Here is a 574,108-nt window from a genome sequence, read left to right on the forward strand (position 1 = left end):
AATACTAAGAAATGGGTTGCAGTTTGTTTTTGACTTTACCAGCCAAATTCCTTGATGGAACTGAGCTCCCAGTGCTGATGTGATGGTGTACACCTCAAAATGGCTGTTAATCAAAAAGGGGTTCAGTCTTTTTACACATCCTCCAAATAGCATTGGGAAGCACAGCGTCCAGGCCATGTGAGGCCAGCCCACTGCTCGAATCATCCCCAGAGACACTGAGCATCAGGAAGTGGACCAAATCTTGGCATTTATCCAATGACTGTTGAGTTTCAGGGCAAAGAAAAAAACCCATTTCCATGCAGTCTCATTGAAGCGAATGGATGCTTGCCTTCTTTGGGCAAATGCATTAATGTCAACTACGGTAGATATGGAATTGTATGTGCAAAAGTAGTCCCAGCTGCACTGGTAAACACAGTCCCCGAGGACCCAATCCAGATGGGTTTTCTAGCCTACCAGCTTTAAAACACTTAAACTTGGTAATTCAGATACAAGGGGAAACCATTGTTTACCTGTTGGGACACAAATCAGAGTTCCACAGTGATTGAAAGTGCTAAGATAATTGGCGATATCCAAGGAAATGAGAAAGAAGGTAATTGCAACTTATCAGTCTGAAGTGGGCTTGAAGACCATCTCCATAAGATCCCAGCTCCCTCCAGCTCCTCCAAGTCATTTAGAGACAAAGGGACTTCAATGTGATATTACTCTGCCTAGAAGTAGACCCCACTCAATTAAATAAAGGTACAGCGACTACAGCTATTCTGCAATGACTGCTGGCCATCCACAGATACTTCATTTAATTGATTTTTGTTGTCTCATCTGATTAACCCCTTTTGGGATCATGGGGAAGGTACACAATATGTGAAGACAATTCCACCCCTGGTTGAGCCACCAGTTCATTGCAGGACCCTATTTGAGCATATGTGGGTTCAGTACCTTGCTCACCTTGGCTGTGCTCTGAAGGTGTTCTGGGACCTTTCTCTACTTCCAGAACACCTTTCATGTTTTGTCTGCACTGGGGATATAAAATGAAAGGGAAAGGAAAAGCATCTTTATGGAAGTTATGTGAGCAGGTGTTAGCTGAAAGTTTCTCCCAATGTTCTATAGGCCTACATGCCCTCCACAAATGTGAAACTGAATGAATCACAGATGGCAGAGAAAGAAAGCGACACTCTGGCTAGTGCTATAAGATGACAATGACCTGTTGATGTCTGCGTGTGCTATTATAGAGGATAGGAAGAAAGGAGATGGACAGCAGAACCTTCTGATTCAGGTGAAGGATTAGATGGATCAAGCTGTAAAGTTGGATGATGATGTAAAGAAAGATGTGTAGAATGATCAATGAGAGCAGGAGCAGACAGATGAGCAGGTTTCTGAAGTACCACAGGCATCAGAGCCAACACAAGTAATAGGACAAGCATCACACCATTGAAAGCTAAAAAAGACAAAGCACAAACTGCAAGTGCAATTCTTCCAAAAATTATTGTTCTACAGATGTGTGTTGACCTTGGACACCAGCTAAAGCTAGGAGGACAGGAGGACAGTGACTGACTGATTTGACCATGGTAAGATGGTTGGAAACTACAACTAAAGAAACTGTCAAGAAGTGTGCACATGCCACTTGTGACTCATCTAAACTTGCTTTGTGTGTACAAGATCATAATGAATCCTTTCCAGCTTTCATTCAGCTGTTCTCATCCTACTGGGATGAAATCATGGATTCCGACATGGGACAGGATGATAAGTTAGCAGTGAGCATGTTCATGTCAAATGTTATTCCACAGATTGCTATTCTGTATCGGGTTGCTGGTTTAAACTGGTGTGGATATAAATAGAGTGATTTGGTAGGAAAAATGATGCAAATGTACAAAGAGGCTTGTTTCACTCCTGGAAAATCTGCAATCGTTAAACAAATGGTGCAGGTTGCATATCAGCCTTCAACATCCCATGCACAGACAAAATAAAAGCATCAGGCAAACCTAAGAAAGCGAAGCTGTCGTAGGTGCAGTCATTTTTGACACTGGGCACATTAGAATGCTCACTTACCAGCAAAATCAACTTTAGCAATCAGGCCACTCAACAGTCTGCAATGCTAGCATTGCCTCCATCCCCTCCACCTCACACACAGCCGTCCACCAGATTGGTTGCATTTCAGCCACAATGGGGAGGCCACAGAAGTGTTGAAACAGATTCAGAAACTAATTTGCAAGCTTCACCATTTCTCATTCACCCTCTGAAAATCCTCTAATACAGTTGAAGTTGATTGAATATTGTAATTTTGACTGATAGTGAGGCTATGTGTTCACACTACCGAAAGTGTGAAACACCCACCTCATGCGACTCCTGTGAGTTTGTTAGGGAGAGGTTTGTTGCATAAGTTGCATGCTAGCAGTCATTGTACTCCTGATATGGTGTTTCTCACCGTCCATAATTATAAAGCATTGCAGGCTGTCCAATACTTACAATAAGCTAATGATTTTCAGTTTTGCTGGACATTTCCAGGTTTTAATCTAGCTAGTTAGTTGACATGGATCAGCCTGTCACAGGGCTTTCTGGAGAGTCAGACGGTGTTTTATTCTTATAAGACACTGTGCTTTTGGTACTGGTGCATGGACTGTTGCTATGTTCGTTGTCACTTCTCCCGATCAGTAAACCTCATTTCAACACAAGTCATCTGTCTCCTGTGTGTCAGTTCCAAAACTTGCAGAATTTCCACAACAGGCAGGACAGTAGGAAGCGCAACCTCACTGTTGATGTTGATGCATAAAAAAAATGGGCACCATTGGACCATCACCCTACAGAGGCAATACATCCAGCCCATCATCATATGGCCTCAACACTTCTGGTCCATCACGTAACGTATGCCATGCAGCTGGCCCATCACCAAATGGCCTCAACGTCTCTGGTCCTTTACCCAGGGGAGGCCATGCAGCTGACTCACCAGCTAGTGGGGTCAATATGTTCTCAGGTCCTGTTCACATGGTTTCATGTGCTTGAACCAAAACCAAGTGTTATTGCTCCATGTACCTCAGCATTGCTGTCAGTCTGTCATTTTCTGTATCCCCGCTGGATTGCTTTATAGAATGTACCACATTTCGCATAGTGCATATCCGTAAACAAAGCTTTTGCATCATTCTGAACAGATCTCTGGGTGTAAATGGCGCTGTTGGTGTAGGTTTTTTAAATACATTTTTTTTTCAAACAAGGATTAATACACATACACCTGTCTTCTTATCAGCAAGGGTTTGAGTAGATGATGGCTGAATGTGTATTTTTGTTTTCAATTTATTTGTGTTTTTGTATCTTATTTACATTTCATATTTTTGTATTGTTTTACTAAAAATACAACAACTAAGTGGTGTTACCCAAATACTAGTGGTGTTACCCAAATAAAGTGTTACTTGTCGAGTATTGTTTTTAAATTTCCTTATAATAGCTGAAGATAGCTGATTAATATTTAAATTACATTCTCAGTTTGTTCTCATATCATTCTCATATATTGCTTCAGTAAGACATTTAAGAAAAATAATCAAGATGTGGACGAGACATTGGACACACAATTGTAATATCTCTTTTAGGACTCATACTTCTCATATTTACTACATAAACATCTCAGAATCATCTCATGGTATTCACTTTACTTTGCCTTCAAAATTACCAAGATATAATTGAGAACAGCATCATACAATTATGAGATCTCTTCTGTTTATCCCACTTCTCAAATATTGCTCAAATGATTTATGTTATTTCAGCCCCCTTTGCCTTAGTGATTCCTTGTCTCTTTTTAGCTTGCTCCTAATGTACCCTTAGGAGATGTAACTCAGAATCAAATGATCAGAGAATGATACGAATATGAGAAGCTCAAACTGATCTCAAGAGACAAGATTGAACAACAAAAGAGCAACACATTTTTCCTATGGGAAACTTCGACTTGGACCTGTTGAAATAACTTCACATTTACAGTTTAGGTACAGGAGAGGTCCTACCTGGCTGTTTAAGGGAGATTTTTAGATGAGAATTAGAATAGATTCAACAGATTGTTATTGCACGTGTGCAAGTACAGAGCAACACAATGCAGTTTAGCATCTGACCAGAAGTGCAAAAGGAGCAGCAAGTGCAGGTATTATAATAATGAGTAATAAATACATTATGTGCAGTTTGTAATGTTACGGTACTTTACAATGATTTACAAGTTGTCGCATGAACGTATTTTACAGATGGGTATGTACATTAAATGCCTTCGACTATAACTGCAGAGACTATTTACATAAAGCTACCGGTAGAAGAAATGTGCAAATGATATCGAGAAAGAGAGTCTACTGCATGAAAATGTAAAACAGGGATAGAAAAGGGCTGCAAATAGGAGATAGATGTGATAATATCATCATTAATGTCACAGTGAGGGTTGTTTTAAACCATCTTTGCTGGGGCCATTTCAGTATGATTACAAACAAAAAATTGCAACGATCATTAGGGAACAAACACACTGACTGAGGTGCACGATGACAAGAAAAGGCTTTTTTGCCGTCTTTCTGCATCTTTGCTCTAATATGCAAAATGATCATATCCACAGGGGAGCTCCAAACATCTTCACCCTTCCTCATCATCATCATCATCATCAGCCTACATCATGGGGAAAAACAGAAAGATGCATGCGGAAAGAACTTTTTCAATAATGTGGAAAACTCACATCAATACCTCTGAGTCACAAGGCTGCAGGAATATTGCTCTCTCTCAGTGTGAGGAGCGTGGTGTGAGCTGAGAGCGTTCTAATTTGAAATTTTTTCAACTTTTCTGGCGGTTTAAGCTGTTTTGTTGTTAGGTTTTGTCGGTATAGTTTAATTAATTGTTGGTGGTGTCTTGTGTCATTTTATTGGTTTAGTTGTTTGGTGTTTTGGCGTGTAACCAGCCAGCATTTGTCTGGTTGGTTGGCATCTGATGCCATGGTGGTTGGAGGTGGTAGTGGGGATCTCTCCCGGTTAACGCGGAGACATGGCGTTAAGGTGGGGGCCAGGTCTCTGTACACCGTGGAGGAGGTGGCCCTGGCTGTGGGGGAGGTTATCGGACATGGGTCCGTGAAGTCGGCTGCCCGAATGAACGGAGCCGTGGTGTTGTTCGTGAAGAAGGTGGAGCAGGTGAACCTGCTGGTGGGGGCCGGTATCAGTGACGGCAGGAGGTTCGATGCAGTGCTGCCTCTGACCCAGCCGGCCGCCTATGTTACCCTGTCGAACGTGCACCCGCTCATTACGAACGAGTTTCTGTGTCGGGAGTTGTCCAGTCATGGCAAGATTGTTTCTCCTATGAGAAAAGTCATGTCTGGATGTAAATCTCCCCTAGTAAAACATGTAGTGTCTCATCGCCGGCAGGTTTATATGATTCTCAATAACCGTGATGAGGATCTGAATGTGTGTTTTAAAGTCCGGGTGGACGATTTCGATTATGTTTTGTTCGCATATAAAGTGTTTTGGGTGTGGCGAAGCAGGACATTTGATTAAATGTGTCCAAACGCAGCCAAATCGGCTGCGTCGGGCTCGGGGGAACGGCCCGGGGCCGCTACTGCAGAGCCCTGCATGGTGGAGCCCCGTGCGGCGGAGCCTGGAGCTGCTGCTGAGCAACCAGTCGCCGGAGCCGAGGGTCCGGGGGTCGATGGGGTGACAGCCCCGGTGGGTACTGACAGCAGCACAGGTGAGGGTGAACAGGTGGGTGAGAAAGGTGAAGTCACTGTACAGGATGGTGAGACTGGTGTGTGTACATGAGGGAGAGACAGGAGGAGTGTGTGTGGAGGGAGGTGACACAGGTGGAGCGTGTGTACAGGGGGACAAGGCAGGTGAATTGAGTGTACAGGAGGGTGAGACAGGTGGAGCATGTGTACAGGGGGGTGAACAGATAGGTGAGACGGGTGGTGTGATTAAGCGGGGGGAAGCTGGGCTTCAGGTAGCTGAGGTGGGTGAAGAAGAGGAGCTGGGCTGTGGTGGAGCAGCTGGAGCTGTGGAGCTGATGGAGCAGGAAACTGGTTGGTCTCCAGCTCCATCGAGGCTCTGCCGCAGCAACAGGCCTGGTCCTGTGAAAGCTAAGAAGAGCAGACAGACAGGTAGACAAACAGGTGGAAAACTAGGAGAGCCAGACAACAGCGACAGCGAGGGCTGTGTGTCTGACGATGGTGACCTCCAACAAAGAAACCTGGATAGTCAAGAGGATAAATCTTATCCTCCCAAAATGTTTAAATTGTTTTTACAAGAAACAAAAAATATGAAGGGGATAAATGTTGAACACTCCTGACAAACAACAGTTTTATATTTCTAGACGCCACACAAAAAATAAGGCAGAGGGAGGTTTTACCCATCAAGAGGTTTTTAGAATACAGTGATCCCTCGTTTATCGCGGGAGTTGCGTTCCAAAAATAACACGCGAAAAGTGAAATCCGTGAAGTAGTCAGCTTTATTTTTTTTTATTATTTTACAATGCAATACTGAACTATAGAATGAAACCAAAAATCAAAACCTGTTTTAAAGCCCAAAATTTGTTTAAAACAATAATTTTAATCTAGTAATACAAGGTTGGAAACATTGTCACTGGCGTATTTCCCAGTCCCAGCTGCGCCTCTTCGTCCTGACTCCGCTCCGCTGGAGCGTCTGTTTCTACTGAAGGCGCAGGAGTCTTTCTCCGAGAGAAGAACATTGTTATGGGTAGTTGTTGGCGCTCTTTCTTTTTCTGAGCAAGAAGATTTTTATAAACGGATATGCCACCTTCGATTATATTTGAGAACTGCAATGAACGACTCGCAAAAAAAATCCGTGAAGCAGCGAAGCCGTGAAAGATGAAACGCGATATAGCGAGGGATCACTGTAAAGATGATCCTCAAAGTTAGGAGGGAACTCCTGTAAAGATGTTGGGAAATGCACCCTTTTTAGTTGTTTAGCTTCATCACTGTTTTATCACTCTCTGTTTTATCTCCCACTTTTATTGAGTAGTTTTAAGATTGGGAGCTTAAATATAAACGGAGGTAGAGAGGAGAAAAAAAGAGTTTTAGTGTATGAAACAATGATTTTAATGAAGATTAGTGTCATGTTTTGTAAAAATCAAAATGTCTCCTTTTTAGTCTTCATAAATGTTACAGCAATCCTCATGATATAACCAGCCTCCAAATCTGTACATACTGTCAAAAGCAGTGAGAATATAAACCCTCTTTACTTCCTTTCCATTAAGCAGACATTGTCATGATCTCAGATCCTTCTTTTTTCTTTTTCATCTTGTAGTTAATAACTCCCCCTGCAGCAATGCGGTTATTTCGCTTATAGCATATTTTAAATTTAGCTTATAAAGTTAAAAGAAGCAGTGTGAATACAGTTAAATGGCAGGAGAGTAAACACGCCGAACTGCAATGAATCATGCACTGTAGAATAGCACATGCTGGAAGATACATTTATTTCTTGAACATGAGAGGATTTTAGTATAGATGGATGACTTGATGCAGTTGCATTAGTAAGTCTGTTAGTAGGTAATGAAAAAGGGAGGGTCAGGTCAGTTTCCCCCAAAACTGAGCTCCGCAGCAGTGCATAATAGCAGTGGGTGGCAGATTTAGTGTTTAGCCACAGCCTTTTGTCTTCTGCTTACAAGCTTTGTGAGTGTAAAATAAGACAAGAAATAATGCCTGAGGGAGCTGTGTGTGATTAATATCTCTTGGGAGCCATGTTTGATGGTAAACTTTTACATTTTGCAGACGAAACAAAGTGTTTTTGTGCCACTGGCACCTTCACAGCTCATCACCAGCAAAATCATATTAAAAAAATAAAATAAAACAAACCTACATTGTGGTTCAGACGTTGACTTACTGGGAAATTATACACCATCTCCACTTTTGAAGAGGATAATTCATCCTGATGTCTGGAAAATGCACAATCTGAAAACGATTTGTCTTCATTAATCACAACTGCCCCTCTGATAACCTGCTACTGTGGCGTCAAAAAAAAAAAGCAGGCAGAAAGATGGCACCACACCAAATCTAGATTAATGACAAATATCGCGAGAAGTTCCATCAGTGGCGGCAGCATCCATCACCTTATAGTCAAGACTAATGACAGCTTAAGAAAACATATTAATAATGAAATTTATAATGATGGATGATGTCAGAGATGTAAGCTAATGGAACAAATGCCAGGATGTGGCTGGCCTTCGTTTAAACAGACACCAGGGTGGCTCCTAACTGACTCCCCCCCAGTTGCTGTGTTTATGTCATTTAAAGGTGCAGAAGTTAACCATCAAACAAGTCAACCTTCAAGTGTCCCAGTGCCACCTTACTGTTTCACTGGGTGCACGTTTGGAATGCAGTGGATGCAAAAACAACACTAATTAAAAGCTACTCTGCAGAGCATTCATCTTTAACACCGAGTGCAGTTATCTTTTAAACTGTGTGTAGATGTGAGACGTGTTCGATGCAGGTTTAGCTGTGATGAAACTGAGCAGTGAGACTGGTTTGGAAAGTCTAACATATAGTTGTATGGCTGCAAATGTCTTTAACCTGACTAACATGAGCACATTTATGAAGCAATGATGCCCGTAGCTGCATTAAAATCAGAAATGCTATCTTCCTTCTAGCGCTATGACCAATGTTCCCTCTAATTTTTCATGTGTCTGAGCAGACACACAAGCTCCCTGAGCACACCGAGGACTACTGTGAGCAACATCAGATGGGTACGCTGTGGCCACACACCAGTATCATGCTTGTTCAAAACCTTGGATCATAGCAAGTTACATGACTTATTAAAAGAATCAAATGACAGCAGCACATAAAATGAAAAAGACAAAAATCTTGTTGTTCATGAGATGTGTACTATGTTCTATGTGAGAGTCCTGCTTTAACCATAGGAAGAGTCACTCAGTTTCACCGCTTGTTCTTCTATTTGCACATACTCCGACAGCCATTCCATCTTAAAAGAACCGCATTTCTTTTTTACTTTGGCTTAATGAGTGGATGTGTCTCTGCCCGTTCATTTCGCCATGATAAGGGATTAGCATTCGCGTCTCTTAACTCTGCTGTACTGTTGTTACCTAGCTAACCTGCACGGCGAGTAAAGGCGGGGCACATACGCAAACACTGTGATTGGCTGCGTAGCGTAACTGTATCGTATTATTGGTTGGACACCTGTCGCTCATTGAGTTACGTTGCGAAATGGTACAGAAAACAATATTACTGGTCTAATTAACTAGATTATATCAGTTCTAAAATTAGATATTAATGAATACGTTTCTGTTGAATTTTATTTTGTGTGCTGCATAGATTTTCTTGTGCGCCGAGTATGTGCAAGCAGTGCACGATTTTGAGTCACACAAGAATCAGACTCTCATCACAGGCCCTCCTGCCTGCTGGATGTTTGCTGCTGGACTTTACACTTGGCTGGCTGTTTAAGGTCAAAGGTTGTGGTGCATGAAGACATACAGCAGCACATTTTTCATTTATTTAACCCATGAAACTGCTGCTGCACAGTCTTTAATCACACCTGGTAAATGTACAACTCATAAAGCTCGATTCTGTCTGTGCTGCATGATCACATGCGCGTTCTTCTCTGTTTGTATCTTTTTTCTGAACAGAGTGGTGGCTGATATGTGTTTCAGAGCATGTTCGGTTTAATTGCAAAGGGCAATTTGAAATTAAAAGCTAAAGCCTGCTCTGTTTCCAACCAAGTTCAACCTCCTGTTTCACCTAAATATGATTCATCCTTCAGTTTGTTTTTTATTTACCAATGAAGCATTTCCATCCATCTTTCGACTATGAGCGGAGCAACACAGACGGTGTTTATCTTTAGCAGCTGTAAATGAAGGTTTTACTGCCTTACCTGTGTTAAAAAATCTGAGAACACACAAGATCATTTACAAAAATAAAGTACGTTCATCTTCTTCCAAGAAAGCTGGCAAGCTTGGTAAGTTTGCCACTGAGCACATTTAGCTGATTACTGACCAACATTTGTAATCAATATAGCTGTTCAGATTCAACTGCACTTCTGACTGATAGTTCTGCACATCTGCCCAGCCAACATGTCCTTGTAAACACCCTGGGATTAGGCAGCAAGGTCAGTCGGCAGGCTCCTCAACGGCTTCTCACCTGTAGGTGACTCCACCTCACCATAAAAATATCTCCCTGAGACCTGCGAGGGACCCGGGCTGCAATCAGACAGTAAAGCATATTTGTTGAGCCTTTCCACAGCAGCCCAATCTGTGCCAAATAAGTGAAGGTAGATTTGAGTGGAGATCCAATTACTTGGACACCAGTGAAGGCCCAACATGCAAAAGCATGTTGCCTTTGTCACACATGCTGGGAGCATTAAAGGGGAGGCCTGAAGAATCCGTCTTTGCCCCTGTGGAACTGTTGCTTTTGAGCTGAACAGTCAGACTGGAAAGTCTCTTTTGCCTGTACTATGCCCTTTACCCCAAAAATGTGATTATATGCAAAGTACAGCTGCAATTTTAATTAACAGATTTTCCAAAAAACACATTACTTTCTTTATACACTGTAAAATCCAACTATTTGGGTTTACTTAAAAAATTGGAAAGTAATTGCCTTAAAAAATATAATTAAATACGATTAATAGTCTTAAAATGGCGCCGCACGAGTGGCAACCTGTAACAGCAGCTCCTGCCCACCTTTGAGCTTTTCTTTACTTTTGCTGTTTTTCTGTTCTTCCTACTTTTGTTTTTGTGTGTGTGTGTGTGTGTGTGTTTTATCTTCATCATGCACGCAAGATTTGTGGAGTTTGCACTGGTGGCTCTACTTGTTTTCACACTTTTTGTTACCGTGTCCGGAGACCTGTTGCGGAGCTGCGGCTCGCTTGTGTACAGCAGGGAACAGCTGTTCGCACTGCGGAACTCTGCGGTGCTGCCTGAGGAGCGACCCGATGTGCCCCCTGAGCTGAATAGGAGGAGACGGGGACGAGCTTGGGTCGAGCGCCGTGCCACGGGGTTATCGGCCCGTCCTGCCCTCCATCATCATGAGGAAGGTCAGATCTCTCCCCAACAAGATGGACGAGTTGGCGGCACTGACCTGGCATCAGTGGGAGTACCGGAAGTGCAGCCTGCTGCTGTTCACTGAGACCCGGCTAACCGTGCTAATTCTGGACACGGCCGCACAACTGGACGGATTTACTCTTCTGTGGGCGGACAGAAGCAAGGAGAGTGGTAAGAGGAAGGGAGGAGGTCTGGCAGTGTTGTGAACGATAGATGGTGTAACTCTGGGCACATCGCTGTCAAGGAGCGGCGCTGCAGTAAGGACATTGAATTGTTGGCTGTTAGCATGAGGCCTCACTACCTGCCAAGGGAGTTCACACACGCCTTCGCGGTGGTTGTGTACATCCCCCCATCTGCTAACACAGATGCAGCCTGTGATGTCCTGCTCTCAGCAGTGAGCAGGCTGCAAACACAACACCTTGACGCCCTCCTCCTCATCTCTGGAAATTTCAATCATGCCTCTCCATCATCTTCTCTGCACAAATTCACTCAGTATATCACTTGCTACACCAGGGACAATAAAACATTAGACCTGTTTTATGTCAACACCAAGGAGGCATACCACTCTTTCCCTCTTCCTTCCCTGGTTCTTGCCGACCACAACCTTGTACACCTCCAGCCTGTGTACAAACCTCTTGTGCAGAGGCAGCCTGCTGTCACCCGCACAGTGAAGAAATGGTCCGAAGAAGCCGAGGAGGCCCTGAAAGACTATTTCAACACAACTCTGTGGGATGTATTCAGCGATGCCCATGAATAGGACATTGACAATCTCACCCACTGAATCAATGATTATATTAACTTTTATGTGGAGAACACCGTACCCACCAGGACTGTATGGAGCTTCTCCAACAGCAAGCCCTGGATCACCCCAGATATAAAGGCTCTCCTCAAGGAGAAGAAGAGGGCTTTTGTGTCTGGAGACAATGAGGAGCTGAAGTCTGTGCAGAGGGAGCTGAGGACGAAGATCAGGCAGGAGAAAGACAGCTACAGCAGGAAGATGGAGAGCCAACTACAGCAGAACAACATCTGCAGGGTCTGGAAGGGACAGAAGACCATCTCGGGTTTCAAGGAGCAGAAGTCCCAGTCTGTGGGAGACCGGGGGTGGGCAAAACGACCCACCCCTCCCCGACCCCAGTCTCCTTGCCTGCAACCCCTATTACTGACTGTCCCAGTCCACTGCTCCTCCTGTCCCCCCTCCCCCTCTCTCATGACCTTCAGCTCACACCTGCCTGACACTTCACACTCTGGCCCGTGCACATCCACCCCCACCAACAACTCCCTGCTCCGGCCTGTCCCTCACAACACACCAGGTGAGGAAGGCCCTGAAGAAGAATAGGGCCAGGAAAGCAACGAGTCCGGATGGCATCAGCTCCAGGCTCCTGAAGTCCAGACCAGCTGTGTGGGATTTTCAGTCAAACTTTCAACCTGAGCCTGAAGCTGGGGTGAGTGCCAGGTCTATGGAGGACGTCCTGCATCGTCCCAGTGCCGAAGACACCACACCCCAAGGAGCTCAACAGCTACAGGCCGGTAGCTCTGAGGTCTCATCTGATGAAGATTCATCCTCGTCCATCTGTGCCCGCTGGTGAGCTCTGTTGGATCGCAGTACCTCTCGTGTGTCACTGCCAATCCGCGTGTTCTTTAAATGAAGACTTCAAGTAAACAAATGTCAATTTCAAAATGTATTTAGCAAACAGATGTATTTAGCAAACAGAATCAATTCAAGATACAAATATTACAGAGCTCTGGGCCAGTTCATAACCCTAGCAACAACAAAGTCAATTGTCAGGGCATGAAGTCTGACGACCTAACTATCCCTTGACCCAGTCTTATATAGAAAGATATATGTAAATTATTGATGCTAATTCAGTCCAATCCAGTCCTTCTTCTTGGATGACCCCATCTTCTTCTTCCAGCCTCCTTTGGTGTTGGTGTGGTCCTTCTTGTCCATTATCTTCTCCAGATGGCCAGGTCCGAAGTCATATTCCTGCCAAGGAACTTATCAACACCAGTAAACTACGTTGTCATGTTTTACGATGGGGATCTACCCTTTCCCGTCTGGCTGGCTCCAACTGTCTGACCAGTCTTCAGGTCAAGGAAGGGTCAACTGACTTGCTTATGTGTATTCCTACTAAAGAGTATATAGTATTCCTAACTTCTAAACTAACTGTAACATAAAACAAAACATATAGTATAACACATGCTAATAGGATAAAAGATGCTAACAAGATAAAATATTTCTCTTCAGTCCCCCTTTTGGCCTAGCCTAAACTAGGCCAATACTACCAAATTATTGTCAATTCCCTTAAATCTCTCCATCACTTACTCCCATCAAGGGAATGGTTTCCCTTCGAATTTGAGCCATCTGGTAAGGAGGAGGTTGCTTTCCTTCAATTGCAGTTACGATTATACGATTACATAGAGAACGAATACAAGGAATACAACAACAACCACACAAAATTAAGCCGGCAGTTGCAGAAATTAATGACATCAAAACAGATACAATGATCACTTTCCATTTACCAAACATTCTATCCATCCATTTCTCTAGTGGATTAGTTACACCAGAATGCTCCTTCATTTCGTCTGACAATGTCCGCAAACCTTCCAGTGCCCGGGTCACAGAACCATCTGGAGCTGTATTATTAGGAATGTATGTACAACATTGATCTCCAAACATAGCACAAACCCCTCCTTTTTCTGCTAAAAGCATATCAAGTGCCATTCTATTTTGCACAGTCATCAAAGAAGTGGCTGCAACCTGTTCTGACAAGCCAGCCACTGCATCTCTGGTGAGATTCGCCAATCGCTGCACATTATAATGAACATAATTGATTCTATCCACATTCTTATTTGGAGTTATAGGAAACAGTGCAGAGATTAAAGGTAAATTTTCAAATCCAGCTGATACCTGGTCCACTAATTTATATTCATCAGGGACTCCCCTTGGAATTCCAATTGAATCAATGTATGTTGGGGATCCCTGTGTGAGATCAAATGATGTTCCTCTCCTATGTCTAATTGGAGGTAGCACCTGCTCCCCCTTTGGACTTAATAAAGTGATAGGGAGTAGGAGAGACCAGAGTACATGTTATTCCCTGACCAATCGGGTGGGATTGCTGGCATCAGAGTGTGTGGATCACAGTGCCAAAACAAATCAGCTCGATGAACTGGAAAGTGTGAAGCGTTACTCCATGTAGTGACATTTACCATGTACTTACACCATGTTGAAGGCAAGTCACCTACCAACCTTCTTCCCATTCGTGACAAGCAGGTAAAATTGGATCTGACCGAAACAAATGTAGGAGGAGCTGTCTTATTCGAGACCACTGGAAAAAGAGCTGACAAAGTGGAACAATTAACAGGATTATCATACATGTGTAAACTTAACATACAATGAAATCCCTGAGGGTCTGCTTCTACAAGCAATGGGGCCGGGGCAGTATATAAAGTAGGTCTAGCAGCAGAGCAGGCAACACAATTTGTCATTTTTTGATCCTTTGCTGTAGCCTGGATCCATTCCAACCAGATATTTACATCCCCATAGCCTGTAGCGATCTTCACCACATCTTCCGCAGTAAATTTACTGAAATCCACTGCTACTACATTAGGATCGGCCACTGGAGTTGCCAAAGTTGGTACAGGGATTGAATTATTCCTAAAATTATTTGAATTATACCTTTAGGATCTTGACCTCCAACATGTACACCTAACACTATGAATAACCTATCATCACCTTTATTATTTATTATCTCCGAAAATAATGCAACTTTTAATAGAGAATAATAAAGGATTCAACCCCTTATGATTCTGCCCTGCTAAAAGTCCTCTAGTGAATGTAATTTTTTCCCAGTTTTCTTTTGACCAGCCATGTGGAGGAGAGGCACTCCAAGCCTGCCCTGTCCACCAGTTAACATAATCCCACCCTGGACACATTGCCCCAAAACGTGGCCCATAACCATTTTGGCAAATCTGATGGACATTTCTGTACATACATAAGTAAACATCCATGTTCCTCCAATTTCCAGGGTCTCTACAGCCACCTATAACCTCACATAAATCAAACTGAAATGTTGTATCACTCCCTTTGATGTAATCAAGAATCACCCCTGTGTAACCCAGACAGATGTCTCCCACATTGCCTTGAGATCCTCCCCACAACGCACACAAAAGTAGAACTGTAATCATTGTGCCGTCTCCTTTAGATGTTTCCGAATCTGTCCAAGCGTTCTCTGTGGATTATCTGCTGGGGTACACTGATTCCAGTGATACCAGGTGTCACCTTTGCCCTTCAGGCGGACAGCATGTGAGGTCCGCTCTACCACCTCAAAGGGACCAGTCCACCTAGGCTCCGACCACTTTCTCTTGATGACTCTCAGGAGGACCCACTCGGCTGTGTGTGGAATTCCTGGATCCTCACTGGATGTGGTTGCTGAAGTTGCCTGTTGGGAGAAAACTGAGAGAGTCGCTTTTAGTTGATCAAAATAAGGTTTATATTTCAGAAAAGGTGCTGGGCTAGCCAACGGATTTTCTGCTCCTGGTCCCGGAAAGGGAACACCCCGCTCGAGCTCAAAGGGGGTGAATCCTGTCCGGGAGCTAACAGAGCTTCTTACTGACATCAAGGCAATTGGAAGCGCCTGTGTCCATTTCATTCCACTGTGAGCACATATCTTGCCCAATTTTGCTCTTCAGTGTTTGATTCATTCTTTCTACCTTCCCTTGTGATTGTGGATGATAGACAGTGCCAAATGCATGTTTAAGGCCCAATGCTTTTTCTACTTCTTGTAAATCTTTATTTTTAAAATGAGTTCCATTATCAGACCTAATTCGTTTGGGGAAACCATGTGTTGGAATATATTGATTAATCAAAAATTTAATAACACTTTTTGCATCTTCTGCTTTTACGGGAACCGCCTCTGGGTAGCCAGTGTATGCATCCACTGCCACCAAGAGGTATCGGAACCCATTGACCCTGTCCATCATATCAGTGAAATCTATAATTTCTTTTGCCCTGCCATGGGGGCCACTGGAAACTTGCCCTCGTGTGGTCGAATTGTTGATTTCACATTAAAGTGTGTGCATATTGAACATTCTCTGATATAATTTTCTACACTGGCTGACAAAAATGGGCCACCAATGTGTTAGATACCGCATCATTTGTGGTTTCCCGCAGTGTGTCAGGCCGTGGGCCTCTTCCAGAACGGCATCTAACAGACCGGGCGGGAGAACAGGTCTGCCGTCTGGGCCCCGCCAAATTCCTTCAACTTTCACAGCCCCCCTTTCCTTCCAAACAGTTTTTTCATGTGGAGAAGCTTCTTCTTGATCACAACTAAGTCTTTCCCTATCGTATCTTGGAAGAATTTCATGAACTGTTTTCTCTGCCAACAACAAAAATTTAACTTGGTTTATAACCTGCAGCCTTCTTTGCTGCCTGATCTGCAGCCTCATTACCTCTTCCCTCCAGAGAGTTCTCTTTGCTGTGACCTTTGCACTTTACGACTGCGACCTCTGCTGGTTCCATAAGTGCCTGTGTCAGTTGCCTCATCTCTGCCTCATGTTTTATAGGAGATCCTGATGCTGTGTTAAAACCTGCCCGCAACCATTGACAAAGTTCTAAGTGAATTGCTCCCACGACATATGCTGAATCTGTATAGATGGTCACTCTTTTTCCCTTTGATATTTCTAATGCTCTAATAACTGCCTTCAATTCTGCAAGTTGTGCTGACTCTTTACCTGTTAGGTTTCCTGTTTCCACTTCCTCAAAGCCTTCTTCTGACTGTCTAACTATTGCATAGGCAGCTTTCAGACCCTCTTGTGGGTGTCTGAAACAACAGCCGTCTGTGAATAGTATTTCATCTGGATCCTTTAACGGCTCCGTCTTAAGATCTATTCTGATTTTTTCATCTTTCTTCACTTTCTCTTCACATCTGTGTGGTTCACCCTCTCCCATGCCATCTGCCATATTGATCCCTTCATGTGTGTATGTTATGTGTGGTGCCGTTAAAATCTTGTCCATCCTAGTCTGCCTAAGTGAGGTCATGGTGAATGCTGCTGACCAGTGATACCACACTATGTGTTGTAAGAACTGTCAGAGCATGACCCATCACTAAATGTGCTGTTTTTTGTAAAAGTTTTGCTACCCCTGCTACATGCCTTACACACGATGGCTGCCTGTTTTCAATGGGGTCCAGCATTATACTTGCATACATTAATACTTTCCTTTCACCCCCTTTTTTCTGAAAGAGAACACCATTTACTGTATGTTCTCCTTCAGAAACATCCAAAAAGAAAGGCTCTTTGTAATCTGGAACTGCCAAGTGTGCAGCTGTAGTGAGTGCCTGTTTAAGGGCAATGAATGCTTTCTCTCCCTCAGTTGTCCATGTCAACCGAGCTGTCAAATTACGCATTCCCTGTTCATTCACCATTGCACGTAGGGGCGTAGTCTTTTCTGAGTATGCAGGGATAAATGTCTACTAAAGGTGACTAGCAATGACAACATTATTTACCTCTTTGTCTCTGGCTTATGTTCAAGGATAGAGGATTTATGAGCTGGTGATACACCTGTACCCTGAGCAGAAACCACCCTACCTAAGAACGTCACAGAGCGACGACAACACTGAAGCTTCTTTCTAGAGACCTTAAATCCCTTTTCCCACAAATGCATAAGGAGTGCCTGTGTTGCCCACAAACAAGACTCAGCTGATGTAGCCGCCAATAAAATGTCATCAACATATTGAATCAAGACCACCCCTTCTGGTAGGGTGAGGTCCTTCAACAACTTCCGTAATGTCTGATTGAAAATACCAGGGGATAAAATGAATCCCTGTGGTAAACGTGTATATCGTAATTGTCTGCTGCTTTATACGTGAAAGAAAAGATGTCACGCATAGCGGAGTGAAGTGGGAGACAAAAAAATGCATTAGCCAGATCAATACATGTGAACCATTTATGGGAAGGAGACAAAGCTGATATTGCAGTATATGGGTTGGGAACTGGCACTGTGGGTGTTGTCACAATAGAATTAATACGTCTCAAATCATGAGCCATCCTATATTTCCCTTTTTCCTGCTTCTCAACTGGCAAAATCGGAGTATTCCATGCTGAAGTGGAATACTCAAGAACCCCAGAAATTAACAGCCCTTCTATTGTTTCCTGAATGCCTTCCTCAGCTGGTGGTCTGTGTTTATATTGACTCTGCCAGACAGGGTTGTAATCCGAGACACTGAATGTCACTGGCTCAACAGTAGAACACAACCCCACATCTGTCGGGCCAGAGGACCATAAAGTTTCTGGAAGTGCATTTAAAATTTGTGCACTGTCCGGATGATCAGTCTTTTCTCTCCCATGAAACCTCTGAATCTGTCGATGTTGTAAGATTACTGAGTTAGTAGTTGTATGCATTATCTTGTAACTCTTTTCTGAAGGAGAATATAACAGGCCAGGAATCTGAGTTGAGCTCCAATCTGTGACACTCATTAACCTTTTTATCATAGGACCAAGGTCCTTTGCCTGATGTTCAGCATGGATGGCAAGGGTAACGTGGGGACACGCTTCCTCACCCATCTCATACCACTCATTTTGTTCAGCAGTAAGGTCAACCTGCGCAGCCACACCCTCAGGCCCCACAAACAAACACGGTGATGTAATCATCCAGAAATTTCCTTGTAACTTTTCTCTAAACGCATCCTGATAGACCTCATTATTCTCACGGTCATAAAATAGAGTGACATGATAGGGATCAACTGGCGGGGCAAAGGGACTCAGCATCGACAGCCAGGGCCTCCAGCTCTGAAACAATGCCACAACCCCGACACCAGGTGAGGTCTCAGGCTCAAGTTCTCCCCAATAAATGTCCGCCCACACCCCTTGTTCTGGAAAGGGTGTCACACTCATCAGCATCTGTCCCTTCACACCTTGGTGTGGAATACAGCAATTCAATTTCATTCCATTAGGAAATTGCACCACCAGACCTTTGTCTCCACACAGAATAGCTGCTCCTGTCCTCACCAGGAGATCTCGTCCCAACAGGTTGATAGGGCAATGTGGTGAAATGACAAAGGGGTGCAACACAGTCTGTCCAGCAAAACGAGTCACTAATGGCACAGAAAATGGCAGTCTCTCCGGTCTCCCTGAGAACCCCACAAGCTCGACGGTGTCAGATGAAATCAGCTCCGGTGTTAAATTCCATGAGATAGTGGAATAGCGGGCTCCTGAGTCAACCAAGAAAGAATGTCCTCTTCCCTGCACCGTCATGCGGACGAGGGGTCTGCCAGTGCCTCGTCCGCGGGGCCCCTGGGCCCCATCACTGCCACTCATCGTAGTGCCAGTTTCCTGCTGGGAATTGGCCTTGTGGAGCAACCTCAGGATTTGGAGCACGATATTGAGGTCTTCCCCTTCCTCTGTTTCCTCTGTTAGACTGGGGGAAGAAAGGAGGGTTTGGGCCCCGAATGTTGGAACACCGCCTGGTACATCCGGATAGTTGCGATATGGACAGTTCCTTTGCCAATGACCATACCCTTTACAGGCGTGACACTGATCTCGGCCATAGTATCCACCCATCGAGCTGTATCCCTGCCCACCGCGTCTCCCACGCATGCCTCCCCTAGGACTCACCCAATGTGGGTTTATAGGTACAAAATCTTGCTGCGGACCTAACGGATCTGGCTGCACCTGCCGAGGAAACTGCTGAACCATCTGTTTCTCTTCCTTTCGTTTATCATTAAGCTTTTTCCGTGCCTCATCTAACTGCATTTTTAGGAGCTGTTCCTGGGCTGTCATCACCCCCTCTTTCTTTCCCTGTTCTTTAACTTTAAATGTGTTGATGTGGTGAGAGAGATGTCTCTCCCAGACTTCCGCTGTGCTGCCTGGAAGGTCAGGATTTCCTTCCATGGCTTCTTTCACTGACTGTGGAAGTCCTAAAATTATTGCCTGACGGAACAAAGTGATGTGTAGATTATCTGAGCCAGGATGGCACCCTGTGGCACACATCCATTCCTCTTTACACCTCGTAAGGAACCCATGTGCCGACTCACTTTCCTCCCACTTAAATCTTAAATTCTGCATTGCTCCTGGAGATACTGGAAATATCTGTCTCATAGCTTCACCAACCCTGGTTGCACAAGGGCCAAAACGTGCAGCATTAGGTCTGCCTTTAATGCCTGCTGCTACTTCAACTTTATCCAAATCCCAGAGAGACACTTGTCTCCCTAAAATTCCTCTAAAGTCTCCCACCGCCAGCTGCATGCTCTGTGTTAAACTGAAAAGGGTAGACATCCACTTGCCGCCTCCCTCTGCGGGTGGGGGCATCTTATCCACCAAACAATTAATGTCTGTGATAGCAAATGGAACATATACTGGTAGCTGTCCTCCTCTTTTCTGTATCAGAGGGGCCTGGAACTGCGGCCTTCCTAAAACAGGCCCCTTACTCCGCGTGTGTATTCCTATCTGACCCGCCTCCTCATTATTTATGGTCCCTGTCAACGGTTCACCTCTATAGTCACACTCACTCTCTTCCCATGATTCTAATTCATATGGTTCTGTCTGAGCTTCAACAGGCTCCTGAACCTCCAATTCACCAATAAATGTAGCCGGAATTTTGTAGGTATCTGTCTTATTCTCGCTCTCCTCTTTATCACTGCCATAAATCAATCTTGCCTTCTCCTCCCTGCGCTCAGCCCTGGCAAATCCTCCTGATGGATCAGCTCTTTTCACTTGTTTTGTTTGATTGCTAAATGTTTTAAAGACGTTTAACGCAGATTTTTGACTGTCCTGTTTTTAAATATAGTTTGTTGGGAGATTTTAGGGCGAACCACCTGGGCTTCTTCTCTAAATTCAATTTTTCCTAAGTTATCTTCAACCTCTTCCTGTCCCTGTTTGATCCTTCTAACCTGTCTCCGAAGTTCACCCACTGTCTCACATAAATCCTCTATTCTTCATCTCTATCCACGTCTAAGTGACCACTGTTAATAGTCAAGACTGGCAATTGATATGGGGGTGGGGAAGAGGTAGTAGGTAATGATGGGTAAAGAGTGGTGTTAAGTGTCAGTGTCTGGTTTGGATCTTCTAATGGAGGCTTCTCTTCATTGGGCACTCGTGTAACCCCCCTTGCTCTGCAATTGTGCACCGCTGCACATGTCACAGCCACAACATGTATCCTTCGGCGCTTATCTTCCAACTCCTTACCCTGTTTTTGCCACGATTTTCCTGCTATAAAACCTAATTTTGGATTATCAAGATGATCCTGTAATATAGTGTGAATTTCTGACTCCCACTTACACAGTGCTTCAGCTAAATTAACCTTCACCTCTGGAGGGGGAAGTATCTTCTGCTTCTGAGCTTCCTTCCACAACTTTTTTATTGCATCCAATTCTCTTTCCCTGTCCTGTTCTTTCATGCCACTCACCACCTGATCAAGAGTCCACTTCCACTGTTCTTCCACAGACCGAGGATAGGGAGAACATTCTCCCTGATCCCAACACGCTTTACCACATTCCAGTTCCATCTTTAACTATGCTCCCAAGTGAGATTGAATGTGAATGACTCCAACGGTCAACTCAATGCCTCAGTGAAACAAGCTTCTAGATCAAACGTCTTTGATCCGGTTCTCACTCTGGGGGTTAATTCCCAAGGACAAAGAGCCTTTTAATTCACGTTCACTCTGGCACTTTTCCAACCCACACAAAAACACAAATCTCGGGCGTCGGGAGTGTCCGTCCCGTCAACTGCGCTCCGAGTCCCAACCCAAATCTTTTTGATATACAGTGCACTGCATACAGCAATACAGCACTGTACTAGTTACGGTTTACTCTAACCGTACTTATTTACGGACTCGAACCGTAATTACTAACGGACTCGAACCGTTATTGCTAACGGACTCGAACCGTTTCTATTTACGGACTCGAACCGTAATTGCGAACGGACTCGAACCGTTTCTATTTACGGACTCGAACCGTAATTGCTAACGGACTCGAACCGTTATTACTGCAGTCATTTCAATATTTTCTATATTTGTATCTGGAATTTATAACTAGGACACTTCAATTGACAGTGACGACAATTTTTTGGAAATTGCCAATGTGCAGAACTTTTGATTAAACAGGTGTCTGCTTACCTTTTATTAGGGATCCCTTTGTCGTCAGTTGTCTTCCGAAGTGACCGTTGTTGAATTCTTTGCCTCAGATGACTTCTCTGTCTTCATCACGTCGGGGTCACCAAATTGTTGGATCGCAGTACCTCTCGTGTGTCACTGCCAATCCGCGTGTTCTTTAAATGAAGACTTCAAGTAAACAAATGTCAATTTCAAAATGTATTTAGCAAACAGATGTATTTAGCAAACAGATGTATTTAGCAAACAGAATCAATTCAAGATACAAATATTACAGAGCTCTGGGCCAGTTCATAACCCTAGCAACAACAAAGTCAATTGTCAGGGCATGAAGTCTGACGACCTAACTATCCCTTGACCCAGTCTTATATAGAAAGATATATGTAAATTATTGATGCTAATTCAGTCCAATCCAGTCCTTCTTCTTGGATGACCCCATCTTCTTCTTCCAGCCTCCTTTGGTGTTGGTGTGGTCCTTCTTGTCCATTATCTTCTCCAGATGGCCAGGTCCGAAGTCATATTCCTGCCAAGGAACTTATCAACACCAGTAAACTACGTTGTCATGTTTTACGATGGGGATCTACCCTTTCCCGTCTGGCTGGCTCCAACTGTCTGACCAGTCTTCAGGTCAAGGAAGGGTCAACTGACTTGCTTATGTGTATTCCTACTAAAGAGTATATAGTATTCCTAACTTCTAAACTAACTGTAACATAAAACAAAACATATAGTATAACACATGCTAATAGGATAAAAGATGCTAACAAGATAAAATATTTCTCTTCAGCTCCTTCATGGGCCTGCTGCAGTTCGCCTACCAGCCAAACATTGGGGTGGATGATGCCGTCATCTACGTCCTTCACACCTCCCTCACTCACCTGGAGAAGGCTGGAAGCACTGTAAGGATCATGTATTTTGATTTCTCCAGTGCATTCAACACCATCCAGCCCAGGCTGCTGGGGAACAAGCTGCAGGTAGCTGAGGTTGATCACTACCTCACAACGTGGATTTTGGACTACCTCACACAAAGACCACAGTTTGTGAGGGTGTAGTATCTGAAGCCTGTGGATCTGTTCTCTGCAGGCCTTGACCTCCGGCTCCTGATTTCTCTTCTAATGAAGATGTGTACCATGAGGTCTTCTTCCTACTTCCATTATTGGTAATAATTAGACTCTAGGTAATTTAGTTTGATATATTGTGTTATGAGGTCATCAAAGAAGAATGTGTTTACTTGACCGTATAAGAAGGGGTTATCGAAGTAAGCACTTCGGATATCTTCACCATCTGGACCACAAAGCCTCCCTCGGGCAAGCTGCAGCGTCCGATAGAGAGATTGTTCTCTCCAATAAACATCTCTTATAACCAAGTCAGTGTCTGGGAAGATTCCTTCCTCATCAACACCTCTCGACTCCCACAAGAAGAAATTTACCACAAGGGTGAAGGGCCCCGAGTCACATCGGATTTTCTGCAGCACCGGTGTCCCACGGGGGACAGTTCTGGCTTCTTTCCTGTTCATCCTCTTCACCGCGGACTTTTCATACAGTAGATCATCATGTCACCTCCAGAAGTTCTCTGATGACTCTGCTGCTGTCGGCCTCAACACTGATGGGACGATATGGAGTATAGAGGACATATTCAGGACTTTGTGGACTGGAGCCTGCAGAATAACCTCCAGATCAACGCCAGTAAAACCAATGAGCTGGTGGTGGCTTTCTGCAGGTGCAACAACCTCCCCGCCTGCACCAGTGAACATCCTGGAATTGGACATCAACATCGTGAAGTCCTACAAGTACCTGGGTGTTCACCTAAAAAATAACCTGGACTGGACACTCAACACAGACACCCTTGTCAAGAAGGAAGATAGCAGACTGTTCCTGCTCAGGAGGCTGAGGTCTTTTGGAATGCAGGGACCACTCCTGAGGACTTTTTATGACTCTGTGGTGGGATTCCCCTCCTTCTCCCTCTCCTCTCCTCTCCTCTCCTCTCCTCTCCTCTCCTCTCCTCTCCTCTCCTCTCCTTTCCTCTCCTCTCCTCTCCTCTCCCATCCTTCTCCCTCTCCTCTCCTCTCCTCTCCTCTCCTCTCCTCTCCTCTCCTCTCCTCTCTTCTCTGGGTGAGACGTGTGAGAGCGGAGGAGCGAGTGAGCGAGTGAAAAAACGTGCGAAAGCGCTTTTTTTCCTATTCTTTCTTGTGTGTGAGTGAATGCTGAATAATATAGTTTAATTTATTGTGGTGTTTGCGAGTTTATATTAGTTTATCGAGTGTTTGTGTGAGTGTGTGGGGCGGCCGACCGCGTGCGGCCGTCATGGCGGCCAACGCCGCTTTAACCGGCTTGAGTCGGAAGCACGGAGTCAAGGAGGGTGCGGGCTCCGTGCTTAATATGGAGGAGGTGGCGCTGGCTGTTGGCCAAAAAATTGGCCACAGCTCAATCAAATCCGCCGCCCGCATGAATATGGCGGTGGTGTTGTTCCTGGCCAAGGTGGAGCAGGTAAACATGTTAGTGGAGACAGGGATCACGGTGGGCGGACAGTTCGTCCAGGTAACTTCCGCTAACACAGCCGGCGGCACGGATTACCCTGTCCAATGTGCCGCTGTTCATTAGCGACGAGTTCCTGGTATGGGAACTGTCTCGGCATGGGAAAGTGGTGTCGCCCATCCGCAAAATGTTGTCAGGCTGGAAGTCACCGCTGCTGAGACACGTAGTGTCTCACCGCAGGCAGGTGCACATGATCCTCAACAATAGGGTGGAGGAGTTTAATTATCGTTTCATCGTTCGGGTAGATGATTTTGATTATACCCTTTTCGCAACCTCCTCCGCCCTCAAGTGCTTCAATTGTAATGAGGAGGGTCATCTCCAGGGCTTGTCCGAGCCGCGTGGCCTCGGACGCGCCGGCGGCGGAGCCCGCCGCTACTGCGCCCATGGTGCCCCCGCCCGTTCCAGCGGTGAGGTGTCGGTGGCTCAGTGCGGAGGGAAGCTCCGCTGCCCCGGACGGAGCGACAGCAGAGTCGCAGATGGAGGAGAAGCGGGACGAGTGTGTGCGTGAGTGAGGTGAGTGGAGTGGAGGGAGCGAGATTGTGGAGATGGTGGTAGAAATGAATGGTCAGAGTGGTGAATCAGGGGGGAAGGTGAATTTAACTGGGGAGGTGTGTGATCTGAGTGGTGTGATGAGTGAGGTGGTGTGTGATTCAAATGAACTGGGGGAAAATGGTGAGATGATGGGTGAAACAGTTGAACTGGGTGAGGCAGGAGAGACTGGAGACAGGATCCAAACGGGTGAGCAGGGTACAGTGGGTCAGGTGATGGGTGAACTCGATGGACCAGGGATAGCGGCTGGTGAACAGGGTGAAGGAGAAGTGAGCACAGGTGAGCAGGGCAAGGGAGCAGTGAGCACAGGTGAGCAGGGTGAGGGGGGAGTGAGCACAGGTGAGCAGGGTGAGGGAGGAGTGAGCACAGGGGAGCGTGGTGAGGAAGCAGTGAGCGCAGGTGAGGGCATGAGTGGTGCGTCCGAGTGGTGGCTTGTTCCTGCAAAGCAGCGGAACAAGCGGAAAAGCGCAATGAAGGACAAGGGGGGCAAGACCGGAAGGCTGGAGGATACAGCAGCAGACACAGAAACCAGCAACTGCGAGTCTATATCGGACGGCAGCGAACTGTCCGGCACAATGCCAGACGGGCAGGAAATTGACCTGTACCCCTCAAGCTTGTTTAAAAAGTTCCTTACCCAGACCAAGGGCATGAAAGGCCTTGATCTGGGAACATATTTTCCTGACAGGCTCTGTTTTATCCGATCAGCGAGCTTTTTAATTAAAAATAAGGCAATGTCAGGCCTCACCGACCCTGAAATTTACAGGCTCAGGAAGCACATGGGCAAAGCAAGAAAACAGCTAAATTGAAAAAAAAAAAAAACGCATTTTACCATGTTTCCTTGTGCTTATTTTTTACTGTCTTTGATTTTAATCTTTTCCCTCGGCATGAACACATTCAAAATGGGAACGTTGAATGTCAACGGAGCCAGGGATGCAAGAAAACGGGCACTAGTGTTTGACACAGCAAAAAGAAAACGCATTCATGTCATGTCCCTCCAGGAGACCCACAGCGACTGCGGCATAGAAGCGGACTGGGAGAAGGAGTGGGAAGGACAGGTGCTGCGGAGCCACAACACCACCCTCAGTAGTGGAGTAGGCCTCCTGTTTTCAAGGGGCTTCACTCCATCGTCCCTGGAGGTGGAGCATGTGGTGAGGGGACGGTGTCTGATGGTGAAAGCACGCCTCCAAAACCACTCCTTGGTTTTTATTAATATTTATGCTCCCACCAACGTTACAGAGAGGAAGAGCTTTTTAGAAAAAGTCGGCACTGTTTTAAATGGTTGTGTGGAAGATTTTTTATTCCTGGGTGGGGATTTTAATTGCACTGAGTCTTTTTTAGACCGCAACCATGCAGAGCCTCATCCAGCCTCGCAACATTGTCTGAGACAGCTGGCCTATTCTCATGGCCTGGTGGATGTGTGGAGGAGGATGCACGCAGACAACAGGCAATACACTTGGTCCCGCTTGAGTGAGGGTAGGATCTCCTTGGCCAGACTTGACCGATTTTATTGTTTTAAACATCATTTTAGTGTTTTTAGGAGCTGTAGCATGACGCCAGTCGGCTTTACAGACCACTCCTTGGTTTTAGGCGAAGTCGCCATGAAGAACATCTTGCCCAAGAGTGCATACTGGCATTTTAATTCCAGCTTAGCTCAAGATAACAGTTTTAGAGATGTTTTACGGCACTTCTGGTTGGGGTTTCGAGAGAGAAAATCCGATTTTACTTGCCTAAGACAGTGGTGGGACCGTGGAAAAGTAGAGATACAGCTCCTGTGCCAGCAGTATACTCTCAATGCCACACAGGACACACGCAGGTCGATCAAAGACCTGGAGATGGAGGTAGTGGAGCTAGAGGCGATTGGCAGCTCCACAGGAGACCGAGGGTGTATTGAAACCCAATCCAAAAAAATGGCCTTGGCCAGCCTGCTGGACAGTCAGGTACAGGGTGCACTGGTCAGGTCCCGGATTCAAGACCTCACTGAGATGGATGCTCCCTCTAGTTTCTTCTTTGGGCTGAGAGAAAAAGCGCGGACAGAACCTAATAATCCATTCACTGTTTTCGAGCACAGGGCAGGAACTTGTGGAGCCGGGCCAGATAAGGCAGCGGGCGGTGGAGTTCTTTTCCTCCCTGTACGAGAGTGAGTACCGCAGGGATGACGGCCTGTTCCATGAGTTCTGCGGGGACCTTCCTCGGGTCTCTAAGGAGGCAAACTCGCGGCTGGACAGGCCGTTGCAACTCGATGAGCTCCACGCTGCCCTGTTCGGCATGAAGGGAAGGAATTCTACAGGTGTCGATGGGCTCACAGTAGAGTTCTTTAAAGCCTTCTGGGACATTGTGGCCCATGACATGCTGGAGGTCTTTAATGAAAGCCTGGCCTCGGGTTGCCATTGTCCCCAGGAGAGCGGTGGTCACCCTCCTGCCAAAAAAGGGCCACCTGCAGGAGATCAAGAACTGGCGCCCTGTGTCTCTACTGTGTGTGGATTATAGGATTCTGTTCAAGACCTTGGCCTCCAGGCTCAGGAAAGCTATGGAGCAGGTCATCCACCGGGACCAGACTTACTGTGTGTCCGGAAGATCCATAGTAGATAATGTCCACCTAATTCGAGATGTTTTGGAAGTCTCTAGATCATTGGACGTCGACACTGGTCTCATTTTGCTAGACCAGGAAAAGGCTTTTGACTGGGTTGAACACGCGTTCCTTTGGAAGGTGATAGAGAGGTTCGGGTCCTGTACTGTGACATTGCGAGTATGCTGAAGTTCAATGGCAGTCGTGTGCTCCCTTCAGGGTGCATAGAGGCGTCCGGCAGGGCTGCGCCCTCTCCGGAATGCTCTACGCTCTCTCCCGAACCCCTTCTCTCTAGGATCCGTGCAAGCGTGGATGGCCTGTTTTTACTGTCCTTTCACAGAAAAATCGTTTTATCTGCTTACACAGATGACATAATAATAATGGTGTGCAGCCAGAGGGACGTAGATGTTTTATCTAATTTAACGGTTTTATTCAACCGCCTGTCTGCAGCCAGGGTCAACAAGAGTGAAGCCCTGGCCGTTGGCAGGTGGGAAAATGGTCTGCCGGTCCTTCCCAGGATCTTGCCTGGCGGAGGGACGGCCTAAAATACCTAGGTGTTTTTGTTGGAGATGAAGAAACCGAAAAAAAGGAATTGGCTGGACACATTAGCAAAAGTAGAGGGGAAAATTCAGAAGTGGAAATGGCTCCTCCCCTGCATGTCTTACAGAGGCAGGACTCTTGTCTTGAATAACCCGGTGAACTCTGTGCTTTGGCACCGGCTAAATTGCATGGAGCCCCCCTCGGGGTTGCTAGAACAACTTCAGGCATGAGTTCTGTCTTTCTTCTGGGATGGCATGCATTCGGTCCAGAAGTGGGTGTTGTACCTGCCTAGAGAGGAGGGAGGACAGGGCCTCATCCACCTGGCCAGCAGAACTGCCACTTTTAGAATCCAGTTTATACAAAGGTTTTTAACAGGGCCGGCAGACCTAATGTGGAGAGATGTGGCCAGATGTGTCTTCAGACAGGTGAGTAACTTGGGGCTGGATGACGCTCTGTTTTTTAACTGACTTCATATTTGCTAAATTAAATGGGCTATCAAATTTATTATTAAGGCATGGGCCCTTTTTAAAGTTGAAAAAAGAACTGGCTCTGACTCTCTGTATTGGCTGCTAAGGGAATCCATAGTGAATGGAGCCATGCTGGTCGTCTCCCCCGAAGCCGCGCCGAGGCTGAAGGCAGCACTGCACCAGACCCAGACCCTGTTGCTGCAGCACGTGGTAGCCATGGCAGGGCCAGACCTAACAGGCGCATAAGCAGTGGGTTCCCTCTTAGGCATCCGCTCTACCCAGGCAGCTGAGGGGGTGACTCAGCACGAGAGAGAAGCGTATCCTTGAGGACTACGGCCAGGGGACCGAACCCAACAGCGAGGACCCCTTCCCGGAGATCAGGCTGACTGCCCACCTCGGGAATCTAGACGGTCCTCTCCTCAGACCAGCAAAGACCTTCCCCCTGGTAGCAGTCGATAAGAAGACCCTATACAACGACTGTGAGAGGGTACTAAACAGGAGAGGACTGTCGAACAGGACCACCAGCATGTGGGCTGATCGACTGGGAGGGGATGGAGCCCGCCCCTGCTGGAGGGTCCTTTACAGCAGCCTGAAGAAGAGGACCGGGGACCTCCAGTGGAGGATCCTACATGGGGCTGTCACCCTGAACGCTCTCCTTTCCAGAATGAACACTGCTGTGTCGGACCAGTGCCTGTTTTGTTTCGGGCGAAAGACTTTGTTCCACGCGTACAGTGAGTGTGAGAGGCTCACTGTAATGGTTTTAATGAAACCTTTTCTATTAGAACTTTTATTTTTGGTGCAGGACACAACACAAAAGCCGCTCGCAACAAGGGGCAACTTGTGGGGGGTGTTTGCACACCCCTGGTTGGATAAATTGTATTGTATTGTTGATTTCTTAATATTTATTTATTTATCTATTTTTATTGTGGTTGTTGGTATCATTATTATAACTATTATTATTGTTGTTATTATTACTATTATTCTTAGGATTATTATTACTATTATTGTTGTTCTGTGGTTTTTCTAAACAGGGCGTTTTGTGGCCTTGTGTAAATTTGTGATTAAAGTATTTTTTGTAAAAATAAAAAAAAATCTCTTCTCTTCTACTCTACTCTACTCTACTCTACTCTACTCTACTCTACTCTACTCTACTCTCTGGTTTTGTGTACACATTACTGTTCGCCTAAGGCTTAATTACAAGGAATACTGTGCACCCCAAGATCTAATGAGGAAGATTTGTCACCATTTGGGAAACACCACATCAGGCCTTCCAGATGACTTTTTGATGAACATTCTGGGAAGAGATGTAATGATCCTCTTGAATTAATTCTTGGTAAATTTGTTTAATTAGAGGAGTATGCTTTGCTCTAATTATTGGCTGAGATGCACCATTGACTCTCACAGTGTGTTTATGTGCCTGTGTGTTTTTTCAGGGTCTGCAGTGAGGGGATTGTGTTTCAAAGTTCTGGGATGTCCTCCAAACTATCTCTGCTCTATTTCAAATTATCTGTCACACTTGACTTGGTTGAAGCTCCCACTAAAATCCCTCTAATGTGAGGCCCAACCTTTCTCCCTGCCTCTCTCTTTCCTTATTTCCCCTCTCTGCTGTCATGTGATTTAAAGTTGCCTTTAAGCACCAATACTTTCTTGTGATCACAGATTGTACTTTTTTGTAGTTTTTTTTTATGGGCATTGTGGGAGTTCAGCCTTGTGGAATGGATTCTAGAGCCTCAGCATGACTCTGTAACCTTCCACTTTTGAGAGAAATGTGCTGGCCAAGTCAAACTGACAGATCGTGTGTCTGGAATGTTCTTTAATGGGAATGACAACCATGAGGAAAGACAGGTGAATTTCCTGAGAAAGAGAGCACATAATGTTTTTCTGTTTAGTGCTTGACAGTTTGCCTTCCTCACATCCAAATCTAAAGGGCTTCACTGCGCACCTCCCAACATCTCCTATGGCAGGCAATTAAATTCCTTTATATTGTCGACGAAGCGATTAAAGGCTCAGGTGGAAAGGATGTGGACAAATCAACACGCTAAGTGAATTTATATCCGTCACTTCTCTGACCTCCATCTTTAAATGAAGGAGTGAACATTTTCTGTTTGGTTTAAACGGAACCTCACCTGACTCAGTTGGCCAGGAGTTTATTTATTTATAATGGACACTGCACATAATGTTTACTAAAGTGCTACAGTCTCTCCCAAATTTCTGAAAGATTTATGTACCCTCAAGGATGTCATTATTGCTGAGTTCTCCTTTGATGTTGTTTCTCCTTAGCCCCATTTTATTGCACACGGCCAATATGCTGAGAGATTATAAAGACTGTGGGTGGCCCCGACTGTATGGGACTGGGCTGAGTTCCCGCTTCAAGCAAAACTTCCCTGGTGCAGACAAAACTATTTGTAGTAGAGGACAGTGCCAGGACACCTTTAGAGGTTTAGAATCGCATCCTCTGCTCTGAGGTTTTTCCAACAAGACTGTCATGTTAAAAAGTCCAGTAAACAGGCACAGAGATGATAAAGTGGAGAGGTACAATGAGGTGAGGAGAGGAGAGGAGAGGAGAGGAGAGGAGAGGAGAGGAGAGGAGAGGAGAGGAGACAAAGATATGAACCAGCAGGGTGACAGAAGCATGTTAGGTGATCATGTTTCTGTTCCCCCGTAGCTTCGGCCTATAGCGGCTAACTAAGATGTTAACCTAATAATTAGATGACCATTATTATTATAGACGAAAAATTATCAGGATGTCCAAACAACTCTTTAACTCCAGCTGATCAAAAATGCTGCAGCTAAAGTTCTAACAGGTATTGACAAAAGAGATCACATGACTCCTGAACTGGCATCTTTTAATTAGCTGAACAATAAATCTAGAATAAATTTTAAAATTCTTCTTCAGACCTAGAAGGTCCTCAGATGCCTAGCTCCATCCTACCTGGAGGAGCTAGTGAAACCTTATCATCCCAATAGACCGCCCCGCTCTCAGAAGCTGGTCTTGTGGTCCCCAGAGTCTCTAAAAATAGAATGGGAGGCTGAGCATTTAGCTATCAGAGCCCCCTGCTGTGCAACCAGCTCTCTGTCCAGGTATGGGACGCTGATTCCATCTCTACTTTTAATATTAGACTTTGAAAAAGCTTATGGTACGGTAATTCTGTAGTTCCAGTTATTATTCTAGACAAATTAATTAACGTATTTAGAGGGTCGTCTAATTATTATATTAACATCTTACATGTTGCTATAAGCTGAGGCTGCGGGAGTCCAGAAACATGATCAGCTGACAGGCTTCTGTCACCCTGCTGACCTCTGACGACGCTGACCCACTCAACCCTTACACTGACAGCTTGTTATAATTAATGTACTTGCGTAATCTCTGCCTTTTCTCTCTTCTATCTGTCCTCCCCCTTCTCCTTCCTCTCTACCCAGCCGGCCATCAGCAGTTGGGTCCCCCTACATGAGCCTGGTCCTGCTCCAGGTTTCTTCCTGTTAAAGGGAAGTTTTTCAAATCAAATCAAATTAAATCAAAATCAATCTTTATTTATATAGCGTCTTATACAATCAAAATTGTTTCAAGGCGCTTGAAGACATGCAACAGTGGCAAGGAAAAACTCCCCTTTAACAGGAAGAAACCTTGAGCAGGACCAGGCTCATGTAGGGGGACCCTCCTGCTGATGGCCGGCTGGGTAAAGAGAGAGGAGAGCTTGATGAAGAGGAGGAGGAAAGGAGAGGAAAGGAAAGGAGAGGAGAGGAGAGGAGAGGAGAGGAGAGGAAACCATGACCCAGTGGGGTGACAGAGGCCTCTCAGGTGATCATGTTTCTGGACCCCGGCAGCCTTGGCCTATAGCAGCACAGATAAGATGTTAACCTAATGATTAGATGACCCCCTGAGTATGATAATTTGTCTATCTATGATAGTAACTGGAACTACAGAATTAGTGACGATACGTTTTTTCAAAGAGGAAGGTTTTTAGTCGAATCTTAAAAGTGGAGATGGAGTCAGCCTCCCGTACCTGGACAGGGAGCTGGTTGCATGGCAGGGGGGCCTGGTAGCTAAATGCTCGGCCCCCCATTCTACTCCTAGAAACTCTGGGAACCACAAGTAGACCAGCATTCTGAGAGCGGAGTGGTCTATTGGGCTGATAAGGTATCACTACTTCCTCCAGGTAGGATGGAGCTAGGCCTCTGAGGACCTTGTAGGTCAAAAGAAGGGTTTTAAAATTATTCTAAATTTAACAGGCAGCCAATGAAGAGACGCCATTACAGGAATTATGTGATCTCTTTTGTCAATACCTGTCAGAACTCTGGCTGCAGCATTTTGGATCAGCTGGAGGCTTCTTAAAGAGTTGTTTGGACACCCTGATAATAAAGAATTACAATAGTCAAACCAGAATCTTCTCAGGGCAGACTGAAAGTCTTCCTCCATAGCCTCACCGAACTCTTCCCATGCCCGAGTTTTTGCCTCTGCGACTGTCGCGGCCGCAACCCGCTTAGCCAACCTGTACCGGTCAGCTGCTTCCGGAGACCCACAGACCAGCCATGACCTGTAGGCCTCTTTCTTTAGCTTGACAGCTCCTCTCACCTCTGGTGTCCACCATCGGGTATGGGGATTACCGCCATGACCAGCACCAGCGGCCTTGCAGCCACAGCTCGCGACAGCCACCTCGACAATGGCGGAGTGGAACATGGCCCACTCAGACTCAAAGTCCCCTACCGCCCTCGGAACATGATCAAAGCTCTGTCGAAGGTGGGAGTTCAAGACCAGCCTGACGGGTTCCTCCACCAAGCGTTCCCAACAGACCCTCACTTAGCGTTTGGGCCTGCCAGGTCCGCGCGGTGGCTCCCCCCCCCCACCTGATCCAACTCACCACCAGGTAATGATCAGTTGACAGCTCTGGACCTCTCTTCACCTGAGTGTCCAAAACATATGGCCGCAGATCAGCTGACATGTCTAAAAAGTCAATCATTGACCTGCGGCCCAGGCTGTCATGGTGCCAAGAGCACCGATGAACAGGTGCTCGCCATTGGGCCCCAGCCCCAGGCCTGGCTCCAGGGTGGAGCCCCGGTAACCCTCCGGGCCGGGTATGCGGCTTCCCTTTTAGGTGTTCCATGATGTGTCTTGAACCATTCTTTGTCTGACCCTTCACCTAGGACCAATCTGCCTTGGGAGACCCTACCAGGGGCAAACTGCCCACGGATCACCTCTTTACCCTTGCTGGGGTGCTTGAGGGGAGTTGGCCCAACCAGTCCACATGTGCTTTGTGGACATGGAAAAGGCTTATGACTGGGTCCCCGGGAGCATCTTGTGGGGGGTACTCCAGGAGTATGGGGTGGAAGGTCCCTTGATAAGGGCCGTCCAGTCCCTGTACCAAAGGAGCAGGAGTTTGGTCCGGATAGCCAGTTGTAAGTCGGACTCGTTCCCAGTGAGGGTTGGACTCCGCCAGGGCTGCCCTTTGTCACCGGTTCTGTTCATAACTTCTATGGACAGAATTTCTAGATGCAGCCGGTTAGTTGAGGGTGTCGAGTTTGGTGGGTGGAAGATCTCGTCACTGCTTTTTGCGAATGACATAGTTCTTCTGACGCCATCGAACAGGGACCTCCAACAAATGCTGGGACAGTTCGTGACCGAGTGTGAAGCGGCAGGGATGCGGATCAGCACCTCCAAGTCAGAGTCCATGGTCCTCGCTCAGAAAAAGGTAGAGTGCCTTCTCCGGGTTGGGGAGGAGGTCCTGCCCCAGGTGGAGGAGTTCAAGTATCTCGGTATCTTGTTCACGAGTGAGGGTAGGATGTAACGGGAGATCGACAGGCGGATCGGCGTTAGCAGTCATGCGGGCGCTTAACCGATCCATCGTGGTGAAGAAGGAGCTGAGCCGGAACCTCCCTTTAGAGGTGTTCCGGACATGTCCCACCGGGAGGCGGCCTCGTGGCCGGCCCAGGACTAGGTAGAGAGATTACATCTCTCGACTGGCTTGGGAGCGGCTGGGGGTTCCCCTGGAAGAGCTGATGGAAGTGGCCGGGGAGAGGGCTGTCTGGGCATCCCTCCTGAAGCTGCTGCCCCCGCGACCCGGATCCGGATAAGCGGCAGAAAACAAAACGAATAGTCTAGCCTGGAAGTAACAAATGCATGGACTAACTTTTCAGCATCATGCCACGCCAGTAGCTTCCTGATCTTTGTGATGTTTCTCAAGTAAAAAAAGGCATTTCTAGAGACTGTTTTAATGTGTGAGTTGAAGGAAAGGTTTTGGTCAAAAGTTACTCCTAGATTCCTCACAGAGAGACTAGATGTTAATGAGATACCATCTAGAGTGATCATGTGATCTAATCTATCCCTGAGAGGTTCAGGGCCAAACACCGTGACCTCAGTTTTTCCTGAGATAAGGAGTAAATTTGAAGACATCCAGGACTTTATGTCTTTAAGACAGGTCTGAAGCTTCACTAACTTCTCTGTCTCCCCTGGTTTCATGGATAAATAAAGCTGAGTGTCATCAGCATAACAATGAAAATGTATCCCATGCTGCCGAATAATGTTCCCTAAGGGAAGCATGTACAAGGTGAAGAGGATTGGTCCAAGTACAGAACCTTGAGGAACTCCGTGGCTAACCCTACTGCATGAGGAGGGAACACCATGGACATGAGCAAACTGGTATCTATCAGATAAATATGATCTAAACCAGTCTATTGCTGTCCCTTTAATCCCAACCACATGTTCCAGTCTCTGTAACAGGATGCTGTGATCAACTGTATCAAAAGCAGCACTGAGGTCCAGCAGAACCAGCATAGAGACCAGTCCATGATCTGAAGCTATGAGAAGATCATTAGTAACTTTAAGAAGTGCTGTTTCTGTGCTGTGATGAGCTCTAAAACCTGATTGAAACATCTCAAACAGGCTGTTCCTCTGCAGGTGCTCCAGTAACTGAGTCACCACCACCTTCTCAAGAACTTTAGCGATAAAAGAAGGATTGGATATTGGCCTATAATTTGCTAATACATCAATTCCTTGCCACTGTTGGTTATTTGGGATCAGGCCCTGGGATTTTGTAAAGCACCTAGAGATATTTTTGATTGTTACAGATACTATATAAATACAGATTGATTGATTGAGTGATTGATTGATTGATGGATTGATTGCTTGATCAAATCAAAAGACTGGAAGGAGGTAATGGATGCAGTTCATGTGGTCTCTGCTGGCCCAGATCCATGCCCAAAGTCAAAAGAAAGTACTTTAATATAAAAACAGAGGCTGAAAAATTTGTCCACACAGAAAAAAATATATGTGCTGCAGGAGGAGCCTCACTGTCCACATTGTAAAATACAGACAAACACAAAACGGGAAACATTAAGGAGAGTGCTTTGTTAGGAATCATCCCTGATGGAGACAGAGACCCCAGATGGTGAGGTAATAAAAGCTGTGTCACAATAGTTTACATTCTGAAAAATCACAGACACCTTCGTGATCAATTCATTGTAGGTCGTACAGTCCCAAAGAAGTTGAGCAATTTTCTCTCCAGAATGAAGTAGAAATGTCAAACCAGCAATATGCATAAGTGCATAAGTCATATGTGTCAAACTCAAGGCCCGCGGGCCACATCCGGCCCGGGGTACAATTGTATCCGGCCCGCGAGATCATTCTATATACAGTGGGACCTCTACTTACGAACGTCTCTACATGCGAAAGTTTCAGGTTACGAAACTTCTCAACGGGAAAATATTTCCTCTTGTTACGAAAGAAATTTCAGGATACGAAAGGCAAAAATACGCTACCGCTGCTACTCGCAGCTCGCGGTGTTTAGCAAACGCAAACATGTTTGTAGCTGCTCTGCCATTGGCTATCGCCTAGCATCTTCCTTTAATCCCATTGGCTAGGAGGGACGTCAATATGTACAAGTTTGTGTGTATCCCAATGTCTTCGTCGTCGCGCTGATAAAAATCAAACTACAAATCCCATAATGCAGCGCTTCAGCTTCCTGTTCAGACGCAAGGCTTCCTGCTAACATCCCCACATCAATCAAGTTAGCTAAGTGTCTGTTGCTGTCATACAGTCTATGGTTGCTGTAGGCTACACTAGCCCCTCACACTGGCCAAGAGAAAAGTTGATTCTGAAAACAGCCTTTCAAAACTGATGGGAGGCTGAGTATATGTTTACTGACATTGCCGGTAAAGCCGTGTGTCTTCTTTGTGGGGCTACTGTGGCCGTAATTAAGGAATATAATGTAAAACGGCACTACGAGATAAAACATCAGGATAAGATGAAAAACCTGAATGCAGAGCAAAGGCTACAGAAAGTAGAAGAGTTAAAGAAAAATATGACGTTCCAGCAAACGTTTTTCACCAGAGCAAAATCCCAAAGTGAAGCTGCTGTGAAAGCAAGTTTCATTGTGGCAGAGGAGATCACCAAATCAGGCCGGCCATTTACCGAGGGAGAGTTTCTGAAAAGCAAGGTGTGCGACATCTTGTGTCCAGACAAAAAGCAGATGTTGTCAAATGTAAGCTTGAGCAGAAATACGGTTGCTGATAGGGTTTGTGAGATGGCCACTGATTTGAGAACATAGTTGAGTGAAAGAAGCAAAGCCTTTGTTGCATACTCTCTTGCTGTGGATGAAAGCACAGACATAATGGACACTGCACAGCTGGCGATCTTCCTCCAATTTGCACGTTACAGAGGAACTATTAGACATTAAATCGCACGGAACAACGACGGGAAAAGACATTTTTGAAAATATGTGTCAAAGTATAACCAACATGAAACTGCCCTGGGACAAACTTGTTAGACTTACAACAGATGGAGCACCTGCAATGTGTGATGAAAAAAGTGGACTTGTGGGAAGGATGCGAGTAAAGATGCAGGAGGAGAACTGTGCTGGTGAGTTAACCGCATATCACTGCATCATTGTGTGGTAAAGTCCTAAAAATGGAGCGTGTGATGAGCACTGTAACGCAGACCGTAAACTTTATCCGAGCCAAGGGATTAAATCACCGCCAATTTCAATCTTTTCTGCGCGAAATGTATGAGCTCAGCAAGGAAATCTGTCAATTCATGGACAGTAAGGGAAAAGACTCCACAGTTTTGCGGGACGAAAAGTGGAAATGTGAATTGGCGTTTCTTGCTGACATAACAGCTCATCTCAATGTCTTAAACCTGCAGCTCCAGGGACGTGACCGCATGGTCACTGACATGTATGATGCGGTGAAGGCTTTTCAAGTAAAGCTGTCATTATGGGAGACACAAATGCGCCAGTGCAACTTGCCTCACTTTCCCTGTTGCCAAGTAATGTTGAACCAAGTTGGCACAACGATGTTCCCAAATGCACACTTTGCTGACAAACTAAGCACACTGCGCACTGAGTTCACACAGCGCTTTGGTGACTTTGAAGCACAAAAAAATAATTTTGAGCTGCTTCGCAACCCATTTGTCGTTGATGTGGAAACTGCACCTGTACAGATGCAGATGTAGCTGATTGAGCTGCAGTGTAATGGACACTAAAGGCAAATATGACACTGCAGGGCCCGCACAATTTTTTCGCTCCATTCCTGAAGCAATGCCCCAGCTCCGTCTCAATGTGGCTTGAACCTTGTGCATGTTTGGAAGATATTTTTGATAGGAGATATTTTTATGGAGAGTGAAGTAATTTAAGTTATTTTAAGTTTAACTTTATTTGTTCTGGAATAATATTCCTGTAATTTTTTATTTATATTTATGTTCAAAAAAACGTTTAATTTTAGTGTATTCAATAAAAGTTTATTCTGTTCGGCCCGTGACCTGTAGTTTGGTTTGAGTTTTGGCCCCCTGTGTAATTAAGTTTGACACCCCTGGCATAAGTGATATAGCCTAATCTAAATCCGTGATAGCTGTCAGAATGTAGAGCTATCTAACATTTTTAAAAAGCGATACGGATAACAGCCCAACCCCAGTTTTGTATGCAGAATTCACAACCATCAACCTAATCTGGATGTTAAACCTATTACCAGTTAATTTAAGTAATTAAATGCCTTATATTTTCTAATCATTTGCCATGTTTAGGATATGCCTATATCAGGTTTTTCAAAGGCATCTGCTTATTATTTATACAACAGAGTGTAATATGAATTAAAATTGTAATTTATAACAGTTACAAGCATTATTTACATGAGATGGTACATTTACACACAAAGCATGTGTAGATTTTGTAAGTAGCAACAAACAGATCTGAGCTACTAAAATGTTGATGAATGCCAGATTCACGTCAATTTACATCTACAAATAGTTTACACACATTCGCTCTGCTCACGTTCCATGAATGAGAGCCAATCTGTGCGCACAGAAATGCGTAGTACAAAAAAGTTTGTACTACACATGCCAGACCAGTAGGTGCCAGAAATTGGACGGACCTGCATATACGCAGGAGCACTTTTGTCCTTGGAACATTAGGGAAGCACATGATCACGACAGTGAATAATTGCACAACTGAAGAAGCCTTGCATTGTTCAAAATGGTGAAGAACACAAGCAGGTTCCCCAGATTGGATTGTTATGATTCTTCTGAATGGTCTTCTTCTACACCTGCGTATGGTCATATAGAGTCTGCCCGTATCGTTTTCATTTGATTTTGTTTGGTGTTCCCATGTAAAGGAAACATAATTTGCATTTTCACCTGAAAATGTCATGTAAACGGGGCCTTTTATCAACATTCATATCACTTGTGACCTTTGGGCAACATCTGATATGAATTTGTTGATGTTTTAAAGTGATGTAAGCTAAATATATATGTAAGATGCTATAATGAGGTTCAGTAAATTAGATCCTGTTCCAAGCTGAATGGTTCATTTGCCAGATTAGTTGTGTTTTCACAGTAGGCATTATTTAGCAGCTGTACATAATCTGAAACTTGTAGTAATGTGGATATTTACTGATAATCCACAATTTTCTAATTGTAAAATATTCCAATTGAGGTGGAGACCTTTCTCATAGGCCAAGTAATCTGACCACCAGTGATTAAATTCCAATTTAGGATGTAAATGATCCAAAGACAATTCAATGTGTGAGCTGTCCCACAGAGCAACTGATCTCTCTAAGCAAATATCTCTAATTTGTCCCTTTTTTCATGTTTGTATTGGTGTTCTTGGTGGCTTTTACACAAAGGAAGCAATCAGATGGTGTCTATATGTTTTGGTCCATACCTTTAACCCCAACCATGAATATAAACATAATCCATTTAAAACTTTCTAATGGGTCAGACCTTTCGTTGCGGGTTCAAGAACTGAAGTCACTCGGTTCTCTCTCTGTAAGATTAAGATTAAGATGGACTTTATTCATCCCCGTGGGGAAATTGAGTTATAGTAGCAGCGTATGCAGAGTAAAGAGACAGAAAAAAAATAAATACAGATAAGATTAGAATGTTATAAGCATATATACATACAGCATATATTATAAGCATATATATAATATATACATAATATAATATATACATATTATAAGCATTATAAGCATATATACATAAATATAGAATAAATTAGAAATAAAATTACAGCATAAACATTACACAATTATTGTTGAGTTGGTTTGAGTGAATTATAGAGTTTAATGGCGGACGGCAGGAATGACTTCCTGTACCGTTCCTTAGAGCAGCGAGGCTGCAGGAGTCTGTTGCTGAAGCTGCTCCTCAGTTTGTCCACTGTGTTATGGAGGGGGTGGGAGGGACTGTCCATGATTGTCCGCAGTTTCTGTAGATTAAATGTGTGTCAATATACATATAGTAATCATGCATATAATTAAAATAAATACAGTAATCATTCCTTTACACAATTAAAATTACACTACAATGGCCCCTAGCTTTTCTGCATAGCCGACAAGTGGGGGTGAGGACATGAAGCAGACAGACAGCGATGATACTGCCAAAACCTGATCCCACAGAGAAACGCCAGCTCACGCAGCTGCAACCAGACAAAGCTGCTGGTCAGGGTTAGAAAAGAAATGTCATCACCCTAATTGTGGCTGTGGATTTGAACAATGGCCAGAGCATCTGATTCAATCCTATGTAATGTAAATAGGAGAGGAAACAAAGGTAAAATTGAGGGCTGACAGTATTTAAACTAAGGATTCAGAATATTTGCTCATATTTATGAATCCGTGCAGGGTTCTTGTGCTCCCTCATTGTTGGTAAAATATTAACTGAAATGAGCAGGAATATGAGGAACTGATGTTCTAAAGGATAAAAGCAGGATGCTTTGTTCTTGAACTGCAGAGCCATTCTTTTCTTAATGTGGTTGAAGCTGTCATCTCAGTCCCTGGCGTCCTCCCTTTCCAAGACATGTTGGAGAGCATCTGTCACAGAGGTCTCTGTTCGTTAGCTTGTCTGTCAGTTTCAGCACAGCAGCTCACTTGTCATTCCTGTCACCATATTCAATTTAGCTATTTTCTTCAGAGACCCCTGACTTTTTTCTACATGCCAATATTGATTTTGACAACCAGGGTGGGTTTTTATTTTATAATGTCGTAGCCTGGCTCAAATTTAGATTTAAATTAATGTCTTTGTGAATGTGTGCGACAAAATTGAGTTGAAGAGGATGAGGCATTTAATTTCAATGTGAGAAAAATATTCGGATGAGTCTGAAGCATAAAAGCAAATTCGGCAAAGTCGTGCAATTCCAGATCAGCTGAGCCATCACATGCCCTTCTCTCCTGATTAGGGTGGGATATTTAAATCCCCCCACTTACCTGACCATTTCTGATGCCCTCCTGTTGCACTGTTTTGACATTGAAGTTCAATCCCAGCTCATTCATTGCATTGCTGAAAAGCACATCTTCTTGGAGAGCTCAGTGTCATGGCCTGTATGTTGGTACCTTTTCTTTGTGTTTTGTTTTCCTGGTTTGGGCATGGTGGATTCACCTGGGTACCATTCGCTGGTGACCGTCACACCTGCAGCTGGTTACCAATCAATACTCTTCAAAAGCTTCTCCCAATCACCAGCATCTGATTGTTTTGTTGGCTTTGTGGTAAACGTGGGTCAATGGTATCTTCTCGTATTCCGTCCCTTTCATTTAACTTTCCCCATTTTTCTCACATCTCTTCCTAGGCCACAATAAGCCCCTTATTCAGAGGAATGATTCACGATGTGGTGCAGTTATCTGAGTTAATTAAAGTCTTGTGTTAACACTGTAAGCTGTTGTTTGTCTGCTTACGGGTCCTGTCTGAATTGCATCCTAAAACTCTGTCTATATATATAAGTCAAGTACCATGTTTAGGCAGTGTAGGATTGTTATTTTTCATGTTTGTTTGTAATTCTGCAGCAATGTTTCTCTACAGTTGTAAAAATGCACTCATCTGAAAAAACTATTAGTTCAGCATCACTCAGTTGTAACAGATGCTAAATAAATAAAGATAACTTGACCTGTATCAGTGCTATATTTCCTCTTCACAGTAAATTATTTCTGGTTGATTGAAAGGCTTTCTCTTGGCCATAGCAGCCAAAGTGCTGTGGCAATGTGAGCTGCATTTACATAAAATACCGTAAATTCTGGACTATATAGCTTACCCGAATGTAAGCTGCACCACCCAAAATTCATATAATTTAGGAAATACACATATAAGTTGCACCTGGCTATGAGCTGCAGGTGGCCACTTTGAAAGATGAGATATTTATGGCTCACAGAAAGATTATTATTTTAAATATTTAATTATTAAACAGGACAGTAACACAACAGTAAAATGATACAACCATACAAACTTTTTCCAGAGTCCCAGAGACTAGTGTCTCTCGGAGAGACACTGGGCCATCAGTAAACAAAGGTGAGTAATCATTGTTACAGAGAAAACTGTCACCAAGATTGTTCCTGTCACCCATTTTATTCCTAAACCTTGTGACAGCACAGACCGGTATCACCTTTGGAGTAGCCAAAATCTTACCTCCAGCTAGATTGTTTCTCATTCATAATGCCACGCCTCGCATCTCGCAGGATGCACCCCAAGGTACCTCAACCAAACACAGGTCAGACTAAAAATGGTCTCTAAAGATGGTCATGCCCGCAGATTTCGCGTTCTTTACTAAACTAGTGTCAATTATCATCAATCCTTTATTTAACCAGGTAAAAAAAACTCAGTGAGATTAATATTAATATATTTTACAAAGGGCGACCTGGCAATCAGCCTTATTAGGATCAGACAAGGCATTCATTTTCATCCTCACAGACCACTGCTGATGCATTTCCACAGCATACCAGGAAACGCCTCCAGGAAATCTATTAAAGGGGCGATCTGAATTTTGACTTCAGAGTCAACTGGTCACCACTTTATGGAGGCAGTCTTTAAAATCCTCCATTAGAATTAACAGCTTCAGCTCACTAAATTCATATTCACTGCTGAACCAATGGAACCAATGGAATGGAGTTTTTCATGAACAAATCCAATGAAATTCTGGCCACCCTTGCTTTCCTCAACCACTGAAACTTTGCAAACTCTGGAAATGGTTCATATGCCCGAAGCACTGCCACCATGACTTTATAAATATTCCTGCTGTCATCCACATAAAGCAAGTCGCACACCTGCTGTGCTTTTTGGACCGACACGGTCCACACATCTCTAGGCCACTTAAGAGTCAATGTGACCCCCTCAAACAGGATGACGTATTTATTGTTGTCGAATCCTTACTCAAGTCCTCTGAAGTGTACTCAGGCAGGCGCACCAACAAAAGTTCACCACCAGACTTCGAAGTATCTTTTACCCTTGCAAGGGGGAGCCGCCCTCCGATCAGACAAGTACTCTGCCGCGTTGACCCGGGGACTCTCACTCTCCCCCAGCTTTGTCTCTTTTTATTGAAACACAGACGTGGTTACACAGCAGGGGGCGTATCTTAGTTACATAGATTGCATAAGCTACACTTCTCACACAAGCGGGGGTGAGTTCATGCTCGCTGAGTCACATTGCTCATGGCTTGACTACACATTTTTACAACGGTACCATATCACACATGTCCAAGGCCATGTGGATGCCGAGGCTTCTTTGACGACCTTGGAGCAGTTCCCAGCATATTCAGAGGTGCCCAGGCATGATTAGCCTAACCTAAGCAGATATTACACGTTCTTGTTTTGTCTTCCTTCTTACTAAACATGCTTACACATAGACCCGTTCCCACGATCCACTTTCCCACTTTTAATCCTTCCCGTATTACCGACGAAACTACTCTCTTCTACTTTCATTAGAATGGAAATAACATAATAATGCAATTTGCGATATTTCACACCATTATTCAAACCTTCTTCATCAAAAGGAAACAAACAATAACAGTAACTAAGCTTTATTTCCAGTTCCTAACAGATTCAACCACAGACTGAAGCCCATGCTCGGGAGGACTCTGCACTCCAGGCAAGATCCCTTGACCAACCAGTGTTCAATCCTGCAAGAACACACTTTTCTTAACCTGTTTGCAGACATCTAAACCACAGTACTCCGCAATAAAATTATCCCTGGTGCTTCTCTGGAGCACCTCCAAAGAGACTCCAAATTCCTGGAGTTTAAACTTCATCCCAATCACACAGCAAGCACTGCCCCCGCAAAAAAGGCACATCACATCTAAACAACACTCCCAAGGATCAATCATGAGTGAATGAGTCTGTTTGAGTTACGTACATTGAGTAGGTACTAGTGAAAAAGGCTCTTGCACCCAACCCTGGACCCAAACCAACACACAGAGAAGCAATATATTCAACACAAACCTACCCAGCAAACTGTTCAAAAAGATGTTGCGCCTGGGTGTTACGTTCTGGGTTTGAACAGGACCCGAAAGCAGGCAAGAACACAGTGATGAAAAGTCCAAAACTAGGTTTTATTCAACAAACACAAAACGGCAGTCCTCCTGGACTGCAGGGAAGAACAAGTTCAAACCTCTGGGGCGCACAGAGAGCTCCAGCGCGGAGCCAACACAGGAGTCGAGTTCTGCACGTTTCACGAGTCCAGCAGGATGACATGGACACCTTGAACGAGCAGGGAAACGCACCATAGACAAGATCCCAAATACACCAAAATATACCAAAAACACCAAAGTTACCAAAATACTCCGACACTGGTAGGCAGGAGTTTAGTCCATAAATAGGTGGCTAGATTGCTGATAGACTGCAGGTGTGTCAGCCTATGGCAGGACCATGGCTCCACCACGCCCCCTGCAGGAAAAAACAACCCGGAAACCTGGACCCCAACATTACCTCCCCCTCAACGGGCACCTCCTGGCGCCCTACCAGGCTTATCCGAGTGGGGGCAGCAGAAGTCACGGGGAAGGTCGCTGTCCAGGACGAAATGGCGGTTGCTGGGCCGCTGGGACTGTCTCCTCAACTTGCCAGGATACGGCCCCCAGGAGAACTGCAGCGGCTCTCCTCCCATGGCAGAGCGCATCATCGACCCCGGGCACCTGGACTGTTCCACCTGGCCACACCACATGGGGGGAACGCCCCACCTCCTTAGCTCTCCTGGCAGAGTCCGAACCACCAGTTGTGGGGGTGAGTTGGCGAAGGCAGTTGGCCCAACAGGCCACGCTCCAACTCACTCTCCTAGTCGACCAATCGATCTGAGGATTGTGGCGAGCCAGCCAAGAAGACCCAAGAACCCCTGGGGTAGAGGATGCCGGGATGAAGAGCAAGCGGATCTGCTCCCAATGGCTCCCGGAGACAATGAGGGTGAGGGGTTGGGTCTGATGCATCATCGTTGCCAGGACTTCCCCGTTGAGACCAAAGACGGGTCTTGGCTCGAGTCTTGATAGGGATGCAGGCTTGCATGGCCAAGTCCTGACTGATGAAGCTGCGCCGGAGTCCACCAAGAATGGCGCAGAGACAGATTCCTGGCCCCAGAGGAGCGTGCATTGCAGAGTTAAGCGGGGCGGCACAGAACAGGAAGAGGAAGTGCTCGCCAACACTCCCATGTATGTCGACGAGCCTAGCTCCCTTGGCCGGGAATCGGTGAGGAAGTGGCCAGCCTGTCCGCAATAAAGGCAGACCTTCGCCGACCGCCGGTACTTCCGCTCCACTTAGGAGAGTTGGGTTTGTCCCACCTGCATAGGTTCGCCAGCGACCTCTGCCTGAGTTGGAGTATGGACCGGAGTTGACGATTCAACAGGACCTCCACTTCACCCGGACGCGCTCCCCGAACTCCTCATTGGGCAGTCCCTGTCCCTCTGCCAGCGTCTCTCCCGCAGATGGTTGTCCAGCCGGATCGCCGTCAGATCTCTGGACTCCTCCCGGGTGGCTAACTCATCCTTAAGTGCCTCTGCGAGTCCTTGGGTGAACACCCCCCGGAGGGCCGCGTCGTTCCAGCCGCTCCTGGCCGTGAGAATGCGGAACCGGATGGAATAGTCCGCTAGACTTCTCAGCTGATGACAGTTTTATTGACCTGGACATGGCCAAGCAAGCCAACATCCCTGTGGAGGCCCTATCTGAGCCAAAGATCATCCTGGGCTTAGATGGCAAGGTTCTAGCTGAGTTAACCCACCGTACAACAACTCTGACCTGCGTGACTTCAGGTAATCACAAGAGACTATTCAATTATTTTTTTATCCATTTGTCTTTCTCCCTGGGAGTCCTGGCCACCCCCTGGCTAACTACAAACCGCAGTTTGACTCGTTGGTCAGGAGGCTCCCTAGCTGGAGTGTAAACTGTCATTCAAACTGTCTTCGCGCAGCTTGCTCCTCCTCTGAGCAGTTCGGGGGCCACCACCTGAGGCCCTGGACCTCTCAACGGAGCATAACATAGAATTTCTGTGTTCATCTTAATTATAAACCTTGTATCCAGACAGGGAGCTGGTTCCAAAGAAACGGGGCCTGAGAGCTGAAGGCTCTGCAGCTCTCTTACTTTTGAAAACTTAAGGAACTACAAGTAAAGCTGCATTTTGAGAGCACAGCCCTCTGGTTGGATGATAAGGAGTTAGAGGTTCACTTAAATAAGATGTGCAAAACTTGCAAACTTGGACGAGGTGGTGAGGGACAGGATGGTGTTGAAACTGCGGACAATCCCTCCCACCCCTTCCATAACACAGTGGACAAACTGAGAAGCAGCTTCAGCAGCAGACTCCTGCAGCCTTGCTGCTCTAAGGAACGGTACAGGAAGTCATTCCTGCCGTCTGCCATCAAACTGTATAACTCATCCTAACCCAGCCAATAACAATAATTGTCTAATGTTTATGTTTTAATTTTATTTCTATATGTATGTATATATGCTTAAAATGCTTAAATATGTATATATACTATATATATATATATATATATATTATATATATATATATATATATATATATATATATATATGCTGTATATATGCTTATAATGTTCTAATCTTATCTGTATTTATTTATTCTGTTTCTATACTTTGAATAGGTTGCTACTACAATTCAATTTCCTCACGGGGATGAATAAAGTACATCTTAATCTTAATCTTAAAACCATGAACAACTATATATGTTGAACAATTTTAGTGTTCATACGCAGGCCATAAAAGCAGATCTTGAAACATGCTTAATGGGGGTGTTGATTGAATAAAACACCAAGGTTCCTTCCGGCGGGAATGGGAGTCAGGCTACATCACTAAAAAATATGTTCCACGGGTGCTTTGGGCCTAATTTGATAACATCAGCTTTATAGTAATATATAAAAATTCAACTTTAGGGAATTTCTGGACATGCATGTTAAGCTAGCTGAAGCCAGAAACTGGACCCAAAACGCAGACATGGATATACTGGATTATTCAATGATTTTAATTCATAAAAGGGTGCTGGTGCCTGGAAATAGAGACAGGCAGTGCACAGGCAAGCACTTCCAGTAATCTGGAAAGTCCAAATTAAAACAAGACAAATGTGAGGCAGATAAAACTCACAAAAGCAGGCGAGCAAAACTTCATCATTCATTCATTCTGAATCACTCTGGTAATCAGAGGCAAAATGAGCCACTCTTTTAATTCTGTAGATCCAATCACCTAATATGAGGAACAGGTAAGAAGATGGTGCCTTGGTAGGAAGTCAGTCAGCCCAAACCTCCTGGGAATCAGGGAAAGATCACAAAACACAGGCAAGAAAAACAAAATGAAGTGTATCATAACAGGCAGGCCACTATATCTTTGAGGCCCGGCTGGAGTTTCAAGAGGTGATGGGTGTGGTCTTGTTCCATTGATAGATATAATTGTGTGTCATCAGCATAATGATGGAAGTTTATTCATTTGGTGACATTGACATTTTTTATTTCTTTTGGGCTCTCTGTACGTAAACATTTTTTTAAAAGTCTGAGCCAATGCATATGTTGTCCTCAGTGGTCCCTGATCAGAGACAGAAAACAGATCTGAATCTTGCAGTCACAGATTTTAGCAATAGCCTCATCTGTGAGACACATGTCATTTTTTAAAAGTGAATTTAGTTTCTTCAAAGTATAGTTCCGTCCCAGCTCGTGCACATTTTGCATCTCTTCAACAACTGTCTGTATCATAGAAGCAGGAAGAAGGAGCTGCCCCTGTAATTTAAGGTAAAATAAACATAAATTCCTGAGAAATGTCTGACTTAATTCCTGGGACAAGTCACCATTATTATTTAGTGCATCATTTGAACTCCGAGGAACCTCTTCACAATCACTAATACCAGGTAACTGAGAAGCACTCTCCCTGTGCGCATCACTGCGAACTAGACGCTGAACATGCTCTGTGTTTTCTGGACATGTGAGCAGTAAAGGACGGCTTCACAGTAAATTTATTACTGCAACCTCCGCCCCTCTGCAATATGTGATTTTAAGTGGACAATAAGTTCCTTGACTGTGTGATATTGGGATCCACACATCGAATTACCACACTTAAAATTTGTAAGAACGGCCCCTGCAGTAACAGGGTGACGGGACGTTATGAGCATGATAGTAGTGACCTTTGAACGCTGCATAAGTAGAAACTGTCCGCTTGCAGTCGGCGTCAACACATTTAAAAAATGGGCGCGGCTCATTCCTGTGGATTTTACAGTGCAGCACATAAACCCTCAAACTCTGTAATGTTTTGCTGCAAAATTGACATGTTAACATTTTCGCCAGGGATTGCTTAAAACAAGTTTTAAACAAGCGAAAATTTTCAATAACGTACTTGCAACGAATTACTTTCGCGCTAGCTAATGCTAACATGAAGCTAATGCGCTAGCTCCAAACAGCGACCAACAAGGTGGCAAAAACTGACTGACTAAAAACTGGGGGAAATAGTTATAGCGTACCATAGAGAAAATTAGAATTACAATGCTTACCTGATCTGTAAATCTTGCCTGCACAGGTCAACTTGACTGCTGCTGGTGCTCATCTGTACCGGGCTTCAGATGGCGGTCAACGGGGAATCGCATGCACGCAGTTGATTGGTCTTCCGTGATCCAATTAAAGAACAGAAGTAAAGTGTTGGGCAGCGCGTGGACTTGAAATGATCTCACCACCTTTTAATGTTTTCTGATGCTGAATCTGGTTAACTATTCAATACTATATCAATCTACACACTTTATAATGATATTACAACCAATTAAATACTAAATTAACTAGGATATGTTGAGCTAATATACAGGTGGATTCCAGACCTTCAGTTCATGGACAATGGTGACAATGGTTATTGATGATTTTGAAATGGCCCTGTGGACAATTAGGATCATCAGAGAATGTGATATGATCAGACTAGCTTCCCTATTTTTGGTAGACATTCTGGCCACATAAAGATGCCAAATAAGTTTAGAAATATTTTTATACTGTCTTTTGTCTTGCTTTTTAAAGGTTTTAAAATACATTGCATATTGCATAATTTTTACCTCAGCAATGCATTTAAAGGCATTTAAAGGCTTTGCACCCTTTTTATTAATGGAAATTTCTATGGATTAAAATATCTCTCAATTTTTTTTAACAAAGACTTTATTTGAACACTAAAATGAAATTATTTCAACTGTATCACAATGTTTTTTTTATGCTACGTCATACATATGTATAAACATCAAGAATATATGATTATTTCAACAAATTGTGAATGTTAAATTAACAGTTTTAAATAGTTTGGAGCTTTACTAAATAATAAGATAAAATATACACTTTTTGATTGTTTTTCTATTTACGGATAATTTCTGTCGTGATTTTACAGAAAATTGTTGTTTATTTCACAGACTTTTTTTTACAGTGTAGGGCAGATTTCACCTCATTTCTCTCAGCTACAGGTGGAAAATCAGACTCGTAAAAGAAGCAATTTCACAAAGGAATTTTTTCAACCTTGGAGAGAGGACGATAGCCTTAAACCTACCTTCATTTTTTTAAATAATGAAAATTAAATCATACTTGCGTCCACATCTTTGCCTAATATTGCATGTGTAACAAGTTGCCAGTTATGACACATAATACACATTTTTTTAAGTCTGACCCAGAAAAAAATAAATGTTCTGAAAATGTACTCTTCAAGTCTAGAATAAATGCCAGCAGAAATCAAAAGAAGAGTGTGTCCTGGTTTCACTGACTGCAGTTCCCCATCATGCCACAGTATTGACCCCACTCAGCTCAGCCAAAAAGGAGGAGAATGAAAAAAACAACAGCAGCGTTTTCATGACAGCTCTTCCAAGTATTTCAAAGGAATCAGAAATTTCACTTCATTTCAATTCAGTGACCTTTTTGCCAGAGTGGCTTTGAAAGCCATTCATTAGGTTACAGTGAGCAGCAAGCCTATAGCCCCCTTTGTATCAGAGGGATTTTTGCAGTTTCTATAACAGAGGGTCCTTATGACCATTTTAAGTATAGTTGAGGATTTTTATAGTTTCTCTGTCAGTAAATTCTATTACTCGTTTAGCTCCTACCTCAGAGCAGGGTCCTCTTCCTTAGCATCGGAACACTTAGCAACAACTCTTAAGTCACACCCATTATATTCTGCTGGGGCCTTTGTCCCTTTTTTGATGTTAAATAATCAAGCCTGATTTTTAAACACTACCGTTCAAATTCTGTTGGTAGTTTATATTAGCTGATTTAAGCATTTGGCAAATATTGGCTGGTATTCTCTCCAAAAACGCAGTGTTAAATTTATTCACTAAGGAGGTGATTGATCCTTCATGTCTATGAAGAAGAAATCCAGAGCTTCACAAACTACAGGTTTGACGATTGATTGATTGATTGATTGATTGATTGATTGATTGATTGATTGATTGATTGATTGATTGATTGATTGATGTACTTTATTGATCCCTTTAGGGGGGTGTCCATCAGGGAAATTAGCATCTCCAAAAAAACGTACAGCACTGTACAAAATTACCTACCACCATTACACACCATTAAACCTATTAGAGATAATAAAAATAGAATAAAATAAGAAATAAAATAGAATAAATTAAAAATAGAATATAAGTATAAAATATAAAACTATAAAAATGTAAATAAATGAATAGATGGATGAATGAATGAACGAGTGGAAGATGCCGACTGTTCTGGCTTGTCAAAGACTATTTCTAAGACAATATTTCAAATTAATAAAGCAAACAGACGTTATTTGATTTCATGATTTGTACGGTATTTATTATACATGCATGAGTCAAATGATGGTCCGTATTTCAGTTTGAGGTAGTATACTTTGCAATAAAAAGGTTTTAAATTGATATTCATTGATATTGTAACTGTTTAGTTTATTAATCATTTATTAATTATAGATTTTAGGTTTTATCATTTGTATTTGGTTTCTTTTTATTGCATGGTGTTATTGGCTGTATTTTGTGTTGTAAGTTGTAAGGTATTGTTAATTTTATTAATTTTTTGAATGAATCTAAGATTTTATGACCAGATTTGTTTTGTATTATAGATATTTCAAAGATATAGTAGTTAAAATGTTTTGATTATGGCTTCTAGGTAAGGATTGATGTTGGTTCCATCTGCCCTTGTTTTGGTGGGGAGCGATAAGAAAAAATTTGGGAAGCGTAACCCATCACCTTATCATGGTGGAGGAGTTTGCGTGCCCTAATGAGCCTGGGAGCTATGCTGTCCGGGGAAGTTTGCCCCTGGTAGGGTCTCCCAAGGCAAATTGGTCCTAGGTGAAGGGTCAGACAAAGAACGGTTCACAAGACCCATCATTGAACATCGAAAAGGGAAGCCATGTACCCGGCCCGGAGGGTTACCGGGGCCCCACCCTGGAGCCGAGCCTGGGGCTGGGGCAAGATGGCGAGCACCTGGTGGTCGGGCCTACGTCCATGGGGCCCGGCCAGGCCCAGCCCAAACCAACTATGTGGACACTCCCATCTCCAGTGAACCCACCACCCGCAGGAGGAGCATGAAGGGTCCGGTGCAGTGTGGATTGGGTGGCGGACCAAGGCGGGGGCCTTGGTGGTCCGATCCTCGGTTATGGAAATTGGCTTTTGGAACATGGAATGTCACCTTTCTGGTGGGGAAAGAGCTGGAGCTTGTGGGGGAGGTTGAGCGCTACCGACTAGATATGGTTGGCCTCACCTCCACATATAGCGTCGGCTCAGGAAACCAAGTCCTTGGGGGGGGTTGGACACTCTTCTATGCTGGAGTTGCTCAGGGTGAGAGACGTAGAGCGGGGGTGGTCTTTTTGCTTGCCCCCAGACTCTCTAGTTCGACGTTGGGGTTCTCGCGTTCGAGTGAAAGGAATGCTTCCCTGCGCCGTCAGGGAACAGGTTCTGACGGTTGTTTGTGCGTATGAACCAAACAATAGTTCAGAGTACCCGCCCTTTTTGGAGGATCTAGGACGGACGCTGGACAGTGTCCCAGCTGGGGACTCCATCATGCTGCTGGGAGACTTCAACACTCACGTGGGCAACGACAGTGTGACCTGGAGAGTCGTGATTGGTCGTGATCAGAACCAGAGTGGTGTTCAGTTATTGGACTTCTGTGCTAGTCGCAGTTTGGCCATAACTAACACTATGTTCAAACATAAGGTTGTTCATCTGTGCTCTAGGCACGATGACGGCCTGGGCCGTAGGTCAATGATTGACTTTTTAGTCGTGTCAGCTGATCTGCGGCCATATCTTTTGGACACTCGGGTGAAGAGAGGAGCAGAGCTGTCAACTGATCATTACCTGGTGGTGAGTTGGATCAGGTGGGAGGGGAGCCACCGCGCGGACCTGGCAGGCCCAAACGCTTAGTCAGGATCTGTTGGGAACGCTTGGTGGCGGAACCCGTCAGGCTGGTCTTCAACTCCCACCTCTGACAGAGCTTTGATCGGGTTCCGAGGGCAGTAGGGGACATTGATTCGGAATGGGCCATGTTCCGCTCCGCCATTGTCGAGGCGGCTGTCGCGAGCTGTGGCTGCAAGGCCGCTGGTGCTGGTCATTGCAGTAATCCCCGTACCCGATGGTGGACACCAGAGGTGAGGGGAGCCGTCAGGCTGAAGAAAGAGGCCTACAGGTCATGGCTGGTCTGTGGGTCTCCGGAAGCAGCTGATCGGTACAGGTTGGCTAAGGGGGTTGCGGCCGTGACAGTCGCGGAGGCAAAAACTCGGGCATGGGAGGAATTCGGTAAGGCTATGGAGGAAGACTTTCGGTCTGCTCCGAGAAGATTCTGGCAAACTGTCCAGTGCCTTAGGGGCGGCAGGTGGCAACTCGCCCACACCGTGTTAGGTGTGCGTGGGGAGCTGCTGACGTCTCCTGGCGCAATTATCTGGCGGTGGAAGGAATACTTCCAGGAGCTCCTCAATCCTACCAACACGTATCCTCAAGGTGGAACAGAGTCGGTTGACCGGGAGGTGGACCATCCAATTTCCGGAGCGGAAGTTGCCGAGGTAGTGAAACAGCTGCCTGGCAGTGGAGCTCCGGGAGTGGATGAGATCCGCCCGGGGTATCTTAAGGCTCTGGATGTTGTAGGGCTGTCCTGGTTGACACGCCTCTGCAACATTGCGTGGACATTGGGGGCAGTGCCCTTGGACTGGCAGACCGGGGTGGTGGTCCTTATTTTTAAGAGTGGGGACCAGAGGGTGTGTTCCAACTATAGGGGGATCACACTCCTCAGCCTCCCTGGGAAAGTCTATGCCAGGGTGCTGGAAAAGAGGATTAGACTGATAGTTGAACCTCTTATCGAGGAGGAACAATGCGGGTTTCGCCCCGGTTGTGGAACCACGTATCACCTCTTTACCCTTGCTGGGGTGCTTGAGGGGAGTTGGGAGTTTTCCCAACCAGTCCACATGTGCTTTGTGGACTTGGAAAAGGCTTATGACTGGGTCCCCAGGAGCATTCTGTGGGGGGTGCTCCGGGAGTATGGGGCGGAAGGTCCCTTGATAAGGGCCATCCAGTCCCTGTACCAAAGGAGCAGGAGTTTGGTCCGGATAGCCGGTTGTAAGTCGGACTCCTTCCCAGTGAGGGTTGGACTCCGCCAGGGCTGCCCTTTGTCACCGGTTCTGTTCATAACTTTTATGGACAGAATTTCTAGGCGCAGCCGGGGAGAGGAGGGTGGCAAGTTTGGTGGGCGGAAGATCTCGTTGCTGCTTTTTGCGGATGATGTGGTTCTTCTGGCACCATCGAACAGGGACCTCCAACAAATGCTGGGACGGTTTGCGACCAAGTGTGAAGCGGCAGGGATGCGGATCAGCACCTCCAAGTCAGAGTCCATGGTCCTCGCTCGGAAAAAAGTAGAGTGCCTTCTCTACTTCATGCTCCTCCTGCGGGTGGTGGGTTCACTGGAGATGGGAGTGTCCACATAGTTGGTTTGGGCTGGGCCTGGCCGGGCCCCATGGACACAATTTTCACTTGATTATATATTATCTGACCTTTTCCCGCCACTGAGGGGGAAAAAAGAGATATTAGGGATTTTATTTTCCACAATGGAAGGTGATTACTGCGGACCATCCACTGACTATGATCCATTAAGCATCATCAAGTGGTACATGAACGCTCAGAATGGCTGGATGACATGAAGCAACACTGCCCCCCTCTGGACAAATGTAAGCAGAGCACAGAAACATTGTCCTCTTCTATTGTAGATAGATGAGTAAGGGCGAATCTCATATAATTGTAATTATTAAATATATTTATATTATATGTGATCTGTGCATTAAATACTAAAGCTTTTCAGGAAAAGACAAACGCAATACCTAAATTCAAAGATCTCAACATCGGTATAAAAAGGCAACATTTGTGATGGAACTAATGCGACAATCCTCCACAGCATAGCGTGAGTACACTTCTCAGGTCAGGGGGCACCCCCATTCCACATACAGAGAGAAACTTTAGAAAGTTAAAATGGTAGAAGCCTGAACTTTTCTTGGTGTCACAACTCTGAGAAGTTGCTAGTGAAGAAAGTCCCACAAAGACTTACCTTAGCTAAAGAAGGCTAAGCTCCCTCAGGAATCTTTTCTTGGATTAATATTGACTCAATCCTGAGTAATTGTTCCACTGTCTGGAACACCAGCTGAACTTTGAGAAGAAAGACCGTAATTGGGTGTTACAGACACCACAGCACATTGTTGGCACATGGTTACGCTAGTAAAACTCAAAAACAACAGAATGAGAAATAGCTTCTTCCCCAGAGCAGTTGCAGTTATTTCTCCTCCACTCACAGAGTAATAACCAAGTCACTTTCTGCAGATATTTTACTTTTGTTTTTGTTCTTATTATCACAGAAGTCATGTCAATCAAAGTTGTATGATACATGTTTGTATCATTACAATGAAGCATATTCTATAGTAATGCTTCAGATCCATGGCCTGAGGGATGTTGGAACTGTGAAGGTTAGCACACAGTAGCCTGTCAGTGAAAAGCCTGTTCTTGCTCACACTATTCATCTAAACTCAAGGTTTTCTTAAGGATTGTGGAAGCATTGACAGCCAGGATAAACTGAGAGAACCCCTTACCACTAACAATGGTTGCATTGTTAGCCATTTAAAAGAAACATTTTACTTTTGCATTTCACTCTCAGTAAAGTGTTCAATTGTGTGATTTTTTTTTTAACTGTAAGTGTAAAAAAGTGTAAAAAAAACTTATTCGGAGCTGATAGCAAACAAAAAATTGAAGAGTTATGACTATGGCTGGACTGGATAAAATAAGTAGTTACACGTGTAGTCAGGAGGGGGCGCGAGAAGTCCGCACATGGCTCACCAAGCGCAGAAAAATCAGGTTCATTCAGCTTTTTCACTTTGTGTGTGTGTGTGTGTGTGTATGTGTGTGTGTGTGTGTGTGTGTGTGTGTGTGTGTGTGTAGATATATATTATTTGGGGTTTTTTGTTTTAAATTTTAATGTAGCCATTTTGAGGAAGACCTTGAGTTTTTTTGTTTGTTTTTTAAAAAAAATATATGTTTTCTCCGTCTATTTACCATATTGAGTAATATTTTTACTCTCATGTTTTCCTGCCGAGATACGACTCGACACAAAGTCTTTCCAGATCTGATTTTAAGACTCGTCAGTTTTGACTCAGATGCTGCTTTACTGTTTTAAATCCTTTTGGAGTCAGATCAGAAGGCGGAGCTTTACTGAGCTTTGTAAGAGAACCTGTTGATCCTCCTACGTAAAATCTGCGGAAAGTCCCGCTGTTGGGCAACATGTAGATGGCTAAAAAGGGCGGAGTCAATGACAGGACGACCCCCTAAATGATGAATTCATTTGCCTGTTTGTCCTGGGGTCATGAAAGCTGCTGCTGCTGTGTTAGAAAACAGAGCTGCAGAGCCGCATTCCTCCGTCAGCACGCTGTGGAAACAGGGCGTGCACACCATTGTGAAATCTGGGAGGGGGGGGACGTGTCCCGCTCTGTCACTCATTAATGGCGGAAAGCTTCCAAAGTCGAAGCTAGCAGAGGATACACAAGTAACATAGGATTACATCATCCCCACCTTCTCACACGTTTCACTTCCCATGACGTATTTTACTACCTACACTTTGACAACTAGTCAGTTAAAGATCTTTTGTATACACGTGAGACCACAACTGTAAGACTATGTACATACTGATTTTAGGAATGAATCATATGTTAAAACTAAGGTGGAATACAAAGTTATTGATCTAAACAGCCATGCAGCATTCCTGCATTTGCATGATCCACAGCTTGTAGCTGGACTGGGGGGAGTCAATTTACTGATTGCATGCAGGTGGTGGCTATGGGCTTATTCCAGTATGTTGTTCTTCCTCAAGAAAGCAAATTTCCATCACATGGAGGTCTGACGTTTGAGGTCTATTTGGTGCAGAAGACCACTAGTTAACTTCTACTAATTAATAATTCACCCTGTCTGTGTCTGTGAGTGCCTGCACTGTAGCTGGGATGGGCAACCCCTGAAGTTATAACTGGACTGCCCCTCCACATATTGGAGCAATCACTTGCTATGTTTAGGAATTGTGAGGGCCTGAAATGATAAGAATAAAGACCAATCAAAGCAGCTATTACCTGCACATTAAATGAATCCTTATCCTACAGTCAAATTAAATTGAACCTAAAATTATTAACAACACAGACATCTGGGGAATTTTGTGTGAAACAAAGCACATTAGCCATTCACCTGAAGGTAAAAGCAGCACAACTGGGAATTTTAGGGAGACACTAACTGAGCTGAAGTGGCTCATTAATTCCTGAACTACACTCTTCTCAGAAATAAGGATCCAGCGATCAGGGAGTCTATTGTTAAGCAGATTAGCCATTACAGGAATCTGCTAACCTGACATTAGTTGAGGGTGACCTCTTTTTATCTAATCCAGACTCTCATTTTATATTTATCAGCAACATGCTCCACTCAGATATCAGTGTCACTGCCAGTATTATTTTATTACTGCGAGAACATCAATCACATCAGCTTCTGGTGGATGAAAGGACATAGCTCTCATACGGGTGGGAGGAGCAATCGGAGCTGCACCCTGTAGCCAGTTGCAGACCTGAGTGTGTTTGTGGAGGAGCCAGTCTGTTTAAACTCAGTGATTCCTCCTGACTAATGCAGAGGGTTGGGTGTAGATGAGCAGTTGGCTTTGTATCAGTTATCTCTCCTTTTTCTGGTTCTTTTCTGCACTTGCGAATGTGTGTTCTTTTTACCCACATCACTTGACTGGGTAGGTGCATCCCAGCAACATGGGCAGATTTTTCTATTGGTCACGTGATCCACATCCTGGTAGCAGCAAACATAACGGTGTCATAAAGATGTGTCCCTTTTTGAACACAATATTTTTCAAGTAGAGGACAATTCTGTCTTTATCCAGTTATTACTCACACATTGATTCGATCAGTAATTTTCTACTACACACACACTTTTGCTGCTGCCACACACTAGTTTTTTGTATTAATTTATTATTATTATTATTACTATTATTATTATTATGCTGAATTTCTGCATTTGCAGTCATTAATATTTCCAATTAGACTAGACTAGTAGAAGGAACCAGGCTTGTGTTCACCTGTTGTCAAGGTGAATCACCTTATCTGTGATCATTAATAAAGCTGTTCTGAAATTCAAAAGACTGTTGAGGGTTAGGATCTGGCTTTAAGGATGCAGGTAAATTAGGTAGACGTCAGGGAGTTAGTTAGGATAATTGATAGAAGGGGAAAGAGTTTGATAAAGTATTGTTTCTGTAAAAGAACCTACAAAAATAGAAAACTGATGATATGTGTGTGTATTTGTGTCGTCAGTAATCATGAAAGTGAAATGATGCAGCTTCACCTAAAAAAGAAAAGAATAGCAGGGCAGGTTTGTTTTGTTGCTCAAGTTCTTAGGAAGAAGAGAGAGGGCTGGAAGTCTGGAGGTGTGGCTGCTTCAATGTGGAATTCCCCTGAACTCACCTGAGTCCGTCCCTCAACCGCCTGCAGCTATAAAGCAGCAGGTGCATCTTTAGCCCAGAGTGAAAGTAAAACAAAACGCTGCCACCCGCCTGGACCGTCATAGGTTTCTCGGATGATATATATAAACATATACTTATTTTTGGTCATTGTTTTTTGATCCGTTCAGGTGAATTGAGCTGTTGGGCTCTAGATTAGTCCTTCGGATTGAGTTTATTTTAGGTGACTAGTGGTAAGGCTGCATTTGGTATCATCCTTGGTTTCCATCATGTCGTCACTGTCCCTCAGCAGCGTTTTAACTGGAGCCAACTTTGCCATGTATCAGTCGACGGTCTCTGATGTTCCACAGCAGCCAGCCAGCATCAACACCATGAACACCAACAACACAGCCTATATCTCCAATCTGAGTGGTGAGCTTTTTTAAACTTTTGGTTCAGTCTGTGTATATGTGTGTGTATTCTGACAGATGCATCACAATCAGGCCAAGCATATGCATTTTATTTGCATTTGACATTTGAGTGAGGTCATTTTGTTTCACTTCACACAACTGTTTGGGTGAAGGGGTCAGGGTTCAGTATGCAGTCGGTGCGTTTCTAAGACACCAGACACTTGTTCACCATTCTGATCACGCCCTTTTTTGTGTGCCATTTCAAATCAGGTCTAATCTCACAGTAAACATTGTCTCTTTGGAGACTCCAGCCAAAGCAACAATTAGCAAGTGCTCTGAACTTTGTTTTTGGCCTCATTCAGTCACTGGATGGATTGATCATTAACCAGGAAGATAATATTTAATCATGCCGAAACCTGCACCGTCTTTTTTTGGTCTTACCTTAGAAACAAGATGGTGTAATGATGTAGGTGGCTACATCACCTTGGACGAAAAGTGTTGCAAACTGTCTCTGGGGTCACCACGAGGAAATTAATTAACATGTATGATGGTCTGTGTCGTGCCATCTCCACAGGTCAGTCTTACAGACAAATTGAGCCACAATACTGGACGGTGGACAACGTTCTGGAATGGATCAGTGACCATGTGGAGAGCAACAAGTTCGATGCACACAGCCTGAGCCTGGCACTCTGCTCCATGGATGGTTACTCTCTCTGCCAGATGACCCAGGACCAGATGATCGAGGCGTTTGGCTCACAACTTGGGCCCCACCTCTACCACAGTCTGCAGGAACACAAGACCAATTATGGTAAACGATCACCAAATTTTATGACTTTTTTTTTGGTGAAAAAAATGAATCAGGATTTTTATTGCCATTATATAAAAGCACAACAGTACTGTTCACAATACAATACAATGGGGAAAAAAGCAATCTGACAATGTTAATGGCCTAACCTTCTGTTCAGCACAAATCAATCATTTTTTTAACTCTCAGGTCAATAATGTGAGTCAACCTCACTTTTCTCATCTCAGCCTTAGCAGATCTGCAGAGTTTCCCGGGGTCAGAACTGAATGAGACATGCCAGATCTTGGACAACTTGCTCGACAATTTTCCACTATTGAGCACGATTATAATTCGTCCTGGTAAGTATTTACCACATGCTAACGTTAAACACAGAACACACAAATGTCTAAAACAGGAGCAAATCAAACCGATACATTCTGTTTCACCGCTAACAGATGAAGGGGAACCTGGAGTGCGAGACCCCTTGTGCGGGAATGAAAATGATCTGGGTGGTTTTGCACTGGGATCCGTGATGGCTCAGGAAGATCTTGAATACCTGTCTGATGTTCAGTCTGACAGCGATTTCAGCTCCTCGTCCAACAGTCAGTATTCCTACCAAATGTTTTCATTTGGGCTCCTCAGCCTCCCTCACCATGTTTCTGGGTGTCCTGTGCACAGGTGGAGCATTTTTCCAAAGTCCTGGCTCTCCTGATTCCGTCAGTGGCGAATCAGACCCAGAGTTTTGCTACCCCCTGATTTCAAGTGGGTAGGCAGGACATGCATCCTCAATTTCTTGAGGAGACTTAACACCTGACAGTTAACTGTGGTCTTGCCAGAGTCCTTCATCAAGACCGAGAAAGCGGAGTCTCGACTGAAGCGTCCCCGGGGTCGTCCCCCTAAGCTAAGTGGCGAGCACAGCAGCACCGTCTATGCTGGGTCCAAGAAAAGTAAACATGGTGAGATCATATTCAAAAATGTTTTTACAGAGGATTTCTGTACATTTAGCTGACCATGCTCTGCGTGTGCTGGCAGCACCTCGTGGCACTCACCTATGGGAGTTCATCAGAGATATCTTGATCAACCCTGAGAAGAACCAAGGTCTCATGAAGTGGGAGGACCGCCACGAAGGGGTCTTCAAGTTCCTCAAGTCCGAGGCCGTGGCCCAGATGTGGGGCCAGAAGAAAAAGAACAGCACTATGACATATGAAAAACTCAGCCGTGCTATGAGGTGATTATATGATGTGTCCGACCAAAAATTTATTATCTGCACAAACAGTCCCTGAATAATAACCGTGTTACATTAAAGACCTGTAGAAAAATTTTAAAATCAATAAAAGTCGTATTCACAAAGGCATTTCTTCCCAATTCAGGTATTACTACAAGAGGGAGATCCTGGAGCGTGTCGACGGCCGCAGGCTCGTTTACAAATTTGGGAAAAACTCAAGTGGCTGGAAGATCGAGGAGATTGGCATGTGAGCTATGGGATGCCCAGTGGGAGCAGAACCCTAAAATCATTATTGGTGATTTCATTCAGCACCAGGCGGAGCCTACCCTCCCCTCCCACCAGATGGGTGGAATAATGAGTCTAACTTCCTTTTTGAAGGAAGGTGTTGCAGAAAATGTAAGCCAGTGTTTTTGGCTCTAGTAGGTTTTATGAACCAATAATATTTTATTCCCTGTTTAACTTTGTACATTCACTAAAAGAGGAATTTTGGAAGTGTTTCCAAAAAGCTACTGACATTCACTCTGGTTCTTATTAGCTTGGGTTCCTAAGAACACTCACATACTCATCTTTCCGTAGACATACAGAAAAAATGCACTGAAATATAGGATTGTGTTTTTGTTATGCTTACATGGTAAAATTTTGTAGAGTTGTTAAATGAACTGTTAAAGGATGATAAAGAATGGAGAGAGGTAATTGTTGGAGACGCCTCGGTCTAATGCAGTAATAATGCACTACGTGTCTACTGGTATCACTTATTATAAAGTGTATTTATACAATGTATGTGTCAACATTGTGCCTGTAAATATTAAGCTGTCATGTAAAAAAAGCAGAAATTAGTTGCACGTTACTGGTGTGATTGTGTTCAAATCAATCTCCTGTTATTTCTATTGGTTTTTGTATAAATACAGATTTCACATCAAGACGTTTGCTGGTTGAATTGAGTTTCATCTTTACAGCCTGCTTATTGATGACTTGTTAAAAAGCATTTACTGGTATTCAGATATACAGGAGGCAGCTGTTAGCAAGCACGTGGAATGCGTCTATCCTTTGATGGGCTGACTGACAGTTGGGAAGCAGAAGCCCCCCCCCACACACACTGGTTAAAAGAACAAACCTAACTAACCTCATTAGCAGGGAGAAGTGGTTATATGAAGGAGGCATGCAAGGAAGTTCTGGGGGCCTTTCTTTCTGGACTGGGGGACTTCTGTGATACATCTGCCCTTTGCTTGAAAGTGGTAATTTGCTGGAAAATGGGGAAAGTGTTACAAAACTTGCCTGCGTTATAGGATCTTTTTCTGATTCATATCTTGCTGCTTCAAACAGCGCCAATCTAATAGTGCCACGACTCCTTGTATCCAAACCTTGATTGCACGACATTTACTAGCCACAGCTTTTATCAACAAAAATAGGACATGATGGATCTGCCTGTTCAGAAATATCAGAGGAATGTTGACAGAACAGCTTTTGACCTGCTTGTCTTCACTTGAAAGAAGCACAAAGAAAATGAAAGCCACATTCTCCTACTGATCCTCATGGCGGTCTCGCGGAAACGCTCAACAAAACCTGTCGAAGGCAGTATGACGCAATTTCATGATGGCGGGAAAACCTTTAGCAAAAGGTTAGCAAAAGCTAACAACTGAATTTAAAGTGTCAAAGTGTAGTTTAAAGTGCCAAAGTGTAGTTTAAAGTGTAGTTCTCTCTCTCTCTCGCTCTAGTGAACAATATTTTGGCTGAACTTTAAATGTCAAAACATTCTTCTCCACAGCGAGAAAAATGCAGGAATCTTTTTTAGCATCCCAGGGAGCTGTGGGATTCTTCAGCCTTTTGAAAAAAAAAAGAAGTTTTTAATTGAAAAACAAAAAACAAAAATGGGTTAATTCTAAGGACAATCCCTTAATAAAAAACAACATAACACTTGGGAGTTCTAGTCTACTCTGCATTTTCATGACACCATTTCATATAGGGCTGTTTCTTTACTCCCACAAGTCTCCAAGATACTTGAAAATCCTTTTACAGCCAGAATGGATGCTTTCATGGAAAAACATAACATGCTTACACATTTGCAATATGGATTCTGAACGGACGGATCAGCGTCTCTGAGCTGACTGAGCAGTTCTGCTGCAGAATTTGCAGCAGATTCTTTTCATAATCACAGCAAAAATAAACAGCATTCTGAGAGCGGAGCGGTCTATTGGGCTGGTAAGGTGTCACTAGCTCCTCCAGGTAGGATGGAGCTAGGCCTCTGAGGACCTTGTAGGTCAAAAGAAGGGTTTTAAAAATTATTCTAAATTTAACATGCAGCCAATGAAGAGATGCCAGTACAGGAGTAATGTGATCTCTTTTGTCAATACCTGTCAGAACTCTAGCTGTGGCATTTTGGATCACCTGGAGGCTTCTTAAAAAGATGTTTGGACACCCTGATCATAAAGAATTACAATAGTCCAGCCAGCCCCGTCCTGGAAGTAACAAATGCATGGACTAACTTTTCAGCATCATGCCGCGTCAGTAGTTTCCTGATCTTTGTGATGTTTCTCAGGTGAAAAAAGGCACTTCTAGAGACTAATTTAATGTGTGAGTTGAAGGAGAGATTTTGGTCAAAAGTTACTCAAAGATTCCTCACAGAGAGACTAGATGCTAATGAGATACCATCTAGAGTGAGCATGTGATCTAATCTCTCCCTGAGAGGTTCAGGACCAAACACCATGACCTCAGTTTTTCCTGAGTTAAGGAGGAGGAAATCTGAAGACATCCAGGACTTTATGTCTTTAAGACAGGTCTGGAGCTTCACTAACTTCTCTGTCTCCTCTGGTTTCATACATGCTTATCACTTAAGCACCATGTACAGCAGCCAGCCAGACTCATAAACAATACATTACTCCTCATGGACCTGCACTATTTCTTACCACTCACTATTTATGTATATACTGTATATAAGTCTTATTTTATTTTATTTATCTTATTCTAGTGTGGTGTTGATGTCTAGTGTTATGTTGAATGTCGCAGCGACACACCATGACAAATTCCTAGTTTGTGTAATACTGTGTATTACATGAACAATGGCAATAAACCTTCTTCTGATTCTGAATAAAGCTGAGTGTCATCAGCATAACAATGAAAATGTATTCCATGCTGCCGAATAATGTTTCCTAAGGGAAGCATGTATAAGGTGAAAAGGATTGGTCCAAGTACAGAACCTTGTGGAACTCCATGGCTAACCCTACTGTATGAGGAGGGAACACCATGGACATGAGCAAACTGGTATCTATCAGATAAATACGATCTAAACCAGTCTAGTGCTGTCCCTTTAATCCCAATCACCTGTTCCAGTCTATGTAACAGGATGCTGTGATCAACTGTATCAAAAGCAGCACTGAGGTCCAGCAGAACCAGCATAGAGACCAGTCCATGATCTGAAGTGCTGTTTCTGTGCTGTGGTGAGCTCTAAAGCCTGACTGAAACATCTCAAACAGGCTGTTCCTCTGCAGGTGCTCCAGTAACTGAGTCACCACCACCTTCTCAAGAATTTTAGAGATAAAAGGAACGTTGGATATCGGCCTGTAATTTGCTAACACATCAGGATCCAGTGATGGTTTTTAAGCAACAGCTTAATCATTGCCACCTTGTAGGGCCGGGGTACATAACCTGTCACTAAAGAACAATTGATCTGGTCCAGGATAGAACTGCCTATCATTGGTAAAACATCCTTCAACAGGTGTGTTGGGATGGGATCTAAAAGACACGTGGTGGACTTGGATTTCTGAATGAGCGAAGACGCCTCATAAAAATCTATAGGGGTGAAGGAGTTTAAGGGCTCATTGGAGACCCTGTATGTTCCCACGGTCAGCACATCTGGTGATGGTCCACTTGTTGGGATGGCCTGGTTAGCTTTTTCTCTGATAGCTAGAACTTTATCACTGAAGAAGCTCATGAAGTCTTCAACACTAATGGAAGAAGGGATACGTGGATCTAAAACACTGTGATTCTTGTTTAATTTGGCAGTGAGGTTGCTGCATCTTCTGCAATAGAGTCAGCCTCTGCAGAGCTAAAATTATGATTAAAAATGATTGATCCCTGGAGAAGCACATAGTGGTCCTGGGATTAGAACAGGGATCGCTTAGCTACAGCATTATCTTAAAGACATCTGCTATAGTAAGACTTTGTTCTGAGCATAGTAAAATCCTTAATCATAAATGTGATCAAAGTGATCATAGAATGATCTGACAGGAGTGGATTCTGAGGGAACACTGACACGTTCTACCTCAACACCGTAAGTCAGAACTAGATCTAAAGTGTGGTTGAAGCTCTGAGTTGGTTGGTTTATCTGTTGAAGGAAACCAACCAACTCAAGTAATGAAATGAAGCCATTTCTAGAGCTGTTATTAATAACGTCTACATATATATTAAAGTCTCCAATAATAATGACTCTGTCTGTTCTAAGGACCAAGTCAAATAAGAAGTCAGAGAACTCAGACAGGAACTCTGAATGTGGCCCAGCAGGGGGCCAATATACAACTACAAACAAAAGTGGCTTTTTTGCCTTCTGGTTCAGATGGGTGAAGCCAAGAGTCAGGCTTTAAGCAAGGCCGGATACAGAGATGACACAAACATACTATACATACATGCTATAAAGTCAGGCAAGTTGAATTGTATGGATTTTATGTACAGAGAACTCAAAACAGCACTAATAATGGACAAAGCATTAAATAATCTACTGCTAAAACATGTGTGAATGTTTTTAGAAAGGCGAGGGTTGTTTTCATCTAATGGGGAACATAAATTTTCTAAATCCAAACGTCTGAACAATAATGAAAAAACGCTGCAGCTGTGGGGTGACTTTATGGACTGATCTCGACATGGAGCTAAAACAAAGTACAAACGAAAATCTGTTTCAAATAGCAATTGATAACTGAGTATATAAAAAAAGGAAGCAGGTTAAAGATGGGGGATGTCAATAAACAAATCATTAAAATTACCATTTGATTAGTGTCTGCTCCATAGTTTTATATACGGGGGATATAAATAAAAGAGAGAAACACTTAAAATCATATGTGTTTTAAAATGCTCCCCACTTTAGAGATCCCTACACATAGATGGACATGTATAGCTGCATACTATGTAGAGGTTAGTGCTCGGCTGAAGTGCGTAGCATCTGTGTGTTGAATGTCTGGTGTTTAACTGTAAAAATAACTTTCTGGTTGGCACTCCTGCTTCTAAAACGGTTGACTTGGTTTCTGCTTCTTTGTCTGGTCGACAACAGGTCTGGCCTGTTAAAGATGACATGACAAAAATTCACCAGAGTGCGTGTTTTGTCACCAAGAATGCATCACAACTGTCAAAGCACAGCAGGATCTACTTGGAACTGTGGAATTCAATTACCTGTATGTCTTGTGGCAACGCATGTGGCATCTTCAAGGAATTGCACATCTCTGCACATCTATGATCTCGATGAAAGTCTAAAATTTTATAATTTAACCAGGCCTCATTTTGTTCAAATCACAAACATGAAGAAACTGACTCTATGTAGCTTAGAAAGGTACACATAAGAGTCAACAATTCTCTGGTATCATATTAACAAAATCAAAATGACTGATACCAAACTGCTGATATGCTGGTAAATAGCGTGCCACGGTGCCAGGAGTTTACGGTCAATGAATAACAGCCTCGATAAAATATTGTCGCAAACACCAGCCACGTGTGGGCCCTCGGCACCTGAGAATGACCTCAATAATAACACTACTTTCTATCATTTCTTTAGTTAGCTTGTGCACTTGAAGATTAGGCCAGGACTGAGCTCCAAATAGGCCACATCAGGTTTGCCACATCTACATACATACAGAATAGCATTCATTATATAACAATCATAATGGGCTGTGATTGGTGGTAGGTGGCCATATCTTAGACTAGTTCGAATTGAGCAGCTTGTGATCTTTACTGGGTCAATTAATTTGTTGCTAAAAGATATAAAACATGTTGTAGATAACGGAACAATAAGGTTTCAAAAGAAACATGTGCTGGGAAAAGGTGTTGAAATGTTGCTGTTAAAGCTCCAACATGGAAATATATTCATACAATATTATTATATTAATGTAACGTTGTGGACCATTACAAATAATTTGTAAAAATATTTTTTTCCTGCTTTCAAGTTAATAGGTTAGTAATCATTAGAGTTCATTAATCACACACTCACTCACCAACACACACACACACACACACACAGTGTGATTCTTCCCTCCTCGTTCGACTGGGTCAAAATACCTGTTGAACAGGTAGGGTTGGACCCAGGCCAGAATGTGTTGGTAGCACGTAGCTTACTGGAAGCCTCATGATCTGTGCCAGGAAAAAAATGAGGTGGGTGTCGAGGCGGCCGCAATGATCTCATTGCATTGTCACTGGATAAACACACAGTCATTACTAGATCCTTCACCTGTTACTGATTAAACACTTTCCTTTTAGCTGTTGGACGATCAAAACACAACACTCAAGCTCCAACTGTTTGTTTGGGACTTATGGGTGCGAGAGATGTGCTCTACATTTGCAGCATACTGTCAGTCTCAGGGGAAAGAAGGGCCCATTTTGAGGTTCTTGGCTGGATGGAAAGGTTAACCTTTTAAGGAATCAATTCAGTGACACAAAGTTAAAGATATTGTTAACAATAATCTGTGACATTGTGACGTCCATGTCAGAAAAACAAAAAATAACAAATAATGAAGGAAGCAGAAGAGTCAAAAGTGAATTTCATTAAAATGCCATGATTTCATTTAGTGGTTGCCATGGTAACCTAGGAGTGGCTGTTCTCCTGATGCCCTGTGTCTTTTCCTCCCGTATTCCTCCCAAATGCAGACTATAAATGGCCCCTTGGTGGGAATGGTGTGAGCCCAATGATTGGCTCCAGTCGTCCTACCTGTCCTCCAGTTTACCTTTCTACATGCTAGTGGACATCTGGGTCAGGATTTGTCCCAAATACTGCATACATGTGCAGAATATCTGGGACAGATCCTGTCTGACAGGTCTGGGTGTGTTAGTCTGAAGCTTGAAACTTTTACTTCTTTAACATCTAGTTGAGCCAACATGTTCAATTATTTCAGACTAATGCAGTTGTTTGTTTTTAGGTGTCATGTACACAATAAAAGAACATAGATTTGTATGAAATCTTAAAGACAATTAAGGCATGGGCAGTACACCATCATTCATAATTGGCTTGTCAACAGTATAGATACTATACTTAATTTATATATATATAAATTAAGTGTGTGTGTGTGTGTGTGTGTGTGTATATATATATATATATATATATATATATATATATTATATATATATATATATATATATATATATATATATATATATATATATATATATATATATTACTGAACTACTGTCCATGGGAACCAGGGCTCCCTGATGTCAAATTGGCTACTGGAACAAGGCGTTCATGGAGCAGGGCAGAGAACATGGTACTGATGGAGTGTTACTACGGGAGTAACCCCAGCGAGAGACGGTACATGCAGAGGATGTGGGAGAAATGGGTACTTTGAAACCCCACATCCTCACTGACTAAGAAGCAGCTCTTAGCTCAGTGTTCGAATATCCACAATAGGAAGCTGCTATCACAGCTAGAGATTGACAAGGCACGGCGGTGTGCCTCACCCACGGTACAAATATGCAATGGCAAGGGGGAGCCATGATGCCAGGTCAGTGTGGGGGTGATTTCATCATCACCCCCCAATCATATCGAGATTGGGTACACAGCCCCAATGACGGACGGAAGAGACCAATCAGCTGATGTATGCAGCGGCAACAGTTATCCTACAGATGCTTGCATGAATAGCCAGGAGCAAATGGCCCCATGGAGGAGAAGGCTAGAGGCAAAAATCATGGCAACATGGAGAGAAACAGCCTCCTAACAGAGCTGAGTAGAGGCGTGAATCTTAGGGCTGAGACGGAACAATACTGGAAAAGTATCTGGGAGAAAGAGGCAATGCACAACACTACTGCCCAATGGCTGCAAGACCTACAAGTTGAGCACAGCCAACTCCCAGAACAAGACCCAGTAGTCATCACCTTAGCAGACATCCAAACAAGAGTGTCCAAAATTAAGAGCTGGACAGCACTAGGGCCCGATAAGATCCACGCCTACTGGCTTAAGAAGCTGACTGCACTCCATGAACGCCTAGCAGCACAGATGAACCAGCTGCTAACATCAGGGGACCACCCAGAGTGGCTAACCCAAGGCCGGACAGTCCTCATAATGAAGGACCCCCAGAAGGCCACAATACCGCCAACTACTGGCCCATAACCTGCCTCAGCACCACATGGAAGCTCCTATCAGTCATCATAGCGGCTATGATCAGCAGGCACATGGATCAATACATGAGCAGAGCACAGAAAGGCATAGGGAACAACACCAGAGGTGCCAAACACCAGCTACTGGTCGACAGGGCAATCACCCAGGACTGTAGGACGCGACACACCAACCTGTGAACTGCCTGGATTGATTACAAGAAAGCCTATGACTCAATGTCGCACACATGGATACCGGAGTGCCTGAAGCTGTATAACATCAACAGGACACTAAGAGAGTTCATCCAGAACTCCATGAAGCTGTGGAACACGACTCTGGAGGCCAACTCAAAGCCAATTGTGCGGGTGAGCATCAGATGTGGCATATATCAAGGAGATGCCCTGTCCCCCCTGCTGGTCTGCATAGGCCTTAATCCCCTTAGCCAGATCATCACTGCGGTAAGGTATTGCGTCACTTCCTGTCTTCTCAATCATTCGTTGGTTGCACTGTGCATGGTGTGTTATATTCACTTTACTTAAAATTGAACACTTGGTGTGTTGTATTCACTTTACTTAAAATTGAACACTTGGTGTGTTGTATTCACTTTACTTAAAATTGAACACTTGGTGTGTTGTATTCACTTTACTTAAAATTGAACACTTGGGACATTCTAGTCACCTGATAACAGTGAGAAATCACCCATATTAAACAAATAGCTCTGCCGATTATCATCGTTAGCATGGCCTCACCATCTGTTTCACCTGGTGTCTTTGTCTGTTCTGTAAAATGTTTAGTTACTCCTCTGCCTCCTTGAGTGAAGAGACTAGGTGCAGAAAGTGTAGTTTATTTACGGCTATGGAGGCGAGACTTGAGACGCAGTTCCGCAGCTTGGAGTTAGCTGGAGCTGCGTCAGGTAGCCAGGAGAAGCTAGCTGCTGTGGAGCCGCTAGGTGCAGCAACCTCACTGAGAATCACACTTGTTTCTGTTGCCCCCTGAAAAAGAAAATAGTAAATCAGAGGTGTGCCCCCCTGGTATAATTCACACGCAGAAAGCGTTCAGACTCGAAAGGAAGTGGCATTCTTGTAAAATAGACAGCTATCATGTAGCCGGGAAAGACTGTCTATTAGTTTACAAGAAGGCCCTCCGTAAGGCTAGAACAGCTTATTTCTCTTCTTTAAGTGAGGAAAATAAGAACAAACCCAGGTTTCCTTTCAACACTGTGGCCAAATTAACCAAGAGTCACAGTGTTTTATATCCACATATCCCTTTTTCCATTAGGGTTAGGGTTAATTCAGAAATCCAAGTCCACCACGTGTCTTTTAGATCCCATCTCAACACACCTGTGGAAGGATGTTTTACCATTGATAGGCAGCTCTATCCTGGACCAGATCAATTGTTCTTTAGTGACCGGTTATGCACCCTGGTCCTACAAGGTGGCAGTGATTAAGCTGTTGCTTAAAAAACCATCACTGGATCCTGATGTGTTAGCAAATTACAGGCCGATATCCAACGTTCCTTTTATCTCTAAAATTCTTGAGAAGGTGGTGGTGACTCAGTTACTGGAGCACTTGCAGAGAAACAGCCTGTTTGAGATGTTTCAGTCAGACTTTAGAGCTCATTACAGTACATAAACAGCACTTCTTAAAGTTACTAATGATCTTATAGCTTCAGATCATGGACTGGTCTCTATGCTGGTTCTGCTGGACCTCAGTGCTGCTTTTGATACAGTTGATCACAGCATCCTGTTACATGGACTGGAACATGTGATTGGGATTAAAGGGACAGCACTAGACTGGTTTAGATCATATTTATCTGATAGATACCAGTTTGCTTATGTCCATGGTGTACCCTCTTCATACAGTAGGGTTAGCCATGGAGTTCCACAAGGTTCTGTACTTGGACCAATCCTTTTCACCTTGTACATGCTTTCCTTAGGGAACATTATTCGGCAGCATGGGATAAATTTTCATTGCTATGCTGATGACACCCAGCTTTATTTATCCATGAAACCAGAGGAGACAGAGAAGTTAGTGAAACTTCAGACTTGTCTTAAAGACATAAAGTCCTGGATGTCTTCAAATGTCCTCCTCTTTAACTCAGGAAAAAATGAGGTCATGGTGTTTGGTCCTGAACCTCTCAGGGATAGATTAGATCACATGATCACTCTAGATGGTATCTCATTAGCATCTAGTCTCTCTGTGAGGAATCTTTGAGTAACTTTTGATCAAAATCTCTCCTTCAACTCACACATTAAATTCGCCTCTAGAAGTGCCTTTTTTCACCCGAGAAACATCGTAAAGATCAGGAAACTACTGAAGCGGCATGATGCTGAAAAGTTAGTCCATGCATTTGTTACTTCCAGGCTGGACTATTGTAATTCTTTATTATCAGGGCGTCCAAACAACTCTTTAAGAAGCCTCCAGCTGATCCAAAATGCTGCAGCCAGAGTTCTGACAGGTATTGACAAAAGAGATCACATAACTCCTGTACTGGCGTCTCTTCATTGGCTGCATGTTAAATTTAGAATAATTTTTAAAACCCTTCTTTCGACCTACAAGGTCCTCAGAGGCCTAGCTCCATCCTACCTGGAGGAGCTAGTGACACCTTACCAGCCCAATAGACTGGACCGCTCTCAGAATGCTGGTCTACTTGTGGTTCCCAGAGTCTCTAGGAGTAGAATGGGGGGCCGAGCATTTAGCTACCAGGCCCCCCTGCTATGGAACCTGCTCCCTGTCCAGGTACGGGAGGCTGACTCCATCTCTACTTTTAAGATCAAACCTACCTCTTTGAAAAAGCTTATTGTTACTCACTCTGTAGTTCCAGTTACTGTCATAGACAGACAAATTATCATACTTAGGGGGTCGTCTAATCATTAGGTTAACATCTTAGCTATGCTGCTATAGGCCAAGGCTGCCAGGGTCCAGAAACATGATCGCCTTACAGGCCTCTGTCACCCCACTGTGTCATGGTTTCCTCTCCTCTCCTCTCCTCTCCTCTCCTCTCCTCTCCTCATCAAGTAGACTAGGTATGCTGATTCTTGTGTAGTTTTTCTGCTTCTTTCTCCCCCCCCCTTCTGTATTAATTTACCAGTATCGCCGCCTTCGGAGCTGTGTGATGTCCTCCGACCCCGCTGACCCACTTGACCGGCGACTTGCATAAATAGTGTATTTTTGTATGTGTTTCTGTGCTCTGTGCCTCTCCTCTCCTCTCCTCTTCTCTCCATTCTATCCTCTACCTGTCCTTCCCCGTCTCCTCTCTCTCTACCCAGCCCTCCATCAGCAGGACGGTCCCCCTACATGAGCCTGGTCCTGCTCAAGGTTTCTTCCTGTTAAAGCGTAGTTTTTCCTTGCCACTGTTGCTTGTTGGGGGTTAGGTCCTGGGATTCTGGAAAGCGCCTTGAAACAATTTTGATTGTATAAGATGCTATATAAATAATGATAATGATAATAATGATTGATTTGATCACCAAGAGTGACTACAACCGTCAGCCACCTCCTCTACAGCAAAGACATCGGGATGTCATTCGGACTAGATAAATGTGGGCGGATGATATCTAGAATGGTAAAGGTGATCGCAACGGATCTGGATGAACTACCTGAAGGGAACATCACAAATGTGCAGGACAGCTACAAGTACCTAGGGATCCCGCAGGCAAATGGTAACCATGAGGAGACAGCTAGGAGGTCAGCCACAGCCAAATACCTGCAGAGGTTAAGACAGGTCCTGAAAAGTCAGCTGAATGGTAAGCATAAGATCCAGACCATAAGCATCTACGACCTGCAAGTAATCAGATAGCCTGCTGGCAGAATACCCTGGCCACTGGAAGAGATACAAGCCACTGACATCAAGACAAGGAAGCTCCTCACCATGCATGGAAGGTTTCACCCTAAGTCCAGTGTCCCGAGGCTATACACAAAGTGAAAGGAAGGGGGCCGAGGACTAGTAAGTGTCCGAACTATGTACTGTCCAGGAGGAAACAACAAGCCTCCGAGAGTACAGCAAGAAGATGGCCCCCACTGACCCACTGCTGAGTTAATGCCTCAGGCAACAAAAGCCCACCAAGGAGGAGGAACCTGAGGGGCTATCATGGAAGGACAAGCCCATGCATGGAATGTAACACCGACAAATTGAGGAAGTGGCTGATATCAAGAAAACATACCAGTGGCTGACAAAGGCCGGACTGAAAGCTCTACTCATGGCTGCACAAGAACAGGCCCTGAGCACCAGAGCAATAGAGGCCAGGGTCTACCATCCCAGACAAGACCCCAGGTGGAGACTGTGTGGAGATGCCCCTGAGACAGTCCAGCACATCACAGCAGGGTGCAAGATGCTAGCAGGCAAGGCATACATGGAGCGGCATAACCAGGTGGCTGGCATAGTGTACAGGAACATCTGCACTGAGTATGGACTGGAGGTCCCAGGGTCCAGGTGGGAGACACCCCCGAAAGTGCTGGAGAACAAGCAGGCCAAGATCCTGTGGGACTTCCAGATCCAGACTGACAAGATGGTGGTAGCCAACCAGCCTTACATAGTGGTAGTGGATAAACACCAGAAGACAGTGGTGGTGATAGATGTAGCAATCCCAAGTGATAGCAACCTCAGGAAGAAGGAACACGAGAAGCTGGAGAAGTACCAAGGGCTGAAGGAGGAGATAGAGAGAATGTGGGGCATGACACTAGGGGCAATAACACCTAACCTGAGTAGATGGCTCCAACAGGTACCAGGAACCACATCAGAGATCTGTGTCCAGAAGAGCGCAGTCCTATGAACAGCTAAGATCCTGCGCAGAACCTTCAGACTCCCAGGCCTCTGGTAGACAACCCGAGTCTGAAGGAAGGAGGCACCGCCCAGATATATATATGTCCAAGGTCGAATTCCTACCCAACGCTTTGTATCTAATAGTTGATCTGGCTTGCTGTGGCACCTTTAGGCCTTAATGCTTCGAGCTGGAAATGGTTCAGTCACACTAAAACTCCCAAAAATGACTTGATGTCTGCTGAGTTTGTTGTTCTCAAACTTCCCAACGAGAGGACCAAAATGCTGCTGTGAGGCATCCATTCTGATATATATATATATATTCTGATATATATATATATATCAGAATGGTATATATTCTGATATATATATATATATATCAGAATGGTATATATATATATATATATATATATATATATATATATATCAGAATGGTATATATTCTGATATATATATATATATATCAGAATGGTGTATATATATATATATATATATATATATATTATATATATATATATATATATATATAATATATATATATATATCAGAATGGATGCCTCACAGCAGCATTTTGGTCCTCTCGTTGGGAAGTTTGAGAACAACAAACTCAGCAGACATCAAGTCATTTTTGGGAGTTTTAGTGTGACTGAACCATTTCCAGCTTGAAGCATTAAGGCCTAAAGGTACCACAGCAAGCCAGATCAACTATTAGATACAAAGCGTTGGGTAGGAATTCGACCTTGGACAGACTGACTGACTGGGCTTTTAACTATACTGGCTATAGGAAGCTACAACGATATCTGTCCCAGGTTATAAATGGTTCCTGGATCTTCCTTTTGCCCTCGCCTTCAGTGCCTTTGACAAGATCTATTTATATGATGGTATTTCAGTTGGATCCGTTGAACGACCTCTGTGTTGAACCAGTCATCAACACTCCTCGCAGCAGCCCCCAGGCCAAAAGTGCTGAGTTTCATGTAGGGACTTATCTCAGGATTATTTTCTGTTTGTCCAAAAGCCACCAGTTAATGTGGAACACAGAACTTAACTAACAAAACCTCACAATTTTGAAAAAAAAAAAATACATTTTTACTACTAGTTTTAACTAAATATCATAATTGTAAAAGGCAAAAGCAAATCTTTGACACAGATTCTCTTTGTGGCGTACTGAGAAAACCAAACATAACCATCATCAAAGTGACAGAGAAATAAACGTCCTATGGGGTATATTTCTGTAGTTTCTTTTCATACGTCTGTCAGAGTTTTGCATGAAAATTAACAATTATTGTACCGTATCTTCACGACCATAAGGCGCACTGTATAAAAGGCACAGTTTCAGTTATGGGTGCTATATCTGTATTTAACACGTACATAAGGTGCACCGTATTATTAACATAATAACATACAGTAAAAAATGACAACGGTATTAAAACAGTGACTATCGACACATTTATTGAACAAAATATTCATTCTTCCGCCACAAAACCATCAGTTTTCATCTTCTGTATCTGAATTAAACAGCTGCGCTATTTCAGTGTCCAACATCCCAAATTCCTCTTCTTCATCATCTGAATCAGACTCACCGACCAGTTCCACAAGTTCTTACAATACATAAAGACGGTATCATAGCCCATGCATCTACAATCCACCCGCATATGGTGGCATAACTTGCCCGCTTCATAGTCTTTGTGAAGGAGTGTTCGCCTTCCATCATCCAGCGCTCTGTCCGTTTCCGTGGCAGCCGAGAACCACGGTGAACGACGACTTCTCGTGCCCTGTTGTGCGTATCGCCACCGTGCTGGTCCCTTTTTTCTCCACTTTGTGGGTCAAAGGGATGTCAAAAGTCAGAGGGATCTCATCCATGTTGGTGATGTGTCTGAGCGCGGTTATCTTGTCACAGCAGTAGGTGCGGAAGATGGCCGCCCTCTCCTGGTAATCCGTGGGCAGCCGCTGCGCAACAGTTGTCCTTGCGCGTATGGAGAGATGCCGCCTCCTAATAAAGCGAAAACACCAAGACAGACCTCCTTGGACGTGCCCAATGTCCATTTCTTCAGCAATCACTTTGGCCTTTTGTCGAATGGTGACAGTAGAGACGCCCCTTCCAGTTGTTCAATGTTCCACAACCAACTGTTCCACTTGGTCTTCCAACTCGGGCCTACCTTGCTTTGTTCCCGCGGAAACTCAGCTTCGTCTTCCTCACTTGGCACAGTTCACTTTCTAGTTTTCATGGACCCCACTATACTATGCAATATGTACTGTAATTTCTGGACTATAAGCCGCTACTTTTTTTCTAAACTTTAAACAATGCGGCTTATTCTATCATGGACTCATTTACATTTAAATGTCTTGCAGCTGCTCGATTGCCATTTTCAGCTGCATATTCGATGGCCTGCAGTTTAAAGTAAGCCTCATACGCGGGTCGCTTGTTGCATTTTAGGGGGTCCTTACTGAATCGATGGGCGGAGCGTTTACCCTAGTGCACCCACCAAAAGCACACAGCAGATTTTGGAACTTAGTCCACACACAAGTCGCACCATATTATAAGCCACACCGTCGATTTTTGAGAAAATCTCAGTGTTTTAGGTGTGCCTTATAGTCGTGAAAATAAAGTAGATGACAAAAGAATAGAACTTATATGTTCCCTTTTGTTTGGCCCAGATTGAAATCATTTAAGCTGAACTGGCCTGTGTTAGGAATTTTCTCACAAGCTGATGACCCTTGTGTAGGGACAAAGTGGAACCGTAACAAACCCAAACGAGGACAGGCATGTTGTTTGACCAAGCATGATCATTTCTGTCAAATAAAATAGACACATGCACAGAAATAAAGGGTGGTATAAATCATTGACAAGCTTTTACTGCAGTCTAGGGCACAAACACCAGTTGTGGGTGCGGCGCTTCCTGGGTTGATGGCAAACTGGTGTGAGACAACGACTAGAGACCAACTGGAAAAAAAAGACGGGATTGAAGTAATGATTAAATCTCTGGAAGTAGCATCAGGTGACATCAGAATTCATTAAACTGGCTTCAATAAGGCAAGCCAGCAATTCGAGATTCAGTCAATACATCCAAAATAAATTGATCTATAACTGCTAAAGAGACACTGGCATTCCTGTGCTAAAGATTACTCACAGTTGCTTTTCTTGTAACATTCCATATGTAGTGAGTCGATGTTGCTCCCAAACGAAGAAAAGAAGATTCTCCGTCTGGAGGCCGGAGAAGAGTTGGACAAAGCAGCTAACTGGCGGACAGATGGGGATGTGGGAAGGAAAGGAGGTGGGGTAGTGACTGGAGTGTTCAGAGACGTATGTTTCCATTAGTTCATGAAGAGCTTAGAGCTCACCAGAGCATGTTTGACTCATTGAAATTATAACTGGTGAGAAATGTTTCAAAAAGGTGGTCAAGAATGATGTCACACAGTTACGATTAACCTGTGAAACCACTCACAAGCCGTGACCTTGTTTGAAGGCTTCCAAGTTAAATGCATCAAGTGCTCATAAAACATTCAGCTCGTTTAGAGAGAAGACAATAAAATACAGCAGTAAAGAGTTCTGGGAAGATAGTGTAGATTATAGCTGAGGAGTGTCTCTTGACGGTCATCTACTCCGTCATTCCCAGTACAACGAGGCCTTCATAACTGGAAATCTGCTAGAGGCTTAAAAGGTAGGCGTGACTATACCGGGCATCGAGGTCTGAAGGAGTATTTCACGATTTCATGGGAAATGGAGTTGAAACCCAGAACCATGTAATGTCACAGGACCTCTACAAATTCACAAGCATAAACAAGCTGGTAAAGCTTATGCTGTTACTATGTTATTGATATGTTATTATTATTATGTAAGCTACTAAGTGAACCAGAGCAGAAATTGATGTGAGAAATAAGAAATCTTAAATTACATCATAGTTGGGGAAAAACGAGGAAGACATTTGACTGCCGCAGGCCAGACCTAGCAGTCATACACCAACATTTCCCTCCCGGTTTTCCCTCTTTGTTGGTTGTATTATTTAACAAGCTCAGCACTGTCTCCTTTGTGTAAAGAAGCAGATAATTGTCGAAACAGCATTTATGCCTTGTATTGTTATTGTTGGCACAGTTTGAGCTCTTCAGAAGTGGTCTCATCTTTCCTCTCATTGGTTCCCAATAGTGCTTTTTGAGGGGTGGATGTGGGGTCAGCTTACCAGAATAACACAGTTTGGGAAGAGAAGGGTCCATGAAATCTGAGAGAAACCAGTATTGTTACTGGCCAGGGTGTTAAAACCCAGATTTGGGCTTGTCAAAGCACTCTGGGCTATGGTTTCAGCTTTGTGTCAGTACCGAAATAGCATTTACTCCTCTTGGCCAAATTAGCTGTTCCCAAAATTAAGAACTGATTGCAAGAATATAATTTTGCTGTTGATGGGTAGAGTTACCAATGTAACCTAATGAACCTTCATCAGAAGAGTTAAAAAAATTAAACAGCTAAACAATCTAGCTTTATGAACGCAGCTAGGAGAGGTTTTAAAAGGTCTACAAAGTCAAACCTGAGCATGAAAATGTGTACGAAGTGTAATATTGCTCATATATACAGTAACTTTTGCTTGGGGTGTATGGGACAATGACAGTAACCCTGAAAGTGATAAAGTAGTTAAGATGATGAGTTCTGTTTTCCCATTATGCCCCACCCTCTTGATTTTGGTCCAAGCTGATTAAAAATATGAATTTATCACTGTACAACTGTGATTAGAGCTATATGGGTCACACCAGATGACCCAGTACGTCAAACCAACTTGCTAGGCAAGGTAGCCTAGGGTTGTTTGTGGTTGTCCAAGAGGAATGACGTTAAATATCCTCTGCCTCCCTCTGCTGGCATTAATGGCATCTATGTTGACAAAGGCTGTGCTTCTCCTGATCACTGATATAAAGAACTAGGCTAGAACTAGAACTAGACTGTGCAGTTGGAATCTGGAGCCGCAACAAACCTTAGTTCCTGACTTTCACCTTAGACAGAGACTTTAAAACAGCACAAACATGTTTCCTTCAGTGTAAATGCCATATTTGGACCAACATTATTTTGGCTAGATATGAAGTTCATGACACCGGCAGGGGGTGGGATATCACTGTCTTGGATTATTATTGGGCTTGTTATTATTACACTTCTTTTTATCTACCAACAGGTGAAGCTAGCAGATTGTCTGTGACAGAAATCTGTTCTGTATTTTTTTTTAAAAAACAGGCAAATGGAACAAAAAGGTATATAGTTTATTACTATGATGAAAGAGGCAATGGGAGGCAGACAGCAAAGACAGATAAACTCCAAAAAATGATAAAAGCAAGACTTTTAACTTTTAACTGCTTCTCTTTACATCTCTAAAATATGACTTTTGGTAGCTCAGCTCTCCTGCATCTGGGACGTCTTCCATGCTCTTGTTGAACCTTCTCCGACAATACTCCACATTCCATACAAAAATGCTGATCAAACATAAAGTGTACCTTTGCTTCTCCAACATGAAATGTGCTTTTTCTCAGTCCTGCCTGAATAGAGAGAAGAAGAAAATGTAAGTATTTTCCAAGCAATATCATAATAACAGTGATATGTTCAGCCTTTCATCTCCTCCTACATTATCTCCTCCACTTTAGCAGTTAGATTATTGTCACTTTTCATTTATTGATGCTCACAGCATGACAATGCTGGCCTTACAACCTCAATAAGTTCACTGAGGGACATTTTATTGTCTATCTAATATAACATGAATCAAATATTAAGGACTCAAGGAAAAGTCCTTCCAAGGGTTTTCACAATACATGAGAGTCCAGTGATGCTATACTGACTTTTCCCATGAACACTTACTGCAGTCACTGTAGAATGTCAGCCAACCTCTCGTGGTAGTACTCATAGTTTTCTTTGCAATCTGCCCAGAGGTTCAGTGGCTGATCCTCATTCTCTACAAAAGTGTCCCAGGTGTAAGAGAAGTCCAGAGGCTTCATCACTCTGATCTTGCAGCCAGCAATGTGTAGAGCTTTCAGTCCAGCCTGGATCTCTGCTTCCTCCCACTCAAATAAACGAGCAGCAAAGATGCTCAACTTAATGTTTCTCCTGGCCTTTAATGCTTCAGCCATCTTTGCTGCACAAGCACAGCAAGGACTGGAAGACATATACCTGATAGGAAAGACAAAACCATGATTTTTACCATGACTTTTCTTCTAATTTCTGTTAAAAATTCATTCTAATACAGCGCCCATAACGTTTTTGTACCAGGGATTGACAAATTGGAAGTAGGGGTGAGGTGTTCTGATAACTAAAATTTGCTTTGGAGCCATACTCAATTTTATTTTTTTCAAAATCTTTTTACAGGCTTGTCTTTAGGTGCAGTGTGATTTGTTACAATGTGGTGAAGCAGTTTTGAGATGTTTTCGGCTTCCTAAGGTAGCAGGAGACTAGCAGACTAGTTATGCTTATTCTTGTGTAGTTTTTCAGCCCCCCTGTATTCATTTACAGGGGGGCAGAATCTCCTCTCCTCTCCTCTCCTCCTTTTAGCTCATAATAAGGTTTATTACCAGTCCATCCAAATGATTTTCCATTTAGCGTCACAAGTGTTTTAATTGTTTTTAGACATGGAGAGAAGGTTTTTGATACATCAAAAGCACACACGAGCACATCTCACCACCCTTCTATCTTTGTGGGGATGACCCCTAACCTTACCCTACCCTTAAAAACATAATACATTTCCCAGCTCCTCACCCTAGCCTCATCTATTCCATCTACCCCCTCAAGCCCGACACTAACCTAAACCAAAGTCTGACCTCAACCTTATAGCTATGTCTTAACCCTCAAAAAAATCCTTTGAAATTGTTGGACACAGAAAAATATACCCACTTTGCAATCAAGGCCCCACTATGCTATGCAATATGTACTGTAATTTCTGGACTATAAGCCGCTACTTTTTTTCTAAACTTTAAACAATGCGGCTTATTCTATGGTGCGGCTTATTTATGTTTTTTTCGTGGCACACTATCACAACTATTGTGAATCAGTCATTTTTACTAACCCTCATCAACATGGAAAATACTAGAAGAAAAGCATATGATGCGGCTTTTAAGTTAAAAGCGATCACTCTGGCGGTAGAAGAAGGAAATCGAGCTGCCGCGCGTAATCTTGGCATACATTACGGTAATCAATGGCAAGAAGGTGGAGACGCCCGCCTGAAGAACTGATCCAAAGCAAAAAGACGACAAAAGTTTTTAGACATAAACGTAGCAGGTGGCCCGAGCTTGAAAACGTTCTGGAAGACTGGGTCAACACACAGAGTGCAGGCGGCCGCGGTGTTTCCGCTGTACAAATCAGACGGAAGGCAAAAGCAATCGCTACCGCAATGAAAATAGAAGATTTTAGAGGTGGGCCATTGGGGAGTTTTAGATTGTTCATTGTTTGAGTAAAAAAGCATAAACAACGTAATTTGTGTGTAGCTGATACAAACATATATTTCAAGGTAGCTGCATTACAGACACCGTTAAGGAAAAAAATCATTTACCGGTACAATATATTTATGTTGCTAAGAGGATTAAATGAAAAGAAAAGTTAAAAAATCCTGACGTGATGAAAATTGGATTTAAGGTCTCTGTATAAACATACAAGTAAAAAGAATGGCTGTTGCTTCTTACCTGTCTGTTTGTCACTCGTCAGAGACTCGCCTCTTACGGTAATAAAAACATCTACTGGTACTGAATGTTTTTAAACTAATTTTTCATATTACTACGTGGGATACCTGTGGCTTAAAATCCGGTGCGGCTTGTATAAGTACAAAATTAATTTTCTTTCTAAAATTAGATTATGCGGCTTTTAATCAGGTGCACTCTGTAGTCCAGAAATGACGGTAGTAAAGGTGTGTGTGTGTGTGTGTGTGTGTGTGTGTGTGTGTGTTGAGTTTCAAGACAGCTTTATCAATGGATCACAGATCCATTGGAAATATTAATGACTGCATATGCAAAAAGACAACCTTGTGCGTTTATGTGTGTGTGTGAGATTTGAGATTGCTGGAGAGTCTAAATCAATGTTTCCACTGCATCCACATCCAAGGTTTTTGTTCATGTACATCCTTTTAATTTAGCTTTTGAACTGTAAACGTTAATATTAGCAAGTAAAGGGAATAAACTTGGCATTAAGTCGTGCTTGTCTGTTCTGGGTTAATGTGAAAAGATAGCGACAAGATTTTGTGCACTAGGGAGGACTGGCATCAACTTTTAACTGTTAGATGAAGAAAGCAGTTCTAAATTTATGAAGATGAATTTATATGATAAATATAAAACACAGAGACTATAAACATACCTGTGTGTTTTTGTTTTGACAATTAATAATGTGACACATTTAAAATTGCCTAATGATTTGTATATTCTTCAGGGAACATTGGAGCGGTTTAAACTTCCACCTACATCACAAGATGTTTACATTTTCACTACAAACAGTGGTCTTATTTTACTAGAACTAGTTACTAGGAAACTGCAGACTGACACAAACGAGCAGAGGATGCTGGCATCTGATACTTGTATTTATACTGGTGGAACATCTTGGTAAAGCCCCTTTCAAACTGGCCAATTCATCCATTTAAACCCATTTTGTTTCATATCGCCTATGCACCCCATCGTCTGCTGCAGAAAAACCCAGGTCTTCTCCCAATTGGAACAGCCCCAAATTCTAGTTTTAAACGGGTGAACCTGAGTGTAAGTGACGTGTATCACCCACTAATTTTTACATGAAGAGGGTATGAGAGGGGTATGTACCAGGTCACTGTGTACTTGAGGGCGGGGTCGTAATGTGGCAGACACTGTGTGAAGAAGGCCTCCTCAGCATGTGAACCAGTATGCTCATCCTCTAAATATCCCCTCTGTAGCCCCTCATCGGCTTTCCCCGTGTCCACCAGGTAGCAAAGAAAGGTCTTGTTCCGTCCCGAAGAGTATTCTACATTCTTGAACTGAAACTGAAAGACCAGCGGGTCAATCCGGTCCCTGTAAGGAAAGCAAAGAAATAAAGTAACAAAGTCTGTTTTTATAAACTAAGAAGTGTTCAAGTCAAAGAAAGAAACATTTGCAAAATTATTAATATTGTTACTCAGACGAAAGGCTGAGAAAAACTGTCCAATCCTTTATCATTATTTGATGACTAGAAAAGGGTCATCTAATGATGATATTTCATAAATGCTTTCAGATTGTTTATAGAAGGAATCATTTTTATTCCTTCCTTGTGTCAGTGAAAACACTCCAAGCAAACACTTCTTTGTCTCAATTTCTAGCTGAATGGTTAAAATATTGCATTAATCTGTGTGCAAAGATGACATCATCTGACACCTAGCTATGTGCTAAGAACCAGATTTGAAATTGAGGTTAACCTCTCTTGTTCACCTCTAAGAGCCCAGGGCCAATATTTATAAAGAATCCTAATTAAAAAGTAAAAAGTAATTCACCACCACAGTTTACGGGAGTCTGTGGTTAAAGCTAATGTTATTATCACTTCATTAAAATGGAAAACTCGAACTTGAACTTTGAAATGCTGCCTCTTTATTTGGAATTATTAGCAGCACCATCAATACTGTGATGTTTTACTTTAACTTCAATAATTGCACAGGGAGCCAGCAAGTGGTCAAGCTCCTCCTGGCCTGGATAGCTACTCCCACCCAACATTAGGTGAGTCAGCAGTTGAGGTAGTTCTGACTGAACATCTGTGATGTGGAGTGTCTTAACCTCTGGGTTGTCATTCCCATTGCTAAAGTCAAGCATATTTGCATATAGAAAGAATAGTAGCATAATTTAGAAAGCAGGTGAAAGAGACATACCCCGTGATTATTTCAAAAGGAGGTAGTTCCATTGGCTCAACTTGAAAATCTCCATTTCGACCATTCTGACCAGCGTCATTGGGGGCAACTGCTTCAGCTGCTGAGGCATCTGCTTCATCATTATTTCCCCCATTTTTGACCTCCTTTTTTATTTCAGTTGGCTCATTGTTCTTCTTCTCTTTTCTCCTCATCACTGGGCGACCTTTGTCAGCCATGGTTCATAAGCTAATTCTGAGACGAACTCTATGGACCCGAGGTGACTGAACAGAAGGCAAACTGAAATAGAGAGAAAGAGATAGCATGTGTGCGTTGTGTGTGTGTGTGTGTTTTAAGGTGGGGTGGGGTGGGGGGGGGGGGGGGGGGGGGTCTAACTGGAGACCAGCCAATCACTTTACAGAAACATGAGAGGCAGACGAAACATTTTGTACAGGTTAATTCTTAATTCAAAGGCAAATTTATAGACATTTCCAGTGATTCAGGCATGACACAGAAAAATTGAAGACACTGTAATTTCCACTGGTTTCAGTCTAAAAATACCAGTAATAGCCTTTAAAGGCTTACGTAAATTCAAACTGTGGTAGACACACGCTGGCAGCTGCAAAAGGTCTATTAAAAGAACCTGGGGGAGGGGGACACTCAGCCCCCACTTATGCGCATTTTCACCGAGTAAAACATTATCATGCATTACAGTCAGGGTTGAAGTGTGTGAATCCTCCAAAGAGATGTTTAATTTATGCATTAATACAACCTGAAACACAATTACCTGCACTAAGGAAGTGTATGTATATATGCATATGTATATACAGTATATATATGTGTGTGTGTGTGTGTGTGTGTGTGTGTGTGTGTGTGAGACAGCAACATTGACAACAAGTCAGATGAAAAAAGTCTATGGAGATTCTCCCAGCCCATGTGAGGAACTGCTATGTCTAAGTTTGGAGACATGCATGAAAGGTGGGACAAACTGGGACTAGCACTGTCATGGACTTTGACTTGGTCGGAACTCTGTGCATGGAAACTCATCAACATCTGGCACAGGTGTCACAATATTTGAATCATGACAGTGACACAACAGCATCCAAATGATAATAGCAGTGATGTTGAATGGATGCTGTGTTGGGAGCATTATATTCAAGTTTAACTTGAATACTCACAAAGTGTCTAATCACACTCTAGTCCCTCTGTGCCAACACAAAACAGGTATCTGAAACACACATCACACTGTGTGAGTTATCATGAATCACGATATAAAGAGGCTGCCAATATACAGTTTAATTTGAACACTGATGAAGAAATGAAAGTTGAGCATTGACTTACAAATACAAACCAGCGAGGATCTGTGACATTTTACTCAATGTTTGGAGTTTCTTCAGCAGGTTGCTTTTATCTGCAACTCTGTGTATAATCAAGTCACTGTCAAGGGACATGGGGGTGTATTTCTCTCATGAGAGTGAATGCTTAGGTGTTCTTGAGACTGTCTGTACCTTATTCAAACTTTTGATGTGTTTGAGACCAGAGAAACTCACAGGCTACCTGTGTCACAAGTAAGCAGAAAAGCATATCCTGAGCCAACCGCCTTACTTGCCTGCGGCTTGTTTGGGTTGATTGGATCTGTAGCTTTAAAAAATTTGTTTCTCATCTTGTTTCTAGATCCTCTGTGGAAATGCTTGGCTTACCTTTCTTGAGAACTTTGAGACTGAACTTTTTCTAGTCTGCCTTCCTTATGAGTGTAGTACCTGAAGCCTGTGCATCCATTCTGTGCAGGCCTTTACGTCTGTAAGGCCGCAATGTGTTTAGCAGCCAGCCTAGTGCCATATTAGGAGATGCTCCACATGTGTCCTGTGTCTTCTGCCTTTTTGCAAGATTGCAAGAGAAGGCTTGTTATGGCTAAGAGAAGCTGCTAAGAGATGACGTTGGAGCCCGTGGGCTCCTGGTTGTTCTCCATATGAGGATGTGTAGCATGAAGCCTTTCTACTACTCCCATTTTTGGTACTAACTGAATGCTATACCATTGGGTTTGCTATACTGTGTATCATGAGGTCATCAGGAAAGAATGTGTTTACTTAACTGTATAAGAAGAAGCTATCGATGTAAACACCTCAGAGTTCTTCACCAACAGGACCGCGAAACCTCCCTCGGGCATGCTGCAGCGTCCGATTGATACCTGACTGTTCTCTCCAATAAACATCTATGATAACCAAGTCGGTGTCTGCGAAGATTCCTTCCTCATCAACACATCTCGGCTACCACCAGAAGAAAATTCACAACATGAGTTTTTTTTTTAGAAACCTGCCCTGCCTTCCTTTTTGCAGCTCCCAGTTCACTGCTGCTCAGCTTTATTTGCCTGCACATTGCCCACCTAGTTCAGCTTTAGCTTTTTGTAACTTTAAAAAAAAAAAAAAAAAATTAAGCCTTTTATGGTTGGGTTTGTCTCTCGGCATTTTGCGCCATGTTTCTGGCTTCACCTGGTGAAACAGGACAATTTTTTTTGTTTGTGAAAAAATGGGGGGCTGTTTTTAACATAGCTTCACTTTTCTTCATATAGGAGTCAGTCATAACCTCTCAATGGTAGCTTCTTTGTGGTGGTCTGCCATCCTCACATGGGCCTTGGACAAGACTGCTTGGTTTCTTATCTTCTTGAAGCTGACAAACATGTCACCCTAATTCTCTGACAAGACACTTGAGTCAAAATCCATCCATTTTCTTGAGTGATGCATCCTGCTCCTTGTTGACCCCAAAGGTGGTAAGACTGCTTCAGAAGCAAACAATGTGGCAGCACCCAGCAGGGATGTAGACATAGCTTTGTGATTGTCAAACCTTTTCTTTGTTTAGTCTGACAATGGTGCAAGATCTTAATCAAATACATAAGTCAGTGGGTAACATATTGCGTCACTTCCTGTCTTCTCAATAGAGTTTGTTGGTGCACTGTGCATGGTGTGTGTTGGATTCACTTTATTTAAAATTGAATACTCGGGAAATTCTAGTTACTCTACCAACAATGAGAAATAATTCATATTAAAAAAAAATGCAGGACTCCGCCGATTGGACCGATCATTAGCACTAGCATGGCCTCACCATCTGTTTCACCCGGTGTTTCACTCTGTGTCTGTTCAGTGGGTGAAATGTTTAGTTACTCCTCTGCCTCCTTTAGTGAAGGGAATAGGTGCAAAAAGTGTAGTTTAGTAATGGCTCTGGAGGCGAGACTTAGCGAGTTTGAGACGCAGTTCTGCAGGTTGGAGTTGTCTGGAGTTGCGTCAGGTAGCCATGAGAAGGTAGCTGCTGCAGAGCTGCCTAGCGTAGCTGCAGCTAGCCATCCCCCGGCAGCAGCCAAGCAGCTGTTTAGCCAGGGCGGCTAGGTGACGGTTCGCAGGAAGCGTAGCCCAAACCAAAGGCCCATGGTGCACCACCAACCACTTCCCGTGGCTGACCGTTATTCCCCACTCGGCAACACACCCGCTGAGAAACCGACTCTGGTAATTGGCAACTCTGTTCTGCACTACGTGAAGCCAACTCCAACGACCACAGTTAGGTGCATTCCGGGGGGCCAGAGCGGACGATATAGAAACCAATCTAAAGCTGCTGGCGAGAAGTAAATGTAAATTCAGTAACGTTATTATTCACGTCGGAGCAAATACCACCCGGCTCACCCGGTCAACAAAATTAACAGAGTCAGTGTTTAGTCACATGTCATTGCTGGCTGTCACAGTGGTAACGTGAAAACCAGGTGTCCTTTGCAGACAATTGGAACAGTTTTTGGGGAAAACCTGGTCTGATTACAAGAGACGTGTCCATCCCACCCAGGTGCCTCTCTCATTTCTAGTAACTTGGGCAATTTTATTAGACCCAAAGTGACCTGACAAACCAGGGTCCAGACCAGGATGCAGAGTTGTAGTCTTACACACATCTCTGCTGCTTCCATAGAACCCTCATCCACCAACAATAATATATTTAACGCTATAGAGGTAGTCTCTGTTCCACGGTTAAAAGTTCACCAAGCACAGAGCAAGAGAGCGGTCAATCACCATAATCATATAAAATTAATACCAAAGCATAAATTGGAGAAACTAACATCACAATTAAATGTGGACTATTAAATATTAGACTCTTTTGTGTAAATCCCTGTTTGTGCACGACCTGATAGTGGATCATCACATTGATTTATTTTGTCTTACTGAGACCTGGTTTAAGGTGGAGGATTATGTTGGCTTAAACGAATCTACTCGTCCTACCCAAAATGTGATGCAAGATGTCTGTGTAGATTCTCAAACATCCAGGTCATTGTATCCAAGGTAGTTTTACCCAGTCCAGTTGACATAGAAAACTACCTTGGATACTCCTCCTACTAGTGATGGGACGAGCGAGACTGGTGCGTCAGCACTGTGCCGAGAGCTCAAGAGTGAAACCCCGTATCGGTGCGTGTATTGCTTTAAGAAAGAATCACGTGACCGATACAGGAATTGTATCGTTTGGATGTGCCGCGTCAAAGTGTGTTTATAAGGAAACAAACTGTATCAACATGTCGTGGGTTTGTTGGATGGAGTTTTGCAGTTGTGTGATTATGGATTGTTCTAAGAAGTTTTCCCCAGTGTGGAATAATTTTGATCTTGTGACTCCAAACAAGGGAAATCTTTTTTCTCCTTTCAGCATTGTTTACTGTTATATACAATTTTTAACGGTGGCGCATTGCACTCACTTTATCAGTTTATCAAGTGAATGACCTGTGATACATATGATAGTCAGTTAAAGAGCCTTACAGTTGCTTTATTCATTGTATAGGGTGTCTATTTTTTTAACAAGTGAATGCAATGCAATGCGCCACCTTAGTTTTATTCTGTTCTGGTAAGAGGTTTGAATTGTTTGTAACTTTTTATGTTATTGTAGGTGAAGTGTCGGCTCTGCTCCACAGAGCTATCTTACATCAATAAGAGCACTTCATCAATGCTGATGCATTATAGAGCTCGGCATGGCAATGAAGAATTTGCAGATACTCCTGAGAGAACCAGAAAACATATCCACATCTGCATCAACTTGCACTTAAAACTCTCTGCTCACCACTGTCATCTGTATCGTGTGAAAGAGTATTTTCTAAGGCTGGGGAGCTGGTGTTTAAGAGGAGAAATTGCCTTGGAGCAAAGACACTCCAAAAACTTTTGTTCCTCAATACAAATTCATAAACTAATCACTTTTTTGTATTATTTCATATGATTTAACAGTTAAGTTAACAAAGAATGTGTGTACATAAGTAAAAAATTGTAACTCTGAATTGTAACTCAAATTTGCTATATTTTACATAGTACCAACTCAGTTTAGCAAACAAGGAATTCCTTTACCTGCAATCATTTTATAACTACTGCAGGGGTCACTATCGGGTGACCAACACAGTATCAATACAGTGCCGACACAGTTTGTGTAGTGTGTCAATACACTCCTTGAGGTATCATCGTCCCATCACTACCTCCTACCCATCTTTATTATCATATTCCTTGTGATACTGGTCGAGGAGCGGAGGAGTGGCAGCAATCGAGGAGTGGCAGCAATCTATCACTTCAAGTTACTAATTAATCCTAGACCAAAGCATGGTTCCAGTTCATTTGAATGCCTTGGCATCACCCATGTGAACCGGAAGGCAGAAAAGCCACTTTTTTTTGTAGTTGTGTATCAGCCCCCTGCCGGGCCACATTCAGTGTTCCTGTGTGAGTTCTCTGACTTCTTATCTGACTTGGTCCTTAGAACGGACAAAGTCATTATCACTGGAGACTTTAACATCCATGTAAATGTTGTAAATGACAGCTTTAGAAATGGCTTCATTTCATTACTTGAGTCAGTTGGTTTCCTTCAACAGATAAATCAACCAACTCAGCGCTTCAACCACACCCTTGATCTAGTTCTGACTTATGGTGTTGAGATAGAACATGTGTCAGTGTTCCCTCAGTACCCACTCCTGTCAGATCATCTTTGATCACTTTCACATTTATGATTAAGGATTCTTCTATGCTCAGAACACAGCCTTACTATAGCAGATGTCTTTCAGATGATGCTGTAGCTAAATTTAAGGAAGAGATCCCTGTGCTAATCCCAGGACCACTGTGTGCTTCTCCGGGGATCAATCATTATAATCTTAGCCCTGCAGAGGCTGATTCTGTTGCTGAAGGTGCAGCTGCTTCACTGAGAATCACGCTTGATTCTGTTTCCCCCCTGAAAAAGAAAATAGTAAATCAGAGGTGTGCCCCCTGATATAATTCACACACTAGGACCCTCAAGCAGAAAGACGAGAGAGGAAGTGGTATTCTTGTAAAATAGTTACCTACCATTTAGCGTGGAAAGACCATCTGGCAGTTTACAAAAAGGCCCTCTGTAAGGCTAGAACAGCTCATTTTTCTTCTTTAATTGAGGAAAACAAGAATAATCCCAGATTTCTTTTTAGCACTGCGGCTAAATTAACCAAGAATCACAGTGTTTAGATCCCTTCTTCTTTTGGACATCTTCACTGCTTGGTATATCAGGCACCTCTTCTGTTAATTCTGGGTGTTTAATCCTGCATATACATACACACTATCATAAGCAACTGCTTATTGTTGTTTTGTTCATGGCAACATTAGTTGTAATAAAATTCTCTTTTTTTGGACTTAAGTAAGTCAGGTCAATTGGGAGGCATTGATGATTGGCAAGTGGGCTTTTTGCCTCATTTTAAATTTCTGTTGGTTCTGTATACAGTTGGTGTACGTATATTGTTGCTGTTCGGGATCCTTACGCATTGGTGTGCCGCTAATCGATGGGCGGAGCGTTTACCATAGTGCACCTACCAAAGGCACACAGCAGATTTTGGAACTCAGTCTACACACAAGGCGCACCATATTATAAGGCGCACCGTCGATTTTTGAGAAAATCTCAGTGTTTTAGGTGTGCCTTTAGGTGCGCCTTATAGTTGTGAAAATACGGTACATAAATTTCCTTGGGATCTAGTTACTCACTTCAGTCATTGGTGTACTTGTTTGTAGACTCAAACTGTTTGTTTTTTTAAAACATTGTCTTCCTGGATCAATTTAAATATCCAGTTCATCATTGCTACCTATATAAGTGAACATAAGGTGAAGACCGCAGGCAGGTCCTGTTGGGTTGGCGCTACATATCATGGGTTGATTGGGAAGGTGCTGTTAGGTGTCAATGGGGAGAATGCAATGTGTCACTAAGGGTTCATCTGCTGGTGGGGAAATGGTTACGACATGAAGAAAACTACTCATACAGGCGTGTAACGAGTTTCCAAAGCTGTTGAATGGAAAGCCAGGAAGACCACATGTAATGAAGTGTGTTATTTGAGTAAAGAACCACAATCCTACAGAGCACCTAAGTGATTGGTGGAGCCTCTCATAAGCAAGATCCAAACCATTTTTGAACTGGTGTTAAAAGAACTGTGTGGCAATGAGCAACCCTGTTTTTCTTGTTCCCACAAGAGATGAAACTATATGGCTCTGTAATGACCAATGCATTGTGAGGATCTCCTGGTAAGCAGTCGATGGGTACCACAATGCCAATAAGGCTGCAGCGCGGGCTGTCTTGGAGGCAAACCCCAAATTCTAGGAGTTCGGGGGAAGCCATGGAGAATGGCTGTTGGTCAGCCTCAAAAAAAGTCTGGCAAACCAGCGCCATAGGAAGGGAAAACAGTACTCTGCCATCACTGTTTACAGTGTAAGTGGGGACCTTCTGACCTCAACTGGCGATATTGTAGGATGGTGAAAGGAATATTTTGAGGAGCTCCTCAATCCCATTGGCACACCTTCTACTGAGGAACCAGAGGCTGGGGACTCTAAGGTGGACTCTGCCATCACCCAGGCCAAAGTGACCGAGGTAGTTAGCAAGCTGCTCAGGGGCAAGGCATCAGGGGTAGATGACGCCCTGAGTACCTCAAGTCTCTGGAAGTTGTAGGGCTGTGCTGGCTGACACACGTCTGCAACATCACGTGGCAGTCGGTAACAGTGCTGCTGGAGTGGCAGACCAGAGTGGTGGTACCTCTTTTTAAGGGGGACTGGAGTCCGTGGCCCTCTGGCTAAGGGCCGTTCTGTCTCTTTACCACCGGAGCAGAAGCTTGGTTCGCATTGCCGGAAGTAAGTCAGACCTGTTTCAGGTGCATGTTGGACGTTGGCAGGGCTGCCCTTTGTCACCAGTTCTGTTCATATTCTTTATTAACAGAATTGCTAGTTGTAGCCAGGGGCCAGAAGAAGTCTGGTTTGAGAACCCCAGGTTTTCTTTGCTGCTCTTTGCAGATGATGTCTGGTTGGCTTCATCAAACTAGGGCCTCCAGTATTTACTGGGTTGGTTTTCAGCTGAGTGCAAAGCAGCTGGGATGAGAATTAGCACCTCCAAATCCAAGACCATGGTTCTTGAACAGAAAAGGGTGGTTTACATTCTCACATAACCTCACCCTGTTTCACAAAGCCTGCTTTGTGACCTAAATGATTCTTCAGAGATTCTCAGTCACGATAGAAGAGTCAGGACACACCCCTGTGACTGGTGGCTAATTCAGTGGATGCTATCATCACTTTGTGGACAGCTACTGTGGTGTGACATCAGGTTGGTAGGACAATGAATGAGTTCTCTTTAATTAGCTAAAGGCTGCAGACTGAGCCATGCTAAGACAGCATGTAGCAGCTGTTTCATGAGATATTTGAACTTTAGCACTACACTGATATGAGCCACTTGACTCTCATTGTCAGCTTAGAAGGAGTGGTTAACCATTTACAGTTAAAGCTAGGGAATTCACAAAAGAGAGGTCTGAATGTTTGTCAGGGCATTCATGAGTCTGAGCATACTGTTGACCAATAAAATCTTGTGTGGTCGTAAAACAAGTGAATGATACAGCATCTGACTGCTACGGCCAGAAGCATTTAACCATCATAAAGATGGCTTTGATATGTACTGACTCTGTAACTGGAGAAAACTTCCTGACTGCACAAAGGTCCACATAGTAAATAAAATAAGTATAGAAATAGAATACCGTATTTTCACGACCATAAGGCGCACTGTATTAAAAGGCGCAGTCTCAGTCTTCCGCCACAAAACCATCAAAGTTTTCATCTTCTGTATGTGAATTAAACAGCTGCACTATTTCAATGTCCAACATCCCGAATTCCTCTTCTTAATCATCTGAATCGGACTCACCGACCTGTTCCGGTTCAGCGTTGATTTTGTGAAAGCTCTTCCAATACATGAACACGGTATCATAGCCCATGCGTCTACAATCCACCCGCATATGGTGGCATAACTTGCCCGCCACTGCCTCATAGTCTTTGTGAAGGAGTGTTCACCTTCCCTCATCCAGCGCTCTGTCCGTTTCCGTGGCAGCCGAGAACCACGGTTAACGAAGACTTCTCGTGCCCCGTTGTGCGTATCGCCACTGTGCTGGTACCTCTTTCTCCACTTTGTGGGTCAAAGGGATGTTAAAAGTCAGAGGGATGTTATCCGTGTTGGTGAAGTGGCTGGGCGTGGTTATCTTGTCGCGGCAGTAGGTGCGGAAGATGGCCACCCTCGCGGTAATCCGCGGGCAGCCGCTACGCAACAGTTCTCCTTGCGCGTATGGAGAGATGCCGCCTCCTCATGAAGCAAAAACACTAAGATTGCTTGATTGCCATTTTCAGCCGCATATTCGATGACCAGCAGTTTAAAGTAAGCCTCATTCATACGCGTCTCGCTTGACCGGCACCATTTTAGGGGATCATTACGCGTAGGTGTGCCGCTAATCGATTAGCGGAGCGTTTACCGTAGTGCACCCACCAAAGGCGCACAGCAGATTTTGGAACTCAGTCCACACACAAGGCGCACCATATTATAAGGCGAAGTTCACCTGAACTCACCAGAGGCAGAGAAAACAGCCAAGATAGGTGAACGACCCGACCAACGACCCTGCTAACGACTCTCAGGTGACCACCCAGAACATTAGCATGCAGATGGTCCACAGGGGCTATATATTTTCAAGCTCTCTCTCCAGCGATTTCAGAACTGAAGAAGCCTTCTGGATAGAAGGCGAAACGTCTTCAAGAGAAGAAACCCAGTCCAGTTGACATAGAAAACTACCTTGGATACAAAGACCTGGATGATTGAGAATCTACACAGACATCTTTCCCACTAATGCAGACTGGGGAGGGTGGGGACCTGTTTTTACTGAAATCCACCACCATCTCCTTCGTCTTGGTCACGTTAAGCTGCAGAAGGTTCTCCCTCCTCCACCTCACAAAAAAGGTCCCTGTATTCATCCTCTTGTCCATTCTCCACACATCCGACTATGACTGTGTCATCTGAGTACCTCCGGAGGTGACATGTCTCAGAGTGGTACTGGAAGTCAGCTGTGTAGGTGGTGAACAGAAAGGGGGACAGCACAGTTCCTTGGGGAGCCCCTGTGTTGCTCATCAGGGGGTCAGACACACAGCTCCGCAGTCTCACAAACTGTGGTCGACCTGTCAGGTAGTCCTCGATCCAAGAAACAAGGGGAGCATCCATCTGCATGTTCTCCAACTTAGCCCTCAGCAGTCTTGCCTGGATGGTGATGAAGGCAAAAGAGAAGTCAAAGAACATGACCCGCACTGTGGTGCTTAGTCTGTCCAAGGAGGAGTAAGCCCTCTGTAGCAAGTATATCACTGTGTCATCAACCCCCACCTTGGGTTGATAGGCAAACTGCAGAGGGTCTTGAAAGGGGCTCACCAGAGTGCTGAGGTGTGTCAGCACCAGCCGCTCCATGACCTTCATAATGTGGGAGGTCAGTGCTATTGGCCTGTAATCACTCGGTGCCACAGGATGGGTCTTCTTCGGCACCGGGACCAGGCAGGATGTCTTCCAAAGCACTGGGATCCTCTGAAGATGAAGGCTCTGGTTGAACAAGTGCTGCAGTATTCCACACAGCTGCCTGGAGCAGTTCTTCAGCACTCGTGGGCTGATGCTGTCCGGTCCGGCAGCGTTTCTCTGGTTGAGCCTCTCCAGCTCTCTCCTCACCTGGCTAGACGTGAAGGATAGTCCTGTCGGGGGGATGGGTGACATGTTGGAATCTATGTAGGGTGTCAGCAGGGGGGAGGGGGAAGAAGTTGGCAGAGTTGTTAGGGGCTCTGGGAGGTGTGAAGGGGACCCATTGTTATCCAGAGGAATATTGGGAGACCTGGGGGAGGGGGAGCTAGAATCAAACCTGTTGAAAAACTGGTTCAACTCATTAGCTTGGTCCACGTTCCCATCGGCTGAGCATATTCCTTTCTTCTGGAAGCCAGTGATTGTCCTCATCCCACTCCAAACATCCCTGGTCTGGTTCCTCTCCAGTCTATCCTCCAGCTTCTTCCTATAGGCGTCCTTGCTCTCCTTCAGACTGTGTTTCAGTTCCTTCTGTACTCTCCTGAGCTCAGCCGGGTCTTCAGCAGTGAAGGCCCTCTTCTTTTTGTTCAAAAGGGCCTTCAGGTCACTTGTCACCCATGGTTTGTTGTTTGGGTAACGGTGTACCTTCTTGGTGGGGACGGAGTTCTCAGTGCAGAACTTGATGTAGTCAGAAATACAGTCTGTCAGTCCATCCAGGTCCTCACCATGTGGTTCACAGAGAGCAGACCAGTTGGTGGTCTCCAGGGCATCCCGCAGACAGTCCATGGCACCATCTGGCCATTTGCTAACAGTCCTCATAGTGACCGATTGCTGCTGACTCACAGGTGTGTATGACGGGGAGAGCAGCACGAGATTATGGTCAGACTTGCCTAGTGGAGGGAGTGCAGTGGAGGTGTATGCATTGGTGACATTAGCATACAGTAAATCCAAAGTCTTACTGTCTCTCGTGCTGCACTGGACATACTGATGGAACGTAGGGATAGTGGAGGAGAGTGAGGCATGATCGAAGTCACCTGTGATGAGGATAAAGGCTCCGGGATGTTTAGTCTGCAGGTCAGCCGTGACAGTGTGAATAACGTCACAGGCCGTGTTCGCTTTACCGATCGGAGGAATATAAACAGTGATGGTGATGACATTTGTAAACTCCCATGGTAAATAGTATGGGCGAAGTCCGATAGCAATAAGTTCCACATCGGGGCTGCACACGCGCTCCTTGACGTGAATATGCTCCGGGTTGCACCACCTGTTGCTAATGAACACAGCAAGTCCCCCTCCTTTCTTCTTACTGGCCGCGGTGGTGTCTCGGTCCGCTCGCTTAGTGCTGAAGCCAGCGATCGTCACATTAGAGTCCGGTATCAGTCCTTGGAGCCATGTCTCCGTGAAACACATGATACTGGCCTCTCTGTACTCCCGCTGTGTCCGTGTGAGCGCCTCCAGCTTGTCCATCTTATTTGCCAGGGACCTGACATTCCCCGTGATGACCGCGGGGACGCAGGGTTTAAAACGTCACTTCTTCATCCTCTGTTTAACTCCAGCCTTACTCCCTCGTCGTTTCCTCCTCAGCTCCTTCAGGATTTGGGGCTTCTCTCCGACCATGAAGGATGGTGGTCTTAGAGCCATCAGCTGGTCTCGCGTGTAAACAATACCGGTCCGCTTCTTGGCACAGCTGATGGGGGCCGCGAATAACCCAAGCGCCGCAAAAGAGAGAAAAAAGTATTCGAGCCTCCAGAACATGTCTGAATACTCCAGTTGTAAAAGGAAAGAAAGTAAATACCAAATAGCAAGTATAGCAAACAGTAAAACAAATCAGTAGATTAGTGTGGTCAACAATCATTAACTAGGTGTCTTTTTATACCTGTGTGAGAAGGAAGCTTCAGATCAGAAGAGCAAAGCAGTGGTTGACTCAAACATGTCGGCACCAGTGATAAATGAGGGAACCATGATGGTGGTCACCAGAGTCCAGCCAGTGACTATGCCTGCTATTGCGGTGGGCAACCACGCCTTCATCAAGGGCTATCCACTGGCTCTTGGGGTGAGTCATATAGATCAAATGGAATCTTCTGTGTTGTCTGGGGCTACAGAATTTCACTGTAGCCTGTTCTGCAGAGATTTACATCTGAGTAATTTGTTTCTGAATTCACTCCACAGGCCACACAGATCATGATTGGAGTGGTCATACTGTTGTCTGGCATTGTCATGGTGGTGTCTCCAGCTACAATTGGAGTTTATAGTGGTATATTTGTCTGGGGAGCCTTGTTGGTGAGTTAGAATCACACCCAACATGTGCAATGTGACCATATGTAAAATAAAGATATTAAGCAGGAGGAAGGAAAGGAAAAGTCTGGTACTTCTACCTGTATCAACCCACAGAGCAACACAAATTACTTTTGTCTCGTTACACCGTATTTTGATTTTTAAAAGTCACCAGGACAGTGTGCTCGAGAATTGTTTTTTCATGTCCCAAAACAATAGACACTGGATTTTTGAATTGTGATCACGGAAAGGGACATTTTTAAATCATATTCAGATGGCAGTTTAAAATTGATATATCAGTACAGCGTTGAAAAAAAATCTAAAGTGAAAAACTGAATCAGATCCCCTAAGAATCTAAAGAAATTGAAAGATCAAAAATCAAGACAAAAATCCGCATTTAGCTGGTACAATCAAACTATAAACCAGTGCCTATAAATTCAACATGAAGAGCGGGGAAAACAAATGAAACAATCACTCTATGAAATGGGAGCTCACGCTACTAAATTGTTAGCAAGGAAAAATAAGGAAAAACATATTTTGACTCCATTTAAAGGGAAAAAGACCCTCAGACAGGAAAGCATGCAATAATGTAGAAAATTGACAGCGTTCCAAACCAATTTTTTTTAAAAACCTACACTTGACCAAAACAAAAGTAGACTATTTAAAATTTCCTAGACTGTGACTTTTGGAAAACACCAAAATGAAACTTGACAGCGCTAAACAGATAGGATTTTTCTGTACAGTCACTTAATCACTCAATCTTTATTTATATAGCATCTATTACAATCAAAATTGTCTGTAGGTGCTTTACAGAATCCTAGAGCCTTACCCCAACAGGTGATAATGTCAAGGAAAAACTCCCCTTTAACAGGTAGAAACCTTGAACATGACCAGGTTAATGTAGGGGGACCCCCCTGCTGATGGCCGGCTGGGTAGAGAGGGAGGAGAAGGGGGAGGATAGGTAGAGGATAGAATAGGTAGGAGAGGAGAGGAGAGGACAGTACATTAATTACAACAAACTGGTCTTAAAGTTGAGTGGGTCAGTGGATTAGAGGTCAGCAGGTCAGCGTACAGTATGAAGACGACAATACCTGTAGATGGATACAGAGAATTATGCAGTTTGGCATGTACAGATCTTTATAACTGGTCAACTTTATCACTAAATTTTAATGCAAATATTGTCATTATTTAAATGTGCAACCTACCAGGGCTGTTTATATATGTCACTACTTATTATTATCCAACTTAGTTAATTTAGACATTGGAACTATTAAATTCAAGAGATGGAGAGGCTATAGAATACAGACGAAAATGAAAAATATACTTTATTTGTCTTTACACTAGATTGTGTGACAAAACTCCAAGGCCACATGCAGGGCTTTGAGGGTGGGGGAAAAACAGTTAACTACTAAGATTGGGATATGATTTAAATATTGCAGGGTGGGGTTTTTTCTGTCAAAAAAATCATCAGTTTCAACTTACCTTATGTAAAAAAATATTTATAACCCAGTTTAGAAACACCTATTTAAGTTTCCTTCCTTTTAACATATTCATATGTTATGTCTTGAAGCCTGGCAACAATGTTTATAGTGCAGTTGGTTTGTTAATTAAGATTGAATAAGATATAAGTGACTCTAATTCAAACCTTTTCCTGAAGGTGTCCCTCCTCTACTCATTTTAACAAATCTATATCAGATGACTTTCTGGGCTTAAGACAGCTTGATATCCCACAATGCCCTTTACCTCTGGCAGCAAGACCAGCAGCACACAAGTTTGTACTCTCAATGTCCAAGAGCATATCTGCCTGCTGAGGACTGAGAAATGGCACCAGTGCACAAAGACGCAGATGATTGGCCACTGCTATATGACAAAGACCTTTGGCCTTGAAGCATTTGGGTGGTGCCTGCAAAAGATCCACACTCACTTTATTACAAGTAGATTATAGCTAATAAAAGGTCATACGGTTATAAATGTGAAGGTTTCTTTATTCTCAGGCACGACTGACTAAAACTGCATCACTTGATTGGCTGTGATATTTGTTTAAAGTTCTCCTTCTCTGTGGCAGTACATTGTAGCAGGATCTCTGACAGTGGCTGCAGGGAAGTATGATAGCAGATGTCTGGTAAGTATGTTATTGTCACTTTTCTACATTGTTGTGAGGGACCCTGGGGTCTGATGATTTTTGTCTCCATGTTCTCAGGTAAATGGTGCTCTGGCAGTCAGCATTGTGACCACGGTCATATCGCTGACTGCAGCTATACTTCATGGTTTGGATACTGCTGGGATCTTGATTTATTGCTCCAACTACTCCATGTGCTATCAATACATGGTTTGTTATTTTAGTTGACTCAAACCACAATGCCTATGAATTCACATCTTCCCAGCTCATCTGTACTGGGGAACTGATTCCTTTCTCAGGAAAAGAATGTTTAAATAATATAAAAAATATTATAACATTCTGAAAATAAATGATGTGTATCTGAATTTTAAGTATGACCTTTTTTTTTTTTTTTTTTACAATTTTTGGAATCTGTTTTTGCAACATGATGCTGCCTAATATTAATAGAACAAATTGTATTTAAAGATCAACACAGTGATTTGAGAACTGTTTATCTTTTTCCACAAGACTCTGAGCCAAGGCTTTTCAGGAATACTGGCAGTGTTTAATCTCCTGATGGTGGCTGTGTCGATCACCGTCGCAGGGTTTGCCTGCAATGCCACTTGTTCCTGCTGCAACCCTCCGGTGAGTGATCAGTAAATCAAGGCATTTGGATGTGTGGAAGGTAAATGCTGCTTTATAGCAGCTAACCTGCAGAGGGTGTAGGTGCTTTGTTTAGGTGATATTTGGTCAGGTTTGTTTTTGTGTCTTGTTTTCCAACAGGTCCTGACTGAAATGGTCATTGCAGAGGCACCAAAATCCACCGATCCCCCACCCACATATTCATAGCAGCCAGCAGTGACCTGGATGTGTCCTTCCTCCAGAAGCAGCTCACAGCACAAAGAACACAACAACTGGATTTCCTGAACTGATATTAGCTGTAGATTTAAAAGCATGAGACCTGATTTTTAGATTGAAAATGAAGACCCTTTGAATGAAAAAATTTGATCATTGAAATCATGAAAGTATCTGGACTTCACTTTTTCCCCAATAGTGATTTAAATGTGGGATTTCATTAATATCACTAACCATTAAAAGAGAAGCGAACCACATTGAAAGTCTTATGGTCTGTATTTCCTGCAAGATGAGAGGCTACAGACACTATTGGGTATGTTACACTATCAACAGTAGCAAACAAGGCCTGTGCATTATTTTTCTGGTGTTGGAGAAGAAACACTTTGCATTTTTCATTTCAAAAGTAAATATGCAAAATCTCTTTCTATTCATCCCATGAACTTTCCAACATTGTCTTTTGTTTATTCAGACCAGTGTTGCATTTCTTCATGGGGATTTAGCCTTGGCCAAATTTGAAATTGTAGAAGTCAAGTCTTAACCAGGTTATTAACTGACTGAAGGAAAATAAGGTGCCGAGTAGAAAGTCTGACTAAGCATTCATGTGCACGGTGTTTGCACTCTCAATATGAGATGTTTCCCTCTCCCCTCCCCTCCCCTCCCTCTCCTTCTCCTCTCCTCTCCTCTCCTTTCCTCTCCCCCTCCTTCTCCTCTCCTCTCCTCTCCTCTCCTCTCCTCTCCTCTCCTCTCTCTTTACTAATCTGTAGTTCCAGTTATTATCATAGACAGACAAATTATCATACTTAGGGGGTCGTCTAATCATTAGGTTAACATCTTAGCTATGCTGCTATAGGCCAAGGCTGCCGGGGTCCAGAAACATGATCACCTGACAGGCCTCTGTCACCCCACTGGGTCATGGTTTCCTCTCCTCTCCTCTCCTCTCCTCTCCTCTCCTCTCCTCTCCTCTCCTCTACCTCCCCGTCCCTCTACCTCTCCTCTACCCCTCTCCTGTCCTCTCCTCTCCTCTCCTACCTATTCTATCCTCTACCTGTCCTCCCCCTTATCCTCTCTCTCTACCCAGCCGGCCATCAGCAGGAGGGTCCCCCTACATGAGCCTGGTCCTGCTCAAGGTTTCTTCCTGTTAAAGGGGAGTTTTTCCTTGCCACTGTTGCTTGTCTGGGGTTAGGCCCTGGGATTCTGGAAAGCGCCTTGAAACAATTTTGATTGTATAAGACGCTATATAAATAAAGATTGATTTGATTTGATTTGATGTTAGCGGAAGGCGGAATAATAGTGTCTCTACAAACAAACACAGAGAGGCAACACACACACCAAGACCCCCCTACACCAACCGTATCATCACACCAGGTACACAGGGCCCTGAGGAAGATCAACCCCTGCAAAGCAGCTGGACCAGACAACATGCTTCGGTGGGCTCTCAGAGCATGTGCCAACAAGCTGGCTGATGTTCTCACCTCCATCTTCAACCTTTCCCTTAGTCTGAGAATTGTTCCACTCTACTTCAAGACCACAACCATCATCCCCCTCCCAAAGAAGAGTCCACCCACCTGCATGAATGACTACAGGCCAGTAGCACTCACTCCAATCATTATGAAGTGGTTGTAGACAGTGGTGCTGACCCACATTCAGAGTGGCATACAGGACACCCTGGACCCCCTGCCGTATGCCTACCAGCCCAACAGGTCCACCTCAGATGCCATCTCTGCTGCCCTCCACTATTCCCCACTCCACCTGGAAAATAAAGACTCTTACATCAGGATACTCTTTATCGACTATAGCTTCACCTTTAACACGGTCATCCCTCACAAACTCACCCACAAACTGTCCATACTTGATCTGCACCCTACCCTCTGGGACTGGCTCCTGGACTTTCTGACTGGTAGGTCCCAGTCTGGCAGAATTGGAAATAGGACTTCAGCCAGCATCACTATAAGCATTGGCACCCTCTGGGATGTGTCCTCAGCCCCATCCTCTACACACCCTGTTCAGCCACAACCATGTCACCTCCCACAAGGACAACATCATCCTAAAGTTCGCAGACGACTCCGCAGTGGTAGGACGCATCAATGACAGGGACGGCGGCCTACAGAAGGGAGGTGGCCAGTCTGGTGTCATGGTGTGAGGACAACAAACTCACCCTCAACACAGATAAGATAAAGGAGATGATAGTGGACTTGAGGAAGGAGATGAGACTTCATTGGCCAGTGTTTATCCAGGAGCTTGAAGTGGGTGAGGAGCTTCAATTACCTGGGCGTCCACATCAGTGAGGACCTTAACTGGACGTGTAACACCACACAGCTGGTCAAAAGGGATCAACAGTGGCTTTACTTCATAAAGTACCCTAAACACGTGACTTCAGCGATTCGTATTCCGGTTCCGGTAACATATTGCGTCACTTCCTGTCTTCTCGATCGTTCGTTGGTTGCACTGTGCATAGTGTGTTGTATTCACTTTACTTAAAATTGAACACTTGGTGTGTTGTATTCATTTTACTTAAAATTGAACACTTGGGACATTCTAGTCACCTGATAACAGTGCAAAACAACCCATATTAAACAAATACAGGGCTCCGCCGACTATTAGCATTAGTATGGCCTCACCGTCTGTTTCACCCGGTGTCTTTGTCTGTTCAGCGTGTGAAATGTTTAGTTACTCCTTTGCGTCCTTTAGTGAAGGGAATAGGTGCAGAAAGTGTAGTTTATTTACGGCTATGGAGGCGAGACTTAGCAAGCTTGAGACGCGGTTCCACAGCTTGTAGTTAGCTGGAGTTGCGTCAGGTAGCCAGGGGAAGCTAGCTGCTGCAGAGCTGCCTAGCGTAGCTAGAGCTAGCGGTCGCCCGGCAGCAGCCGACTAGCCAGGGCGGCTGGGTGACGGTTCGTAGGAAGCGTAGCCCAAACCAAAGGCCCACGGTGCATCACCAACCGCTTCCCGTGGCTAACGGCTTTTCCCCACTCAGCGACACACCCGTTGAGAAACCGACCCTGGTAATTGCCGACTCTGATTTGCACTACGTGAAGCCGACTCCAGCGACCATAGTTAAGTGCATTCCGGGGGCCAGAGCGGGCGACATAGAAGCCAATTTCAAGCTGCTGGTGAGACGTAAACGTAAATTTGGTAAAGTATTTATTCACGTCGGAGCAAACGACACCCGGCTCCGTCAGTCGGAGGTCACTAAAATTAACATAGAGTCAGTGTGCAGCTACGCAAAAACGATGTCGGACTCCGTAGCATTCTCTGGTCCACTCCCCAATCTGGCCAGCGATGAAATGTTTAGCCGCATGTCATCACTTCGTCGCTGGTTGTCACGGTGGTGCCCCGAAAACCAGGTGGCCTTTATAGACAATTGGACAATTTGCACTTTTTGGGGAAAACCTGGTCTGATTAGGAGGGATGGTGTCCATCCCAAACGGGACTATAGGCCGATATCCAACCTTCCTTTTATCTCTAAAATTCTAGAGAAGGTTGTGGTGACTCAGTTACTGGAGCACCTGCAGAGAAACAGCCGTTTTTGAGTTGTTTCAGTCAGGCTTTAGAGCTCTTCACAGCGCATAAACAGCACTTCTTAAAGTTACTAATGATCTTCTCATAGCTTCAGATCATGGACTGGTCTCTATGCTGGTTCTGCTGGACCTCAGTGCTGCTTTTGATACAGTTGATCACAGCATCCTGTTGCAGAGACTTGAACATGTGATTGGCATTAAAAGGACAGCACTAGACTGGTTTAGATCATATTTATCTGATAGATACCAGTTTGCTCATGTCCATGGTGTTCCCTCTTCATACAGTAGGGTTAGCCATGGAGTCCCACAAGGTTCTGTACTTGGACCAATCCTTTTCACCTTGTACATGCTTCCCTTAGGTAACATTATTCGGCAGCATGGGATACATTTTCATTGTTATGCTAATGACACTCAGTTTTATCTATCCATGAAACCAGAGGAGACAGAGAAGTTAGTGAAAGTGCCTTGAAACAATTCTGATTGTAAAAGACCTACACAAATCAAGATTGATTGATTGATTGAGACTTAGGAAGTTTGGTATGTTGCAGTTTGGCATGTCCTCAGAGACTGCAGTAGAGCTGCCTCCATCTTTAAGGACCCCACCCCCATCACAGACTGTTTACACTTCTGTCTTCAGGTCGGAGGTATGGAAGTGTGAAATGCAGGACCTCCAGGCTGAAGAACTCCCTTTATCCAACTGCTATCAGACTCCTGAACAGTTGACAGGACTTACAACCGTGGACTACCTTACACAATAGATTTGCACACATTCCTTGGTTGCTCATTTGCACATACCCACACTGCATTTGCACATTACTATTATTTGTATATACAGTATGTATATACTATCTCTTTATTCCTGCACAGTTTGTACTTTGTTTTATTGTATTTCAATTGCTGTAACCAAAGTACTTCTGTACCATTTCTTTTTGCACTATTTTTTGTACTATTTTTTGTACTACTTTTTTAATGTTTGTTCTGGCATTCCTTGTGGGCAGCAATGTAAGAATTTTGCTGTACAAGGAACTTGTTTCTTCTGTATATACGACCATAAACACTTTGAATCTTGAAACAGGAGATGTTCTATCCGTTCTATAAATGTTAATGTCGGATCATTCCTCGTCAATCACACCCTGCCACTAACAACTGGGCTGATAATGCTTTAAATACACTAAATTATGCATTATTAGACGTATGGTCTTTTAATAATGCTAAAAAGACATTTATTTTATTACCAAGCATAGCTTCACATAATGTTTTAACTGAAACTTGGTAAAGTTTACTTCTCCCTCTTTGTGCTTAATATGAGCTCCATTCTAAGAAAACATGGTAAAGCCTTTCACTGCTATGCTGACGACAACCAGATATATCTGCTGCTAAAGAAAAAGGATGGCTTCTCTATCAAGCCAATTCTTTTAGGTTTAGATGACATTAATGCCTGGATAGCCCTACATTTCTTGGCTGCCTATGCATTCAGAGTTCCTTTTTAGATTATTTTATTTGCTTTTATATGCTGAAAAGGTCGCTCCCCACCCCACGTATCTTAGCTGCTTCATCAGTACTCTCCTGCCTGGTGCCTCAGGTCAGCTGATCAGCTGCTCCTATAGGTACCAAAATCCAAGTGGGAGTTCAGAGGGGAGAGAACCTTCTCTGCTACTAAATTAAGGAATATTGTTGGTGATTTTAACATCCATTCTGTTGACCACAAGGACAGAGGCATTAATGAACTGTGTTGTGTCTGAGATAGCTATGTACTGACTACGCATATGGAGTCCATACAACAAGGGACAGATGCTGAACTTCATCATCCCTACCTGTCAAAATATTTCTAAGGTTGTGATGCTTTTATGTACTCCGTCTGATTCTTGTGATATCTTTGAGAGTGTAAACACCGTGCACATGAACGCTCCAGTGAATACTTCGTCAGACTTTCTACTCGGCACCTTATTTTCTTTCGGTCAGTTAATAACCTGGTTAAGACTTGACTTCTACAACTTCAAATTTTATCAAGGCTAAATCCCAATGAAGAAATGCAACACTGGTCTGAATAAACAAAAGACAATGTTGAAAAACTTCATTATGAGATGAATAGAAAGAGATTGTGCATATTTACTTTAGAACTGAAAAATGCAAAGCGGTTGTTCTCCAACACCAGACATAACAATAATGCACAGGCCTTGATTGCTACTGTTGATAGTGTAACAAACCCACAGCCTCCCATCTTCAATCCACCAGAAACAGCACTGAATTAGCATCCATCTTACCTAACATAAATAATAATATTAGTCAGTTCTTCCATATTAGGTAACGGCATGTGTTGTCCTTGTTCACCTAAATAATATGACTACATTTGATCTTCTTAACTACAAAACCTTGAAGGACAGAATTTTTCCCAACTCTTCTAACTCCATATGCTCAGATCTCCTAAAAAATTTCATTTTCTTATGTCAGACATTTTTCTCCGACCCTGAAATCAGCATTTCTCCAGCTACTCTGAAAACAATTTAGCCAGGGCAGTGTCAAACCTCCTGTTTTAAGCATGGCTATTCAAAAGCTTTGTTTTTCAACAACTTCAATTCAATTCAATTAAATCTTTATTTATATGGCACTTTTCATACGCTAGGTAGCACAAAGTGCCTCACAAAGGATAAAAACAGCAAAGAGAACAAGAGAATCAAGAAAAGGACACACACACACACATGAATACAACACACTTACACACACACCCACACACATAAACAAGCTGAGGCAAGCTGAGACATGGCTGGGCACCGAGACCTGAGGCGAAGGAGACGCCACCTTTGGAGGCCCACCAGGCCGAGGGAGGTCACGGTCCGTGACCACAGGTGGTACCGCCACAAAGACCACCCCGACCCGGACAGACCGGAGGCTCCACACCAAAGCACAGAGCCCCCTAACCACCCAGGCCAGAGTCGACAATTGGACAGCACCCCCAGCGGTAGACCGGAAACATCTCCCAGCCTGGCAGGCCCCCATGAGGAAACACCATGAGGAGACACTGGAGCTAAAAACTGAAGGACTGAAACAGTAAATGGGATAAAAGGTATAAAAGCTAAAAACTGAGGAACTAAGAATTGAAGGAGTAAAACAGTACTAAGACTAAAACAGACTAAAACAGTAAATGGGATAAAAGGTGTAAAGACTAAAAACTGAGAATAAGAACTGAGGGAGTAAAACAGTACTAAGACTAAAACAGACTAAAACAGTAAATGGGATAAAAGGTGTAAAGACTAAAAACTGAGAAACTAAGAACTGAGGGAGTAAAACAGTAAAAGTATCAAGTAAAATAAGGATAAGACATAAAAAGTATGAGGACATAAAAGAATTTAAAAATAATCAGAAAATCAGTTAAAGGCCTGATTAAAAAGGTGTGTCTTGAGCCTCTTTTTAAAAATCTCAACAGTCTCTGCGGCCCTGAGGTTCTCCGGCAGGCTGTTCCACAGTCGGGGACCATAATAACTGACGGCCACTTCCCCGTGCGTTTTAGAGCTTACATGTGGAATGGTTAAAAGGCCGGTGCCCGAGGACCTCAGAGTCCGCGAGGGTTGATAGAATAAAAGCATGTCTGATAAATAAGTCGGGCCAAGACCATTAAGACATTTAAAAACTAATAAAAGAACCTTAAAATCGATCCTGAAACGCACGGGTAGCCAATGCAGTGATTCTAAAACCGGTGTGATGTGCTCCCGCCCTCTGGTCCTCGTCAGCACCCGTGCAGCTGAGTTTTGTAATAATTGTAGGTTAGTGACACTCTTTTTTGGAAGACCAGAGAGCAGGGCATTACAATAATCTAAACGACAAGAGATAAAAGCGTGCATCAGCACCTCCGTGCTGGCCTGAGAGAGAAACGGGCGGACTCTGGCTATATTTGTTCAGGTGGTAAAAACCTACCTTTGTTATGTTTTTGATGTGTGGAATAAAACTAAGCTCAGAGTCAAAGATCACACCCAGATTTTTTACAAATTGAGATGGCTTAAAATCCTTTAACTTTGGTACAGGTTTCTCTCTCTGACCTTCAGGACCAATGACTAAGACTTCTGTTTTGTCCTGGTTGGAAGTTGTAGGAAGTTTTCTGCCATCCATGACTGGATATCTAGAATACAGTTAAAAAGGGTATCAACTGGCCCTGTGTCATCAGGAGCCACGGCGATGTACAGTTACGTATCGTCAGCATAGCTGTGGAAGCTGATGCCGTGACTCCTGATGACGTCCCCAAGAGGAAGCATGTAAAGATTATTAAAAGGGTTGGACCTAAAATTGACCCTTGGGGAACCCCACATTTTGTCTCGTGGATTCTCGAGGAGCATGTATCCATACTTACAAAGAAGCTTCGATCAGTAAGGTAGGAGGTGAACCAGTTAAGAACAGTACCAGAGAGGCGCGACCAGGTTCTTTAGTCTATTCAATAAAATATGGTGGTCTACTGTATCAAAGGCGCCGGTCAGATCCAGAAGAACCAACACCGTGAGCTTTTTGTTATCTAGGTTACACCTGATGTCATTTAAAATCTTTAAAAGGGCTGTCTCTGTACTGTGGTTCATCCTAAAACCAGACTGATGCCTCTCTAAAATGTCGTTTGAGTTTAAAAAATCATTCACTTGGTTAAAAACAAGTTTTCCTAAAATTTTACTTAAAAATGGTAAGTTGGATACTGGCCAATAGTTATTTAAAACGCTGTGGTCTAGATTGCTCTTCTTCAGAAGGGGCTTCACCACCGCCGTTTTAAAGGAGGTGGGGAAGACACCCGTCTGAAGAGAGCAATTCACCATATATAAAAGATGTTCCTCAAAGAATCCATAAAATGTTTTGAAAAACGGTGTGGGAATTGGATCTAAAAGGCAGGTTGTGGGCCTTACTGGGGAGAAAACTCGACCAAGTGTCCTCGCATCAACCAGGACAAAACTCTCCAGTGTCTCCTCAGGTGAAAGCAATGATCCAGGAGTGTTGGTGATTAAAATTTGCTGTGATAAAAGACTGGATCTAATATAATCGATTTTACTCCTGAAGTGGTCTGCAAAGGCCTCGCAGAGGGTGTCAGTCGTTGTTGTGGGACACCTGTTGAAATTACCATTGGTTAAAAGCTCAATTGTGTGGAATAGAAATTTGGGGTTGTTTTTATTGTCAGAGATTAGTTTTTTGAAATGAGAGGTTCTTGCTTGCTTGATTGTGTTATTGTAGGTTTTGAGGTGTTGATAAAATATTTCTTTATGAATGGTCAGCTTGGATTTCCTCAACCTCTTCTCAGCACTCCTGCAGGTTCTTTTCAGTTTTCTAATTTCTTCATTTCTCCACGGTGGTGCAGGTTTTGTTATTACAGTTTTTGTGACAAGTGGAGCCACAGAGTCCAGCGTTGACTTCATTTATTGTTAAAAGTGTCAACAATAAAATCACATGGTGCTGGTAAAATTTCTGCAGGAGTGCTCTGTAAAATCTGGATAAAATTTGCAGCCACTTCAGGAGTATGGTAGCGTCTCCTCACCGTTCTCACAGGGGCCCTCCGCTGGTTAAAACTGGTGATGTTAAAAAACACACAAAAGTGGTCAGACACGGCCAGATCCACAACAGAGGACCCACCCATGGACAGGCCATAGGTTATGACCAGGTCCAGGGTGCGCCCTCTGCTGTGGGTCAGCTGCGTGACATGTTGTTTAAAATCCAAACTGTGAAGGAGGTTTAAGAATTCTCTGGACACTGGGTCCGAGGCGTTGTTGAGGTGTAGATTAAAATCACCAGTTATTAAAATCCTATTGTATTTAGCGTAAATGATTGATAAAAATTCCGAGAATTGACTGATAAAAGAGGTGGAGTATTGGGGTGGTCTATAAACTGTTATGCTTAAAATAGGAGGGCTGCTAAAAACAAACGCATGATGCTCAAATGATGGAAACGTATTAAAAGAGACTCGCGTGAAGACATTTGGGTCCTTGTTATTGAGGCGGTTCCACCTCTTTTCCTGCCCCCCCTTGTAGAAAATAAAAAGTTAAAATCTGGGGGGCAAGCCTCTGTGAGAACAGCAGGTGCATCAGTGCCAAGCCATGTCTCAGTAAGGAGACATGGCTTGGCATCGAGGTTTCTGTCTAAAATTAAGTTGTTTATTATAAAAGATTTGTTTAAAAGAGAACGCACGTTCAGCACGGCCATCTTTATGTCTGCGCCGGACGTGCGCTCATCCAGTCTTTTTATAGGAACAATAAAAGCACTGTCACGTCTGGAAGCAGTCCTGGGTTTCTGTCCGTATGAAATGATGGGGTCAATGGAGTGAATGATCTGTGATGTTGATGGCAGACATGGGAGTAGTGGTGGAGAGGCATGTATGGTGCAGCGTGCGGGGGGTGAACGTATATGTGAGTGCGAGTGGGGGGCAGAGTGTTGGTGTGCATGTGTTTTAACCAATAGTCAGGAAGTGGATGTTGTGCAGGAACGGACAGTCAAGTCAGTGTTCAAAGATAGAAGCCGGGACCCCTCATGGTTTGGGTGAAGGCCGTCCCGTTTAAAAAGATGGGGTCTATTTAAAAAGGCAGCAAAATTGTCAACGAAGGGGATACTGTTGCCCAAGCAGTACCCCTTCAGCCACAGGTGCAGCTGGCGAAGGCGGCTGGTGATGACGTCACCGTAGCGAGGTGGGGGAAGCGGGCCGGAGATAATTAGCCGCTTCCCCGTGTCCAGCAGACGGTCCACCAGGGAGATGAAGTCCTGCTTCAGAACCTCCGACTGCTGAAATTTGAGGTCATTGATGCCGGGTTCCAGAACTAGCGTGGAGGCCGAGGGGTGCTGTGCACTCAGCTGCAGGGCCGAGGATGTAACCTCCGCAACACGGGCACCGGGGTGACAGAAGGTCCGGCCATCGTGCTCCGCCACATGCCTGACCATTGAGGTCCCGACCACCAGCACCGAGTGGCCGCCTCTGATCGTCTGGAGGTGCGGCGGTGGTGGCGGCAAGGAGCCTGGGGATGATGGCGCCGGGTCGTGGCTGCTCCTGACCAGGATGGTAGTGGAGGGCCATGTCGAGCGAACTTTTATTGTTAATTTTATTTTTCACATACTTAAGTCCTGAATGATTTAGGGCCAACATACTGTACATTTTTTATCTTTAGCTACCTTAAGAAGTATCCAGATCTCTCAAATTACATGGGACAGGTCTGCTCTCTGTAACCAGAGTCAGATTTAACCATGGAGGAATTAATCACATGTAGATGCTGGAACTTGCATCATCTAAAATGCTGAAAACTTCTCTTTGGTGATGCTTTTTGTTAAAACAATCAAGGCTTTTGAGTAATATCTTCCACTGCACTGCAACACTTACTCTTTTAATCTGTTTTTCTGTGTCTTCATAAACTCATCTGATTGTTATTATTGACATGACTGGACTTTGACTTTATATTAAACTATATTTTTGTTTTTCTTTTCTTTGTGCATTTTAAAATCTTGATGTAATTTTGTGTTCTGTTAAGATAAGTCGTCTTTTACTCATGACCACTGGTAAAAAGTCAGAGAGCAAATCTGATTGAGGCTTCATCTCAAAGACCACTTATGTAGATTATGCTGCCATCTTGTGTCTAAGCAGCACCCAAACTGCGGCCTGAGATAACAACAGTGTTGAGAGAAGATATCAAACAAATATAGTAATAACCAGGGTGCAGTATGTCAAAAACCCAAGTGGGTTAACAGGCCTAACTTATATTCTTTTTTAAATTAACAATAGGCCATATTAAATTTTGATTAATTAAACATTTATCTTTAATGCAAACTAAGAAGACACTTTAATGCAAACTAAGAAGAATTTTCTTGCCATTTAGCAAATCATGCTAAATGGCACCATGTGCTGCGAGAGCTGCAGCGTCACCACTGTCAGAGTTCTCTTAATGGGAGTTCTCCTGAGTTGCTCATTTCCATGCATGTACTATTGTTACTTATATAACGTATCGTAGTGCCCTTGTGTGGTGGGGCGAAAGTTGGTGGTTTAATTACAGCTCGTGGAATGTGGTTGTGACAGTGTGTTTATTCATTTATTATATGGTGACCGTTGTGCTTTATTACGGTGACTAAAATGTTGGTGTCTGGAGTAAAAGGGTGGGTACCAGGAGAAACCTTTTGGTCTGTGCTGCAGTTTGTAAGAGTTGCCATTATTCATGTTCTTACACACACGACCCATGAATTTGAATGATTTTATGTGCATGGAAACGTTTCTAAATTTTAAGATTGCTGAGTGATAGTTGGTGTCAGGTGAAGGTTACCACTTTCGTCATCATCTGCATGTCATTTAATTGATTTTTAAGTCATTGATGGGATAATCCCCCAGGTTGAAATTCAGTCGGCAGAGGTAGGGATGCACCCAGCAAAGCTCCCGAATGTTAAAGTCTACCTGTTGCCACACAAATTAGTTTTGCTCTCCTTTAGTGTTTAATAAATTAGATTTCTAGACAAGAGGAAGAAACAAGCTGCACTTGTTTCTGTGCTGGAGGTCACTTTAGTTCCTGCAGTGCAGAAATAAATGCTAGCTGTTATAAAAAGCACACACCTCAGTTTGACACTGGTTTCTTACTGTTGGCTGAATAAAAAAGGGGGGTAAGAAACTCTACAAGGAAATAAAAACAAAAAACTTTTTGTGTTCAAACAATGCAATGTTAATAGAGTACAATCACAACACTAGTGGAGTGGGCAGATTCAGTTAGCACCAGCTAAAGAAATAAAGAGGCTGCTATGAGTAGTTAATACCTCACTGGACTGGTCTAATTTGGAAATCAGTCCAAAACGGATGCATATATATATATATATATCCATACAGGTTTCTAAAAAGCCCCTGTGCCACCCATCGTGTCTATATGGTTAACAAGGTGGGATCCTTGTAGCAGACAGGGTGGGCATTCCTGCAGCAGTTCTCATCTCTCCAAATAAAGTTGGAACTCTTCAGGGTCATGATGACACACTGAGCATTGTTAACTGTGCCAGGCTCACCCTCTGCCCAGTTGGTTTCAGTCACTGGTTCATTGCTCAGCCAGTACCACTGTCCACTGCAAGCGCTCCTACGCATCCCTATCCACAGGTCCATCAGGCCTGCCTGTTTGCCCAGGATGATTTTGTTGTAGACCTGGGTCATGTGTCCTCTCCTGGAAAAGCTTACCAGCTCCAGTTGCTGATTTTGGCAGTACTGAAGAGACTCTCGCCATCCCCCTGCCACTGCTCCAATTCTGATCACCTCTGGGACCAAAAGACAGCCCCTGATGTCTGACCAGGGCAAACAGAGAAACTGAAGTGACTGTCACTGCATTAATTATTTGGTTTTTTTTATAAACAAAGAAAGGTTTAAGTCATACCTGCACTTTTGCTAATGATAGCTGCTGGGTTGCCAAACATTAGGCCATCTTTTATTCCCAAGGAATAGACAGCCATTTTGGAGGAAGAGTGCCAGATTACACTTTTGTTCGATTGCAGGTCAATGTGGACTGAAACATAATCATTCCCGTCCAGTTGCTGCCAGTTTAAACTCTCCAAAGACTGATATCCCAGATGAACCCCAGCTGTCAGGTTCCTGTGGACAACAATCACGGCAACATTTCTTGCGTTTGGAACGGAGGTGACGATGGAACAGGCACCATGATCTGTCTCTGGTATCAGAGGGATAAGTAAGCCCGGACGGTAGAGGATGGCTGATCCTGTTGCCTCCAGGAGTGGTGAGATTTGACTGGCCGATTTCACTTGCCTAGATTCTCTTTGTGACAGGAGGACGTATGCTCCATTTTCAACACCCTTTGTGAGAAAAGGAGGAATGTAGAACTTTTTTGTTTCTTCTTTGGTTGGGTACAGAGCTGTGTACAACTGTGCACACGTACAATTGCGCAGGTGGGCACATGCATGTCCAAAGAGGACAGCAATGGGCATTTTGGCACTCACAGCCCTAAAGGCTTCCTCTGGCTTTAACCAGATACTAGCAACCTGGTGTGGCAGAAGGAAGATGTTTTTAGAGGCAACACCTGTGAGGGTGACCATGTTGTTTTGTTCGGTGTTGATGATAACAAGACGGAAAGGGTTGTTTTCAGTTACAAATGTGGTGATCTGGTCTACAGGGTGACTGGTTCCATTGATGATGGGTACTGGTGGGATGAGATAGTCTGTCCCCAGTTTGTCAGTGGGTGTAACCAGAGAAGTCTGAATACTATGGTGTTTGTGGTGGACTTCACGGACAGTGATGAGCTTGTTGCTGCTAATCTGGAGGGAACTGTTGGAGATTTCTGATCTTGAGAGCTCCAGATGGGCTTCAACATCAAATGTTTGAGTTTCTCCAGCACTCAGAATCAGTGTGTCTTTGTGATGTTCATATCCCTTAATGACAACTTCAGTTTCATGAAACAAAGCTGTAATTATGATCATGTTTTTTGGCAAAGCTGGATAAAAATTAGCAATATTTTCCGGAAAAGCCACAATAAATTTCAGACCGGTGACACCATCTGTGGATTCTGTGAAAGGAAACAGGAAAGATCAGTCTGACATGCTAATGGATCGAGGTTAAAGGTACCAGGTTCCAGCTCAGTTAATTGTGGCAACAGAAAGACCAAGGCTAAGAGCTAAAACCAACTGCTAACGAGTTCCTGCTCAGTTCTACAAGTTCAATGATATAATGTAGATAAACTTCTAACACAGAATATTGTGGTATCAAACTAAGACCAAGGTAATGCTAAAATGCTAGAAGAAAGGCTAACAGATTAAGGCTAAAGCTAAAATTTCCCTTTTTTTTTAAATTTGTTTTTAAATCAGGCTTACAGGCTAACAACTTTGAAAACATTTGTTCTTTCCATAACAAAACAAGACCAGAGCTGGGCAACAAGCTGAATCTCAGAATAATCCAAATCCGCTATTTTCATTATTGTGATAATAATATGAGGCTGAAGATGAGAGCTAATAGACCTCAGGTTTTAAAGTTAATAAACTAATAACTAGCAACAGTTCCAGTTATCATGATCATCAAGACTGAGGCTGAAACTATAGACAAAACTAAACTGTCTTCTGTTAAATCTGGAGGGTAGAACAGGATAACATGCAAACAAACTGGGACTAATGCTATAGCACATTAATACAATTTACTACACTACAGCATATGAAAGAGAATAGACCCTAAAAGTGAAAGGTTTGACCTTGTATGCCAGAGCTGAGTGTCGCCTCAACCAGTAGAATGGGCAGCAACACAGGAAACATGGTGAAAACAAGGAACCAGTGATGAATCTGAAACCTGAATCTGAAAGGTTAGAGAAAGATATTTAAAATAAAATGTATTTCAACTAATGTTAGAATTATGTCTTGGACTGCACTTTAAGAAAACACCTCATACCTCTTAACTCCAGCAAATCTGAATTAAATATACTTTCTAAATTTAGTATTATAGCAGCCAAAGTTGTGGTCATGATGCCTCCTGATGCTTGTTTGCTATTGTCCTTATTCTGAAATCATTATAGGGATTCTTCAAATAAATTATGCTTTGTCTTACCTTTCAGGTGATGTGTGACTCTTTGTTCCTCATGAATCACCTGATTTCTTCCTCTCTTCTCTACATGCTGGAACAAAATTTGTAATTCAAACAACAAAGTGATGTGGACGTTTGCATGAGATTTACATGGTTGAGGCCCAAAACCTCACTCCACATTGGTGAAAGTCTTGACTTTGGATTGACGGTGGGTCGCTGTGGCCACAACATCTGACAGAAGACATAGCATAGCAACAGAACAAACATAAAGAACTAAAAACAAACAAACGGAAGTAATGACTTATACCATGACAATTAATGACTGGAGAAAATAATTAACAGAGTAAATACAAGGTAAATATATATATATATATAGGTGTTTTCTTAAAGTGCAGTCCAAGACATAATTCTAACATTAGTTGAAATACATTTTATTTTAAATATCTTTCTCTAACCTTTCAGATTCAGGTTTCAGATTCATCACTGGTTCCTTGTTTTCACCATGTTTCCTGTGTTGCTGCCCATTCTACTATATATATATATATAATATATATATATATATATATATATATAATATATATATATATATATATACACACACCTTGTTTAAGACAGACATATAATATATATTATATATACATAATATACTGTATATTATTATTATATTATACATATATAGGGGTGAAGCTTTTGATTCCCTTGTGATGCTCAGGTTTTCCTTGTCTCTGATATTTGTTATTATTACTGTGAAAAACTTTAAAAGTGACTCATACTGTTTGAAAATATGCACACTTGAATGAATTTTTTTTAAAGGATTATGTCTTTACAAAAACATGATTTTTGGTCATCAGCTTTGTATTACCATGGTGGTAGGGTCTCAGTTGAGAGATGTGTGTTGTCTTGCATTCGCACCTGTCACCTATAGAGCACACTTTCAATGTTTTTCATGATGAGCAGATAACATGCAGCATAATATGAATCGGATTGAGAAAATGATTTAAAACCTAATTTTCATTCTATTAAATTTGCCAAGTTGCCCGACTTGTTGCCGCCCCTCCTGCAGGTTGTCAGAATTCAGGTTGTCTAGGGATTGGCGTATTTGACTGTTGAATATGATTCAGTCTCATTGCGGTCATGTAAAATTAAACAATCTAAGTTGTTTAGAGGATGAAAATAGTCACCTTTAATTCCCTGACAGTTATCTTCAATAGACAATAGGAACTTCCAGTATCCACGATTAATCCTTCAATGTCTGTCTTAAACTCCTTAAACAGAGAATCCTCCATTTAATTTTTTTAAAATAATTTTTACGAACTTAGTTCCATGCAAAATGACAGGAATGGAGTCCAGCTTCTGTTTCTGTCGATTTCTTGAATTACCAGTGGTGTTGCTCTTTGTCTACTGTTAAGGCCCGATTTTAAAATAATAAAAGTAATCGGTGACACCTGCCTTGTATTCCCCACCCCAGAAGCCCCAATCCTTACAATTTGATTTGTTATCCTCATATTCCCCACCCCAACAAACACTAACCTGCTCACTTTTATTTCATTTTAATCCTTACAAGCCAGTGTGCAGAGTTTTGTACCAAAAGTAACTTACCCCGGATCTACGCTGCGGCCCAGTATCTTGCAGCGGGCAATTAAGTTTCGAAAGTGGGTGGAGAGTCGCAACTGTTCGCGTTGTGAGAAGCATTTGGACTCCAGCACACATCCAGGGAAGGTGACTCTGGAGACTAGAGTAGGGAATCATTGATGGGGCCTTCTTCAACCAGTTATATCAACTGGTGTCTGTATGCATTATCACAAAAAGTCATTTTGCTTGATGTTACACTGTCTTTTTGTTTATCCTTGAGGTAGTTCTAATGAGCAGCACCCGGTCATTTTACAGCTCACGCATTCATTGTATTGATCTGAACAACAGAACAAGGGTCCTAACAGCTGCACTACACCTCGTGTGTCTCAGTTGTTCACTGGTAATGGTGTGATTTGACTTAAGGTCTCACTGCAGTCCCAGAATCCGACTGTGTTCGGATTCTGCAGAAGAAAGACCCATAAGCATGCAACACAGTAAAGCTAGAAAATTTCATGATTTTATCAAATCATAAAATACATTGATCAACTGGCAAAAGCAAGGTGTAGCAGAAAAGGGAAATCTCTACAAACTCTGCAGCTCAATGTGACCAAGACGAAGGAGATGGTGGTGGATTTCAGAAAAAGCAAGTCCCCTCCCTCCCCAGTCTGCATTAGTGGGAAGGATGTGGAAATAGTCTCATCTTACGGGTTCCTGGGTGTTCAGCTGGACAATAAACTGGAGTGGTCCACAAACACCGATGCTGTCTACAAGAAGGCCATGAACAGACTCTATTTCCTCAGGAGACTCAGGTCCTTCAGAGTTTGCAGCAGGATGCTCCACATGTTCTACCAGTCTGTCATGGCTAGCACCATCTTCTTTGCTGCAGTGTGCTGGGGAGCAGGCATTAAAGCTAAGGATGCCAACAGACTTAACAAACTCATTAAAAAGGCAGGGTCTGTTGTTGGCTGTAAACTTGCAAACTTAAGACGAGGTGGTGAGGGACAGGATGGTGTTGAAACTACGGACAATCATGGACAATCCCTCCCACCCCCTCCATAACACAGTGGACAAACTGAGAAGCAGCTTCAGCAGCAGACTCCTGCAGCCTCGCTGCTCTAAGGAACGGTACAGGAAGTCATTCCTGCTGTCTGCCATCAAACTGTATAACTCATCCTAACCCAGCCAATAACAATAATTGTGTAATGTTTATGTTGTAATTTTATTTCTATTTCATTCTATATTTATGTATATACGCTTATAATGCTTACAATATGTATATATTATATTATGTGTATATGCTGTATGCATGCTGTATATATGCTTATAACATTCTAATGTTATCTGTATTTATTTATTCTGTTTCTATACTGTGTATAGGTTGCTACTACAATTCAATTTCCCCACAGGGATAAATAAAGTACATCTTAATCTTAATCTTAATCTTAAAAGGAATTGCCACAATTCCCTTGGGCGGTTTTTGAAAGATGCTCAGAACATTCTCGCTGCCTGATGAACAGGATTGCAACTGGCGAGGCATTTTAGACCGCATGCAGAAACCTGAAGAGCACCTCCTCACTTTTTTGGCTCATATGCTCTGTGGATGCACAGGTGCTTCACTCGCAGTAGAAAAGTAGACCAGATAGTGAAACTTAATGCTTCAAATGTTCTTTGCTTGGTTTCATATCCCACACCTGCTCAAACTGCTCTGCAGTCCTTCAGAGATCCCATCTGCCTATCTCGGCAGCAGGAAGTGGCTGGAATGAGGCGTTCTAGTAGGGAGCAGAAAAATTACTGTGGGATAAGGAGTTTTTGCAGAAGCAACCATCCCTTTCTACACCCTTTCTCAGTCTCTTGTGCTCCAAGGCTCATCTTAACTTTAAAGAGCCAGAATTAGATGCTACATTAGAAACAGGTGCAACACTGTCAGTTGACAAAAAACTTGGTTTCAAACTTGGTTTCTGATCATTCACAAAAAGAATTCTAGGCTAAAACTCTGTGATTCTGGTGTTTCTGGTGACTTTGTTGGTTTCGGAAGATTTTGGTGATTTTGTGGCTCCAAGCTGGAGCTCTTTGTGCGCACCCAAAGTAAAAACTGTTGCTTCCCGGCAGTCAAGGAGGACTGCCCTTTTTGTGTTTGTTAAATAAAACCCATTTTGGACCTTTCATCACTGTGTCTTGCCTGCGTTCGGGTCCTGTACAACCATGTATCGTAAGAGACCAGGCTCATATAGGGGAACCCTACTGCTGATGGCCGGCTGGGTAGAGACAGAGGAGATGGGGGGGGGGGGGGGGGGGGGGGGGTAGAGGAGAGAATAGGTAGAATATAGAAATACATTATATTAATAAAATAAGCTGCCGGTAGAGTCGGGTTGGGTGGGTCAGCGAAGTCGGAGGTCAGTAGGTCAGTCAAGAAAAAAAAAATTGAGAAACAGATGCAACAGATGTTGGATGACAGCATCATTGCACCAGTTTGAGGTTCTTGGGCTGCCCTTCTGGTCATTGTAACCGGGACTGATTGTGATTAACAATTTTTTGTGGATTTCCTTGGTCTGAATCAAGTTAGGGTGAAGGGTTTTTTTGCACTGTGGCTTGATTGAATTCAAATTCCTTCCTTTTCTTCTATGCAATGCACCAATCCACATTTCAGAGGGTTATGAACTTAGTCCTAGCTGGTCTAATCTGCAAGTCCGGTACATTTTACCTTGACAACATTGTTGTAGCCTTGCCCACTTTTGAGCAACATCTCATAGAACTGGAGGAAGTTCTTGCCAGGTTAAAGTCAGCAAGCCTCTCCTTGAAGCTCAACAATTGTCAGTTCTGGATTGCCCAATTGACCTTCCTTGGCTAGAGTCACCCTTTGCATCTAGCGCCCAGAGTTAGATAAAGTGAAGACGGTGGTGGAATTCATGTTCTCCTCTGTGAAGCAAGCATGCTAGTTTCTTGGACTGAGGGGTTATTAGCATTCCATTGTGTATGACATTTTGTGCCATTTTTGCCCTTACAGAGAAAGGTGCCCCATTCAAATGGAACAACAGGCATGGAAGGCAAGGCAAGACTTTGTAACCACAGCACCTGTCCTAAGTTTCCTGTACATTTTACAGCCCTTCTTCATCCATACTGATGCATGTGATGTGGGCCTTTGAGCTGCACTGCAATGGGATGATTTAGGTAGGGATTTTGCTGTGGTGTTTGGAGAAGGCATATTCAAATCCAGAAAAGGGGTATTTGCTGTTATATGATTTTGGAGCATTTCAGGGCTTATTTTGAGGGCATTCATGCAACTAACTACAGTAGCCAAGTCTCTTCATCTTCAGGACTTTGATTTCGGTGTGGTCCATAGGCCAGGTGAATGTGCCTGATTCACTGTCTCATAATCCTCTTACAAATACAGACTCTCTTTCCTGACTACACAGTGATAGGAGACCTGGATCTCTGCATACTGTTCCCAGGTATACTGGCAGAACACACCCAGGTACAACCGTAAGATGCAGTGCTGGACAGGGAGCATACCTCCTCACGGTATTTTGTGCATGTTTGTCTCTACTTTCACCACCTGAAAATAAAGTATGGTCTGAATCCATGAAAACAGTCAAATCTTTATGCCACCAGTGCTATGCATGGACGTTGGCTCAAATATCATGATAAACATCCCACAGCTGGACACTTCGGCGTTGCAAACATCTTTGGCACTTACTTCTCTGGCAGAGTATGGTCTTGGATGTCCATAAGAATCAGAGTCAGGATATGAAAGTGGCAATCATCAAGGTTACATGTCATTTCTGGACAGAAATCACCGTGGCTAACAACCGTAGTGATGTTTTCCACAGTGATGCAAGCTTGTGTTGAGCAGTCCAGCAGGAGGAGTAGTAGAAACCATTTTATGTCCTCTTTGGCTCCTCCCTCTCACCAGGGGCCAGCCGGCATCACGTTAGAACAATTAGTTTGGGCCAAAACTATTAACATTTTATATCTCAATGCTAAGTTCTTGTTCATATGAATAGAGTCGATACATAGCAACCTACACATATTAATCCTTAGGGGAAAGTGATTTCATCCACTGCAGTGTCCACCACCCCCTGATATCTTGGTTAGTCCATAGGGTATGTTAGGGAGTCTTCATCATCCGTCTCCAGTCGCGGGGATCAGTACATTCCAATTCACAACTAGTGATCGGCCAGGGAGAATGATACAGCAGCAACAATTGTAGAATACATGGAATGTGGCACATTTTGATGTATTCAGAAGTGTGATAGATTATGTTCCTGAGTATAATCCAACATCAATTCCATAGCATTGTTGTGAGTGTTACCAACGTGTTCCATTTTTTAAAAATTTTGAGTCAGGGATCTGCAAAGATGTTGAGTCTTCAGATCGTCTTTCTCCAAGTGATAATGATGACCACCATTTGCCTCTGAGTGTCTCTATTTTATTTGAAACAGAGCGAGAGTCCTGGAAATTTGCTACAGATTTAGAACAATCAGGGTTGGCCTCCTACTGTGGAGTAGTGAAACACCACAGATCTGGAGTGTCAGAGATAGGAAAGGTCAGTGTTATTACCACTTTCCGAGAAAAGGTTTGTGTCACCTTCACATCTTTGGGATCATAAGTACTCCATATCGAATTACCATCAGAATTCACAGTCAGGGTATGAAATTTGGTATGGACCTTTCCACCTAAAAGAAAGAGAACCCTTAATAATAATCACCATACTAAAATGGATAAATTGACTTCTCCAATGGTTATGGGAGCCCGTCAGAAATCTGGAAGTGAAATCTTCACAAATTCTTGGTCAGTAATCATATACCGTATTTTCCGCACTATAAAACGCACTGGATTATAAAGAGCACTGTCAATAAATGGTCTATTTTCTAACTTTTTTCATATAAAGTGCACAAGGACTATAAGGCACATTAAACAAAACAAAAATAGCCAGATAAATTCATCAAACTTTATTAAACACATTTATATTGTTCACACATGAGCATATACACAATAACTCTTAGTTAGTTATTGTTTAGTTATAATACGTAAAGTATCCAGCTTTTCTTTGTAAGTTTTTGGTAGTTGCTGCGAGACGGTAGTTTGCGTGTGGATGGAGAGATTACGTCTTTTCATAAAACAAAAGCACCAGGAAACACCATTTCAAACATTGATAGCACAGGACATTCATGTAGCAATACTCTATACTTTGCATGTATCCCTAAGAGAGACGAGACGAGTGTATCCTTTCTATTGCTTTAATCACACACACGAGTACTCAGCAAGCACATAAAACATACCGCCAAAAGGGGAATGGGCGTTACCCTAAATGTGTCCGCAGTAGTTACCAACATCAGCACATTAGTTCCACTTATTGGTTCCTACCAATATTCCTAAATCTCCCCCTTTTAGTGAGTTACCCACATTTCTTTTAACATCAACAACCGTTATTTTCTTTCACTGTACATACAAACACAAATATTTCTGTATAACTTTAACTCAGGAATGTACAGTATGCAATAATCAATTAGCTTAGCAAATGAATTAATTTTAAACTCATTTCTTTTAAAGTCAAACAATAAACTTCAAGGCACTTTCCTATCTCAGGGTCAGGTTAGACTGCCTGAGTCCCCAAAGCTGCGCAGGGGTTATTCTGCCCTGTGTGACCACAGCTTTCTATGTAAGACAGGTTTTTATTATAATTCCATTCTCACTGGTCTTCTAATCATGCACCCTGATCTAGTAGCAGTAGGAGTCTCTGGAATGACCCTGATGTGGGATCGATTTCTCCGAAGACTTCCTGAGCCCAACTCGATGTTGTAGGACCTTGGTGTCTGGGCTGGACCTGGACCCAGGTTACCCGGTGTTCTTCACCCAGACTCTGTCCTGGTCGGAGCTCCTGTCTCTGCTGTGCGCAGTGTCTTATGTTGAAACAGGATGCTTGCTTCTCCTTCATTTCCTGATCCTTCTCTCTGAAAGCTTGTAGATCAGGCTACCTTGGCTCCAAGTTCTCCTGACTGATGGGCAGGGGTGTTCTGATGTTTTGACCCATCAGGAGCTGTGCAGGAGATGCGCCTTGCGCCAAGGGTGTGGCCCTGTAAGCCATGAGGGCCTTATGTGGATCCTCTCCCTTCCTCAGGAGAGATTTGACTGTTCCCACAGCCCTTTCAGCGGTTCCGGGAAGGTATGCTCCTCCTTGGCACATATTGCACAGTTTCCCACTTTCTGCTTTATCTGCTTTTACAGCCCAGTCCACCATACGGACCGTTGTGCTCTGGCAATACACTTTGTGATGCCCTGATGACCTTCATGAACTTTTTCCAGCATCTCCACTTGCATAGAGACAGGGATGACGAGTCGGTCACCTTTCATTAGCAGTCCATCAGCAAGTAGCAGGTCCTGTTGATACTGCCAGTACAGCTGAAGCTCTGGTGGGAGAGCCTTCCTTTGGTCAGGCCATCCAGTTTGCACCAGGTTCTTCAGTCTGTTGCAGACACTGTCTATATCCTGTGCGGTTCTGATCTGAGCCAGCCTCCTGTTAGATCCATTATATTAAAGTTATCTCTTATTTGCTTTTACATTGTTATATTCTTTATTCTTGTTATATTGTTTCTTATTATTTGTTAATGCTTAATGTTCATCATGCTTGATATGTCAACTCAAACTTCTCTGGTCAAGGGCGACAGAAATGCAGCTGCTGTGGGGAAGTGACATTGACTGGAGATAGAGCTGCAGGGCATGACACAGGAGATGTTCTTTTAATCTGTCTGATATGGAAGAATGTGCTGTGTGAGAGCTAAGCTAATCAAATCAGTGAAGACCTACGTATAATCTCACCATTATGATTTACAGTCTTTTGCTTTGTTTGGGACCTGCTATCTTGTGTTTTCCCCCTCCCTTAGACACATTTGAATTCTGTAACTAGGGACCTCTTAATTTCAATAAAAGAAGGATGGCGGGAAGTGTGCGTCAGAACGTGTTGGAGATCTGTAACTGAGCACATCTCTCAGTTCTCCTTGCAAGTAAAATTCAAAACTGTTGTCTTTGCCTCATTTGTTTTTCTCATGTTTCAGGTCGTTTGAACCTAACATTTTGGTCCTTCGAGCCGGATTCCAACACACCTGAAGGGTCCAGTGGGTGAGGCTGAACCTCAGGAAAGACCGTGGCCACGGCAGGCCGCCTCAAAGCGACCTAAGATACCCTTTCCGGGACCGGGTTTCAGCTCCCTGCTTGGACCCTGATGGTTGACGGAATTCCAGGAGGAAAGACAACGGTGGTGAGCATGTCTTGAATTCAAAAGTGTGTGTGTGATGATTGTCGGGGACTTAATGTAAAATTGCGATAAACACTAAGGCAGTGTTTTGGGAGAGAGGAACCCAAAAATCCTCCGCAATGAGAAACAAACCCTGTGAATACTAGTCAATGGCAGGTAAACAAGAGTACTAAGGGAAGTACTAAGGCTGGGCGAGGAAGTCCTGGCCACATGTAAAAGAAATTAAGTCACGACCTATCATCCAAAAGAGTGATTGTGAATGTGAAAGGATTGTTAAATACCAAATTCAATCATACCAAAGCAGTGAGACAGTAAGTGATAAGGCCCTTGTGGATGCAGAGGCAAGACTCTCCACTCGAAAGAGTTGAAGTGAGAAGTACCACAACGGTTGATTAATTATCACCCCACTGAGATCAACATCCCAGTTTTAGGTCACCCTATGTGCAAGACTGGACCAAATTCTTAATAATAATAAAAACAAACAAAAAAAAAGGGTAAATTAGGATAAGGTTAACTCGTAAAATAAAAATAATAAAAATAATCATAATAAAAAGCAGATAGAAAAGTAGAGCTAAAGGTTACAACCTAATCCTTCAAAAATGGGGACAAGTAACCGCAAACTAAGGCCCAGATGTGAATTGTGGTGTAAGGATTGGAAATTCATCGACGAACAAAATCCAAAGAAACTCACTAATCTAGATAAGTGGATAACTGATTATAGATTCAAAGGACAGCTAAACTCACAACAAATTGTTGCCTCAGACGTGAGACCTGGTTAAACTTAGCCATTAATTAAGTAGGTTACAACTTAGCCATAATTAAGTTAAGAAAAGGAAGTTGTGTTTGTGTGTGAATGGAGGACTAAGCCATTGAAAGAGTGAATAGGAGAACTCTGCAAGTCCTGTGTTTCATTATTTTGCTCATAAGAAAACGAAGTACTGGTGATCAGAGGACAAAGGATGGGTTTCATCCCTTAAAACTAACACCGCTGTGCAGATAGTGCACAGTAGAAGGCTGTGTTAGTGTCCTCCCTGTGCCAGAGAACTTTTCTGTGAGACCACATAGTACAAAATGCCGCTATTCAAGAAAAAGGATGTCGAACTTGAGGGGGATGAAAAGTTTGTGGAAGGAGATGCAGAAGGTTCGGGGAAAATAAGTCAGGAAAGGTGGAGAAGAAAGTTGAATTTTTCAGGCAAACTCTGCAAAATTGAGAAAGTAAGTTGAGAGGCATATAGATGGAACAAAGTAAGTTGAGAGACATAGCCATAGGAAAGACATAGGAAAGGCACATAACAGATGACGGAGAACCACATGACTGCCAAGAATTAGCTCAACAAACTGCAAAAAGTAGAAGTGATTTAAAAGATCAACCTTTAAAAACTGGAGCATTTTTGTTTGTAGACGGCTCATCAAAGAAAAATGAGCAACCTTAAAAGAAGAATCTATGTATGACGGGCAGGAAAACCTATCCTACCAAAAAATCTGTGTAAATGGGCTGCTATATTGAGCCATGGTGTAACACGTCTCAACGCGAGGGATGGTAGGACAGATACAGCAGCATTATACAACCTATGGATTTAATTCCTATTCAAAAAATTTTTGTAGAACATGTCTGACATGTGCAAGACATAATTCACAGGGAAATCTGACACCAAGGAGAGGGAAATTTCCTCCTCCCCAATATCCATTCCAAACTATACATATGGACTTCATAGATTTAAATAAAATTGAAGAAAAAATTACTGTCTAGTCATAATAGATGCATTTTCAAAATGGATAGAACTATTTCCAACAAAAAACTCAGATGCGCTAACAGTTGCACTCTGCAAAGATATCATACCCAGATATGGTATCCCAGAAAAAAAATACTGTGATAATGGTACTTATTTTGTAAATCAAGTTGTTAAAAAGATCAGTGTCATGTTTCATTTTGACTTAAAACACCATTGCTCCTATCATCCTCAGAGTGCAGGCTTAGCTGAAAGAACTAATGGCACTATTAAAAACAGACTGAAGAAATGCATGGAAGAGACGGGGAGACCGTGGACACAATGTGTTGATTTGGCTAAGATCTATATAAACATTACAAGCACCGCAGGCCTTACTCCTTATGAGATCTTATTTGGAAGACCGTACAGGCTTCCTCAGTTCACAAACTACTGGGAGACAAATGATAAGTCTAATCTAGCTGATTACATGAGAAAAATGTTAGAAAAACAAAAGCAAGGTCGTGAAACTGAGACGCCCTCTGTCTCCCAACAGAAAATCCAACCGGTGGAGCCAGGCGATTGGGTCCTAGTAAGAAGTGTAAAAAAGAAACACTGGTATTCACCTAAGTGGGAAGGACCTTACCAAGTTCTTTTGTCTACACCTACTGCTGCTAAAATAGTTGAAAGATCAACCTGGGTACACCTCACTCATTGCAAGAAGGTCATTTCTGTTGAAAACTCCGACCGGGAAGGTGATGCAAAGTCTGATAATAGGGTGGACTTAGACGAATAGAGTCTGGGTAGACCCGAACGTCAGTGAAGTTTTCAGAGCCGCCGACTCACTTAGGGAGGCTACTTCAACAGGTTATGGTCCATAAATAGTGTACCGATTTCATAAACTTCACAAGGACAGCAGTGGGTAAAATAAACAAAAGATAATTAAAAAAAAAATAAAAAAATACAGAAGATTGGCTAAAGCTGTAGTATGCTAGCCTCGGTGCTAATTGTAATCATAGTGTTCCTGATAAACATAATAGCTATGCAAAGTCTCCAACTCAGTTGAAACCAAATAAGTTCAAATGACTCCCAAGTGGCTACAGAGTGCAATTAAATGTTTGGGAGTGTCTATTTTCTTCATATGCATGTTTTTATTTGTATGGTACCTCTGGAAACCCCCAGGTCTAAGATTGAACGTTACCAAAATACGTCATGACAAGCGAAGTGTAAATAACGACCTAAAGGACCAATGTGACTGCAGCAGCTTTCCTTCGATAGCACCACAGGTGTGTCTGCCATCAAATGCAAACACAACCGTGACAATTACTTTCACCAGCCTTAGCAGACCTAGCATCCTGGGTAGAAACAACGCTGCAGCATGGAAAGGTTATCCTTGGCCTGTAACTACCAGCAGGTCAGCTCTTATGCTGTATTTGACCTGTAAGCTTTTCATTCACCTGAAGTTCACCAGCTCCATTATTTCAGCTTCACTTCTTTAACACCTTTTTAAATTGCTTGTTCATTCTGAAAGTAGTTTTGATACAATTTTCAATGCAAAACGAAAAACTGTTCTTACTGGAAAATGATATATATTTTTATTTGTTGGAAAGTTCATTTGTTGCACCCTGCTGCTCATGCATGCATTATAAGGTTCTGAAGTTGTGTCTCTGTTATTTATTTATTTTATTTCTGGTAGTGGTGTGGGGATGAGAGACTGTTTGATACATTGCCTATGAGAGCTACAGGACTATGTGCTTAGTAACACTTCTTATGCTAATTTGTTTGTTCCCTACGTCGGCTGATCAATTAGTCACTCACACGCATAGATTTATGCCTGAACAGTGACGTCGTAATAAAAGATCTGCATGGCAATCTGAAAATGTTCCTGCGTATATTGACGCCATCGGTGTGCCAAGCAGTGTTCCAGATGAGTATAAATTAGTGGATCAAGCAGCTGCTGGTTTTGAATCTTCTATTTGTTGGTGGTGTACAATAAATAAGAACGTAGACAGAATCAGCTACATCCATTACAATGTTCAACGTTTAGGAAATTGGACTCAGAGCGGTTTTGAGGCTGTTCATAGCCAACTGTCGGCTACTTCCCTTATGGCATTCCAGAACAGGATCGCAGTGGATATGTTGTTAGCTGAGAAAGGTGGTGTGTGCGCTGTGTTCGGAGATCAATGTTGCACCTTCATTCCTAACAACACTGCGTTGGATGGTAGTCTCACACTGGCCATAGAAGGCCTTCGCACCCTGAACAGCAAAATGAAAGAGCACTCAGGAGCAAAGACCGCGATGTGGGACGAATGGATAAATGTGTTTGGGAAGTATAAGATACTGGTTACATCTATCCTGATTTCTGTAGCTGTTTTTGCTGCAATCCATACCTTGTGTGGATGTTGTTGTATTCCCTGCCTGCGTTCTCTTATTAACTGCCTTATCACCACAGCTATCACTCCCATGGAAAACCGTATGGCCGAGTTGTATCCCTTAATCAGCAGACAAGAACTGGATTTGACTATAGACTCTGAAGAATATGAGTGAATTGAACTAACTTTCTTCTGAGTGTAAATGTATTTGTGTTCATAAACATGACTTTGAAAATCTACTGGTAGAAATTGTTAAATGACTATGAGAATTTGAATAAAGTACATCTTGAATCTTGAAGCAAATAGGTGATAAACAGGAGGGAAATGTTAGATCCATTATATTAAAGTTATCTCTTATTTGCTTTTACCTTGTTATATTCTTGATTCTTGTTATATTGTTTCTCATTACTTAATGTTTCTTATTATTTGTTACTCCCCTTTAACAGGAAGAAAGCTTGAGCAGGACCAGGCTCGTGTAGGGGGACCCTCCTGCTGATGGCCGGCTGGGTAAAGAGAGAGGAGAAGGGGGAGGACAGGTAGAGGATAGGTAGGAGAGGAGAGGAGAGGGGTAGAGGAGAGGAGAAGTAGAGTGAAGGGGAGGTAGAGGAGGCACAGAGCACAGAAACACACACACAAAATATGATGTACAATCACTTCAGCGGGGCCGGAGGTCATTATGCAGCTCCGAGGGCGGCAATACCTGTAAATAAATAGAGGGGGGGTGGGGAGAAGCAGAAAAACTACACAAGAATCAGCATAACTAGTCTGCTTGATGAGGAGAGGAAAGGAGAGGAGCGGAGAGGAAACCATGACCCAGTGGGCATGTTGGTCTGGGCATGTCGGTGATGGCTTTAATCTTGCTTGGGTCTGGTTCCAGGCCCTGAGCACTGACAATGTGGCCTAAGAACTTGACACGGTCCACAGCAAATTCGCACTTGTCCTCATTGAGTGTCAGTCCTTCTTGTTGAAATCTCTCCAACACTTTGCTCAGCCTGTGGTCATTTTGCTCACGCGATGTCCCAAAAACAAGGAGGTCATCTGCATGACACACAGTACCCTCCAGTCCTGTCAGCATTTGTGATAGCCTCTTCTGAAAGTGTTCGGGTGCTGACGAAATCCCGAAAGGTTGTGAAAACAGTACATCCCGAACGGTGTGATGAACGTTGTCAGGGGGACTGATTCTGGGTGCAGTGGCACCTGCCAGAAGCCAGCTGTGGTGTCGAGTTTTGAAAACAGAGTCGCTCCTGACAGCTTGGCGAGGGTTTCGTCGACTGCAAGCAGGATGAGTCTTTTACGACGGACATAGTCATTCAGATGGTTCAGATCCACACAGATTCTGATTGTTCCATTGGGCTTTAGTACCACAGCAATCCCTGCGCACCACTCTGTCGGCTCATCGATGGGCGCTATCACTCCCAGGGTCACCATTCTCTGGAGCTCCTCTTTGACCTTGCCTAATAAGGGAATGGGTACACGCCGCGGCAGCGACAATGCATAGGGCTTGGCATCCTTTGACAATTTAATTTTGTACATGCCCCGCAGGCATCCTAGGCCTGTGAAAACTTTGGGGTACAGCCTTTTAATGTCAATCCGTTCCTCAATGCTGTCAACGCTGTAGGCCAGCTGCCGTGCTTCTATTGCTGGCAGACCAAGTAGCGGGGTGGCTAACTTTTGGATAACAAACACTGGCTGTTCAGTTGTCTGCTGTTTGTATTTTATAGTGCCATTGAACTAACCTTTCACTTGTAGAGCGTTGTCGCCTGGTCCCAGCAGTCTTTTTGTTGCAGTGGTGAGTGGCCCATGCTGCTTCTTCGAGTAGACTTTAGCTGGAATGGCTGTCACATCTGCTCCTGTGTCCAGCTTAAAGGTGTTTTGTTGGCCATTCAATATCAACGTCTTCTGCCATGTCTTTGACTGACCACCCGCCGACACACTTCCCAAGAAAACAGTCTCTACCTAATCTTCCTGGATTTCATGCACACTGCTTGGCTTTGTTTTGCAGAGGGCTGCATAGTGGCCTTTCTTGTGGCATTTACGGCATTCTGCATCCCTTGCAGCACAATTGGTCAGGGAATGTGTCGGTGTTTTGCCACAACGTCCACAGCCTCTTTGCTCTTTTTCATGGTCCCTTGAACCCATGCCTTGGGCACCTTTTGTGTGCTTTTGAAACTTTTTCTTGTATTTCATCATGTCAACATTAGCTTCTTTGTGGTCTGGACCACCTGTGCCACGCACAATGGGCTGTTGTTTCTTTATCTCCTCATGCTGTCTTATTTTCAGGACAGCTTTGGCCAGTGTTAATTCACTGTCCATCTGCAGGCTCTCTGACAGGCTCTGGTGTCTTATGTCTACCACCAACCTGTCTCTGATCATTTCTTCCTGCATTGCACCATAATTGCAGTGTTTGTTTCTGCAGAAATGAACAATTCGGCCGATTCACCTGGTTCTTGGCTCCTTTTGTTAAATCTGCACCGTTCATAAATCACATTGTGCTTGCAAATGAAGTATTTATCAAAAGCCTCTTTTACTGGCTTTTATTTCTTTTTATCTTCATCACTTAAGCCCAGTGTGCGCAGACAATCATCAGCTTTATCACCCATGGTATAAACTAATGAATTGACTTGATAGGCTTCACCTTTTTGATCCAGTCCAGCAGCAGGAGTCAGGTCCTGCGTGTTCTCTAGACCAGCAGGGTGGCCTGGAGACCTTGAATGAGCAGGGAGAAGCATATCAATGAGTTGTGAACAATGAATGATGAGGAAACAAGAGTCAGCTCTACCATGGGGAAACACCAAAACTCTCCAACATTGGTAGATAGGCACTCTGTCCATAAATAGGTGGCCTGATGAAGCTTGCAAACAGGTGCGCCTGCCTGCAGTGCCAGCTGTTGCCAATATCGGCTCCTCCATGCCCCCTGCAGGAAGAAACACATAGATCCACACAAACACACGACCCAGAACCCTGGACATCCAACAGCTGCTCTCCGTTCAATAACTGTTTAATTTTGCCTTATACCTGTGGCCATCTCGGGATGTTCTTTCGGAAACGCTGGGTGGTCTTCTTTACTTGGAGCAGATCATTGTCTTGCTTCCTCCAATTCTGTACCTTTTGATTAATGTTGAATTCCCTTGCAGCTGCTCTATTCCCATGTTCTACCACGTGACTGATAGGCTTGAGTTTGAAGCAATAAGCTTTTTCAAAGAGGTAGGTTTTAAGTCTGATCTTAAAAGTGGCGATGGAGTCAGCCTCCCGTACCTGGACAGGGAGCTGGTTCCATAGCAGGGGCGCCTGGTAGCTAAATGCTCGCCCCCCCATTCTACTCCTAGAAACTCTGGGAACCACAAGTAGACAAGCATTCTGAGAGCGGAGCGGTCTATTGGGCTGATAAGGTATCACTAGCTCCTCCAGGTAGGATGGAGCTAGGCCTCTGAGGACCTTGTAGGTCAAAAGAAGGGTTTTAAAAATTATTCTAAATTTAACGGGCAGCCAATGAAGCGACGCCATTACAGGAGTTATGTGATCTCTTTTGTCAATACCTGTCAGAACTCTGGCTGCAGCATTTTGGATCAAGTCACAGTCATGACTGTCGTCCATTTCAGGAATAGAGAGCAAGGTGGCTGGATTCAAATGTTTCAAATGCTTCATATTCTGACCTACGAGCAGCCGGCATGTGTTGTGTAGGAGCAACATTTAAAATGAGAGCTTTGATGAACAATAATGGACGATACTGTGACCCATGTTTCTATGCCAACAGGGCCAGAAGCAAAACCTTCTTTCTTAGTCCTATAAATATGGAAGAGCAATTTGGAGTCCAGCAGGCCTAAAGCTGGTGCTGAGTTTAAAGTGCTCTTTAAATACACAAAGGCCTTCGGCATTTCATCTGTCCATTGCATTGTGGGAGAACCATCCTGCAGCATATCTACTCTCAAAACACAGTCCATAGCAGCATAGTCACAGATCTATTGATGACAATAATTAGTCATGCCTAAGAAAGTCATGCCTAATTTCAGTTAAATTGGCAAAACACACCCGTCGGGACCAACAACCAAATAATTTTCACAGGCCAAATTGATTTGTCTTTACCAGGACAAAGACTTCAAATAATTGTACTCAGCAGAGGAGTCCATGGCAGCAAGATAATAGCACTCCAGTAGAGATCTCAGGGCAGACATCAAGGATGCACAAGGAGGTGATATCGTAGCAATATTTTGAAAATTTACCATGGCAAAGATTTCAGCTAGATTAAAACCTGAAAATGTCCAGCAAAACCACAAATCACAGCTTCTTGTAAATATTGGACAGCCTGCAATGCTTTATTATTCGGGACTGTGAGAAACACCCCATCAGGAGTACAATGACAGCTAGCATGCAGCTTATGCAACAAATCTCTCCCTAACAAACTCGCAGGAGTCCTTTCAGAAATGAGGAATGCATGTTGAACATCTGACCCTGCACCTGAAACAAAACTTTGCTGTGATAATGGCTCCACTACGGGGACACCCACAGTACCGGTAGTAAGTGCGTGAGGTGTGTGTTTCACACTTTCAGTAGAGTGAAGGGCCAATTGTGTGTCTAGGCACACACACACAATGGTTTTGCCATACTGCTGTTTCGATTACATTATCATTATCAAAACATTCAGCTGAAAACATGAGAAATAGAAATTTTAGTTTAAATGAGAAATGAATTATCTCACATCTCATTTATTCTACCCTGTTTGTAATTTAAATGTGCAAATGTGATACAGTTAGATGGCTGTTGAATAATGTACCAGCAGCATGCTTACAGCATCAATTTTATCATGGAAAAAAAAATGTCAGTTCAATCATTTACCCACTTTACTTTAAATGCAAACCCCGAAATATGATGTATAATTTAAGCTCTATTACCAGAAACCTCTCTCACTAATGAACTTCTATCAATATTCCTTTCATCAATCCCTTTAATTTATTCCTTGCTCTCTGATGTTTTGCTGTGTCTTATCCCCTCATAACTTTCCACAAATCCCTCCAGAGAGCCACTTTATTCTCTTGCTTTCCAATACTTAGTCCCTTAGCTCCCTTAGTCCACTTCTAAACAAATTCTTCTAAACTTTATATATTGACCTAACTTTGCCCATTATACCATTGCTTCATATATTTATTTCTATGGAGACTAGCAAAAGTTGCTGCGTCTGTTCCAGACTATCAGTCCCATGGATATTATCATTTGAATAAGAGGCTACCTTTCTAATAGCATGCTTTGAACAATGTTGCAATGTGGCTGATCTCCTTCTTTGATTTGAAGCAGGTTGTTTAAAAGCCCTGCCTGGATTGTTGTCCCTTGTTTGTCTCTGTTTTGTCTTGTCCCCTCACTCACTGTCTTTTCCCACAGGAGGACGTTGACGATTACTGCACCTGCAGCTTGTTTTATATCAGCTTGTGCTTGTGTGCTCAGACCTACCTGTGTGATGCTTCCACTGCCAGATGGTTGCATCTGCTGATCAGTGGATCCTGAGAGCTGGCTTTGTGTTTTCTGTGCTGTTTTGCTTTTGTTTCTTTGTAAGAGCACAATTCTTGTTTATTAAACCTCCTGAATCACCTTTAACTGAGGTTTCTGTGATCTGCTAGTGTTCTGAATCTGCCACCTGGACATTTTAAAAGTTAAAAATATTCTTCCATTTAATTCTTGCAATATTTATTTTTGTCATAATCGCAGTACTGCAAAGTATAAACATAAAACATTATTACTCTCATTACTGCCCAGCCAGGCTGATGAATTACAAGCCTGGTTTGTTCTGGTATGCCAACATTAATAATATAACAGAGCAGATGGAGTGATTGACAGACATTACACTGGGGCATGGACTTTAGGTATCACCCTGGTGGGCTGTGGTGGTACTGCAGGTGGGCAGGGAGAGGTCATTTAAAATTAAAATAAACAAAAAACGTCAAATTTCAAGTGAACCTTGCTGTAGTTGCAGTTACTATCCTAGACAGGCAAATTATTATACTTAGGGGGTCGTCTAATAATTAGGTTAACATCTTAGGCTGCCTTGGTCCAGAAACATGATCACCTGACAGGCCTCTGTCACCCCACTGGGTCATGGCTTCCTCTCCTCTCCTCTCCTCTCCTCTCCTCTCCTCTCCTAGTAAATCATTGATGATGTTGTTTCTTGTATAGTTTTTCTGCCCCCCTCGTATCCATCAACAGGTCGAGCCGTCTTTATAGCTGTAGGCTGGCCTGATGACCTCCGACCCTGCTGACCCACTCTACTTTTATACCAGCAGCTTGTACTATTAATGTATCTCTATAATCTCTGCCTATTCTCTCCTCTACCTGTCCTCCCCCTTCTCCTCTCTCTCTACCCAGACAAAGCAGGAGGGTCCCCCTACATGAGCCTGGTCCTGCTCAAGGTTTCTTGAAGCTTTGTACATGTGTTGAGATTCTCCCAAGAGACATGGTTGTGTGTCTTTGTAGGTGTGTGTTGAATTATGGAAGAGAATGAGACTAAATAATATATTTTTTACTTAAAAAGAATAAAGGTAAATGCTTAGGTTAATTTTAGAGTAATGTTGATTTATGACTCCCCCTAAATGATGCATGCACAGTCAAAATATAAAATAAATGAATTTTATTTCACTTAATATTTAATATACAAATAAACCCTGGAGATGCAGGAGAAGCAATGGGTTGAGTGATCTAAAATGTGCTTTGCTCTGTTTGCAGTAACTCCATTTTATTTTCTAAATGTGCAAGGAACATTGATTAATTTTTCTACAGGGCTCAAAGAGTGAGAGAAAGAGAGATTGCACGGATACGAAATAAGTATAAATGTATAGCGTTCATGCTGGTGGTGCCTTTAGGATCAAAAAAGTAGATAGTTAAAAAGTGGCATTTTGTTGATGTATTTACCGCAGTGCTGTGGAGGCCACACCTGTCCTCATCACACCCAGCCGACAAGCTTAAATTGGACCTGTTTTAATATTAAACATATATCAATATTTTCAATTTGTGTGTATGTGCTTCACTTCGATTATTACGGAATCATCTGTTTGTAAAACAGACTTTCACCAAACTATACATTTGTATAGTTATTGTATTGTGTGTGTGTGTGTGTGTGTGTGTGTGTCAAAGAGAAAGAGAGAGAGACTTTTATTTAACTTTTAACACCACTTTTTACAATAATAAATAGAATAAAACATATATTAAAAAATCACTCCATCATCGTATGAGGTAGTTTGAGCTGTCTCTGCTCTGTCAGTGAACGTAGGACACCTTCATGTCCCTACAGTCGGTAATGTATTGCGTCACTTCCTGTCTTCTCAATCGTTCGTTGGTTGCTCTGTGCACGGTGTGTTGTATTCAATTTAATTAAAATTGAACACTTGGGACATTCTAGTCACCTGATAACAGTGAGAAATAACCCATATTAAACAAATACAGGGCTCCGCCGATTATCAGCGTTAGCATGGCCTCACCATCTGTTTCACCCGGTGTCTTTGTCTGTTCAGCTTGTGAAATGTTTAGTTACTCCTCTGCCTCCTTTAGTGAAGGGAATAGGTGCAGAAAGTGTAGTTTATTTACGGCTATGGAGGCGAGACTTAGTCAGCTTGAGACGTGGTTCCACAGCTTGGAGTTAGCTGGAGTTGCGTCAGGTTGCCAGGAGAAGCTAGCTGCTGCAGAGCCGCCTAGCATAGCTACAGCTAGCAGTCCCCCTCAGTGTCTATTAGTTTACAAAAAGGCTAGAACAGCTTATTTTTCTTCTTTAATTGAGGAAAATAAGAACAACCCCAGGTTTCTTTTCAACACTGTGGCCAAATTAACCAAGAGTCAAAGTGTTTTAGATCCCCGTATCCTTATTCCATTAGTGGTGAAGACTTCATGAACTTCTTCTAGCTATCATAGAAAAAGCTAACCAGGCCATCCCAACAACTGGACCATCACCAGATGTGCTTACTGTGGGAACATACAGGTTCTCCAATGAGCCTTTAAACTCATTTAGCCCTATATATTTTTCTGAGGCGTCATTGTTAATTCAGAAATCCAAGTCCACCACGTGTCTTTTAGACCCCATCCCAACACACCTGTTGAAGGATGTTTTACCATTGATAGACAGCTCTATATTGGACCAGATCAATTGTTCTTTAGTGACAGGTTATGTAGCCCGGTCCTACAAGGTGGCAGTGATTAAGCCGTTGCTTAAAAAAACATCACTGGTTCCTGATTTCTTAGCAAATTATCGGCCGATATCCAACCTTCCTTTTATCTCTAAAATTCTTGAGAAGGTGGTGGTGACTCAGTTACTGGAGCACCTGCAGAGAAACAGCCTGTTTGAGATGTTTCAGTCAGGCTTTAGAGCTCATCAAAGCACAGAAACAGCACTTTTTAAAGTTACTAATGATCTTCTCATAGCTTCAGATCATGGACTGGTCTCTATGCTGGTTCTGCTGGACCTCAGTGCTGCTTTTGATACAGTTGATCACAGCATCCTTTTACAGAGACTGGAACATGTGATTGGGATTAAAGGGACAGCACTAGACTGGTTTAGATCATATTTATCTGATAGATACCAGTTTGCTCATGTCCATGGTGTTCCCTCCTCATACAGTAGGGTTAGCCATGGAGTTCCTCAAGGTTCTGTACTTGGACCAATCCTCTTCACCTTGTACATGCTTCCCTTAGGAAACATTATTCGGCAGCAGGGGATACATTTTCATTGTTATGCTGATGACACTCAGCTTTATTATTACTATTGAACTAAGACATATATTGTTATGATTCCAGTGGCTAACGGTATGTTTTTATGGTCAAGGAATCTAAATATGTAGTCAAAGTATATGTGGGACTAATATTTATGGTGGAAATCACAATATGCCAGGAATTGTTGCGCTTGGCGGAGGTCTGCGCTCTCCGAGTGCTTTCTAGTTATTATTAATGTCTTTATCTTTCTTTCTTTTCATTTATTTTCTTGATTATCTTGTTGTATTGCAGTTTTTGTGAGTAGAGGCCTCGAACAGGCCCTTACGGGTCTCTTGCCTCAACTCTGCACCTCTTTTTTTATTGTTTTGTATGATCATGTAAACATATTTTACTTGTTTGTCATTTTATTCTATTTTTTTGGTGTGCTAAATAAATAATTCAAACTCAAATGCAGCAATCATGAGACTTAGTAACACAGTGGTTATAGACTTTTTTTTCGTCTTTTTTTTGCATCCCTAGGTATGTGTTCATCATAGTATGGCCCTCGGAGGACTTTATAAAAATTGAAATGGCCCTCAAGGCCCTGGGTTCTAGTCATAAATAAACTGGTGTCATCTATGCTGTGGCATCACCTGGCATATGTGGACCTCCCCCCAAACCTGTTGTCCAGGATACAGGTGGCCATGGTTGATTTTTTTCTAGGACCGTCTGCATTGGATATCAATGTCCTTTTTCTTCCGAGGGAGGAAGGAGGGCTTGGCTTGGTCCACCTGGGGAACAGAGAAGCAATGTTCAGGCTCCAGTTTGTCCAAAGGCTGCTGTGTGGTCCATTGGATCTGGTCTGGAGAACTGTGGCTCAAGCTGTGTTGAAGTGATGTAGTGGAATGGGGTTGGCAGCACACATGTTTCTAATGGACCTAAGAGGGGTCAGAATGGATTAACTCCCAGGGTTTTAACATAGACTATTTAAGGTATGGAGGTTGTTTACACAGGGAAGACAGGCCACCTGCAACTCCGTTTTCTGGCTTCTGGAGGAGCCGGTGATCTATGGGACCTGTTTCAGGTGTGAGACAGGACCACAGCTGGCCCAGAAAATGTGTGAGGCTGGTGTCATCACACTGGGGCAGTTGATGAACGTGTGTGGCCCCCGGTTGGACAATGCAGCAGCACTGGCTCGGCACGCAGGTGTGAGATCAGGCGAGGGTCCTGAACCAGCTGCTCGGTGGGTGGAGACATCTACTGACAGCCAGTGAGCTGGAGCTGATAAATGAGTTCTGCAAAGAACGGAAACCAGCCAATGATGACGACCCTTTTCCGGACATGAGGCTAACACCTGTGTTGGGGAATGTTCCTGACTTGCAGTTGCTCTTGAATAACATGCAACTCTACTTAAGCTCCTTGACAGGAAGGCTTATGTACAACACACTAGTCAAGGTTCTGAACCAACGCAGCCTGATGGGCCGGGTTGACACCACATGGAGAACGCAACTGGCCCTCACAGAGACTCAGAGGCCAAAGTGGAGGTCCCTGTACAAGCCACTTCTGACCCGGGGGGGCTTCACCGGGCCATTGCAGTCAACAGGTTCTTATCAAACATCAACCCAAACATCAGTGCTGAGTGTCCATTCTGTGACCACAGATAGACGGTGTTCCACTGTTTCTCCGAGTGTGGTCGCCTCTCTGTGCTGTTCTTGCTTAGAGGTCAGGCAAAACTGGCCGCCTACGTTAGCAAGAGGAACAAAATAGGTGGATCTCTGGACTGCAATCTTCAGACCATGTTCTCTAGGATGGTCAAAGCTCAAATAAAAATGGACTTTAATTTTTACCGAGCAACGAACAATATTGAGGAGTTTAAGAGCACATGGTGCCTCAAAGATGAACTATGTCTGGTGGAGGACGAGGAGCTGGTCTTTGGAGGTCTCCTCAACTGAATGTTGTTTTATTTTTGTTTGGATCATGTTTTTGTTTTTGTAAAAATGCCAAATTGAATTCAGTTTTTGAAAAATCAAATCTCTCTCTCTTTCTCTCTCCTTGTGTGTATGAACTGACTTACATGGCACATTATTATTATGTCAGATGAAGAAGACTGATTAAGGCAGCTGAACTTCTGTTACTAAAGAAATCATAATAATAATAAAACCCATCTCTTTTAACCGGAACATCTTTTTGAAGACATTGAAGCACACTACTTCTTTCAGTCTGACGCTGCTGCAGTTTTGTAGGCTTACAACAGCCTCATGGCATCTAGTCCTTCAATGAATGAATTTATTTAAGTGTATCCAAAGTGAAATATGTTTTAGCAATCAAGTCTGAGAGACAAATGGACAGTCTGACAAGAACAATTCATTCCAACAAATTGGGCAGTCTGCTGGAAACCCTTTTACATGATGAAAAGGAGCAAAACTTCTGAAAGTTTTCTGAAAGTCTTTATTCAAACCATCAACACATAAAAAATAATTAGTCTTCAGCACATGAGCAGCATCCTCATCACCACTTTGAGTTTCTCAAAATAAAATTTCTATTTCTGAAATCAAGCTCCTCAATATCTGCGTGACTTGCTAAACAAAAACTGCAAAATTTTTCGACAATAAAAGGTTCTTGGCATCCCGCAAGTGAGCAGCCCCCATATTATCTGCAGGCATGCGCCAAACAGTACCTTTGACATAAAGCAAAAGACTTTGTACAGATAAACCTGTGATCTGCTCAAGATCTTTATTCAGAATCTTCAAAACATTACTATAACCATGCTGTTCTTACCGAGGCAACAGCTACACAGTCATTTTCTTCCAAAACATTCTGAATGATTTCTCTAATGTTTTTATGAGAATATTCTACAAGGTCAAGTAACTCATCGATTGTTTCCTGTATTGCTGAATTTGAAACATGCAAAATGGTTTGAATGTGGAGCAATAAAAATCTCAACTCATTTGCAATCGCGTCATCTCTTTTAAGAGGTTTGGCTTCAAGCATTAATTCGTTTGAGGGTGATTCCTATCAGTATTATTTATAGCATTGTTCTCACATCCATTCTTGATTAATTGATTAAATTCAACCTTGTAAAGCCTGCACCAGACACACAAGCTGTGTCTTGTCTTTTGATTGTAGGGGGAAGATTTAAAAGAAATCAGGCATGAAAAGTTTGGTGCAACTGTGGGATGTGCTCCGATAATTTCCGCACAGCACACCACAAAATTCATGATTCTCTCTGACCACCGATCGAGAGTTGAATCCTCAGTCAGAATCCAACAAAATGCATAAGCTAACAAAATGAAGAAGGATAGCAACAACCGAGAAACTCAACACGAAATATGGAAGAGGACATGCCAAGAGAGGGACTTATCGTTGTCTGGGGACTGTTCTTGAAATAAAATTAAAAACTACTGTCAAAATCCTGGAGGCAGTGCAATTACGCATGTTTTCATTCACGCCTGCTTCCTGATCGGCTACATACTCCTCCACGTCACAATTCATGGAATCCTGACTTGGGAGGTGTTGATTCTCCCCCACACACATGAAGATGGTGTATATTTAACAAATTTAATGTCTATGCTTGTAAGGTCCGACTGCGTTCAGAACAAATTCACTATTGACACACCCTAGACCACAGGATAATCTTCTAGGACAATCGTATAAGATATAAGATAATCACGTTCTTGCTATCCTTGGACGGGAGGGTGAGAAATTGGACAAAAACAGTCCTATTATATTTACGTGTGTGAAAAAAAAAACAACTCTTAAGGTGGAGTCCAGGCACAGTGGAGTTAACATAGGAGCCAGAATTAGCTTACTAGCATTAAAGAGGATGGGTTTTTTTTTAAATAAGAAAAGTTAATAATGCATCAAATAAACTGTAAAAGACTCAGCACACGCAGTTTCAATGTAGCAACAACTGGAGGCAACCTCTGTTCGCTCTGTGCTCTCCCATGCAAGGTTAAATTCAGCTTAAAACAAAACAAATGTTTCTGGGTCAACTCTCCTTGAGCACATCAGACAGACGTGTTGCTTATGCAGCATCCCTTTAATGACATCAGAAAATGGACTCTGCAGGCACACTTTACAGCTTAAAGCGGTCTTTTTAAAAGCTTAGATTAAGCTCCTTTGTGACAGTGAGAGACAACAGTACATTATAATAGGGCGGGGGTACAATTATGCCCCCTATTCAGCTGATAGCTAGACAATTGCCACTCACTCAACAGATTAAACCATCATAAGGCTTTTGATTCAGTGTAAACATAGCTAAATAGAAGTTTTACTTTCCTCTCTGATATAATCCCACTTATTTTCTCCCTGCTGTTTGCATAATGACTGAGTACCCTTCTATTCTCTAAATGCTATAATGTATGTTAATGGATCAATCTGTGTTTCTATCCAGAGCATATAGCTAAGCTAAAATCACTGAGGGGATTGTAGCTGTAAATGTCACCTCCTCCCCAAGCAGGATTCTTCAAAGAAAAAAAAACGGCGCTATTGTTTTACGCAACACTGTGCTGAAAAAGCTGGAATACAAACAGAGGAAATTCAGGATGGAAGAGACGAGTCATCATGTTTGTAAGATGCTTATTGTTTGTTGAACAGAGACAAAGCATTCTGTCTGCACTTTGAGCACGGATTAACCACATGGAGTCTTCCTCCATGGTCTTCAGTTGCAGTTCATCGTTGAATTCTGTAGACCCAAGATACAGGACTTACACTTCAGACATAATACAATTTTAAACACTGCAAAATTTTAATGACACTGAAAACACAGTTGTATTGATTACAATACAAAATATTCATGACAGAAGGCAATGAAAATCCAGGCACAACAAAATTTCTACAGGAAATGAAACCGAGTGACCCGACAAACAGAAAATAACAATCATATAGTTCCACATATAGACCAGAGATTTACTTGAGAACTTTAGAAGTCATCATCCTTTTCCTACAGCTTTGATAAAGGGTTATATCAGAGGGATATTACTGTAACATATGACACATTATGTCATTACAGGACCGACCTGTCCAATGTTTTAATTTCTGACATAATTCTGAAGTCAAAAAGCAGACTGCTTTGTAGACACATGAAAGACAATCTATTAACAGGGATCAGATTTAAGATGGGAATTGAATGCATTGCACCAGTGATTGCTTGCTTTTACAAACAGGCTCAGCTCATTTAACTTCAGAATATTTTTCTTATGAAACCCTTGATTTTTACAAATGCAAGGAATGCACTCATTAACTGAGCATTTGGCTTCAACCTAGCAAGTGGATAAGTGCTCAAAATAAAATGGAAAGGAATTAGAGAGGACCAAATGCTCCACATATACTCGACTGAACTTTATTGAAGTTCCATCCATCTATCCATCCATCCATCCATCCTCTACCGCTTATCCGGGGTCGGGTCACAGGGGCAGCAGCCCAGAAGAGAAGCACAGACTTCCCTCTCCCCAGCTACTTCTTCCAGCTCGTCCAGGGGGATCCCCAGGCGTTCCCAGACTAGTCGAGAGACATAGTCTCTCTAATGTGTCCTGGGTCCCGGGGCCTCCTACCGGAGGGACATGCCCTGAAGACCTCACCAGGGAGGTGTCCAGGGGGCATCCTAACTAGATGCCCAAGCCACCTCATCTGGTTCATCTCAACGCGGAGGAGCAGCGGCTCGACTCCGAGCTCCTCCCAGATGGCAGAGCTTCCCACCCTTTCTCTAAGGGAGAGCCCAGCCACCGTACAGAGGAAGCTCATTTCGGCCGCTTGTACCCGTGATCTTGTTCTTTTGGTCATGACCCAAAGGTCATGACCATAGGTGAGGGTAGGAACGAAGATCGACCGGTAAATTGAGAGCTTCGTCTTTTGGCTCAGCTCTCTTTTCATCACTATGGACCACCTGTCGATCTCCTGCTCCATTCTTCCCTCACTCGTGAACAAGACCCCGAGGTACTTGAACTCCTCCACTTGGGGCAGGATCTCCTCCTTGACCCGGAGAAGGCACTCCACCTTTTTCCGGTTGAGAACCATGGCCTCAGATTTGGAGGTGTTGATTTTCATCCCAGCTGCTTCACACGCGGTGGCGAACCGATCCAGTGATCATTGGAGGTCACGGGCCGATGACGCCAAGAAGACCACATCATCTGCAAAGAGCAGAGACCCGACCCTGAGGTCACTAAACCGGACCCCTCAACACCATGAAATTCTGTCCATAAAAGTCACGAACAGAATCAATGACAAAGGGCAGCCCTGGCGGAGACCAACCCTCAACGAAAATGAGTTCGACTTACTGCTAGCAATGCGGACCAAACTCTGGCACCGATCGTACAGGGAGTGGATGGCCCGTATCAGGGGGCCCGACACCCCATACTCTCGGAGGATCCCCCACGGGACCTCCCGAGGGACATGGTCAAATGCCTTCTCCAAGTCCACAATACACATGTGGACTGGTTGGGCAAACTCCCATGCACCCTTGAAGACCCTGCTGAGGATGTAGAGCTGGTCCTCCGTTCCATGTCCAGGACGAAAACCACATTGCTCCTCCTGAATCCGAGGTTCGACTATCCGGCGGAGCCTCCTCTCCAGTACCCCTGAATAGACCTTACCAGGGAGGCTGAGGAGTGTGATCCCCCTATAGGTGGAACACACCCTCTGGTCCCCTTTCTTAAAAAGAGGGACTACCACCCCAGTCTGCCATTCCAGCGGCACCACCCCCGATGTCCACGCGATGTTGCAGAGTTGAGTCAACCATGACAGCCCTACAACATCCAGAGCCTTAAGGAATTGTGGGCAGATCTCATCCACCCCGGGGCCTTGCCACCGAGGAGTTTTTTGACTACCTCGGCAACTTCAGCCCCGGAGATATGAGAGCCTGTCCCCAGGTCCCCAGGCCCTGCTTCCTCACTGGAAGACGCGTTGGTGGGATTGAGGAGGTCTTCGAAGTATTTCTTCCACCGATCCACAACATCCCGATCTGAGGTCAGCAGCACATCATCGCCACTATACACAGTGTTGACAGTGCACTGCATCTCCTTCCTCAGACGCCGGATGGTGGTTCAGAACATATTCGAAGCTGTCCGGAAGTCATTCTCCATAGCCTCACCGAACTCTTCCCATGCCCGGGTCTTTGCCTCGGCAAATGCCGTAGCTGCACTCCATTTGGCCTGCCGGTACCTATCTGTTGCCTCAGGAGTCCCACAGGCCAGTAAGGCCCGATACGACTCCGTCTTCAGCCTGACGGCATCCCTTCCCCGGGACATGGTCAAAGCTCTCCCAGAGGTGTGAGTTGAAGCTTCTTCTGACAGGAGACTCTGCCAGGAGTTCCCAGCAGACCCTCACAATACATTTGGGTCTGCCAGGTCTGTCCGACATCCCCACTATCGGAGCCAACTCACCACCAGGTGGTGATCAGTTGACAGCTCTGCCCCTCTCTGTCCGGAACATGTGGCTGCAAATCCGATGACACAATCACAAAGTCGATCATCGATCTGCAGCCTAAGGTGTCCTGGTGCAAAGTGCACATGTGAACGCCTTTATGCCTGAACAAGGTGTTCGCTATGGACAATCTGAGAGAAGCACAGAAGTCCAACAACTAAACACCACTCGGGCTCAGATCAGAGAGCCATTCTTCCCAATCACACCTCTCCAGGTCTCACTGTCGCTGCCAACATGATCAATGAAGTCACCCAGGAGGATGAGGGAGCCACCAGAGGGAGCACTCTCCAGCACTCCCACTAAGGACTCCAAAAAGGGTGGATACACTGACCTGCTGTTTGGACCATAGGCCCAAACAACCGTCAGGATTGGTCCCCCCACCCAAAGGCGAAGTGAGGCTACCCTCTCATTCACTGGGGTAAACTCCAATATACAAGCACTGAGCTGGGGAGCAACAAGAATTGTCACCCCTGCCTGTCGCCTCTCACCATCGGCAACTCCAGAGTGGTAGAGAGTCCAACCCCTCTCGAGAAGACTGGTTCCAGAGCCCTTGCTGTGCATCGAGGCAAGGCCGACTATATTTAGTCGGAACTTCTCAACCCCGTGCACCAGCTCGGGCTCCTTTCCCACCAGAGAGGTGACATTCCATGTCCCCTAGAGCCAGTTTATCCGGATCAGACCGCCAAGGTCCCTGCCTTCGGCCGCTAACCAACACACAATGCACCCGACTCCCTTGGCCCCTCCTGCAGGTGGTGAGCCCACAGGAAGGGGTCCTATGTTACCCTTTTCGGGATGTGCCCGGCCGGACTCCATGGGCAGAGGTCTGGCAACCAGGCGCTCACCAACGTGCCCCACCCCCAGGCCTGGCTCCAGGAGGGGGCCCGGTGACCCGTATCCGTGCAATGGAAACTTAGGACCAATGTTTTTAACCTCGTCATAAGGGGATCTTGGGCTACGCTTTGTCTGGTCCCTCACCTAGGACCAAGTTATTAATTAATCCGAGACCAAAATATGGCTCCAGTTCATTTGAAAGCCTGACTCTTGGCATCGCCCATCTGAACTGGAAGGCAGAAAAGCCACTTCTGTTTGTAGTTGTATATCGGCCCCCTGCTGGGCCACATTCAGAGTTCCTGTCTGAGTTCTCTGATTTTTTTATCTGACTTGGTCCTGAGAACAGACAAAGTCATTATCATTGGAGACTTTAATATCCATGTAGACGTTGTAAATGACAGCTTTAGAAATGGCTTCATCTCATTACTTGAGTCAGTTGGTTTCCTCCAGCAGATTAACCAACCAACTCATAACTTCAACCACACCCTAGATTTAGTTCTGACTTATGGTGTTGAGGTAGAACATGTGTCAATGTTCCCTCAGAACCCACTCCTGTCAGACCATTCTTTGATCACTTTATGATTTATGATTAAGGATTCTTCTATCCTCAGAACAAAGTCTTACTATAGCAGATGTCGTTCAGATAATGCTGTAGCTAAGTTTAAGGAAGTGATCCCTGTGCTAATCCCAGGACCGCCGTGTGTTTCCCCAGGGGTAAATCATTATAATCTTAGCCCTGCTGAGGTTGACTCTATTGCGGAAGGTGCAGCAACCTCACTGAGAATCACGCTTGATTCTGTTGCCCCCCTGAAAAAGAAAATAGTAAATCAGAGGAGGTGTGCCCCCTGGTATAATTCACATATCAGGACCCTCAAGCAGAAAGTGCGAAGACTGGAAAGGAAGTGGCATTCTTGTAAAATAGACAGCTATCATGTAGCCTGGAAAGACTGTCTATTAGTTTATAAAAAGGCCCTCCGTAAGGCTAGAACAGCTTATTTTTCTTCTTTAATTGAGGAAAATAAGAGCAACCCCAGGTTTCTTTTCAGCACTGCGGCCAAATTAACTAAGAGTCACAGTGTTTTAGATCCGCGTATCCTTTCTTCCCTTAGTGGTGAAGACTTCATGAGCTTCTTCACTGATAACTGATAGCTATCAGAGAGAAAGCTAAATATGCACATGCAGCCAGAGTTCTGACAGGTACCTACCTCTTTGAAAAAGCTTATTGTTGTTAATTCTGTAGTTCCAGCTACTATCATAGATAGAAAAATTATCATACTTAGGGGGTCGTCTAATCGTTAGGTCACATCTTAGCTATGCTGTTATAGGCCAAGGCTGCCGGGGTCCGGAAACATGATCACCTGACAGGCCTCTGTCACCCAACTGGGTCATGGTTTCCCCTCCTCTCCTTTCCTCCTCCTCATCAAGCAGACTAGTTATGATGATTCCTGTGTAGTTTTTCTGCTTCTCCCCCCTCCCCTCTCTATTTATTTACAGGTATCGGCGCCTTCGGAGCTGCATGATGACATCCAGCCCCGCTGACCCATTGTATAGTGTATTTTTGTGTGTGTTTCTGTGCTCTGTGCCTCTCCGCTCCTCTCCTTCTCCTTCTCCTCCCCTCTCCCTCTCTTCTCCTCTTCCCCCTCCATCTCCTTCTCCTCTCCTTCTCCTCTGCTCTCCTCTCCTCTCTCTTTACCCAGCCGGCCATCAGCAGGAGGGTCCCCCTACATGAGCCTGGTCCTGCTCAAGGTTTCTTCCTGTTAAAGGGGAGTTTTTCCTTGCCACTGTTGCTTGTCTGGGGTTAGGCCCTGGGTTTCTGGAAAGCGCCTTGAAACAATTTTGATTGAATAAGACACTATATAAATAAAGATTGATTTGATTTGATTTAATTTGATTTGCCATGGTTGGCTCTACCAGGGGCATAAAGCCCCAGACAACGGAGGTCCTAGGATCAGTGGGACACGCAAACCCCTCCACCACGATAACGTGGTAGTCCAGGAGGGTTTCTGCCTGGTAGGATGCAAATCCCGGCTTGAATTCAACCCTCAAGGAATGGATTTGACCTCCTCTGATGGGCAAGTCCAATCCATGAAGGTTTTGCATCCTACCAGGGAGAAACCGCTTTCACCAAGGTAAATGGAACCCCAGGTGAAAGTATTTACCTGTAGGACAGAAAGTCTGGCTTGAATCCAGCCCTTGAGAACTGGATTTCCCCACCCCTGATCAACAGGTATTGCTGCCTTCATAAGCTTTATGCTGAACTACTGAAGTCCGACCCCGCTGACCCACCCAACCCGACTCTACCGGCAGCTTATTTTAATTAATATAATGTATTTCTATGTTTTACCTATTCTCTCCTCTATCTGTCCTCCCCTTCTCCTCTCTCTATGCTGCTATCAGCAGCAGGATGCCCCATATGAGCCTGGTCCTGCTCAACGTTTCTTCCTGTTAAAGGGGAGTTTTTCCTTGCCACTGTTGCTTGTTGTGGGTCAGGCCCTGGTATTCTGTAAAGCACCTAGAAACAACTCTGATTGTAACAGACGCTATATAAATAAAGATTGATTGATTGATTGATTGATTGATTGATTGATTGATTGATTGATTGATTGATTGATCGATCTCCATTGTTGATATGGTCCAAGCTAAGCATGTGTTTACTTTTTTAGAAATATTCCAAGTTTTGCCTTTGTTCTTGTCCAAATGTCCTGGTCACAGCTGCTGTTTAGGTGCTTGTACTTGGCTCAAATGGTATTCCTGCATCAGTCCTGGTCAACCACTGGGTCAACTAATGTTGCTGAGATTTCATTTGACAAATTGGGTCCTCTCCTTCCCAGAGCAAGTATTCAAGCATCAGGTCTTCCTCTTCCTCAACCTCTTTCTCTTTGGATTCCTCCTCTTATTGTCACTCTTCCTCGTCTTGTCATGACGTTGTGCTGACAGTGGTGCTATCTGCTCCTTGGGCAGAACATTGTCATGGCTGCGTAACACTTGTTTTTTCCGTTTATACAGTCAAATAAAAACTGTAAATGGCGTTGATATCATTTATAATCTCAAGGTTCAATAATGAGCTAAAATTGCTGAAACAGTCAGGATGTTTTTTTTTATTTTTCATTATTTTTCTGTCAGCCGTTTGTCTTCATTCTAAAATTAAATTCAAATACAAACAAAGTGTGTGTGTCTGTGTGTGTATGATTTATTTACTGTGTAATCAGGTTTGGCAGAGAGGTCTCAGCTCAAGCTTAGCGACAAGGTGTATTTATGGTGTGTGCATTTCTCAAAAGAGTATTTATAGCTCTGGTCCAATCTGCATTCAATCCAGCTGTTGAGACGAGATAGTAGTTTCAAACACAACCACACACCCACACACACGTACAGACTGGAACACATAAATGTAAAAAAAAAAAAGCACAGCATGCTACATCAGAATGAAATTTCTTTAGAGTATAGTGTATATAAATACTGTGTATTTAAACAAACTGTGTGCAGTTTTGGTGCAATTTTGCCTAATCAAAGCTTCTGGCCCACAGGCTCCTTACAAGTCAAGCTCCATCCTGTCTGGAGAACCTGATAGTATCCCAGTACATTATGAACCACCCGACTCTCAGAGTAAAGGTTTACTGCCGGTGTGCCCATGTGTACATTTCGATTTGTCCTCGGATGTGATGCTCACGCGCATCCTGATCGGGATCGGGATTTCAGGTAACGTATTGCGTCATTCCAGTATCCTCAATCGTTCGTTGGTTGCACTGTGCACGGTGTGTTGTATTCACTTTACTTAAAATTGAACACTTGGGACATTCTAGTCACCTGATAACAACAGTGAGAAATAACCCATTTTAAACAAATACAGGGCTCCGCCGCCGATTATTAGAATTAGCATGGCCTCACCATCTGTTTCACCCGGTGTCTTCGTATGTTCAGCGTGTGAAATGTTTAGTTACTCCTCTACCTCCTTTAGTAAAGGGAATAGGTGCAGAAAGTGTAGTTCATTAATGGCTCTGGAGGCGAGAATTAGTGAGCTTGAGACGCGGTTCCGCAGCTTGGAGTTAGCTGGAGTTGCGTCAGGTAGCCAGGAGAACTATCGGCCTCTATCCAACTTACCATTTTTAAGTAAAATTTTAGAAAAACTTGTTTTTAACCAAGTGAATGATTTTTTAAACTCAAACGACATTTTAGAGAGGCATCAGTCTGGTTTTAGGATGAACCACAGTACAGAGACAGTCCTTTTAAAGATTTTAAATGACATCAGGTGTAACCTAGATAACAAAAGCTCACGGTGTTGGTTCTTCTGGATCTGACCGCCGCCTTTGATACAGTAGACCACCATATTTTATTGAATAGACTGAAGAACCTGGTCGGCCTCTCTGGTACTGTTCTTACCTGGTTCACCTCCTACCTTACTGATCGAAGCTTCTTTGTAAGTATGGATACATGCTCCTCGAGAATCCATGAGACAAAATGTGGGGTTCCCCAAGGGTCAATCTTAGGTCCAACCCTTTTTAATCTTTACATGCTTCCTCTTGGGGACGTCATCAGGAGCCACGGCATCAGCTTCCACAGCTATGCTGACGATACGCAGCTGTACATCGCCGTGGCTCCTGATGACACAGGGCCAGTTGATGCCCTTTTTAACTGTATTCTAGGTATCCAGTCATGGATGGCAGAAAACTTCCTACAGCTCAACCAGGACAAAACAGAGGTCTTAGTCATTGGTCCTGAAGGTCAGAGAGAGAAACTTTTACCAAAATTAAAGGATTTCAAACCATCTCAATCTGTAAAAAATCTGGGTGTGATCTTTGACTCTGAGCTTAGTTTTATCCCACACATCAAAAACATAACAAAGGTAGGTTTTTACCACCTGAAGAATATAGCCAGAGTCCGCCCGTTTCTCTCTCAGGCCAGCACGGAGGTGCTGATGCACGCTTTTATCTCTTGTCGTCTAGATTATTGTAATGCCCTGCTCTCTGGTCTTCCCAAAAAGACCATCTCTGACCTACAATTATTACAAAACTCAGCTGCACAGGTGCTGACAAGGACCAGAGGGCGGGAGCACATCACACCGGTTTTAGAATCACTGCATTGGCTACCCGTGCGTTTCAGAATCGATTTTAAGGTTCTTTTATTAGTTTTTAAATGTCTTAATGGTCTTGGCCCGACTTATTTATCCGACCTGCTTTTATTCTATCAACCCTCGCGGACTCTGAGGTCCTCCGGCACCGGCCTTTTAACCATTCCACAAGTAAGCTCTAAAACGCACGGGGAAGCGGCCTTCAGTTATTATGGTCACCGATTGTGGAACAGCCTGCCGGAGAACCTCAGGGCCGCAGAGACTGTTGAGATTTTAAAAAAGAGGCTCAGGACACACCTTTTTAATCAGGCCTTTAATTGATATTTTGATTATTTTTTAATTTCTTTTATGTTCTCATGATTTTTTATGTCTTATCCTTATTTTACTTGATACTTTTACTGTTTTACTCCCTCAGTTCTTAGTTTCTCAGTTTTTAGCTTTTACACCTTTTATCCCATTTACTGTTTTAGTCCTTCAGTTTTTAGCTCCAGTGTTTCCTCATGGTGTTTCCTCATGGGGGCCTGCCAGGCTGGGAGATGTTTCCGGTCTACCGCTGGGGGTGCTGTCCCGTTGTGGACTCTGGCCTGGGTGGTTAGGGGGCTCTGTGCCTTGGTGTGGAGCCTCGGGTCTGTCCGGGTCAGGGTGGTCTTTGTGGCGGTACCACCTGTGGTCACGGACTGTGACCTCCCTCGGCCTGGTGGGCCTCCAAAGGTAGCGTCTCCTTCCCCTTAGGTCTCTATGCCCAGCCATGTCTCAGCTTGTCTCAGCTTGTTTGGGTGTGTGCGTGTTTGAGTGTGTGTATGCATGTGTGTGTGTGTATCTGTGTATGTGTCTTTTTTCTGGATTCTCTTGTTTCTCTTTGTTGTTTTTCTCCTTTGTGAGGCACTTTGTGCTACCCAGTGTATGAAAAGTGCCATATAAATAAAGATTGAATTGAATTGAATTGAATTGATGACACTCAGCTTTATTTATCCATGAAACCAGAGGAGACAGAGACGTTAGTGAAGCTCCAGACCTGTCTTAAAGACATAAAGTCTTGGATGTCTTCAAATTTCCTCCTCCTTAACCCAGGAAAAACTGACGTCACGGTGTTTGGTCCTGAACCTCTTAGGGATAGATTAGATCACATGATCACTCTAGATGGTATCTCATTAACATCTAGTCTCTCTGTGAGGAATCTAGGAGTAACTTTTGACCAACTCACAAATTAAATTAGTCTCTAGAAGTGCCTTTTTTCACCTGAGGAACATCACAAAAATTAGGAAGCTACTGACGCGGCATGATGCTGAAAAGTTAATTCATGCTTTTGTTACTTCCAGGCTGGACTATTGTAATTCTTTATTATCAGGGTGTCCAAACAACTCTTTAAGAAGCCTCCAGCTGATCCAAAATGCTGCAGCCAGAGTTCGGGGATTCTGGAAAGCGCCTTGAAACAATTTTGATTGTATAAGACGCTATATAAATAAAGATTGATTTGATTTGATTTGATTTGTGGGGTCGGCCTCAGTTCCTCCTCTGCCGTACCGCAGGAGAAGACTCCTCTCTCTCACAGAGGGCCTCCTCCTCCACAGCTACAGACACCTTTCCACAAGCCTCAACGATTGTAGTTCCAGTACAGTGCTCAGGATCCAGGCGTCAGCGAACGGTACCAGTCCATGGATCGATTGGTACCGGGCCGCACAAGAAATAATTAAATATTTTCATTTTATGTATTAGTGGAGTCTGAACGATCTTTTATTTTGAAAAACCTTTTGAGAAATGACAGGATTCTCTCGGTTACATCTTACGCATCAAAATTGAACCCACAGGTGAGCAAAATGAGTAAGAAACAGACGTCTTTGAAAAATTTCGTTGCGAAAAAGAAAAGGCCAAATGAAGAGATGGGAGAAGAGCCCACTTACAAGAAAAATAAAGCTTTTAACAGACCATATCAGTAGTTCTACTTTAAATATCGATTTATCCCGGTAGGTGATTCCCGCATACCAAGCCTGCTCTGCGTAATTTGCGGCGACTGGCTGGCTAATGAGGCAATGAAGCCTTGTGAAGCGGGATTTTCTGCAGTGACAGCAACTAAAACAAAACAATGGAGTAGACCGGGCGTAAGCAACACACTTCAGGTGTCATTGTCTCCCATCACTCCCAGATGGGACCATCTTGTTGCAGAGAAACAAGCTCAGGGTTCCCATTGATTTGTCGTTATGGTGCATTAAAATTTTCATGAAAATGAAATGTTGTGGACAAACGCATCCAACAGGCCAACCCCCCCTGGCCACAGTAAAATTGTCAAGCGCTGACCGGTCCACGGTGATAAAAAGGTTGGGGGCCACTGCTGTGAGGTACCTCTGCAAAAACTGTTGGCTGAAAGTGGCTGTTCTATTGGCCAGGGGGATGAGGCACTGCCCCCCCACCCCGTCATCTCTGAATGAAAACAGATTTGACTGTGGCACCCAGTGGTAGCTGTCCCAGAAAAAGTTAACCAGTTTTGCCTCGATCTGGCACAGCAGGCTTGATGATGGCTCCAAACAGTGCCACAGCAGCGTGGCTACCAGGTTGTTGACAACCAGCCTGCTTCCTCTATAGGACATTTCTGAATGCAGGCCTCTCCATTTCCTTAATTTTTCCTCAACCTTTTCAATAAAATTCTCCCAGTTCTTCCTAACCTTGCAGGTTAGACCTTGAAGAAGAACAGGGAGACCCTGATGCCACTCACTGCTAGTCAGGGCCTCACTCTTCCCCCAGTTCAACCTCGCAGCAGACAAAACATAAAATTTCTTAGTAATTTAAAATTGTATCAACATCTGTTTGGTCTTTTATTTAAAAAAAAAGCCACATCATCGGCATAGGCAGATAGAAAGACATTACTGTTCAAACCAGGTAAAAACAGGCCTTGAACACTCAAACATAATTCACTGAGGATAGGTTCCAGGGAGAGCACATAGAGCATCCCAGACAGAGCACAGCCCTGATGAACACCTCTATAGACTCTAAAAGGAGCACACAAGCTGCCATTAACCTTCAGCACACTCTCAATGTCACTGTACAGCACCTTGATCTCAGCTATCAGACCAGTGCTGAACCCAAACCTCTCCATAGTTTTCCACAGGGATCTGTGTTCAGCACGATCAAAAGCTGTTAGATCCATTATATTAAAGTTATCTCTTATTTGCTTTTACCTTGTTATATTCTTTATTCTTGTTATATTGTTTCTCATTACTTAATGTTTCTTATTATTTGTTAATACTTAATGTTCATGATGCTTGATGTGTGAACTCGAACTTCTCTGGTCAAGGGCGACAGAAATGCAGCTGCTGTGGGGAAGTGACATTGACTGGAGATAGAGCTGCAGGGCATGACCCAGGAGGTGTTCTTTTAATCTGTCTGATATGGAAGAATGTGCTGTTTGCGAGCTAAGCTAATCAAATCAGTGAAGACCTACGTATAATCTCACCATTATGATTTACAGTCTTTTGCTTTGTTTGGGACCTGCTATCTTGTGTTTTCCCCCTCCCTTTAGGCACATTTGAATTCTGTGTAACTAGGGACCTCCTAATTTCAATAAAAGAAGGATGGCGGAAGTTGTGCGTCAGAACGTGTTGGAGATCTGTAACTGAGCACATCTCTCCGTTCTCCTTGCAAGTAAAATTCAAAACTGTTGTCTTTGCCTCATTTGTTTTTGTTAATCTAAAGATAGAAGACTGACACACATCCCCGATAAACTGGAGACCTCCAAAACATCTCGAATGAGGCAGACATTGGCACACAGTACATCTGGTCCTGATGGGGAGATGTAAAATCACCACCCGAGAAGAAATAATCAATGGACCCACAACCCTGAAGTTTGTTGCTGAGTGTTTCTAGGGCCTTGATTAAAAGACACCTCCCCTGAACAACATGATCAACAGTAAAAGATGTTGGGTTAAAACACCTAGAGAAGAGGATCCCCACCCCTGCACTGAGGGCCGTGCTGTGGCTTAAAAAAACCTCTCCTCCTGTCTCCTCTGCTAATCAGCCTCATTAAGATCATCACTGTTAGTTTCCTGTAAAAACATAATATTGATATTTTTTAAATCCTTCTCAGGAAAATAATGCTCAATATTTACACCCATAATGTCCTTTGTTTCTTGTAAAAAGGTTTTAAACATTTTTGGACAGGAAAATTTGTCCTCCTGACTGCTTTGGTTCATCTGGTGAAGGCCACCGTCATCAGACACACAGCCCTCAGGGTCGCTGTTGTCGGATCCCTCAGGTCTTCTTCCCGTCTGTCTGCTTGTCGGCTCTTTTTAGCCTTGACAGGACCAGGCTTGTTGCTGCTGCGGAGCCTCGGTGGAGCTGGAGACCAACCAGCCTCCTGCTCCATCAGCTCCACAGCTTCACCTGCTCCACAACAGCCCCAGCTCCTCTTCCACAACCACCGTACCAATGTGTCTGACCAAAGATAATGGAAGTGTGTGTGACCTTCTGGAGATACCAAATAACCTTTTTAAAAGTTCTTCTGGGGGGGCATTAATAACCTTGTTGGTGGCAGAAGTCACCATATCATGATAAACCCTCTTCCCTTGTGGATAATGACATATTCAGAGAGTGCAAATTAAATGGGCCAATTTTCAAACTCATTACCAACTAAAGAGAATTTTGTTTGCCTTTTTTTGCATATGTTCCTGTTTTCTGTTAGAATTAGTTTCGAAGTTTGGAATGGTATAATCATTAGCAAGTGTAATAAAGATAAGCAGTCAGTTGATCCTTCCTTGACATGATTGTTGTTTAGATAGTTGTAATCAGGGAGGCAGTCAGGCTGAAAGTGTTAAACAAACATCGTAAAACTGGACAGCATAGTGGTGTTAATAAGTTTATCTGCAGGAAGAATGTGAACTTTGACAACTTTGACCTGGCTATCTGGGAAACAACAGAGAACAAGGATTGTGCCGGCATCCAATGGAACTGGAAGAAGAAGACGAGGTCAACCAATCAGAAGACATCCGGAGCTCTGTAATATTTGTATCTTGAATTGGTTCTATTTGCTATCTTGAATTGATTCCTGAGGTCATGGTGTTTGGTCCTGAAACTCTCAGGGATAGATTGGATCACATGATCACTCTAGATGGTATCTCATTAACATCTAGTCTCTCTGTGAGGAATCTTGATCAAAATCTCTCCTTCAACTCCCACATTAAAATAGTCTCTAGAAGTGCCTTTTTTCACCTGAGGAACATCACAAGGATTAGGAACCTACTGAAGCGGCATGATGCTGAAAAGTTAATTCATGCTTTTGTTACTTTCAGGCTGGACTATTGTAATTCTTTATTATCAGGGTATCCAAACAACTCTTTAAGAAGCCTCCAGTTGATCCAAAATGCTGCAGCCAGAGTTCTGACAGGTATTGACATAAGAGATCACATAACTCCCGTACTGGCGTCTCTTCATTGGCTGCCCATTAAATTTAGAATAATTTTTTAAAACCTCTCCTCTCCTTTACCTGTCCTCCCCCTTTCTCCTCTCTCTCTACCCAGCTGGCCATCAGCAGGAGGGTCCCCCTACATGAGCCTGGTCCTGCTCAAGGTTTCTTCCTGTTAAAGGGGAGTTTTTCCTTGCCACTGTTGTTTGTTTGGGGTCAGGCCCTGGGATTCTGTAAAGCGCCTAGAAACAATTTTGATTGTAAAAGATGCTATATAAATAAAGATTGATTTGATTTGATTCTATTTGCTATCTTGAACTGGTTCTATTTGCTAAATACATTTTGAAGTTGGCATTTTTCTTCTTGAAGTCTTCATTCAGAGAACACGCGGATCAGCAGTGACACACGTGAGAGTATTGCGATCCAACACAACTCAACACTAAAAGAGCCCAGAAAAAGAAGGAAACAAATTAGAGACAGCGAGAGAGACAGAAGGTGGCTAAAACTGTCTGCCTGCTTGTATGTTTTGACACAGTAAGCTTTTATGCAGGCATGTCTGCATTTGCAGGTATCTACACTGATGCTGTGTGTGCTGTTTGTGTATGCATTTGTGCCCATAGGCACACTTTCTTCAGACATCACATGCTGCCTGTGTCTGCACCTAATGTATGCTTTGAACATGGTGTTTTTATGGGTGAGTGCAATTCAGCTCAGCCCAAAGTCAAGCTGACAGACAGCTTCCCTCTGAGGAGCCCTTTAGTGTTTCTGATTGATCATCATAATGCCAAGGTACAGGCCCTGTCCTTGGTGCCTATGCTAATCCAACACTCTTGCATATTTATGAGCTCCTTGGGAATCAGCTAAATAAAGGATGAGGCCATTGGCGTGGAGCATTCCTCATGACTATGATTGATTAGATACAGCAAGGTTGTGTGTTTTCTCCAGATGCAGGAGTCACAAAATGGTCCGGTTCCCTTTGGATAGTGGCCCATTGTCCTGTAATGAATGTAATGCTTCCCCAAAAATCAGATCACATAAGAACAATTGTACCAAATGAAACTGGATTGTTGTCCTCAGTTCAAATTTTATATTCCCACTCCTGAACAACATCTTAGGTATGTTCTTGTAACCACTCAGTCAGTTCTCTCCATGTTTTACATGTTGCGTCTGTTAATTTAGTTTTATGAATTTCATGTTCCCTGTAGGGGCAAAAACATAATGCAGGTAAAGCAGAAGCAAGTCCTGACAACTACGATGGTTTGTCTGAGGAGCAGGAGTTTTCTGGATACAAGTGTCCATAAAGGGCACTTTTCCTAATTACTCTGCTGAGTTAATTTAATATGCTAAAGATTATGACTTACAGAGTGGAATGATGACACATTACAGTTCAAGTTTGACACTCTAGAGTGGGAAACAACATGTGGCTGATGTCCCTAATAGACACCATCAAATCCCTTGATTCCATTTTATTATCAGTAAACTCGCCACAGAGACTCCCTAGCTTTATTTTGCTTTTTAATCTGCAAAATGTACTTCTGTGTCATGAAACGATCACCTCAAAAGCCATCTGGCATTGCCTTTAAAAGGCAATTGGACAGCTCAGGCAATTGGACAGCCCAATTTAGTTGGTGGGTTAACCTGTAGGCAGATGTAGGCAGAACAAGACTGTTGGGCTCCTAATATATCTGTTATACACAAGAACAGTTTAATTTTCACAGAAATGTTTTATTGTGTTGAATTTAATTACTGAGCGTGTGTCTTCACTCTATTGAAAATATATCATAATTAAATGCCTTTAAAAGAAATGAGAGTGGATTCAATATTTTGGTCCCTTTATTCCATGTAACAACATGTTAAACAATTAAACAGATAAACAGATAAATTGGCGACTGAATCACACTTCTAATTCACAGCTTTGACACAAAAGGAACAATAATCAGCAAAATAACATTTATACCAAATAAATATACAAAAATATACAAAAAAGCAAAACAAAAACGACCATATATATATATATAAATATATATATATATAATCCAGATGAACATCCATGAAGCAAGCCAAGAACATTAACTTGTTTTAAAAATAGTCATAAAGATATCTGAGGCATAGTCTGTGTTTTTATTATATGTTATCGAAACATCTTTGTCTCAATAGGTCCAATTGTTGTGGTCTGGCCGCGAGCAATACTCCTGGCCACAGATCCACCATCATCCTGTTAAAATACACCATATCTTTGTAGTCCCACAGGCAAATTAAAAAAATAGCTTTATTTGTATATTATTTGCATTAGTGTTTAGATGAAGCCTTTTATTATTTTTAATCTCCATCTGATCACCCAAACCCCACATGTTCATAAGTAATGCATCAATATTAGCTCACAGTCTCTTGACTCAAATAAAAAAAGAACATAATTGTTTGAATTAAAAACCTGATTTAAAGGGACAGCAGGGAGTTTACATCCAATAGTCTGATTAAAAGCAGGAACGCTGTGGGTGAGATGCTTCACTGTAATGACCCTCTGTGCAGCACATTTTCCTGTGAGGGGTCCAGGTTTGTCAAACCTGGTCTTTCACCTGGTTTTTCTCCTGGTGGCTAAAGGCAAAGCTAATCTGAGTCTGTCATTCTGCATGAAATTTGATAAAGGTGCGATCCAACTGAAAAGACTCCCCTGCTACAGTATGTTGAAGTCCACCACAGGATCTGACTCGGGCTCAAGCATTATCTTTCTGAAACTGCATAGAACACTGATTTAAGCTACTCTTTGCTCCACCCATGCCAGACCATGGAGCTGGCAGTTCTGAGGGTCAACACTTGATTCTGTTTCTTCATTCAGCTTCAAATCAAAGCGGATGGCTTAACCATATGAATGATTTAATCAACGCTGACATCATAGATTTAATCCATTAACCTCTCTGGAACAAATTGCTTTATAGTTACCAGTTACATTTACCAAAATACATTGATTTGTCTATTACAAAAATAATGTCTAAATGGACATTTTTACATACAGACAACTTGGCGTCTGTTGTAAATGATAAAGAGCAGAATGCCTGTATACTCTGGTGATAGCTGAAATATTTCTGGTGGTTCGTGGTTGTTGTTTGTTTTCATATTTACACTCATTGTGGATGCACACTGAAAGCTTTACACAAGAAGGACTTGACATAAGTCAACTGATCACTGCGTCACCAGACCCCACTGTACACACAAAAGCAAGCTTTTTACTTTTATCTATGATTACGCTTTAAAATGACACAGTCGAGAAGCATCTGCTGTAAAGAAATGCAGTAGGTTCTGATAGGAAAGATAAAGCTCAAATCAGCTTATCTCAAAGGCATTGTCACTTGAGATCTGATAGGAAAGATAAAGCTCAAATCAGCTTATCTCAAAGGCATTGTCACTTGATGCTGCTCTGACCTGCCTGCTTATCTGCTGCTGCACCTCACTTTAAACACAAAGGCTACACACGTGAAGGCATTGGATCTGCTTTCTGCCTGCTTCATAATGTCTTACCTCTGCTTCTCCGGAGTGGTAGAAAATTTTTTTTAAAAACTTTGAATTGTATAATCTCCCCTACTGAGTACAGAACACAGCAGTGCCTAGAATGTGCTGTGAGTCAATATTTTTCTTTTACCAGTAGCAGCACTTTGTGAATAACATTAGCAACACCAATTATTTGGTGTTCCTCCAATATGGTAAATGTAATAATTACCCCCTTTCACATAGCTGCACTCAACAGGCCAAGGCTATCTCTAAATGGCTGCTTTGTGACTGTAGATTGATGTTTTGAAATATTCCAGTTGTGGGCCATTCACAAGAGGTGTTCACCTCCACTCATTACTTTTTTACTGCTTTTGCTATCACAGAACCACTCCCCCAAGTTACATTTCTAGGATGGTGAGAGAGACCTCAAATGTCCTAACCTGTAACAACTGTTTTAAAAGGTAGAAGCTAAGTTTTAGAAAAAAAATTTCTGGGGCCAGTCTTTGATTGGAGGTCACCGTGGAAATGCAGAGAGCTCTCCCAACAGAGCCATGAGGAATGCCTTACTTAAAGTTAAGTAAAATAAAGTTAAGTACGTATCTACCTGAATTACAACCACATATGAGAGTGAAGTCTAAAACTCTCAGTTAAGTGTGAAAGGTCCCTTCAGCATGCCCAGATTATATCCAGATTTCAGAGGGAGACAACATTCAAGGCAGAAAGCATATCCAGAAAGGTCACGGAACAATAGTCACATCATAGTCACAGAAGACCAAACAGAGATACAGCAGGAAAAAAGTGCCACAGTTCGAAACATTATCTTTTTTCTTTGTATTAGCAGGTAAAGTTCTCAGTCATTGAAACGGTGTTTTCTGTGTGTGTGTGTGTGTGTGTGTGTGTGTGTGTGTGTGTGTGTGGTGTGTGTGTGTGTGTGTGTGTGTGTGTGTGTGTGTGTGTGTGCGTGTGTGAAAAGTAAAATATGGTAGGCATGACCTCTGAGAACCAAGCGCACAGACTGCTGCAGCACATACAGGCACTAACAGAATCACTTAGCATATTGCGTCACAACTAACGGCGGCCCAACAACAGGGTTTAACTGCTCAGAAGGAATTGAGCTCCTCCAAAGCCACCTCATAGCAGAACTTGTACTGCTCCTGTGGAAGAAGAAGAGGAAGCAAAAGTAAGAAGGCAAACATCATTCCTTTACTGACATGATGAACCCCTCAAACTCTTGATATAATCTCTGTGTCTGATCTAGCAACACAGATAGGTTACATCTGTGCACTGTTTGTTCACCATCGCTGTCCTGTCAGGACATTTGGAGATGATTTTTCTTTTTCATTATGACAGTGATTATTTTATGTACTGCTCCCACTCCAATTAAATTACAGTAGTAGCATGATAACATTCTTAAAGTTGACGTTGATGTTGGCGCTCTGACCAAAGCATCCCTGTTTTACATCTATCCGTTTACAAAACTTGACAAAGATGAGCCTACAGGCTGTGCTTGAGTCTCACCACTGTCTCCACCATATTAGTCTTGTTATTTCTGAGGGTTTTGACGGTGTGGAAAACATCAATGATGTTCTGCTGCTTTATCATCTCACTGATGCTGCAGATGGCACAGAAAGTCCCAGAACGCCCTCCGCCGGTCCTGTGAAGAGAACAGTGCATCAACACATCACACAACATCAGAAAAATGGCAGGAGGAGAAGAAGCAAAGCTCTTCCAAATAAAAGTTGCTGGTTATGATTTTATTGTGTATATTTAATTTTGAGGTTGTGCTCAGTGATGGGTAGGGATTTTAATACTAACAGCGTCATCATGACGCCCACTTATCAGATTAGTATTAGTGTGGAAATTGCATCCAGATCGATTTTCTTTGTTGCACCATGGGTTTAAATAACCTGCAAGATGAAAGCATCCATTCAGATTACTTCATTTGTCTAGTTCTAGGAATGTTCCATCCATCCATCCTCTACCGCTTATCCGGGGTCGGGTTGCGGGGACAGCAGCTTAAGAAGAGAAGCCCAGACTTCCCTCTCCCCTGCTACCTCTTCCAGCTCATCCGGAGGGATCCCCAGGCGTTCCCAGGCCAGTCGAGAGACATAGTCTCTCCAAAGTGTCTTCCCGGGGGTCTCCTACCGGAGGGACATGCCCTGAACACCTCACCAGGTAGGCGTCCAGGGGGCATCCTAACTCGATGCCCAAGCCACCTCATCTGGCTCCTCTCAATGCGGAGGAGCAGCGGCTCTACTCCGAGCTCCTCCCGGATGGCAGAGCTTCTCACCCTATCTCTAAGGGAGAGCCCAGCCACCCTACGGAGGAAGCTCATTTCGGCTGCTTGTACCCGTGATCTTGTTCTTTCGGTCATTACCCAAAGCTCATGACCATAGGTGAGGGTAGGAACGAAGATCGACCGGTAAATCGAGAGCTTCGTTTTTTGGCTCAGCTCTCTCTTCACCACTACGGACTGGTGCAGACTCCGCATTACTGCGGACGCCGCACCGATCCGCCTGTTGACCTCCTGCTCCATTCTTCCCTCACTCGTGAACAAGACCCCGAAGTACTTGAACTCCTCCACTTGGGGCAGGATCTCATTCTTGACCCGGAGAAGGCACTCCACCTTTTTCCGGTTGATAACCATGGCCTCGGATTTGGAGGTGCTGATTTTCATCCCAGCCGCTTCACACGCGGCGGCGAACCGATCCAGTGATCATTGGAGATCACGGGCCGATGACGCCAACAGGACCACATCATATGCAAAAAGCAGAGACGCGATCCTGAGGTCACCAAACCGGATCCCCCTTAACACCATGACTGCACCGAGAAATTCTGTCCATAAAAATTATGAACAGAATCGGTGACAAAGGGCAGCCCTGGCGGAGACCAACCCTCACTGGAAACGAGTTCGACTTACTGCCAGCAATGCGGACCAAACTCTGACACCGATCGTACAGGGAGCGGACGGCCCGTTTACACACGTAATCATATATGCTGTTGTATGTTGTTAGACCTCCAAAATGACAACTCTGGGCTCTCCTGTCAACTGAAATAATTTCAGTTAAAAGGATTTTTCATTCTTAACACTGATGCGTGTGTGTGATTGTACTGAACCTCCACATTAACAACAAAAACGAATTCTAGAGTGAATTTACTGAATAATTTAATTTAATTTAGAGTTATTGCATATATTCTAAAGATCTGTTGCTCTTGAATTTCCTCTGGAAGGTATCTACAGTGCATATTGGGCTAATTCTGGGGTGAACTTAAGCCATCATTATCAGTATCGAGGAGGAAAATAGAAGACAAAAGAAACTAAAGTCATATTTCCAGCATCATTTGTGAAATCCAACACATGTGAAATCAATACCTAGAGATGATTAATGACTACAGTGGTCTTCCTCAGAGGGTTTTCTAAGTGTAGTCACATTGACAAAAGCAAAAAAAGGTTTTAGAGGAATTTACTGTATGTTAAATGCTTTTACTCACAAAGTCAAGCTGGACCAGAATTATTTATTATTGTATCAAGAATTATTTGTGTTTCTTTTTAACACACGTAGGTTTTTTGAAAACTGACAAAGAAAATAGAAAGAAATCAATGCCAAATTAGACTATTGTGTGTGTCTGAGATTGTGTTTGTGTGTGTGTGTGTGTGTGTGTGTCTGAGATTGTGTTTGTGTGTGTGTGTGTGTGTGTGTTTGTGTCTGAAGAAGATACTTGATGTTCTTGTCTTTCAATGGTTTGATATTAAAAACAATCAATGGAATCAAAGAGAAATTGTTTTCTTGAATAAAATCACATATTTCTGTATAAAATGAAAGTGTTCAACCAAATAACATAATCCTACAGGAATGATATTTGACTTTGGCCTTAAAAGTCAGGTGTAGGCAATTCTAGGACGATGTCTAACTTGAACTTGTTGTGGTCCAGGATCCCGGGTTGTTTGGTTTTTCCTGCAGGGGGCAGGGTGGAGCCATGCGCCTGCCACAGGCTGACGCACCTGCAGTCATTCAGCAATCTAGCCGCCTATTTAAGGACTAAACTCCTGCCTAATAGTGTCGGAGTATTTTGTGTATTTGGCGTTTTTGGTGACTTTGGATTTGGAATATTTTGGTGATTTTGGTCTTTTGTCTTTGGTGTTCCCCTGCCTGTTTGAGGTCTTCATGCCATCCGGCTGGACTTCTGAAACGAGCAGAATCTGACTCTTGTGTTGGCTCCGCGCTGGAGCTCTCTGTGTGCACCAGAGGTTTGAACTTGTGCTTCCCTGCAGTCCAGGGGGACTGCCGTTTTTGTGTTGGTTAAATAAAACCTATTCGTGGACTTTTCATCACTGCGTTCTTGCCTGCTTTTTGGTCCTGTTAAAACCCAGAAATAAGCTGGGGGATGTTTGGGTGAATGTAATCATTTATCCAAAACAACATGTTACAATCTTCTCTAATCATGTTCAAGGTTTAAATAAGATGCCTATTAAAACACATCATGGATACAAATTAAGCTGTCATGTGATTCTTTCAAACAAACTGCAGTGTTTGTGTGCATGCTAGTGTTCAACTCACAGGCAGTGGACCACAGTCCTCCCATCTCCCCCATCATACTGCTTCTGCCACTTAGCCAACCTCTGCACCAGCTGGAGGATGGAGCGCTTGGACAGAGGCGTGTCTCTCTGGGCTGGCCAGCCAATGAAATGAAAGTGCTTCACCACACGGTAACCATCCTGAGGCTGAGACACAGGTGGAATTATTCTGGACTGTATAAGAACTCAGTTATTATCAGTTGTTCCTGTTGTAATTCTAAAGTGAAGGATGCAGTATAATCTGCCTTGTTACACCAAAGCCTGCTGCTCAGACTTTTGTCTTCTTATCTCCAAATAAGGTCTCTGCTTCAACTGGACTTAGTCTAGTCAGTGTCCTGGCCCCCTATATGCGAGACGGGCAAGTAATAACAATCTTCAGACCTTGCTAAGTTCAGCAAGCTGGAAAACATGCTGATTAACATGTGAACTGGCAGAGAAACGTCTCCAGCCATTGGTCCTCAGAAAGGCTGCCACACTGATACTGAGTTACTCATAATTTCCTTTTCTAACTTGCATTTTTTTCTCCCCCTTGGATCACATTAATGTCCCCTATCTAAATACTGCCTTCTATCTGGTGCTCCATCTCCTTCGATGGAGCTCTGAGTGGTTTCCAGTACAGATTCAGCGGGGTTGCAGCTATGACGATGATATGGACCATTTCACGGTACACTGCTGATGTTTTTGAGAGACAACCTAGATGAGGTGGTGAGGGGTTCACTCAGCACTATATGAGCCAGCGGATGAGAGTAGGCATACCGTCATGGATGGGTGAGAAAATAAGATGAGGAGGAGGAACAAGAAGAGGCTTGAAGGAGGAAAGGAGTGATTTGAAAAGAAATCACAAATGGAAAAGGTGTGAAAATCAAAGCATTTGATACCATTTGCCCTTTGACTTCAGTCAGATAGTAAATGGGCGTTTCTGCTTTTCAGCCAATTACACGCGAGAGTGAGAGTGTTGACCTAACACATTGCATGTTTGAATCAAGTACATTTATACACCAAAATGGAGCTTTGGGAGCTATTTGGTGCTCCGTGTCCCTAAACTAGTGCAATAATAGCACTAGGAGCTAAAACTTGAGTCGTAACAGTTAGCTGTCACAGTTACTCCTGACATTTATGGCATTCTTATCTGGTCTTGATGCTTTTTATGTGATGATTTTCTTCTTAAATTAATTAGTAAAACATCTACCCTCAAGAGAAAGGTCCAAAAAGTTGGTCATTACCCGTGCCATGTTGCAGATCCTGAAGATTCGGTTGATGATGTTCTCGTCAATGTCTGCTGATATTAAATCCACCTGAATGGGTCCATAACGGCAGGAACTCTTCTCAGGCCAGTACTGCATACATAACTACAAATAAAGGAGAGTAGGAGACAGAAGTGGGCCTGATTTGCAAAAGAATGCTAATCACAAAAAACACCATTTCAGTAATGGACAAAAACTATAAGAAACAGCACATGGAGGAAAATGGGGAGAAAAGATGTGAGTGCATGTTTGCACTTACCTGCTTCGCATCTATCTCATTGAGCATCACTATGGATGAGCAGTTGTAATCGAACACCAGCCTCCAGAAGTCACCCATGGTGTTTGGCAATGGATGCTGGGTAACAATGAAGGCCGCAGGCTGTTTGTGGCTCTGGGTGTAGACAGAATCATAAATAAATAACCATGTTTGCACAAAATATAAAGAGCAAAGGTAAAAAAGAGTTTTTTTCTGAAAATCTCTGGAAACTGGCCTGTTCACTTCCAAATGCACCTACATCCATTAATGCAGCATTGATGTAATTAGAGCGATCACCATCCACAGATATCAGGAAAGGTAGGCATCGGTCTGCTGGCAGACCATCCAAGCTACGATTCTTGTCATGGTTCCTGGGCAACAACCCTACACTGCAGTCCTCTGGAAGGACTCTAGGGGTCACGATGTTCAGAGTCTGATAGGAAAGAAAATATATTGTCCTTTATTGGGACTGATCCAACGGAATTTTGCGCGTACATGAGTGCATTCTGGGATAATGCACACAGAGAAAATGTTGGCTTTAAACTTTCTTTCATGGTTTCAGTCTCCAATGTATCAACCTAATCCCAGATAATACCCAGGAAACGGATAAAACAAAAAGCATTAGGAGTATGCAGACATCTGTGTGTGCATGTGTGTGTGTGTGTGTGTGTGTGTGTGTGTGTTTGCGTGCGTGCGTGTGTGTGCTTACCTGGAATTCATCTTTAATTTGGCTGGAGTTGGTTTGAGGGTCCAGTCTGCTGATGTCGTAGTAAATGGCTCTGAACTCACACACTGGAATGGCTGTATTCCCACACAGACATGCCTCCAAGATAGCATCATGAACAAACACATACTGTTCCTGGAACAGTAGCACAAACTATTGGTTAGCATTGTTGACAGAAGAGCAACAATCAGTTTTTCAGTTCTGTCTGCTTTTACACTGGCTTTTTTGCTAGCTTACGCAGCTGATAGAGCTGAATGGAGGCATAGCCGCACTAATTATAAGTTTCTCATTTGGACAAGGATTCTTTTGATGATTTGTCCTCTCCATAAAAACAAAGTAGCAGTGATTTTGGCCAGCATTTTAATCTTAAAGCCACTCAACTCAACTCAACTCAACTCATAGTGCTCAACCCAACAAGGCTTGTGCATCTGGAGCTATAGATCTGGTGTGTGTATGTCTGTAACATTTAAATGCATATTTAAATCTGCCCCTTGGTGTAATGATTACCGTATTTTCACGACTATAAGGCGCACCTAAAACACTGAGATTTTCTCAAAAATCGATGATGCGCCTTATAATATGGTGCGCCTTGTGTGTGGACTGTTCCAAAATCTGCTGTGTGCCTTTGGTAGGTGCACTACGGTAAACGCTCCGCCAATCGATTAGCGGCACACCTACGCGTAAGGACCCCCTAAAATGGCGCCGGTCAAGCGAGACGCATATGAGGCTACAGGCCATCGAATATGCGGCTGAAAATGGCAATCGAGCAATCTTAGTGTTTTCGCTTTATGAGGCGGCGGCATCTCTCCATACGCGCGAGGACAACTGTTGCGCAGCGGCTGCCAGCGGGTTACCAGGAGAGGATGGCCATCTTCTGCATCTACTGCTGCGACAAGATAACCGCGCCCAGCCACATCACCAACATGGATGAGATCCCTCTGACTTTTGACATCCCTTTGACCCACACAGTGGAGAAAAAGGGACCAGCACGGTGGTGATACGCACAACGGGGTACGAGAAGTCGTCGTTCACCGTGGTTCTCGGCTGCCACGGAAACGGACAGAGCGCTGGATGACGGAAGGCGAACACTCCTTCACAAAGACTATGAGGCAGCGGCGGGCAAGTTATGCCACCATATGCGGGTGGATTGTAGACGCATGGGCTATGATACCGTCTTCATGTATTGGAAGAGCTTTCACAAAATCACCGCTGAACCACAACCGGTCGGTGAGTCCGATTCAGATAATGAAGAAGAGGAATTCGGGATGTTGGACATTGAAATAGCGCAGCTGTTTAATTCAGATACAGAAGATGAAAACTTTGATGGTTTTGTGGCGGAAGAATGAATATTTTGTTCAATAAATGTGTCGAAACTCACTGTTTTACTTCCGTTGTCATTTTTTACTGTATGTTTCAGCATGCGCCTAATAATACGGCGCGCCTTATGTATGTTTCAAATACAGAAATAGCACCCATAACTGAGACTGCGCCTTTTAATATAGTGCGTCTTATGGTCGTGAAAATACGGTAGTAAGACCGGGACACTGTAGTGTAGCCCCACCACGCTGAACCAGGCAATGGGCCACAAGCAGCACAGAGCGACAGAGAGAATTACCCCTGCTGGGCAGAAGCGACGTAAGGGCCAACCAGTCTGTGGAAAACCACAATCCCATCCCCTTGGCAGAACAGGAAAGGACCACTGAAGTGACTGCTATCCTTTCAGCAAATATTTAAGGTATCAGGTATATCAATATGCTCATTTCTTTTCTTTTTTTTAACTATTTACAACTCAAACATTTTATCTCATCAAAAAATGCTAATATTAGAGTCTCCTTTGCTAATATGACCAATCAGGCTAAATGGTACTTTGATGTCTCATGAAAATGAATCATCTAAAGACAGATTGGAAGTATTAGAAGCGGATATTGGAGAGGATATACTTGAGGAAATCTGGGACGTGACTAGCAAAATGCAAAACTTACAAACTTGAAATAGCTCCAGTATAAGTGGTTAATGGGAAGTGATACCACCGCAGGGAAATCAAATCCATCCTAATATTCCAGATTTTTGGTGTAAGTATTTAGAAGTAAAAGGAACACTGTTCCATTGTGATGGGAATGCTCATTTTGGCAAACTGTGAATGGGTAAAAATGTGGAATATTGTGGATTTTAATTTGATTTTGGGCTCCAAGCTAGAAGATTGTTTGTTCTTTTCAGGAAAAATATACAATTGCCCTCAGCAAAGTTATGGCTGAAGGAAACTGCAGCATAGTTTTGGAAAGACCTACATTAGTTGTTAAAAGGAAAATTTAGTTCTAACTAATTTGAAGATCATCAATCTACTGTTTTATCAGTTACTTACTTCAGTTACTACTTTAGTTACTATTTCTAGGGTTTTTTTGCTACTGCTTTGGTCAATGTTATTTCATATTTAAATATGTTTTCTACATGTAAAAAACATTCTGAAAGGCTAAACTTTGCTCAGTATGTCGACTCTAATGTAGCTGTATGCTGAGAACATGTAAGTGCAGATGCAAACGCAATAAAGGCTGATTGACACGTGAACAACTTCTCTTTTGAAAGGCAGCAAATGAATAAAAAGCAAATGAAACCGCTGTTTTCCATGTTCATTAAATAGCAACATTGGAGCCTCAGCTGCAATTTAAAAAAAAAAAATATTTCTTTCCACAATTTTTTTCTTTTGTCTCATTCAGTCTCTGAATTGCAAGTTTTTGTGATGTGCTCACTACTTGTTGAATATTCGATACTGCCCTTGGAGCTGGGGGAGACTTCCAGCGCTACATTTTTGTAGGGCTGGAAAGACATTACCTTTTTAATCGAACACATGTAAAAGCATCCCCCCTTCCCACATGCACATACACACACACACACGCACACACATACACACACCCACACACAGACAGACACGCACACACACACACACCTTTCATCTCTGCCTTTTAAAAGATTAATTGCTTTGTGTTGTAAAGGGAAGGATTATAGTGGCATCAGGCAGCTCTGACACTGACACAAATTGCTGCCGCATATATTCAAAAGCCTCACTTTCAACTCCACACGTGCCCATTCTTGCATGTGATACGTGCTATTAATCCAGTGACGGAGCTTGCAAACACTGTAATCATTAGTGTGTCTGACTTTCCTCGAAGAGGTACTTCTAAAAGTCAGTTTTCATTATTTCCACTGAAGTTCTTTTAATTGGCAAGATTTTCTTCAGAATAACCAAAGGTACTCAGAGGAAGGCCTTACATAGAAACAAATAAATCAGAAGAGGGACCAACCTCCGTCTGGACCATGTTGACGCGTTGAGACCTCAGCTCTCTGATGCAGTTGAAAATATCCACCACTCCTTCGTTCTCCGCCATGTCCAGGAGAAAGTCAACTGCAATGAAGCAGCCTGTCCTTCCAGCACCAGCACTGCATGGAGAAGAAAGTGCAAGCCAGGTATGATCTGTCACATCAAACATCAAACACATGCATATTTTCCCTTTTAAGTGCAGAGTGGAATTTTGTGCTTGTCTGGGTGATTGTGGATCACTCCCTTCACCTCTCCCTGCAGACGGCTGCAGACTTTCTTTTCTTGGATCGGTAAAATGAAAAACATGGCCTTCTATTCCATTTGACTGCACTGTAGACTGCATGTATCTGTCCTCCATTTGAAAAAGGCGGATACTGTCAAAGCCATTCGTTAAGACAACACATCTAAGTAAATGTGTGGCTGGGCATACTTTTAAAATCAAAGAGGAAACGTAAAGGCAATGAGTCCACGAACTGACCAATTCCAGATGAAAGCTTTTTACAAATTATGGAGACCGAAGCAGGACTCTTGATTTGGTGCGATTTGAGCTTCTCTTCCATGCTTGCAGCAAACAATAGAGCCCATTTTAGCCATTCTTCACTATCAGCAGCAACAGACCTGTTTGTAAGTCACTGTGCTACAACTTATCAAACTCATGTGTGGAATGAGTCCCCTTTTAGTGGGCATGGTTATTGCTTCTTACAAAACCCTTCCTTTGAAACATCGTAAGGATTGGCATAACGTCCCTTGCTGCTTTGTCTTCTTTGCAGATGTCCTACATCTTGTGCATTTGTATGCTGTTGCCGAGCCCGTCTGACTGAAATTAGTGTGATGCTGGTATCCCTCCCCCATTGTTCTTTCTTTTCTCTGTGCCTCTATTTTTATTTGGACTCTCACTGAGATGCAGTATTTCCTGACCTCTTACCTTTCAGCTAAATCCAATTCAAAATCACAACTCAAAATCATGCCTTAGCCTGTTGAAGCAGTGAGGACCTGACAAAGTTCAAACCTCACATTCCAAAAAGATCCTCACTCAGGATGAGAACACACACACTTGGGGGCACATGCACAGATGCATAGATTAAATGAGCACAAGAGAAAAGGTAGTAGACAGGGGGAGAAGAGATTAGGTGTGACAGAAGTGGTCATCACTGGGGAAAGATCAAAGGAGGTACAGAAGGGAGGATGAAACATGGATGGAAGGAGCAGAGAAAGGAATCTTTCACTTTGCAAGGCTTATGACAGTTCCCAAAGGAGGGCTGGGGAATAGAGTGTGGAGAGACGGACTGATAGAAAGGAGAAAGAAAAAAGGAGGGGGTGTCTCAGCACATTACCTGTAAACCTTTGTGATTAATGTTGAGAACAGCATCTTGCTGCAAATGTGTGTGTGTGTGTGTGTGTGTGTGTTCGTTTGAAAATAAGATGACCCAGGCTGCTCTCGAGTGAATGTGTGCCCTTAAAATTGAAAGTGACTGCTACAACATCTGGATACATTTACTGTGGCTGTGTGTTGACATTGTTGGAGCAACAGCAACTCATATGGTGCATTCAAGAGGTTCATGAACTATCAACTATAAAAATGTTCAAATGACAAAAGAAACCTTACAAGAACACACAATAATGACCTGGTCCTGCAAGGGCTGGGGCCCTTTGTGAACACCTGCCTTCAACATCTTTGGAACAGGTTTGGCTCCAGGATCATGACCCAGACAAACTGAATAAAACACCATAACTGATGGGCTCAATGGAACAAAATCTAATAACATACTGTGGTGGTCACCATGGTGATCTTACAGCTCTTGCTAATCTGAAGAATTTGACTGTCTGTCTGTCTGTCCGTCCGTCCGTCCGTCCATCCGCCCGTCCCACTCACTCACTCACTCACTCACTCACTCACTCACTCACTCACTCACTCACTCACTCACTCACTCACTCACTCACTCACTCACTCACTCACTCACTGATGTGTCTGATCCTCTTTTCTTACCTGCAGTGGGCTACTATCGGTCCAGTACCAGGAGGGTTAAGGAACTTGACCTGGCGGATAAATCCAAGCAGTCCGGTGGCGTAGCAGGGAACGCCATGGTCAGGCCAGCTGGTGAAATGAAACTGACGGACTTCACGGATGTCATGATAGCCCTTCTGGAAAACACACAAAGTGGATGATGACAAAGCACAGATGTCAATTTTGTTGCAACACTTTCAGGAAAGAGTGACAGGATGACATATCACAGCTGAACAGACCCATTTACAGCTGGAAAGGCTGTGGAGCCTCCTGGACCACAGACACAAAAGAAATTTAGCTTGTCGATGTCAAGGAGGCACTTTAGAGTATCTGACATGGGGGGAAGGGGGGGATCTGGGCTGCAGACCTACTTTTACAAATGTCATCTTGGCCGTTTAGCAAACGAATAAGAGGGGGAAATGCTGTGATGTGGTTCTTACTTAAGCAACAGTTGTCTCTTCCCTTCAAAACAAAATTAAATTAAAAATCAAAAATTACACATAACATTTCAGTGTCAGACAAAACTTTCAGCTTAGTTTTTTTCTATCTCAGATTATTATTCACCTATTTATTCAGATGACAATACACATCCATATGAATATGAAGAAATCTATGAAACAATGCAAGAGTATGAACAAAGCTATTTTCATCATGTGATTTCACATAGGATATAGGATTGTTTGATGCGTCTTCTACACTGTCCTAGATGGTTTTTGGAAAAAAAATCTGTAGTCTATATAACCCCTTGTTCACTTTTTTGCTCTAAAACGCTCTTCCTATGAACATTTATTCCATTATACCTCTACAATCTTAACAAGAGCATTTGATTCCATATGAGAAGACCTGACATTGCAGCTTCTGATCAGATTTCTGCATAAAGACTTTGGATTCTTCAGGAATATTCTTTACCTGATGAATCAGATGATGGGTCAGAACAAACATCTTTTACATGCACATTTAAATCAAAAGGCTCCTAGAGCTGTTGATAATGCAGGGAGGGAGGAGGCCACACCGAGGGGAATGCTGTTGCTGCACACCCCAGCATGTCCAGGGGTCTAAAAGTCTCCTTACAGCTGTAATAGTAACTTTCCTTAGCAACTTTCAAATTTCAGATTCCTAGTTTTCCTGTCGTTTTCATGCTGAATCCACTCATTTTTTGAATCCCACTCTGCCACCTTCTCCACAACAGTGCTGTTAATCTTCCTGGACGTGACATTAATAACCCTTTACATTAAGATCTTGTTCTCATTTATTCACTGCAATTAAAGCTCTTTAGCTGTGGTGCAGAATCAGCACGGGCAGTCCTCTCTCTCGTCTTTGTCTTGCTTTGCCTTTGTTACACATACATTCAGACATAATCTTCTGTAGTTTAAAGATATCTCAGTTTATCGTGTGTGTGTGTGTGTGGGTGTGTGTGTGGGTTTGTGCGCGTTAATGCTGTCTGCCAAAAGACCAACATTTCAAAATCAGCTTACAATACATGCATCTACTTGTGCATCCATCCATTCATGCGAGCATGCACACACGCACGCACACACACACACACACACACACACACACACACACACACACGCACACACACACACGCGCACAAAGGTGGTATGAATTAATGACTTGCTAAACAAGCTGACAGCTAGGACTTGAAGGCATGTCTTTATAAGCTGCTTTTGCACGAGGGAAGGAGATATGAAATGGCAGGGGGAGGGGGGCATGTCTGGCTAAATCCAGAGGGGGGAAAAAATGCAGACAGCTGCGGCAAAGTACAATTTTTCATGATTTGTGAAAAACAATCATCAGTTACAATTCTACTCTCACATCTCATCCTTGGTGTCCTGTTAATGCTAACTGTTGCTGTTGATGCTAACATTCCATGCATTTCTGACAGTTCTTTTCTCAGATATTCTACAATCCGCTACCAGGTTTAATACCACATGATTTGAGCTTCTGAGTGAGTTTGGATTATTACGGGGAATTATGGGGAAACGCAAGCAAGTGCAGAGTGCTAAAGGAACAGTGAACCATCTTTGTCTGACACTCATATGCCAAGAGAGAAAAGCAGGTTATCAATATATCGCAATAGTTGGTTGAGCTCACTCCACATAAAGTGCTAAAATAATATCAGAATATGTAAAATATAAAAACCTGCTTCCTGCTATAACTGATGAAATGATCTGAGGTTGATGCTCATGTTTTTTACCTTTTGCACAGTGAATGTTCGAATGACAAATTCAGCCAGCGGTTCAGTTTCTGTCAGGGTCACCTTGATGTCACCGTATATTTCAGTTTCATCGGGCCAGTAACGCACACACTTTACCTGAAAAATAACATTGGATCAAAATACAAGATATGATAAAAGGGTACAAAATAAAATGGTTAAACTACATATCTGTTGTAATAATTGAAAAAGGCTGGGACCAATTTAATGTAGTTGCCAGAGTTGTTGCGGAGTGTCATATAAAATATGGAAATTTCACAGGAGAAATGTGGTTCAGAAGAATGCCACGTGTTAATCACATAAGCTGTGTGTTTGACACTCTTCAGGAGCTAACATTCTGCAATAAGAGGTGGGATGACGTGCAGAATGTGTGCACGCAGCAATCAGATTAAAACCTTCATGGAGGTCAAAGCCATCAAACTGAGAGTGATTGAACCCTTCCTGTATATTACTGTAACTTCTGTTGTGCCAGATTGTCTCTGGAATATCAATGATGATCTCACATTTGCTCTGATTGTAGCTTTACTATATAACAACAGTATAAATACTGTATCTAATCCATTAATGTTTAATACACAAATATGATTTCACAATGTCTCATTCAACCCACATACAAACATTTAATCATCTCTGTGATCAACCTACCCTGCCCACCTCAACAAGATTGGTAACCATGACGATAGAAGATGTGTTTTCTTGCCAGACCATCCTCCAGAAATCCCTCACTGTCTCTTGCATGGGCCCTGAGGCACACACACAGTTTAAATGTTTTCCCACACAAGCGTGGACAGTATGTACAGCACACAATGCACAGAAATACACATAAGGTACACAAGAGAACACACACACTGCAAAAAATCAAACCCACCAGCAGCTTGGGGAGTATAAGGTAATTGGATCTTAGATTTGTCAGGAGTTTTTTCACCGATTGAGATTTAGGAGGTTGTGGTAATAGTCTCTCAGCCGAAGAGTACAACATTTACACACACATACACACACAACCATCTGCAACGTGGGGACACAATCATCTCGGGCTTTAATTACCTTGGGTGGCAATGTAATGTCTGGGTTGGCTGTATCCCTGTGAGAAAGAAAATGGTGAAACTTGAAATAATCCTCACTGTGTTACTTTTCTATGTCCCCTCACACATTTGTCCCTCACTAGAGCCAAAGAGCAACACTTTAGCTCCCTCTTTTACATTTCTTGCTCTTTTATTTAAATTCACTTGGTCACACTGCTTTTATGTCTACCCATTCTTCCTTTGTCAAACCTCAACGATCGTCACATCTTCTCACAGCTTTTTGAAACATATGTTCTTTCAGCTGCTGAAGGGCGTTTTTAGCACCTTCCCTTCAATTAACTTTTCCTCTCTTATGTTTTGTACCTTCAATCTCAAAACTGAATCCTCTTTCTGTTCTGCGTCCTTTCTAACCACCCTCCCCCCGCATTCCTCCCATCCACTCAATACTTGAGCCCCCATTTCCCTTTTTGGCCCGTTCTTCCTTTTTATTTCACTCACTTTACTTGGAAATGGAATTCAAGCTTGCTTTTCAGATAAACTATCAATAAATAATTGAAACCATTTGAATCATCTGCACATGATAAATGAAAGGTGAAACCAGTAATTGTCCTTCTGTTGTTTGATGCAGCTTTTCTCATTACCAACATACTTTTATATATTTATATATTCATATATTTAATATATTTTGTATATTCTCAAAAAATAAATGGCTGGATGAATGGATGGATGATGGATGATGGATGGATGGATGGATGGATGGATGGATGGATGGATGGATGGATGGATGGATGGAAATGAGAAGATGTGAATAAGAAGAAAAGAGTGTGTGTGTGTGTGTGTGTGTGTGTGTGTGTGTGTGTGTGTGTGTGACTCACATTAATGTAATTAGCGTTGATGTAGTCGGAGTGGAGATTTCCATCCAGCAGCTGGAGTCGGACCCGAGAGTGATCATCTGTGGGATCAGAAAGCACAAATGTAACAAGCCTAAAGTTATATTTATCCACAGTTTGAAGCAGCTACCTGGACCTTGGAACCAAGCAGGCCCAGAGTTGCTGACAGTGATCACACATTTTTCTACCATCTAGTTCCACACATCAGCGGATCGTATTCCCTCTCACATTTCCCTCTCCCACTTTCCCCGTCCCATTTCTGTTGGGGTCCAGGGTTCCGGGTCGCTTGTTGCCTGTTTCTTCCTGCAGGGGGCGTGGAGGAGCCAATGATTATCCACAGCTGGCGCTGCAGGCGGACCCACGTGCCGGCAATTTCCATCAGCCTTCCATTTAAGGATCGAGCGCCTGCCATCTTCGGAGAGTTTATGTACTACTTATGGTAACCTTGACTCTTGCTGCTTGGACGTGCCACCTCTACAGGTCAGGACTCAGCAGTACACCTACAACTAAAGGAAAGCGGGCACTCCTTTGAGGACAATCAAATGAAGATTGCTGGTTTGAGAGGGGTGTCTAAGAAGCCATCCACATTAAATTGGAAAATCCATTCTTAAACACAGGTGGTGGACTTAGGCACTTCATATCATCCACATACAATGCAGTCCTCCACGCTTTCCATCAACAATCCAAAGGTTCACACCAATTTACGAGACCTAGTGACTCACCACCATGTGACCCTGCAGAAATTGGGGAGACACACAAACCGAAACTAGATGAAAGACCCTACCAACGACTCTCAAATGACCACCCAGATCATTAGCATGCTAATGGTCCACTAGGGCTATATTTTCAAGCTATTCCCTTAGTGAGTTTAGATCTGAAAAAGCCTTTTGGAGAGAAGGTGAAACATATTCAAGAAAATACCTAGTTGTAGTACAGTTGATACAGAGATCCAATTTGGATAACTCATCTGCCTGTTGATGTTAACCTAATGATTAGACGACCCCCCAAGTATGATAATTTGTAACAATAAGCTTTTTCAAAAAGGTAGGTTTTAAGTCTAATCTTAAAAGTAAAGATGGAGTCAGCCTCCCGTACCTGGACAGGGAGCTGGTTCCATAGCAGGGGGGCCTGTTAGCTAAATGCTCAGCCCCCCATTCTACTCCTAGAGACTCTGAGAACCACAAGTAGACCAGCATTCTGAGAGTGGAGCGGTCTATTGGGCTGGTATGGTGTCACTAGCTCCTCCAGGTAGGATGGAGCTAGGCCTCTGAGGACCTTGTAGGTCAGAAAAAAGGTTTTAAAAAATATTCTAAATTTAACGGGCAGCCAATGAAGAGACACCACTACAGGAGGTATATGATCTCTTTTGTCAATACCTGTCAGAATTCTGGCTGCAGCATTTTGGATCAACTGGAGGCTTCTTAAAGAGTTGTTTGAACACCCTGATAATAAAGAATTACAATAGTCCAGCCTGGAGGTAACAAATGCATGGACTAACTTTTCAGCATCATGCCGCGTCAGTAGTTTCCTGATCTTTGTGATGTTCCTCAAATGAAAAAAGGCACTTCTAGCGACTGTTTTAATGTGTGAGTTGAAGGAGAGATTTTGGTCAAAAGTTACTCCTAGATTCCTCACAGAGAGACTAGATGTTAATGAGATACCATCTAGAGTGATCATGTGATCTAATCTATCCCTAAGAGGTTCAGGACCAAACACCGTGACCTCAGTTTTTCCTGAGTTAAGTGAGGAGGAAATTTGACATCCAGGACTTTATATCTTTAGGACAGGTTTGAAGCTTCACTAACTTCTCTGTCTCCTCTGGTTTCATGGATGAATAAAGCTGAGTGTCATCAGCATAACAATGAAAATTTATCCCATGCTGCCGAATAATGTCCCTTTAATCCCAATCACATGTTCCAGTCTCTGTAACAAGATGCTGTGATCAACTGTATCAAAAGCAGCACTGAGGTCCAGCAGAACCAGCATAGAGACCAGTCCATGATCTGAAGATATGAGAAGATCATTAGTAACTTTAAGAAGTGCTGTTTCTGTGCTGTGATGAGCTCTAAAGCCTGACTGAAACATCTCAAATAGGCTGTTTCTCTACAGGTGCTCCAGTAACTGAGTCACCACCACCTTCTCAAGAATTTTAGAGATAAAAGGAAACTTGGATATCGGCCTATAATTTGCTAACACATCAGGATCCAGTGATGTTTTTTTTAAGCAACGGCTTAATCACTGCCACCTTGTAGGACCGGGGTACATATCCTGTCACTAAAGAACAATTGACCTGGTTCAGGATAGAGCTGCCTATCAGTGGTAAAACATCATTCAACAAGTGTGTTGAGATGGGATCTAAGAGACACGTGGTGGTCTTGGATTTCTGAATTAGCATCACTACATTGTAGCAGTGAACAAAGTGACAACACCTCCCTGTTGCTCTACTCTACTGAGCAATAATGAAGCTGTGGTTCAGCGGTTGGCAGAAAGCTTCTGGGTTGGATTCCAGGCTTTGACCTTGCTATTGTGGTTTTTCAATGGCTTCCAGAGATGGATGGATGGATGGATGGATGGATGGATGGATGGATGGATGGATGGATGGATGGATGGATGGATGGATGGATGGATGGATGGATGGATGGGATGGGTATGAAATTTCTCACAATCTGCAGCTTCAGCAGGATTTTGTCACCAATCACAGAAAAACAAACACAACAGGGGGATCTTAGGTGCGCTCTTATTTTTCTCTTCTCCTGTTTTTCTACATTTTCCTTATTTTCTGCTGATTCTGTTAATGGTCTCTGCTGACTTCTTCCCAGTCCCGTTCCTCCCTCATTGAAGCTTAACCCATGCTGTCTTGGTTGCTTTAGACATCAGTAATTACACAAGTAAACACCCAGTATCAGACTCTCACATCACTCGAGCTGGTGGAAGGATGGGAGGGGGCTGGTTCTTTTCTGTACAAGAAAACTTCTATCTGGGTGAAGATCTGACCATATGTGGACACTGGGTTCAAAAATGAAAATAATACTCCAAAGTCTATTCAACAGAAAACAACAAACATTGAAGAAAAATAGCCCCACAATATATTGTGTAAAGTAAATAAAAATTTACACTATCAATATATTTTATGACCTTCACATGCAAGCATATTGGGGATAAGGTACCACTTGTAGTATGAGTAAAGTTTTGTTCACATCTTTAATCTGCTTTAGTAAAACTACTAAAACAGTGATGAAAGTTGTTGGCTTATTAAATAAATAAAATCATTATCTGTTGATTTTTATATCACTTGGTATCATGTGGTGAGTAAAAGCACTGAAAATATCAGTATAGAAAGACGAGCAGAAGAGGATAAAAGATCGATCAAGCATAATCTCACATTGATGAGCAGGACCACTTGTAGTGCACTGTCAATTAATTTAGCTTACCCATCAATGATAGTTGACGTTGCAAATATGAAGCTCTTTAGTTGGTGTGGCTGTAATCATACCCGGATAGAGCAAAATCCCTGAACTAGCATAGTTGTTTATCCAGAGCGACTGAAACATAGTTCCAGGCTGTTGTATATGTAACAACCACTGAGCTCCCTGATGTCATCCAGCAAGGTCCTCAAAAACTGTTGTGTCCAAGGGCAAAGGGTCACAAAGCCCTTACTCTTTAATGAACTGCACTCCTTCATCCAAGCTGTGTCTCTTTGCCCTCTACTCTCCTGTCATCCATTTCCAAACTTCTCCTCTTTCCTGCTTGGTTCAGCTTTAGTTTTCTTTTCTGCTGTTTTTAAAATGCAGTTTATATTTGGCCTCTGATTTTCACTCAATTTCCTCCCTAAATCTAACCAGACAATAAGAAGCAGCAAAAAGGATCCTTAAGAGATATGGGATCCAGGTGAACTAATAACACAACACAGAAAAGAAAATTGGAGGATTCCAAACTCTGAATGACTCCTATTACAATAAGTAGCAGCAGCAGTAGCTTTAGAGGTGCAAGTTCAAAGCAGCCTCATTCCTGAGGCAGAGTCCTCATGGGCTCATAGCTCCAATATACTGCAATTTATGGAATTATGAAGCCAGCATGTAATGGGCCTTGAATCATAAGAAAGATTGACTTTAGATGGACTAAAGTTAATCATATGTTATTGTTCTCAAAAGAACAGTGATTTCCTTCCACACCAAGCAGGTCTTTGGATCATATTCAAGACAGAGTCTAATCATGCACGGTGTTTGTAAAGTAGCCCCATCTCCGAAAACATAATGTAGGCACCTTTTCCACATCATTAATCACTGGGACGATTTTAGCCCCGGTTCTTGGATCAGGGTTGGTACACGGTTGTTGTGTTTTGTGTTTGAACTGCAGGAAAAACCTGAAAAGGTTCTCATATCAGGCTGATGGAGTTTTGCGGAGTGGTAAAAGCTCATACAAGGATCTCAGAAGATCTCAAGATTCTTCAGCCATTCCTGAGTTTGTTGTGTTGTTTGAGGGGGACTTTAAATATTTAATGAGACAAGTTGAATGGACAGGACAGGATTTACAAACTAAAATACAAGGCAGGAACCTAAAGGCAAGGTACAAAGGACAGGGACACAGTAGGTTGCCAGGACCCTGAGAGGACAGGGGACAGAATTGCACATTTGAGGTCAGAACTGTGGTTTCACGAAGCATTTGGCAAGAACAGGCCCAGGGATGAAGGTGGGAACCTTTAGTGAAAGCAGAGGGGGCTGATCCCATTTTATGTGCACACATAGAAGATTGGACCACAATGTTCAGGGGTCCCTGACTTTCAAGGTCATGGCAGCACAGGAGGATATGATCCCTTCCTGTTGTTCAGTTGTTGGTCTTGATAGATGATGCTGCAAACATGGCAGGTAGCTACAGGCCATACACTCCCGTAACAGCCACACTTGTCAATTGAAATTGTTCTTTCTTAAAGAGAAACAAATTGACAATAAAGAGAAAAACACTAAGAAATTATTTTCTACTCAGCAGGAAGAGAAACCACACAACATAAAGTGTGCGTTAAAAGCTGCTGTTGGGTGTGCACATCATCACATTAGGGTGGTGTTTCAGAGGAAAGAAAGAAAAAAAAAACCTCATACATAAATTGCTGAACAAGATGTTTCACGCTTCTACCCATCCTCCCTCTCATCTCTCCTCTGAAGGCACTAAGCAGGGATTGTGTCTGTCACAGATATACTTAATCAGTTAACTCCCAGTGGAGCTCATCTCATTTCAGCGTCAGTGCAGCTCAGGGCATCAGGGAATTTAATAGCATGTGTGATTGAGTGCATGAATATAAGTGTGTTAAAGTGCCTTTCTTCACTTTTCCGCATGCTTATGGCCTCTGAAGTAGTTCTATTTACTCCACTATTGCCTTTTTGAAACTTGCAACCAGTTTGCACAGTAAACGTGTAAAATAAAAGGCTTTAGTTCTCTGGTAACGTATTGCGTCACTTCCTGTCTTCTCAATCGTTCATTGGTTGCACTGTGCACGGTGTGTTGTATTCACTTTACTTAAAATTGAACACTTGGTGTGTTGTATTCACTTTACTTAAAATTGAACACTTGGTGTGTTGTATTCACTTTACTTACTTTACTTTCACCCGGTGTCTTTGTCTGTTCAGCGTGTGAAATGTTTAGTTACTCCTCTGCCTCCTTTAGTGGCGGGAATAGGTGCAGAAAGTGTAGTTTATTTACCACTATGGAGGCGAGACTTAGTGAGCTTGAGACTCGGTTCCGCAGCTTGGAGTTAGCTGGAGTTGCGTCAGGTAGCCAGGAGAAGCTAGCTGCTGCAGAGCCGCCTAGCGTAGCTACAGCTAGTGGTCCCCGTCAGCAGCCGAGCAGCCGGCTAGCCAGAGCGGCTGGGTGACGGTTCGCAGGAAGCGTAGCCCAAACCAAAGGCCCACGGTGCACCACCACCCACTTCCCGTGGCTAATCGTTTTTCCCCACTCGGCGACACACCCGCTGAGAAACCAACCCTGGTAACTGGCGAATTTGTTTTGCGCTACGTCAAGCCGACTTCAGCGACCATAGTTAAGTGCATTCCGGGGGCCAGAGCGGGCGACATAGAAGCGAATCTAAAGCTCCTGGTGAAAAGTTAATGTAAATTTGGTAAAGTTATTATTCACGTCGGCGCAAACGACACCCGGTTTCGCCAGTCGGAGGTCACCAAAATTAACATAGTCGCATGTCGTCGCTTCGACGTTGGCTGTCACGGTGGTGCCCCGAAAACCAGGTGGCCTTTGTAGACAATTGGAGCACTTTTTGGGGAAAACCTGGTCTGATCAGGAGAGACGGTGTCCATCCCACACGGGATGGTGCCTCTCTCATTTCTAGTAACTTGGCTAATTTTATTAGACCCAAAGTGACCTGACAATCCAGGGTCCAGACCAGGATGCAGAGTTGTAGTCTTACACACCTCTCTGCTGCTTCCATAGAACCCTCATCCACCAACAATAACATATTTAACACTATAGAGGTAGTCTCTGTTCCACGATTAAAGGTTCACCAAGCACAGAGTAGGGGAGCGGTCAATCACCATAATCTTATTATAATTAATACCAAAGCACAAGTTGGAGAAACTAAAATCACAATTAAGTGTGGACTATCAAATATTAGATCTTTTTTGTGTAAATCCCTGCACGACCTGGTAGCGGATCATCACATTGATTTATTTTGTCTTACTGAGACCTGGCTTCAGGAGGAGTATGTTAGCTCAAATTAATCTACTCCTCCTACCCATCTTAATTATCATATTCCTTGTGTTACTGGTCGAGGAGGGGGAGTGGCAGCAGTCTATCACTGCAAGTTATTAACCCTCATATTATGTTAATTTGACCCGTTTAAGATTTTGTGTTGTCCAAAGTGCTGGCTATCTTTTTTTTTCTTCATGAAATTTGGTGACTTTTCCTCATTTAGGGTCATGAACAGGTGTGCAAAATCTGGACACGTTGGTGTGTCTTGGAATGTCTGTGCACTTTTTAGTTACGTTGATGATGTTGCGGGTCAATTTGACCCGGGCATGTTAATAGGGGAGTATGTAATGTAATGTAATGAGTACAATGCACAAAGATGCATCTCTAGAGAAGACAAGAAGCCACAAATGATCCTGGATTATAATGCCACTAAAGGAGGGGTGGACAATCTGGTCAAAGTAACAGCAACATACAGCTGCCAGCGCAAGACTGCCCATTGGCCTTTGTTGATTTTTTTTGCCACATTTTGGACACATCTGCTTATAATGCCTATGTCCTGTAGACTGAAATCAACCAGCAATGGAATTCCAACAAATTATACAGACTTTGGCTTTTCCTGGAAGAACTCGTAATATGAGGGTTAATTAATCCTAGACCAAAACATGGCACCAGTTCATTTGAAAGCTTGACTCTTGGCATCACCCATCTGAAATGTAAGACAGAAAAGCCACTTTTATTTGTAGTTGTATATCGGCCCCCTGCTGGGCCACATTCAGAATTCCTTTCTGAGTTCTCTGACTTCTTATCTGACTTGGTCCTTAGAACAAATAAAGTCATTATTATTGGAGACTTTAATATCCATGTAGACGTTGTAAATGACAGCTTTAGAAATGGCTTCATTTCATTACTTGAGTCAGTTGGTTTCCTCCAGCAGATAAACCAACTCATAGCTTCAACCACACCCTAGATCTAGTTCTGACTTATGGTGTTGAGGTAGAACATGTGTCACTGTTCCCTTTAGAACTCACTCCTGTCAGATCATTCTTTGATCACTTTCACATTTATTATTAAGGATTCTTCTATCCTCAGAAAACAGTCTTACTATAGCAGATGTTGTTCAGATAATGCTGTAGCTAAGTTTAAGGAAGCAATCCCTGCATTGATCCCAGAACCACTGTGTGTTTCCCCAGGGATCAATCATTATAATCTTAGCCCTGCTGAGGTTGACTCTATTGCTGAAGGTGCAGCAACCTCACTGAGAATCACGCTTGATTCTGTTGCCCCCCTGAAAAAGAAAATAGTAAATCAGAGGAGGTGTGCCCCCTCATATAATTCACATATCAGGACCCTCAAGCAGAAAGCGCACAGACTAGAAAGGAAGTGGCATTCTTGTAAAATAGACAGGTATCATGTAGCCTGGAAAGACTGTCTATTAGTTTACAAAAAGGCCCTCTGTAGGGCTAGAACAGCTTATTTTTCTTCTTTAAGTGAGGAAAATAAGAACAACCCCAGGTTTCCTTTCAGCACTGTGGCCAAATTAACCAAGAGTCACAGTGTTTTAGATCCACGTATCCCTTCTTCCCTTAGTGGTGAAGACTTCATGAGCTTCTTCACTGTTCTAGCTATCAGAGAAAAAGCTAACCAGGCCATCCCAACAACTGGACCATCACCAGATGTGCTGACTGTGGGAACATACAGGTTCTCCAAAGAGCTCTTAAACTCTTTCGGCCCTATATATTTTTCTGTGGCGTCATCGCTAATTCAGAAATCCAAGACCACCATGTGTCTTTTAGATCCCATCCCAACACACCTGTTGAAGGATGTTTTACCAGTGATAGGCAGTTCTATCCTGGACCAGATCAATTGTTCTTTCGTGACCGGTTATGTACCCCCGTCCTACAAGGTGACAGTGATTAAGCCGTTGCTTAAAAAACCATCACTGCATCTTGATGTGTTAGCAAATTATAGGCCGATATCCAACGTTCCTTTTATCTCTAAAATTCGTGAGAAGCTGGTGGTGACTCAGTTACTGGAGCACCTGCAGAGAAACAGCCTATTTGAGATGTTTTGGTCAGGCTTTAGAGCTCACCACAGCACAGAAACAGCACTTCTTAAAGTTACTAATGATCTTCTCATAGCTTCAGATCATGGACTGGTCTCTATGTTGGTTCTGCTGGACCTCAGTGCTGCTTTTGATACAGTTGATCACAGCACCCTGTTACAGAGACTGGAACATGTGCTTGGGATTAAAGGGATAGCACTAGACTGGTTTAGATCATATCTATCTGATAGATATCAGTTTGCTCATGTCCATGGTGTTCCCTCCTCATACAGTAGGGTTAGCCATGGAGTTCCACAAGGTTCTGTACTTGGACCAATCCTTTTCACATTGTACATGCTTCCCTTAGGGAACATTATTCGGCAGCATGGGATACATTTTCATTGTTATGCTGATGACACTCAGCTTTATTTATCCATGAAACCAGAGGAGACAGAGAAGTTAGTGAAGCTTCAAACCCGTCTTAAAGATATAAAGTCCTGGATGTCAAATTTCCTCCTCCTTAACTCAGGAAAAACTGAGGTCACGGTGTTTGGTCCTGAACCTCTTAGGGATAGATTAGATCACATGATCACTCTGGATGGTATCTCATTAACATCTAGTCTCTCTGTGAGGAATCTAGGAGTAACTTTTGACCAAAATCTCTCCTTCAACTCACACATTAAAACAGTCTCTAGAAGTGCCTTTTTTCATTTGAGGAACATCACAAAGATCAGGAAACTACTGACGCGGCATGATGCTGAAAAGTTAGTCCATGCATTTGTTACTTTCAGGCTGGACTATTGTAATTCTTTATTATCAGGGTGTCCAAACAACTCTTTAAGAAGCCACCAGCTGATCCAAAATGCTGCAGCCAGAATTCTGACAGGTATTGACAAAAGAGATCACATAACTCCTGTACTGGCGTCTCTTCATTGGCTGCCCGTTAAATTTAGAATAATTTTTAAAACCTTTCTTTTGATCTACAAGGTCCTCAGAGGCCTAGCTCCATCCTACCTGGAGGAGCTAGTGACACCTTACCAGCCCAATTGACCGCTCCGCTCTCAGAATGCTGGTCTACTTGTGGTTCTCAGAGTCTCTAGGAGTAGAATGAGGGGCCAAGCATTTAGCTACCAGGCCCCCCTGCTATGGAACCACATCCCTGTCCAGGTACGGGAGGCTGACTCCATCTCTACTTTTAAGATCAGACTTAAAACCTACCTCTTTGAAAAAGCTTATTGCTACTAATTCTGCAGTTCCAGTTACTATCATACACAGACAAATTATCATACTTAGGGGGTCGTCAAATCGTTAGGTTAACATCTTAGCTATGCTGTTATAGGCCGGGGCTGCCGGGGTCCAGAAACATGATCACCTGACAGGCCTCTGTCACCCCACTGGGTCATGGTTTCTCCTCTCCTCTCCTCTCATTTCCTCCTCCTCATCAAGCAGACTAGTTATGCTGATTCTTGTGTAGTTTTTCTGCCTCCCCCCCATTTATTTACAGGTATCGCCGCCTTCGGAGCTGCATGATGACCTCCGGCTCCGCTGACCCGTTGTATAGTGTATTTTTGTGTGTGTTTCTGTGCTCTATGCCTCTCCTCTCCTCTCTTCTCTTCTCTTCTCCTTCTCCTTCTCCCTCTCCCTCTCCCTCTCCCTCTCCTCTCCTCTCTCTTTACCCAGCCAGCCATCAGCACGAGGGTCCCCCTACATGAGCCTGGTCCTGCTCAAGGTTTCTTCCTGTTAAACGGGAGTTTTTCCTTGCCACTGTTGCTTGTCTGGGGTTAGGCCCTGGGATTCTGGAAAGTGCCTTGAAACAATTTTGATTGTATAAGACGCTATGTAAATAAAGATTGATTTGATTTGATCTGCTTTTTTCGGGCTGCACCAGTTCAAATGAGCCACATGATGAAAAATGAAACACTCCGTAATCTCAAGTGTCAAATAGAAAAACCTGCATGCAGCAGTTGGCCAACATAAATGGCCGCTGACTACCGAGTGATGGACAGATGACGCCGGAGCTTTGAGTATAGCAGAAACACGGGGGATCAACCTCAATTTATGAAACACACAAAAATGGCTGCTGAAGAGTTTGAGGCCATGCACAGAATGCAATGGGTGCTAAAAATGAGTCTGATATTGTCTGATACTGTAGAGGGGATTGGAACTGCCTGGAGAGCAGAGACTTCCACAAAGACAGAGGAGAAATGAGTATATGTTGGGGGTGGTGGCGGGTTCTGATTGTGAAAATTGACATTCAGACTGATGTGAGGCTGTGTCATGCACAGAATGCAATGGGTGCTAAAAATGAGTCTGATATTGTCTGATACTGTAGAGGGGATTGGAACTGCCTGGAGAGCAGAGACTTCCACAAAGACAGAGGAGAAATGAGTATATGTTGGGGGTGGTGGCGGGTTCTGATTGTGAAAATTGACATTCAGACTGATGTGAGGCTGTGTCACAATATATTATATCGTTTCCAAAAGGGTAATGAATTGAAGAACGCAGCTTTTACATTTTAGCTTGACGATAGTGGTTGCTGTGTTTGAACCAATTTGTCTCTACTCACTGTTTCCTACTTCCAAAATTAGCTTGATTGAGTGAACTGGTTTTAATTGGACTGTTAATAGTGGAGGAGAATGGGATCTCTCCATGTATTGTAAAACAAGCCTGTGATTCAATAGAGATCTCGTTACCAACAGCAATTACAACCTTTTAGGTCAGCTTTTCAGGTTTGGTCTGTTTTTTGGCTCTCCTGTTGAAGATGTGGGCAGATGAAATACACTCCCTCCCAAATTGTCTGACAATGTGACACCCACTCCTTTCATTAGTGTCCTATTTCTGAAAGGAGGAACATACACTCTTCGGTCTAATTTGCCTGGGAGCAGAGGGTTCAGAAGCCAGGCACAGAAAGAAACATTAGCTTTACATCAGTGGTGGTATGATAGCACAGAGGGACTCATTAGCTATATGAGAAATGAATTAGAGGAGCTGAGTTTGGCTTGTTCCTGAGTATGACTGCTCCTAGTTAACGAGCAGAAATCTTGAATTAAACTGACACAACAGAAGCTGCTTTGTTAACGGGGGAGAAGTCCACATCTCGACTTGAACAGTCTCTTCACAGCTCAAACTGGATCATTACGGGGAAAAAGGAAGAAAAAAGGCCAAGCGGCAGGTGTCTTTGAAACATCACATTGTAGCCGAACCTCTGGTTCTGGTGAAAAAACAGTGTTGTGGTTTCCATTCAGGAGCTTTCAAAACTGCTTTTCAAGAAACAAGACAGACAGGTTCTGTTTCCAAGCAATTTCGTCATGATTTCTGTTATCTTGCTTATGTTTGACAGGCAATGTTATTACAGTATTAGTAATGGCCAACATGAGAAGCACGCACCATCATTACCAGCTCTTCCATATCAATACCGTACTCAACCCGCTTCTTCAGCCAACACAAAAACTAGCCTCACATTCATATGCTAAGCGCCTCCATGAAGGAGGTGATGAGACAGTCAGTGGTTTTTGCTTCTACTCTAGATCATAGTTTACCAACTAAAGAACCCGGACTTAGAGTCACCACTGACTCTTTGTTGGACACGTGAGCAGAGCAGACGGTTGTCTGCATAAAAGTTCGGCCCTGCCTGGAATAATTCCACAAGCCCCACAATAAACACGTAAAGAGGCAAACATGTAATCACGTAATGGAAAAGCCCCAGGAAAGGCTGACCCAGGCCACACGGAAAGTTATCTAACATCTATAGCATAATCATCCCATAACTCTAAAGGCTCCATCTATGCCAAGACCATACTCACAAGCAATGATGTTGCCACAACGATTCTTGCTTTGGTTTGCGTCCTTTTTGGCTGTTTCCCAGGGTGCAGTCGGTCCCTCTGCCAGGGCCTGAACACACACAAATATTTCCATGTTAAAATGTGAAAGCAGCAAAATATGCAGGGACATTTGGGCCAATGGCCACAGCTGCTACACATGGACACTTTAAAACTGTACCAAAAATATTCATGAGGACCAGGATGGTCAGCAGCCCTACAAAGTACACTTAAAACAGATGTAAAAAAAAAATCTTTCTCCCACATAGTTGAATGTCTCCTTCCAAGTCATTCCTCTTTTTCTTCTAGTGAGATGTCTGTGAGTAGAAGATGAAGAGTGAGAGATTGTGCAAAAGTGCTTTTTTGTATTTGTTCTATCCTTTTGTGTGTGAATTTTGTTGAATGTAGTTGTTTATTAGATTATTATTAGATTTGTTTTTTTTCAGTTTTTCATGTTTGTTTAGAGTGTGCAAGTGAGTCTGCAGTTGCTTCAACCTCAACGGCATCTGGAGTCATCACACAGCTGACTCATGTTCCAACCTCAGCCGCTGCACAGCGCGAGCCTCATGGCTCATTTCCGACCGTTACTCTGGTGAGGCGGGCAGGTGCAGTAGTTTGTTGTTACAGTGCTCCTTAATTTTTTACCTTTAACATACCAGAGTGATAAATTCAAGATTGCTACCCCTCAGAAGTGCTCAGAAGTGTGTCCAACCGCCCGGCCCAGAGCACTAAGGCAGCATCGAAGCTTCTTTCTCTGCACCAGGGGGTTAGTACGTGGCTGATTAATCTATCCATTTCTGAATCCTTGCAGCCAACAATGGTTGAAATGACACCATCCTCCAGGGGGGTTTATATCCAGGGGCTGGCAGAGGAACCAAAATATGAGTTGGCAGCTCGAGAGGAGATGCCAGATTTGGAGACTTTAATCAACCTCTCCATCCGTTTGGACAATCACCTCAGGGAGAGACAGATAAAGAGGGTCAGGTTACGTCATGTGGTTTCTCCAATGGTCTCTGCCAGGTTGAGTGGTGCTGCGGCTGAACCACCACCACAAAGGCATGTCCCTCCTTCTGAACCAGACTCCCCCATTCGGAATGTGGTTTCTCCAATGGTCTCTGCCACGTTGAGTGGCGCTGCAGCTGAACCACCAACACTAAGCCATGTCCCTCCTCCTGAACCAGACTCCCCCGTTCGGAAAGGCAGAGATTGATGACCACCAAGGTCTGCCTGTGCTACAGTCAACCAGGCCATTTCATTGCTGCATGTCCAGCTTGGCCAAAAGGACCAAGCTGGTCCAAGCTCGCCAAGAGTGTTGGCGAGTGGAGCATATTCTTGTTTCTCTTCGGTCCGTTTCATGCTGCCAGGTATGCTTCTTTGGTCTCATGACACCATTTATTTGTCTTTCCATGTCGATTGCAGTGCAGATGACAGTTTCATCAACCAGGATTTAATCACGCAGGCCAGCATTCCCATTGAGGTTGTGTCCGAGCCCTAGACTATCCTCAGTTTAAACGGGGAAATCCTGGCCAAAACAACTCATTGAACTGCACCTTTAACCCTCGTCGTCTAGGGTAACCAGTACCCATGACCCCTCCTCGATGCGGCGTTTGGTCCTCTCCACAAGGCTCAGATCTTTCCTAAGCTTGACCTTCACAATGCTTACCATCTGGTTCGGATACGTCAAGTATTTTGAAGTGTATTTAGAAAACTAACAAAACTAGGCATAAACTATTTTTGGACAGTCAGGTGGGTGTTTTCTCTAGGATGCTATTGCATTCACATGTGTATACAGTTGCATAAGCTGTGACGCAGCTGCCCAACTTTGCATTCCACTACAGGAGAGTCTTAATTAAAGCCCTCTGATATGTAGCTGATATTCAATTAAGTATCTTAATACACACATCTCATATCAATTAAGGCACTTCATTTTTGCCCCTGAAGCGATACTAGATAAAAGTATTGAAACATTTACCTGCTGCTTAATTTTGTAGGTCAATATTAAATTATTAAATTTCAGCTTTTTAAGTTAACTGTTGCATCCATCCCATTTTTAGCTACGGTGGTTGACATTAAAAATTAGAAAGAGAAGTTAGAGAACAAAGTTCTCACATTGATTTTACCTCATATTCTTCTTTGAATCCATAGCCCTGACCACATTTCATCTGGGTGATGTGTTGAAGCAGATCGGCAACTCGAATGGCTGGCTGAAACTGGCCTGCCTGGAACTGACCTGAAGGAAGCAAAGGTATCAAAACAAAGGCAATGATGTGAAGAGGGTGTGTGAGGATAGGTTGAGAAATACAGCAGAGAGGTGCTGGCTTGCAGAAAAGCGGTACATGGTCAAGCTGAAATTGATATGACGTACGTGGCTGCCACTTTACAAATTTAGAAATTCTTTTATAAACTCAACCCCCAAGTACCTTGATAGACCTGCTGTTAACATAATAGCAATGCTATTCTTTTTTTTTTACACCCTTCCTGTAATCAGAACTAACTAACTATAATTTAGTACCTACTGTTACTGATTGACCTGGCAGAGAAAGCACATGTGGTAAACACAGGTAAGAATATAGGACCCAGTTCAAAAAAGTCAGCCAGCCTTTGACCATATTAGCTCCAGTTAGATACATTAGTTCGAAAACATACCACTCTGGTAGGAGACTTCCACGGACTCACATTCTCCATAAGGGAAACTCTGCAGGCTGAGAGAGGACTGGGCAAGTGATGGCTGGCTGCTGTCTGTTAATGGACACAGAGAGAGAAACATTTTTGACTTTTAACACCACTTTTATTTACAATAATAAATAGAATAAACCAAATAGAATAAAACATATATTAAACAATCACACCATCATTGTATGAGGTAGTTGGAGAGTTTGAGCTGTCTCTGCTCTGTCACCGAACACAGGACACCTTCATGTCCCCACAGCTGCGGAAAGACTTCCAGGTTCGTGGTGGCCTTGTAGAAGCAGAACTACAGCCTCAGTCTGACTCTAATGTTCTGCCTCCACATAACCACCACATCGCATGTGTCCCCATCCCGGATCCTGTCCCTGCACGTCAGGTAAATTGCCAGTTTAGCCTCTGTGATTTAAAAGGTTAAGACCTGACACTTGGTGCCTTCAGTTTTTTTTTTTAATAGGCAGTCCCGCCAATAAAAACCCAAGCAGAAAAAGCGACGCTAAAATGGTTAAAAACCTCAGTTAAAACACTAAAAACCCCTGCGAGTCTGCTGCACTCTGTAAAAACATGAAAAACCATCTTGGACAGACCACAGAATGGACATTATTTGGAGACAATAGGGTTTAAAATATAGATAAAAGCATTGGTGGCAATGGCACCATGTAGGATCCTCTACTGCAGGTCTACAGTCCTTTTTTTGGTGGGGGGTTTGCACAGGGTCCTCCGCTGTGGACTCTGTCCCCCCAACCTGTCCGTCCAAACACAGGCAGCTCTGTTGAGTAGCCTCAGTCCATTAATTGTCTTTACAATATTCAAATAAAAAGTTTGTTTGTCTGCTCCATGGAGGCCCAGTTGGCTCTTGTAGTAGACGTTCAGGAGAGGGCCGCTGCACTCCTCACACCCAGGGCTCAGCTGGAGGTCAGGGAAGGTGTCCGTGGGGTCGGGTTCGGCTCCTCCTCTGCCACACCGCAAGAGAAGACTCCTCTCTCTCACAGAGAGCCTCCTCCTCCACAGCTCTAGACTCCTCTCCACCAGCCTCAGCGATCGTAGTCCCAGCACAGTGCTTAGGGTCCAGGCGTCAGCCAGCGCCAGCCTGGCTGCCTCCATCAGCTGCTTTAGTGTGACAGTCCTGGAGCCACATAGCACCCCCAGGAATAGTGCTGCTGCAGACATCCAGTCTGCCACCATACACCAGGGGCCCTCCCAACAGCAGAGAGTTGGACTTCTTCCATTTAAAAAGAGCACAGGATTTAAAAAAACACTCTGATAGAATATTGGCAACCCCCTTAAATTTAAACTTTTGACATCAGTTAAAACAGAGCAGCATCCAGTCCCAAGTTGCTCACTTAACCTCTGAGTCTGAGTAAGCAGCTGGCCACATCCCTCCACACTAAGTCAGGAGGTCCTGTCAGGTACCTCTGAACAAACTGTAGCCTGAAGGTGGCTGTTCTACTAGCCAGGTAGATGAGGCCTTAGTCTCTGGATAAAAACAGGACTGACTGTGGCACCCAGTGGTAGCCGCCCCAGAAGAAGTTAACCAGTTTAGCCTGGATCTGGGACAGCAGGCCTAGTGGTGGCTCTAAACAGGCCAAACGGTGCCACAGTGGTGAGGCTACAAGGTTGTTTAAAACTAAAACTCTTCCTCTAAATGACATCTCGGAGTATCCAAGGTAGTTTTCTCTGTCAACTGGACTGGGTTTCTTCTCTTGAAGACGTTTCGCCTTCTATCCAGAAGGCTTCTTCAGTTCTGAAATCGCTTGGGAGAGAGCTTGAAAATATATAGCCCCTGTGGACCATTTGCATGCTAATGATCCGGGTGGTCACCTGAGAGTCGTTAGCAGGGTCGTTGGTCGGGTCGTTCACCTAGTTTCTGTTGAGGTGTCTCCCCTTTGTCTGCTGGGTCACATGGTGATGAGTCACTGGGTCTCCTGGAATGGTGTGAATGTTTGTTTTGCTGTTGGAAGGAGTGGAGGACTGCATTGTATGTGGGTGATAGGAAGTGCCTCAGGCCACCACCTCTGTTCAAGGATGGTTTCTCCAATTTAACATGGATAGCTTCCTTAACCCCCCTTTCAAACCAGCGGTCTTCTCTGGCCAGTATCCTTACTTGGCTGTCCTCGAAGGAGTGCCCACTCTCCTTTAAGTGTAAGTGGACTGCTGAATCCTGACCCGAAGAGGTGGCACGTCTGTGTTGTGCCATTCTTCTGTGGAGAGGTTGTTTGGTTTCCCCAATGTACAGTTCCTTGCATTCCTCCTGGCACTGTACAGCATAGACAACATTACTTTGTTTGGGTCTTGGTGTCTTGTCCTTTGGGTGTACTAACCTCTGTCTGAGAGTGTTGCTGGGTTTGAAATGAACCGGTATGTCGTGTTTCTGGAGGATCCTCCTAAACTTCTCCGAGACTCCAGACAGGTAGGGGATGGAAACGCTGCGACGTTTGTTTCTCTCTCCTCCTCTCCTTTGCTGAGGTCTCGCTTTCTTGAGGTCCTGGTGAAGGCCCAGTCTGGGTAGCCACATGTTTTGAGAGCTGTCTTAATGTGGTCCTGTTCCTTCTTTCTGCCTTGGGATGTGGTGGGTATTTCTCTGGCCCGGTGTTGGAGGGTTCTGATCACTCCCAACTTGTGTTCCAGTGGATGGTGAGAGTCAAACTGGAGGTACTGGTCAGTATGTGTAGGTTTTCTGTAGACTTCGATGGTGAGATTTCTGTCCTCAGTGATCTTGACCGCGCAGTCCAGAAAGGCCAGACTGTTTCCTTTTACATCTTCCCGGGTGAATTTTACATGTTCGTCTGTTTTGTTGAGGTGATCGGAGAAAGCTTCCAATTCTTGTGTTTGAATTTTGACCCAGGTGTCATCAACATACCTGAACCAGTGGCTTGGCGCAGTTCCTGTGAAGGATGTCAGGGCCTGGGATTCCACCTTCTCCATGTATAGGTTGGCAACTATAGGGGATACTGGTGAGCCCATGGCACAGCCATGTTTCTGCCTGTAGAAGCCTTCTCTGTACTGGAAATAAGTGGTGTTCAAACACAGGTCCAGCATGGTGCAGATTTGGGCCGGTGTTAAGGTGGTTCTTTCTGTAAGGTTCTTGTCCAATTTAAGGTGCTTGTGGATGGTGTCTATGGCGCTGGCGGTGGGGATGCACGTGAAGAGTGACGTGACATCATAAGATACCATAGTCTCTTCTGGAAGTAGTGTGAGTCCAACGACTTTTTGAGCAAAGTCTTGGGAGTTTTTGATGTGGTGTGGGGTCTTGCCAACCATGGGAGACAAGATGGAGGCCAAGTATTTGGAAATGTTGTAGGTTACAGAATTGATACTGCTTACTATGGGTCTGAGAGGGGTCCCTGGTTTGTGGATCTTGGGCAATCCATAAATGCAAGGGATGGTTTCTCCTGGATATAGACGGTAGTATTGTGGTCTGTCAATGGCTTTATCCTTTTCCAGCTTCTGTAGTAAGTCTACCACCTTCTTCTTGTATGAGCTGGTGGGGTCCCGCTTGAGTTTCTCATATGTGGCGGTATCTGTCAGGAGACTGAGTATCTTGGTGTCATAGTCAGTGGTATTAAGTACGACCGTGCACCTACCTTTGTCAGCTGGTAAGATGGTGATGTTCTTGTCCTTGGCTAAGGATGCAATGGCCCTTCTTTCCTCATTCGTGATATTGGAGGTGGGAGGTTTTGCACTCGCAAGAGCGGCTGTTACCTTGAGTCTGATCTGTTCTGCTTCTGCTTCCGGGAGTTTGTTGTTTCTGATGGCAGTCTCAGTGGCTGTGATGAGTTCGACAGTCGGTACCTCTTCAGGGGTGACTGAAAAATTCAAACCTTTGGACAGCACTTCCTCCTCGGTTTGTGTGAGCTCCCTGTCTGATAGGTTTTTTACCCATTTCTCCCGTTGTGAGTCAGACAGGGATGTGTCATGGTTGGAGAAAGGGTTGGTTCCGCTGGGGTTGTGTTTTGCCAGTAGGGTGGTGAATTTTCGGATCTGACGTTCCTTGGTCCTGGTGTGTTGGTTGTACTGAGTCCTGGAAACGAGTTTGGCTATTTCTTCCATTACTTCAGAAGGGAGCAGTAGGTGTAGTTCCTCCCTTCTTTCGTCTAACTTAGCTTCCAGGGTGTTTATGGTAAAGTGGATTTGTCTGATCCTTTCATTGAGTAAGCGTTTTTCCGTCATGTGAAGAATTACCTGGGCTCTGTGTCCTTTTACTGTTGATCTGATGCGTAGACAGGTGGGAGTCATCTTCTGCTGTCGACATCTGAGGTTGTAGCGGAGGTGGTTCTTAAAGTCCGCTAACTTCTTGGCTGTTTTCTCATGTTAATGTTGTCTATGCTGTACAGTGCCAGGAGGAATGCAAGGAACTGTACATTGGGGAAACCAAACAACCTCTCCACAGAAGAATGGCACAACACAGACGTGCCACCTCTTCGGGTCAGGATTCAGCAGTCCACTTACACTTAAAGGAGAGTGGGCACTCCTTCGAGGACAGCCAAGTAAGGATACTGGCCAGAGAAGACCGCTGGTTTGAAAGGGGGGTTAAGGAAGCTATCCATGTTAAATTGGAGAAACCATCCTTGAACAGAGGTGGTGGCCTGAGGCACTTCCTATCACCCACATACAATGCAGTCCTCCACTCCTTCCAACAGCAAAACAAACATTCACACCATTCCAGGAGACCCAGTGACTCATCACCATGTGACCCAGCAGACAAAGGGGAGACACCTCAACAGAAACTAGGTGAACGACCCGACCAACGACCCTGCTAACGACTCTCAGGTGACCACCCGGATCATTAGCATGCAAATGGTCCACAGGGGCTATATATTTTCAAGCTCTCTCCCAAGCGATTTCAGAACTGAAGAAGCCTCTGGATAGAAGGCGAAACGTCTTCAAGAGAAGAAACCCAGTCCAGTTGACAGAGAAAACTACCTTGGATACAATGACCTGGATGACTGAGAATTTACACAGACGACATCTCGGAGTGCACCCACCCCCATTTCTTTAATTTTTCTTCAACCTTTTCAACAACATTCTCCCAGTTCTTTTTTTTTACCATGCATTCAATTCCCAGGTACACTCCAAGATATTTAGGCCGTCCCTCCTCCAGGTCAGACCTTGAGGGAGAACGGGGAGGCCATGATGGCCTTCACTGATGACCAGGGCTTTGCTCTTTCCCCAGTTCACCCTCACAGACGACATATCGCAGAACTTGTTAGTGACATTTAAAACGACATGAATGTCTGCTTGGTCTTTAATAAAAATAACCACATCATCAGCATAGGCAGATAAAACCACATTACTGTTAAAACCCAGTAAAAACAGACCTTGAACACAAGAGCATAGTTTGTGGAGGAGGGGTTCCAGGGAGAGCACGTAGAGCATCACAGACAGAGCACAGCCTTGTCGGACACCTCTACACCTACACCTTCCTGTGTAGTTTTTCTGCTTCTCCCCCGCCCCCTCTCTATTCATTTACAGGTATCGCTGCCTTCAGAGCTGCATGATGACCTCCGGCCCTGCTGACCCGTTGCATAGTGTATTTTTGTGTGTGTTTCTGTGCTCTGTGCTCTGTGCTCTGTGCTCTGTGCTCTGTGCCTCTCCTCCCTCCTCCTCTCCTCCCTCTCCTCTCCTCTCCTCTCCTCTCCTCTCTCTCCTCTCCTCTCCTCTCTCTTTACCCAGCTGGCTATCTGCAGGAGGGCCCCCCTACATGAGCCTGGTCCTGCTCAAGGTTTCTTCTTCTGTTAAAGGGGAGTTTTTCCTTGCCACTGTTGCTTGTCTGGGGTTAGGCCCTGGGATTCTGGAAAGCGCCTTGAAACAATTTTGATTGTATAAGACGCTATATATAAATAAAGATTGATTTGATTTGATTTGATTTGCACACTCTAAAAGGAGCACACAGGCTGCCATTGACCTTCAGGACACTCTCAATGTTACTGTACAGTACCTGGATCTTGGCTCTCAGACCAGCACTGAACCCAAACCTCTCCATGGTTCTCCACAGGAAGTTGTGTTCAACACGGTCAAAAGCCTTTTCTTGATCTAAAGAAAGTAGACCAACACTCACCCCCCATGACCTGGAGACCTCCAAAACATTCCTAATGAGGCAGACGTTGTCTACCATGGACCTGCCAGGTACACAGTACGTCTGGTCCTGATGGATGACCTGCTCCATAGCCTCCCTCAGCCAGATGGCCAAGGCCTTGGAGAGGATCTTGTAGTCCGTGCAGAGGAGGGACACAGGGCGCCAGTTCTTTATGTCCTGCAGGTTCCCTTTCTTCGGCAGGAGGGTGATGACGGCCCTCCTGCAGGACAGTGGTAAGGAACCGGTGGTGAGACTCTCATTGAAGAATTCCAGGACATCTTGAGCGAGGATGTCCCAGAAAGCCTTGTAAAATTCCACCGAGAGACCGTCGAAGCCCGGGGCCTTTTAGCCCTGCATTGACTGCAGGGCCACGTGCAGTTCTTGTGCCGTCAACGGGTGCTCCATTCGGTGGTTGGTTTCCTTGGAGACCCTGGGAAGTCTTTGACTAAAAGCACTAAAACCATTAAAGCAGTCTTTGTCATCTTAAAAATCAGTCTTGTTAAAGAAGCATAAAACTCCACTGCTCTCCTCCTGATCTGCCCCGGGTCGGCCAGCTCCTGCCCCGTGTCCTACAGCAAGGAGTGGATCAGCTTCCTCTTCCCAGACTTCCACTCAAGGCCAAAGAAGAAACTGGAGGGTGCATCCATCTCCGAGATGTTCTGGATTCTGGACCGGACCAGGGCACCCTGTGCTCTGGCACAGGTCAGGTTCGCTAAAGCGATCTTTTTGGTCTTGAGGATTCCAACAGATCCTCCATTTCCTGTGGAGTCGTTCAAACGTTCGAGCTCCACAATCTCAGTCTCCACATCCCTGATAGATCTGGTGACATGACGAGTAACATTGAGAGTGTGCTGCTGACACAAAATTCTGATCTGTGTCTTTCCGTAGTCCCACCACTGTTTTAGGCAGCTAGACTCACCCTTCCTCTGCCTAAAACCAGCCCAAAAGTAACTAAGAGCATCTTTAAAACTCACATCAGAGGCTAAAATTGAATTAAAATGCCAGTAGGCGCTTCTTGGTAAAATGTTGTTAATAAAAACAGCACATAAAACCAAAGCATGATCAGTAAAACCCACCGGCACAATATTATATAACTTAAACACAATAATATTGTGTTTAAAACAGTAAATGCGATCTAAATGAGCTAAAGACACCCTCTCTTCTCTAATGTGGGATTACGTATACTGTCTGCAGCCTGCGGGAGACCTTCTCCACACGTCCACCAGACCATGGGAGTAGACCAGCTGCCTCAGGACCTGCTGCGAGGACGGATGCGGCTCAGCGTGGTTCCGGTCTAAGACCTCATCCTCAGTGCAGTAAAAATCACCACCCAAGAATAAATAATCGATAGAACCACACCCCCCGGAGTTTGTTGTTGAGTGTCTCTAAAAAGATCTTCCTCTCTGCACTGCTGTTGGGAGCATACACATTAATAAAAGCAGCACTGTACTGGTCAAACTGGGCCGTGATTAAAAGACACCTCCCCTGAACAACATGTTCAACAGTAAAAGATGTTGGGTTAAAACTCTTGGAGAAGAGGATCCCCACCCAGCACTGAAGGCCGTGGCTTAAAAACACCCTTCCCTCCCATCTCCTGCACCAATCAGCCTCATCTAAAACATCACTGTGAGTTTCTTGTAAAAACATCACACTAATCTTCTTTAAAATCATTGTTTCATACACTAAAACTCTTTTTTTCTCCTCTCTGCCTCTGTTTATATTTAAGCTCCCAATCTAAAACTACTCATTAAAAGTGGGAGAAAAACAGAGTGATAAAACAGTGATGAAGGTAAACAACTAAAAAAGGTGCATTTCCCAACATCTTTACAGGAGTTCCCTCCTAACTTTGAGGATCAGCTTTTTTAATCTAAAAACTTCTTGATCGGTAAAACCTGCCTCTGCCTTATTTTTTGTGTGGCGTAAATATAAAACTGTTGTTTGTCAGGAAAGTAGTGTTCAACATGTATCCCCTTCATATTTTTTGTTTCTTGTAAAAACATTTAAACATTTTGGGAGGATAAGATTTATCCTCTTGACTATCCAGGTTTCTTTGTTGGAGGTCACCATCGTCAGACACACAGCCCTCGCTGTCGCTGTTGTCTGGCTCTCCTAGTTTTCCACCTGTTTGTCTACCTGTCTGTCTGCTCTTCTTAGCTTTCACAGGACCAGGCCTGTTGCTGCGGCGGAGCCTCAATGGAGCTGGAGACCAACCAGCTTCCTGCTCCATCAGCTCCACAGCTTCAGCTGCTCCACAACAGCCCAGCTCCTCTTCCTCACCCACCTCACCTACCTGAAGCCCAGCTTCCCCTTGCTCAATCACACCACCCGTCTCACCTATCTGTTCACCCCCCTGTACACACGCACCACCTGTCTCACCCTCCTGTACACTCAATTCACCTGCCTTGTCCCCCTGTACACACACTCCACCTGTGTCACCTCCCTCCACACACTCCTCCTGTCTCTCCCTCCTGTACACACACCAGTCTCACCATCCTGTACACTGACTTCACCTTTCTCACCCACCTGTTCACCCTCTCCTGTGCTCCCGTCAGTACCCACCGGGGCCTTCGCCCCATCGACCCCCGGGCCCTCGGCTCCGGCGACTGGTCGCTCAGCAGCAGCCCCAGGCTCTGCCGTGCGGGGCTCCGCAGCAGCGGCCCCAGACCACCCCCGAGCCGATTTGGCTGCGTTTGGACACATTTTAATCAAATGTCCTGCTTCGCCACACCCAAAACGCTTCAAATGCTCCGATGAGACGAACAGAACATAATCGAAATTGTCCACCCGGACTTTAAAACACACATTCAGATCCTCATCACGGTTATTGAGAATCATATAAACCTGCCGGCGATGAGACACTACGTGTTTTAGTCGGGGAGATTTACATCCAGACATGACTTTTCTCATAGGAGAAACAATCTTGCCATGACTGGACAACTCCCGACACAGAAACTCGTTCGTAATAAATGGGGGCACATTGGACAGGATAACCTTGGTGGCCAGCTGGCTCAGAGGCAGCACCACCTCAAACCTCCCGCCGACACTGATACCGGCCTTAGCTTAACAGCTTAAACAGCTCGAAAATTCTCAAACGAGAACGCTCTCAGCTCGCACCACGCTCCTCACAGAGAGAGAGAGACAGACGGTGATTCCTGAGGTCGATCAACATGTACAAAGACTCAACCATCAGTCAACGTGTTGTACAACCATCAGCCCCCTGGCCTCACTAGAGGGCCTAGAGAAACTCTGATCCCTCCGTTCCGTAGAGTACAGCATCAGTAATAAGTATGTGGAAGCCACTCTCGCTTATTAGCTAGTTTTCCACTCATGCTGCATTAGCAGGCCACTGTAATGACATCCTAACAAGTGGGTTATCTGCTGCTACATCACCACTGGATTGTTGTGTAAAAGGGTTCCACACACCAACGCGGTTCCGACTTCAGATCCAGTTTTCATGTTTTCTGCCTGTGTTATTAAAATAAAAATGAATGCAGCAATGCGGTTTACAGTTCGGACATTAGCATGAAGCTGGGACACAAAAAAGTAAAAGGAAATTACAAGTTGTACAAGTATGACATTCTATCACCAACAACCACCAAAAAAGAAAATAAAAGGGCTTTTAATTCACAATCTGAACTTTTTTTTTTGTTCATCAAATTCCACATCAACTTCTGATCCATACAAATCTCTGTTTGGTGAGTATAAACCTGTATGACTCATTCTTCTCTGGATGAAGGTAATGGATGCTGATCAGATGGGGACTCATTAGCCGAAAGTTTCGTCCACATAAACCACTCCAAACATTTCTTCCCTAATGGAATGACAGATGAGTCAAACAGATGAGAGGAGAGTAAAAACCAGCCACTGTTAAAAAAAAGTAAATCACAGAGAAAGATGCTGACTTGATGTTACCTGGGCAGCAAAAAAGCTCTTCTCATCCATATATTAACACCTTTGTAATATTAATTGTGGAAAGTCAGAAATTAGTAGCACTGCTGTTACAATAACATCAAGATGTCTGCTGTTGCCCTGCTGTGCCACTGTGAAACAATTTGCAACCAAACTGAAATAATTTCCCAACAACAACACCCCCCTCACTAATGTTCTAAGCACCAGCCAGGTGCAGCTAAATGGGTCTCTCACTACCCACTTTCCTCAGATTTTCACATTCACAGCTCATTTTATATTCAACCCAAAAAGCAGCAAATACCAAGTCTCTTTTTACCCTTTACTTAACAGAAAACACAACTACTCAACACGCAAGAGCAAGTTGAGGTACAGGGAGAACACAGAAATGCCCCTGTGTGGTACTTCCAACCCTCAACCTTGCCTGCAGACAAGTTTAATTGTGACTGTGATTCCCAGCGCATGTTTTTTGTTTTTTTAAACTTGTTTGATGTTGCGACTTCAGTTTAGAAAAAAAAAAATTATGTGGGGGTTAAGTTGAAACCATCATATTTGAATGTGCTTATCGCATCATGGCTGGGATTTTCTGGTTTTGGAGGGGTGCTGGGTCTGTGAATCTAGTCTTTCCTTCAAGAGGAACCAGCTGAACACCAAGTGCTCTCTACAGTGCCACCAGTTTTCTACAAGCCAGTATTTGTTACGATACGTGGTGGTAGAGGACCCGAACGCAGGCCAGGACAGTGGTGGAGAGGTCAAAGGCTTTATTTACAGGGAAGGGGAGCACACATTAACAGAAACAGTCCTCCTGGACTGCCGGCGATTAGGAGGCAGCGTCTGCCCCTCACAGGTCCATCGGCGAGTCCCCACACCAGACGCAGTCCCCCTGGACTGCTGGAAACTCGGAACACCGGTGAGTCCTCAACACGCAGCAGTCCCCCTGGACCGGCGAGGACTTGGGAGTCCGGCGCGACACGCTCACCACACGAACATGTCCCGAGACTCTGAGGGCAGAGGCAGTCCTCCTACACTGCAAGGGGGGCGGGAGCGGTCCTCCAGGAGACACGGAACAGGAACAGGAGTGGCCCTCCAGGAAAACCGGAAACTCAGGGACAGGAGCGGCCCTCCAGGGCAACAGGAACACAGGAACAGGAGCAGTCCTCCAGGGAAACCAGAAGCACGGGAATAGGAGCGACCCTCCAGGAAACTCAGAGCACCAACATATGACAGGGGAAGCGACCAAACAGCTTCACCACAAACAGACACCCTACCAACACCAAGGAACCCAAACAAGCACCCACACTAGACGAACAAACGCACTCCCCACACGAAGAGACACATTCAGGAAAGTGAACAGACACCCCAGCACTGACAGGCAGGCACAACCTGCTTAAATAGGCAGCAAGATGTAAATTGCCTACAGGTGCGCCCGCCTGCAGTGCCAGCTGCACCCAATTGTGCCCAACACCACACCCTGCAGGCCAAAGACAGACACAAACCAGAAAGCCCAACAAGTATTACTCCTATAAATTAAAACCTCACACACTCATAGCTGTGCACATGTAACTGAGTGATTATAGTCCATGTCTTTTTGTCCTCCCTTTTTTCCTTCCCTCCCTGACCTGTGTAATAATGCATTGTTATTTACCTGTGGTGCGCATGAAGCTCAAAGGTTCATAAAAACAATTTGCGGGCCTTCTAAATAAATGGAGTGTCTGCAACCAACTCTGTTATTTAAATACTCATTGTACTGTGACCTCTAGCATTCCTCTGTACTTCTATCATCCTTCTCAAGAAGAAATGCAAAGTATTCTCCTGTTGTTCAGTATGTTAATATGGGATCACAGTAATAGCATGCAAAAGTTTATACATTTGTTCTAATTTGCCACATGAGACAGAAAAGAATTCAGGTTGTTTTTCAGTTGGTGGAGGAAAACCCACGCAGTTCAATGTCTCACGTACCTGAGTGGTGAGTGAAATACATATATTGTATCGTGCAATTTAGAAAACAGATTAATATGCTCCAAATATCCAAACTTCCAATGGACTTTACAGAATTCCAGTGGACAATTACTGAAAAAACATGCTCAAAGGTTCTCTTGCTGTGCATTTCCCAGCCGCTTTATGCCAGAAGAAAGTGACTTCCATTAGCCATAATGACCTCAAATTTGGTCCACTCTCAAGCCGTCCTTTTTGAATGCTAGTGAATAAAAAGGAATTGTTCTCTATTCTCAGAAAGAGCCTGAGCAACATGCAGTCTCACTTCTGTGCATCAAACTTTTCACTTAATAAGAAAGGTTGTTTGAATGGCACTTGACACTGCTGGAGGCAAGTTGACAGCTTGTAATCGCAAGTAATTTCTTTCCCTAAGTCCATTTACAAAATGGTGTGCAACTTGGTGCAGTGTTCAAACCAACATATCTTCACTCAACAGACAAGTTCACCTTAACTCTTCAAACATCCACGGGAATCTTGTTGTCAGCTCAGCCTTGTTGCTCTCTGGGACCACCTTTGCATGTGTACAGGAGGAATCTTGTCTTCCTATCCCCATCAACCACAAAAAGCCCCCGATCAATATAGGTAGCACATCTTCAGAATTCTTTACAGAAAGCTTCAACGACAGCAGTGGCCGAGATATTGATTTTTAGAGGAAAATGTGATTACACATTAATGGCACGCTAAACTGCAGTGGCTTTCTATCTGCTGGATTTCCATGGTATCAGGGTAAACTGTGGATGTGTGTATGTCTTCTGTGCACCTTGCTGGCGTGCAGACTGTGCATATATTTATTGTGTATGTGGACACTGACTGTACTTTATGGGTACACCAGGATGGTGTGAGAAGGCAGAGAATCACATCATCATGGCTGAACAAAAAGAGAGAACTGCTTCCAGAATGATTTTGCACTCCTGTGAAGACCAACATAATTATAATCGTAGCCCAACAGCTATGACGAAGTGTTCATCAGTAAAGGTAAAAAGAATGCAATAAATAAACTGGAACCCCTCAATAAACCTCTGAAATTGTGAGGATCAGTCAAGATGGACTCACACACACACACACACACACAAACACACACAGCACGCACGCACACACGCACACACACAAACAAACACCTATACAAATTAGTGCATGCCCAGCTAAGCCCTGCTCTGTACTGTATAGTGGATTTAGCAAAGCTCCGTCTCTCCACTTTGATCCGTCAATCTGAAATGCTTTTTTCACTTTCATCTTAACAACTTCTGCTTTTCACCCTGCTTTCTCTCTCCAGGCTGTTAAAACAGTCTTTATGCCTTTTCAAAACCTAAAGGGGACTAAAAATGATCCAAATGTTTAAAAAGGAAACCCTTCCCAACCGAATATGAGCTGTCCTTGAAGGCCACCTCCAGTATCACAGGGATAAAACAGCAGATGCTTCAGATGCTCTTGCACTGATGAATGCAACTGTGTTCATCATGTTTTGAAAGCTTGTCATGTGTTGAGGTGACAGACAGGCCAGTTGGTGTCTTTATTTCATGACATCTACATATTTGAATTAGATTGTCTTTACAGAGGTATATGGCATAGCTATTATCAAGCTTTTCTGCACTAAAAAACAAATGAAGGGGACATTTAAAGTGGCAGGCGGATGATTACAGTATGAGCCCTGTCGGCTCCATATACTGGAACATTGTTTGAAAATAGAGAAAAGGCATCAGATTTCAATATAGCTGGTCTTAAAGAGCTTTCTTTCTTTCTTTTGGTTCCGGACGCGACACAACCGACCCCATGGCCCGTTCCGGCGGCGAGGTGCTGGTGGTGCGGTGCAGAGGGGGCCCCCGCTGTTCCGGACGGAGCGCAAATGGAGTCACAGGCAGAGGTAAAACGTAGTGAGTGTGTGCGTGAACCTGAGGTGAGTGGAGAGAGGGAGAATGTGGAGATGGTGACTGGCGAGAGTATCGTGGTGGGGAAGGTAATGGATTCAACTGGGGTGGCGATTGAAGTGTTGTGTGGGTTGGGTGAACTGGGTAAGAATGGTGAGGTGATGGGTGAAACAAGTGAACTGGGTGAGGCAGGAGAGAAGGGAGACATGGCTCAAACAGGGGAACAGTGTGCAGCGGGAGGTGAAGTGGGGCAGGTGACAGGTGAGCGTGGGGTGCTGGGGATAGTGGCTGGCGAGCTGGGTGAGGGAGGAATGAGCACAGGTGAGCAGGGTGAATTGAATGGTGGCCTGCTCCTGCAAAGCGGCGCAGAAAACAGAAAAATATCAGGAAGGACAGTGAAGAAAAAAAAGCTGGACGGCTGGATGATGCAGCTGCTGCCACAGACACCAGTGACCAGGAGTACAGGTCTGATGGCAGTGAACTGTCAAACACGGTTGCGGACAGTGAGAGGGATGACTTGTACCCCCCAAGTACGATCAGACTAAAGGCATGAGGGGCCCTGATTTGGGGATTTACTTCCCCGACAAGCTCCTGTTCATCCAATCAGCCAGCCATTGGATAAAACACAGAGCTGCATCGGACCTGACTGACCCTGAGATCTTCCGGCTGAAGAAGCACATGGGCAAAGCCAGGAAACAACTCAGAGAACTGTCCAACAGGAGCACCAGCTCATAGGCCGACCGGCTGGGAAGGGATGGAGCCCCATCCTGCTGTAGCCTGTGTGACGACCCACCACCGTTTCCCTCTGTAGGATGGACCTCTGTGTGCCAGACCAGTGCCCGTTTCTGTTTCCCGGCAAGAGACTATAGTTTTCGTGTCCTTTTTTTGAATGTTGGAAAAAGCGTTTTCTACTCATTTGCACATTGAACAACTCCTTGTGGAGTAACTGTTTTTTGTTTATTAGGGGGGGGGCTGTGTTTTCAACAGGGTGTGTCATTTGTAAATACAGTATTTGTGTAAAAATCAAAAATCTTTCTTTCTTTCTGCTGGTGATGGAAGGAGTGCGAGCGGGAGAGAGAGCGAGTGAGATACTGTGCAAAAAGGCGTTTCCTATTTCTGTCCCTTTCTGGGTGAGTGTGAATGTTTGTGAATATAGTTTGATTTATTGTGTGTTTCGTAGTTTAATTTTGTTTAACGAGTGCATGTGTGAGTTTGTGGGGCGGCCAACCGCGTGCGGCCGTCATGGTGGCGAACACCAACTTAAGCGGGTTGAGCCGGAGACACGGGGTGAAGGTGGGAGCGGGCTCCATGCTCAGTGTGGAGGAGGTGGCTCTGGCTGTGGGCCAGGAAATCGGGCACAGCTCGAATAAATTCGCCGCCCACATGAACAGGGCAGTAGTACTGTTCATGGAAAAAGTGGAGCAGGCGAACAGGTTGGTGGAGACGGGGATCACCGTGGGGGGGCAGTTCGTCCAGGTGACTCCGCTGACGCAACCGGAGGCGCGGATTACTTTGTCCAACGTGCCGCTGTTCGTCAGCGATGAGTTCCTGGTGAGAGAACTGTCCCGACCTGGAAAACAGTGTCGCCCATCAGGAAGTTGTTGTCGGGTTGTCGGTCGCCATTGTTGAGACACGTAATGTCTCATCGGAGACAAGTGCATATGATTTTAAACAACAGGGCAGAGGAGTCTAATTATCGGTTTGTCGTCCGTGTGGGCAACTTTAATTACGTTTTATTTGCTACCTCCTCTGCCCTTAAATGTTTTAACTGTGGGGAAGAAGGACATTTGGCCAGGGCTTGTCCGAGCCGCCCGGTCCTTGACGCGGTGGCGGCAGAACCTCCGGCCCCACGGCCCGTTCCGGCGGCGAGGCGTCGGTGGTGTGGTGCGGAGGGGGCCCCCGCTTTTCCGGATGGTGCGGAGATGCAGTCGAAGGCGGAGGGAAAACGGAGTGAGTGTGTGTGTGAGACTGAGGTGAGTGGAGCGAGAGAAAATGTGGAGATGGTGGTGGAGGTGACTGGTGAGAGTGGTGAGGCGGGGAAGGAAATGGATCCAACTGGGGTGGCATTTGAAGTGTTGGGCAGGCTGGGTGAGACTGGGGATGGAATGAGTGAAATAAGTGAACTGGGTGAGGCAGGAGAGATGGGAGACATGGGTCAAACCGGTGAACAGGGTGTAGCTGTAGGTGACGTGGGGCAGGAGACAGGTGAGCTTGGGGCGCCAGGGGAAATGGTTGGCGAGCTTGGTGAGGGAGGAATGACCACAGGTGAGCAGGGTGAGGTGAGTGTTAGCACAGGTGAGCTGGGTGAGGGAGGTGCAGGTACAAGTGAGGGCAGCGGGGGGGGGGTGTCTGAATGGCGGCCTGTTCCCGCAAAGCGGCGCAGAAAGCGGAAAAATGTAATGAACGACGGTGGTGACAGAAAAGCTGGACAGCTGGAGGATGCAGCCGCTGCCACAGATACCAGCGACCAAGAGTACACGTCCGATGCCAGTGAGCTGTGAAAAACGGTGGCGGACAGTGAGAGGGATGACTTCTACCCCCCGAGCATGATCAAGAACTTTCTCACGAAGACCAAAGGCATGAGGGGCCCTGATTTGGGGATTTACTTCCCCGACAAGCTCCTGTTCATCCAGTCAGCTGGCCATTGGATCAAACACAGAGCGGCGTCGGACCTGACTGACCCTGAGATCTTCCGGCTGAGGAAGCACATGGGCAAAGCCAGGAAACAACTGAGAGAACTGTCCAACAGGAGCACCAGCTTGTAGGCCGACCGGCTGGGAAGGGATGGAGCTCCCCCCCGCTTCAGCCTGTGTGACAGGCCACCATCGTTTTTCCCTCTGTAGGATGAATCCTACTATGTCAGACCAGTGCCCATTTCTGTTCCGGGCGAGAGACAATGTTTTTTGTGTGTGTTTGAATGTTGTAACGGGCACTTTTGGCTTAATTGGACAGTAGACAACTCCTTGTGGAGTAACAGTTTTTTGTTGATTCTATTTGTTGTCAACACTGGTTTTTTAACAGGGTGTGAATTTGTGTAAATAAAGTGTTTGTGTAAAAATAAAAAATAAATCTTTCTTTCCCACATGTTATTATCAACTCCAGGTTCCTGCACAATTCCCGCTCTAATCAAATCTAGAAAAATGCTCCTCGCTATTCGTATTGTGCATATAAGCTTTCATGGATGGATGACAGGATCAGAAAGTTACAGAAAGCATTAAGGGATGGAAACAATCTGTTGGAGAAATGAGACACAGACTGTAGTAGACAATACAGTGTTGTGAATGTCCCTCTACAGTAACAATGAAAGTCTTTTTCAACCTATCTGAGAAATCAGATGGCTCGAAAAGATGGAAACATCATTGTGGGAAAATGTTTGACAGTAAATTTGTGCTACCGCACAGATTAATGAATCGTACCATTGCTTTCTGCTTTATCAAGCTTTGATGTGTATTGAAAAACAACAGAGGAAGAAAGTTGTACAGCCAAAGTGGAAACCATTATACCAGTTTTTTAATGGGAGGTGACATTAATGGAAGAAATGCTGATAGTGGGCTCAGTGCCTCAGCAACGGTGGTTTTGAGAAATGTTTTTACAGAAATCAGTGATGCTTGTGTCATAAAATGTAATGTCAGAAAGAGTCCTTTCATGTTAAAGAGATAAATTGAAATGTGAGACACTGGCAGCAGTAACAGAGGATTGAATTCAATATGAATGACGGCAGGAGGGAAGGGGTGGCGTAGCGGGTAGAAGCGCGTCTGTAATGGAGACCAGGTTATCCAGTCTGAATATGTGTGTTGAAACACTGGCAAGAAGAATATGGAATCTCCTCCAACCGGTCCATAGTTTAGATCAGGGGTCGGCAACCCAAAATGTTGGAAGAGCCATATTGGACCAAAAAAACAAGAAACAAATCTGTTTGGAGCCGCAAAAAATTTAAAGCCTTATATAGGGCTTATAATGAAGGCAACACATGCTGTAAGTGTCTATATTAGCTGTATTAGCCTACTTTCCAAATGATAAGTAGGCTACAAATACATAATAAGCATTCTTGATGAAATGTTTCTTTTCTCTGCAGCACATCCTGGGGAGAATGACGCACCATGTGACCACTCTGCTGTACGATGGTGCTTTAAGTTCCATTATAATGAGATGTTGAAATTAAATATTTATTGTACACATTTTTACAGCGTTGGAAAACTTTAAGAATGTTTGTCACGTTTTTCCTCCTACAGAAATTATATTAAAACAATTTCCACTTACATAATTTTGAAAAAGCTCCAGGGAGCCACTAGGGCAGAGCTAAAGAGCCGCATGCGGCTCTAGAGCCGTGGGTTGGCAAACCCTGGTTTAGATACATAAGGAGAAAAGGACCGAAATTTTGAGTAGTGCTGGTACCTACCAAGAGATGTGGGGGCTGGAATCAGTTCGTTGGACATAGTTCAGCCAAAAGGAAGACAAGAGCAACATATAAATGTCATAGCAAAAACATTAAACAAAACTGTAACTACACAACTCGGTTTGGTGGGTGTTATTGGTTACAAAGTAGATTATGTGTACTCATATTCAAGAATGTCTGATATGAACAAATAAGAAATTATCTTCAAGGGTACAACATCCAAAAGTCGGCAGCTTTTATCCCCAATCAGTCAGCACCAAAAGCCCCTTTAGAGTCATGTTGTGTGTACAGATCGGTGAAAGCATGCATACCTGAATAGTAGGAATTCACTAAGGATTTGCTCTTCAGCATTTTGCTTCCCTGCACAGAGAAAGAGTTGTGGGAGGATGAGGCTAATTATGGGACGGAAGGTAGAAGATTGGAGAATCATTTGAACAAAAAATCCACAAAGAGAGAAAATAAAGGAACAAGTGGAAAAGAAGAAGAGGGGGAGACAAGTAAAGGTGTGAGAAAGGAAAAGTGAAAAAAAAGAAATGGTCAAGGGAAACAGGAGGTCAGGCAGAAAAGAGGGGAAGGTGAGGAGAGGAAAGAAGTAGTTAACTGCAATTCATCTGTCTTTTGAAGTTTTTTTTTAATCAAACATATTTGAGTCTAACACTAAGAGTGATGTGTACCCCCTCGCTACATATTTCAAACACGTATTTGCTCCTGTCCTAATGTGAGGGAGCAGGAGCAAGCTCATGTGTCACCATGTCCTTCTTGTAGTACCACTGGTTTTGTATATTTGCGAGGATGCTAAGATGTTCTGAATGTTAAAAATCATGAATTTATATGCACATTTGTTGCATTTTTCCAGGTCTTTTGTCATGAAATTCTGGTTCCAGGGTAATCTCATAACCTGATGTAGTGCCCCCAGTTAACTGTAGAGGACATTTAGTGCTGGTCTCCTCCTGAATTTTGCAATCACATGAGGAGTTAAAATAGCAGTTGTACCTCTGCTGTTTTCCCCTGAAGTTGTAAACCTGCTTGTCAACAGCTTTTTTAGGATGCCCCCTGTAAAGCTCAATGATACAGTCATCTTGTTAACCTGAATGAATCTCTTAACCTGGTCAGGAATGTCGAAAGTTGGCACCATCTCTACAGACTGAACAAGCACCAACAAGCAAGTTGCTTTTATGTTATACATGTTACATGCTTAAAAAGAATATCCTGATTCTGCTCCTACAAAAACGTGTCCTATCACTTCTATGCAGATGAAATCCAACTATATTTTTTTCTTTGATGAATCTGAATTTGGGATGCTCTCAGATCTCCTAAAATACATGTTTGCTGTTGGACAATGGGCAAAAAACAGTCACTTTCAATTAAAATAAAAAGCTATAGACATTGATTTTGCTGATAGTCAGATTCATCTAATCATGCAGCACTTTATTTGGTAATCCCTGTCTCTGCAGCACCACTCAAGATTTAACTTTCCAAAACTTTCTGTTGGTGCCTCAAAGCCTATATAAACCAGAGGTGATCGATCTTTTCTAGCCATCCATAGAATAGTTTTTTATCATATTTTTTTTTTCTAATTGTGGTCCATATGATTTACAATATATGTTAGTAGGCCCTATTCTATTACTTGCACCTTGTAAATTTTAACCTGGATAAGTGCTACAAACCATAAATAAAGTTTACTTATTTACTTGAATATTGGTCAATCTCTGATTATTTGCAAACCAAATTTTTTGTCACACTCGAGTACAAAAGCATACCAATTTTCACTTCTGATTGTGTCTCTTTCCTTGCCGTTCCCCAATACCTCAAAAATAGAACATATCCCCCTCTCCTTATTGATGATATCCCTCTCATCTCATGTGCACTAATACTTTATGCTAACATGGTGCAAAAAGACTTTATTACAGTAAGCTGTGTGACTTAAAAAATTTGCTTTGACAGCAACTGTGCACTGCAAAGGTAACTGGTGACAGGGTGAGAATGCAATAATATGAAAGGGCATTTGCTCTACTACATTGTGTCAGCATTTTTCCAAGTCCAATTATGTCTGTGTGCATGTTTGTTAGGTTTGTTTTTGATTCTTAATATAATAGGAGATACTGCAGTTGTGAAAGCCACTTAGAAAGAAGCATGGTGAGCACATTTTGGTGCAGCAGTTTAGTTAAAGACACAAAAAAGAGTTATGCAACTAAATTACATTCAACATCCATATAAAATACAAAAACTAGCTTCCGTTTGAAGCAAGAACTCTGTGAGATGATCTCTTACTGAATCCACCGAGGTCCTGACCAGAGATGGAGAAGGGGTCATCCTTGTGAAGGATAACGACATTGACGGTGCTTGTATTGGCTGCGGTCACAGGTGCCATCTCTATCTGCTGGGTGGAGCTGCTGGCAGTCTCCTTCTGCTTCTTTGCCAACTTCCTGTGGCAGGACCGTTATGAACAGACAAGAAACAACAGGCTTGTGAATAACATATAAGAATCAATAAATGAGCAGATGGAGGAAGGAGAAAGAAAATGTAATGATGATCACAGGTCAAAAGAAGTGGTGCACAAACAAAGTGATATGTGTTGCCTTTATATCTACAATTTGACCTGTTACAATTTTTTTTTTTAAATGCTTTATTACTAACCTAATGATAATTTCGCTCATGTATACTTTAAACTTATAAAGGTTTCACAGCTCATGACTCCCACCTCTTACATTTTTCTACATGTCAACTAAACACATTTTGTGAGAGTCTGCTGTCAAAAAGCTACTTCCCAGAAGATAATGTCCACATCAACAGTCTTTGTGTCCTGGTCTGTCCTGCAGACTTCACAGCAGTGACATGAGACACTTAAGAATGTATCACTGTATCCACAGTCACAGCTCAATTAGGATAGATAAGATCTCCAGAGTCCACCGCGCTTACATCTAAACCTCATTCTTCTGATGGAAAGGAGAATGTCTCAGAGTCATCATTTATGATTATTAAAACATAAAACTATGATTTAGGTGTAGACCAGTTATATTACACAATGTGAAAGACTGACTCTATGTTTTACACTGACCGATTAGGTCACACATACAACAGATATTGTCAAGACCACCCACTTGATTTTGCATCTTGTAAACCAAAAGGGAAGGAAAATAAGAATATGTGGAAAGAAAAGAACATTAAGATGACTCATCAGATTGTTCATAAAATCAAATAAGAAATTTTGTCTAAATCTGCAAAATTGCTTCTTTGGCTTCAGGTTAAAAAAAGATCAGACTGACTGCACCTTATGAGTCCTCGAAGCTTATTTTACGAATGCAACGCTTCATACATCACAGCAGTTCACCACATACAGGTTGAAAGGGGATGATGATGAGACCCCTGTCTCTTGCCCCATCCTAGACAGGTAGAAGTCAACTGACAGTCTACCCAGAAGAACAGTGGTGGTGGTCGCTGCACATTGATACAAAATCAAAACAACCTAGCTGGTGAGTGCCCGTATACCCTGACCATCACACCCCATATCAAGGACCTGACCAGGTCTGCTGTGGGAGTGGATACAGGTGTCTTTTGTGTGTGTGCGTGCGTGTATGTGTGTGTGTGTGTGTGTGTGTAAGGGAGTCCTCTACCTATACCATCCATCACACAATGTGGGTAGGAAGTAGCACATGACAGTGCTTTAACAATGGGTCATTGTTTACACCAAAGGGATGGGGGTCTGTGGGTGCTCAAGTTTTTCAGGTGGGTAGCTGCACCTTTTCTCAGGCTTTTGAGAACTCTTGGAATGCCTGGTCCTGGCGGCTCTACTGATATCCCTTTCTCTGTCCTGGACGTCTTCTTGTTGTCCTTGGATTGGGAGTTCATGAGTTCTGTCAATCTATGTAATTGGTGATAGATCAAGGATGCTGGGATTCTTGCTACTCATTACATACCTCTGAGCCATTTTATTTAGGTATTTGCTTAATTGTCCTCATCATGTGCATTTTGTGGTCGACTAGAATATTTCCTCCATGAGCACCCTTAGTGTTTGAAGGTTTGGGTCAGAGGGTCAGGGTCCGTGTTAGCTGACAGACATCCATTATCTACTGAGGTCTGTCAGCCAGAAGGTGGCACTAAAAACATAAACAGCAGAGTGTCCCAGCTTTCTCAACAGCTACATGCTGTGAAAGCAGGTTATTAATATAGTTCAGCAACAGATTTGTCCACATGAGTCATAAGTCACAAAATTCACTCTTGCTTGTTTTGTTTTTTTAATGGCAGAACAGAAAACAAAATGGGCAATAACTTCTGTTCCCAGAAGGAGAGGAACGAGGTACACCGCATTGTATGGGATCACGTCCTTTCGTGGTCTGCTGAAGAAACCTCTATTCACGCCTTTTAAGGCAAATGACCCGTGGTGACGTATGTGAGGTCCGCCCACACATATAAATTCCCATTGCCCCGGTCATTTTTCAGTTTGATAGCCGCTCTTCACCGAGCCCAGCTGCACAGTGGGGCAACCTAGTGTTGTACCTCGTTCCTCTCCTTCAGGGAACAGAAGTTATAGCCATAACATTTCATTACCTTTCAGTCAATTCACTTGGTACAACACATTTGTATGGGACATGTATACACGCCCCACAGAGCAGCTAGCAAACAAGAGTCAAAACCTCAACACGCTAGTGTATTGTAGACCCAGCAGAGAGGACAGAGTAAGCCACCAAAGGGGTTGTCACGTCCAAAGATAAAATCGTACAAAAGTGTGCGGTGATGACCAACTGGCTGCAGAGCAGATGTCTCAAAGATACTCCTTTAAACAAAGCCCATGAGGTTGCCATGCCTCTGGTTGAATGAGCTCTTACACCCGGAGATAAAGGAAGACCCTTGCTGTTGTACGCCAGGGAGATAGCCACCACAATCCAGCGGGAAAGCCTCTGTTTAGACAGTGCTTTGCCCTTAGCCGGAATAGCATAACAAACAAACAATTGGTCACATAAATGCACACCTTGGGTGCAGTCCATATATGTGCGTAATGTACGTACAGGGCATAAGGAGTGCAACCTCCTCTACTCCTCAGAATCAAACAGAGGAGGAGGAGAGAAACTCAAAAGTTCAAACGCCATGGAATTATTGAGATAACTTTAGGTATATAAGCTGCATTGGGACGCAGTGTAACCTTAGAACCATCCGGAGTGAACTGGTACATGAGGGGTGAAGGGACAAACCATGAAGATCGCCCACTCGCTTAGCTGAAGTCAGAGCAAGAAGAAGTGCAATCTTAAGAGAAAGAAACTTCATATCAACAGACTCAACAGGCTCAAAAGGGGAACCACAAAGAGCCTCTAGCGCCAACGGCAAATCCCATGTGGGAACGCTGGGCTTAACTACACGTCTTAACCTGCGGACTCCCTTTAAGAATCACATGGTCAAAGGGTGAACACCTGGCGTGACCCCATTAAACCCGATATGAAAGGCAGAAATTGCTGCCAAATAGACCTTAATTGTAGAGTGAGTGAGACAGGTTCAAGAGGGGAAGAAAACGAGTCCCTCCCTGTCTGTTTATGTAAGAAACCACTGTCGTATCGTCTGTCCTGATCAGAACATGATAGCCTGGAATGGAAATGTTTCAGATACAAAAAGGTTCACATGTATCATTATGTATCTAAACAGCTCCAAATAGTTGATGTGGAGCCTGCATTTTGCCGCAGTCCACAACCCTCTCACTGCTGCTCCATCGCACAGTGCCCCCACCCTGTCAGGGACGCATCTGTGGATACCACTTTGTGAAAAGACACCCTCCCTACGGGAGATCCTAGGCATAACAGCCCGGGTTCCTTCCACGGGAGGAGAGTTGTCATGCAAGACAGCGTTATCGCCAGTTTCAGTTGGAGGTGACGCGGTACACAAAGCTAGTGAGATAGCATCCAGCGTTGAAACACTCGCATCTTTAACAGTCCAAGTGGTACCACTCCGATCATTGACGCCACCATGCCTGTCGGCTGTAAAACCGTTCAGAAACGTAGTCTGCGTCCCAACTGAAATTGAGAGCAGTGAAATACCGCCACCCTGTGCTCCGACAGACGTGCCCGACCTGAGAGGGAACATATTTCCAACCCGAGGAAGGAAAACTGTTTACTGGGGATCATTGAACTTTTTTAAGAATTACTGAAAACCCCAGTGCTCGGATGTGCGTCAGCTGCGCAGCTGCCCGCTCCTCGGAGCTCGCAACTAAAGCCCAATGGTCTAGATAGGCTAATATGCGAACACCCATTTAACGAAGCGTAGCCAACACTGCCTTGACACATTTGGTCAAGGTGCGGGGAGCAAGCAACAGACTGAATGGCAGAACCAAGTATTCGTAGGCTGTGCCTTCGAACGCGAACCTCAGAAAATGCCTGTGATCTGGGTGTGTCGCTACGTAAAAGTAGGCATCTGTGAGATTGATCATTGTGAAAAAATCTCCTGGGCTTATAGCATTCAGCAGTTGTCTTATTGTTAACATCTTGAATCTGTAAGTGCATAGGAATCTGTTTAGCACTCGAAGATCAAGAATAGGACGGAGACCTCCGCCTTTCTTCGGAACAACGAAAGAGCTTTTGTACCAGCCTCTGTTCGTGCCCGAAATGGGAACATCTCATGTTGCTCCTTTGTTCAACAAGTTGTTTATTTGTTCCCTCAATACTGTTGCCACCTTGTACCCCACAACTGTATATACAGCACTTTGGAAATATGGGGGCCAAACTTTGAACTGTAAATGGTAGCCTGTGGCAACAGTCCTCTCTACCCAAGGTGAGACTGCGCATGCACACCACTGAGGGAGTTGAACGGCCAGCCGACTGACCTGCAGTTCTGTGGACGAGGGACTGTTGCCTCTGGTGGGAAGTGGCATTACCAGTCCACCCCTATGTTCATATTTTTTTGGGAAAATAATTGGACCTTATCATCTAAAATTCCTGGGGCAGTATGTAGGGGTTGGGCTTTGCTTTTTTTTCATCTACTTCTCCTGTGTACTTTGAAGCATTTTAACATTTTCTAATCAATTATTCAGAATCATTGATAACGTAGGAGATTCTGGCTTTGAGGCTGATAGAATAGGTACTGTTTGAGATGTTCAAGTGTAATCAAAAAGAAGCTTGTGTGTTTACCTTTCATATTTGGCAAAGATAAATGTTATATCTAATCACATAAATATTATTACATAAACATTAACGCTGCTGTACTGGATATTGTTAAAAAGGTTCGTTAATGGTAAACCTAAAGGATCAGCCGGATAGAGTGGTTTGCAGATAAACTGATTTGAATGGGAGAGAGAAGCTGCATGATGCCTATATTTTGTTAGTTTTTAGCTGCAGAAAGGCCATGCAGATGATAATATCAATTCCTAACCTGTGAAGTGAATATCTGATGATGCTAGATGCTAAGGGACAAACAGAAATCTGTGCATTGAATACTTTTTTCCAGTTGGTGCTACAATATTTTTATCATTTGAATTTGAGAATTAACTCTACCATTTGGGGTATTTTCCCCTTTCCATTGATGCACAAAAGGGGGAGTTTGCATTTGTTTGGTTTTGCCACATCTGAAATACAGCAGTGAGTTAGAAGAGCAGCACACCTTCAATGTCATTTCTGGACAGTTCAAACAGCCTCAAGGTGGGGTTTGAAATTTTATATGTTGGCAACTGAAAAATTGCCAGTTGCTTTGAAGGATGCTCGAGATTATGTTGTGAAGAATTTATCTACAGGCATTATTAGTTTTGCTTGGGCAGCAAGGTTCATGTTTGTGCACAGACTTTTGCATTTGGCAGTGAGTGCACCTGCATATTTATGATGCCTAGATACAGCTCTACTGTAACTCTGTATGATAAGAGCTAGTTAATAGCAAGGAAATGGCATCTTGCTGGAATAAAACAGTGAATTGTTCTATTATAATTTACTTTTGAATTGAAGCCTGCAAACTGTGCAGAATCCACCAATGTAAAAATTGTAGATAAATGCTGCGATTAAACCCATCCTTGCCCTGAGTAGGTGATGAGCCCGCGAGGAGGGCTTTAGAGAGTCCTTCAGTAGTAATTTTCTGCCCATCTAACAGCCAGTGTGTGTCACTGAAGACAGATGTCAGAAGAAGGACAGCTCCTGGGTGGTTGCCTGAGTAACTGCCACACTCACAGCAGCACTATAAGGAGTTGGGGTACAAAGCTGCATGAATATCCATCCAAAGAAGATAGCAGATAGCTGTTCTACTCTCACCACTTTTACCATGTGGTATGAATATTTAGTTGGCTGCTAAAATAGACATGTGTACTGTATATAAATATAATAATACAATATTGGTATGGTCAAGATGTCTTCAGGACTTCTGGAACATTTTCAGAAAAAAGTACAATTAGAGATGAAAAACTGATACAAGATACAAGTCAAAAAAGACAAACTTAGACAAACTAAGGGTGGGCTGAAAAAGGAGTCGTTTCTTAAATGAAATCTCTACTTACAGGTAATAAGAGTAGGAATAAGCATGTCTTCTGAAGCATGGTGAAGTGAAGCCAAGGATGACAGAGCAAAACCCAGAAGAAGGACAAACACATTGGATTAGTTGATGATCGGAATGAAAAACTGGATTTGACTCTTTGACATTCTCAACCCAGAGGAGCCTTTTTTTCTTTGTTTATTTGTCTTATCCAGAGAAATCCTTTCATATGCAACATATGCACTGCACAGGTCAGACTGTATTTCTCTCTGATACATTTGTGATGTGGTCAGCAGCTGCTGTCAGAAATGAGAGCTAATTAAATAAATCTAGTCCCCGTCCACCATGAACGTCTTGATTTGGCTTGCACATCCTCACATGAGAGTCACCCATAAATAGGACAAACTAGAAACTTTGGGAAACTTTCCACTCTGGAGCCCGTTTCTGTATGGCCACAGTTCAAAGGGGTTCTAGTGCAAAGAGAAATAAAGCTTTACGTTTTTGCCCCAAAATATTGGTGCGCAAACAGGGCCTGAGAGAGGGGACCAGCCCCATCTATGCTGCATCGCATCATTTAAAGTGGAAACAGATAAATTTTCCTGCTAGTTTTCCAGCTTTTTCATAATTTAAAATGTAGCTAAGGGCCTTGTTCCTTCACTGAACACAACTGCAGCACTTTGAGCCTGATGAGCTAAAATGGTAGAGCAAGTGAACAATTAACTTGCAGACATATTAAACATGTTTTACAGAGTTAAATGGTCTAAAAAGATTTTGAATATCAATAAATAGGACATGATTAAACTAATCTGAAGAATTTAGTCATCATAAAATCTGGAGCACATCTGAAGCCTCCATCACCAAGAAGGTAAATGGTAGAAATAGGGGATGAGAAGTGACACAATAGTGCAAAAAAATGGATGGACTGTACAAATTAATGAGTTTACAAAGCTGGACTTTGTAGATTCACACAAGAGTTCTCTTCACTCACTCACACACACACACACACACACACACACACACACACACACATACACACACACACGCACACACACACACATTCAGAATTAATATTCCTGACTGATTTTATCAGGCATAATTCTCAATATGCTGAACTTAATAACAGCATAGCCTTTAAAGAGGGTTAGGTGTGTGTGTGTGTGTGTGTGTGTGTGTGTGTGTGTGTGTGTGTGTGTGTGTTTGTGCGTGCTTGAGTGAAATAGTTGTAAAACCACAGTGACCAACAAGCTCCATTAACTTTTACTTAATAAAATCAGCTGGAGCTGATGTGTGCCACAATGATTAATAATTCATGTAGACTTTATTCCTTTATACGTGCCCTGTCTTAGTATTTACTGTCTGAACAATTGTGCCAGGGGAAGCACCCTTTCTGCTGGGGCACAACGACTGTTATTATTTCAAACTATAATTGAGGATGAACTTTACTGTAAAAGTGATTACATCCTGCTCAGACATGATCAATGCCTAACCAAGAGCCCAGCTGGACATTAGCTTCACAACAACAGGCTCCAAGGATATGGTTCGCTGGAAGCTGACTGCAAATCACTGTGCATGTAATTCCAGATTTGATGTGCTGATCAAGCACAAACCCTCATATCTGCCCTGACATAAAAAAATAAAATAAAAATCTTGGTGGCTTGTGTGTGAAGAGCAACCAACAGACCTGCTTCAGAGGAGTCTTTTTCCTGTTCTATCCTCTTCATTTCTGTGCTGCTACTAAATTCTGGCTAAAGCTGTGGAAAACCAGCCAGTGTGTATTAACCCTTAGTAAACCCCCAATTCATACCTCAAACCTATAAAATGAAATGATAAAGCCCATGAAAATGTGTGTAAATAGGTGCATCTGCAATGAGCTGGCTGACGACATCATCACGGTGATACTGAATGAGGTGACACCATCACTCTTCCATGAATCAACGCTGCTCTTGATACCTCTCTAATGCCTGGCTGTTGAGACAACTGGGGCAGTTAGGGGTCAGAGGTTTTCAACGTAGTCAGACCCAAGGCCATCTACAAAAGCTGCTTGGCATCTGACAGGTGGGCAGCTTTATTCCACAGTGCAGTTCAGCCCTGCTTTCCAGTTCAAGTAGCTGGCACAGCATTATCCCAACCAGCAGGCGCCATGGACGCCTCATCTCCATGTGTGAGCACTTGGGCATAAACCACTCTGGCAGCACTTCCGTCAAACCCTGAATTAGGATGACACAGAGCTCATGACTCAACAATGCGTTACGTTTTTGTGTGTGTGTTTTGTATTTGCTACATATTGAGTACCAACATTTTCATTTTACCAGGAAAATGAGAACATTTTGGGGAAGTGAGGACAATATGGCTGGTTCTCACAAATTGAAAGGACTGTTGGAGGGTTAAGACTTTGGTTTAAGGCCAGAGTTAGAATTGGGTTCAGGTCAGAATTGGGAGTTGGGCGATGTATTATGTCTATGAAAGTCCTCACAGATGTAGAACAAGGATGTGTATGTTTTAGAGTATATATTTGATATATTTTAATGTAATATGGGAATGTGGGATACTTGTGTCCCAGTCCCATGGGTCAGGGTCATTGCATCCCTGGTCACATTTGGAGGAGGAAGATAAAGTAGCAGTGCTTCTTTGGGGCCAAAAACTGTCTATTAAGGTCACATCTAAGATGATCTGATGTGACCAGACCATCTTAACCTGGTGAGGAAAGAAAAAATCAGGACTGTGTCAGGAAAGAGACATGTTTGTAAGAGCTGCAGACATCTTTCAATATTCCTGCAGAACATTGGGATTAAATGAACCATGTTATGATTAAAATAGTAAAAATAAACATATGACTCAGGCAAGCTGATGTTTAGGAATATAAGGAAAAACATAGTTTAACACAAATGAACATGGATTTGTGTCAGTTTTCTTTTTAAACTCTCAAATTGCATTGATTGTATGATAGTTGAGCTTGTGAATGTATTCGTGCAGAGCTTTAGTTTACATATTTTATCAGTCCATCTTATGTCTACATGTTGTCACCCCCCCCCCCCCCCCCCATGTGCTTATAGTGTGTCTCCCTTTGTCCTGTGCCAGTATGTCAAGTCTTTTGTCCTGATCGCCAGCCTGTACTTCATATTCACGAGGATCTAGTCCTTAAAAATCTGCGTTTACCGTGCAATTGTTTAGAAACTTTCATAGCCTTGGTTTTTCTAGTTCCTCATAAGAGTGTTTTCTGTTGGCTTTGCCCCTTTTCTAGATTTCTTTTAGTTTAGTCGTATTTTTGTTTCATCCCTGAAGATCTCAGTTCTTTACTTGACTAATTTAACCTTTTCCGAAAGCATTTGTTGGTGACTTTCAGCGAATTCTAGTTTTTTCAAATGTCATTGGTTATGTTCCGCTGACAACTCTTTGATTTCTCCCATGTTGGAATTTCAATGGACAGTGGGTGAACAAGCAAATGAAAGAATAAGACAGTCCCAACTTCTCTCATGAATCAGCTGTAATGAAAATCACATTTGGAATAACACTGTTGAATCATTCACTTTTCACATTTGTAGTGACTCCAGTGAGCACAGCTGATGTGTAACCACAGACGTAGACAGATGATGGAAGAGAATGGTCCAATGTACCTGGCATATGCTTCAGGATCAGACTCAAATATGGTTTGTCATTTCTTCAGGGTTTAGGTCTAAGCAATAAATGAATGCACTTCTTAAATGAGCTCTTAAACAGCTGAGTACGGTATCTTTAAGAGTCATAAATGTGGCAGTTATTCCATTTATTAGCCACATTCTGCACCATTAAAGGTGCAGCAGCCCAGGCAGGACCCTGCCAAAATAAAAAGGTTTCTTTCCAAATTTGGTGGCTTTATGGTCCTTTTCAGGTGCAGCTTTTATTCTGAGATGTGTTTGAGAGCCAGGAAATGTGAGGTGAGAAGCACAGTGAAGAAGAGTGAATGTGTTGATGTCTAGAAGTAAACATACAATACCCCAGTGTCACTGTTCTCCACGCGTGAATCTCTCTATCGGAGCAAGAGCAAGGCAGGTACAGGACGGGACAGGAAGGGGTGGAGTCAAAGACAGGAAACAGGAACACAGAAAGAAAGATTAAAGGCTGTGAAATTCCAGCCAGAGAGGTTGAATTAGAGAACTATTTTTATCTCTTCATTCAACCACTCAATGCTGTAACCTTGACTGGAGATGCAGAACATGCAGGAGGAGCAGTGGAAGGCTGAAGATGTGTATCAGCCACATGAAGCTCAGACCTCAGACCTGCAGGGTTTTAAACTGTTTTTTTTTTTTTTGGGGGGGGGTGGGTGTCTTTGTTTTGCATCAAGGCTGACGATTCATTTGGGTGACACACATCAAACACCGGTGATGCCAGCTATGTCTTCACCACTTTTATGAGAACTGTTTCAAACCATGTAGGAAAGACTGCTTTTGGGATTTCTGTTAACCAGACATGCAAATTCTAGCAAAACAATAATACCTTCCAACACTTATAAAGGATAAAATCAAGAAAACACACATGTTAAAGAACAGAAGTACCATGTTTTGAGCGACTGAAACACGTTAATTCCTTCTCTGACTTTCTTCTGCCTTAAAAGTTTCAACAGGACCCTGCCCACCCTCTTCTCACTGGTCCAACAAGGGAAACCAGTTGATACACTTCAAATCATTCTATACCAAACCAAGCTTTACTGCCAGCACAATAAAGACTGCAATTTGACCATATCACTCAGTCATTTAAATGACTGTCTGGATTTCATAGACAGGAAGGTTTAATGTCCACCCATGAAAGAAAGATGAGGAGCCGTCCTCTCATAAAATGTTTGAATCCCAAAAGCTTGAGGTACTATTTGATAAACAAAACAACAACAAAAAAACAATAATTCCCCAACTGTAATGTCTAAGACCAACTGCTAAAATTAATAACAGGGTTTTAGGCAGAACATTCTACCACCATTGGATGGCGGGCGAGTCAATACAGAAATTACTGTCTCTCTGTCTCTCTCCCTCACACACACACACAAACAGTTATTAAGGAAGCTTTGTGAACATTAATTATTCATTTATTATACATTCAACCATTTAATGAAATGTTTTAGAGCCCTCAGGGCTCGCTGACTTGAAAAACACTGAATTCCCATTAAGACTCCCACCATGTCCATCATTCTTCCATTTTACAATATCAGAAACCTCATCTGGCTCTGGATTATTGTCCATCTGAACTTCAGTGGGACAGAAGTGTGTGCTCACATCATGAATTTTCTTATAGAATAATTGATGTTGTCTGAAAGACCTGTGAGGCCCTTTTGATATGAGCACACTGGTTCTGCCACCGATAACTGGTCTGAATATAGAAAATGAATAATAGATGTTCCACTTTGGCAAACCTCCCGCAGTCTGCGTTCCATCAGGCTCTTCTCTTCTCTACTTTTTGATCAGTGTACTCTTTCCAACCCATTTCTGCTAAAGTCAGCTCCACAGTTTAGTTTTAGAGGCTAGTTTTCTTCCACATCAGGTGCACAGCACCACTTCCCTGTATTTGATCCACTGCTTGGTAAAATTAATGAAAAACATTTGAGCATGACTTTTCTTTTCTTTTTTTCCCCAGATGTTTGCTATTTTTTGCTCCTACATCATATGTGGTGGTTTACATTGTATTTGCCCTTCTAATCAATATTATGCCCTGATAGATTAGATAGCATATAATTAGCATATCAATTTGACCCACAGGCCAGGGCAGCTTTCTTTGAATTTTCATCATATTTAACCTTCACTGTGCATCTCCTGCTATTTTTTTTTTTAATTTTTCCTTACCATCAGCACCATCAAACTTTTATCATTGGAATTTATGTTGAATACCAATAGCAATTTAGAATTCTTTTTTTTTCATTTTCCACTCTTATATACTAGCTTAACTGTATCACCTATAGCAGCAAAAACAGTAAGATAAAATTAAAAAAGAGAAGCTAGTTTTCAGAGTCAAGGGAGGACGGACTGAAAGGAAAAGGTTTTAATAAAAGAAAATGTAAACCCAAAAGCATTTAGAAGAAAATAGTGGAGGGGCAGGGGAAGAAAGAAAAGAAACACAGGTGATGAAGGCTGCTCAGTGCACAAATCTTGTGCCTGTCTGAAAGAGAAATGGTCCAGTTCTTATTTCCAAATTTCCAAATCTAAAGTCTGACCAGACGCTTTATTGTTTTTAGGGCAAAAACGGATATAAATTATGCCCAGAATTCATTCATGAATGCAATATTTAATATCTGATGCTATGAAATGACATTTGTGGCTTTCACACTTAGCTTTAAATAGGCTTCTGTTTAAGATTAAATTGAACAGACACATTTAATTCTCAATTTCTTTGGTTTGCTCCCATGGAACTTTGCTCAGGCTTCAGTCATTCAGAGCAAATGTGGTTGGTGGACGTCTAACCTCTATTCATTTAGCATCTAATATGAAAATGATCAGGGCACCCTACCAAAGAGAGGAAAAGGCATAAATCATTATTAATATAATAGCAATAACAAGACAAATCTGGAAATGGAAACATTCACTGAAGAATTGTTATAGCTCCTCTCAAAAAGAAGAAATAACTGCCATCTTTATCTGGGGACGACAGCAACTGCAGAGCTCAAGGTGAAGAGTGAAATTGTTTCTGCAGGAGGGTTGAATAAAATAAAAAAGTGCCATTTGAGTGGTTCAGGTTCAATGGTTAAAAGTCTGCCTTTGACTCAATTTGATTGAGGATTTCTATTCTGTTCTGAAACCTGATCAGGTGCTTATTAGGTCTGTGAAGCTAACACGTTAATGATACACTTTATAAAATCACTGATTCTGCCCGCATTTGTTCAGTCAGAATAACTGGTGACAGTAGCTACACTGCATGTCAGGCCCGACACATACTTGCGCTTGAAGGTGAAGATGATGCCCAGGAGGATGATGACGAACAGCAGAATCCCAATGATCACTCCCACCATTTTCATCTTTCTGTTACCCTGCTTGTCTAGCTCCATGTCGCCTGAATCCTGGATCGATGCTGCTGCACAAATCCACACACACACACACACACACACACACACACACACACACACACACACACACACACACACAGATTCAAAGACATAAATAGGCACATAGGAGGTGGCTGATCAAGAAACACACAACAACACGTCCCCATGTTTGTTCCGGTCTGTAATAAAAACCACAGACATGTGTGAGAACAAGCGTTAACCACAAATAATACCAGCGGTCAGTTCAGAGGTAATTTTTTCTAGAAATTATCACACTTCCTCTCATCTAAACTGTTTATGTCCAATTTCTCCCTGTCTTTGTATGAATACAATTCATTTTAATGGCTTACTTGTTTACTTTCTATTTATTTCCTCAAAGTTTTTATTGCGTTTTTTTTTCGGGTCTTTACTTGTACGATGTCCTATACATAAATGTTATTATTAGGATTGTTATCGTTATGTTGAAAGTTTCTGGCACAGCATGGCTGTATGTGTGTGTGCGTTTATGTGTGTGTTGTGGTGCATCTTAGGATAGAATTTTTGACCTGTTTTTGATATTGAAATGGTCTTTTGTTTGTTTGTCTGTTTGGTTTGATGACTTTTAAAAATGAGCTCTTTTTCCTTTATTCCGAGGTGTGTGAAAATCAGCTGTCTATCTGCCAAGTTTGATTTACAGCAGGTGAGTCCAGATGTTGTTTTAATGATGAGTAAACTGGAATTGCAGCCAAATGTTCCGATCATTTGAATACTGTCTGATATTTGACAGTTTTGCTCACACCAGGAAGTCATCCTGTAACAAAAGCACATTTTTTTCCTCAGGATTAAAGGTACCGCTGACGTGCTAAAAATGAACATGTAGACTATAAACATATAGATAGTTATAGATCCACCTGAGGAATGCTGGGCCCTTCAGCGAAGGGTCCAGATCATCAGCAGACAGGCTGTCTGCTGCACGTCTGCTACCATGACCCATAGAGACCAGCAATGTGACTAAAATTGAGGAATACTGTTGATTGGAAATGGACAGAAATTGTGACCAATTGTGAACCACAATTGTGGTTTTAAAAAAGAGTCAATTTTCTGTAAAAGTATTGTTTCCACTTTTATTGTTTATTGTTAGTCTGAATATGTGATGTAAAAGCAGCACTTTGTGTGAATTCTACAGTGGGTCTCAAGTGGGACCACTGGCACGGGCTCTTAAATGAATGGGTTTTTCCTGCGACATTTAGTTGGGATTAACTATGAAACATGGATCAAAGAGAAATAACATGGCTTTCAGAGGGCCCAGCTCTGAGAGCGATGGAGTCACCAGCTAATGTGGGAGTCTGCAAGAATCCCAAAACAGTCTTACATTCTGATTTCAACCCTTTCATTAATTTTTATGCATGTAAACAATGTTAGGGGGGGAAATCCCGGCAAAAGCAGATATATTAAACTGTAATCTCATCTAAATTGAGATAAAATTGATTTTGTGGATGCAGAGCTGCAGCATATACTGTATTAAGCGCTCTGTGTGTGTATGTGTGTGCGTATCAAGGGGGGGCAGGTATTGTTTATCAGCAGCGGAGTGGTGCATCCTCTGGAGGATTAATGTTAGCATGGTTAGGTAAGTTTAACAGGATTATTAACAGGAGCTACTGTACGCTGCTAGAGCACTGCACACGGAGGGGGTGGGGGGTGGGGGGGCATGTCTGAGGTGGTGCTGTTTGTTCCACTGAAAGACACCACTAAAATAACAAGCACGTTAAAGGTTACGATCATGAAATGTGTTGTCAATGTGTTGAGACCCTCAAAAAAGCCTCCAAACTAAGTTTCAATGCAACGACCAAATTTTGGTGGAGTCAGCTGTTCTCCATTGGCGCTTTTACATCTTTTGGTTTAGAAGTGTGACCTTGTACACATCTAGCTGAAGGCAGGAAACTCACCAGCAGAGTTCATTTAAAAATTGGCCAGGTTGAGAGAATTGCTGGTAGCAGCAGTTCCCATGATTTTGTGCGCACACACACATATACACACACACACACACACACAAACACACACACACACACACACAAACACTCACACGCATGGCTACCATTTGTGTAAAGGTCAGCAGCACTCTGAGTTTTTAAGCCTTCCAGATGCATCATCATTTGTAATTGTAGAAAAATGTTGCTTTGATCCAGCATCTTCACATCCGATTCTACGTGCAGCCTCTGACCAGCTTTTTGCTGGCTGGCATATCGATAAATGAACATTTGAAGCAATCGCGATCATGCCGACACCAGGGATGACCAGATGCCTTCCTTGGCCTTGGCCCCAGTGAAATTTAGAAATTTTCCAGGATTTTACTCATCTCGAGCCACAAACACACTTATTTCAATTTTGCATTTCTCTGTGTTGTGCAATAAGCTCTCCCCACCCCCCTACTCCAAGATTAGTTGACTATTATGGATAAAAGCCATTAAAAAATAATCGTTAGTTACCTGACAGCCTTTTCCTCTACTTCAACACATGGCACAACAACCAAGTTAAAGGCATCAAAGAAGGGAATATGTTTCTGATAGGGTAACACTTGCAGGGGCACAAATGAATGTGTGTTAGAACCAGCTGCTTGGCAGCACGCGCAGGAGGATAGACAAGAAATAAGGCCTTGAAATGCTATCAATATAAAAGAAGGTAGACCTAGATTAAATGTACTCAACATGGTACACTGTCCACAGACGTCTTAAAAACATGCTTCTGGATGGAAGGACACTTCCCATTACTGCACTGTCTGTGTGTTCAGCTTGTCTAATATTAAAGCACACTACTGGATAGAGTTTCTAAATGAAGAGGCTCAGATTGAAACATATTGGGAGTAGGTTTGCTTTGGCCTCTCAGTCAATTACAATGATGTTCTACCTTTTTTCTGCTGTTTTTTGAAACAGTATTTTCTGTTTTATCCTTTTAAAGTATCAAAGACAAATATGTTGGACTCAGCTTTACTTTAAATCTGGGCAGTAGTTCAACTCTGTACCCGTATCTTCATGCAGCTGACCCAACTGTTGTCCAGCAGCTGACAAGAGGCACAGCCACTAAATTGCTAGAATTGATGGCCTGTTGTCATTTTGATATATGATTTGTGATCTGGATATATATTTGGCAGATTCAAAGATGATGCTGTGCTGATATGTGTCTGTATTTGTGTTGATTTTGATATTAGTGGTGGAAGATGATTTTAAAGAAGCTCGATTCTAAATAAACCGTTGCATGAAAAAAAAAAAAAAAGGCCAACACAGACAGGCTTAAATAGCCAGCAACACTCAAAGCAGAGCAGACATGCAAACAAGACAGCCATGGGAAGAGAGGAAAAACGGGACAGAGAGAGCGAGTAAAGAGTTTTAGGGAGGGGGATAACTCAAATAACAGGGCTCTGTTGTGTTTATGATCATTCAGTAATGGAAGAATAGAACATAGAAAACAAAATAGTTGGCCTAGAAAGCAATAATCACCTTCGCTTGGGATGACTAGAATGTAGGGTGTTGTTTTTTGTCCCCTACCTATTACCACTAAGGTCAAGGGCCGCACGTCCCCACCGAAAGCATGAGAGAGGGAAGAGAGAAACAAAAAAAACAAAAGGGAAAAGAAAGAAAAAATGTCTAAGGAATGGAGACATTTTTTGTATTCATTCAGTCTTTCCTGCTCCTCAAAGGCACACCTTTGCTATTGGTGATCAAACAACAAAATGTGGACTGGGACGTTTCAGGTTAGGGTTAACTCCAGGAAAAGAGAGAACAGGTGTGTTGAAGGTGTGCGTGGGGCAGCGCTGTTGATGAACTGCAGAGGTTTGAGGGATGTGAAGTTAAAAGGAGCGGGAGGTGGAGGAGACCACGCATGAAGCTATGGATAGAGGGGAAGGATGGACTCTGACACAGCAACAGCTTCCTCTTTCTGGGTTTTCACAAACCCTTTTTACATGTTTCAGAACACAGTCACCACCGATTGATGTGTTATTTCATCGTCCGCTGGAGACTTTGGTTCCCAGTCACTCCACAGGAGGGATGGCAACAGTGAGGAAGACCGCTGCCTGCTGCTTTAATGCATCCAGAACCGGAGCCTCTTCTGGGAGTTCAGAGAGAGACTCAACAGCAACACAAGCTGTTTTTGAAAAGTTGCCAATGTGAGACCCACTGGAACGGACAAAAGTACTGTAGAACTGGTACTTTTAAAAGGAAGGAATGAAGGCTCATGTTGAGAATGTGCCGAGCACCATAAATTCTGACCAGCTTTAAGTCTGTTGTGGGACTGTTAAGAAACATCTGACTTAGATCTGTCACTTAAATCATCCTTATTTATTTAGCGGAATCCCAGGACCTGACCCCTAATCTTCCTTAGCAGGCATATACCTTTAGTAGGAACAGGTGGAAGGAGGCACAAGAACAGAGAAATTGTACGTAACAATTTAAACTGATCAGAGCTCTTTCACTGTGTCTTATTTCTTTTAAAAAAATTGAAAAAAATGTAGGTGTTCAGTGGAAATAAAGAGGATTAAGCACTCCAAAACCACGGAAGGTATTTTCCGAGTTTTTTTTGTTATCTTGCCAATTCTGTTTGAAAGCTAACCTCAGACCCTATTAAAGCTTTTTTTTTATCCATGCATTTTGGCATATTAAAGACAAGTGCGAATAATAAACACGTCTCTACCCAAGCACGAGACCACTACACAGCCTATGTTCGGCAGGGAAATCAGGGCAAAAGTAAACAATTACAAGTGACGTGCGGCTCATAAGACGGATTGCACACGCGTCAGAAGAATCCATCCGTTGTGTTTGATGAAGATGGTCAGACTGAAATGGCACCGATATTTGACTTTACGTGCTGATGTGAGACGGATGTGCCATGGGAAATGAAAGAAGGGGAAAATGCACGAGACTAAACACAAAAAAGTAAACAAAGGCAATAAAATCATGCAGGAAAAGAAGGTGGTGATGTGGGGTTAGCTACACTAATACAGTATGTGTGAGTGCCTGTGCAATAATGTGCATTTGAGGTGTTAGCTGAATGGTGATCATACCTTTATTAGCCATCCGGACACAGTTGATTGTGGTTTCCTGCGAAAAGAGAAGGACATAGTTCAGCTAAACTGTGGAAAAGTTACAGACGCAACAATGAGGGCTTAAAACACATTCAAGTACCGTAACATCGGGTGATATTTAACGTGAAGGAAGGTGAAGGAATGTGGTCTGGTTGGAGCACGCTCTTTGATGTTAAGGTTATTGGTCCAAACCCTGAAACCTTCAGAGTAAAGAGCAAGTCTCCTTCAGCAAAACACTGAACCCTAAAATGCACCTTTATAAAGGGTCCATTTGCTAGTTGGTGGTTCTGTGACTCCATCAATATAAAGCAAATTTGTTGACATTTATTAGAGATTCTAAAATGAGCTTAGATATTGATGCTAACATGTTGCTGGACAATGCTAAGGTGCTTTCTTTAGCCCCAACCACTCATTTTTTCCTGTATCGAACTAAAAACAATTCATAAAGATGTCTGATCCATAAAGCCGCCCCGTTTGAATGAGTCAAATCATTGATTGTTGCAACTGTTTCCCACAACATTGCCTTTCCAACCAGTTACCTTATATTCATGAAGTTCTAGCTGTGCTGTGCACAATGTGGAGCTGAGGCCGGGTAAGTAGGACAAAGCGTTGTAATAAATTATATGGAATTGTTCATGTACCAATGATCTTGCCCAACATCTCTAGTTGTGAAAAATGACCAAATTAGAGTTTTTAACACAAAGAGCAAGAATTTACTATTAAAATAAGCAGATTACAGTGCACGTATAACAAGAAAAATATTATAATAATGATGAACATAATACATAGCCCTGCAAATTCTGGTAAAGGGGCAGGTTTATTCCACCGAGGTTGGAAATAATTTTAGTTAGGCTGACTGTGATTTAATAAGACCGGTGTCTTAAATGTCTTATTTATATGGATATACTGCATCTATTTTGGATGTCCTGTTTAAATTTCTGAGTTAAGTCTGTATTTTTGCACAAGAAAATAATGTTTCAGCCCAACTGGACCACAATTATCCCAGATTATATGAACTTTTGTAAATGCAGAATACAAAATAAAAAGTGACTAAGTCTGTCAGTTCAGGTTTAAGAAGATTCTTAGTCTGTGCCATAAATCTTCATTTTCGTATCACTACATTTTGACACGGTGTTTCCCTTTAGACTTGTCACCTCCATCATGCCTAATTTATTAGATCTTCTTTTATGTCTCTTTCACTCCATATATACTTGTATTAGCCCTCGCTCCTCGTTCCTCATCCCAAGGTCCCAAATCACTCGTGCACTCTGTTCACACAAGCTGCCTGGGGCACCTTCTTCTTCTCTGTGTGAGCTCTCCTCTTATTGGATATGTGTGCAGGTGAATCTCAGTGTGTTGCAGAGCACTTTTAACATGAAGAGCATTGACAAACTGGTACATGCACAAACTGCTGCTATAGCCAGAAAAAAGTCTTTAGATTGTTTTAAAAGCCTTTTTTAAAAAGCCACTTTTAGAAATTGACTGTAAACAGCCAGGTGCGGAGGCGTCACATGATGCTTCCAGGGTCAGAAACAACTGTTTGGGGTCACTGCAGAGGTAAAGTGATTTTGTTGTACCACAGAAGGATCAACAGACACATGAGCCAGATGTCGGAATTGAGTTCCCATGTTGTTATGTCCCATGTCAGGTCCTTCATGTACTCTACCGACGTGTCACACGCGTGTCCACGGTTTGAAGTGTTCTGTCTTCCTGTCTCATCATCAGCTTCTGCAAAAGTGATGTTGCTGTAACTTCTAATGTTAATAAAAGTAACATGCATCAAAGTTTATGTTGATTGAGTCTCAATCTTATTTTGGATAACTTGTATATGTTCATTTGAGCACCTCTGGGTGATCCGTTAGCGTTTTAGGATGATGAAGAGCAGCAGACTCTGTTAACAACATCAAACTCAGACCTGCTGTACAGAGACGGGAACATGGTGAAAAAGAAGAGACAAAAAGGAAAAGGTGCATCCTGACTTGAACTATAAAAAACAGAACTAGGACATAAATATGGTGGAATAAATACAGATGAACAAGGATGTCAACAGACTGCCAACTAACAAGGACTAAAAAAAAACAAACAAGAGAAGCAAAAGTATCAAACAAATGATAAAAAGGCTAAAACGAGCAGTGGACGAAGATATCTGATGGTTAATGGGAACATATCGTATTTTCACGACTATAAGGCGCACCTAAAACACTGAGATTTTCTCAAAAATCGATGGTGCGCCTTATAATATGGTGCGCCTTGTGAGTGGACTGAGTTCCAAAATCTGCTGTGTGCCTTTGGTGGGTGCACTACGGTAAACGCTCCGCCCATCAATTAGCGGCACACCTACGTGTAAGGACCCCCTAAAATGGCACCGGTCAAGCAACACGCGTATGAGGCTTACTTTAAAATACAGGCCATCAAATATGCGGCTGAAAATGGCAATCGAGCAGCTGCAAGACATTTTAATGTAAATTAGTCCATAGTCAGAGAGTGGAGAAAAGAAGAAAGTGAACTGCGGTGAGGAAGACGAAGCTGAGTTTCCGCGGGAACAAAGCAAGGTGGCCCAAGCTGGAAGACCGAGTGGAACAGTTGGTTGTGGAACAGTTGGATGTGGAACAGCGAACAACTGGAAGGGGCGTCTCTACTGTCACCATTCGAAAAAAGGCCAAAGCGATTGCTGAAGAAATGGACATTGAGCACTTCCAAGGAGGTTCGTCTTGGTGTTTTTGCTTTATGAGGAGGTGGCATCTCTACATACGCGCAAGGACAACTGTTGCGCAGCAGCTGCCCACGGATTACCAGGAGAGGGTGGCCATCTTCCGCACCTACTGACAAGATAACCGCGCCCAGCCACATCACCAAAATGGATGAGATCCTTCTGACTTTTGACATCCCTTTGACCCACACAGTGGACAAAAAAGGGATCAGCACGGTGGCGATACGCACAACGGGGCAAGAGAAGTCGTCGTTCACCGTGGTTCTTGGCTGCCACAGAAACGGACAGAAATTGCCACCAATGGTGATTTTCAAGAGAAAGACGTTGCCAAAAGAAGTGTTTCCTGCTGGAGTTGTGGTCAAGGCAAATCAAAAGGGCTGGATGGACGAAGAAAAATGAAAGAGCGGCTGAGGGAAGTGTATGTTAGGAGGCCGGGTGGCTTGTTTCACACTTCACCATCCCTGCTTCTATGTGATTCCATGCACGCCCACCTCACAGACAGCGTCAAACAAAACAGTAAGCAGGTGAATTCAGAGCTCGCCATCATCCTGGGAGGACTTACAAAGGAACTCCAGCCGCTGGACATTGGTGTGAACCGGGCTTTTAAAGTCAAGTTCCGTGCTGTGTGGGAGTGCTGGATGACGGAAGGCGAACACTCCTTCACAAAGACTATGAGGCAGCGGCGGGCAAGTTGTGCCACCATATGCGGGTGGATTGTAGACGCATGGGCTATGATACTGTCTTCATGTATTGTAAGATTTAAGAGCTTTAAAAGCCGGCATCAACGCTGAAGCGGAACCGGTCGGTGAGTCTGATTCAGATGATGAAGAAGAGGAATTTGGGATGTTGGACATTAAAATAGCGCAGCTGTTTAATTCAGATACAGAAGATGAAAATTTTGATGGTTTCGTGGCGGAAGAATGAATATTTTGTTCAATAAATGTGTCGAAACTCACTGTTTTACTTCCGTTGTCATTTTTTACTGTATGTTTTAGCATGCGCCTAAAAATACGGTGCACCTTATGTATGTGTTAAAATAAAAGTCCTCAGAGCATCACAAAGTTTATTGCAGTGTTTTGAAGCTAAAGCATTTATGTAAAAGTTCCTCATGCTTTTGCTTTGCTGATTTTCTGTGCATTTCACCGAATTTCTGTGAAGTTCTGCGCTTTCAATGTGAAAAAGTATCAACACTCTCGCTCATCAAAATTGCTGCTTCAAATCATAGTTGATTTGGCTTCTTCATAATAGCTGAGAGGTAAAACTTAGCATTCGCACAAGAAAGAAAAACAAGTTTGTCTGTTGCTTGATCAACTTCTACCATTCAAGGGAGTGAGGGACCAAAGCTGCCTGACGGGTTGAGCTCGACTCAAACAGGGAGGAAAGGCTGTTGAATAAGAGGAGGTGACCACACTAACAAAATAACTCTCCTTAATAATTTAAAGTAATTCTGCTGCTAGAAATTAATTGCTACCCTTTGCTGAGTGTCTTCAGTCTCAGTGTAACTTCACAAACATTATCAACCCATTGGTCCACTTAACTCCATTAATAGAATAAAGTTTCACTTCCTGTCCTCTTTGTGCTACTCTTTTCTGGAACTGTTAGAAACTTATTTCTCAGTATATTTCATCAGGATACCGGAACCCATGTTCGATCACAATGGCCGCACCCCTGCACAGAGTCCCGCTGGTCTCTTCGTCTGATCACCTGACTTACAAGCTGCCAATAAACATCCAAGAAAGAAAGAAAGAAAGAAGAAAGAAAGAAAGAAAGAAAGAAAGAAAAAGAAAGAAAGAAAGAAAGAAAGGAAGGAAGGAAGAAGGAAGGAAGGAATGAATGAATGAATAAATAAATAAATCCCAACCAAACATCAAAATGATTGGATTAACTTGATGCAATCAATTCAAGAATTCTTTGGGGTTTGCAAATAAAGCACAGACAAATAAAGGTGAAAGCACAGGTGTATTCACGCATTAAGATGCACACACCATCACCATCTCAGGCACAGCAGCTGTCTGTGTGGACGCACCATGGGAAATCTGCCTTTTAAAGGGGCACATGACACCGTAGCACCAGCCAACCTTCTCGGCCCCAACGGTAGCCACGATAGTGTAGTTCGGCCAGTGGGAAATTACAAACAACCCTCATGGGGGTTGAGAGGATGATGGAAATTGCAAAGGCAAGTCATGAATGAGTTTTGAGAGGAGCTAGGGAGGGTGAAGCAGACGGACAGACAGAAGACGTAAAAAGCATCAATGAGTAAAGAGTCACAATACTCTGTTCCCTTTAACCGGACCTTCACTTCCCCTGTCTCATGACAATGAGGGCAAAAACATGTAGACTTAAAAAAAAAACACCGCTTTCAAAGATCTTAAAAATATTTTGCTTTTCACAGGGAAGGTTCAGACTGTTCCATACCTGTAGAGCAAATTGTTATTTTAAACAGTTGAAATGTCACGTTATGACCTTTAGTAAGCATTCTTACTTTAGTAAGCAGAGCTAAAACATTTATAGTGTCAATACGCACCCCATTGGTTCTGCTCGTAGCCTGGAGGTAGATACTATAGCTCTTAACGGGTGACAGCGGAGAGTTCCAGAAACCACCGTAGCTTTTGTTGTCACCCACTGTGAATGGCTGCACAATGGAGAGGCTGGATGGGAGCAGCTCTGCAGCGATGTAATATTGGGAGTCCAAGACCGAGGCATTGCGGAAGCTAACAGGGATTGAGAAACACTCTGGGGATTTCAAGGCATCACGGCGACTCCTTGTGCGATTTTCCTTTACAATGAGCTGGTAGGATCTACAAAGACAAAATTTGGTATAAATGCTGCTAGGAAATTTTGTGCTTTGCTAAGGCCTCAAGGCCAGGTGTTCCTTCTGGCCTTGAGAAAAATCTATTTTTATTTTCCTAAAATGTCACATTTTATTTCAAAAGAATGAAGGTCAGTGTGTGGGTCCCCGTGCAGTACCCCTCCTTAGTCCCAAATAGAGACAGACTTATTATGAATCCAACTTATAACATACCTGATCGGGGCGCCATATGGCTGGGCCGGCTTCAGCAGGATGGTGATGGTTGTGTCTGTTTCATTCAGGGCAGTTTCAGACTTATACTCTGGCATTATCGGGGCTGAATGTGAAGCAGAGGATTGTTTCTTAAACACAAATCATCAACATATAGAATGATAAAGTTTTCAATTTGGCCAACCCTATTTTTTTAGAAAGGAGACAAATGATGTATGTCTGGATTGGCCAAGAAACGTCATTACATTTACAATGTTCATTTCCCATCTGTCGTCTCCTGATAGTGGAGGTGCAGCAGTTGGTGCCTCTCTGTATCAACCATCAACACTTCCTTCTGGCATTTATGCAATTAACACATCCATCCTGTCCTCCTGTGTCCATCCATCTATCTGTCTACATCACTTCCTTCAAACTTCCTCATCCTTCACAGCCTGAATGGGATACCAAAAATGGGAGATGGCGTGGCATTTGGAGAGAAGTATCTATTATAAATGTTAGAACAGTGTTGTTTTCCATATGGGGGGTCAAGTTTGTGAAGATCAGAGGGATGATGGAGGAGAGGGTGAAAGGTCAACCTTAAATTACTGCTGGAGTTGACAGATGGGGGAAGACTACGGTAATAACACAGCGAAGAGACATTAGAGCGCCGTGTTCTGTAGCTCAGTCTGTAACCACTCACCGAGAGCCAGACGGATCATCGGGCAGAAGGTTACAGCTGGTACAGCTTATTGTTATTATGCTATCTTAATTCTACTGTGGAAATGCGACTGTCCTACACATCCTACCTGCAGTCAGCAGTAATCTCCTCCAGTAGTAACGCACACATTGCATGTATTCTAAGTTCTGCTCAGTTGTTTGTGCAATGCCAGAAGCAGGTCTACATATACAAGTTGCAAATAAATCATGAATACACAGATGTGGACTAAGAACAAATGATGGCAAAGGCCACAGAAACGAAGGTTTCTGGAAGCTGGAGAGAAGAAAAACGCAGCTGTAGTGGGGAAAGAAATTCATGCAAAGAAGGAACAAGTGAGCTTTGGCATCGATGCTTTGAACAAAGATGTCCCCCTTGACACAAAATTACTGGAATAAAATAGAAATCCATGGAGGAAGAAAGGCACAAATTAATGGCACTACATGGCTCTCTCTCTCTCTCTCTCATGGCTCTTGAAAGATGATTGATGTCTTTTTGCAGTGCTGCTTCCATTTACTGTGGATCAGGCTGAGTGGTATCAATGGGGGTTTCAGATGGAAAAAGATGCCAGAACCATATGGAAACCATATGTTATTCACACAGAGAGCAAAAGATGAAAAAATGCAAAAGCAATTTGGTGCAAATTATGTGGTTGCTGTAATTTTGATAGTAAAACATTCTGAACTTTTGATTGACATATAAAATAATGGAAAAACACATAAGTAGCAACGAGATCAGCTCAGAACATTTGAAATCCGTTACCTGCAATCTTGGTGATGATGGTTGTGCTCACAGGAGGGCCAAAGCCCTTAATGGTGGAGGCTTTGATGGTGAAAATGTAGGTGGTTCCAGGATAGAGACCATGGAACACATGACTGGTCTCATTACTCAGCTTGAAGATGCGCCCCCTCTGGTTGGTCACATCAGCGCTGGGGTCTGAAGAGCTCAGGGCATTGTAGGTAATCTGCAACAGTATCAGTAAGAGATTGATGGAACCTCATGCATTTTCTCAAATACAACTGCTGCTTTAAACTTTCTTAATTTTCTAACATTGATATTGTTTTATCTTCAAAATGCTGATATCTGAGCGACAGGTTGAAATTTAGGAAAATGAGTTCGGTTACAGCCTGTTTCCTGTTTCATCCCAAATGAACGTGTGCGAATCTCAGCATGCTGCGTGCAGCGTAGTGTTGTGTCGTCCCGACGACATCAAGGTTTTATCATATGAACACAGAGTGTCTGTGAGTCAGAAGAACATCCGGAGCAGCGAACGGAGCAGAGGTGATGAAGAGATCTAGGAGGAGCTGACAGAAGATGACCATTCATATTTTTGGAGTGCACATTAAAATTAATGTGTTTCTGTGAACATTTTGAAATCACTCTGATCCAAGTTCACCAAACATTACAATAAACACTGTGAACAGCCATTAGTGGTGGCTGACCTGCCTATTTATCTCTTCACCTCCATTGTTGTTAAAGCTGCTTCAATAAGTGCTTTGTTAAAAGCTCCCTCAATTGCTGTAGCTACAGGCAAGATTCCACTATGTGCAGCTGTCAATGACTGGACACATGAGCGGTCGCACAACACAACAGAGCTGACTGTTAGTTAATAAAAGCACTTTAAAATGATTCGATCCCCAAGCAGATTCAAGCCCTTTAGCTGAGTCGGGGTCTTTAAGTGCATTGACTTTAGTCCCAAAGTGATGGGGGCAACAGTGAACTAAGGCAAAGATCTAAACAGTCAGTCAGGCTGAAAGAGTGATGTGTAAATGTGTGTTTATGTGAAGAAAGGTTGGACAGCACAAAGGAAAACACAAGACACGAACAGGAGTCTTAACAAAAGTCTAAACACACCATTCTGGTTCCTGAAAGGTGCAAATCTGAACTAGCGGAGCCAGAACGGGGCCAAAATCTGCTGCGGTGAGGACTGCGGCATGTGCTAATGGGACACCTGTTCTCCACACTGAACAGCCTGTCTCTATAAATGTGATTGGAACTGGCATTTACATCCATCCTGTTTAATATATGTGACTGGAGACCCTAGCCCAGACCCTGCAGCCCCTGTCTCCTCAACACCACACAGCAACAGCAGCCATCCATTACAGCTTTCCAACTCAAATCCCATTTGGCAGTTTGAAGCACCGAGGACATGAGGAAATTGGACATCTCAAACAGATTGAATGTCTCAAGCAGATTGTATAAATGCTTGGGACAATATGGACACACAGAGAAATGGATAAACCATGTAAAGAGCAAGAGAGACTGAGAAAAGCCCAGATCCTGGAGCACAACAGTTGGTCAGGAATAGCCTGACTCAAACTAAGATTAGGAATAAGGACAAGTGTATGTTCTACATGACTGGCTGGTGCCAGGGATGATGTTGGGAATGACGAACTTTTATCTTCCAGTGTGACCATGAATGGTGATGAGCAAGAGATTGGGCCTTTCTCAGGCCAAACAAGAGGATGTCTCTGCACCTCTGGAGACATTCAGATCATCATAAGGTACATGACAGATGTGTATAGGTGTGTATAGTTTATCTCACCATTGTGAACCTCTCAGCATGGGTTATTTTGGATGGGTGCCACTTCAACCTGATATAATAATATTTCTACAGTTGGGACCTGGACCTGTGGGTCAGCAATGGAGGCTCACCATGCATAATCAAATTGACCACATTCTCTTTCTTGTCTTGACGACAATGGGAAGCACTGGAACCCTAAATGTCCCCCAATCCCCCAGGTGTGAAAACCAGATCAACAGTTGCCACTGGTGGACTTTGGGAGGTGACTCTGAGGTCATCAAGTCAAAGGCTCTGCTCAGCCTTTATCCTCTCTTGTTGCTCAGCTCTTGCCTCTCCTACCTCCTCCACTCTCTTCACTGCTCCTAAGGACCCCCAGTTGCTACCTCCAATTCCTTCACACCTCACTAGTAACTTTGGTTGTAGTAATGTAGTATGTAAATTTATAGTTAGAGTGCTAGATTAACAAACTGGTGTATTTAATGAGACCAATTTAACACATCTATCTTTTCCCTTCTCAGAAGGGTGATACCCCGAGGTGGTCTAATATGCTTAGATTCAATTACTTGACAATAAATCATTATCTTTGATCATTGTTAATCATTTATGACAGCCAAATCCAAATATAATAGCTTTAGCAGGCAAACACCAAAGGTGGTGCCTGTGTATGAGCCTGCCACAACCCTACAATAGTTTGATGAGCTGCCAATTTTGATCAGAGTTTTACAGTAAATGCTCGCTCTTCTTCACTGACAAATTCCAAAGAGTCTAAATATAGGTAGCATTAGACAAATATTGTGTGAGTATCAAACAACACTTGGATGAAAAACTAATATCTTTGCATATTTTCTTTCTATCAAAACAGTTCTAACTTGAAATTAAGCCCTTGTGAGCTGATGCATGCAGGCTTTGTGTAATTAAGGTGAAATGTGGCCTATTTTTGTTGAACAAAGGAGCAAATTTGTATCCTTAAGATCAGCTCCTGTGCTTCTTTTTAACTACTCTCTAATTGCCAACATCCGTGTGGGTTCAAGAATGACTCCCAGCGACCAGCAAGGAGGACACCTAGCAAACAGAGAGGACCTGTAGTCTGATGAGGCAGTCACGAAGGAACTGACAAGAATGATAGTTCTGTGCTCTACTTCTGTTCTCAGATCAGTAACTCAGAAAGTCAGATTTCCTCCTGCAGACCAACCCAGGCCCATTACTTTCACTCAAGACTCCACATCAGGAGAGTACATGAGGGCATGTGTGCCCCGGTAGCCTGTCAGGAGGTTTTAGCTTGGTGACAGTATGAAGGGGCTATAGTGGAGAACAGGTGGTGCTAAAAGACTGGGGTCAGATGATGACTTAGCACAGGCAATTGGTATTCTAATGCAGCATTTTAAGCAGTTGATGAGACCAAAAGTGAGATCCAGTGGGCTGCGTAGGTCGGTGACCTTCAGAAGAGTTTCTGCTCCTTGGCTTAAAGATCCGAATCTGTTTTTCCCCTCTCACCTAAGTCCTTTCCTCCCTTTTCCTCCCCTGTCATTTATCTTTTGCATCAATCGAATTCAGATGACGTGGACAGAGGGCATCATCCCTTTAGATCTTACCCAGATGTTCCCTTTGATCCTGTTATTATCTGCAATTATAGTAATGGGTGCAAAAGATGAAGAGTTCCTACTAATTCATGCAACCACGCATTATAATGAACACTGTTCCTCTGCAGAGACTCATTTCTTCTGCTTTTGTACACACTTCTCCTCTAACAGTCCATTGTCCCTCTTCTCTCACTCTTCTCCACCGACTCTGGGTCTCATCCCCACATCTCCTTCTATCCTCCTTCATATTCTCAGATGTGGATTTCATCCATTCTACTTGCTCAAAACTGAAGCCAAGCGAGCAGGGCAGAGCACAAGAGCCCCTTCAGATGTTGCAGATGATAGCTTTATTCCTATCAATAGCTGCAATTATTGTAATTATCTCTAATAGCTGGGTATTGTCCAGTGATGCTGATCTATTTACCAGATAATGCCACTGCCTCCTTCATCCACGGAGGGCGGGACGCTCAGACTCACAGTAATGAAGGACACAGAAAACAAAGAGACAGCGACGATGGTCGAATGTGAGGAGGTTCCCTGAGCTCTGGTTTGAGGTTTAATGGAGATGTCAAACAGGCTGGTGTACAGATAAAGAAGGGAGGCTGGAGAGCAAGACCGGGGTTTGTAAAACAAAATTGAGGAGAGTTTATAAAGTGAAGGAGCCCAGTAATGATGCAGTTTGGAGAAATGTCCTCCCTCTGGACAACGATGAGACAAGGCACTGGGAAGACACACATGCACTAATGGCTCAGCTGGGAAAATGTGAGCTAACTCAGCGATGCAGTCACGAAAGATGTGGAAAAAAGATTAATCCTGTCAATAATTCACAAGAAATATTGAATGTAAGCCCACTCATAAATCTTGTTGAGAACTGTCAGGACACAGGTCTCTGTTCCTCTTTCTCTCTCCTTTTTCCCCTTTCCAGAGGAATTTTCAGCTCATCTGTTATTCCAGCACAGATAGTTAACGCTAGATTACCAAGATTTGAGACAAATATGATGTGACTGTAGTCCTCTAAGCTTCTAGACACTCATTTTTTCCTCCTGTCATCTTCCACCATCAGTACTTTGAGTGCTATTAGTGCTAACTTTATATCTTCCCCCAGAGATTCTGTGATATCCTCTTCTGATTTCTAGTGTGGCAGATTCTATTGGACACACTGTTCTCATCTATTTTCTCATCAATCTATGATTATTATTATTATTACGAACATTTTTATATGGGGATTTTGGAGTAGTCTCCTGATGTCGCAACACTGTCCAGGAATCCTCAACTGCATCACATTACAATGCTGCCCAGGAGCTTGTTAAGAACCTTGACTAACCTCATACTTTGTTATGATCCCATTGGGCTCAGTTGGAGCTTCCCACTGCATGATGATGTTGTCTTCGGACACAGTTTTCATCAGAGACTCCTTTGGAATTGAAGATGGCACTGCAGGGACACAAACCAGCCAAAGAGTCCAATAGAATGGCTGAACACTTTTCAAACAAATTCATTTAAAAACACAGTACTTTCCCTGGTCTGAGAAGACTTTTTTCCTCAGCGAAAGGAAAGAAAATCTTGATATAAATTCTGATTTAAAGACTCAAGGTGGTTACAATACTTGATTACTGATGAAGGCCACCTCAAAAAGAAGTCCATTGTGTGACAAAATAAATGATAAAAGGGATACGCATGAAACCTTTGTGTTTGTTACACGACCGGAAAGTGAAAACTGGACATATGTGTGAGAAGTGACTCGTGCTCTAGTGCTATTCTGCAAAAAATGTCAAGGAGACATCCCATAATAGACAGCTGTGCCTGAACACTCCTTTTTACATTAAATCCAGACAGGACATTTCTGTGTCTAGAAGAGACAGACATTCACTATGTCATGTTCATGAAGGCAGAAAAAAGAGGTGCGCACGCACACACACACACACACACACACACACACACACACCTCCTGGTTTTTTTCTGTTAACATGTAAATAATTTCGCACCTCTTAGTGTGTGAAACTGTCAACACGAATTTGTCCATCTACAACTAGGACAGTGTGTATGTGTGTGTGTGTATTAGACATCATTTTGCAAAAGAAACTTCTGAAGCCAAAAGAAGAATGACGGAACGAGAGAGAGACTTGTTTTCATCCTGTTTTTTTTTTCTGTTTGTTATTAGTCATGGTGAGGTGTTGATTAAGGTCCAAGCCTGTGAAGCATATCAAATTACCCTAACAAAGAAATTCAATTTGATGCTTTCGGTTTGATTCAGCACCTTATCGCTCATTGTGTGTGTTGGCGTGCTCATGTTTTATGATGCAGGTCTACCTGGAGATTGGAGTGATTCACAGTGTGTGTGTGTGTGTGTGTGTGTGTGTGTGTGTGTGTGTGTGTGTGTGTGTGTGTGTGTGTGTGTGTGTGAAGACAATGGCGGGCTAGTTTGATTGAAACACCTCAAAACTAAGGTGATTATCCTGCCCCATGCTGCTGCATAATATCAGCACCTCTCCATGGTGCTCTCCTCTCTTCTTGTCTCTTAAATCTGGTGACATCCTCCATCACTGCTTCTAAGAGATCTGTATTCGTGCCTCGCTCTTATTAATAAAGCCTCAACTCTTCTGCCATCTTCTATTATTATTATCATAATGAGCCACCGGAGTGCTTGTTTAAATGGTGACTTTTATTCTCTATAACTAGTAAAAACAAATGAAAGAGATGCTTTGCACCATTTCCACTTTTAAAAAAAAACAACTGATACTAGAGTTCAGGCAATAGTTTACTGCTTCTGCTTTTCTGTCACTTGAGCCTCATTGTAAAAATCCCAACACCGTTGTTTAGGACTGTAAGAGGCTGACGCAATACAAACAGCTCCATGTTGGGGAGAAGCTGTTGTTTTGATTGCGTAATATTACCAACAGGCAGTGATTGGAACCATGGCCGGTTAGGATTAGGGTGAACACCTCTGTGTTAAGCAGGGTGAACTATCTGAGTGATCCACAGCCTGGACTGTGACATTTGTATTGGGCCACCTGAATTTGCTCTTGCAGTTATAGTTTACAACTGACACAACAGAGAAAAGCTGTCTTCCAGCAGTGCAACTGTGTTACTATTGACACACACTAGTGTGTGTTTACACCATTTATACTCAAGGTAGATATAATTTCTTAACTTGTTTTACAAGTTAGAAGGTTTGGTTGTCAGTAATGAAAATCATGCCTGTGAATGCCTATGATGCTTGTAAGACTCAAGGCTGCTTCTTCAAATTGACCTTTGACACATGACCATAGGGTTATGGGTATACTGTACATACAATTTTATATTTTACACATTTTTTTTCTCTTTTTTTAAGGAGACAGACAGACAGACAGACAGACAGACAGACAGACAGACAGACAGACACAGACAGACAGACAGACAGACAGACAGACAGACAGACAGGCAGACAGACAGGCAGGAAGGCAGGCAGGCAGGCAGGCAGGCAGGCAGGCAGGCAGGCAGGCAGGCTTCAATATAGATTTTATTATCATAACGAGAAAAATCTATGCATGTGTGGGTGTTTTATTTGCTCAAGACCCTGCAAACTATTACCATACAAACATGAATTAGCCTCATGATAACAAAGGCTGCTACATTTTGTAATTGCTGAATTACCACCAGGAGATTGTTAAATAAGAAACAATTAACAACAGGGGGCTTTAACCTCTTTGCAAAGTGCTCCATTCTCACCTGTCTTCTTTGGCTCAAAACAATGAAGACAGCCTGTACTGTATTTGATGTGTGGTGTTCTACTGAAGGATGGGATTTTACACTTCCATGTGATGTTGCCCAGAAGCTAAATTCAGACAATATTAGCTATGAGATCTGGACAAGAACAGCAAGCCCTGAGGAAGGTGGGATGTAGAAGCGAATGCTGGGATCATTAAAAAGGTGTTTTTATTTTGCTTATGGTGTGCTGCTCTAATGGATTCAAGCTAACCACAGACAAGATGTTGAAAGGATTGTAAACCCTCAAAGGATTATTATTATTACTGGTGTGGGCAATTCCGCTCTAAATGAGTACATCACGGTTCCCTCTGGACAGGAATTATGAGTGTGAAACGGAGTCTTGAACTCATTGCAGCTTTTGTGCAGGCATTTATCTGATACAGAAGAATGGCTTCAGGCTGTTCACAGTCTCATTGATTTGGGATATTCCATATGACTTTTTATCGAACCTAGTTTTGGGTGCCAGGTCTAAAACTTACTTTTGGTTCTGGGTTGATGTCTCTGGCAACACTGCTGATGGCGTGTGAGTCCTAACCTGGGAGACTATTGATTGTTGTGTTGCCAGACGCACAACAAAAAGGAGACAAAGAATACGCTTCTGCGTGTGCATAGCTTAGGGGAGTGGGGGAGGGGAGTAGGTGGGAGGGGAAACCTCAAATCTGTTTGACCCCTTGCTGGGAGGAAGGGCAAAACAGGCCCATGGTCAAATTTAAAACGATTTGTGTGATTTGTGCCCGATTTAATAAGGACATGTTTTAATAAGTACATGTCTCCATAGTTGATAGATTTTTAAGACCGTTCTCAATAGCCAGAAATAAACAGGAATTGAGGTTAACCAACGTATCTATGGAGGAGTTAAGCTAATGGAGGTTTCTCCACTTACCATCTGAATCCATCTGTTTAACTATCTCCTCACTCTGTTTGCTGCCCTCAGTGTTGGCCAAGATTAGCCTCAGCCAGACAGTGACAAATGGTCTCAGCCCCCTCAGAGTGTAATGTGATGATGTGCGGATCACCTCCTCTGTACCAAATTCCATTTGGTTGTACATGTACTTGTATTGAAGCTGAAAAACCCAAGACAACAGAAAGATTTTGGTTTGTTAGATAACCAACCCTGAGCTCAAAAACTTAATGATGCCTGACCATGATGGAGCTAAGAAAGATTGCTCAACCTGAGCAAAAGTTCCTGACACAAGCATGTAGAATTGTTTGACCCATAAAGAACTTCGAACCTTACGTACCGTCAGATTGTATGCGTGGCATCGCGTCACAGCGTACCCAAATGTTTCCCATTGTATAGTCAGTTGCCTTGCTCTGACATCCACCACATTGACATTTTGGGGGCCTTGAACAGGGTCTGACAGAGTGATACATGGAGTGAGTGACAGAAAGAGTGAGTGACAGAATGAAAGGAGCATTTTGGAGAGGAGCTAGCATAAAACTATGAAAAAAGATTGGTGAGAAAAACTAACAGTAAATTTTAAATTGCTAAGAGTCAGGAAGTACTTGAGGAGTATGTTTTCACAGAAAATTATAGATTTTTTTTTATCCTTGAGAGACAATTATAAAAACTAACAAATCTGCCAGTAAGGAGGAAAAAGACAAATAATCATGGATAGTTAGTCGCTCTAAAAGTTGAAATATGTTTCGTAACCTAAAATCATTTATTTATTTTTCTGTCTTACAGAACAAAAAAAAAAACCCTATTAAAGCTGACTTGGTCATTTAGACAAAAACCCTGAATTTCCTTTATTGTACACATTTCATGCTGATCTCACATCTTTGGAATCCAAGGACGTTGTCTGTTAATTACTGCAACAATGACTGTAACAACCAGCAGAGAAGCAGAACAGCTATGCAGAGCTGAGAATCTGCAGCACTTCCTGTATTGATCCACAAACATTTGGAGTTGTTAAAACCCCAAGAATACCGTATTTTCACAACTATAACACTAAAACACTGAGATTTTCTCAAAAATCGACGGTTATAATATAATATGGTGCGCCTTGTGTGTGGAGTTCCAAAATCTGCTGTGCGCACCGTAGTGGTGGGTGCACTACGGTAAACGCTCCGCTAATCGATTAGCAGCACACCTACACGTAAGGATCCCCTAAAATGGCGCCGGTCAAGCGAGACGCATATGAATGAGGCTTACTTTAAACTGCAGGCCATCGAATATGCGGCTGAAAATGGCAATCGAGCAATCTTAGTGTTTTCGCTTTATGAGGAGGCGGCATCTCTCCATACGCACGAGGACAACTGTTGCATAGCGGCTGCCCGCGGATTACCAGGAGAGGGCGGCCATCTTCCGCACCTACTGCCGCAACAAGGGCTGCTGCCCAGCCACATCTCCAACATGGATGAGATCCCTCTGACTTTTAACATCCCTTTGACCCACAAAGTGGAGAAAAAGGGACCAGCATGGTGGCGATACGCACAACGAGGCACGAGAAGTCGTCGTTCACCGTGGTTCTCGGCTGCCACGGAAACGGACAGAGCACTGGATGATGGAAGGCGAACACTCCTTCACAAAGACTATGAGGCAGCGGCGGGCAAGTTATGCCACCATATGCGGGTGGATTGTAGAGGGCTATGATACCGTCTTCATGCATAGGAAGAGCTTTCACAAAATCAACGCTGAAGCAGAATCGGTCAGTGAGTCCGATTCAGATGATTAAGAAGAGGAATTCGGGATGTTGGACATTGAAATAGTGCAGCTGTTTCATTCAGATACAGAAGATGAAAACTTTGATGGTTTTGTGGCGGAAGAATGAATATTTTGTTCAATAAATGTGTCGAAACTCATTGTTTTACTTCCGTTGTCATTTTTTACTGTATGTTTCAGCATGCGCCTAATAATACGGTGCGCCTTATGTATGTTTTAAATACAGAAATAGCACCCATAACTGAGACTGCACCTTTTAATACAGTGTGCCTTATGGTCGTGAAAATACGGTATATGCTTAATGACCAAAATCACACACACACACACATGCCTGAGCCATATATTGGCTTCTCATGTATATATGTAACCATAAGCAACGAAAGTAAGGAGAGGGTCGTTGATTACCGGTAATGGAAGAGACCCCTTTCACCTAAACTACAAACTGGAGCGGACCACCAACAGTGAGGCTATTTTTGAGAAGGCTTACAACAGGCTGTACTTTCTGAGGAAGGTGAGGTTGTTCAGAGTGTGTAGTAAACTGTTTCACCAGTCAGTTTCACCACAATGAAATTATGGGAATGAGCAGTTAGAGACTTGTGAGAAATGAAGTGTTCCAAGATTTATTTTGCCCAAACAAGCCTCTTAATGTAAATCTAAGATCAGCCTAATAAGATGTCAGATAAAAGACAACAGAGCTAAGCCTCCTTAAAGACCATCTGAGACAGTGGATTATGTGAATTAGCTTCCCTATAATGTGTGTATGTGAACAACATGAGCATGGACGGAGAGGGGATGCCTGTATTTGCGGCTGTGGTGGCAGACTTTGGCCTCCCTGCGGTGCCCTGTGGTTTAACGAGTCTGTGTTTCTGCTAAAGAGACCAAAGCTATCTTAATCCACCATTCAGGCATGAGATCATGGCAGACTGGCATTTGGTAGCCTGGGAAGCTGTCTGTGTGTGTGTATATGTGTGTGTGTGTGTGTGTGTGTGTGTGTGTGTGTGTGTGTGTGTGTGTGTGTGTGTGTGGGGGGGGGGGGGGGTATAACTGCTGTAAAAACTAATCCTCAGGTCAGCATGATGAGGAGTATGCTTTCACACAGCTGCCAGGAAAATGGACATTACGGCCAACCTAAATGGACGTTCAAAAAAGACATACTTGACCAAAAAATCACTGTCAAGTAGAAACAGTACAAACATTCTAGTGAGAACTACTCCAGCAGATGTCTCATGCTGAATAAAAAAAACAAAGAGAACAAATGTGATAAAAACCTGCAATTAGCTGCACTTAGAAAGATCAAATTATGTTCCTACTGTGAACACACTGTAATTCCTGAATCTTTCATCACTGAGCCTCACACAGGCAATTAAATTATTATTTTCCCCCAAGAACATCAGTAAAACAGGCTCCGCTCTCTGCCCTTCTTATTCTCAGTAAGATTCAATCCTGTTAGCACCATCAGCTTTAAGCTCATGGAACTGTGCTTCCATAAAAGCAGCAAAGCACCAACCACAAAAAACAACAAGTCCCTCATGTCAGACTTTAATATCCCAAGCACCCGATTAATCAATCAATCAATCTTTATTTATATAGCGTCTTATAAAATCAAAATTGTTTTAAGGCGCTTTCCAGAATCCCAGGGCCTGACCCCAGACAAGCAACAGTGGCAAGGAAAAACTCCCCTTTAACAGGAAGAAACCTTGAGCAGGACCAGGCTCATGTAGGGGGACCCGGCTGATGGCCGGCTGGGTAAAGAGAGAGGAGAGGAGAGGAGAGGAGAGGAGAGGAGAGGAGAGGAGAGGAGAGGAGAGGAGAGGAGAGGAGAGGAGAGGAGAGGAGAGGAGAGGAGAGGAGAGGAGAGGAGAGGAGGAGAGGAGAGGAGAAGGAGAAGGAGAAGGAGAAGGAGAAGGAGAAGGAGAAGGAGAAGGAGAAGGAGAGGAGAGTGTTAAATTAAGTCATGGCTATTGTTTTATTCACCAGTTACTTAGGTTACCAGCGGATACTATGAAACTCAAGTAACAAAAGGACAAAATGAGAAGACAACTTATCAGAGGAATCAATAGAGGGAACGACGGATTAGAGCGCCAAACCCTGAAGTGGAGAATGCTAGTTTTTTGGCACTGGCATCTCTCCTGGACATATGTCTGTGACCTTTCTCAGTCATCCAGGTCATGGTTGTTCTGGTAGTTGAATCATAGCAACTGGACTGTGAGTTTCCTGAAGACGTTTCACCTCTCATCTAAAATGCTTCATCAGTTCTAGCTGACGAGGAGTTCCAGATACTGTGCCAATGAATGTCGATGAATGTCACAAAGTGCAATAATATCAATAACTGCTGCGGAAACTGAAAAATTCCCTTCATTCACAGTATATAGATGAAATGCAGCCTCGTTGAAGGTATGTATGAGTGCTGACCAGGACTGTAGAGGAATCGTTTGTCTTGCCTACAGCCACTGCTGAACTCTGAATATTTCATGCTTATGTTATTGACTCCATCATCAGGTGGCTTCAATAAAATGCTTCCATCAGCAGATGCTCACCCAGATATATCAGCACTTTGCTGAAACAAAGGCACATACAATTTGTAGCTTAGATTGCAGATTCTGAATTTATGCAGTCTTTTCAAAGGTGTGAACAATAAATAACCACTTTGCAAAAGCAAACACAATTTGAATGAATACAAAGAGCCGAGAAGCCAGCGAAGCAGCAGTAACACCAAATTATGCCTCCGTCTGACCCAATCCTGGCTTCTCCGAGTCCTGACTTTCCTCTGTTCTCTCTAGTTATTTAATTTCATGTTTCTTTTTCTGATAATAAGGACCTCAACAGATACACATACACACAGTTCTCATAAGTTAGGACAAAAACAAAGAGCAACAAAGTCATTGAAGTCTCTTGGCTAATAATCTTGAAACACACATGGACGCGCGCACACACACACACTCACACACACACACACACACTTGTGTGTTAGGGTTAAATGTTATGGGATGCTATATGTCGGCTTGTCCTCACAGTAATAGAAGAGCAAATGTGTGTTTTTGCTCAGCATCACAATGATTTGAGAGAAACACACACAGCAGAGCGCTGACTTTGGCCAGATTATGGGCAGGTTGTGTTCCATCAATATTCATTTGCCTGCACTTCTGTGTATTATCACGCAGATACACATACTCACAGATACACACACATTCAATACAGGAATTGTCTGCATTTCTTTCAGTATCATCTGCAAGAAACAGGGTGGAGGTCCAGAGGAAGTAGTGCAAACCCTATAAAACTGAGAGAGGATTCCTGTTACTATTCCATTTAAATTTTATTGTATTTGGATACATCTGTACGTTCAATTACGTAGGGTTTTCTGTTTTGTTTTGTTTTAATTTGATTTTGCACCTGTGTTTTCTGAATTATGGATCAGGAATCAACACTAGAAAGTGATGATATGTCAACCACTGTTCTTGACTTCCTGAAGGGAAGGCTTGGTATTCCACTGTGTTCTCATTCCCAGCTTAATGAGTCAGGGGCTCTGAAAATTGAACTTGGAATACAAATCTGTCCAAGAGGAGGATCCGTCAGTCAGTCAGTTTCACCTGCGAATGGCAGAAACAAGGCAATAGCTGCAAATAGCCCCGTTTCTGGCCCCCATCAGGAATGAAGCTGATGTTATCGGTGCTTTGTAGTCCTGACCAGAAAGTAGCAGAGCACGACGGGAGACGCTGCAGTATTTCTGTCTACCTGACATGGACCATCCACGAGCTCAATGATAACCTCATTCCAGTCATGAGGAACTAGATCCCCCAGGGGCCAGTCATCAAGAGGGGTCAAATGCTGACTGTACATGACTTCTGACTCAAACACACACACACACACACACACACACACACACACACACACAAACACACGCACACACACACAAATGTAGGAGTCGCAATTTTTTGCAAACAATACCATACACATTCAGCCCATCACTTCCGGTGTGTGTTTGTGAGTGTGTATGTGTGAGTGTAGGCCGGAGAGGGAACCATTGTTTGTGTTGAGATTATTTATGTAATTTGGGACAAAGTCTTATTAAAATCACATCAGTTGGAGAAACAAAATGGGTGAAGGAGATTCTTCTCCAAACTTTCACCGGTGGTTTGACAGTGCACTCACAATAGCACCATTTCCACCATGCCATGCCAAGAATGCCAAGAACCCGTCCTCACGCTCACACCAGGGTTCATACATATTGACTATGATCCCACAAGTTACATAAGATAACATTGTACTGGGCACGGTATGGTTTGCTCGTGTGAGTGTGCCCTAATTTAGGCTGGAATATGCAGACTTCTGAGAGAGAGCTGAGAGAACAATTCCATTGTTTTTCCGTCTTCAGTGTAACGTCTGCCTGACCATTAAATGCGACAATAACAGCAAGATCTACCATTTTCACATATTAGACAGCTTTTATTGACGTCAATAGGATGTGCTTTCATGACAACAGGACTTTCTATATGTCTTTGTTTTAAAGCCTAAAATGTAGAGTGTGCTTACCTTGGGTAGTTTGAATGAAAATGTTAGAATCAACTTAGCTGTGTCAAATTTACACTGACAGCTTGTGGCTCCAGATTAAACTCTCTCTAATTCAAAATAGTTGTGAATTGATGAGTTTATCACCTCTGCATTAGCACTACACAGATTTGAACAGTTAAGAAATGCACGGGCAGTTGGACCGTGGACTTGTCAGTGCCACATTCGTGGGATGGCAGAGAACAGATGGATGTACTGCAACATGTTCCTGCCAACCAGCCTCAGATGAAGATAAGGTGCCACCAGTGTGCAGTTTACACTAAAATGAGCTTTGAGTTGAGCCGAACTGGCAGCAGTTGCGATGGACGTTCAAACAGTGACATGAGAAGATAATGAAGAACTTTTCAATTTCAGTTGACCTGCTCCTCTAATGCTGACAATCACATCTGGCCCTCCCTCATCATCCTTTCCGTCTCCTGTATCTGGAGCTGTTGCTTTGCCTTCCTGTTTGTGTTTCATCTGTGACTTCCTCACACCTCTCTTACACCGTCTCCTGAGACACACAGTACTTCATTACTCACTCACCTGCTGCCACAAAAGACACCCATCAAGCCTCCACTGCTCTCAATAGTCTTGCCTGGTTTTCACAACACAAGAGAATTGGGTTGGATTATGAAGGTGTGAGTTTCAATGCAGAACCTGTGAATGTAATCAACAGAATTGTGACATTTGATGGTGAATTTGGGGTATTTACTGTCATTTATTTTGGTGGGTTGTGGTTCATCGCTGGCTTTCTTTCTAGTACTTCCTGGTCTCTCCAGCTGAACATTATTCAACCTGAGGAGTGTCTACAGTAAGTGTTAGCATTCATCCTGTAGCTTCAGCAAGTCACCAGTCAATAACTCCTGTGATCAACATTCCTTCTCTCAATTTTCTGCCTCTCATTTGCATTTTCCTTAACAGCTAGTAAAAAGCACTCGGACCTACAGTAGACCAAGCTGCTCATTTCCCCACATATTGTAACTTATCCCCATAGTATTTTATATACTTAGGTAGTTGCAATACAAGGATACATAACATAGAAGGTTGGTTTATGTTCCAGAATCTGTAAAATCACCAACGTTTAATGAGCTCTTCCTTTGATCATTGTCGAATTCTTTGAAAATTTCATTAAAAGCCCTCCATAACTTCTCTAAGTTATTTTGCTAACAAACAAACACCTTACATGACCTCATTTGTGCAGGTAATAAATCAGGGAACAAAAAAAGCAAATTTAAACACATTGCGAAACAGTCTTTGATTCACTCCTCTGCGTAGTGATCTGTGGACATCACAGATCTGACGCCATCGACTGAATTGGACAAAACACCCTCAAAACCATTTGACAACATAAAGTCCTCTCATTTGTTACATGTTTTAGCATTGTTTTGATGATGAGAAACTGTGACAGATGACCTGATCCCTCTTAACTGAAGTGTACAGAAACGTGGAGTCAAACATCTCAATTGGAACAAGGCTGGCAGCTTTAAAGATCTTACAATTTTGTTAGGAGACTTTTTAAATAATGTTTAAGTAACTGACTGGTTGCTGTTTTAAAAGTTGAAGATTAAAAATTTCAATTATCTACATTTTCACATTTGCAAAAAGTGTTACCATTGTTACCATTGGAAGAATTTATGAAATAACTGTTCCTCCACATTTATGTCATAATTGTGTCAAAATTTGTGAATCAAATTTTCCAAAACCATTTGATCTATTACTGACACTTCTGATCCATCATGGTCGTCTTCATCTCTTTTCATTCCATCATCACCCTTCTCTTCCTCTCTATCCTCCTATTTCGTCCATTCAGCCCACTGAAAAAAACAAACCTGTTACGCTAGAAACAATGCAAAACTGCCCCCAAGAGCACCAATTAAAGCAGCACCAGGACCACGTGCACAGACACCAAGTGCACTTGGCAACCCCTCTAGAACAGCTACAGCCCTGGTTAACAGAGACATTGAGTCATTTTTGTGGAATTGTGTGCATATGGAATCCATCTGAACATGAGACATCTTTGTGTGTCTAAAGGTTCTCCCTTTTGTCCAATAACCCCAATTACTGGTGTCAGTAGAACGGAAGAAGTAGACGCAGTCTGGATGTAGCTAGGGGTCATAGGGGTCAATTAAAGACCCAACTCTCTCAGCCATCTGGTTAGGCCGCCCTTTTGGTGAAGGCTGTGACTATCATCCAGCGTTGTGTGTGTTTTTCTTTGAGAATTTTCTTTGGTCTTACAAAATATGTGTGACCTTTATCTTAATGGATTCTGTTGGCTTAATAACAAAGGTGCGTTCTTGTCTGTAAGGGCGTGTGTGTGTGTGTGTGTGTGTGTGTGTGTGTGTGTGTGTGTGTGTGTGTGTGTGTGTGTGTGTGTGTTTGTTTGTATGCTAGCATTTTTTTTAAGATGTACACATTTCTGCTCCCACACTGCGCAACCGAGGAAGGCAGAATGTGTTTTCTGCAGGAAACCAATGATAATGGTTTAACAAATAAACATTAGGAGGCAGCTCTGATGTGAAAACTGGTCAAAACCTGATGGCAGTCGGAGGATGTTGCACTGAAGAGGATGATTGGGCCATGGAGAGAGTCAGGTGGGCATAAAAGCCTTGAGAAGCAAAGAGTGATTAAATGAACACAGAGGCTGGTTGAGCAGAGCGGGGGTGCGTGATGAAACCAATCACGTATCAAGGCCGTGTCCTTGCTCTGTCCCCAGCAAATGGAGAATTCATCTTCTCACACCCGCTGATCATGATCCAGGCACTCATTGCAAAAAGGGGCACTTTCTGGAACTCACAGTTGGATTCTCTGGAACTGCTGGTTATGATGAAAAGCTGTGAGTTTAAGAGATGACAGCTAAGGTGGTTCAGAGATCATTAACCAACCATCTTCACATGAACACGGGGGCATCTTTCTCCATCTGCACACCATTTGACTGAAGTCCAAGAGTAAAATTTTAAATGCAGCAGGTTCCTGGAGGCCTGAGGGTTGCATCCAGAAGCTAACATGAACAGAGGGGTGAAGAGAGGAGGTGTGGAGACAAACACACAACAACAGTGCCAACAGTAGCCAGCAGCCTTTTGAGCATCTGTCATACCTGCCTGCTGCCATCAAATCAAACACACACACACACACACGCACACACACACACAGAGGGAGAGAGAGAGAGACCCAGAATGTATAAAGGATGTGACAGTTCTAAACAGCAACATTCACCGGGAAACACATGCTCCACCACACACAAACACACACACTCACACACACACACACTGTCCTTCACCTATGGCCCACTGCACTTCCCATCAGTCACTGTCTCTTCACTGTTGTCCCACTTTTGTCATGCTACTACATTATCTTCATCCACTTATTTTGACTTTCAAAGTAGACCCTTGAATAACGCTCTCTGTTTTAAATCATTATTAACAATGAGTTACAATTAACATGCTGACCATCATTTCAAGTTGTATTTTGTTGAGTCTGCTCTGGAGCAAATTGAAATATGGAAAATTAGACAAAAATTAATTGAGTAGATGTGCTCTCACACATCTGGGCCACTTTCTGAATCTTTGGCTCCAGCTCCCCGTGACCCCAAACGGGATAACACGGTCAAGAAAACAAATGATAACATTGACAACTTCTTTATATACATTACATTTAATTACATGAAAGGAAAAAGTGTCAAAATGGACAAAAACACATACATGAATCAAGATAGATATATCAGACATTAGAAAAAGAGAAGCACATGAAAAAGGAGAGAGCAAGAAAAAGGAATGAAAAAGGAGAGAAATTAGGGAAAAAAACAAGATGAGTAACAAAGACCACTGACACAATGAGGAGAAACTCAGGAAGAAAGTCAAAAACTTAAAATAATGGGAAGAATCAAATGCCCGAACACAGAACAGAGACAAAACACCCCCCCACCCAGCCACCTGTCTTTATATCCCTCTGATCCTCACTATGAGCGGTGATTGCCCCCTCCTGACCTGTTCCATCGTGTCAAGCTGCTCTCACACATCTGGGCCACTTTCTGAATCTTTGATCTGAGCTTATCTCTCAAGAAGTAGTAATGGGAGACTTTTTATCCTTTTTAATGTCTCTAGTCCCGTTGGTCTTTAGGTCTTAGACCACTAACTCTGAGAGGACCACGCATATTAAATATGTTGACATTTCAGGTCACATGAAAATCTGAATTTATGAGAATTTACAAATGTATGGTTCAAGTAAGGCACAAAATCAATCAGGGCAAATAAATATTTAAATAAAACCAATGAAAGGAAGAGAAAAAGCAAACTTACCTGCACATTTGGTCCTGGTGATCAGTGGTGGCCCCGGTGGTCCTTTTCCTCCCTCGCCAGGCCTGGACAGGATGACTTTGATCTCATACTCCACATCTGGGTCCAGGTGCCACAGTTTATAGGTGGGAGAGTCCACCGCAAAGGTCTCACACCAGTTCCCTGAAGTGGTGCGGTATGCCACCTCTTTAGAGATTATAGGCCCATCACCAATGATGCTGTTGGCGTTGGGTTTAATCCAGAGGTATGTGGCTCCCACGTTGAGCAGCTCAGGTGGTGCAATTGGGGAGGGTGGAGCTGTGAATGAGAAAGGTGGCAGATGGAAAACACTTATTTTATGCTTTGGGGTATAACAGAACAGGAATGGGCTTGAATACTTTTGCTAGTGTTATTTAACTTTTAGTTGCAGCAGTAGTAGAAGTAGCCTTTCAGCTTTCAGTTTATTTATACTGTGTACCAGCGATCTAACAAGTACTTTGACTTTGTCTTCAAATTCATTAAATAAGCTACTGGTTTCTTAATCAAGGACAAGATGGAGATGGAGATCGTGATAAGGTTTCTTTGCTTTATTCGCATGTCAGCAGTAGGTGCAGAACCTATAAGTGGGAGAAAGACATTTGACATGGTCTTGAGGACCCACAGGTCTCCTGTATAGAGGAGATGTGGACAGTTCCTTCAGTTCCTCATTGACAAGGTCACCATCACTAGGGCTCTAATTACGGCTCCTGTCCATGAACCCTCAGTGCTAGCCCCTTTGTTCTGTTGTCCTTGACAGTTTTGACCCTGTAAGATTTGAATCTTCATGAATCTTACTCTGCTCCTTCCCAGGCCTGACTGCTGTAACTTGTTCTTCTGCCTTAGCAGATCTTCTCTCACTGGTCTCCAAACGGTCCAAAATGCAACTGCGAGTTTTTAACTGGTGCAAGCAAACGGGAACACATTCCCCCATCTTAAGATTCCCTTTCAATTATTTTTATTCACTGATAAGTCTCGTGCCACCTCCTGAGCTTCCTGGCCCTCCAGTCTCCACCGCCTGGCTTAAACACACCTGTTCTCTCTATCTTTTGATACCTACAGCTCTGTTTTTCCAGTGGTTTATTGGGTTTTTTACTTTGTTTGATCATGACTGAATTGGACACTGGGGATGCAGGGGTTAGCAATAAGGGTCCTGGGGCTTTTACGGGTTCTCCCCATGGTTCTTCCAATGCCCAGGGTTTTCTCTCTGGGTATTCTGGCTTCCTCCCACAGTCCAAATAAATCCATTTAGGGGAGAAGTGAACTTCCCTTGACAATGCACAGTAACCCCAAGAAATGGTACTTAAAGCAGAATAAGGTTTATATTTCTGAGTGTAAATCCCTGTTTTATTCCTGAAGTTTGCTTTTTCAATCATACCCTATATTTTGCTAGCTCAGAGTAATGGTTGCTCTTCTGCTGTCTGCAAAGTTCTGATTTTAGTCAGCCAGTTTTGTACTTTTCTAACTGCTTCATCAGAATGCATCTGAAAAGTACCACTCTATCACCCAGTACAGTGGCCTACAGGCTCTTATTACATCTTTGCTAACAATTATCAAATGACAGAAAATCAGTTCTTCATTAACTTAATTTAACTAATAGCTTCTATTGCTACACCACAGGAAGAGGCAGCACTAGCATTCAGCCATTACCACCCTCCAACTCTTTCTGTCCATCATCCTTTCATGCCTCTTTCTGCAGCTTCATGAACAGTTCCACAGACCACTGATTTATCCTTCTCAGCGCTGAATAACGGAATCATTCCAGATGAAATCCTTCATTGATTATATTGTCTTATTTATTGGTCTTGTAAATAGAGTGTTGCCGGTTCAAGTCCCGGGACTGAGCAAGGTGCAGTAAGGTTTGGCCCACGGGATGGGCTGAGGAAGGAAGTCAAAATCCCTATTACCAATTGTCCATGCAAACAGTTGGAACTTGTCAAGCCACTGTTTGAAGTAGTTTTGACTTCAGTAAATGGGACAGGGCTGTCTGTTAACAGTGTCTCACCTTTCACCATAACAACACGCTCTGATTTTCAAGTGTTTTCTCAATTTCTTAGATCGTGACATGTGACCAGATCAGACCTGCCCGACTACTCGTGTACACGCGCTACGTGCTCGCTTGGTCGTTGCTGCTGACACCAAAATGGTGGTGTCATCCTAAAGTTGAAGGAAATGTAGAAATTGGAAAAAAGAGGAACCTTCATGCATTAGTTAGATTTCTCATCTGAAATTCTTTCTGAAGCATCCACTTTTTCTTGGTGTCTCTCTTTGCTTCTCCCTCAAAGACCCCCCCCCCCCCCACACACACACACACACACACACACACACACACACACACATCTATCGATCTACTGTATCTATCGATCTATCTTCTAAAATGTCTTTTTTCCAATTTTTTAAAATGTCTTGGTTCTGATGTTCACCTGCAGAACATCTTGTCCTCTCTACATCTTCTATTTCAGTGACCTTCTGCCATTCTTCACCTTCACTCCTCCTCTACCTCTTCAACACATTCATGCATTACTTATTTGTCTGTTCAGAAATTCCCTATGAAGTGCCAATGTACTCTTTGAGATGTGCGGAATGCTGTGGCCATGGAATACACACACACACACACACACACACACACACACACACACACACACATACACACACACACGCCCTTACAGACAAGAACGCACCTTTGTTATTAAGCCAACAGAATCCATTAAGATAAAGGTCACACATAACATTTCTAATATAACTTTATTTATGATGCCCTCAGACATTTTACACAGATTTTTCTACATTTTTTCATAATTTTCCTTCATCTGAATTGTACATCATTTTTATTTCTTGAATAGTTCAGAGTAGCATTCAAATCCAGCTAAAAGTGGCATCATTTAGCGAAGAATGTGCTCAAATGACCCAGTTCTCTTTGTGTCTCCACCGTGTGTTGATCGAGTTGAGTTTTCCATAGAAACATGGTGCTTAATAGCAGAAGAACTCTGTATAATTTAGTGGCCTATAAGGTCCAATCTCATGGCACTTGTGGTGGTTCTCTGGCAGTCTGGCCCTCCAAGCAGCCCCTGACTGACACAGATGTAAGGTGGTCCCGAGGAAATTTTGTGTGAATTACAATGTTGTACTGGTGATGCACTGGCAGAAGTTCAAGAGCTCCTGAAATCCTCCTCCTCAGTGGTTTCTCCTGTAAGGAACAAATATCGTTGTTCCGGAATGTGTTAATTTTTTTCTCTGTATTCCAGTCTGGTAATATTATCGTATGTAGTTTATTTCACTGCATCATTTTTGCAGCTTCTGGTGGAACCAATTATGATATGAATATATTCTGTGTGTGGGTTTCACACTTGTTTCTTCGCTAAATTAATGTTTGGATTTTCTTCTGGAACATAAAGTTTAGCTGTTTTTTTCTCCTAATCAGGGAACTGAAGATTCTGTAATTGGACTTTTCATTTCAAAACATTTCAAAATCTCTATGGACACACTGACACATCAGTACCCGTACACATCAGTACTCACCAGTACCAACACTTATGTACTGTGGTGGCAAAGCACAATCTACAGTCAGCTTCATGACCACGCAGGGGACTAGAGACTATGCAAAAGATGATGTTTTCCTTGGAAGCTCTTTCTCAGAAACACACACACACACATCCATACACATGCACACTGTCCTCAAGGCACCGCCTGACTTGCTTTGGCTACGCCCTGCTGAGTCTTATCTTTGACAGACAGGAACACACACAGACCCAATACGCATCTGCAACACACACTCAAAATACAGCATTCATTTACCCCCCGTACCCCCCACCCCCAGGTTATGGTTGAGACTCTGCTGCCCCAGGGCTGCGACTGCATCTGTTCGACAAGAGCCACGCAAATGAGAAAAACTAATCACCAGAGAGCACCTCTGTGTGTGTGTGTGTGTGTGTGTGTGTGTGTGTGTGTGTGTGTGTGTGTGTGTGTGTGTGTGTGTGTGTGTGTGTGTGTGTGTGAGACATACATATGCGTGTGCACACACTGCAACTACAAACACATACGTATGCACAAATTATAAATGTTTACAGATTATCCTAATATGAAGCAGGAGGGCAAGGAAGGAAGGGAGGATGTTGCAGATGGGTAAAATAAAGGTCAGTAAAGCATATAAAGATCACGGTGACTGCACAAGGTGATTCGGGGATGTGCATGTGTGTTGGCTTGGAGTATTCCTCTGGTACAGGCTTGGGTTGCCAGCACCTGAGCTCAACATCTCCATGCACACACACACAAACACTCACACAATTTTCCACCACGATTCCTTCCAGTAGCAGATGGTAATGCATGTTTTAATCCCTGAACTACAGACAGACAGACAGACAGACAGACGGACAGACGGACGGACGGACGGACGGACGGACAGACGGACAGAGACAGATTCGGCATCTTTTGCTCATTTACCTTTAACACTCAGGTTGGCATAGCTGGACACCCCTGACCCACCATTTGAGCGGACAACACAGCGGTACTGGCTGGTGCCATGTTTTGAAGTGTCACCAACGTTAACCATGGAAGAAAAACGGCGGTGGTTCACCACTCTGGTCATCATCAGTGCCGTGTCTTTCCCATTGCACTGCTGCAGGATTTAAGAATAATACAAACTTTTTAAAGCATAACTATGTAAACTGCTGCAGGAGCGCCCCCAATAAACAAGGCATTTTTTGAATTTCCAGCCTATGGGGTGCGATTAGTGAAACAATTCATGCCAAAAATAACTACAACATTTCACAGTTAGGTTTAAATGATTTTCAAAGAAGTCAGTTTTTAGGATATTTACAACAAAAATTGTCATCATAGAAAGATATTAAATACTTGATTGTAAATACAAAATGTTAGATGTAAATGTTAAATTTAAAAGTTAGCTCAAGGTTAGCTTATTATCAAAGACACAGGAGATTTAAACTTAAACGCCAGATTTATTTATTTGTCTGCTGTTACTGTTTTATTACTGTGAAGAAATGCAACAATCCTCGACATTTGCTCAGCAAAGAACTTACCACAGGTCTGGTCAGACTAGTACTGTACTACATGTGGTACTCACATGCAGTACTCCCATGCAGTACTCAATGGCAAACTACTGAGAACTGGGTGCTAACCTGTAACCACAGTTTATCATGCTGAGACCATTTCCCTGCAGCTATGCACTCAAACGAAGCATTCTGGCCCACGTTAACCTCCACATTTTGCAGACGCAGGAAGTGAGGCGTTTCACCTACAAGATAAAAGGTGATCAGACACGATGTTATTATTTCTCTCAAATACTCTGAAATCCAGCGTCAGGATTCAATTAAATTGCTTTGAAGATTGTGACGTTAACTTTAAAAAGGAATCTTCATTGAGTCTCAGTGTACTTGAATCCCCATTGGAGTCAGAGGTATAGGACTATTCCGACCCAAAGTGGACTTTTCAGATATACAAAAGTATTCCCTGTCAAAGGCCAGCAAGCAAACCGGCAGTGACTCGGACATCCAGATTTTGGCTGACTTTGGCCGGGCAACAAAAGCAGCCACACTAATCCAATTGTGACTATCTCCGGGGAAAGAAGGTAAACAGAGTCAGCATCAATCATTTATCAATGATAGTTTCACCTGATACAAAACGGCCGGTAATTCCAAAGGCTAAGCATTTCAAAAAACTGGAAGTTGAGCATTTTGGAACTTTCTATAAGTTTTTTGCTCTATGTTATCTCATTTATAAGTGTCACAGAAGATGACAGCAGAGGGTTACCTAAAAGCAATTGTGTTCTACGTTTGATTGTTTTAGGGTAGCAAAAGGTCCCTCTGGGGAGGATTTTGTATCACCATGAACTAGTTGAAAGGCTCCCTGACCGCAACATCTCTGTGAATACAGACTTAGAACATAAATAAAAGATCCAAGGTCAATGTAGCAGAGCGCTACAGGAAGCAGTGTGATAAAAGAGAGTTTCCAAGTGATGAAGGTCTGGGAGAGGAACTTACGGCAGGGATGGGGCACAACTCGGATTTCGGAGATAGCGATGAAACCTGGGTGACCTTTAATTGAAACTGCTTCAAATGTTATCTGCAAGTAAGAAAAATGAAGATCAGTAAAGATATTTCTTTATATTTATGGAATAGTGTTGTGGGGAATGACCACTAAAGGCCAGCAGCTTCACCCCTCCATCCTCCCTTCATTTCTGTACAGAAACTGCTCCTCCATTCATTTCTCCTTCTTTCTCATGTTTCTCTGCTTCTATCTTCTGATTACCTCCATCAGCATCTCTGACTTAATTTTGCTGATTGGCTTTGTGCTCCTCTCCTCTCCTCTCCTCTCCTCTCCTCTCCTCTCCTCTCCTCTCCTCTCCTCTCCTCTCCTCTCCCAGAGTCACTCCTCCATTTCTTTTATCTGGCACAGGCACAGATGCTGAGTGGCAGGCGGTCAGCTGGGCCGTCAAGCCCCAGTGAACTTCTAAGCCACACATAGATAGTAATGTGCAAACACACACACACACACACGCTCAAAATACACACACAGTGCTTGTGAAGCCTCTCAACACAACAATCCAGGATTTAGAATGAATCGAAAGTTATCACCTACTCACTCACTCGCTGACTCACTCACATTACGTGTTTATGATTAGCTCAAGTCTTTCTAGGAATTTTGGATGGAGGTTAAATGAACATTTTGTTTAGCTTTGCTGTGCAAATCTGTCTCTGTCTGCACCCTCTTTGAAAGAGGGATGGGGGGGAAGGGTGTTACCTGATAAGAGTTAGGCCAGAATATTGAAATTGCAAGCTCGCCCTTGACCCAGCCTTCAGTAACAGTTCCAGATATGTTCCACACCGGGTTACCACGAGAGCCTCCATCCACCTGCAGGCAGTGAAAACACACAAACACGCACATTTGTAAAGTTTCAGTACTGGTAAAATTATCATTCCCTGTTGAGGATTTCTGAAGATGTCCATCTCATCTGTAATAGTAACACCACGGACCTTCTCCCTCAACTCCTAACCTCCTCTGACATCATCCTGTCTTTCTCAGGTGTCACGCACATCTACCGAACACATACCTGTACGTAGACATTGAGGGTTCCAGGGCTGGTGCCATCATGGCTGGACAGAGAATACAAGAAGTTGATGCAGTGTGTGTCGTTCTCCTTCATGGTGGGCATGTAGAGGTGTGCCATCTGGCCAGATGCCCGTCCAGAGGCGTTGACCAACATGAAGGAACCTATGACCAACAAAAAAGAAGAAACAAATCAGGTTATAATGTGACCTGTGCAAATGACATCACAACAGCAAGCAGAGATAATGTCACCAGGCTTTTGCCTAAATATTCTATAGTCATGAGTGACAGGAAGGTCCTTTTATTGTTATTCAGCAGTGCACCAATGCCAGCTTTATTATTATTATTTTTATTTTTATTATTATTATTATTTGACTGTCTGTCTTTCATCATAAGACCTGATTTAATTTTGATGTTTGTTGTTATTATAAGTCATCATAAAATGGCTCAAACTAATGGCCAGCAGTGAAGATGGCTGATACAGTAAAAACGCCAAACTTAAAGGCACTGAAGCCATAATTCTGTGCCATAATGTATCCAGACCCTCAGGGTAATGAACGGTAAGATAAAACACATTTTCTCTGTCGACTGGCGGTTTAAGTGTGTTTTATTCTAGTCTTTATGGCAGAGGATGGAGCTTTTATGAGCCGACTGGCTCCATTTGGCTGTCTTCCATTAGCTTGGCTGAAATTTAGGAGTGTCAAACCCCATGTGGAGACAGTGGAAGGAGACGCAGTGAGTCAGACGGCCATCACATTGAATTTGTGTGTGTGTGTGTGTGTGTGTGTGTGTGTGTGTGTGTGTGTGTGTGTGTGTGTGTTGTGTGTGTGTGTGTGTGTGTGTTGCATTTCTACATATGAGAGCTGAAAATGTGGATCTGTTTCTCATCAGTATCACGTCACCAGAGTCAATATTTGAGTAACACGTCTGTAGGAACCGTCTGAAAACAGAGATGCGCTTGTGTTTGCGCTGAGATGCGCAGCCTGTTAGCTTGATGCTAACATTTACTTGGTTATGTCTCTTCTCTCTCCTGTAAAGCATCTTGGTCTTGTGGAGTTGAGGCCTGACAGAGTGACCTTTGAACTCACGGGACTGCACAGAGACATCAAATGTGTAATTTCTTCAAATCCTTGTGTGTTACCAGGTGATTGGTTTTTGATTGTAAAAAAAAAAACACTATAAATCAACGGTCCAGTTTTCCAGAGTGCTGCTTTTGGGTCCTAATTGCACCTGTCACAGTACAATCTGGCCAAACATGGACCCAGCACACTTGTCACCACCTCAGTCTCATTTAAGGATAAGGGCTCAAGCTGCCCCGGACCACGCGGATCCACCCAACCTTCCATGTCTCTAGCATCAAGCCGGTTCGTGAAAGTCCATTGATGCCTGCGTCTCAGCCGCCACCACCTCCACGGATTATTGATGGGGGTCCTGCCTTCATGGTTCGCCGCCTGCTGCGCTCCCGCCGCCGTGGAAGGGGTCTTCCCTTCCTTAGGCCTTATCCCTTACCACAGGGATAACTGGCTTGTGGCGGCCAAGCTCGTAGACTGGATGGGATACGGCCCAGAGGAGAGGTCATGGGTCCCGGCCCATCACATCCTGGATGCGCAGCTCATCCGCGAGTTCCATCGCTGTCACCCTGACCAGCCCTCCAGGATTCCCAATGCAGGTGGGGGTGCCAATTTAGAGACTCTGTCCTCCCTGTCATCCGAGGCATCCAGCGACGGGGACGACAAGGAAGCTGAGACGGAGATCTCAGAAGAATTTTGGTCCTAACCTCTCCGCGTGGCCCCGACTTCGCTGCTGCTCACCCCCAATCTGCTCAGCTACATCGTCGGCCTCATCTCCTGTAAGCCCCGTTCTGTCACTCCTGCCCACTGTAAACGGGACTGTACGGTTCCGAGGATTCACGTCCTTCCCCCTCGGTTCCGCACTCCGACTCGGCTCGACCCAATCCCCGAGCCTGAAACCCACAGACTTTGCGTGGGCCCTGGGCCTGAAGAACAGACTGTTTCCTGTGCTTCCTTGTCTGCCTGAGTTCCTGTTTGCCCGTGTGCTAATAAAGGTCATTACCGGTCCAGTTTTCCAGAGTGCTGCTTTTGGGTCCTAATTGCACCCGTCACATAAAGATTATTTCATTTGATTTTCAATGTGAGAGGATTTTTAGATTTTGAATTGGCAGTGCATTGACTGTTGAAGATAAAGATATTAAGAACAGCTAAACACAGACACACACACACACTTTGTTACACAGAATCACAGATTTCCATCCTGCGAGTCTGCCTGTAACACAACAATACTGAACTGACATCTGTCTTCTGTCTCACACACAAACACAAATCAAGCTAACTGGGCCAGTACGGGGTGTTCCAGCACATTCTGCCACCTGAGCTCTTTCCCCATAATCTACTGGGTGAATTACCATAAACATTCTTCAGCCTGGGTTCCACTATCAGATGATCTATTATTACGGCTCAGTTTTCACAACTGAGGACTGGATGTCAGAGCTTCCTCCTGGTGCGTGGAGGTAACACAGGGACGCACACTCCCCTCTACAGGGTGTGCTGATGCCTGTAGCCATGGGGTCAACAACCATAGCTAATATACACCATTGCCTTCATCTTGTTTTACATCAGCAATTTATAAACTCCAGCCTTATCTGGTAGAATGATTCAGACTTTTTAAACACAGCTTAAAAATACAATCAAATGGTGAGAGATAGATATTTAATACAGATATTTAGATACTGATCCCAACTGTGAGTTAACTTGGATGCTACTCTCACTAGTATGATACTGGTATTAGTATGTAAAACTATATAAACTGTCAAAAGACAAGTAAATATCGACAAGTAAGCATCGTGCATGAATGAGCACATGCAGGGTGTGCTGTCTGTAAAAATATATAAAGTTCCTGCTATTTTAATGCTATTTTTTCTAATATTCTATTCAATTTTTTTTATTTGGCTAGACAGGAAACAGCAAACAATGTGAAAGTAGATCACCTAAATTGCTCTTGATTTAATTTTTTGTGTCAAATAACAGTGTTGGGGCGAGATGTTCACAGAGTGTGATGAGCTCAAATGGCTTCCTGGGGTTTCAACTCAAAGCAGGCAAGTGTTCAGTCTTGCAGCTCTCAAATCCTTCTTTCATGCTCCTTATCAGTTATTTGGTGTCTGGCTTGTTTTTAGATTAAGGCCACAGTGGAGCCTTGGACAGAAAGCTCTTTTGTACCAGTTAACATCACAGAACCCGGGGTAAATGTCTAGTTTTGATGCAAAATCCACAGATATAATTGTCTTCTGATGTCTTTGCATCTTAATGTAGGCTGGGAAAATCTGTCACAGCTCCAGAAGCCCCAGAAGCTCCTATTGTAATTCACTCTGTTGTTGCTTCTCCATCAATCAATTGTGGATCAATGAATCTTACTCGTCAACTCTAGACATGTAAATCCATCTGTTAGAGCTGACCAATGGAAACTGTAAAGCCCCAAAAGCCCTTGTGCTGTAGGTCATAGAGGGGTTGACCTATAGATCGAAGATAGAGCATGTGACTGCTGACCTTAGAGACAGTGTGTGTGTGTGTTTGGTGTGTGGTGGGGGGGTCCTCTCGGTGAAGCGCCACACAACTCTACACCTCAGATAACCTGATCATCTTGGTGAAAATATGTTGGCAGGAAGTGCCTGGGTTTTTTTTTTTTTTTTAAACATCTTTTTATCTAAATCTATTTATATTTTCCAAAAAAAACATCTTTAAACATAGGTGGTGAGCTAAGGCACTTCCTATCACCCACATACAATGCAGTTCTCCACTCCTTCCAACAACAAACCAAACGTCTTCAAAAGAGAAGAAAAAACAGTCCAGTTGACACAGAAAACTACCTTGGATAGCTATGACCTGGATTATTGAGAATCTACACAGACAGGGCTAATGGCATTTTTCCAACTTTAAGCATTTAGTCGTTCCACGCAGGATTTTTATAAATCCAGGCACAGCTTTGGATAATTCTTTAAGGTCTTTTTAATGGAACAGAAAACACTGTGTTTCCATTTACCATGTTTTATAATCACAACTCCAATTTGTACATTTTCAAGGGAACCAGAAATGTATCTGCCATTCTGAGTGGAAATAAGTGTCATCTGCTGATGTGTCGATCAGGAAAAATAGATTCCTCTTAACACAGATTTTCTAAAAACAAATGATCCCACATTAGGAACAGAAGTCCTTAACAGCAAAGGTGTGTGTCAGTCATCAAATAACCTTATACCATTATTATCAAAGGCCATAACGATCTGTCAAAGATTCCCAAAGGAAATTCAAAACACACTTAACCAAATATGTTATTGATAATAAAGATTCTAGTTAGTTTTTTTTAGAAGCATTCATAATCCAGAGCTAGTGACACAAACTAGTATGTTTTCTTTCAACGTACAACCAACATTTGTGTACAGCCATTGTGGCTGGTGGACATAAAAACCATGGTAGCACCGAGATCTCAACCTGAAATAAGCAGAACTTTACCAGCAGCGCCAGTCGGAGCTCATGTACTGCTTTACTTTCCCCATTTTCTGAAGAGGGAAAGGATCACTGAAATGTCATTTATCGCTGCCTGGACTTTCTGTTCCCTCATCCAAAATTAAATAACTGACCTATTTTGCCACATAATAGTCAGTAGAGTCAGGTTTTGTGTCACTTTTGTCCTCCTCAATCAGTACTGACTGATTGAGAAGGACAAAAGATTCAACAACTGTGTAAAACAGTCACAAAAGACAGCCATACTGCTGCCTTTTCATGGACAAACATTACACTAAACATGTGTTTTCCCCATGTTCCTCTTCCTCGGTGTCTCTTTCTGAGATTCATTCATTGTGTGTATAAAATGTATATACACTCTGAGTTCATACTGTAAAAACCATCTATTTATTGCCTCTTTGTCAGTCTATTATTACAGCTTTGTGCCAATTGTCATTTCTCCAAGACAAGCTTCCTTCCCCAAATATCAAATGCAATCAAGTCCCTAACAAATGCTTTTGACTCACCAGCAGCCAAAGAAATAGGGTCTTTAACCCCTGTACCTATCAGCAGCCACTCTATGTAGATGCACACATGATTAATGTGACCTGGCTGCGATACACTAATTCACAAGTCTTCTACTTATGGGAGTTTTTAGTGGGGTACAACAGTGTGTATATGCGTGTTTAACGTGTCGCACAAGTAAATGGTGAGTGGTTCTCTAGTGATTTATTTTCAGGCTCTCTAGATAGAGCTGACAGGACTACATTCTGAGGAAAACTCAGGCCTCCAAGGAAAAGCGCAGGAAAGCCAACTTGAGATGTTCACTGTTGTTTCAAATCTACTTAATTGTCAAGCCAACAAGGATTTGAAATGAATGTTGCTAGAAATTGAGAATCAAATTTAGGACACAGATGCCACAGTTGCCCCAGGACCAATGAACATCTGAGAGAAGAAGGTCCACTAAAGGCCTTTCTTTCTCTTTGATTCCTGGCCTCTCGGTCCGTACAAATGTCAGTGAGGTATGCCATACTGAACAGTGGCAGAAGTGAAAATGGTTCTCAGAGAGCACTGAACAAATAAACTGATGGACAATTTGTTCTTGTCACACTGCATCAGATCTACAGCTGCCAAGCCAGTCGATAAGTTGTCATTGATGAGCGGACATGACAGCTATTGCCCCTGACACCCACAATAGATAAATGAACTGACACGAGATGAGCCGTATGTACAGTACGGAGAGAGAGGGACAGACTGCTGTGGCTCCAGCCTGTTCAACCACATCTGATCATCAGAACAAGGGCTTTATGGGGTGGGGGAGGCTGACCCATCACCCCACAACCTCACCTCGAGAGATACCCTTTCATTAAATGACTATTAAAATAATTGAGATAATATAGGGGTAAAAACTCATAGTATCTCTCAAGTGTGAGACAGATGCTAAAGAGCAGTTAAATATTTTGTAAAATCTCATTTGTATCAGTAAACTGGAGGCAGGGATCACCCCTGAATCAAATCAAAACAAATCAATCTTTATTTATATAGCGTCTTATACAATCAAAATTGTTTCAAGGCGCTTTCCAGAATCCCAGGGCCTAACCCCAGACAAGCAACAGTGGCAAGGAAAAACTCCCCTTTAACAGGAAGAAACCTTGAGCAGGACCAGGCTCATGTAGGGGGACCCTCCTGCTGATGGCTGGCTGGGTAAAGAGAGAGGAGAGGAGAGGAGAGGAGAGGAGAGGAGAGGAGAGGAGAGGAGAGGAGAGGAGGAGGAAAGGAAAGGAGAGGGAGAGGGAGAGGGAGAGGGAGGAGAGGATGAGTCGCCAGTTCACTGCAGGGCCCTATATGAGCATTTGTGGATTCGGTACCTTGCTCGAGGGTACCTGGGTAGTGTTCTGAAGGTGTTTTGGCACCTCCCACTACTACCAGAACACCTTTCATGTTTTTTCTGTTGTGGGGCTCGAACCAAGAACCCAAAAATATAATATATTAGGTCAAATGAACTTTACCTTTGGCGTGTTGACTGATATGTCCACTCTGCCCAGGTAATGTGGAGATTGCTGTTCTACAAAATGACTTAATTACTGCTTAACATTCAATTACTAGCCAAAGGATTACCAACTCTGTTACCAACTCTGGTCCTACTGTGGAAGATGATATTATCCCTGGTGGAGGTATAACTGCTATAACTGTTGTATATAGTAACCGGTACCGGGAGGAGGTGAAGGACCAAAAGAACCAATTAAGTCAGCTTTTTACATCCAGAGGTGTGCAGATGTGAACTGTAGGTATTTATCTGCCTTAATAACCAGGTCCATTCAGTCACTTAATGACCTAAAATAAATGAAACTTGTTTAGGAGATATATGGAAATATCTGTCTTACCAGTTGGCATAGCAGGGTCCATGGTGGGTGTTCTCCAGGAGTACACTTGTTCCCAGGTAAACCCAGTAGTTCCGAGAGAAACACTGTATCCACAGTTGAAAAATGACTCCTCAAATGTACAACCACCTGGCAACATCAAGAGAGACATATTGAGGCATATATTTACACCACGCAGATCCCCCTCCCCCCACTGAGTTAGCACTTAGTGTCACCTCTTGCTTGAAGACAAATTTAGGTGGTCCAATGACCACTGAATAAGTGTTTGTTGGATTAGTGAAGACGTAAATGTCGTGTAGATGTTGTGAATGCTTATGCATTATGTGTAATAGTGTTTCAGTTTCATCTGGGAAAGACAGAGACCATCATTAGCAAACTTTAACTGCAAAGATAGGCGACAGAAGCAAGAAAAGCAGTAAAAACTGTTATTGTTAACCAAATGGTAAAATTAGTGTGAACCTACTATATATAATCTCTAAGAAAGAAAGAAAGAAGAAAGACAGAAAGAAAGAAAGAAAGAAAGAAAGAAAGAAAGAAAGAAAGAAAGAAAGAAAGAAAGAAAGGATGGAAACTGTATGTCAACATGATTAAGTAACAGTCTTATCGGCATTTCATGGCACGCTGAGACATATTTTCCACCACATTAGCCTTCTGCTCTAGCCTCAAGCACACACACACACACACACAAACACAGACACACGTCTCTAATTAGACATATGCTTTGACGTACAACCGTTTGAATTTGTTTTGAAGCATTTCCAATGGGGGTACATCATATCTTTATTCATGAAATCACTTAATGCTTGAATTTTTCCTGGCTTTTTTTGTTGGCTGCCGTCTCCTCCAGGCGCATAAGTCACTTTAGGCCTTATCATAGTTAAAGGACTGCATCTGTGTCTCATCCTTTCAATTTTCTCTCCATCCGGTCTATGGATTCCAGTGGAATGAAAGCCTGAACTCGACCCGAGTGATGTTAGTAACACTGCTGTTTCACACCTGGCACAATCTTTGCTTATTCAACATGGCAGCATTTCTACTGTTGCTGACTCAGTGTAACCATGTAGAAAAGGTCTCGGGGTGAGTACAAATGGTGCTTTACTTGCTACTAGGGTGCTGAAAAGAGACAAAAATTGTATCTCATTTTCAGAGTATGAGCCTGATTCTATTGGATATTTATTGTAAAATTCTGGAGCTCTTCAGCGTTTAGCTGAGCAAACAGGTCTGTCACATTTTTTATTGTGCTACTTACAATCAAATCAAATTGAGAAGCAGTAATTAGAATGTCCATACACAAATTTGAATAATTTGTGCTGAATTAGAGTTAATTTCATTCATTCATTCATTCATTCATTCATTCAAAGACCCTCAAAATCAGTAAAATTCCTAAAATGGAAATAATCTGTTGAGCTCTTGTATGTCTTCAGTGTCTTCATCACTACCGACATGATACATTCTTTACTACCATCTAGTCCACCACCAACTTACACTGCTACGCTTCAATAATTGATCATCAATCATTTTCAGTTTTTATTTATCTAATAGTAACTCCGTTTGACACTCACTCAGTAAGTTCGGCTCCGAAAGATGATGTTACACCCATCTTTCCTTGACAGTGTGTCCCTCAATTTATTTGCTATGCAGATGATAACTTCCTGTTTCCTTTGTGACTTCCTCATAGAGCATAAAAAACGTTTCCAGAAACCAGTTCTAAAATAGTAATTCTACAGTGAACCCTGGTCCTCTCTTTGATTTTCAACTTCAAAGCTCTGTGTACCCCAACACCTTCCTTCGTTCAGACCTCTTCAAATCTATGCTTTCCTTTAAGCAAGATTCACTTCAAATACAAAACCTTTGTAGTCCACATGGGTTTAGTGAGATAGAGAGAGTGAGAGAGAGCTATTGCTGTGTTCGGCTTAAAAACAACATAAAGCCCTGGGTCAAATCTGGGATGAAGTAAACTACTTTTTACATGCTAATACAGCTATTATAAATGAATGAGTTTGGAGACAATTAATCTTTATTGCCAACATGATATTCAGGGATTTCATTAGAAATGAATGGACAGATCTCATTATGTGAGGATTAGACTGTAAACCTGAGAGGAGGCTGTGGGGAACTGATCATCAATATTCAATATTGAAATTTGCACTTTTTTAGATGAGTACCAGAAAATGGAGTGCGTGTGTGCATGTGTGCGTGTGTCTGGTGTGTTCCATGTGTGTTTTGGACACAAACACACAAACAGAATGACAGCGCACATGTTCTGGCACATGTACAAGCAGCCTGAGAGTGGAAATCTATTCATCATACATGCATGTGTAAGGACAACACTGATAAATCAGAATTTTTTATCTTGTTTAATTAATATCCCTCTACTCAGGATCATGAAATATTGATTACTAGATTCAGTTGAAGAAGCAGCTTGTAAAAACAACCTGCAGGATATTTTTTGGAAGTTTGATCGCCAGCTAAATATGACCACTAGTCATCTGTCAATCATTACACAAAACTTAACACTGTGGAAGGAACCCAGTGGATCCCCAGCAGAAGCACCTGTTTCAACCAATGAAAAAGAACAAAAGAAAATGATGACCAGGATGACCAGGAACGGTACAGAACATTTCCAGACAGCTACTTAACAGACTGCCAATTATCTGAGGTGAATGGTTTAATTTGTGCTGGTACACGGATAAAACCAGGAAGATTTTCAACAGAAAAAAACTTCATAACAGCCACAATGATTATTCTTCAAAATATTTCTAATGGGCCATTTAATTTCTCACAAAAACTCTGAGACCATTTTTTTTATTATTGCTTTCTTTAAGTCAGTACTGTCACAATTTCTTCTGTCAGCTAACATGACATGATTTGGGATTTTCTGTACATTCTGTACATGGTGTACATACATTGGGTGACTCTTGCACCACCTTAAAGAGCTGCTCTTTCCTCTCATTTGTCACCTTCTTCTGCTTTCACCAAAGTAAGTAGCAACCCAAGATAAAGAGCTGACAAGTATTGAATAATAATAATAATTAATTAATTAATAATAATTGAGTATTGAGTTTTCAGATCTGTTAACATCCTTCTTTGTTCTCTGATCAGATCACTTTAATCGACACTTGTGCGTGTGTGAGTGTTTTATTTGGTAGCGCAACAGAATGAAGGCTTCTGATTATCTGAACAGGCACCAAGAGGGTTATTGATTGTTGGTGTGTTCAGAAATGTTTCATCCATTACATGAAGGACCAAACGAGGAGGGATAACAGTCCTTCTCTAACCCCATCGACATCCACACAACCCAACACACAAGCACATCCTCCAGTGCTGACACTTAGTTCAGCAGAAGCTCCTCTTTCTCATGTTAAGATCCCTCAAGGCTCCAAAGGCAGCCATTAGAGTCCCTCATGTCAGTCAAAGCTAACACACTGTGACAGGCCCTACAGAGTCACAAACCAGAGGGAGGCATCCTGAGGCAAATGGCAAAATCTTAAGAGACTGTTTACTGCTCACTTAGATAAGATCTGGTCACACCGAGCGTGTGTTCAACAATCCTTGGGCAGGGAAACCGAGGACGCATTGCTAAGTTGATATGCAGAGGTGAACAGTTCCCATGTTGGTGCTGGGAAGTGACCAAGCATGGCACATACACATTTTTGTTGCAGTTTTCATTTGGCCTCTTCTGTCTGAACAGGGGTGCTCTCCAGCACCACCTGGGCAAACAGTTGTTTTCTCATGTAGACAAATAAATGCTATTTTCCACCAGAGGACTCCATTCCATCTTTACTCTGCTCGCTCAGTGATTCACCCTTATTAACTCTAAATGGCTCACGACCGTGTCAGTACTGTCCCAGTGTTTTCCATTGACCCTGAAATGAAGGAAAACTGGTTCAGACTCAGTGTTCGTATCAAACATCATGCAGGAATGACTCTTGTGCTGTGTCTGTGTGTGAATGCATGCGTTTCTGTCTAAGCTGAGCTTAGTTAAGTCAGGCTACGTCTAATGTCATCTGAGATATCAAGTTTTTAAACATTCCAATTGACTCATTTAAAAGCATATGTCATCATCCGCGCTCGCATCCATGCACACACACACACCCTGAAGCCCACAAATTCACTGGCTGCAAACTAAAGGACATTATTGCCACCCCAATAAACTCAGATAACAAGAGGAAAGCCAATAGAGACCATTATAGTAGCACACAGATGGGGCCAACGTCGCAGACGTGCACATGTATTTATACCACATATGAAGCTGTGGAGCCTTCAAACCACTGAAACATAATCTAAAAAGCAAAAGTCGTTTCCTTGAGGAAGCAGGGTGTGATGCAGCTACAGGGATGGAGTCCCGAGGACCAGACGGTAGAGGTTGATAAAAAATCTACTGACACTTGAAACGTTGACATTTCTCACGGTGTCCCTGCCTACAACCCACGGTGAAATAAGGGAGGACTATAAGACTTCTAACAGTTCTGCTCCAGGTCAGCCGACATGATTACCTGCAAGTGTATTTTAATGTCTCACATGATGCACGAAGACAAGACTAGACTCTAACACATCTGAGCCTGACCTTTGATCTGGATGGTTCCTACCCTTCTTTGCTTGTGATGGACATTCATGGCCCCAGCTGGTACAAATGTAATGTGATATCCTTTCACACCTTCTGCCATGTATGACAGGATCTTTGTGCACGTCAGAGGTATCTGCACCGCACACCCCAGGCCTAAAATGGAAAACAGCCCTGAACTCCAGCGTTCACCCCCCACCTTGACTCTCCCGCAGCTTTTCTCCATCCATCCATCCATTCTCTACCGCTTATCCGGGTCGGGTCGCGGGGGTAGCAGCCTAAGGAGAGAAGCCCAGACTTCCCTCTCCCCAGCCACCTCCTCCAGCTCATCCGGAGGGATCCCCAGGCGTTCCCAGGCCAGTCGAGAGACATAGTCTCTCCAACGTGTCCTGGGTCTCCCCGGGGGTCTCCTACCGGAGGGACATGCCCTGAACACCTCACCAGGGAGGCGTCCAGGGGGCATCCTGACTAGATGCCCAAGCCACCCCATCTGGCTCCTCTCAACGCGGAGGAGCAGCGACTCTACTCCGAGCTCCTCCCGGATGGCAGAGCTTCTCACCCTATCTCTAAGGGAGAGCCCAGCCACCCTACGGAGGAAGCTCATTTCAGCCGCTTGTACCCGTGATCTTGTTCTTTCGGTCATGACCCAAAGCTCATGACCATAGGTGAGGGTAGGAACGAAGATCGACCGGTAAATTAAAAGCTTCGCCTTTCGGGTCAGCTCTCTCTTCACCACAACGGACCGGTGCAGAGTCCGCATTACTGTGGACGCCACACCGATCCGCCTGTCGATCTCCCGCTCCATTCTTCCCCCACTCGTGAACAAGACCCCGAGGTACTTAAACTCCTCCACTTGGGGCAGGATCTCCTCCTTTACCCGGAGAAGGCACTCCACCTTTTTCCGGTCGAGAACCATGGCCTCGGATTTGGAGGTGCTGATTCTCATCCCAGCCGCTTCACAGGCGGCGGCGAACCGATCCAGTGATAGTTGGAGGTCACGGGCCGATGGAGCCAACAGGACCACATCGTCCGCAAAAAGCAGAGACGCGATCCTGAGGTCACCAAACCAGATCCCCTCAACACCATGACTGCACCTAGAAATTCTGTCCATAAAAATTATGAACAGAATCGGTGACAAAGGGCAGCCCTGGCGGAGGCCAACCCTCACCGGAAACGAGTTCGACTTACTGCCAGCAATTCGGACCAAACTCTGGCACCGATCGTACAGGGAGCGGACAGCCCGTATCAGCGGGCCCGACACCCCATACTCTCGGAGGACCCCCCACAGGACCCCCCGAGGGACACGGTCGAATGCCTTCTCCAAGTCCACAAAACACATGTGGACTGGTTGGGCAAACTCCCATGCACCCTCGAAGACCCTGCTGAGGGTGTAGAGCTGGTCCACTGTTCCACGCCCAGGACGAAAACCACATTGCTCCTCCTGAATCCGAGGTTCGACTATCCGGCGGACCCTCCTCTCCAGTACCCCTGAATAGACCTTACCAGGGAGGCTGAGGAGTGTGATCCCCCTATAGTTGGAACACACCCTCCGGTCCCCCTTCTTAAAAAGAGGGACTACCACCCCGGTCTGCCAATCCAGCGGCACTGCCCCCGATGTCCACGCGATGTTGCAGAGTCGAGTCAACCACGACAGCCCTACAACATCCAGAGCCTTAAGGGACTCTGGGCGGATCTCATCCACCCCCGGGGCCTTGCCACCGAGGAGTTTTTTAACTACCTCGGCAACTTCAGCCCCGGAGATACAAGAGCCCATCTCCAGGTCCCCAGGCCCTACTTCCTCACTGGAAGGCGTGTTGGTGGGATTGAGGAGGTCCTCGAAGTATTCCTTCCACCGATCCACAACATCCCGAGTTGAGGTCAGCAGCACACCATCACCACTATACACAGTGTTGACAGTGCACTGCTTTCCCCTCCTCAGACGCCGGATGGTGGTCCAGAACCTTTTCGAGGCCGTCCGAAAGTCGTTCTCCATGGCCTCACCGAACTCTTCCCATGCCCGAGTTTTTGCCTCGGCAACCGCCGTAGCTGCACTCCGCTTGGCACGCCGGTACCCATCTGCTGCCTCAGGAGTCCCACAGGCCAGTAAGGCCCGATACGACTCCTTCTTCAGCTTGACGGCATCCCTCACCGCTGGTGTCCACCAGCGGGTTCGGGCATTGCCGCCACGACAGGCACCAACCACCTTGCGGCCACAGCACCGGTCAGCTGCCTCAACAATGGAGGCACGGAACACGGTCCACTCGGACTCAATGTCCCCCGCCTCCCCCGGGACATGGTCAAAGCTCTCCCGGAGGCGTGAGTTGAAGCTTCTTCTGACAGGGGACTCTGCCAGGCGTTCCCAGCAGACCCTCACAACACGTTTGGGCCTGCCAGGTCTGTCCGGCATCCTTCCCCACCATCGGAGCCAACTCACCACCAGGTGGTGATCAGTTGACAGCTCCGCCCCTCTCTTCACCCGAGTGTCCAGTACATGCGGCCGCAAATCCGATGACACAACCACAAAGTCGATCATCGATCTGCGGCCTAAGGCGTCCTGGTGCCAAGTGCACATGTGGACGCCTTTATGTCTGAACAAGGTGTTCGTTATGGACAATCTGAGACGAGCACAGAAGTCCAATAACAAAACACCACTCGGGTTCAGATCAGGGGGGCCGTTCTTCCCAATCACACCTCTCCAGGTCACACTGTCATTGCCAACGTGAGCATTGAAGTCACCCAGGAGGACGAGGGAGCCCCCAGAAGGGGCACTCTCCAGCACTCCCTCTAAGGACTCCAAAAAGGGTGGATACGCTGAACTGCTGTTTGGACCATAGGCACAAACAACAGTCAGGATCCGTCCCCCCACCCGAAGGCGAAGGGAGGCTACCCTCTCATCCACCGGGGTAAACTCCAATACACAGGCACTGAGCTGGGGAGCAACCAGAATTGCCACCCCTGCCCGTCGCCTCTCGCCATCGGCAACTCCAGAGTGGTAGAGAGTCCAACCCCTCTCAAGAAGACTGGTTCCAGAGCCCTTGCCGTGCGTCGAGGTGAGGCCAACTATATCTAGTCGGAACTTCTCAACCTCGCGCACCAACTCAGGCTCCTTTCCCACCAGAGAGGTGACATTCCATGTCCCTAGAGCCAGTTTGTGCAGCCGGGAATCAGACCGCCAAGGTCCCTGCCTCCGGCTGCTACCCAAAACACAATGCACCCGACCCCCTTGGCCCCTCCTGCAGGTGGTGAGCCCACGGGAAGGGGGTTCCATGTTGCCTCTTCGGGCTGCGCCCGGCCGGACTCCATGGGCAGAGGTCCGGCCACCAGGCGCTCGCCAACGTGCCCCACCCCCAGGCCTGGCTCCAGGAGGGGGCCCCGGTGACCCGCATCCGGGCAAGGGAAACTTGGCACCAATGTTGTTCAGCATCATTAGGGGGTCCTGGGCTACGCTTTGTCTGGCAGCTTTTCTGTTTCGGCCAACTTCGAGGAAACTAAAGCTGTCCCGTTCAGATTTACATCACTTGATCACATTGGAAACCCGTCAGCATGGACTCCAAACCCATGTGGGGGGGAAGGGACAGAACACAATAAGTGTTCCTCTACCTAAACCCAAAAATGATTGGGTCAGACATCAAAATGACAACAAAGACGGGTGCACTAGCCATTAGCACACAGACATGGCTTCACCTGATTGTGCAGCAAAGATGAAAAACAAAACAGGTCTTGCATCTTGTATGTCGGGTTACTGTGTCTGGCCTTGACTCTTGTTTGAACTCTACCACAGTCTGAGCCCAGTGTACAACTCTGCTTGTTTACTGGGACCAGCTGACAGCAGGCTCAGGAGCCCATCCTGGTCTAATCCTATTTTCAAATCGAAACACTCTGGGTCTGCTTTCTGTGCAGCGAGATGCAGCAAAGCCTGACAACCAGGTGAGCCCTATCTTTTTCATCTATCATGGAACTGAAAACAAGTCATTCACAAATTAAGATTGTTTTGGGAACTACAGCACCATCTCAGCAATGGTGGAGAACCACTGAATCCTAAACACGGTAGTGGCACACCTTTGTCATGGATAACACAGGAAGAAATGCTGACGATGTTGCTTTTAGGTTAAATGCTAATGATCAATAGCTGGTAGGCTCGTTATTTTTTTTAACCAGGGGTGGCCAAGGTGGGCTGAGGGGAGGACCACAGTCTCCATTCATGAGGCACCCTTAAAGACATAGCTTTAGTTGGCAGTTAAGATTAAGATTAATGATGCCTTTTTAATGAGTCTGTTGGCATCCTTTGCTTTAATGCCTGCTCCCCAGCACACTACAGCAAAGAAGATGGTGCTAGCCATGACAGACTGATAGAACATGTGGAGCATCCTGCTGCAAACACTGAAGGACCTGAGTCTCCTGAGGAAATAGAGTCTGCTCATGGCATTCTTGTAAACAGCATCGGTCTTTGTGGACCACTCCAGTTTATTGTCCAGCTGAACACCCAGGAACCTGTAAGATGGGACTATTTCCACATCTTTCCCACTAATGCAGACTGGGGAGGGAGGGGACTTGCTTTTACTGAAATCCACCACCATCTCCTTCGTCTTGGTCACGTTAAGCTGCAGAAGGTTCTCCCTCCTCCACCGAACAAAACTCTCCACAAGGTCCCTGTATTCATCCTCTTGTCCACTCTCCACACATCCGACTATGACTGTGTCATCCGAGTACCTCCGGAGGTGACATGTCTCAGAGTGGTACTGGAAGTCAGCTGTGTAGGTGGTGACAGAAAGGGGGAGAGCACAGTTCCTTGGGGAGCTCCTGTGTTGCTCATCAGGGGGTCAGACACACAGCTCCGCAGTCTCACAAACTGTGGTCGACCTGTCAGGTAGTCCTCGATCCAAGAAACAAGGGGAGCATCCATCTGCATGTTCTCCAACTTAGCCCTCAGCAGTCTTGCCTGGATGGTGATGAAGGCAAAAGAGAAGTCAAAGAACATGACCCGCACTGTGGTGCTTAGTCTGTCCAAGGAGGAGTAAGCCCTCTGTAGCAAGTATATCACTGCGTCATCAACCCCCACCTTGGGTTGATAGGCAAACTGCAGAGGGTCTTGAAAGGGGCTCATCAGAGTGCTGAGGTGTGTCAGCACCAGCCGCTCCATGACCTTCATAATGTGGGAGGTCAGTGCTATTGGCCTGTAGTCACTCAGTGCCACAGGATGGGTCTTCTTCGGCACCGGGACAAGGCAGGATGTCTTCCAAAGCACTGGGATCCTCTGAAGATGAAGGCTCTGGTTGAACAGGTGCTGCAGTATTCCACACAGCTGCCTGGAGCAGTTCTTCAGCACTTGTGGGCTGATGCCGTCCAGTCCGGCAGCCTTTCTCTGGTTGAGCCTCTCCAGCTCTCTCCTCACCTGGCTAGATGTGAAGGATAGTCCTGTCGGGGGGATGGGTGACCTGTTGGAATCTATGTAGGGTGTCAGCAGGGGGGAGGGGGAAGAAGTTGGCAGAGGTGTTCAGGGCTCTGGGAGGTGTGAAGGGGACCCATTGTGATCCAGAGGAATATTGGGACAGCTGGGGGAGGGGGAGCTAGAATCAAACCTGTTAAAAAACTGGTTCAACTCATTAGCTTGGTCCACGTTCCCATCGGCTGAGCGTATTCCTTTCTTCTGGAAGCCAGTGATTGTCCTCATCCCACTCCAAACATCCCTGGTCTGGTTCCTCTCCAGTCTCTCCTCCAGCTTCTTCCTATAGGCGTCCTTGCTCTCCTTCAGACTGCGTTTCAGTTCCCTTTGTACTCTCCTGAGCTCAGCCGGGTCCCCAGCAGTGAAGGCCCCCTTCTTCTTGTTCAAAAGGGCCTTCAGGTCACTTGTCACCCATGGTTTGTTGTTTGGGTAACAGCATACCTTCGTGGTGGGGAGGCTCCGGGATGTTTAGTCTGCAGGTCAGCCGTGACAGAGTGAATAACATCACAGGCCGTGTTCGCTTTACCGGTCGGAGGAATATAAACAGTGATGGCGATGACATTTGTAAACTCTCGTGGCAAATAGTATGGACGGAGTCCGATAGCAGTAAGTTCCACGTCGGGACTGCACACACGATCCTTGACGTGAATATGCTCCGGGTTGCACCACCTGTTGCTAATGAACACGGCAAGTCCCCATTCTTTCTTCTTACCGGCCGCGGTGGTGTCTCGGTCCGCTCGCACAGTGCTGAAGCCAGCGATCGTCACATTAGAGTCTGGCATCAGTCCATGGAGCCGTGTCTCCGTGAAACACATGATACTGGCCTCTCTGTACTCCCGCTGTGTCCGTGTGAGCGCCTCCAGCTCGTCCATCTTATTTGCCAGGGACCTGACATTCCCCGTTATGACCGCGGGGACGCAGGGTTTAAAACATCACCTCTTCATCCTCTGTTTAACTCCAGCCTTAGTCCCTCATTGTTTCCTCCTCAGCTCCTTCGGGATTTGGGGCTTCTCTCCGACCACGAAGGATGGTGGTCTTAGAGCCATCAGCTGTTCTCGGCTAATCTCCAGGTGGTGGACACTGTGGAGTGATCAGCCCGCGCTCATACCCACACTGACAGTGGTTATTTATTCACTGCTCTTCATTTTTAAGCATGCATCCAAAAAAGTATTCTGGAGGCAGACTGACCTTTCCTCATTTGCAAGAGCGATGCTGAAATGAAGCAAGTGTGAGGCAACTTTTGAACTGTGATGATGCCTCCTTCTGCATCTCCATTTAAATGATTTCAGCAGCTCTGCATGTCCAGACTGAGGTTAAGACCAGAGAATATTGTAGTCAGAACACAACAACAATCAATTTGTAGGTTTTTGGGAAGCTTACACTGAACACGCTGCTTTTACATGATTCTGAGCAGAATCGGGAAAAAATGAGAGAAAAAAAACGCGTGTGCTCTGCGTCAATGTGCACATGTTTTATGGTTGAGAAAATTGTCCTTGTGACACCAGAGTTACACCGAGCTGTCGTCTCCACCGCTGCCCTCCTGCTGAGAGGCCACTTCACGGTTGCACCAGAAGGATCCATGTGCCTCACTTTTCTGTTGTTTTCTTTTCTTTTCATTCTGTTGGGCACCCACCTACATTCCTTCATTTGGATGTCAGCTCTTGTTTTTGTGTTATTGTTGTTTGTACTACCTGAGGTCAGACTGTTGGAACCAGTTTAGGAACCAGGTATCACCCCAACTGAACAAGGACGGGGATGCCCAGAGGCTCCCTCCCCACCCCCCGTGTTGCTCCTTCTCTCTTTCTCTGTCTATCTCCCTCCCTCTCTCTTGCTTCCTCTGTCTCTCTCCCCCCCCCCCCCCCCCCCCCCCCCCCCCCCCCCGCCTCTCTCTCTATCTCTGGTACAGGTGTGTACTTCTTCCAAACATGTACCTCTCAGCCACTTGATGTCTGGTTGGATTCTGTGCAGAACATACCTGTAGCTATAAAAATTGTTAAAACAGTCATTTTAAGAGTGTTCGCGTGTGTTTCACTATGTGATTCCCACTGAAGCTGCAGAGAGTTTCTCTGTTTTTGTGAAGGGGCAGCAAAATGATTGACAACTAGACTGGACCTGGTCAGTCTAGTGGAACGGTGCATCAGCACAGCACGGTCCAACAGCCACAGGCGAACACACACACACAGATGCACACGCAAAAGCACAGTCACACACAAAAGCACACAGTCACACACAGGAAATCACAGGCTGAAACACATGAGCAGAGAGGTTTCCAGACCACACAAACACTAGTGGGACCTCTTCTCACCTCAGCTTGTCACATTTCTAGGGGCCAACAAACACACACACACACACACACACACACAGACACACAGAGAGACACAGACACACACGCACACACACACAGCTAAAATGAACTCTTGACAATTACATCCAACCACTCCCCCACTCTGTCACAAAGCCAGCTACATTATTACTAATGCTTCTCTCTCTCTCTCTCTCTCTCTCTCTCTTACACACACACACACACACACTAACATACATGGAGCTAAGAGTGTCTGTTTCTCTCGCATCATCTAGAGGTATATCCTGCAGGTACTGCAGCATCAAACACAGAACTGAGATGCAGACAGTGACCTTCTATAATCAGACATCAGGTTTTAAATCAGTGGGTAATTAAACAGCCTGTTACACCTCACAGCCTTGTTTAACGCTCTCAGTATTTTGTGAGTAATCTACTGGTGTTAAACCTTTACACACACATTGGTGGTAGCTCAGTCTGTTGGAGGCTGCGCTGAGAAGTGGAGGGTTCTCAGTTTGAGCCAAACAAAACATGGAAGGTGTTCTGGTAGTAGGGGAAGGTGTTAGAACACCTTCAGAGCACTGCCGAGGTACCCTTGAGCAAGGTACCAAACCTACAAATGCAAATTCTGAAAGGTTCTGTACCCCCCGTGATCCTGAAAGGGGTAAAGCGGTAAAAGTATATGGTACACACAGAGAAGAGGGGCTTCTCCATTTCATTCTTTTACATTTCGGTTTCTCTCATAAGATGCGTTAATATATATGCAAAAAAATGGTTATAAAACTGGATGTTTCTCTCTCAGATTTTTTAAACTCTTTTTTAAACTCAGGACGCAGAGCAATGACGAGGCCCTTAAACTGAACGTACCTATGTTGAAAAATGGCAAAATGGAGACGGGGAGAGTCAGAGGCTGATCAATACCTTAGCTCTGGTTTATCACTCTCAAATTAAAGGAGCTCAACCTCTGTTCCACAGTCACAAACACAAATGAGCAGCAAGGTGAAGAATTATAAATCTGTCTTCCACAAGTGACAATAGACTGGATGAGATCTTCTTAATGAAATTTGGCTAAAATGGAACGAGTCGTTTTAAAATGGTCTTTTCGGGCGAAAAACCAAATCCAATGGAACCTGCCTCAGCAGTTCCTTTTGATGTATTTCAGACTGCTGTCAATGTAATGCTGTAAATATTCACTCATGCGAGGTGTTTTGAGTGGTGCACCTGTCTGCACAGTTAACCACCAAGATCATTTAAATTCTTAATCTTAATTTATTACAGGTTCATTAAAGAACTATTTCAGGTAATATTATAAAGTGGCTCCTTCCTTGAACAAAGAGGAAGGAGCAGTTTTGCAGTTATGCCTGCAGGAACTCTCATGCACAGATGCACATGTTCAGAGTGAGAGGTGGGGTCTGCACTTTTGGGATGTGGGGCCTGATCAGAGAGGAGTCGGCTCATTTGATCAAACCTCCTGATTAACATAGACACTGCAATACAACCAAGGATGCATCTACATAACACAAAAAGACACACAGCTGGCCCACGGCTGTCTCTGTCCTCAGAGAGCCATGCATGACAGTGGCATCAACAAAGCCAACCAATTAACCAGCACTTACATCTCTTTAGTGAGGACAAAATGTGTTGTGTGTGTGTGTGTATGGGTGTGTGTTTATGTGTCTGTGTCTGAAGGTTAATGGAGCCTCAAGAGGGATATGATAAGAGCTGTCTCCTTGCACAAACGGTAAAATTAAAGGAATTCATTTTTTTAATTTATTTTTGCTGTTTCTCTTTTTCTTCCTTGAAATGGCAACTGTTACCATTTAAGGGTCCTATTACCGAACTCATTTTGAATGCTAAGTGAGTGGAGCTATCATCACATGCAGAAAGCAGGAGCTGATATTTATGCCAGAGATAAACTTCTATCAGTGCACGTAGATGGCGAATCCCAGACCTGATCAACTTGAATATATTATATCTATATTCTCATCGCAGCTGGTTGGGACGCAGCATCTTTGTGTCAAAGGACCAAGAGAAATCATAGAGCTGAGCTCTGCTCAGGCGTAAAGAACACAATATGCCACGGGGCCCTGATTGTGTCCAGACCATGGGAACTATGGCGACCATGCAGGTGGAGTGCAATGTAGTTAACATCTTTACAGTTCTGATTAGCAGAGACAGGAGGACCAGTTGCATCGGACGGGATGCCGAAAATATTCCTTCTCTAGGGTGTTGCACCCTTTTTTGGGTCCAACTTTGGCAGGAGTTTGTGCTGAGTCCCAAGGGACAGCAAGAGGGATGACGGCAAAGGTACGCAAGCACAGTACCAGCTGCCATTTCTACCACTCTTGTCTTGCTTCACCCACTCCCTGTGAGCTTGTGCACGTCATGTCGTCAAGCACGATACACCGCAGAAAACACACCATGTTTTTCTTCCTAGACTACAGATGTGGAGAGGCTGCTACTCTTGGGTCATGGGCCAAGTGACACAAGGCCTGCGGCTCTTTAGGTGCTGTTCTGGGCTCTTTGGTGTCCTCGTTGAAGCATTACTTATGTCCTCTCCTGAAAAGCTTCAGCATGTTCCAACCCTCTCCTGAATTTTGTTACATGCCTGCTCTTTCTTTCTTCTGGGATGGCAGCGAACTGCGGCTCAAGAATTTGACCATTTGAGTCCTTTGCTCCTTTAAAAATTGATGGCCGTGTTAACTAATACCAAAATCAGTTTGATGAGGTGTCAATGACCATCCCCAGTTGTCAACTTAAAAGCCATTTGCTGGTTCTTAAACTTGCTCCTCTGTGCGGATGAAACTGTGTAAAATCAGCTGCATATTTTCATGAAGAAATTAATATGTATGAGGGAAACAGACTTAGGATGCCTTATCTCGCCACCCCCCACCCCCCTCGCAGCCCCATAATATCCTACGTTTCAGCTTGCCCCCCCACCACCATCAACACAATCCCTTCACACCTTCTCCCAGTTACGCTTCTCATGTGTCACTTCTGGCCTTTATCCTCTTTGCCAAACATTCTCTTCTGTCTCTCACCTTTTCTGTTGCCTCCTCTTCATCGTCATCATCCTATCCTGTTTTCCACTCAGTTGTCTTCCTTTTACCCTCAGATGGACCAAACAACAACACACATTTTCCACTACTTTTCTCACATATTCTTCTTGTTTCTTATCTTTTATCAGTGGGTGGCCTGACTCTTAATTGAAATGGTAATGACTGGCTGAGTGTAAGCAGGCTGATATCAGCATCTTCTGCTTTGATTGGCACACTTTCATTTTGAAACAAGGTACTTCTCCCCCAGACCAACCAAAATGTCTCTCACTGTATACATCTTGCGAGTGAGCCTTCCCACAGAGGCACACGTAAATAGAATTTAGCCACTCTGAGAATAAAGTGAAGGATTCTCATATATCATCTAATATCTTCTATACCTCTTCTCTCAGCTAAACTTCATAACTCTCTTTATTACCTTCATCCCTCCACCCACAATGATTTGTCGCATTCCCTCTATTCTTCCTCTGCCTCCCCCCACCCCCAATTTTACCCGCTCCTCTTATGCTGCTGATGCGGCCGACTGACCGTCTTCTTGCCAAACATCTTCCATTAAATATTCATAATTACTTTGAAACCCGGCTAATCTACATTTAGACCTTACGTACTAATTGTCCCTTTTTAATTTGAGGACGGGAAACTTGAATGCACTTTCTGGAAAGAGGAGTGTTCTACTACTTATGCATGTATGTATGCATGCATGTATGTATGTATGTATGTATGTATGTATGTATGTATGTATGTATGTATGTATGTATGTATGTATGTATGTATGTATGTATGTATGTATGTATGTATGTGTGTGTGTGTATGTGTGTGTATGTGTGTGTGTACGTGTGTGGGGGGGTGGGGGAGTGCGTGCAGGCGTGCGTGCATGTGTGTGTATGTATTGTCTGTCATTCTATTGATGATGGTAAAAGATTTCATTGTGCTGTATTAAGTTAATCTTCTAGAATGCAGGAGGATCCACTTTTTTAAGGTTGGGGATGCATTTATCAGTTTATATGTCATAACATTTGCACTTTACTGCATTTTTAATCTTATTTGTGGTTAATGTACAGTCACTAGATAAGGCTGCTGTTGCCATAAATAGATGTTTTGCATCTTGTCTTTCAATCCGATGTGCATTTAAAGCCTCAGTTTCTTCTCGGTTCGGCTAACAAAAATCCCCTCGGCGGACACTCCTGTCAGTCTCAAAACAGATTCTACCACTGCCGACCTGTTGTTTAACTCCTGTGGGTAAATAAAATTGTTGTGCTTTCAGGCAATAACTTTGAGAACTCACAGGCGCTTCCATAAAACTAGCCCTAACATCTGGATCAAAGCCTGGAGACAGGCTAATGACAGCTAACATGTGTCCCCAATTTCTGCCAAACTGTCTCCTCTGAGTTTAATATTTCATCTGTCATTCAGACCTTCAAGAAAAGAAGACACATTCATTTGCATGTGCATGAGTTCCGCATGGTCTTCATTCATAAAGATCATGACACATTGATCTGAATGTCTTTGTCCCTTGACTTATATGAGGAGTGTGCATAAAACATCAGACACTGATGGAACACCCCAATACAGGCCAATAGAACAAACACACACCCAGAATGGACAGAACACCAAACAGAATAGATCCTGAAATATTCCTCCCTCTTCTCTCTCTTTCTCTTCCTCTCTCTCGCTTAATCTGGACTCATTTCTTTTTCCTGGCCTCTACCTATTTACACTGTGTAGGTGATTCTGCAAATAGATATATGTTGTTGATCTGGTTCACTGACTGAAACGTTTAATATATTTAAAATAGTCTTTTCCTTTTTCTGGGGGAAAAAAACGTCTTCCTGATGCTTTTACAGCTAAATGTATATTAAAACAACCTTCATGGGTATGTTTTTAACCAAGCAGATTAGAGTTAATGTTATTGGAGTCATTCATTTTACAGTTTCCACGTAGCTCTGGTTTACTTTGTTGTGCTGGTGTCAGGAGGAGCTGATGGACAGACGCGGCGTGTCTTTATCGCCCTCTAACGGTCAGTGGGCAAATTTGCAGCCGCGCACATACGCGACTCTTGCTCTGACTTGCAGCAGACTGCTGTAAAGGATTAAAAAACAACAGAAAACCTCCAACTCTGGCATTTGAAAAGTATTTGAAAAGTAAATGAATTCTGTTTCACTCTGATTAAATATGGTCTTTTCCGATTAGTGGGGTCTGTTTTTAATACCCGACTTTTAAACTATTCTCTCGCATTCGTTTATCGGACCTCTGCGATCGCTCACAACTCTTTTTAAATCCTCTGCTCTGCTGCAGCATTATCACCGAGGGAAGGAGCAGAGCGACGGAGAGAAGACCCCGTGTTTGCAGCCAATATTCCCTTCAAAGTAGCTCTTTTTGCTGCCTTAACAGGTCATGAATACCAAGCAGAAGGTGTTGAAGGAGCTGCGGACGCAACCACGACGGGCTGCCGCTGCCGGCTGCTGAGAGCCCCGTTTGACCTGATCCTGTCTTTATTATTCCATGGGATGTCCGTGATGCGGTGTTCCAGGCGTATTCATGCCAACGGGGTAGTTACACTATGGGTTTTATCTAACGCTTCAAGGTTTTGGAGGGGGTTTTTTTGGGGAGGGGAGGGGGGGCGGGGGGGGTTGCTACAAATGTCCAAAACATCCAAATTATCGCGCTTGTGTTGGGACTTCTATTTGGAACTTTTTGATTGATTGAAATGGAAATAGTACAAAATCGCGAGCTCTTGGTCGCGTATCAAGTGCGACATGTGCGGACTCATAACCACTTTACAGAGACAATCCCGCGGGCCGTCAGAAGATCCCGTAACGCCAGGTTCACACTGGACGCGAAAGCGCCTCAAAGCACGGCGCCACGAAAATCGCGCAGGAGCCGGAGTCCTCTCGTTCACACCAGACGCGAGTTTCTCCGCGCGGGTCGACAGGAGATCCGCTCCTCAGCTGCTGTCCACTGTTTTTGTGGTCTGTAGATATTGAGCTGAAACACTAAAAGCTTAAATAAATGTTTTTCTAATCTTCATTTTTATTATTTATTTCATTTATCTTCCAGTTTCCCAGTGCAGTCTCTCATTGGTTTGTGGCTCTGTTTGCATACTGACTACTATATAAACGCACACAAAATAATTAATCGTGTTGTTGATCTAGGACCTAGATCAACAACGCGATTCTAAGTGTTTCCTTTTGAAAATTATTTGTTTATTATTAAAATTAATCATTTTTTATTTTGAAAATTTCCAGGATTCGTTCTGTTCTTTTCTTTTTTTTTTACTTCCTGCCAGGCGACTCGATCGCTTGCGGCTCGCGCACAATATAGTCCAAAGATATCGCAACACAGCGCGCGCCGATCGTAGCCAATCGTAGCTTCGCGTTTGGCTTGAACGACAAATCTGATAACAAGCTCCGAAACGAAAATCGCACCGCTTTGCAGCATAGGCGTTGCTGCCGCGTCCGGTGTGGAATTAATTCGTTATTCGGTTCTGGTAGAAGAATCTCGTCGGTGGTCTGATTTATTAGAGAATTTATGTGAGTTCAGGTGCGCATCTGAAAAGCAAACGGAGGAATATGACCAATTGCAGAAATATCTGGGGAGGAATATATAATAAAGAGAAACCTTTCCCTTTGCGACATTTACTATGTTGTGCGCATTAATCAACTACCGCGCAGAAGGTGACAAGACGCCCTGGTACGATCGTGTCTGGTTCACACCCAATTGTATCCTGAGTGGAAACATCACACAAGTCACTTGTTAACCCGCAGCATCACGAATTAAATTACAAGTAGATGTCCAAAAGTCCAAATTTCCAATGTGCAAAATATGAGCGCTACATCGAACGGCAACTTATTGCGATACTATCACCTTTATTCGGTAAAGGGATTTTATTCAAACGTGACGAAAAATGCCTCCTCGTAATTATAAAAAAAAAGTTTTCATATTCCTACGCACGCACACAGCTGAGCAAGAGAATAAAATGTATCTAAAATTTAACGTGAACTAAACTGAGAGAAAAGGTTAGAGGAGGTCTAGAAATATTTAAAGTTTATCTCTAAACACATTTAGCCTATCTGGAGATATTAACACTTTAACTTGAAATACATGAGCAAAAGTAAGAAAGATCAAAGACTTTACCTGGGTACGACTGCCCGTCAATACGTCCCAAAAGTATAAAGTAGATGACAGCTGCAGGCAGAGCGACAGAATAGCTCCTTTTCTCCATGTTCGCTCCTCTTTGAATTCTTTGGTTGTCTTGATGGTTATTTCACATAGTCCCGACTGGTTCTGAACTGGTTTTAAACTTAGCTTTGCCACAGCAACAGGAACCGCAGTGATACAATCTTCGCATTGGCAAGAAACACAAGAACACTCAAGTTTTAAACAAATGAACACCAGCTCTCTCCTCCTCTCTTCTTTCATCTCCTCCCCTTTCCTCCAAGGTCCGAAAAGAGCGTGCCTGTACGCGCGCTCGCGTTCGTACAGTGTGTATGTGAGAGGGAGGGGTGTACGTGGACGGTCTCTGAAGTGGATTGGAAGAGAATGTGATGCAGTGCGTCCTTTACTGAAGTAAATTAGCAGTGCCATTGGGCCCGCAACTTCCGGTGGGGAGGTTTCAAAATACAGATTTTTCTTGGAATAACGGAGAAAATCTGCCAAATAGAAAAAGAAATGGTTCTGCATCGGTGCTTCAATAACCCAACACAGTTTATAAAAAGGGCAGGGTTATATTCAGTGTTTATTCTTGGAAAAAAAACAGATCTCTGATCTTTCAACTTGAGATATTCGACAGAAAAATCTATTATGTTATATAACAAGTCTATTATGTTATATAACGCACCATCATTCCTTTGGTTATTTTAACAAACCCAATTAAATGGACAAGTTTATAGTTACAGCATGACAGCTGTTTTCCTTCAGCATGTATATTTTCTTCCGCCATGTGTCCAATAACCCTTCGTGTGTGATGGAGCTTGACGCCTGTGCAACTTTGGGGTTTCTCCCGGGTCCTAAAGCAGGATATCTCCGCAATGATTCACTCTTCCCTTTTTCTTTTTCCTCTCTACCGCATCTCGCCTCCTCTGGTGTTGTTCTTGTTTTCGTGGATGTGATTTATTCGCCGTTGTCCCTCCGTCTGTGAAGATCTGACTGACCTCCTGAAATATCAAGCTCAACCTAATGGGTTTGGGCTCCAATCCATTTCTATGGACATTTTAAAGATCTCTTTTTAGGTCATCTCAGCCAAGATGGATGAGTCAACACCTAATCGCGGGGTCAACATTAAAATTATTTATCAGTAGAACAGTTTCATTTGATGGTTTTGCCAATAAAATCTGAGACATATTGATAAAAGGACTGAGGAAAGCATACGACATTTCGTTTGATCTGTATTCAGAGGACAAAACTTCCATTCAGGAAAACAATTTCAGATGTAGGGGAAGACTTAGTTAATGCAAGAACACAACAATCTGTCCCGTAGGGGGGGAAATCGCATCAAAGAGTTAGAGTCAGGTGGAGGGCAGGACACAGCACGCAGGTAAAGAAATTACCTCCAAAAACAACAAATAACGGAAGAATTTTCATGCTGCCATTGTTTTGCTTCCGAGTGGATCATTTTTGTTTTTGTTTTTTTGCGAGCGTTACTTCATTTGAATGTTTTAAAGAATACTGTTTTTGCTTCACAGCAATGCAGGAAATGCTGTCTATGTGCATGTGGGCATTTGTTCTGAATGTCTGTTCAACAAACATGAGAAAACATGATAACTCAGCACAGCAGCTGGACAAAAAAGCAGTAACACTGCAGTGCTGTAAGTGACAAACTTGAATCTTCCCCTCCACAAACCTTCTGTCTTTTTTTCAAATCTTTGACCTTCACTCAACCCGGCTAGCCATCTGGTATGCTTTCTGGGCATCAGAGTAGTTCCGGTGTCATTATGCAGCCATTACTTATTCACCTGCAGGACTTTGGTGTATGAGAAGAAGCTGGTCCATTAGAACTTTTGAGATCTCAAGTGTAACTACTCCATCAGAAACAGTAATTTTCTTCCCACTTGGAGTTTTCTTGTTATACAGTCATCAACCTTAACATGGTGCAATTACAGGCCCAGGCAAGTCAAGAAATAATTATTCATCATCTAGTTCATTTGTTCTGGCCACTGCATGGTCAATTAAATAGCTCCAATACGTTTCTTGCCCATTTTTACATCCCCATAATAGAGACATAATAGATGTTATTCACTTCACCTGTCAGTAGTCATCATGTTGAGCCCATTAATAGAATAATGGAAACTAACTTGCATATGTTCTTTTACTGGCAAAGGAAGTAAAAGAAAAAAGTTGCCCGCACCAAATGTCCTCACTTTGGTAGTAAAACGCAGAGTGAGGACATTTGGTCAGCGCAACTTCAAAAGGCTGTTTGAGAGTCAAGATCGAGTTTAAAGGTTTAGGTTAGTCAGGGTCAGGAGGTAGATGGGATGGTCAGTGTTGAGTAGAGAGCTAGGAAATGTACTTGTCTTCCCAAAGATGGAAGTAAAGGATGTTCCAGCATGATTGTGAGGATCTGGATATGAATTTTGCTGCAACATGAGGACATTTTGGCTAGTCCCCAAGAATCCAAGGCGATGTTTGTGGTATGCTTGTAAATAATGACTATGCCAACGCTGCCTTCTGCTGCAAGATATTTTTGTATATATTTATACTCTCCTACAGAGATGGAAAATGAAAAAAAACAGAGAAGAATTGAAAGTCTGAAAATGACGTCTGCTGATTTGAAGTCATTACAGTATGGAGTTGCTCCCATAAAGCCTCTATTTACCAGCTGGATAATTCCGCAGGAAACAGTCATCCATTTCAGTGTGTTGCTTATGGTTACGTATATACATGAGAAGCCAATATGTGGCTCAGGCGTGTGTGTGTGTGTGTGTGTGTGTGTGTGTGTGTGTGTGTGTGTGTGTGTGTGTGTGTTGTACGTATGTGGACTTGCAAATGGGTTTCACAAAAATCTGAGACAGAGTTTTTTCTATGAGTGACAGGGATTTGCAACTGTTGCCTCTGCAGGAGAGCTGACATCCATCTACACACGGTGTAATAGATGGTTTGCTTCTCCATTTGGCAAATATAAAGAATACAAATACTATAGCTTGTGCTTACCTCTCGACATCTAACGCCCTTTGTGCAAAGAGCCTGATCCATTTAAGTTTTGCTCTCTATTTGCATTGAAAAGGCACCAAAGTGATGTGCACAAAGCAATGAACCAGCGTCGACTGAGACCACGAGAAGGCAAGACAAGGCCAAGAAGAAAAATGAAGGACATACTGATGCATTTATAGCTAAGAAGAGGAAGGATGTGGGAGAGAAGGCTGCTGAAATTGTTAAAGCTTAGATTTAAGAAAATGAAATCGAAGCAATATGAGCTGGTGGGATGGCGCCTAAATAATTGGCTCATAAGTCCGTTAAAGCTGCTAGTCTGACCTGCTTTTAGGTGAGTTCTCTTCCAACAACCTCATAAGTGTGGCCACAAGCCCCACAGTGAGTAAGTATTTTGTGGTGAGGTAGATTTAGTTATATTATGTCCAATTTCCTCACTTTCGAAGGTTTAATCCAACATCAACTCTGGTCAAAGTCACTGGATAATACCTAAATGGAATTGTTGAAGAAATGCTTTTCACTCTAGAAAATGTTTGCAGTAAGATGCTGGGGTCGAGCCGCTGTTGTGCAGAAGGATTTGAACTATCCACTAATACAGGCAAATGAAGCCATCAGTAGTTGCTGCTTGGCCTCACTGAGAACTGGACAGAGATAATATCTGCATCATCTGCATGGCCGTGAAATGTAGGACCTAAAATGGAACCCTGTGTTACAACAGAAATAAGAACAGGCCACTCGGATCTATTAACGTTCCAGTCAAACATAAAGGTTTGTGTGCTATCGACCTGGTGAAGCCCATCACTGCTCCGTGATTACTTTCAAACTGTTTTCAGTGTTTGCCCTTCAGTTTATTAATGAAATTGAGCTCAACAGAAATTTGAAGCGTGGTTCCTCCTTTTTCTTTAGCTTCCTTTGCGTAAGCTGCTTCAGACCTTCAACCCAACCAGAGTACTTTAGGGCAGCTCTGAATTGCCAGAATCCTTTGGAACTTCAGCCACAGGTTGTTTCCTTGGAACCACATTGAAGAAAATAAGGTGATCTGAATTAATCTGAGTTGAAAAAAGATATAATTAAACCAGTACAATGACAGACAGACAAATGTCAGGAGCCAAAATAGTGGAGTAAAAACAGTACATGAAAGGCAAGAAATGAACAAATAAAGCCCAGAGGATGTAATAAAGAAAGATGACAGGTATGGAGAGGAGCAGCTGGATGCTTAGATAGAGCGAAAATAGGATTTTATCAAAGTGAGCTTGACATACAAAATCAGATTTGCTGAAGGGAGGGAGAAACTGGAACCACCTGCATAGTATGAAATGAGGGTGGGAGCAAAAGTCTAATGTGTGAGCAGGATGTGGAAACAGCATTATGAGCGACACTGTGGTAAATCAGAGGGTGGCATGATCAGATGACCTTCAGGTGACCTCCAGTGAAACACAAAGGTCAACCATATTTAGATTCACAACTGCAATTTCTGTATAAAAATTGAGGAAGCTTGAGGCAGTGAAGCTGGTTATTATAATCCTCAAAATAATAATCAGATCAACATCCATAACACATGCACGCATACAGACACTGTCCTATCTGTCCTGTCTTTAAACTACCAGACATCCAGAAGTGTGTTGTAAAATATGAAGAAATATATCAGTACTGCAGCTGATTTTTTATGTGCACGTGGGTGCTCGTGCATGCTTGTGTGAGTGTGTGTTTGTGTGTGTATGTGTCTGTGTGTGGATGACTGTGTTTGTGTGTGTGTGTGTGTGTGTGTGTGTGTGTGTGTGTGTGTGTGTGTGTGTCTGTTTGTGAGACAGTCGCATTGAGGAGCTCACAGCAGCAGGTGGTAAATAATAAAACACTTCTCTGTGCTTGCAGATGTTTTAATATTATTTTCATTTGGATTCATCCATAAAAGCTGCACCAAGTGTTTCGTAAATGTCTTCAGGCTGAAGATGTCACACACTCAACAATCTATGTAATATAATATATCCACATAAGGACCAAAACCAAATCTGTGATTGCAGCAGGGTTGAGTAAATGTGGCATACTTCCAACATTGACCTGTGTGCTGTACTCAGAACTGACGAAATGTTCCAGTGGAGAAGATAAAGTCACGTATGGGTGGGACCTAAAACCGGATGTGTAGACGCTGATCAACTCTGGGCAGTATTCTGGTCCTTCCCCTTGTCCATATTTAAATATCTGACTATCAAGAAATGATTTATTCTCTTTTTCACTCCAGTCGTTTTTTGAGGTTGATAACAACAAAAATAATGTTACATTTGCTTCTGCTACTGCCTCCTTTTTGGGCAACTGACTCTCCTGTGCACGTGTGTGCCTGTGTCTGCCTTCCTTCAATGGCAGTCGAAGGTTGTGCTGCAGACAGATATGTTGTTAGAGGTGAGAACGCTGACATTTCAGCAGGACTGGGCCATTTTCTGACTCTGTTTTTTTTTCGCTGAGATTTATTGGGAGCCAGATATAGCTACTGTGCTGTTGCGAGTCACTGGACATAGGACATAGATGAAAACATAGATGAAAACATCTACATATTTTACCTTCACCAAGATGGGAATTCAAATAAAGAGGTCAAAGGGTGCATTAGCACATACAGGAAGAAAAATTAACTTACCTAATGTCTTGTAAGTGAAAGACTCCCTACAGCAGGGGTCACCAACACAGTGCCCGTGGGCACCAAGTCGCCCGCAATGATCACATGAGTCGCCCGCAAGCCTGTTCTAAAAATAGCAAAACTCGCAAGTGAGGTGTGTCTAAGAAAAAAAATTCTACCGTTATTTTTTTAAAATCACACCTGCATTTACATAGATTTTAAAATGACAATGTCTTAAAAATAAAAAAAATATATAAACAAAATGAAGGTGAACTCTGACCTAGTTCAAAGGTCAGTATTGTGCGCATGAAAGAACCTTTGCGCTTGTGGAGAATAAACTAGCGGGCAGTGAAGATGGTGAGTGGAGTGCAATTTTCTACCCCAAAAACATGGCAAAAAGAAGACAGTCAATTGATCATTTTCAAAGTGAATGGGAGGAAGAGTAATTTTTTACTACTGTGAAAGGAAGGTGTGTATGTTGCATCTGTGGGGCGACTGTGATGACGGCGAAGCAGCACAATGTGGAGCGACACTTCACTACGCATCATGAAAGCTACAATGCTAACTACCCACCGGGAAGCATTCTACAGTCAGAGAAGGCCCGTGAGCTAAAATGTGTTTTTATAAAATGTAACAGATTTTGAGCAGAATTGCAGTAGATTTGTTCAGTTAAGATTTATTCAATATGAAAGTTAATTTTTTTTAAATGTTGCATAACTTTTTAAAACATGGTTCAACATAGTTTATGAATTGTTAAAATGGTTTAGTTACTTTCAACCCTTTCAACTTACTGGTTGAAAGGGTCTGGTGAAAACTCGACATTTTCTTTTCTGATCAAATGTAGAAGTGATCATCTGAACAATTGCTGAGATTAATAATAATAAAGTGTTGAATATTGATCTTTTCTGTTACCCACTCTAAGTTATTGATACACACACTCACACACACACACAATTTGTTATTTTAGAGGAGTGTGTCAAGCGGTAGCCCTTCACACGACGTACCCATGACGTAGCTCTTGGTTTCAAAAAGGTTGGTGACCTCTGCCCTACAGAAATAAAGTCATGATTTTAAAGGACTCTTGAAAATGTTATTGTCTGCTAGTTTTCAAAGATAAATTTGAATCTCTTTTACAGTTCCCCAGAAGAAATACACCTAAAGACAAGGTCATAATGACACGAGGACAGTAGAGGAAGGACTTTCCAAATATTTATGACAAAGATTCCCAAACAGGCAATGACTAGGCATCAGGAAAGCGAGGGCATGTTTGGATTCCAGAAAATGTAAAACCTTTACATATTTTTAGATATTGTAGGTGGTTTAGAGGCTGCGTGCCCTTATATATGCACATGCAATGCTCTTTGGAATTATCCATTTCTGTGTAGGACCTGTTTAGGTGGACCCCTGAGGAGTTAGTGGCAGGTGAAAGGGTAGAGCAGTAGGACTCAGGAAGCCGTGTCAGGTGTAATAAGTGGAAGAAGACCTGCAGCTACAGTATGGTTGTGTTCATTTCAGGCCCCCACTGGCTTCTTTGAAGTTTTTTCTTTTTCATTAATAGAAGAATTAGATCATTTTATCCAATAAAAGAGGTGTTTTGGGGAGTTGACCAAACACAAATTTGGGAGGATGGCTGGATAGATGGCTGGATGGATGGCTGGCTGGATGGATGGATGGATGGATGGATGGATGGATGGATGGATGGATGGATGGATGGTGAATGGATGGATGGGCGGATAGATGGATGGATAAATGGATGGATGGATAAATGGATGGATGGATGGATGGATGGATGGATGGATGGATGGATGGATGGATGGATGGATGGATGGATGGATGGGCGGATGGATGGATGGATGGATGGATGGATGGATGGATGGATGGATGGATGGATGGATAAATGGATGGATAAATGGATGGATAAATGGATGGATAAATGGATGGATGATCATTCAAAGTGGTTATGCAGATTCTAGGGTGCGAAGATCACACTTCACCTTCTCAATATCACCGGGGGTTATACTATTTTGCACCTCAATTAAAGATGGTGAAAAAGGAAAAGGGAAGGGAATGATGAAAACATGGATCATCAGCCTTGCATGGGAAAGCATGTCTCATCCGTCCAAAAACAATTGCTGTGTCATCACCAGCGAATCTATGCCACCACAAACAGCTTCACCGGGTGTTGCACGATCGTTGTGCCCCTGGCAGAGATCATGCTCACTCTATAGCAGAGGTGGGTTTTAGATGACGGCTTCTCACAGTTGCTCAGAGGTGTCTCAGACATCAGGCAGCTTCTAATTTGGGGGAGTTTTGCATCGAAATAATGGCTTTCTGAATGCTAGCAGGGCAAACGTCAGGAGTCAGGCACTTAAAAACCTGGTCTCTATGACAACTGATGTGTGGTCTCGTCCATGGAAATGTCAACTTCTTTGTTCAGAGAGCTCACAGTGGGGATTGACTCCGAGATGTGAAAAGACAGTTTTATTCTTGCAGGTGCAAGAATGTTGAAATACAGACTGTTCTGCATGTGGAGAACCTTCATGGAACTGTTCGACTGTTTGTGGAGGAAAGAGGTCCATGTGATTTCCAGGCACCCCTATAAAAATGGACACAAAAATGGTTCTGCAAACTTTATAAATCCATCCATCTTCCGCCATTTATCAGGGGTCAGGTTGCGGGGGCAGCAGCCTAAGCAGAGAGGCCCAAACTTCCCTCTCCCCAGCTACTTCCTTCCAGCTCATCCGGGGGAATCCCCAGGCTTTCCCAGACCAGTCAAGAGACATAGTCTCTCCAACGTGTCCTGGGTCTTCCTGGGGGCCTCCTACCGGAGCAATATCCTGACTAGATACCCAAGCCACCTCATCTGGCTCCTCTCAACGCGGAGGAGCAGCGGCTCTACTCTGAGCTCCTCCCGGATGAGCTTCTCACCCTATCTCTAAGGGAGGGCCCAGCCACCCTACGGAGGAAGCTTATTTCAACCGCTTGTACCCGGTCATTACCCAAAGCTCATGACCATAGGTGAGAGTAGGAAAGAAGATCGACCAGTAAATCAAGAGCTTTGCCTTTTGGCTCAGCTCTCTCTTCACCACAACGGACCAGTGCAGTCCGCAATACTGCTGATCCGCCTGTCGATCACCTGCTCCATTCTTCCGTCACTCATGAATAAGACCCCAAGGTACTTGAACTCCTCCACTTGGGGCAGGATCTCCTCCTTGACCCGGAGATGGCACTCCACCTTTTTCCGACTGAGAACCATGGCCTCGGATTTGGAGGTACTGATTCTCATCCCAGCCGCTTCACACTCGGTGGCGAACCGATCCAGCGATAGTTGGAGGTCACGGGCTGATGACGCCAACAGGACCACATCATCTGCAAAGAGCAGAGACCCGATCCTGAGGTCACCAAACCTGACCCCCACAACACCATGACTGCGCCTAGAAATTCTGTCCATAAAAGTTATGAACAGAGTTGATGACAAAGGGAAGCCCTGGCAGAGACCAACAACATTGCTCCTCCTGAATCCGAGGTTCGACTATCCGGCCAACCCTCCTCTCCTCTCTGTATAGACCTTACCAGGGAGGGTGTGATCCCCCTATAGTTGGAACACACCCTCCTGACCCCCTTCTTAAAAAGGGGGACTACCACCCCGGTCTGCCAATCCAGCAGCAACGCCCCCAATGTCCACGCGATGTTGCAGAGTCGTGTCAACCACGACAGCCCTACAACATCCAGACCCGTAAATGTTTCCCAAATCTGAGATACCTAAGGGCCACCACTTGGGGCAGCAACATGTCTCTGGCACCACAGGCAAGCTTTAATATTGTAGTTGAGGAACATGGCCTCAGCAGTCCCCATCTCCACCAGTGCAAACTGGTGTTTCTGCAGCCCGAATTTAGCTGACATCAACGTTCTCGAGCATTTACTCAGTCTAGAGGAGTAAACTGGTGTTCACACCAGCCGCTGAAGGATTCACCAAAGCCAGACCAGATGGAAACCATGGTATTGCAGTGGGTGCGAGGAGGACGAGGAGGAGGCTGCAGACCTGAACCAGGCTGTCTTCCCTTAATTCAAATGCACAGAGAAACCGATCTCACTGTAAATTTGATCTCTACCCACCCCGACACACACCAGGGGTGGTGGTATAGCAGTAAGAGCAGCTTAAATAACTGTTTCAAGCAGAACCAGACAGAAGTTCTGGCCTCCTTCAGCCTGTGAATTCCTTTGACTGGTTGATGAGTTTCTGCTGGAACCTTTGTGCTGACAAAATGTTCACATCTTGATAAAACACACCATTCTGCACTTGTCTGATATGGTTATTGATGAATGAATTTGAGATGTGACTGGATCATCTGACCCTGATGAAGTGATAAAGGACCTGGTTCGTTAAAGGACCTCATAATGTCAGATGACAGATGATGCAAAATAGTTCTAGCTCAAATTTCTTTTAGTGAAAAGAAGAAACCTGAAGGAGAGCCACCCATGAAGGATCCATCTCCCTGGGATGGACAGACCTGCATCTTCATATGTCCTCATATGGAGATTTGGCCCACCCATTCTTCAGGCCTTGATGGACCGTATCCAGGAGGAATAAATAAGTATAATTCTGTTCAGTATCACTCGAAAACAGCTGATAGTGTGTTTGTATCTTTTCTGTTGACTTTAAACTGCTACTTCTGAAAAACATCTCTAGTTTTCTAGGAGCTGAAAGGCTCATGGGGGGGATCTGCACTGACCTGGTGAACTTCTGTCCAAGTCAGAAAGCGTCATTGTGGAGGATGTTCTGGCTGCTGAGGAGAGGCCAGCCGGCTTAGTTGAATGTGTCTTCCACTCTTTTAGGAGCTGAAAAGCCATCAAATGTGAGCCCAACTAAAAGATTTGGATTATTGTCAACAGGTCTTCAGTGTGGTTTTAAAGGATGTGTTTGTGTCCACTGCTGATGTATTTTAGTGTCATGGGAGGTGAATCCTTTTAGTTACCACTGACAGCCCTCACAGGGCAGAAGACTTAAGGCATTGGTGTCAGGAGTTAGAGCAAAAGAGGATCAGAGGGTGTCTAAACCTGTTAACCACAGAGGTATGAGTGCCAACACTTCACATAAGCTATTATGGCAGTGAGGCGTTGTGAAGCTAGCAGGTCAGATAGAAGAATGATGTGCCAGGATGATGTCTCCATCAGCACCTTCATCATCTTTGCAGCAATTTTTTAAAAAGCAGTTGAGTTGAATAAAAAAGAATAGATAAAAGGTGGACCAAGGGGAAGAAAACAGAATGAAGATGGAAAGCACAAGAAAGAGAAGAAGAGGAGAAATTATTACAGACTAAACAGGTGAAAGAGAAGAGGAGGCCGACCTGAAGGAGGACGCTGTTCAAACACCATGTCTGAGTGACTTTGATGGCTTTTACTCTTATCAGCTGCTCACTAAGACCTCTTCAATACTGCAGATAATGAAATAGAGGGTGACAGGCAGACAGACAGACAAACAGAAGGACGGGCGGACAGACAGGCAGGCAGGCAGGCAGACAGACAGACAGACAGAGGAGATGAACTCTGAGAAGCAGGCAGTCTTTTGACTGGATAATCCTCTCTTCCAATAGTAATCTCTCCCTTCTTTCTCTCTTTGTCTCTCTCTCAACACACATGCACACACGTGTGTGCCAAATTCACCTCAATGACAAGCTTTTAAAGAATTAGGCTAAAACCAATGGGTCATTGCACTAAAGAGGCTAGAGTTCTACCAACATATTTCAGAGCCACAGGTGGCGATGACAATGGTGATGATGATTAAGATGACGATGGTGATGATGAATATGATGAATGTGGTGATGATGGTGACGTGTTGATGATGGGAATGATGGTGATGATGATGAACGTGGTAATGATGGTGATGGTGGTGATGATTGTGATGATGGTGACGATGTTGGTGATGATGGTGGTGATGATGAAGATGGTGGTGATGATGGTGACAATAGTGACAATGGTGATGATGGTGACAATGGTGATCATGACAACGATAGTGATTATGATGATGGTGACAATGGTGATGATGATGGTAACAATGGTGATGATGTTGGTCATGATGATGAACGTAGGATGATGGTGACGATGGTGATGATGATGGTGACAATGGTGATGATGAGGGTGACGATGGTGATGGTGACGATAATGATGATAATGAACAGGGTGATGATGAAGATGATGATGAACGTGGCGATGATGGTGATGATGGTGATGATGATGATGAAAGTAGTGATGATGGTGATGATGATGGTGACAATGGTGATGATGGTGACGATGGTGATGATGATGGTGACAATGGTGATGATGAGGGTGACGATGGTAATGGTGATGATGGTGATGATAATGAACAGGGTGATGATGGTGATGATGAAGATGATGGTGACAATGATAATGAAGGTAGTGATGATGGTGACGATGGTGATGATAGTGACAATGGTGATGATGATGGTGATGATGGTAACAGGGGGGGGTGACAGTTTTGAAGATGGTGATGATGGTGATGACGAAGGTGACGATAGTGAGGAGGGTGACAATGTGACAATGGTGACAAAGGTAATGATGGAGACGATGATGTGATGATGGTGACAATGGTGATGATGATGATGATGACGATAGTGAGGATGGTGACGATGGTAACGATGGAGGTGATGATGGTGATGGTGCTGATGATGGAGAAGATGATCGATGGTGATGATGGTGATGATGATGAACGTGGTGATGATAGTGATTATGGTGATGGTGGTGATGGTGGGAAAATTTTCCTAATCTGAATTAACATTAGGCCACTTAAAGGCTTTTCTTTCTTACAGTTTTGTGTTGTTATTTGTTGTCCTGTGCAGATGACCGCTGTAGATGTAATTATAGTCCAGACCGTTAGATAAGGACGAGGCCTGTGGGTCACTGGTGTTCGCTCCTGTGTCTCCTGACTGCCGCTACATCACAGGAGGAGCAGTTAAAAGGCCTAGTGCCACATCTGATTAGGTGACTGAAGAGTCAGTGAGAGTGTTTATGTGTTCAGAAGGTCAGCAGAGCATCAAGCTTTTTGCACTTTACTCCTTCATTCTCAGGTCCCCAGAGTCATTATGATCACACACACACACACACACACACACACACACACACACAAGCACACAGTCACACACAGCTGCCACATCCATGGGTAAGCAGATAAAGGTATATTGGTTTATCCTGTTTGAAGCAGGTCATGTGCTAAGCTCTCTCTGTCATTCCTGCACTCTCTCTCGCTCTCTCTCTTTCATATACACACACGCAGACATACGCACACACGCTAGCCCAGGCTGGAGTCATGCCTGTGACCACTGGGATGGATCCAGTACTGCCTGACCACCACTGAATCACTGGTGAAGCTGGTTTAATCTGTTGTAAAGGTGGGTCCTGCAACTACCTCACAATAGGCAGCCAGAAATTATCAGGCATTCATCACAGAACGAGTTACAGAAAGCTTTTCTGTGGGCTTCTTAAATGCTTCAGCACTCTTATTCTAACATTTAAAGGTGTTGTAATGTATTTTTTCCTCAGCTTAATGTACCGGTATATGATTTATCTTTCAGTTTCAGTGTTTAGTTTGAAAGTATGTAATTTATGTATCTATCTATGTCAGTAGGATGCACAAACATAAGAAGAAGAAGCGCTTCTTCTTATGTTTGTGGAAAATCCAGAGGCAGAAGACAGTAAGATAGTGGAAAGTCCCCGAGGCTGAGGGCTTGAGGCAGTATACAGGGCCCCGGCACTGAAGGGCGCTAGAGAGTCTGACACCTGATCTATCTCTTTAAAAAAAACAGTGAAGCATCCCAGACACCAATAGAATTGGAACTAGGGAAAGAAAAGACATAGATAAGGAACACATCACAACTCTTGACACCAATGGAAAAGGTGTATGATTAAATTATGCCAAAGCAATTCACAAATAAAAACAATTAAGTAAATGTTTCACGAGTAAAAGAGGCGTGAGGCAGGGGAGGCCTGGCCCTGCCTCCTCTGACTGCACATCACTGGCACAGAGCTGCTATAAAATATTCTTCCAAAATAATACCTGAGAGGGGAGAGTGTTGCTGCTGGGAACATGGAGAGAAGCATTGTGTATGAGCAGACTTGTTATTTTTCTAATAAACATTTAGTCGCTATTTTGATTTAAAGGCCAAGTGTGTGTGTGTGTGTGTGTGTGTGGTGTGTGTGTGTGTGTGTGTGTGTGTGTGCGTGTGTGTGTGCGTGCGTGTGTGCGTGTGTGTGTGAGAGAGAGCGAAATAAAAAGAGAGAGAGAGATAGAGAGAGAATGAAAGGGTCACTGTCCAAGTCTGCTGCAGCCGCCTCACAGGCTGTTTTAGTATCGTCTGCCACCAGAGGACGCTTTGGACAAATAAGGAGACGGATTTAGGTTTGATGTTTAAAAGTACGTTGGGAGTAATTTATAGCAAGAATAACAATCTATTTTCACATATCTTGTTTTATTCTGCATGTATTCTTTTATCTATTTTTAATTCTTCATGTACATTGTAGATTGCAAATAATCCAATTCTGAGTTTTTAAGTTTAATTTAAGTCTATTTAAGTTTTTTAAATATTCTGACAAAATTTGAGGGGATTAGAGACCTACCAGCAAAGACCATCCAAACCACGAGGGTGTAATTAAAGAATCAGAAGTCTTCAGCCACATGTGCATAACGGGAAACTATCACCATATTTGTGAGTAGATTTTAGCTTCCCTTCTCTCACACGCAACAGCTCCCCTTCTGCCAAAAACTACTTTAAATGGTGGTAATAAAAGAGGTGGGGGTGTAAACAAGAGTACACACACAGAATGAAATCACAGACATTTTGCTCTTTACTTTCCTGTAGCTGTGACATCACACCACTGAGGCGGTGGCCTGTGGAATTTCCATCACGATGGCTGCGTAATGCCCAAGGTGGCACACACACACACATGGCACACACACACACACACACACACCATGAATGCATGAAGCTATTTATGCAGAATGGCAGTGGGCTGCTGGAGCGACACGTTCTGCTTTACTTGTTGAACTGATGTAAAGACATGATGATTGCGTGGTTGATTGCTTTTATCCAGATCTTGTATGGTATAGTGCTCTTTATGTTAGCTTTCTGTGAGAACTGGACCTGAATGCAAACAGGAGGCAGCCAATTAGGTTTAAAATGAGATTTTTACTGAAGAAAAAATATCTTGAACACAAAAAATCCTGTACTGCCCATAAAAGGAGGGAAGCGTGATGCCCATTAAGCTCAGGAAAAAATCAGATGCTGATGAAGGGGAGCCAGGACTATAAAAAGCCAGTTGATGAGGTACCACCGCTGTAGTGGCTCAACCATGCCCCCCGGAGAGAGAGCAGAACAGGAACAGGGAAATAATCACAATCACAAATGAACTCTGAATTAAACACCCAGGTCCATTATACTTTAATCATTTCAATAACTCTCTGCCCATCTTTTTCTCCATTTTTTACATTTCTCCATTTTTGCAACTTACATTTCTTTTTCTTATTAGTCTGTTCATGAGGAGATCATTAGATGGCTAATCTGAGAGATAAACAGTGATGTTATTAGAATTTTGCTCAATACCTTATACCTTATGCAAATGTTAAAACACGCTCTGAAAAGTATTAGTTCATCGAGACAGAAGAACAAGGATGCTGAGGCTGGAGGCAAAAGAGGAAGGGCAAAAAGGAGACTTACAGATGCAGTGAAAGAATGCTTGAAGGTACAAAAGAAGATGATGCTGAGGATGGGGCAGATTAATTGATTTGATTCAATCCCTGAAGGGGTCCATCAGTGGCTTCAGCTCCCACCCAACCCCAGTTACGCATGGCGTCCCTCAGGCTACTGTACTTAATCCCCTTCTCTTTACCATTTACACACTCCCACTCTGAATTTACAGTTACGCTGATCATACCCAGCAATATCCTTGCACTGCTCACCACCCTGCTCCCTTCCAAAGTCCACCATGTCCAGCAACTTTCTCAAAGTTGTCGGATCCTCAGCCGGGCCATCCTGCCCTCCGGGTCTATGCGCATTTGTTAATTGGTCAGGACAGATCAGACTGGGCAAGATAGTTTCAGCATAGCAACACATAAACTTTACTGGTAAGACAAGTTATGAAGCTTCAGAGTCTGTTCAATCGTGTCCCCTGAAAGACTGACTAAGGCTGGGCAGTGTCAATCTTTTATACAGTTCATATGTCATTTGTTGTTCATCCTTCCTCAGGTGATTTCCTTTGTCTCAGCAGAACATGATATGGCCTATTTTTAATCCACCATGTCTTACCAGACTTATTCAATTCACACATGATACCTGTTCCTGTTTCGACTTAACACAATCAACAGTGATATGGATTTTATGTACATAAGGGGAACTTGTCGTCTTGGTCGTCTGTTGAACTTGCTGACATTGTAACATTAGCTTGGAACGAGTAGAGTTAGTAGTGATTAGTGTTAATAGTGATTTGGTGCCACCCAATACTGCTACAAAAAGCTCGAAAGGAAAAATACCCCTCGAGTCTACGAGAGTGGGGGTGGAAGATGACTTGTTGGCGGACCACACGGTAACGAACCTTGCAACGGAAATGACAACGAATCAAAAGCTTAGCATGGCAGGTAAAGGAGCAATGGCAATGGCAGGATGCACGCTACAGAGTTGCATCTGCGGCTGGAAAAAGATAACATCAGAGAAGGGCTTCAAGATCCACCAGGGTAGGAAAAAGTGCCTGAGAGAGCTAAGTGAGGGGCCTCGCATTGACCACTACTTCCTCAGAGGTAGGGCAAATCAGTCGATTGAAGCCCAGTGGCAGGATAATTACCACAGTCCACAGGGTATCAGAACCCCAGACGAAGCTCAACCAGGCATGGATCCACCCATGGACGTGAGCACAGAGCCCATCCAGCCACAGCCAGCAGTAGAGAGGAAGCTAGAGGGACGAAAACCTCAAATTTTGTGGCCTAAATCCTGCCAAAAAGAGGAGTGGGAAACCATTAACATAGACCTTGTGCACCTCCTGGAAGGCCTTAAAGGAGGCGTGGAGAAGAAGCTCGACAAGATTGGGAAATCATCTACAGCTATGGGGCAGAGAGATTTGGGGTGAAAAGCGGGAACCTTAAGTTGCAGAAGGAACCAGCTCATCTCAAGTCCAGGAGGCAGCGAGAGATTGAAAGGGTTGTGAAGGAAAGAAGATGTCTGAGAAAACAGTGGAAGAAGGCCGCCGAAGCAGAGAGGAAAGGACTTGAGGCACTACAAGGCGACCTCAAGCAACGTCTGGCAACACTGAGAAGAGCTGAGTGCTTGAGAAAGCAACACAAGAAGAAGGAGGACTTCCTTCTACAGAGTTTGTGAAAGCCCTCTTTGTCAAGGAGAAATTTGGGATCCTCAAAGCACCCATAAGGGAACTAGAGGAGCACCTACTCAGACAATCAAAGGCATGTACCAGCCTGAATTCCGGATGACATGCCACCCATCCAACCAGTTGAGCACCAGATGGAAACAAGGCCTCCGACATGGAGTGAAACTGAGGGCACAGTAAAGCGGGCGAGTGCAGCATCAGCCCCTGGGCCCAATGGCGTCCCTTATAGGCTTTATAAGAACACGCCAGATGTCTTAAGGCACCTCTGGAATCTGATGAGAATGGCATGGGAAAAAGGGATAATACCAAAGGCATGGAGAAGGGCAGGAGGGATCCTGATTCCCAAAGAGAAGAATTCTTCAACCATCGATCAATTTCACCAGATCAATCTTCTGAATGTGGAAGGAAAGATATTCTTCAGTGTTGTGGCTCAGAGGCTTTCAGCTTTTTTGCAGCAGAACGACTTTGTCGACACCTCTGTGCAGAAAGCAGGCATAAGTGGATTCTCAGGCTGTCTGGAACACACAAATATCATCTGGCATCAGATACAGATGGCGAGGAAGGAAATGAAAGACCTGCATGTGTCCTGCATGCCTTCACTTTCTTCCAAGACCCAGTCATGGAATCACAAGGCTCGTCAAAGCCTACTTCCAGGACCTTCAGTTTTGTGTGACAACACAAGCTAGCATGACTGCTTGGCAGCATCTCGAGGTTGGCATTATGGCGGGCTGCACCATTTCCCCACTAGCATTTACCATGGCAATGGAGCTCATCATTCGAGCATCTCGTTGGGTGGTTGGAGGGGAATGGTTGAAGAATGGATTGTGTCTTCCTCCAATTAGGGCGTACATGGATGACAACAATAACAACAACAAGGGCATGCACCAAACGCCTACTGGAGAAACTCCAGAAAAACATTCAATGGGCACGGATGGAGATTAAACTAAGCAAATCTGCTAATGAGAGGTTCCACATTAACAACGAGCCAGTACCAACAATTTTGGAGAAGCCTCTTAAAAGTCTTGGCCACTGGTACAGTGCAGAGCTCAAAGACTCAAAGCAGGTGGAGCAACTCAAGCAGGACACCATCAGTGGCCTCAGGCAGATCAACAGTACTGCTCTCCCTGAAAAACTGAAACTGTGGTGCTTTCAGTTTGGGCTGCTACCTCGGCTTATATGGCCAATTTCCATCTATGAGGTCACTTTATCTCATGCCAACCGGCTGGAGAGACTGGTGAATGCGCAGGTGAGGAAGTGGCTCGGACTACCAAGATGTCTTAGCAGCATAGGCTTGTACGGCAATGGAGTCCTCTCCCTCCCAGTCTCGAGCCTGGTGGAGGAGTATAAATGTGCCAAAGCAAGACTGGAAATGACTCTTACTGAATCCTGGGATCCCTTTGTCAGAGGTGCTGCTCCAACCCTAGCAACGGGAAGGAAATGGAAGCCATCGGCAGCGGTTGCAGAGGCAAAAACCAGCCTGAGGCACCGGGATATAGTAGGGCATGTCCAGCATGGCAGGAACGGCCTTGGCATGGAAGCAACAACACCTACATGGCAAAAAGCTACCCCAGCCGAACGGCGGAACATGGTAGTGGAGGAGGTGCGCCATCAGGAGGAAGCAGCTAGGTGCGCCAAAGCGGTCTCTCAAGCGCAGCAAGGCTGCTGGATGAAGTGGGAGGGTGTTGAGAGGAGGAGAATTACATAGAGCGAGTTGTGGAGCATGGAGTCTAGCAGGCTTAGTTTCACCATTAGAGCCGTGTACGATGTCCTTCCCTCTCCAACCAACTTACACCTCTGGTATGGAGAAGAACCAGCCTGTCCACAGTGTGCAGCGCCTGCAAGCCTCAAGCACATCTTGGTGGGTTGTAAGATCAGCCTGACTGAAGGAAGGTACACCTGGTGCCACAATCAAGTATTGAAGTGCTTGGTGGCTGAACTTGAGAAGAGGAGGGTAAAGATCAATTCCATGCCTCCAAATTCCCAACCTGTTGCCCCATGGAAAATGTCCTTCGTTCGGGGAGGGGAGAAATGAGGGAGTAAGCCAGCTCCTCCGGAGGCTGCCGCACTCACCGTTGCCCGAGACTGGGTAATGCGGGTGGACCTCAGCCAGAGGCTTATTTTTCCATCTGAAGTCGCAGTTACCAACTTGCGCCCAGACCTGGTCCTATGGTCCAAATCCTGTCGGCGCGTTTTCATCGTGGAGCTCACCGTCCCATGGGAGGAGGCAATCGGTGAGGCATACGAACGGAAGAGGCTACATTATGCGAACCTAGCAGCTGAAGCAGAGGGGCGGGGCTGGAGTGTAAAAGTGTGGCCTGTGGAGGTAGGCTGCAGAGGCTTTGTTTCCAGAACCACCACAAAGCTCCTGAAGGAAATGGGCATCAGAGGGCAGGCCCAACGGAGGGCAGTAAAAGAGCTCGCTGCCACAGCAGAGCAAAGCAGTCACTGGCTGTGGTTGAAACGGAGGGACATATTGTGGGCGGCCAAGTGATCATGTGGTGCCATTGTGCAACACATACACCCAGGTTTGATCAGCCTGTGGTGGGCCAACCTTGGTGGAGGATGTCTTGTGTTTAAATGGCTGAAACACCTAATGATGCCAAGGCACACAACTGATGATGTGTCAAGCTGGTGACACCACAGGATCTTGAGTGCCAATCCCGCTCCATCCAAGTCTTCTTCACTTGCCATGAATAGATCGGGACTCTAACACCTAGTCCTATAGAGAAGTACATCTTGTCATATGCTAAGCTCCTTGAACAATCAATCACATGGTTCTCATTCTGATAATCACACACATTTCAAATATTTCCACAAAGTCAACAACAAAATGATAGATCTCTTGATTGTGGCCCAGCAAGCTTGGATGCCACCCTATCTGATGACTCACACATCAAATCTGTTGTCCGATCTGCCTTCTTTCACCTTGGAAATATATCCAGACTCTGGCCTTCACTGTCTTCACTGGAGATGGCCTGTTGATTGGTTGTCTGATAGCTTCCTGGAGTCATGCTATGCTAAAGAAGACACTCAGTATTCACCTGTCAGTAGTTATAATGTTGGGCCTGATGGCTGTGAAGCTTTTAGAAGGACCAATTCATTTAAAACAGGGCAGGGATCATAGTATGAAGTATATTCCTCAAGAGTCTAGGCTCTAGAAGAATATGCCACAATAACATCTGTAAATGAGAAAATGAAACATAGTCACTGTTCCAAAGGCATTTATTAGTTTTTTTTTCTTTGTTTTCTTTGCAGGGGAAACAAGCCCACAAGTATATTATTTGGAAAAAGGTACAACAGAGTGTAAATTGAGTGTGGGGTATTTTAAATTAATTAAAATCTAAACTTAAAATTGTTTTCATCAAATTATTTCAGAATTATATAAAAAAGCAGCGCAAGAATAAATAATTATTACAATACAAACAGTTGTCATAAAAGAGTTTTGTTAAGCTCATTAAAAAATGGCGTGAACTGGTTTTTCTTTCTAGAATTACCCATGTTAACAGGTTTCCACTCAAATATATAAAATTATATTATAGATAATATTAAATATGCTTTGTTAGCCTCTCTCATTGTCCATTTTTCCGAGTTTACATCAACTTGACCCTCTGATCCAGGAGGTCCAGCTGCTGGGACACCTCAGCAGGAAGATCATCGTTCACCTCCATGATGAAGTACTTTCTCACCTCCTCCACCTCCCTTTCCCAGAACTTTTTATCTAAGGAGAACAGCTGATTCAGGTTCACATCATGGAGGCCCTGAAGATTAAGAGAGTCCTTGGAGGGCAGGTAGCCAACAGCGGAGAGCGTGGCTTCAGCCTCGCCATTGACCCGACGGAATATCCAGTCCAAAACACGAATGTTCTCGCCAAATCCAGGCCAGAGGAATCCACCAGTAGAACTCTTACGGAACCAGTTGACATGAAAGATTTTGGGAAGCTTGGCACTGGGATGATCAGCCAAGCTCAGCCAGTGTGAGAGGTACTGGCCAAAGTTGTAGCCAAAGAAAGGACGCATGGCAAAGGGGTCATGCATGATCACCTTGGCTAAAGGAAAAAAGAGAAGAGAAGAAGTGGGTTTATTTGTTACATAGACTTACAAAAAAAAAGTAAATTGCATCAAAGATAAGATTACACTTAATTGAAGCTGATTATTTGGTTTTCGGCTTAAAAGACTGGTACCATGTTGGACCAAGGCTGGACACTGACCTTTGTGTTCAGCTGCTGCTGTTGCTTCTGACCTCATGGCTGCTCCAACAAACACTCCGTGCTGCCAACTGAAGGCCTCATATATGAGAGGAACACCTGAAATAAGGTAGACGCATTAGTCAGATTTCAATTTTCACACTCTTCTGTTTTCTCTTGTGCAAGCAGAGCACCAACTGCATCGCTTCACTGTGCTGATGGCTTCTAGATTACCTTCAGGTCTGCGCCCTCCAAAGATGATGGCCTCAATGGGGACTCCTTCGGGGGATTCCCACAGAGGGTCAATTATGGGACACTGATTAGCTGGACTGCAAAAGCGTGAGTTGGGGTGAGCACAGGTTTCACCTGATGAATAAGAAGAGAGGATAGTTAATCATTTCAAATATTATTCCCCCTGATTGATCACCTGTGCTGATTAATCAAAAGCTGTACCATGTTGTGCGCTCCATGGCTCGTTCTTCCAGGAGGTTATGGTCACGTCCTCCGGTAGTTGCTGATCCATGCCTTCCCAGTATACACCACCATCACTAGTCTCAGCAACATTAGTGAAAAGTGTATTTTTTAACACTGTCTCCATTGCGTTTGGGTTGGTTTTTGCTGAAGTGCCTGGTGCTACCCCAAAAAAGCCATTCTCAGGGTTGATGGCACGTAGATTTCCTGGAATGACAGAGGAGGGAGACATTAGCAATGAAGAATTTTGTGGTTGTACGACTAATGAGTGAGCCTCCCACCTTGTTTGTCAAACTTCATCCAGGCTATATCGTCACCCACACACTCAACCTTCCAGCCCGGCAGTGAGGGACAGAGCATTGCCAGGTTTGTCTTTCCACAGGCACTGGGGAAGGCGGCCACCATGTATTTCTTCTCACCAGCAGGATTAGTGATTCCCAGAATCTAAGACGCATTTGAATCGTGAAGGCCATGGCTTTATGAGTGGATGCTTTAAGGCCCTTAATACCTTAAGATACTAAACTGTTTAAGTACATTCTATGTTCGATTGTGCATGCAAGGCTTTGTCCCGATAACTGTGTATTTTTTCTCTATTATGCTCACCAGCATGTGCTCTGCCAGCCAACCCTCTTGTTTGGCCATGTGTGAGGCGATGCGCAGAGCAAAGCACTTCTTCCCAAGAAGTGAGTTTCCACCGTACCCACTTCCAAATGACATGATCTCCTTCTGATCAGGGATGTGAGCAATGAGGGTCTGCTCGGGGTTACAGGGCCAGTTGTTCACCAAGGGCTCTGAAAGAGACCACAGTAATCCTCAAACTATGGATTCTGAATATAGGCGGAACTGTCAACAACGACCAAATCATGTTATTGACGCACTTTTTAGAGGTAGAGGACATCCAACAGAGTGCAGACAGCGAACAAAGTCACCCGTGCCCAGAGCGGACAGCACTGCCACCCCCATCCGGGTCATTATCCTCATACTGGCCACCACATAAGGAGAGTCAGTCAACTCCACTCCGATCTTGGAGAGGGGGGATCCTACAGGACCCATGCTGAAGGGAATCACATACATGGTCCGACCTGGGGGATGATAACCATGTCTTGAAATTATTATCAAAGAATGTTTTCAGAGACTGAGTAGTTTCTAATGTAGGAAAATAAAGTCCAAAACACACTCCTTCCCTCTCACCTATCATGCAGCCAGGAAAGCGCTGAGTCTTGGCTTTGGCAAACTCTTCTGGGGACATCCAGCGCCCCAGGTTTCCGATTCCCTCGTCAGAACATAGAGGCACCGCGCTACGCTGTTCCTGGGTCACAATCACAGTCTTACTCTCTACCCGGGCAACATCCCGAGGGTCGGTCCTGGCCAACCAGCTGTAGGTTGTGAGGAATGAACAGAAATCTTTGTGAAGAACAGGCTGGAGGGAAACACTTGTAGTTAGACTTGTTGAATGTCACCTGTTGCTACCTGAATAGCAGCTTTTGCTAAGTGCTTACTGGCATTATTTTAACCACCTCCTGCTAACCCAGCAACAACAGCATGAGCCGCTCTGCACATATACTTACACCCCTGCATTATTCCTAAATACTTGATTACTTGAATGTGTCTGGAATATGACATACATTTATCCCCTCATGTTTCGTGTCTGTTTGAGTTTAACACACCAATTGTCATATTTTGGGAGCTTTTTGATCATCCCCTGCTCCTCCAGCTGGCTCAGGATGGCCCGGTTCTCTTCGTCAGTGCCGTCACAGATATGAAGGGAGTCTGGCTGACACAAGGCGATACTGGACTCTACAAACTTCCTCACAGCAGGACTGAGGGACTGAAGGTCACCTTGCAGTAGCCGAGGGCTGCTTCGGTTCTGGGATTTAAGTTGAGGAGGCATTGTGGGTGGGTCTGTGAAGACAGAAAGAGACAGGGAAAACATGTAATAAACATTAGGAATAGGAAAGGTAGGTCAAGTTTCATCAATACCCCTCAGAAAAGGGCTACAATGAAGACGATGGTGAAATGGGAGACGTAAATATGATAGCGTAAATGTAGAAATACAAGACATGATGAAAGTCCAAGAAGCTGCTCATGTCCTTGAGAATGTTTTAATTTTCTTCATTGAAGTCCTGCAATGGTAATGTGCTGAGTCGATGAATGCCCAAACGCCCTCTCTGTTTCCTCAGATCAGAACAGAACCGTCTGTTGTCAGTCTTTATCTCAGTGCCTTATCTATGTGTGGTGTGCAAGCAGCTTACCTTCAGTGGCTGACTGGAGTGTAGTGAGCTTTCAGGGTCTCCTCGGCTGTCTGTTCTCAAGAAAGCTTCGTCTCTTGAGATGTCTGCAGAAACCAAGAATGCTGCTCTTTTTATACGTTAGGGTGAACAAGAAGAGGATACACAAAGAGAGGGGGAGGAGATGGCGGGGGGTCTGATTGGAGATGTGGTGAAGGCATGTCCTCAGAGATATTTGCATGAACCTGTCATTTCTGCACCTGTGACACACACAATGACGTCAACCGGTTTGTCTTTAACCAGCGTTGAGATAAAACATCATCTTCAGATAAACCAGTTTGAGCTGCCTGAACTTGTCAGGCCGGACAGGGAACTCCTCGCTCAGCCCTGTGATGTCACAGCGCTAACGAATCATAGAATGAGAGTGGGTTGGGAAACACTTTGTTTGTCTTCTTTTTGGGCTCAAACAACATTGATTCCATCCCCCCCATCTTAGATTACAAAACTTGACAGTATCTCAAGCTGACGTCTGACCATAAATGTTAATCATTTTTCAAAGATAAATGCTGTCAAGTGGGTCTGTGACGTAAACTGGCCCGTTTTCATTGGCCGACTGACAGAGGCTCGAACTATCGGTTGGACAAAGGTCAGCCGGAGGGTGTGTGTGTGTGCATGTCTACATCCATGGTCAAAGGTTTTGAGAATGACACAATTTTCAGTTCACAAACTTTGTTAGTTTGGTGTTTTCCCATCTTTTTTGTCGTTTCATCAAATGTTACGTGCTGGCGTAAAATTGCAGGCATTTCAAAAGCGTCAAAGGCTTTTTTGGAGGTGATACAGAGTCAATGTTTGTCATGAATTACCTGTTTAATTGGCCAGATTCTGAAGCTCATACTGACCAGCTGCCTGGATTGACCACCAGTTCTTGGCAGGGGTTAAAGTCTGGGGACGTTCCTGGCCACTGAGCCAAGATTCTGAAGTTCCAGTCACCTCTTGGAGCTACTGAGGTATCACATTGACTATGATTAACTATCCTCTATTTGGTTGGTTCATAGACTGTTGTTCATAGAAGACTTATAGTTCCATACTTTATTACTGGCTGTTTTCTGAAACAGATCTTTGAACAAGCCCCCTCCCTCAACTGTGAAGCACAAGTAATCTGAGGATGCTTTCTACCGATGAGGATCGATGGCGGCACCCACCTTCTCTTCTCCAGATGAAATGAGTTTTTCTATCTCCATAAAGGTGTCTAATCCCTGAATGTTCTATCAAAAGATCAGTCGATCCCTGATGTTTTTTCTAGGTAGAGGAGGCTTATTTGCACTCCTTTAAAAGTTCTCCCCTCATACCTGCTGCCATTCCTGAGAAAGATCCAGATCCTGAATCACCTTCTGGAGATGGACCTGGCACTTGCTGTTCGTTCTTGAATGCATGAATCCTTCCTCACAATGGTTGACCTACCTTGGAATTGCTGAAGATGTGACAGAGGGTTGACTCAGGTGCACTATTTGGAGCAGTGCGTAAATGTTTGTGAACTATGAGAGGCTGACTGAGATGAAGTGTTGAAAACCTTTTAAATTTTATTTTGAAAGAAAAAAGGAAAGGAGAAGGATGGTAAAAACACCGGCCCAGCTAATCTTCCACAATGGTGTTGCTAAGTCCATGAGTGGGTCAACATACATACAACAGACATAAGCAGAGAGCATCGAGGACCCTGAGAGGCAGAAACCATGGAAACCTGACACACGTACACCAACAAGAATGATTTCAGAAGCTTTAAATCTCAGTCTTTATTAAAACACTCGGGTTTGTGACCGAAAAGCAGCTGCGATCAACAGAAATGAGGCTATTCAACTGACTAGACTGCAGAGGTGCTCAATACGTCAATCAAGATCTACCAGTCGATGGCCAAAGTACTATCATCCTTCTGGTCAGCCTATCATCCATCCGGTCATTGATTGATATACAGGACAGCCAGTCAGGTGACATCTGATTTTCTTTTGCACTTAGGTCACTGTGCATGTGCAAACTACGACTCTAAGTGCAAGCTAGTCAGTTTGATATCACCAATTTTTTGCTTTTGTTTTTTGTTCTCTTAAACTTAAGATAGGGTATAGATTAGATTAGAATCAACTTTATTGTTATTGCACATGTACAGGTACAGAGCAACAAAATGGAGTCTAGCATCTAACCAGAAGTACAAAAGGAGCAAAGCAAGTGCATCTATAATAAGTAATGAATGCATTATGTGCAATTTGTAATGTTACAATACTTTACAATGATTTACAGGTTGTTGTATAAATGTATTATACAGATGGGTATGTACTGTACATTACATGCCTTAGACTACAAGTGCAGGGACTATTTACATAAAGTAGGAACATACAGATGATAAGTTAAACTAAAGTGTATAAATGTGCATGTGCATATCTATTTTTCTGAGGCGTCTTCGCTACTTCAGAAATCCAAGTCCAGCACGTGTCTTTTAGATCCCATTCCAACAAACACACCTGTTGAAGGATGCGTTACCAATTGCTTTATCGGCAGCTCTATTCTTCACCAGATCAATTGTTCTTAGACAGGTTATGTACCCTGATTCTACAAGGTGGCAGTGATTAAACCGTTCCTTAAAAAAACATCACTGGATCCTGATGTGTTCACAAATTATAGGCCTCTATCCAGCCTTCCTTTTATCTCTAAAAATCTTGAGAAGGTGGTGGTGACTTAGTTACTGGAGCACCTGCAGAGAAACAGCCTTTTGATTGTAACAGATGCTCTATCTATCTATCTATCTATCTATCTATCTATCTATCTATCTATCTATCTATCTATCTATCTATCATCTATCTATCTATCTATCTATCTATCTATCTATCTATCTATCTATCTGTGTGTATGTGTGTGTGTGTGTGTGTGTGTGTGTGTGTGTGTGTGTGTGTGTGTGGTGTGTGTGTGTGTGTGTGCTGGCATAATACCCTGGCCAATGGAAGAGATTCAAGCCACTGACATCAAGACAAGGAAGCTCCTCACCATGAATGGAGGGTTTCACCCTAAGTCCAGTGTCCTGAGGCTGTACACGAAGCAAAAGGAAGGGGGCCGAGGACTAGTAAGTGTTCAAACTACTGTCGGGGAGGAAACAACAAGCCTCCATACATCAAGAAGATGGCCCCCACTGACCAACTGCTGAGTGATTGCCTCAGGCAACAAAAGCCCACCAAGGAGGTGGAGCCTGAGGGGCTATCATGGAAGGATAAGCCTGGTATGGTATGTACCACCAAACAATTGAGGAAGTGGCTGATATTGAGAAAACCTACTAGTGGCTGGAAATGGCCGGACTGAAAGACAGCACAGAGGCTCTACTCATGGCTGCACAAGAACAGGCCCTGAGCACCAGAGCAATAGAGGCCAGGGTCTACCATCCCAGACAAGACCCCAGGTGGAGACTGTGTGGAGATGCCCCTGAGACAGTCCAGCATATCACGGCAGGGTGCAAGATGTTAGCAGGCAAGGCATACATGGAGCGGCATAACCAGGTGGCTGGCATAGTGTACAGGAACATCTGCACTGAGTATGGACTGGAGGTCCCAGGGTCCAGGTGGGAGACACCCCCGAAAGTGCTGGAGAACAAGCAGGTCACGATCCTGTGGGACTTCCAGATCCAGACTGACAAGATGGTGGTAGCCAACCAGCCTGACAGAGTGGTGGTGGATAAACACCAGAAGACAGTGGTAGTGATAGATGTAGCAATCCCGAGTGATAGCAACATCAGGAAGAAGGAACACGAGAAGCTGGAGAAGTACCAAGGGCTGAGGGAGGAGCTAGAGAAAATGTGGGGCATGAAGGCAACAGTGGTCCCAGTAGTGACTGGGACACTAGGGGCAGTAACACCCAAGCTGAGTAGATGGCTCCAACAGATACCAGGAACCACATCAGAGATCTCCGTCCAGAAGAGCGCATCCTAGGAACAGCTAAGGTCCTGCGCAGAACCCTCAGACTCCCAGGCCTCTGGTAGAGGACCCGAGTCTGAAAGAAGGAGGCACCAGGGTGAGGAAGACATTTTTTTAATGTATACATACATACATACATACATACATACATACATACTACATACATACATAATACATACATACATACATACATACATACATACATACATACATACATGCTAAACATAGGCTCGCAGCCCTGGCTACCTGACTAAAGAGGTACACAAGAGAAGCAGAGGTGATTCAGATTCAGATTCAGATTCAGATTCAGATTCAGATTCCTTTATTTGTCCCACATGGGGAAATTTACAGCGCAACTGCAGCAAAAGCAGTTAAGAATAGAAAATATATAAAAAGGATTTTATATGTATATATATAGAGTAATCCAAGAAAAAATAATAATCACCCTTTTGTATACCTGTAAAAAGGGTGTATACTATATATATATATATATATATATAATATATATATACCTCTCCTTCGCACAGCGAGGGTGGAGCAGCCACTCACTGAAGGAGCTGCCCAGTGCTGTCAGGGTGTCCTGTACGGGGTGGGATGTGTTGCCCAACATGGATGACAGCTTAGCCATCAACCTCCCGTTTCCCACCACCTCCACTGAGTCCAGGGGACATCCCAGGACAGAGCTGGCCCTCATTACCAGTCTGTCCATCCCCCCGATCCCTGTCCGTGATGCTGCTGGACCAGTAGACTATCCCATAAAAGATGGCTGATCCCACCACAATCATAGAAAGTCCTCAGGAGTGGTCCCTGCACTCCAAAAGACCTCAGCCTCCTGAGCAGGAACAGTCTGCTATGTTCCTTCTTGACAAGGGCGTCTGTGTTGAGTGTCCAGTCCAGGTTATTGTTTAGGAGAACACTTAGGTACTTATAGGACTACACAACATCGACATCCATTCCCAGGATGTTCACTGGTGGCAGGCGGGGGGGGGGGGGTTGTTACGCCTGCGGAGATCCACCACCAGCTCCTTGGTTTTATTGGCGTTGATCTGGAGGTTGTTCCGCAGGCTCCAGTCCACAAAGTCCTGAATAAGTCCTCTGTACTCCATCTCATCCCCATCAGTGATGAGGAGGACAGCAGCGAAGTCATCAGAGAACTTCTGGAGGTGGCATGATGACAAACTGTATGAAAAATCTGCGGTGAAGAGGGTGAACAGGAAAGGAAAGGAAAGGAGAATAAACAAGGTGTTCTCCACCAATCCAGCTAAGGTCTACTCTACGTGGTGATTATGATGCAGCTGACATCATTGAACACGGTGGCGTCTTCGAATTCGATTATGTCAGCTGCATCGTTGATGATGGGTCAGGTAAAAAAAAAAAGTAAACATATTTCTTATTTCTATGCAGAGTGCCCAATGGAATTATTACTTTATATCTCTATATAAAGAAATAGTTAGTGTCGGTGTCTTTCACTCCGCGACGCGTTCAACAGTGACACTGATATAGGTCCGTCGGGACTCATACTGAAGCCTCGGAGCTTCCTGAATATTTATGATCCACTGAAATTCGACGGATAGCTGCAAACACTAGTTAGCCAAGCACTAACACACACACACACACACACATACACACACACACACACAGCAAAATCATCTTCAGTGGATGTGGACTAGCTTCAGTATTGGTCCGCTTCCACTGAAAATGATTATGCTACTTTGCCACATAATTTCTTGGATTTTAATCAGCAAAGGTGAGTGTGCGCGCGCGTGTTAGCATTTTGCTAAATAGTGTTTGCAGCTGTAAATTGAATTTCAGGGGGGCATAAATATACAGGAAACAATGAGCTTGTAGATCAGCTATTTTGAATTGGAAAACTAAATTATTGTTAGCTTTTTAAAATTGGAATCCTAAAAAGTAAAATGTTATTTCTAATGCATTTATATGTTGTGTTAACATTATCAATTTTCATTTCTAATACCTAGAATCTAATACATTAAAATTGTAATAATAGTCATTAATATAGACTGAAGAAATTAAGTGGGTCATGACACGTTTGCATGTGTGGAATTGTAACCCCATGAAATTAATAATGATAATATAATTATTGTGATATTAACCATTAAATTCATTAGATGAATTTGAGCAGATAGGCTATTTTTCTTTGCAGAATTGTTAGAATACCTGAAAGAAATGCCATAATTCTCAGTGGAAATTGTAAGAATAACTATGAGAAATGCAATTCCTATAGCAATGGTATGGTACTGAGTCTGCTGTTTTTTTAAAAATCATGAAGATGCATGGGGTTCTGCAAATGACAAGGTTTGAGTACTACTGATACAAAAATATGCTATCTTACGACGTTTTTTTAGAAAACTGTTTTATAAGACATTGGACATGAGCTTCTGCTGGTCTAAATAGATGGAAAACCTTTTCACAACCCAGTCTAACTAAATTATTTCTCCACAGAGAGCCATCTTTAAACACATTGAGACCTCGGATTCAGTCAATCTGCCGCCTGCCAGTCTGTGCTTAGGGAACGGCTATCTCCAGGTATGCTTAGTAGAATGTACATTTTTACCATTTAAGGTCCTTACACCCCGGGAGCGTTTTATTCAGACGTTAATATATATATATTTTTCAATACAAGCGTCCACATCATCAACGTTTACTTGTCCTGTAAAATTGCGGCAATTACTTTTTCGTTTCACGGTCAATTTTGCTGCCGCTGCTCTGCTGGGAGCGCGCTGCTGCTGCAGAGACCCACCTTTGCGCACGGCAGTGGCTTTTTCGGCACCGTCAATTAGTGGGTTTTAGTCGCATAATGACGTTGCGCCCAGACGTTGCGCAGTTACAGAGCGGTCACCGAAAATTACTTTTTTTCCCCAGGGAAATTACTCACCCTTTGTTGGTTTTCCATAAGAACACGCGTGACAGTGTGCCATTAAACTGACCTGGTAAGAGTTAAAATCTTACAAAATATTGAATATTTTATATTTCAAATCAGGTCTGTAGTGGATTAAGAGATCTATATAAAAAAAAAGCAGGGGAAAATTTAGAAAATAATTTTATTTTGAAATAATTTTAGAGCAGTTTAATTTCAAATGGCCATTGTTGGCCGTGAACGGCTTAGTAGAATCTGAATCTGTCCACAGCTAATTTTTTTTCACTGAAATCTTAAAAATATAAAATATATCAAAATAAAAACCATGCTACAAAAAAAGAAAAAAAAAACACGACAAATAGATCAATACAACAAAGGTTATTGGCAAAGGAAATCTGGCCAGTTTGGCCAAAAATGGCACGAATGATACCAGAATGTAAGAAATTACTTTGGTTTAAGTGAATAGGTGTTACTGAATAGGTGTTTGGTCGGCCCGCCTACGTTTTTTTCTTATATTCCTATTTCTGATGATGTACTGATGTATTACCTTACAATTCTGAAAATGCGTTCAATCCTAAAATCATGTTTACTGCTGCAACATGTCTTATGCTGTAAAATTACAGATTTGCAAGCTCACATCGACGTCTCACTCAATACATGCTGCTAACTTGCAGATCTGCTATTTGTCTACAGAAAACATCAGTTTTCATTATTTTGGGGGGAAGAAAGGAAAAAGTGGTTCAGCGTTGCTGCAGGAACAAGGTGGAGCCAGGTTCTGTGAGCAGTGCTGAACCCCTATGATTGATAATCATATCTATAGAAAATTCTATCCGATTCGAGCTGAGAAGTGCTGATGATGCTGTTTTGACAGTTTGTTCAGTTTCTAATTTTATTTTATTTTTCCCCTTCTCAGGTATTGACAGATATTTAGTTATCACACTGGAGGAAAAAAGGACAGACAACTTGCTGCTACTTTTACATTTTTGTTTCTTTTTACCAAGTCAATAATGTCATTATATCTGTCTTGTTTCCCTTCCTGACAAATTGCCTATCTAGGAAAAGTTGGTGGGTTTGATCTCAAGAATGCCACAAATCGAGTGTTGGAAACAGACACACACACACACACACACACACACACACACACAGGGGAACACAAGCAATAGACAAGGTGGACGAAAGGAGCGCTAACTAGGTAGAAGTGAGGGGTAACCTTAAAAAATGATTACTTCAGGCAGTATATGTTGGCTGTGTGTGATGCACGCATGCACACTCACATCACACAGCAACAATAGTTTCATGCATTTAGTCACTGACTGACAAAGACAGACATAAATACACACATACATACAATTAATTTATTTTTATTTTCATTTCCGGTTCAATTCAGTGAGAAAGTTTGTTGTTGTTTTAGCTATGAAATATGTACTTACCCATGACTCCTTGATTGAAGTAACTTTAATCAATCTTTCAATCTTTATTTATATAGCGTCTTATACAATCAAAATTGTTTCAAGGCGCTTTCCAGAATCCCAGGGCCTGACCCCAGACAAGCAACAGCGGCAAGGAAAAACTCCCCTTTAACAGGAAGAAACCTTGAGCAGGACCAGGCTCATGTAGGGGGACCCTCCTGCTGATGGCCGGCTGGGTAGAGAGAGAGAGAGGGAGAGAGAGAGGGGGGGGGGGAGAGGAGAGTAGAGGGAGACCAGTAGTCGAGCATTCGACTATTTTCTTGTCTCTGTAACAGTTTTTATGGTCTGTTTAATTCGCAAAATGTTGTTACAGGAGATAATGGTGGAGATGGGAACATATTAATTCATGTGTGTGAACTGTTCAATCTGTGTAGATCCATTTACCACCGTTTGACCTCAATGTTCTATTTTAAAGTTTGACATGAACACAGGGGAGCTTGGAATTGAATCAGTTGTTTGATTCATTTGCTGAAAAGATTATGAATAAATGTATTTATTTGAATCCCATGGCTTCCTTTTTTTCTCTTTGTTTTACAATTCAGTTTTCAGTTTTGTGTTGACTATATATATACAGTATATCTCAATACAGCAATATATACACACACACACACACACATATGTATATATATATTTTTTTTTTTTTAAATCTCTTCCTTGCCCTCCTGGGCGCTGCCTCCTTCCTTATATATATACACCGGTACACACACCTCTAAAGGGAGGCGTCGGGACATGCCCCACCGGGACACACACACACACACACACATACTATATATACTGTGTATTCATTAGATGATATATATATCTCAAAGTGGGCCGTTATACAAGCCCTAATTGGGCCCCAACAAGGCCAGTGCTGGCTTGCATGCAGGGTTTTCTGTTCAGACTCATTACGACTCTGAACTCCTTTTCATTCTCATCACAGGTTGTCTCGCACCCGAGCTGGATAAAACTGAAAATTCGTTAGGAGTTGCCTTACGCAGGAGCTCCAACCAGTGACACAGATGGCTCACAAATGCCAGTTTGCGCATCTATTCTACAGATTTACGATTGATTTGGGGTTTTTTTTAACTTTCGATCGGACGAGTTATGAGTACATAAATATAGTACAAATATTATTGTACAGATGCTGAAAATATAGTTTTGTTTGCAGCTGAAGTTTCTGTTTACCTCAATTAAGAACAAAATGTATAAAAAGACGAGACCTGCCTCAAAAGTACCCATTTCATAGTGATGCATATACATGTACTTCATATGCATTATTTCCATGTATACAAGTATTTCTGCTTACCTAATTTTTACTGTCAAATAAAATAGCTGTTAATATTTGTTGGCAGGTTAACCATTGGAAGGTTTGTGGTCATCAGACACTTGTCAATTATTTGTTTAAAGAATTATTTCCAAAGAATGTTGAAGGTCACCTTTTATTGCACGATAAAAGACCACATGTATCATGTTTGATGTTTGGAGTATTGAGATCTGTCCACAGGTGGAGAGGATTCAAACCCTCACTTTCAGACCCGTCAGTATAATCTTTTTCTTCGCTGCTGGAACTTCTTGATGAACGACTTACGCATTTGCCATTTTCAGTCTGTTTTCTAATTCTCTTGTCAAGACGAACAGTCACTTTTAAGAACCAGCAACATCTGTGGACGGCTGGAGGTTCCATCGTGCCCTGAATGGACAAATGTGACCTTCTGAAAACAGCAATTCACAACCTTACCTCGTTTTTCTGCTCTTGGGTTTAAGCGTGCTACATGAAGAGCTACAGGATGCCTATTATAAAGTGGTCAGGTATGTAGTTGCGCATAAACACTGTGCTCCTGCAGGGTAATAGGTTCCCCTATAGTCCAAACCCTATCATCATGGTCCCTTTAACTATTCTAGGCTCACTGATTAGCAACATGCATGTGAGAGGCTATGGAGCACGGCTACAAAAGCAAGAACATTTCAGCAAAAGGATTTTATGTATTTCATTGAGAGGTCAAGTCCAACGATCGTCATGAGACAACAAAGAACTATACAATAAATACATTATTGTGAGATTAACAACATTGATAAAATGAGGGAACACTGTTAAATGGGGGCGTGACAGGAACAAACCATCCATGTACATTTCCTTAAACACAAATGCAGAAAACAACAAACAACAAACAGTCAGCTTCCAAAATACCGAAGAAGCAACCCCCCCCCCCCCCCCCGATTCCGGCCAACACCATAGCTCTGGGCAACGGACACCATCGGAAGGCCTCGGCAAACTCGTCAAAAAATGTGCTGACCTCTGGGAAGAATAATGAACATGACCCTCCTGCAGCCTTCAGATCAGTCGGTTTCAGGTTGCTTCAGCCTTCTGAGAAAGTTTTGGAGCATTCAACACCCACAAACGATCAGGATTTAACTAAAAGGTTTCACTGCCTTATTGAAAAGATTAGACAGAAATTCCTTAATTTCTAATGACAAAAATCCACGAGCTTTGATCCAAAAACTTTTTGGAGTTCAACTTGGTCAGCAAGTTGCAGGATCTGTTATGGAAAGTCTAAAAGAAATGATTGCAGGCCGTTTTACCAAACTTTTTCCCGATTGTGTATTTTGAAAGCTGCAGGAGGCTCGTTACCATGGTGATGACAGCTAACCAAGGTTGACTTAATTGATCCTTTCCCTTTAATGATGCCATCGTCTGAGTAGGCGTGGCGATGACATGTGCAAATGAAGCTGAAACTATGACAACTTCAGAGGCACTGGTGAGAAAACAGCTTTTCTTCACTCGTCACTTGTGCTTTACAGGATGTCTGTCGGGTAGTTTCCTTTCCAATTAATAGTGTTTTTAACTGCTGTGGATTTGCACAGTTGGCTTTGGGATGTGAAAGCACAGCAGTGTGTTATGGACTCGTACAAGCAACCCAACACAAACACAGCAACATATCTCTATGTGGAGATGCAACAGAACAGCCATACAAAAAAAGACAGGAGCTAAATAAGGCATTTCCTTGATAATGCACAATGAAATGATGCGAGAACAAAGCGATATTTGGTGAGAGTTTGGCAAAGCAAAATAAAAGCCTAATAAATTACACATGGCCACCAACTTGTGACAAGGCAAGGAGTGTTCCCCAACAAGTCATGTGACCAGTAAGTAAAAACGTGACAGAACAGGCTTTCAGAACATGCACACACACCCACACACCCACACAGATCCCCTCCCACTACCACACATTCTCACACTCTTTAACACACACACACACCGTTAACATTCACAAAAAGACGCTGTGCAAAAATAATGTCGCTGCATTAAACTGACCTGGTAAGAGTTAAAATCTTACAAAATATTGAATATTTTATATTTCAAATCAGGTCTGTAGTGGATTAAGAGATCTATATAAAAAAAAAAAGCAGGGGAAAATTTAGAAAATAATTTTTATTTTGAAATAATTTTAGAGCAGTTTAATTTCAAATGGCCATTGTTGGCCGTGAACGGCTTAGTAGAATCTGAATCTGTCCACAGCTAATTTTTTTTCACTGAAATCTTAAAAATATAAAATATATCAAAATAAAAACCATGCTACAAAAAAAGAAAAAAAAACACGACAAATAGATCAATACAACAAAGGTTATTGGCAAAGGAAATCTGGCCAGTTTGGCCAAAAATGGCACAAATGATACCAGAATGTAAGAAATTACTTTGGTTTAAGTGAATAGGTGTTACTGAATAGGTGTTTGGTCGGCCCGCCTACGTTTTTTTCTTATATTCCTATTTCTGATGATGTACTGATGTATTACCTTACAATTCTGAAAATGCGTTCAATCCTAAAATCATGTTTACTGCTGCAACATGTCTTATGCTGTAAAATTACAGATTTGCAAGCTCACATCGACGTCTCACTCAATACATGCTGCTAACTTGCAGATCTGCTATTTGTCTACAGAAAACATCAGTTTTCATTATTTTGGGGGGAAGAAAGGTTCAGTGGTTCAGCGTTGCTGCAGGAACAAGGTGGAGCCAGGTTCTGTGAGCAGTGCTGAACCCCTATGATTGATAATCATATCTATAGAAAATTCTATCCGATTCCATCTGAGAAGTGCTGATGATGCTGTTTTGACAGTTTGTTCAGTTTCTAATTTTATTTTATTTTTCCCCTTCTCAGGTATTGACAGATATTTAGTTATCACACTGGAGGAAAAAAGGACAGACAACTTGCTGCTACTTTTACATTTTTGTTTCTTTTTACCAAGTCAATAATGTCATTATATCTGTTTTGTTTCCCTTCCTGACAAATTGCCTATCTAGGAAAAGTTGGTGGGTTTGATCTCAAGAATGCCACAAATCGAGTGTTGGAAACAGACACACACACACACACACACACACACACACACACACACACACACACAGGGGAACACAAGCAATAGACAAGGTGGACAAAAGGAGCGCTAACTAGGTAGAAGTGAGGGGTAACCTTAAAAAATGATTACTTCAGGCAGTATATGTTGGCTGTGTGTGATGCACGCATGCACACTCACATCACACAGCAACAATAGTTTCATGCATTTAGTCACTGACTGACAAAGACAGACATAAATACACACATACATACAATTAATTTATTTTTATTTTCATTTCCGGTTCAATTCAGTGAGAAAGTTTGTTGTTGTTTTAGCTATGAAATATGTACTTACCCATGACTCCTTGATTGAAGTAACTTTAATCAATCTTTCAATCTTTATTTATATAGCGTCTTATACAATCAAAATTGTTTCAAGGCGCTTTCCAGAATCCCAGGGCCTGACCCCAGACAAGCAACAGTGGCAAGGAAAAACTCCCCTTTAACAGGAAGAAACCTTGAGCAGGACCAGGCTCATGTAGGGGGACCTCCTGCTGATGGCCGGCTGGGTAGAGAGGAGAGGAGAGGAAAGGAAAAGGAGGAGAGGAAGAGGAGAGGGAGAAGGAGGGGGAGAAGGAGGGGGAAGAGGAGAGGAAGAGGAGAGGAGAGGAGAGGAGAGGAGAGGAGAGGAGAAGAGGAGAGGAGAGGGAGGAGAGGAGAGAGGAGAGGAGAGGGAGACCAGTAGTCGAGCATTCTACTCTATTTTCTTGTCTCTGTAACAGTTTTTATGGTCTGTTTAATTCGCAAAATGTTGTTGTTACAGGAGATAATGGTGGAGATGGGAACATATTAATTCATGTGTGTGAAATGTTCAATCTGTGTAGATCCATTTACCACCGTTTGACCTCAATGTTCTATTTTAAAGTTTGACATGAACACAGGGGAGCTTGGAATTGAATCAGTTTGATTCATTTGCTGAGAAGATTATGAATAAATGTATTTATTTGAATCCCATGGCTTCCTTTTTTTTTCTTTTTGTTTTACAATTCAGTTTTCAGTTTTGTGTTGACTATATATATATATCTCAATACAGCAATATACACACACACACAATATATATATATATATATATATATATATTTTAAACAAAACATCTCTTCCTTGCCCTCCTGGGCGCTGCCTTCTTCCTTATATATATACACACCGGTACACACACCTCTAAAGGGAGGCGTCTGGACGTGTCCCACCGGGACACACACACACACACACACACACACACACACACACACACATATATATATATATATATATATATATATACTGTGTATTCATTAGATGATATATATATATCAAAGTGGGCCCTTATACAAGCCCTAATTGGGCCCCAACAAGGCCAGTGCTGGCTTGCATGCAGGGTTTTCTGTTCAGACTCATTACGACTCATTCTCATCACAGGTTGTCTCGCACCCGAGCTGGATAAAACGGAAAATTCGTTAGGAGTTGCCTTACGCAGGAGCTCCAACCAGTGACACAGATGGCTCACAAATGCCAGAGTTTGTGCATCTATTCTACAGATTTACAATTGATTTGGTTTTTTTTTTTACTTTTGATCGGACGAGTTATGAGTACATATATATAGTACAAATATTATTGTACAGATGCTGAAAATATAGTTTTGTTTGCAGCTGAAGTTTCTGTTTACCTCAATTAAGAAACAAATGCATAAAAAGATGAGACCTGCCTCAAAAGTACCCATTTCATAGTGATGCATATACATGTACTTCATATGCATTATTTCCATGTATACAAGTATTTCCGCTTACCTAATTTTTACCGTCAAATAAAATAGCTGTTAATATTTGTTGGCAGGTTAACCACTGGAAGGTTTGTGGTCATCAGACACTTGTCAATTATTTGTTTAAAGAATTATTTCCAAAGAATGTTGAAGGTCACCTTTTATTGCACGATAAAAGACCACATGTATCATGTTTGATGTTTGGAGTATTGAGATCTGTCCACAGGTGGAGAGGATTCAAACCCTCACTTTCAGACCCGTCAGTATAATCTTTTTCTTCGCTGCTGGAACTTCTTGATGAACGGCTTACGCATTTGCCATTTTCAGTCTGTTTTCTAATTCTCTTGTCAAGACGAACAGTCACTTTTAAGAACCAGCAACATCTGTGGACGGCTGGAGGTTCCATCGTGCCCTGAATGGACAAATGTGACCTTCTGAAAACAGCAATTCACAACCTTACCTCGTTTTTCTGCTCTTGGGTTTAAGCGTGCTACATGAAGAGCTACAGGATGCCTATTATAAAGTGGTCAGGTATGTAGTTGCGCATAAACACTGTGCTCCTGCAGGGTAATAGGTTCCCCTATAGTCCAAACCCTATCATCATGGTCCCTTTAACTATTCTAGGCTCACTGATTAGCAACATGCATGTGAGAGGCTATGGAGCACGGCTACAAAAGCAAGAACATTTCAGCAAAAGGAGTTTTTATGTATTTCATTGAGAGGTCAAGTCCAACGATCGTCATGAGACAACAAAGAACTATACAATAAATACATTATTGTGAGATTAACAACATTGATAAAATGAGGGAACACTGTTAAATGGGGGCGTGACAGGAACAAACCATCCATGTACATTTCCTTAAACACAAATGCAGAAAACAACAAACAACAAACAGTCAGCTTCCAAAATACCGAAGAAGCAACCCCCCCCCCCCCCCGATTCCGGCCAACACCATAGCTCTGGGCAACGGACACCATCGGAAGGCCTCTGCAAACTCGTCAAAAAATGTGCTGACCTCTGGGAAGAATAATGAACATGACCCTCCTGCAGCCTTCAGATCAGTCGGTTTCAGGTTGCTTCAGCCTTCTGAGAAAGTTTTGGAGCATTCAACACCCACAAACGATCAGGATTTAACTAAAAGGTTTCACTGCCTTATTGAAAAGATTAGACAGAAATTCCTTAATTTCTAATGACAAAAATCCACGAGCTTTGATCCAAAAACTTTTTGGAGTTCAACTTGGTCAGCAAGTTGCAGGATCTGTTATGGAAAGTCTAAAAGAAATGATTGCAGGCCGTTTTACCAAACTTTTTCCCGATTGTGTATTTTGAAAGCTGCAGGAGGCTCGTTACCAAGGTGATGACAGCTAACCAAGGTTGACTTAATTGATCCTTTCCCTTTAATGATGCCATCGTCTGAGTAGGCGTGGCGATGACATGTGCAAATGAAGCTGAAACTATGACAACTTCAGAGGCACTGGTGAGAAAACAGCTTTTCTTCACTCGTCACTTGTGCTTTACAGGATGTCTGTCGGGTAGTTTCCTTTCCAATTAATAGTGTTTTTAACTGCTGTGGATTTGCACAGTTGGCTTTGGGATGTGAAAGCACAGCAGTGTGTTATGGACTCGTACAAGCAACCCAACACAAACACAGCAACATATCTCTATGTGGAGATGCAACAGAACAGCCATACAAAAAAAGACAGGAGCTAAATAAGGCATTTCCTTGATAATGCACAATGAAATGATGCGAGAACAAAGCGATATTTGGTGAGAGTTTGGCAAAGCAAAATAAAAGCCTAATAAATTACACATGGCCACCAACTTGTGACAAGGCAAGGAGTGTTCCCCAACAAGTCATGTGACCAGTAAGTAAAAACGTGACAGAACAGGCTTTCAGAACATGCACACACACCCACACACCCACACAGATCCCCTCCCACTACCACACATGCTCACGCTCTTTAACACACACACACACACACACACCGTTAACATTCACAAAAAGACGCTGTGCAAAAATAATGTCCTCTTAGGTGAAAACAACACTGAAGTCCGTCGTAATCAACAGAACGTTTGACGCCATGCCGCAGGTACGGAACGTGTTCTGGACAAAGTGAATGGTACCAGCAACTCGCATTGTTTAACAGTACAAGCAGCTCAGAGCAACAGGAAAATCTCAATATAAACGTCTTATTTTCTCAAATATTACTCTTTCATGAAGTTTTGAAGATAAAGTGAGAAAATGAAGAGCAATCAGGATGCAGACTGTGCCCCACGCTCTTCCCAACGGGTCCCTCCTCTCCTCTTATCTGTTTTGTCAAAAACTAGACAGGGGGACAACAGCATCATAATTCGGTACCATTTAGCCTTAACCACTGATTCACTTTAGTTTATTTTTATTTTTTGAAATTTAGGACACTTTAAAACGGCGCCTTGGAACAAAGCTCGTTTCTCCTACAGTATCATACCGCCCCCTGGTGGCTTGACACAGCTCTTCACCGGGAGGTTCACTAAAAAAAATAAGACGGGCATAAAATAAGCAATAAATAATCTCCTGATTGTTCACTGCCGTCAATTAAATCGAGCCAAGTTGCTTTCATTTGGAAAATTCTTTCTTCTAAGCAAAAGTCTCTCGCTTTAAGGTGATTTGGGAATGTTGGTGGAGAGTACAGGTTTTTCAACATTGCACAGGAATATTCCAACAGTGGGTGTCGGGCAAAGTAAAGAGTAAAAACAGAACTTTCTGACAGTAAAATAAGACCCACTGAATGTAAAACTGCTTCTTTATGGCACCAAACCGGCTCCTGCAGCCATCCTTTGTCTTCCCTCGTACACACCAAAATTGCAACCACGAACCTTCCAGCAGATTGTCTTGATGGCCGAGTTTGGATCACTGTGGCTGCTATGACTTCTCTGACTGGGCTCATTCTTGATGTAGAAGAATGGGGATGAAATACACAGATGATCATTGTTCACACTATCTTTGTACAAGCGCAGGTGGAGGGTCAGGAGGTCTTATAAACATAACAAATGTAAATATAAGTATTATTAGTTAGATTCATAATAAAAGTCTTTACGTGGAGATTGGCAGACAGACACGGCACAAACTTTACACTGTTGCTTTGTCCGCAGACAGACCAATGGAGAAACCACAGAAAAAAACAAGTCTGTACACAAGTCTCTTCTTCTACGCATTCTCTCCTGTTTCGCGTCTTTGCTCCTCAGAGTCCTGATTTCCGTCCTCGGCTGCCTCCGCACGTCTCATGTCCTCTGACTGTGTTGTGGTTTCCTCCACATGGTGATTGGAGTCAGGTTCCTGGAGCTCAGCAGGCCTGTCCTCTCTGTCCACCTGTCCATCTTTGTGCTCCTCGGGCAGAGATGCGGAGGCAGAGGGGGCGGAGGGTGATGAGGGGTCAGAGTGGGAGGTAGCGCTAGCATTAACTGTACTTTCTCTCTCTTCAACCGTCACTATCGTAGTCTTCGCCCTCTCCTCTTCTCTCCCTCTCTTCCTCCTCCGTTTAGGGCTGCTTTGGGGGCCGTCTACAGCACCGGGAGGCACAGCGGGAAGCGCCATTATGCCACCATGAGGTAAAAACATATGCGGGTACAGCAGACCGTGCGACATGCCTGGGATCAGAAAGGGGTTAAAAGTAATGTGGCTGCCAGCGCCAGCTCCGATTGCTGCGCCCACATGCGCCCTGCTGGTGGAGGTAATGATGGCGGCCGCCTCAGCCCCTCCCGACCTGTTTTCCGCTGGCCTCCTCTCATCCTGGCTGCTTAATTTCTCGCCTCCGTCGTTGCCTGAAGACACCGTGCTCTCCACAGCTGTTGTGGAGGACGGGCTGGCCGCCTCGGGCGTTGATGCCGTGGTGGTGGTGGTGGTGACCTTATCGGCAGGTAGTGAAGAAGAAGAAGAAGAGGAGGAGGTGGGGAGTGAAGAGGACGGGGGTGGAGTATGTGCCATCATCGCACCAACGCTGAACATGGCATGTTGAGGAATGGCCGCTCCGTGGGGGTGCGGGATGCTCTGCAGCATCATCGGTAGGATGTTCAGGCCGTTCTTCGCACCGTCTGCAGCTGTTGCCACCCCTCCTGCCTGAACTGCAGCAGTAAAACTGTGTGGGAATCCAGCTGCCATAATGCCCGAGATTGGAATTCCGGGAATACTGCTGCGGAGATTCTGCATGGTCACCATGGAGTCCATGCTGCCCATTAACCCTCCGTTCATAAAGAGCGGCGAGGCGAGACCAGAGGGGGCCGAATCAGAGACGGACAGCAGAGGTTTGGGCATTTCACTACGAGGCCGGCGCCCACGCCGCCGGGCACCTAGGTCTCTGTTGACCGGTTCCGTCAGTATACGAGAGAACTTGGTCTCAGGTAGGAAGCCCTACAGCAGGGGGAGAAACAAAGGGGACATTGTGGGAAAAAAAGAGACAGAAAGAGGGAAACCTTCATGAATGACTCTACTCACAGAGTGTTTCACGACATCGCACCAGTCTGGAGCTACGTAGTACTCCGAGTTGGCATCCAACCACCTTGAAAGCTCCTTGATGGCGGGGGCTATAGCGCCACCAAGCTAAGAGGCAGAATAAAGCACGAGTGTAAACTTGTTTAATACTTTGACTTGAGAATAACCTTCATTAGTAGAACAGAGAAATTCAAACATTCCTGAGTTAAACGTGCTCATGCTGTGCATCATTACTGGACATTAAAGGGGATATTGTGTGTATTTACTCGGCGCCCTGTGCCTCTGTGTATGACAGGAACCCTCTCCTCTCCTGTCAGGGTGTTGACGTCCAGCTTGGTGGGATCTTTGCAGCGATGCCTCCTCTGCTTCGGACGCTCCACAAAGCCCTGTAGCAGTCCTGCTCCAGACTGGAAAGAGAGGAAAAAAACTACTGAATGAGGGAGAAACATTTACGAAAGTGGCGTGAAGATGAGATCCCCATACAACAAGTTGAGATGAATCGAAGGATGAAGACATACGTGAGTAAAGGTGGGCAGGTCCATGCTGTAGCCCGGGTTCTGCCTCAGCCACTCCATCAGACCTTTACTGGCCGCTTCTCTGTCGATGGCCACAATCTCTGGTTGAGGAGAGGTCTGGGTGGGGGTGGGTGTAGAAGTGGAGGATGGTGTGGGAGGACCGGCAGGGTGCTCTGAAGGAGGGGGGGTGGGTGAAGACGTGGAGGAGGACACGGAGGAGTGGCTCATTCCCTCCACACGGCCCTACAGACAGACAGAGAGGAACAGTCCATTTAGAAATCTTTAAAATATTTGTTTAATAATTTCATTTAAAATATTCATGATGAACTAAACTGAAATATTAACCATATTGGAAAGGTTTCCACTTTTATCAACCTACTTTTTTAGAACTGAAGTGCCGATTTTTAACATTTATAGGGGCGTTTCCTGTAATACAATGCAGCTGGGAGCAGTTTGCTGGTAACCTGCTAGTTTAAATGACTGGGTGACAACAAGGGATCAACGGCGGTAGGTAAAACCGATATAATTGACTGTAAAATTTCATATTTTGTCAGAACAGTCAAGGTTCGTGTAGTTAATGAAACTATTATCAGTAACTCTCCATCAGGACTCTCCATTTTTGCCCATTTCATATAATGAATGATGGAATCCTTTCCAATGTAGGTAAGTGCAGATTTATGTCAAAATGATTGGAATTATTTGAGCTGTAGGTTCAGCTCTAGGTTCCCGTCGCTGTACCCACCTTAGTGTCTGGGACGTGCAGTCCTCTCTTGGCAAACTCAGAGTAGAGTGCTTCCACATTTCTTCTCCTGCCTCTCCTCCTCCTCAGCGCATCATCTCCCCTCAGGTTTCCGTTAATTATTTGCCCCGTTACAGGATGGATGAGACCTGCCTGCAGGATCCCGGCCATGTCTATTCCCAGGCAGCCTGCTAGTGGGGCTGTGATGGGCGGCGGCGGCAGCTTCTGACTGCCGCCATCACTGGCACCGTGGTGACCGACGCCCGGTGCGACTGCAGCTTCCCCGGTCCCGATGCCGCTAGTGGTGCTAATGTCACCACTTGGTTTTGTCAGATCAATGGCAGATTCTTGCCAACCATTCATCATCATGGCTCCTGCCGGATGAGAGGCCGAGGCCTCCGCTAGGTTACTGCCACTGGCAGTCGTGGTGGGAAGGCACGACGACGCAGCTTTCCCTGCTAACACCTTGGCAGCAGCTGCAGCAGCAGCAGCCGCCTCATAGTCAAAAGCCCGTCGGCCTCCAGGTTGTTTGAGGTCAGAGAGATAAGGAGGAGCCACAAGCCTCTCCTGTAAAAAAGGCAGGGAGGTAAGGCGCCAGGCGCCGCGCCCGCATGCCCCGCCCCTCTGCATGTACTGTCAGGACAGGGTGGGTGAGGGGTAGACAGGAACGGGAGAGAAATGACGTCTTTATTTAACATATAAATGGACAGAGACAGAAGACAGTGGCTGCTATCGATCAGACCTGGGTAACAGCATCGGCAGCAGACCTTAACAGGACAAACTCATGCACAGCTTCAGGGAGAAGCTTTTGGACTTTTCCTGCTACATCAAACCACAAACTGGAACACATCAGAATGTGGAACATTTTGAGAACTAATAAAAACAACCAAGTGCTAGTGGCACTATTCAATAGATTCCACATTACAGGAAGTATGTACAGGAGATGATGCTTCACCTTCCCGAGTCTGATATCAGCATGTTTCTACTGAATTTACACAAGACAAAGACAAAGATCTCCTACAAAAAGCAATGACATGAATTTAAGGTGTCCAGTACAAGGTTCTGATCTGATTATCATTTCCAACTGTTCCACATCACTAACATAAGAGATATATTTCTGGTGTAGAGAAGCCTCCACACGTAAGGTTTGGTTTAGATGTCAGGATAAAGGACAAACTAAGAATTTAATAAACTCAAGGCGTTCTGATTCTCCCAAACGGGACAGATGTAGTTTTCTTCTCTTTCACTATTGCACAGATGTTTTTAACATATGAAAGTTCAACAAGAAATTTGAAATTGGCAAACTGGACACCAAGTATCATAAACCAGGCTGTGAGGTAGTGGAGATAAATATGGACAGAAACATTCATATGTGAAGAAACAAAGCTATTTTTAGTTGATCTCTGATGTGTTCTTACCTTTGGCAACCTTGTGAGGGGCGGAGGGATGGAGAATCCCAATCCAGCATTGGCCTGCTGAACCCTGGCCTGGCCTGGAATGGAGCCGGAGGCTGGTGTGGACAGGAAGGAGGCTCGCTGGTGCTGGTGTTGGGCTAAACTGTTGGCCAAGCAGGAGCTGGTGGTCAGGGAACCAGCGGAGTCATACTGTTCGCTTGATGAAGGCCACTTCCCCTTCAGAACTGCATGACAGATACTGTCAAGGCGGTTGATGATGACCCGGTCCTACAGGGAGATGAAAAGGATATCTATGTCTCTTTTGACTCGATGGACTTTAGTTTCTTGTATTTTCTTCACAAACCAACATCAGAATACATTCAATTAAAGGCCTTCCATTATCAAACACTGAGCAATGGGTTACTAATGAAACATCATCGATACTAAGCCCTCTGCGTCCCTCAAAAAGCCACAGAGTGTTGAACATGTATGGCGTGTCAATAGGTTCTCTAATATGGGAATGACACAGCACCTTAGGCCACTCAGAAAATGAGTAAAGGGTTTTCTCCTGTAGCAGCTGAGCGATGGTGGGCTCCTTGGCGTCGTGGTGGCAGTCCGCAAACCTGCTCGCATAACCTTTAATGACAAGCAAAGTCGAGGACAAATACGGGTTCATTAGCACAATAATGAAAACTAGCATTATGTCGGCATTGAGTCGTTTAAAGCGCGATGAGGTAACGGTAACATCAGTGTGTAAGTGCTGCATCTCTTTGGTGATGGATGAACATGACTTTAACGTTTATGGCGGCACTTTATCAGACATTAGTGTGGTAGTTACTGTCACGGACTACGAAAAGGGACCGATGTCAGCTCCCGAGAAAAGAAATCAGAAGGACCAAAAAACGCCCGTGTCGGCCTCTACACCGATCATGAAAACCAAAGAAAATTTCTATTTTCTCACTTTAAATTGTCTGATATTGAAGGCAAAAATAAAGACATTTATCACCAAGTAATCACAAACTGGTCTTTTTTCACAGGATAACACTGTGTTATGTGCACCAGGAGTTCTTTCCCTTTTCCAAGTTTCCCTTTCTCAAACACAGCAGTGGACATAGGTTAAAAACAGCCAAAATATTTGTATCAAACTGTTCCAACAATCTCTCTCTCAGAAGCTGACTTGCATACAGAGGATGTGCTGTGATACGGTGGACCTGAAATCCTGTTGTTACCTGGTGTACACAGCTTCTTCACTTGACCTTTGACCGCCAAACTTGCTGCAGTGTCCACCAGCCCATCAGTCTGCTCCAGTTTTGGGGTCAGGACTGTGCTGTCGGCCTCCAACAGCTCTTGCTTTATCTTACCTTTGATCCCAGGTAAGGTCAGTTCTAGAGGCTCTGCTTTTGATTTGCATTTTTCTTCAGAGCTGTCAGGGTAGGTTGTGAAGTCGAGGGCTTCCGGTTGTGTCTCAGTCTTAAGCTTGGTGCCACCTGAAAAGGCCGAGTAGACTTCAGGTTTACAGTCTAAACCCTCTGGCTTCACTGAAACGCTGACAAATTCAGATTTGCTCTCCAGTGTTTCAGGTTTGATAGGATAGTCTAACTGCTCGTCTTTGGTGATCAGGTCCTCCGTCTTCACAGCAGACAGGAAGTTCCCCTGTTTGATGTCAGAGCTGTCAGGATAAATATCCTCAATAGACTTCCTCTCTGTCTCCTCTGTCTTGACAGGCAACTGCAATTGCTGTGGTTTATTCCCACAATTGCCGTCTGATGACAGAAAGACATTAGGATGTGAGGATTTTGCGTTTGGAGGGGAAACGGGGTTTATTTCAGTTTCATCTTGTGGAAGATCGTCATCTTTGCTGTTATGACCATGTAACAAAGTTCCGATCTTACATTTGATGATGCCTGCTGGTAAATTCTCATCCTCACCCACGCTCTCAAAGGTCTCTTGGCCTACAGACTCTTCCGTTTTGACCCCTTTGTTTATTTTGGTAGTGCCCTCCTCAGATAATGATGTGATCGGAGGGGTCATGGCAGGGCTGGAGCGTTGTGTGTATCCAGAATAAATGCTCTCCAGCTCCATCACAGCGGCTCTGGCATCCAAGTGTTGCACAGTTTTTTCATCAGTCATTTCATCGCAGGACTGAACCAATGAAACATCCATGATAGGTTCATGATCCATCTGCCTCTCTGTTATCGCCTCCACTTGCTCCGAAAGACACACCGGAGCAGCATTTAGGTTATTCCCTGGATTTCCTGTTGCTCCCACAATGTCTCCTGTTGTCTTCTCCATCTGTGTCTCTTCCTCCATCGTTTGATAGAAAATCAAACCATCTACTTGCTCCCCAGATTCCTGAATGGATTCTGGACACACAAGGCTTTCCCCCCGTTCCAGCTTCCCAAAGTAAGGCTCCACATCTTGAGATAACTCATCTTTATGCTCTGCTTGGCCAAAGCTCCCCTGAAGATTTGGACAAAGTTGAGGCGAGAGCTCCATCCTTTTGTCCCGGCCTACCAGGCTTGCCTCAGCCTCAAGCTGGTCTACCTGTGGCAAGTCCATGGGTCTGGTCAGAACTCCCACACTCTGGTCTGGATCTGTGGCAACAGACCATTGACATGTTTAATCCCAGAAGGTTGTTAAAACAGCAATATGCAATAAATCAATTTAGATATACAATGTTATATTAGAAGGTTTTGGCAAGTGATGCATTCATTAATATGCAATAACAGACCTCCACTGAGTTACAAACAACAGCAGACATAGTCAGTGTGGCGGTTAGTGGCGCATTAGTAAAACATGCTAATATTCTCAGCCATAAAAATCAACCAATTACTATTTGGTCATAAACAGAGACCAACCCTCCGACAAAAAATAAAAATTAGGAGCGTTACTTAAATAGGACAAAGCAAAAAAGAACAAAAATTATAATACTCTAACGCTACAATGCATTTTTTGAAACACAGCTGAACTGGAATGAGTGTCACTTTAAGAGGCTCTCCTCAGAAAATGTAGTGAAAACGTGGACATACAGCTGAGATCACAACAACATACTGTATAAGTAAGAGTTAGGATGTTGTCAGTAAATATTCTAATGTCAAAAATGGATTTGCAAATCAGGAAAAGTTTCCTCCGAAAGTTACAGTTGTGTTGTTCTACATCTATGGCCGGGCTGTAACCAATGTTAGTGCTCAGGCACCAAGACCCTTGTAGGACCCATCAGGGCCAAATTTGCTAACAGCAATGAAAATTTTTGCAGATTTATTCTTCCTGAACAAATTTCTGTAGGCACATTTTCTCAAAGCCTGTTATACATATCAGGAAAAACACATATGCATATGGTAATACCTTGGTCTATACAAGAGTTCTGCACCTCCACACCTGTGTGTATTCGCTCCGTCTGCTCCGTGCTGGTCCTGGACAAGTCTTCTGTTGCTCCGTCCTGTCCATCGAACTCAAAGGTGGCGCTTCCGTCCTGTCCTTCACTCACAGGATTGGTCAGACTGTCAGTGACATCAGAATGACTCAACCTATCCTGAGCTTCGTGGGCAGTGATGTCAGACAGAGGAAGAGGGGGAGGGGGGACATAAGGTGGTGGGGAGCTTGCTGATAGATCAGTTTGGTCTGTGCTGGGCTCCTCACTGACGCTAATGTCCTGGATACATAAAAATCAGATCATACAAAAATGATGCCATCATATTCACATCAAGGCGTTGCTTGAAAAATGTGCTTTGTGTGTACTAAGGATTCTAGATTGGCTGCAGTCTTGTGTAGGAAATGTTTGTTCTGTAACTGGTGTTCTGGTTTTAAGGGCCAATTGCGTCATAGTAAACGTCTAGAACTACGCCAAAAAAAAAAAAAAAAAATCGATTTCAAACCCGCATTGTCGCAAGGATTCCAAGCTTATATGCTGACGTGTAGCAAAAGGTATAATGTGTATTCGTCTACTAAGATGCTTATTTCAAAAATGTTACATGAACATAACAAACCTTGAAAAGCATGTAACTTGAGGACAGTGGCTCAACAGAATCTCCTGCAGAAGGATGGGAAGCGGGGGATGAGGGCGGGAGGCCTAGACATTCCTCCAGTGTCCCACCCTCCTCCTCCCCTCTGTGTCGGCCTTGGGCCTCCTCGCTATCCTCTTCTAGGAAGTCAGTCTCCAAAGTGGAAGGTCCCAGGATCGGATCGGATTCATTGAACATGTGGTGAGCTGGGCTTGAGTGGTCCGTTCCATCCCAGGAAGCCTGTGTGGAAAAAAAAAGTACCTGGATGAATGGAGAATCTCTTTTTAAAGGTGAAGTTAAGAAATGTCACAACACACACCAAAACTAGTCATTGCTGCTACTTGTGAATTAAGGGAGGACAAAGACATTCATCGAGTCTGCACAGTCCTTAATAAAGCATCACATATAGAACCAGATAGCTGCACCCAAAGTAAATGTAAGGCCATACAAACAAAACAGCACAAGTGTCTTGCAGTGCCAGAAACATAAATTCAGCTTTATTTTACCATTACCTGAGACAAATACAGATTTTGTGTGCACCTGTAACTGATCTAGCTCCACCGATGGTGCCATCAGGCCAGTCTCCTCGGAGAAGCCCTGTTCACCAACAAGAACATCACTCCTCAGTTTTGAATCGAGGTCTGTTCCTCCTACACCGTAGGAGTTGAGCATGCTTTGGCCTCCTGCAGCAGAATTGAAAGGGAAACCATTGAGGGTGTCTTTAGAAGCCTTCCCACTGTGTAAAGCATCTGCAGACATGGCATCATGGTGCAGAGAACCCAGCTCTATGGTCTCATCCAGGGCAGGACAGTCAAGAAAATCTGCCTGTGACCCAGGAACTATTCCCAGACCTGGTGAGGCAGAGCTGTGGGCATCCAGTGGCGTAGGCTGGAGATGAGAGGAGGTAGAAGATGATGAAGGGGAGGGAACTGACAAGGCCATCGGCTGATGCTGCTGGTGATGGGCACTCTGGTGAGGATATTCGGGGGGGTGAGGGGAATGGCGCATGAGACCCGGTTCATAAAGACAGCAGTGTGGCAGCTGTGGATGCACCGAGGATGAGGAGGAGGCAAAGGGCGAGGATGAGATGCTGGGATGACGGTGGTTCTGAGGATGAAAGTGAGAGTGATGCCCTCGGATATAGGCTCTGTGACTCTCCAGAAAGCCCAGCTGAGGGTCATTTAGGATGTAGAAGTCGGTACGGCTCAGGCCGTGGCGAGCCGCCCCGATGAGGAGGTCACGGTCATGTTTGCCACATTCCCACCACGGTGGGAGGTAGGGGGAGGGGCGGCAAAGCTGGAGGCGTGTCGAGATCATTGGATGATGGAGAACCTGAGGAGGAGCACGTTTTAGACGGAAATAATGTCAGTATATGAAACTGAGAACATCATAAAAAAGTAAAATATCAGCTGACTGCACATGCACACACCCACTGACACATCAATCCACACCCCTTTCTACACACCTGCTCTCTGATCTTGCGGAGCAGCTCGATGCGGTATAAGGTCCGTGCGGCTCGCTCTTCTGTCAGAGGCTCAACAAAGACGGCGTGATCGACCGCTGTAACAACAGGAACAGTCAAACTGGTAAGAAGGTAGTAGAGGGAAAAAGGATGTGTGGCAGGGGAGAAGGTGAGATAACATAGATGACTTCCATCACCAGAATGCCAAGTTTTGGAGTTTGAAAGGCAGAAGAGCATCAACATGACTGTGGGAGGATTCAACAACCTGATGTCAGACAGCAAAATGTGCTGCTGCCAAGAATTTCTGATAGGAAAGTTTAGCGGAATCTCTAATATTTGATCATTTAAAAAAAAAAAAAAGTCAAACTAGCATTTTTACCTTCATCCTTCCTTGGAGGCAGTTTGCAGGCCGTCCTACACATGTTGACAAAGGAGTTGAAATATCTCTCCAAACTCTCGTCCGTCTTTCTCTCCAGTCGGGCCAGTACTCTGAACTGGGACCAGTCAAATGCTTTCACGTCAGTGTCATACACGACCCCAAAGGACGAAACGGTGCGATAAAAGTCAGCCTGCTCTCGACGAGTCCACCTTAAACATGACGGAAAACAACAGATTTATTGTTTTGAATGAAACTGCATGGAATATCACCTGTGTTTATTGCAGCCACAACATGAGTCAAACAATTGTTCACAGCAAAAATAAAACAAATATAACTGACAGGCAATAACAGGGACAGAACACTATCAAAAACCCACAAAACAATAATAGTAAGTCCACGATATATTTAAAATAGGAAACTCGAATAAAGACGCAGCAGGTGGTAATAAGCATAAATGCAGGCAGCATCAGACTTGCAAACCCAAGGCCACTCGCACAATTACTTAACTGCCTTCCTGTTACTACCTTCCCAGTGGGGCCAGGAGACATCAAAGTGAAAACAAATGCAAACTAAAGTGCTTTAGACATCAAACAGGGAAACAAAAGCTCCTGCAAGAGTTTTAATTTAGGTACGCAACTTAACTTGACCCTAAGAAATAAATGACGTATGTGTGTAGTGATTCCATAACATGAGCTGTGACCATAATGCAGCTCTATAAAAGCTGGAGAAGTCCAGCCATCTGTAACCAAACTTTTCTTCAGTCAACATCTCTGTCACCTTGTCCTTGTTTTTAGATTGTTCATTGTTTGAGTAAAAAAGCATAAACAACGTAATTCGTGTGTAGCTGATACAAATGTATATTTCAAGGTAGCTGCATTACAGACACCGTTAGGGGAAAAAGCATTTACCGGTACAATAAATTTATGTTGCTAAGCAGATTAAATTAAAAGAAAAGTTAAAAAATCCTGACATGATCAAATTTGGATTTAAGGTCTCTGTATAAACATACAAGTGAAAAGAGTGGCTGTTGTTTCTTACCTGTCTGTCACTCGTCAGTGACTCGTCTCTTACGGTAATAAAAACATATACTGGTACTGAATGTTTTAGATCAAATTTTTCATATTACTACGTGGGATACCTGCGGCTTAAAATCCGGTGCAGCTTGTATAAGTACAAAATTGATTTTCTTTCTAAAATTAGATAATGCGGCTTTTAATCAAGTGCGCTCTATAATCCTGAAATTACGGTAATAGTAACTAATACCCTGGCTATACATATTGTGGTGCCGACAAGATCATTACATCCCTAGTCTATGACAATACCCGTACAATATGATGCAATGACGCTGTCGTTTACTCTTTGCACATGAAATAATTCATCACCTTCTTTGCCACTCCAGAAACAGTGGGTCAGAGTCTGTGTTCACCACAGAGCAGCGCTTCAGCTGGTCATTGAACTGCCATGCCAGCGGCCCACCAGCCTGGCTCTGCGTGGCTCCTGCTCCTCCGAGACCGAAGCCAACGAGGCCATCGTGAAGCAGGAAGTCGTGTCTGATCAGTGGCTCGCGCCGTAGCGCAAACCGTTGGTAGGCCGTGATCAAGCGCCGTAAGCGGGCCGTCAGGGCTGGGCCAGTAGGCCAGAGCGGCCGAGCCTGGATGACATGCAGAGCTGCCACTCCAGTTCCACTTCCTGTTGTTGTCGTGGTGACTAATGTTTCATCCTGAGAGCTTGCGTCACCTGACATCTGGGTGTCTGTGTGGAACAGCCACAATGTGTCTCAGTACGATAAAACCCAGATATAGTCATAGCTGTCCGGACTAATGAGACTTTACATGGTGACAGTGCAGCATGTCTCACCTGAACATGTACTGTCTGGTTTGACTGCTCCCTCTGTGCCACTACAGGTGTCCTCTCCCTGAATATTCACACAAGAAGACCCCGACTAACAAAAAAGCATTGAAACACAGTGAAAATAAACAAGTCAATCTATTTATCAGAGAGAAATATTCTCTTAAACTAGAATTTCATGCCTCTAGAGAACTGCTTACCTTGTTGCTTTCATCTTTATCTTCCCCTCCATCAGCTTTATTTTGGGTTTCATCCTCTATTTTGGATGCACTAAAAACAAAATTCAGCAGTTTTAAAGAATAAACAATGTTTTGATGAAATGAAATCCTACATTACTGTACACAGCGTCAGACCAGGGGGAGAGTTTGAATTATCCCTGCTGAGACTTAGCTGAAACATACATAATGTATCTCAAGTTAAAAACATGGTCCACTACGCGCAATTCACAAAAACGCCTTATTCTATACGCCCTCCAAGAAAATGGCTGAATATAGACTTCACTGCACTGGGCTGCACATATAGGCTGTTTACGTCAAACAAAATGAGAAGCTTCTCCATGAAACACCGGCATGAGCGTGTTAGCCTGCGGACACCGCTGGATTACTAATGCGAGTGCAGCACTCAGAGTGGTGCATCCACATTTGAATCTCGAGCAGGTGTATGAGTGAGATCATGTTCACTACAGCAGAAACGTCAGTGGTGATGAGCTTTGTTTTCCCACGGCGTCCACACCTGCTGATATGTTACTACCGAGACTCCCAGCGATGTGATGTTTGAGGGCAAAGTGATGTTTGAAGGGTAAAGAGGAAGCATGGAAGCTAATTAACTGATATGGGCAGATGTTTTATTGATTAATATTCATTTACTCACTGGCATGAATCATTTACTTACAACCAGGAGCTCTTTTAAATGTGGCTTGTGTCGCTAATCACCGAACAGCTAACAGCTTCAACAGATATTATGATCGTGTATATGGGAATTTTCTTTATACCATTAACAGCTGTATTTTCAAATATTGTTACTTTTAACTAGCTCCAGTATGGCTAGAGGGGCACACAATCACCATCCATCTGTAACAACTCTCTCTGCCTCCTCTAGTCCATAATAATGAGCATCTTAAATGACACAGCTACACCTCTCTGCAGATTTCTTCTGTAGTCTGGAGCACCTGTGGAGTTCCTCTGCATTCTGTCTGCAAGACCGCCTAGCAGATAGACAGACTATAATCTACAGAGAGGGTCCGCCTGCTGGAAAGCATGAACTGCAGTGTTTGGAGCCTTGGGTGGATGTAGTGCATTAACCTCCACTGAAGGGGATAAACCAGTGCGTGTTTGTGCGTAGTGGGTACCTTTCTACCATGTCTGGGATGCCCTCTCTTCCTCCTCCTCCGCCTCCCTGATCAGCAGACAATGCTGTCACATCTGGCCTCCCCACTTTCTCCAGGAAACACAGGTCTGGGTCCGCACGCATGGCATTGTAACGCTCATAACCTGATCAAACATGCACAGTAATAAACAAACAATGTATTAAAGAAGGTGCCTGCCACATTAAATGGCATTCTTACATCCCAGGTGCTGCTGGAGTGTGCTGTGCCAATCCCAATTCAGCCTTTTAGAGTGTGAGGCAAACATAGCAGAGAAGATGTAAATATATTATATATTATAAGGATTCTGATCCGTAGTTAGAGAATAAAAAGACATCACAAAAAAATTGTTGCCAGCATCAAATGAACTGTACCAGAAGCAGGCAAACAAGAACACAAAGCCTCACCGTGCTTGTGAACTCCTATAAGGAGAGATTTGTCAGCTTCTGCATCCCACCATGGAGCCGGAACCTCTATGTAGTCGATGTCAGGTAGCGATACCTCAAGTTTACTATCAAGGACAAAACAACATGAAAATAAGTCATCAGCCTAATCAAAATTCCTTTTTGTGACAACTTATCACATTGGTTGTTCTATACCTGGCCGATATTCCCTCCAGGCCTTCACTGGTGGCGTCACCTAAAACTTCCACCTTTAAGTAGTACAACATCCTCACCCTCAGCAGCACCCTGTGGAGAGGATAGAGAGCAGGTAAGGGATTGTGTTGTGGTGGGTTCTAGTTAGATATCTCTGAAATGTACATCTGAAGTATTAGTCTTTGGCATTTCTATGTTCATCCGTTTCCCTCATCTGTCATTTACACCCTCCCCACCTGCTCAGACCAACACTTCTGCTGAAGCTGCTTCAGTTTCTTTAAGACATTAAGTTTAGTTCTTTTAGTGGGAAGTTGTTGAGAATTAAAATAGAATGTGATGAGCATTAACTTGTCATTGATGAGGCAGAACCAGACCAGTAAGTTTAATGCAGCCCACTGAGAATCAGAAACTCACTCATCATCATCTGTGACAGAGAGAACAGAGAAAACATGGCCGGCTCTAGTATTACACGGCCAAACACGCCTTTGTACCGTACCACACCAGAAGGAAAAGCTGAACAGTCGATCACACCTGGTCGAATCAAAGTCTTACTCATGTTTGACTGTCGCAGCGAGCACTAGTTCCCATGACATAGTCAGGGCCCGCAGGTCATCGTCTACGTTTCTGGGGTTTCCCTACCAAAATGTTTTCACTCCAGTTTTAACAGAACTTCCTATAGGGCTCACACAAGTTCACACTTTTTTACACAATTACAATCTAGGAATAATGATGAGTCAACTAACTTGTTGCAGTGTTGTTTGAGATGTTTCTTGTAACTCTCATCATGCAGCACCACCTCTGGATTACAGTGAACCATCCAATCAGCATTTTTGGCCTCGGGAACATTGAGTTGGTTTTTTAGCTTCTTCCCTTTTCGTCCACGAGGGACTGGAACTGATAAACCTGTTACAAACAAATACTGCGTTAGACTTAAATCTTTCATTGGTAATCGGCACACAAACAGGATGAAGACGTTAATGCTGCTTTAGTGTATAAAAAGGATTATATCAATCCATCAGCTGCTTCTATCATGAAACAGCCTATTTTTGGGAACGAAAAAAAAGTGATTAGTTTAAAGTTGTGGCTCAACAGCACTGATGTTCATATTATTTCATGTTAATTGTATTATGATTAAATGCTATATCTCATTAGCCCTTTGGATCACACGAACTAGTAAATCTAACCAGAGTGATTGAGCAGCGTCTGGTCCTGGCCTTCTTTGGTGGGTGAAATCAAATCCCAGATGAAGCTCTTGATCTTGTCGTCACCTTTATAATGTCTCAAACAGTAAACCAGCAGAGCTCTGCAGACAAAAAAAATCATTTCTAGACGTTCAGAGTCCCAAAAACCCATGTTATCTCGTGTTATTTTCCTACTAAACTTAACACTGGATAGTTCACACAGAAACAAATGGCATAGATTTAGAAACTATTTACATACCTGCAAATCACCTCCATGTCTCTCTCAGCCAGGTGCCACTTAAATCGACCATGGTTTAAAATGTCCTTCCATCGACCCCACCTGGATCGGTGCCATAGAAGCACAAAAAAAGGATTACAAAGTTACAAAAACAAGGCAAACAATGAAGCAGAGTAAATATTCAGTGTGAAAGTGTTATTTTGCTAAGAAAATTCCCATCAAATACCCAAAGATAAGCAAGTTCTTTTCCACTCTGAAGCACTCGGCACGGAGGTACCGCCGGCTGCGTTCGCCCAGGCGACGCGTCCGACACGGTTTTTCCTCCGAGTCGCTGTCCAACTCCGAGAACTCCATCAGTTCATCGTCTTCAAAGGAGTTGTAATGACGGGTCTGCTTCCTGACCCGCGGGGTGTCGATCACCAAAGACTCCTGCAGAACCAAAAAGGAAATAGGGATCGATTAGATCACATGATCACTCTAGATGGTATCTCATTAACATCTAGTCTCTCTGTGAGGAATCTAGGAGTAACTTTTTATCAAAATCTCTCCTTCAACTCACACATTAAAACAGTCTCTAGAAGTGCCTTTTTTTCACTTGAGGAACATCTCAAAGATCAGGAAGCTACTGACGCGACATGATGCTGAAAAGTTAGTCCATGCATTTGTTACTTCCAGGCTGGACTATTGTAATTCTTTATTTTCAGGGTGTTCAAACAACTCTTTAAGAGGCCTCCAGCTGATCCAAAATGCTGCAGCCAGAGTTCTGACAGGTATTGACAAAAGAGATCACATAAATCCTGTAATGGTGTCGCTTCATTGGCTGCCCGTTAAATTTAGAATAATTTTTAAAACCCTTCTTTTGACCTACAAGGTCCTCAGAGGCCTAGCTCCATCCTACCTGGAGGACCTAGTGATACCTTATCAGCCCAATAGACCGCTCCGCTCTCAGAATGCTGGTCTACGTGTGGTTCCCAGAGTCTCTAGGAGTAGAATGGGGGGCCGAGCATTTAGCTACCAGGCCCCCCTGCTATGGAACCAGCTCCCTGTCCAGGTAGGGGAGGCTGACTCCATCGCTACTTTTAAGATCAGACTTAAAACCTACCTCTTTGAAAAAGCTTATTGTTACTAATTCTGTAGTTCCAGTTACTATCATAGACAGACAAATTATCATACTTAGGGGGTCGTCTAATCGTTAGGTTAACATCTTAGCTATGCTGTTATAGGCCAAGGCTGCCGGGGTCCGGAAACATGATCACCTGACAGGCCTCTGTCACCCCACAGGGTCCTCCCCTCCCCTCCCCTCCTCTCCTCTCGCTATATAAATAAAGATTGATTTGAAATGAAACTGGATGACTGACACAAGTAAGCAGGAGTCAGCATCAGAGCGCAGGACCAGCTCTTCATCACAAACTTGATAGCAACACTCCAAAAATGGAATGGATGTAAAACACCAGTTAGTTTAAGCTAGTGCTCACCAAGAGAAACACCAGCAGATCCATCTGAGAGCTGCCTGAAACCATTGCGAGCTGAATTTTAGCTCCAAGTTTCTCACTGTTCTCCAGCCTTAGAAACTCTTTTACTTTTATATAGATGCTCTATAGCTCATGATCTCTTCCTGTCATTTAAAGATCTGCTGTTGGCCCAATCTCTCTTTATCTTCTCAGATTTGGAAAACACACAAGTGTGGTAAACTGGAGGGCTGGACCACATCATCACACCTGAAACACAAATAAACTGACCAAGTTCATTTGTTGGTCCAATCTCTCTTTACCTTCTCAGATTTGGAGTCGATCTCCACTTCAGCAATTTTTGCCCATTTCTGCCAGAAGTTGGGGTCATCTAGAGAAATGTCTGTTCTGTTTCCAGATGAAATGAAACTGGCCTAAAAAAAGAAAGCAAAAAAAAAACCCACAGTTTAAAAGCAAAGTCTCTCAGGAAGAGATGTACCGGTACCCAGATACAGCTTGGTGAGATGAACCTGTCTGAAAAAATATATATATATATCTGGATCTCGGATCCTTTGAAGAGAAGATTAAGTTGTACATAAAGATGGAAGAGAAGATAATTGGCAGAACAGTCACAACCTTTGCTCTATATCATACAACATGTAGGAAGCCTTAAGTTTCAATTAAGTTTGGGTAATCCCAAACCTTAGCAAATGTTGATCCTTTCCCTTCGGACTGGATTGTGATAGTCTGAGTCCTTCTCTGTAGGATCTGATCGATGTCTTCTTCGCAGAACTTGGAGCCCTCATCTTCTTCATCCATTAAGGCTCCGTATGCTCCTTTTTTCAATAAATCCTCCACTTCCAGCTTTGAAAGCTGCTGCACCTGCACCGATTAACAACAAATCAGCTCCTAATCTAGATTCAGCAGGCTAGCAATGAAAGAACCTTTATCATATTAAATAAATCTCTAATACGAAGTGATGGTTCACCCCATTGAGGCTTCCTTTTCGGTTGATGTCCTGGAGGACAGCCTTATCCAGTCCCAGCTTAAGACTGGCCTTATCGAACATTTCCCTCTCGTAGGAATTCCTGGTGATAAGCCTGTAGACTTTCACTGCTTTGCTCTGACCGATGCGATGGCAGCGTGCTTGGGCCTAAGCGGAAGCCCCAAAAAAGGTAGTGAAACAACACCAGCGGGAGTCGTAGCAATAATACCAGTGGTGAATACTTGTGATTCATTCTTCACCTACATTTTGTATGACTGTAAATTCTTAAACAAATGATAGATTGGTATTCATAGAGTTTAACTGTCACACTGTGACAATTACCTCCTCCCGTAATGTTTGTGCATTGTAATTTGCAAAGCTGCTTTTGGCTCCCTGCCTACCTGCAGATCGTTCTGGGGGTTCCAGTCGGAATCAAAGATTATGCACGTGTCTGCGGCTGTCAGGTTAATTCCTAAACCTCCAGCTCTGGTGCAGAGAAGGAAAACAAAGCGATCCGAATCTGGTTTGCAAAACCGGTCTATAGCTGCCTGACGCTGGTTCCCACGCACACGACCGTCTATGCGCTCGTAGGAATACCTGAAAAAATTTTAGAAAGATGCCGATTTCAGCAAAAAGACACCTATTTGCTTCATACCGTCCTTGCCCACCCCCCACTCCATACCGTCTCTGTATAAGGTAATCCTCCAGGATGTCCAGGCAGCGTACCATCTGAGAGAAGACCAGGACTTTGTGTCCACCAGCCAGCAGCTTTGGGAGCAGCTTATCGATGAGCACCAGTTTACCAGCTGCCTGGATCATGGCCTGTAACTGGAAGTCTACAGCATCTGGACTGTAGCTCTTCCTGAAGCTTTCCAAAATCTTCTCCTCAGCACCTGGTCCACAGAAAATTAAAATGCATTTCACAAAAATTCTGTTGGTTTGTTATTAGGTTCTTAAAATATACAATATAGTAAATAGCGCTGACCTGGTCAGGTCTGTTCGGATTAGTGACGTTGTACTTGTTTGTTCATTAAAGTCTAATAAAGTATCAGTCTCTTTTGTCATCATTTACACGTACTATAGAACAGTTAGTTGTTGAATAACGTAGGTTGAGTTGAATGTCTCTAGATTTAAATAAAAACCCAGAATATTTGCTTTATAAGGATACTTCAGACCATCTACACTCTGCAATTGATGGGTTTGTGTGTGTGTGTGTCCTCCTACCTGTGATTAGGTAAGGGTGGTTGCAGCACTTGCGGAGCTCCATCATGGTGTTGATGAGGTTGGGCATGTTGTGCTGGTTTGCTCCTTTGGACAGGAAAGAGAAGTTCTTCTCTAAGATGGCTCGGTAGTATTTCTTCTGAATGTTCGTCAGTTCAACCTGAAATAACAGCATGAAGAGTCAACTCGACAACCAGAAGTTCCAGTTTGCTTGCACCCCTCAAATTAAAAGAAAACAATTGCAAATATTCAACTAGTTAAGTTGTCCAGGTTATTCTTGTTGATTTATTGATGGTGTATCCCAAATATCACACACACACCTACAGACACAAACACACACATCATCACCACAGTTATTCAATTTATTTCATACACGTGCACAGCTCTACCTCAATGATTGTCTCTTGTTTAGGTGCCAGGTTCTTCTCTACATCATCTTTCAATCTCCTCAACATCATGGGTTTCAGAATGGCCTGAAGCTTCTTTACCTGTTGGAAAGAACAAAGAAAAAACTGAAAGATCTTTATCATCATCCCCCATGAGGGAACAGCTGAAGCTTCTGCAGCAGAAACACCAAAGGCTCACCACAGCCCCAGCTCCAGTGGTGTTTGTGTTCAGATAAGCATCAAAAAGTTTCCAACGATCTGTTTATTTAACTTTCCAAATTTCCGTGCTGCTACCGCAGTATTAGCATATGTGTCTCCTCCACTTTGCCCAAACAGCCACATAAATACAGTCTGTGTCGGCTAAGTTGCCCCAACAAGAAGAAGTATCGTTTGCAGTCAACAAAAATATCAAAAGTTAAGGATCTTAGCTCCAAAGTGCTCCCAGGAGATGAACGTAGACACACTTGTAGGAAGCTTTGCAGTATGAAACAAACCTGTTCATCTGTTTTGAGATCTCCAAATTCTTCCAGGAAGGTGGTTTCGGATTGAAACTGCAGAGGCTCCAGGAAATTTAACAAGCTGAACAACTCCTCCACCGAGTTCTGTAGAGGAGTTCCTGTCAGTAAAACCTTGTGTTCCTGTTGAAAGCATAATGGAAAACACAGCCATCACCACCCAGAACACATTGGCTGTAATGCACTGGGGGGGTCACTTCATAACCCATAAGTAACTAAAACAAAGAAAGGATAAAATCTCAGTAACAAATATTTAGGGTGTTCCACTAGATGTTTGTTTTCAATACCTTAAATTGCACACACTCCATCAGACAGAAGTGTTAACATCAACATTCACAAAAACACACAACCTTGATAAACTGGACAACATCATAACGCCCGAACCACAAATAAACTGACCAAGTTCATGAGTTTCAGCCCCTCCAGAAGCTTGCAGTTCTTGTTTTTCAAGCGATGGGCTTCGTCAATCACCACACATCGCCAGTGGAGCTTCCTCAACTCTGGGCAGTCGGCCATTATCATCTCAAATGTGGTGATCAGCCCATGAAACTTCAGCACGCTGGGGATCGTGTTTCCCTGCGGACGAGCGTAAGAACAACACGCATGAAAACTCGTAGAGTTGAGGTTTCAGGATGGAGCCAGAAGCTTGTGTTTCAGCACACCTTCTCCAACAGACCCTAAACACGAGGTGACAACCAGGAAGTGATAAAACATGCAGCAGTATGACTAACTAACAGAAGAGCGACTGGAAGTTACCTGCGCGTCTCTGTAAAACATCTCGTACTGAAGGATCATCTGCCTGCTGATCTGAGAGCCGTGATACACGATGACATTCATGTGTGTCCATGTACGAAACTCCCTCTCCCAGTTGGTGATGGTAGACAAAGGGGCGATGATGAGGAAGGGCCCGCGGATGCTCATGTTGAAAATCTCAAACAGAAAAGTGATTGACTGAATGGTCTTTCCCAACCCCATCTCATCTGCCAGTATGCAGTTTTTTCTAGGAAGAAAATGAAGACAATGTGTCAGAACGTGTCAGAGGGGAAGTGGACTATGCATGTTTGCCATCAAGAGGAAAAAGAAGGAAGTTTAACCCGATGCTCTGAAGGTCGTATCTGGAATAATAATGCAGTGTGACCGTGAGCCATCATTGAGGATCCCTTCTCATGCTTGCTGGCATACTAGAATTATTTAATCCTGTACATGGAATCACTTTCCCTGACATTACTGAGGGAAGATTAAAGAAATACTACAGAAGCATCCTGAATCAAATCAAATACAGTCACCATTCCTTAAATTTCATTTCAATAAATCTTGTGTATGTATTTAACAAGAAGTTTCCATCCCATAATTTTCCAAGTGGGTAAAACACTGACACAGTTGGGGTTTCTTAATAATGTCTAAAGTGCTTAACTTGGATGGAATGTAGCAGGTAATCTTTTAGAAGCCTCATCTCTAGTCCACTACTCCAGACAGAGATGTGGTCACAGAGTCAAAGTCTTCGCAGGTTAAGCCTGATGGAAAAAACTACCTTTATAGCTGTAGCTTCAATGACTTCTTTCAATATACAGTGGGACCTCTACTTAGGAACGTCTTTACATCCACAATTTTCAGGTTACGAAGCGTCTCAACGGGAAAATATTTCCTCTTGTTACGAATGAAATTTCAGGATACGAAGGTCAAAAATACGCTACCGCCGCTACTCGCAGCTCGCGGAGTTTAGCGAACGCAAACATGCTTGTAGTTGCTCTGCCATTGGCTATTGCCTAGCATCTTCCTGTCATCCCATTGGCTAGGAGGGACATCAATCTGTACAAGTTTGCGTGTATCCCAGCGTCGTCTTCGTTTAACTTTTATTTATTGTGGATGTTTGTATGTTTGTCCATTAGATGGCGTTGTTACAACAAGTGTTAACGTTTGTTGCTAGTAATGACGGCTAATGTAAGATTAGCCTGTAATAAAGTTCATTTTGTTCCTGGAGAAGCCTTACATTGAATTCCTACATTTATTGTGCGGTAATCTAATTGTAACATGTATTTGTTACATGTTTTGATGCATTTTTACAATTTATAAAAAAAATTATGTCCAAATTTTTGGGGTCTTGGAACAGATTAGGGCATTTACATGGAAAACGCATCTCTACTTACGTAATTTTCAGGTTACGAAACAACTTCTGGAATGAATTAAATTCGTAAGTAGAGGTCCCACTGTACATCATTTTACCCTCCTAAAACACAGGCCAACATGTAGCTTCCTTCCCTTCCTCCCCTCCTTCCCATTTTTACACAAGTGTGAAGTTGGCACCTGATGGACTTGCATAGTCATGGTGCTCCTTTTACCAGGGTCTGAAATCTACCCCTGAATTCAGCGCCATCGCTCAAAGAGGATGGAGCTTGTCCATAATCGGCATTCATGTAGACCATGCAAATAATAGTACAAAATATTATTTAGTCTATTTACCTGTTGTACCAGTTGAACAATAACCAGTTCATCCCCTCCAGCTGGTATTCTCTCAACTCGTTGCCATTGCGATAATCTCTGGAACGCTCCAACTTCTGCCATTTTTCTGAAGGAGGACGATCCTGCAGAACACATTTCCACATCAGCAAAAATGAGCAAATAAACTGTTAACAACAACCCTTCAACCATTGAACGCCCCTCAAGTAAGACGACTTTATATTGGATCTAATCATCACTACACATTGTACCCAAAAATGGAACCAAATTTAAAAATGGCTATTTTTGCAATCCTACTCACCACATGTCTGAGGTCTGCTGGCAGCTTCTGGACCTCCTCAAACTCTCTGATCTTCTCTGGGTCTAAATCTTCTTGCAGCTCCCACGTTGCCTCCTCGTATGAGAGACTGCACCACTTGACAAGGTAATGGGTCACCTCCTACAACAAAACCATACACGCTGCATCAGCGCTCCACCACAATACAGACCATCAGTCAAAGCTGTGAAGTCAAAGGGTTTTGGTTACCCACCTCTCTAGTTTCAGTATCTGTAGTTACAGCCACATCAAGCACTCTGTCTACTTCAACGTAGTCCGGGTTAAATAAATCCTCATCGGGCTGAAAATATGATGGAAAGTTAATTAACATCATTCCAGTAATTGCCAAAGAAATGCTTATAAAACACGATGAAAGGAATGAAAGCAACTCTGCTTTCATACGCATAACATCGATAATACAGGTGTGGCTTATATAGTCACATCAAGAGAAGCCCGTGAAGTTCTGCAGAGTGAAGTGCTTTCACCTCTGCTACAGGACTGGTTACCTCAGTAAACAGGTGTTTCATCTGCGCCTGTTTGGTCCTGAAGCGTTTAATCTTCTGGTGGATTCTAGGATCTTTCTCTAGCTCTTTCAGTGTGGCCCACTTGCAGTGTAAGTAGGAACTACGTTAATACAGAACATAAGAATTAGCAATGCAAATTACCGTTTAGCCGTTACTGTTTAGCCGGCATGACAGTGAGGTCAATATGCAGGGTGTACAAGCAAGACATAAAACCATCAAATAAAAAAGAAAAATAGTTTCTCTTCCAGTTACAATTGTTTTGTTTTTTACAGGATAATTTGCACAATATGAAATCCCATTTTTGGGTTTATTAGAGGTGAAGGTCTGACTTCCACCTGCTTTTGTAACAGACAGCAATAGTGAAGAGCTGTGTTTGCAGGATGCTATTTTTCTGGTTTAACTAGCATTTGCATGGGGTTCCACGTTAGCTCAACCCCGGGATTCCCCCAGATGCGTGTGCGTTCCAGAACGGCTGAGATGCATATCCACTCTGTCCTCTGCTGTCAGTATGCAGCATGGTGCTGCTCCTGCAGACAGCTGAAAACAAGGTCTGGCACTGGTAAAAGAATTTGCATACGATCGTGCGATGTTACCACTTGGTAGTAAATAAGAGGGGCAACAAATAAGAAGTAATTCAGATCCTCACACAGAGGATGTGCATTGTTATGCTGCGGTTTGGCCTCAGTCATAAGTTTCTCTTCATCCATCGTGCCAACTGGGTGCCAAATGGTTCTGACCTATGGACCTTTGGTTCCCACAGTGGAAACTGATCCAGCCTCACCATGGGACTTTTAGAAAATTTAGAAAAATTTACTGAAGCTTTTCATTTTCTCTTCGCACTCGAGCGGAGGAATCAGAATGCCAGAGGTGGGACGGAGTTGGAACACAACAGAGCTGCTGATCTAATAGGAACTGTATCGGCTACGCTGCCGTTTCAGAGCGTCGACCCAACGCACACGCGTCTGGTGGATTATAGGGGTGAGAAGAAGCTGCAGCATTAAGAATCTCAACAATAACAATAATCATCTTACAAATTCCTGTACTTGACATAAAACTCCTCAACCTGCTCCTCTTGGTCCTCTGATGACAAAGCCTGGAGAGAGAAAATGAAACCAGCAAAAAATCTTGTACTATAGTGTCACAATACTGCTCTTAGAGGTGTTTTGACTTTCAGATCATTAAGTAAAAAAGCGAGGTTGGTGTTGCACCTATGTGTTGATGCTTCCTGTATTTGAATCACCATTATATCAAACTGTGTATGAAACGTGCGCGGGTCAGACTTCTACGCCTCACAGATATGTTCACAAGTAGGCCAAGTCTGTGTTTCTATTTACCTCTTTATTCATTGTTCTCACAGATATAATTTTTTCAATGATGTTGGCCTCATCTTCAGGTGGCTCCTAAAGGAGAGAAACACACAAAGTTTTGTCATCAAAGTTCAAAACCTGTGTAAAACAACTCAGACTCAGAGTGCTAGTGTTGAGGTATGTACAGGGTCTCACCTCTGCCTGCCATGCTAACGCAGTAGTGTTGAGCGCTGCGATGCGACCAGCGCCAAGAACGGCAATTGTTTCTCCATCGTCATCCACCACTTTCAAATCCAAATCCTCATTATACTTCCTCCTCTTAACCTGACGCCCTGAACGCCGTTTCTAAGAAAAAGCAGAATGAAGGTAATGAGAAGAAGAGAAAACCAAGTAAAGTGGATTCCGGGAAGTCCAGTTGAGTTGTCCTGAGCCAATTTTCTCTCCGACCTGGATAATTGAGAACGGTCATCGACGATTGCGGGTTTTCTTTCAATTCACTATCTGATGCTTTGGGTTCTTTCAACATCTGGGACTTTCAGTGTGTCCGGTCTTAAGACCTTCAGAGCATCAAAAAACATCTGTCAGGTTTACCAGTGTGTTACAAAAGTAATCAAACACACAGCTAAGTGGCTCCCGTGTTTATGTCCATGTCTGCAGATGTCAAAGGGAGACGCTAAACCAATAAAAGCAAAGCCAGCAATAACGACAAGGGCCAACATTTTCACCCTGTGTAACTCAGCCTTTGGGATCAGATGATCTTTACTCATTGTGGTGAAACAGATGAGTTTTCCTTTACTTTTTTCTCTTTCATGTCCTAATGCTGGCTAAACACTGTGCATCTATAATTGCCTCTGTATTTAGATGTTCTGAATGTGCATCGGAATATTTCTTCTTCCTGATATTTGCTGGTTTATGGGAGTTTTTTTTAGGTAAATTCCCTTCCTGTTAATAAGAAGCGAGTTAGATTTTCTGTATGGTTGATGGGTCGAAATCTGATCAGTAATAAAAACTGGTGCCGGCACCGATCCAGCCATACTCACTGAATTATCCAGGCTGTCCTGGCTGTACTGTCCACCCATGCTGAGGGCTGATGCTGAGGTAGTGTCGTCACTCTCTCCTCCTTCCTGGACAGACATCTCCTGGCTTCTCCTTTTCCCCTTCTTCTTCCTCTTCTTCTCTGTAGCTGCTGTGCTGGGATCTCTGTTGGGAGGGTATCATGGCTAAGGATTAGCATCAGTTCCGAGCAGGAGCAGTCCTACAGTGACCCAGAGACCGGGAGTGCTGCTGCTGATGTATCGATCTATCTAAATCTATGTATGTAAATATCCGATGACTGCACGCTGTACCTTCTGCACCAATTGAGATGCTTCGTTAGCAACTATAGCACCCACTTAACCCTTTGTTTACCCCCATCTACAGTAATCCCAGGAGAATTCGATGCCTGATGATATCAGTCTTCATCTGCAACAATTATGAGGAAAATGCTGGTCAATCAGAAAAACGTACTTAGGTTTCCGGCCCCTCTGTTTTGGTCCCGACAGTCCCGGTTTCTTGCTGTTGGACTGGCCCCTGTTGCCACCAGCCTGCCCTGCTGCAGTAGAGGGCAGCTCGAGGGTACGAGGAGTAGCTGCTGGAAGATAAGAAAACACAAAAGTCTACTGATGGCGAGAGAGGAAGGACGCCTTTTGAACTGCTCCCAGGAAGTCAACGCATCAATCGTAGAAAGCGCAACAGGAATTAATATACTGACACAAAGAGTTGATCCATTAATCTTCGGATTTGAGGAAACCTTTTAGTACATTTGCTATCATAACTGGGATAACTGCTTACACCTTTTTTTATTTTAATGTGAGAAAAGTCTCATTTACTTTTTTTTTTTGTTTTTTTTAGCTTTTTTGTAAGTCCAGAGATTCACATCCACACCTGCATACACGAATTCAATAGACAAAAGCTTAATCAGAATATTTCTCTCTGGTTTAGTCATTTGTTAGATTGAAGAAGAGAAGAACAAGACAGGTGTCAGGCTGTGCCAGGCCCGCCTTGGGGTGCTCCCGAGTATTTATTGACTAAAGAAGGAAGGAGAGAGAAGATCTTAATCATCTCTATGCCAATGAAACGTCTCATCCTGAAACAAACTAGTTTATCTGAAAGGAATAGCGACTGATTCACTGACAGACTGCTGAGATTGATGCACAGTTAAGTGCAGCTTGCCTTAACAGCCCAAAATCACCATTTTACACACATTTTACTCCATTGAACTCTACCTTCATTGGTGGACACAGATGGAAGGACTTTGACTTTCGGTTTTCTTCCTCTTTTGCCGGGTACTTTAACAGGCACCTGGGCTGGCTGTGGAGCCACAGCAGCACCTGCCCCTCTTCCCCCGGGCACATTCTTTAACTGCATTTCATTCCCTTTCCTGCCTTCCTGGCCCCGCGATCGAGGCTCCCTTCGTCCCTTGCCTTCATTGGGCTCCTTGCTCCTTCTCAACGTAACCACTAGTGCCTCCCTCTCCTCCTTTCTTTTCTTTGGTTTGCTGCTGACCCTTCCCTCACTCTCGCCTTCTTCTCTACCCCATTCTCTTTTGTCCTTTTTCTTTCGTTTCTTCTTCACCCTGCCTCCTCTGTCATCCTCTTCATTTGGCTGCAGAGCTCCGCCAGGCTGCTTAGTGGCATGGGCCGCTGCGATTGTGTAGTGATTTGACGTTGCTGTGCTGCCCACGGGGGTAAGGAGGTGGAGCTGGTCGTTGGGGCCAACCACCAGGTGTCCCCGAGGGATTGTTGGAACCGTTGTTTGAGCATTGCTATTTTGTTCGGAGGCAGAAGACGAGGCTTTTGCTGTGGAGGCTGGAGGTGGCATGTGCTTCAGGAGACCAGTGAACATCTGACAAAGAAAAGAAAAAAAAAATCACAATCCAATCATATCAAATGGATTATTATCATTCCATTCTCTTGTAGGTTGCTCAAGAAAAATGCATGAATAGATGCAGTGGTTAAATTATTCTTTCACCTTTGTGGGGGGGGCATCAAAGAGACCTGTCTTGATCTACCAAGGAGTGTTTGAAATCATAGATTATTCCTTGCATGATAAACACAGATTGGGAAATACTACATAATCAAACATTCACAATTTCAATGGCATAGGTTAAAATCAGCTGTCATGCAGACTGTGACATGGACCCAAAGGTCTAAATGAGGTAAGCTTTTCCAAAAACCCAGGCCATTCACATACTAGGATAGTCCAGCAGTTGGACTGGGAGTGGAACGCAGGAAAAAGTCTGCACCTTCATTTGGTTGTGTTCATCTTCACAACACACCTTTGAAGCCAAACCAGCACATGATTCCATTAGCTGCTCATTTCAGTCAGTATCAATCAAAAGAGCAACCAGAGAAACTGTCTGAAGGGCATATTTTCTCATATGTTCAGAGAAGCAGATGAGAAGCTAGCTGAAGGGATGGTTTATCATTATTAACCATCTCACATCTTTAGGTAAAAAGGATCGTTACAACAGGACAAGAGCAAAGCTTGACATGGCAACATAAAGCCTATAGTACGTATGTTAGAGAAACATCAAAGCATTTTCCTTAAATATAAAGTTCTTGGGCACTTTTGACCCATAAAAAGTGGGTCATCACAAGTACAAAACCGGAGAGCACAAGCTGAGCAGGGTTGTGTGTATTTAGAAGAGCTGACTGACACACCGTGGGTTCACGGACGAGACAGAATAGCGAGATCAGGAGGGCGGAACAATCCCGAGAATACAAATGTTCACATTCTAGAGTGAGAATTCAGGTTTCATCCACAGGAATCCCTTTACAGATGGCTTCAGCACCGCTGGGTGGCTGGAGAAACAGCTCCGCCCACCTTCCACAGCATCGAAAAGGCCCTTGGGTCAGAGGTGAACTCTAAACAGAAGGCAGTTCCCTTTTACAACTAATGGGAGTCACAATACAAACCTGCTGCTTGTTCTTCTTGTTTATTTTCATCTTCTATCACATAACTGCATCTGTTGATACAGAAAGACATGATTTGTTTTACTCTGACAAACATATTTGAAGCAAATGTTAATAGACATATACTGAATATGCATTTTCACAAATAACAGAAAATCACAGGGCATTAAATGTTATGCCGCTTTTTTTTTTTTTTAACATTACAAAGAAATTTTGAAGGCCACATAGAGACTCCATCCTCAACTGCCTTGTGTGCACCGCCACCCCTTGGGTGAACCAAACCTGTATGCTTTTTATTGGTTGGGAAACTGGAGCATGCGGAGGAAGCCACACAGAGACAGGGAAGAACCCCTGGAGATTGGCCACGAAACCCACCAAATATTGGCATTGGTGGAGAAATATGAAGAAGAAAAAGCCATTTTTAAGGGTTCTTACCAGCTTGGCAAAAAACTTTTGATGGATTGGGCAGGTTCCGACCCCTGTAACTCAACAAAGGCCTGATGCAGCTGAGTATCAAACCCACAACAATAGCGCTAACCAGTGTTTCGCCTACAGTGGCACTGACCCGCAAGCTACCACGGCAAGGTTCGGGACTTTACTAGCAGTTATCACTATTGGCATTTAAGGATAGCACCATGCTTACTGAAGTATACATTTCTAATGTATAAATTTATCCGACAATGGTTATCTTTCTGGCCATAAGTCATGATGTCAATGACGCCTGAAGACGGTAAATAAATCAACCCACGAATCAACTTATGCCCTGGTTATGCAGGGAGAGGTCACTGGAACTAAAACCATTTAGCTGGCAGTTTCTGCAGCCACAGGCTCCTAATGGTGGCTGCCACACAGATGAGCAGACAACAACTGTCACCAAAGAAACAGTACAGGTGGGTTCAGCATGGCAGCTTGCGTGTGGAGTGGAAATCCGAATTGGAAATCTTTGCTGTTGCTTAACAGCAGCGGATTTGTAATAAACAAACTGTAAACAGGCGAAAGACTGAGAATCATTGCAACGGTGGTTCTAGAAAGCCTTTAAAGTAACCAATTTACTCATGTGGCGACATTCAAAGCTGAACTATTTTCAAATCTCTCGATTGTAAAAAATGATATATTTAATTGCCGAGCACATCGTTATTTCAACTGTTCCGAAATACTTAGCAACGATAAACTTTTTACACCTGCAGTACAAAGCGTAGTTACTGAAGCATTATATTATTGTCTGTTTTATTCAAATGTTTATCTTTAGCGTGTTATGGCACAGACAGGTTTGTAAAATGTCGATTTAGCAGAAAAATCGCAATTAAAAGAAATATATATATATATCAGAGAAGCATGCTCTAAAGATCCAGCATTATACTGGCCTGACTCTAATTTCGGACATTAGCGTCTTTAAACTGTAGCATTGGTCTGTCTGCTAACCCGCTGCTGAGGCATTCGTGGGATTTTCGCTGTGCAGGTTAACAAGCATTGAAATAACCACCTTAACTTCCTGTCTGGAATTTAATGAAATATGGTAGTTTTTGAATGCGTGGTTGTATGATCTTGAACCCACCTGCTGCAGCTTGCTAGCTTGGATGATGCATCATTCACAGAAACATATCTATTAAATTCATTGGCCTTATTCTTATATGAAAGCCTTCAAATGTAGGACAACTGAAGCTGGAAATGTTTAAGCCCATAAAGCAAGTTTTCTTCAGTCAGTCAGCCAGTCAAATAGCTAGAAAGGAGCAACTATCAGAACACTGGGACCACAGACAGCCTTTAGTCCATGTGCCACAAGGACAGCGCAGGACAGAGCTAAATTCACGAAAAGAAGAGCAAGTATTAGGTTTATCTGGGTATCAATAGAAAAAACTGGACAGAATTTAGTGGTTTTCTGGAAATTATAAATGATCCGATATTTCAAGTGCATAACTAAATGTGGGTATCCCGGCCAAAAGTCTCTGCGTGTCACAGCAGGGTGCAAATTAAAGGATAATACCAAAGTGGTCATCACTGAACCACCACAATGTCCCTCTACACTTTCTCAGTTGAGGCACAAAATACTAAACAGCTTACAACCAGTAAGTTAGCCCATTGTTTCAAGAAGTGCTGAACATAAACAGCGGGTTTGCCCCATTCGTGATGAAAAAGAGATGATGGAATGGAACTTTGGGAAAATGAAACGAGCATTCACTAAAGCACATGTTTCTCACGAGGAATAGCCTAGCTTTTCTGATCACTTTGAAGGCTAGAGGATATCTGGCTGATCGTTTAGCCCTTCAAGGAGTTCTTCGTTGTCATATCCAACAGAGCAGCTTCTTCACTGCAAGCTGAAGATCAGATAACGTGACTCAAGTCACTGTGCTCCATAAAAATCACAAATAATTTCCCAACTACACATAGCACCAAGGTAAATCGTGTATGTGTGTTTGTGTGTATCATGTGCAGACAGAAATAAAGACCATTTTAAAAGGGGCATCATTTGGTTCAACAATTGAGTACGATAAACGGAGTCTCTATGTATCTATTCCAAGAGTTTGTGTAAAACAATAGGAGGATGGTGGTGGTGTGCTAGCTTGAGTCCAGGGCTAGAGAGGAACACAAAAGCTAAAATTGTTACCACAATAGGATTAAATGTACAACAAAATATAGACCATCCTACCTAAAACAGCAAGCTACATTTGAAAACACAGTATCCCTTCCAGAAGAAAACACAACCACTCCCCAAACACTCCTGTGGCTCCGTAGTCCACGCAGTTTTAATACTTGGGTCAACATGTACTTTTTTGTCACTCTAACAAACAGCATAAAAGCCCTTGCAAACATCCCCCATCACCGTTTGTCTTGCCTTTACTCCATATAATTCTTCCACACACATACCACCGAACACTATAGTCATCATTACATCTCCCGCCTGTGTAGAAGAAGGTGATCTAACGCTCCTGATTTGAGTCACAGGAAGAGACAAAGGATGAATTGTGCATGGACAGGGTTGAATGAGGGTGCTATAATCTGAACAAATCAGAAAAGATGGTCAGAAATATCAAACAAACACACTCGTGAGTTCCACATAAAGCCACAGAAACCTAATGTATAAAACAGCAGTATTAACATCAGCATATGGACAACTGCAGCATACATTTGCACAACTGCTGAAGGCTCATTTGACATTACTGAAGGGGTGCTGTGCTTCAGACCTCAAGGCTACGGTTCTGAAACGGCAAGAAAAATATAGATAAATCTATGAACATGTTAAATGTAGAAGTTATTTTTGGAAATGGTGGCCCATGCAGCTGCAACTGATTTAAATGTTACATTTAAATTAAAGATCGGCATTCATTTAGCTGTCTGGATTCCACATTTATTCATCTACTGATCAGGAACAACCAAATAATCAAAATCTGGAATTTTTGCAGAAATATCAGAGTTTTAAGCCCGGACAAGAAAGTAAAGTGCACACCTCTGAACAAACATTTTACCAAATTTAGCACAAGAACGTGCTTGCTGCATCTGCTGTCCGGGGCATTGATGTGATTTTTCCTTCAGGATAAACTTACATTAAATATATACAACAGAATTCTGCTGTACAGTTAAATTATTGTTAAAGTGATGAGACTGCAGAGTGTATTGCTAAAACCTGACGTTCCTCTATTTCAGTCCACTAAACCTCATAATTATTGAACAATATAAAAAACAAGCATGACTAATACCTTTAATCTGCGTCAACTCTGGAGGAGGAGAAGCAAAACCGAGACATTTAGGTTTACTGGTAGGCTGGATTTAGCCCAGTTAGCTCTGAAATGTAATCAGTGTTCATGTCTGTAATGAGACAGGTTCTCTGCTTTTTCACAGAAAAGTGAGGCGATCTGTTAAGACCTGACCCGTCTGAAGATGCTCAGTTTAAATGAGCTGATCTGAGTAAGATCTGGGTTTTGACTCTAAAGGCGACTCTCATTGACTGATCAGCTTTGGGGGAGAAAAAGGCGGCAAAAAGAGAAAGAAGGCACCAAACGGGCGGGTCGATGTCCATCGCACTGTCACAGCCGAATCAGTGCAGGTGAGAACAGGCTGGTTTTCATGTCCAAACCAACGAAGGACCACTCGTTGTGTGACCAACGTGCAACGCAATGAGTCCGTCTGGTTCTGGGTTTGAACAGATTTACAGCAGAACTACAATCACCACTTTCAACAATCGCACTCCTCAATGCTACAATAACGCTCATCGACTGAAGAAAGGGGCTGCTACGTTTTTGGAAAACTCTTCGCAGGTGTGGGTGGATGTCCCGAGTGCCCTGCGCTGGACCAACCGTCTGTCCAGGCTGTCTTGCTCACCTGGCAAAAGGCTGCAGCGTCCCCGGACCCTGATTTAGAAAAGGCAGCAATTAACTAGCCCGTGGCTAAATGAGGACATATTTCAGGCCTCACAAAGGTAGAACAACAAATAGAGAGAGATCAGTGCAAATGTGTCAAAATAAAGGCCGGTATAGGACATTGTAAGATCAAAATTACACTCTAAGAAATATAGACATTTCCTAATTTGGCCACATTATAACTCACACCTGATAACTCCCTTTAACATTATTATAAGAACATCTACATTGCAAATAGTTTTGTCTTTTTATACTATATGCTAAAAAGAAACAAACCTGCTTAACTTAAAGTTGGCAGAAGTGATCTGACATTGTAGCTTTGGTGGCTGTTGACACATTTTATTGTGTTTGACCTTGAAAGTTTGGAATGTTTTCGGCATCCCTCCTCTTTGCCTCCGACAACCGTCGTCGTGAGTCCCCTGAGGCTGCACTGAGTGATGGAGACAGATATCCAGTTGTCCACAGGACTCTCACCTGGAGGCCCTGTGGAGTCCCGGCAAAGTCTGCGTGCAGAAAGGCCCGGACGGCTCCGCTAACCACTCTGCCACCCTGTTATTCCCATACATTACTTTAAAATGTATGCATAAGGGCAGTGATCACACACAGTGATCAACCCAAGCAAAGGAATAGCATCCAGGGGTGAAACAGCGAGGGCACAAGCAAAGTCCAAACTGAAAACAGGTTCCAAACGGCAGGATGGAACCAGGCCGGACCCAGCGAGACACGAGCATCAAATCAATCAAGCAGCAGGTGTAACAGGCTGACGGGACCGGCCTGACATAATCTGCGTTGACGGAAAATGCAGAAATCCAACATTTAACTGCTGTCGGCAAAAAGAGGCTCAAACCATTATTTGGTTCAGATGGAAAACTGACTTCTCAGAAAGTTCAGTGAGCTATGGAAACATATATCCCGGTCCTTGTACATGTTTAGGGAGTTGGCTCTCTTAGGGAAAATGTCATGTTGCTGTTGTATTTAATCAACGTCCCGTCATTTAACGGTCCTGAAATATCACAACTGACATATATCAGGTCCTATACACAAGGACCAAGGACACCTTCACTTCCTGTTGAACACCTGCAGGATGACAATGTCATCACGTGAAGCCAATAGTGCAGTTCTGGTCATTTAGGCCCGATCAGAGGACAGTAGGCCTCCCACTGGAGGCAAAGGCAGACAACTTTTGTCCAGCATAGCTGAATTAACAAATTCACAATGCAATTCTAAAGTCAGGAGGTCAAGACACGATGAGACTCGATAACACGAAGACAATGATCGGACTGGTGAATTAGGAAAGGTAGGCTGGATGGCTGGCTAATATGAAACAAATGCTGATATAAACACTATTCTTTAATTCAGTGTGGATAAATGCTGCAGACAGAAGGACAAAAAGAATGAATTACTGTTTTCCTCATGTCCTTTCCCACTGTCCAGCTACTCTACTCTGTCAGAAGGATTATTTGCTTTTTCCATTCAGTCCAGCAGGTGTTGTCACTCTGCCCCCTCCTATTCGGTGGCCTTGTTCCAACTGTGAAGGAAAGATAAAGACAAGCAAATTCCCAAGTATGAACATCAAGTTCTCATATCGGATTTTAACCACCTTACAGGTCCTTTGAAAAGCGACTTAAACCTTTTTTTCGGTGCATCAGCATGACTCACGACAATAAAACAGCCCATGAGGATGGCGACAGAGCATAAAGTAATTATAGCTACTTTCATCAGCAGCACTAAAGACCACATGTTGCTGTATCTTAGACGTGCACATCAACCCTGGCCATAGTGACACAGATGGCTCCATCAATCCCATACTACATCTATGTTCTTACTAAGGCCAGCACACACATGGACAGACACATGTGTCATTGAAATATATACATATCTAAATAAATACAATAAATCAGATTCTGAATGGAACAGACTGCAAATTAGATGTGAATTTAAAGTTATCATCACCTTTCCAATATAGCCCTCAGATCAATTGCAAATAGAGGGTTTGAGCTTGAAACAAACCCTCAGCTCAGTGTATCCAAACCCAGCAGCCCCGCTGCCACATCAACCAGGAGAATCCTTCATTTTACAGATGCTAGCAACCCCTAACAAACATTCTTGAAGACAAAACGCTTTAAATTGTGATACTCAGTTTCACAGCTGTGCTCCGTTCAGTCCCTACCTTAAGATAGGGGCTCACTGTTAGCACCACCCGAGACCAGCACACCTGGGCAGGTGTGGGCAGCTTTATCACTCCGAGAACTTGTAATTCCTCACGTTTCCACACACACGCCGAACGCCTGTCTGCAAATGTGTCAAGGTGCTAACAAGCTAGAGGCTGATCCAAGCCCACTTTAAAAGGAGGCTAGCAAATGCCCAAGCTAACAGGCTAGCCTCAATCTTCCAGCGGCTGCTGCCACAAGTTGGGTGGTGGTGGGGGGTAGTTGAGGGGGAAAAAATAGTTCCCGGTGAGGAGAAAGACAGCCAAGGAAAGACAGGATACAACAGGAACCGCAAACATACCGAGTCCGAGAACCGCTGTGTCCTACTTTAGATTCCAGCCTCCGCTGCCGAGCTAGCTTGGCTAGCTTCGTAATGTCACTGCATCGCTGGTGTAAATACACAGTAAGAGCCTTACACGTGTGGACAACCTCGATAACTCCTTTACGGGGACATCTGTCCATAGAAAAGCCTCCCCGGCCAACGATTCAACGGCTCCTGGCACATGTTGTCAGCACCGACCCGTGTCCCGGGTTAGCCCGGCAGGGGGAAAAAAACAACAAAGAAACACGAGCCCGTTTCTATTTCCAAGGACACAAAATCGCCATGACAGTTTAGAAAAATGCATAAAAATTAGCAGGCAGGGGCGGGGGGGGGGGGGGAGTCGAGGGATGGGGAGGTGAGTGGAGGACAGGCCGGGGGAGCAAAGGATGAAAAGATCAGAGCAGTGAAACTCCGACTAATATACTTGTAATCCACCTGGAGCCAGCAGCCCAGGGAGTTTATTCAGTCTGGAGGCTGGAGTTGTTTGTTCTTCCAGACCGGAGACCTTCCAGTCAGACGCGCGCACACACACCTTCCCCCCCCCGCGCCCCCCGTCTCCACGTCTGCCTATTTAACAACAAAGAGACGCCACGTCCAAAACTTAGCCGCCGCTTCTTACCTAAAATCCCCACCGCGGCAGCTCGAACACCAGCAGCCTGTTATTTAGTGGAAGTTTAACGGCGGCGGCGGCGGCGGTGTGGCTGCGGCAGCCACCCTAACATTACCATCTGCGCTCAGCGGCAGCGCAACGTTTCGCATTCTTCCATTGGTCGCGGCCGAGCGCATCTGGCCCCACGCGCGATCCCATTGGCCCCGCAGCTGTCAAGCAAGCCACTCTCTCCCGGGTTTGTTTGAGAGCTATCGCGGCACTCCGAGGCAACACCATTGTGCATTGTGTGCGTTTTCTGCCCGTCTGACGTTTCGCGCTGCCGCGACCCTCATGTGCGACGCCTGCTGTTTGTCGTCCGCGGTTACCGTGGTCGTGCCGTTTGTCCTTACCGCACACTTGCCTGGAAATCCTGCCCACACCGGGAGACGCTTCCCACGGCTCAGCCCGGCTAGTTGCTGTTGTCATTGAGGAAAGGGAAAAAACAAGAGGGGAGCGTTCCTTTCGTAACGCCCCCGATGCAACAAAACGACGAGGTTTTACATTTCACCTCTAATGGCTGCATCCACCAATCATGTCGCTTTTTAGTCTTTCACCGTCGCAGAGTTTGAGGGGCGGAAGGGGAAAAAAACACGCATTCCACGTCTTTTGCAGATCGGGTTGCGTTTCCCGGATGTTCGGTTTCATAAAGAGTTCCTTTTGGGGGTTTATAAATCACGCAACCCCACTTTCTTCAAACTCGGACAATATAATGGAGCCATACGTTATATAATGCTATACAAATAATGGTTTAAACGTACACCATCGCTCTGCAACATTAACAAAAGGAGCAAATAAAAGTATCATGGATTAAAACCACTGTATGATCAAATATTTGGTTGCAGAAAATGTGATTAATTAAACCGACATTGCTTGAACACATACTTGAAAAGATCCACCTCGTTAAAATTTCTACAAATGTGACATTAAACCAGAGTAGCAAAGACTAAAAGGTTCCGATGCCGGATGGTTCTGCTCAGCCTTTTTTTTTTTATTTCACAAGTTTTAATTAAGTTACTCCAAGTACAATAAGAAAGAGAAGATTAAACACAACCTAAACTGTTCTACTTATAATTGATAAACTGCATCTTCTTCTAACAGACATCTGAAAATAGAATGGGTTTTTAATTGCTCCGTTGACCTGTGATGTGATCTGTGGCATAAGGCAAACTCAAGACAAGACAAATGGGGACAGGACTGGGGTAGACGGAGACCACACAAATTCCCAGGTAGGAACACACACACTTACACACACAAAGGATGTCAGCCTGAAATGAAACTTGTTAGTTTTCAAAATAAAGACATAGTGAAAAACAGACCTCACCTGTAAAGAGGAAAGGAAAAGTTAAATACTTGGATGCTACAAAAATGATAAGGAGCACAAGGACAAGACCTCAAGGTGCAGACAGCAGACATAAGACTAAGTTCAAAAAAGGTTTACTAAGAAGAAACGCAAACAAAACGAGAGGGACTGACGTGATTACGCAGTGAGGAACTTTGAGGGAAGCGATGACTTCAGGGAGAGAGAAAAAAGCATATTAGTCAGGATAGAAACAAAGTTTGTTGGTCATATAAATGCTCTGGTTACCACTGGCAAAGAAGAAACGGTCTGACGCTGGTGAGCTCATGTCAGCCGCTTAAAAAGCCTCCCAAGAAGGCTGAGCAGCCACAGGAAGTTGGGAGGAGGAGAGAAGAGGAAAGGAGAGGGCATCATCTGCGTAATCACAGACAACTAGGGGATGGTCAAGGCTGCAAGATTGTGAAAATGTAAACCCCCCTCCCTAGCCGGCTTCTCAGCCTGCACAGCAGGGGCTCAATGACTATAGAGCTGACCTGAAATAGGGCATCCCTGGCTTATTCCTCGATGTACAGGGATGGGCCGGCTCAGCCCTGCCCCCATATTAACTAAACACTGCACACCCTGGTACAACAAAGTAACCCATGAATAAAACCCTTCGCCAAAATCAATAGCCCTCAAAATAAATAAGAGTGGTCCACCCTGTCAAAAGCCATCTCTTGATCCAGTGAAAGAATCCTTATATTCACATTAAAATATTTACATGCTTCAATTATGTCTCTTATTAAGAAAATATTGTCCCTCATTGACCTCTATGGCACACAGTACATATGGTCAATGCCTACAATGTTCTCCAGAACTCCCTTCAGTCTGTTGGACAGGGCTCTGTCTGATAGATGATGGAGGATGCGGCTCCTCACCTGTCCTGTCCAGAGTGAAGTCAGTGGCGCAGTTAAAATCTCCACCTACAACAAAGAGATCCTGTGAGTAATTTTCCATAACCCTTTCAAGTGAAGTAAATTAAAGCACCCTCTCGTTACCCTGATTGTGAGGATAAATATTAACATTTAATGATGTTCTAAAAAGGATGCTACACCTGTGCTAATGTTGGTGCCATGGCTGAGGAGGCGAGGGCCATCTTATCTGCAGCAGATGTGTGTGTCTCCTGCAGAAACAGCGCATCCATCTTTTTCTGTGCTGCCACCTCAGAGATCAATGCTCCCTTCCGTCCATCCCTCCCACCATTGACGTTTAATGTCCCTTTGGCGATGTTCTGCATAGAGGTGTTAAATAGAAAGATGAAACAGAGAGGAGGATCAGCAGGAACAGAGATGAAGAATCCACCATGTGCATGATCAGATCAGCATTCTCGTAGCAACAGTAATGTAGAGAGACAGGTAGATTCAGCAGCAGCAGGCATAACTGACCTATTTCATTTCATAAAACATTGCTCAAAATTTTAAAAGCCCCCCAACAAAGTGCATTTAGTTCAATAAGGTACACGTCTTTTAGTGTCCAAATATGGGACAATTGATTTTTCAGCTCAGGAAGTTAGAGCTGGACCCGAAAGCAGGCAACAACAACTTCTTTATTAATATAATGTATTTCTCTATGTATTCTTTATGATCTATGTCTATTCTCTCCTCTACCTCACCTCTCCTCTCCTCTCCTTTCCTCCCCTCTTCTCTCCTCTCCTACCTATTCTATCCTCTACCTGTCCTCCCCCCTTCTCCGCTCTCTCTACCCAGCCGGCCATCAGCAGGAGGGTCCCCCTACATGAACCTGGTCCTGGTCGCTCCCTGGTCGCTGCTTTCTGCTGCAAAATATTTATGTATATATTTATACACTCTCCTACAGAGAGATGGAAAATTAAAAAAACAGAAAATCTGAAAATGACGTCTGCTGATTTGAAGTCATTACAGTATGGAGTTGCTCCCATAAAGCCTCTATTTACCAGCTGGATAATTCTGCAGGAAACAGTCATCCATTGTCATAGGGTTAGGGTTAGGGTTAGGGTTAGGGTGTCATTATGCAGCCATTACTTATTCACCTGCAGGACTGGTGTATGAGAAGAAGCCGGTCCATTAGAACTTTTGAGATCTCAAGTGTAACTACTCCATCAGAAACAGTGATTTTCTTCCCACTTGGAGTTTTCTTGTTATACAGTCATCAACCCTAACGTGGTACAATTACAGGCCCAGGCATGTCAAGAAATAATTATTCATCATCTAGTTCCTTCAATTGGCTCTTAAAATAAGGTGCATATAAGTTAAATGGCCACATTAGAGTTCTTTCTGTGAACCATTTTTGATCATTTGTTCTGGCCACTACATGGCTGTTCTGACCAAGTCAATTAAATAGCTTCTTGCCCATTTTTACATCCCCATAATAGAGACATAATAGATGTTATTCACTTCACCTGTCAGTAGTCATCATGTTGAGCCCATTAATAGAATAATGGAAACTAACTTGCATATGTTCTTTTACTGGCAAAGGAAGTAAAAGAAAAAAGTTGCCCGCACCAAATGTCCTCACTTTGGTAGTAAAACGCAGAGTGAGGACATTTGGTCAGCGCTTCAAAAGGCTATTTGAGAGTCAAGATCGAGTTTAAAGGTTTAGGTTAGTCAGGGTCAGGAGGTAGATGGGATGGTCAGTGTTGAGTAGAGAGCTAGGAAATGTACTTGTCTTCCCAAAGATGGAAGTAAAGGATGTTCCAGCATGATTGTGAGGATCTGGATATGAATTTTGCTGCAACATGAGGACATTTTGGCTAGTCCCCAAGAATCCAAGGCGATGTTTGTGGTATGCTTGTAAATAATGACTATGCCAACGCTGCCTTCTGCTGCAAGATATTTTTGTATATATTTATACTCTCCTACAGAGAGATGGAAAATGAAAAAAACAGAGAAGAATTGAAAGTCTGAAAATGACGTCTGCTGATTTGAAGTCATTACAGTATGGAGTTGCTCCCATAAAGCCTCTATTTACCAGCTGGATAATTCTGCAGGAAACAGTCATCCATTTCAGTGTGTGTGTGTGTTTGTTTGTGTGTCAATCAATCAATCAAAATTGTTTCTAGGCTCTTTACAGAATCCCAGGGCCTAACCCCAAACAAGCAAGGAAAAAGCTCATGACCATAGGGTAGGAACGAAGATCGACCGGTAAATTGAGAGCTTCGCCTTTTGGCTCAGCTCTATCTTGACCACTACAGACCAGTGCAGAGTCCGCATTACTGCGGACGCCGCACCGATCCACCTGTCGATCTCCTGCTCCATTCTTCCCTCACTCGTGAACAAGACCCCGAGGTACTTGAACTTGACACCAAAGTCCTGCAGGTGAATCAGTAAATCAAATCAAATCAATCTTTATTTATATAGCGTCTTTTACAATCAAAATTGTTTCAAGGCGCTTTCCAGAATCCCAGGGCCTAACCCCAGACAAGCAACAGTGGCAAGGAAAAACTCCCCTTTAACAGGAAGAAACCTTGAGCAGGACCAGGCTCATGTAGGGGGACCCTCCTGCTGATGGCCGGCTGGGTAAAGAGAGAGGAGGAGAGGAGAGGAGAGAGGAGAGGAGAGGAGAGGAGAGGAGAGGAGAGGAGAGGAGAGGAGAGGAGAGGAGAGGAGAGGAGAGGAGAGGAGAGGAGAGGAGAGGAGGGGAGGAGAGGAAACCATGACCCAGTGGGGTGACAGAGGCCTATCAGGTGATCATGTTTCCGGACCCCGGCAGCCTTGGCCTATAACAGCATAGCTAAGATGTGACCTAACGATTAGACGACCCCCTAAGTATGATAATTTGTCTGTCTATGGTAGTAACTGGAACTACAGAATTAGTAACAATAAGCTTTTTCAAAGAGGTAGGTTTTAAGTCTGATCTTAAAAGCAGCGATGGAGTCAGCCTCCCGTACCTGGACAGGGAGCTGGTTCTATAGCAGGGTAGCTAAATGCTCGGCCCCCCATTCTACTCCTAGAAACTCTGGGAACCACAAGTAGACCAGCATTCTGAGAACGGAGCGGTCTATTGGGCTGGTAAGTAATAGCTGCATAATGACACCGGAACTACTCTGATGCCCAGAAAGCATACCAAATGGCTAGCCGGGAAGGACAAAGATTCGAAAAAAGACAGAAGGTTTGTGGAGGGGAAGATTCAAGTTTGTCACTTACAGCACTGCAGTGTTACTGCTTTTTTGTCCAGCTGCTGTGCTGAGTTATCATGTTTTCTCATGTTTGTTGAACAGACATTCAGAACAAATGCCCACATGAACACAGACAGCATTTCCTGCATTGCTGTGAAGCAAAAACAGTATTCTTTAAAACATTCAAATAAAGTAACGCTCTAAAAAAAAAACAAAAAAAAAACGATCCACTCGGAAGCAAAACAATGGCAGCATGAAAATTCTTCCGTTATTTGTTGTTTTTGGAGGTAATTTCTTTACCTGCGTGCTGTGTCCTGTCCTCCACCTGACTCTAACTCTTTGATGCGATTTCCCCCCCTACGGGACAGATTGTTGTGTTCTTGCTTTAACTAAGTCTTCCCCTACATCTGAAATTGTTTTCCTGAATGGAAGTTTTGTCCTCTGAATACAGATCAAACGAAATGTCGTATGCTTTCCTCAGTCCTTTTATCAATATGTCTCAGATTTTATTGGCAAAACCATCAAATGCAACTGTTCTACTGATAAATAATTTTAATGTTAAGCCCGCGATTAGGTGTTGACTCATCCATCTTGGCTGAGATTACCTAAAAAGAGATCTTTAAAATGTCCATAGAAATGGATTGGAGCCCAAACCCATTAGGTTGAGCTTGATATTTCAGGAGGTCAGTCAGATCTTCACAGACGGAGGGACAACAGCGAATAAATCACATCCACGAAAACAAGAACAACACCAGAGGAGGCGAGATGCGGTAGAGAGGAAAAAGAAAAAGGGAAGAGTGAATCATTGCGGAGATATCCTGCTTTAGGACCCGGGAGAAACCCCAAAGTTGCACAGGCGTCAAGCTCCATCACACACGAAGGGTTATTGGACACATGGCGGAAGAAAATATACATGCTGAAGGAAAACAGCTGTCATGCTGTAACTATAAACTTGTCCATTTAATTGGGTTTGTTAAAATAACCAAAGGAATGATGGTGCGTTATATAACATAATAGACTTGTTATATAACATAATAGATTTTTCTGTCGAATATCTCAAGTTGAAAGATCAGAGATCTGTTTTTTTTCCAAGAATAAATACTGAATATAACCCTGCCCTTTTTATAAACTGTGTTGGGTTATTGAAGCACCGATGCAGAACCATTTCTTTTTCTATTTGGCAGATTTTCTCCGTTATTCCAAGAAAAATCTGTATTTTGAAACCTCCCCACCGGAAGTTGCGGGCCCAATGGCACTGCTAATTTACTTCAGTAAAGGACGCACTGCATCACATTCTCTTCCAATCCACTTCAGAGACCGTCCACGTACACCCCTCCCTCTCACATACACACTGTACGAACGCGAGCGCGCGTACAGACACGCTCTTTTCGGACCTTGGAGGAAAGGGGAGGAGATGAAAGAAGAGAGGAGGAGAGAGCTGGTGTTTATTTGTTTAAAACTTGAGTGTTCTTGTGTTTCTTGCCAATGCGAAGATTGTATCACTGCTGTTCCTGTCGCAAAGCTAAGTCTAAAACCAGTCTGTTCTGAAGTCCTAAGGGACTGCAGGGAAAGCACTCCTCCAGCCTTCTGGGGCGCACAGAGAGCTCCAATGCGTAGCAAACACGAGAGTCTGGTCCTACGCGCTCTTCCCTCCAGCAGGGCGGCATGGAGACCTTGAACAGGCAGGGAGAAGCGTTAATACGAGTACAAGCATACACGAACAAACAGGAGTCAGGTCTACCATAGAAGCAAGATAACTCTCCGAAGCTGGCAGACAGGTGCTCCTTCCTTAAATACGAGGCTGATGGAGATTTCCGGCAGGTGCGTCCGCCTGCAGCACCAGCTGTAACCAAGTACTGGCTGCTCCATGGACCCAGAACCCTGGGCCCCAACATTACCTCCCCCTCAATGGGCACTTCCAGGCACCCTACCAGGCTTGTCCGAGTCGATGTGGTAGAAGTCACGGAGGAGGCTGTTATCCAGGATGAAACGGTGGGGCAACCATGATCGCTCCTCCAGACCGTATCCCTCCCAAATGACCAAGAACTGGAACCCTTGTCAGCGGACGTCCAGGATGCTTCAGACTGTGTAGGCGCTGCCCCCCCATCCACAATACGGGGGGAGGTGGGGGCTCGTACGGAGGGACCAGATCCGACTCAGCGACCAGCTTGACCTTGGACACGTGGAATGTGGGGTGTAACTTGAATGCCAGGAGAAGCTTTAGGCGGATGGCTGTGGGGTTCACCACCCGCTCCACCTCAAAGGGGCCAACAAAGCACAGAGCCAGCTTCCGAGACTCCACCTGGAGCGGGAGGTGGTTTGTGAACAGCCAGACCTTCTGACCTGGCTGATAGGACAGGGCTGGAGTCCGGTGGCGATTGGCCTGCCGTTGTGAGTGCTGAGAGGCCCGCAGGAGTGCAGCGTGGACCTGCCTCCACGCCCTCCTGCACCAGTGTATGTTGACCTGTACCGAGGGCACCGCCTCCTCATCCTCCTGGACCTCAAACAACAGGGGGCTGGTACCCCAGAAACGCCATCAAGGGGGATAGTCTGGTGGACGCTGAGACCAAGGAGTTGTGGGCGTACTCCACCCACGGCAGGTAGGCACTCCAGGCGGATGGGTTGTGGGCCGCCACACACCTCAGGCCGTCCTCCAGGCTCTGGTTGGTCCTCTCCGCCTGCCTATTGGCCTGTGGATGGTACCCTGCCGTGAAGCTGGCCGAAGCTGCCGAGCAGAAGGCCCTCCACACTTGAGAGAAGAACTGTGGACCCCGGTTGGACAGGATGTCTCTTCCGATCCTGTGGAAGTGGAGCACATACTGGATCAGGAGCTCCCCGGTCTCTGCCACCGATAGGAGCTTTGGAAGGGGAATGAAGTGGGCTGTCTTGGAAAATCGGTCAACCACAGTCAGGACGACCTGATGACCCTCGGAGGGAGGGAGGCCAGTGAGGAAGTCCACCGTGATGTGCAACCAATGGCATTGAGGGATCTCCAGGGGCTGGAGGAGTCCCGCAGGTGGCTGGTGGGATGACTTTCCCCTGGCACACCCGGGGCAGGCCGCTATGTGGTCCCTGTTGTCTCGGGTCACGGAGGGCCACCAGAACTGCTGTCAGAGGAACTGTAGTGTGCGGTTGAAACTCAGGTGGCAGGTCAGCTTTGAGGCGTGGGCCGACTGCAGAATGTCGGACCGCAATGCCTCCAGGATGAATAGCCCGTTCGATGGACCCCCCAGGGATGATTGCTGGAGCCCTTGGACTCTCTCCTCCACCTGCCAAGATGCGGCCCCCAGGATGCAGGAAGGGGGTAAGATGGGGTCCAGATCTGTGTCCACAGGATCGGAGGTGAACTTGCAGGACAGGGCATCCGGCTTTAGGTTGCATGAGTAAAGGAGGTATGTAAGTGTGAACTGAAAGCGTCCCAGAAACAGAGCCCACCGAGCCTGCCAGGAGTTGAGCATCTTGCCGGTAGGTGAAGTTCTTATGATGACGGTCCACACCATGAACAGTTGAGCCCCACCCTCCAGCCAGTGCCTCCCTTCCTGGAGTGCCTGGACCATGGCCAGGAGCTAGTTGTTCCACACGTCGTAATTCCTCTCTGCCGGAGAAAGCCGGCAACTGTAGAATGTGAATGGATGGAGCTTCTGATCCGCCACGCTCCTTTGTGACAGGACGGTCCCCACTCCCACGTCTGAGGCATCCACCTCCACCACGAACTGGTGGCTGGGGTCGGGGTGCACGAGGATGGGTGCTGATGATAACAGGCCCTTCAGCCAGCTGAATGCAGTTTCAGCCTTGGGGGTCCAGCGGAAAGCCTGCAGTGTGGAGGTGAGTTTGGTGAGCAGGGCAGCTACCTTGTTCTAGTCCCAGATGAAGCGGCGGTAGAAATTTGCAAAGCAAAGGAACTGTTGCAGCTGCTTACGGTAGGAGGGAGTGGTCACTCCATCACTGTCCTCACCATGGGCGGATCCAGGGAGAGCTGTCCCCGTACCACAATGAACCCCAGGAAGGAGATCGTGGAGATGTGGAACTCGCACTTCTCTGCCTTCACAAATAATCGGTTCTCCAGGAGCCGCTGGAGGATGAGGCAGAAATGCTGAAAGTGCTCCTCCTTCATCTCCGAAAAGATCAGAATGCTGTCCAGGTATACGAAAATGAATTTGTTCATCATCGCGAAATGTCCCAATGGGGTGTTAATGGCTGTCTTCCATTCGTCCCCCTCTCTGATCCACACCAGATAATAGATGTTGCGAAGGTCAAGTTTCAAGAAGATCTGTGTTTGGTGGAGCGGGGCGATCGCCCTAAACCTGCTTTCTTAAACAGCCTCCAGGTGTTAAGAGTTAGTTCCTAACTGTAAGGGCAGCTGGAAAACCAATCAGTGGAAACACGCAATATGCATTCATCATGGCAACACCATGTTCCACAACACAACTTGTAGCTTCATCCTGCCTAACAGAGCAGTGTAGGACATAAGGGTGAGGAGGCCCATCAGACTTTACAGCACAGGTTCCCTCACTAAGATATTCAGCAGTGAGCCTCATTGGACTATGACACCAAGTAGAAATGGGACTGTCATACTCAACGTCATGTTCCTATGGCTCACTGTGAATGGGAGGGATAGGGTTATGGTCTGGATAATCAGAACATTCAGTCTCATTCACAAACCGTTCTTACGAACAAATTTGTTCTTAAGTCCCATTTACGAATATTTTACGAAGATTGTGGCATTCGTGATTTTCTTCTCATCCTGGATTTATACGTAGGTAAGAACAAATCCTACGAACACTCAGGAGTACTCTTACACACATTTCCGTGCCTACATGTTGGAATGGTTGTGTTTTCTGCTCTTGTGCAGTTCAATAAAATTCAATATTACAATGAAAATTCTGTCATATTTATTTATTTATTTCCTATTTTTGGTGATTTACAGATAATTTTTAAATTAAGTAAATGTGCCAATGACTTAACATTAATCAACCAAATTGGAAACCATGCCATCAAGTAACCCCCCCACCCTATTTATATGTGGCACTTCTCCATCCAAGGCCGGCAAAACAATGGCATATTTATTGCTGCTGCAAGATATTGCTGATTGGGCCCTAAGGAGAGAATGGATGTTTCGTAATCATATAGATCTTTTTTCAGAGAGTGATGAATTCCTCTTTGGACGCTTCAGGCTCCCACGACCGGTCCTGGTAGATCTATGCAACCAGTTGGAGCCAGCACTTCGGTCCAACCCGGTCCCCCCGCACGTGCAGGTACTGTCGGTCCTCGGCTTTTTGGCTACAGGGACATTTCAACGAGAGCTGGGAGACAGGGTGGGCATATCACAGCCATCAATTAGCCGCGCTCTCCCTCGTGTCTTGGATGAAATAAATCAACTGACCACACAATATATAGTTTCCGTATACACCAGAATATCAGGTCACAGTCAAAAGAGGATTCCATGACATTGCTGGCCTCCCGAACACCATTGGTGCAATAGACTGCAGCCATGTACGCATCAAGGCACCCTCTCCAGACCCCTTCCCATACCTCAACCACAAGCAGTACCATTCCATAAACGTACAACTCATCTGCGACGCCAACAACCACTTACTAAACGTGGTCTCTGGGTTCCCAGGAGGAGCACACGACTCCTTTATTTTTCAAAACAGCTCCGTGGGAACACACCTAGAACAAGGAGCAGCTGGTGACGCATGGTTCATTGGTAAGTATCTTTTATATTATATTTTCTCTCAAAACTGTCTTTTTATTTGATTTAATCTTGATTTATTTTATTAGGGGATCGAGGATATGCCCTGGCTCCCTGGTTGTTGACACCACTGACCAACCCTCAGACTCCACAAGAAATTTTATTCAATCAGATACATGCGCGCAGTACCTCCACCTCTGAACTACCAAAGTTTTTTTTTCTCCTCACCTGCTGCACTCCATCCGACTCCTTTTTTGCTTTAGGCATTTTGCTGCTTTTTGCTCTGTCTACAGGGCCCTGCTGCAGTTCCTTTTATGGGCATTAGTGGGCGGCGACTTATGCTAATCATATGTTAATTAGACTCACCTGGTACGCGCTCTCAACTTACGAGTAGATGGCGTTCATCAATCTAGGAACACAGCTGCGAACAATTCTGAGGCTTATGAGCGCGTTGATGAATCTGACGTAGGGTTTTCTTAAGGATCTTCTTAAGAACAATTTAAGAAAGAATCTAAGAAGATTCTTAAGAACATATTGGTGAATGAGGCCCATTGTTCCCCTCTGATTGTGGCAGTGTAGTGTAGGATTAGACATGCCACTATGATGTCACCCGTACTTTCCAAGGTGACCCTGAGCCTACAAAGGTACTCGTGTCCTGCGGTGATGTACATTGTGGCATTGTTGTAGACCAGTATCAGGTCAGAGGTCAGCAGATGGCTGTGTCATAGGATGCAGCTATACTGTATAAACTCTCCATTGGCAAATCTATCAGTCAGTATGGACTCACGGAAAAATTCAAATAGCAGCCCTTAAACCAACAGTAAACAATAAACTAACAGTCAACGGCAACACACCACGTGGAAGTGCTGAAAAAAGGTCACCTAACAAAGCATCACAAAAAACTACAACTGCTGTTGAGGATGATGTGAGTCTGCTGGAAGAGAGTGAACCGGCAGAAAATGGCCTCTTCTCACTGCCTTTCGGATCAGAAACAGGTGCGTGGATGCCTTCCAGGAAGTAAGAGGAGACTCATGCTCCTGCTGCTCACCCCTTGCAACAACATACATTACTTACTGCTGATAGTGATACCTGCTATTCTTCCTTGAGAGGTCTGGAGGGTCTGTGACTTGGGACTTCTGCCATCCCATTAGACAGTTGCCTTGGACATATGCTACTGAATCACCAATCTGGTACAAAAAAACATGTTGCAACATGCAAAAAAAAGTGCAATAGAGACTTTGCTTGGAACTGAGAAAATTTCCAAAAGTCATTATGCAGCTCTGAAGGCGGCGATAACTGTAAATGAATACAGAAGGGGGGAGGGAAGCAGAAAAACTACACAAGAAATAGCATCACTAGTCTACTTGATAGGAGGAGGAGAGGAGAGGAGAAGAAACCATGACCCAATGTGGTGACAGAGGCCTGTCAGGTGATCATGTTTCTGGACCCCGGCAGCCTTGGCCTATAGCAGCATGACTAAGATGTTAACCTAATGATTAGACGACCCCGTAAGTATGATAATTTGTCTGTCTATGATAGTAACTGGAACTACAGAGTGAGTAACAATAAGCTTTTTCAAAGAGGTACGTTTTAAGCCTAAATATTATTTCTGATATTTGAACTTTTAAGTAGAGCCCAAAAACTTCTCTCATTGGTTACTTAAAACAATTAAGTATTAATAACTTACAAATATAAAGTAAATTTTGACCATTGTACATTTGAGTTTATTATACTTAAAGAAATAGATGTCAATAACTTAAACAATTTTAGGCAAAGACTTAATGCAAATAATTTGAGTGCAATCAACTTATCCTGGTTTACAGTGTACAACATGCCATGTACAGCCCTGCCTAATTCCGCTCTGTACGGGGATTGGTCAGTTCAGTCCTCCTAAAACTTTCAACAAAACAGTAGCATTCGAGTACAAACACAATCCATGAAACAAACTTCTCACCAAACCCAAAAGTTCAAAATGTGTTAAACAAATAAATGTGGGCCATCCTTTCAAAAGCTTTTTCTTGATTAATGGATAGTAGTTCTAGATCTAAATTTTGATCAATCAATTAATTTTGATCAATCAAATCACAAACTAAAAGTAAATTATCCAGTATTTTATGACCTGGAACACAATATGGTTGATCTTTATGAATAATCTCCTCCATACCACCATTGAGTCTTAAAGCCCTTTGGTGAGTTTTTTATAGTCAGTGCAAAGAAGTAAGACAGGCATCTAGTTTTTCAACTCATCTCCACAGGGTTGATAATTAGGAAACACAGCTCACGTTGGCAGCGACAGTGTGACCTGGAGAGGTGTGATTGGGAAGAACGGCCCTCTGTGATCAGAAATAATATTATTGTCACAGCCCCATTTCCCCAGTTCCCTCCTGTCCCTCTGCCCCAGTAATTTTCCACTCTCCCTGCCTCTGCTCCACCCTACCTGACAGCCACTCCCACCCCGTCAGCTCAACTCCACTCACCTGCAAGCACAGCTGCAGCTTATTCCCAATCAGCCCAGCTTATGAGCCTCCCCTGCACTCTCAGTCTTTGCAAGATTGTTCTTCTGCTTTGTTGCGAGACTTTCAAGAGTTATTTCCCTGCCGGAGTCCCTGTTATCGACCCTGCCTGTCTTCGTTCTGCCTGCCTCGCCTATTCCCCGGACAACCTACCTGCTTTCTGCCCCTGACTATGACTTCTGCCTCAGCGTTTCTGGTTCCTGTCTGCTCACCTGGTTTTGACTTCTCCGCCTGGCCCCGACTTTGCTGCTGCTCGTCCCCAGTCTGCTCCGCTACATCGTCAGCCTCCTCTCCTGTAAGACCCTTTCTGTCACTCCTGCCCGCTGTCAGCGGAACTGCACGGTTCCGAGAATTTACGTCCTTCCCCCTTGGTTCCGCATTCCGGCTCTGCTCGACCCACTCCCCGAGCCTGCAATCCATAGACTTTGTGCGGGCCCTGAGCCTGAAGAACGGACTATTTCCTGTGTTTCCTTGTCTGCCTGAGTTCCTGTTTGCCTGTGTGCTAATAAAAGTCATTACCACGGTCCAGTTTTCCAGAGTGCTGCTTTTGGGTCCCAATCGCACCCGTCACAGTACAATCTGCCCAAACATGGACCCAGCACACTCGTCACCACCTCAGTCTCGCTTGGACCAACTGGAGGGGAGGCTCCAACAATTCGAGGCCCAGCTAGCCTCCAATGCTGCTGAGGCTCGGCAGACGGCGTCGGCCCTGGAGCGGGCATTAACGTCAGTAGCCAAGTGGCAAACTGTCCGGCGCCTTAGGGGCGGCAGGCGGCAACTTGCCCACACCATGTTAGGTGTGCGTGGGGAGCTGCTGACGTCTCCTGGGGCAATTATCCGGCGGTGGAAGGAATACTTTGAGGAGCTCCTCAATCCTACCAACACATATCCTCAAGGTGGAACAGAGGATTAATCAACAAACAAGGATTAATCAGCCTCCCTGGGAAAGTCTATGCCAGGGTGCTGGAAAAGAGGATTAGACTGATAGTTGAACCTCTGATCGAGGAGGAACAATGCAGGTTTCGCCCCAGTCGTGGAACCACGGATCACCTCTTTACCCTTGCTGGGGTGCTTAGGGGAGTTGGGAGTTTGCCCAACCAGTCCACATGTGTTTTGTGGACTTGGAAAAGGCTTATGACCGGGTCCCCAGGAGCATCCTGTGGGGGGTGCGCCGGGAATATGGGGTGGAAGGTCCCTTGATAAGGGCCGTCCAGTCCCTGTACCAAAGGAGCAGGAGTTTGGTCCGGATAGCCGGTTATAAGACGGACTCGTTCCCAGTGAGGGTTGGACTCCGCCAGGGCTGCTCTTTGTCACCGGTTCTGTTCATAACTTTTATGGACAGAATTTCTAGGCGCAGCCGGGGAGTGGAGGGTGTTGAGTTCGGTGGGCGGAAGATCTTGTCGCTGCTTTTTGCGGATGACGTAGTTCTTCTGGCGCCATCGAACAGGGACCTCCAACAAATGCTGGGACGGTTCGCGACCGAGTGTGAAGCGGCAGGGATGCGGATCAGCACCTCCAAGTCAGAGTCCATGGTCCTCGCTCGGAAAAAGGTATAGTGCCTTCTCCGGGTTCGGGGGGAGGTCCTGCCCCAAGTGGAGGAGTTCAAGTATCTCGGGATCTTGTTCACGAGTGAGGGTAGGATGGAACGGGAGATCGACAGGCGGATCGGAGCGGCATCAGCAGTGACCGATCCGTCGTGGTGAAGAAGGAGCTGAGCCGGAAGGCAAAGCTCTCAATTTACCAGTCAATCTATGTCCCAGTCCTCACCTATGGCCATCAACGCTGGGTGATGACCGAAAGAACGAGATCGTGGATACAAGCGGCTGAAATGAGTTTCCTCTGCAGGGTGGCCGGGCTCAGCCTTAGAAATAGGGTGAGAAGCTTGGACATCCGGGAGGGGCTCGGAGTAGAACTGCTGCTCCTCTACATCGAGAGGAGTCAGTTGGGGTGGCTCGGGCATCTGGCTAGGATGCCTTCCGGATGCCTCCCTTTAGAGGTGTTCCGGACATGTCCCACCGGGAGGCGGCCTCGTGGCCGGCCCAGGAGTAGGTGGAGAGATTACATCTCTCGCCTGGCTTGGGAGTGGCTGGGGGTTCCTCCGGAAGAGCTGATGGAAGTGGCCGGGGAGAGGGCTGTCTGGGCATCCCTCCTGAAGCTGCTGCCCCGCGATCCGGATAAGCGGCAGAAAACGAAACGAAAATCTTATTTTGTTCAACTAAAAATGACTGTCTCAGTTTTCTGCCAACAGGCAACCTCTGTAACCACAGTCAGTGAGGATCCAGGAATTCCACACACAACTGAGTGGGTTCTTCTGAGAGTCATCAAGCAAAAATGGTCAGAGCCCAGGTGGACTGGTCCCTTTGAAGTTGCAGAGCGGACCTTACATGCTAACCATAACCCTAACATCCTAACATACTAACACCCTAACCCTAACTCTGATATCACTGGAATCAATGTACCCCAGCAGATAATCCACAGAGAACGCTTGGACAGATCCAGGAACATCTAAAGAAGACGGCACCATGATTAAACTTCAATTATTTTTGATTACATCAAAGGGAGCGGTCAATGAATTGTTAGTATTGGCCTAGCTTAGGCTAGGCCAAAAGGGGGAATTGAAGAGTTGTGTTTATTTTGTTATCATGTGTTCTACCATATGTTCCTGTCTTCTCTTAGAAGTACTTTAGAAGTTAGGAATGGTAGAATCTTTAGTAAGTGTAATAAAGGTCAGTTGACCCTTCCTTGACACGATTGTTGTTTAGATAGTTGTAATCAGCAGGAGACACTCAGACGGGAAGTGTTAAACCCCCATTGTAAAACGTGACAGAATAGTTTACTGGTGTTGATAAGTTCCTTTGCAAGAAGGTGAACTTTGAACTGGCCATATGGGAGACAATGGAGAACAAGGACTGTAAGCATCCAATGGGACTGGAAGAAGAAAACAAGGTCATCCAAGAAGAAGGACTGGATTGGACTGAATTAGCATCAATAATTTACATATGTGTTTCTATAAAAGATTGGGTCAAGGGATAGTTAGGTTGTCAGACTTCATACCCTGGCAATTGACTTTGTTATTGTAGGGTTAAGAATTGGCCCGGAGCTCTGTAATATTTGTATCTTGAATTGGTTCTATTTGCTAAATACATTTCGAAATTGGCATTTTTCTTCTTGAGGTCTTCATTCAAAGAACACGCAGATTAGCAGTGACACACGAGCGGTATTGCGATCCAACAGCTGACAGTGTAGAACGCTGAAAAAGAATATAATATCTTCACTAACGATCCACATCTTCTAAACATGAACTAATCAATACAATGATTGGTAAGATGAATCCTGCAATGTTTTGTTTGTTTTTTTCATTGTTTTTTTTAAATCTTCTTAAATGGAGGTTGTCATTATATCCTAATAAAGCAAGGCATTAGGTTTACAGAAATGCATCTTTACCTGAGTAGCGCTCCTCAACTGCAAAGCTTCAGGCCATGGTGCACCCGCGTTATTTGTGCAAAGAAATGCATCGCAAGGAAACATGCAGAGAACAAAAAACAAATATGACCTCTGAGGAAACAATAGAAAGCTACAAAAAGCTTCATAGATAGAATACAATCTTTTAATGGAGATTCCTAGCTGTTGTAGTTAACGTGTGATAGCTGGCACTCTGGACCTCAAGGGCCACTTCATTGTTTTATTTTGTTAGTCATTTATTATATTCTTGTCCGAGTGGAGCTGCGCAGGACACTCATGCCATCTTTGGTTGACTGCAGTACTGAAGAAAAAAATAATGTGATCTCAAAATAAACCTTCCCCGCAGGGGAAGCACTAGTCCAGTCTTCTGGGGCTCCCCACTCCAGCAAGGCGGCGTGAAGACCTCAAACAAGCAGGGAGAAGCATTTCAACGAGTTTCAAACAACCAATATCGAGGAAACAGGAGTCAGCTTTACCATGGAAAATGCGAAACTTTCCGACGCTGGCAAACAGGCACTCCGTCCTTAAACGTGGCTGATGGAGATTGCCAATAGGTGCATCCACCTGTAGCACCAGCTGTAACAAATTACTCGCTCCTCCACGCCCCCTGCAGGAAAAAGCAAGCAACACATGACCCAGAACCCTGGACCCCAACAGGGGGTGCTCCATGAGTATGGGGTCCAAGGCCCTCTGTTTATGGCTGTCCAGTCCACTGGAGCAGGAGATTGGCTCACATTGCCGGCAGCAAGTCAGACCTGTTGCCTCTGCATGTTGAGCTGTCCTTTGTCTGTCCATGAGGAATTTCTAAGTGTAGCCAAGGGCCCGAGGGAGTCTGGTTTGGGAACCACAGGATTTCATCCCTGCTTTTTGTCTGTGTAGATTCTTAATCATCCAGGTCATAGTTATCAAAGGTAAGCTTTAAAGATCATCTTTAAACAGAGGTGGTGGGCTAAGGCACTTCCTATCACCAATATACAATGCAGTCCTCCACTCTTTCCAACAGCAAACCAAATGTTCACACCATTTCAGGAGAACAGGAGACATCACCATGAGGGCCAACAGACATAGGAGAGACACACCAACTGAAACTAGGTGAACGACCCTACCAACAACCCCGCCAACGATTCTCAGGTGACCACCCAGATCATTAACATGCTAATGGTCTACAAGGGCTATATTTTCAAGTTCTGTCCCCAGCGAGTTCAGAACTGAAGAAACCTTCTGGATAGAAGGCAAAACATCTTCAAGAGAAGAAAAACAGTCCGGTTGACACAGAAACCTTACCTTGGAACTTTGCTTTTGCAGATGATTTTGTCCTGTTAGACACCTCAAACCAGGACCTCCAGCATGCATTGGGCAATTTCTTGCCGAGTGTGAAGCAGCTGGGATGAAAATTAGCACCTCCAAATCCAAGGTCATGTTTCGTGATGGAAAAAGGGTGGTTTGCCCTCTCCAGGTTGGTGGAGAAGTTCTGCCTCAGGTGGAGGAGTTCAGGAATCTCAGGGTCTTGTTCACGAGTGAGGGAAGGATGGAGCATGAGATTGACAGGTGGATCGGTGCAGCTTCTGCAGTTGTGCAGTCAGTGTATCAGACCATCATGTTGAAGATATACCGGTCAGTCTACGCCTCTACTCTGACCTATGGTCAGGAACTTTGGGCACCACAACAGACCGGTGCAGACTCCGCATTATTGCAGACGCTGCACCGATCCTCCTGTCGATCTCCTGCTCCATTCTTCCCTCACTCGTGAACAAGACCCCAAGGTACTTGAACTCCTCCACTTGGGGCAGGATCTTCTTGGGGCACTCCACCTTTTTCCGGTTGAGAACAATGGCCTCGGCTTTGGAGGTGCTGATTCTCATCCCAGCCGCTTCACACGCGGCGGCGAACCGATCCTGTGATCGTTGGAGGTCACAGGCCAATGACGCCAACAGGACCACATTATCTGCAAAGAGCAGAGACCCAATCCTGAGGTCAACAAGACGGACCCCCTCAACATCATGACTGCACCTAGAAATTCTGTCCATAAAAGTTATGAACAGAGGGCAAAGGGCAGCCCTGACGGAGACCAACCCTCACTGGAAACGAGTTCGACTTACTGCCAGCAATGTGGACCAAACTCTGACACCAATCGTACAGGGAGCGGATGGCCCGTATCAGGGGGCCCGGCACCCCATACTCTTGCAGGACCCCCTATAGGACCCCCCGAGGGACACGGTCGAATGCCTTCTCCAAGTCCACAAAACACATGTGGACTGGTTGGGAAAACTCCCATGCACCCTCGAAGACCCTGCTGAGGGTGTAGAGCTGGTCTTCTGTTCCACGCCCAGGACGAAAACCACATTGCTTCTCCTGAATCCAAGGTTCGACTATCCGCTGGACCCTCCTCTCCAGTACCCCTGAATAGACCTTACCAGGGAAGCTGAGGAGTGTAATCCCCCTATAGTTGGAACACACCCTCCAGTCCCCCTTCTTAAAAAGAAGGACTACCACCCCGGTCTGCCAATCCAGCGGCACCGCCCCCGATGTCCACGCGATGTTGCAGAGTCGAGTCAACCACGACAACCCTACATTATCCAGAGCCTTAAGGAACTCCGGGTGGATCTCATCCACCCCTGGGGCCTTGCCACTGAGGAGTTTTTTGACTACCTCGGCAACTTCAGCCCCGGAGATATGAGAGCCTGGCCTCATGTCCCCAGGCCCTGTTTCCTCACTGGAAGACGCGGTGGTGGGATTAATGAGGTCCTCAAAGTATTCCTTCCACCGATCCACAACATCCTGAGTTGAGGTGAGCAGCACACCATCGCCACTATACACAGTGTTGACACTGCACTGCTTCCCCTTCTCCACCAGCAGGTTCAGGCATTGCCGCCACAACAGGCACCAACCACCTTGCGGCCACAGCACCGGTCAGCTGCCTCAACAATGGAGGCACGGAATATGGTCCACTCAGACTCAATATCCCCCGCCTCCCCCGGGACATGGTCAAGGCTCTCCTGGAGGTGTGAGTTGAAGCTCCTTCTGACAGGAGACTCTGCCAGACATTCCCAGCAGACCCTCACAATACGTTTGGGTCTGCCTGGTCTGTCCGGCATCCTTCCCCACCATCGGAGCCAACTCACCACCAGGTGGTGATCAGTTGACAGCTCTGCCCCCTCTTCACCTGAGTGTCCAGAACATGCGACCGCAAATCCGATGACACGACCACAAAGTCGATCATTGATCTGTGGCCTAAGGCTTCCTGGTGCCAAGTGCACATGTTGACGCCTTTATGCCTGAACAAGGAGTTTGTAAATGGACAATCTGAGACGAGCCCAGACGTCCAACAACAAAACACCATTTGGGTTCAGATCAGGGGGGCTGTTCTTGCCAATCACACCTCTCCAGGTCACACTGTCGCTGCCAACGTGAGCATTGAAGTCACCCAGGAGGACGAGGGAGGCCCCAGAAGGAGCACTCTCCAGCACTCCCTCTAAGGACTCCGGTACGCTGCTGTTTGGGCCATAGGCACAAACAACAGTCACGATCCGTCCCCCCACCCAAAGACGAAGGGAGGCTACCCTCTCCAGAGTGGTAGAGAGTCCAACCCCTCTCGAGAAGACTGGTTCCAGAGCCCCTTCTATGCATTGAGGTCAGGCCGACTATATCTAGTCGGAACTTCTCAACTTCACGCACCAGCTCAGGCTCCCATCAGAGAGGTGACTTTCCATGTCCCTAGAGCTAGTTTCTGCAGCCGGGGATCAGACCACCAAGGTCACTGCCTTTGGCCGCCACCCAACACACAATGCACCTGACCCCCTTGGCCCCTCCTGCAGGTGGTGAGCCCACGGGGAGTCCCATGTTGCCTCTTTGGGCTGTGCCTGGCCAGACTCAATGGGCAGAGGTCTGGCCACCAGGCGCTTGCCAACGTGCCCCGCCCCCAGGCCTGGCTCCAGGAGAGGGCCCCGGTGACCCCCATCCGGGCAAGGGAAACTTGGAACCAATATTGTTATACGTCATTAGGGGGTCCTGTCTCTTTAAGCTGAACAGTAAATGCAGCTATGACTCAAAGCAATACATAAGTGTCCTACGTTATTATTGTTACATTGCTATCTTATTATTACACACGAATCACTGCATGACCTGAAATCTGGTGACGACATTCTGGTAAAGAAAATCCAGTTGAGAGACTGAGACCTGCAAACAGTATAATTGGATGAGTCCTTTCCAGAGCTGCTTGGATTCATTACACCCACTGAAGCTGAAGTCATGTTTGCTAGTATTTATCTTCACTTCTAACAATCTGACTGGATAAATTATCCTGGCATCCATAAATTGATCATCATGATTCAGTATTTGTTCTTTATTTTTGAATCTGCTAGTAAATGATCAGAAGAGGACCAGAAGATGATGCAACTGTTTATTTACATCTGTCAATCAAAAAAAATCATCAGCTTCAAAATCACCATGGAAACAATAGAAGTGAAGTGTGAAGGAGTCAAGCTGCTGCTGAAGATGATCATGCCTGTTGTTTTCTGTTGTCATGACAACATAGCTGTCAGATCACATGACGTTTAGAAGAGTATCAAATGTTTATGTTAGAGTTAAGAAAACAGATGAATATAATAAACTGGAAAATAAAAGGGATGTCAAACCTTTGACAGCTGTCATGGAAAGAATACCTTCATCCACAACATGCTGGAGAAGATTCTGAAGAAATGGGTATCACATGACAGTCAGGTATTTCTAAATGCTTCTTATTAAACCTTTAATGAAGTGTAAAACAGCAGCAGGTAGAGGTGAAAAAACATTAAGACTGAGTAACTCGGGAACAGGTTGAAGTCAAGAAGCAGTTTTCTGAATGTTGTTCCTAAATTGAGATTCAATCATGTTGTTGTGTTCTTGTCTTTGACACAGGAGATCATCTGATTTAAAGACTGTCTGTGTAAAGTATATGGATATTCTACAGATGAAAAGAGAAAAGAAAGTTGTGCAAATCTGTGTCCACTGGAAACTGTCTGACTCTTTGGGTTGGGTTCGAGAAGGGTTAGGGTTAGGTTAGGGTTAAGGCTATGGTTAAGGTTATGGTTATGGTTATGGTTAGAGAATGTGTAGGGTGCGCAGGAGAGGGAAGGCTAAAGACTCTTCTTTTGCCTTTGAAGAACCAGTCATACATTTTGCGGTCTGGTCTGGCTAAATGATAGTTGGGTCTGTAATAACACACACTAGGGGTGTTGTGTCTTGGAAAGGGGGAGGGAGGAGGAAACAATGAACTGAGGGGGCAGAGGACATGGGTCAAGGTGGGTGAAGGACTGATATTAGGGGGGAAAGTAATGTTGCAAATTTCTTCTGATGGTAGTCCAGAGGTGAGGAAGGAATCTTCGCAGACACCAACTTGGTTATAAGAGATGTTTATTGGAGAGAACAGTCAGGTATCTATTGGACACTGCATCTTGCCTGAGGGAGGTTTCATGGTCCAGATGGTGAAGCTCTCCGAAGTGCTTACTTCGATAGCCCCTTCTCATACAGTCAAGTAAACACATTCTTCTCTGATGACCTCATAACACAATATAGCAAACTGAATGGCATAGAGTTCAGTTAGTAGCAAAAATGGGAGTAGGAGAAAGGCCTCATGATACACATCCTCATATGGAGAACAACCAGGAGCCTACGGGCCCCAGCATCACCTCTTAGCAGCTCCTCTTAGCAAAAACAAGACTTCCATTACGAGCTTAAAGAAAGGCAGAAGTCACAGGACACACGTGGAGCATATTCTAATATGGCACGAGGCTGGCTGAGAAACAAGTTGTGGCCTTACAGAAGTAAAGGCCTACAGATAATAGATACACAGGCTTCAGATACTACAGTAACTAATGTGGGTAGGAAGGCATTACAAAATGTTGTGAGGAGTGTGTGGGGGGGAAGGGAGGGGCAATTGACTCCTTGCTCCAAAGGAGTGGTTCCAGGAGATAGGAGTGAGGGAGGGGAAAAGGGGCAGGTTAATATAGAGTCAGTGGGAGTGCTAGTGATGATGCAGGCGTCACTGATATTTGTAGTGAAGTAGCCTTCAGCATCAAATTTAAAGACCCAGTGTCACAGTCTGCTCCATGTTAACCAACACAATCTTGCACACCTGTGTCTTTCCTTTTCTCATTAGTCCACTCTGGCACATACTGGTTCAGATCTAAGCTATTTCTTTAACAGGAAGAAACCTTGAGCAGGACCAGGCTCATGTAGGGGGACCCTCCTGCTGATGGCCTGCTGGGTAGAGAGAGAGGAGAGGGGGGAGGACAGGTAGAGGATAGAATAGGTAGGAGAGGAGAGGAGAGGAGAGGAGAGGAGAGGAGAGGAGAGGAGAGGAGAGAGGAGAGGAGAGGAGAGGCACAGAGCACAGAAACACATACAAAAATACACTATATTAAGCAAGCCACCGGCCGAGCGGGTCAGCGGGGCCGGAGGTCATCATGCAGCTCCGAAGGCGGCGATACCTGTAAATGAATACAGAAGGGGGGGGGGCAGAAAAACTACACAAGAAACAGCATCACTAGTCTACTTGATGAGGAGGAGGAGACTCTCACTTCTCTCACAAAATCACCATTAAAAGTCTGATGCAGCAGAATTTGTGTTGAACGGCGCGTGGCACGGTGAACAAAACTAAATAATTACAACTCCACCTTTGGACTTTCACCTAGAAATTTGACCATTTCCTTCTTGGGGGTTTCCCAAAGACCACCCACGCACAGGTAAATGCACAGTGAATTAACCTTTATTTGATAAAATAATTTCATATGCTTACAATTAATAGTCATTATGGTACTGTTTCAACAAAAAAAAAGTGGATGGCTAGTCTAGCCATCACACTAACCCTTCAGGGGTACAGCACGGTGGAGAGGGAAAACTATGTCAACTTGCTGTGGCAGAGGCTGCTGCAACTTTTAAGACTTACAACACAAAACAGAAATCGACCAAAATAACTACACATAAAAGCTACAAACCCAAACCACAAAACAAGGAAAACCATACCTCCAATAGGATCTCCATACCACCACTGTACTAACCTTCCTCTGTCCAAAACCCAACATCTGGCTGAACACAACTAACCTGCTAAAAAAGGGATATCTAAATAAGAAAAAACAGAGCTGCTACTTTCCACTTTTCTGCTACTAAATGGAAATGGCACGAAGAAAAGCAAATAAAAACTAAGAAGCAAAATGCTGATGCAGTGGCCAGTGGTGGCTTTATTCTGCACAGGTAACACTGCGTGTTTTCTTAGCTTATCTTGTGCCTTTGTTGGGGTTGGGGTTCAGATTAGAGTTTGGGAAATACAGATAGATGGAGAGAAATCCCCCAGTTTAAATAAATAGCTGGTGTGTTTCCTTTCTATGGTGTCTATGTTTCCCAGATAGTAGTTTAGTGCATCTACATCAGGGGTGGGCAAACATTTTGATTCGTGGGCCACAATGGGTTCTAACATTTGACAAAGGGGCCGGACCAGGAGCAGATGGATGGATGGAGTGCTTTGGTAACCTCACCTCATTGGAGAAAAAATGCACATCTTGGGATATGGAGAAAACATGTGCTTTAATTTCAAATGAAAATGAAGAGAAGCATTGCAACAAAATATCTGACTTTGGAATGAGTCTTAAAACACTTAAAATCAAATGAATAAAATGTGCCTTTTAAAAAAAATTAATAACCATTTCTATTTTAAAGCACTGAAAGTTCTGTTATCCTTCAGGATATCACCATCACTCTCCTCCTGACTGTCTTTTTTCTAGTGGGAAAACACCAGAATTGCAGTGAAAATTTAACATTAACAAGGTTTATTCATTTAATTTTTCAAGTTTGGCGGGCCGGATTAAAACGTTTAACGGGCCGCATGTGGCCCCCGGGCCTTAGTTTGCCCATGCCTGATCTACATCATATATAACCTCTTACAATCAAGGGTTGATGCAGACATGCACAGTTGCCCTGTGGCTCCTCTGCCCAGCTGGTCATCAGCAGGAAGGTCCCCCATATGAGCCTGGTCCTGCAGAAGGTTTCTTCCTGAAAAGGTTTTTTTCCCCCTGCCATTGTTGCATGTTGGGGGTCAGGCCCATGGACTCTATAAATCGCCAAAAGACTATTTTCTAACAGTAATGCTCAGTAATATGTCAGCGTGATCCATCTGATTCTCCAGTCTGTCTTTTCACTTTATTAATGACTCCTGCCTGTGGGGGTCCAGGTCACAGGAACACCGATCATGGTCTCCATGGCTGTAGACTTCTTGAACTGCACTTTTGTCTAAAAAGATGCACATTTTGGAATGCAAGTGACATTTATGAGTTGACATTTGTGCAGCTTGTGTGCTGGCAAAACCTCCGTAGATGTAGCAACAAACATGCCTTGTAAATAAACCAAAACACCATCGACTTCATTGTCTCTGTAGCTGGTTCTGCTGCACTCATTGTTTATGTGACTACAGTCAATAAATTGGCCCCCCACCCAATAAAAGTGACTAAACATAGTTGATCAGTAAAACCCATAAATGTCTTTATAAGATAAAATAACAGATGGCAACTTGAACTGATAGAGAATCAGGTAAATTCATATTGCCGCACGATTAAAAAGTGAAGAAAATCAGTGCAGTTTTCATTTCTTCAAGAAAAGAAACAAATCCAGCCGACTTATTCTCAAGATTAAAATTGATCGTTTTCGTTCTCAAACGTCTGGCTGTGCTGCTGCTCTGCTTCATCCTGATGTGAGAGAGCCTGAATGCATCACAGACAGTCAGATTTATGATCAGGGCAGAACGCGGTCACCCTGTCAGACACACGCAGGCTTTCTTGAAGCTCTCTTGGCTTCAGTTCCGCTTCAGGATCTGGTCAGAGAGCCAGTCCAGACCCTCCACCAGCCCTGAACCACTGACAGCACAGGACGCCTGGACAGACCACTGCAGAAACACAAAAGTAATGTTTTATAATCTCAAAAGAGTCTTTTCATACTTTACACAATCCAATATGCATATTCCTGTACTGTGGTACCAAATCCGACCACAGTTAGGATCCCGGATCAGCCAGGACGGACACAGAAGCTGCTCTAAGCTCTAAGGACAAACCTCATCCACCTCTTGCCTAAAATGGTACAGCAGCTTTTCAATGCTCAGTCAAATTTTGCACACATATACACAACACCTACAGGTCGAGAGGCCCCCGACAACTTTAGGGCGTCTGTGATGTCACTGGGCGGCACAGCTCTTGGCAAATCTTGTTTATTAGCAAAGACCAGGGAGGGCACATCCCTCAGCTGCTCCTCCTCAAACTGGAACACAGGGACACAAACAGGAGTATTTCAGAAGTTAATGTGCAGAACTGGAGATGAGAAGAGCTCCCCCGCCTACACTAAGTCAGCTACCCGGGTCTCCTTCTGAATCCAGAATGCACTAATCAAGACTAGAAGGTTGATAGGAATTATCTGGAGCTGACCACTAGATTAAAACACTGCCAGTGTGGTGATCAATAAAAAGGCTGTTTACCATTGTGTGCAGCTCATTGGCAGCTTCTTTAAGCCGTTGTGGGTCATTGCTGTCGATCACAAATATCAGACCCTGATGATGAAAACACACACCCTCAGTCCAACTTGTCTTTGAGCCAAAGAGTCATAGAAGTTCAGCGGCTGTTAGATCACCTGGACATTATTGTAATAATGTCTCCACAGAGGCCTGATGATAGTCTGACCCCCAACATCCCAAACAGTGAAGCTGATGTTCTTATACTCCACCGTCTCTACATTAAAACCTGAAAAAGTCCAGTTGTTAGGGTCTCCTCATTCTATCAAAAATTACAATATTAGAACAAAAATATAACACACAAGACATCACTGACCAATAGTTGGAATAGTAGTTACGACCTCCGACAGCTTTAGTTTATAGAGCAGAGTGGTTTTTCCTGCTCCATCAAGTCCCACTGTGGCAAAACATGACAGAGTCAGACTCGGGAACATGGAACTGGAACTGTACTGGTTTATGTTAGAAAACATGAGCGTGTTCATGCCACAACGTCTTTGCCGCCCCCTGGTGGTTGACTGGCGTTACTTCAATAATACTGGAGACCACCGACTCGGCCGGTCAATAAAGGACGTTAATTAAACTGACTAATTGGTTGGACATAGTAGCAGTAACTGGTCACTCCTCATAACTAATATATTGACATTAACAGGTGTTTGAATGAAACTGACGGAGAACTAAAGTGGTGCTGCATTCAGCGGAGGTCATATGTTACAATTTACAAATAATTTCAAAGGCGAATCTGGCTAAAATCACGTTCCAAATTCGAAATAAAGTTCGGTCATACGAAAAAAATACTCCGAGTTCATTCTTACCCATTAAAATCCTGACGGGGGTGTTGGAGGTGAATCTGGAGAAGACGTATGAGAAGACGACACCCATGTTTCTGGTCGGCTCCGTCGGTGTTTGGACAGTTTGTGTCCGTCTTCACCTTTATAAGACAGCAGCGTGTGTGTCCGTGTGTCATCCATAGTGTCACAGCCGCTCCTGTCAGCAGTATCCACGATGGCAACGGTGGTGCGGGCAAAAAACCGCTGCACCGGAAACAACTGAAATGCCGGAAACGGCTGAAAATACCGGAAACGGCTGAAAATACCGGAAATCGTTAACGCCCTTCATAATAAGGCTAGTTCCGGAAAACAAAGGTGATATTTTATAAATGCAAAGTCTACCTTCCTACTTACCTACCTACCTACTCACTCTTGCTGAATGCAAATCAGTCAATTATAGAAAGTTAAACAATATATAGGTAATCAACAGCAAAGGAAACAAATGCTTAGCACATGAGAAACTGTTCAAAACAGATGCACATGTGAGACAAAAAAGGGAACAGTAAAGACAAAGTGAAACCTGCCACTGGAGAATTCCGTAACATCAATACAGGAAATAAAATAACAACAGACTGGGTGGACTTTAGGTTATAGAAATGTATTAATTTTTACTCCCTGCTCTTAAACCTATACCAAAACCATTTAAAACTATATATAAGGGTTGGATAGAAGTTCAAACCTTATTGATATAGAAACGGTTCAAATTGTGCAAATTATCTCACTTTTACATTTGTGTCTTTGCCGGATTGGACAAAGGAGCAAGTTTAACTTTATTTTACCTACCTGAAAAGTAAGTATAAAGTCTAAAGTCTAAGTAGAATATGTGGAGTAGGAGGAACAGCTCATATCAGGGGGAATGCCTGCAAAAGGAAATGAAACCTAAAATTAGTGAAGCAGGAGAGTTCAGAAGCACAAACACTCATCTTCCTGGACTGAAGACAGACGGACATGAGAAACCTGCTCTGCTTCTCAGTGCTGGTAGCAACAATATCAGCATCAGGAGATGTGGCCCCGGCGACAACACCGTCAGTGGAGAGGATCACCACAGGAGCAGGTGCATGCACAAACACACAAACACACACACACACATGCACGCACACACTTGTTATCTCTCTTATATTGTCAGGACCACAATGGCACAATTTAGATGGAAAGATGGTCACTTTGTCTCAGTCCAATGGTGGAATATCCTTTGCCTCCCCCGGTTACCCCTGGCTGTCCACCCCCAGTCCATCCTACACCACCATCCAATATTCCACCCCGGGACACACCATTAAAGGTAAGTCTCTTATCATAGCCAAAGATGAGGGCGAACAGCATAAACTACACATGAGCTAGATAATGATTGGACCATCACTCTCTGCATCTGCTAATAGTAGTCAATAAAACTAACAACAAGCACTTAGTGGGAACTACAGTATATCACAATTGAACTGTGAGGACTTCTCTCGAAGACGTTTCGCCTTCTATCCAGAAGGATTCTTCAGTTCTGAAATCGCTGGGGAGAGAGCTTGAAAATATATAGCCCCTGTGGACCATTTGAACTGAAGAAGCCTTCTGGATAGAAGGTGAAACGTCTTCAAGAGAAGAAACCCAGTCCAGTTGACATAGAAAACTACCTTGGATACAATGACCTGGATGATTGAGAATCTACACAGACAATTGTGAGGACATTTGTTTACCCTGAGGACAAATGCATATTATTGACTCCTTTTGAACTTTGACCCCTGCAGGGTTGTCTGTGTGCCTGCGCTACACCATAGATTACAGACAGCCCAGGTACGGCCCGACCTACCTTTTCACATTCGGTCCATCCCGCACTCTCAGGCTGAGATTCGTGGGCAACAACCAGTATATACTGTTGCTTAACGGTTACAGTCTGTACCTGAATACTGATTTGTTCCTCTGGCCAAACACTGAACAAACACTGTGGACCAAAATCTGCCTCAAAATCGACTCTGGCAAGAACGTGGTCCAGATGTTTAGTGGGAGGCAAGCAAGCATCCGGAAGATCCTGCCATTTTCGGTGAGGTGTCATAGTTTGTTTGCGACACTGTTTCCAAGAGCTTCCTTCCCCTCACATTGAACTTGTTCATTTTTTCCCCCTTCTCGCTCTGTATCCAGTTTGTCTGGTCAGGTCAACCTGTCATTGAATTCTCGGGTTTTGACGGCCAGGTGACGGATGTCCAGGTGTGGGATTATCCTCTCTCCAATAAGGAAATTTTGCGCTACATGAATCCTTACATGCTCGGGTATGTACGTATAACTAAGTTCTGTTCAAACTGAAGTAACTGAAGGGTAAAGGGTAGATAAATAATATCAAAAGTTACCTCTCCTCATCCTCTCCAGCTGATTCTGGGCTCGTGTTTTTTTTACTAGTGTAACTAGTGTTAGCATGAGTATGTGCACCCCAACACCTCACATGCATATATGTGCGGAGGAGTTCAGAGAAGGCAGGCTACTATACCAGCAGAGGTGGTGGGGGCCACAGGAATCCCAGAACAGTCCAGCAGCTGGGGAACAGGAGGAAGCCTGCCAGAGCAGAGGTGGGCCTGTGGGCCCTGGGTTCTTTGTGCTCCAGAAGTGTAGAGGCTTAGAGAAGAGGACATAGGACACAACCCCCTGTGCTTGTGTGCTGCTAGTATCCCAAAGAATTAGCATCTTTGCTGAAGTATATATGAATTGTTTACACTTTTACAGTCAGTAGTGTGACGATGCTGTTTGTTCTTCCTTTTGTAGCCCATTGGTTGGATCTGTCCTCAAATGGTCCCATATCAGCTACTCTGTCAGAGGAAATGTATTACTGGAGGACACCTATGAGAATCAAGTCAAAAAGCCAGACATGGGGAAATTGTTTCTTCTGGGGGGAAAGAGGAAGATTTCCAGAATGGGGCAGCCTAAAATGATAAGAAATCAGTGGATTTAATGTGGCAGGATTAAAAACGATATCTTTTGTTATTCGCCCTATGATACAAAGTCAAAAGATTGAATTAATTAATTCCAGAATCATTGATTTCCGGATGATTTTGTGCACAATGTGATTATATCTATTGTGTGTTTTCTGTATTTTCCTGAAGCTCAATCAACAACAACCTGGGTAATTAAAAATGTTGATCACAACTTTTTAGTGCTGGAAATGAATTATTGACTTTTCAATCACTTGTTTATCTTTTTTTTTTAGCTGTTGGGTACAATCATCTAAGTAGCTGGTAATTGACAGAAAAGCCAGAAGAATCTTCACATTTTTCAAATGCTGCTTTGAACCTCAGAACTATTTAATGTATTCTGCAAGTGCAGTCAATAATATTCAAGTAGAATCTGAACGCGAGACATTTTCATTCAGGTACATTATTTGATGGAATGACACCAGCAAAACAGGAAGTACAATAGTTGACCTAATGGGTTCAGTCATCATTTTCTATGTTGTTCTTCATTTTTGTGGAAACACCGCAATACACGACAGAGTGGAGGGGGGTTATGAAATTTTTAACTCATGATTGTGAAAGACACTCTCGAACAGGAATGGGGAGGTTGTAGGTTCCTTTCCTCAGCTGTGGTAAAACCAGTCAAAATGCCTGTCAGGGTCAAGTAAAGAGCAGTTGATGCTAATTTCATAGCTTTGCAAAGACTCAACCTCCACTACTTTTGTAGAGTAGCAGCTGCGGCTTCCTCCCAGCTGTTGCCAAACACAGGAAAATGCCTGATGGCAAAGTGATTTTAGGTGCCCATTCTCTCAGTTCAGAATGACATTAACCATTGTTGATTACACTCTTTTTTTTTTTTTTTACAGTTACCTGCTGTAATTGTGTTTAAAATAAGAGTATTGTTGTTATTACAGATCTTTTAATTATTACACACTGCGTAACACAGTATGAATATGCTGACATGTTAGACACTACAAATATTGTCAGCAGACATTATTGGTAATGTTTAGTTTCCATTTATTTTTCTTCAGTTTTGCAGACTGAATTGGAGGAATAAAACACTATAAAAAAAATAAAACAGAAGAATTAAAGGGAGGAAACATCAACCTGCAAACAAAAAAATCTTCCTCAGCCTTCCTGCTTCATGGTGTAATGCACCTGAAACTGAAAAACATACTGCGAGGGCAGAACGAAAGTCACGTTAAGGACACCGGATGCTTGAAAATCCTCCACTTTACACTGGCGTTAACACAAGACATCCCTGCTTCCACTGTGCTAACAGAAACACGAAACAAACACCATCTCTTCCTTCAGAACGACTCTCATTAGTTTTATTGTAATAATTATTTTAATGAAGTGGTCACATGACTTAAAAGCAGAAACCTTCCAATCTTTGTTATTTGAATTAATAGTGAAAACCACTGTCTAACCCAGAATGTTGTTAAAACAGCTGTTGCCAAATGAAACCACTGCAGCTCCTCATTGGAAGAAGTAAACCAGAAATGAAAACTAGCTGCTATCAAACAACAGCAAACCAACACATTCTCATAATTTAAATCTGATTTAAGGTCCAAAAATTATTTTTTTTTTCCTCAAACATTTCTACTTTCTGTATGTGGGGACATTTCTGTGCTTCTGCTTTTCGGTTTCTGTAAAACCTTTTTAGCATTTGTCTTTATATTAATGCTAATTTTATGACATCAACAAACAGAAAATGGATACTGAAGACACCATAATAACAACAGCATCATAAGTACCGGTAGTGGTACATAATGACTGCTGCTACCTCTGAACTGATGAAGACCAAAATATCCATTATTTAAAAAAACCAAAACAACAAACATGTTAATTTGACAACAGTGGCATCTCAACAGTACTGCAGCTGCGTGTTATGGTACAGTGGTATTACATATATCTGTTGCAAACATCTGTTGGAATGGTAAAAAATATTGTACATCATTATATCCGGGCTTGAAAATTGACTTTACAAGATTATATACAAGTTTATACAGTATATTCTCATTTTCCACAGAGTGGAATATGAGAACAGCAGCTCATTAAAAAAAAAAAAAAATCTAACTTGTTAAAATATATACCTTACAAATATAAAAAGTTAAATGGTTGTCCAACAACCAAATGTCACCTTTTTTTTAACAGACTTGTTAACTAGCAGAAGGCAAATATCATCGATGTTGAAAAATAAAACAATCTGACAACAGTTTAAACATTTTTAAGCCATTAAGCTTTTCAAAACATCAAAGTGTGTTCTAATATCCTGTTAGTTTACATGAATTGAAACAAAAGGTCAATAAAAACCTTATTGCTCTGCAATGCAAATTTTCCTAAACCCAGTTGAATTACTATACTTTTGAGGACCACACAGACAATTTAGAGTTTCCCCCTCTACTAACACTTTCCCGATCAAAGTCACATTTCCACATCAGCTGACAGCACAGATTCAAGTAAAACGAGACACTAAGTGACCCCCAGCAGCCATTTCTGGGGTTGGCTGCATGGTGGGAACAGCTAAGAGTCACATGAAGTCTTTGGTTCTGCTTTGATTCCTTTAAGGCCTCATTTTCAGCCCATTTCCAACCACATTGTCGGCAGTGCTGAGGCCTCCCTGCCGTACACGCCAACGTGACTTAACCCCGGGAACTAAACATGAAGACACAGGTCATGCCAGGTTATCCATCTGGCTGTTGGGACATTAAGGGTTTCTGCTCTTCTCAGGTCTGTGCTGATGTGGAACGAGACGACATTCATGTCAGAGCTGAGACTTCTCAGTCAGACCACAATTATCAAAGTGCCCTAACCCGCTCTTAGATATTCACTCTAACGTAAAACACAGACAAGAGAGATCCGTTTATCCCTCTCAGGATAATCGGTCCAAGTTTGGTGTTTCAACATTCCAACAACTTAAAATTTGTGCTCTTTTCCATGTCAGAAAAGCAAAAAAATCTCACAGACCCATCCCAAATAACTCACATCTCACGCAAGCTTGATTCTTATGGACGTTCAATGGTCCAATCTGCTACCCACCAGAAAAAGTCCTTCAAAATCAAAACACCGAGGAAATTATTTCAATCAATTAGACGACTGTAGCACCAAATGTGAGCATCCGGCCAGTCAGAACTCTCCGAAATATAAATCAACCATTTTCAGATGTGTTTAAAGTTACAGATTTGCAGTAACAGTCAGAATTTACTAAAAAAAAAAAAGGGGGGGAAAAAAATGGAAATTAAAAATAGTAAAAATAAAAACCATGTCAATAAAAGTAAGAAATGATTAAACCAGGTAAATTTATAGAGTGTAAAATAAACCCAAATGGAAATTACTGGAAAATTTGAGAGTAATTTCAGTAAACCAAAGAGCACCTTGAGAGGAACTCAGTCAAGCTTGAGGTGTTGTGGACTTAAACACATCATGTGAGCAGGATGCAAAGCTGTGATTGGCTGCTGGCCTACAGCACTGCGGGACACCCATAATAGATGTTGGACAGGACTGACAGTTATTGCAGGAATGCTGGTGCTCAATGGTGAGTGAGAGAGTGTGTGTGTGTGTGTGTGCTTCTTTAGGAAAATGTAGAAATCATTGCTTGGCTCTGCTCAGTCAGTCTCTTTGCATCAGTGCGTTTGTGAGCGTGTGAAGGTCACACTAGTCCAGGGAACATGGAGATGCACTTCATTTCAAATAGCAGATGAAAAACACGAGACAGAGATGAACAAAAGTAAAAAGGTCAGGGGTCAGAGGTCAGCCAGGGTCATCCTTGAGCTCTCTGCAAGCAGGTGGTGAAAATCCTCAAACGAGCTCTGATGAACCTTTTAGTGCTGAAAGGCAAATGTTAGACTCAGATTGTTGCTACTCGACGGAACATTAGACCCACTGACCCGCCATCGTCTCTAGAACATAAATCCAGTTTGTTGGGGAACATAAAGCTTAGGCATCTGTGGGCGCTTCTCAAACCAGCTGGGATGGGGTCAGACACACCCTGGGGGGGGGTTGGGGGAGGTCACGGTGTTGAGGGCTTGTGGAGGATGCCTTGTAGGTCCTCTGGGAGGGACAGGATGACAGCCTCGATGTGCTCCCGCAGCTTGGCTAAAGTCCCTGGACGCACTGGGAGGTGCTCCTTCTCTGCTTGACTCTGCAGCAGTAACACACACACGTGTTTACCTTTCAAATTTGTGCAGGCGTGGAGTTTCATCTCAGAGTTCATACTGACCAGTTTATCCTTGAGCTTGAGGACCAGATCCACCGTCTCCACCTCAGAATGCTTCTGGACTCTTTGCTGCAGGTCCTGAAAAACACACAGACCAGTGAGACCTCCAGACTGCCACTAGTACAGGATGGTCACAACCAGACAGGAGAACCCGGCACCTCCTCACCTCCTCACACAAGGCCTCGAGATGAAGAGCCTCCAGTTTGTGGATCATCTCCCTCCTCCTGGTGCGGAACCAACCATCAAAGTTGGGAGACTTGAGGAAATTCCTTTGGAGAGAGAAAAGCACTTTCAACACTTTCAAGTTGTTGCTTAAAAGCTTCATCCACGAGAGTTCTGACAGAATAAGCTGAAGAAAGAGGACAAAGTTCCTTCGTGAGGCTGAACCAGTAACAGCACGCTGGTTAACCTTTTCCTTCCTGTCATCTTCAGGTATCTTAATAGCTTTCGTGGCTGACCCCTGATCCTTAGAGTGTGAACAGAGTGAGAGGTTTGGACTCCCACCTGTAGAGGCCGATCCAGTCTCCCTTCAGTCTGGATGTAAGCTGAGGTCCAGCTTTCTCCAGCGTCTTCATGAAGTCCTGCTGGATAAAAGGGTGAAGTTGGGGGGGACTCTTCCAGGGACAGATGGACTTCTGCAGAGGCATCAGACTGGCCACGTACCGCTCCTAACACACACAAACACATACACACACCTGCATATTAGCTCTGACTTTAAACCTCATCTGTAAACACACAATAAATAAAAAAAATCACAATCAAAATACAACTGAAACAACAACTTTGGAACTATCTATATCAGGGGTGGGCAAACATTTTGATTCGTGGGCCACAATGGGTTCTAACATTTGACAAAGGGGCCGGACCAGGAGCAGATGGATGGATGGAGTGCTTTGGTGACCTCACCTCATTGGAGAAAAAATACACATCTTGGGATATGGAGAAAACATGTGCTTTAATTTCAAATGAAAATGAAGAGAAGCATTACAACAAAATATCTGACTTTGGAATGAGTCTTAAAACACTTAAAATCAAATGAATAAAATGTGCCTTTTAAAAAAAAATGAACCACCATTTCTATTTTAAAGCACTGAAAGTTCTGTTATCCTTCAGGATATCACCATCACTCTCCTCCTGACTGTCTTTTTTCTAGTGGGAAAACACCAGAATTGCAGTGAAAATTTAACATTAACAAGGTTTATTCATTTAATTTTTCAAGTTTGGCGGGCCGGATTAAAACGTTTAACGGGCCGCGTGTGGCCCCCGGGCCTTGGTTTGCCCATGCCTGATCTATATTCTCCACTACAATTAGATTAAAATCCATTAAATAAAAGTACTATTAAGCATCACCAGAGGAATGATGAAGCTCTGGGTCAGTTCCAGAAAGTAGCGGCGAAGGATTGCGTTTTGAGCAGCCGACGGTCTTTTCTGCTGAACCCCCTGGAGACAATAAAAACAACCACAAACGTACCACAGAAGTCACGCGCGTCTCATCGCACACACCCCGGTCAAGACGATCGTGCATAGATTCTTTTAACGAAGTGTTTTCTGACCGATAAATTCAGCCGGAAATGGATGAGCGAGGAGGAACTCACCTTCTGGAGCTGTTTGATGATTTCTTCATCTTTATTCAGATATGGCTTGTAGGCCGTGTACACGCCTGTGCAGCAAACATGAGGGACAGCAGCTGAGCCCGTGCTGAAAAACTACCAGTGAAAATTTGTTGCCAAGGAAACAAGAGTTAAAAGAGAGAAGAACTTACCAGGTTTGGAATCTAGTGTTTTCAAATTTTTCAGTTTCTTGACTTTCATCTGTTTAGCCATTTCCCCTGGGAGGCAGAAAAACAGGAGACACAATTTGGCTGTCACAGAGGAGTATGTCCAGCTTTCACTACTAAAAAAGTGTAAATGGTGACGACACAAGCACTTTACTGAGCCGAGTGTACGGACAGTTCCTGCTCTGATGAGCCAGCAACAGAAAAAGATGCTTTATCCTCACTATTTTAAGCTTCCCGCTCAATATTATACCAACCTGCTTGCTTCATGTCTCCGATGCGGATAATGTGAGGCCAGTGCTGCAGGGTTTTAGCAAAGAAGGGATTGGTGACTCCCAAGATGACCGACGGTCTGTTAAAAGAACCAGTAAATGAGCTTTCCCTCCCCATCAAAGGAGGTTTTAGGTTAAAAACAACCTCAACAAGGCACAGTAAACAGGAAGTAATGGTTACACTGTAAATACAGCAGCAGGTACAAAACAGGATTACTGACGGAGCCTGAGTCCTGGTGGTGTACTCCTTGAACTCGCTGTCATGGATAGTGAAGTAGGGCCGGAAATCACTGCAGTAACGCAGAGGAGAAATGCAGCTGCAGGGAGAGGTCAGAGGTCACCACACAGAAACGATCACATTTTATTCTAAAAAGCAAATGAGCGCCGCTATCGCATGACAGCTCACCTGACCAATGCCAACACCGTATCTGATGACTCGGCTGGCGAGGGCGCCATGACAACAAGAGCCTCCCCCAGCAAGACCAGCTCCCACAGCATTTGGATGTGGAAGAAAACAGGGTGAAAACACCTAAACAGAGAATAAAGTTAGGGCATAGTGACCATGTCCACTAGTTCCGAAACACATTGAAATACCCTTGTTCACTTAATTTAGTTCATTTCTCAAACATTACCTTGGTGCATGTTTCAATTCTAACTTTTCTAATCTTCCTTTGGCAACCAGGATAAACACAAACATCCCTGTGAGCAGCTTTTGTCTGAATTTCTGGTCTGAATGCAGCATACGGATATTATTGCACAAACTGACAGTGTATTGAAATAGTGAATACACTCTGGATCTCAGGTGTTCTCTTCAGTTTCCTTTCTTTTGTTGATTGTGCTCAAGAGATGAAAGATTGTTTCTAGAAAAACAGGATTAAAAACCCCCAACAACATTCATTTACTTGGTTTCAGATGTTGATGTTTTAGTTCGGATTCCTGCAATACCATCACTGGACACCAGGTGGAGACAGAGTACAGCCTCCACTTTGGAACTGGTTTTTAAGGCGGTCGACACTGGCGACAGCATGAGGCCGTCTATCTGCAGCCCACGGAAGTTAGTCAGGTAGTGCAGCTCCTCCAGGGTGGCATGTCTATATATACCACTGTGTCTTTCAGTAAATAGCAATGTAGTTTTATTGGAAACAAAGCTGGTACACTAGCAGAAGTTGTCAGTGACAGGACCACTATGTGTTCCGAGCACTGATATTAACCTCCAGCTGGCCACTCACATGCATGTTTCTGCCCAAACTGACGTTGACCACATGAGGGACTTGGAATGTGTGTAATGGAACTGTTCTTTTCCTGTTTGCGAAGAGAGTGTAAGAGCCTGCAGGGGGCTCACCTGAAGAGGTCAACCTCATGGATGGTCGGGAGCACGATGGACACCTGGCTGACGCTCTAGAAAATAAAACAAAAAAACATTATTACTGCCATAGTTTCATTCACAAAAATCTATTTAAAATGGTAAATGATGAGCTAGAGAAGGGTTTTAATGGTGAGGCAGTTCAGTTCCTCTCGGGTATATTCGAGGTTACCTGGGCAGACTGGACCAGCTGAGATGTTCCGGGTTTGTCGTAACAGGTCGGGATGCGAATCTGCAGCAGCAGAAATGTTAAAACACTATTTTACACCCATCACAACAGACGAAAGGATGTGAGCAACAGACCACCATGTCTGACACAGCTTTATCTTCTGAATACACTCCCAAAGTAATAGCCAACCAAATTTGTGTGCTTGTGATGGGGTGTGTAGCTTTTGGAAGAGAACAGGAAACCAGTTATCTGTCTTTTTATGATTCAAATCTAAATGCGAGTGTGTGCGTTCCTGATTAAAACAAACAGGCAGTGCGGTACCTTGATCACCATGCCCATAATGGGCAGAGTGAGGATTCTTCCAGGATGGGGTGTTGGCCAGCGATCAATGTCATTACAAGCTGTTGGAAGAAGCAACATTCAACAATCAGCGGTTACTGTTTACAAGTGAAGCTCAGCTGGCCCCTTCAGGCCGGTCTGGCCGACAGTCGAGCGTGCAGACTTCCCATTATACAGTGGTTCTAATCTACGGGGGTGTGGCGGCATTTGTGTTTCTAAATCTGGAGACACTTCTGAACTCTGTTCAGGTCAAATGATCTTTTTGGTTGTTTCAAAATACACAGCTCATCATGTAGTTGTGAGGCGCGCACGTGTACATGTGAGGCGGTGGCTTGTGCCAGACTCAAGACGTGACATCCAATAACATCTACAAAAAAAGTCACAGGCTCGGAGCTTCTGTTAACAGCCAGGATTCTTATTTCTATCACAAGCCAATGGGAACAGTCACTCGGCTACGCAGGGAAATCCCAACTTACCAGCCTCCAGACAAGGCTCCTGTTTCTCAAAGTATTCTGGAGCCATGATCTTCAACAGGGAGTGGAAAAAGGTCACATAGGGCAGCTTACTGACCAGGACCAGAGACTGTGGGGAACAAAGAAAATTTCTATTGATATTTGTAAGCTAGGCCTCCTCTAGGGAAGAAGGTCAGCTGGCTTTCATGTAGACCACAAGGCCAAGCCATCGCCCATCCCTGGATCAAAAAGCCATCTCCATCCCTTAGCCTTTCTCCACAGATGTGTCTGATGCAGCAGATGTGGTGGAGCCCTTTCACTTTTGAATCATCTCTGCTGAACAAATATTTTTTGGGAGCAAGAATGCATCCCTGTCCGGAGCCGTCGCTGATTTCAACGCCCTTTAATGTGGAGATGTTTAAGAAGGATTTAATCGAAGTCAGTTTGGGTGAACGTTCAGTTTGGCAGGACCCGTTTTACACCTTTATTCTACAATAGCAGTCATTAAGTGGCGAGGTTGGATGTTGGCGTCGCCACCTACACAGCTGTATTTCAAAGCATCAGTCTCGTAAGAAATGTTTGGCAACTCGTTTCCTTTTACCAACTATGTGGTCAAACTATTACAAACCATCTGACACAAATCAACTATGGTGTGGAACAGAAAAAAGCAACAAACCACATCACTGAATGCTGTGGCCCAGTTTGGTCATTAAACGATGAATTTTTCTGTATTTCCACACTCCAAATCAATGGGAGAAGTGCTGAGAACAGACAAATGCACATTTTTGCACCAGCCTGTATGTATGTACGTACGTATGTACGTATGTATAAATGTATATGTATGTGTGTGTGTATGAGCCCAATTTAAATAACTGTTTATGATGTGTGCCCCAAAAGCAAACTAATAAGGCCTAAATGTCCCTTTAAAGATGCAGTACTGCGATTGTGTTATGAGCCACTGCAGCAGAAGATAAAAGATAAAAACAGGTTTCTTCTGCTGTGCTGCTGTTGCACAAATAAGAGGTTTGTTTAAGAGGGATGTCCTCTTCCACCTCAACAGTGATTCAATGCTAGTACAGTTGCAAACACGTGTTACTTATATTGTGAAGAACCCTGAGCTGATCAGACCACCCACCTACACCCGATATGATGTCATTGTTATGTGGCTGACACATCTACAGGGCTGAGACCACACAGTGGACACATGAACCAGGTCCAGGATTAAGCTGACAAAGAGTTTTTCACTGACCTTCTGAAAGTAGCCTCTCTTCAAGGACTTATCTCGCACCTGACGGAAATACACATACCCATAGTAATGGCCCAGTTCCCTCTGCAACACACAGAAAAAACACACAAGGTTCAACCAGATGAAAAGCACGTCTACGTGTTTATGGACAGTTGTACTTGCTTCATATGGAGTACCAAAATCCACCTTCTACTTGAAAAGTTGGCTGGTCCTCACAGCCTCAAAGGGCTGGTTGAAAGTTCAGACTTGGGTTTAAGCTTAAAGTTGGGTTAAAGGTTAAAAAATTTAATACTAAAGTTAAAACTTGTTTCTAAATCTGGGTCGATAGTTTAGACCAGGGGTGGGCAAACATTTTGATTCGTGGGCCACAATGGGTTCTAACATTTGACAAAGGGGCCGGACCAGGAGCAGATGGATGGATGGAGCGCTTTGGTAACCTCACCTCATTGGAGAAAAAATACACATCTTGGGATATGGAGAAAACACGTGCTTTAATTTCAAATGAAAATGAAGAGAAGCATTACAACAAAATATCTGACTTTGGAATGAGTCTTAAAACACTTAAAATCAAATTAATAAAATGTGCCTTTTTAAAAAAAATAATAACCATTTCTATTTTAAAGCACTGAAAGTTCTGTTATCCTTCAGGATATCACCATCACTCTCCTCCTGACTGTCTTTTTTCTAGTGGGAAAACACCAGAATTGCAGTGAAAATATAATATTAACAAGGTTTATTCATTTAATTTTTCAAGTTTGGCGGGCCGGATTAAAACGTTTAACGGGCCGCGTGTGGCCCCCGGGCCGTAGTTTGCCCATGCCTGGTTTAGACCCTGTGTGTATTAATAAAGGTTTACTTATGACTCCTTATAATCATCTTATATAACCAACATAACCATTATAGTCGATTTATACAAAACATGTATGGTTTTTAGTACATGTTTGTGCATGTATTTAGACATTAAATGTACTTATTTAATTGTTTTCTGTGCTCCAGTTTTAATGATGCGTGTGCATTATGTAGAGATGAGTTGTCTGCTAGAATAAGTGGTGCCTTTGTGGTTATGCCCAGGCCCATTCTGTTTTATCTTCTGAAGCAAAACTGCTGAGTAGGACAGTTTTGACCATTCTTTGAGAGATACATAATCTGGGGCCTCTGGTGTCTCGTACCCTTGAGGCTTTGGAAAAGAAGAGCCCGTTCCAAAATAAGAAATACGTGCAGGAGGCACCTGATCATACATTTATCTCTGAGCACATTCCTGATGTAGAGTATAAGGACTGGCTGTTAGCCGATGGTGGGGGCATAAGGTGTCAACCCAAGCCTGGAGAGATAAGAGTCGGTTCGCTGAGCGTTCAGGGAGCTCAAAGATCGGAGGCGCTGCAGCATCGACTTATGTTCCAGTCAACTAAATTTGGTTTGTGTTTTACCACTAGATTACGCTAGCTGTGTATTTGACTCTCAATTCATTTGGCTGATGTATAGTGGATCCTTCTGATTTTTAATCAATTCTGGGCGGCATTTTGAAAAGACAACTTCTGTGTCACTTTTCCGACATGAACACGGACAGAACACGAGGTCTGTTTTTGCTAAGCTAATGTTAAAATAAATCCTGTCATCATGGGTTACAGTTGTGATCAGGGTTAGGAGCTGGGGAATGAATCACATCTATGAGAGTCCTCACAAAGATAACGGTACAAGGATGTGTGTATGTGTGTGTTAATGTCAACCTTCAGACATGGTGGGGCATCCCGATCAGTGTTCTCCAGGAAACAGCTGAGAGATTGTTTTCTGTTTGAACCCTGACGGAAGCGGAAGCAGAACTGGGTGTCACCAAGGCAACCTGGACGCAAAGGAGAACAGCCGCCTGATTATTATGGAAATGCTAATACGTCCAAACATCACACATATTTTGCTGACTTCATGGATCCTTAAAAATGTTTACTTTTTTTTAGTTTGCCCAGAATATTCATGTAGAGAAGATTCTTCTGGACAAAGCAAATATCTAAAATATAATAACAAAAACCAACTTCTGACTTACATCCCTTTAATAATGTAATTACAACCTCAACTAAAATACACAACTGGTACTGCCACGTGTGTCAATGATGACGGAGGAATTTTTCGAGATTGCAAAACCTAGATTAACCAAATATTTGCTCACGCGCTGCAAGTGTCAACATTGATGTAAGGTTAAGGTTGCTGCTGAAAGACACCTACACACCGCCAGTCATGTGACCGCACAGACTATCGGGGATGCATGGGACACTAAACAATGCTCATTTATCTTGAGGGCGTGATAAGCTTGTGACGTTGAAGTTGTCCAGGAGAGGAAGTACCTTCCTACTATGGCAGAACATGTGATGCAATACAGTGTTTGTGGTTTTCTCAATATCGGCGTGTGCAGCATATATCTGATACCCATCATGCAATACTTTGTTCTTCTGTCATGGGTTTACATTTGGAATGACATTTAAATGCATCTGGTGGTTCAGGAGGAGCAACATGTGGGTTAAATCACAATAAAATAGCAACAAAATGTTATTACTTACAGGGGAAGTTTCAATACTGCAAATTGCATCATCGCTGCACCACTGAACAATGATGTTGCATTCTTTTCTACGAGCATTCATTATTCTAAGCTGCGAGTTGGACAAAACTAAGTTTTATTGGCTCTAAAGAGCTGTTTGGAGGATTGTCCCATATGTTGCACACCGTGCCGGTTCAGTAAAACAAATAAATGGGAGGTAACTATTAAGAGCAGCTGTCATAAACACAAGAACAAACTGAAATCTGCTCCCTCAACTTTAGCTGCATTTAAGTGATACAATGAACGAAGTGCAGACACTCAGCTCCTGGTTGGGCCTCTCTGCATCGCTCCTGCTGCCCTCAGATGGGCAATAAATGACGATTTTGCAGGCTGTCGCCAAGCTGCATTTCCTAACGTTGCAGATGCTTCCATTCACAAAGGGAAAATCTTCGTGGAGCAGCCTTCGACCTGACTACGTCCCCACAGCGTAATGTGTGTACCAGTTTAGCTGTTCTGGTCTGCAGAACTCAGACATCAATGTAAAAAGCAAACCAAGTCAAGCGAGAACTCACCTGAGTTAGAGTCCGGAAAGGAAAGATAGCAGATGCTGGTTTTCTGCAAGAAAGCATGACATTTAGTTCCATTAGACCCGAATTCACCAAAAAACGATAAGCCAGGCAAACACAGATGATCCCCTGAGACTTTGAAGAAGTAGAAAACGACTCATAAAGTCAGTCAGACATCTTGAACATATGTCCAGACTCAATTATTCAAACTCACCTCTTTCTCCGACAGTTTGGAATGATGTGGATAAATAACCTGGAAGATGTTTGCAGAGTTAATACACAAGAAAGGCCTCAAATGCAACAAACGTGAAGTGAAGCAAAACACTATTTCATCAAAGGATGTCGATAAACCTCTAAACTCACCACAAAGAAAATCACAAGATAAAAGCTAGGAACTACAAGAAGACCTTATGTTGTATATCCATGAACTAACGCAGCTTTTGTGTGGTTGACATTTGAAGTTGGTGGACATTAAACACAGTTTTTATGGAGACGTCTGTGTGCTCCAGTCCGGGAAATAGTCGGAGCCCTCCACAAGTCCTGCTGACTTGGGCATTTTCTGCGACCTGCGAGGGCGCTTTACAAAAGCCGAGTCGGTCCTCTCACCTCCACCGCTTGTCCCAGCTCCAGGTCGAACCCGACCACACAAATACAGTGCAGCCATGCGGAAAACCGATCCCAGGGCAATAGGAGAGCCTCCTCCGGTTCATCGTCGCCTCCGAGCCCAGATGGAAGAGTTATCTCCTCAGCCGGGGAGATGCTACTAGCGTCCTGGTCGTCCAGGTCCTCCGGCTCTTCGAGCTGCTCCCCGAGCTCCTCTGGGCCCTGCAGAGCCATGGCGACGGCCCGACTAACACACACAGGCGCGCTAGAATGTGGATCGCTCTTTAAAAAACGCGTGCTAGTTCGATTCCTGATCCCTCCGGTCCAAACAAGGCAAGGAAGGCTAGCAAAGAAAACAGAGGCTAGCAAAAAAAGACTGGCGTGAACGTGCGGGCCTGCGTGCTGACGTCAGGCGGTGACGTCATGGCGTAAAGACTCGAGTTGTACGTGTGAAACGTTCCGTCCATCTACTTTTGCAAACAGCCCAAATCTAATTTTTGATTGCTTTTTACTGTCCCGGGGTCGTTTTGAAAACATGTTTCATCAAAATATACTTTCATCAATCAAATGGTCTAAAAATATCGTGGGTTGTTCCATACATTCTCTTTAAGCGTGGCGCTAAAGGGCTGGGCAAAGGTGTAACTTTGGCATTTTCTTTGTGCCTTGAATGCCAGTCAAACAAGCAGGTCAGTTCCTGAGCCCAGAGGACAGCAATTTATGGATTTCTGTTGTATTTATGCAATGACGCCGAGGTCTATGTAATCTGCTTTCTTGTCACTGGTCAAGTTTCTGACACTTTCTGACAAGTATGAGGACTGGGGCTGTAAATCAGCTTTATCTAAATCCTTTAATACAACCATCACAAAGCAAGCAAATGGGAAAAGTGGTTTAACACCAGAGCTGAATTCCTATTAATTAGTTAGTCACGCTTTATTTCCTGTTGAACATAAAGACATCAAAGCAATCAGAATTACACATGCAAAGTTTGTAAAAACAAAGAGATCGTGGCTAAATTCTATTGCATATTCTGTATATAGATAGTGCATAGAATGAACTCAACTGCCTGTCTTGCGTGAGCTGTGTACACTAGTTCTGACTGGACTTTGGTTTGTACCGAGACCCGATATGAATACTGAACTGAACACTTTGATGTCAGACTGGGCTAAGAGGCTAAACACAGTCAGATGCTGTTAAACCACGAAAACCCGTCAATGTGGTATCTCTGTGACAGCTGGTCTGCTGCTCACTCTGCGGGGGGGACTGGGTATGTCTGCAGAGACTGACCCCAGTCTGCGCCTATCTCGTCCTGCCCTGGTGCTCTTCCAGATGGCATGATCACATGCATGTGCAGTATGAGCATTTGTAAAATAAAGTACAAAGGATCAGACTGTAATAATAGAAAATGGGGGAGGATGGAGTCCTTGTGGGGCAATTTACTAAGGCATTTCATTGGTAACTAAAGCAATTCTGTTCAATGGTGTTAATGAAAGAAAAACACCCTTTGACAACTTTAAATTTCAGATGTTTTGCACCCAAAAGGGCTGAGAAGGAAGATTCCAGCTTAGTCCAACTCAATGTGTGCACTGACCATTTGTAAAAGAAAGTCTTTTGTTAAAAACTGAACAAATGAGATGGTAGATGTGGAGTCTGGCTTACCCTTGATACAAATGACACAAATGTCAAGTCCCGAACCTTAAATCTGTAGTTAACACATGTTCCTGTTAATAAATAACACTGCATGGCAGCTGAGTGGATTTGTAGGTTCAATGAACAGTTTGTTCCAAATTCTCATGGAGGTTTTTAAGATAGATTTGTTGGTTTAGCAACGACGACTTCGTCACTGGAATTTAATTTCCTAAAATCTGGTCTGTTTGATTTTGTTCCTCGCTTTTAATAGCGAACCGAGGGGTTGGATGCACTCTGGAGTGGAAGTGATGGGGCCAGTGAACGCACCCTGCTGCCCCAGTTCCAGTATGGCGGTCGGCTCTTGCGGAGGAGGACAACTTCTTCTAGATTCCTTCCAGAAAACTGTCGGGAGGCGGCGGCTCTAAGTTCTAGCCGGGGCGGAACCCTAATCTGGACGGAGATAAAGAACGACAGCGGAACTTGTGGGTTTACCGAGTTTGTTTCTGGAGGAGAAGTGGGCTGGTGCCGTGCGTGTGGAGCTGCAGTCAAGAAACTCCTGATTTTTTCCGCGTCTGTTGCTGCTCTCACTGTCAGTTAGCCGGTTAGCGCACCACCTCCGTGCTAATCTCCCCTCGCATAGCTCGGTTTTAGTCAAAAGACTGGATATTTTGTCACTTTAATTGATCTGGAGGACAGGGATGGCATTTCGCCTCCGGCTGGTAAACGGACTGGTTGAGAATGGTGGGTAGAAAACATTTTCGAACCTGGATGATAAGTTTGTCTACACTCATTAGCTTAGCCTAGCTTAGCTTGTTGGTACTACGCCAGAAATCGTTGACTGAGAGTTAGCGCTTTGCTTGGTCATTAGCGAGCTAGCCAATTAGCATCTTAGTTGCACAATAAGAGCTGTTAATCTCCCGGTCATTCCTCCTCCTTGTTTGGAAGCCGCTACACTGAACCGATTTTAGTTGACGAACCCAAACTGTCTTAATCTCAGGGGTATTTTTGCTCGTCTGTCCTGCTGGGTATCGGTCTTATAGGTGTTCTCTGGAGGAGTGGTAACGCTATGTAGCTGCTTCTCTGTATCAGGGCAATAGTGTCATCCAGGTTGCGACGGGTTTTGAATGAAGCATAAATTAAGTGCAGCATAGTACTGGAAGGTGTGTGGACCGTGGCAGCTTCCCCGTTGGTGTTTGTGTGTGCGTGCCTGTGATTAGCTTGCTGCATGGCAAGATTTCAATCGAAAGCGCTCCAGGTCCCTCAGAACCGTGTATGATCTACATCTTCTGGTGTCATGTATTGAAATCGCATGCAATCGGCTACATCTGCGGGGAGCTAAAGCTCGGGTCCGTGCTGGCTGACCGTCTTCCTTGGCCTGCCTCAGCACAGGAACAGTTTGATGGACGTGGAAAGCTGTTTGCCAGACTGTCACAGCCATACTCAGTCATGTGCGTCTTGACACACACCAGCGGGGTTTGGACATAGCTGCTGTCGGATGCAAGTGTCGCTATGTAGCTTTGGTCACAGAAGGGAGTGTCTTGTGTGTTTTTTGTTTTATATACCTGTTAGTCATTCTAAGCAGAAGATTATTATTATTTTTACCAAAGTTGTGTGGTCCGGGCTGTGTGCAGTGAACCATGTTTCATAGTTAGTGCTCCGAGGACTCCAGAGCTCTGTCTGCACGGGTCATTGATACTTTAGATTATTCTTTGGGGATTGCAACAGACGTCCGCCACTCTGGATCAAGAAAACGCTTCCCTCGTGTCTGGTTGGAGTAGCACACTCAAGCCCAATTCAATGCCTTCTGCGCTGGCCGTGTTCGCCTGCCGACCCAACTCGCACCCGTTCCAGGAGCGACACGTGTACCTGGATGAGCCGGTCAAGATTGGCAGGTCCGTGGCTCGGTGTCGTCCAGCCCAGAACAATGCCACCTTTGACTGCAAGGTGCTGTCCAGGAATCATGCACTTGTCTGGTTCGACCACAAAACTGGCAAGGTAAGAGGAGGTAACGGCGCGCCCGGTTCTCAACCATTATAGTTCACATACTGGTGACAAAAGTGATTTCCATACTAATGTTCTGGTCTTGTTTACAACATGAAATCATGCCTGATCAGATTCTGCAGGTAAAGCCCGCTCACCTCAAGCATGCTGGCTGTAATCGGTGAACCTAAAGCATAATCCCAATAGCGAAGAGAAAATATTCTTAACACTTAACACACTAGGGATTATGAGTAGAGAAGCAGCCAAAAAGAACAAAACATGTCTCAACAGGAGGCTGCACAATAGTTACCTGAAAATATTTATGATTTAGCAATCTAAAGCTTGTAGGAACTGTCTAGTTTCCATTCACTCCAAACCAGAATTTAAAAAAATCGTAAAAAAAAAAAATATATATCAGGGCCTTCTGATTCGGTCCGAATATACTGTAATTTTCCAAACATGAAAGCTTTCAGGGATATTTTGCTTCCATGGCCTCTTTTGGCCCATTTTTATTCCAAGCATCCAGGATGAAATAGCTGTCATAATATGAAATATTGTCTTTAACGCCCTCCCGTCCAGTAAGTAGTGACTTTAGCACCATAGTTGGAGCTCCGACAGGTCGGCTCTGCCACATTCATCGGTCTCGGCTTCGTGACGGTGATTGTGCGTCGCTCACTTATCAGGGTGGGCGGTTCTTGTGGGGCTGGTAAACCCAGGATCCAGGTTAGTCTGCAAACTATCCTTGAGGTTTAAATGACATTGAAGCTTGGTAATAAAAGCTGTTAAACTCTGCTTTTGGAATCGGTCACCAAGATCAAAGTCAAATTTACGTTACACTACAGATGCTCCAAATCATTGATTCACCCGGTTTGTCTGAACAACTAAAGTATAAGATGAAAGTTTATTTTTGGAAAATAGAAACTTCACAATCCAAGTGTGGGGAAAATAGGCTCCTAAATGTTTTAATATTGCAGAAAATAGCACACTTAAATATATATAACTGTGTCATCAATAAAAAATGTCATGTATTTATGGAGAACTGTGTGTTTAGTGTTGTGAAGCCTCTTATTTCTGAAATGTGATGGAGGTGGAGGAACGTGTAGCTCTTTGGTGTGGCACCCTTCGCAGCCACTGCAGAGCAGGTTAAGCAGGCTGAGATTACCTAACCGCCTAGTGCACGGAGACCTTAAAATCCTGTGTGTGTGGACACAGCAGAAGCTATTTCTGACATCATCCCTTCCCCTCGCCAGGAACCAAACACGTGCCGTCACCAGCATTACACACGCTAACAAGCACCAGAGGATTCCTCCGCCAGTGAGTCTACTTAACCAGCGGAACACTCGTTTCTCTGTCAGGCTTCAGGTCATTTATTAGCTCCACATTCCAACGGTTCACTTACTTTTCCCACTGGCGCCGCGAGGTGTTTATGGTTGTTGTCGTTATAGATGCGAAAGTGCACAATCTTGTTAGGCTTCGACCTGGATCAGAGCATCCAGGCTCTTTTTTGTTGTTTTTTTTGACACTGTCATAGAGTACATACCTGCACTACACTGTAAATACCTGTTATGCTGTTGTGTTGATCAACAGATGGCGTTATAGGAAGAGGGTGCAGGATAGGCTTTGATACTGGGGAGCACCACTCCACCCAGTGTTGGCTGTTGGTCGGTCGGTAGATGATTGGTGGTAGCAACAAACGAGCTAAAGTCATTATCTGTCTGCAGTGAGCACTGTTGTTGTTGTGATCATTGAGGATAAAACCTGTTTTCATCGTATTTGACCATGTGATTGATGGCGGGCACGATGGTGGCCTCACCTGTGCTTCACCTGTGCTTCACCTGTGCTTCACCTGTGCTCAGGAATAGTGGTTTTATGTACAGTTACTTTAACAGGTCACTACACACACACACACACACACACACACGGACCTGAGTGCTCTTATCACTGTTATCTAACAGAAAATTCCAAGTTTTCCCTGCTTTCCTGACAGGAACTCTTTACTGTTGGTTTAATGTCAGGACATATTGAAACATTTTCAAATGTGTCCATGAATGATCTCACTCCTCCAGGTTGTTGGATCGTTCTAGACTAGAGGGATTGGATTTGCTGTTTGTTGAGCGTCTTGATTAGCAGGAGAGCTAGCTGGAGTGTAGCCGGTGGTCCTGGTCTTGAGTCTCTCTGCTGGCGCCTCTGGTCGTGTTAGAATAATCAACAATCCAGATTTATTTAAGTACCTTTGTGGGCCTTTAAAGGTTTGGAATAGCCTGTTGCTACAGGCTCAATCAGAGCCTACTGGATTACCGTATTTTCACAACCATAAGGCGCACTGTATTGTAGGGCGCACCTTCAATTAACGGCCTATTTTAGAACTCTTTTCATACACAGGGCGCACCGTGTTATAAGGCGCATAGCATAGAAACTGCGTAGTGCCTGTGGTTTCATGACACATTCACTAGATCGAGCTGCGCTAAAGGGAATGTCAATAAAACAGTCAGATAAGTTTATAAACTTTATAAATAGAATACAAACCGGCGTTCTCACAACTCCATTCACTCCCAAAATGAATAAATAGCTGTTTTATTATTTTTCCCGAGTGACGTGGTGTTTTCGCGTAACACAGTACGTTCAATAACAGTGAGTTATAGTTAGTTATAACGGGTAGTGCAACATTTTTATCACAAGTGGATAGTGGAGTTTAATAAATCTTCGATTTAGTGCAACATTTTTATCACGTAGTACCGTTGCGGTAAATCAAACGTTAGCGCAAACACAATATACGGTAACTCGAACTCTCGAAGTAGTGCAAAGCAATAGCAATATAACAATAGCAATATAACAACGTTGTTCAAATGGTAATGTCCATATTCACAGTATGACCAGCCAACACACAAAAGAAACACGTAAAGCTCACTTTATCAGTTCATTGGTCATCCAGGAATCCCTCGAATTTCTCTTCTTCGGTGTCCGAATTGAACAGTTGTGCGAATACGGCATCCAACATGGCCGGCTCCGTCTCGTCAAAGTCGTCATCAGGGTCAGTGTCGCTGGTGTTGTCTGGCATTTCAGTGACAATCCCTGCCTTCCTGAAAGCTTGGACCATGGTTGAGACTGATATATCAGCCCAGGCATTTACGATCCACTGGCAGATAGTGGCGTATGTTGCTCGGCGTTGTCTCCCCGTCTTGGTGAACATGTGTTCGCCTTCCGTCATCCACCGCTCCCACGCAGTTCGCAGTCTAGCTTTGAATGCCCTGTTGACACCAATATCTAGCGGCTGGAGTTCCTTTGTCAATCCACCCGGAATGATGGCAAGAACTGAATTAGTGCGCTTCACTTGGTTTTTACACCATCGGTGATATGGGTGCGCATGGAGTGGCAGATCAATAGGGACGGTGCTGCGTGAAAAAAGCCACCCGGTCTCATGACGTAAATTTCTCTCAGCCACTCACTCATCTTTTCTTCATCCATCCATCCCTTCGAGTTAGCTTTGATGGTTACGCCGGCTGGAAAGTTTTCTTTTGGCACAGTCTTCCTTTTGAAAATAACCATGGGTGGAAGTTTCTGGCCATTAGCCTGGCAGGCGAGAACTACGGTGAAGGATGCCTTCTTATTCCCTGTGGTGCGAACATTCACCACATGTGCTCCCGTTTTGTCCACAGTGCGGTTCACAGGAATATCGAAGGTGAGCGGAACCTCGTCCATGTTGATGATGTGTTCTGGTCGGATCTTTTTTCCAGAGATGTTGTTTCTGCAGTATGCGCGGAAAGTGGCCAGCTTTTCTTGGTAGTCTTCAGGCAGTTGCTAGTTCGTGTGCGGATGGAGAGGTGGCGTCTTTTCATAAACCGAAAGCACCAAGAAGGACCGCCTCTAAATTCATTTATGTTCAGTTTGTCTGCTAGCGCTGTTGCCTTCATTCGAATAGTGACTGTAGAGACACTTCTACTTGCTGCTCTCTGTTCAACAACCCACTGTTCGAGTTTGTCCTCCAACTGTGGCCATCTTGCTTTGTTTCCTCGGAAGCTCCGTTGAGTCTTCTTTACCTGGCGCAGGTCGTCTTGTTGCTTCCTCCACTTCCGCACCATTGATTCGTTCATGTTAAATTCTCTTGCCGCTGCTCTATTCCCATGTTCAACTGCTTGACTGATAGCCTTCAGTTTGAACTCTGCGTCGTAAGCGTGTCTCTTGCAAGGAGCCATTTTGGGGTCTTTAGACACAGGAATGGTTTGGGACTGGACTAGAATTCCTGTTTATCGCTCTTACTGCTGTTACTTTGGCCACGCCTACTGACTACGGTAGCCACGATTAACCAATATTACCGTAATCCATACAAAAGGTGCACTGGGTTAAAAGGTGTACCGTCGATTTTTTTTTTTTTTTTAGAAAATTCTAGGCTTTTAGGTGCGCCTTATAGTCGTGAAAATACGGTAAATTAGATTATTGTAGACCTACTGTACTGGAATCTGTTGCAGCTATCTGCTGTCGCTCAGGCAGGATTCTTCATTGGGACTTGATCATTTGTCACTTGAGTTGATCAAAGCTATAGTGAAATATTTCCAGAAGGGAGGAAATGAGAATGTGCTAGATCTTTGGGAGCTAGAACGTTGCTTATTTGGAGCTGAGTTTTGTGCTGCTGCATCAACTGGGCAGATATGTGTGGGACAGTGTTGGAGCTAAATTTGTCTCTTCCTCCGTCTGTCGCTCCGCTGTAAGTCTTATGAACACCACGCTGGGGTCTGTAGCATGTCAGCGTCGGCTGTCGAAGTGTTCAGAGAATTTTAAAAGTGAAAAGAAAGACGGGGAAACTCCAGGCTGCAGTTATAGCACAGATGGCTGAAGGGTGCGATCCGCGTTTAGCCTGGTGGTTTAGACAGGTACCAGTTTAACATACCGAGATCTGAGCTTCTGTGAAGGCCGTGTAATTACAATTCAAAATGAGTTTGTGTTATTCAGTGTTAGTGGTTTATGCTAAACGGAAGAGATAAATGAGCTTTTGCCTTTATTCAACAAATGTGAACCGTAAGACACTTTTACTTTTTTATCTTTTTGTCATTTAGGTGGTTTGTCTTTCTTTTTTTCCATAAACAAGGGATCCCTCCCCCAACACAGTGTAGTCGGGAGCTTTTTAAAGACAGGTATTGATAGTGTAACACCTGGCCAAGCACAGAGTGCTTGCTGGTATTTGGAGATTCTATGGATCATTGTGGCGCGGACCTTATTTGCCCTAAATACATATTTCCACAGATAGAAAAGCCAATATTAGTGTTAGTCATTTCTCTTGTTTTTATATGGATTCCCAAATCGCCATCTTGCCTCCGCTCAGCAGCAGTGTTGATCAGACAAGTCACGGCTTGCTTCTTCCAGCGTGACCAGCTCATTAACGTGGTTTGGAAATAGCTCCTGCTGGAGTTCAAGGCCGGGAATGTGACCAGACTTGCCCAAAGTATTTTTTTTGTCATACTTTTTAAAGTATCTAATTGAGATCCCTGAGTATGTGTCTGTAATGATTGTCAGCTGATGAAGATGTGCTGCTGCTATTTTACAGTGGTACCCTTAAAAACATAGCTGTATAATCCCGCTACATCTTATCTGCTCTTGCTGCATTACTAATGTTCGAGTAAGAACCTAGCATTGTACGTCGTACTGTCAAAGTCCCCAATGTTTTTATTCAATCTCATTAATCAGGGAAAATATATATTTTTACAAGCCAGGGTTCAGTAAAAAGTCAAAGAAGGAAGATTTATATGCATGTTAAAATGATGTAAATCTGTTTTGACAGTAGGGGCAGGATTGCCGGTCCACCATAGGGATGGAGGTGTTGGAGGACATTCTGATCATGGAGAAGTGATCAGTTAAGGGCTGTATAGGTCAGTCAAGATGGGCGTGTTGAGCTCTGTCTACTGCCAAGACTAGCAACAATTGGCTCATGAGCATCAGAAGTGGACCACGAAAGTGTCCTGTTCCTATGACTTGGACAGCTGGGGATGCACCATGGTCATAAAGAAAGCTGGTGGAGGCAGTGTGACGCTTTGGGTAATGTGGAGCTGGGAAGCCTTGGGGCCTATCATCCGTGTGGACGTTATGACCTGCACCGCGTTACCCTGTCATGGCAACAACATTCTCTAACGGCTGTGGCCTCTTGCAACAGGATTATGCTCCCTCCCTCCCTCCCTTTTTTTTTAGGTGCGCACCAATGACTATGGTGTTGACTTCATCTCCAAACTCTGCATGTTGGAATGTGCTTGACCAACCAGCGTAGCTCAGGTGGTAGTATTGTCCCAGGCCTCTGCGTACATGTTGAAATGTCCTCGAGCAAGGCACTGAAAATAGCTCCCAAAGCTGTATCGTCAGTGTTTGAATGTGTACGGTTACTCCTGGATCCTGATTGGTTGTCCTGCCATCCGCGAGGGTGAAAGGGTGAATGCAGCCCTGCAATGCAAAGATGACCTGTCAAGCTCTGTATTAATACACTCCATTACCTAAAGAGGGTCCATTCATCTGTGGAAGCCTGCTAAAATTCGTTTTAGGTCATCTCATCACTAATGCAAATAAAGAGATGAATCAACACTAGTCTTGTCTACAAATTCACTAAAATTTAATGTTCAAAGGATCAAAATTTAAGATTTTTTAAATAAAAAAACTACTTTGGGAATGATGTTATCTGTTCCCTGAAATGCAGGGTAACATATGGTAAACACATTGGTGTACTGGTAGCAGGGCACAGGACAGAGCACTGCCAAAGCACCATTGAGCAAGGCACCGACCAGATTGGGCCCTGCAATGAGCTGGTGACCCATCCAGGGGTGTACCCTGCCTTCACCCATATACAGCTGGGATCGGCTCCAGCGCCCTCCCCCTCCACCAACCATGTCCTTTCGTGCACATTTTACACAATAGTTATACACCGTGTAATAAAACGACAGTTGAGTGTCGCTTTGCAGAATTGTTCTCCCTTTTGTCATTTACGTTGGTAGGTGAGGTGAAAGATAAAAGCTCTGCGGGGCAAAAGGGGTTTCAAGGCTGCAGATGAGATCGTGCAGTGTGGAACAGCCTTTGTGATATTAGATTAAATCCTGATTTAAACTCCAATTTGTACAACTCGCACGTAAAAACATGTTATTGAACATTTACATATCGGTATAATCTCTTTCTCACTATTTTGCAACAATACGTGACTGTTGTGTGGTGGTTTGTCGTGATCTGTGCACACATTTGTATACATCGTGCACATCGGCTTGACCTGAAAGACAAATTCTGCGATGACGCTCGCGATTCATAAGCACCATTACAATTTCAAGGAGCGCATTCTAACCTGTTGCATTTTTGTGTTTGAAGTTCTACCTGCAGGACACTAAAAGCAGCAATGGAACCTTCATCAACAGCCAGAGGTTGAGCCGTGGCTCAGAGGAGAGTCCTCCCTGTGAAGTGCTGTCTGGAGACATCATTCAGTTTGGTGTAGACGTTACTGAGAACACACGTAAAGGTATGTGCACATAATGCCACGAGCACACAGTCACATGAGTGGTCATGTTATAATATGAATGTAGCCGTTTCATCATGTTTAAAGTGACACACAATCAGTAGTGTGACTTTATTCACAAAACAACATTTGATAATTGTAATTATAATATTCTGTGTATTGCAATGGACATGTATGGTCCGAAACTATCTACAGCTGATGAACTCTCTTGAGGGCTTGTTTAAGGCCATAGACAAAATGCTTCTTTTCAGCTCCACTAATATTTTTACCATCTTAAAACTGTTGCGTAGACTATTACCGTAATTTCTGGACTATAAGCCGCTACTTTTTTCCTACACTTTAAACACTGCGGCTTATTCTTATTATTTATGTTTTTTTTTCGTGGCGCACTATCACAACTATTGTGAATCAGTCATTTTTACTAACCCTCATCAACATGGAAAATACTAGAAGAAAAGCATATGATGCTGCTTTTAAGTTAAAAGCGATCACTCTGGCAGTTGAAGAAGGAAATCGAGCTGCCGCGCGTAATCTTGGCATACATTACGGTAATCAATGGCGAGAAGGTGGAGACGCCCGCCTGAAGAACTGATCCAAAGCAAAAAGACGACAAAAGCTTTTAGATGTAAACATCGCAGGTGGCCCGAGCTTGAGAACGTTCTGGAAGACTGGGTCAACACACAGAGAGCAGGCGGCCGCGGTGTTTCCGCTGTACAAATCAGACGGAAGGCAAAAGCAATCGCCACCGCGCTGAAAATAGAAGATTTTAGAGGTGGGCCATCGGGGAGTTTTAGATTGTTCATTGTTTGAGTAAAAAAGCATAAACAACGTAATTTGTGTGTAGCTGATCAAACGTATATTTCAAGGTAGCTGCATTGCAGACACCGTTAGGGGAAAAAAAAGCATTTACCGGTAAAATATATTTGTTTATGTTGCTAAGCGGGTTAAATTAAAGGAAAAGTAAAAAAATCCTGACGTGATAAAATTTGGATTTAAGGTCTCGGTATTAACATACAAGTGAAAAGAGTGGCTGTTGTTTCTTACCTGTCTGTTTGTCACTCGTCAGAGACTCGTCTCTTACGGTAATAAAAACATATACTGGTACTGAATGTTTTCGATCTAATTTTTCATATTACTACGTGGGATACCTGCGGTTTATAATCCGGTGCGGCTTGTATAAGTACAAAATTGATTTTCTTTCTAAAATTAGATTATGCGGCTTATAATCAGGTGCACTCTATAGTCCAGAAATTACGGTAAACGGAGACATTGTGTGTTTGAAAATGAATCCATGGAGGAAAACCAGCCCAAACTTCACATAGTTGAGTCGCAGTCTGTAGTGTAATAAGCAACATGAAGACCAGAATCTGCTGAGGTTATTACATAGACATGTACAGTAACCTGGGCTGTGGTGACTATAGCTTCACCAGCCCATTAAATTAGGCTTCAATACACATAGATGATGAATCCACAACTCCACTGAAGTCTCCTGATTTGATATGCAGGGATTTGCTCTCCTTCAGTGTGATGAAAGTACCCCCCCCCCTTCCCCCATCCAGCTCACTTCTTCTGTCACAACAATCTAGAAACAAATAAGCCAGTGGCAAACTGGTAGAGCGTTGTTATTATCAGGCCAGTGCCCAGGCTAGTCACTGTGGAGCCTGCACACATCCCGGTTTGTTGAGGTACCGGTATATAAAATTTGCTGCGTCCTCCTGATGAATCCAGCTTTGAAATATCTGATTTAGGATGATTTGCACACCAAGATCTTCAATAAGCCTTTTAAAGTCTGGTTTTATTTGGACTAAGAGATAAAGTCCCTCTAAATTCATTCAAACTGAATGATTGTGTTTCTTCATGTTGCCTGAGTAAATAATTCCAACTGCTCTCAGCAATCGGGTAGATATATCAGTTGTATTAATAAATAGACATTTATTCTATTCAGTCGATTTGAGAGCATGTTTCATTGGGTTTTTTAGTTTAACAGTGGGCAGTCTCTGTTAGTTTCATGCTATGTTACAGAAAAAACATTTAGGGTGATTTAAAATGGTTGTTTCTTTTCCAGTTACTCATGGCTGCATCGTATCTGCAATCAAACTCTTCTTACCTGATGGAAATGAGGCGCGCAGACGAAGCGAGTAAGTGTTTTAGTTGTTTAACACACAATTACAACCAAACCCAAATTAGAATCATTCTTTGAAATCCATTCTTAAATAAGATAACTCATCATCTTTCTGGACTTAACCAGTTGGACCTTTCATTATTAGTTCAGTGGCTCCTGTAAAATAAACTGTCCAGTATTTGTACTTTACTTTTTGGAGCAGTGGTCATGTGATGAGCATAACGTCATCGTGAAAGTTGGCAAGCGTGCGTGTGCGTGTGTGTACAGTTAAATGGGCAGTAGCCCAAGAGTTGTCCCAGCATGGAACTTCCTACTGTAGTGGGAGTTCCATCTGTAAGAGAAGACAGAGGAAGGGGACTCAAACGAGCATCATCAGTGGGGAAAATAACCCAAAAATAAACAATCACACACATGTTGGATCAGATGAACTGGACCTAAATGTTTTAAAATCTCATTTTGCTTTAATTAACTGAGACTAAACCATAATATATATATATATATATATATATATATAATTTTTTTTTTTTTTTAACTGAGAGGTGTGGATTTTACTCCAGCTTCCTGGGTGGTGTCAGAGTGAGTCAGCTGCCCTAGACAGGCTCTCTGAGCATGTTAGGTTTCAATACCTTGCTCCAGGGCACTTCAGAAACGATCCAAAAGTGTTCCAGCACCTCTGCCGGTACCAAGAACCCTGCTGTATCAGTGCCAGTATTTCTTGACTGGTTACTGGTCACACTTTGTATGTGACTAGTGACCTGTCCAAGGACACCACTCTTTTTTTGGTTGTTTCTGAAATGTTTTCACTGCACGGTGGAATTAATGTTTCACTGACCCAAAAAAATAAATGACTTCCATTGTTTGTCAGCAGCTTGTCCTGGTGTACCTCTTGGTCCGTGTGTGGGTGGAGACTGACAGTTCAGTGAGTCAGGAAGGCATAAAGTCTCCTCACTGCTGCAGGTTGTACTCTGAAAGAAGCTTTTGAGCTGACAGAAAGTCAGACAGGATTGCAGCAGGTAGCACCAGTAAATAAAGTGTTCATCATTGTTTTCTGTAAAACCTCCTGATAAGGTGACAGTGAACGAGTTGGTGGGAAAACCTAATCTTGTCACGGAATGAATCAGACACGCTTGACACTCGCACCCTGCGCAGCACACCTTTGACTTGTGCCGTAACACGAAGGGTGCTGCTGTAGCACCGGCTGCGTTTCCTCATAGCTGGTGTCAGTAGAGGCGGAGCTACAGGAACTTGCACAAGTTCAAAGATGAGAATCCTCTGTTTTATTCAGTAAAGAGGAGGAGCAGAGACCATTAGAGAAGCCAAGTGTGTTGCGAGTTGACTATTTACGCTGCAAAAGAGAGAAATCGGCTGCCTGGTGGAAAACGGGCTGAAAATGGAAATCGGCGGATCCATTATCTTTTAATGGCTGAGTAAGGGAGTGAGAAGCCGACTGGTGAACCTTGACCTAGCCCAGATTACTGATAGACAGACTCGGGAAGAAGAGCTGGAAGGTAAATGTCTGTTGTTCAACATCTGAAGCAAGATTTGTTTGTGCTTGCTGAACCTGGTGGAACCAGTATGTTAGTCTTTTTTAAATGGCAGGAAATAGACTACAATCTTGTGTTTTTAATTGATGTTAAAACAAATGTTTTCTTGTTTGGATCTATGTGGATGACTACTGGGTTTGTTCAACAAACAGTCACATGAAACAGGAATATGAGGAATTACTGCTGAGGTCCCTCACCAACCATCTTCCACAAGTGCACTGAGAACTTTATTCAAAGCAATAAGCATTTATTTATTCATTAATAAATCTAATGAATTTGTGAATTCAGACTTGTAATTTTAAGGGCTTTTGAGTTGTCAAATCTGAGGGGAGAAATGCAAAACAACCTTTTATCATTTGCCCCTGTAGGCTCAGCGTTGGCTGGTGTGTGACTGTCATTAAACTTCTGTTAATTTTTGCTAGGCTGTGACCAAAGACCTCACACCAAGAATAAAATCTCAAGCCCCTTTATTACTCCTGAACCACGTTTGGTTGCACATGATGGTGTTTTTCTCCACCGTGGATTTAACAACCAGAAAACTGGAACAAAAGTGTGCAGTAGCTGCGGTGAACTGGACGGGTTTAGAGGCGAGCCAGATGGTTCTAGTGGGGCTGATGGTCTCACGGGCTGAGGATTGGCCAGACAAGCACCATTTGAAAGGAGCCCATAATGTTCTACCAAGACCATCCAGCTTATTCTGCTGAAGATGGGACCTTGGAGCACCTCCTTATCTGATGTGGCAAAGTTCTTGGTGAAGGTTCCTCGTACTGTGACTAAGTCCAGACACTGTCTTTGGATAAAAACTGCTTTTTCTTCTGGGCCGACAAGAAGTTTCCCAAAACCGTCACAACATGCGGCCAGATATGCTGTTGAACCAAGCAAGTTGTTGGAACACACTGTCCTTTGCTAGGGTCATGTGAAGGAGGCCAGTTAGGGATTTGACTCAATTGACATCATTTATAAACGTAGCATATATGATATAAAGTGACTAGATAAATAAAGTTTAGTTTTTGGATTTTCAGACCCTTCCACTTCAGTCTGTAAACTTTAAAAAAAAAAGCCCAATTCTTTTATCTGAATACTCCAGAATGACTAAGTGAGGACAGAAGTTTTTAATACATTTTAGAAAAGTTATTAAAAATGAGGCAGTGATGTCAGTATTCAGCCTTTTACTCTGTTTTTCAGTCTTCTCTGGTTTGACGTCACAAGCTTTGCACATCTGGATTTGGCCACTCTGAAGTTCTGTCAGGTTGGATGGGAGAGGCCCTTTCAGGTGTTTCTAGATATACTTGACCAGGTTTATGTCAGAAGTCTGATGGTCCAGCATAGGCATTGTTTTTGTAGCACTTCTGCTCTAAATAAAAGCAAAAGACCTGGACCTGATGTTTCTCACACATCTGGCAGAGAATTTAAATTCCCCAAATTGTCAATTTCAATGCAAGAGGATGACAGTCAAGGATAGAAGGGCACTGCCAAGGTTTTGGAGCCAAAGCTGGGCCTGTTTCTCCACCAAGTACAGAAAAAGAACATGCAGCACATCCTCTCTGTGCACAAAATGCTTCATCTGGGGATCAGGGACATCATGCAGCAACCAGTACGTTCCTTAGCAGCAGGGCTAAATGTCTAATGCAAAACATCTGCATATAGACGTTAAGAAACTCTTAAGTGAACTCACAGGGTCATTACTCAAATAAATACGTGTTGATTAGGTCAGAAGCTGCTTGATGATTTGCTGTGAAATGAAATACAAGCCACCGGTTTCATCACTGGAAGAGACATGTTGAATATATAGAGCTTTTGCTGCTGAGCGTAACGGCAGAGGCAACGGCAAAATTGACATATGCAACTGTTTTGTGAACATAAGTGTATAAACAGATCATTTAGGCAACAATTACATTATGGTGTGGTGCCCTTTAATAATGGCAGGAGGGATAATATTCCTCTTTTTGGTCACTACGGACACACCTGCTTTCACCAGGCTAGTTGGAACTGATGAGAGGACAGATATCTGTTGACCAATTGACTCTCCACAAGCCCATAATGGATCACTATGACCTGGATGAACCTGATGATATATAGAATGTAATTTTAAAAGTCTAGTATTCAGGTGTCATTGATGTGGACTTCTGAGCTGAAAACTGAATAGATAATGAATGGATGCACACTGAAAGTCCTGCTTGAGTGCCAGAAGGTTATTCAGATTATGCTGGGGAGACTGTAGGTTTCTGTGAGTGCATGAACCTGGCACAGTAAGATGAAGAAAATAAAAATGTCAAGTCTGCTAGAATACAATGGGACCACTTAAAGCTGCAAATGTGGCCCCAAGGCCACACTTTCATTTCTATGCATATTAACACACTCGTGACTCATGACAAGGAATCAAATTGAAGTATATGAAACCCTAATATGATAAGAAAATGTGCTGAAGTATTTTCAGAGTGAAACAAAACATGAAAAAGACTCTGGTCTGTTCTTCCCTGTGGCGCATTGTGCAAAATTAAATTGGTCTAGTAATGATAATAAAGCCCCAGTAGCTACACCAACTAAACCAGAAGCACAATGGAGATGCAATTTATTATTTGTTACATGATTTATGATTTGTTACAAGAGAAAATAGATTAAATGAATTCAAAAGACAGTGAAACAAAGGGAACACATGTTGTTAATAAACTGGGCTGTCAGTGGGGATGTACCATGAGTTCTGGGTCTTTCCAGTTACTGACCAGGTTGAGTTCAACATTTCTCAGGATTAAATCAGTGTGAGATTTAAATAATTATTTAATCGATGTACAAGTTGAGGTGTGTGTTGATTTTTCTTCGGGTTGTGGCTGTAAAAGCTGTTTCAGTCCTGCCTTTGCTGCTGCTGCTGTCTATTGTTACAGATTACCAGGGTCCAGCTCTGCCCTCTCACCAAGGTCACCTTCATTCCTGAACTTACATTCTTCCTATTTATTACACCTCTTAAAGATACCTGCACCGAGATATGTAGCCAGAATAAAGAGTCCGAGCTGAATGTGGACTCTGTCTTATCACTGTTTGAAATACATTATATTGATCATTAGGATTATTATGCAGTATGTATTTTTATTAAAAACTAAAAAGCTGTTCACATCTTTGGGTATGGAATCGGACTAAAAGCTTAAAAGGATATTGAGAGAAATTCTAATTACCCTGAGGATTTTCTTAGAAATATTGTTTAATTGATGTCAATAACTCTACTGTTGGTGCAGCATCGACGTGTTAAAGCTTAATTTAATTTGATCCCCACCTGTTACGCTCGTCCAATGACATGTTTGAAGAGCAGATGCATCAATGAGTATGATGAGACCTTTTACCGTATTTTCTGTTGCTGTGGATACACATCTGACTTGTGACCCTGCTGTTTCCATGGTGACAACATGTTTTTTTCCCCCCCCTCCGTTCCGTTTTCAGTGTCATCCAGCCTCCCCTGCCACTGCCTATCGACAAGGTAAGAATTCAGATTGTGTAGATGGTTTGTCCCGAGAGCAGCTTGTTTGCCTTAGATTTGTGTGGTTAATCACATGCGCCCCCTCTCTCGCGCTCGCTCACCCACTCACACTAGCACGTGCACCCGCCATCATGCATGTGGTGGAGCTGTCAGCTGATAGAGGAATGCACCGACTGCAGCCAGTTCATGCTGCTGCTATACTGCAGAAAGCTAATGTTGATCAAAGGGAAACAGTTTCTGCCAGTATTCTTTGATTTCTTTGGTGAAAATTAAATGTACCTATTGTCGTCTGTTGTCTCCCAACGACGAGACAGCATGTAAAGAAATGGGATTCATTGCTGGATTGCTCAGTTTTAAATCGTGGCTGTGTCTTGCCTGTCTACAGCCGATGTAGATTAATTAATCAATTTAAACCAAAGCTACTGTGGGAAAAATTAATGTAACTGTAGGTTTGAACTTTGCTTGAGATGCAGAGAGAGGAGCAGCTGTGACTAAAGTTGTGCCATTTTTACAACTTAATTATCCACTATGATGTTGGTTCTTTTTGCCAATGATGGTTAGGTATAATTAAGTATTTAAATTTCCCACAGGCGTGGTAGAGAATGCAGATATATGTCACTTGAATACAACCATAGGAAGATCAGTCTTACCAACTGTGGCCCAACTACAGGATTACAGATATTCAGATAGATATGCTAGGTTTATGTCAAACATAATCCCATTGATAAGATCAAAGAAGTCCTTTATCATTGTAACATAAAGGTGCATTGCAGGATAAATTGCAAACTCTTTCATCTGCTTCCAAACTACCAGTTTAGAAATGCAAGATTATTTCTACACAGATGATGCTCTGAAGGTGGTCTTTTAACTAAAATCCAAAATGCTGAACATATTTTTGCCTTTCTGTATTAGCCCATAAATCCCATATTTCAAATTCATATTGTAGTGTTTGCTTTGCACTAAAACCATGGAACAACTATTAATAATTAACATGTGTATGTGCAGGTTGCTGCAAACACTCCCAGTATGTACTCTCAGGAACTGTTCCAGCTGTCCCAGTACCTGCAGGTGAGACACTGACATCTCCTGGCCGAGCAATGAATGACATTGTAATTTTGACCAGTAGCCCGAGAGTCACTAACTAGACCCGTCAACAGAATTGGACTGTTGTTTAAAGGAATAGAGATAATAGAAGAATAATCTGTCCTGAATGTAATATCTGAAGCACCTGATCCATCCTTTTTGTCTGACAGGAAGCCTTACACAGAGAGCAGATGTTGGAGCAGAAGCTAGCGACTCTGCAGCGTCTTTTGGCTAACACTCAGGAGGCCTCAGAGAGCAGCTGGCAGGTGGGAACCTCTCCTAAAAGTCACTGCCTTTGCTGTAGTGTACAGGGAGAATACCGATGCCTTCTCTCAGAGGGTTTTCAATCATTTTCGAACTCCATCCTTATTTTAATGACTCCTGCACTAAAGAAGCACCCACATACAGTAATGCAATATTGTCTTCACATGTTAAAGTAGCCTGTCTGTCAGTGTCTAGCGGTGTTTTACCAGGTGGCAGGAGGCTACTTCACTCTACAAAATGATACATATCCATGGATTTTATTTCCTGATGTCATGTGTTGTTGTTTTTGTTGAGGAAAAATTGCATGATTCATAATGCCTAAAAAAAAAATCGTTCTACCCAGGCCTTGATCGATGAAGACCGTCTGCTTTCCAGACTGGAAGTGATGGGCAGTCAGCTGCAGGCGTATTCTAAGGTAACGCTGCTCCTGATTGGATGTGCTTATAATATGTTGTTTACAGCACTTCTTCACTGTATTTGCCATTTTTTTACAGTCCCAAACGGAGGATGGAATTCGTAAAGAACTCTTGGCTCTTCAGGAAGACAAACACAACTATGAGACAACTGCAAAGGAGTCTCTGAGGAGAGTTTTGCAGGAAAAGATTGAGGTGGTCCGAAAGCTTGCTGAGGTGGAGGTAGGATGCACTTTCTTCCTGAATGCGCAGTCCATAAATTGTTATTTTGTTCATCGTTAATTAAGAATTTAGGTTTTGGCATCAGCGGTGACTCTGTTTGCTATTGGCCTGCAGCGGTCTCTCAGCAACACGGAGGATGAGTGCACCCACCTGAAGGAGATGTCTGAAAGGGGCCAGGAGGAGCTCAGGGAGCTGGCCAACAAATATAATGCTGCAGTCAATGAGATCAAAGAGCTCACCGACAAAATTAAGGTAAACGCACAGACACGGGCATGATATTGTTGTATCAGCTTTCAGTTTACATGCACGCTCAAATCTAGGGCTTAACATCCAGAAACGCCTTCAAAACAATCCAAATTGGGAGTGAAACCTGCAGCCAAGTTTGTAGTAGTGTTATTTCTCTCTTTTTTTTTTTTTTTATTCATCAATAATTATACCATTCCCATTCATTTTGATTCTTCTTCCTGCTTCCCCCATTTCCAGTTTACCGGCCCATTGTTCTAGTTTATATGCCGATCTAAACATAAATGCATTTAAACCAATGAGACATGATTGTTTCGCTTTAAACAGAGGAAATATGCAAGTGTCATTACTTTAAATGCATTTTTTATGTCTTTGTGATGGACAAAGTCACTTCAAACTTGAATTATTAGCCAGCTATTGTCGAGCTAGCCTCAGATGGACAGTTTTTTTTATCTTGAATACAACGGATCCAAACAACGGTACTTCAAAGTAATTTATTTACAGTAAATGAACTTGCTGCACCTATTATTGGGGTCTTAAGTTATTTTGGTGTCTCTTTTTTGAACTTTGAACTCATATCTGGCCAGTCTTGAATATTTTTATATATTGTTTTATTTTTTTTTTTAAATTGACTTATGTCTTAAAATTTTACTTTTTTATGGAGTCTGAATTAAAGAGTTGAATGAATGAATGAAAGGAAAGCCCTCTAAAGTTTTTCCTCCTGCCATCTCAGTCAGTTTGGGGGGGAAAACTCAACCACTGGCAAAAATGTAAACAGTAAATAGAGAGGTTATTTAAACAGACATATGGCTACCTCGCGTTATGGGTTTATTTAAACTCCTTGATCAGTGATCGGCCCCAAAATCCGTATGGTGTAAAGCCTGCTAATTTACTTTGGTGGCCTATTATTCTCAGTCGTTGTCCTGGTTGACACACAGGCAGCAGAGGGCCGGCAGGAGGAGCTGACCCAGCGGGGGGCGAAGGAGAAGAGGGAGTTGGAGTTACGGATTGAGGAGATGGAGGAAAAAGAGCAGGTTCTTCAGGCTCGCATCGAAGCTCTGCAGGCCGACAACGACTTCACCAATGAGCGGCTGGCTGCGCTGCAGGGTACACACACGCACACACAAACACACACACACACACACGTGCGCGCGAGGGTTCTCCCTCCTGTTTTAGTCAGCTCTCCAACCCAAGACCTGTGTGAGACCACACCTTTGGAGACACTCACTGTTGGTCAACACATCTCTACTCTTGTTGTTGTTTATGACTGTTTACAGTGCGGTTAGAGCAGCTGCAGGAAAAAAGCATAAAAGAGAACAACAGCCTGGGTGAGTCCGCTCATTCGCCCTGGCGCTTTCTGTCTACTGTGCTCCTTCCATTCACTCCCTCCGCTTTCAACGATGATGCATGACGGCTTCTGTCTTGTTCACAATGCATCTTGCATGATGTCACCACATCTGGCTTGGGTTCTGGTTCATCTTTTTGTCCATCACTCTCTTTTTCTATGGTACTGATCATTTGTTTAAGCCAAAAACCAAAGTGCAGGGTTTGACGTGCAGGCGTCAGATTCTAAATAAAGTAAAATTCTCAATAATTCTCAGAATAGGCCATCATTCCTGCGTAATCTATATTCATAACGTATATATTTTTTCAACTCTCACAGTTAATTTCCTTTCTTTGTGTTGGATTGCTGACATTCTGAAGACTCACAGTGAAACACGGTGTCCTCCTTTCTTTGAGTGATTGTTTGAGGGGAATGTTTGTCGTACTCATTGGTCATTGGGTTACACACCGCTCTGATTTGGGCGGTTGTTGTGGAGGAGAGTTTTTTCTCGGGGTTGCTCGGCGTCATCGATCACCTGGTGTTTCCATGGTTGTCAAACTATCCACCGCTTTTCTTCTTCTGGAACTAAAATTGCTTGTGGTCACTGATCAATTTGAATGCTGGGGTCTGATTCACCGATCACAATTTATCCACCTTGCAAAGGAATCTGCTGTCATTCCACTTTTGTGACCGCCTATTGTTCCAAATATGACAAAACCTGTCATATCTGGTCACATGACAGATGACGACATTGTCTCTCACGGAGTTGTAGAGGAGCCTGTGAAGGATGAACAGAGTCTTCAGACCCCTGAGACCCAGAGGGAGGATGGTGATGATGAAGATGAGGACACAGACACAGATGATGGTGCAGTTGGTCATGATGAAGATATTGATGGTATACTTATTTTGGGTATCTTGCTGTCCATTACTTGGTTTTTCAAAAGGAAGCGTTAAACAGGGGATTTTAGCTGAGAGCTTTGCAGCACAATAAAATAAGCATAGAGGGGAGGGGCTCTACCCCCCTCCCACTCCTCAGTAGTGCATGACCAGCATAACAGGTTTGAATTTGTAGAACCAGAGAGCAGGACGGACAGCATAGCTGACAGTTGTGCACCGCCACCTTCTACACCGTTCAGCTTTGCTGGATGAAACATTTGTCCAGCGAATATTGAAATCCAGGAGAGGTCAGCTGGCTCCCTGGATAGCTAGTATCCATTGACATGTGGGTTTCTTGCCACTGTCACACATTTATTGCAGTACTTGTAGCTTTCTTACATAACAAGATACAGTTTTTGGTATCTGAGATCTCACAGTAAGGGCAGAGGTTGTATTCAAAAGTCCGTATACTTTGAGAAGCCTTAAGTAGCTCAAGGGAGAAGTTCTCTTTAATGTACTCCGTTTCTTTGGCAGAGGACGACCTAAAATCCAGCAGACCTAGAGTTTCTTTTGTATTGGGGCATGTTGACTGCCAGAGTTATTGAACATGTAATCGCAGTTATGCTGAAGCTGGAATACTTTCATAGACCTGCATGTCCTGTTTAGTTTTGGTACAGTTTGTAGTCGGCTTTAAAATATTGGGTCGCCTCTAAATTTTGCTGGTTATCTTAATAATTTACCAATTTTAGTTTTTGCCCTTTTTCCCAGCATGTACTCTCCGGTACCATCAGGCATCATTTCTTTAGATCACCATGTCCATCCATCTGTCTGTTTCTTTTTTCCTTGATTGACTTCTTTTCTAAGTTGGTTCTTTTTATTTTTTCCCCCCGTCTGAACCGAGAAAGTTGTTTTTGATTCTGCTCAGTGACATCAGAATTTGGACCCATATCTATTGATCTATATTCATCAGAGTGATGATATCTTGTTTTTGCTATGAGGTTGTTTTCCTGTAATAACCTGCTCCCGTTAGTGAACGATTGAGCGAATGAGCAGAATCAGCAGCATCTTTGCTAATTAGCCAGCTCCGCTCTGATAGATGCCGCAGTAATATCAGCCATCTGTGTTTCTGTTAGACAACTGTCATGTTAACAACAGTGGAGAGGACTCAACTAGAATCCAACACTTTATAGAGTGTTCATGTGAGTACAATTATGATATTCTGTCCTGATGTCTGTCCACTGTTGCACACAAAAGCACAGCTGTATGTATATTCTGTTCATTTTATATCAGTTATATCAAATTCCTGTAGGTTTACTCCTACTGGGCACCACAACTCTAAGTTGTAACGGTGGTTTGGAGTGAATGTACTCCACCTCTGAAATGTTATTAGTCGCAGTAATAACAGTAATAGTTCTGATTCAGCCCATGTGCTGCACTACTCCACCTACTGGGTGTTTTTGGGAAGTGCGTCTCACGGGTTTTTGGCAGCCATGTGAGCCGACATTCCTGCTCCAGGAGGTAGATGCCATCAAAATGAGGTTGTCAGTGTGTGGCTCGAGTTTTTCCATTCATACTGCTCAGGTCTGCCCCTCCCTCCCTGCCCAGTAGTGCATTCATTCATTATATTAAGAAAATTAATTTCAGAGTTGTCATTTCCCCACCTTTAACTTATCGTCTCTCTCTCTTTCTCTTTCTCTCTCTCTCTCTCTCTCTCTCTGGCCAGATTTTCCAGGCTTGTCCCTAAGCCCACAATAAATTTAAAAAAAAAAACTACAAAACTACTGTGTTTGTATTATCGAATTTATAAAGTCTGCGTAGTCTCTCATAATGTGCTTTTATATGTTTATGCTCTGTACGTACTTGCATGTCTTTATTGACAAAGGAAAGTGTTGATTGTTTTGTTAGTTAAGAAATTTGTCACGGTTGGAGCTTTAGAACTGTTTTAATTCTTGTTCAGCGGTTTCTGTCCATAATGAGACGTTAGACTTTTTGTTATGGTACTCTCCTACCAATCATGCAGATAATCACTTTATTATTGCATTATTTATTGCACTTTTCTGAGTGGTTCCTGTCCTGTTAACTGATTTTCTTGCTGCTTGATTTGTAATGTTTGCTAAATAGTTCACCATTGAGGTCTGGTTAATCGGTTTGAATGCTGCTCTACAATATTCGTGTGGGCTATTTTGAATTCTACTTTTGAGCCCATTGGCTTGGTAGAAGCCCCACATGTGTCAGTGACAGATGGGTTTCTGTTTAGCCTCTCTGGAAATGTGTTTTTCTACATGTGGAGGCCTCAGCTGCTTAATGTAGCTTGTATTCTCTGGTATTTCCTTTTGTTTCCTCACATATCAAACATCACCTGATGTTGAGCTGCAGGTTGATCTTTTTATGTGCCTCTATCTCCACTGTTAGTGTCTAGTGCTGCTTGTGCATTAGATGACGATGAGGGCAGCATAAACGAGGTGCAGTGTTTGAACACTTTGTTGTTTACATTATTATCTACTCGTAAATAATCTTATGAATTTACTATTTAATATGTGCAATGAGCTTTTAAATGAATGAGAATAGGGTGCAGCTGTCAGGCAGCAGACGAGAACCCAAGTGCGACCCCAGAGTTTGACTGAACACCGCTTTATTGTCAGGAACAGACAGCGGAATAGAATGGTCGGGAACAGGCAGGGTCGAGACCGGGCAGAAGGCAGACAGAATTTACCAGGGAGCAGACAGGGTAGAATGGTCAGGAACAGGCAAGGTCGGAACCGGGCAGGCAGGCAAACAGGGAAACGCTGGAAAGTCATCAGAACCGCAAACGACGATCTGGCAGGGAGGCAACGTAACTCGCGGGGCGAACTCGGACTCACGGGCAGGATTTCCCCCTGCTGTGACATGCAGCATCATATGGGCGTGGTTTCAATATCGAGTCGCTGCATTCACAATGTTAATAGGAAACACTGGACATAATCGACCAAGTTGAGATGAAATAAGCTTTATTGAGCCAAAGTTCTTTTCTGTTTCTCTTTTCACAGCTGTGAAACAGTTGAAGGAGAGTGTGAGTTCATCGATCCACAAACTGGCCAACTTTGATGGTGAGAAGTCAAACCAGTCTTCAAACCACAGCACTGACAACTAATCCTATAACGTGTGCATTGTGCCTCGGGTTTTATTAGGATCATTTTCATCCTGTCTGTTTGTGTGTTTAGAAATGTTGGACGTACATTTACAGAACAACCAAAGGGCAGAAGACGACATCCTGGGCAGCCCTGATCATCTCCAAGGTGAAACATCTGACCTACATCAACATTTAACAAGGCCTAATGCAGCATTAATGATACTGAATACGAAGTGATGCATATTTATTCGAGGGCCCTCACATCGGTCGTGTTTGCAATGTGGCTGACCACAGTTAGAGGCAGAACTGCTGACTAACAGAATTCCCAGGAGACACATGATCTCTGCCAGCATATACAAGCCGCAAAGCAGAATGACAAGGAGGCAGACTTCTCCAGTAGCTAGCAGCTAGCAAAGGAGATGATTGGGATATGACCTTAAAGTTTCCGAAAATCAAAAATGGGGTGTATTTAGTCTGTTAAGAATGAAGACCTGAGTTGATGTAGTAGATTTTCATGGTTAGGCTCGATGGTTGATTACTGTACACGGCTTTGGAAACAAAAAACAATATGATGCTATTTCATTGTAGCTAGGAGTTTTCTTTTGTTATAACAAGGGAAAACTTCAGCAAAATGGCAAGAGTTTAGTTTATGTAGTTCTCTTTTATGCAACAAACTCAAATTCTTTTAAAGTACAGCTATATATAAAACTTAATCTGTTATCTTGGTTAAGTGATAACTGAGCCGATAGGAGGCGAAATAGCTGGACGATTCTCTCATTCTGTGTGTTTGTGTGTGTGTCTTCTTTGTGTCTTCTCAGGAACTCAGATTGACGCCAAAGAGTCGGATATGTCAGACACTCTGAGTCCCAGCAAAGACCGCAGCAGTGATGATACATCGGGTCAGTAAAACCAAAAACACGAACAGTGTCTTGATTTCAAAAGAATTCATTTAAATCCCTTCTGTTATGTGCATCTATGCTTCCTCTCAAAATCAGTATCCTTTTGTGTGTTGAAGTACATCTAGATGCAGTGTGCAGTATATTTCTGGTGTTTACTTTAGAATTATGAATAATACACAATATTTGTTCCCTTTCTACATTTCATTATATGTATTTCTGTGTTTCAGATGGAAATATGGAGGACCAGGAGCTCAATGAACCACAGAACAGAGTAGCTTTGCTCAAAGGTGAAAATGTGATGTCTTATCTACACATTGTTGCTGTGAGCTGCAGCTCCAGGCCACTAGCAGGGCCAGGTTTAATATTTGACCTGTAGCACCCTCATCAGCACAACCTTTTGGATTCTTGTGGCACCTTTTCCACTTTCATTTTAGCATGCATGACATTCCCAGTCCAACCAGCACATTAGGATCTAAAAATAATACAATTTAAAGGACGACCATTTAAATATTGACGACTTCTCCTTTGGTGTTTGTGCGGGCATCTAGCTGAGCTGCACCGGGCCGGTCTTGAGCCGGGAGACACAGAGCAGGTCATCCACCATCTCCATAGAGAACTTCTGGAGGCCCAGGAGATGGCCAACACTGGCAAACAGAGATGTCTGGAGTTACAAGGTATCCAAATCATCCTAAGATCTGTTTAATTGTTCTGGGGGAAAAAAACTTTATTTAATAAGGCTTCATCAGATGACTGGGAATTGCATTTAAATATTGCATAGGGAGATGATGTGCCTTTTTAAAAATGAAATAGCATATTATATTAACTAATATTAATATGTCACTGTCGACAGCCCTGCTAGAGGAGGAGAGGAGAAGTAACTGCCAGCAGACTGAAGAGTCCACCAAGCAGATCCAGTACCTGCAGAGTAAGCGCACACACACACACACACACAAACAAACAGGAGAGATCTACAGTGTTCCTCTGTCACACACCTTCTCCTTCCCTCCATCTTTAGGTCAGCTCGGAAAGCTGCAGGCGGATATGGAAGCTCTCAGGGAGCAGAGGGAGAGCACCATCTGCACCACCCGAGAGGAACTTTACTCCGCCCAAGAAGAGGTACCATTCCTGCCTGTTGTTCCGTCTTCTCGCATTCAAGAAAATTGTACCCTTGACATGACGGATTTTGTTCGGAATGTCAGATTCTTGTTTTGCGGCACGCCATGGAGGCTGCCACTGTGGAGCGCGAGCAGGATATAGCCGCCCTGCAGGCTGACCTGGGCTCCGTCAGATCCGAGTTGGAGCACTGGAGGAGCACAGCTGCGAAGTACGGGGAGGAGATAGGTCGTCTGCAGGAGGCTTTCAGGCAGCAGCAGCAGCACCAGAACACTGCCACCCAGCTGCAGGGTGAGCCCGGTCCTCACTCATCTTCTCAGGCTTCCGAATGTCCCCTCCAGCCACGGCTCGTACCTGACCACGCACGTCTCTCTTGCAGTGGAGTGTGGTGAGCTGCAGCAGCGGTGTGCCTGCTTGCAGCAGGAATGTGACGGCCTGAGAAGTGAAAGAACGGCTCTTTCAGACAAACTGCTGCGCCTGGAGACTGAACTCAGCAGGTAGACGCTGGGAACACGTGACACTTGGCTTTAGATTCCACTGAAACAATGCTAGGGAGGCCGGTCAGGACGTATCATCATGATGTCATATCTGTTTGCATTTCTGCATGGGTGCAGCACCAAAGAGCACAGTCAAGTCCTCAGCAGCAATTTGGTGTCCCTGGAGAAAAGGGAGGAAGTCCTGCAGGACAAGCTGGGTTCTCTAGAAAATCAACACGTGCAGGACGCCAGCAGGTTGAGGACCCAGCTGGACCAGGCTCAGGCCCACACACACACATTACAGAAGGAGGTACACACTTTTAGTTTTTACCTCCTTAATACTCAAGTTTATAAAAAGTACTATATGGTTCCTGCACAAGGCTGCAACAAAGCAAATTGTGAAAGAAACAATTCAGTGTTTAAAGTTCCACAGCAAGATGATTTTGTGTGTGTGTGTGTGTTTGTGTGTGTAGTATGAAGACACACAGTCACAGCTTTTGGCGCTTCGTCAGCGTTACGAGAGGACGGAGAAGGAGAAGCTGAGCATCCACCAGCAGCTGGAACAGTGCAAAAGCAGCCTGAAGCTGCTGCAGGACAAGACCGGCTCTGTGAGTGCACACACTCTCCTTTAGGACAACCAGAGACATTTATTTTTCTTTTCCCCAGCGTTCCCCAACCTTCATGGATTCGGTGTCAATAATTAAAGAATTCTTTACCTCACATCCACCGCCTCAGTTCTAAACTGGAGAAACACAAATCAAGCACTTCTTAGGTCTAGATTCACTAATGACAACTGTTTTAACTGAGCTGAATAAGCAATAATATACAACATGCAAATACAACCTAATACTATAGAAAATATTACCGCAAGTTTTTATGGTAAAACCTTTAGTGCGAATCAAAGCAGAGCAGCCTCCTCTGTCAATTTGTCAGTATGCTTTGTCCTGTTTCGCAAATCATGTTTAGTTTATCCTTGTTTCTAAAGTTTTTGCCATCATTTAACGTCAGTCAAGGTCAATTAATGATTCAATAATGATCATCTCACAATTTGAATCATTTAATCACAGCTAATCATTTTATGTGCTTTAATTATACAGGTTGTTGCATTATGAATTCGATGAATTGTTATATTGCAGCCGCTTCCAAACGTTGATAGAAATGATGGACAAAACTAGGAAAAGAGGATTTATTAGGTAGCTGGGAGGGTTGTCTGCGATCATCAGCAGTCTGCTGATGGGGGCAAGTGTTCAGGGTTTACTGGCCAAACACGGGGATCCCAGCTCCCTTCTGTAGCTGCTCCATCCTCCATGTTGGTTTTGATTGATTTGCGGGCTGATTTCTTCTTATCCCTCTTCTTCCCCCCCCCCTCCCTCTAGCCATCCATATTGCAGCCTGTCCAAGCCATATTCATTGGCCTTGTCCTGGCTGTGCTCTACTGGTGTTTCGGCCAGTTGTGGTAGAAAGGTACACACCGACATGACATCAGACCGCCACTCTTTGTCCGTCTGTTTACTCTGCCGCCATCTGTCTGTCCTCTGTTGAAGGAAAGCTTGTGGACGTGAAAGGAGCATCCTGTCATGTGATCTTTTCAGGGTCACAGACACAATCTGTTACTAAATCCAGATTTGTCCAGTGATGTGTGTGTGACAGAGTCAGCCAGACTTCAGTTTCGGGTGTGAAACGGGTGATAATGATGTGCTTTAAACACACATCACAGTTCAATTCAGACACACATCACAGTGATCACCTGGATGCTCCTGCCCCCTCCACACCTCCTTCAGAGCCTGCATCAACATCTTCTTCATGACCTTGGTGGTCAGAGCTGATCTACCTGCATGATGATCAGTCTGCCAGTCACACCTCTTTTCTGCTCGCCGCTTCTTTTCAAAGACCTCCTCCATTTAGGGGCGCATCAGTTGACAGGGTTTATTTCGAGTGTCATTGGAAATTCATCCTCTGTTATTGTGCTTCAGCGTTCTGCTAGTTGTTACTGTAAGGAAGCATTAGTCCTCCCCACCTGTGAAGCCTAATTAAGGCCAGGCGGTTAGAATTAACGTGATTATCCCAGGCTGATTTCACCAGTCTGCAGTGGTGGAGAAGCCACCCCACAGAAGACCCATTGTTTTCTGGTGGTATTTCTTCTGAGCTGCACGGTAGAAAAGATGGGTTTACATTTCCTTAGTCTGGCTCTGGACTGCAGAGGTGAACACGATGGAGAAACCACCTCACCAACGTTCTTCACATTCACTCAGATACTCACTCGGCAAACGTCACCAGCTGCTGAGCAATTATATCTGAAAAGGTTTCTCAGCCCGTGAGAACGAAGGTGCCATTAATGCTAAATACCGTATCAATCAGCACTCAAGTTCTGTTTTGTCTAATTACATATAGACACAGCAGTTGGGTATTTAAAGTACCGGTAACTGTCATTGGTTAATGTAGTAAACTGGGTCATTTGAAGTCCCATTTCCTTATCTCAGTTAGAATATTCTGGCTGTACAGGCATAAAGTTACATGAACAACAGAAGTGTTTTTAGAAAAGAAACCTGTTGGTGTCACAAACTGTTATTTTTTAGAAATAAACAGTGAGAAATAATGTGGACCCCTTTAGAGAGGCGGGCTCACCTCTTCATGTACTAACAGTCTTTTCTCACTCACTCACTCACTCACTCACTCACTCACTCACTCACTCACTCACTCACTCACTCACTCACTCACTCTGTTTTCAGTGCATTTTGATTGAATCTATGTATTGATGATGTATTCATGTGTGATGAAGCTTCTCTTTCTTCTGTCCAATGTGTATCCAGATCTGCTGCTGAGGGTGTTTCTGTGTTCACTCCTCAGCCTCACCTTTCTGTTCCTCCCATCTTTGTTTCAGACCATTTGGAGGGGTTTCTTCTTTCCACAAAAGATCATATTTTTTCTGTTTATCCTGATGAGGCACCGTTGGTTCATCGGTGCCATGAACTCAGATTTGCCCCACACACACACTTGTGAAGGCTATTACCTTCAGACAGAAACACAGATTTGATTAGGGAAAAAATATCATCTTTTGGAATTTTTCTAATCTTGATTGAACTTTCTCCCCTGCTCCTCTTCACATTGTCTTTATCACATTATTATTGCTGTTGTTATTATGCAGACTAAATGGCTTTTGCTTCTCTTGTCACGTGTCTCTGGGACAGAGTGGCTGGAGCTCCTGGATGCCGGTCATCGCAGTGATGGTCGCCGTGACGGCAGCTGTGCTCTATCCCAACTTCTCCAAGAGCAGCGCCACCTAGGACACGCACACACAGACATACAGAACCAGTTAGGAGGTGCTGTGTGGAGAGCATCACAGCTTTACTTGTATAGAGTTCCATTGTAAATAATGGTAGAGGGATTATAAAAGCTGTGTTTCCAGAGAGGAGTCACATGTTTCTTTGCTTTCCTTTGGGGGGTGTGTGTGTTTTTTTGTTTTTTGTTTTTTGTTTTTTGTTTTTCTGCAGACGATTTTTGTTTTTATGCTCTGCACTAAAATGTGGTGGGAGCTTTTTGCTCTTTCATTTTTCTGCTGGTTTTGGTAGAAAAGCTGATGATGTTCTCCAGCAGGTCAATTTTCCTTACAAAAGAATAAGAGTTTGATCTTCACACTCTCTGGAATCAGAGAAAAGAGGCTGAAGCCGCCCTTTCCAGCAGCCTCAGTGCTGTCAGAGCAGCATCAAACCTGCGTTAGATGCCCCTTTTAACCAGAAAAGTTCACACAGTTGCTGTGTTTTTGGATTTAATTGACATGACGTTGTCAGTGTGACATTAAAGGTAATGTTCTCAAATGTTGAAATAAAAAGTCTGAGGGAAGTTCGTGCACACATGACAGCATGAAATGGTCAAAGCTCGCCTGAAACTGTCGCTCTCCTTGATGATAATTTTGTTTTGTTTTGATAATCTTTAACTTTGTCCTCTAACCCTTTCTTAATAGCAAAGAACTTTGAGGCAAAGTCTCTTCTAAGCTTCTCAAGTGAAATGCGTGCCAGTCCACTTTTTAATAAAACAACACTTTATATATATATAAAAAGTGTTGTTTTATTAAAATCATTCTGATGCCTAAATAACCCATGAACCGAAAGCTTCCAGCTCTGGGCCTGTTGGAGAGCAGTTACAGCTTCAAAACATCCTCCTTTCTGTTGTTGGCCATGTTGGGTAGATAAGGTGTCTTCCAGTTTCTTTAGTTCTTTTCATGGTTATTTTGTGTTGATCCTTGAAGCCAAATGATTTGAAAACTAAAATTTTGTGTTTTGGGGGCACAGGAGCACGGGGTCGAAGTGCCTCTGATGTAACGTAACGCCACAGCTCATCTGTCCAAATACAGCTTCAGAGACAGACACAAGCAGACTCGGACAGTTTGTTCGGTTTTTCTCACTAGTGGACCAAAGCTGTCATGATGAACGGAGCTGCAGTGGCAGCCGGGGACCCGTGCCGGGTGTGACCACACCACCGACGCGCTCCGTCTTCTTCTATGGCGGCTTGTCGGAAGATTCAGGGGAGACTTTCCAAACTGAAATCTGTAGCACTTGTGGTAAATTGGCGAGTTTGGTGTCAGATGAGTCTGAGTTTCTCACTGAACACATCTGTTCATCACTGAGCATCATTTGTGTACTCTGTCTCGTCTCTGTGTTTAAAGTTAAAATAAAAACCAATATGAACAAATATTCCTGTTATTGAAAGAGGAAAAAAAACACTACAGTACAGAGAGAATTGTAAAATAAAATGTTATTGAATGATGTGTTGCTAGATTATTTTGCTAAAGTTATTTAGAGCTATGAGAGGGAGCTGTGTAGAGGGGATGGGGTGATGAAGATGATGTATTGAAGATGCAGAGTAATATTTGGATTAAAGTTGTAGCAAGCTGACCCACCAAACCTGTGTCACCTCAGTTCTTTCATTCACAAACTTCATAGTTCTGGGAAATGTGACATGAGCTCGGCACCAACTCTTAAGTGTGTGTGAGTGTGAGACACTGCATCTGCTTGTCCTGTGTAATTGTTAATAAATCAGAATTCAGACGGTTGCAAAAGAAAAATCTACCTTTGTGGCAATTTTATTTTTTTGTATTTCACAATGAAATTTAATTGCATTGTAAATACCATGTTTTCTAACACACAGTCTAGTATTGACCTGACATATGCCATATAAATGGGACTAAATCCGCTCAGCGGGATGGACATTGGTATCCTCCCTGATGTACTTTATAATAATAAATAGCGTAGGCAATCTAAAGCGCCTGCATTCATCACATTTTCCACTTAGTTCCTCCTATTTCTAAGTAAAACTTGGTTATGGACATCTTGTGTAAAATAAATATATTGTGTAGTTCTGGTAGACTTCGACCTCTGAAGGTGGCAGCAACGCAACACGAGGCGTCACGTCTTAGCGCACCTATCGAACGAAGAATTGAAAATTCCGAGCCCGCAGAGCGGCACTTAAACGCCTCCTGGTCGTTGGCGTCTCAGTGAGGTTCAGGAAAAACTTGAAACCACCTTCACAGTTCAGACAGCTTCGAGGGAACACCGGGAACAGTTTCTCTCACTGCAGCCAAAGTCCGAACACACAGTGCTCCAGAAAGCTACTACCAGGAACCGTGAACAATGCCGGCCACTGAGAAGGACTTGGCTGAAGACGCTCCGTGGAAGAAGATCCAGCAGAACACCTTCACCCGCTGGATCAATGAGCACCTAAAGTGCGTCAACAAACGGATCGTGGACCTGCAGTTGGACTTGGGCGATGGCCTGAGGCTCATCGCGCTGCTGGAGGTCCTCAGCCACAAGAAAATGTACAGAAAGTACCACCCCAGGCCCAACTTCGGCCAGATGAAGCTGGAAAACGTGTCCGTGGCGCTGGAGTTCCTCGACAAGGAAAACATCAAGCTGGTGTCCATCGGTGAGTGGCCACGCTCCATTCATCCATGTGCGCCTTCTGTGGCCTCCAGAACCCAACACCAACCGATTGTCGGTGAAATTACTGCAGAATCCTCGGTTGAAACTATGGGAACCAAAGTTTTCCTTGGTTTATTCCCAACACTTGAAGCCAAGTGTTGGGAATATGCAGCTTTTTACATTCATTATAGTGTGCTTTTAAATAACTTTAACTTTTTTTCTTTTCATAAACTTGCTGCTGTTGATTTAACATTTGAATCTTTCAAGGTTTAAGATAAGCCAAGTTTTTGTTCTGTCCTTTTTTCCCCTTTTATTTTTAATTTCCTTTCCAAAATGCTAAAAAAAAAAAATTTTTTTAAGAGTTGGAAAATCACTCTCAAGGTTTAAATGAGAATTATCAGGTCCGTCCACAAATTTCAGCCTTTAAACACGTGTGGACGTCCTGATCTGTAGCAGCAACCACCCTCCTGGTAAATTTAGAAAATGTTTTCCACACTTGTGTAAAACCCAGAAGTCCAGTTAAAAACGGCCTCTCGTCGAGTCCTGAATTTGGTAACATTTCTGACTCATTTGGTCACATTTCAGTGCGGAACACGAGCTAAAACTGCACAGTTCTGCAGCCGCATATGAACAAAACTGTCTGCATCACCAACAAACAGTCTAAAATAAATAAGTAAGTAAATAAATAAACACCCATGTTTGTTCTTCCAAACTGGCTGTTTTGTGTCGGTGCTGCCTTTTTTTGCCCAGGAGCGGAGCGGTTTTGCTCAGCCTCAGGCAGATGTGCCATCGGGGTTTCCCTACGAAGGCTCTGGACCTCAGCGGGGGAGCGCGGGAGGTGTTTGTCTTCCCCTTGGGGGGGGGGGGGTTGACTCTTGCTTCAAGACTGAACCCGTTTCCCTTCGGGTTGGCAGAGCTTTACAGGGTGTTTATGTGTTGACGCCGGCGGAAGCTTCTTTGCTGCACAGATTCTGCTGCCTCCATCCTGCTCAAAACCCACAACCAGAACACAGACGATCTTCTGCGGAGCCTCCACACCCGCACGGGTTCCTCTAATCTCGTTGAAAGAGTTCACCCCGGTAGCTTTAACTTAAAGTGGGGCCTGTCCAGAGGTCTCTGATAGTCCCGAACCTCCTCATCACTGCAGCATCACTGTTGAGATGAAGTGATCATTTTAGTCAGACATTCTGATCTTTGGTCTTTTTTTTTTTGTTTCTGTGCCATGTTGTCATAAAGCAGGTCAAAAGTCCTCAGTCTTCTCCCGCCGTTCCAGAAGCTTCCCCGTCTTTCTCTTTCCCCGGGTCCGCAAACACACCCAGATGTTTCCTATATGCACAGCAACATACATCGCCGTGGAAATAAGCAGGACTGATTTGTGTTGTGTAACCCAAGAGTGAGGGCGAGGTGGATCAGCAGGGCGGGGGGAGGACAGAAGCAGAACGCAAAGCTCAAAACGGCTTCGAAATGCGCATTGGGAGGCATCGGTGTCAACACTTGGCTTGTCCTCTCCCTCAGCTTTGGCTTGTTCGACCTCATCACACAAATATTGTTTGGGGGTGGAAAGAGTGTGTCCAGAAGCTATATATTTATTTCATAATCAGAATGTTGGCCCGATAGTCTAGATAATGTGGATGATGAGAAAAACCTTTGTCTTCAGAAGGACATTGTGGACAGTTTTAGCCAGTTTCACCTTTGAGCTGTGGTCAGAAAGGTGACAATGGTGCTGAGGTCCAGGGCAGCAGGGCACCCACGCCTGGTTGGTGTCGGGGCGTTCCCCCCCACCCTGCGGTGAGATGAACGAGCGCACATGAAGTGGACCCGGACCGCCTTTATAGATCCGTCACAACGGTACTCAGCTTGTATTTATAATAATGATCATGTTTTGTCAGGCTGGGTCGTAATTTGGGCGGATAAATACAGGCAGTTCGACTGTCTCAGGTTGCAGATGGACCTCCCTCAGACTGTGGTGGTCTCCTCTTGTTGGTCCTGTCCAACCCTTTGAAGATGCAGAGCTACAGAGTTTTACATTTCAGAATGTTCCTGTGTATTTTATTGTCCCCGCTTTCTCGATTATGATCACCCTTACTGGAGTGGATTTGGACCGGTGATGGATCACTTGTTGACGCGTCCAACGTCCATTTTGACCGACAGTGACTCTGATGGCACCAGTTTGCCAGATTTCTAAGCTGTGTGAGAGGATGAGTGCAGCTGACTGAGGGAGAGGAGGAGCAGATCAGTCACACACACACCAACTGCCTCCGGAGCGTCCCTGTGAGCCTCTCCTATCAAATCTACATATCACTGCATTGATCCTTTAACTGGGACAACTGGGCGCACCAGACAAAGTTGCAGTGGTGTCTTTCAGCTGTACAGGAAACACGGTTGGAACCGCGTGGTGACTCCGACACTGTCGTCCTCCTGTCCTCTGTAGCATAAATGATACCCAGAAAACATCACGTCCTGAAGAGGAATCTAAACTGATAATGGTCTCACCGAGTGCCCAGTGTGACACACGAAGGCACGTAAACACATAGAGGTTTGTAGTTGTACGCGTTTTTAAACTTGAGCAACAAAACATGACGGAGTTAGACTCCACAAACTTGACGTGAGCACGGCGCACGTAGGGGAACTTGTCTGAGGAGCGGCCTCAGCTTTCGATGGGCTTGTTCGCGCCTCCGGATTTAATGAATAGTTTGGTTGTTTCCTGAAGAATCCGTCGTTTGGCTGTTTATCTGGCGTTTGTTTCGGTTTTGCTTCATCTTTGACCTTGGTGAACTTCACTCTGTGCGTGTTCAGTGGTGCATGGCCGCAAAGTCAGAAGGAATTGTATGAGAGACTTTATCACTGTGAGATTATCACACACTGGCCTTGGTGATCCGCCTACTTGGATGAAGGCCAAGGACTCGATATGTGTGTGTGCTCGCAAGGGTGTGGACCTGTTGTGCAACAAGGGCGTTGGTTCGACGCTTGTGCAGACAGGTGAGCTGTATCATTGGAAGAATAACAGTGTTTAATCACTGTGCTGATCTGGGGTATAAACCCCTTACACACACACGTGCGGACATTTAGTCTCATTATTGTTCACACTTGTATGTACTTCATGTTCTCCACACATGAAGGTGTGATTCTAACTGAGATTGTGATCATTAGAGGCCCAGCGAGTTCCGCAGGGTTGTTCTCTAATCCGAGTATTCGACCTCGTGGCTGCCCGCCCCCCCTTCCTCTCTGTCATCTTTCACATTATTAAATCCCATTGAAGTTACTCACATCCCGCATTGCCATTAAATTTGGGCTATTGTTAAGGTGAGGTAGCTGTTTTTTGACCTCTGCAGGCTGTGAGGGGCTGCAGCTGATGGGAATCCCCAGGATTAGAAGTTGTGGCTCCTTCCTGTGTGGACGATGATGCGTTTCCAGGCTGTCGTCACTCCGTTTGTCTGCTGAACTCTGACACATTAACCAAGTGTGAAAAAGGCTGGACTGGCTCACAACCCCCCCCCCCACACACACACACACACACACACACACCCTGTCACTCCTTTGTTGCCACAGGATTCTGCAGACTGATGGATGTTTGGTTTCACTCTAACAGGATCATTTTCTCCTGAAATACAACTTGCACTTTCAGACAGATGCCTTCCTGCATGACCTAATTTGGGTTTTTTTCAAGACTAAAGTCCTTTTACGTAATTCATATTTTGCCCAAAACCACCAACGTGTGGTGTCAGAAAATAAACTTGCTGTGTAAACGTAGTTACACTCTGGACCCAAGTTCAAATGTTAACTTCAAATCAATCAGTACGGTAAAGACTGAACATTAATATGCAGGTGTCCTGTCAAAATGAACAGGAGGTACTTCTTTAGAGGAATTCACTTTGGGAAATAATGCAGCACAGATCTGTTATTCATTTTCGTCAGGCTAAAAACCGTTTCAGTAGGCTTAATGTTTACGGAGCAAAAACACACGCGCACACACAGAAATGCACACACACATAAAAGTAATTGACAAGTAGGGCATAAAAGACAAAAGAAGAGGCGCATTCCACCTGTTGTCATGGCAACGCTGGTAAACAAAGTGTGAAAGATGGAGTCACTTAGAGGACAAAAAGGTCTGAGTAGCCTCATGCTGCGTTTAGGGGCTGTGAGAAAATATAGGACAAAAGATAGTTTTCTGTAATCTCTTCTTTAAATTCGTATCTTTGCTTTGTTGTTTGTATATTTTGTCTTGAGGTTTATTGCCTTCTGTGTGGTGGCATACAGGAAACAGGAAGACTGGTTCAAGACGGTTAGCGAAACTGGGTCGAGGTTTTTTGTTTTGTTTTTTCTGATTGCTGTCTGCTTTCTCATCAGAAATCACACCGACCCGGAAACGTGTCTATTATCCAGACATTGATTAGTGTGATGTGCGTTAGCTTAACTCAAACAATGGAAAGCGAATAAACTGGGTTGAGTGCTTTTTGCGACACCGGCACTTTTAGATGATCACATGTTTTGCAAATGCTGTGTTTTTTGTGTTGCCTTGGTGAGGTTAGTATGGCTGTAAGTGAACGGCAGAGGCCACATCGATCAAAACTTATTCTCGGCCTGTCTTGGTGCCAAAGAGTGCAGTTATTGTAACGTGCTTTCTAATAAAGCTGAATAGTCTCTGGGTTTTTATGGTGCGCCCTTGGAGTCATTTCGGATTGTGTTCAGCCGTGGAGGCTTTGTGTTTATCAGCAAGTAGATGAGAGGCTGAATTCAACATGGCTGACCTTTGGGGTCCAGATGTTGGCGTGCTGCGGCTAGCATTTGTTTGACAGCAGCGTAAAGTTCGCTCGCACGGCGACGTTAAACAGGCGTGAGCTCTGCCATCTTTGTTTTTGCCGTCTGGTGATTACACCGTGTTGGCCGTGGTCCTGAGGTATTTAGAAGGTGAAGTAATTTGGTGAGTTGTCTCGAGGGGGACGTTAACCCGCGGACCAAATTGGATGGTGATCTATATCAGCAGCAGCTGAAGAGTTTCCGTCAAAACCACTAATGTGAACCCCATGTTGGAGCGAGACGAGACATCGCCGGGTGAGTGCAGTAATCAGGATGGGGCCTTAATGACTGTTGACCGAAGTTTTTTTTTTTCATTTGGGGGGGGTTGTTTGAAGCTTTAAACAGCATCACGTGTGATGATGTCATCTGACTCCAACAACTCCCCAGTAGTCATTAATCAAGTTCTGAGAAAAACGGGGCTGCCTTCAGCCCAGATGCTGCGCAGAGCTCTCTGCCAGTCTTCTGCTTCGGACAATTGACTCTCCAGCTGAACATGAACATTAGAGGCTGTAAACAGCTTTTAAAATGTTGGTGCTGCTAAACTGGGAAGCGTCTGACAATCTGTTTCTAATGTGGGCACGTTGGCACGGCAGCAGGTTTGGTGGGAAGTCAGTTAGACTGAAGTGCAGCAAAAGAAGGAAAAGGGAAATGAAAGGAGTTTGTTTCTTTGATTCCACTAATTGTCAAAGATCCTCTCGTCGTGGCTTACCGGACTGTTCGACTTGGTCCCAAATATGCACAGACACTCCTGCTCCTACTCCTTTTCCCAAGTTGTCTCAAGTTTTCTACAAGCCTTCTGGTGTGGAAATGAAAACACATTTTTGAGTGCAGAACAAAACTGCATTCAGGTTACGGCTTCCACCACAAGAACCAGAGCTCGGAGGCACTCGTGAAACCATCTGTGCAGAAAACGCGAAGAAATTACCTCCTCATGTCCTCTGTTTGCTTTCACTGATGAGATTTTTCTTGCAATCTCCCAAAAATAATCATCAGGAAATCCTCCTTCAGTAGGACTTTTGTTGAAAAGTTCCTCCGAGCAGCTAAACATTTACAGCATTTATGCTATTTGTTGATCTGGTCACAAGTGAGGCATTTGCTTCATTAAAGCTTAAAAACAGTGCAACACCCAACGGTCCTGGAAGTGGTTTTGACACAAAACATGACGGGACGGCGGCGTCGATGGAGACTTTTTCACTGTTTTCAATGCAGTTCGAAGCCGATGTGGCTGAACTTACAAAGAGAATCTGAATTGTGATATGGCATTTCAAAGGAGCTCCTCCAAAGCTCACTGTGCACGTGCGCCTCGATGTCCGTCAATATTGTTAGCTGTTTCAAAATCGTGTCATGTTGTGATTCATGAGATTGTCTTAAAAGGTCATTTAAGTGGGTGAAAGCGGTCTGGGCGATGTCTCTTTTGAGCCCTCCTTCCTCAATACGCTGCCTGATGCAACCACGTGTCACTCCGAAGCAAAATGATCGCTAGGATTCGCGCAGCGCCATTGTGTTCAGGTGCTGAAATGTCTTTGATGTTGGACGGGCAATGACACACTGGCACCTTTGTTGTCTGAGAGACGTGTACCAGACAGGATGTGTACATTGAGTCGGTCATGACGACAGCGATGTTGCTGATGATGTAATGGATGATCATCACCCTGAGAGTCTTATTACTTGAAAGAATCCATTACATCATTCTCGTGTACTCATGGATGTGCACATAGCAGACTGCATGGAACCGAGCCCAACAGCTTTGTGTGTGTGTGTGTGTGTGTGTGTGTGTGTGTGTGTGTGTTTGGACTGTCGAGTGGTGAACCTCCAGCAGTTTGGCTTTGTGACACGCCGCTCCGCTCTGTTCCAGACTGCAGCCGTTGTGCTTGTAGCCTTTTGTCCCTCACAGTAAACGGTTATTGAAGAGGCTCAAATTGGGAGGAAACAGCTTCAGCTGGTGATTAATTGTCTATGAATTCATCAAACGGATCTTGTTGCTTTGTTTCCCCCGTTCATCATCCCTCCAGCAGACGTGCTGATGAGCCCGGGCTCACGACGCTCATTTATTTGAGTTGTCGGACTGGAGTGATCAAATAATTCATATTAGCAGTAATGATAATTCCTCCAGTCTGTGAAAGCCTCCCCACCGACCACCGTCCTCCATAAATCTCTCTCACTCATTTTTATCATTCTTTTAAATTCTCTCATTCCTTTGAGGTGATTCCGGAGGCTCGGGCGTCAGTTTTCCAGCGCTTTGATCCGTCTCCCTACATGTGTGCAGCTGTTTGAGTCCAACCAAACCTCAGATTGAAAAGCGACTCAACGATGCAGTCAGCACCTCGCTGGGCTCTCGTCCACCAAACTGAACACATTAAAGGCCTCGTTCTCCGTGCCTCTAATCTGGGGTTTTTTGGAGGACTTGCCCCCCTCAGCTGCTGGTACATGACTCATGTGACTTCTGTTAAGCTGGTAAACCAATATTACAGCAATGCGTCATTTGGTGACATCACTGCTGGGTCGACGGTGTTGGGAGTGTCAACTGAATTCTGTGGGGGGGCCCGCGACCTGTGGAGATGGTTCACATTAAGCCTGAAGAGGAAAACCCATTCATTCTAAATGGCTTCAGTCCCTTTAGGGGCCTTAACTGCATTTAAGTGATCAGAAACATACGTGGGTTCCAGTCCAACATCTAGTTTTTGCCGTCCGTACCCGGATCCCAGTGTTTTCCCAGTTTCTGTGTTTCATATGACAGTCGTCCACATTGTTTAAATAAATCATTTAAACAAGAATGAATAATGGCATGTCGCATATTATAGAAGGGAATTTGGGAGTTTTGTTCAGAGGTTTATTACATCAGGAGTGTCGGTGATACACAGCAGTTTCCAAAGCGCTGGTATAGAATCTATAGTGATGATGGTCTTTACTGATTCATCAGACTCCCAGCAGCCCAAATGATGTCATGCCTTTAAATGGCTGTTTCAGGTTAAAAATGTGTTTATGATTGTATTTAATCTGAGTATTTGCAGACTGTGTGTGTGTGTGTGTGTGTGTGTGTGTGTGTGTGTGTGTGTGTGGTGTGTGTGTGTGTGTGTGTGGTGTGTGTGTGTGTGTGTGTGTGTGTGTGTGTGTGTGTGTGTGTGTGTGTGTGTGTGTGTGCTTTTGTTTCTTTGCCCCCATCCATCTGCAGAGTAAGGGAGGTGGGTGTCTGTGATGAATTGGGGGATGCACGGGTGTGGTTATGATCTCATCATTGAAGAATCTGTCTGTGTGTGGTGGTTCAGGACACACACACACACACATACATACAGAGTAGCTCCACATCCTGTTTATGAGTGCAGGTACCTCCTGTCCTGTGGCATTTCCACCACCTTGCCCCAGATGTTCTCACTGCAGTTTGGTTAGAATGTTGTTTCCATTGACAACACTCATTTTGTTTTCTTGTCAGACTTTAAAACTTGTGACATTTTGACTCAGACAAATTGGCCGTCTGTACCGCCGTTTCCAACAGCAACAAAACATAAGTGGGCTTGGTTTTTGATATTTTCCAACCATAAAGGGAAGTATCATGTTGGTCTGAATAGATTTGTGTAACATTTCTCATAATTTTACTCAGAGTTCAGCCTCGCCCAGAAGTCATTGTTGATAAGAGGAAGAGGTAGAAGAAGAGGAAGTGGATGATGAAGATGGTCATGAAAAAAAACAGTAGCTAATTCCACTGTCTGCTCTTTGGGTGGTGATGTGTGACCTGAAAAAGATGAAAAAAGGGGAACATCACCAACCATCGAAAGCACGGCCCTGTCACGTAACATTTGTCAGATTCAAATCTCCAATCAAAACTTCATATTGATACAGTGTCTTAACCAGATGACTTACTCTCTTTTACTGGCTGCCTTGGTGCCCCAGGCATCGACTGTCCTGCGCAGTAGTTAATTACTGGTTAAGACGCAGAACCTGGTGTTTTTCTTAGATGTGATGCAGTCACTGGGTGACGAAGCGGCTGTTGTTACCAAAGGAAGGACGGGAGGGCACGTGTGTGTGCCTCAGATTCCTGACATGGTTCATTGGGTTGAAGGGAACCAGTCGTGTGTGGGTTCAAACAGAGGTGGTCAGTGCTCTGATTTGTGGCTCTGACATCATGTGAAAACCAGAGCACCTGGATGGATGGGTGGAGAGTTTAGCCCTCAAAGGGTAAAATATTGGATTATAACATTTCAGTTGGTTTATTATTGTATCAGACGTACTGTCTAATGAAGTTTATCTAGACGCCTTGACACGTACCAACTTCTGTTTTAGTCTTTTATTGTTAGAAATCTCAAGCTATGGATGTGTAGCACCTTAAGAGTAGGCAAAAGCGGTCTCATCCCGGCAATATCTACCATGGACAGTTGTCGTTGCGACCAGCTCAAACACTAATTGGCCATTTGATGGCTGCTTTTCAGTTGGGCCTGATGTTCAGCCACACCGGTCAGGTGCTGTACTCCCTTCAGTCAGCTCTTGGCCAATTGTGCAACTTCCTGTGTGGGTGTGTGGAGCATGTTGATAAGACAGGTATTCACTTTCAGCCTTGTCAACCTTTTACACACAACTTTATCTCTCTCCCTCAATTTCTCTCTCCTTGTAGACATTCCTTGTCCCTCCTAGTATTACACTTTAACCCTGCCCATCCCCCAGGGCTCCATTTGTGTCCTTGTTGCCTTGGTGGTGTTTCCATGGAGACCGGCCAACAGAGCAGCAGGTATCTGCTGCGAAACAGTCTGGCTAACAGTCTCGCCCAGGTCTGTTTTTGTGACTGGATCTATGGCCAAATTGAGCCCTGTCATAAACGAGAGGGATTGTCTCGTCAGATGCTGAAGGGATCAGCTTCTTGAGTGAGCCTTTAATGCTGGACGCTCGCTTAGCATGAAGACATGCCAAATCTGATTAATAGCATGTGGGATTATCTGTCCGGCTGCCTTTTTTGTGACTTGTCTATTATTTCTCTTGTAAATTCCTTCCCGTTAGGCAGGAGCACGCATGATATCCTTAAACACTTTTTTTTTCTCTTATGTGTTCCGTTTTACCTCTACATTCCTGCTACCTCCTTTTTTCCCCTCTCCAGTGTAACTTGGGAGAAAAATAAGCCCTTTATTTATAAAATGTTGTTGAGGAGGACCCTCATCTGGGAGCCCACGTTATGATATTCAGATACAACGGTGATGATATTCAGATACAACGGTGTTCTGTCTGGTGAAAGGTAGAGAGAATGTAACGGGCTGGATTGGGCAGCCCTTCCGCTGTGTGTGTGTGTGTGTGTGTGTGTGGTGTGTGGTGTGTGTGTGTGTGTGTGTGTGTGTGGTGTGTGTGTGTGTTGTGTGTGTGTGTGTGTGTGTGTGTGTGTGTGTGTGTGTGTGTGTGTGTGTGTGTGTGTGTGTGTGTGTGTGTGTGTGTCAGACTTTGCTCTGTCATTAACAGTGTTGTGTCACTTTGTGGGCGAGGCAGCTCTCTCCCAGAACTCCACCTTATCACGAGCTGCTGAAACATGTTTTGGCCCACAGCTGCTGCGTTGACATGGCAGCAGGGTGAGAAACTCTGGGCTGAATTCTGCCACTCGCACACGCTGAAAATGTGAGGACGCGGTTCAAATTTACCAAACACAAGCACAGAGCGGGGAGGGAGGAGTGCAGCCCTGTTCATGTACGCTCATTGATACTGCACATAATTCCATTGACCACATCCCTGCTTATTTGATATTATTGATGTTAAAAGGTGTGAGCGGCCTACCTTTTCTGCAAGGATTAATGTTTTCTAACCATAAATCCATATGAAAGCATATGTAAATATTAATCCAGTAACAAAATCAGGGTCTGACTGATGGAGCTTGGATCAGCGAGAACGTTGTTCACTTTAAATAATCAGAAAGGTCGCAGTGGGGCAGTTTGTGAACTATAACTTTGCATTTGACACCATTCTTACCCGAAGACTGCTCTCCATGAGGTCCAACCTAGGTACACAGCCCAACCTTTACCTTTTGATTAAGGAGATCTTGTCAAACAAGTCTCCCCCCACTCTGACACCCAGTGCAGGGGTCCCGCAGGGCTAAGTTCTTGGCCCTTTTCTTTATGTAGACAACAACCCGGGTCTCAGGACCGCGCTTGTGTCTGAAAATAGCCGGACACCTACACATCTATGGCAGGAGGGTGGAGAATGTCCAGCTACAAATTCTCAGGAATGCGCATCTCAGAAAACTTAACATGCACAAACTCCTCCTGCCCCAATTGGAGTCTCTTGGTACGGTGGCAGTTAAGCTGCAGCCAGGCAGTCACAGCAGAGGGCTGTAAAATAGACCCGAAACATCATCCAGCAACAGCTACACACCCTGGTCACCATCGTCACTGCCTGACATCTGCAGAGGAGGGAGGGCAGTCTAAAAGTCTCGTTCCATCCTGCTAATTATCTCTTTGAACCGGTGCCCTCAGGGGAACGTTAGAGGTCCATCAGACCGAGCGCCACACGAGTCACCAACTGTTTTTAATTCCAAACTCTAATCTGAAACAAACCCACTAATATCTGTCTGCATTGATCAATAACATAAGTCCCTCCATCAACGTGCTGCATTCATAATTTATGCTACTTGTTTTGATTCCCCATCATGCGATGGCACCGAGTAGCGGCTGAAGTATATGATGACATGAATGTAACCGAATGAGACAGTGAGAACGTGTTTATTACGGTACTTTTTATGACTCAGGAGTGACTCATTACAGCTTTACCGGCCTGATGTTGCAGTGATCGTTTGCATTATTTCTGTTACTGACGCAGTCCAAAGGAGTCCCGCACCTTCTCGCTCATTTTCAGTTATAAGTCAGTAAATGGGTCTTTCGTGCTGCCAAGTGCTCTGAAAGTGATTGGCACCTTCAGTCAGGTGTTTGAGGGCATCCTATTCCATCCTGCCCTAGCCAGAATTCATGCACTTCCCGTTTCTGTTCCATTTGCTTCCGTGAGAAGCCGACACGCGCTGCGTTTGTGGTCATTGCCAGGCTGCTGCCTCCACATCCTTTTTGCAAAGAGCCTCGGCGTTGTTGCAAAATTAAAACTAGCACAAAACTATCTGTTAAAACTAGCACATCGCAGACATTTATATGTAGTTCAGTGTGTGCATCTAATAAAGGTCCAAATGTTTGGACATGCACATTTTGTTTCCCTTCAGTTGAAGAACTCATTTTTTCATCTTGCATGATTTTTAAATTAAAATATCAAAATTGTACTTTTTATTTCAGAGAAGCTTTTTTTTTTTTTTTTTTACTTGTCGGCATTTCCAATAAAAGCATTTGGTAACAATTGCCTCCAGGAGAGGGAATTTCTGGGATTTCTGGGAATCAGAGCACAAATCTCACCTCACCTGTGTTCCACAGACTCCAAAGCCATTGTGGATGGGAATCTGAAGCTGATACTGGGTCTGATTTGGACACTGATCCTGCACTACTCCATCTCCATGCCAGCCTGGGAGGGGGAGGATGAAGAGGTAACTAAGCGGCAGTTTCTAAGTAAACGGTAAAAAAGCAAACAAATACTGATTTCTTTTAAAATTCAGGCAGAATCAAAGACACCTAAACAGCGTCTTCTGGGCTGGATCCAGAACAAAGTTCCTGATCTTCCAATCACCAACTTTAGCCGGGACTGGAGTAACGGCAAAGCGCTGGGAGCACTGGTTGACAGCTGTGCACCAGGTACCTGGGGTTGTCTTCTGTCCATTCAGGCCTGCCCAGCAGTGTCTCACACTGTTGATCTGTGTGTCTTTTGTAGGGCTGTGTCCTGACTGGGAGACCTGGGATCCAGTGAAACCAGTGGAAAATGCCACAGAAGCCATGCAGCTGGCTGATGACTGGCTCGGCATCCCCCAGGTCAGAGCAGCCACTCAGACCCTGCCAGACTGTGAATCCGTCTTATCTAAGCCTTTTGGTTTGTGCGTCATTTGGCCTCCTCTCGTGGCCTGCTGGCCCCAGTCTGTTGGACGTTACCTCAGCTGGAAACAACCATCTCCTCTGCCCTTTTTTCTGCACATGAGATCAAGATAGATTAGCGTAGATAGCGTAGATTTTTTTTCAGTTGTGATTTTATTTATTTTTTTTTGCAAAGGTCAAAGGTCAGCATTGGCATCTCACTTAGATGCTGTCTGGTTTCCTGATGGCTAATGGGACAGGAAACCGGTTTACTAGCCAAAAAGGAAACGCAGTATAAATTCTTTCATATTCAGAGTGAACTTTTTTAATCTCAAACGAGCTCAACATTCTGTGTCACTCCTGTATTATTTTGTGCCGCTTCCTGTCAGTTGACTCATGTCCTCCAGGAGTTTCTAGAATAAACAGTCATAAATTTACAAAAAACACCTGAAAACACCCTTTACCGACTGCTTTTATACTTTCTTTTCAGTCTGTCTGTGCCATAATATGCTTTGTAGACCACAAAATCTCCCCTCGGATCTGATTGTTCATGCAGGAAGTGGGGAAAACGGCCAACTCAACGGGAGGCAATGGAAGACAAAACTGATCAGCCTGGCTGGTGGCCAGAATGTTGCTTTAGAAGTGAAGACAATACCTTTTAATGACACCCTGACCGTGTGCACATGCAGGTGATTGCTCCAGAGGAGATCATTGATCCAAGCGTGGACGAACAATCTGTGATGACCTACCTGTCGCAGTTCCCCAAAGCCAAACTGAAGCCTGGAGCTCCGCTCAAGCCCAAACTCAACCCCAAAAAGGCTCGCGCATATGGACCAGGTACACACAAACACTGAGGAGAGAAATATCAGCATGAGGATTGTGGGAAATCACAATAAGAGCTTCATGGTTTTCTCTCTGGGTTGGTTGGTTGGCTTGTAGGAATACTGTTGTGTTGATGTGGCAATAACAGGAAGCGAGCAGCTGTTGGTTGAAACAAAAGACTCTAATAATGTTCTACACACTCCACCAGCCCACTTCCATTACATCATAGCCCTCAGGTTTAGATTCCCATCAGGAGAAAACTCACATGCTCCTTTAGGGAACAAATGAAGATGAACATGGATGAAATGGCAATGATTAATCTATGAAATAGTCTTTAATCGGATTAATCAATGGCGGCCCTCTGGATTAATCATGATTAATCACAGCATTATTTCTATTCGTTGTAACAATGACAAATGGTAGACTTATCAGTTATATTTTGACAAATCAGCTGGGCCTCAGAAAGAGCTACATACAAGAAAAAAAATCAGATTTTACATCGATTCAGGAAGAAAACCTTACTGACTGAGATGATTGTATCGGGTCACTAAGCTGCATCTCTGCCCTCTTCAAGGCATCGAACCCAGTGGGAACAGGGTGATGCGTCCTGCTGTATTCACGGTGGACACATTCAGTGCCGGTCAGGGTCAGGTCACGGTCTACCTGGACCATCCCGATGGCACCAGAGAGGAGGTATACGCCGCGGTATCGGTGTTAACCACAATTTACATAACTACTAGTTAAAGGTAACACCTGTGTGTCCTGAGCAGCTGAAAGTGGAACCGAATGAGGGCAAGAAGACGTTCAGCGTCACCTACATTCCTCAAGTCATCGGGCCTCACAAGGCAAGCACCCCGCACCTCTTTTAAAATGTGTTTTTGGCATTTTCTGCATGGGTATTCTTATTCTTATTTCTCTCTCTTAGGTGACCGTCCTGTTTGCAGGCCAGCAGATCCCCAAAAGTCCATTTGAAGTCAACGTGGACAAGGCGCTTGGAGACGCCTCTAAAGTCACAGTGAAAGGCCCGGGAATTGAACCCGTGGGCAACATTGCCAACAAACCCACCTACTTTGAGATTTGCACCGCAGGTCAGAGAAACACTGAACAAACCTCCGAGGTGGTTCAAGCACCCAAATGCTCTCTCCAAGGTTAACGTCCTTTATGGAGTTTAAATCTTATAGCAGGTTTTTAATGTAGATTTACAGAAAGGTTGATCATTCATGGTCTGCCCTGATGCTTCTGATAGATTTAATTTTATCTGTAGGTTTGTTTTTCATGCATTGTTGCCTTTTGGACTGCATTCAGGCTGTAAAGGTGAAACAAACCTCATGGAGGAACCTGAGGTGTACTGTAAAAACACAACAAGGGTTCTCTGCATGGGTCACGTAGTCTGAGATTTTCTTTATTTACTCCCATAAATAAAGTGAGTCAATATGAGAAGCTCAGTAAAAAGCCAGACTACTTCCTGTGTGGCTGCTGTGAAGAAAGGAACAGCAGGTGAGGGCGTGTTCAGCCACTGCCTTAAGTCAACAAAGAGTTCTTTCCTTCAGTCACTCATGTCGTAAGAACAGACCCCTCCCCCCAGTCAGTGATTATCAGGGACTTACTGGTGTTATTCTGTTGATGCTATGTGCATATTTGGGATTTGTATGTTGTGCTAGTTCTATTAATGTTACTCAGCAGGAGCTCAGTATTGTTTCATTTAGACAGACCAGACGTTCCTCTTTATTTCCAAATGCAGCGAAGGAGGAGGGGTGGGTGGGCCAGGGATCATGTAAAATCCAAAGAAACATGGAAAAATGGGTCAGCCAGGAAGGTCGACGGCAAAAAGATAACAGAGGCTGACAATCAAAATATGGGAAAGATTGGACAGATTATTTTGTAGTTTTAAGCCTTTAAAGGTGATCCCGTGTTTGTAGGAGCTGGAACGGGAGACGTGACCGCCATGATCAGAGATCCACAGGGCCGCCAAAACAGCGTGGAAGTCATGATGGAGGACAAAGGCGACGGAGTTTATCGCTGCACCTACCGGCCGAGCCAGGCTGGCACTCATATTGTTACCATCACTTTTGGAGGCGTGGGCGTCCCCAAGAGCCCCTTTAATGTGGACGTCGGACCTGGTGAGGGCTTTTAACGCCGCTACCTCATTTGGAAGCATGCCGTCATCCTCACATCACCCTCCTGATCCATTTTCCTGGTTATGCAGCCTGTGTGCCGGGGGCCTGCAGGGCATCGGGTCGCGGCCTGCAGTCCTCAGGGATGCGGGTGAAACAGGTCGGTGACTTCAAGGTGGACACCAGGAACGCCGGCAGCGGAGACCTGAAGGTCCTCATCAAGGGCCCAAGTCAGTATTTGCGTTTTTCGCTCAAACTCGTCGAGTAACGCCGTTTTTCTTTTTTTTTTTTTTAAATGTTACAATGATTTGCAAATATTTGAAGTCAATATGGCCAGCTGGGATGGGAAAATGGTGCATTTGTGATGTTGCCTGTTGCTTTTCTTCACAATGAAGATAAACTTAAACTGTGCATGTGCGCTAACATCCTGCCTGCTGTGGGTGTGTTCAGATGGTGCCGAAGAGCCCGTGAAGCAGATATCCAGTAAGGACGGTGCCTTTTGCTATGAGTATTGGCCGAGCAGCCCTGGAAAATACACCGTGTCCATTACCTGGGGGGGCGCCCACATCCCAAAGAGGTGAAACCACTCTGCAGTGTGACGCATTTATGTCTAAAGCAGAGTTTACATCGCTGCCCCTCCAGAATACCGAATTGTGTCCTCCAGCTCTTGCTGAATTTTCCGTTTTCTCTCCTTCAGTCCATTTGAGGTTACAGTGGGTGAAGAGGCCGGGCCTCAGCAGATCCGGGCCTGGGGTCCAGGCCTGGAGGGAGGCATTGTGGGTAAACCTGCCATCTTTGTTGTGGAGTCTGTGGCCGCTGATGTCGGAGTCCTGGGTGAGTCTCTGCTTTCATGGTAGCGTTACGGAGCCCATTCAAAAGGAATGGGGCAGTCTTAGAGCATCCAGGGGGTTTTAGTCAAGTTAGTCAAATGGGGATGATTATGATGTTTGGATAAGGCTAATTTAGCTTTAGCTAGTGTTTTATTTACCCCAAACAGCAGAAATCTGCCCCTGACGGCCTCCCCAAATCAAGAGACATGGTGTGACACATAATCAAGCTGCTCTGGGTCTTGTCTAGAAGGTGGAAGTTTAAATTGAGTCTAATTTGTCTCCAGGTTTTGCCATTGAGGGACCTTCTCAGGCCAAGATCGAGTGTGAGGACCAGAACGACGGCTCGTGCGATGTCAGCTACTGGCCCACAGAGCCCGGAGAATACGCCGTCCACGTTACCTGTGACAACGCTGACATTGAACACAGCCCGTTCATGGCCCACATCATCCCCGACAACAATGCCAGCGACCCAGAAAAGGTCAGTGTGATGACCAAACCTCAGCAGTGATCGAGGGATTTTTATTTTTATGTATAAAACGCTAATTTAGATCAGTTTATCTGTTAATGGGATGATTTTTTTAATGTTAAAATTCATCACCAGCCTCACTGCAAAGAGCCATGTAATCCAATAATTTAGTGTAGCCCACTCTCACATGTAGGTCCAGGCTTTCGGGCCAGGGATCCAGAAGACCGGCTGCCTGGTCAACCAGCCTGCCGAGTTCACTGTCAGTGCCAAAGATGCTGGAAAGGGACCTCTGAAGATCATGGCCCAAGTGTGGCTCAGTAACCTTGGTTTTGTTTTTTCCTCCTGTGTGATTTCCATGCCGACACATGTCTTCTCTCCGTCCGTCAGGATGCAGAGGGGCTGCCGGTGGAGGTGAAGGTGAGAAATAAAGGTGACGGGCTGTACTCCTGCTCATACTTGCCAGCCTCCCCTGTCAAGCACACCCTGGCCATCACCTGGGGAGGAGTCAGCATCCCCAACAGCCCCTTCAGGGTAAGCAGCCAGTCACAGCACCTGGTTACAGCAGGAGAAAGGAACCTGCCCAGAGCCCCAAACTCTGCTCAGGAAGTGCAGTCAGAAGTTCTCTTTAAGGCAGAAAGAATTGAAATTGTTCAGTCAGACTCCACGATGACCATCCAGGCCAGAACTAAAGACCCCCAAACCCCAAAGAAACCTCTAATTATCATTGTGACGTACACTGAGGAGAAATACAGCTTTTAGCTTAATTACATGGCAGTAAATGACATCATTGAATTAAAGAACAAGCAGGCTTTGGCTTTATTTGGGTCGGAGAGTCTCCATTTTCTCTTGGCTCTGTTGGCTAAAGCTTTGATTCATCTCACGACGAAACAAATTGGTGTTCAATGTTTTGCAGAACATTTAATATGTATATTGACGTAATTCTCTGCCCTTTGTTGTCGGATGTTACCGATGGTACTTTAGAAAGCAGCTCAGAATCCAGTCAGGTAGTTTTAGAACATACGGGCCCTGCTTGGACGGAGCCGGTCCGTTGTGTTCTAATGCGGCTCGGGCACCTCAGTGTTCCATTTGTAGGCCGCTTGCGTTCCTAACACATTTCAGCTTTGGGTTGGGACTTACACCCTAAAGTGTTTCTTTTGACTGAACGCGAGTGTAAAGATGTCAATCAAACTGCATTTGCAACTGACATGTTGGTGTGTTTGGATGAACTGGAAGTGGATGACTTTAATCCTTTATTCACTCTTCTCTGCTTCCCGCTGTTCTAACGCTCCTCTCACTACTGGAAAATGTTTCTCATTTGTTTTAACTAATCCTATTTTAATGTTGACTTGCACAAAATGGTCTTTTCTGCACTGTAACACCTGAACATGCACTGTAACTGTAACTTACCTGCACCACTGTATTGTTATTGTTGTTCTTGTTGTTGAGCGACACCTGAGCTTCACTAATCTGAACCTTCCCGCTTATAAATCAGCTGAATTTGAGCTGGAAGCCATTTTTATGACCGCTCCTTCAAAGCTGAGACATTGAAAGCTCATTGCCTAGTTGCTGGGAACGTCATCTTAATTTCTAGTTTCTTTAAAGCTTTGGAGGGTTGATGTAACCTAGACGTCAGGAGGGGGAAGCGCTACGAAACAATTTCAGATCAGCTCAGTTATTTGGTGTTGCTACACAACAAAAGTCAACTGTGGCTGTTTGGCTGCTGAGGTCGATCAAAGGGAGGGATTGAGAGTTTGACGCTTCGGTGTCTAAAGAGTTTTTGTTCTGCTGTCGGTTCAGATCAGTGAATCTCAGCTGTTCCTTTTTCTAAATGACACTTTCTATATCTCACTCGAGTTCAAAACGGACAAACACGTCACCTTTGCACTGTAACCACATTTCATCATGTTTAGTTGTTTTGGCTTTTTAATAATTGTTAACTTTTTGTCAGCAGTCTTCCGTTCTTGATAATTTTACCCTCTGGGGTCGTCAAGCCGAGCCGCCAGTATGTTCAGAAACGTTGAGTAGGGTTGGGAGTCCAGCATTTGGAGTGCTTTGTTGTGTTGCTTTGTACGCTTCGTGTCGAGGCTGATGTCACCGTTGTGATTCCACCGCTGCGTAGTGCGCTTCCTGGCTCTGGACAGGCTTTTGCTCAAACATCCACACCCAGTGCTCCCAGCCAATTGCACTGCTGGGACCCAGTTTAAAATGGAAGATGTTGATCCCCTTTTATCCAAATAAAAACACCGGTTTGGACGTGTCTGGGCCAATCCAGGAGCGTCAGGTAGAATTCTAAATGGAAGCAGCAAAAACACAATTGGAGAGGATTTAATATCATAAATATCATGTTTTAGGTTAACTGATGCCACCCACAGGTGCTCGCTCTCCCCCTTTAGTCTCACTAAATGGTCTTAACTGTAAACACGAGGGAGGTTTTCTGTTTGCACTGTGATGATTCAGAGCTCGAACATAAAGAAATAAAAGATCTGAACTGTGGCACTAACGGGCACACACACACACACACACACACCCGCGTGCGCGAGTCTTAAATAAGAACCTTCAGGGAGGTTTGGAATTTCAAATTCTTTTGCCTTTGTAATTAAAAAAAATAAATAAAAAAAGATCCTGGAAGATGGCTGACAAACTGTTGCGCATCTCTGTAAACATGTTGACTGAAACTGACCTTAACCACCAGCTGTACCAGAACCTGATATTTACCTCATGCTAAATCCAGTTATTCTGATTTCAAAATAAATTCCTGCATTTTGTTAAATATTTAATTGTGTTGTTTCGTTTCTTCAAATGTATTTCCTCCTGAAATCATCTATCAGGGATCAGTTTGTGCTTTGACTCACTTTATATATAAAGTACAGTTGGTTTAATGTTGAATTCGAAGCTGCTTCGGAGAGACTGAAAATCAGAATTTAAAGCTTTTAAATTTGTTTTCATGTGGGTTTTACGAGAGACTCGCACATCCTGCTGTCTGTCCATACTTTTAACATGTTTGTACAACCAAGAATTAGCAAAGATTTTTTTTATTTTTTATGTTTATCAAGGTTTATTATAAATTTTGTGAATACAGGAGCTGAAATTTACTTTAATATATCATTATACGTTTCAATAGTGTAAAGATAAAGAGTGATGAGTGGAGGACCGATGAAAGTGAATGGGTGACCTGTGTGGGTCAACTTTGTCTATATAACCCTGTTTCCTCTCGTAGGTTAATATGGGTAAAGGGAGCCACCCACACATGGTGAAGGTGTTTGGTCCTGGAGTGGAGAAAAGTGGACTGAAGGCCAACGAACCCACACACTTCACAGTGGACTGCTCTGGAGCCGGAGATGGTAAAACAAACAGCACCACTGTCCACTGTTTGTCCGCATCCTACCAGAATTCCCAGTGCACGTTCTACTGATGACAACACTTTTGGTTGTCAGGGATTTTTTTTTAAAATTAAATACTTTCTTACGTTGCAGCGCCCCCTTGTGGGAGTTGGTGTCAGTTGAGAGAAGACTAAACAGTTTTTTTTGTTTTTTGCATATTTAGGTGACGTCAGCGTGGGTATCAAATGTGACGCCAATATGGTCGGTGACAGAGAGGCTGACGTGGACTTTGATATCATCCCCAACGCCAACGACACATTTACAGTCAAGTACATTCCTCCTGCTGCTGGAAAGATGACTATCAAAGTCCTCTTTACTGATAAGGTACATGCACACACACACTGATGATTTCAGGCTCTGGGTAGATCATGTTGAATGTCGGACTGCTCTGATGAATCTCTTTGTTCACACAGGAAGTTCCCCAGAGCCCCTTTCACGTTAACGTTGATCCTTCACACGATGCTTCAAAGGTGAAAGCAGAGGGTCCTGGACTGGCTCGCACAGGTAGGATGCACCTCTGCACACACGCATGCATTTCTATGTCGCTGAACTAGTTTAACATCCATACCTGAATGATTTGTGTCTCTGCTGTTTCAGGCATAGAAAGTGGAAAGCCAACTCACTTCACAGTGTTAACCAAAGGAGCTGGTAAAGCTGCAGTGGACGTTTCCTTCTCTTCCCCCGTCAAAGATTTCGACATCATTGATAACTACAATTACTCCCAGACTGTCAAATACACGCCTGCTAAACAGGTAGGGCAGCTTCTGCTGGACGTGTGAGATGCAAAGAGAAGGGTCAGCATGTTCAGGCGGGTGACGTCTCTCTCTGTCGGACATCTTTTAATGACCTGGCGTGGGTTTGCAGGGGGAGCTGACGATTGTGGTGACATTTGGGGGGGATCCCATTGCTAAGAGCCCCTTCACAGTTGGAGTTGCGGCTCCACTAGATCTAGACAAGGTCAACGTGGACAACCTGGATGGACGTAAGGAATCCATGACATGTTCTCATGTATAGATGTATATAAATAGGAAATGGCCCTTCACCTGTGTGCATGTGTGTATGTATGGTATCTATTTATATTTTATAGGATGTCGAAATGAAGATGTAGGCCCCCATCTGTATCTCTCTCTACATCTATCTATATATGGATAAAGGCAGAAATCAAGGTTACATAATAAAGAAATCAGTCACAAGTTTTTCAGATATTTTGAATGAAACTGTCACATGACCTCTTGGCAGAGGTATTCATACAAAAAGATGACACTTAAATTCACTAGCATGATGATATAATGTGTTGTCATGGGAACACCAATAGGTGTGTTGCACATTGTTAAGAAGGTGTTGTCAGCATATAATAGTTTGTTTATTAAAAATCAGTTAAATTATATTAGTATTTAATATCTTTCAGGAGTGGAAGTCAACCAGGAGCAGAAGTTTGTGGTGGACACAAAGGGTGCAGGAGGGCAGGGTCACCTTGAGGTCAACATGGTGAGTTTTGGGTCTTAATCCTTGCTTTTCCTGGGATCATTGAGAAAAGCTTCTAACTTCATCCCTTCACATGTGTTGCTAGATAAGTCCCAACCAGAAGGTGGTACCTTGTAAAGTGGAGCCTCATCCTGGTAAAGCAGATGTGAGGGTGGTACGTTACACCCCCATAGAGGAGGGAGTCCATGCCATCAATGTGTCCTATGATGGACACACTGTACCTGGAAGTCCCTTCCCTGTGGATGCCCAGCTGCCTCCAGACCCAAGCAAGGTAATACTTCATCTAATGAATGAGGGAGGTGCACCGAAAAGATATAAAGCTGACACCTTTTGTGACGTTCCTCTCCAGGTGAAGGCATTTGGCCCGGGTTTGAAGGGAGGTCTGGTGGGCAGCCCAGCAGAGTTCACCATTGACACAAAGGGAGCTGGCACTGGGGGTCTGGGCCTCACCGTGGAGGGGCCAACAGAGGCCAAGATTGAGTGTTCAGACAACGGTGATGGGACTTGCTCCGTCTCCTACCTGCCTACTGAGCCTGGAGAATATCTGGTCAACATCCTGTTTGAAGATGTCCACATTCCCTCTTCTCCTTTTAAGGCCGACATCCAGATGCCATTTGATCCCTCTAAGGTCGTGGCATCTGGGGCAGGCCTCAAAAGGGCCAAGGTAAGGATCTGCAGACCAAACGATGTCAGTGTGTTCTGTTCCTGAGTGTGGGGAGGATTTCATTGCGTTTCTGGAAAAAAAATCATTTTCTAACTAAACACTGTTGAAACTAAAAACCGTAGCAATTTTAAAAGTTCTAACCCAGCTCTGTCTTTGTGTCTGTGTTCAGGTTGGGGAGACCAGTGTGGTGAATGTGGACTGTTCCCGGGCTGGACCAGGAGAACTCAGCCTTGAAGCTGCACTGGACTCCCCACCAGCCAGCCCCGCCAGTTCTAAACCAGGCAGATCTGGTAAGTCCCAGTTTTTCCCTTCCTGTTCCATTGCATCTGTTTGCTCTTGACGTTTTACAGACGTGTTCTTACAACCAGAACTAAAAGGGACACTTGTAAAAATCTCTATCTGAACGTAAAGTGCTGTCATGAGACCAAAGTTTCTTCTCTTTGGCTTTTGTAGATTGTCTATGAATTGTATATGAGGGAAAAGAGTGTTGGACCTTTTTGTGCAGGTGATAAAGCTAAAACGGAGGTGCTGGACAATAAAGACGGGACCTACACAGTGACCTACATCCCGCTTATGTCCGGCATGTACACGCTGATGCTGAAGTATGGCGGCAAGCCGGTCTTAGGGTTCCCTGCCAAAGTCATGGTGGATCCTGCTATTGATACCTCCAAAGTCAAAGTGTTTGGACCTGGAGTGGAGGGACAAGGTTCAGTATTCCCACACAAGCATTTAGGATTACGGCTTAATCCAAGAACACCAGTATAAAGAGCGGTCCACTCAGAGACGCTGGGCAGCTTGTTCATTAATTCCTTTCTGGTCTCGCACAGCTGTTTTCAGAGAGGCCACTACAGATTTCACCGTGGACGCCCGTCCTCTGACCCAGAATGGAGGAGACCACGTGAAAGCAGAGGTCAGGAACCCGTCCGGAGTGCTGACAGACTGTTCTGTAACTGACAAGGCAGATGGCACCTACAGTGTTGAGTACACTCCTTTTGAGAACGGTAATCCTGGAATGATCATCATTTTAACAGTATTTGAGTAATTACTTATCAGTTTGGCTGATGATGTGTGTGTCTGTGTGTGTGTGTGTGTGTGTGTGTGCGCGTGTGTTTTTAAGGTCTACATACTGTCCAAGTTCTTTATGATGACACTCCAGTCCCAAAGAGCCCGTTCAAGGTGTCTGTGACGGAGGGATGTGACCCCACTCGGGTGGTGGCAGCTGGACCCGGGCTCCAGAACGCCCTAACTGAAAATACCAACAACTTCAACATCATTACAAGGTATACTGTAGGTAGCAAAGAGACTGAGAATGGCAGTGAAACAACATGAGAAATTTCTGCTGGGATTTGACACGTGCATCAGAATCAGTGCATTGGCCCAATATTGGCACAATGTCCTAGCTTCTGTGAACCTGAAACATTGCATGTATGACATGAGACGGGTGATAACTCCACTAACAATCATCACATCAGTGTTTCCTATAGACGGATGTCATAAGTAATAATAATTTGCACCTGTTGGTCATGCTGGTTTTGTTGTATTGACCCATCATCAGAGGGGCAGGTATTGGGGGCCTTGGAATCACTGTGGAAGGTCCGTCTGAGTCAAAGATGTCTTGCAAGGACAACAAAGATGGCAGCTGCAGCGTGGAGTACATTCCCTTCAGTGCCGGCCTGTACGACATCAACATCACCTATGGAGGAGAGCACATCCCTGGTGAGGGAACATGTTTAGCCTTGCGGGGTTGCTAGTTGATCTAATGGTCATTAGCCTCTTTTAATTCAAACCACGTGTATCCACTGCATTTATTTATTTATTTATGACTGTCTTTGACTCCAAACACACTCACATCTCTAGTTACTTTAAGAAAAGTCTTGCATTCATATAAGCAGCACGAGACACGTCTTTGTCTACACTTGCTTATCTGGGTCCAGAAGCTTCCGCTTGGAGCCTTAACAACTTCCTGTTGTACTGTTGTGGTTTTCTGAATGCTACCGTTAGTGTTATTTGGTGGTCATTTGACTTATTTTACATGTCATTCTTAGACTTTTTACATGATATTCTTACGCCTTTACTTTTCTGCTCCAAACAGGCAGTCCATTCAAAGTCCCAGTTACAGATGTAGTGGATCCCAGTAAGGTCAAAGTTACAGGTCCTGGTGTGGGATCGAACGTCAGAGCCAAAGTCCCACAAACCTTCACAGTGGACTGCAGAAAGGCAGGTGTGGCGCCGCTGGCTGTGGATGTGACTGGACCCAAAGGGGTCCGGGAGGCTGTGGAGGTTACAGACGGTGGCGATGGGAAACACGTAGTTTCCTACACGCCAAAGGTGGAGGGGCTGTACTCTGTGGCTGTCAAGTACGCGGAGGAGGATGTACCCCGCAGGTAAAGATCACCACTGCAGATTAACAATGTCACGGTGGATCTGGAATTTCTTTCTCACCACGGACCGGTCCCCCTCAGCCCCTTCAAGTTCCGGGTTTTACCAACTCACGATGCCAGTAAAGTGCGAGCCAGTGGCCCAGGTCTGACCAGCGGCGTCCCTGCTAGCTTCCCTGTTGAGTTCAACATTGACACAAAGGATGCGGGAGAGGGCCAACTGAGTGTGCTCATCACGGTCAGTAATACCCAATACACACACTCACAATTCTGTTTTGATTAAGAATAAAGTTAATTAAAGGCATCACTAAAGAGCCTCTAGTTTTTATTGAAGCCTTCATTTGGATTTTTCGAATATCTTTATTTCAGCAAGAAGGGTGTATAACAGAATATAGTCTGATAATAAAGTTAGTTAAAGGCCTCTATATTCATGTTACATATGATCCAGTATCTCATAGTGTAATAGCGGATTGACATTTACTACAGTTATATTTCAACATAATAGTTCACTGTTGCACTTTCTGAAACCCATGTCATGGATCTCATTTGAACATTTTTTTTCTGTTCTCTTCCATCAGGACCAAGACGGAAAAATGAAACAGCCCAGTATAGAAGATGGCGGGGATGGGACGTATCGCGTGTCTTATGTTCCTGACCGCACGGGCCGCTACACCATCGTCATCAGGTATGGGGGAGACGACACTCCTGCCTCTCCTTATAGAGTTCGTGCCACAGCGACTGGAGATGCCAGCAAGTGCACCGTCACAGGTGGGTGACCAACTCACGAATACGGTTCCTGAAAGTTGCGGAAATTCTAATCAAATATCCTGCAGGTCCCGGTGTGGGACCCAGAGTGGCAATTGGAGAGGAGCTGGGCATGGTGGTGAACACAAAGGGTGCTGGGAAAGGAAAAGTGAGCTGCGTGGTGGTTCAGCCCGACGGCAGCGAGGTGGAGGCCAAGGTTCTGGAGAATGAGGACGGCACCTTCGACATCTTCTATACGGCACCGGCACCCGGGAACTACGTGATTTACGTCCGCTTCGGAGGGGAGAACATTCCACACAGCCCCTTCAACGTTATGGTGAGTGGCTGGTACAAAGTCAACGCTTACATGAAGCACTTCTCATCTTAAGGAGCCTTCTTGAAGATAAAAAGATCATTTTATTAAGGGAAATGATGCTCTAACTTTACTAGCACTAAACACAATCAGTTATGTTCTTGGGCTCCTCCTTTAAATGCAAATGATGCTCTCTGCACTATTGTTGGTCTATTTACTTATTTTTGGTATAAACGCACATATTAGGATAACGGGCCTGACTCTTGTCAGTGTGATTTCTCCCTCAAAGCCGACGTTTATCCACCGCAGCCATGTTTCCCTCCACTTCTGATCACAGCTTAGTTATGAGGAACAATAATATAAAAAATATGAAATAAAAAAACAGGCAGGTTTTGACCCTTATTATCATGTCTTCAGGCTACTGATGAGGTCCCAGTGATGCAAGAGCAGATGTCTCAACAGCAACGGGCTGCCCCCCCTGGAGCTGGCTTCCAGCCCTGGGTACCCCCCCCCCACAGACACACACGCAAGCACTCACATTCATAATTGTATGCCAACCTCAGCTCTGATAACACGTCCCTGTTATGAGCGTGCCGGTCATTAATGCCACTGCTGTTAACCTGAAGATCTGAGATTCCCACACACGCTGGCGACTGCTCTTCAACCTCGCACGCGTTCGTCTTTTTCATCCCTTCGTTCTGGGCCCAGCTGATGTTATTAACAGCAAACCACAAATGATAAAATTCCAGGTGTTGAGTTTTGCAAAAGGTGCTGCTGGGGAGGGGGGGGGCTGCAGATCCTTTATTTTTTTTGTTGCAGGGTGGCTTTTGCAGCAGTGTCATTCTCGTTCTCTTCCGTTTTCCATAGCATGATGATCTCCAAAGTGCATCTATGATGGGGGCGGGGCTTGGATATAGCAGCAGCATGCTGGTTGTGCTCATTGTTGTGCCACCTTCCTAAACTGCCTGTCTCGTCCAGGTAACGGCAGACGGCTTTGAGCCGGTCGGCAGCAGCGTTAACGGAAGTGGCTTCAGACCATTTGACGTGGTGATACCTTTCTCCTTCAGGAAGGGCGAAATCACCGGTGAGAGCAGGGCCACGTTATTGTACTTGCAAACACATGTGATATATCTATCATTTATGAAACGAATTGGATATATTTGGCCAACAGCAGGTTTATCTTCCATACCATACATGTTTGACATCCTTTTCCTCCACATCAGGCGAGGTGTTCATGCCTTCAGGTAAATCAACCCAGCCCACCATTACAGACAACCTAGATGGGACCGTCACTGTGCTGTACTCCCCCACTGAGGCTGGCCTGCATGAAATGCACATCAAATACAACGGAGCACACATCCCAGGTCAGATCCTCAGACCCTCAGCTGCAGATGTTAACAGGGTTAAAGGTGCTGAGTCAACCGTGTTTGAAACTTAAGCTGGTGTCCATGTGTTCTGTAGAGTCCCCGCTTCAGTTCTACGTGAACCACGCCAACAGTCCCAGCGTTACAGCGTACGGCCCCGGGCTCAGCTACGGCATCGCCAACAAGACGGCCATGTTCACCGTGTTCACAGAGGATGCTTATGAAGGTGTGCTTGCTGAACGCGTAGCTATTGTGGAGCGTTTGGCATAAAAACCAATTAAACCTCCTCTAAAAAGGATTGAATCATGTTTAGAAGCCATCTTCAAATGGAGAAAAGCCTTCAAACCTATACATTTGTATATAAAATGCATAGGGCTCAAGTCGGTGACCTTAATGGACACATATCTTCATATAGTAAATTAACACACAGCTTAAAGTCCGGACCTGTATCTTCTCCCATGGAGCTGCAGGGTGATGCTGGTCATGACCTAACCAGCAAGTGGTGTTGATGGTACTGAGCTCCCACTGATTTCCGTGCCCCCCCTTCCCGCTGCTCAGCCTTAGTGCTACCAAAGAACCATATTAGGAGATGTTGGGTCAAGATGCGGTTCCCTATGACCAAGATGGTGTTGATGGCCCAGGACAGGTCCTTCTGCAGAGTCTGCGCCCTTCTGACTCTCCATCACCTCGTCCCCCATAACGAGAAATAACGGTGGTCTCATTTTTTAGGGGGTCTTGACTTGGCCATTGAGGGTCCGTCAAAAGCGGAAATCAATTGTGTGGACAACAAGGACGGGACGTGCAGCGTCAGCTACCTTCCTACACTCCCAGGAGATTACAATATCCTTGTCAAATACAATGAGGATCACATCCCTGGAAGCCCGTTTACTGCTAAGATCACCGGTGAGACTCGGACACCCACACAATCACACTGACGCGCTTTTTCATGTTCAATAATCAGCAGGTGAAGAGTTAAACCTTCTGACATTTAATTTCAAAATATTCACCATCATTGTTAAATTTTGGTTTTTGAACAGCCCCTTTTCACCCCACTAAACTGAGACAGCTTTTCTTTAAAGATCATCTCTACATACTTTAGTCATTTGGGAGATTCATACACGTGGACATATCTAAAAAGTGTCTTCTCACTCAGAGGACAACCAGCGGCGCTCCCAGGTCAAACTGGGCACAGCAGCAGATTTCTCCTTGGACATTAATGAGACGGATCTGAGCGTGCTCACCGCCAGCATCCAGGCCCCATCCGGCCGCGACGAGCCGTGTCTTCTGAAGAGGATGGCCAACAATCACATCGGTACCGCGCTCGTACAAATGCTCACACGTTCATTTCCCTCCCCTTCCCGCCTCACTCCGTCCTCTTCTCCCAGGTATCTCCTTCATTCCCCGCGAGGTTGGCGAACATCGGGTCAGCATTTTGAAGAACGGACAACATGTCGCTAACAGTCCCATTACAATAATGGTCATCCAGTCTGAGATAGGCAACGCCAGCCAGGTCAGAGCTTACGGCGATGGTCTGGTCCAGGGAACCACCTTTAACAACTCCAGCTTCATTGTTGACACACGGGATGCTGGTCAGTACGCGAGTCTTAAACACCTTGTGACAGTGTCCCTGTTGATCCTGCAGGAAAACCTTCTGTCGCTGTCGGCTTTTTGTGTTGCATTTGTTGTTCAGAGATCTTAAACTGCGTTGGATATTTTGTTCATGAATCCGGGATTTAAACCCTAAAATCCTTCCAGCGTAGACTGTGATCATCGTGTTGTACATCTTTAAGTGTCACACTTGACTGTGGAATTTCATGTGATTCACTTGTCTAATTACATTTGCGTCATTTCAAAAAACATTTGAAATGTTTTTGTCTTTGGTGTCGAAGCCATGTTTTAAATGAACTTCTGTAAGTTCGGATTGCACTGTGAGTCTTTCGCAGGAAAATGATTTGAAATATTTCCTTTTCAAACAATTACTGATCTAATCTGCTGTATTTTTATAAATACACCCACACATGCAGGTTACGGGGGCCTGGCTTTGTCTGTTGAAGGCCCCAGTAAGGTGGACATCCAGACTGAGGATGTGGAGGACGGTACCTGTCAAGTCATCTATTGTCCCACTGAACCTGGAAATTACTTTGTCTCAATCCGCTTTGCTGAGGAACACATTCCAGGTGAGTGTCTACTCCACAGAAGTCCCACAGATGCTTCCTTCAAACGTTTTGGGTCAAATCAAGTTCTTTTTTAACCGCCCTCCTATGTCTTTCATCTCAGTCCACTCTGAGATGAGCATGAACCTAATTATGTTAATTAGGTACTGCTAATCTTCAATGACTGTTTAAGAGATCATTTGTGACTGTTTGGTGGGTGCGTTTGTCAACAGGGAGTCCTTTCACCGTGCTTGTGACCGGGGAGGGTCGAATCCGAGAAAGCATCACCCGCAGACAGAAGGCAGCTTCTGTTGCAAGTGTGGGGAGTTTGTGTGACCTCAGTCTGAAGATTCCAGGTATCTTCTCACCTGTTTCACCTTACTTTAGGTTTCTTTATTGCCAGGAAGATGTTTCAAAGGTAACAGAAACACCAGACTCCTAGAACCAGGAGATGGCAGATCTCTGCGCTTTCTGATCACGTCCAAAAAGTTCTGACCTTTTTAATCTTTCTGTTGGTTAACCCGAGTTGATCACTATAGGCGGTATACTCACCCAATATTTATTATGTGTCTGGCGTATCCTTCCAAAAGCCTCGTCTTTGTCCTTAACATCTTCTGTCTTCTTGCATGTCTTCACATGTCTCCATCCTCCTCTTTCTTCTCAATCATGGCTGCTGCTCTCCTCCTCAGTCCACCCAGTCTCTACCCTCCCATGGACACACACTTTTCCAATCCCTGCATCTTACCTTCGACTCCTTTGTCCACTTCCTCCAGCTGGCTCCTTCTGATCTCCACTTTCCCGCACCTCCTCCTGGCCCTCCTGATCTTTCTTTGGCGGATACGTGGAATGCAAGAAGTTTCCCACTGCTGTTGGTTTAGTTTTTACCCTCTTTAGGCTTCTGTTCCAAAGACTCACCAGCCAACAGGGCTGTCAAAGTCTGTCACACTGACTCTGGCTCCAGTTTAATACTTTTTAATGTATGAAAGAATTGTATGGAATATGTGCTGCTGCCACAATTCACCATCTTTAACATCAGTTAAGACATTGTTGCAAAAACAACTTAATATAAATGGTAAAAATAGAGTTTCCTCAGTTGCGTTCAGGAAGTGACCAAAACTCTCTTTGCAGCTGTTGACATGCAGGACATCAGATCCGAGGTCCGATCCCCCTCCGGAATTACCTGCCCTGCCGAGCTCGTTGCCACTGGCAATGACACATACTGTGTGCGTTTTGTGCCCACTGAGATGGGCGTGCACAGCGTGAGTGTGAAGTACAAGGGAGAGCACGTGCCAGGTAGCCCCTTCCAGTTCACCGTGGGACCGCTGGGCGAGGGCGGCGCCTCCAAGGTCCGAGCAGGGGGCCCAGGACTGAAGGGAGCACAAGCAGGAGAGCCAGGTACCCACACAAGCGATGACGGGGGCAGCATTACTTTTATAGCCTGGATGCCAGAGTCATCCTGCTGCTACGAACGTAGCGGACAATGGGATATGATGTTGACGTCCAAGATTACGTGATAGGTCTTTGAATCACTGACAGACTAAATCCTGGGTAAAGGTATTCAAAAGCAGAGAACTCTCTCTTCACCAGCTGAGTTTAGTATCTGGACACGGGAGGCCGGTGCTGGGGGTCTGGCTATTGCTGTGGAAGGACCGAGCAGGGCGGAGATCTCCTTCGATGACCACAAGGATGGCTCCTGTGGCGTTTCCTACATCGCTCAGGAGCCAGGTAGAGAAACCACAGACTTTAATGGTTGTTTATTGGTTAATGTCTCTGGGATGACGACCTCTCTGTCTTCAACAGGAGACTACGAGATCTCGGTGAAGTTCAATGACCAGCACATACCCGACAGCCCTTTCCTAGTGCCTATTGCTGCCCCAGCGAACGACGCCCGTTGCCTCACTGTTACTGGCCTTCAGGTGAGGCATGAGGGGACACCTCCGCAGCCAGTTTAGACCTGCTTTCAGGGGGCTCTGGGAACCCAGTTGCATGAAACATTTTACACTTGGTGGAATGATTCTCCTTGTTTGGGGTTATTTCATCGGGTGCCGGTGAATTTGAAATGCTCACATTTTTCGGTTTCTTTGGCAAAGGCTTGATTTAAGATACCAAGCCCGCCTTTAAAGTTGAAACATTTGAAGTCTCAGAACTGTATCCAAACTTGCATAAGAGCCAAAGTACATAGTTTGATAGACACTGATATATTCTAATGTCTTGCAGTGACATTATTAGCAACAAAAGGGAGCCAAACTCCCTTGTTTCAATCTGACACCAACTTTATGCAACTGGCCTCTCACGGTGATGACCACAGCCAGGCAAATGCTCCACCTCTGGGATTTATGGATTTCAAAATGAAACCACAAGGATGTCAAACAGCTGCAAATCTTCAGAAGAAAAGTTGAGATCTAAAATTCCCCAGTTTAAGAGAGACCCACTAGCCTAGCAGGGGTCTAAAGGCATTTGTAATTTGTAATCTTATTTAAATAAGGTTAGTTTTGGATGGGAATGGATTTCTTCTCCTTTAAACTGTGTCGTCAACAAAGACCAGATGAATATATGGACTGAGCCACATGCATGGCGTGAGCCGTTAAAGGATATTCATTTAACCATTAAATACCCGATGATGTCGTAGCTGTTTAGAATGGCTCTTTTTGAACGCTCAGCTGTGTGTCAGTGTAAATGTTCTGCTGTTTGCCTGGCTTTGGTCTTCCCTGTTCTGTCTGGTTTGGAATTGCTGGTGTTCCTCTTGTGTTTCATTTAAAGGCTTTTAACAGCACCACCAACTTCAGCATCTTCAGCCTCCGTGGTTGCTGAGCTAGAGTTGTTTGTCCCCATCTGCTGCACTAGACTAAACTTTGCTGTGATTGGCCTTAGAGATTTAAAGGCTCTATCTGCTTTAATTATGATCAGATAAATTTAACAGATTAGTGGCACTGGGCAAACATCCAAGCGCAGACCCTGATACTATGGAGAACTAGTATATGAGAGGATATATCCAATGTGTAAGCTAAACTATAGTGATGCTCTACGCCTCTCTCTGGTGTAGCAGCACCGACAGGAGCCTCAGGTAGGAGCTAACCAGTCACAGCGGAACAAGAACCGATCCTGTTGATTACATTTTGTATTGAATCCACTGTAAGTGTGTATTTGAATATGCATGTGTGTTTTTTCCAACGTGTTAAAACTCGGTAGGAGTCCGGTCTGAAGGTGAATCACCCAGCATCCTTTGCAGTGAGTCTCAATGGTGCTCAGGGCAAGATGTCAGCCAAAGTTCACAGCCCCACGGGTGCTCTGGAGGAGTGCGTTATCACCGAGCTGGACCAAGGTCTGTGTTGGCATGTGACGCTGAAGAGTTGCTTCTAGTCTTCAGCATGAACAAAGTAGAAATTTTGACAGTATCCTTCTCTTGGTCCTCCAGATAAATACGCCATCCGCTTCATCCCCAGAGAGAACGGTCTTCATACCATTGATGTCAAATTCAATGGCTCTCACATTCCAGGAAGTCCTTTCCAAGTTCGGGTCGGGGAACCAGGACAGGCTGGAGACCCTGGTCTAGTCTCGGTGTACGGAGCTGGACTGGAGAGAGGCACAACTGGTAGGATACTTGTCTGAAAGCTTACGGTTCACATCACTGTATCGTGACCTAAAAAAGACGTTTCTGCTGAAACGCGGTAGGTACTCAGTCCGAGTTCATTATTAACAACACCAAGGCGGGTCCTGGAGTCTTGACTGTAAGCATTGAGGGTCCATCCAAGGTGAAAATGGAATGCCACGAGGTCCCAGAGGGCTACAAGGTGCACTACACTCCCATGGCTCCTGGGCAATACCTGATCAGCGTTAAATATGGAGGACCATATCACATCAGCGGAAGTCCCTTCAAAGCCAAAGTCACAGGTAAGGATCTAACCACCGTCCAGTTGCTCCTCTTGCCCTGCTGCAGTTCTATAACAGGAAACTATTAATGTTGACACCATCTGATATGGGAGTGCTCAAGTGTAGGTGAGCAGATGTGGGAAAACTCTCATTTTCCTCTGTTTTCCATAGGTCCCCGTCTGGTGAATGTGACCAACGCCAGCGAGACCTCAACCCTGACTGTGGATCCGGCTTTGAGGGCGTCGAGCAGCCTCACACAGAGTTCCCTTCCCCTGTTTAGTTCCAACGCCAGCAAGGTCCAGAGCCACGGGCCGGGTCTCAGCAAGGCCTTGGTGGGCCAGATGAACAGATTCTATGTCGACTGCAGCAATGCTGGTAAGTACAGTAAAACCCAAGAGGATTAGTCTGTAATCACCCAGGTAGATGGATGGGTGGCCACCACCACATGACAGCAGCTTCAGTTTTCCAGCAACATCCACCGTTACATGAATTATTCAGCTCTCTTCTGCCCCCCCTTTTTCCCAGGTAACAACATGCTCTTGGTGGGCGTCTACGGCCCAGAATTCCCCTGTCACGAGGTTCTGGTCAAACACGAGGGCAACTTGAAATACTGTGTGACCTACCAACTGAAAGAACATGGCAACTACATCTTGATGGTCAAGTGGGGGGAGGACCACATCCCTGGCTCCCCCTTCCATGTCACCGTCCCATGATGCACAGAGAAACCTGCTGTCACCCCTTCTGACACGATCAGCTACAGTTATTAACCCATTTCTTAATGAATATGTTGAGCAGATATATTAAGACCAGCTAATTCAAACATTTTCATTTTCTTCCATGAGCTGTGATTTACTTGTTACTGAAGCAAGTTCAGGAAACAGGATGGTAGGAAGATCGCGCCAGCTGCTTTTTGCTGCCCCAAGATTTCAGTTTTGCACTTTGCTGTATATTAACATTTTCCTGGTCAGTTTGAGTCCTGCTTACCATAATATCCTATCTTAGACGATAAAATCTGACATCTTTTTCATAGGTCAACTTAAAGAGTACTGGAAGGACACAGCATCAGGCCTGCGTCGAATGTTAAAATCTCACTTTCTTCATAAATACATGTGGCAGGGAGCGTAGTTGCTCTCAGACCTATAGTGTACTATCAACCTAAAACTGGATTGCTTTGTTTGGTTTCTGATTTGAAGTGTGAACTCATGACTACTGATGTTTTTGTGCTGTTGAAACTCTTTGCTCAGAATCACCTGAGCACAATAATGCTGCCATAATAAATCTGTGCCTCTTAAAGTCTCCCTGCGCTGAAGAGTGAAACCCTATAACCTGCAAGTCTTTGATTTATTTTTCACAACAGATCTGAATTTTGGCTCTGCACAAAATGCTGAAATAAAACACTGAAACTGTTTGATAATTAAAGCTCAGTTAGTTTGTATTTAATTCCCAGATGACTTCTTTCCTTTCTCAGATGTTGCCCCATCCATTCCTTTTGAGGCACAAAAAGAGCTCCATGTTTTTATTAGCATCCGTTGTAACTGGCAAACTATGGAAACATGTTTTATACCTTAAATTCAGATGAAGTTTATTTCTATCTAATTTTTTGCTGAAAAGACGCACCACACTTTTAAAAAAAATATTTATTAGCATCCACTTATATAAATGTGGCTATAAAGTAACTTGTGGTTGTTAAAATAAGTTTGTCAATATTTTCAATAATCATCAGTGTCTCAAATGAGGTTTGGGGAAACGAGGGAGTTGAGGCTCAGGCTTAAGGATGTGCAGATATTAACCTTTCATTTTAGGTCAAAGGGGGCAACTCCAATTTGTAATTTATTAAAGATTTGTTTTTCCCAAGATTTCACTGTTGAATGACGTATTTTAAATTGGAATACTACAAACTCTTTTTCAAGCGAGCCCTTGCAGGACTGTAGGAAATCATAGAACACCCAATCATTATTGTTAAACTTTCTTTTTTGCATGACACGAGCTGCTCCTTACTCCTATTGCTGCTGTTCTACTGATGCAGGAGGTGATTAAATCTCATCGATCTCGATCTACTCTCTTCCATCAACGTGGAGGTGAACTGGATCACTATTTGCCAGCTGTGATTCTCTCATCTACCTCTTGTTTACCTATAACACCACATTCAATTACAGGATCCTCACCTTATTTTTTGGCTCATGGTAGAGAACCTTATTTGTCTGCGACCGTCACTCCAGTGGCAGCATTAACATAAAAAAACACTATGGCCTTCAACTGGTGAAATGACAAGGGTTTCCCAAATGTTCAATCTTATACAGAGGAACAGAGATTAAAATGTGAGTACTACTTTAACAAGCATATCAGGTTCAGAGAAAGAACAGAAATCTAACTTTATATCAGTGTTCAGGGGCATAAAGTCAATTCCACCAATCGTTCTGAACACTTCCCTGGAGACAAAATAGCACAAACTGCTATTATTTGCAAAAAGAATCTTAACCATTGGTATTATAAAATTCCATTGATAAAATCAAGGTCAATAGTCTGTAGCCCACTATCTTTATAGTCATTTACAGTCTTGAAGTAGTGGGATTCACTTTTCCAAATGTAGTCAATGTTTACTTTATTGGTGGTGTTAATTACTTTGTTGGACATGAAGAGAGAGTAATCTGGATAAATGCATCTGGAGAGACTTTCCATCGTTGTTATGTAAATGCCACCAAGGAGAGAGAGAGAGATCTATTCTACCACCTGATTTGTATTCATGCATCTTGCTCCAGATATTCAAGGAGTCACTCAGCTTGCCGTCCTTTGAGAAGTGCACACGCAGGTTCTCTATTGAACACTAGACCTGATGTGTTACCATATGCTACCACAAGACGATAGTGGTGTATCAATAAAGGTTCACATGTTTTCCTGATTTAGTATTGGGCCAGATGCGCTCTCTTTATCTTTGCTGCATATAATAATTTATTAAGTACGTTGAACTGTTTGTCTCGTGATAGAAACATTGGATTATCGTCCTGAAGTTCTCCCAAAGCCACAGAGCTCGACTTCTTTGAAGATGAATGGGTGTTCTCCAGGATAAAGCTGTCATTCATTGATCTTCCTTTCTTGAATCCTGATTAGTCTTTATCCGATGATCTCTTTATCGTCCATGGATCAATCCAAAGACGGGTGAATCAGCATTTAGTTGGGAGAGTGGAGTTTTCGTTCAGTAACGTATTGCCTCACCTCCTGTATCCTCAATGGAAATCGGAATCAGAATAGAGCTGAATCAACTCCTCCTGCCCATATTAATTATCATATTCCTTGTGGCAACAATCATCACTCCAATTTATTAACTAACCCTAAACCCAAACATGGCTCCAGTTCATCTGAAAGCCTGAGTCATGGCATCACCCATCTGAACTGAAGGACACAAAAGACACTTTTGTTTGTAGTTACATATCGAGTCATTGTTGTAGGTGACTTTGATATGAATGAACATATTAATTTCACAACTTGAGTCAGTCGGTTTCTTTCAACAGATAAATCAACCCATTGCTTCAACCAAACCCTTTATCTGGTTCTGATTTATGGTGTTGACGTAGAACATGTGTCAGTGTTCCCTCAGAACCCACTCCTGTGAGATGTACATTTATGATTAAGGATTCCTCCACGATCAGAATACAGTCTTACTATAGCAGATGACTTTCCGATGCTGCTGTAGCTACGTTTAAGGAAGTGAACCTTTTGCTAATCCCAGGCCTACCAAATATTTCTCCATTGATCAATCACTATAATCGGAGGCCTACTGCGATTCACACTGTTGCAGCCTCACTGAGAATCACACGTGATTCCCACTGAAATTAAAATAGTAAATCAGATGAGGTGTGCCCCCCGGTATGATTCACTCATTAGGACCCTCAAGGAGAAAGAGATAAGACTAGAAAGAAAATGTAAAATAGATGCCTACCATTTAGCCTGAAAGACTGTCTGGTAGCTTATAAAATGGCCCTCTGTATGGCTAGGCCAATTATTCAAGGAGAAAAATTAGCAGAGGGTCTTTTTGCTGATACGGCCAAATGAACCAAATGACTGTCTTGACTGTAGGAACATACAGAGTCTCCAATAAGCCCTTAAAGTCCTTTACCCCCTATATATTTCTGTCTTCATTAATTCAAAGATCTAATTCCACCACGTGTCTTTTAGATCCCATCCCAACACACTTGTTGAAGGGTGTTTTACTATTGAAAGGCAGCTCTATTCTTGACCAGATCAATTGTTCTTTAGCGACAGGTTATGTACCCCGGTCCTAAAAAGTGGCAGTAATTGTATCATTTCTTAAAAGACCATCACTGGAACCTTGCTGTGTCTATATCCAACATTAGTTTTATCTGTAAAATGTTTGAGAGGGTGATGCTGACTCAGTTACTGGGGTTCCTGCAGAGGTGCTGCTTGACCTCAGTGCTGCTTTTGATACGGTTGCTTATGGCATCCTGTTATACAGACTGGAACCTATGATTGGTATTTACAGGACAACACTAGACTAGTCCACCCATCTGCCACCGCTTATCCAGGGTTGGGTCGCGGGGGCAGCAGAATAAGCAGAGAGGCTCAGACTTCCCTCTCTTCTACTACTATTTCTTCCAGCTCATCTGGGGGAATCCCCAGGGGTTCCCAGACCAGTCGAGAGACATAGTCTATCCAAGGTGTCCTGGGTCATCCTGGGGGCCTCTTACCGGAGGGACATGCCCTCAGCACCTCACCAGGGAGGCGTCCAGGGGCATCCTGACTAGATGCCCAAGCCACCTCATCTGGTTCCTCTGAACACGGAGGAGCAGCAGCAGCTCTACTCCGAGCTCCTCCCAGATGGCAGAGCTTCTCACCCTATCTCTAAGGGAGAGAAGCCACCCTACGGAGGAAGCTCATTTCGTCCACTTGTAAAACGTGACCTTTAAACGACCTTTAAATGAACAGCAGATAACGACAAACTAGCACTCTCAGCAGAAGAAGAGTTGTTCCTGAATGTTATTGAAAGAATTATTTATATCTTGTTAGCATCTTTTTCTTATTAGCATGTGTTAACTATAGTTTTGTTTTATGTTACGTTAGTTTAGAAGTTAGGAATACTATATACTCTTTATAGGAATACACATAAGCAAGTCAGTTGACCCTTCCTTGACCTGAAGACTGGTCAGACAGTTGGAGCCAGCCAGACAGGAAAGGGTAGATCCCCATCGTAAAACATGACAACGTAGTTTACTGGTGTTGATAAGTTCCTTGGCAGGAATATGACTTCGGACCTGGCTATCTGGAGAAGATAATGGAGAAGAAGGACCACACCAACACAAAGGAGGCTGGAAGAAGAAGATGGGGTCATCCGAGAAGAAGGACTGGATTGGACTGAATTAGCATCAATAATTTACATATATCTTTCTATATAAGACTGGGTCAAGGGATAGTAGGTGGTCAGACTTCATGCCCTGACAATTGACTTTGTTGTTGCTAGGGTTATGAACTGGCCCAGAGCTCTGTAATATTTGTATCTTGAATTGATTTGTTTGCTAAATACATCTGTTTGCTAAATACATCTGTTGCTAAATACATCTGTTTGCTAAATACATTTTGAAATTGACATTTGTTTACTTGAAGTCTTCATTTAAAGAATACGCGGATTGGCAGTGACATACGAGAGGTACTGCAATCCAACATTATGCACCATGGGTTTGTTAAAGATGAGGCAAATAACTGGGTGGCCCCCATCCCTTTTCATCACCCCCGACTCCGCTTGCCTAATAATCGAGAGCAGGCACTCACCCGCCTTATGTCTCTACGCAAGACACTAAAGAGAAGGCTGGAAATGAAAGAGCATTTCGTGGAGTTTAAGAAAAAGACATTCAGCAAGGGACATGCAGAAAAGGCCCATCCTCTTAAACCCCATCAAGAATGTTGGTATCTCCCAAGCTTTGGCATTTACCATCCACAGAAGCCAGGTAAAATCAGAATTGTCTTTGAAATTGCCAAATAGCACATGATAATTTTCACGCACACCTTCAAGCAGTGCATTTGTTTCAGTCGCAGAGAAGTGGCCTCTTTTGGTCTTGCCCTCCATGTTGTCTGATTGTAAGTCACACCCAGGATGGCTCTTTATACTACCATGAGGGATCATTAAAATCAGGTGTGGTGGGACATGGGATTGGCTAAAAAGGGGTAAGTAGCAAATAGATTGAGCAAAATGACAGCACTAGTGCATGTGATGCAACAACGTCAGAGGCAATACAAGCCTCGGCAATATACTGAACAACCAAATTTACTTCTGCAGTACTCTGATGAAGAACTTTATTCACGATATCGTTTGGGAACACAGGATATTATTTATGTGATGTTCTTTTCGCCCTCATCTTCAAAGACCAACAGTGAGGAGCCATGCCTTGACTGGAGGAACAGGTGTCGATTGCTCTGCGTTTTTTTTGCTAGTGGATCGTTTTTTGAAGTTATTGCAGATAGCATTGGAGTCACAAAATCAACAGTGGGATGTGTGGTGCATTCTGTGGCCAGAGCTCTTTCAAGTTTATTAAATGAGTATTTGAAATTTCCTGAAAATGAAGAAAATTCACAAAACAAACAGTTCTTTTCCATAGCAGGAATGCCAAACACTATGTGTGATAGACTGCACACATACACACATTCAAGCCCCTCATGAAAGAGAGTGGGAATTTGTAAACAGGAAAGGGCGCCATAGTATAAATGTGCAGTTGATTGGGAATGCTGACCTCCAGATAATAAATTGTGTTGTACGATGGCCGGGGTCTGTACATGATTCTCGGATTTTAGGAGAAAGCCACATATACCACCGGTTTCAACAAAACACTCCAGATGGAATCCTCCTTGGTGACAGTGGTTATCCTCTTCTTCGTTGGCTGATGACACCTATTGCAACAGTCACAAGCAACTCACAACAAAATTTCAACTATGCTCATACATCTACAAGGGGGACAATTGAGCGCATCAATGGTATACTTAAACGGAGATTTGCCTGCCTTAATTATCTCCGTGTGGAGCCCAAAGAAGCCTGCAATATTATTTGTGCATGTATTGCACAATATAGCACAAAAAAGATGAGTGCCCATGGAGGACGACATTCCACTTCCAGAAGGTCTGACAGAGGCACCACAACCACATCAAACTGACAAACCAGCTGGGAGAGCAGTCAGAAGTGCCATGGTTAATTTGTATTTTTCATAAAGAATGGGACAATTTCAACATAATACAGTTTGATTTCACTTTGTGTGAAATTTCGCATATGTATAGATATGTATATTGTTTTTGAAATTGATTTTTTTAATAAAATATTCAGGATTGATTTGTTGAAAATTAGATTTATTGTAACATGAGTTACTATTTTAAAGTTATAACATTGACATCTAAGTAGATAGTGGTCAAATCTTTTAAATGTGACTTTTACTTTGACACATGGCGGTTTTTTGTTTTTAAACACATCACTTCCTGTTTCCTGGCAATGATCCAGTGGGAGGGACAGATTTGGAAATCCCTATCCAGGTGGATCAGGATCATTTTGATCCTATCCTGCAAGGTTTTGAAAAACTGGGATAGATTATGATGATCCACAGACCAGGATAGGGGGATTTACAAATGCAGATCATTTTGATCTGGATTTGGAGTTTTGAAATACTGGGCCCTGGTGTCCAGGTCCTGTAGACCAACATTGTGGTTCGGGTTAGAGTTGAAGTCCTACATCACAATTTGGATTGGCAACTTCTATCATTGGAAAAACATCTTCAACACCAGGTTTTGCTTCTGCGATGAATGAATCACCATAGCCTATTGGGGGTCCTGGACTAAACGCCCCAGGAATATGTCTACTCCAATTCATATTATTCATGTCATATTGTGAACATGTATTGGGTCCTAATTGAGGTGTGTTATGTCCTTCTTGGAGGAAAGGATTATGACCGATTCCTCCTTCTGCCCCTTGAGGGCTGTTAGTCATACGACTATGTGGTGTGGGTGCAGGTGGTTCCTGTGCAGGTACGTCTACCATTCTGTGTATTTGCCCGGAGACTCCCGTCTTATCTTCGGGTCTTACATAGGCCGTTAATGAGTATATAGATTGAGGAGTACTAATATAAGGTGGTGGTCCTTCCTCCACTTTTTCTTTTAATTTCTTGCCTTTATTGTGACCTTCTCATCTTTTAACAGACTCATTGTACCAGACTTTGGCACAATGGAGGCCATATTTATCCTCTTTTTGGGGGGGGATCAGATTCTGCCTTTTCTTTTATTTCTTTCATCAGGGGCCTTAATTTTTCTGGTTTATCCAATTGTCCATCAAATCCAAATTTATCATGCCATATTTTGACAATTTGACCCTGGATACCTTTGTTCCATGTATCTACAACATGGAGGAATTTTGAACTGGTCTCTTGCCTGCCCTTATCCCATTCTGAGTTATGCGAGTCCCTGCAGGACGTATAATCTCAGTCTTCCATACTTCCTTTAAAATCCTTCGTTGGTACTTGTCAGGCTTCTACCTCAATGAGGCAGACAAGTCTTGCCTCTGCTTCCAACTCAGGATAGTATAGGATCCCTACGACAATTTTATCGAGACCCCCAATGGGTCTTGGTTCCCCAAATGAACCTCAGTCAATTGCGGGAACACACCTCACCCTCTGTCATTGGTTCACCAGATTGAGTTCGGTCCCTGGAGGACTTCTCGTCTCAGGAGGCTGCCCGACCGGCCTCGCGATGAATTCACGACCAAGGTCTTTGATGCAGAACTGCCTTTGATGGGTTCTGGCTGTGCACAGTTTTTGGTGGTCGGCGTCCCGCTGACGAGAGTCCCTCACAGATGTTGGGATCCGGCTCGAAGAACCAAATTATGTTAGAGTTGAAACAGAGCAACCCAGTCAAACCCTGCATGAATCAACAATAGACACAAACCCAGGTACCTTGCAAGGGAGAGCGAGCAGCAGTTCACTCTGGAACACCCTCCAACGCTCTGCTGCTCTGCAAACCTCCTTCCTTTATTCACATCAGCTCATTACCCATGTGGAATTTTCATCTCCTCCCAAGATGCTTTTAGGGTTTCAGATAACAATCTCATCGTAAATCTGGTGCTCTGGACAAGTGTACTAAATCAAAGGAGGTGAAAAACACTGTTTCTTCTTCATGAACTTAGATGCTAAACATACAAATGCATTTAAATGATAATATAATAATTATTCTCACAACCTGCTGGTCCGACACTTGGGAAGAAGCAGTCTTTCACTGAACAGGCTCCTCTGGTTGCTAATGACTGTGTGCAGAGGGTCGCTGGCATTGTCCATAATATCCAGCAGTTTGACTGGAGTCCTCACCTCTACCACCATCAGAGAGTCCAGCTTCATGCTGACCACAGACCCAGCCCACCTGATCAGTTAGTCCAGCTTGGATGTGTCCTTCTTGGATATGCTGACCCCCAAGCACACCACTGTGTAAAAGAGGATTGTTACAGTTTGGGTTGGTACAGGACCCAAACGCTGGCAAGTCACACTATGATTAAAGTCCAAAAACTAGTATTTATTTAACAAAACAAATCAAACTGGCAGTCCTCCTGGACCGCAGGGAAGCACTTGTCCCATCTTCCGAAGCACACAGAGAGCTCCAGCGCAAAGCCAACACGGGAGTCGGGTTCTGCGCGTTCTCTAGTCCAGCATGACGGCATTGAGACCTCAACGGTGCAGGGTAGACACTGAAACACAGGCACTCCGTCCTTAAATGAGTGGCCTGATGGAGATTGCTGACAGGTGCGCCTGCCTGCAGTGTCAGCTGTTGCCAATTGACTGCTCCACACCCCCTGCAGGAAAAACCAAACACCACCCGGAACCCTGGACCCCAACAGAGGACACTGGCAACCACAGACTAGAAAACATCCACAGAAGTTGTGTGTTTCTGCTTTGCACTTTGTTAAGCACCGTATTTATGAGCAGCAAACGCACTTTTCTACACCGTTGTAAATATCCTAAAAATAAACTGTTCACTGTAAGCTGCCTTCCCTGTCTGCCTTCTTGAGTCCCGTCTTGAATTTTGGCTGCGAGCAGCAATACACCAAGCAGCAGAGCGGCAGTGGCAGCAGCCGTGCAGTCAACAATGAATAAATAAATAGCAAGTTCAAGGGGGAGAGCATGTGATGATCAACTGCCCTCCCCCTTCTATATTCATCTACAGGTATCGGCGCCTTCAGAGCTGCATATGTTGGGATTTCTGGTTTGTGTCTGTCTTTGGCCTGCAGGGTGTGGTGTTGAGCACAATTGGGTGCAGCTGGCGGGCGCACCTGTAGGCAATTTACATCTTGCTGCCTATTTAAGCAGGTTGTGCCTGCCTGTCAGTCCTGGGGTGTCTGTTCGTGTAGGGAGTGTGTTTGTTGGTCTTGTGTGGGAGCTTGTTTGGGTTCCTTGGTGTTGGCCCCTGTTCCTGTGTTCCTGTTGCCCTGGAGGGCTGCTCCTATTCCCGTGCTCCCGGTTTTCCTGGAGGGCTGCTCCTGTTCCTGTTCCGTGTCTCCTGGAGGACTGCTCCTGCTCCCCTTGCAGTCTAGGAGGAGTGCCTCTGCCCTCAGTGTCTCGGGGCACGTTCGTGAGGCAAGCGTGTTGCGCCGGACTCCCGAGTCCTCGCCGTTCCAGGAGGACTGCAGCGTGTTGAGGACTCACCGGTGTTCCGAGTTCCCGGCAGTCCAGGGGGACTGCGTCTGGTTTGGGGACTCGCCGATGGACCTTGGAGGGGCAGACGCTGCCTCCTAATCGCCGGCAGTCCAGGAGGACTGCTTTGTCGCCAGTGTCTCGGGGCACGTTCGTGAGGCGAGCGTGTTGTGCTGGACTCCCGAGTCCTCGCCGGTCCAGGAGGACTGCAGTGTGTTGAGGACTCACCGGTGTTCCGAGTTCCCGGCAGTCCAGGGGGACTGCGTCTGGTTTGGGGACTCGCCGATGGACCTGGGATGGGCGGACGCTGCCTCCCGATCCCCATGCGGTCCAGGAAGACTGTTTCTGTTAATGTGTGCTCCCCTTCCCTGTAAATAAAGCCTTTGACCTCCCCACCACTGTGTCCTGGCCTGCGTTTGGGTCCGCTACCACCATGTCTCGTAACAGCATACTGACCTCTGACCCTGCTGACCCACTCAACTTGACTCCACCGGCAGCATAATTTACTTAATATTATGTATTTTTGTATGTATTCTCTATGATCTATGCCTATTCTCACCTCACCTCACCTCTCCTCTCCTCCCTATTCTATCCTCTACCTGCCCACCCCCCTTCTCCTCTCTCTACCCAGCCGGCCATCAGCAGGAGGGTCCCCCTACATGAGCCTGGTCCTGCTCAAGGTTTCTTCCTGTTAAAGTGGAGTTTTTCCTTGCCACTGTTGCTTGTTTGGGGTCAGGCCCTGGGATTCTGTAAAGCGCCTAGAAACAATTTTGATTGTAAAAGACGCTATATAAATAAAAATTGTTTCTGCAACATTATATCTTCTTACTTTGGCCTGTCCAACAAAAGGAATATTTGACCACCTTTTTTGGATCAAGATTTGTATGTCTGTATAAATTGAGCTTTGCTTTGTTGTTTCAGTTGAAATTGGGGCAGAGGTTCATTGACTTGGTGGCCCCCCATCCTTTGTCTTTAGAGCACAGGGTGATTTTTGCTGGTTACTTAGTTTGGCAGAAGTCTCCCGGCTGTTTTCAACCTCTTGGCCCCAGCTATATATATGCGTTTTTCCCACTTTCCTTTTTGTGATGGAGGTGAGATTAATGGAATACAGATATTAAATTCTATATATTCTATTATATATTTTTATTATTTTTAAAACATTCTTATCATTTTATTTCTGGTCCTGAACCACATCTAATGCCTGAGTAGATTTACCTGTGTGCACCAAAGAGGAAGGGTCTTATTTTACTTTGACATGTCACTATTTGATATTTCACACACGTCACTATCTTTCTCAAACATTATTTCTCAAACATTGTTTCTCATCAGCATTATAAATGCTGTGAGGTGAGCTGTAATGGTGTCCGTGTGCAGGGTTTGTCATACATCATGGGATTTCATGAACTTAAAATACTCCTGTCGCCATGAAAATTGACACACATGAGGAGTGACAGGTACTGCAATCTGGTAGCGATTACTTACATTGGTGGTGCACTATGTCTCACTAGCACCTTTCAAATCTTAACACCTCCATTTTTTTCTACAGAAAAGTATGTTGGACCCATATCCTTGGACCCACATGTGCAATTTTGCCATATTCTCCACCATTCGCAAGCCTTGTATTTGCCATGACCTTTCCTGAATAATGGATTGGATTTTTTTTTTCAGACTCACTCGGAGTACCAATACTTAGTACTTTTGATGTATCCCATGTATCTCAATACACCTCGTGTTTTCGTGTTTCGGTGTCTTAGGGGTTACTAGTAGTGCTTTAATGAGGTAGGTCTATGTTCATTTAAGTCTAACCCTCTCATTCGTTTTACTAAAATAACAGGGGGCAGACGCCTCAAAATTATAGAAAGATTTATTCTCAGTGCCTGTTACTTGTAAGATAAGTACTAAATTATAAAATCAATTTTCGTTACATCAGTTGTTCCATCAACTTCTGTGTTTTCCTGCTGTAAAAATAAAAAGGGAGACAAACACAGCTATGACGTCAATATGATTCTTTTGTTTCCTCGGGATTTCATTTATGAGATGTGGTAAAATGGGGTGATGAAAATTACAGGATATATCTACTATATCTACTTATCCAGTAAAAATATATACAATTGCAAATGATAACTAACATTTTATGAAACTGAGCTTTTATTTGTTACTTTAGCTGTTTGATTCAGCCAAATGAGTAATGCAGGAAAAAACATATGCATCCTACTTCCCCTTACTGTCTGAACATCTGTGCTTGGTTTAGACAGAAAGGTTGTAGACATATTTTCAGCTCAACTCTGAAAACAAATTCTTCAAATTAAGCCTCTGTTGTAAGCTTCAGTAAATGGGGAGATTATAAATTAGGATAGAAATTTAAATACTGCATACTTTTCGCCACTTATCTTTAAGGCATAGTGCTTAAAAAGTCCAACCCTTACATCTTTAAAAAGCATAAAAAATTTGTACATTTATACATCTGTGGTTATTTTCCCCACTTTGGGTGGTTATCAACAGCTGGGTAGATTTTTTTTCAAAATAATACTTAATTGTTCTGACCACAGGTAAACCAGGTGAGAAAAATCCTCAGGCTTCAGTGGTTCCAAGCATGATGAAAGGTGCATACACAAGTATCACTTAAAAGGTAATCACTTCAAAAAATCCATAATGGAACTCAAAAATACTCAGCAATCTGGAACCAAGCGTACTGCATTACATCAACAGTGATGTCACAGATATAATCTAATCTTGCCTTCCTTGGCAAGGTTGTGGATGATCTGTGTTTCAAACTCTGCACTGTGGACACCAGTCTTCCTAAATGCTCCAGCATAGCGATTCTCCTCCCAGTAGTGATGCCAGTTTCCTTGCTCGTCTGCACCATAACCAAACACTGAAACCTGATTTTAGAAAGCAGTGCAACAAACTGTCACTCAGGAATAGTTACCAATAAAACATTGACATTTTTAGAATGAGAGATTTGATTATCTGAACATAAATGTCCAATGTGGTTTCTGAATAAAATGCTTGAATATTATATAATTTCATGATTCCTCTTGTATATAGAAAATTATTTTTTTAAGTGGATATTTTCTGTGAATCCTGGAATACCAAAAGGATAAAAAAAACATCCTCTGTTGATAGTTCTAATCAAGGATGGCAAAGTGGTGTTCAGTGTGGATGTGATTATCCGAGCCCCTGACCCTCTTACCTGGTCACAAATATGCAGAGCGAAGATGATGGCTAGCATGCCAGTAGATGGGTAGCGACCATGACGTTCGGTCCAATGATCATTAACATATTTAAAGAAAACTGGGTTCACCACCAGAATCTGTACAGAAATAGTAACATTTAATTATTTAAAGTGCTTGTATCCAAATATAAATAATAGCTGGAAGCAGGGAACTTACAATTTGTCACAATTTGACTTTTGTCCCTACTTTCAACCATCATTTACTTACTGAACATTTCTAGACTTTGTGTACGTTGCATTAATTGCAACAAAACTGGAAGCAACTTGTCACAGCTGCGGGCAATCCTGCCCGAATTAGTAATCAAGAGCCCTTATAGTTCCCTGCGCTACGCTGCCTCCCTGCCAGATCGTCCTCTGTGTTTCCACATGACTTTCCAGCGTTTTCCTGCCTGCCTGTTTTCCTGGTTCCGACCCTGCCTGCTCCTGACGACTCTGTTTTGCCTGTTCCCCGGTATATCCTGTCTGCCTTCAGTTCCTGATAATAAAGCTGTGTTCAACCGAACTCGGGTGTCGCTCTTGGGTTCTCATCTGCTGCCTGACAGCAACTAATGTTTGAATGTGCTAACAATGCCTATATTAAGTGTTTATTCCCTTGGATGTTTTGCTGTTTTGTCCTTCTTGTTAAAGTGAAAAGGGGTTTCACAAACTAATGTTGTTTATGACACGCTGGAAACAGGACCCAAATGCAACTCACAAAAATAGAGGTGTGATAGACATTTAGAGACTTAATAGCTTCAGGTGAAAATGATAAAAAAGACAATCCACAGCAAAAAGTCGCTCCACTCAAGCAGAAATAATTCCAGCAGGCAAGTAATCCAGTTCATGATAAACCAGAGTCAAGAAATCCAAGTTCGGGAGATCGGGTGGACAAACCAGGCAGGAAGCAGGCAGAGACAAGTTCAAAACAAGGAAAACAAGGAAATTATTGGGGCAGAGGTGAGACAGGCATGTCAAGAACTGGCAGGGTAGGAAAGTGACAAAGAGAAAGCAACTCTTGGGGAAAAAAAATCGTATCAAATCCTACCCGGAATTGGAAAAATATTCTTGGTCTGATGAGACAAAAAATTAAGGCTGGCCGATTGACGAACGGAAAACAGTGCACATGACCGAAAACAATCCATGTCCACCGTAAAGCATGGTGGTGGCAGCATCATGCCCTAGGGGTGCTTCACAGCAGCAGGCCCTTAAAGGGCTGTGGAGGAAATACAAGCAGGAAATACCACCAATTCCTAGAGAATAACCTGAATCACTCTGCAACGACCCTGAGAATGCAAACGCAAGCTACACAGAAATTGTTCAAAGACAGCAAGTGGTTCTTGGGAAGAGGCCATGTCAATGCCCAGATCTCAATCTGAGTGAGAATTTGTAGCTGGATTCAAGAATAGATGTTCATGCCCAATCCCCCAAACAACCTGGCAGAGCTCAATTTGTCTTGCAAGGATGAATGGAGATAAATTAAAGTATCCAACTGTGCATGAGTGTGAGAAATATTGACACAGGTGCATCTACAAAATAACAAGGGGGTAAATATTTATGCTAGGTATATATTTTTAATGGACTTGTATTAGTTTCTAATACTAGTTTCTAATCTGTTTCCACTTTGACATGAAAGACACCATGTTGCACCATTTTGTTACACTTTATAGGCATTGTAAATTAAGTAGGCTTAACATCGTGGCCACCTATATAAAATATTTTTTGAGTCCACCTCTGAAGGTGTGGTATCTGGCACCAGATACCAGCACATCATAGCAATGTTGCATTGAACTGAGGGGAATCTTTAGGTTAAGTCAACAACTCGGTCTCATTGTGCTCTTCAAGCAGTCCTGAACCCGGTTTGCTTTGTGGCAGGGCACATTATCCTGTTGGAACACCACCATCAGTGAACAGCATTTCCATAAAAGTGGTAGACATGGTCTTCAACAAGGGTTAGGTAGATGGCATGTGTAACATTCGCATGGATGGCAGAGCCTATGGTTTGCTAGCAAAACCTCCACCACCTTGCATTTTTCCCATTGTGCACCCTGACACCATGATTCCTATGTCAGCAACACACTTGCATTTAACCATCCATGTGAAATCTTACTTCATCAGTACAAGCCACCGTTTTCCATTGCTTCACATAGGCTTGTATTTTCTCCCCATATGAACTGATAAGTATTTACTGTCCTTTGATAGAAACTCACTGCAGACTGGGACCAACCACAAGAACTACAAATGGTCTGATACATGTTGGGGTCCAGGGTTGTACCTGCTTTGTCCTCCATGGGGCGTCGTGGAGCACAATTGGCGGCAGCTGCAGGCAGGCGCACCTATAGACTATTTACATCCTGCCGCCTACTTAAGCAGGATGTGCCTGCCTATCAGTGCCAGAGTGTTGGTTTGGTTTCCTCTTGTCGAGTGTTGGTTCGTTTCCTCTTATCGAGTGTTGGTTCGTTTCCTCTTATCGAGTGTTGGTTGGCTTCGTGGGAGTGTTGCGTTGTGGAGTATTGTGGCTTTGCTTGGTCCTTCCCTGCACGTTTGAGGATTTCACGCCAATTGCTGGACAGCAGAAGTGCAGAACCTGTTCCCGAGTTCTCTGCAGTCCAGGGGGGCTGCTTCCGTTGGAGGACTCACCCGTGGACCTGTTAAGTGCCGACGCCGACTCCCGTGCTCTCTGCAGTCCTGGAGCACTGCTTCTGTTCCCGAGTTCTCTGCAGTCTTGGAGGACTGCTTCTGTTCCCGAGTTCTCTGCAGTCTTGGAGGACTGCTTCTGTTCCCGAGTTCTCTGCAGTCTTGGAGGACTGCTTGTTCCCTAGCTCTCTGCAGTCCTGGAGCACTGCTTCTGTTCCCGAGTTCTCTGCAGTCTTGGAGCACTGCTTCTGTTCCCGAGTTCTCTGCAGTCCTGGAGCACTGCTTCTGTTCCCGAGTTCTCTGCAGTCCTGGAGCACTGCTTCTGTTCCCGAGTTCTCTGCAGTCCTGGAGCACTGCTTCTGTTCCCGAGTTCTCTGCAGTCTTGGAGCACTGCTTCTGTTCCCGAGTTCTCTGCAGTCCTGGAGGACTGCTTCTGTCTTCCTTGTGTTGTTAAATAAAACTAAGTAAATAAAACTCTTTGACCCTCTTACCACCGTGTCCTGTCCTGCTCTCAGGTTCTGCTTAAAACCCCCAAAATGCAACAACACAGCCACCTAGCCTTCTTAATTGTGCTCTTTTCAAACATATTCTGTGCACTTGCCCTACTTTCCTGAACAAAAAATTTGAACACAAACTCATGTGTCATGATAAAGTAACTATTTCCTTAAAACGTCTGAAATATACTGGGTCACATAGAATGTACAATTTACCTTACCTTGTTTTTGTCTGCTGCCACTCGATCTTTCACCCTCATGTATGTCCTGAATTCATATAATTGAGGAAAAAAAATAATTTTAGCTAATTGGTAAGTGTTTGTTTCTGTGTTTAATTAATGTCAATACATTTTGACTTTGCCAGTTGACAGAGCGCTGGTCAGCCACTCTATGTCTCTCAGTTTGAAAGGCAGAAGTACCAGACTGACTCCATGGTCAACATCCACTGCACTTTCTGGGTACAAAAAGTGGTGCGTTGTTCGATTTCCAACATCTTTTGCAAATCCTCGAGTCACTGCCTTGTTCATCCTAAAAAAATCAGATATTATTAAAAGATATTTTAAAAGACGTTTACTTATACAACAAATACACTACACACCGGATCACAGAATCATGGGAGTCGATTATTTTGCCATTTCCTGACTGTCGCAATCTGCCAGAGTTTCCAACCACTGCACAAGTATGGCAACGGGAGGTGAGTGGCCTGAAGTCCACAGTGGGTGAGGGAATGACTTTGAACATCTCTGCCATTATGTCTTCTGGAGTCCTGTCATTACCAGACTGCTGAAGATGCTGTGTGGAGGTCAAAGATGGTCACAATTGAAACTATAATGAGTGGATACATTGAAGAATCTCATCCAGACTGCTTTTTTCCTTCAACTGTTTTGAAGGCTCTCGCATCTGTGTGCCTCGACAGACAGACAGACAGACAGACAGACAGACAGACAGACAGACAGACAGACAGACAGGCAGGCAGGCAGGCAGGCAGGCAGGCAGACAGACAGACAGTCAGTCAGTCAGTCAGTCAGTCCTCACCAGCCACCATTTCAGTGCATCAGGATCCATGATGCTGTTTGTACGAAGGACAGGCTCCTGTGTTTTGTCATACCGCTGCTGGAACCAGTTGGATCCTCCAAAATCTGAAATACAGGACTCGATACACCCACACGTCCTGCCCGGGCATGACACAGTGGATTATGACAAGAAATGAACAGGGAAACATAGATAGATAGCAATCTCAAGCCTACTACCTCAGCTTATGTTGGACATCTTCTGGTTCAAGGATTCTTGGAGGACGGGGAGTACTGGGAGGAATGGGGGCTAAATCAATAGGAGGTGTAGTGGGCTCAGCTATTGCAAACACAGACAGAAAATATACATCACAAAACTGCTTTTACCCCCAACTTTTACAGCAAAAAGGCAAGAGTATTGTATTGACAGAAATTGTATTATATTATTAGTAACAGTCATAACAGTAACAGCCTGCCTGAGATGTTTCAAACCTGTTTGAGATGTTTCAGTCAGGCTTTAGAGCTCACCACAGCACAGAAACAGCACTTATTAAAGTTACTAATGATCTTCTTATAGCTTCAGATCATGGACTGGTCTCTATGCTGGTTCTGCTGGACCTCAGTGCTGCTTTTGATACAGTTGTTCACAGCATCCTGTTACAGAGACTGGAACATGTGATTGGGATTAAAGGGACAGCACTAGACTGGTTTAGATCATATTCATCTGATAGATACCAGTTTGTTCATGTCCATGGTGTTCCCTCCTCATACAGTAGGGTTAGCCATGGGGTTCCTCAAGGTTCTGTACTTAGACCAATCCTTTTCACCTTGTACATGCTTCCCTTAGGGAACATTTTTCAGCAACATGGAATAAATTTTCATTGTTATGCTGATGATGACTATATTTATCCATGAAACCAGAGGAGACAGAGAAGTTAGTGAAGCTTCAGACCTGTCTTAAAGACATAAAGTCTTGGATGTCTTCAAATTTCCTCCTCCTTAACTCAGGAAAAACTGAGGTCATGGTGTTTGGTCCTGAACCTCTCAGGGATAGATTAGATCACATGATCACTCTAGATGGTATCTCATTAACATCTAGTCTCTCCGTGAGGAATCTAGGAGTAACTTTTCAAAATCTGTCCTTTAACTCACACATTAAAACAGTCTCTAGAAGTTCCTTTTTTTGCCTGAGGAACATCACAAAGATCAGGAACCTACTGACGCAGCCTGATGCTGAAAAGTTTGTCCAGCATTTGTTACTTCCAGGCTGGACTATTGTAATTCTTTATTATCAGGGTGTCCAAACAACTCTTTAAGAGGCCTCCAGGTGATCCAAAATGCTGCAGCCAGAGTTCTGACAGGTATTGACAAAAGAGATCACATAACTCCTGTAATGGCGTCTCTTCATTAGCTGCCCGTTAAATTTAGAATAATTTTTTAAATCCTTCTTCTGACCTACAAGGTCCTCAGAGGCCTAGCTCCATCCTACCTGGAGGAGCTAGTGAAACCTTATCAGCCCAGTAGACTGCTCCGCTCTCAGAATGCTGGTTTACTTGTGGTCCCCAGAGTCTCTAGAAGTAGAACAGGGGGCCGAGGATTTAGCTACCAGGCCCCCCTGCTGTGGAACCAGCTCCCTGTCCAGGTACGGGAGGCTGACTCCATCTTTACTATCAGATCAGACTGAAAACCTTCCTCTGTGAGAAAGCTGATAGTAATTCTGTAGTTCCAGTTATTATCCTAGACATAATTATCATATTTAGAGGGTCATCTAATTATTAGGTTAGCATCTTAGTTATGCTGCTAGAGGCCAAGGCTGCCGGGGTTCAGAAACATTATCACCTGACAGGCCTCTGTCACCCCATTGGGTCATGGTCTCCTCTCCTCTCCTCTCCTCTCCTCTCCTCTCCTCTCCTCTCCTCTCCTCTCCTCTCCTCACCAAGCAGATGAGTTATGTTATTTCTTGTGTAGTTTTTCTGCCCCCCCCGTATTCATCTACAGGTAACGCCGCCCTCATAGTTGGATGCTGACCTACTGATCTCCGACCCCGCTGACCCACTCAACTCTACCAGCAGTTTATTATAATTAATATAATTAATGTATTTCTATGATCTCTGCCTATTTTCTCCCCTACCTGTCGTCCCCCCTTCTCCTCCCTCTCTACCCAGTCCCCCCATCAGCAGGAGGGTCCCTATATGAGCCTCGTCCTGCTCAAGGTTTCTTCCTGTTAAAGGGGAGTTTTTCCTGCCACTGTTGCTTGTTGGGGGTCAGGCCCTGGGATTCTGGAAAGCACCTAGAGATAATCTTGATTGATACTGATAGCGATACTGATATTACACCATTAATATGCAGTATGCTGATAAACTACTACAATATGACTACAACTAATAGTTTTCAGTTCAACAAATACAAGTGTTAGAATTGCTATTGCTGCAACATTGGTAAAAGGCAAAAGTTATCCAGGTAATTACTAAAACAAAGACTCAAGATTATCCAGAAAATTGCCATTTATCATATGCCAAGATTTGAATAAGTATATATGTATAAACAGGTGAAAGTCTGCATATGTGTGTAAATGTAAACTGTGCCTCTAGAACCTGGTAATGCAGTACTGATAAGCGCTTAATTTAGTTACACTTAACAGTGAAAAATATTAATGTACAAGTTTTGAATGTAGAAGTTTTGATAAAGTCTTTTTTCTGAGAAATGTTGTGCCTAGTGATAGTGACATCAACACCTTACCTCTCTCCCAGTTCGTTGGTGTGGCTTGGATGATCGGTAAAGTCAGTGACAGAGGCAGGAAATGTCTCCTTTGAATGCTGTGACTGGCAAGCATCAGGAAGAGGATGGCAACAATCAAGGCAGCACATACCTTTTTCCTTAGTAACATGGCTGGACGGATGGGGCAAGGAAGGGTATGTTATTCTGTCAACTATTCTGCCAGTGATTTCAACATGCTTGTGTGGCATCATCTAGGCCTTTTGTTGTTACATCCACTCTTGACCCAGCTTCATTTCTATGATTTCCTGTCTAATAGTCAACTTTGAACTCATTTGAGCAGGATCTGTGGTAAGAAACAAAGAAAAAATATTTTAAAAAATAACGGAACAAATTTAGTTGCAAAAATAGTATTTCATGCCATCCATATAAGTAAAAGATTAAAACTGTTAGCAGTTTTTAATGCCTTAGCTTTTTACATTTTAGTTTACAGGGGAATATTGAAATATGAAGAAATTCAGTAATTAAATTGAGAAGTGTATGCCTTATTACTCTAACTGCCCTCAGGAATGCACTACAGAGCCCACAAAGCACAGACAGACTCAGGGATAAGTTTTCTCCCAGAACCATTCCACACTCAAGCAAGCAAACAAGTAAAATGCAATCCATACCACACCTGTGCGCTTTATTCCATTTTATTACTTTATCGCTATTTTTATTTTAATATTTTATTTTCTAATTGTTGATGTTTTCCTTTGCTTTGAATGATTATTATTCCTCTCAATTCATCTTAGATAGCTTGCTTAATAGCTTTTTTAGTTTGTAAGCTGAGAGATTTTCTCAAGAGCCTCCTAAGAAGTATGTCTTCCGTTAGTGTTAGTACGGGGATTCACGATGTGCTATCTCACTATTATCAACATATCAAAGTATGGATTAAATGTAACTTTTGTAGTCAAGAAAGAAAGGTCCAGCTAAGCCAAGACAACACGGCTTACATTATAGGTCTGCACAGATCTTTTTTTTTTATGTATATATGCATACATTTTGAAGTGACTTTTTTTTAAAACTGAGGTTTTAACTGAGGTTGCATGTTACGTGCTCTCACTGTGAGACAGATTCCACAAAATATGAATGTTTCTTGTTGCTTCTTGTCTTCTTCCACTTTATCCAGGACCGGGTCGCCAGGGCAGCACTTCCTACACTTCTTCAGGGAGTATTCTGAGTTGCTCCCAGGCCAGCCAAGAGACGTAGTCTCTCCAGTGTGTCCTGAATATGAATGTTGCCTGCTATAATCCACCACTCCAACCGACAGATAAATGAAACCGATCAACCTTTAAGTGAATGAAATGAAACCTTTAAGTTACTAAAACTCGTCCAACTCGTCTCCATCTTTTTCACTCACCAACGACTCTTCCATTAATGAAATGGTATGCTCAGGGACCCCTCGAACATGCAAAAACTCGGCCAAATCTGACATTTTTGGTCCTGCATGCCGCTGTCAGGTTCAAACTGTTCATATAACAATGCTGTAACTACTTATTATCACTCCTGTGCAGAACCCTGTGACCTGCTTTAACTGATGTTCTATCACCTCGGGATAGCAGGGGACAACCTGACCATCCTGTGACACTCCATTCCCCATTTTCTTATAAGTTCCTTTTGTATATATCATGCTTTGTTTTATCACGTGACGCTTATGCTTTATCATATGACGCTTACACTTACGCTTATTGTAATCTTACATGTTCGTGTGCTGATAAACCTTGTCAAGGCTCACACTTTGTAGCCCACACTGCAGACGTGTGGGCTGCCCTTGCAGCAAGTAAACTGAAGCTTCCGTCTCATTCCGTCTCTCACTCTGATGGCAACAGCGCGGGGAGAAAACTGATCCTTTTCTCTCCAACAGCCGCAAAGTCACTCTAGAAGTAAACTAGAAGTTTTTTCCGCACCCATACTTTATGTCAGACTGTTTCATCCTCCAGAATTCAGAGTATTAAATTCAGAATACTGAGAAGAGTCACAATCAGTCAGACTTAGCTTTTTTAGTTTGTAAGCTGAGAGAATTTCTCAAGAGCCTCCTAAGAAGTATGTCTTCCGTTAGTGTTAGTACGGGGATTCACTATGTGCTATCTCACTATTATCAACATATCAAAAAATGGATTAAATGTAACTTTTGTAGTCAAGAAAGAAAGGTCCAGCTAAGCCAAGACAACACGGCTTACATTATAGGTCTGCACAGAATAAGGGCAAGTTATGTCACCATATGCGGGTGGATTGTAGAGGCATGGGCTATGATACCGTCTTCATGTATTGTAAGAGCTTTCACAAAATCAACGCTGAAGCGGAACCGGTCGGTGAGTCTGATTCAGATGATGAAGAAGAGGAATTCGGGCTGTTGGACATTGAAATAGCGCAGCTGTTTAATTCAGATACAGAAGATGAAAACTTCGATGGTTTTGTGGAGGAAGAATGAATATTTTGTTCAATAAATGTGTCGAAACTCACTGTTTTACTTCCGTTGTCATTTTTTACTGTATGTTTTGGCATGCGCCTAACAATACGGCGTGCCTTATGTATGTTTTAAATACGGAAATAGCACCCATAACTGAGACTGCACCTTTTATTACAGTGCGCCTTATGGTCATGAAAATACGGTATTTGCTTCTTTTGGTAGCCTTCAACAGCACACAACATAAAGCAAGAAGACTGTGAGATGCCTGTTGGCCCTCTTTCCAAAATGAGCCTTACTTAATAAATAAGGCTGTAAGGTTTTTTTTTAATCCTCATAATACCCAAATGAGGTAAAAACAAAGCATTTTTTAAAAACTGTTAAAACTACACAGTGAGATGATCAATTTAGTTTGCTCTCTTTGGGGCGTGAGGTATGGAACCTTAATATACACTCATTTTTTAAACTAAAAGCTTGCAGATTTGTAGATAAAGATTTGTAAAGAGGCAAGAGAGAATTTACAATGGACATTTACAGGCCGTCGATTCAACGATGACAGGAAATCTGCTGCTGCAGCCTGAGGTTGAGACACTTTAGACAACAGTAAAACAACTTCTTGCTTTCTAATCAGAGAGCTAAAATTAAAAGAATTAACTTCACGCATTAATCGGAATACATGTGAGTGAGAATACTTGGATTTTTGATGCAGCTTCTCAAATCAAATTAGTGGATATGTATTAATTTCACAGATGATGTAAAGCTGCGGAAAGACAGTGGGGCTTCACCCCTCCTCCCTCTTCCCCTTGTCGATCTATTCTTTCCACACATCCACGTAAAACTAAATCAACATGAGCAAAGAGTATGACAGTAGGAGAATACAGCAGTCCCCCCTACCAAAAAAAATCTTTAAAAGACAATAGAGAGACCCAAGGTCGTATAAAGCTGCAACAAGTTTAGTGGGAACTTAAAGTGAACTTTCCACCATGGCGCTCCCGCAAACACACATTCACACGTACTCAAAACGGGCCTGTTGCACAGCTACGAGCGCACGGGGCGGGTGCTCAAAACTTACTCAAATCCGCTGTCTCTAGACGCTTTTCTTCTTTTCTTTGTGACGTGACGCCGTTGAACACATGATAAAAACTCGCGTACAGGCCCCGCCCACCTACAGAGGAGGGGGCGGGGAGAGAGTAAAAATTTGAAGGACGTCGAACCAATAAAGACAATTTATCTCGAGCCTTCGAGCGCGTGCCTGCCTGCGTGCGTTGAAATGGGTCCGTATCAGATCAGATCATCTGCATCGGAACAGATGGGTTCATGTCACAAGTTTCACATGTGCACACGTGATGTTATTCAAGTAAAACACAGACTGAAAGCGAGAAACCTCCCACAACAACCAAGAAACTAATGTTATACGCGATTCTCCAAAGGAAATTTGACTGCGTCACGCCCGAAACAAACCGCCAAATGAAATGTCACGAGCGGACTTCTGTAAACTCTGTGGCTTTATTGAGACCGAGATCCAGGTAACATGAGGTCAAACGTAGACACATTGGCGTTATACGTACGTTTATACATCCACATTGGCAGACATTCAAACACTATATCTTGATTCCCATACACCTACATACTTATACATTAGTTCACAAACAGGAAACAGCCAAATATCAGAAAACTGAAGAGTAAACACTGGCAGCAGACATGTATGAATATGAACCCCAAACCAATCCTGCAAAAGCACGTCGCTAATACATACAATATTTCGGATACATTTTAATAAAGTAAAATTTAAAGTAAAATTTGAAAAAAGTAAAATTTAATAAAGGTACAGGGAGATTATAACACATGTCTCACGTTAAAGCCTTTGAAAAAAACAGGTAAGCATAAGAGTGACTGATGACACCTTTCCCGTTATAATACCATGCAAATACTATTTAAGATTGACCGACAGATGTCGCCATACTTCTTGTATGAAATGGTTCGGAACAGTCAACCATTTCCACACAACTGCCTAATATTGATTTAGTGGTTCAGAAAGGTTGGTGACTGATCACAAACGGGTATATTTAACACAGTTCCAAACATTACAAGTAATGATATCAGTATTTCCAAAATAGTATTAGTATAGAAGTAGAAATTTAGCTTTGTTAGGTGGTGAACTCTAAGACAGAACTAAAGTTATCTGTTGAGACAGGAACAATAATGGATTTTTATTGAGGATACACTTGTTTTTCCGCTACCAAAGGTTCTGAGAGAAAAATACGACTTGATAAATGTCAGGAAGTTACAATCCATTTTTATGTAATTAAGGTTACTAGTATGTTTGCTTTTATTCAAGCATAGAGAAGGAAAAATAAATCCAGCTAGATTGAGTGATTATATTTGAAGAGTGGTCACAATCTCATTTCATCATGAGTAATTTGTCAGAGAAATTGTGTAAAAGAGAAACGATGATGTCTACAGGATAACACAACAACAGGTTGCTGGATAATTCTCTGCGTTAACTTGGTTCTCATTGCCAAAAACGTAGTAGACATGACTGCTGCTTTTCCAGTTGTATTTCACCTTAGTGATAGGGACAAGTTCCACTGTTTGCCTCTAAAGAAAAAAGAAAGAATAAAATAATTTTCACTTTCTCACTCAGTAATACAATACTCAATACACTTTCTCCTCAGTAATCATTCACATGAAATAATTCAAAGACCTTAGAAAGTAATAAGGTATTTTTCTTTGTTTAATCCAGTAGCAGGATGAGATAAACGATCACATTTTGATTTTTGCGCAGGTCATTTGTGCCTGAACTTTTTATCCGTATTATTTTTATCCGTACTTTTGAGGAACATCTTGTCTTCTCCTGAATGCATTTAAGTTTTTTTTTCTTTGTCTTTGTTACAGACTTACCTGCTGTAGGATCCTGGAGTTCTGGGCATATTTGCTTTGATGTTCTCTAACCAAATGCTCAGAAGCCAGAGAAATGGCCTGGAGTGGGAATCCAATCAATGGGTAGACCTGTGATGGCCAGAAAGACAAATAAGTCATTAGTGACGTCCTTGATGCAATACATATAGATGGATTGTGCACCACTATGTTGCAACAAAAATGTATACGTCTATACCAAGTATTGGCTGTCCTCAAACAGCTTCTTCCCATGTACTGAACGAAGGTTATCCGGATTTAAACCAGATGTCTGGTTTTCTACATGGTCTCCCACATGGTTAATCCTAAAGCACGCGCGCACACACACACACACACACAAAATTGTAAATCCAGTGTATAAAACACAAAGAGCATTCATAATAAAGAAATATATGCACATTGCATAGTTTCAGTATGATTTCATTCCGTCTCAAATCATTGTCATCTCCACTTGATCCACTATCTACCGCCCCTAACTACCTTGTAAAAAAGCCCAGTCTCTGGAAACAACATGTGGGATGTACACAAAGTGCACCAAAGCATAACCAACCATGTTCCAGCCAACAGGATGATTGTAGGAATGGATGGGGCATTAGTGCAAGTGCTGAAATAAATATAAATTTAGCCTCAGGCATCTTAGCGAATTTACTTTCAATCTTGATGCACATTCATGACAGTGTGGACAGCGGGCAACATGGAAGCCAAGCTAAAGCTGCTGGCGAGAAGTAAACGTAAATTCGGTAAAGTTATTGTTTATCTTGGAGCAAAAGGCACCCGGCTTCGTCAGTCGGAGGTCACCAAAATGAACAGAGTTGGCGTCCAACAACCCAAAAACGACAGTGGTGCCCCCAAAACCAGGTGTCCTTTGTAGACAATTGGAACAGTTTTTGTGGAAAACCTAGTCTGATTAGGAGAGACGGTGTCCATCCCACCCGGGATGGTGCCTCCCTCATCTTTAGTAATTTGGCTAATTTTATTAGACCCAAAGTGACCTGACAATCCAGGGTCCAGACCAGGATGCAGAGTTGTAGTCTTACACACCTCTCTGCTGCTTCCTTAGAACCCTCATCCACCAACAATAATATATCTAACACTATAGAGGTAGTCTCTGTTCCACGGTTAATAGTTCACCAGCGGTCAATCACCATAATCTTATTAAAATTAATACCAATGCACAAGTTGGAGAAACTAATATCACAATTAAGTGTGGACTGTTAATTATTAGATCTCTTTTGTGTAAATCCCTGTTAGTGCACGACCTGATAGCGGATCATCACATTGATTTATTCTGTCTTACTGAGACCTGGCTTCAGGAGGAGTATGTTAGCTTAAACGAATCTACTCCTCCTACCCATCTTAATTATCATATTCCTCATGTTACTGGTGAAGGAGGTGGAGTGGCACCAATCTATCACTCCAAGTTATTAATTAATCCTAGACCAAAATATGGCTCCAGTTCATTTGAAAGCCTGACTCTTGGCATCACCCATCTGAACTGGAAGGCTGGGCCACATTCAGAGTTCCTGTCTGAATTCTCTGATTTCTTATCTGACTTGGTCCTTAGAAATGGCTTCATTTCATTACTTGAGTCAGTTGGTTTCCTCCAGCAGATAAACCAACCAACTCATAACTTCAGCCACACCCTTAGATCTAGTTCTGATTTATGGTGTTGAGGTAGAACATGTGTCAGTGCTCCCTCAGAACCCACTCCTGGCAGATAATTCATTGATCACTTTTACATTTATGATTAAGGATTCTTCTATCCTCAGAACAAAGTCTTACTATAGCAGATGTCTTTCAGATAATGCTGTAGCTAAGTTTAAGGAAGCGATCCCTGTGCTAATCCCAGGACCACCGTGTGTTTCCCCAGGGATCAATCATTATAATCTTAGCCCTGCAGAGGTTGACTCTATCAGAATTAGAATCAGTGCAAGATTTTAACAGGCAAATGTTCAAATATTGTTCTCAGTTTTATGCCAAGCCTTGACATAAAACTGTGTGATTTGTCGTGCTTTTGTGAATTTGCACTCCCAACATTTGCTTCTTGGTCTTATTACATTGGCTGAGAAAGAATGAAGGCACCTGTGGGATCAGACAGTTAAAATCCACAACGTGGCTACTTTCTATACGAATTTGTGTGCTATTTTTATTTTTTGTACTTTATATTTATATTATTACCTTATATTCTAATTGTGGTCTTATGGTTTCTTTTCTATTTTGTTATTTGTATTTTCTTATATATTATTGCATTAAACATAATAGTCCTGCAAAAAAGTCACGTGCACGCAGGTGCATAAGATCTGTTTTAAAGGTTGAAAAAATGGTAAAAGTTCGGTGCACCTAAAGATCTCGACAGCTAAGGGTCTTTACTGTGCTCCTTCTCTTCCAGTATAACTACTGCAAAGAAGTTGCTTTACAAAAGATTAACACCACGGCAAGCTCTTGCCTGCCTTTAAAGCCCTGCTTAACCCACCTCCCCCTTCTCCTCCTGCATTTCACCTAACAGCTGACACTTTTGCCTCTTTCTTCATGGAGAAAGTTGTAGCTAACAGCTGCCAGCTATCTGAGAAGCCCACAAGTCAAAGCATGCAGTGGAACGTACACATGGTAGCAATAGCAGTATTAATACTCACCACTCCACTTTAAGCTTGATGTAAGTCAGCAGCTGTCTTTTTCCTTTGCAGGTCTCACACTCCTTCATTCTCTGACCACTGCATGATTTGCATCTGAACACAATCATGTGACACATCACAAATGAACTTTCTTTTCCTATCAATAATTTCTTGTAAGGTATTTCTTGATCACTGGTGTCTGGGTCAAACAGGCAGAAGAAACACACAGCTATAACTGGACAAAGATACCCTCGACGTAAAGTCGTATCAGTTCAGTGAACATTACAAATACCTACATGTGATCAAATTATTCAATTATTTAGATGGAGTCAAGAGCACAAACAAAGCAAGAAAGAAACCCTAATTAAATGTGTTCTATGTTGTGAAAACACACCTACTGATAGGAGTCTCAATAATCAGTACTGACATTTCAAAAGTATGTTCAAGAAAGACGTTCCAAGAAGTGGTGAGCGTGACAGTACCTCTCTCTTCCTTTGCCGTCGCAATGACTGCAGCTTTGGTCATTACTTGTTCCGGAGCCATTACAAACCCAACACTGTTCCTACAAAGACACACATTGATGTGTGTGAAATTTACGTTTAAAACAATTGTATTTATAAGTGTTCTGAAGTCAAAGAAGAAGAAGACATCCTTCGTTAATCTTTGTCAGTACACACCTTCAACGTATCCTATAGAGAAGGGGTGCTCATTACGTCGATCGCGATCTACCGGTCGATCGCGGAGGTAGTACTGGTCGATCGCGGCGTGACATTAAAAAATATCAGCCTATCATTCATCCCGTCACTTGATTGATATACAGGGCAGCCAGTTAGATGACAACTGAACTTGACATTCAGCGGACCAATCAAGCCCAACGGCGCTAAGTGCAGCAGAACTTACGATGTCAGCCTATCATCAGTCCCGTTACTTGATTGACCTTTAGGTCACCGCTCATGTGCAAACAATGGCACTAAGCTATTCAGCTAATTACCTCTGATTTTAAGCCAATTAGTTAATTATTATGTGTGTTTTGCAATTTTGGCTCATTCGGTTATGAAAGGTACATCAACATACATTGTACATACAAAGAATCCTCAGTACATTTGAAAATAATTAGATGTTTTGGATTTTTGTGGTGGGTAGATCATTTTGATCATTTTGTAAGTAGCTCGCATGCTGAAAAAATGTATTGTTGTATTGAGCAATATGGATTCATGTAGTTATGCGAGGTACACCAACATATATGGATCATATAAAGAATTCTCAATATATTTATGAATAAATATATGTTTTGCAAATTTATAGTAGGTAGATCTTCTTGACTTGGTCATTTGAAAAGTAGCTTGCATGCTGAAAAAGTGTAGGCACCCCTGCTATAGAGGATACATGGAACTAGAGGGGATCCTAGAGTTCAAAAACTGATCTTAACGTGATCAAGAAAAACACAGATCACTTTTGGATTCCATACCCAAAAATAAGTTAAAACAGCTATCAACCCACAGTGTGTCCCCCAGTGGTATCTCCACATACTTACATCATATCCACTTCCATTGCATTGCTCGCACTCCACTGTCCCAGTGGCGTGACACTTGCTGCAGTCCTACAAATAACACAAACACCTGTCTTGTGCTTTGTCGATTGAAATATTTTGAAACGGGAGTACACCGTATCAAATTTTATGTTCACACGCTGCATTCCAGAAAAACAAAGAATTTGATCTTTCACTTTGTGTTGAAGACACAATTACATAGAGAGCCTGTTCCAATATTTAAAATGTAACTAAGGCCCTTCAATGTTCAAATAATAACTAATCAATAGATCCTTCACAGCCTTCAAAGCCTTGATAATCAAGGGTGATCAACAAATCCTAGAAATAATTGATTCTACAGTGACAACAAAACTCTCCGAGTGGCTGTCCAATATCAAAATTAAATAATTCAAATCAGATGAGAGAGCAGAGTGACTGTTTACTAATCACCTGAACGGAAGAGGTGTAAGGCACACGGATCTCTTCTGTGTGGTTGGTGAAAAGGTTGGGGGGCGTGGCCATGACTTCCCAGGGTCGTGGGGCAGGTTGGGCATAGAAGTCAGCCTGCTCACCTGTTGAGGAGGTGTTGCAAGACAGGGTTATATAAAGTGCTCCTTTATTGAATTCATTATGATCTGACATATATGAATGTATACCTTCATAAGGTTTGTTGGCTAACTCTGTTGACCTGGACTCTGTAAATGTCTCCAGACGGTACTATAAAAAAAAGTAAAGGATGAAAACATTATTCTATGTCCTGTGTACTGTAGACAGGAGTAACTAGTTTCTAAATCGCTGTTTACATTGTACAAACCATTCCTTCAGTCAGAATCTAGCTGTGGGATAGAAACAACATCAGCCAATCCACCCTTCCTGATGGCCGCCGAAGCGTGTTCATTCGCGCCACACACAGTATTCCCATCTACTATACATAGTGTACGTGGATAACACCCCCTCAACTCGAAAGCACCTCTCACCTGAGAGCTTATCACACGTAAGAGCTTCGTTAGCTTAAACTATCCACCAGATGGATCTTGCTAGCTTCTGTCACCGGAGTGTTTTCACCATCCCCTTCATGGTGGAATTGTCTCAGCTCTGTCGCTGCAGGAATAAAACTTTTAGAAGGGATACCCTCCTGGTGTGCAGTGTCTGCTTGGTGGTTGACCACAGCAGGATTATTCCCCAACGTTCAAAGGTCTTGTGGGAACTGTAGAGTGTTGAGTTTGGAAGACGAACTACGACTGGGGGGGAGAGGAATCTGCCTTATTCTGGACTTGCAGGCTCTAATCAAACTTATGTGGAAATATAAGTTTGGGACGCTGAGACAAACAGCACTGCTGCATCTAGGAAGACTGAACAATTGGTTTTTGTCTGTGGATCTGAAAAACACATATTTCCACATTCCCATTTGGATGGCCTCACTAAGGCTGGATCCTTTGCGTCATGGTGCATGGGGCATCGTGGTAACGGCGGATTGCAGGACAGCCCTGCGTCACTGGCGTGTCCCATCTTTCTTGACTCAGGGGGTATCCATGGGTATTGTCTCGTCCATCCACAGATGCCAGCCTATTGAGCTGAGGAGGCATCTACGAGGGTAGTTCTGTGAGAGGATGCTAAAGCCCAGCTCTTCAGCGTCTTCGCATAAACTTTCTTGAGCTCTCGGTGGCTGAAACACTTGCTCCCATCCCTCTTGGGCCACCACGTCCCGGTATGGGTGGACAACGCAACGACAGTAGTGTATATAAACCATCAAGGGGGGTTGCGCTCTCGTGTGTTGCACACTCTGGCACAAAAACTGATCCTCTGTTTCTCTCCATGAGGGTGACCCACCTAACGGGGATCCTGAACACAGGTATCTATCACAACCACAGTTCTTGAAAGGATATGAGCAAGGCGTCTCACCATACGACTCTTCTGACTGGGCAGTGAGAAGAGGTTTGTTTAGATTTGCTATGCCTTTTTATGCACTATTTATGGTAGATGGGACTACTGGGTGGGATAAACAGTTTTCACTGAGCAGTCAGGACTGTCAGATTGAGATATCTCTTGTTGAATGATCAGCACATCACCCTGTAGGTGTTGAATGCCTCCATGTTGGTGATGACTCCATCACTGGCGGGAGCTTTACTGTAGCAGCACTGAGATGATGCAAAACTCTTGAATGCCTCACGGGCCACATCCTCCGAGAGGGAAGGGATGCTGCATACAAAAGACTGAACATTACTGCAAACTGAAGTAGACAAGAATTTTGCCCGTCCATTATTTTTATTGTTGTTATTATTATTTACATTTAAATCATTACCACATAAGAAGGGAAATTAGGCCGTGAGTCTCCACAGCGTTGCATTTAATTAAAAAAAACGGACCGATACCAAAGCGCTGCAAACCTTTTTGCATTATTATGACCTGCCTTTTTCCAAAAATCACTTTGAAGGTTGATATTATCAATAACAAAGCTAAATATTCCAGTTTTACATCCCTGCCTTCTGAGCCAGAGGATGTCACAATTTACCTCCAGTTGTCAGGAGCTGGGCCAGGCTGGGGTGGGGCTACTGGCTCCACTGGCACAGGAGGCGGCAAATAACCACCTGCAGCGATAACACACTTTTGATTGGACAACTGCATCAAGATGCACCAGCTGTCAGAGGTGTGTGGGCTTTACTATAAACACTATTGTTTTCAGACAAGATAAAAAGTAATGATGGAATTTATTCTAGGTTACGTCCAGCAGCAAAATCTCAACTATCAATGATGATGTGTGTGATCCTGCAGCCAGCCTCTCAGAGAACAGACAGCAGTCTGTTCTTCCCGCATCGTTGCGGATGAAGATGACTTGCAAGTAAAAAAGGATTCTTGAAAAAAAAACAAAAAAACTTAAGTGCATGCATGATTAAAGCACATTAAAGGTTTTGACAGCTAACGAGCCAGGTCATTATCTACATAAAGGACAGAATGGTGTTACTTGAAAATACTTGAAATATTGTCAATTTGGTTGAAGCACTCCCACTTGTTTCTGTTCAACATGTTGCAACTATGGCCGTCCTCGGTGGGCAACTAATAATCTTTAGGTTTTGTCAAGCTTTTCTCAAAGTATTGACAATTAGAAAGTTTCAGAAACATCCCTAAATAGTTGTGACAATGTGAGTAAGCTGTGAACTTACCTCCTCCTGCCAATGTGCCTTCATAGCCAGGCACGTTCCCATACATGCTGGTTGACGGACCAGAGGTAGGCGGGTACACTGCTACAATTTTTAAAAATGACAATATCAGAACTTTGAAGATGGTGCAGTACAGCACACACACACATCTGATGCATGTCTGAGTGCTCTGGACATGCATGTCTTGGAAATTAAAGACTCTAAAACCGAAATGCTTTTGCAACTGTAGGACTGGACCATACAGGAGCTCTCTGGGAACTTCATGTGCAATCCGCACATTCAAACTTCTTTATACAAATATGCACATTGAGACCAAGTAGATTTTCAAGTAGATATAAAGTCGCAGGATTTTGGCCTTTATACGTATGTATGTATATATATATATATACATACATACATATACATATACACACACACACACATATATACATATATATACATATATACACACACACACACACATATATATACATGCATACATATATATGTGTGTGTGTGTGTGTATATGTATGTGTATATATATATATATATAGACAATTGCCTTCGGACAAGAGGCGTGGTCAATCCTGTTCCCTGTGCATTCTTCACGTTTGCATGTGAATCCCCCCAGGCTGAAACTCATACACATATACGTTGGACTACTGTATATTGAATAAAGGGAGGACACATTGTCACATATTGTCAGATTCACACAAAAAACTACTGGTAAATTCTAAAACTGCATGTGTTCAAGTTAATAACACCAATCTCCCTTAAGGAAAATGCTCAACCCCCTCCCCTAGTCCGATGGGGGAGGGGGTTGAGCATTTTTTTTTCCATGCCTATAGCAAGGCGTGGGTAAGTAGTAGTTGGATAGTGTTACTCACTTTTATGACCAAATGAATATAAAGTCCGACAGTAGTAACGTTCTTACCTGCACTGCTCATCGCTTCACACTGAATGCGCTGACAAAAAGTGCACTTCTGTCTGCAGGGCCACGTTTAGACACTGTTGCCGCAAAAGTCGGACAACGGCAACACGCACGCCATATCCGGTTGCGACTTCAAAATAATGACATCCTTTTTCACCAATTTCAAATTTCAACTTACTTTGTTAAGGATTTGATTGTCGAACGTTTGTCTGACATGTCTAGTGAAATATATGGAAATTAGGAATACATGAAAACGTGATAAGTGTAGTTTCCAGTTAAAGTGTGTGTTTTCAAATGTACTTTAAAAACTATCAAAATGCATCTCCAAAGTGATTGACCTTTAATTTGGTGTTGATTAACACAGCAAGAGAACAAATTATAGAACAAAAGATAAGAACTGGAATGGATGAAGTTGAAAACAATGTGGAATAATTACACTGCAACATGAGGCCTGGAGTTGCAGATTAATTGTATTAAGATTTGGAGTCAGCATGAGATACGGTATTTAGAAATTATCGACACAGCTACAGAAAAATACCTCTGACACACAATCTCTGGTCTCAGGTCAAATGCACCTTTCTTTTGAAGGTTAAGAACATGCACATATTGGGTTTTCTTTCCCAGTACTTGACAACACTGATATGGAGGCATGTGGATCCACACCCACATTGGGATGGTGGGGGGGAGACGGGGGGTGGGACTTGTTTCATCTTGTAAATATTTCTTCAAGCAGTTCTAGCAGCATATATTTGTCGGAAGTCCCCTCCCCAAACCCAACCCAACCCACAAGTACGTAGCTGCTGTGGAAAAGGTATCTTTGTCCGGTGAGCGGGAAATAAAGATGATTCAGACCAGAGAAACAATAATGCTCAGAGCTTTGGTCCTTGTCTTCTTGCGTCACCTTGGTCTTTTCCCAGAACTGGCTGAACATGGTACCATTAAGATGCAGTTGTCAAACACTAAACACCATCTGTTCAGCATTTCTCTTTCGGACACTTTTTTAGGTTGAATTTGAAGGGAAACAGACCAGAGCATTACATTTCTCGCTAGTTAATGGCTCACATCTACAGTCAAGAATCAAATCAAGAAGACAAGATGAGGTTTATTCATTGCAATGTGTGATGTTCTTTTATGTGGAAGGTGACTCCATATTTATTCTAGCCAACATAGGGAGCCACACTTATTATGAGCATTCACATTTTGACATTTTTCTTTTTCATTTGAGATTTTTCAGGTCTAAGTAAGCCACCCATGATCTTGTATCTCTTATTGTGTAGAGTATATAAATATAAGTATATACTTTTTTTATTACTTATGTTGAAATTTAAAAGAAAACCCAATGACAAGTTCAATGTAAAGGTAATGTTCACTAAATTTGATTTTGACTGCTTGTTTAACTTATCTTTGTAAGTTGCAGGTGAAATGTTATTCTATCCAGGCGGTTACAAATGTGTCGCTCATTCCAAAACATCTTGTGATGTGCAAGACAATTAACAACTATATAACATAAAACTAAGATTGGTCGTAGCATAAATGCGTCCGTAGGTCTTCAATTCAATAACCAAATAGTAGATCAATGAAATCCAAAAACGTATCCACATCACCATGAAGGTCTGTGCTACTACTTGCTCGCCTGTGTGGAAGAAAAAAAAGAAGTATTTTCTTTTTGAACAAATTTCTTATCAGGTTTATTATTTCAAAATGAAAAAGATGCCCCAAAGGAATAAGCAAAGTCAACAAAATAAATAAATGAAGCTGTAAAATAAACTTTTTACAAAGTAATAAAATGGGACTTTGGGAGCCTTACAGGCTGTTACAGACTTGTGTATAATATTTTTTTTATAATCTAATTTTTATATCTTTAATCTTTATATATCTTGCTCTTTACAGTGATGCACTTATTTTACCTGTAAATGCAACAAGGTCAATTTCTCCACCATGGGCTGAATAGAAAAGGATATCTTATCTCATCTTGTAATATCTTTACCATCACAGAAATGAAGCTCAGATCTCATAACTTCTTATCAGAAATCAGCATTTGTGGGTCGAGCAGTGCCGGACAATTTGTTTCCATTACCCTCATCAAATGAATGTTAATCACCCCCCCCATCTGCTGTCCATGCACAAGCAGGGTGTGGGTTGTGCACCATTAAACTACAGTGTCAAAAGGAGATATTTGATGAGTGAAAACTGGGACAATGTTTACCAGATTTATCTATTTTGCTGTAAAGGATTCAATCCATTATGTTCTACCAAATTTATGGACTCCATCTCAATTGAGATTGCTGCTTTTATCATGGGGAGATGGTTTGTGCATCCCAATGGACCCCTACAGCTGTCAGCTGGAGTCTTGAACTTCTGGTGGAGCACCCACTGGACAGGTTCATGGGCTGGGGCCAGCAAAGAGTGATCCCCTGGTCCTCCATGTTCAGGGTTTGGACTCAGGGCCGCCCCTCCTGGGCTACCACCTTATCATGGTGGAGGGGTTTGCGTGTCCCAATGAACCTAGGCACTCCGTTGTCTGGGGCTATATGCCCCTGGTAGGGCCACCCATGGCAAACAGGTCCTAGGTGAGGGATCAGACAAAGTGTAGCCGAGGACCCCCTAATGAAGATAAATAACATTGGTCTCAGTTTCCCTTGCCCAGATGCGGGTCACCGGGGCCCTCTCCTGGAGCCAGTCCTGGGGGTGGGGCACGTTGGTGAGTGCCTGGTGGCCGGACCTCTGCCCATGGAGTCCGGCCGAGCACAGCAACATGGGACCCCTTCCCGTGGGCTCACCACCTGCAGGAGGGGCCAAGGGGGTCGAGTGCATTGTGTTTTGGGTAGCGGCCGAAGGCAGGGACCTTGGCAGTCTGATTCCCAGCTGCATAAACTGGCTCTAGAGACATGGAATGTCACCTCTCTGGTGGTAAAGGAGCCTGAGTTGGTGCGCAAGGTTGAGAAGTTCCGATTAGATATAGTTGGCCTCACTGTGACGCACAGCAAGGGCTCTGGAACCAGTCTTCTCGAGAGGGGTTGGAGTCTCTCCCACTCTGGAGTTGCCGATGGTGAGAGGCGACGGGCAGGGCAGGCAATTCTTGTTGCTCCCCAGCTCAGTGCCTGTATATTGGAGTTTACCCCGGTGGATGAGAGGGTAGCCTCCCTTCGCCTTCAGGTGGGGGGACAGATCCTGACTGTTGTTTGTGCCTATGGCCCAAACAGCAGTTCAGCGTATCCACCCTTTTTGGAGTCCTTAGAGGGAGTGCTGGAGAGTGCTCCTTCTGGCGGCTCCCTCGTCCTCCTGGGTGACTTCAATGCTCACGTTGGCAATGACAGTGTGACCTAGAGAGGGGTGATTGGGAAGAAAGGCCCCCCTGATCTGAACCCGAGTGGTCTTTTGTTATTGGACTTCTGTGCTTGTCTCAGATTGTCCATAACAAATACCCAGCTGTCAACTGAACACGACCTGGTGGTGAGTTGCTCCGATGGTGGGGAAGGATGCCGGACAGACCTGGCTGACCCAAACGTATTGTGAGGGTCTGCTGGGAACGCCTGGCAGAGTCTCCTGTCAGAAGGAGCTTCAATTCACACCTCCGGGAGAGCTTTGACCATGTCCTGGGGAAGGCGGGGGACATTGAGTCCGAGTGGACCATGTTCCGTGCCTCCATTGTTGAGGCGGCTGACCGGTGCTGTGGCCACAAGGTGGTTGGTGCCTGTCGTGGCGGCAATGCCCGAACCCGCTTGTGTACACCAGTGGTGAGGGATGCCGTCAGGCTGAAGAAGGAGTCGTATCGGGCCTGTGGGACTCCTGAGGCAGCAGATAGGCCCGGGCCAAGCGGAGCGCAGCTACGGCTGTTGCCGAGGCAAAGACTCGGGCATGGGAAGAGTTCGGTGAGGCCATGGAGAACGACTTTCGGACGGCCTCGAAAAGGTTCTGGACCACCATCAGACGTCTGAGGAGGGGGAAGCAGTGCACTGTCAGTGCTGTGTATAGTGGTGATGGTGTGCTGCTGACCTCAACTCGGGATGTTGTGGATCGGTGGAAGGAATACTTCAAGGACCTCCTCAATCCCACCAACACGCCTTCCAGTGAGGATGTAGGGCCTGGGGACCTGGGGATAGGCTCTCATATCTCCGGGGCTGAAGTTGCCGAGGTAGTCAAAAAACTCCTCGGTGTATGGCTGGATGGATGAGATCCGCCCAGAGTTCCTTAAGGCTCTGGATGTTGTAGGGCTGTCGTGGTTAACTCGAATGTGCAACATTGCATGGATATCCGGGGCGGTGCTGCTGGATTGGCAGATTGGTGGTAGTCCCTCTTTTTAAGAAGGGGGACCGGAGGGTGTCTTCCAACTATAGGGGGATCACACTCCTCAGCCTCCCTGGTAAGGTCTATTCAGGGGTACTGGAGAGGAGGGTCCGCCAGATAGTTGAACCTCGGATTCAGGAGGAGCAATGTGGTTTTCGTCCTGGGCGTGGAACAGTGGACCAGCTCTACATCCTCAGCAGGGTCTTCGTGCATGAATGGCAGTTTGCCCAACCAGTCCACATGTGTTTTCTGGACTTGGAGAAGACATTCGACCGTGTCCCTCGGGGGGTCCTGTGGGGGGTCCTCCGAGAGTATGGGGTGTTGGGCCTGCTGATATGGGCCGTCCGCTCCTTGTACGATTGGTGTCAGAGTTTGGTCCGCATTCCTGGCAGTAAGTCGAACTCGTTTCCGGTGAGGGTTCGTCTCCGCCAGAGCTGCCCTTTGTCACCGATTCTGTTCATAATTTTTATGGACTGAATTTCTAGGTGCAGTCATGGTGTTGAGGGGGTCCGGTTTGGTGACCTGCTTTTTGCAGATGATGTGGTCCTGTTGGCATCATCGGCCTGTGACCTCCAACTATCACTGGATCAGTTTGCCGCCGCATCTGAAGCGGCTGGGATGAAAATCAGCACCTCCAAATCCGAGGCCATGGTTCTCAACCGAAAAAAGGTTGAGTGCCTTCTCTGAGTCAAGGAGGAGATCCTGCCCCAAGTGGAGGAGTTCAAGTACCTTGGGGTCTTGAGAGTGAGGGAAGAATGGAGCAGGAGATCGACAGGCGGATTGGTGCGGCGTCCGGAGTAATGTGGACTCTGCACTGGTCCATAGTGGTGAAGAGAGAGCTGGGCCAAAAGGCGAAGCTCTCAATTTACCGGTCGATCTTCGTTCCTACCCTCACCTATGGTCATGAGCTTTGGGTAATGACCAAAAGAACAAGATCACGGATACAAGCAGCTGAAATGAGCTTCCTCAGTAGGGTGGCTGGGCTCTCCCTTAGAGATAGGGTGAGAAGCTCTGCCATCCGGGAGGAACTCGGAGTAGAGCCGCTGCTCATCCGCGTTGAGAGGAGCCAGATGAGGTGGCTTGGGCATCTAGTTAAGGACACCTCCCTGGTGAGGTCTTCAGGGCATGTCCCTCCGGTAGGAGATCCCTGGAAGACCCAGGACATGTTAGAGAAACTATGTCTCTCGACCGGTCTGGGAACGCCTTGGGATCCCTCCGGATGAGCTGGAAGAAGTAGCTGGGTAGAGGGAAGTCTGAGTTTCTCTTCTTAGGCTGCTGCACCCGCGACTCGACCCCAGATAAGCAGTAGAGGATGGATGGACTCAGGGCCGATACACCCTCTCCTGTAAAACACATTTATTACAGAAAGCAGAAGCAGAGGAAAACCTGCCAAGACTCGGGGATGCTGTGGCTATCGCTTCCAAAGGGACAGACCTGATGACACACAAGGGCCAAACCCCTAATAAGGTGGTTGATGTGTTTTTTTTCAAATTTCTGCGACACATCCCACAAATCAGGTAGCAGAAACTTGCAATTCAGTGAAAAGAGCCGAGATAAAGCCTCCAAGTCAAGAAGTGAAATAAAGAAGTCGGAAGATAGCTGGGTGTTATATACATCATATATCACAAAGGTTTTAATATGGTGAAGTGTTTAGCATGGATTTGTATAAACAACTGACAATCAATCAATCAATCTTTATTTATATATCAATCAATCAATCAAACAATCAAACAATCAGTCAACCAAGCTTTATTTATATAGCGTCTTTTATAATCAGAATTGTTTCTAGGCGCTTTACAGAATCCCAGGGCCTAACCCCAAACAAGCAACAGTGGCAAGGAAAAACTCCCCTTTAAGAGGAAGAAACCTTGAGCAGGACCAGGTTCATATAGGGGGACCCTCCTGCTGATGGGTGGGCTGGGTAGAGAGAGGGAAGAGAAGGGGAAGGACAGGTAGAGGAAATATTAGGTAGGAGAGGAGAGGAGAGGATGGAAGGGGTGGGGAGGGTAGAGGAGGGGCAGCCACGAACCAGCGGAGAGACCTAATATACATTTCATTATATTTAAAAGACAGATATTTCTACCAATCCTTGATACTTGATAGACTGTGTTGAGTGATGAAGTTTAAATGTGTTTTCGGACCAAGTTCCTTATTCAGATTATCACATGAACAAAGAAAAACACAGGCCCATCATGTGACTGCCCCAACACACACCAAATGCATTTATTCCTGAAGAACTCACAGCCCTCCCACTTACACACAATTATACCTCAGTCACATACGCACTTCAACTTTAGATCCGGCTTTACAATGCTTCAAATGTTGATCCTCACATAATATTCAATCACGACTAGATGGGTATGGATCCTCCGTTAGGTAGTCCACATGTAATTTTACATTTGCTTTTCACTTGTCAAATGAGTTTGAAATTTCTAAAATGATGCGAGAGCTACTGGATTTCTGACGTCACAAAGTGTTGCTTGTAGGGGAGGAAACGCTGCCATTGATCAACAGTAGATGGCAGGCTTGCTCCAAGTTAGGCTCGCTCCTCATGCCGTTCGCATTAAAGTAATTAATATCAAGTGACAACAATAAACAAAACACACATTTGAAAATTGAAATGACTCAATTACTTCATGAGAGAATGAGTAACACGAGAGATGTAAATGTCAAGGAACTGCACTTATTTTTTTTCATTCCAGCCAAGTTAGTACTGTATATTAATTATAACTTATTAGAACTTGGATCAAAAAGAAAATGTAATGATTTTGCTTTCATTAATAAAGCCACAGAAGAAAAATATAAGTCAGTAAATAATGGAAAAACCATGTGTTATAAAGGTTATCACAATATATAGAAATGCAAATGCTCACTGGGGAACCACAACTCTGCTGCTCTTACGTTAAGTATGTGGTTCAGGCGGGACGTTAACAGATAAAACAACAGCTGAAGGCGTTTAAACAACGTGGTGAGACGCTGAAGTGCTGATTGTTCCTCTGAGGGCACGAGGTGACCTAGGAAGAGATGTGAGAACATGGAGAAAGTTATTTGATAGTTCAGATCAGGAGAAGATACCACAGAGCCTTGTCCACCACAGAACCATGTTCACATTCACTGCAGAGCCCCGTTCACCACAGAGCCACGTGCACGTTCACCACTGAGCCTTGTTCACCACAGAACAGACCAAACGATCAGACGCTGGTGACCAAAATCCGGCGGCTTTTGCTGATTGATAACCAGCTGCAGGTCTGACGTCACCAGCAAATGGAAACCTGGTCTGATCAGGAGAGACGTGTCCATCCCACACGGGATGGTGCCTCTCTCATTTCTAGTAACTTGGCCAATTTTATTAGACCCAAACTGACCAGACAAACCAGGGTCCAGACCAGGATGCAGAGTTGTAGTCTTACACACCTCTCTGCTGCTTCCATAGAACCCTCATCCACCAACAATAATATATTTAACACTATAGAGGTAGTCTCTGTTCCACGGTTAAAAGTTCACCAATTAAACATTAAAATTAAAATTAATACCAAAGCACAAATTGGAGAAACTAACATCACAATTAAATGTGGACTATGAAATATTAGATCTCTTTTGTGCAAATCCTTGTTAGTGCACGACCTGATAGTGGATCATCACATTGATTTATTTTGTCTTACTGAGACCTGGCTTCTGGAGGAGTATGTTAGCTTAAATGAATCTACTCCTCCTACCCATCTTAATTATCATATTCCTCGTGTTACTGGTCGAGGAGGGGGAGTGGCAGCAATCTAACACTCCAAGTTATTAATTAATCCTAGAACAAAACATTGTTCCAGTTCATTTGAAAACCTGACTCTTGGCATCACACATCTGAATCGGACGACAGAAAAGCCACTTTTGTTTGTAGTTGTATATCGGCCCCCTGCAGGATTCTTCTATACAGGATTCATATAGGATTATTCTATATGATTAAGGATTCTTCTATGCTCAGAGCACAGTCGTACTATAGCAGATGTCTTTCAGATAATGCTGTAGCTAAGATTAAGGAAGCGATCCCTGTGCTGATCCCAGGACCACTGTGTGTTTCCCCAGGGATCAATCATTATAATCTTAGCCCTGCTGAGGTTGACTATTGCTGAAGGTGCAGCAACCTCACTGAGAATCACGCTTAATTCTGTTGCCCACCTGAAAAAGAAAATAGTAAATCAGAGGAGGTGTGCCCCCTTTCTGAGGCATCATCACTAATTCAGAAATCCAAGTCCACCACGTGTCTTCTAGATCCCATCCCAACACACCCGTTGAAGGATGTTTTACCATTGATAGGCAGCTCTATCCTGGACCAGATCAATTGTTCTTTAGTGACAGGTTATGTAGCCCGGTCCTACAAGGTGGCAGTGAATAAGCCGTTGCTTAAAAAAACCATCACTGGATCCTGATGTCTGAGCAAATTATCGGCCGATATCCAACCTTCCTTTTATCTCTAAAATTCTTGAGAAGGTTGTGGTGACTCAGTTACTGGAGCACCTGCAGTGAAACAGCCTGTTTGATGTTTGAGATGTTTCAGTCAGGCTTTAGAGCTCATCACAGCACAGAAACAGCACTTATTAAAGTTACTAATGATCTTCTCATAGCTTCAGATCATGGACTGGTCTCGATGCTGGTTCTGCTGGACCTCAGTGCTGCTTTTGATACAGTTGATCACAGCATCCTGTTACAGAGACTGGAACATGTGATTGGGATTAACGGGACAGTTTAGATCATATCTATCTGATAGATACCAGTTTGCTTATGTCCATGGTGCTCCCTCCTCATACAGTAGGGTTAGCCATGGAGTTCCTCCAGGTTCTATACTTGGACAAATCCTTTTCACCTTGTACATGCTTCCCTTAGGAAACATTATTCGGCAGCATGGGATACATTTTCATTGTTATGCTGATGACACTCAGCTTTATTTATCTATGAAACCAGAGGAGACAGATAAGTTAGTGAAGCTTCAGACCTGTCTTAAAGACATAAAGTTCTGGATGTCTTCAAATTTCCTCCTTCTTAACTCAGGAAAAACTGAGGTCATGGTGTTTAGTCCTGAACCTTTCAGGGATAGATTAGATCACATGATCACTCTAGATGGTATCTCATTAACATCTAGTCTCTCTGTGAGGAATCTTGGAGTAACTTTTGAACAAAATCTGTCCTTTAACTCACACATTAAAAGAAGTGCCTTTTTTCACCTGAGAAACATCACAAAGATCAGGAAACTACTGATGCGGCATGATGCTGAAAAGTTAATTTATGCATTTGTTACTTCCAGGCTGGACTATTGTAATTCTTTATTATCAAGGCCCCCCTGCTATGGAACCAGCTCCCTGTCCAGGTACGGGAGGTTGACTCCATCTCTACTTTTAAAATTAGGCTTAAAACCTACCTCTTTGAAAAAGCTTGCTGTTACTAATTCTGTAGTTCCAGTTACAAATCATAGACAGACAAATTATCATACTTAAGGGATCGTCTAATCATTTCGTTAATGTCTTAGCTATGCTGCTATTGGCTGAGGCTGCCGGGGCCCAGAAACATGATCACCTGACAGGCCTCTGTCACCCCACTGGGTCATGGTTTCCTCTCCTCTCCTCTCCTCTCCTCTCCTCTCCTCTCCTCTCCTCTCCTCTCCTCTCCTCTCCTCTCCTCTCCTCTCCTCTCCTCTCCTCTCCTCTCCTCCTTGTCTGGGGTTAGGCCCTGGGATTCTATAAAGCGCCTTGAAACAATTTTGATTGTAAAAGACACTATATAAATAAAGATTGATTTGATTTGATTTGATTTGATGTAGGCTGGTGGCATCAGTGGCTGCTGTTCCTGGTTGGTTACACACAGACATATACACTCTGAGTGTATGTATGTGTGTGTGTATAGACACTGCTACTGCTGCTGCTGCAGGCCTGTTGGGCAGCCATCTTGGTACAGTGCTACTTGCTCTACAGTGCATTACATCTGTAGAGGAAAGATATGGCCACATAATTAAAGTTATCACTTAATCACTCATTTATTGAACTGTTTTCATTGATTTTTCCATTACAAACATTGTTAGACATAAATGGGACAAAAGGATCCAGAAAACATCGAGGTGTGTTTAGATCTTTATTTAAAGCAGTGCATGATGGGTATACATTGCATTTGTGTAAAATTAAAAATAGTATATTTACTATATTGTTATTATATGTGTTGTTTGACTATCATTGTTATCATTGTTATAATATAATATTAAAGATATGGTTGTTGTTCTTAAAACTATTATTGCTATCATTATTTAATAATATTACTGTAGTCTAAGCCTACTATTACTATTGTACTTTTGATTCAAAAGATTAAAACTGAACATGTTCTTTCAATAAACAGAGGGTTAATTGGCAGAAATTTGAATTGATGAAGAAAAGAACAAGAATATGGACCTGTTTGCAAGTAAATACTTATTAAATCTTTTGTGGCAAGCTGAGAGTTGATCAGGATGGCAAAGCTCTAAATTTAACAATCAAACCACATTCCAACTTTTAACAACGGCATTTATCTGTGGATGTGTACAAAAAGAATGTGTGAAGTAAACATTTCTCTCTTTTATTAATTTATCTGATTAATACAGACCGTGAAGATCTTTTTTCTTTTTTCAAATAACATTGATAAATTGTTGAAGATGCAAGAAGATATATTATAAATGCAGCACCGACACATGACTGCTCCTGCAACTTTAGTCTTCAATCCCCCTCAATCAGTCATTTGAATAAGGACTGACTAGTTGTTGACACTTTCTGAATGCTTATTGACATTTGGTAGTTAGACTATTACAGTTAAAATAATTCTCACCAAGACTTAATTTATTGTCCACAATAAGTGAAATGATGTGACATTATCTCAATCTGTAATGTAATCAGCAGCGGTGTTTACTGGGAGAGATTTCAGCAGTTTAGGACATCTCTGCTGCTTTGGTAATTACTAATTTGCAAAGATTCTGATCAGCACCAGTTGGTGCTCTGCCAGAGATTGTTGACAACATCCTGATTTTCTGTTGGTAATATTATTTCTTCTATTCAATTTATCCATTATGTTCGCTTACAGTATTTATATCTGTGTATTTAAATTGGTGGTTCAATAAACCTGATTTTACTGCTACCTATCTAGTGAGAGCCCCTTAATGATAATGATGATTTAATGCGTCTAATGATATTAAGACATGCATTTAGAGAAACCTCTGGGTTTATATGGATTAAGCAATTAATATAAATAAAGTATATAATAGAACAGAAGTTTGAAAACAGAATAAAAGGCTATACTTAAAACTAGTGAAACTATATAAACAACATGCAATAAACACTGTGCACAATGTAAACTTGTGTGTTTGTGTGTGTGTGCGTGTGTGTGTGTTTAAACAGCATCATTGGTGTTGTTGTTAATCTCCATCCTCCTGATAATTTCAGTCACCAGCTTCTGTACGGTGTCAGAACGCAGCCGGCCAACCTCCAGCACACCCTCATGGTTCACGCTATCTGAGTCCTCATAGCTTTTCCCCACCTGTCAATCAATCAATCAATCAATCAATCAATCAATCAATCAATCAATCAATCTCCCTTTCACCACTTCCACACTGTTGTTTTCAGTAAAAATGTTGAAACTTACCCATTAAGACTTTAGGCATATGTATAACACGTTAATTTACTAATCTAATTGTGTGTAAGAAACATCTTCATTTATGAAATGGTTAATTATTTATGAAATGCTTAATTACTGTTTCACCTTGTTTGTGATCAGAGAGAGACCAAAGACTCTCATTCCACAGTGAGTGGCTACCACAACCTCTGGAGCTGTACTCATACCTGCAACACACATCAAATGAAATAACCACATTTGCAGTCACAGTAATAAGTAACTAAGTAGGCTACAGGTACTCACGTGTCAAACCTTGTTCTATTTATCTCAGTGTATTTCACATATTGAACCAACTGCAACTATTGTAAATTTGATTTCTACTAATAAGCCTCACTGCTTAGAAATGGAAATGAAAACCCCTTAACAACATCAACCTTTTAAAATAGTCAATTTATAAAAACTGAAAAATATTTAGGGAGGCTAAAATTTCACAATTTAAAAAGGCTTTACAGTTTCCAAATATACAGTTTCTTCAGTAACTTTTTGCTACCCAGAACATCAGAAAATAGTTATAATGTTTTTTCTTACCAACAGCATCCACCCCAAGACAATGCAACAATCTGGCTTCAGCGATGCTTTCAAAGTTGGGCCCACCAACCATGGCGTATACACCCTCCTGCATGAGACCTGCCACATCGAGCTCCTTGGCCACCTCCATTGCCAAGCAACGTAAGCCTTTGTCATAGCAACTTGACATGGCTGGAAAACGCGGCCCAAATCTGAATGAAACCATCCAAAACATTTTTAGAAGATACACAGCAAAGGCACGATGCATTTGTATGAGTGCATAAATTTATATAAAAGCAACCAACAAACTAAACATGAAAGTGAACTCTTACAGCAAAATAAACCACTCTAGCAAATACAACTAAAAAGAAACAAAAGAAATGTGTTACTCATTCTTTTGTGTCTGAATTACTTGTCATCATTGGGTCCAGTCAAAGGGTTGAAACCAACTAATCCAGGAAAATTAATATGGTCTTTGATGATCATGATATCACCAATATGGAGGCCATCAACCAAGGAGCCGGCAGCATTCGTCACAATCAGCGTCTCTACACCCAAGAGCTTAAAAACTCTTATTGGAAATGTGGTCTGGCAAGAGGACAGACAGACAGACTGGCATTAATGAAAAAGAAGAGAGGAGAGGAAAGGAAGAGAGGAAGAGAGGAGGGGAGAGGAGAATGGAGGGGAGAGGAAAGGAGAGGAGGGGAAAGGAGAGGGGAGGAGATGAAGAGAGGAGGAGAGGAGGGGAGAGGAGAAGGGAGGGGAGAGGAGATGAGAGAAGAAGGGAGGGGAGAGGAGAGGAGGGGAGAGGAGAAGGGAGGGGAGAGGAGAAGGGAGGGGAGAGGAGAAGGGAGGGGAGAGGAGAGGAGAGGAGGGGAGAGGAGAGGGGAGGAGAGGAAGAGAGGAGGAGAGGAGGGGAGAGGATATGAGAGGAGAAGGAGGGGAGAGGAGATGAGAGAAGAAGGGAGGGGAGAGGAGAGGAAGAGAGGAGGAGAGGAGAAGAGGGGAGAGGAGGGGGGGAGGAGGCATGTGCACGTAGAAACAGAGAGAGAATTGAGCCTCCATGTGCTGATAAACCATTTTAATAGATTTAATTAAAATCGTATAAATATATAATATAGAAGAAATAAACAGACATTATGCAATATGTATAAATGTATCTCGAGTGCATTTCTTTTTCTTCTGTTTGTTTCTGCATGAGTACATTGCACAAATGGCATGTGTGTGTGTGTGTGTGTACCTTGCAGAGTGAGTGTCCTTCATACATGTGGAAGCGACCCTGCATGCAAACGCATGTCTTCCCATTTAGTTCCCCAAAAACTAGCCGACCTGCATGTCCCTGCACTGGAACAAAAATGCACTTGACATTTACTCTTCAATCTGATTTTTTTTTTTCAAAAAAGATCAGTTCACATCTGAAATGGATTTATTTTTGTGTAAAAAACAAGATCACACATGCTGTTTTTTGTCTACCTGTGCTCTGTGGGAACCCTGGTATGTCCGAATAAGCAAAAGAGTTCTGACTCTTCAAGGTGTCAGCAAGCATGCCCAATCCAGATCCACATATTATTGCCACTTGGGGGCGATGTCTAGTTTGAGACGTCAACCAATCAGCTGCTTTCTGGTATTCCTCGTGACTGCAAAACAACATAGATGTGGTACCATATTTTTCCCTCTCAAGTCTTAATGTAGCTCTGAACTCTAAGACAAATAATTAAAATGGTCATCTTACTCCAAATAAAAGATTGCCTTTTTTTAAACATCTAAAAACTTAAGAATGTAAATTAGAAAACACAAATATAAGCTGTGAATCTCAATATTACTTTTAACATGTGAGGTTGAAAAAGCAGTTTATCTTAAAAAATTAAAAAAAATATCAAATACTCATCATCAAATAATATAAGGAATCAAGAATCCAACAAGAGATTACAATCCAAAAAACTACAAATATTTTGGAATGAATTGGTAAAACTATGGCAAAGATGAGGTATTTGGTCCACGCTAAAAAACAGTTAGAAAAGCATTAAATAAAACCACATATTATACAACATGTATTGAAATTACCTGATTTGTTCTTTGCTGTGCATGATGGACAGATGAGACAATATGAAGTAAATGCAATTTTGAAGCGGAGACTGTTTCTTTGTATGCAGCCAAACAGCAAGAGAACAGCCAGCTGACACAGAACGGATCTAAATCTTTACTGGACACTTGTTTCTGATTGGTTCTAAACATGTCCATTCATTAGCAGGAGCCAATGAGCTGTGTGTGTGTGTGTGTGTGTGTGCGTGCGTGCGTGCGTGCGTGTGCGTGTGTGTGTTTGGAGTTTCAAATTAAATAGACAGACAGATAGACAGATAGATGCATGGATGTATAGACAGATAGATTTACATTGGGTTAGAATTTATTTGTGGCCTCTTTAAGTGGCAAATTGCCAGTCAGCCCACTGAAATTGAAAATCAGGTCTTGTGACCCGTTAAACACCTCACATGTTTCTCTGCTGTGACTCTGATCAGCTTCTTCTAATGAGACTCATGAGTTTCTAAAAGATAAAGTTAGGATCTGACTTGAAAAATGATTGTGGTGCTGAGATGTAATTTGAAAAAATAAAAAGTTACTTCTATTACTGGTTATAAGGTTTCACTGGGGCACTTTAGATACATTTGCTTAAGACAATACATACTTACAACCTTAAACGTATTTTTACAAATGTTAAAACATAAATCAAAAAATGTTCAATTAAAACATGAACTGCAAATCAAAGATTGTAATTAAGTTGCACAAGACTTGGCTAGTCTTTTTAAACTCGCATGCGTAATAGCGGTAAACTTTAACAAGATCCATGTGGAAGATAGTTTGCTGGTTAATGAGTAGAGTACAGTTCATGTTTAAGGAGACCAGCTTTTGTCACATGACTTTGTGGACACCAGCATTTGCTCTAATACACAATAAGGGGAAGTGTATAAAATAAAACGTGACTATGTAGAAATCCAGCATAGTGACCGTCACACATACTTTGCTTGAGCAAATAATGTTTAAAGTTTTACATTTTGGAAATAAAGTTTTTGTTATTTTAAGCTTATGAAGTCTTTACGTTATGTATTTTTGAGTTGTTTTCACATTTAAATACCTTCTTTTAAAATAGGGCTGTTAAAATAACTGTCTATAATTACACAAAATGCATTTTTCTTATTTTTGTTACGCCTTACTGGATGCAAATAGGTATCCCCTCCTCAGGTGGAACTTTTATTTCTCCATGTAACCCTACATTCCTTCTAGAGTTTAGCGCTTCTATATGTGGCAGGGCTAAACTAAATGGAAATTCATAAAAAACTGTCCATTTGAATATGATTTTTGCGGGGGATAGGGCATGTTCGAGGGTTACCTTTTGTCTTTTTGTGGTACTTTTTAGATACATGACCCATCAATTCTGCATTGCAGCATTTATCCACGAGAGCTGAGCTGGAATTTTCTCTTCATGGAAAGGAATTTTTCTGGCACCTTCTAAAAGCACCATCATCACTCTTCACATAAGAATTTAACTCATTATTATATGTCTTGTTACAAAATTTCCGTGTTCTCTGTTATGGTTATGGTTATAAGTCCTGGTTCCAATACAGAGTTTGCTTCATGTTTAGAGACGGTCACACCTTATCATCTGACTCCAGTGAGATGCTTCTGAATGTCTGCACCAATACCCAAGCCAATGACCACAGCACGTGAGTTTGCGGAAAAAAAAAAAAAAATAAAAGTTGGTCCAGGTTTGAGGGAAATCCGATTTATAGCCCAGATTGTGTATAGCCCAGAGTGGATTGTGACTGTATGAAGCTGTATGCTTGAGGGTCCTAATGTGTGAATTATACCAGGGGGCACACCTCCTCTGATGTACTATTTTCTTTTTCAGGGGACAACAGAATCAAGCGTGATTCTCAGTGAGGTTGCTGCACCTTCTGCAATAGAATCAACCTCAGCAGGACTAAGATTATAATGATTGATTCCAGGGTAAACACACGGTGGTCCTGGGATTAGCACAGGGATCACTTCCTTAAATTTAGCTACAGCATCATCTGAAAGACATCTGCTACAGTAAGACTGTGTTATGAGAATATAAGAATCCTTATTCATAAATGTAAAAGTGATCAAAGAATGCTCTGACAGGAGTGGGTTCTAAAGGGAACACTGACACATGTTCTACCTCAACACCATAAGTCAGAACTAGATCTAGGGTGTGGTTGAAGTTATGAGTTGGTTGGTTTATCTGCTGGAGGAAAACAACTGACTCAAGTAATGAAATGAAGCCATTTCTAAAGCTGTCATTTACAACGTCTACATGTATATTAAAGTCTCCAATAATAATGACTTTATCTGTTCTGAGGACCAAGTCAGATAAGAAGCCAGCATCGAAGCGACGACATGCGACTAAACATTTCATCGCTGGTCAGATTGGGGAGGGGACCAGAGAATGCTAGAGAATCATTTTTGGGTAGTTGCACGCCAATTCCGTTCATTTTGGTGACCTCCGACTGACAAAGCCGGGTGTCGTTTGTTCCGACGTGAATAATAACTTTAATGAATTTACGTTTACTTCTCGCCAGCAGCTTTAGATTGGCTTCTATGTCACCTGCTCTTGGCCCCCAGAATGCACTTAACTATGGTAGCTGGAGTCGGCTTCATGTAGCGCAAAACAGAGTCGCCAATTACCAGATTCGGTTTCTCAGCGGATGTGTTGCCGAGTGGTGAAAAACGGTTAGCCACGGGAAGTGGTTGGTGGTGCACCATGGGCCTTTGGTTTGGGTTGTTGTGAACCATCATCCAGCCGCCCTTATTAGCCGGCTGCTCGGCAGCTGCCGGTGGTCTGATGTTCTAAGCTCTCCAGCCAAACCTCCTCCTTGCACCTGATCTGAAGGTGTCATTTTACTGTGGTGTGGGGAAGCTGGGGGATGGGTTGTGGTTGTTTAATTGAGAGGAGCCTGCTGTGGTTTGTACGGTGGCTGAAGAGCAGGCTGCTACATACCTGATTTTTATCGTCATCAAAAGCATTATAAAGAAGCTGCTGGTGTCCCCACTCCCAGATTGTTCCTGCTTTTTGGTAGATCAGCTGTGACTTCAGATGAGTAACTTGTGTAAAGCTTTTGATTACTTATCCTTACATGTGTTCTCTGTATTCTGCCCTCAGGACTCAGCTTTCCCACTGCTACTCTGCCCCAGGTAAGCTACCGAGCGCCACTTTTCCTGTTTTGGGATTCTTCAGGGCACAAATCTTCAACCTCTCCAGGAAGAGTTCTTCCCTATGTCATAAGAACACCATCTATTTTTTGTCCTTCCTGCCAAAAATTAAGCTACTATTTTTGCCACTCACCTGCATCTGGTTGTTTGCATTTAGGGTCATTATAACAGGCACCTGCCAGTTACATTTGAATGTACTGTAAACCACTAACAGAAATCTGATCAGTTGATCAACCCTTTGAGAAATTGTTGTCATGTGGCATTTTATATTTAACATGTTGGAATTCTTTGTATTGCAATTTTTTCTTCCCCAATGGTGCCTTCTTGCTGGTCTAATGCCCAGCTGAATGCTTAACATTACTGCATTCTTTTCCCTCAGCCAAAATGTGAAAAATGCGACTGTGTCTGTTACAATGTCGGGTGTCTAGCATAACTTTTCGTGCTTGTAAAAGCAGTTTGTTCCATTTCTGCTGCCTTGACCGAATGTAATGAAAAAGTCAATTATTGCACATTCTTCATTCATATTTATGAATATTTAGTGTTATATATGTCTGCTTTTTTAATTTTTCAAGTAATTACACTTTTTTATTTAAAGTAAAAATTAAACTACCACTAATGGCCCACATGTGATATATAATGTTATATATAATGTTTTATCAATACTTTCAATATTTAATGCCAAAGTATCAATGTCAGGAAAATATTTTTAAGATTAAAGGTCCAGTGAATATGTTTTCAATCATGGTGTTGAGAATTAATATCCCCTCTCTTATGTCAGTGGGGAGCAATACACTGGATTGTTCCTTGCATCTATGTCTCCATGCTTTTTTGTGCATACATCTAAAATCTAAAGCCTTTTGTGCATACATCTAAAACAGTCTAAAGATAAGACATACGTTTGCGATTTAATATTGGCAAATACAAACATTCAAATTGCTAAATTGGCTCGCCAGGCATCTGCAAAAGCATGGTAGCAAAACATTTCTTGACTATGGACTGTGTCATGGAATGTAAACTATTTCCTTTTTCCCAATGAAAAAAAATCCAATGTTTGTCCTGTAATGAACTTAGCTGATACCTAAAACTGTGGGAATTCCTCAGGAAGATATTTCGGTGTCACATTTTAGTTCCATCTGGGGAAAAGTAATATTTCAAGCAAAGTTTCAACTGTGACTTGGTGTAAAAAAAAGTGTAAGGAAAATTCAAGATCTAAATATAACATGATGGTAGCATCTTTGTGTAATTTATTGTCGATGTTTTGGCTGTTTGATTTTCATGGATGGAAGTGCTCATGTTTTGGTATGCTGTTTGTCTGTAGCTGGCACACTTACAGAACCAAACCCTTCACCTGGTTCCTTACAGTACAGAGTTCAGATCGTGGTCATTTCATTTTAAATATCTTGTAAATTCACATAAATAAATTATGCAAGACATTTTTCCAATTGCGGTTCATTGATAGATTTATTATCATGCAATAGAAGACAACAATCAATCAATCAATCTTTTTTTTATGTAGCGTCTTTTACAATCAAAATTGTTTCTAGGCGCTTTACAGAATCCCAGGGCCTAACCCCAAACAAGCAACAGTGGCAAGGAAAAACTCCCCTTTAACAGGAAGAAACCATGAACAGGACCAGGCTCATGTAGGAGGACCCTCCTGCTGATGGCCAGCTGGGTAGAGAGAGAGGAAAAGGGGGAGGAGAGGAGACGAGATCAGAGGTAGAGGAGAGAATAACAGAACAGAAAGAAACAATGCTAACCCTCGGAAAGAGTTGGATACAGCAGCTAACTATTTCAACAGATGACATTGTGGTTAAAAACAAGAGGGTCTTATCTTCAACCTGACTGGATACATGTAGATCCATCTGTAGACTGAAAAAAGTCAAGGTGGCATTATTGAAGAACAGAAACCATCGACACTGTGTCAAACCTTTGTTAAAGCTACAGTCTCTGTGAGCAACACAGTTTCAATTGCATGGAAAACTAAACAAGTAATTATTCCAAAATAATATGAACATGAGTGTCTGCGATCAACACTTTTTTCCAAGCTCATGTTGTTCTTTTTGCGACATCTTTTATTTTCCTCAAACCAGAATGCTCCAGGAACCAGGAACATTATGTGGCATAACGCAAGAGAGGTGCCTGTGTCTGGAGGATGTACGATGACCTGGAAAGTAGAGTGAAATTCAAAGACATGACCACCTGATGCGTTCTGTACAAAATGATTGTTTTTGTTTATTGGGATGGCTTGATTGTAGAAGAACACCTCATTATGATAATGTTCCTTTCTGTTGTTCCCTGAAATATTCTAAACTAGACAGAATAAAAAGAGAGAGCAATTCACTTGGTCATTGTAGTGTGCTAGCGTGAGTCGAACTTTGTTTGCATTACAAGCTCCAACCCAGAGGGGAACTTCAGCACAATCACGTGTTTCTAACTTTTTCTTATGTTCTTTGATTAATTTTTAGTCTTTGTGTTTGACCTAAAGCTTTGCGAGCCATCACGTTAGTTGTTTTTAAGTTTAACAACCTCCATTCAAGGAAGACAACATAGATGTCTCTCCGTGTTCTCGATTCTTGAATTGGAATCATAGTCATAATCTGCCAATTATTAATCAATCAATTACCAACCCTTTAGATATACTAACCCTCAAATACAAGACAAGCAATATGCAGAGGCAAACAAACTCTTTGAATGTCTTCCAAATCTTTGGTTTATTAGTTATGGGTGTGAGTCTCAATGTATGGGGAAATGAGCTGCTGCGCAGAGGTCTGCACTCTTTGAGGGCTTTATTGTTTCTACTTCTTTTTCATGAAGAAATCTGACACAAAATACTGCTAAACAACAAAAGACATCTACTGTGATATTGACCACGCCTTCTGCTACATCCACTGGATGCTCTTGATGACACCATATCTTGAGATGGGAAGTTGTTGATGCAGACTTCTCTCAGAAATATTTCAGCCTCTCATTCACACACGATGCATTGCAGTGAAAATGCTGCCGCAATTTTGAAAATGGCCTTTAGATTTAAGCCAGACAACCATTTACATTTCAGTTGAAATGATTGGAAGTAATGGACTGTTGTATTTTGAGGTGTTAGTTCTTCTCAGCAGAAGAGGCCTAAAGAGCGAAAGAGCGGTGAAAGAGTGAAGGCAGCTAAGGAAACAATGAAAAAAAGCATCGGATGCCGGGAGAGAGGGTCTTCAGCTTCTTCAAGGAGAGATCAAAACTCGTTTGGCAACCTTGCAGAAAGCTGAGAACTTGAGGAAGCTTCGTAAGAAGAAGGAACGCACAAGAACTCAGTTCTTTAAAAATCCCTTCAAGTTTGTAAAAGACCTCTTCGCTCTGGAAAAAAGTGGAAACCTGAAGGCCACAAGGCAGGAAGTGGAAGAATACATGGAAAAGGTACACAAGGACACAAAAAGGCACGAACAGCTAACTATTCCATATGATATCCCACCTATTCAAGTTCCTGAAGACAACTTGGAAGGAAGAAAAAATGGAAGGAAGTAGAGGAGACAATAAGGCGGGCAAGGTCAGCATCGGCCCCTGGGCCGAATGGAGTACCATATAAGCTTTACAAGAATGCACCAGATGTCTTGCGTTATCTTTGGCGGCTAATGAGGGTTGTGTGGCAGAACGGACTAATACCTAAGGCATGGCGAAGGGCTGGAGGTGTGCTAATTCCCAAGGAGAAGGATGCGACAGCTATTAGTCACTTCCGGCCGATCTGCCTCCTCAACGTTGAGGGGAAAATCTTTTTCAGCGTAATAGCAAAGAGACTGTCCAGCTACCTGGAAAAGAATAGGTACATTGATACAGCTGTACAGATGGCTGGCATTCCTGGGTTCTCTGGTTGATGAAAACCCAGCAAATCCAGAAGCATCTCAATAGTCAAGGGTGAACTGAAAAATGTGAAGTTCCTCATTGGTGATGACCCAGTACCAACGGTGTCTGAACAGCCAATCAAAAGCCTGGGCAGATGGTACAACGCAAGTCTCAAGGATAAAGACAAAGTGCAGCATCTAAAGCAGGACATTACCAATAGCCTTGAAATCATCAACAAGACCCCTCTACCAGGGAAGCTTAAACTATGGTGCTAGCAGTTTGGACTTCTTCCTCGGGTGATGTGGCCACTCACTATGTATGAGGTCCCAATGACAACCGTGGAGAAGATGGAACAAACTGTGACATCATATGTCAAGAAATGGCTCAGTGTCCCACGCTGTTTGACTAACATCAGCCTCTATGGCAAAGGAGTTCTTGAACTACTCATCACAAGTCTCACCGAAGAATACAAATGTTCTAAGGTGAGACTCCAGATGACGCTAAAGGATTCCAGAGACCAGATTACCACTAATGCTGTTCCACCTCTGGTAACTGGACGGAAGTGGGCACCAGCTGAAGCGGTGCAGCATGCTGTATCAGCTCTAGGGCACAAGGACATAGTGGGGCATGTCCAACGGGGAAGAGGAGGCTTTGATCTTGCACCAAGTAAACCAATGTGGCACAAGGCAACAACATCAGAGAGAAGGAGAATGGTGGTTACGGAGGTGCGTCGACAAGAGGAAGCTAAAAGAAGTGCGAAAGCTGTCTCACTTTCTAAGCAGGGACAATGGATGAACTGGAATGGCCTTAAGAGGAAAAAAAATTGGCTGGAGGGACCTCTGGGAAATGGAGGCAAACAACATCAGATTTATCATTAAAGCTACCTACGATGTGCTCCCATCCCCAAAGAATCTACACCAGGGGAAGACCCAACCTGTGTCCTCTGCCCAACTCCAGCAACTCTTAAGCACATACTAACTGGTTGTAAAACTAGTCTTACACAAGGTCGCTACACTTGGAGGCACAATCAAGTTCTTAAGAGTTTGGTAGATGCTCTGGAGAGAAAGAGGACATTCATCGACTCATTACCCTCCAGTGCATCCAGGTCTAGCAAGGCACCAACATTTATCCAAGAGGGCCCAAAAAAGCCAAGCTCTCTTCCAGTCAGATCTGAAGAAGAACAGTTAGCCATGGCTCGGGACTGGAAGATGCTTTTTGATGTTGGCCAGCAGTTAACATTTCCACTGGAGATCGCAGCCACAACCCTTAGGCCAGACTTGGTCCTTTGGTCTTCTTCGCTGAAGTCTGTATACATCATAGAACTTACAGTTCCTTGGGAGAGTTCAGCAGAAGAGGCCTACGAGCGCAAGAAATTGCGCTACACAGAGCTGGCTGCAGAAGCACAATGGCGATGATGGAATCCAAGAGTCTATCCGGTTGAAGTCGGATGCAGAGGGTTTGTGGCTTCTTCCTTTATCAAGCTGCTAAAAGATCTTGGCGTCTGTGGGCAGATAAGATCAGTCTCTGAAGCGGCTGAAAGAAGCAGTCAGTGGATGTGGATCAAACGGAAGGACCCTTGCTGGGCTCATGGACCATCAATATAAACAATTCCAGGTATGCGGCAAGCGCAGGTGCTGGCCACTGGAGGTATGCGGCAAGCGTAGGTGCTGGTTCAGGGAATTGGACGCCCCTGCCTTGCAGAGCCCCATGGGCTATCCCATATCATTGGCAAACGGCTGAAACTGGTTTGAACGGCTGAAACTGGTTTCACGTCTCGTTTTGCTCCTGGCTACTGTGTGACCAGGTTGACGGATGACTGGGCAAGGGACACAAGTTTCAGGCTTTTTCAGCCTGTAGCTGGCCACCTTTGAGGAGGGTGTCCAATATTTAAAAGGTCGAAACACCTGATGAGTTAAAGGGCATAGTGCTGATGATGTGTCCAGAAAGTGAAATCTTTCCAAGGTCATACGTATTCCCCCCCTTTCACAACAAGGTATACCTCATGTGAGTGCATACCATCTACACAATGGATGTTTCTAACAAGTCATCCAGTGTTTACTGATTCAGGTTCAAATCCATTTGTATTTTAGGGGCTGTATTATAGCCCATTGATAATTTAACACCATAATGCGTACACCAATCAGAATTAGAATTATTTTCAGAATTATTCTAGTTGGTTGTTAAAAACACAGATGTTTACACTATCTGGACTTGTGCAAAAGTGCACGTGTTCTGTCGCCGTGTAAATAATACCAGCTCTGGTTGGCGTATCTCCAGACAATCCCAGTGTGTAAAATCCTGAAGACGTCACAACATATTTGGCATTCACTGACTCAGCAGAGCTGTTTACGCTCCAAAACGTATGAGGGAATGTTTTGTTTTCCACTTTGTCAATCTAAATATTTGTATCACAACACAAACATCTGAATAACAGAGCACAAGTCGCAAACACTGAACACCACGGAAATCGAAATATTTAATCATTCCAAACTAATATGAAGATGGCATTTAGTGAAATTATCATTTAAAAAAAAATTATACTACTTAGTTTTTTTTAGTTTTTTTGCTAACATGCCAGCTGTGTTGCCAGATTTATATGACCGCAGATACATTTTAATCCAAACCTATTATATTTTACAAGATGTAAAATGTTAAATAAGACGCTCAAGTAAAGCAAACCAAATAATCACGTCTCCCTCTAGTGGTAAAAAGGTACACATCTTCAGCCATCAGTTGTAAAAAGACTCTCATGAGGAAGTTTTTTAATTTAAATAGGTGCAGACAGGTTCCAAATGCTTTTGGCTCCAGAAAGAATAAATCAAGGTAGTGACCAACAAAGAGACGTTAGACTAGAACTTTTACGAATAAAATGAAGTCAGGGAGTGTGCTGACACAAAAGGGTTTGACATAAAATGAAAGGCTTAATGCATCTAGCTGGTGCCACTCGTTAGGGTCAGCCTAGATGGAATGCCCAGGTTTGTGACACACACTTGTCTATGTTTAAATCTTAAATGATAAAGTCCTTATTTTGTGCTTATCTGAACACAAAAGTAGAGAGACCAAACCAATGGCACCCAATTACACGACGGCACAAAGCACGGAAGGATCCCATTTACCACGTTCCCCACAGAGAAGACCAAACGATCAGATGCTGGTGACCAGAAGAGTGCTGACCACTAACCACTGCAGGTGTGACGGTCACCAGCGAACAATATCAAAGTGACTCAACCACAGTAGAGAGAGATCCAGGAAAGGAAAAAAAGACAAATGGCACAAAACACACAGGCCACGACAGGGCTCAGCACACAACCTTGAGGAGCACTAGTGCTGTGCATATACTTTCCCAAGAACTCCTCCAGCCAATGTAGCTAGATCTAGTACAATCAGTACCACTAGCAGTATCCCTGCTAGTGTTTCTCCCACCAAGTCACAGACACTTCCAGATAAAACGATATGTGTAAAGAACTGTACAAAGAACTTGTGCAACACTCCATCCAGCCACATCTGGCCATCGGCCCTAAACCGCATTCCATCCTAGTACCATCCGCTATTTTCAATATAAGGAGGCAATTCTTCACCTGAGACAACAACAGTCTATGGAGTACAAGGGAGGACCTTATCTTCCCAGATTACAGCAGCGAGGTCGTGGCTCAGTGTGGCACCTTCAGAGATGTGCTGCAGCTTCTGAGCGATGTAGGAATAAAACACAGTCTTGCTAAGATGGTGGAGTGCAAGAAGGTTGGCAACGAAATAGGAAGGAATAAGGGGAGTAGACTGACATCCTGACATTCCTCCTTTATTCAGAACAGTTGAACAGCTCATTGTGGCACTTGGACCTCTCTGTAAAATTGATTTAAATACAGCCAATGTTAAACGGCCTATTTCAGCCTCAGGCGCTAGTGTAAAATATTGTTTGTATTAGCACTCAATCTTAGCCCGACATACTAATGTTGTTTATATTTTCTTAGTTCAGCTCCTTTTGAGATGAATGTGGGAGAGTGAGAGGGGAGGGATGATGTTGTTCTCTTTATTTTTGTCTTTCGTTGTTTTTCACAAGGTCGTTGCCTTAATGTGTACAGACTGATTGATGTACTGATGTCTTGATTGATTGACTCATCTTTATTGTCATTACATAGACAAGTACAGGCAACGAAATGAAGGCTGCATTCAGTTCAAGAGAAATGCTCAAGCACCTCTTTGGAAACAACGCTTCTATAGATGTCCTATAGAAATCCTAATCCAGTGAGGAAGTTTTTGCCACCTTCTACAATGCCTTCTGGTCCACAGCAGGTCCTGTGAGATGTGGATCCCCAGGAATTTAAATTTTGTTGGTGAGTGAGTGCATTCCTTCTAAAGTCAAAGATGAGCTCCTGCATGGGTCTTCCTGGTTTGAGAATTGGATTGTTGTCATCAGCCCATGCAGCCAGACGATCCACCTGTCCTCATCTGGTGTTCGGGTAGGGGTGGAGGAGTGGTGCTGCTCTAATTCAGTCATTGTCATACTTTCAGTACCCTTTCTCTTATTTCTGAACCCAAGTACCTCCTTTGGACTACTGCAACATTTTTCTTAGATGAAAAGAAAGCAAGTATAGAGCATAGTAATGCATATTTTCATGGCCTACTGTCAAAAATAATGATACAGTAAAACAGAAAAGACTTTTAAAATATCTTATTTTTTTCAATTATTTGAAAATAATAATATTAATTTTCACTTGTTTGCAACTTGCTCAGCTAAGCCTTCATATGACCTGGCCACCTCAGAGTCAGAATAAAGGCCCTGCTCAGCCTTTGTCCTCTTGACCTCTTTGACCTCCACCACGCTGAAGGAGCTGAAGCTGGCAACCTGCTATCAAAAGCAGGTGCATTGCCCTTCCATACCACAGCGACAGGAGAGCCTGCAGAGGAATTACCGAGATACTGCAGAATTAGCCATCACACACAAGTTTTGCAGGCTAATCTCAGCAACAGAGCCATCTAGCTAGCTAGCACTGAGCTGCTAACAAGCTCTCTCTCAAGGGATCTCAAAGGAGCCTCGAGTGGGTACCACTAGGACCGCACAGCAAAGACTACTTTGAAACTGGAATTAAACTTTTCCCAGCTTGGCTCCTCCACCAGGATGGCCCGTTAAAAGAGCAACAAACAGAGCAAGCGTGTCTCCCTCCAGGACTGCTAACACCAACTAGGCATAGTCAACATAAGTTAAGCAAAGCAAAGCATAAATTTGGTTCATTGTTGCATTTATGGTGTTGTAAGTTGTTGTCTGAGGAGATGATGTGAGTTAATGTTCTGGTGGACCCTGAACTTCGTCTATTGGGGGACTTTAAAAGTATTTGTGTGTTTCTAAATACCGGTACACAACTCAACTTTGTAGAAGCTGCTCTATGTGTGGCCAAGAGGTGTTTTGCAGTGCCTTTTTTCATTGACAGGTTGTCTTTTGAGGTGAAGATTCCCCCCGGGTTAAAAAAAATCACTTATTTTCTCAGAAAAGGATTCAACACTTTTTGAAAATTGTGAAAATTCATATTTAGACAATATTGACAGATATCTTACACCAAAGAATTTATGTAATTCTTAGTATTGTCTTAAAAATGGCTGTTTGTTGGGGGTTCTAGGGTAGGGAGGGTTATTCTCCAGGCCTTACTTTCTGTGACATCTGTATACTGTTGATGTATTAATAGGTTTCTACACTATGCAAATAAAATCGTTTAAAACAAACTTACTAGTAGACTGAACAGTTTATTCTTTTCCACCAACTGGCTTTTCAGAACCACCACATAAAATCACGTTGTTACACAGGGCTGGACTGCTGCATAAACTACCCACCGTCTTGTTCCGTCATTACGTTCATCTCCAGCACCTCTTCACATTTAATCTCCATCTAATCCATCATTAGACTGCTTTTATCCATTCTCACTGTTGAAAGAAGATCAAATTAACACTGCAAAATGAAAACAATTCTGTTTTTCTATTCAAACAACAAGATGCCGTTGTGTTATAGGGTCAAATCCCCATCCTTGACACACACTCGCATGCACACACACAACACAGCAACAAGTCAACACTGTGTAACTCTTCTGCAATCAGAGACTGACTTCATCTTTCAAGCAACTGGGGTGTGTGTGCGTGTATGTGTGTGTGTGTGTGTGCTGGTCAGCATTGCATGTTGATTGCACCTCGTTACGACAGAAAGCAGGGCGGGAGTTTGTGTAGATTTGTTTGTTTATTTTGTTCTGGCCAGAGATGCGTGTATGTAGGGGATTACCACAAGTTGCATTTGATTGTTGCACAGGAAAGCGATAAAACCTCACGTGCTCACACACACGCACGCACACACACACGCGCACAAACACACACCACATGCACGCACGCACACATATACCACACACACGCGGTGGGTGATACTGATCTTTCTTCCACTCTGGCGTTAACACAAGCTGCCAGTTTTAATGAGCTCTAGATTTGTTCCTGTAAGCGTATTATCTTAGAACATTTAAAATAGATTGACCCTTTCAGGAGTTTTCATTTATATGATGAAAACACTTATAGTCTTGTCCTCCTGTAACTTATTGATTTTTGACCTCATTGTTTCATCAATTATATATCTAATCTGCTCTTTCTTTTCAAGTCATCCTCTTTCAGCTCCCTCTATTCTCTGCATCTTCTTCTCTAACCACTAACCTGATGTCCTCTCTAACGACCTCCATACACCCAGTCTCAGGTCTTTGTCTATGTCAGCTCCATCCTCAGCATTCTTCTACCAATGTAATCACTGTCCCTCCTCTGGATATTTCCAGAAATCCGAATCCAGCCTCTCTGGCTTTTTCCAAAACACCTAACATGTGCTGTCCCTTTGAGGTCGTCATTCCTAATTTTTCCATCCTCAACATTCCCAAAAATAACCTCAACGAGAGAAAAAATCTCTTTGTCTCCTAGTTTCATCCAACCTGTGAGACAAAACCACTGACTTCCTTTAACATCACAACTTCAGTTTTTAGCTCCATACTCATTACGCTCTGTAATACACATTTCACTTTCAACACATTTCTTACAAACTCCTCCTTCAAGATGATTAATCGTTTCATTTCTCTTCCCATTTATACCACAACAAAACAGCTTGAACCATGCTGCTAACCTTCTAGCCTCACTACCATCCCACTTTGTCTTCTGGACTCTCATAATATCCACATTCCACCTTTGCATCATGTCCACCAGTGTTCCCAACATTCAGGATCTCGACACTCAGTTCTATCCTCTTGACTTTCCTCCTCTCTGTGTGCCTACAAACACACCGTCCTCTTCTCTACTGGTACCCTGATGGTTATTGACACCAGTGGAGGTCAGCGTTAACCAGGGCCCTGACTAATCAAGCCAAACAGGAGTGGTTCATGCTGAACGTGCGTTTGGTAGAAGATGACAGGCTCTATGAGACAGCTGAAGAGATACATGAATACAGTGAACTGCTTGAATAACTATGGAATGTTCCAGAATGTTGAGACAAAACCTTTTAGTCATCAGCCCAAGGTGATCTACTAGTTTCTGGGAAAAGGAGGTTGCCAGTGTAGAATGCTTCTCCTGGGCTCTTGAACTGCGCCAGTGTGCACATGTGACTTGTTTCCTTGCTGCAGGAGAATAAACTTTGTCTGCTTTAATAATCAACTGCTTCCTGTGAATATCCAGAGAAATCAACTGACAACTCGATGCATCTTGGCTCATCACTTTACCAAGATCAACAAAATGTCAACTGGATAACTTAACAGTCAGATTTGCTTTGCTTAATCAAACAGCTCTTTCATCTGTTGAACATGACTTTACCAGGAAGCTGGTATCCAAGTCTTTCAAATATGCTTCACAGCAAGAGAGACCAGAGACAAGTTTTATAGTAAGAAAATATAGTAGTATATTTTGTATTTTTTAAGCACATTAATTGCACTTCATCTTAAATCTGTCTTATAACATTGTAAATATGTTCAGTTTGTATGCTGTATTGTTTTGGTTTGGAGCTGAGCAGAGGTCATGGAAGGTATCCTGACATAATTTGGACCTTGCCCTAACTTGATATAAGTCAGTAACAGATCAGTGTCACAGCTTATCAAGAGAGCAGAAGCAACTTTATCAAAGTTACAGTGCCGGAATTTATTTTGCTGTCCAAAATAATGTCCAGGAATAATAAACGTAGTTACACACCATCTAGCTTACTACATGCCCCGTAATGAGCTGCAATCCAAGCAATGGATGGAATCGAACCGAAGTCTGAGGACGATGGCGTTTGTAGCTCACCACAGGCTGTATGTACCTGCAGTTATGCACAGGAGCTAAAGGAATATGCCGTAAACCACCAGTGTACCAGGTGTTGGACCTGGGGTCCCGGGGTGAAATTAGTGAACATGCTCATGCTGTTTGTACCAATCGTAGAAATTTTGGCTTTAGGGGGTGGGAGGAAATCCAAGAATTGGTGTCCAGGGGACTTTGTCCTCTTAAACCAGGCTTGCCCTCCCCCACCTCCCTGGACAAGGTTGGAAGTCTTTCTTTTAAAGACCCCTCCCATTGGACAGTATCAACCTTAATTGAATGTTTAGTCCAACCAAACTGGTTATTACCATGGCTTCATAAAGCTATGGAGACCTTTAAAAGGCATATATGGAAATAGAGAGACATGACATCATCCAAAGAATCCCCACACTATTATAGGATTATAACACTGCCACACATCCGCTACTCCATATATTTTAAGAAAAAGCTGGATAGTGTCTGCTGTCTTAGATAAAGAAGTGGAACTGGAACTGTGATCAAGGTAGGGGGAGAACATGCTTTATATCACCACCAAGGATAAGATGATGTCATGTTTGGTAAGTGAAAAAAAATAAATGCTGGATTGTCCCAATTTGGTACAGAAATAGTGGCCCTTTTCAGAAAAAGACTCCCCCTTTCACTGGGGGCTGAAAGGTTGGAGAGGCAAGCTTGTGACTGGGAGGTCGCCGGTTTGATCCCCGCACTGGCGAGGACCGAGAAGGAAACGATGACTTGGAGTGGTGGTCAGCAAGCAAACGGGTGCATCGCCACCACCACACACACACACACACACACACACACACACACACACACACACACACCCTCATCGTCAGTGCCACTGTGGGCCTTTGGTCAAGGCCTTTAACCCCCCTAAAGTGCTCCCAAGGGCGCTGGATGTCAGCTGACCTCAGTTCCCGCATGTGTGCATGTTTGTGTTCAATATTTCATTGATGGTGTCGACTGACAAGGATTAATAAAAGAGGTCTTCTTCTTCTGAGTCACACTGTAGGCATGATCAGAGGGAGAAAGAGTGAGGCGCTGTCTTGCTGTCTGTGTGTACAGTAAGTGTGTTAGCACTGTTCCGCTCCTGTTTGTGCTACTCTGGTAACACTTGACTTGGCCTGTTATTTCATCATGTTGTGAAAAAGAAAGTGTAAAGTTTCACATACAACACATTCCTCTTGTTTCTTCAATATTTCATCATATGGCGTAAAAACACACTGACCATGTGGAGATAACCTGCTGTGCATGTGTGTAAGGAGGTCAGTCAAGTAAGCTGTTAAGTTGTCGTTTGGAATCTGTGAAAATGTTGGTGAGCTGCATGAGCACACACACATACACGCACGCACGTACACACACACACACACACACACGCACACACACACACACAATGAATATGTGACATAGTTTCTTTGTGAAAAAACTAAAAAAAAACTATACAAGAAACAATATCATCAATGATCAACTCTTTTGTCAATACCTATCAGAATTCTGGCTGCAGCATTTTGGATCAACTGGAGGCTTCTTAAAGAGTTGTTTGGACACCCTGATAATAAAGAATTACAATAGTCCAGCCTGGAAGTAACAAATGCATGGACTAACTTTTCAGCATCGTGCTGCGTCAGTAGTTTCCTGATTTTTGTGATGTTCCTCAGATGAAAAAAGGCACTTCTAGAGACTGTTTTAATGTGTGAGTTGAAGGAGAAATTTTGGTCAAAAGTTACTCCTAGATTCCTCACAGAGAGACTAGATATTAATGAGATACCATCTAGAGTGATCATGTGATCTAATCTATCCCTGAGAGGTTCAGGACCAAACACCGTGACCACAGTTTTTCCTGAGTTAAGGAGGAGGAAATTTGAAGACATCCAAGACTTTATGTCTTTAAGACAGGTCTGGAGCTTCACTCTGTCTCCTCTGGTTTCATGGATAAATAAAGCTGAGTGTCATCAGCATAACAATGAAAATTTATCCCATGCTGCTGAATAATGTTTCCTAAGGGAAGCATGTACAAGGTGAAGAGGATTGGTCCAAGTACAGAACCTTGTGGAACTCCATGGCTAACCCTACTGTATGAGGAGGGAGCACCATGGACATGAGCAAACTGGTATCTATCAGATAGATATGATCTAAACCAGTCTAGTGCTGTCCCTTTAATCCCAATCACATGTTCCCGTCTATGTAACAGGATGCTGTGATCAACTGTATCAAAAGCAGCACTGAGGTCCAGCAGAACCAGCATAGAGACCAGTCCATGATCTGAAGCTATGAGAAGATCATTAGTAACTTTAAGAAGTGCTGTTTCTGTGCTGTGGTGAGCTCTAAAGCCTGACTGAAACATCTCAAACAGGCTGTTCCTCTGCAGGTGCTCCAGTAACTGAGTCACCACAACCTTCTCTCGAATTTTAGAGATAAAAGGAAGGTTGGATATCGGCCTGTAATTTGCTAGTACGTCTGGATCCAGTGATGGTTTTTTTAAGCAATGGCTTAATCACTGTCACCTTGTAGGACGGGGGTACATAACCTGTCACTAAAGAACAATTGATCTGGTCCAGGATAGATCTGCCTATCATTGGTAAAACATCCTTCAACAGGTGTGTTAGGATGGGATCTAAAAGACACGTGGTGGACTTGGATTTCTGAATTAGCGAATTAGCCTCAGAAAAATATATAGGGCTGAAGGAGTTTAAGGGCTCGTTGGAGAATCTGTATGTTCCCACAGTCAGCACATCTGGTGATGGTCCAGTTGTTGGGATGGCCTGGTTAGCTTTTTCTCTGATAGCTAGAACTTTATCAGTGAAGAAGCTCATGAAGTCTTCACCACTAAGGGAAGAAGGGATACGTGGATCTAAAACTCTGTGATTCTTGGTTAATTTGGCCACAGTGCTGAAAAGAAACCTGGGGTTATTCTGGTTTTCTTCAATTAAAGAAGAGAAATAAGCTGTTCTAGCCTTACGGAGGGCCTTTTTTTTTTTTTAAACTGCCAGACAGTCTTTCCAGGCTAAATGGTAGCTATCTATTTTCTGGTGAAAATGTCAGAATTCAAAGAAAAATATCTAAAACCATCATATTTAAATCTTCCTCCATTTTAGTAGGAAACAAACCTCTGATAGTTCATTGTTTGTGTGTGCAATATTAATGTTCATTTATGAAAGAAAATACTTTTAATATCAGAAGTCTATAACATCAGATAACTTAAAACTTGGTGCTATTTGCACTTTTTTGACACATCCTGTAATATTGCATAGTTTATATCAACACTAAACTTTTTTAGTTGATAGATACAAGCAAACTTAATTCGAGGAATATTTTGCATTGAAGGTAGCTAATCCCAGTTTTGTTTTGTGACACTGGCATGGAATTGCAGCTTAATTAATTTATTTTCACTCACTTTCCTATTACTATTATCCCTGGTTGACAGGTGGGAATTCAGTATCACCCAGGTCACACTTCCATGAAATGAACGACTCACTTGTGTTTACACCCATTTAGTCAGAGTGGGCCTGTCCTTCTCAATGTTCATGTCAAGTAATGGCTAAAACAATCTAAAAGTACAACTAAAAATAATATTGGGAGTTTCTCCAACTTTCATCTCCTTTTTAAATGTTCACAGTTGATGTGTATTTTAGACTGAAGGCAAATGTCACTAATGTTTTCACTTTATGTGGTCGGTAACAGTCACGTCCAACAGGCCAAGGTAGTCCACCTTTGTCCCTGTCCATCCTCGTGCGTTTGCAAATGTTTCGTCATATCGAAACCGAATCTGACGACTGATCCGCTCCGAGTTGCAACATCGACGCCCCGCCCCCTTTGGCATGACGACATCGCGGCAGGAAACCGCTCAACCGAATTCGTCGACTTGGTCCGAATTCGTCAGACTTGGTCCGAGTTCCCGGTCCGAGCTAAAGTTCTGGAGCGGACTGACAGAGTCGAGCAGAGCCCTTAATGGATCCACGACACCCAGCGGATCTTTAAAGTTTGCACGGAACCCAGAGAGACGCGTTATTCGCTTTTCTCCCACTTTTGTTAAAAAAGCGTCTTTTTTTTCTTTTTAAAAAAAAAAATCCTTTTGGAAGATATCCACTCGCGATTTGGACCTGTTTTTTCACAAGTGATATTCAGGTTCGGAGACAAATGAAAGCAAACAGAAACTCACTAACGGGGGAAACAGCTGACTGACGCCAGGTCTCGCAACCGAAAGGACGAATACGTCACTCCCGCACGATCGGCTCCAGTTCTCCCAGTAAAGGTTCCGAAGGTGGAAGCGTTTTGTCCAGTCGGAATCTCCACTGCTTCTTCCTGTTGACTTGTTGTCAACTCAAATCCCAAGGTAGGAAAAGAAAAGCAACATGTTGCAATTTAGCCGCAAATGCTTCGAAATGGGACTAAAAGTGAGCAACAATAGGAACAACTGTGGCACACCACAGGGCACAACTAAAGAGTCAGTTCAGGTGGAAGTAAACAGACAAGGAGTCTTGGTTAAGTGAGAGTTGATCAAGTTGATATCGAAACTGTTTCCCCTCCACCTCTTTTGTTTCTTGCCACAAGCCAGTGAACAATACATGATAAATGTGAAAGTTTTGAGTTGGAGGTCTGATCTTTTACTGTAAAACTACAGTCAAGTACGAAGTTAAGGGGGAAAAGCACATCATGACGCAGAGCCTGCATTTGTCTGTGCGAGTGTCAGGGAGGGAATTTGCTGTGACTCACAATATTTCAGCAGACTAAAAGCAGGGTTGCCCAACAGCAGGTTCACCATGGAAACCAGGGGCTTCGAAATGTACCACACACTCTGCTTGTGTGTGCTTGATGGCAACCGTATTTCAAGCCTATTTAAAATTAAACTGTTGTGTTCTGATGCAACAATATGAAAGCCAAAGCATCTGTCAACTTACAGGAAGTTGCATCATGAAGCCTATAGACAGATCTCCATGTGAGCAGCAGACACACAACACGCTCCGATTGGATGCTGATGCATCTTTTTCACTGCAAGTGGAAATTTAGTTTCCCCTTCAAAAGAAGGGCCAGTCTCTGTGTCAGCAGAGGACGGCGTTGCAGTGAAGCCATTATCGTGAGTGGAGATGCTTCTTCTTGAGAACGGCACCTCTAATATACAACATTAATGTGGACAAACATACACAGACAGGCAGAATCTGTAGAAATCTGGCAAAGATGGTAAACATAGTGACGCTGGAGTGTGATGGAGAAGAACTGGATGGTATGGGGGGTGGGGGAGGGGGCAGAGAAACTGTAAACATCAGCTCCCAGTTATTACTTGAACTTACCGTTTATACAAGCGATAAAGCTTCATAACTACTGGATAACTGGGACTTTTAAGGGGATTAACACGCAATCCCTGCCGCTTCCATAAGGCTGCGTCTGTCATCTGGCTCCCAGGCTGTCAATGGAGTCATCTAGAAATGGGTGAACTGGGTAGAACAGATCCAACAAATTCAAATGAGGCGGACAAATACGTATCAAATAGCAATACGATGAGTAAATTACACTGCCGATGGGACTCCTTCTTGATGGTGCAATTGTGATCTAGCCCAACATTTCATGCCGGTTTTAACTCATCCTGCAGAAGTTTCGCACCTGGGCCAAACCAAACATTGACGCTTTTCTTGTTCATTTGCAGACCAACACAGATATGATCAAAACCAGCTCTCAACGATGTCTCAAGAGGCTTCTGGAGGAGCCCCCGGATAATGTGGCCAAACGTAAACCAGCGCCTCAGGTTCCACACCCTCCCACCACTGGTCTGTCACCCTTCGCCGGAACCAGAAACCCCTCCCCAAAATCATCTCAAAGTAAAGCCCCCTCCAGAGTTGGACAGTACACACTGGTGGAGCGGTATGAAGGAGAGGAGGTGTACAGAGCTGAACATTCCCAGACAAAGAAGCAGTTCACCTGCCAGGTACGACAAAAATACTAAATAATCTGAATTATATTACTGTTCTATTAATCTAAAATACAATGTAATTTTTTTTGCAGGTTCTTTCCTTGCATAGTTACCAGGATTTTTTGATTGCCTATAACAGAATTGGTCAGCACGAAAGCATCTGCAGCTTACTAGACACGGTGATATGTGGGGACAGGGCATATGTCTTCCTGTCTGGTCACTATGGTGACATGCACACGTATGTGCGACGCTGGAAACGACTGAGTGAGGACGAGATGAGACATCTGTTCACTCAGGTGCTCAATGCTGTGTCACACTGTCATCAACACGGAGTCATTCTGAGAGATCTGAAGCTCCGTAAATTTGTCTTCACTGACAAAAATAGGTAAGAGTGATGCGTCCTACACACAAGTGCATTCATAGTGCCATTACTGCAATAGTACAACAGGCACTGTCACAGCTGCTGCAGGAAAAAGGACCTTTGTGTATTCTTCTTGCAGAACACGCCTTGCTCTGCTCAGTCTCAATGACTGCACCGTCCTGTACGGTAACCACGGTGACGATTCTCTGACAGACAGGCACGGCTGCCCCGCCTATGTCAGCCCCGAACTGCTTACCAATGGGAAAGGCTCGTACTCAGGCCGCGCTGCGGACATCTGGAGTCTGGGTGTGTCTCTGTACACCATGCTAGTTGGACGATACCCATTTCAGGAGATGCAGCCCGCAGCTTTGTTTGCCAAAATCCGCCATGGTGCTTTCTCTCTGCCAGAGTGGCTTTCACCGCAAGCCAAATGCCTGATTGGCTGCATGCTGAGGAAGTCACCTGCTGAGCGACTGAAGGCGTCAGAGCTGCTGATGCACCCATGGCTCACCAGTCCCTCCCGACCGCATCGCAGCACGCACAAAACGCAGCGCAGTTCACAACAAGTACTCCAAATTAAGCAAGAGGACAACCAGGTTGTGCCAACATGGACGGAAAAAGCACAATAACCACAGTATTCTCATGTTTGTACTTGTGAGGACTTGTTTAGAGATAAATAATCCTGACGACAACTTTAAATCCCAAACTGTCTTTTTCCTCACAGTTTGAGATGTGAGGATGAAGTCCTCGTAAAGGACTTCCACTCTAGTCTGATCCTGAATTACTCAAGTTGCCTTCCTCCTGCTGGAACCTGCTCCTTATTCACCATTTCCAACATTGACTGACAAAAATGCAACATACTGAAAGGGTTTGTTTTTTTACAGTGTAATCGTACTGCGTCCACTTTTTAATCATGCTAAACTGCAAGTTGTTGCAGTTACTCCCCAGTTTTAAGCTATAAACTTGTTAGCACCCTTTCTGCATGTGCGCTCTGACCACATGCTCATTTCTAAGTTTAAGGCAATCCCTGTACACTCTGATGATTTTAAAACATTGGGAAAAGGACATTTATACCTATGTTCAGCCTAGATTCTATGATGGCTGGTTTGTATTTTCAGTGTTAGAACATCAGCAGTTGAAATGTGAAAGATTCAAATGAAAACTTGGTCTTTTATCATGGTAACAGTTGAACACTGCTGTCTGGAATCATTAAGTAGCTTACAACTAATTTCAAAATCTGAACCACGGTTTTGTTGCCATCATTCACTCAGTTACAGCAGGAGAATAAACAGATATATTGTCTTCATTCATGGCGTTTGTCCTGTATATCTTTGACATAATCACAAAAATGTCTTGTTTCCAAAGTACCACCTCACTGAAAGACCCACTTCCGAACCGCAACAATTTACTGCCCACTAGTGGCAACATTAGTCTAAAAATTTAAGCTTTAAATAACCAAACTGCGATCATTCCATAAACCTTATACTGTAAAACTGCACAATATGAACAGTTCTAAATGATATGAATAAAACTGTGAAACAGTGGCCCTTATTTTGATAATTAAGGGTAAAAGCTCCAATTTTACCCTTATTATATTAATGAGGGTAATATAACAAATGAAGTCTGCATGGTTATCAAGTCAGACAAGGCTAAACTAAGGGGTAGGCGAGTACCGACATCAGCATTATTTCAAACTACTGAACTATTCTGTCATTCTGCTGCCTATCGAGAAGTGCTACTTTGCGCATGCGCAGCACATCAGCGGAAGCAAATGACCAAATATTTGTTCAATGTATCTCAAATAGTTATAAAATCCATTAGATTAGATTAAATACATATGCCTTGTTGCACATTGGCTTTGCCCTAAAATATTAAGTGCGGATAAATAAATAATTGCGTACACAATGTCGCTAGATTGGATTATCAAATTACTGTATGCTCCCCCTAAAATATTGATTAAAACGCATCAAAACGTGCCATTAATCACACGGGGATGTGTGGGAAACATTGAATACTGGGAGCACTAGTTAACGGGACGCTGTTACACTATCTTTCTTCTATAATAATGATTAAAACATACATACAAGATTAGTGCAAAACAGATGTAGACGCAACTAGACACAAACAGGAGGAGCAAAAGTGAATAAGCAGCACAAACAGAAAAAACTATAAGCAACATTTGAAAAGGTAGCAACATGTATCAGACAAGCCGAGATTCGACTGTTTAAACAACGCATGTTTGGGCAGAATGGCTCAACCAGTGACGTCACTTCCGCTCTGAAACTGCGGCACGCGCTCCCGTCGGATTTCCTGCTTGTGTTTTATGCGGGAAAACCAGGAAATACAGTCACAAATGAACTCACGAACTGGTGATCAGCCAGAAAACAATCCGATATGTAAAGTCGAGTTCATTTAACGGTAGTAACAGCAGCACTTCCGCGTGAAACACAAGATATGCTAATTATACTGTATATATTGTATTTATTATTGATGTATGACACCAAAAGTACAAGCAGTGCTGGAACACAGTATTAGTGAATAATCAAGAGTCATACTGGAAAAAAGCGGTATTAAACATCCCTCATCAAATTTTGTTTCAAGTAAAGATCTAAATTGATGCAGAACTGTTATTTACATTGTTTCTATTTTCGTGCACATGGAACCGTACAAAGGAAAGTACCGGTGCAGGACACACAAAATCAAAGTTCCGCGTTTATCTTGTCATTAAAGCTCATTTTGAAAAGTGCGTTTCATTTATTCATTTAATTTCAGGCACAAGCAAAAGCAAAACAGACAACATGAAACATGGCACTATTCTTTATTCTCATGCCTATCGGAGCAGCCCACAGCTTGATTTCTCACCTCATCACAGAGGATTTAGACACTAAAAGGTGACCTGTTAAACAATTCAGGTGCCATCACTGGCAGGAGCCAATCAGGAGACAGTATCAATGTCTAGATCATCAGCCTCATCACCATCTGAGCGGCAGATCTCCTCCAAAGCCACCTCTGGCAGAGAGGACATAGGAAGACAATAAGGCAATAACAGTCACTTTCCCAGCAGGATTAAAAAGCTTTTGTTGTAAATTTGCATGTGCTTACCCTCACTCTCGCTTCGCTCAGGAATTCTCCTCAGTATGTCTTGCACAGCGGGAATTACCTGGTCATACAGGTGCAACAGTGGCCTGCAGCTCTGTGAGAAGCTGCTGTGATGCAGCAGCAGCCAATGCAGCAGCAACAGACACTCTCTGAGCAAAGAGACATTTGTGCTGTGCCACCATGGCGCTGAAAGCTCGGGACCTGTACAAAAACACATCCTCCGTAAAAACGCCATTTTACAATCGTTATTTAAATTGAAAACATACCTGTTGAGTTTGTCGGCTGTTGCGACCCGCAAAGATCAAGCCACTGTCGATGGAAGACTATTACCATCGTTTGGACCATCTGAGTGAGAAGGAGCCAGAGCGAGGGAACAACGTGGGTGTGGAAAAGTGCACGAGAACCTTCATGTGACTGAGGAAGACCGTTTTACCTCAGTGTGGCAGTGACAGGAGCTGTGGTGCCTGGTGAGCCAGCTCTCCAACTGCATCATCATTCTGCTCAGCAAACGCACCACCTGAAATAAACGAGAGCTGGTAAACTTCCACATTAAATCTATATTTAAATCTGAATTTTATTCTTCTTCCACTTTATCCCTTCCAGGGTCACTGGGAGGGCCCACAACAGGTGAAGGCAGGTCCCCCCCTACGGATGGGTCCCCAGTTCATGGCAGGGCCCTATATTAGCATGTGTGGGTTTGGTACCATGCTCCAGTGTACCTGGGCAGTGCTCTGAAGGTGTTCTGGCACCTCCCCCCTACAACCAGAACACCTACCAGGTGTTGTCTGCCCTGGGACTCGAACCAGGAACCCTCCTCTCCTCAGCCCAGCTCCCAACAGACTGAGCTGCCAGCTCCCTTTTGATTTTTCTTGTGTGGACAAAATGAAGCTGTGCGTCTGGAGAAATACTGAGTGATGCACTTTTCCTTTCTGGAAAGGTTTAAATGAGAAACCTTCACCAAATTCACCAATCTAACTGCTCTGTGTGTGTGTGTGTGTGTGTGTGTGTGTGTGTGAGTGAGTGAGTGAGAGAGAGAGACAGAGAATGAAATCAATATCTACCAGCAGATCCAGTTGTACCCAGTCTTCCTGTTTGGCCTGGTTGTCTCTTCTGGTTCTGATGAACTGGAACAACTTCAAGAAAACACAATGATCTGAAGAAAACCAAATAAAAGTGGTTAAATGTCAGCACCATTTAAATCGTGGATGCATCTGAAATTTTACAAAAGCCTCACCGTGCTGAAAGCAAAGATGTTGGGCAAGATCTGGGTGTTCGCAGACAGACATCAGGACACGCACATAGTCCGACGCCATCCTCAGTCCGCAGTCTGTTGAAAATCGCGTGCCTATCCTCTGCAGCGCACGTTTCAAGCTACCACACAGACACAGAGACAGACATCAGGTACGTTATATAGTTTACTTGCAGCAAGGTTTACTTTGCAGGCAACAAGGACAGAAAGATTTTCATGGCATTGGTGCGGGTGTGTACCAGTTAACGTGACTGTGGCGTGCCCTCTGAATCAGAACACACAATGTCTCCAAAGCACTGAGAACAAGCTTCTCCATGTGTGAGCCAATGCTGTTGCCAATCCCACCTTCACACAGCTGCAACACCGACTGCAGCAAAGCATTCTGGGAGCACAGAGCTTTAACAGAGTCCTATGGAAACAGGAGAGTTATTATTTCTTAAAGAAATGGATAGTTTCAGTCTAATTCCTTCAATTTGGCCACAATCACTGGCTTTTCTCCAATCACCAATTGGGCTAGCCACAGATGCAGTGAGAACCCACACAAGCAGTGCAGGATGCTGAGCACACCTCCTTGGTCTAAACCTGTACACAGCTGTGGAGGTTTATAGGCTGGGATCAGAGTCCTGCCCTGATGTGGAGCTGAAATGGTCTTGCATTCTCCAGGGGTGTGATAATAAACCCGATCCAGTACGTTATTGTTTTGGATCGCTGTACATCTGCGGGCTGATCCAGTTCTAAATTAGCACTCAAAGAACTCAGCTCAGGCTGGCGTGGAGAGGTCTACAATCAGGAGAGAACACTCGAACCATTTTAACTGATCTGCACATTACTGCCAGATATTCCAGATCAGGAGAGGACTATGTACTGACGATGCTCGCGGCTGCATAGCAGACATTGCTAATGTACATGGTTGCATGTGTTAGCTTGTCGTGTAGCATGCAGGCTGCCCCTCTAGGCACGCTTTTGTTGAGGATGCCTTCTTTGTCTCCGCGGTCTGCTGGAATGAAATCCAACTTGGAAATGCTCGATAGTGTAAATTTTCCCCAAAACGCAGGTACCGTAGTTTAGCACTACTGTACAATGTTGCTGCTATCAGTGACAAATCCAAATAGAACAAGCTGATAGATAGATGAAACGATAAAAAGCCAGAAGCCCCAAGCTGCTGTATGTCCCTGTGCCACAATGTCGTACAGGCAACATGTTAATACCGACCTGGAGAATCCTAATAATTCTGATCACAATAACATCACCATCCCCTTCGGCAATTTTCATGTTCATGCTCCGTGAATAAACTAAAAGTATAGTTAGATTTCTATCGATACCTTCTTCTCTGCATCTGTGCTCAGGCTCTCTTTTGACAACACCGCCTCCACAACCTGAAAGCACCACACAGAAATGAATGTTCACACACAGAAGGTCAAAACTAAATCATATGGCAGAGCATTGATTTCACCTTGTCAACAAATGGGTTATCTACCATTTTTTTAAAGGCTGTTTAAGCTTAAATATACAATTGTACTATTCTTAGAAAACCATTTATGTAGTATCAAGTAAATGTAGACTTTTTTGAATCACGTGTGTTTAATTGTGAACCATTTCTGCTATGACATCACCTCGTCACTGTGGGAAACCAGCAGGTAGAGGAGCCTCAGCGCAGCCAAACCAATTTCCTCCACACTGAACCCAGTTAAACCAGTTCCCTCCACTCTCCCTGGTTCATCAGTGGAAGCAATACTTGTTAGACTGATTGAGCTCATAGCAGCTGAGTCTGACCCACCAGCAGTAGCGGAGCAGTGAGACTCCAGACGCTCAGACAGTCGACACAGGTGATAGTCCAAGAGTGGAAGGAGGAGGACGGCACCAAGACCTGAACTACAGTGTGAAACAGAGACAAATACAGATATAATTTTAAAAAAAGTCAGCTTTTGCATTTTCAAAAGTGCTATCAGAGACACTGTGAAAACAGTGCACGTTCATGTTTACACAGATCCATGACCCTGACTGACAAGAGCAGCCGATCTTCGATGGAGTGTGAACCACTGACTTGGTGACTACAACAATGCGTCTGTTGGTCAATCCACATTTTGTTGAAGGGCGATAACAATCTGAGCACCGTTATCGTGGATCTGTTAGGAGAAGTGGATAAAGGAAGCGCCCCCATTTTGAAGTTAATCAACATGCAGACCAGACTGGTACTGCAAAAATGGTGTCGAGCACTTGCTTCCTTTGGGCCTCAAAAGATTTTGATCCATGGGCTAAGACGGTGACAGAAATGTCTATAATTCAGCAAATAAATGGTGTTTAGCTACATAAAAGTAGCAGTAAAAATGAATGTGAAATGAACTCCCACAATAAAACAGTCTCGAGAAGTGCCTTTTTTCACCTGAGAAACATCAAGATCAGGAAACTACTGACGTGGTGCTGAAAAGTTTGTCCAGCATTTGTTACTTCCAGGCTGGACTATTGTAATTCTTTATTATCAGGGTGTCCAAACAACTCTCTAAGAAGCCTCCAGCTGATCCAAAATGCTGCAGCCAGAGTTCTGACAGGTCTTGACAAAAGAGATCACATAACTCCTGTAATGGCGTTGCTTCATTGGCTGCCCGTTAAATTTAGAATAATTTTTAAAACCCTTCTTTTGACCTACAAGGTCCTCAGAGGCCTAGCTCCATCCTACCTGGAGGAGCTAGTGACACCTTACCAGCCCAATAGACCGCTCCGCTCTCAGAATGCTGGTCTACTTGTGGTCCCCAGAGTCTCTAGGAGTAGAATGGGGGGCCGAGCATTTAGCTACCAGGCCCCCCTGCTATGGAACCAGCTCCCTGTCCAGGTACGGGAGGCTGACTCCATCTCCACTTTTAAGATTCGACTAAAAACCTTCCTCTTTGAAAAAACTTATCGTCACTAATTCTGTGGTTCCAGTTACTATCCTAGACATAATTATCATATTTAGAAGGTCGTCTAATTATTAGGTTAATATCTTAGTTATGCTGCTATGACCTGACCTGACCTCCTCTCCGTCACCAGCATCTCGGTCTTCTTACCTTTTGTCTTTGGTGCTAGATGAAGCTTGTGTCTGGCTCTGACTTAACATGTTCAGTCCATTTAAAGCAAGAGTCTGGACTTGATTCAAAGAAGCTTGAGTTGCGTTGCCACTGACTGCAACATTAGAACGTTGTCGACAGCCTGTTGAAAGTCCACTGAAAACACAAGATAGAACAGCACGAGCATTAGTCTTTGCTATGGGATGTGTACATCTGGATGTGCATGCTGCCATGACCCACTCCCTGTATTTACTTGGAGGTCCACCTCATGGACAGCAGGTGACAGAGGCCAAGGCTGCTGGGAGACAAAGGCTGCTGTAGCAACAATCCCAGCAGGATACTGCCTGAAACGGCACAGAAAATTCAGTAACTTCTTCAAAACTCGCATTAATCCTGTCTCTGTACTGTGTTGGAAACTACAAGACATGTTTTTGGAATGCTTAAAAAAGCATCGATTCATAAACCTGAGTCCATAGTGCTCAGAACACAACATTTAATAGACGCACTTGAATTCCACTCATTTACAGGTAGAAGTCAGGATAATTTCTCTTTTATCTTGTGAGCATGTTGGAGGAGTGAATGAATCTAGGGCTGAATGGGCAGCGTCCATCTTTATAATGTTATTTCTATAATGTGTCTTGGCCATTTCTATGCACCCATTTTTAGGGTTTATTTCTTCATTTTCATATTTTATGCAAACCACAGGGCTCAATAGAACGTCTCAGATTTTGATCCATACTGACGTGATAGCATGGTGCATTTGCTGCAGCTATGTCCACCACACATTCATGACATACATCTCCAATCCCACCACATCCCAAAGATGCTCTCTTGGAGGTCAGCTGACCTTTGTGATGTAGTCAACTCATTGTAATGTCCTGACAGGGCACGTTATGTGTATCATAAGCTGAGAGACGCAGTCTATGGGGTTTAAACAATGCTTAAGGGGCCAAAATACTCTCAAATACTATACAGTACATCACCTGAAGCATTCAAAGAAGACAGGATGGGCTCGTTTTGCCATTTCCAGCAAGGTTTGACCATACCATCTGAATGTCCCAGCAGGAATTGATAGTTAGTTTGATAGATAGAAGATTGATAGTTTTTGTCTAAACTTTTGTCCAGTGCCAGCAGGAGTGTAAGAATTGCAGCCCAGGCCGACAGGAGCGGCACCAAGTGTGAACTACGTACTACCCCTGCAGCCCATCTGCTTCAAAGTTTGATGTTTTGTGTTAAGAGATGCTCTTCTACCTCCCTTGCTTGTCATGAGCCTTCCTACTGTATAAGCTACGACCAGTCTGACCAAACTACTCTCACCTCCCCAATAAAGCATTTTAGCCACTACGCGCCATCAGCCATTTCCTCTGGTTTGGGACCATTTTGTGTAAACCTTTGAGATTGCTGCCTCACCAATGTCACTTAAATCACCTTTCTTTTCTATTTTCCCCACTCATGTGCCTACGTTGCTGCCATGTTACCACCGACTGTGACAGAGGTAGTGAAATTCTGCCTTACAGACCTTCATCACTGATTTAGAGTAATGAGCTCACCTGTTCTCTGGTGGGACACTATTTCTCTAATACAATTATTTCTTCTTTGCTCAACACTGCTACAGAGCGTATCTGCTCAGTATTATTAACTGCATATTTTTTGCCAGTCAAATTTTCACTAGGACCAAAACAATAAACGATGAACTGAATGATTTTACCTTGGAACTGCGGGGGTGCAGGTCTTTTGGACATGAAGGGATCTGGAGGAGATGTTTCCTGTTTGCTGCTCGGTGACCCTCTGTCCTCCCACTCTCCCGTTTTCCCTGGTGCTTCCTTGGATGGCACGCGAGTGTCAAATATCTCTTTGGTGATAAAACCACCTGCCACTGGAGAGGTGCTACTACCACTCCCATCATTCAGCTGGGTGAGAACGCTCTGCATTTTGGGACTGGCAAGTGATATTTAGAGTGAACTTCAGATTAGACAGAAGCAAATGAATGCAGTCACAATCCAAAATCAGGGTTTTTCAATTACCCACTGTTGATGTTAAGATTAGCCTAAATGGCCACTGCCTACAGTGTAGCATGTGCTTCAGTGCCATTCTACAAAAGGTCTGCGTTTCCAACCGCAGAATCTCCCCCATCCATGAAGAGGCACTGAGCGCTGGTCTACAAAGAACTATAGACCCGGTCTTTGACGGAAGCTACGATGCAGAACATGATAAAGTCTTGGAACTTCAGTGGTCTCAGTCTCACTCTCAAAGTCTTCATATAAAATTTGTCTCATTTCAGTTTTTAAATTGACAGCAGCATTGAGGATAACAGTTTCTGGTTGATCTGTTTTTATTTGTTATTATTAACCTTTATTTGGCCAGATAAACCCATGGATGTCTTTCACAAGGGTGACCTGGCCCAGAGGTCAGCAGCACAGGTCATAGTGGAGCATCAACAGGCGTTTCTCAGAGCTGACATGAGCGTGTTCTTGACTGACCTGTGCCGGGACAGCAGACATGCAGACTTCTTTTTTTCTGAGCTGTGCAGTTTGGATTTTATCTCATTGATCTCTGCCTCTTTGAACTGCAGCTCTGTTTGTAAAGACTGAACCTGAACAAAAATGGGTTACCGTTGTGCTCCATTGACCACAGATGTTTTGTGTTTGCGTATTTTAGGCTCCTCACCTTTTTGTTGAGCTCCTTCTCCTTGTCACTCTGCTCTTTCTGTCTCTGAATCTCCAGCAGCAGTTGGGTCTGCCTTTGAGCCTCTTTCTCCTGTTGTGCCCCTTTCAGGGAGTCTCTAAGTACATGGATCTCCCCGTTCTTTGACATAATCTCCTCTTCCACTTCTTTCAACTAAAAAGACATTGCCCAGGGCCAAGACGCCACTGTAACTATTTTCAACCACGTCAATGATTGTCCCCATGTTACAATTTTCACCAAACATATTACAGCCACAATCATATTTGCCCTCTTATACTTTGTTTTTTGGTAAATACATATTCTATCACTTAAAAGGTCCTTAAATATTGAAACAGTCTCTTACACCAAATAATGAAAACGTAATCTTATGTTAAGCCTCTCCTACCTCTCAAATGTTTTGAAACAATAAAAAAATAAAAAAAAATAAAAAAAATCAACGCTCCTTAAAAGAAGCTTCCACGTCGACAAGTCAGCCGTTCGCTCCCATTATCTGCCACGTTTCAGCATGGAAAATATTTTGAATTGGAAAAAAAGCTTCTTTTTAACTTCTTCAACACCTCTTTGCATAATCCCACATATTTTAAGGTCTACCAAGCCCAGGCCCAATCTTGGTCAGGCACAAGTGGTCAACATAAGCGTGTGAATAGAGGTGGATTCTGTGCTATTTACTGATCAGTGAATTTTCATGAGTGTATGTCAGTGTGGAACATGTTTAACATGCACCCAGACACAGTGTAACGAGTGGCACCGAGCTGTCATCTTAAATGATGATGGTGTAGAAGAGGCTTATACTCACAAAACCTTTTTAAACGTTCTGAGGCAGAGGCAATTGATTCAGCAATGCCTAATTCATATCAGAAGAACAAAATCTTTTGAAATACCTGGTAATACCCGGAAATGTGTCTGCCCATCTTTGCATTTTGCAATATAAGAAGAGAAAAATCTGGAGGTTGCTTATATTTTCCTCTCATATTGCTACAATAGGGTGCACCAGGTTTCTGACAGTTGGAGCCAAAGGTGAGAAATACCAATAACTCAGGAAAGAAAATCTTCGATTCATCGTAATTAAAAATGTTAATCATCGACAGCACGAGTTTGGAAGTACAGTATTACAGAATGAAATAACGGGAAATCTTGCCTTTCTTTTGAGCTCAGCATGTTGAAACTCTAGAGTTCTGTAGGCATCTTTGTGCTCTGAAACGAACTCCTGGGGCCTGTTGACTGAAAAGAGGAAAATCCACAAGATTAAGAGGCATGTTCAATAAAACATTGCCTATAAATACTTCCCTTTTATCCTGCTATTGTGCTTGTGTGAATAAGGATGCACATTTTAGAACAGTCGTCAGGTTCAAGTCAGATAATGCTGAATATTTCTCTTTTGAAAACTACTTTTTAATTCACCTGAGCATTTCAGTAACTGACAAAAAAGAAAACCATGACAAAAATGAAGCCAGTAAAGTCAACAGGGAAAACATCACCTGAACCATTGGTGAAATCAGTCAGCTGTGCAATTTCTATAGTCAATGATTTAAACAATGTTCATCTTCATGTATTAATAACTGTTAACTGTATGTAGATGTACAATGATAAACACAATCAGCAATTTTCCCAACTATTTAAATCATAGGGTGACATATTGACTGTGCCTCAACAATGTCTTCTATGATACAGACCAAACTTCTGTGGGAACCTCTGGGATGGCTGTGCTGTGTTGGACCTACCCAGGGAATCTCTGCTGGGCATCCCTCTGCTGCTGCAACCAAATGTGCAACTGACCGTGGGTCTGCTCTGAGCTCTGTGCTCCCCTGAAGACCACAACCACAACGCTGTGAGTGAACGGTGTTCTGCTCTACAGGAAGCCCACTTTAGAATGAAGCCCAGATGGTGCACCTTGGGGGAAGGCCTGCGAAGCTATGACATCAATTTCATCTAGGTCATCTTGAGTGAAGTCCTCTTCATCTCCAAAGGGATCATCACTACGTTGAGCTAGGTCGTCATTCAGCCGTCTCGGGCGTTTGGAGGGGGGGCAGTTCATTCTCTAGTAGGGGACAAACTAAATCTCACTTTAGGACACTCATTCCAACAATACTGTCAGATGCCAAGTAGCAACATTAAATCGCACGTTTCTGGAAATGTAGGATCTACCAGTTACAAAAAGAGAACACTCGTTTAGTGGCAACCAAAAATACAATTTATAGGAAATAACGTTTAATGGACAGCTATTTTACTTGTACAGTTGGTCTTGTTTCCGAAGGCATTCGATAAAAATACCACAATAAATGGAAGTATTTCCTGCTCACGTGTGCACCTTACATATTAGTGACATTAGCTAGGTATTTAATTAACGTCTTTAATGGTTTCTTTCAGACTATTGTTGTTACTCCCGTTAAGGTTAGTGGCAATTAAAGAACTAGCTGCGTAAATTAAGTGTCTTAGCCAGCATACATCGTTTGAATCGAGTTCCCTCTTCTTGATAACAACGTTCTCGCCTGCGTAGGAATGCTTTCCTTTGCCGGTACTTCAGACTTACTTAAGGCGCCACATAATTCAAACATAAATGCAGAATCTGATTCAGGCGAAGTTAAAGTTAAGTGTAAACACGTCAATCTCACCCGCGGTGTTTTAGAATTTCTTCTTCTTTTTTTTTTTCTTTTTTTTTTTTTTTTTTTTTTAGTTTCTTCTTCTTTGATTTTATACGGCATTAGCAAACTATGAGAGTGCATAACCGCCATCTTGTGGTTGTAGTGATAATTGCAATAGCTAATAGTTTTAACTATTATAGTTAAAATAATAATAAAAAAGAAATAAAAAACAAACAAAAAAACGCTATACACGCATTTTAAATACTTTTATCTAATCCCAATTGCTCTCACATTTTCAAAAATGCATACATTGTATTTTACCTTCATCTTTTATAGTCTTCTAATTTACCCAATCAAAAAAGCTTTACACGTACAAGACAAATCAAAGAGCTAGTACCCGTACAGGTTAAGCCTAAACAATCCAGAACCGGTTTTAAGATCAATTTACATTTTAATTCTTTTGTCTCAGACACGTAAGTTCTGGACAAACCTGATATGTTTCTGCAGTCTGCTTACCTTAGTTTGCAAAAATACACAGAAATCTGCAAATATTAAGAATAGGAAGAATACTACTTAAAAATTACAATAACAACAACAACAACAACAACAATAATAATAATAATAATAATAATAATAATAATAATAATAATATAATAATAATAATAATAATAATAATAATAGGTTCCCATTACTACAAATAAAATCGAACGAATGAACGATTTTACCATCATTTTAAGGTCACTTTAAGAAACAAGTAACAAATGTAATTTTTCTGTTACTTGGAAGTGAGATCATAAAAGAGAAACACATGTTATTGACGTTGTCATGACAACACACAGTCAATGAAGAGTCTTTGAGTGGCTAATATGGAAGCATACATAGATGTGCATTGTTAATTCCTGGCGTATGTACAGAGAAGTTAAGCAACTCCTCCAGTAGGGAATTAACTATGACTTAATTCAAGTTACCTATGTCAAATTTTATTATCATTGGAAGTGAAACAGAAAACCAGCTGGGTCTCTTGTCTTATTAAAGCTGTTCGAAAGCCCACACTGTTTATATTATTGTATACTGTTAGAGTTTATCCGATGCTCTCGAATGCAACACTGATGTCCGACGCTCTTGAACGCACCACTGCCGTCTGTGCATGCGGTACTTTAATTAGTTAATTGTTCACACCCGATGCAACTGTAGAGAGTGCGTGTCCATTCAGATGCAGCTACGCTGAGATAATTTCACCTTTTTGCCTATTTTTCTTCATTTGCCTGTGCTCCTGTGGTTTATTGCTGTGTGTGAATGCCATAAGGTAAGGAGTTGGCAGTGCATAGTTGTACTTATTTAGTTGTGTATAAGCTAACTTTATGTTACGTTAATGTGTGTTCAAGCTAATAATAATATCTAAATGTCTCGTGTTAGGTGATTTGTTGTGGGATAAATGAGAATTGAACTGTACTGCTTCATTTGCGGTGTTGCTCATTTGACTGTGTTTGTGTATTTGATGTGTGCTTGCTGTGCTGATGGATATTCGTTGTGTTGTTGTTGCAGACCACAGCAGAATAAATCATAACCCATAACCTGGACATCTGTATTCGTGTTCTTTAATTTGGACACCAACATCCCACATCTTGCCGCTCTAAACCAGCTAAATTCCTGGAGACCCCAAACCTCTCCTTTTTAAAAGCTAAATACTATAAATGTAAAGTAAAGAATCTCAAAGAATCGAAAATGTTTCACTGAAGTGCTGTTCCTCACGACAGTTGAATGGGAGGGCGACCCACTTACTGGCCTCATTGTGGCCTGCATTCATTCAAAGCTCTGCCAGAGTTGGGAGTTGAGGACCATCCTGACAAGTTATTCAGCCAGCAGACCCATATTGGACCAAGATTTCTTCGCTGCCATCTACTCCAACCCGCCACCAGGCGACGATCATTCAACAGTTTTGCTCCTCTCTTTACCCAAGCGTCCAGAACATATGATCTCAGTTGAGATGATGGAGCTACAAATACGAGCATTGATCTGCGGCCATGAACATCCTGCTGTCAAGTGCACTTGTGTGCATCCCCATGTTGAAACACGGTGTTATTGACAAACTGCGGTGAGTACAGATGTCTAATAACTGAACACCGCTCAACTTCATATCGGGCAGGCTATTCCTGCAAAAACAGAAATTTGTTTCCACCTTCTGACTTAATTTTTGACTTGAGAAGGGGGAGTGACAGTAGCTCGATTTGAAAGGTACTGTAAAATGTTCTTGAAAGATACTATCCACTGCTTCATATTAGCCACATTTGGAGCAGGGCTAGTAACATTTCTGGACATTTACAGAGCGCTGGCGAGATACAGGAACAAGGTCCTGCACTCCGAATGCTGAGCACCTGAGAAGCTTCACTTTGACATCTCAATGACTGCATGTGAATGTGTAATTTGGATGCTCATATATAGCCATCGTCCATGATGTGGTCTCCCAGACAGGCAGCATGTCCCCCGCTCCCTGGTCCCACTCTTCCTGGACACTCTGGGAGTACTGGGAAGTTGTGAACTGGACTCATGTGCAAGAGCTCAGTCCATTCACTTCGCATATGCTTTTTCAAATGAGTGCAATTACTCATGCATAAGGCACCCTTATATATGTATAGTCCTGTGTAATAGGTACAGCTGTGTGTACGTATTCTAAGTGTGTATTTCCAAATACACATCTATTGCTTGCTCTTCTTTGTGTGCCTTTGCCTTTGCATTCTGTTTACCTTTAAACTGGATCCTTTTGCTGCTGCTATATTGCAAATTTCCCTATTGTGGTACAAATAAAGACTTATCTTTCTGCTGCCACATGTGTTTGCATTTATGAACAGCTCTGAATAAAATTAATTTCTATTAATTGCACATATTCATTTGTCACAAGACCACAGCATCAAAGAAATCCTTACTGAGTGGTTATAACATATTAGTATCAGACTCTGATGTAAGATGCTTTCATGGGTGCTAAATTTAAAGGTCTAACTAACCAACAGTTCTTCAATCAGGCTGGGCACATTAAAGTAGCTAGGTAGATTTTTTAAAGATCAGTCATTTGTATGCTGGACTACATCTCCCAAAATGCCTGTGCTCAGCCAATAGATCGAAAACAGAGAGCTGGAACTTTGTTTACTGCAAGCGCCCTGCTGTAAATATTTAAGCTTCATGAGGAGTCAGATTGGAGGATGTCCAGAGGGAGACCACTGTGTCTGATTGGCTGGTGTCTCTAAAAAGCCCACCAATCAGATGCCATCCTCTCCCTGTGACTGAATATGTTTCTCTCTACATTTTGTATCAGTCTGTGCATATTTTGTGTTGCAGCACTGCATTCCTGCATCAGTATGTGTATGCATGCGCGCAGGAGGCTGCACTTGGATGATGTGAAGGAAGGGGGGGGGGCAAAGGTAGAGCTATTGCTAAAATAGACAAAAAGAAGACCAGGACACAAAAGAGAAGACCAAGGAAAGAACTGAGGAGGGGGTGATAGTAAAAAGACACTCTGAGCATTTTGAACATATTGTAGTGACAGCAACAGTAAGGAGAAGGAGGCAGTCTCTTGAAGAAAGCATCAGCATCGAGGATTTTCTCTTCTCTGTTGCCGTGACGATGGGTTGTTGGCTGTCGGGACCATGGATGGCTGAAATGGTAGATATCAAAAAGATTTGAGTCTTCTTCATCCATAAGGAAGTCATATGATGCGTATTTTATCACGCTTGATCTGCATAGTAGAATCATTTTATGTGTGTGCTTAACAGGGGGTGGGAGTGGTGGAGGTGGTGGGTGTGTGGTGTGTGTTGTGTGTGTGGGGGGGGGGGGGGGGGGTTGCCCACAGACCTGCTCACATATGCGGACACGAGACGGCATAATGTGACCATTTTTGCAGTGCTCGGCATTCCTTCAATATAAAGCTTTAACAAATAGATGCTGGTCCTTCCTCAAATTTCTGTTTCTGGGTTTATGTAGACAGAGTTCTCAGGAATGTGGTGTGCATGAAGAAAAATTGTTGTTTAGCGTTATCTTTAGGGTTTTCTTCCCACAGTTATCCTGTGTCTCCACACACGGGTGCCATTTTGTGATTCTTAGCTAATGGTGTGTGTGTGTGTGTGTGCGTGTGATGTGTTTGCGTGCGTGTGTGTGCACGTGCGCGTGTGTGTGTCTATGCATGCATGTGTCTGTTGCAGTTAAATGTAGCAGTGGGTGAGTCATGGTTGTGATGTGCTGGAGTTAACAATAATGTTCATGCCTCTGATTCAATGGCTGCATGTGTGTCTGACAGCAGGATGAGCTTCAAACTGGCTTCCAGGCATTTAACCCTTTAGTGTCAACATGGACACAATGTCCAAACTGCTCACGTTTGTGGCACTCGCCAAATTGAAACTGTGTTGTTGCTGTTCTGGAACTAGTTCAGCATCTCTTTGGGCAGAGTTGTGTCTTGCAGCTAGTTATACTGTATATTTCTGTAGATTAGATTATATAAACTAGTCAAAATGGTAAAACAAATGTCAAAATGGCAGTGTGCCATTGGCTGGCATGGCTCAGTTATAGGATTCCTTCAGTGATACAATTTATCACTTAAAGTAAAACAAATTGTAACAAAGGACCATGTGTCACGTCATTAATTAGCTGTCTATCAATTGGACTGACACACCACTTTTTTACAAAATAAACCTTTTTCTTTTACCACACTGTTTTCTGTGAATACATGCTGACATGTATGAGATGTTCTCAGGAATTGAAGCTTTGGATGGAGTGAAAAGCACTCAACAAACTTAACTTGTTAGTATCAAATGGTCAAGAATGAACAAAAGGCTTTTAAAAAATGTACCTATTACTACATACATGTGGAGCAGAAAGCAACAAACACGCTTGTGAATCTTGTGGATTACCTCCAGCACTTATTATATCATCATGTCCATATTGGAAAACAAGCTGTGCATATTAATAAACAGTTTTAAGATGTAAGAAATGCAAAATCAGATGGTGTTTAGGTACAGTGCCACCCAACACCAGGGTTAGGTTGCACATTACCGGTTGCTTGCTAACATCATCACTCTCGTCTGTCTGCTCATCTCAGAGGAACGGGAGGAATTTTCCAAACTTGAGCCAACGGGATGCTATGCAAATCCTTGCTGCCACTCAGTATCCGATCACAATGCAAATCAAAAGTCAGAGGAGTCATGCTGATGAGGCCACCTGGGAGCCGCTCCCACTTCATCTGCAGCGTCTCAGCTTGCCCCTTCCAATGATGGGTGTGGGGCCCAACACGCCAACCTACCAAGAGAGGTAAAGAGTTTATTCTCATCATAGTCAAACTTCTGTACCTTGTATTACAGTATTATGTGGGATATTTCATCGTTTCCAGTATATATTAAACTCATGTTGCTTTAAAAGTCTGTTTCTGAACCCCCCTCCTCCATAGGCATTACTACAACCACCTGCCCCTACCACATAATCACTGTGATGGGCGCTACGGCTACCTGCCGAGCTCCCCGAGGGACACTATGGACATTGGATCCCAGGTGACAACAGTGATAGAATTACATTAATCTTGATTAAATAGAAGAATATCCAAATGTATTTTTTCTTTCTTTTAAAATACAACAAAAACACTATCAATCAGGATCCTGAATTGATAGTGATAGCCCGCCAAAGACCAAAGGAACAAAGTTGCTTGGTAGGATGTTGCAACCCAACGTTGGAGGAACCCAATGACTGTCATAGCAAGGTAAGAAAAAAAATGTAACTATTTAACAATGATTTAATATGGCTTAGAATGTTGGATAATCCATAAATACACATAACGGCAACCAAGATATTTAAAGCAACAGGGGAATTATTTTTCTAGAGCAACAAAATATATACATTTATCTATTAAGCTGTATATTTAGCAACAATAAGGAGTAAAGTAAGCAAGGATCCCCCACAGCTAATTAGCGGAGCTAAAATACTGGCAGTGTATTTGCCTATGATTTCATTTTGACTTGGGCAATTACAAAGGTATGCATTTCTGAAATGGTTGCATGTCGTGTTAGAATCAAATACATACAGTGCAATATAACTCTAGAAATATAAAATATAGAAATTTGTTCTTCTTTCATTTGCCCCCAGTATCAGACGATTCTATTATTTTCCTACCTGGATTGAAAGAACAGCAAAATATATGATATCGACCACATTCGGATAAAACATTATTTGTCGTTCTAATTAAGAGCGAATAAACGCAAGGTTTGGGCATCACTGCTTGGACAGATTGCTGCAACAGTTAGAAATGAATTAAGAGTATTATTAATAAACCACCATTTTTTACCTATATATTTTATACCATTTTAGAGATATCTAGTCATTTCTCAGTTATACTGAAGACCTGCACAAGAAAAACAATATTTACCAAAATGCACTGATATTTATGCAAAGTAAATGTTTTTGGGGTGTGTGTAGGAGATGGACGATGATGACTTTATGCTGGAGAAGCCATCGGGCTTCCTTTCATTGCACCATGAGTTGGACAGTGGCCTGGGTTGGACTGATGGTTCCCTTCACCAGGGAGACCTCTCAGGCATGGAGACAGAAGAAGGTGGCATTGAGGACTATAAGTCGCACGGGACCCTATTACCTGGATCTTGTAGGGGCTTTGGTGGTGGTGGCTCACCTTCCTCTGAATCCTATATCTCTTCAGAGCTCAGCGATTCAGGCTTTTACAGTGTGAGCACTGGGGAGTTCAGGCACTTTCAGAGACTGTTAGAGAAACGAATGCGTCTATACAATGCCAGGATACAGCATCAAGGGGAACCTTGTGAGAGAAGGGAGCGGCGTGACAGCTGTCCCAAAAGTCACCGGGAGCTGTTGGAGTCCATTCCTGAGGCACTGACAACCCAACCTCCCTACCAGAGCCGGCAGGTCGCGATGGAGGAAGGTGTCCTAGAACCGCCAACCCGTGGACTTTTCAGGTACTTGAAAAATAGAAAAAAAGATTCTGTCTGACAGCCCAGTCACATCAGTGACACCATAGGGACAATCTGAGCAAGAAGTAAGACTTAGTCTAGAAACGCTGAGAGCAATTCATGCTGTAATAGTTTCAAATGGATTTCAAGCAATTGAGTTCAATTTGGTTTCTCTTTTAGAATGTTTTCATTTCATGTAAAATTACTGATTAATTTACTCCTGTTAAACATCTATGCCTCATACATATATTTTTATTTCTCGAATCTCACAGGGTTTCATCAGTTCAGTTCCATAAAGTTGAGCGACCTTGTCTGAATCGTCACAGTTCCAGCAGTGGAGCTCTGTTCAACCCCTGCCATGCGGCGGTCTCACGGATGACTGCTCCAGTCCTCTCAACCTGCAGCACTCCCTCAAGTCACCGGAAACCTTTCATACCCATGCAAGCGCAAGGATACAATTCAGTGAGTATGCTGAGAAGAAGCCGTACACTGCACCATCGCCCTCCTCCACAAGAGTACCGTCGCCGAGCCAGCCATCCAGCATCGCCGTCCTACTGTGCAGCAACTCTGCACCATTGTGGAGCTGTCTCACCGTGTAGGGTCCATCAATTTGCCAGAGGTCTGCCAGAGGAGGGGGAGTTAATGCTTGGAGCGATGCCTTCAAATGCAGCTGGTCTGGCACAATCAGTCCATCAGCATCCTGTCACTCCTTTCACAGGACACATCCCCTGTGAGAGATGCCATGAGGACAACCCTTGCAACCAGGAAGCTCACCACGACTGGTGGCACTTACAAGAAAGATGTTTGATGCCTGAACCTATGGCGGCAGAAAGGGACAGAGAAATTGAAAGGAACCTGGAACAAAGGAATATACTAAAGAAGGAAGAGCTGGAGAGAGAGGCAGCGATTCAGGAGGAGATCAACAGGGAGGAGCAGAATGAGCAACTTAGGAACGGAGCAAGAGAACAGCAGCAATTTCAAAATTTGGCCCAATCTTTTCAAATGGGTGACATCAATGACACCTGGCCAAAACCAGCCAGCCGTCAGTCCCAGGCTGGGGTTACAGGTAGAGGTCCCTACAGCACCTTGGAGGGGCACACAGGGGCTTGCACTGCTGTTGGGTCTCATCCACGTTCTGATCTGTTTGATCCAGACACCAAGCCCATCTCAACCTCAAGGTTCTCCAGAAGCCAGCTTTTAAGGGACAGAGCTTCTCAACTTGCAAATGAACGTAGCGGGATGAGCACAGATGAGGAAACCAATAGTGACATGCTGATGGGTCGATACTGGACTCGAACTGAGAGGAAGGAACAATTCTTATTGGCCCGTGAGCAAAAGCAGCAACAGCAGCAGCTGCAGGCCAAACTTGCACCTGCACGAGATGCCGTCAGCAGGGGCCCCTCCCCTGCTGATGGGGAAGCAAGCTTTACTGAAAACATGGGTTTGGTGGACAATCGAGCACATGGACCACTTATAGGGGGAAGATGCAACATGGCTTTGAAGCTGAGCCGGAGGAAGCTCAGTCGTCTGAGGAACAGAAAGCTGCTGGATGACTGGATAACAGTTGAGGAGTTGCTAACTCATGGGACCAGACTGGACAACCAGGAGGACACGCTGTGCCCAAGTTCCCTTTTGACAGTCACTACTGTCTAATTGTGTTGACACCACATTCACCTGCTATCGTGTGAGTGATGGAATGTGTGTGACATTATTCACACTAAGTTTTTCTCTTCTTTTTGTTCCAGGTTCTGAGTGTAATCTCTATGTTTTAGGGTGTGCAGTGATGCACTAGATGTGCTTTTTGCTGTCAGATTGGAGTCCATTTATAATCTCACACAGTGCCAACTAGTGTACATCACATCACCATTCTTAATTTAACGCAACTGCAGTGTGTTCCATCGTGGGGTTAGTCCAAAATATGGCTGTTGGCTAACGATTAGGTGTAGGTATGTATAAAATATGGAAGTCTGAAAATGTAGTGTTCACACAGTTCTCCCATTATGCTTTGGAATAGAATTGACACTGATTTTTCTTTCATTTATTACTGATTTTCTTCCACTTTATTGATCTCACCAGTGTCATTTGTCACGGCGGCTAATTTTTCAATTTGAATGGTATTCAATAAATGAGGCATCGTTCTGTGGCTGTGGAGCCAGGTCTTGGAGCTGGACGCTAAGCTCTTCACGAGTCAAACTGCTCCTCATTCACTCGTGATTGTGAGTCTTTCATTTTCAGTATTGTCTAAGTCTACTGACGCCATTTCCCTCTGGTGTTCTTCTAACATGTTTGTCACAGGTCGTGCTTTCCTTGTGTTTTTAGAGCGTAGATATAATTGATTTACACATTTGCATTTGCACATGTGAAGCTGAGTCATTTTTCTCACAGCAAGGTTGAAATAGACATTGTGCCATCTCATCATTTATGAAAATATCAGTGTTTGTGTGTCAAAGAGAGAATAGCACTGCTGTACACCATCTCAACTAAAAGCTTTAGTTGTGGACGTGTCACGAGTGCAGCAAATGTGCACATGTCAGCACATGGATATGTGTCTTCAGAAAAATGGCCCTTATTTCTCACAGAATATTTGATAAAATTACAAAAACCATTCTTTATTTCCTTTGCATTCCAGATGCTTAAACCAACTGTGTTGTTTCTGGGAGCAGAACCCTTGTGAATGCTACAGCTGCTTGTGTGAGATCATAAAATGACTTTACGTTATCGGTGCCAGGCAACAGATAAGCTGATGTCATGCATACGTTGATGACTGGAAATTAGAGATCAAGTCTTTTAACCACTTTATAGAGAAACTCTGTTTACAATTGTGTCCTGATTTACGTGCTCACTCAGCATGAGACGAGCCACCCTGCTCAGGAACAACGAATGAGAACTGGGAGTTCAACCTATGTAAAACACTTTATATGCCATATTTCCGCCACATCCACCAAACCTAATGTGATTGCAGCTGAGTTAGAACAAAGTGTCACTTTAGAGGGTTAAAACTGGTGTTTCTAACAGGCAGTAAAATGAACAAAGAACTCTGCTACACTTGTTAGAAATATACATCAGCCAAACTTAGTTGAGAGTATAAAATATTATTCTTATGAAACTTTATATTTTCTGATCCAGTTATAGAGATGAAGATGATTGTACCCCCAACCCCCAGTGCACAATAACTAAGCTAAAATAAATATTTTAGAATGCCTTTCACATGAAAATGAAAATGAAATTTCTTGAAAACAAGCAAAGCCACCGAGTTTACAACGATCCTGTGAGCACCTCCAGTCTTTGGATGATTACACAAACCAAACGTGATGCGTTCTGGATCTTTTGTGATGACCCAGAAACTTCAGACCTTTAAGCTTCACAGAGGTGCCAGGAGGATCCATCCCTGCCAGGTGTCAGGAGCCATTTAAAAACCTGCCCTGTCTTGTTTTCATGAACGTCTCTTTCCTTGAACACACTAAAAATGGTTGGCTGTTTATAAAATAACCCGTAGTCCTTGGCCGGCTGTTTACGAATCTACCTGCACAGCTTCCCTTGCATGTTTATTGGAATCTGAAGTGGCATCTTGACCGTTTTATAGAAGCTGCGGTCACTCCAGAAGGGTGAGGCATCTTTTGTAAGCAGGCAACTTTTCAGCCATGACAAATAGGCTGAGTACATCTGAAAACTTCCAGTTTCAGGGTTGCAGTTTGCTAATAATATGCAATAATTCCTCAAGCTGCTTTTGATGTATTAGTATTGTTGTGTTCACTGTCAATTTTCCAGTGAGCGCACTCATTTTCAATTAAACACATACGTAAGGACCACAAGTGCACAAAAAACCTTCAGTTGTTGTAAAACTCAAACTTTTGCACATATTTCTATTAAGAAAATCTCACATTTATGTCGTTGGGACCTGAGAAGACTATAGATAGATCAAGAGTTCTGTTGATATTTTATTTTGAAACTGTCATAGTGATTTATGGAAGGAAAAAATAACACTTTATAGTCAATATATGGGAGATACTGTATGTCAAGATTATTGTGATGTTACATATCCCACGTAAAATGTTTTAATGATCTTTAAAATACTTTCAATCATCCCATTGTCCTTTTCAAGATATTGATTGACATTTAGGCACAAAATGTGAATATTGTCCTTTTAAAGAAGTCCAATTTTTTCTTGTTTTTTTGTATTCTTGACATGTAAATAGTGATTTTGTGGAAAGCGATCGGTGAGAATAAAGATAGTGCAACGTGTCTTCCTGCAGATATCATACAAATCATACAAGACTGTAAAATGTTTTCTTTATTAGTCTAACAGGCTAATGCTGATATATTGGGTTAACATCAATGTCACACAGACAGTAAATACAGCACAGAAATGAAGAGTTTCAATATCAGTAACGCACAATGAGATGTGCAATGTCTAAATAAGGAAGGGGATCTCAGCGATGTGGCTAAAGCTCTGATTCAGATGGATATCAGACGAGACAGTTTCATTTGCACGGTTAGCTTGCATCAGCAACAACAATTACAATCAGCATCAAAAAAGGTCGAACTGTCCAGACTAGTTATAAAAGGCTTTTAGCAAAGCTGGACAGAAGAGTGTAATGCACACCCACAATATCCTTTAGTGCACCAGTCTCTTATGGTGAACGCGCTTAGCATGGAATCATTCACTGAACTGAGATTTTAGTGATAAACTATTGATTGATTGAAAATATTTTATTTCCCATTTCAGAGAAAATAGATGAACATTATTAATTTTTGTATTATTATAATTGTATACTTGTTAACGTGACAGTGATTTCGTGCCACTGATGACAGGCTGTCCACTTGTGTTGTCTTTACGATAGCCTATAATCAGCCGCTGACTCGGACACAACAGGATTTTTCTTTTTTCGTCGATTGCTTGGGCAAATATTTAGGAGCAGGAAACTTTTAGACCATTGATTAAAAATGTGGATTTAAAATTGGCAAAGCTGATTGACAATCTGAGCTGTTGGTGTTTGCAGCGTTTGACATGTTTTGTTGCAATGTTGTGGCTCCTTAGGTTGTTGAGGTTTTCCGATCTAGGCAGTTGCTTCTGTTGACAGCAAGCTAAGCTAATCTACACTAGAGCTCTGAATCAGACATCCATCTATTCAAATGTATGTAGAAAAGGCAGGAAAAAACAGGGAATTGTGCAAGAGACAACATTTAGAGATGAGAATTTTGAAAACCAAAACCAAAAAAATCAAACCCCCCAAATCGAACAACCAGTCTTTTGCCTTAATTTCCCCACTTTCCATGTGATTTATGGATGTTTAAGGAAAAAAACTCCTTCCTGCCTTTGCTTGAGTTACACAAGAAGTGAAGAGCTGAAAACAGCATTGTGATGTAAACTTGAAAGCACACCAGAGCAGACACACTTGTTGCTGGGGAAGTTCATACGTGATTTGGCACATCTGACAATCTCGCCATTTAGCCTGCAATGTCACCGTCATCTCACTGGGCGAAGCCAACACCAAGCTGTTTCATATATGATGACAATGTATATGTGATTTAATAAAGAGCTTATAATTAGCTAAAACTGACTCTTGGGTCCTTTTGACAGCTACTTCATCAGCCTATAATGATGGATATGTCCATTTAATTCCACTGTCAATCTGTCCTGGCGTGAATAGGTGCCACAGAATTCCGTTAAATGTTAGTTTGAAGCTTCAGCATCGCATTGATAAGATACAGTACATGTGAAAATACAAGAATATTCTGATACAATATCCAAAATGGAGACATTTGGCTTGTGCACAACCTCAAGTTTGGGCACTCAATCAGCACACCTCCGGACCCAGTGTGCATTTATTATTGCCTCTAGAGGGCACTGATTACCGGACTAAATAATGAATGTAAAAGAATGATCACAAGTCTTGCGGTTTGAGAGTCACTGAGTCCGGAGTATCTGTGCTGAAACATTTAAAGTGCACTAGATTAAGTGTGCAGCAGACACCCCTCTGATAGATGATGACACAAAGTGAACCCGAGAGAGACTAAAGTAGCTCCTGGTCTTCTCCACAGGGGTCTGTGGGTGCTCAAGGCTCTCTGGTGAGTAGCAGTCTGCTGGGGCTCATAGACAGTGATTGGTAGCAGCTCTGTCCAGCCCTGTGGAGATCTTAGGGGAGATCTGTCTACCTACGCTTCTGGTTGCCTGGTGATGTCTCTGCCATGGTGGAGATGAGGCATCCCGCTCACTATAACAGTCCATTTGAGCCAATGGCAGGAAAAATACACTTGTCACTCCATAGGCTCACAATAATCTTTGTTAATTATATGATTGGAAGCTGATATACACATTCTGGCCTGAGTCCTCAGTCTGAAAGAGAGCAATTTTTGTCCAGGGATTTGCACGAACCACGTGTTATTAATAGAACAGGTCAGGATATTAGGTTTCATTGTAGTTTACAAATACAAACAACATGTAATTAATGCTGTACAGAAGTAAGGTCATATTGCAAACTAAAAGACGTGCTCTACCACTGAAAGGGATACAGCAATTAACGTTTGAATTAAAATAAAATAAAACAATAACCTAAAATAGTCACCTCGCCTCGACAACACATGAGATTAACGGTTAAAATATGTACCAATTAACAGAAATATATCGGGCTTGTCAGGATCGTCACCGTGGACATTAAGGCAACATTGAGGCAACACAGCTAACAGGAAGTAAATTTATCCCACAATTACGCACAAAGGCCGCAGCCCGACAACGATTATTTATGAGCTCTACGAAACTCCGTCATTAGCGTCGGCGACGCGTGCTGGCTGCCGCCGCGAGCTGGCGCCGTTTGGGTCGTCTTCGGGTTCACTCGTAATCTTCCGGTCTCATTCGGCTTGTCTCGAGGGCAGGACGGAGAACGGAAGTGTCTTTATTCTTTATCGGTCAGAAACATTAAGAGAATCACATTTGCAGGGAATTCACCTTTTTATATTTAAATAAAAGAAAATAAACTATACAAAATTATATACAGAGTGCAAAACCACTTAACCTTATATAAATTTATATACAAGCTTTTGTCTTCAAGTACAGTAAATCCTAAATTCAGATGAGTTTTTTATTTTACTATAGTACAAAAAATAATTTGGGTATGTTTCAAATTTGCGGCAAGAGGCATTAATGGTTGTAAGTAGTAAGTGGTTGTAAGTCAAAAATAACAATAAAAATAATAATAATGTCAGTAATAAACAGACTTTTAGTTGGTAACAGAGCAGAAAATAAATTAGTTTAACATATTATACTCCAACACTATGTTACATTGCCCAATTTTTAAAGAAAAAGAAAAAGAGTTGTTCATTTTGGCCTCGTTGGAGCAGGAAATAGCTCAACTGACTCAAATGATTTTAATATTTCACTCATGGAATGCTTCTTTCTTGTGAGGCAAAGATGAACACCACATTTTCCGCACTTCTGCTCTGTGGCCCTTGCGATAAGGGCATTACAGTGTTGGCGGTTGATTTTTGGCCAGTGAGCCACAGCATTGTAGTGGACCTCTGTGCTGGTCCACTGTGCTTCTTCCTGTCAAAGTCTTGTTCCTCATCCGACGATGGCCACCACCTCTTCTTGGTCGAGAGATCTTTGCCTTGCATGGAGAGGGCCTGTCCAATGGCTGTTCGGATATCCAGCGAGTCCTTCTGCTTCTCCTGTGGAACATTCGTGGACTCAGAATCACGCCGGTACAGCGCCCAGCTGTTGAGGCTCACCATGTTCACAAAGTGAAGGAACCTGTGGTAATACTCCTTTGACCTTA

The 574,108-nt window shown here is 43.6% G+C and overlaps 18 protein-coding genes and 4 long non-coding RNA genes across 56 annotated transcripts; 10 read left to right on the top strand and 12 right to left on the bottom strand.

The window, feature by feature from the left end:
• Positions 1-58,453: 58,453 nt before the first annotated feature.
• Positions 58,454-61,720, top strand: elf3 (E74-like factor 3 (ets domain transcription factor, epithelial-specific)). Its single transcript, XM_057028869.1, has 8 exons — positions 58,454-58,811; positions 59,364-59,597; positions 59,822-59,932; positions 60,029-60,175; positions 60,252-60,335; positions 60,410-60,529; positions 60,606-60,801; positions 60,944-61,720. Exons 1-8 carry the CDS (start codon positions 58,670-58,672, stop codon positions 61,047-61,049), a joined length of 1,140 nt encoding a protein of 379 aa, XP_056884849.1. The 5' UTR covers positions 58,454-58,669; the 3' UTR covers positions 61,050-61,720.
• A 14,878-nt stretch (positions 61,721-76,598) lies between these two features.
• Positions 76,599-83,932, bottom strand: apobec2a (apolipoprotein B mRNA editing enzyme, catalytic polypeptide-like 2a). Of its 2 annotated transcripts, XR_008949910.1 has the most exons (6): positions 83,635-83,932; positions 82,586-82,810; positions 79,659-79,967; positions 79,301-79,342; positions 76,963-77,071; positions 76,599-76,775 (listed from the first exon to the last, which is right to left on the bottom strand). XR_008949910.1 is itself a non-coding variant. In XM_057028870.1 (4 exons), exons 1-3 carry the CDS (start codon positions 83,847-83,849, stop codon positions 79,664-79,666), a joined length of 744 nt encoding a protein of 247 aa, XP_056884850.1. In that variant the 5' UTR covers positions 83,850-83,930; the 3' UTR covers positions 79,051-79,342; positions 79,659-79,663. The 2 variants fall into 2 exon arrangements, 1 of the variants encoding a protein (XP_056884850.1); XM_057028870.1 differs by lacking the exons at positions 76,599-76,775; positions 76,963-77,071 and having other exon boundaries at positions 79,051-79,342; positions 83,635-83,930.
• Positions 83,933-96,347: 12,415 nt separating this feature from the next.
• LOC130523556 (membrane-spanning 4-domains subfamily A member 4A-like) lies at positions 96,348-99,945 on the top strand. Its single transcript, XM_057028871.1, has 6 exons — positions 96,348-96,514; positions 96,631-96,741; positions 98,801-98,857; positions 98,936-99,064; positions 99,362-99,478; positions 99,617-99,945. Exons 1-6 carry the CDS (start codon positions 96,392-96,394, stop codon positions 99,680-99,682), a joined length of 603 nt encoding a protein of 200 aa, XP_056884851.1. The 5' UTR covers positions 96,348-96,391; the 3' UTR covers positions 99,683-99,945.
• Positions 99,946-111,839: 11,894 nt separating this feature from the next.
• On the bottom strand, positions 111,840-115,222 carry LOC130523552 (IgGFc-binding protein-like). 2 transcript variants are annotated; one of them, XM_057028867.1, is made up of 5 exons: positions 115,138-115,222; positions 114,707-114,913; positions 114,357-114,457; positions 112,542-113,681; positions 111,840-112,452 (listed from the first exon to the last, which is right to left on the bottom strand). In XM_057028867.1, the coding sequence occupies exons 3-5, from the start codon at positions 114,415-114,417 to the stop codon at positions 112,046-112,048; spliced, it is 1,608 nt and encodes a 535-aa protein (XP_056884847.1). In that variant the 5' UTR covers positions 114,418-114,457; positions 114,707-114,913; positions 115,138-115,222; the 3' UTR covers positions 111,840-112,045. The 2 variants fall into 2 exon arrangements, with proteins under 2 accessions (XP_056884847.1, XP_056884848.1); XM_057028868.1 differs by lacking the exon at positions 115,138-115,222 and having other exon boundaries at positions 114,707-114,976.
• Positions 115,223-156,767: 41,545 nt separating this feature from the next.
• Positions 156,768-288,280, bottom strand: ptprt (protein tyrosine phosphatase receptor type T). 12 transcript variants are annotated; one of them, XM_057028856.1, is made up of 37 exons: positions 287,892-288,280; positions 268,399-268,524; positions 261,508-261,668; positions 261,198-261,308; positions 260,438-260,519; positions 259,577-259,692; positions 258,882-259,056; positions 254,430-254,723; positions 244,163-244,278; positions 243,805-243,985; positions 240,499-240,608; positions 235,833-236,034; positions 234,380-234,482; positions 233,882-234,155; positions 228,627-228,663; positions 227,065-227,121; positions 223,485-223,617; positions 216,617-216,643; positions 210,433-210,587; positions 208,473-208,553; positions 208,165-208,179; positions 189,885-189,977; positions 189,359-189,468; positions 187,224-187,311; positions 174,672-174,748; positions 173,819-173,855; positions 173,420-173,517; positions 172,757-172,873; positions 170,542-170,696; positions 168,538-168,673; positions 165,224-165,373; positions 164,774-164,947; positions 164,518-164,649; positions 164,238-164,363; positions 162,998-163,161; positions 159,957-160,092; positions 156,768-159,592 (listed from the first exon to the last, which is right to left on the bottom strand). In XM_057028856.1, the coding sequence occupies exons 1-37, from the start codon at positions 287,977-287,979 to the stop codon at positions 159,539-159,541; spliced, it is 4,491 nt and encodes a 1,496-aa protein (XP_056884836.1). In that variant the 5' UTR covers positions 287,980-288,280; the 3' UTR covers positions 156,768-159,538. The 12 variants fall into 12 exon arrangements, with proteins under 12 accessions (XP_056884836.1, XP_056884835.1, XP_056884837.1 ...); XM_057028855.1 differs by having other exon boundaries at positions 216,617-216,646; XM_057028857.1 differs by lacking the exon at positions 216,617-216,643 and adding an exon at positions 220,565-220,597 and having other exon boundaries at positions 173,429-173,517.
• A 300-nt stretch (positions 288,281-288,580) lies between these two features.
• On the top strand, positions 288,581-315,046 carry LOC130524697 (uncharacterized). The gene is made up of 3 exons (XR_008950183.1): positions 288,581-288,985; positions 312,708-312,782; positions 312,891-315,046. It is a non-coding gene; the product is annotated as an uncharacterized LOC130524697 (long non-coding RNA).
• Positions 308,098-311,922, bottom strand: pck1 (phosphoenolpyruvate carboxykinase 1 (soluble)). Of its 2 annotated transcripts, XM_057031035.1 has the most exons (10): positions 311,800-311,922; positions 311,215-311,449; positions 310,739-310,923; positions 310,426-310,629; positions 310,151-310,338; positions 309,829-309,991; positions 309,530-309,754; positions 309,311-309,442; positions 309,101-309,196; positions 308,098-308,938 (listed from the first exon to the last, which is right to left on the bottom strand). In XM_057031035.1, exons 2-10 carry the CDS (start codon positions 311,436-311,438, stop codon positions 308,484-308,486), a joined length of 1,872 nt encoding a protein of 623 aa, XP_056887015.1. In that variant the 5' UTR covers positions 311,439-311,449; positions 311,800-311,922; the 3' UTR covers positions 308,098-308,483. The 2 variants fall into 2 exon arrangements, with proteins under 2 accessions (XP_056887015.1, XP_056887016.1); XM_057031036.1 differs by lacking the exon at positions 311,800-311,922 and having other exon boundaries at positions 310,739-310,856; positions 311,215-311,354.
• An 11,816-nt stretch (positions 315,047-326,862) lies between the features above and the next one.
• On the bottom strand, positions 326,863-364,608 carry chd6 (chromodomain helicase DNA binding protein 6). 2 transcript variants are annotated; one of them, XM_057029130.1, is made up of 47 exons: positions 364,341-364,608; positions 357,478-357,527; positions 356,531-356,566; positions 355,786-356,404; positions 355,028-355,151; positions 354,562-354,721; positions 353,717-353,866; positions 353,549-353,614; positions 353,246-353,307; positions 352,197-352,314; positions 351,905-351,991; positions 351,676-351,813; positions 351,378-351,499; positions 349,674-349,917; positions 349,317-349,493; positions 348,897-349,040; positions 348,406-348,504; positions 348,020-348,176; positions 347,478-347,688; positions 347,197-347,392; positions 346,799-346,963; positions 346,513-346,692; positions 346,134-346,244; positions 344,589-344,791; positions 344,384-344,464; positions 344,128-344,246; positions 343,687-343,846; positions 342,947-343,036; positions 342,755-342,858; positions 342,333-342,474; positions 341,185-341,254; positions 340,994-341,078; positions 340,519-340,888; positions 339,137-339,345; positions 338,761-338,855; positions 337,836-338,627; positions 337,281-337,535; positions 336,640-336,946; positions 335,223-335,888; positions 334,506-335,057; positions 333,827-333,930; positions 333,319-333,582; positions 331,904-332,533; positions 331,165-331,404; positions 330,913-331,053; positions 330,650-330,754; positions 326,863-330,565 (listed from the first exon to the last, which is right to left on the bottom strand). In XM_057029130.1, the coding sequence occupies exons 2-47, from the start codon at positions 357,505-357,507 to the stop codon at positions 329,366-329,368; spliced, it is 10,380 nt and encodes a 3,459-aa protein (XP_056885110.1). In that variant the 5' UTR covers positions 357,508-357,527; positions 364,341-364,608; the 3' UTR covers positions 326,863-329,365. The 2 variants fall into 2 exon arrangements, with proteins under 2 accessions (XP_056885110.1, XP_056885108.1); XM_057029128.1 differs by having other exon boundaries at positions 334,524-335,888.
• A 736-nt stretch (positions 364,609-365,344) lies between these two features.
• Positions 365,345-368,197, top strand: LOC130523701 (uncharacterized). 4 transcript variants are annotated; one of them, XR_008949975.1, is made up of 4 exons: positions 365,345-365,504; positions 366,109-366,236; positions 367,162-367,287; positions 367,476-368,197. It is a non-coding gene; the product is annotated as an uncharacterized LOC130523701 (long non-coding RNA). The 4 variants fall into 4 exon arrangements; XR_008949973.1 differs by lacking the exon at positions 365,345-365,504 and having other exon boundaries at positions 365,512-366,236; positions 367,391-368,197; XR_008949976.1 differs by lacking the exon at positions 365,345-365,504 and having other exon boundaries at positions 365,512-366,236; positions 367,457-368,197.
• Positions 368,198-371,870: 3,673 nt separating this feature from the next.
• LOC130524830 (uncharacterized) lies at positions 371,871-372,369 on the bottom strand. Its single transcript, XR_008950256.1, has 2 exons — positions 372,181-372,369; positions 371,871-372,112 (listed from the first exon to the last, which is right to left on the bottom strand). It is a non-coding gene; the product is annotated as an uncharacterized LOC130524830 (long non-coding RNA).
• Positions 372,370-375,581: 3,212 nt separating this feature from the next.
• LOC130524829 (uncharacterized) lies at positions 375,582-379,168 on the top strand. The gene is made up of 3 exons (XR_008950255.1): positions 375,582-375,794; positions 375,929-376,146; positions 376,221-379,168. It is a non-coding gene; the product is annotated as an uncharacterized LOC130524829 (long non-coding RNA).
• Positions 379,169-387,480: 8,312 nt separating this feature from the next.
• Positions 387,481-392,700, bottom strand: LOC130524504 (ADP-ribosylation factor 4-like). The gene is made up of 6 exons (XM_057030718.1): positions 392,445-392,700; positions 391,949-392,029; positions 391,752-391,861; positions 391,600-391,671; positions 391,263-391,385; positions 387,481-391,017 (listed from the first exon to the last, which is right to left on the bottom strand). Exons 1-6 carry the CDS (start codon positions 392,509-392,511, stop codon positions 390,928-390,930), a joined length of 543 nt encoding a protein of 180 aa, XP_056886698.1. The 5' UTR covers positions 392,512-392,700; the 3' UTR covers positions 387,481-390,927.
• Positions 392,701-393,350: 650 nt separating this feature from the next.
• Positions 393,351-395,579, top strand: LOC130524503 (C-reactive protein-like). Its single transcript, XM_057030717.1, has 5 exons — positions 393,351-393,513; positions 393,586-393,738; positions 394,193-394,485; positions 394,584-394,711; positions 395,199-395,579. The coding sequence occupies exons 1-5, from the start codon at positions 393,408-393,410 to the stop codon at positions 395,383-395,385; spliced, it is 867 nt and encodes a 288-aa protein (XP_056886697.1). The 5' UTR covers positions 393,351-393,407; the 3' UTR covers positions 395,386-395,579.
• A 199-nt stretch (positions 395,580-395,778) lies between these two features.
• Positions 395,779-409,315, bottom strand: dennd6aa (DENN/MADD domain containing 6Aa). 2 transcript variants are annotated; one of them, XR_008950154.1, is made up of 20 exons: positions 408,917-409,315; positions 408,525-408,563; positions 408,317-408,359; positions 406,945-407,057; positions 405,221-405,301; positions 403,996-404,101; positions 403,502-403,581; positions 403,184-403,243; positions 402,991-403,046; positions 402,055-402,177; positions 401,870-401,965; positions 401,634-401,728; positions 401,365-401,430; positions 401,198-401,262; positions 400,953-401,042; positions 400,107-400,270; positions 399,769-399,871; positions 399,606-399,680; positions 396,655-399,527; positions 395,779-396,622 (listed from the first exon to the last, which is right to left on the bottom strand). XR_008950154.1 is itself a non-coding variant. In XM_057030716.1 (19 exons), exons 1-19 carry the CDS (start codon positions 409,145-409,147, stop codon positions 399,396-399,398), a joined length of 1,818 nt encoding a protein of 605 aa, XP_056886696.1. In that variant the 5' UTR covers positions 409,148-409,315; the 3' UTR covers positions 395,779-399,395. The 2 variants fall into 2 exon arrangements, 1 of the variants encoding a protein (XP_056886696.1); XM_057030716.1 differs by having other exon boundaries at positions 395,779-399,527.
• Positions 409,316-410,773: 1,458 nt separating this feature from the next.
• Positions 410,774-442,051, top strand: slmapa (sarcolemma associated protein a). 12 transcript variants are annotated; one of them, XM_057030704.1, is made up of 26 exons: positions 410,786-412,534; positions 419,849-419,996; positions 422,059-422,131; positions 427,092-427,128; positions 428,134-428,196; positions 428,382-428,477; positions 428,819-428,890; positions 428,970-429,110; positions 429,225-429,362; positions 430,292-430,460; positions 430,631-430,681; positions 431,420-431,572; positions 432,687-432,752; positions 434,580-434,639; positions 434,754-434,828; positions 435,481-435,561; positions 435,789-435,848; positions 436,110-436,235; positions 436,412-436,486; positions 436,577-436,677; positions 436,761-436,965; positions 437,054-437,171; positions 437,289-437,460; positions 437,624-437,758; positions 438,527-438,614; positions 440,339-442,051. In XM_057030704.1, the coding sequence occupies exons 1-25, from the start codon at positions 412,337-412,339 to the stop codon at positions 438,608-438,610; spliced, it is 2,697 nt and encodes an 898-aa protein (XP_056886684.1). In that variant the 5' UTR covers positions 410,786-412,336; the 3' UTR covers positions 438,611-438,614; positions 440,339-442,051. The 12 variants fall into 12 exon arrangements, with proteins under 12 accessions (XP_056886685.1, XP_056886683.1, XP_056886689.1 ...); XM_057030705.1 differs by lacking the exon at positions 438,527-438,614 and having other exon boundaries at positions 410,774-412,534; positions 431,450-431,572; XM_057030703.1 differs by lacking the exon at positions 438,527-438,614 and having other exon boundaries at positions 410,775-412,534.
• A 589-nt stretch (positions 442,052-442,640) lies between these two features.
• On the top strand, positions 442,641-477,768 carry LOC130524500 (filamin-B). 2 transcript variants are annotated; one of them, XM_057030701.1, is made up of 49 exons: positions 442,642-443,069; positions 455,239-455,348; positions 455,418-455,553; positions 455,630-455,727; positions 456,456-456,603; positions 457,163-457,281; positions 457,359-457,433; positions 457,514-457,676; positions 458,508-458,708; positions 458,795-458,932; positions 459,153-459,279; positions 459,400-459,536; positions 459,817-460,010; positions 460,192-460,305; positions 460,386-460,529; positions 463,216-463,339; positions 463,542-463,702; positions 463,792-463,882; positions 463,976-464,130; positions 464,243-464,360; positions 464,787-464,866; positions 464,949-465,134; positions 465,213-465,527; positions 465,697-465,817; positions 466,033-466,233; positions 466,355-466,528; positions 466,645-466,807; positions 467,083-467,243; positions 467,620-467,911; positions 467,990-468,143; positions 468,484-468,673; positions 468,739-468,986; positions 469,380-469,463; positions 469,941-470,046; positions 470,186-470,326; positions 470,424-470,552; positions 471,056-471,229; positions 471,480-471,638; positions 471,712-471,915; positions 472,351-472,503; positions 472,713-472,835; positions 473,608-473,874; positions 474,067-474,204; positions 474,280-474,395; positions 475,669-475,801; positions 475,895-476,071; positions 476,152-476,370; positions 476,521-476,724; positions 476,875-477,768. In XM_057030701.1, the coding sequence occupies exons 1-49, from the start codon at positions 442,778-442,780 to the stop codon at positions 477,060-477,062; spliced, it is 7,845 nt and encodes a 2,614-aa protein (XP_056886681.1). In that variant the 5' UTR covers positions 442,642-442,777; the 3' UTR covers positions 477,063-477,768. The 2 variants fall into 2 exon arrangements, with proteins under 2 accessions (XP_056886682.1, XP_056886681.1); XM_057030702.1 differs by lacking the exon at positions 469,380-469,463 and having other exon boundaries at positions 442,641-443,069.
• An 11,085-nt stretch (positions 477,769-488,853) lies between these two features.
• st3gal8 (ST3 beta-galactoside alpha-2,3-sialyltransferase 8) lies at positions 488,854-500,808 on the bottom strand. Its single transcript, XM_057029730.1, has 9 exons — positions 500,596-500,808; positions 497,099-497,420; positions 494,600-494,699; positions 494,385-494,520; positions 493,948-494,141; positions 493,698-493,877; positions 493,571-493,616; positions 490,201-490,320; positions 488,854-489,889 (listed from the first exon to the last, which is right to left on the bottom strand). Exons 2-9 carry the CDS (start codon positions 497,244-497,246, stop codon positions 489,722-489,724), a joined length of 1,092 nt encoding a protein of 363 aa, XP_056885710.1. The 5' UTR covers positions 497,247-497,420; positions 500,596-500,808; the 3' UTR covers positions 488,854-489,721.
• A 202-nt stretch (positions 500,809-501,010) lies between these two features.
• Positions 501,011-510,763, bottom strand: LOC130524035 (protein SSUH2 homolog). Its single transcript, XM_057029731.1, has 12 exons — positions 510,651-510,763; positions 509,741-509,821; positions 509,092-509,167; positions 508,649-508,778; positions 507,236-507,296; positions 507,030-507,151; positions 506,586-506,651; positions 505,534-505,613; positions 505,073-505,165; positions 502,639-502,744; positions 502,425-502,532; positions 501,011-502,121 (listed from the first exon to the last, which is right to left on the bottom strand). The coding sequence occupies exons 1-12, from the start codon at positions 510,661-510,663 to the stop codon at positions 501,981-501,983; spliced, it is 1,077 nt and encodes a 358-aa protein (XP_056885711.1). The 5' UTR covers positions 510,664-510,763; the 3' UTR covers positions 501,011-501,980.
• A 10,271-nt stretch (positions 510,764-521,034) lies between these two features.
• On the bottom strand, positions 521,035-525,325 carry pnp4a (purine nucleoside phosphorylase 4a). Its single transcript, XM_057030978.1, has 7 exons — positions 525,180-525,325; positions 524,589-524,752; positions 524,356-524,459; positions 523,528-523,703; positions 523,137-523,327; positions 522,696-522,775; positions 521,035-522,473 (listed from the first exon to the last, which is right to left on the bottom strand). The coding sequence occupies exons 1-7, from the start codon at positions 525,200-525,202 to the stop codon at positions 522,327-522,329; spliced, it is 885 nt and encodes a 294-aa protein (XP_056886958.1). The 5' UTR covers positions 525,203-525,325; the 3' UTR covers positions 521,035-522,326.
• Positions 525,326-544,308: 18,983 nt separating this feature from the next.
• LOC130524243 (tribbles homolog 2-like) lies at positions 544,309-548,030 on the top strand. Its single transcript, XM_057030189.1, has 4 exons — positions 544,309-544,791; positions 546,100-546,378; positions 546,456-546,748; positions 546,864-548,030. The coding sequence occupies exons 2-4, from the start codon at positions 546,112-546,114 to the stop codon at positions 547,351-547,353; spliced, it is 1,050 nt and encodes a 349-aa protein (XP_056886169.1). The 5' UTR covers positions 544,309-544,791; positions 546,100-546,111; the 3' UTR covers positions 547,354-548,030.
• Positions 548,031-549,458: 1,428 nt separating this feature from the next.
• Positions 549,459-559,464, bottom strand: atrip (ATR interacting protein). Of its 4 annotated transcripts, none has more exons than XM_057030186.1 (18): positions 559,414-559,464; positions 558,692-558,839; positions 558,523-558,606; positions 557,940-558,022; positions 556,784-556,954; positions 556,597-556,709; positions 555,825-556,054; positions 554,370-554,460; positions 554,117-554,272; positions 552,686-552,944; positions 552,395-552,448; positions 551,312-551,481; positions 551,058-551,194; positions 550,885-550,976; positions 550,257-550,340; positions 550,090-550,168; positions 549,827-550,024; positions 549,459-549,733 (listed from the first exon to the last, which is right to left on the bottom strand). In XM_057030186.1, exons 2-18 carry the CDS (start codon positions 558,834-558,836, stop codon positions 549,660-549,662), a joined length of 2,220 nt encoding a protein of 739 aa, XP_056886166.1. In that variant the 5' UTR covers positions 558,837-558,839; positions 559,414-559,464; the 3' UTR covers positions 549,459-549,659. The 4 variants fall into 4 exon arrangements, with proteins under 4 accessions (XP_056886166.1, XP_056886165.1, XP_056886167.1 ...); XM_057030185.1 differs by having other exon boundaries at positions 559,247-559,448; XM_057030187.1 differs by having other exon boundaries at positions 558,692-558,854; positions 559,414-559,431.
• Positions 559,465-562,551: 3,087 nt separating this feature from the next.
• Positions 562,552-571,893, top strand: LOC130524449 (uncharacterized). The gene is made up of 6 exons (XM_057030601.1): positions 562,552-563,040; positions 564,470-564,678; positions 564,815-564,914; positions 565,016-565,120; positions 565,834-566,342; positions 566,609-571,893. Exons 1-6 carry the CDS (start codon positions 563,002-563,004, stop codon positions 567,987-567,989), a joined length of 2,343 nt encoding a protein of 780 aa, XP_056886581.1. The 5' UTR covers positions 562,552-563,001; the 3' UTR covers positions 567,990-571,893.
• The last annotated feature ends 2,215 nt before the right edge of the window (positions 571,894-574,108 follow it).

The sequence above is a fragment of the Takifugu flavidus genome, chromosome 4, assembly GCF_003711565.1.
Source record: "Takifugu flavidus isolate HTHZ2018 chromosome 4, ASM371156v2, whole genome shotgun sequence".
NCBI lineage: Eukaryota > Metazoa > Chordata > Actinopteri > Tetraodontiformes > Tetraodontidae > Takifugu > Takifugu flavidus.

Bases quoted from the DNA above. Each gene is read 5' to 3' on its own strand.
- LOC130524449 (XM_057030601.1), top strand. From the start codon at position 563,002: ATGGGTTGTTGGCTGTCGGGACCATGGATGGCTGAAATG. The intron at 564,679-564,814 runs GTAAAGAGTTTA...CCTCCTCCATAG, and splicing joins ACGCCAACCTACCAAGAGAG to GCATTACTACAACCACCTGC. The intron at 564,915-565,015 runs GTGACAACAGTG...ACTATCAATCAG, and splicing joins CTATGGACATTGGATCCCAG to GATCCTGAATTGATAGTGAT.
- LOC130524504 (XM_057030718.1), bottom strand. From the start codon at position 392,511: ATGGGTGTCGTCTTCTCATACGTCTTCTCCAGATTCACCTCCAACACC. The intron at 392,030-392,444 runs GTAAGAATGAAC...GTTTTGCCACAG, and splicing joins CCCCGTCAGGATTTTAATGG to TGGGACTTGATGGAGCAGGA. The intron at 391,862-391,948 runs GTCAGTGATGTC...GGACTTTTTCAG, and splicing joins AACTACTATTCCAACTATTG to GTTTTAATGTAGAGACGGTG.
- LOC130524503 (XM_057030717.1), top strand. From the start codon at position 393,408: ATGAGAAACCTGCTCTGCTTCTCAGTGCTGGTAGCAACAATATCAGCA. The intron at 394,486-394,583 runs GTGAGGTGTCAT...CTCTGTATCCAG, and splicing joins GGAAGATCCTGCCATTTTCG to TTTGTCTGGTCAGGTCAACC. The intron at 394,712-395,198 runs GTATGTACGTAT...TTCCTTTTGTAG, and splicing joins ATGAATCCTTACATGCTCGG to CCCATTGGTTGGATCTGTCC.
- ptprt (XM_057028854.1), bottom strand. From the start codon at position 287,979: ATGGAGAAAAGGAGCTATTCTGTCGCTCTGCCTGCAGCTGTCATCTAC. The intron at 164,364-164,517 runs GTAAGTGCAAAC...CTTTATTTGTAG, and splicing joins ATGAGATAGATGCGAAGCAG to TTATGTATGCAGTACTGGCC. The intron at 160,093-162,997 runs GTGAGTTGAACA...TTCTCTTCACAG, and splicing joins AGGACTGTGGTCCACTGCCT to GACCGGCGGAGGGCGTTCTG.
- LOC130523552 (XM_057028867.1), bottom strand. From the start codon at position 114,417: ATGTTTCCTGTGTTGCTGCCCATTCTACTGGTTGAGGCGACACTCAGC. The intron at 113,682-114,356 runs GTCAAACCTTTC...TTCCTTTCACAG, and splicing joins ACTCAGCTCTGGCATACAAG to AATCCACAGATGGTGTCACC. The intron at 112,453-112,541 runs GTATGACTTAAA...TGCCCTGGTCAG, and splicing joins TATCATTAGCAAAAGTGCAG to ACATCAGGGGCTGTCTTTTG.
- LOC130523556 (XM_057028871.1), top strand. From the start codon at position 96,392: ATGTCGGCACCAGTGATAAATGAGGGAACCATGATGGTGGTCACCAGA. The intron at 96,742-98,800 runs GTGAGTTAGAAT...TCTCTGTGGCAG, and splicing joins TTGTCTGGGGAGCCTTGTTG to TACATTGTAGCAGGATCTCT. The intron at 99,479-99,616 runs GTGAGTGATCAG...GTTTTCCAACAG, and splicing joins GTTCCTGCTGCAACCCTCCG to GTCCTGACTGAAATGGTCAT.
- chd6 (XM_057029128.1), bottom strand. From the start codon at position 357,507: ATGAAAATAAACAAGAAGAACAAGCAGCAG. The intron at 356,405-356,530 runs GTGAAAGAATAA...TTTCTTTGTCAG, and splicing joins TTGATGCCCCCCCCACAAAG to ATGTTCACTGGTCTCCTGAA. The intron at 349,918-351,377 runs GTAAATAGACTA...TTTTCTTCCTAG, and splicing joins TTGTTCAACTGGTACAACAG to AAAAAACTGCATACTGGCAG.
- LOC130524500 (XM_057030701.1), top strand. From the start codon at position 442,778: ATGCCGGCCACTGAGAAGGACTTGGCTGAAGACGCTCCGTGGAAGAAG. The intron at 458,709-458,794 runs GTGAGGGCTTTT...CTGGTTATGCAG, and splicing joins TAATGTGGACGTCGGACCTG to CCTGTGTGCCGGGGGCCTGC. The intron at 463,340-463,541 runs GTAAAACAAACA...TTGCATATTTAG, and splicing joins CTGCTCTGGAGCCGGAGATG to GTGACGTCAGCGTGGGTATC.
- pnp4a (XM_057030978.1), bottom strand. From the start codon at position 525,202: ATGCACAGCAAAGAACAAATCAG. The intron at 524,753-525,179 runs GTAATTTCAATA...GTTGTTTTGCAG, and splicing joins CACAGCAAAGAACAAATCAG to TCACGAGGAATACCAGAAAG. The intron at 523,328-523,527 runs GTAATTCAGACA...GGTTTCATTCAG, and splicing joins ACTGGACCCAATGATGACAA to ATTTGGGCCGCGTTTTCCAG.
- LOC130524243 (XM_057030189.1), top strand. From the start codon at position 546,112: ATGATCAAAACCAGCTCTCAACGATGTCTCAAGAGGCTTCTGGAGGAG. The intron at 546,379-546,455 runs GTACGACAAAAA...TTTTTTTTGCAG, and splicing joins AGAAGCAGTTCACCTGCCAG to GTTCTTTCCTTGCATAGTTA. The intron at 546,749-546,863 runs GTAAGAGTGATG...TTCTTCTTGCAG, and splicing joins GTCTTCACTGACAAAAATAG to AACACGCCTTGCTCTGCTCA.
- LOC130524035 (XM_057029731.1), bottom strand. The intron at 509,168-509,740 runs GTAAGTTCACAG...TTATCGCTGCAG, and splicing joins AGGCACATTGGCAGGAGGAG to GTGGTTATTTGCCGCCTCCT. The intron at 502,745-505,072 runs GTGAGTATTAAT...CGCGTGCTTTAG, and splicing joins ATCAAGCTTAAAGTGGAGTG to GATTAACCATGTGGGAGACC.
- slmapa (XM_057030703.1), top strand. From the start codon at position 412,337: ATGCCTTCTGCGCTGGCCGTGTTCGCCTGCCGACCCAACTCGCACCCG. The intron at 422,132-427,091 runs GTAAGTGTTTTA...TTCCGTTTTCAG, and splicing joins GAGGCGCGCAGACGAAGCGA to TGTCATCCAGCCTCCCCTGC. The intron at 429,111-429,224 runs GTAGGATGCACT...ATTGGCCTGCAG, and splicing joins GAAAGCTTGCTGAGGTGGAG to CGGTCTCTCAGCAACACGGA.
- dennd6aa (XM_057030716.1), bottom strand. From the start codon at position 409,147: ATGGCTCTGCAGGGCCCAGAGGAGCTCGGGGAGCAGCTCGAAGAGCCG. The intron at 408,564-408,916 runs GTGAGAGGACCG...AACATCTTCCAG, and splicing joins AGCTGGGACAAGCGGTGGAG to GTTATTTATCCACATCATTC. The intron at 402,178-402,990 runs GTGAGCCCCCTG...TTCTCTGTTTAG, and splicing joins CATGAGGTTGACCTCTTCAG to GTGTTTTCACCCTGTTTTCT.
- st3gal8 (XM_057029730.1), bottom strand. From the start codon at position 497,246: ATGTTACTAAGGAAAAAGGTATGTGCTGCCTTGATTGTTGCCATCCTC. The intron at 494,521-494,599 runs GTAGTAGGCTTG...ATGCCCGGGCAG, and splicing joins GATGTCCAACATAAGCTGAG to GACGTGTGGGTGTATCGAGT. The intron at 493,617-493,697 runs GTATTGACATTA...ATATGAATTCAG, and splicing joins TCAACTGGCAAAGTCAAAAT to GACATACATGAGGGTGAAAG.
- elf3 (XM_057028869.1), top strand. From the start codon at position 58,670: ATGTCGTCACTGTCCCTCAGCAGCGTTTTAACTGGAGCCAACTTTGCC. The intron at 59,933-60,028 runs GTAAGTATTTAC...CACCGCTAACAG, and splicing joins CACGATTATAATTCGTCCTG to ATGAAGGGGAACCTGGAGTG. The intron at 60,530-60,605 runs GTGAGATCATAT...GTGTGCTGGCAG, and splicing joins GTCCAAGAAAAGTAAACATG to CACCTCGTGGCACTCACCTA.
- apobec2a (XM_057028870.1), bottom strand. From the start codon at position 83,849: ATGGCTGACAAAGGTCGCCCAGTGATGAGGAGAAAAGAGAAGAAGAAC. The intron at 82,811-83,634 runs GTATGTCTCTTT...CTTTCCTTACAG, and splicing joins CCTTTTGAAATAATCACGGG to GGACCGGATTGACCCGCTGG. The intron at 79,968-82,585 runs GTACATACCCCT...CTTTCCTATCAG, and splicing joins CTCAAGTACACAGTGACCTG to GTATATGTCTTCCAGTCCTT.
- atrip (XM_057030186.1), bottom strand. From the start codon at position 558,836: ATGAACTGCCCCCCCTCCAAACGCCCGAGACGGCTGAATGACGACCTA. The intron at 552,449-552,685 runs GTGATGTCATAG...TGGTGCTTTCAG, and splicing joins TGGTTTCCCACAGTGACGAG to GTTGTGGAGGCGGTGTTGTC. The intron at 550,977-551,057 runs GTGAGGCTTTTG...GGTTTTCTTCAG, and splicing joins ACATCTTTGCTTTCAGCACG to ATCATTGTGTTTTCTTGAAG.
- pck1 (XM_057031035.1), bottom strand. From the start codon at position 311,438: ATGCCTCCTCAACTTAAATCCCAGAACCGAAGCAGCCCTCGGCTACTG. The intron at 310,924-311,214 runs GTGTGTTAAACT...CACAACCTACAG, and splicing joins CTCCCAAAATATGACAATTG to CTGGTTGGCCAGGACCGACC. The intron at 310,339-310,425 runs GTGCGTCAATAA...GGTCTCTTTCAG, and splicing joins ATGTCCTCTACCTCTAAAAA to AGCCCTTGGTGAACAACTGG.